At 40.2% G+C, this 496,449-nt stretch overlaps 19 protein-coding genes, 4 long non-coding RNA genes and 1 pseudogene across 42 annotated transcripts; 15 read left to right on the top strand and 9 right to left on the bottom strand.

The window, feature by feature from the left end:
- Positions 1-5,225: 5,225 nt before the first annotated feature.
- Positions 5,226-25,997, top strand: LOC113009077 (desmoglein-2.1-like). Of its 2 annotated transcripts, XM_026147155.2 has the most exons (14): positions 5,226-5,446; positions 8,407-8,532; positions 8,788-8,946; positions 9,060-9,201; positions 9,594-9,751; positions 11,484-11,618; positions 11,730-11,915; positions 12,438-12,847; positions 12,956-13,098; positions 13,640-13,861; positions 22,510-22,752; positions 22,985-23,115; positions 23,240-23,542; positions 23,740-25,997. In XM_026147155.2, the coding sequence occupies exons 1-14, from the start codon at positions 5,402-5,404 to the stop codon at positions 24,796-24,798; spliced, it is 3,462 nt and encodes a 1,153-aa protein (XP_026002940.1). In that variant the 5' UTR covers positions 5,226-5,401; the 3' UTR covers positions 24,799-25,997. The 2 variants fall into 2 exon arrangements, with proteins under 2 accessions (XP_026002940.1, XP_026002941.1); XM_026147156.2 differs by lacking the exons at positions 5,226-5,446; positions 8,407-8,532 and having other exon boundaries at positions 8,826-8,946; positions 9,077-9,201.
- A 16,365-nt stretch (positions 25,998-42,362) lies between these two features.
- Positions 42,363-48,094, top strand: commd2 (COMM domain containing 2). Its single transcript, XM_026146034.2, has 6 exons — positions 42,363-42,575; positions 45,015-45,092; positions 45,651-45,733; positions 45,999-46,073; positions 46,252-46,350; positions 47,658-48,094. The coding sequence occupies exons 1-6, from the start codon at positions 42,509-42,511 to the stop codon at positions 47,862-47,864; spliced, it is 609 nt and encodes a 202-aa protein (XP_026001819.1). The 5' UTR covers positions 42,363-42,508; the 3' UTR covers positions 47,865-48,094.
- Positions 48,095-48,446: 352 nt separating this feature from the next.
- Positions 48,447-78,669, top strand: trappc8 (trafficking protein particle complex subunit 8). 2 transcript variants are annotated; one of them, XM_026146028.2, is made up of 30 exons: positions 48,447-48,762; positions 49,903-50,112; positions 50,453-50,536; positions 51,854-51,943; positions 52,155-52,329; positions 52,536-52,689; positions 53,015-53,111; positions 53,704-53,960; positions 54,255-54,370; positions 54,472-54,622; positions 56,830-56,930; positions 58,940-59,045; positions 59,162-59,293; positions 60,472-60,696; positions 61,791-61,896; positions 64,171-64,365; positions 64,768-64,925; positions 65,038-65,112; positions 66,756-66,861; positions 67,049-67,203; positions 68,247-68,671; positions 70,707-70,863; positions 70,950-71,046; positions 72,814-72,882; positions 72,966-73,024; positions 74,486-74,689; positions 75,558-75,659; positions 75,892-76,031; positions 77,207-77,296; positions 78,005-78,669. In XM_026146028.2, the coding sequence occupies exons 1-30, from the start codon at positions 48,606-48,608 to the stop codon at positions 78,237-78,239; spliced, it is 4,428 nt and encodes a 1,475-aa protein (XP_026001813.1). In that variant the 5' UTR covers positions 48,447-48,605; the 3' UTR covers positions 78,240-78,669. The 2 variants fall into 2 exon arrangements, with proteins under 2 accessions (XP_026001813.1, XP_026001816.1); XM_026146031.2 differs by lacking the exon at positions 50,453-50,536.
- Positions 78,670-78,846: 177 nt separating this feature from the next.
- ctns (cystinosin, lysosomal cystine transporter) lies at positions 78,847-86,760 on the bottom strand. Of its 2 annotated transcripts, none has more exons than XM_026146033.2 (11): positions 86,627-86,760; positions 84,571-84,666; positions 84,388-84,466; positions 83,823-83,913; positions 83,331-83,434; positions 82,665-82,802; positions 81,224-81,323; positions 80,752-80,871; positions 80,378-80,548; positions 79,754-79,871; positions 78,847-79,438 (listed from the first exon to the last, which is right to left on the bottom strand). In XM_026146033.2, the coding sequence occupies exons 2-11, from the start codon at positions 84,644-84,646 to the stop codon at positions 79,290-79,292; spliced, it is 1,146 nt and encodes a 381-aa protein (XP_026001818.2). In that variant the 5' UTR covers positions 84,647-84,666; positions 86,627-86,760; the 3' UTR covers positions 78,847-79,289. The 2 variants fall into 2 exon arrangements, with proteins under 2 accessions (XP_026001818.2, XP_026001817.2); XM_026146032.2 differs by having other exon boundaries at positions 86,547-86,693.
- A 3,628-nt stretch (positions 86,761-90,388) lies between these two features.
- ndufa11 (NADH:ubiquinone oxidoreductase subunit A11) lies at positions 90,389-97,660 on the top strand. The gene is made up of 4 exons (XM_026147663.2): positions 90,389-90,571; positions 92,906-92,998; positions 96,416-96,538; positions 97,471-97,660. The coding sequence occupies exons 1-4, from the start codon at positions 90,493-90,495 to the stop codon at positions 97,581-97,583; spliced, it is 408 nt and encodes a 135-aa protein (XP_026003448.2). The 5' UTR covers positions 90,389-90,492; the 3' UTR covers positions 97,584-97,660.
- LOC145421321 (uncharacterized) lies at positions 97,319-100,903 on the bottom strand. Its single transcript, XR_013902658.1, has 2 exons — positions 100,551-100,903; positions 97,319-100,423 (listed from the first exon to the last, which is right to left on the bottom strand). It is a non-coding gene; the product is annotated as an uncharacterized LOC145421321 (long non-coding RNA).
- Positions 100,904-101,048: 145 nt separating this feature from the next.
- LOC113009488 (multifunctional protein CAD-like) lies at positions 101,049-111,574 on the top strand. Its single transcript, XM_080291456.1, has 10 exons — positions 101,049-101,183; positions 101,784-101,943; positions 102,027-102,112; positions 102,276-102,547; positions 102,654-102,836; positions 103,576-103,680; positions 104,122-104,370; positions 104,482-104,563; positions 110,686-111,358; positions 111,438-111,574. The coding sequence occupies exons 4-10, from the start codon at positions 102,383-102,385 to the stop codon at positions 111,487-111,489; spliced, it is 1,509 nt and encodes a 502-aa protein (XP_080147582.1). The 5' UTR covers positions 101,049-101,183; positions 101,784-101,943; positions 102,027-102,112; positions 102,276-102,382; the 3' UTR covers positions 111,490-111,574.
- On the top strand, positions 104,601-106,844 carry LOC145421319 (uncharacterized). Its single transcript, XM_080291457.1, has 4 exons — positions 104,601-105,670; positions 105,971-106,024; positions 106,126-106,473; positions 106,573-106,844. The coding sequence occupies exons 1-4, from the start codon at positions 105,655-105,657 to the stop codon at positions 106,722-106,724; spliced, it is 570 nt and encodes a 189-aa protein (XP_080147583.1). The 5' UTR covers positions 104,601-105,654; the 3' UTR covers positions 106,725-106,844.
- Positions 111,477-115,912, top strand: LOC113009486 (piwi-like protein 1). The gene is made up of 9 exons (XM_026147796.2): positions 111,477-111,625; positions 111,791-111,863; positions 112,103-112,303; positions 112,655-112,758; positions 112,991-113,061; positions 113,146-113,299; positions 113,587-113,712; positions 113,837-113,984; positions 115,708-115,912. Exons 1-9 carry the CDS (start codon positions 111,477-111,479, stop codon positions 115,849-115,851), a joined length of 1,170 nt encoding a protein of 389 aa, XP_026003581.2. The 3' UTR covers positions 115,852-115,912.
- A 3,484-nt stretch (positions 115,913-119,396) lies between these two features.
- LOC113009365 (uncharacterized) lies at positions 119,397-139,210 on the bottom strand. The gene is made up of 9 exons (XR_013902657.1): positions 138,162-139,210; positions 137,024-137,068; positions 133,980-136,762; positions 128,213-133,074; positions 126,020-126,064; positions 120,762-125,758; positions 120,419-120,546; positions 119,911-120,004; positions 119,397-119,774 (listed from the first exon to the last, which is right to left on the bottom strand). It is a non-coding gene; the product is annotated as an uncharacterized LOC113009365 (long non-coding RNA).
- Positions 139,211-151,644: 12,434 nt separating this feature from the next.
- Positions 151,645-174,978, top strand: LOC113009218 (sodium/glucose cotransporter 4). Of its 2 annotated transcripts, XM_026147406.2 has the most exons (14): positions 151,645-151,798; positions 154,320-154,432; positions 154,864-154,935; positions 156,308-156,412; positions 157,144-157,308; positions 157,400-157,505; positions 159,726-159,806; positions 160,062-160,267; positions 162,803-162,938; positions 163,331-163,438; positions 164,552-164,702; positions 168,543-168,711; positions 169,586-169,801; positions 173,570-174,978. In XM_026147406.2, the coding sequence occupies exons 1-14, from the start codon at positions 151,777-151,779 to the stop codon at positions 173,879-173,881; spliced, it is 1,962 nt and encodes a 653-aa protein (XP_026003191.2). In that variant the 5' UTR covers positions 151,645-151,776; the 3' UTR covers positions 173,882-174,978. The 2 variants fall into 2 exon arrangements, with proteins under 2 accessions (XP_026003191.2, XP_080147581.1); XM_080291455.1 differs by lacking the exons at positions 151,645-151,798; positions 154,320-154,432; positions 154,864-154,935 and adding an exon at positions 155,945-156,153.
- Positions 174,979-175,374: 396 nt separating this feature from the next.
- rad54l (RAD54 like) lies at positions 175,375-186,763 on the bottom strand. The gene is made up of 18 exons (XM_026148112.2): positions 186,456-186,763; positions 186,273-186,353; positions 184,583-184,693; positions 184,416-184,476; positions 184,195-184,330; positions 183,998-184,067; positions 183,100-183,388; positions 182,193-182,317; positions 181,962-182,112; positions 181,755-181,881; positions 180,700-180,774; positions 178,798-178,928; positions 178,507-178,617; positions 178,027-178,150; positions 177,872-177,950; positions 177,611-177,790; positions 177,316-177,479; positions 175,375-176,047 (listed from the first exon to the last, which is right to left on the bottom strand). Exons 1-18 carry the CDS (start codon positions 186,456-186,458, stop codon positions 175,846-175,848), a joined length of 2,220 nt encoding a protein of 739 aa, XP_026003897.1. The 5' UTR covers positions 186,459-186,763; the 3' UTR covers positions 175,375-175,845.
- Positions 186,764-202,186: 15,423 nt separating this feature from the next.
- arhgap39 (Rho GTPase activating protein 39) lies at positions 202,187-267,683 on the bottom strand. 3 transcript variants are annotated; one of them, XM_080292163.1, is made up of 12 exons: positions 267,542-267,666; positions 230,718-230,788; positions 229,890-230,303; positions 227,285-228,572; positions 219,689-219,853; positions 216,647-216,832; positions 214,841-215,054; positions 209,201-209,274; positions 208,029-208,228; positions 207,264-207,355; positions 206,938-207,107; positions 202,187-202,618 (listed from the first exon to the last, which is right to left on the bottom strand). In XM_080292163.1, the coding sequence occupies exons 3-12, from the start codon at positions 230,258-230,260 to the stop codon at positions 202,424-202,426; spliced, it is 2,955 nt and encodes a 984-aa protein (XP_080148289.1). In that variant the 5' UTR covers positions 230,261-230,303; positions 230,718-230,788; positions 267,542-267,666; the 3' UTR covers positions 202,187-202,423. The 3 variants fall into 3 exon arrangements, with proteins under 3 accessions (XP_080148289.1, XP_026002248.2, XP_026002250.2); XM_026146463.2 differs by lacking the exon at positions 230,718-230,788 and having other exon boundaries at positions 267,542-267,683; XM_026146465.2 differs by lacking the exons at positions 202,187-202,618; positions 206,938-207,107; positions 207,264-207,355; positions 208,029-208,228; positions 230,718-230,788 and adding an exon at positions 208,647-208,742 and having other exon boundaries at positions 267,542-267,683.
- A 5,033-nt stretch (positions 267,684-272,716) lies between these two features.
- rad23ab (RAD23 homolog A, nucleotide excision repair protein b) lies at positions 272,717-301,152 on the top strand. The gene is made up of 19 exons (XM_026147980.2): positions 272,717-272,934; positions 273,558-273,659; positions 275,045-275,248; positions 275,384-275,478; positions 275,581-275,790; positions 276,138-276,251; positions 276,363-276,506; positions 276,708-276,800; positions 277,679-277,863; positions 279,006-279,279; positions 283,927-284,008; positions 290,048-290,127; positions 291,782-292,227; positions 292,909-292,955; positions 295,929-296,056; positions 296,131-296,251; positions 298,662-298,843; positions 299,366-299,512; positions 299,985-301,152. Exons 1-19 carry the CDS (start codon positions 272,841-272,843, stop codon positions 300,096-300,098), a joined length of 2,862 nt encoding a protein of 953 aa, XP_026003765.2. The 5' UTR covers positions 272,717-272,840; the 3' UTR covers positions 300,099-301,152.
- On the top strand, positions 285,982-286,711 carry LOC113009578 (uncharacterized). The gene is made up of 2 exons (XR_003270208.2): positions 285,982-286,119; positions 286,308-286,711. It is a non-coding gene; the product is annotated as an uncharacterized LOC113009578 (long non-coding RNA).
- Positions 301,153-303,520: 2,368 nt separating the features above from the next.
- On the top strand, positions 303,521-351,570 carry eps15l1a (epidermal growth factor receptor pathway substrate 15-like 1a). 7 transcript variants are annotated; one of them, XM_026147968.2, is made up of 28 exons: positions 303,521-303,618; positions 310,028-310,069; positions 310,195-310,284; positions 311,585-311,632; positions 311,868-311,963; positions 312,156-312,224; positions 313,485-313,610; positions 314,118-314,177; positions 315,101-315,343; positions 316,455-316,612; positions 317,438-317,594; positions 318,576-318,638; positions 318,878-318,898; positions 321,691-321,776; positions 324,532-324,564; positions 326,446-326,518; positions 327,363-327,524; positions 327,833-328,030; positions 328,794-328,973; positions 329,508-329,613; positions 331,995-332,045; positions 334,123-334,259; positions 334,643-334,706; positions 335,935-336,077; positions 339,688-339,781; positions 342,941-343,102; positions 347,701-347,717; positions 351,108-351,570. In XM_026147968.2, the coding sequence occupies exons 1-28, from the start codon at positions 303,592-303,594 to the stop codon at positions 351,252-351,254; spliced, it is 2,853 nt and encodes a 950-aa protein (XP_026003753.1). In that variant the 5' UTR covers positions 303,521-303,591; the 3' UTR covers positions 351,255-351,570. The 7 variants fall into 7 exon arrangements, with proteins under 7 accessions (XP_026003753.1, XP_026003761.2, XP_080148291.1 ...); XM_026147976.2 differs by having other exon boundaries at positions 342,941-343,149; positions 351,108-351,268; XM_080292165.1 differs by lacking the exons at positions 324,532-324,564; positions 347,701-347,717 and having other exon boundaries at positions 328,794-328,958; positions 342,941-343,149.
- Positions 351,571-361,760: 10,190 nt separating this feature from the next.
- LOC113009559 (Krueppel-like factor 2) lies at positions 361,761-364,555 on the bottom strand. The gene is made up of 3 exons (XM_026147940.2): positions 364,144-364,555; positions 362,955-363,948; positions 361,761-362,865 (listed from the first exon to the last, which is right to left on the bottom strand). Exons 1-3 carry the CDS (start codon positions 364,213-364,215, stop codon positions 362,690-362,692), a joined length of 1,242 nt encoding a protein of 413 aa, XP_026003725.1. The 5' UTR covers positions 364,216-364,555; the 3' UTR covers positions 361,761-362,689.
- A 49,147-nt stretch (positions 364,556-413,702) lies between these two features.
- Positions 413,703-436,976, bottom strand: cherp (calcium homeostasis endoplasmic reticulum protein). 2 transcript variants are annotated; one of them, XM_026147099.2, is made up of 20 exons: positions 436,795-436,963; positions 436,066-436,239; positions 432,468-432,506; positions 429,893-430,062; positions 429,276-429,413; positions 428,977-429,128; positions 425,718-425,829; positions 425,435-425,524; positions 424,248-424,452; positions 423,100-423,263; positions 418,916-419,170; positions 418,544-418,739; positions 418,202-418,443; positions 417,761-417,894; positions 416,377-416,463; positions 415,858-416,010; positions 415,189-415,302; positions 415,003-415,097; positions 414,695-414,880; positions 413,703-414,596 (listed from the first exon to the last, which is right to left on the bottom strand). In XM_026147099.2, the coding sequence occupies exons 1-20, from the start codon at positions 436,817-436,819 to the stop codon at positions 414,559-414,561; spliced, it is 2,769 nt and encodes a 922-aa protein (XP_026002884.2). In that variant the 5' UTR covers positions 436,820-436,963; the 3' UTR covers positions 413,703-414,558. The 2 variants fall into 2 exon arrangements, with proteins under 2 accessions (XP_026002884.2, XP_026002885.2); XM_026147100.2 differs by lacking the exon at positions 432,468-432,506 and having other exon boundaries at positions 436,795-436,976.
- Positions 436,977-438,457: 1,481 nt separating this feature from the next.
- On the top strand, positions 438,458-446,405 carry dohh (deoxyhypusine hydroxylase/monooxygenase). Of its 6 annotated transcripts, none has more exons than XM_026147956.2 (6): positions 438,458-438,581; positions 439,124-439,230; positions 439,762-439,929; positions 441,983-442,059; positions 444,613-444,868; positions 445,124-446,405. In XM_026147956.2, exons 2-6 carry the CDS (start codon positions 439,125-439,127, stop codon positions 445,432-445,434), a joined length of 918 nt encoding a protein of 305 aa, XP_026003741.1. In that variant the 5' UTR covers positions 438,458-438,581; position 439,124; the 3' UTR covers positions 445,435-446,405. The 6 variants fall into 6 exon arrangements, with proteins under 6 accessions (XP_026003741.1, XP_026003740.1, XP_026003739.1 ...); XM_026147955.2 differs by having other exon boundaries at positions 438,475-438,612; XM_026147954.2 differs by having other exon boundaries at positions 438,484-438,612; positions 439,121-439,230.
- Positions 446,406-447,354: 949 nt separating this feature from the next.
- Positions 447,355-454,295, top strand: rsph4a (radial spoke head component 4A). The gene is made up of 7 exons (XM_026146955.2): positions 447,355-447,582; positions 449,504-449,726; positions 451,621-451,890; positions 452,388-452,837; positions 452,981-453,125; positions 453,489-453,606; positions 453,704-454,295. Exons 1-7 carry the CDS (start codon positions 447,497-447,499, stop codon positions 453,930-453,932), a joined length of 1,521 nt encoding a protein of 506 aa, XP_026002740.1. The 5' UTR covers positions 447,355-447,496; the 3' UTR covers positions 453,933-454,295.
- Positions 449,969-450,680, bottom strand: LOC145421621 (regulator of G-protein signaling 7 pseudogene; annotated as a pseudogene).
- A 2,314-nt stretch (positions 454,296-456,609) lies between the features above and the next one.
- LOC113008969 (uncharacterized) lies at positions 456,610-458,327 on the bottom strand. The gene is made up of 2 exons (XR_003270101.2): positions 458,188-458,327; positions 456,610-456,977 (listed from the first exon to the last, which is right to left on the bottom strand). It is a non-coding gene; the product is annotated as an uncharacterized LOC113008969 (long non-coding RNA).
- Positions 457,856-477,883, top strand: lonp1 (lon peptidase 1, mitochondrial). The gene is made up of 21 exons (XM_026146953.2): positions 457,856-458,440; positions 459,057-459,145; positions 463,358-463,477; positions 463,618-463,786; positions 466,380-466,493; positions 466,619-466,680; positions 467,009-467,138; positions 467,542-467,625; positions 467,717-467,785; positions 468,627-468,778; positions 469,837-469,975; positions 470,081-470,259; positions 470,933-471,020; positions 472,263-472,385; positions 472,464-472,580; positions 473,163-473,303; positions 473,546-473,711; positions 473,791-473,877; positions 474,104-474,231; positions 475,599-475,763; positions 476,295-477,883. Exons 1-21 carry the CDS (start codon positions 457,910-457,912, stop codon positions 476,448-476,450), a joined length of 3,009 nt encoding a protein of 1,002 aa, XP_026002738.2. The 5' UTR covers positions 457,856-457,909; the 3' UTR covers positions 476,451-477,883.
- Positions 477,884-478,470: 587 nt separating this feature from the next.
- Positions 478,471-495,808, top strand: LOC113009491 (leucine-rich repeat-containing protein 24-like). 2 transcript variants are annotated; one of them, XM_026147804.2, is made up of 8 exons: positions 478,471-479,053; positions 484,294-484,481; positions 485,526-485,612; positions 486,774-486,965; positions 487,058-487,226; positions 487,427-487,689; positions 488,045-488,617; positions 494,390-495,808. In XM_026147804.2, the coding sequence occupies exons 2-8, from the start codon at positions 484,311-484,313 to the stop codon at positions 494,792-494,794; spliced, it is 1,860 nt and encodes a 619-aa protein (XP_026003589.1). In that variant the 5' UTR covers positions 478,471-479,053; positions 484,294-484,310; the 3' UTR covers positions 494,795-495,808. The 2 variants fall into 2 exon arrangements, with proteins under 2 accessions (XP_026003589.1, XP_080148287.1); XM_080292161.1 differs by having other exon boundaries at positions 479,321-484,481.
- Positions 495,809-496,449: the final 641 nt, after the last annotated feature.

Below are 496,449 nucleotides of genomic sequence, written 5' to 3'. Positions count from 1 at the left end.
TACAGGGAATTATGCCACCTTTCTGCTGGATGTGGTGATCCAGCCGATCACCAGGCGACAAGCAGGTGGGTTGATTACCACAGGTATGCATGGGAAAAAGGTGGAGTAAAAGTAAAGTGTGGTTAACTAATGTGCACACGTGCACACACACAAACACACAGGAGGACTGGTGGGCTATGACAGAACCCCCTTCTCCTAATGGGAACATGCTGGAAACCAACCATGTTTATCAATGTGGAGGCGGTGAAAGGCCCAGAGCATGGCCTTGTCCAGAGCAGCTGCCTGTGGACTCCAGGAATCTTCTCTTGTCCACAGTCCTCCTTACGATGTACACTGGGGGGCTACCAATGAGCTGGGCAGGTCAGGTGAGGTGAGATGGCGGCACAGGAGACTGGAAAGGGTGAGTTTTAACTGAGATACATGAAAAACACTTTGAATGCACATCTTGCATGACAGATTCAGCTGCACAGAGTCAGGGTTGATCAGAGCCTCTATTTTAAAAGGTCTAATAAGGTTAGGTGAGAGTTTGCATGATTCAGTGTGTAAGGGAACATACTTGATAGAGAGCCATACTTTGTGATCAGGTTAATAACGGGGTTCAGGAGTCCAACGATGGTCTGCACATTGTTTATTTCGCTCCTCGGTCTGAGCAGCCCGTGTCACCCTTAGAGTTGCTGACACCAGCTGAGATGGTGCTGAACTGATGACACAGAGCACTTACTTTCAATAGAAGAAAACAGGGGTGGCTAAGAGCCCCAGGATGATTTGAAGCATGGGTGTCCAGTGGGTGATGAAGTCAAAGAGTTGTAAGAATACTCTGTCCACACTAGCTGAGAGATGCAGGTCTGATAAGACTTGTTGCTGCAAGAAAGCCATTACTAAGACATCAGAATAAGACACAGAGGCTTGCCTGGGCGATGAAACACCGCCATGGACTGGAAGATGTTATTATGGACTGATGGAGCAAAATGTAAAACATGGAGGAGGAAGTGTGATGGTCTGGGCCTGTTTTGCTGGATCCAGGGTCGGTGACTTGTACAGAGTGATAGGCACCCTGAACCAGCTCCATGCAATACCTCTGGCATGTACCAAGTTGGTCAAGGGTTCATCCTACAGGAAGGTAATAACCCAGAACATAAGTCCAAGCTATGCCAGAACTACTTCAGGAAAAAAGAACAAGGTAAGCTTGAAAACAAAGAGTGGCCAGCACAGTCTCCAGACTTAAACCTCATCAAACTATGTTAACATTTTGTTTTTGTGGCCCGCAGTAAAGGTGTTTGCTGCCTGGCTGTGGTGCTCCTTGTTCGTTTGGGTCTCCTGAGTGACCAGAGACCAGAGAGACACTCTGAGCCAGAGAGACTGAAGTCCATGGCACCACGGAAAAAAGTGAAATTGAAATTGTAACAGGTTGATATAAAATTGTGAAAACTTGGCATCTTTGTCTTCCTTCTCATTATTAACCTAGCAAGGGCGAGTGGGGGATTTCTTTTTTTATTAGAGATTATGTATCGGAATTTCAGGAGCGGGACCACGTCTCCAAACACGCTCCCTCCAGTTGTCATCTATATAGGTTCCCCCAGTTCTGTAAGCTGTTCATTCTCGTTTACGTGCCCCACCCTCCCTCCCTCCTTGTTCTCAGTTCTTTAACTTCTTCATTTCTATTTAGTACATGGGGATCTGCCAGGCCCGGGAGCCGTCGCAGGTGGACGCGATGGAGGAGGCACACTTGCACACAGGAATTTTTTTCATCCCACATACAATTTGTTTACAAAATACCGATACTAGTTTAGGTCTGGTTGAAACACAAACCACTGGGTCAAAGACCCAGAATCATCATACTTATGCTTCAGCCAGCTACACAAAGGGTTTGCTTTCTTGCCTCTTTTATTAGTTTTTTTTCTGCTTTGCTATATCAGTGTTAGTCCCTATGAGACCATTGATTCTTGCAGCATTAAGTGTTGTGATTTTTTGATTCAAGTGAAGTGCTTTTTGAACTTTTTGAAAGCAACTGACTCACATAGTTATGTTGATATCCCAGTCTCAATAAACATATTCCGCAATGCTTCCGCTTGTTTGTGATGCTCCTACGAACTGACCAGTAGCCATCAGGTTGCTGTTAGAAGCACTGCATTAAAGAAGAAATAAAATAAAATGTAAAAAATAAAAAAAAGAGAAAAGCACTGTGTGTTTTGTTTTTTGTTTTGTTTTCTACAAACAAAAAAACAGTCATATTCAAAGTAATCTCAAATTAGACTCTTGCACTTTCTCCCAATGTTTCCTGACATGATGATGCACTTGCCATCTGCTGGCATAATGCAACACAACAAGAAAAAAAAAATAGAAACTAGACTTCACATTAACCGTGGACTATTGTTTGACGCACACAAAAACAAAGAACTAAAAAAAACTAAGCACGTTTTCTCGATTATTTTAGTTGATTTTAATTCGTTTCGGGAACGCTCAATACAGTTTCAGTTAGTTTTCCTTTTTTTACAAACCCTTGTTTGTATTTATTTGAGTTAAAAAAAAATGTTTATTTAGTTCTAGTTATTTTGTTGTTTTTCATTAATGATAATAACCTTACTAGTCAAAACTTGAATCCTACAGTGCCACCTTGCCAGGTTGAAGACAGGTTAAAGCTTAAGCCCCCTCCCCAGAACAAACCATACATGCATCAATCATCTAACCTTAATCGATATTTCTATTATCATGACAAAGATATTCTATTTACTACTTCTAATGATTTTATTCAAATATAGAAGTTAGTTCACAATGATAAAAATACCAAACAAAAGACTGTCAAACTCTCCTTTGTTTTTTAAGTACTTGGTAAGCTTTCAGTTCCACCCTAATATAGAAAGACTTGGAATTTGCCACTTCATGTTTGACGCTCTGTACCTCCAATATAGTGGCAACCTGGAGCAGAACAGCCTCCCAACATTCCAGCCGGATGAAGGCTAATGAAGCGTTGAAGCTTTCCATCCAATTGGTTTGGGAAAAATGTTCATTTCTCAATGCATATGTGAGAAATTAACATTTGTTTTTTGTGGTCTATTCATCGAATTTATTTATTAATGTGTAATTACTAAAATTCGTACTTTTGTTACGTCCTGCAAGGCAGATTATGTAGAGAAGAGAGTGTGGACCCAAGAGCAGACACTGAAGACTGACTTACTGAGAGAGAGCTTTATTTACAGTAGGAGGCAACATACAAACAAGAGAAGAGAATGGCCATAACTTAAACTAAGAAAAACCTAAACTAGGAATGCTAACAAAAAGATGCAACCAGAGACAAAGATCTAGGAAAAACCTGAAACCTGGAGGGAACAACAGCAGGACGAACGCAGGTGAAACACATCAACTCCGAAAGTTGGTGGATGATATCACTCTCATTGGTTTGATCCAGAATGATGACAGTCCGCATACAGACAGGAGGTGGACCAGATGTTGCACTGGTGCAGGCAGAACTACATAGAGCTGAACCAGTTCAAGACTGTGGAGATGAAGGTGGACGTTTGGATGACCAAATGATTCCTGCAGCTAGTGAGTCAGTGATGTAGCTCTCTATTGCCTCTCTCTCAGGCTTTAGAAAGTCTATACAGCCGACTGGTGGGCAATAGAGCACCAGGAAATAAGTTAATACTGCAGTCATTGGGACGGTGAGGCAGAGGAGAAAGATTCAGTAATGGAAATACTGGGCATAGTGGACCGCAGACAGGTTTTGTAACACCAGGTACTGCAACCAGAAACGCAATTCTTAGCCCAATCGATTTGCAGATTATGATGGCTAAGCCAGGGACAGCCGAGAACCAATGGAGTACCAGGGGCATGGAACAAAAACAGGTTGACCTCCTCCACATGATTGAAGGACACAGGCTCTGAGCAAGAGTCTCAGAGCCTTTGATCAGCACAGCGCACGAGTGAGTGTGGGTCATATACAGTAATTTTTCTTGGCAGGTAAGACCAGGCAGGGAAACATCTTGAGTGGTGAACCCTAGTATCCCCACAGTTACTGACAGGCAGACTCTTTTGGCTGCGACGGGCAAGTATCAATTTAGTGTCCTCTTTTCCCACAACAGAAACACTCACCCGCCAGCAGTCTTCTCCCCCGGTTGGAATGGGATAGCGTAGCTGGTCCGAGCTGCATCGCCTGCTCCTCCCCGTCAGTTTTGAGTACCACCTGAGCCCATTTTAGCGCTTGTCCCATCAGCAGCTCCACCATGAATGAAACCTTGGCACTGTCTGAGGAAAAGGTGCGATTCTGCTGCCTAAAAACAAGCGCACGTTGGGTGAGAAATCCCCCACTTTTCTCCAACTCTACCGAAAACTTATCTGGTGTCTGCAGTTGCTGCTACCACGGAACAGGGGGAGGAGAGGGAGGAAGAGGACAGGAGGCAGCAACATGTAGCGTTGATGGTGGAGGTGAACAAATTCCAACATTGGAGCACTGGGTCTGAAACACACCTTAAAACTCTAAACATTTTCTCATGGAGATGCAGTTGGCAAGAACGGGGCCCAAATGCAGGAATTTCTGATCCAAGACAATACATTTATTTACAGTGAGAATGTGAACAATAGTGAAACACTTTCAAAGACATGGCTCCAACCTTGGATAATTACAAACGCTCCACTCCCACCATAACACACTCCTCTCTAGGTTCCTAACAACACAAGATGTACTGTAGAGGTTAGTTTAGTGTACTCAGTCACAACACGTAAAGATAATTTCCACTCAACAATCCAGCATCAACAGAAGGTCGGCCACACAATTAAATAGTTGCCACTAACGAGGGTACTCAGTGGCAGCTGGTGAGTGTTGATGGAAGACGGGTGTGGCTGGCTTCAGCGTGGGAAATACCTTTTGGCCTGATGATGCCCATAAACTGGCACGCATGAATGAACACACGCACGCACGCACGCACGCACATAAAGGAGGAAACAGGGGCCCGGGAGGGGAGCCAACAAAAAACACAAAAACAAACAAGAAAAGGAAGGGAAGTGTTATCCATCCGCCTGGTGAGGTTAGTGCAGGAGTAAATCATTTCACATGTTTAAATTATCTTTAAAATTGTAAGGTATCCTGTGTTACTATGCGTTTTTTATGTTTATGAGCTTATAAGAACAATTGGGTGTGGCTTACTTTGCACTTGGCAGGTTACACGCATGCGCTCAGTGAATGCCACACCTGCACGAAACAGCCAGGGTGTTGCCTTTGTTGAGTGTGTGTAACGCCCACGTGTCTTTTGTATCGCAGTAAAAGTTGTTGGCGTTGGCGTGATGTTTTTCTTTTCCAAGTCTTAAGTAGATGCCAGTGAAATTGATAGTCGTTTGACAGCTTTTATCCAGACAGTAAGAAACTCTCCATGCCGCTGGGAGACTCCCCTGAGACGTTTCTTCAGTCATGATTCGGATTTGTTGGCCCGTGTTTGTGTTGCTACTTTTTGTGGTGAGTCCAGAAAGACTTTTGTGTCGATTAGAAAAGACTTTCATATGGAAAGTAGTTTTTTTTCTATGAAACAAGCTTAATTCATAATGTGATTCTTTTGTTGCTTTTATTATTTAGGTTTTTCATCTTTTTAAAACATAAATCAATCAAAATGTATAATAGATTAAAGACAACAAATTATAGTCAAGCATTTTTAAATCTAATCACAATTATGAATAGTAAAATTAGCATCATCGTGATTTCAGCAGGCAATATGAAGCAAAACCGGTGCTAAAAAGCGATCGTCTGCTAAAACGTGATGCCGTGTCAAGGTAGTTATCCCGGAGATAATTTGTAATAAATAAAATCAAATATGTGTTATAAATAATATCAAGCTGAACCTGCCGCAATTTCCTCCCCCTGTCCAAATCATTGACAAATGTGGTTTGAGAATCTGGTATATTGAGCGTTAGTTTAGAAAAGTCGACTTCCCGCAGACGTGATTATGCGCTTATCAGGCAAAACGTCCTCAGTTTGCTGAAATAATCCCCTCCGGCACAACGTGACAACAATAAATGTATAATTTTCTGTCGTGACCCAAACAAATGAACGGCAATGTAATGACATTCGTCTTTAACTTTTTTTACTAAAGTAAAATATCAGCCACGACTGTTGGTTGGAATTGAGGCGGAGTCGACTGGATCCGCTGTCCTTGCCCAGGGCGCGCTCCAGAAGGGGAAACAGATTGTGTCGGGGCAGCTTCACTGGCAAGACCCCGGTGTTTGCCATAAAATGATTGCTCACATTTAAACTGTTATAAATGACTTGCTTGATCTATAATCTGTCAAAAAATAGATCAAACACATCTCTCCTAAAATATATCAAGTAATTTTGAGGTAGAGGGAGCATCCCTATCAGAAGCTCTAATCAATTTTTGGAAAGTGACTGTTACTTATCCTGTTATTTATCCCGGCAAAAAGTGCCATTGACATTAAAAATGTATTTTTCGGGAGAGAGCTGGCTAGCAGAAGTTGTAACAAATAGAGCAGAACTGTGATGTGATAGGTTACCAAGGAGGACTGGATTGATTATAATATGGTTAAAATGATGCAGTCATAAAGATACTTCAAAAAGGAATAGTTCTTCTATTTTATATCTAACCCAGGGGTCTCAAACTCGTGGCCCATGCAGGGACCACTTACGACTGTGTCACCCCTACTGTATATTGCTGTGAAAAAATATAATGCGATTTGGCCCTTTAGGTGTTTTTTCTTTGGGAGGATTTGTTTGTTGCTGAGTGCAATGTTAAAATAAGTTCTGTAAAAAGCAAAAAGTATATATTTTATATGAAGGCAATATGAGCAGAGAGTACAAACATCTTGAAGGACCGGGTGTGTTAGTTCAGTGACAGTTATTTGTAAAGAAAACAATTCTCACTAACAGTCAAAACCTAATGTGTACTCTTATGTCTGCATTTGTATTTTGTTAAATACGAACAAAATCATAGCAGAAGTGCTGGACCGTGTCTAGGCAGAAAGAGAGTATCAGTTTGTGTATTTGGTAATTCACTGAAAGGCTTCAGTTAAGAGTGAGGGGAAAAAAAGATTTGCACTCATGTTTGCAGTTTTCTCTTGTTATACAATATTTAAAGTTTAAAAAAACAAACCACTGCATTTTTAGACATATTTGTGGGTGTATTCTTGGGGTTTTTTCTTACTATTTGAACACGTAAGCAGCCCTCCAATAAGAAGACTGCGCAAGCAGTGGCCTACAGCTCACTAAGTTTGAGACCCCTGAATCTAACCCATTCATAAATCCTGTTCACTAAGGTCTGTTTAACAGTATAAGTAAGCATTGTAGACTACAAAACACACACAGAAAACTCTGAAATCACTTTTTTTCAGTCGCTTTTTGGCACAACACTGGCTTACACTCTAGTTCAGCCTCTGCATTAACTAGGCCAGCTTGGACACGCCTGAGCTTTTTTCCCCCTTTGTACTATTTTACCTTTTTACCGAACTAAAGTTGTTTGGTGTTGCTTGAATCAAGATGTGATTCGGATGGAATAGCTATTGGCATTCAGACCGCAAACTCAAAAGTAAAAAACTCTCAGGAAAAATTCTGTTGTTCATAACTGAATGTTATTATTATCTATAACTGTTGATTCTTCACTTTACATTCTGAAAAACCATTAGGTCACTATAATAAATACATTTGGTTTCATAGTTATAAAAGTGTGGGAAATAAGGTTCTGACCTTAGAGAGATTTCTTCAAGTGAATAGAGAGTTGTTTTTAAGTGCTCTGAATGAGTTATTTGATGGCAGTAAAAGTATACAACCACTCCTTACTTTTCTTCTCATTATTACCTTACATGCTTCAACTGAACCTTTCCAGTAGTGGCAAGAGATGTGTCAGCTTTTGTGTGTGGGAAAGCTAGCAGCTTTATAGCCCCTGCAAGGTGTGTGTTTTTACATGCACAGTTTAATAGCATCTTGATTTATGATTAGTTCACAATGTAGCCTGCAGAGTTTGTTGGCTGGCTGAGACGCCACACATGCATGCATACACACACATATTTACATACGTGTGTGTGTGTGTGTGTGTGTGTGTGTGTGTGTGTGTGTGTGTGTGTGTGTGTGTGTGTGTGTGTGCAGCGAGCATGTATGTGTGACAACTCAGCCAGAGCAAGAATTTTTGAAAGTAAAGACCTGAAACTTTCCTGCTGTGAGTGAATTATTCGCCAAGTCATATTTTACCTGCTAAAGACAAGAAGATTGACAAACAATTGCAGACTGTTGCTTTTAAGGTTTTTCAAACTGATATATAACAAAAACCTGATCTTTAAGCATCTCTCTAGGTTTTAAATTACAGACAGTAATTCCAAGAAATGCTTGACAAGGATTAAAAATGGGTGTTCTTGTTTTCTTTAAATGGCTGGTGATTTCTCCAAACATATTTAAGCGTATGTGTTGTATTTCAGGTCCAGGCTGTTGTGACGAAAGCCAAATCTGGAGACAGTCTAATAAGAAGAAAAAGAGCCTGGCTTCCCCCACCACTGAAATTGGAGGAAAATGTGGACCACACACAAAAGACTTCTGTTGCCAGGGTGAGTCATTGATTTAGTTTTTTATTCCTTTTTATTTTGATGATCTTTTAATTTTTTATTTTAATTAAATTGATTAAAATAATTTTTATTAGGGTTAGAAAATCATGATATACAATATATTAAGGTTTTTAGCATTAACATACTAAGATATGAGGAATCTATAAGGAATCTGTGTTGTCTTTGTTGTTGTTATTGTCCTATGATTATGACATATTTGTGAATTATGCTATGCTTAGCTTTTCATCTCATTTTCAGATTCATTCAGATTTAGATGATGGTAAAGGAAATCTCAAATACTTCCTGAATGGCCGTGGCGCAAACCAAGATCCCTTCCATGTGTTTGTAGTTCACGAAAGAACTGGATTTATTCGTGTGACCCAATTACTTGACAGAGAGTTCATCAGTATGTACAATGTGAGTGAGACAAAACGGTTATTTTCCATCATGACTTCAGTGCATTCCGTATCAACAGTTTACATAAATATTTGTAACGTCTTAATTAAACCTAACGAGGTTTCCAATTTTAGCTTTCTGGTGTTGCTAGGTACAATGATGGCACTCTGGCAGAGGAAAACATCGACGTACGATTCAAGGTTACTGATCAGAATGACAATGCACCAGTGTTTGAAGACGTCTATACTGGGCGTGTGGATGAGCTTACACCGAGAGGTTAGTGCTTCGTTTTTATGAAAATTCCTCACTAATCACTATCCGGCATGTGATGACTCCATATTCCCATATGACTAATATTCAATTAATAAATGAAAACAAAGTTTTTGTTTTTGTTACATTGCTTACAGGTTGAACTTACTTAAATGTAATGTTATACTCAAACTAAACAATGTATTATGGAACAGGGTGTTTTTTTTTAATGTACATCAGCTGTGAGATGGGTTGTGTTGAAGGTATTAGGCGATACTAGAACTCTTGATGTTGTCTGTGTAGATTCTCCATCATCCAGGTCGTCGTAATCTCAACTTTTGAAGATGCCACAGAGAGGTTTTGTTTGTTTGTTTTTGTTTTTTGAGAAATTAAAATGTCATTCCTTGATATGCTTACAGGGACTTTTGTTATGAAAGTCGCGGCAACGGATGCCGATGAACCAGACAATCCCAATTCCCAGGTTTTTCATACCATCATAGACCAGACACCACCTCATGACATGTTTTACATGAACAGTGACGGGTCCATCTTCATCAAAAACAAATTAGACAGAGAGGTATGAACTAAACCCCACACCAGTTTCAGAGCTATGTAGTTAATTTTTTATTTGAATTTTGATATTTAATGATAATAATAATCATAATCATAATATGATTATTAATAATACAATCAGATGTTAGAGTAATTATTCTAGCATCTGAATTTTAAAGTCCAATGAAAATCTAGTTTAAGACATTTTTTCAGATGGTAAAGTTCAGTAAATACATAATGTTTATTAGAGTAATGAGCAGTGATGTTAATCAACTGATATTTCTATTATTTGCCAAAAATAATTATCATCTTGGTTATTAACCATTTTATTGCAGCTCAGGTAATTTGTTTTTGTTGTTGTTGTTAAATTCCACACTCTGGAATTCTGTTTTTATACATATGGCTTTCCCTAATCTCAACAAACAACTTGGTTATCTATATATTCAGTAAACCGCTTAGAACAGCATTTTTACAGAACACCTGACCGTGAGTACGGAGAAAATATGAGAAAGTTTGCAAACATTAAACGTTTTAAACAGTTAAAACATGATATGTAATATATTTGGTGCTTAATGAAAACTCTGGATTTCAAAGTGTGTGTCTCTGTGTGTGTGTTATTTTTATTTTACCCTAAAAAAAAGTTCAAAAGGACAAAGTTCAAAATATAATTTATGGGCCCTTCAAAGATGTCTACTAAATATAAATTCTACTGGAAAAAACCGTATCTAACCAAACAAAGTATATCCACCTTAACTCACAAGCTACGTCCACACTAATGCATTTTCGTTTGAAAACGCATCGTTTTCTCTACATTTTGGCCTCCCGTCCACACTGAGATGGCGTTTTCAAAACGCTCTCAAAACTCAAAATGCTCTCAGTATGTACATGCTCCAGATAGCTTTTCTTCAAATTCTTTAATTCTCACTCACTTTTGCAACTTTGTACTTTTGTGTTACTCGCAGCAACAACTCCACCTCATTGTTAGTCCATTTAAAAAAACTCTGTGCTTTTCCTCGACATTTTGCCGTGACGTTTCAAAGAGATGGAAAGTAAATAAACGGCAGACAGAAATGAGGCAGGCCGAATCTTCTTGCTTTTCACGCATGCGCAATACTGGAACATAAGCGCTTTCAGCCGTTTCAATGTGGACGCACAACTCTGTGAATACGACTGAAAATGCTAGTGTGGATGTGGAGCGTTTTCAGACAAAAATGCCATTTTTAAATCAATCCGGGCTAGTGTGGACGTAGCACAAACTGACCTAACCACAAAGACGCTGCAGGGTTACCTTTATAGTGGTTTGGCCATAATATTTACATACAATAGGGGAAACAGAACAAACACCAATAACTTAAACTGACTTATACTTGTAAATGGGAAGTTTTAGAACAAAGTGACTAATGAAACTTCAATCTGTGTGGAAGCTGGGGGGAAAAGTCATGAAACTTTGTTCTGGTCTTTGTGACCAGAACAAAGAGACTTGGAGTTAGAGAAACAGTCTTTTTAGTACGAGCTCCTATGATCCTTCTCTAATCCTGCACTGGAGAACATGAGGCAAAGGCAAATTCATGGACTATACTAGTCACCAAATTTATATCAGTGGACAGTTTTTGTTTTTTTCCCTTTGATCACTGAAAGTGTTCCTGGTTAGCTATTTTGCCTACCTACCTAATGGATAGCTAACCAGAAATATTGCTACAGTAAAGTGTGATGCAGTCTCTCTAAGAAATTAGTAACTTATTGGTCTGTGATTTCAGAAATGTGATCAGTATATCTTGACAGTAAAAGGTCAGGACCTAAATGGTAAACCAGAGGGGAACACTGGAACTGCCACTGTTACTATAGCTGTTGGTGATGTGAATGACAACCTACCAACTCTGGAAAAAGAGCAGGTAGTTTTCTTTCTTGCTCTCTTTTAAATCAACTGTGTAGTTATTTACAAATATATGCAACATATTGCTGAAATAACCCCTATGATTTTTTTTTATATTCTCCACCTATAGTATGAAGGTAGCATTGAGGAGAACACAGAAGGTGTGGAGGTGATGAGGATCAAAGCACAGGACCTGGACCTGCAAGGCACTGACAACTGGGAAGCTGTATTTGATATTGTCAAGGGCAACGAGGCTGGGTATTTTAGCATTAAAACAGATCCCAACACCAACGAGGGAATCCTAATGCTTGATAAGGTACTGCAGTTTGAAATGAAACTTGTTGTTGTTGTTGTTGTTATTATTATTATTATTATTATTAATCCTAGTCTTTAATACAGCATAAAAACAATGCAAATAGAAATCTTGATATCTCAGAGCATATGCATTTTAAACACCAAATCTGGTGGAATAGTCCAGTGTCCGTTTGATCAAATTGTCCGGCAAACTGTACTGTCCAGAAAAACAAATACATGTTTTATATTGTGAAATAGTTAAATTTTTTCGGTTAGTTAAGTAGTGCATGCCCATGAGATCATCATCTCTTATCTGACTGTTCTTGGGTCCGCCTAAAATTTTGTCCATATAATTATGAATAGAATTTCTGTATATCTTTGACATTTTCTTTAACCTCATGTACTAATTGGCAGTAAGTTTGTGAATTATTAATGATTAATTGTTTTCATTTAACTCAGGAAGACCATTAATAAATGCAAACATCTGTCATTATTATGATGAATTGTAACAGATAATCTTTGTTTCTGTCTGTCATCTGTGTAGGCTGTGGACTATGAAGATGTAAAAGACATTGAACTTGGACTATCTGTGAGGAACAAGGCTCAGCCATATGGATCTGGGACAAGTGCTGGAATAACTATTGGAGGAGGGGGGGGAGGAGCAGGGGGAGGAGGAGGAGGAGCAGGGGGAGGAGGAGGAGGAGCAGGGGGAGGAGGAGGGGGTGGTGGAGGAGCAGGGGGTGCAACTGGAGCTGCTGGGATTTCTGGTGGGACACCCTTTAAAACCTATCCTATCAAAATCAATGTGAAGAACCAGCCTGAAGGGGCAAAGTTTGATCCCAAAGTTAAAGCCATTCATGTCTCAGAGGGAAGCACCTCCTTCAACATTAAAGATGTTATTGCCAGCTACCCTGCAATAGATGGAGACACTAGGAAACCCGCTCAAAATGTCAGGTCAGTGCATATACAAATAAGTGCACATTAAAGCCACTAAAACTAAACTACAGTGTCAATTTCACCTTTCATTCACCGTAATAACAATATAGCTTATTTCTGCTGTAGGTATATTAAGGGATTCGACCCTAACAACTGGCTAACTATTGACCCAGTCACAGCTGAGATCAAACTGAACAAGATGCCTGACAGGGAATCTCCACACTTGGTCAATGGGACATATTTTGCCAAGATACTCTGCGTTTCAGAAGGTATGCTGCTTTACTGTATAAATGCCGACACTTCAAAAATTATTTACGTAAGGGGAGTACCCTTGAAAAGTAGCTTTGGAATTGCAACCCCTGGGAATTTCTCACTTATTAGTCAAGCCAACTTCCTTTACTGTGAAATTAAAAAACATAAATGTAACACAACCGGTGATAGTTTTTACTAAACATAATATTGTAAACAAATTGCCTGATATTTTGTAGACGAAAAAATTATTATTTACTGTCAGGGTATTGATGCATGATTAAAAACCTAATGCAACATAACTACAAGTGCATCACATTGCTGGCTAAATACATCTGTACGGTCTGTATAATGCCGACTTGTCATGAATAAAAACAAAATGGCTATTCAGCAGTAAGATTCATGTAAATAAACAAAATCAATATTAGTTTTACTTTTTGTCCAAAAATAGTAATAGTAAAGCAAATAGTTCTTGAACTTATCTCTGACAAAATGGACATAATCAAAGGAAAAATGTTAAATTCTTGCTTTTTATTTATTTCTTTTTTTTTAATTTACCAGACACACCTGATAAAACAGCCACTGGCACCATAGCCATCCAAGTGGAGGATTTTAATGACCACTGCCCCATCTTGACAAGTAACATGGAGACTATGTGCACAACAGTGGATGCTGTTATAGTGAACGCTAATGATGAGGATGCATTTCCCAATGGACCTCCTTTTGTGTTTGAGATCCTCCCAGAAGGCACTAAGGGAAAATGGCAAGTGGAGCATCTTAATGGTGAGTAGAAAACATCACCACAATATCATGAGTGTGGTACATTCAGAGACTGAACCACCGACTGGCCAAAGAAGATGAGTGTGTACTTGCTCTCTTCTCTGTGTTAACTTCTTCTTGTCCAAATTTATCGGACTTTTTACAGTTAAGAAATAGACTCCAAGGAAACGATGGCTCAAATGTGATTGGTCACGTTCAAAACAGTACCACAACAAACCTATCTGACGAACTGTTTTCAAAAAAAAAATTGAAATAAACAAAATGAACTTTAATTGCAGATACGGTGCTTTATTTAAGTGATTTAGCAAGGGAAAAGCAAATGGCTCAATCAGTTAATAATAATCACATAATTAAATCAATTTAAATTTTAGAAAAAAGTAAAAATCTTAAATAATCAAATCTAAATTGTTGCTGTATATCTATTGGTTTTATTGAAGTTTTAGTGGAAGAAAGAGAAGACGCTCTGGCAATAGAGGATCTTCTGCTCGCTATGACAAAACTACAAAGAAATAACGGCTAATGGTTACCTGCAAAGAGTTTTATACATCCTCTTCCCTCCACCTTTCCATCTTCACATGGCCAATATTTGCATCCAGTCACTTGATGTGACATCCAAGCATCGTCTCACCTTCTCCCTGTGACCTCTCACATAAAAGTTTTGACCACTTTCTAGCAAAAGCTACTTTATTACAGTTATCACATTAGTTCACTATATTTCACTTCAATTTGCATGATTCCTTTTTACTTCTGTATATGTATATACATATATACACAGTCCAGATCGAAAGTTTAAGACCACTTGAAAAATGGCAAAAAATCATATTTTGCATGGTTGGATCTTAACAAGGTAAAATGTAGAGCTTTCAACATGCTACAAGAAGAAATGGGAGTGAGACAAAACATTTTTTTGAGCATGTAATTTATTGAAAACAACACTTAAACTGAAATAGGCTGTTTTACAGCTGATCAAACGTTTAGGACCACATACCTTTAAAAGGCCAAATCTGTGCAGAAATGTGGATTCATTGTCTTTTTCTGTCAGGTGGTCACACTGTCATGATCTTCTGACGTCAAAGGCAAAAAAAACTTTTCCCAATTTGAACGTGGTTGGGTTGTTGAACTGCACAAGTATGGTCTCTTGCAGCACACCATCACTGCTGAGGTGGGGCACAATAAGACAGTCATTTGGAATTTCTTAAATGATCCTAAGGATTGTGGAACAAAAAAGTCAAGTGGAAGACCCCAACGTTACTGGCATGACAAGCAGATGCCACCTGAGATGTTCTCTACGCGCCACAGTGGAGGGGACGTCATAATGGTCTCGGGTGCTTTTTCCTTTGGTGGAACAATGGCGCTTCAGGAGGTGCAGGGGCGTCAAACGGCTGCTGGCTATGTCCAGATGTTGCAGAGACCATCACTCATGATTGAGAGCCCTCGTCTGTGTGTTAACGACTATGTTTTTCAACAGGACAATGCTGCAGTACGCAATGCCCGCAGGACAAGGGACTTCTTCAAGGAGAATAACATCACTCTTTTGGACCATCCTGCATGTTCCCCTGATCTAAATCCAATTACAAATTTGGGGGGATGGATGGCAAAGGAATTTTTTTTAAAATGGACAACAGTTCCAGACAGTAGATGCCCTTTGTGCAGCCGTCTTCACCACTTGGAGAAATCTTCCCACTTACCTCCTGAAAATGTTTGCCCCAACTAATTTTTGGGGACTACAGAATGAAGCAATTGTCAGCGACCTCATTTACATAGATGTAGCTGTTCACCAAGAGCGAATGAGACATCACCAGGATGTACAACAGCGACATTGGAATGTCGTTATAGTTGGATGATAACAAGGAGAGGGAAGGTAGTCAGAATTGAGGGGATCAAACTACCAGAAGGCAACATTGCAGACATTAAGGACAGCTACAAGCACCTTCAAATCTCACATGCAAATGGGAACCATGAAGAGGCCACTAAGAAAGCTGCAACCACCAAGTACCTGCAGAGGGTCAGGCAAGTCCTGAGGAGTCAACTGAACAGTAAGAACTGCTTCAAAAGATCCACCATCATCCCTGTGCCCAAGAACAGCAAACCCTCATCCCTGAACGATTACTGGCCAGTTGCACTGACCTCGGTAGTAATGAAGGTGTTTGAGAGGCTGCTGAAGAACATCATCTCCTCCTCCATCCCAGACACCACAGATCCGCTGCAGTTCGCCTACAGATCCAACAGATCCACAGAGGATGCCATCGCCCACGTCCTACACACCACTCTCAGCCACGTGGACAAGAAACAGGGTAAGTATGTGCGAATGCTGTTTGTTGATTACAGTTCAGCGTTTAACACAATAGTGCCCTGCAGACTGTTCACAAAGCTCAGGGATCTGGGACTTAACAGCCGTCTGTGTGCATGGGTGTTGGACTTCCTCACTGGCAGAACTCAGGTGGTGAGGGTGGGCAGGTGCTTCTCCAACAGCATCACCATCAACACAGGAGCACCTCAGGGATGTGTCCTCTCGCCACTGCTCTACTCCCTCTACACTTCAGACTGTGTGGCCACCCATGGCTCCAACACCATTGTGAAGTTTGCTGACGACACAATGGTGTTGGGTGCCATCTCCAACAACGATGAGGCGGCCTACATGGGTGAAGTGAAGAATCTGGCATCGTGGTGCCAGGACAACCACCTCCAGCTGAACGTCAGCAAGACCAAGGAGCTGGTGGTGGACTACAAGCCCATTATCATCAATGGAGCTCCAGTGGAGAGGGTGCAGTCCTTCAAGTATCTTGGTGTCCACATCTCCTCAGACCTGACATGGGCTGCCCACATTCAGGTCCAGACCAAAAAGGCTAGGCAGCGCCTGTATCACCTACGACAACTGAGGAAGTTCAGGGTCTCTCAGGATTTTCTATACAGGCGCTGTGGAGAGCATCCTCACACAGAACATGACATCGTGGTTTGGGAACAGCTGTGTGAAGGACCAAAAAGCTCTCCAGAGAGTGATCCGTACAGCAGAACGCTGCTGCAGGATTGCTCTCCCCCCGCTTCAGGACACCTACACCAGGAGATGCCGGACTAGAGCAGCGCAGATACTGAAGGACCCGTCCCATCCTGGCAACAAACTGTTCCAACTTCTGCAATCTGGTAGAAGGTTCCGCATCTTCCGGGCAAGGACAGAGAGACTCAAGAGGAGCTTCTATCCCCAAGCCATCCGTGCCCTAAACACACACACCCGCCCTCTCACATCATCTATAATTGACTGAGACAGGACTCTTCCAGACACTAAACCAAGGCACAATGTACATTTCAATTCCTTTAATTTTAAATATGTTTATATTGTCTATCCTGTAAAATAGTCAGATGTCTATTCATATTAATGTACAGAATTCACCTGCTACTACTGCACATTCACCCAATGTGTATATATATATATATATATATATATATATATATATATATATATATATGTGTATAAAAACACCCAGCACGCCCCTGCGGGCGGTTTATCCTTCAAGCTCGGGTCCTCTACCAGAGGCCTGGGAGCTTGAGGGTCCTGCGCAGTATCTTAGCTGTTCCGAGGACTGCGCTCTTCTGGACAGAGATCTCCGATGTTGTTCCCGGGATCTGCTGGAGCCACTCGCCTAGCTTGGGAGTCACCGCACCTAGTGCTCCGATTACCACGGGGACCACCGTTACCTTCACCCTCCACATCCTCTCGAGCTCTTCTCTGAGCCCTTGGTATTTCTCCAGCTTCTCGTGTTCCTTCTTCCTGATATTGCTGTCATTCGGAACCGCTACATCGATCACTACGGCCGTCTTCTTCTGTTTGTCTACCACCACTATGTCCGGTTGGTTAGCCACCACCATTTTGTCCGTCTGTATCTGGAAGTCCCACAGGATCTTAGCTCGGTCATTCTCCACCACCCTTGGGGGCATCTCCCATTTTGACCTCGGGACTTCCAGGTTGTACTCAGCACAGATGTTCCTGTACACTATGCCGGCCACTTGGTTATGGCGTTCCATGTATGCCTTGCCTGCTAGCATCTTGCACCCTGCTGTTATGTGCTGGATTGTCTCTGGGGCATCTTTACACAGCCTGCACCTGGGGTCTTGCCTGGTGTGATAGACCCCAGCCTCTATGGATCTTGTGCTATATATATATATATATATATATATATATATATATATATATATATATATATATATATATATATATATATATATATATCAGGGGTGCAACGATATTCGTATCGATATTGAACCGTTCGATACAGTGCTTTCGGTTCGGTACGCATATGTATCGAACAATACAACATTTGTAATTTATTTTATCAATTTTCCTTCTGACGATGCTGTCTGTGTTGAGCGCTCAGTGAATCTGTGTTCGACTACTCCGCCTAGGCTGCACTGTGGAGCGCAGATCCACTGAGCGCTCAACACAGACAGCATAGTCAGAAGGAAGAGCGCAGGGCACCTCCCCCACCCTCATTCAGATCTGGCGTTTGGAATTATTTTGGTTTTCATGTGACGTATGACCCTGAAGGTAAGCGAGTCATGGACTAAAGTAAAACAGTATGTTGGATGTGCCATGCAATGCTCAATTACATTGGTGTGAACTAGTGTGCTAGCGCAGTTAGCTCGTTAACGTGTTGGCCGTCTAGCCCCATGCACGGAGCGATCGGCGGTAGCTCGTTAACGGAGATTTGCGGTGTTGTGGCGTTAAGGTCATTTCAACGAGATTAACCTGAAAGCACTAGTGGGAACACGACGAATATGACTGCACATTTATGCCGACATCATCCTAGTGCAAAGACAAGTGGAAGCAGACAAAAAAAAGCAAGCATGCTACTAACTTTAGCCGAGTCATTTAGACAGCTGTTAGCACATGATTCTCCTTATGCTGCTGAGAATATAGCCCAGAAGAAGCGGATAGTATAGCTTTTATTTTGGAAAGAGCCATTTCTCTGTAATAAACTCTCTTTTCCAAAGATGAGTGATTCCTCAATCAGATACAGGGCTTGCAATATCGCTAGCCCGACGTCCCGGAGCTAGCGATCTTTCCAGTCGGGCTACAAAAATCTCTCTGCCCTGCCCGTCGGGCTATTATAGGAAAAATATATGTCAATGCTTTTGCATTCTTTCAGAAATGTAGTTGGGTAATTATGTCATTGGCATCGGTGAGCCACTGTCAATATGTGACATATTGAAATCGCGTTTGAATTTGCGCTTGTTTTTTTTGCTTTCACTTTGCAATGACAGCACTGATCTGTGAGTGATGATAATTTGCGCACCAATTCCTCTGACATCGTCTTATTAATCGTTAGCTTACTATGCAAACATGACAAGTGAAATCTCCCGCAGCAAGCTTAAACATGTGAGAGGTTGATCGCGCAGAGAATCGCTGAGCTTATGTGAGTCCGTGTGTAAAAGTAGCAGTATATATATTTTAGTTCTGCTGAGCCAAATAAGACAGGTCGGGGTGAAGAAGTGACAGCCAAAGAAAAGCTTACCACAAAACGGAGAAGTTATGACAAATGAGACTATAAGGCAAAAAGAAAGTGCAGCTTTATGGTTTCATGGACAAAAGAACCTTGAACCTTGAACCTTGAGAACAAGATCCGGGCTATCAACATCTTCGCCCTGCCTGTAATCAAGTACCTTGCTGGGACAATAAGCTGGCCACAGGAGGAGATAGAAGTCACTGACGTCAAGAGCAGGCAGTTCCTGACCATGCACGGAGGGTTTCACCACAAGTCCAGCACCCTGAGACTGTGTGCTATGCGGAAGAAAGGAACCTGGGGACTAGTGAGTGTCAGTACAACATTCCATATTGAGACAACATATGTCCACCAGTACATCAGGAAGATGGTCATGATCAACCACGTGATCAGTGAATACCTCAGGCAGCACAAACCCAAGAAGGAGGACTAACCATCATGGAAGGACAGGCCCCTGTACAGTATGTAGCACTGGCAGATATAGGAAGTGGCTGACATTCAGAAATCCTACCAGTGACTGGACAAAACTGGACTGAAAGACAGCATAGAGGCACTAATCATGGCAGCAGAAGAACAAGCTCTGAGCGCAAGATCCATAGAGGCTGGGGTCCATCACACCGGGTAAGACCCGACGTGTAGGATGTGTAAAGGTGCCCCTGAGTCCAGCACATAACAGCCGTGTGCAAGATGCTAGCAGGCAGGGCATACATGGAACACTATAACCAAGTGACTAGCACAGTATACAGGAACATCTGTGCCGACTATGGCCTGAAAGTCCTGAGGTCAAAATGGGAGGTGGAGAATGACCGAGCTAAGATCCTGTGGGACTTCCAGATACAGATGGACAAAATGGTGATGGCTAAACAACCAGACATAGTAGTGGCGGGCAATCAGAAGAAGACGGCTGTAGTGATAGATGTAACAAATACCAACTGACAGGAGCATCAGGAAGAAGAGACACAAGAAGCTGGAGAAGTGCCAGTGGCTCAGGGAAGAGCTCGGGACGATGTGGAGAGTGAAGGTAACAGTGGTCCCAGTGGTAATTGGAGTGCTCAGTGCAGCGACCCCCAAGCTAGGCGAGTGGCTCCAGCAGATCCCAGGAACAACATCTGAGATCTCTGTCCAGAAGAGCGCAGACCTAGGAACAGCGCAGAACCCTCAAGCTCCCAGGCCTCTGGTAGAGGACCCAAGCTAGGAGGATAAAGACTGCCTGCAGGGGCGAGCCGGGAATATTTTTTTATATAATACACACTACGGAATTATGTAGCAAAGGAAAAATTGTTAAAAAACAACAACACAGCTCTCAGTGAGCTTCATGATGTTGTCACCTGAAATGGTTTTTACTTCACAGGTGTATCTTGTCAGGGTTTATTTGTGGAGTTTCTTTTCTTCTTGATGGGGTTGGGACCATCAGTTATGTTGTGCAGAAATCAGGTTTGTACACAGCTGACAGCCCTATTTGACAACTGTTAGAATTCCTATTATGGCAAGAACCAATCAGCTAAGAAAAGAGAAATGACAATCCATCATTACTTATGGAGTAAAGGTTAGTCAGTCTGGAAAATTGCTAAAACTTTGAATGTATCCCAGTGTATCCCAAGTGCAGTGGCAAAAACCATCAAGCGCTATGAAAAAAACTGTCTCACATGAGAAAAGGAAGCCCAAGAGTCACCTCTGCTGCTCAGGATAAATTAATCTGAGTCACCAGCCTCAGAAATTGCAAGTTAACAGCACCTCAGACTGGAGCCCAGGTTAATGCCCCATAGAGTTCCAGCAGAGAGTCAGTCTCTACATCAACTATTCAGAGGAGACTGCATGAATCAGGCCTTTATGGTCAAATAGCTGCTAAGAAACCACCACTCAGGAAAAGCAACAAGCAGACACACTGAACCAGTATGGAGTTAGTTGGACCATCATTTATTTTTCAAAAGAAAAACGACACAAAACACACCTCCAGGCTGTATGAGAGCTATTTGACCAAGAAGGAGATTGATGAAGTGCCACACAAGATGGCCACAGTCACCTGACCTGAACCCAGTTAGATGTTTTGGAATGAAAAGGCACAAGGGCCAACAAGTGTCTCTCTGGGGCACACCTTCAGTACTGTTGGGAAACTGTTTCAGGTGACTTCCTCATGAAGTTCATTGAGAGAATGTAAAGTGTGCAAAGTAAAGGGTAGCTATTTTAAAGAATCAAAAATATAAAACATGTTTTGAGTTGTTTCACTCTTTTTTGTTTACTACATGATTCCATATGTGTTCATTCATAGTTTTGATACCTTCAGTGAGAATCTACAATGTAAATAGTCATGAAAATAAAGACTGCCACCCAGTCCTCCTCCACTACTTCTCCTGAATCCACAGCTTCACCTCTCACATGTTGGAGCTCCAAAAACCCTTCCCTGCCACCACAGCTGTATAAGTACCACACCATGTACTATATAAGGTGCACCTGTGTACCTGGCTACATCATCAGCTACACCCCTACCAACTTTATTAGACATGCTATTAGGCACAGTACAATTGTAGCCTAATATGCTGGCTACTTTGAGATTTGTTTTAGCTAACTAAGCAGCAAACCCCAGATCAAGTACAGTACCTTTTTTGTTAAAGCATATAGTTACGGCTGTATCAGGTGACCCTGAATCCTCCCTTAGTTTTGCTGCATTAGGCTTAGGCTGCTGGGGAATTCCCATGATGCATTGATTTCTTGATTTCTTCTTCAGTCACCTTTGTCACTCATTATGTGTTAATAGGCCTCTCTGAATTGACTCATACTTGTTATTAATCTCTTTCTTTCTTTCACAGCATGTCTTTTTTTCTGTCTTCTTACCCTCACCCCAATTAGTCGCAGTAGATGGTCACCGCTCCCTGAGCCTGGTTCCGCTGGAGGTTTCTTCCTGTTAAAAGGGAGTTTTTCCTTCCCACTCATGACAAAGCGCTTGCTCAGAGGGTCATATGATTGTTGGCATTTTCTCTGTTGTATTATTGTAGGATCTATCTTACAATATAAAGCAACTTGAGGCGACTGTTGGATAATTAAAATTGAATTGAATTTTATTAAGGCAGTAGCAACAATCCCACCACAATTTTTACAGAAATTATATAATCTAATTCATGTTCAATTTGTTTCACATATTTTTCTGTTTTCTGACAGACACTGCAGCTATCTTGCGGTCTCGGGAGTCTCTTTGGCCTGGTATCTATGAGGTGGAATTTTTGGTGAAGGATCAGCAGGGGCACATGTGTCAAGATCCACAGAAAGTCAAGGTTGAAGTTTGCACCTGTGAGGATGGAATCATGTGTGGAAAAAAAGGCGCCAAGGGTCAGCCAAGCAAACAAGCGAAGTTGGGACCTGCAGGCATTGGGCTGTTACTCCTGGGCCTATTACTCTTGTTGTGTAAGTGTTAATTCATCCTAATTGCCATAATGTATTGGTTTTGGTTTTGGATAATTAAGAGAAGAGGGAAACCACCTTAAAGTTTTTTAAATAAACAGCTGCTGCTGACAGATGTAAGACTATGATACATTTATTGTTACTTTATTGTGTATATAAATTATAGCTTCTTCCTTGAAGGATTACTGCACCCTCATACCTTACATTTAAGGTTAATTAAAACTTGGTTTTACAGTGATTCCGTTGTTGCTACTCTTCTGCAAATGTGGAGGTGCTGCAACCTTCCCAGACCTCTTTACTGAGATGCCATTTGATACAAAGTCACATCTCATCAACTACCATACTGAACGTCAGGGAGAGAACACGGTGAGAATTGTATTTTCTTCACTGCACTGAAGAATATTGGCTAATGTGGTGATGCCTACATGAAAGTTGTGTCAAAGTGATTTTTAACTTTGTACTAACATGTACATTTTTGGCGCAATTATAGGACGTGCCACTACTGAACTTGCCAACACAACTGGATGGAGATGTCTTAAATGTAGCCATGGCTCAAAAACCTGTAGCAATGGATGCGTTGGGCAGTTTTGATTTCGCACAATCTGTTGGATCCATTAATAGGCTGAACGGGGCTAACTACCAAGGTAGTTACAGAAAAGAAATTTGGGGCATGAACCAACAGGATCCAAGTGGTTTCTACTCTGAGACTGAGACAAGAGAATCGTTGGGAGGTGTAGGACTTTATGATGGGATGGCTCTGCCAGACCACTTTTTGAGGCAATATTACGATCAGGTAAGAAATCTCATGAGTTGGAAAGGTTCAGTAGCTAATGAAAAGCAAAGCAGAGATTTGAATTAATTATAGGGACGTGTTTTGATTAGCCCTTAAGGCTGAAAACGTATTTAGTTGTTCATAAAAATTCCTTGCACATACCAAGAGTTGACATGAAAAATACTATCTGAATAATGGTGTCCTTTTTACTTCAACAGAAAGTCACTGATGGAAATGATAACCTTGGCGTGAAAGATGGTTTGTTGGTGTATGATTATGAGGGCCAAGGGTCCTCTGCTGGCTCAGTAGGCTGCTGTAGCCTTTTGGAGTCAGACAATGATCTTCAGTTTCTTGATAACCTTGGACCAAAGTTCAAGACTCTCGCGGAGGTGTGCAGAGGCGAGAAAATTTCTTATGATGACAAACAAGTGCCACCTCCTGTGTCTAATGTCTATAACAATCCTCCAGCCTCAGTTTCAAGTTCAGTGAGTGTACAAAAACTGTCCCCTCCACCCAAACTGGAGCCAACCATGCCCAAAGTGGAGCAGAGTATGGTCATGAAGACAACCAAGCATTCTGAAATGGCAAAGGAAAGTACAACTGCAGTGAGGGAAGGGATGAATACAATGACAAGAGGGTTGGCAAATCAAGGCCAGATGGTCCTAATACAGCAACAGCAGCCTGTCTACTACACAACCACTCCTGTGTTGCAGCCAATGCATTACGTAGTCCAACCACAGGTTCAGAACACTATGATCCTGGCTGAAGCACCAACCACCAACCTTCAAGGCCTGATACTGGTTAACAACACGCAATCTGGACCTGCCCAAGGAGTATTTGTTCAGGGAAGCACTCTCTTGTCCAGTGGACAAGCCCAGGAGCCCACCATGGTGCTGGTGGATAACAGTGGTGCCCAGCGGAGTCATGCAAACTTGATCCAAGCTACAAACTTGTCTGGCTCTCAGACCATGAAGGTTGTAGAGGGTAAGGTCCCTGCAGGGTCAATGAAAGTGCGGAAGGGGAATCAGGCTTCCTATGTTGAGGGAGGTCCTCTACAACCAGGAGACCTTCCTGGATCTCAAAAAATCCTAATGGTCAGAGAGAACTTTGTTCAAGATGCAAATGGTCTGCCAAAGAAGGCTGAGGTCTTTGGCTCTGAAAGAATTCTCTACAAGGACAGCCAATCCACTGGCTCTATGACCAGTAAGTTTGGGTCCTCTACTGTTACAGTATCCGCTGGCCCTGTATCCCACAAAGTACAGGAGAAATTCACTTAACTGAGAAAGGCAAAAGTGCAAACTTTTGGCAAAGATATGTTCCAGGTCTATTCTTATGACTTCACTATGTGCATATGAGGTTACGGGTGGGAGCTGTGCTGCTTAATTTTCTTGTATGCTACATGGAAACATGCAAAAGATCTCTGTAATGGTTTAAATGTTTAATAGTACAGACAGTAAATGAAATGTTCATTGCAAATTGTTTAATATAGTATTCAACACATTACAATAAATACTAGTAAGGTCTTTTCACTTTTCTTTTCACTTTATAAACCACTACTATTTCCTTGTGTCCTGTCTTTTTTCTGGTCTCTTCTCTTTCCCCTCATTGCCAACTGGTCTCAGCAAATGACTGCCCCAGTTTGAGCCTGGTTCTCCCAGAAGTTTCTTCCTGTTAAATGGGATGGGGTTTTTTTTCCTGTTGTTGAATGCACTTGCTGTAGGGGTCATGACTGCTGGTGTTTCTAGTGTAGGGGCTTTACCTTACAATATCAAGTGCCTTGAGACACTGGTTGTTGTGAATTGGCTCTAAATAAATAAAATTGAATTAATGGCTACAAATATATAACTTTGTTATAACCATTATTTTAACTTGTTTGTTTTCTTTCTAATATGGAAACTTTATGATGCATGTGTATGTTAACTGGACTATCTGAACGTGAGAGAGTGACTGATGGGACTACTTCCAGCTTAAAGATAGCTGGCTCCTTACTAACACTGTGCAACTAAAGCCTCCAAAGTAGTCCTGCTGTGGTATAGGGAAAATCCTATTTTGCTCTCCTTCATACCAGCTTCAACTGGTTTGGCTTTACCTGTAGCTTTTGTTGTTGTCTTGAGTGGGCTGATTTTGCTCTGTTTGCTAGATGTGGAGGCACAGGGGAATTCATAAGATTTATATTCCTAAGATAGGAAGCAATTAGAAGTAAATGTTGGATAACATGGGGACCCTGTTTCGTGTTGCATGTTCACACACTTTCAACTCAGTAATTAATTGACATTTTTCAGTTGTTTGAATGTTGTATTAGGGTTTCATTCATTTCCTTTTGAATGTATAATTTTTAATGGTTAGAAATTGTAAAAACTCAATCCATTTATTACCATATATTTGAACACTCATGTGGTGGCCTAATATCAATGGGAAAGCATGTATTGGGGAAAAACATTTATGCTTAAGATAATAAAATCTTTGGTATGGAGCACTTAAAGGTCTGCAAGTGTTTTATGTTCACTTTTCTCCCTGTGTCAGTTCCACGTTTTTCTACCATGAACTCAAATTTGGAATATAGTGAGTTCATTTTTGTTATTTAATTATTTAAAATCTTTTTTTTTTTTAAATATTGGTAAGTTGACTGGTTCATAGCACTTTTCATAACACTCAAAGAATATCATAGAGTGATGCTACGCTTTCTTTTGGTAAAATAAATTGAAAAGGCTTCATACAAGCACTGATAAATAAACACAATAATAACAGCTCGTTTACACGTATTGCCCAGATGCAATCTTTGTCTACACAGGGAATAAACTCTCAACATCATGTAGACACCAGACTGATAATGCAATGCATCAAGACCTTGAATCCAGCTAGTTTGTTTGTTTTTTCCCCTGTCTTTGTACAGGGACGTTACAAACCAATAGTATGCTGAGGTTCGAGGAGTTGAATCACAAATTTTCCATTACATTTCCATCCTTTCAATCATTTTTTATCACTTTTATAGTATAATATTTGGATGCAAAATATAGGAGTACTGATAAAATTAAGCTTCCAAAAATGCCAGCGCTTTCACACCAGGGATTAAGATTACCGTATTTCCCGGACTACAAAGCGCACCTAAATATTAGCCGCACAAGCTAAAATCAGGGTAAAATCCTGTTTTGTACATACATTAGCCGCACCTGACCAAAAGCCGCAGGTGTTTCAATGTTGACTTATCATATGTAAGAGAATATGCACAAAGGGAATTGTCAGGAAAGAGATGGCTGTTTGGAGACATCACTTTTATTAATATTTTGAAAAACAAGTTATGGGTACATATTTGCACATGTAGTACATAACAATAACCTACAGCACACCAGAACAATAGATTCGGACTACCTTTTAGGCTCAGGTGCAGTGACACAGCTTTAACAAGAAGAAAAGTCAGTCATTCACCACCATCTTTCTCTTCTTCCTACGCACTAAAACCACCAAAGTCCTCTTCTCCAGTGTCGGATACAAACAGGCTCAGGATGGCTTCGTCATCCACTCTTCTTCTCTCCTTCGTTGTCACTTTCAAAACCAAAGAAATCCTCATTGTCAGTGTCAGAGTCGAACACCCTCAGAAGGGCCGTGGCGGTGTCCTCCTCTCCATCATGCAGCAGTCCAGCCCTTCAAAATCCGTTGGTGATCGTGGATGTTTTCACACTTTTCCACGCTGTCAGAATCCACCGGTGGAGTTGGGCATAACTTGCTTTTTGGGCATAACTTGCAAGTTTATCGCCGCTCATCATCCACGCCTCCCGCTGAACGCGTAGCGCTACTTTGAAGTTTGTTTTTCGCGCTACTTCGTACGGCACTACGTTGCCTGGCGGACGGACATGTGACTAACATACCACTCTTGAACCCCGATCCTTCCGCCAGGCAACGTAGTGCCGTACAACAGCGGAACACACAAAACAAATCGTCTTACGATATGACAAAAATCACGGACAATCCATAGAAAAGCCGCACCTGACTAAAAGCCGCAGGGTTCAAAGCTTGTGCAAAAAGTAGCGGCTTATAGCCCGACATTTACGGTAATTTGTTCATTCATGAGAGACGTGACCAGTTAAGAAAGCCATTTGGTGCTTTATCAAAATCCATCATTTGTGTAGTAGTTATCACAAAGGAGATTACAGCTGGAATTGTAATATTTACTGTGGAAATGAGGATCAGGTTTGTCATGTATCAGGTACCAGAGTCGCTATAACTCTAGCTGCCATACAGATTCTGCATAAGTAATTTGTTACTGAATTGGTTGTGAAATTCGATTACTGTAGCCACAAGTTATTTTTGATAAAATCAGGACTAGTGAAGGGTAGTTGAAACTCTCAGCAAAGGAGTGCCTTGAGTGACTGATACACACTGTTTGTGATGTTTGGTGAGTCATTTCAATGTTTATCATGTGTAAAAATGATTAGAAAAGTCACACCAATACTTTAAGTAAAAACAAAAAACAAAACAAAAACTCTTTAAACAGGTGTGTGTGTTCCATTGCTGATACCCCATTGGTGACAAGGAGTCTCACTCTGCACATAACTTAGTTGGAGCTGGACGTGCTCTTGTTGATGAAGGGCACTTTTTAACCCTTTTACTTTTCATTCCAATGAAGCTGTAGGTGGAAAGCGAAGAGCACATCACACACCCTTGTTGTTTCAGACTTGACACTAAGACAAAAGTAAACAAATACAGAGACAGAGACCAGAAACAAACAAGGAGACAAAACTGACAAAAATAAAGGAATGCAGGGAGGACACAGAGAGACTAAACATGAGAAGGAGAACTGACAAAATTAAACAAGGAACTAAGAACTAGAAATGATTATCTATAGTCTGATTTCTCAGACTTTTTAGACTTTTTTTAGTGCTCAGCACAGATAAAATAATTATTGCACGTGATTTTAACATCCATCTACATACATATAGAGGCGAGCCTCCGAAACCTTATCGCATGGTTGATTATGTCTGGTTATGTGTCTGCATACTTATCTTCAGTGTGTGGCTTTTATTCAAACTGTGAAGCACTTTGTATCCCAGTGATTTGAAAAATGCTATACAAATAAATTTATCATCAATATAAGTATTTTATTTTTTGAAACATGTCAACAATCACCAAGCAATGCTTTTTACCTGCACATGGTATTAGTTCAATGAAATAAATTTGTGGTTCATCAAGTAACTTTTCTTTGATGGATGTGCTACCCGTAGAGTTTTAATACTTGTGCCTGTATTGTTAGTTTCACAAACCTTACTAGCTTTGGGAAACTTTTGAGAGTAAATTTGGAATCCTGACCTCTTTTCCTCTATGGAGCCGCACTTGTATTTTAGACAGTATTTAAGACCAGCACTGACTACTACTCTTCGCCAGATCGTCTGCTACCCAGCATCAGTTCTCGGCTCACTCATGTTTTGGAGTAGCTTTTGTATTGTTACTTACTTTGTTCTATGTCATCTCCAGTCAGTCCCACAGATCCCCCTCACCTGGTCACTAGTCTTCTCTCAAATACCTACACCACATCAGCTCCAGCACAGACTCCATTTTCACTCTCACCTGCCTGCCTCTCTGCCAACTCACCTGGACTTCTGGAATCGGATCACCTCCAACTCACCCGGACCTGCTCAGTCTTGCCTTTCCCTCTTCACACACCTCCACCTGCAAACAAGTAAGCTGCAAGAAAAACTCACTGGAACAATTTCAGCAAAACGTCAGTTTGGCATCGCTGTGACTCTCCTTTCCTCTGTTGCAAAGTTTCTGATCTCCGGCTTGTCATTCTCATTGCCACGTCAGCGCCATGTACTGACTCCTGGAGCCCTGTAACATAATCATGTTCATGATGTCCAAGTTTATAAAATTATCTCTTGACATTTCCCTCAAGTTCATGTAACCCGTGTTTCGTAGCCATAGATCATAGCTCACACTCATGTGTATAGCTTGCTCCTGGTCACATTGTTTTAGTGCTCAGGTTCCACACCGATTTTTGCCTGCACTGTTGTATATAGCTCTTTCACTCATGCTCCTGTAAACGCTCCCTGCACCTTTCACTCATGTTCAATTGTTTAATGTCAAGTTTCACGTCATTGTAAATAAAAATTATTCACATCACTTTCACTTAGCCTGTCAACCACAACGGCCGTGACACAGTATTCACTCCCTGTCAGTTCAGCCTCATAGAAGATCGCCATTGTAAGATAAGACGACAGATAAGATAACTCTTTATTGTCATACCTAATACAATAGCACAACGAAATTGGAAACTGTCTGCACTAAGCACAACTAAACACAGCACAGTAACGTTAAAGCAGATTTTTTAAGTGCAAGAAAGGTATGAGCAAAAAAGAAAGGAATTACTTAATAAAATAAATAAATAAGAAAAAAAGAGTCCAGGGAGGTAGGCAATCAGGTCAGCTGTTACCATTGCTAAGGGCTATTGCCCTGTTGTAAAAGCTGTCCTTGAGTCTGTTTGTCTGCAACCTCAGCAACCTGAATCTCCTGCCAAACGGTAGCAGTTTAAACACCCGGTGTCCTGGGTGTGTACAGTCCCGTAGGATGGTGCGTGCCCTCCTGAGACAGCGAGTGCTGTACAGGTCCTTCAGGGAGGGAAGAGGATGTCCAATGATTTTTTAGGCCATATTAATGACCCTCTGAAGTGTCTTTTTGTGTGCCGTGATGCAGCTGGAGAACCACACAGAGATGCAGTCAGCACACTTTCAATGGAGCAACAGTAGAAGACAATCAGCAGCTCTTTCTGCAGGTCCATTTTTCTGAGGATCCTCAGAAAATTGAGGCAGCAGGGGCAGCAGGTGAGTAAGTGACGGACAAGGTAAGCGACTCATGTTGTAACTGACGTCAGACGCCGGAGATTTTGGCGGAAAATTAAAGCAAATGGTAGTTTAGATTTGAACAAATTCATTTAAGCTTCAGCATTACCAAATACACTTATCAATTGTCTTATAACTAACACTATTTGTCTAAATAATATCCAACACCCTGGAGAACAACGAGGAGAGTTTAGAGACTCTCCAAGATTACATCGATCAGTGCTTTCAGGATCTCGTGATGAGGAAGACCCCGTGTGCAGCTTCCCCGGCCAAAGCTGAGACGCCGTCGTCGAAAAGACAACGCCCGGCAGATTCCCCCGGCTCAACATCGCCAGCCGGCAAAGATATTGCCGACATACTGGAGTCAATCGACAAGCGATTGTCCAGTTTCGACGCAAGGCTGTCCTTGGTGGAGATTCTTCACCGAGAATTTAAATGCTTGCGAGAATCCCTGGAGTACAGCCAGCAGCAGGTGGAAACGCTTGCTGCTGAAAATGCCACGCTAAGGGAGTCGGTGAAATGTCTCACAGACAATGTTACCCAGCTCAATAGAGAAAATAAAAAAATAAAAGAAACTGTTATCGATCTACAAGCTCGTAGCATGCGTGATAATCTGGTATTTTCTGGTATTCCAGAAGCCACTGGAGAGGACGCGGAGACCACGGTAAAAAGCTTCATCAAAACCCACCTGAAGCTGCCGGAGGACACTGTGAAGAACATCGTCTTCGATCGGGTACATCGCCTCGGCCCCATTCGGGCTACGGCCGGGAGACCACGTCCTATCGTGGCCAAATTCGGCCACTTCAAACAAAAGCAACACGTGAAAAGCCGCGGCAGGGAATTAAAAGGAACGGACTTCAGCGTGAACGACCAGTTCCCCAAAGAGATCTTGGAACGACGCAGGGTCCTCTTCCCAATCCGACGCGGCTTCATCCAGAAGGGCTCCCGCGCTGTCATCGCTGTGGACCGGCTGTACGTGGACGGACAGCTCCACCGCGACCCCAACATCACTCCGTGGCTGTATTAACCTCACACCAGATAAGAATCAGCTACACCCTTTCCCTATCCACTCACACTAACTTGCATTAACATCTGTTTAACTTACCAGTATCAAATCGCATCTTAAAGTGTGATTTCATAGCAGAATTAACACCGTCACTCTCCGTCAGTGATTTAATTGGAATGTTTACGTTTTGTTTCTGTTTTTTTTTCTTCTCGTTTTTTCTTCTTTTTTTTTTCCTCCTCTCTTTTCCCCCTCTTGGTTTTATGCTGCCCACCCCTGTCCTTGGTTTCTTTCTTTATTCCTTTCACTGCCTCGATCACCTGCTTCGACACTCATCCACAAACATCCTTTATTTCGACACATACGCACCATGCGCTCAACGGCAGCACATTTACATCAGTCAGACAGCGCACACAGTCATATAAGATACACACACACTTAAGCCAAGCCTACTCATATTAGTAACTATGCATACACAAAGTCAGACTCAGGGAGCATCTCGCCACACATTTTTTCTCTCTCTCCTTCTCTTTATTTATGAACAAGTGACGTATTCTCTCCACCTGTCTAAGCGACGCACACAGCATACATAGTTATACACAAACATCTATGGGTACACTGAGGTTCATTACATGGAATATAAATGGAGCTGGCTCCAGAGAAAAGAGGTTAAAAATATTTAACCAACTCAAAAAAACTACAGGCAGATGTTGTCCTATTACAAGAGACCCACAGACCTCTTAGAGGTTCGAATGAACTTAAAACACCTGAGTTTCCTAATGTGTTCTCAGCTTGTTATAATTCTAGACAAAGGGGAGCAGCAATTTTAATACATAAAAATATTAATTTCACAGTACTCGATACAGTTATAGATCCAGAGGGCAGATTCTTAATCATTAAACTATCTATACGTGATAAAAAGCTATGTATTGCAAGTGTATATGGTCCAAATGTTGATGATCCCTCATTCTTTCACGGTTTTTTCAGTGCACTCTCTGAACACTTAGATGGCACACTTGTTCTTGGAGGTGACCTCAACCTTGGACTAAATGAAGACATGGATAGGCTCAATACAGCGGGAACTCAGCGTAATTGGCAGTCCACAAATATAATCAAACAGTATATGAGCGACTTTGGTCTTTGCGATGCATGGCACTCCCTTCACCCCACCAGTAAGGAATATACTTTTTTCTCACATGTCCATCACTACTACTCTCGTCTGGATTATTTTTTGGTCAGCAGCTCACTGCTGAACGACATTTCAGACACTGAGATTCACCCTATAGCTGTCAGCGATCATGGTCCTGTATCTTTAACACTAATGCACAAGAATAATACTACGCCAAGAAAAAACTGGAGATTTAATACATCACTACTTAAAGATGAAGACTTTATTAAATATTTTTAAAAAGAGTGGACTTCATATTTGGACTATAATGACACTCCCGAAACATCAGCTTCTGTTCTATGGGAAGCAGGGAAAGCTGTGATGAGAGGTAAAATAATTTCTTTCTCATCACATAAAAAGAAAAAAGAAAACAAAAATATTCAGGAATTAGAAAAAAACATCAAATCACTAGAAGAAGCCTACGCGTCCCACCAAGATCAGGAAACATTGAACAAAATACGCAAAACAAAACTAGAATTAAATGAGATAATTGATAAAAAAACAAAATTCTTAGTACAAAGACTACGCCTACAAAATTGTGAACATGGTAATAAATCCGGTCAATTTCTAGCAAACCAGCTAAAAATAAATAAAGAAAAAACAACTATATGTGCTGTTCAAGATTCATCTGGGAACACATTATATGAACCGATACAAATAAACAACATTTTCAGGGATTTCTATAAAACGTTGTATTCACCACAAATAAACCCATCTAAAAAAGAAATTGATCAGTTTTTGGACAACATAACTCTTCCAAAATTATTGGACACTCAAGCAATGGCACTGGATTCACCACTGACACCAGGTGAACTCCAGGAAGCCCTGATAAGTATGCACAATAATAAGGCTCCAGGTCCAGATGGCTTTCCTGCAGAATTCTACAAAGAATTCTGGTCGATTCTAGCACCAGTTTTCTACAGAACGTTGTTGGAAATTAAAGAAAAGGGCAGACTTCCATCAAATATGAATTCTGCAAACATTAATCTCCTGCTAAAACCAGGCAAAGACCCTGTATATCCCTCAAGCTATCGTCCAATATCCCTTATAAATGTAGACCTTAAAATAATCTGCAAAGCTCTCTCAAAGAGACTGGAGAAAATAACCCCCCTCTTAATTCATCCTGACCAAACTGGTTTCATAAAAGGTAGGCACTCATCAACAAATACACGTAGATTACTTAATTTGATAGACTACTCATACAGTAAAAACCTAGAAACTACAATATTCTCTTTAGACGCAGAAAAAGCATTTGACAGAGTTAACTGGAAATTTCTATTTGCAACTTTACACAAATTTGGTTTTGGATCCTCTTTCATAAACTGGTTAAAAATATTATATAATTCCCCAACAGCTTGTGTTAGAACAAATGACCAGACATCCTCCAGCTTCTGTCTCTTGAGGGGCACCAGGCAGGGATGCCCACTCTCCCCTTCACTATTTGCAATTTTTATTGAACCACTAGCAGCAGCAATTAGACAGAATTCAGTAATTAAGGGCATAAAATGCAAGAACGTGGAACATAAAATCAGCCTTTATGCGGATGATGTGTTACTCTTTCTCCAAAATTCACAAACCAATATCTCTGGGGTGATTGAATTGATAAACTCTTTTGCAAGAATATCAGATTACTCAATTAACTGGTCAAAATCTACAGTCCTACCGATTAATTGCTCCTTCAATTCCTCTTCTACACCACTGCAATTGGGAAATATAAAATATTTAGGTATTAATGTTTCTCCCAAGCTTGCAGATCTAACTAAATTAAACCATATCCCACTTTTAAAGAAGGTAGAAGATGATCTGGCTAGATGGAAATGTCTACCCATATCACTCATGGGAAGGGTTGCCGCTATAAAAATGATGGTCTTACCAAAAATAAATTATTTATTCTCAATGATCCCAACTAAACCGCCACACGATTGGTTCAGATCTCTAGATTCATGTATGTCCAAATTCCTTTGGAAAAATAAACCCCCACGTATAAGCTTAAAAACACTACAAAAGACCAAGGATAAAGGAGGACTAGAACTGCCTAACTTTCAGCACTACTTCTTAGCCAACAGGCTTCAGTTTATCTCAGGATGGCTAAAACACACCCTCTTAGATGAACCTTGGCTAGATGTAGAACAAGCACTCTGCAATAATCTAGAGATCTCAGACCTACCATTTATCAGCTCAAACATCCAACGACATGAATGCTTTAAAAGCATCAACATCAGCTCTTCTCTGACAGCATGATGGGAGTTTCTAAAATTGACGGCGTCTTCATTAATCCCATGCAAACGTACACCTATCTGGAACAACCCTGACATATTACAAAACAATAATATGATAAACTTTTCAGATTGGAGTGATAAAGGAATCAAATATTTAGAACATATACTAGAAGGAACAGAATTTATTTCATTTGACAGACTAGTTACACAATATGGGATCAACAAGAAAAGATTTTTAGAATATCAACAAATTAAATCCATAGTAAAAAAGAAATTTAAACCGGGTCAAGTTGAACTACAAACACCACCAAGTGTGGTTCAATTTCTTACTCTTAAACCCCCCAAATTACTATCCAAAATATACAGAATGCTTTCTAAAACAGATGAATCAATATCACTTCCTATTGCAAAATGGGAAGCGGATTTATCAGTTAACTTAGACCTAAACTTCTGGTCTCAGATTTGCTTAAAAACCTTTCATCTAATTAGAAATCCCAGTCTTCAATTAATTCAATACAAAATATTACATAGAGTGCACTATACAGGTCATCAGATGTTCAAGATGGGCTTTACGTCTACCAACAACTGCTCACACTGCCAAACCAATTCACCGGACAATTATATCCACGCTCTTTGGTTCTGTCCACCAGTTCAGAAGTTTTGGCGCGAGATATGTGAAGACTTATCGAAGTGTCTGAAATGTAACATTCCAACTTCCCCCTTAGTGTGTTTGTTGGGCAGCTTAGATAATGTCACTTCAGAAAAGAATATAGCCCATATGGTTTTCACTGCCCTATGCATAGCCAAGAAAACAGTCCTCATGAACTGGAAAAATAAAAATAATCTTAATTCTAACCAATATAGAAATTATCTATTAGATTACATTAGTCTTGATACAGCCTCTGCCACCACATCAGATCAATTGCTCTGGGCTCCTTTGATCAGCTCCATCACCTAGTGGGGGTGGGGGGTCATAGTTTGGTCCCGCCTTCACTGTTGTGATTGGTGTGGGGGTAGGGACAGGCTTAGGGCGTCGGGGGGTTCCCCGGAGGCATCTTCCTTGGGGGGCTCAACCCGGGGTAGCGGTCATGTCCGGTTAGGGGCTCTGTTGGCTCTCCGGTGACTGTTTCCTCGCGGCTGCGTGCAGCGGGGCTAGGGGAGGGTCTGTGCTGACGGACGTGGGTTACTGACCTGGTAGCCTGGCTGCCCCTGGGTGGGTCCGGGATGGGCGTGAGGTTCTGGGGGCGCTCCGTCTCTGGGCTGGGACCCGGACCGGGCCTCGGGGGCTTGGGTCCTGGTTGGTGTGTTGCCGGGGTTGTGGGCGGGTGGGTGCATGGGGGCCCAGCCCTGGAGCAGCGTGCCGCCGGTGCGTCGAGCCACCTGGGGGGCTCTTCAACTGGTGGGGGAGATTGTCACATCTTGCAGGAGCTTTCCTCTCTTCAGGAACTCTCTCTGCAGGAGGGGGAGATACAGGAGAGGTGGAGGAAGATCTCAGCCTGGGTGTTTATTGTCTTATGTAGTCTGGAAGATGAGTGGATGGTGGGGTGGGTGCAGTTTTCTCTGTGGTGGGGTTGGGTGGACTGTCCCGGGCTCTGTGGGGCCGGGCGGCGCTGCTGCACTGGGCCCGGTCTGGATGGGCCTGGGCCCCCCTTCCCTGGCGGGTCGCGGAGTATGGGGGTGCCTACTGGGGTCAGCGGGGGAGCTGGCCCCAGGGAGGGGTCACTTGCCCCTCCCTTCCTTCCCTCCCCATCTCCAGCTGCCTCCCTCTTCCCGCTCCACCACAACCACCCACACATGCAGGGCCTTGGAGTAGGGGTATGTCACCAGGGTGCAGAGGAGGCTACCCCCCCCCCCCCCCCCCCCCTGTCCCCTTCTGGCTGCCTCTGCCTCAATTTTATCCCACAACTTAGACATTCACATTACTCACACTTTCATTACACATACATATAGGATCTTGGGGGTGGGCACGATACACGGAGTCCAAAGTACCATCAGGGTGTACACCCCACCCCTGGCATCGTTGCCCACCTCTCAATTTTAAATACACGTAGACATTGAGGGCTAGCAGGAGGGACCATGCGCTTACCTGCTGCTCTCTGGCAGGTAGCTCCATGCCCTCCTGGGTTTTAAATGCACCTTAGAACACACATGCATCAACACTACAATGAGCGGGTGGAGGGAGGTTTGGAGTCTTCTCTCACCCCCGTTCTCTGCGACCTGCTGGAGCAGGGGGGCTAGGACTAGGAGGAGGAGTTGGCCGTCCGACTGCGGTCTGGAGTGTGGAGCCTTCCTGCTGCTGCGGAGTCGGGGCGGTCTGCCTCCCCCCACCGCAGGGAAAAGGGAAACACCACCTGGGTCTGGGTGCAGTTCCCCCCTCCAGGGGCGGGGGCACCTAGACCCGGTTTGTAGAGTACGCTTGGGGAGTGTGATCGTGTGTACAACGTCTCTTTATGTCTGTCTCCACGTTGGTTGAGTGTGGAGTAAGTGCATATGAGAGCATGAGGGTGGGAATGGATGTTTGTATCTGTGTGTGCCTGTATGTCTGTGTCTATATGTCAGGTTGGGTGTCAGGCGCCACCTCTCTGGGGACATCTCAGGCCCTCCAAGGTTTGGAGGCCTATCTCCCCCTACCACCACTTCCCCTGCCAGTGGCGGACTCCCTCAGACATCGGTGCGTTGGTGGTGTGGAGCAGGGAAATTATTTTACTGCTATTGTTAAATAATTGTCATCATTACCATTGCATTAATAATATAATCTGGAGTTTATATTGCATTCAGGGGTTAAACAGTGTCTCTTTCAGAAAGACTGAGTTGCAGGCTGACAGGAAGTTGTATGCAGAAGTGAAAGCAGATAGTTATTTTGAGCAGCAGGCTAAGACGAGGCTTTAACAATGTAACAGATAGCTTTAAGAAGGCCTTAAGCAGTTATGACTATTTTATACACAATGCATATCTGTGCTTATTAAAGAGTTGGAGCTCGGTCAATTAATTGGGGGTCGGAAGCTTTGTTCGGCGCGATGTTCGGACAATCTATTGTGCAAGTGACTTGGAGCCATAGAAGGAATTGCAATACATGCTTACAAAACACTTATATATCAGATCATTTTATATTAAGGTTTTAGTAGAGGTTCTTGGTTAGAACATTTATTTAGTAGAAGACATACACATAGTCTCAGTGAGCCTCTGGTCTAGTGAAAGGTCAGAAGTGCAACAGGTGAATTGAGAAAGAGCATTTGAGGACGAGACACAGACAGTAGGTGAAGAGGTGACACAAAGAGCATGTGAGGTCAACACACACACACACATTAGTTAGATTTATTTAGAGGAGAGATTAGTCATGTCTCGACAAGAAAGAGGAACAATTCACTATTAAGATAAGAACGGAAAGTACCAGCCATGTAAATAGAAGATGATCTTCTGGGTTAAAAGTCCTTGTGGTGTTGATCTGATCTATGTATAAAATGTATCTGTGACGCATGAAGGGGCGTCAGTAAATCAAACCCTGATGCTATAAAATATCTGTTCATGCTTTGATTAAGTCGAGGACTACTGGCTGTCTGCGTACAGAGTGTCTTCCCACACGTGTGTTCATTAAAATCATTGTTGGACCAAGATCCTCTGGACCATGGGTGGTTTGTACTCTCCCTCCTCAATTTTGAACCTTAACAGTGGTTCTTTGTGTCCGGGGATGGGCGTCCAGGTACACACCGGCTCACTCCTTGGCGGCCGCTTATCGGGGCCTGGAGCCTGGGGCTCGCTCGGGCCACTTCGGAGGTGGGGTGCCCCCGGCCTCTCGGCCTGGGGCTCGGTCACTCTGGCGCAGCTGGCTGCCGGCGGAGCTCACGGGCGCGTCACTGCAACTCCCCCTGGCTTCTGCTCCGCGGCTGCTGAGTGAGCCCTCATCTGGGACTCTCCTCAGCTCTTTCCGGGACAGTGGCGCAGCTGCCCCTCTGTTGGTCTTCCTTGGTCTCTTGTGTTCTGGGGGCCTCTGGATGTCTGGAGTTTTGATCTCCTCCACACCTGCTTCATGCCCTGGAGGACGGGGCTGTGGCCCCCCCACACCCTCTAGCAGATTATTACATGAAGGAACCTTTTAAAAAACAAAAAACAAGCGCGTCCATGCTCACAGGTGTACACATGGGTGATCACACCCACAAACTACACCCTTTTTGGCTCCTACCTCAAAGCACACTGTGTTCTGTTGATCTTATGTGCTGCACAATAATGTTTAACATTTAGTATTTACTGTCATATTCCCATATATCATTGTGATGTTGTTTATTCTATTACTCTTGTTCTCTTCTGCTTGCTTTCTTTTTTCTTTCTCAGCAGGTGATCCAGGTGATTGATATATGCATTTTTTTTTCTCTGCCCGTTCTGTTGGTTTTTGTCTTTTGCCCTTCTCCCCCGTACCTCTTCTCAGCTGTTTCTCTTTCCCTCTTTCTTTCTCCCCTTCTTTCCCCCAGTCAAGTCTGTCCCGTATTCATTAAGTGAAAATAAAATAAACAATAAAAGGTGAATCAAATGGACCATTAAGGCAAGGCTGGGATGGTCAGTTTGGTAAAGTAAATCCGTTGGGCATCTTTCTTTGCCTTTAGACAACAATTCTGATGGCAAAAGAGCCAAATGGGACAGGCAAAAAAAAAAAAAAAGAAAAGAAAAGAAAAAAAAGAAAAAAAGAAAATTGAGGTGCTGTTGGGCCTTCTTTGCAACCGCTGAGTTGTTTGAGCTCCACTGGAGGTCTGTGTCTATGTGCACACCCAGGAACTTGAAGCTGGACACCCTTTCCACGCACTCCCTGTTGATATTCATGGGCTGCAGCTCAGACTTCTTCCTTTTGAAGTCGACTAACAGCTCTTTTGTCTTGGTGGTCTTGAGGTCCAAGTTGTTGTCCGCACACCAATCTGGTAGCCTATGAAGCTCAGCTCTGTGTGCTGTCTGGTCTCCCCCAGAGATGAGCCCCACCACAGTGGTATCATCTGCCAACTTAATGACTGCATTGTCTGTGTGGGTACTGACAGAGTCAGTTGTGTACAGAGTGTATAGTAGAGGACTTCGTACACGGATTTGTGGAGAGCCAGTGTTAAGGCTGAGGGCTGAGGAAAGATGAAGACCCACTCGAACTCTTTGTACACGGTCAGAGAGAAAGTATCTGATCCAGCAGCCGGTGGTAGAAGGAAGTCCGATATCCAGCAGTTTTACTATTAGTCTGTCTGGGAGTATTGTACTAAAAGCAGAGGTAAAGTCAACAGAGAGCAGCCTGGCGTAACACCCCTGTTGTTCCTGGTAGGAGATGGTGGTGTGGAGCGTTGTAGCAATGGCGTCTTCAGTTGATCTGTTAGCTTTGTATGCACACTGGAGCAGGTCGAGTGCGGATGGCAGGCAGGACATGATGTGGCAGCAGACCAGTTTCTTAAAACACTTCAGTATAACAGGTGTGTGAGAGCAACTGGTTGGTAGTCGTTGACAAGTCGTTGGCTGACAAGTCATGATGGAGAATGCTGAAGGTCTGTGGTTTCTATTTAGACATTCATACGCATGCATCTCAACTACCCCAAGCTCATGAAGAACACTGTGGCACCATATGCAGTGTTCAGTTCACAGTTAAAAAAATGTGTTGGGCCTCGTCCCAGAGTGAGGCTATGTGATTCCTTATTGCTTGATGCAGGCACTCCGTTTGTAACTTTTCCTCACCCATTAGTCCTTCTCCATACACCTGTAGCTCCATTTGAAGTTTGGTAGATTTTTTTTTGTGTGTATCTTCTTGTATCTTCTAGTTGGGGCTCTGCTCATGACAGATCTTAAATTGTGAGAGGACATCGGTCTTTGTTACAGCCTTGGTCTTGATAGTTGTTTGTTCTATATAGCATAAATCACAAAGAAATAAAGAGTCTCTCTTCTGTTTTTTGTAAAATTGTCAACACAATATGTCAAATTGGATTCATGTTAGTGAAAACAGTTCCAGTAAACAACAGTAGTGAGTTTCATATGCAAGAGGTTTAGGGCTACTGGGGAACAAAAGCGGGGACAGCACTATACCCTCCTTTTAACACTACACTGGAGGACAAGAGATGGTTACGGGAGCACTGACAGCAGAAGGGTCTTCTTCAAACTGGAGATGGCCAGAAAGCTGAAGAAGAAATGTGAGCCAACATCAGACCCCTAAACTGTTTTGACCAAACGCCTTAGTGTCCTGTTTAGGACACATAATAAAAAACATTTACTGTCTGGGTGTGGTGCCCTCTGTAAAATTGTCAACAATGTGATGTTTTCATGGATGCAGTAAATAAAAATAGACATACTAGCGCAGAACCAAAAAGAGATATTAAGAATTTGTATTTTGAACTTCTATAAAATATAATAAAAAAATTAAATTAGAGAAAAATTATGCATCTGTGTCCAGTTTTAGCTGCAAATATTTCAGTTTCTTTTATCATTCCCACTTTTACATGATACAGTTGTGAGAACTCTTTGTCCCTCCTTCCAGGCCAACTGCAGACTTCCAGTCTGATACAGGACATACGCACACACATGCAACCATCTACACTGACAACAGACACACACGCACAGCTCCAAACGCCTTCAACTGCTTATCTCCTGCCAGGGTCTGAGGGTAAATCTGCGTGTCTCGCGCTGGACTCTGGCTGCAGGACTGGATGTTGCCGTCTGCCCTCGGCCCACTCACTCAAATAACCACAAGGTAAAGAATGCATTGTAAGTGAGAATGTAAAAACCACACAATCAGAATCCACACATGAGCTCATTAACATGGAGGAATGCCATTTATTTTTCATTTCAAAAAATTTCTTTAAAGATAAATATTTAATAATTATGTGAACAGTGTCACACTTGCCAACACTGTTCTGTTACATTAGTGCTGAGATGCTACAAATAAATGTAAAAGTAAGAAAAGCTTGATGTGTGCTCCTTATAATTTTAGGAATCATATTTTGGAATCATATGATGAAGCAACCTTGTATGGGACAGCTCACACAGCATAAGTATGACAATGAGAAGAGTTTGAAATAATACTGAAAATTAGGCCAGAGGATTAGGTGTAGCAATTAAGCCCGACAGTATTGTCAAGAGAGCTGAAAAAAAAGAAGCTTGGAGATGGAACAGTAGCTTAAGTACTAAGAGATGCAAGTCTGCTGATCGCAGTTAAAACGGAAGAGCAGAAAAAGTATTAAATGCTGAGAGTTTCTGCAAAAAGTGTAGAGAGAGAGGGGAAAATATTGCTCAAGTTTAAACTGGTGCAGGGACTAATCACAGGTGTCCTAGTAGATCTAGAAAGAAATCAGACAAAGTATTTCTGGCAGCGAGGTCAGGAGGATTAAAAGACTGTTGAGAACAGTCAAGAGGGGAAGAGTTGACAGTGTGTCTGTAATGCTAGAATTTTAAGAACCAGTTCTTCTAGATAGAGTTAAGATAGGGTGCATGCGCTTTCCAGTAAGGCCGTATATGCCTGCTCCTCTCAGGTGCTATAAATGCCGGTGGTATGCAGTGTACTCGAGTAGTGAGACTAATTTGTTTGGGACTTATTGATTTATATATATATTTAATATATATATAAATTTTTTTATTTACGTTTAAGTCCACACTCCACACCAGGTGGTGGCGGTAATGCGCCATTTTGCTGTTTGACAACAGTCAAAAAATAAAAAATAAAAGAAGAAAAAGACACCAAAGAAGAAATAAAACTGATCGTTTTCCGGATACATATGTCTATTATTTGTCGGGGGTTTGAAGTGGAAACCTTTGGTCAGTATGCTGCTGGTTTTGTCTGAGGAACATAAAGAACATCTGTCGTTCCTGCCGCAGGTTGACGCCGCAGGTTAGTAACTAGCGTGAGGGAGGATAGGAGGTGCAGAGAATCAGGGCTGCATACACTTAAGCTTGTTCTGCATATCCAGGATATCCTTCTGTTATCTAGATACACTTATCCTGACATTGACGTTTAGGATAAATGGTCACACGAAGTTGGTTACCAGCTCGCTGAGTTAACCCAGGGTTTTCCCTGCGCGTTTATATGAAAGGCGTGTTGTTGGCAGCATCGGGGTGGTCATATGACTCTTCTACCACAGAAAATGATCCCTACGAGTTCCACCTGGTTCAGGTTCACTGGCATCGGCAGATTCATGTTCACCGAATGGTCGTCTCTGTCTGCCAGTGTCTCATCATGCAGTTAAACAACATTAAAGACCTCAGCAAAAAGGTCTCCATTTCCAGCTGGTGCAAATGGTAAACACTGAGCAGCAGATCAGTCAGAAGCAGGCCATAAGTTTAAGGAACCGGGCTGAAATAATCTCAGTAATAATAATCTCAGTGCCATAAACCCATTTATTGAATAAACGTATAATAAAATATTACACTTACCCAGCAGTGGCTATGTTTGCATATTCTCCATAACACTGGGATTAATTATTTAAAGATGATATGCTTTTCACAATAACCATCTACTGTCTGTGACCAGTAAACCTGGGTGGGTTTCCTGAATATGTTTGCATCTTGAGAGGATGATATTCAGTCTTTTGAGCAAGGGAACTATATTACTAAGGTGCACAGCTACCTGTCCAAATGATAAGTTTCATTAAATCTATTTCTTTCTAATGCAAATTGGCCAAATCCTCATCAAAGCAACAGGTTTGCTTATAAAGTCAAATGAAGTTATCTCAGTGTCCATCGCTCCCTCCTTTTAAATCCCATTTGCCATTTATCCCAGGTCAGTCACTGTGAGGGTAAACACAAGCTGCAGTAGGTCTGTGCTGGGGAAATGAGCTACATTTGTTATTTTGTGCAGAATATTAGTGACATTATGGTATATTGCGGGTTTCCTGAATTAGCAGCAGCTGTTGACAGCTGACTGCTGAACGGGATGTGTGCAGGGAAACTCGAGGGACCGTCGAGCTGGTCGTTGGTGTCGTGAGGAAAATGTGGGCTTGTTTTTTATTTTACAAAAACACAGATGTACCTGGAACACCACCTAATCAAGAGATGATACTAAATGGTTGTGAAAATATCTAAAGAACATAAAAATATACAAGTAAAAGGCAAGGAGAGTGGAAATCTCTTCAGTTTGCTGCAGATCAAAGTAACATTAACCTGACTGATTGAACAGGTATCTGTAATGTATGTTCCGTGTGTCCAGGAATGTGAGACTCAGCAGGAGATTAGAATCAAGTAAAACAAAATCACAGAAATAATATCCAAACATTCCTGTGACAATGCAAAGCACAGTTTGTACTTTAGTGGTTTTAGTAAGGTACAGCAACTTGCACTTATACCATGTATTCCCCCCAGGAGAGAAGCTGTATTACACTTGTCTATGTGTCTACATCAATTTAATAAAATGTTATAAATTTGTTGTAAAGTGGTTTGCAAACAGAAAGCAAACAGAAAAAAAAATTGAGCAACAAAAAATTTGATTTTTTTTTTAAATATTTGCTCATCAGGGATACACAAAGACATTACACAGTGTAAAAAAAAAACACTTGAGACCTTCCTACTGTCTGCACACAGGGGTCTGAGGGATATTCCAAGAATGGTGATGCTATTTCCTGGAGAACTGATTGGTCAAAGGGCAGTGATTTCATATTTGTTGATCTGTGTTCTGCGAACTTAACCTGCTTCAGAGCAGGTTAAGTTTGCAGAATAGTCTAGTATCTAGTATAGTCTAGTATACTAGTGTGTCTAGTATCTCTGTCTGCATGGGTACTCTCCAGGTACACCAGCCAAGTCCAAAGTTTCCCTGTGACAGACTGCTTGTCTGTTACTCTGTGTTAGTCTTGTGATGTGTGTGACCTGTCTCTTGCTCCCTCGTGGCCCTGAGTTGGATAAGTGGAAGAGAATGAATGCATGGAATCTTAACAGAGTAAACCTCAGCGGCCGAATGGAACTAAGAACATTTAAGTTCTGTAATTAAATACAAATTGTGTCTACGTGGAGTATCTCCATTTGATTCAGTCTAACACTTTTTTACTTCAGTAAATCATAAAGCAAACGTTGTGCTGTTTATCACACTACAGCAATCTGAGAACTTTAGGATTACACTTTTATGTCCAATGAAAGCCGGCATACAGGCTTTAAATGATCTTCTTCCTCGTTTCCTCTGGAATTTGGGGGATTTTACCTTTGTTAGCCTGAGTCCTGTGTGTCAATGCTATCGTTCTGAGAAGAATCAATTTAAATTATTGATGCCGAAACACAGTTGGCTATGAGTTATCTATATATCATTCGTGATAATGATGCATTTATGTTTTTTTAACTTCCTCAGTGGTGGGAGAGTTTGGACGCATAGCGCTGGAGTTTCTAAGAAGAGGAGCTAGTCCAAAGGTCTATGAGGGAGCAGCTAGTAAGACTCTTCATCTTTTAGTGCTTCTTTTCAAGCTTATGTGACTTCTGTGGCTCATTAGTGCATAGTATTTGTTTATCAGGTTTGTTTTACTGCAGCAATCTCACACTGCCTTTTCTGAAATTCATATTAAATTGTTACATTATTTAGTATACCTTTTTAAGTAAGTACAACAATCATGCTAATATTGTTTCAAATATTTAGTCTGCCTTTTAGTCCATTTAAGGATTCGAATCTAATGTAATGAGTTTGAGTGATGAGTTTCCCTATTCTTGGTTACATGAATAGGGAAACATTGCTGGTTTGGGTCCCTTCATTAGGAAATTGAAGGACAGATCATAGAGTCTTTAAGATGGTACAAGTCTGCTCTGGTGCTGGGATAATACAGTTGTAGTTTATGTGTTGTCTAACCAGTTTATTATAAGGTAATAAGAGTTTAATTTCATTACTGTGACTGCTAAATAGAACAGGACTTTGTTACAGCGTTGATACATAAAATAATTACTTGTGCACTGCCTCTTTTAACTAAGTTTATGATTCATGCCGTTATGGTTGCAGGGAAACTCTGTGTTCCTGTAGAAATGGTACAACATGGAGTGGAAGGCCTGATGTTCCTGATGACAGAAAGCTCCAAACACATGGTGAGGAATACTTACTCCTCACACCTTGGATCAGTGAACATAGATGAATGTGCTGTTTATCCCTGAATGCTGTGATTTGAATGCTCTTTTTTTTCCCCCCATGACGTCCATGTCCCATATTTAGTGTGTCATTTTCTTGATTTCTGCCCTGCATCATCATGAAATACTTAAACACTAGAAATATTTCACCAGCTAAGACAAAAACTGTAAACAAATGTGAGCTCTTCCAAGAGTCACAGCTGTCTCTTTCTCTCTCTCTCTGTAGATATCTGAAGTGGATTTCCTTGATTCAGTGTTGGTTTTGGGCTTTAGCGAAGAGCTTAACCAGATGCTCTTACAGGTGGCTTTTAAACAGTTTTATTTAACTGACTTTGTTTAAACAATGTGTACTTGATTTAAATACTGTATAGTCTAAGTTTTAGTTTTGTTTGTTGAAGTTTTGTTTAAGCGGTACATTGTTTATCTAAGCAGTGTGTCTGTCAGGATGTTGACTGGATCACTTTTCTCTTTTGGTACAGCTCTACTTGCAGCACCACAGTCAGATTCGCAGCATCCTGAGTCATCTGCCGTCCAGTATGCCTGCCTACCACAACCTGGAATGGAGACTTGATGTCCAGGTGTATTGTTTCTAGATCATTTTATTGTTTGACTGTTGTGGTACATAAAGTGGGAAATACAGGATAGTACTTATGTGCAATTGTTGCATATCACACTCAACTCTGTAGTCTGTTTTTTATTTGTATGTGTGTTTTTAATGTATTGGATGTTAAATGTTTCCTGAACTCATGGATTAAGACACTTTACTTAGCTTGAAGGATAAAATTATATTGAAGGGTATACAGGGTATACAGTTTCCCCTGGTCCTCACACTAATATTGTCCAGTCTGGTTTCCATCATCTGACCTTGTGATGTATGGTTTTATATCAGGTGATCATTATTAGGTGACACTGTAAGCTTGCAGGTGTGTAGTGATGTGCGGGTCGATATCGAAATATCGATTCCTCCGATACCAATAATTTATGTTCTAGAATCGATTCTCATATTAAAATATCGATATTTTAGTACTTTGGGGTAAATTGGTAGTTTTTCCATTAACAGTTACACAGTGGAAAGAAACTATCATTCGGATCGTCTAAATTGGAAGGAACTACTTCCTCTTACGTATTTCATAGTCATATGCCAAATACGGCTGCATAAATGTGTTACGGCCCCTGGCGTGCGCACTCACAACAATGGCTGGGCGTAAACGAAGTGACGTGTGAACGTATTTTACTTCCACAAACAGCCAAGACGCGGTTTGCGATACATGTGGCAGGACAGTGAGGTGTTGTGGCAGCACCGCTAACCTCGTCAAACACCTCAGAGTAAATCATATCACAGAATATGATGAGCTATGTTGAGGCGAACTGAAGAGGAGGAGAAGGACATGTGCTGCTAGGGCAAGACAGACGTCTCTCGCGGAGGCCTTTAGTGCTGCAGGCAGGCACCGTGTTCAATTAGCGCACAGCTTTAGGTTTTTTCATTTCTATATGATAATTCTGCATCATTCAGCAATAAGAACAAGTAGTCAGATGTCCTGTAAGCACTATGAAGCTCTATTATTATATTATTATTACAATTACATAATACAGTTATATATTGTATTATGAAATACAATGAAACACTAAGTTTTTGTACAGAGTATCGGTATCGGATCAGTATCGTCGATACCACCCTGAATTTTACTTGGTATCGGATCGAAAAGGAAATCAGTGGTATCACACATCACTGCAGGTGTGTAATGCAGAACAGAGATTTGCACTGTAATCTGAGCTACATAGACTGATTTCTGTCAGTAAGCAGTATTACTAATATTCAGTTTTCAACTATTTTCCCGCTCTTTGTCTGACTACCTTATTGTGTTTTTTCTGCTTTTTCTGTCAGTTGGCCAGACGTTCAGTCCGCCAGCAGTTGATTCCTATGCTTACAATGCGTGTCCACCTAACCAGAAGTGACGGCCACAGTGATTACAACTCCAGGATTCTCCAGACAGATCCCAGCACCCTTCTGCACCTCATCTCCACACTGGAGGCTGCTCTGGCTGCCATGAAAACCAGTCATGCTCGTCGCATATTACGGAACATCAAATAATCCCTCTGTACAACGTGTGCCTTCTCTCACTTGCAGCCTTTATACCTGGGAAACATTAAGTAGTGTCTGTATTGTGCAGGGCAGAATGTCACCTTTCTTTGGACCTGGATGTTAAGGCTATATTTTTTTACTGGCAGTGTTTTTTTTATGCCAAGTTGTGATGTATGGATTGTACAGAAAGTTACTACAGTGCTGGTGATACTGAATTAAAGTGTAAGATACAGTTGAAACTTTATTTTTGTGGTTTGTGACGGCCCTGCTAAGGCAGACTGGAATATTATATAGAAGACTGTCATGACGCAAATGCAAATAGACAGCTCGCGCATTCAAAGAAAACTATGTGATGTGTTAATAAATTAATTTTTTTATACTGCAGGGTTGTAATGGTTTAATAAGTATATCGATGATTTGCTAACCGCGTGATGGTACATAAATCATAGATAAAAGTCGGGAAATGTTCAACGTTTTTCTCCATCAAGTCTTGCTACCCGGGCCAGAACTTCAGGCTCTGGAAGTTCTAGAGCAGGGTCTAGACCGCTACCGAACAAATGGAACGGAAAAGGAAGTGACGTATTCCAGAATCACCTGACTGTCGGCCCTTCACAGGAAGAAGGCTGGCGTATTCAACATGGCTGCGGTCTTCTGACATAGGAGTTGTCTAAAGTAATGCTATAGCCCGGCTTTCTTGATAGTACACTTGACTCCGTTCATTGTGTTAAATAGTTTTGACTCTGCTTCGACATGGCCCAGTGTGTCCAGTCTGTACAGGAGTTCGTTCAGGACTCGTTTGTCCCGATGGTGGCCGTCTTGTGCAGTGAAGAAGCTGAGAGAGTGACTCGCAAAAACAACCTAAATTTTGCGGAGCTGCTGAGGCCTTTTTGCAGACTTACGTCTGAAGGTATGAACAACTATTCAAAACACACCCTCAGTCCCGTTTTCAGCTTCGTAGCTGGTAAAAATGAGTAAAAGTTGCTTAGGAAAATAATGAGGAAAGATGTTTTGCTGCTCGAGGGGCTACGACTGTCGTTAGCTCCTCGCTAGCAGACGCTTAGCAGTTTGGCTCGTGATTAAGCAGCTATGCCGATCGCCCTGCTTGTTGACATGCGAGTGCAAAGTGACCCGAGCTGGAAAAAATAGCATTTGGTCTTCTAGGACAGCGTTTCAGTCAGCAGCTGAACAGTTCTGTTGGTGGTGGTTTATTAGACTCAGCACATAGTAAACAAGCTAACAGACTTTACTTGGAGCACGCAGCAATTGTGTTAGTTGTCATGTTCAGTACAAGCGACGATGCAGCTAAATGTGTTTAAGCTAAAGCTACATATTAAGTTTTTTGATATACATTAACATTCTTACTAATGTATAAACGAAATCTACAGGATATATACATTTTGTTTGATTTTTACACTTGGGTAATGTAAAATCCGTGAAACTATACGATAGCAGTTTAAATTGTATAGCTGAGTAAATATTAAAGATATGCCTCATTGAGTTTTTCACAGTCAACAATCAGTTACGTGCCATTACCAGGTTTGCTGTGTCTCTCAGCACAGTCTCAAGGGCAGGAGGAGATTCCAGGAGACAGGCAATTATCAGGGGAAGTTTTCAGCAGCAAAACAGTGGAAGGGAGATTGATGGAAACGTATAAGGCTGTGTCTTTGATATACCTTAGTAATCATTGCTGTAGTAATAATTTTTGATAAATTTTCACATTGCACTACTCTGAAATTAGTGCTTCCAAATTAATACATGTCACACAAAAAAATATAAAGCAACACTTTTTAATCTAAATTATAACATCAGGTAATCTTGTGGGATATCGCTCTTGTCAGTTAAGCAGCAGACGAGCTATTGATTTCAATTCAGTATTTATTTAGTGCTATTGCTATTTACCTGTTTGCTACGGTTGAGAGATTTTGCGCTGCATTCCATTTATGCATATTTCTTATAAAGGGGACACTTCTCCATCAGTGACATTTTTATGTATATTTTCTGATACTGTTTGAGTGCCATGCTGTGACTTACTCTTTTTTTCTTCTAGGTCACATCCGAGATCCCAGCAATCAACTGCAGGTTGTGAAAAACCTGCGTATCTGTGTCAACAATTTAGTGACAAGTCCAACAACAACATCTACGTCCCTGAGCCCTGCTCAGCGTCAGCTACTCAGTGATGTGGTGTCATCCTGCCAGCCCCAAGAAAGTGCTGTGACTAATGTGGTTATGGCCGGAGATTATGAGCTCAATTTCAGTGGTAAGGACTAATGCTTGATTGGAACGTGTTGATAAAATGTTAGCAATAGAAAAATATAATCATTATTATTATTATGGTAATCCACTATATTTGGCTGGATAGTCAGTTATGGACAATAAGTGATCAATTTCAAATTTTTGATATTTCTTATGAGCTTAGATGCAGTTTTGTGTGTGTAACTGTCCAGATCCATGATTAGAAATAACTGTACACCACAGATGTGTCTCAGAGCTCACTTCTCCTAGGTGTCGTTGATATGTTGACTTCACAGCTCAGTAATGAAAAAAGTACATCAAAGCATAACTGTACTCTATGCTTACTCTGTGCTTCAACCTACTAGATGACTGTGTTAAAGCTAGCACCCCCTGGTACAGTGTCTGGAGAGAAACACTGTTGGAAATCAAAACCTCCAAGTACAGCTCAGGTATCACTATCTGCTAGCCCATGCGTGGATCGCTATAGATCTATAAGATGTGTCACACCTGTTTTGGTCCTTACCTTCCAGTTCCCTGCAGTGTTAATTTTGACAGAACATTTTTACTTAATTCTAGTCATAGTCTATTAACTAAAATGTAATTTAGTTTTAGTTGTAATTTAGGCATCTACATTTTTGTAGTTTTAGTCTAGTTTTAGTTGACAAAAAACTGATTAAGTTAGACAAAATTTAAAGTATATGTTCTTGTTTTTACTAGTGACAGTCGCTCTAAATGATTTACAAAGATTATTATTTCCTTATTATTTCAAATGCGTGTTCATGTGTGTACTGTTTTTTTCTCCCAAGCTTTCACAATTGTTCACAAGAAATGGGAGGTAGCTGAAGTAAAAGAGTTGCGGAGCACCGCCTCGTACCGTTTGTCCAGGGCAGATTAAACTCGAGAATGAAAACTGATAACATGGGTACAAAAGAAAATCTCAGATGAGTTTTAATCTCAGTTACCTTGACCTCAGGGCCACCTGAGAAAGAAGTCACAGAGGATTTTTGAAATAACATAGGTGTGTCTGCTAGGAGACTGAGGGGTACCACTGGATGCAGCCAGTTATTTTATACATAAATTAAGAATGCCGGGATTATAAAACTGTATCAGTGACTAGTTATTTTAGACATTATGGCAGATTAAAAAAAAACTTACATGTACTACTTAATCACACTCATCACATAAGTGTAAAAGTAGGATTTGTGGTTAGTTAAATTTTCAGATGAGGAAGTGTAGACTTTTTTTTTCTAGATCAAACAGTGAGTGAATTAAGGATATTTTGGTCAAACGCATATTTCATGGCCTAATTTGAGTGAATTTGTAACCTGAGTAAGTATAATTCTTGTTATTTACATTTGAGTCCTGTGTAAATGATCTTTTAATGTATGTCAGCTATGAAGTTCTAATAATTAGGACTGAAATATCACCTCACATGATGGTTTTACTGGTACATGTGGTAAAGGAATGTCATGTTCCACATTGGAGTTGTGTGATTAATCCACTGTTAATCCGGTGCTCTTTATGTGCATCATCAAAACACCAGATGAAGGAATAAATTGTTCCAGCGATTCTTAAGTCTTAAGGCCAAGACTCACTGAAGCTGCTGTGTTGACAAGACATTTTATCTTTAGTTTATCGTCCATATTTTTCAAAGAAAAACATTCAAAAGTGGTTATCTTTTAATCTACATGTAGTATTAGAAACTACCTCATTTTTCTGGCTTTTTTTTAAGTCTTTTGTCTATTTTGTCTTTTTTCTATTTCAAGTAACCACGCCCTGGTTTGAAGCCTACAGGGAGAACTTCCTGCAGTCAATGCCTGCCTCTGACCACGAGTTCCTCAATCATTACCTTGCTTGTATCCTTTTAACAGCACACAGATCTGACCAGTGGTCAACATTCTGTCGTCAGCTTTTTTTTTAAATAGAAGAGCTGACAAACTGGAATTTAGGATCTTTAAAAAAAAATTTCCTCCTTTGTATGCTTGTGCTTTCTGTTATCGTATTATTAATAGTAGTATCCTTATATGTAGTCTATTTATTGTTGTATCCTTCACATGGTTCTGGCAGGCCTGCTAGTGGTATCATCCACTGAGGCAGTCCCTGTGGAGCAGTTCCTCAAGCTTTCTCAGGAGCAGCACAGAATTCAGCACAGTGGAGAATACACTAATCCCAAGTGGTTTATTCCTAACACACTCAAGTACTATGTCTTGCTACATGACATGTGTGAAGGGGATGAACAAAGGTACTAAAAGAAACATACAGTTCCTTTAAAATTCATCGACCACATTTTGATCATCTTTCATAGTGAAACTACTCCAGAACTTACAATGTCAAATGTTTAAAAATAAGTCAACTATATGTAATAACTTTAAATAACTGTTGAATTCATTATGCTCTAGTAAGTGTAAGCTGTTTTGTTCTAAAGTAGTATTCTCCCTGTATCTCCAGGGCAGATGTGGTTTATGAGGATATGAAACAGAAGTATGGTTCTCAGGGCTGCTATCTGTTGAAAATGAACTCCCGCACCTTCTCAGCTAATGTGGATGAACAGATTCCAGATCCCTGGAGTCAATACTTGCACAAGAATAATCTTCATAACCAGGTAAACATTGCAAACTCCTCCACATGCACTGGCTGTTTTAAATATTCCTGAAACAACTAGTGCCGGTGGACACGATTCTGCAGAAGGAAAAGTTTGTCGATGGCAGGGAAAGTTTGTTGGGTAGACTACAAACCAAAAGAATACAGTAAAAGCACAGGTTTTATGTGTGTGTTTGTCAGTTCACCTTGAGGGGTAGTTGTGACTGAATTGTGGACAGCCCAGTCATTAATAGTACTTTGAACTGTTGCAGTTGCCTGATTGTTCAGTTTTGTTCTCTTTTACCAAAGATTTTACTTTAGTTCACATAGTGAACCTGTTTTTGCAGGATGTGTTTGATGATCCAGCTCCAACTGTGAACAGTGCTGCTGTAGAGACCATTATTAGCAGACCTGAAGTAGACGGCAATTATTCAGCTGAGAAAGGTGAGTTAATTTAATACTTCTTTTGTAAACTGACTTGGGGAGATCTTTGCTTCTCTGCTCTTCAGTTACAAATAATCTAAAGGTCACCATTTTTTTTTTTTTTTTTAAATTCAACTTGCTTGGCTATATTGCACTCACAGTAAATTTTATAAATATGACTTCCTTTTTGCAGCTCCATTGTACCGCTTTCCATGTTTTTTTAGTTAGCACTATGTATTCGCTGTGTTGGTCCTGACCAGGTTCTTTGCCAGTCATGCTAGTCTCGATGAGAACTAAACCCTTTTATTTATTTTTGGTGTAATGTTAACAAAGACCATCCTGCCAGTATTCATCAGGCTTATTGTTGACATCTTTGGTGGTTGAATCTTGTAATTTGGCACCAACAGCAAGAGTGAGCAGAAGTGAGCAGAAGGGCACCAAATCTGTTTGTAAAGGTTGACTATGCCGTATGTTTTATACTGCTTGAAACACCAGTTTCCACATAATCCTTGCACCAGCAGTAGTTACTTTTCTGGGTGCATAAATAGTGGTACTATTTTATATTATGTAAGGTTATTGTTATGAGTTTATATTTTACACTATTTCCTTGCAGATGAGATGTCCAGTAGCTTGGAAGGGCATCCTCTCCAGTTGGACAGCAGCATGGCAAACCTGCACAACCTCAGTGCTGTACATACGGACCTAAAGAAAGGTGCTAAAGATTCAAACAGCCCAGCCTGTGCTGCAGGTAGCCATGGGGCTTGTCTGACCCTGAACGACCATGATTACATAAGACAGTTTATCCAAGAATTCACCTTCAGAGGTCTACTGCCACACATAGAGAAAACCATCAGACAGCTGAACGATCAGGTACGACTCATTTCTTGACCCTCAACATATTGTTGTTTGTGATTGTGATGTGCTTCAGGCAATGTAAAATTATACTAACTATATTAACTGTTTTAGAGAATGTAGTTTGTTGAGCATTATGCTGAAACAATATGTATACTTCTTTCATATTTCTGCCCTGGAACTGTAAAATTAATCATAATGGCATAATTTGAGTTTATGGCTTGTGAGAGTACACTAGCCATTTCAGTCAATTCTATTGTTTCGCTGACTTCTCCCAGCACTTGGAAACATGATTTGCTTCCCTGTCCACAGCTAGTATCCAGGAAGGGCCTGAGTCGGTCTCTGTTCACTGCAACAAAGAAGTGGTTTGGTGGAGGAAAAGCTCCAGAGAAGAGCATCAGTGAACCAAAGAGCACATGTGGCCTTCTGTAAGCTCCATTGCAATGCATTTTATTCTTATAAATGAAGCCCATGCAACACCCTGTATATTGTATGCAATGCCCTTGACCCTTCCCTTCTGTCATACCAGATATCCCCCAGAAGCCCCAGAACTGCAGATCAGGAAGATGGCTGACCTGTGCCTCCTGGTTCAGCACTATGACTTGGCTTACAGCTGTTATCATACTGCCAAGAAGGACTTCCTGTCAGACCAGGCCATGCTGTATGCTGCTGGGGCACTGGTGAGAGCACGCATGTTGATCTGTCTGCAGACCGTGATGATATCAGAACAACTTCTTCTGCCTTTTGTTGTAAAATCTCACTTCAATTAAAACTTTGCAGTGATGGAATATTCTGTTTTGTTAAGTGTCCTAGAGAGCAAAAAGAGTTGTATATGTGACCCACAGTAAACTTTTGAGGGAATAAAGAAGGAAGCTTTTGAACTCAGCATTACAATATTAAAAAGTAAATTCAAAGTACTAACAAGTTCTAGTACAAAGTAATACGAGTTCAGAACATTTAGCATTATCTAAAGTCAGCCGTCAGACAAGAGAATTAACCTCGTAATAGACTCTGGAAATGTAACATTATCGGTCTTTTAAAGTGACTACTAGCATTCAGTCATTCAAATTCAGACACTTTTACCTATTATATCCTGTGTATCGCAAACAAAAACACAATAATGATAGAGAGTGTTACAGTACACATAAATACAGGATTTTCCATACAGAGGTCTAAACTGCTCCTGCTTTTAGTCACTGTAAAGTAATTAGAACATTCACATGCTGTTAAGATTATTAGGTGTACATATCTGATATATTTGCACATTCTTATTTTTCAAGATTACACTAACTACAGTGAGCTGACAGTAGTGTTGTATTACTTATTTAAATGGTACGTAGACTGATTCTTATATAGCGCTTTTCTACTCTCCCGGAGTACTCAAAGCGCTCGAAGTAAAAGATTTTAAACTGTAACACAAAGAATATGCCGCGTATGTCTATGTATGTTGTCAGTCATTTAGGTCATGATAATCTAAGGAGCTTTGAAAGAAAGCAGCTGGACGTCTTTAAGTTTCTTGAAGACATCTCACCTCTCATTCAGTTATACAAACCAAATGGTGGAGAGTCCCAGGAATAAAAAATCCTGGTGGGTGTTGTCTCTCAACAGCGTTGTTGACCCACTGTTGATCATGTGCCTCATCACATGAGTCAAGGTGTGAAAGAAGGCATGCGGGTCATTATCAGCAGAGATTTTCGGGACGTTGCTCACGCTGTGAGGGTTGAGGCGCCTGGGAAGGGATCTCACTGTAGATAGCAGACTCTTGGTGTTGTAAGCCATACCCTCTGTTCAAAGATGGTCGTTTACAGTGGACGTGTTTACTCCTTTTTTAAATCATCTTCAAGAGGAATACACACATATAAAGAAAGCTCGTAAATCAAGTTCTTATCCCAACTGGGCCTTCATCAAATCAGCGTGGATGAACAGGAAAGAAGCTCAGAAACCAACTAGGGAGAAACAGAATAACAAACGCAGCACCGTTGTCGTCCATTATCTAGCAGGTTTATCAGAGAAACTCAGGAGAACTTTCTCCAAGCATTACATCTAAGTGCACTTCAGCCCTCACAACACCCTCAGACAAAATTTGTTTCATCCCAAGGACAGAACTCCCAAACACAAACTTAACAACATAGTGTATGCTGCGCAGTGCAGAGTGCTCAGACTTCGACAGGACAAGAATCGGCTGTACATCTGAAGGATTTCACTCTTTTGAGTGGCTTACGATACCAGCTGTCTGTCACCTAGACTGAGATCCTTTCCCAGGCACCTCAACTCCAGTCACATCTTGTGTCAGATGATTTCAGTGGGTCACATGATAGGGTAAGGCAAGATGTCTCAATGGTTTCACCCAAAACCTCTGCTGATAATGATCATGTGCCTCCAAAAAGTTGATTCTGTTCATCTGAATGTAGCATTTTCAGTGGGAGCTTCGTCACTTGGAGCAGCTTGTCATCAAGCATGTTTCTGTACATTGCTTCAGTCTGAGACTGAAGAAGTCACTTGGATGAGTGACTCCCACTCCCACTGAAAATGCTATGTCCAGATGAACAGAATCAACTTTTGGGGATTTACTTACTGGATGAATGTGTGTACATCAAGAGCTTGGCTCATGTGATGAGGAACATGATAAATAGTGGGTCAACGACCCTCATGAGTGACAGCTCCAACTAGGGTTTAATTAGATGGCACCATTTGGTTTGTAGAGCTGAAGAAGCGTCCTCGATGAGAGGTGAACGTCTTCAAGAATGAAGTCCACGCGTTGTTTTTCCAAGCTCCTTAGGATATGGTTCTGAATAATGATATTTATTTTGCTCACTTTTATTTTCTATTCTGTTCCTTGTTACCATTACTCTTTATCTTTCATCTATTCATTCTGATTATTTTGTAGGAAATGGCTGCGGTGTCAGCCTTTCTGCAGGGTGGAGCCTCGAGACCTTATCCAGCACACTACATGGACACCGCAATACAAACGTACAGAGATGTCTGCAAGTATGACTGATGACTAACTAATTACATCATCTATTTCTTTCTGGTGTTTTAATTTCAGTGGATAAATTTCAGTTTGGGATTGTGGGAATTTTGCATAATTTACTTGATTCCCACAAATATGTCACTTATGATGCAGGACAATCCAACACACAATTACAGTCCTCTAAAATCTTCATCCTCATGTTGCACTGGTTTGTAATAAGTGGCCAATAACACTACAACGATGAGCCAATGTACAACTAGCACGTTCTATTTTCCCTCTAAACAAGGCAACCCTTTGTTGTTTGAGGAACTCTCACTAGCATATAAAGGCAGGCTTTAAAGATGTGTACTTGAAGGCATGCAAACATGGATTGCAAGAAAAAATGTAAATCTGAATTACCTGTTGTACCTGTTGAAGCAACTTTTACGCTTATAAAATGCTCCCTACACACAACACACACAATATCCCATAATTTAATCATTTAAGATTCATTTCAGGGTCTGGCTGCGCCACTCGAGGACATTTACAGAGTGGACTTGAAAGCCACTCATTAACTACCTGGCTGTGTGCTCAGGGTCACTGATGTCCACAGCGTTCTGGAGCAGCTTATCATCAAGCATGTCTCTGCACGTTGCTTCAGTTCAGTCTTTCCCTCAACACTGACTAGTCTCTCACTTCCTGCTGTCAGAAAACATATATAAGACATGATGCTGCTACTACTATGTAGTAATGTAAAATTTCTCCAGTCAAGTTGCAGAAATATGTGACAGATCAGTGGAAACTTTTTGAGGTGAAAAATGAATTTAATCAGTTTTGGAATGAGGCCATGACATATCAAAATGTGGGAGAAAAAAATGGTTGTGAATACTCCGTAGAGACTGCATGTTATTGTTTTGTTTTTGTGTGTTTTTTAAGACCCCATTATTGAGAAGCTTGTTCTTCTTGTAAACAAGAGGATGGTGCATTTACTGAATTGGTGTTTTCAGTGGGAGATATTTTTCATCACTCCAAGTGACTTCTTCAGTCTCAGCTGACTGCAGGTTTCACCAACCTTATAAACAGTACATTTGCACAATGACTGAAACTAGCACCACTGAATGAGCAATGGGCTGTGAGGTCAGTTTCATGATCATTTAATATGCAAGTTGTCATGACCAACGACCAATGATCATTGATCAATGGCGTTGGGTAACATTCACAGACAATTGGGGAATGGCTGCAATCACAGCATTGTAAGATGGTGAAAGATGTACCCTTAGGTCCCAGAATTCCTCCCTGTCCAGGATGTGTACATCCTCATCACCTGAAAGAGTGTCCACTGGCCTGTAGGTGTGAATAGACTGCGGACTCCTGGCCTGACGAGTTAGCTCTTCCGTGTTGTGCCATCCACTTAGCCAGAGGTTATTTGGTTTCCCCGATGAATAAATCATTGCAATCCTCCTGAGACTTAACAGTTGGGTTCATCCTGTCATCTCTTACGAACTATATCCACTGCTTCAGTGACTGGAACAGTGAAGTGGAAACAGTGGAAAGTGAAGAGAGCTGTAACATAATATAAGAACATTGTTTCTTCTGCCTCCATAGTGTCATTATCTCTTGTTCTCAAAATCCAAGGTCTTCTGGATGCGGTTTATAGCCAGAAACTTTCAGATGTTGTAGGTCACAGGTGTCGGACTCCAGGCCTCGAGGGCCGGTGTCCTGCAGGTTTTAGATGTGTCCTTGATCCAACACAGTTGATTTAAATGCCTAAATTACCTCCTCAATATGTCTTGGGGTTCTCCAGAAGGCTGGTAATGAACTAATTATTTGATTCAGGTGTGTTGACCCAGGGTGATATCTAAAACCCTGGAGTTCGACACACCTGTGTGATCGAGTTGATCATACAGACAATTGGTCTTTTTAGGATTTTGTTTAATATGTGACATAATGTACAGAGATGGTGTACAAACAGAGGGGTACCAGCATCTGAACTGGAACTGTTAGTATCTCTTCTCCTGATGGTATATTTCCCCACATCTCTTTACAGGAACATGGTGCTGGCTGAGCGCTGTGCTCTACTCAGTGCTGAAATACTCAAGAGTCAGGGAAAATACTCAGAAGCTGCCACTCTTCTCATTAAAATGACCAGTGAGGTAAGGAAACTATTATTTTGAAATCAGCTTGGGGTGCAGTTATTAAGAAGACTGTATTAAATTAGACTGCATTAGAATTCTGCTTGAAACTTAATAGAGGTTTTTAATTATTGCAGGACTCTGATTTACGGAGTGCCTTGCTGCTGGAGCAGGCTGCCCACTGCTTCATTAATATGCGAAACCCTATGGTGCGCAAATTTGCCTTCCATATGATTCTGTCTGGTCATCGTTTCAGCAAAGCAGGACAGGTGAGTCTTTTCTGCCATTTTTGATCTATCCTTCCATTTTACACCTGCATTGTATTGTGATGTAAAAATGTTCCCTTTTACAACTTTTATTTAATAGACTTTATTGACTTATGGGCAGGACTGAACTTAACAACATAAACAAACAAGCTTTATTCGTCACATACACAATCAGAGTACAACATGCAGTGAAATGTTTTGTGTCCGAGCTGTGGACAGGCTGCAGACGTCCATTTGTGATCCTTGTAATCAATCATGTGCGTGTGAAGTTCTTTTCTAGTGTTGCATATATACATAAACATATAAATACAAGCACATGCATACAGTTCACTATAGATTTATGATCAGAACTAGGCATCATTTCACTTTTGTTTAAAAAACAAAAAACAAAATGTAAAAGTATCCACACTACTCCGGGTCTGGGACCAGTTCCTGCCCCAGGTGGGGAAGTTTAAGTATCTTGAAGTCTTGTTCATGAGTGCAGGGAGAGGGGAGCAGGAAATCAACAAACGGATTGGTGCTGCAGCTGCAGTGATGCGGACACCGTACCGGTCCTTTGTGGTAAAAAGAAAGCCGAGCATAAAAGCAAAGCTCTCAGTTTCCTGCTAAATCCATGTCCCTACACCTATGGTCACGAGCTTTGGTAGTGACCAAAAGGATAAGATCGTGGATACAAGCGGCGAAAATGAGCTGTGGCTGGCCTCTCCCTTAGAAATGGGTGAGGAGTTTGGCCATTCAAGAGGGGCTCAGAGTAGACCCGCTGCTCCTCAACATTGGATGGAGCCAGTTGATGTAGTTCAGGCATCTGATAAGGATGCCTCCTGTGTGCCTTCTGGATGAGGTGTCCCACTGGGAGGAGGCCCCGGGGCAGACGCAGAACACGCTGGAGAGAAAATGTATCTCTCGACTGGCCTGGGAACGCCTTTGTGTTCCCCCAGACAAGCTGGAGGAGGTGGCTGTGGAGTAATAAGTCTGGGCTTATCTGCTTATTCTGCTGCCCCTATATTTAATGTTTTTTATACACCGTTATCGTGATAAAGTGTGTAGTCCAGCAGTAGATAATAAATGGCCTCATGCTAACAGCAATCATCTCATCTCCTCTAGTGTTTTCCGTCTTCTATATATTTATATCCTCATGTTGTCCTTCTGTCTCCCATCCTTTTTGCTGTTTCATAATGTAGAGGAGGCACGCACTACGGTGTTACTGCCAAGCCATGCAGGTGTATAAGGAGAGAGGGTGGTCTTTGGCAGAAGATCACATCAACTTTACAATTGGGCGTCAGTCCTTCACACTTCGCCAACCAGAGGAGGCTGTAACAGCTTTCAGACAGATCCTGATCAATGACAGCAGACAGACGGCTAAACAGCAGGGCGCCTTTCTGAGAGAGTACCTCTATGTTTACAAGGTAATGTAAAAAAAAAAAAAAAAAAAAAGAAAATTTCTATGATTTTTGTCCCGTTTTATTTTCAAAATACATACTATCAATGTCCACTTTTTGCTGGGATACCACAATATTGTGTCCAGCCTTATTTTTCCTTCCTAAAGTTTCATATGGGAGGTGGATAAAGCAAAACAAGGTCCATAGGAGCTCAATGGCTATATTTACGTGAATAGACACTATATTTCATTTCAGCAATTCAGTTGATGGGCAAGAAAGGTTGCTGCTGACACTTCACAACATAAACTGTTTATGACATTTCCCTGTGGCAGGTGGCTACGGGCCATCACAACCAAAACCTGACAGCACAAGAACATTTTCTTTCTCCAGGCTGTCAGTACTTAACAACGCCCTCTTACCCTGCTCACTAGTTAGTTAATGTGTCACGATAACACACTTACTTACTCAGGCTACAAAAACGTTCCACAGTGGACTTGGTACAAGCACTTTGCACATTATGTTCTATCTACATTTTATAGAATTTAATATTAAAATTTAATATTGTGTTTAGGTTGAGTAGAAAAGCACTATATAAGAACCAGTCCATTGTACTATTTGCCATTCAGTTAAATAGTAAAATAAAAGTAAAAATTCAGTAGTGGCATATAAGCAGCATTATATGAGATTGTGACCTGATTGCACCCTAGTTTAATAGCTTTATCACAAAGGAACTATAGTTTATTTTGTCAAAGTTGCACACCAACCCAACATTAATTATAGTGAGGTTACAGAGTGTTATTGCCTCTGACGTTAATTACAAGCACACCAAATCTGTTTATCCTCATCCAACAGTTTTAAATTGGATTCTTTGTCACGTGGTTTGCATGTAGCTTTGGTCCCAGGAGCATGTAGCTTCACAAGTCTAAGAATGTCATTAATAAAAACTATTATATATATTCCTTTATCTGTATATGATGGTGAAAATTTAAACTGGGGATTTTGTGTGTAGCACCTGGTGTAATCAGTAACATTTCTGCATTTTGACCTGGTTCAGAAAAAAAACAACTTTCAAAAACTCTTATGTTTGCGTATTATTTTTTGTTTTGTTTCGGTTATTATAGAGCGTGTTGGGAGGAAATGAAGTCAGCCTTCCCCAGCTTCCTCTGCCCTGCATCCACAGCTCAGCAACAAGAGTCTACTTTGGACACGAACGCCGCCTTGCAGAAGGTAATGTCCTCGAGCCTACTCCTTTATCACTAAGCAGCAAAGTGTACAAAACACTTTGGGAAGTGGTGCAGGGTACACCTATCGATATATCAGCAGCTGAAAGATATTATCTGCCTGGTGACTTTGTGCAATGCGGCATAAATGACAACGTTACTGTAACACACACGACTCATATGCTGCCTCTATAAACTTTACAGGAGTCGAGGCACATGCTTATGTATGGCTTTTAATCCACAAGACAATAACTAACATTATTGCTTTGGAGACTGTCACACACAATGTGAAATGCCCAGGGCTGTGTGAATTTCAAGGTTCGCATCTGTAAGTGTCAAGCCTTATTTTGTATACAGATCAGCATCATTCCTGAAAAACCTTCAGTTAATTCAAAATGCTGCAGCATGAATACTGACAGGCACTAGAAAGAGAGCACATTTCGCCCATATTGGCTACTTTTCATTGGCTCCCTGTTCATTCCAGAATCAAATTTAAAATCCTGCTCCTCATGTACAATGTCTTGAATAATCAGGCCCCATCTTATCTTATTGACCTTATAGTACCGCACCTCCCACTAGAGGACTTCACTCTCAGACTGTGGGCTTACTTGTGGTATTTAAAAGTAGAATGGGAGGCAGAGCCTTCAGGTTCCAGGCCCCTCTTCTATGGAACTAACTGTTAGTTTGATTTCAGGAGACGGACAACCTCCCTTTTTTTTTTTTTTTTTTTTTTTTTTTAAAGATTGGGCTTACGGCTTTTTGATCAAGCCCATTGTTAGGACTGGATCAGGTGACCCTGATTTGTCTCCCCTAGGCTGCTGGGGGCTTCTAATGATCCACTGAGTGTTTCTTCTTCACTCACCTTTTTAGATGTTTTTTCCCCTCGCTAATGTGTTTATATACCACTCTGCATTTAATCATTAGGCTTTATCAGTTTTTTGTTCTCTTCGATAGTGCGCATTTTTTCAGTCTTCCTCCCCTCACTCTCAACTGGTCGCAGTAGATGGCTTCACCCCTAAACCTGATTCTGCCAGAGGTTTCTTACTGCTAACAAGGAGTTTGTCCTTCCCACTGTTGCTAGTTACTCTAGGAGAGCGGGACATGCTAGTACAAGGCAGCAGGACCAGTATCTGCGTCTTTGTACAAGAAGGAACAGGATCACCACTACCAGAGCCAAATTGGCCCCTAGCAGGCCACCAGTGTGATGTCTGTTTCTGATTGCTTGGTCAAAATTGAAGAGTTCGTGAGAGTGGCCTGGCAGCCCAATGTCTTCTAGTGGGCCCTGTGTTTACCTGCCTGGCACTGTGGAAATGAATACCAGATTTACCAGGTCTGCCACTGGCACCCTGTGGGTCTTTTTTTTTTTTCTTTTTCTTTTTTTTGATGAGATGAGAGCAGGTTCACCCTGAGCACATGTGAGAAATCATGGAGAACATTTTGCTGCCTATTACATCTTTGAGTGTGACCAGTTTGATGGATCAGTAATAGTCTAAGGACGCATATCCATGGAGAGATGCACGACCTCTACAGACAAGGCAATGGCACCCTAACTACCATTAGATATTGGGATGAAATTCTTGGACCTATTGTCAGGGGTGCAGTGGGTTCTGGGTCCCTCCCAGTGCATGAATTGTCTCATGTGGCTGGGATATAAAACAGTTCCAGGAGGGTGAAGGAAATGATAGGCCTGCCCTCCAGATTAACCTGACCAAGATACAATAGAACACTTCTAGGACATCATGCTTTGGCCCATCTGATGCTCCCAGGTTGCAGCGTCAGATGGGCCAGTGATGGGTCACCACTAGGTCAGTGATGACTGGTCCAATCTTGGAGATCTCCCAGGACACTATCTGTCGTCTCATTGTCATCTCATGCCCTAATGTTGTCAGGCATGCATACAAGCACATGGGAAGCATACAGGCTGCTGCAGCACAAAAACAAACATAAATTCAGTGCTTCTTAGATTTTTTGTTTTGTGTGAATCATAATCTGTTATTAACCAAGAAAATAAAAGTAGAAAACCTTGTGAAGGAGTCCATTTAAAGTTAAGATATCCAGAATTCTTGTGACACTAGCGTTCAGTTTGCAAATATTTGTATATATTATGACCATTATGGACCCTGTCTAAACCCTGTTTTCAATGCAAAGCATAACATGAAAATGTAGAGTGTACATAGGATGCTGACATATCCAAGCAGAGGTTTACTGTCAGACTTTTTACAGCAAAATTAAGTGGTTTGCATTTTTGGTTTGTATTTAATCTGATATTTGATCTGTTCAGGAGAAAAGCAGGCAGCCACTCACGTGTCACTGGACCAGGAGTTTGACCAGGATTTGTCAGCCATGTGGTGCCATCTAGAAGAGCAGCTTGTAGCGTCTGCAAATGGGGGTGTTGTCCCAGTAAATTTTCAGCCCACTCAGTGCTGCCTCAACAGTCAGACAGACAACCTCCGTCATCCCCTGGCTGTGGTTGAAGGTAAGATGTGTTCAGCACTAACACGGGAACTTTAAAATGTTATAAGTGCTTTTCTGGTTCCTGACAACTCAAAGCACTTAATACTTCAAGCCACATTTAACCATATATTCATATAGTATTTATTCTCTCCACTTTACCAATGTCACTGCCGTGGCCAAGCTAAAATTACCAGTTACCTAACGCGCATGTATGGATTGAGCTGTAGTACCCAGAGAAAACCTATGAAGGCACAATACAAATATGCAAACTCAACACAGAAAGGCCCCAGTCTGGGTTCAGCCAGGAAACTTCTCACAGTGCATGACAGCGCTCACCTGTACCATTACTGAAATGTAAAGTTTGAGCCATCCCATGTCTAATAAATTGTGCCCACACGCTATGCAATCTTCTTTGTCTTTACAGAGCCAATCATAGTGGAGGTGACATTCAGGAATCCTTTGAAGGTTTCTCTGGCCCTGTCAAGCCTCTCGCTCCTGTGGAGGTTTACTGTTGACGGTTCATCTTCATCAAAGGAGATGACAGAAGAGACCATTACCAATGAGGAGACCTCGGCTGTAGGGGTGGGCAACATGAACAAATATGCTCTTAGGAACTGTGATTTATTTTCACCTTGTTTTTAGGTCTAATCTTATTTTTTTCTCTAATCTGTTCATTATATGCTTCCTCTTGCAGATGACACAGAAAGATGATATTGTAACCTCTGAGACTATCCAGGAGTTTCAGTTGGGTCCAGAGGAGACCAAAATGGTAAGCTGGTCTCTAAATGTAAATTCATGGATCTTTTTTCAGAATCTTTTCTGTTTCATAATGCTGCTACATTTTTTAACAATTCTGACCTAGTGTTGGGAAATACAAAGAGAGTCACAACATGTGTTTGCATTCACATGAGGAAGGAGGTTACACATAGTGATAATCTTTCATGTGAAATTGTACAATAAGATATGCTTAATGCCAGTGAGCATTAAGCATATCTTAAGTACAGCTTAGTTTAATCTTTTCAGTTTTAGTGTTGTGCGTTCTGTTTTGGCGAATAAAAGTGACAGCACAAACTGAATGCACTTTGGTGAAATAGGCCTTTGATGCTCAAAAAGTATTCACATTGGCCTCAGAAAATCGTAGAGAGTATTTAAAATATCTGCTAGATACTAATTGTACTGTACTGTACTCTCTTCATCCAAAAAAAGTTGATTCTGTTCATCTAGACGTAGCGTTTTCAGTCGGAGGAACATTTCATGCAAGTGACGTCTTCAGTCTCAGCTGACTGCAGGTTTCCCCAACCTTATAAACAGTACATTTGCATAATGACTGAAACTAGCATCACTGACAAACAGTGGGCTGTGAGTTCAGTTCCTTGATCATTAATATGCAAGTTGCCATGACCACTGATCAGTTCCATGGAAGAGGGGCCTTAAAGATGAAGGCTCTGCCTCAACACAGAAAGGCCCCAGTCTGGGTTCAACCAGGAAACTTCTCACAGTGCATGACAGCGCTCACCTTTACCATTACTGAAATGTAAAGTTTGAGCCTACATTCTACTTTTAAATACTCTAGGAACAACAAGTAAGCCTGCAGTGCGAGAGCAAAGTGCTCTATAGGGTGATATGGTACTACAAGATCATTAAGATAAGATGGGGCCTGATTATTCAAGACATTGAATGTGAGGAGCAGGACTTTAAATTCAATTCTGGATTTAACAGGAAGCCAATATAGGAGAAATATGGTCTCTCTTTCTCGCCTCTGTCAGTACTCTTGTTACAGTATTTTGGATTAACTGAAAGCTTTTCATGGAGTTTTTAGGACATCCTGATAATAATGAATTACAGTTGTCCAGCCTGGAAGTAATAAACTGACTAGTTATTCCAGTGTCGCTCTGAGACAGGATGTTTCTAATTTTTATTGTGCAAATGGAAGAAAGAAGTCCTACATATTTGTTTAATATGTGCATTGAATGACTCCAAGGTTCCTCACAGTGTTACTGGAGGCCAAGGTAATGCTATCCAGAGTAAGAATCTGGTTAGATACCATATTTCTAAGATTTTATATTTGATCAGTGGTTGTTGATAAATGGTTGTGATAATTTGCATATTAATGATCAAGAAACTGACATCGCAACCCATTGTTCACCAGTGGTGCTAGTTTCAGTCATTGCCCATATGTGCTCTTTACAAGGTTGGGGAAACGTGCAGTCAGCAGAGACTGAAGAAGTCACTTGGATGAGTGACAAAATGTAATGCATAATGCAAACACCACTGAAAACACAACATCCAGATGAACAGAATCAACATTTTGGGATTTCCTTACCTGGATGATTGAGCATGCATCATGACATATACAAATACCTAATGCTAAACAGAAATCCAGTTATTTTGTGCTGATCACTTTGATCTCAGGCCCGACTCAAGCTGCTGCCACACAGAACTGGTCAGCTGAACATTGTGGGTGTAGTGTACAACCTGGCTGCAGGCTCCTCTGGCGAAATGGCTTCTAGCACTGAAGGTAAATTTGACCTCATGTCAACTCATATGCTTTATTATTATTTGATGAAGACAGAATGTTTTTCCATTTGCATTATGCATTACATGGTATTTAAAAAAATAAATAAATAAAATTCCAATATGTTGTACTTTTTTTTTTTTTGTCTTGCTGCCAGTTAGAAACCATATGGATTTCCTCTTGTTTACAGACCAGCAGACTCTAGATTTGATGGTTCGTGGGAAACAGGACTTGAACATCCTTGGCCCACGTCTTAATCTGACCAAAGAGGACAAGATGTCAGTTCGTCATGGTCCTGATCGACGTCTGAATCCCATCATAACAGCACCTATGCCCCTGATGGAGGTAGGACTTATTCTGAAAACCTTCATGGATGTAGTCATCATGAAATCACTTTACTGGGTTTTAGATTCTGCATGTTGAAAACATTTTTTTCTATGTTAGTTCTATGGAGTCAGATGTGGGAGTTTGAAGTTGAAATAATGCTAGCAAGCTTTGCTAGAGAACAGAAACTATAAACACACATACACATGGATCTAACGGACAAACATATCTAATTCGACAGTAACATGCAATGTTAGTTTTTTGACAGGCTGTATCATATATATTATGAATATCTGTCACAGAATTCAGTTCAAATCCAAAAAATGACATCTACACTACAGACACAGTCGAGAGTTCTTGTTTCAAATAAGGCTCAACAGACACATACTGGCTACTGGTCAGTCAACACTCCTGTCCAGATGGATGAACTATTAAAAAACAGTTGTGAAAAAGAATTATTATTTTTTTCATTTTGTTTTTTTGATTTGTGGATAATGACTCCATTATTGTTGGCTGGAGCCTTAGAAATGTCTTTTTAAGTCTTTCCAGGTGGATAGATATCAATGATTTTCTCATCTGTTCTTGAGTTTCTTGACATCGTGACAGGATGTGTTGCATGATGATGTTTTAGCCTACTTAAATTTGTTAGACATGTTCTATTGAAGTGACTTATTGATTCAACAGGTCTGGTTTATTACTGTTAATGAATGATTCAAGCTGTGGGACATTCATTTTTTTCACATAGGGCCATGTGGGTTTGGACAGCTTTCTGTCCTTATAAATTAAATCTTCTACCAGAAACTGCATTTTCGTTTTATTGTTTACTGTTTGTCTAATATTTAAATTTGATGATCTGAAACATGTGTAACAAATTAGCATAATTAGAAATTAGGAAGGGGAAAAATACTTTTTTCCCCTCCCCCAGTAGCAGCTGGGCTTTTAAAACAGGCTTCCAATGAACCTCTACTTGAATATCTATGCTTTCAAGTGTAGTTTCACTTATGTGTGGTGATGCTGCAGTATTGCTTTCTGTTTATTACTCTGTGTGTGTGTTTGTATGTCAGGTTTTTTTCCTGCAGTTTCCCACTGCTCTGCTGTGTGGCGAAATCCGAAAAGCATATGTTGAGTTCTGTAATGTCAGCGGTGTTGCTTTGTGTGGCCTGCGAGTGGTGTCCACACACGCCGCTTTCTTCACCTTTGGCAGCCAGGCCACGACACCCCTCAGCCCGACGTCAGCTGAAAATTGTTCACCTTATAAAACCGTGGCCACACCTCTCCAGCGGGCCTCAGAAGCCACTGAGAGTCTGGTTTCAGCTGATGATTTCCGACAGCCATCTGGTGTGATAGAAATTCCAATAGATGGCAGCATCCTGCAACCAGGGCAGTCCACTCAGCTGCCTCTCTGGCTGAGAGGACCAGACCAGGAGGGAGTCCATGAAATCAACTTTCTGTTCTATTATGAGAGCGCAGAGAAAGGACTCAAGATAAGGTAAAAATTGAAAATTAAGCACTTTTGTGAACTGACCTGTAGGCATACATATCATTTCTTGGAACATATTAGTATTTTTCAAAGAAACATGATCAGCCTGAAATGTAACTTACATAAATTAAGGATTGAAAAATACTTCTATGTATGTATTTTTTGATTATATTGACAAAAAGTAGATTATTTCAGTGCCGGGGCACCAGTGAAGAAAAGGGTCATGTAGCCGTGGGAAAATAATTATTTGATCTCCTGCTGAATTTGTAAAGAGAAAACTTACAAAGAAATAAACAGTCTATATGTGAAATGATAGTTTTAATGGAGAGAGATAAAATATCAACAAAACATTCTAGAAATAAACACGTTACATAAACCTTATAATTTTATTTGCATGTCAAGTATTTGGTCCCCAAGCAAAACATGATTTAGTATTTTTTTGGAGAAGCCCTTGCTTGCAAAGTGCTTTGTCAGCAAGACGGTGCTTTTGACCCACTCTTCTTTACAGAAACTCTAACTCCAGGCAGGCAGCATTCAAGAAACTTGAAGTTAAGCTCCCTCTACAGATTTTCTATAGGACGGAGGAAGAAGATTGGCTTGGCTACTCATAAACTTTAAGCCCTTTTTCCATTAGTACCTACTCAGATCGGCTCACCACAATTCAACTTAGATCAAGTATCACCTAATGTGCGTGGTCATTGATATAGCAACGTGTCCGAGCGTCCCGTGATGTAATTAGTATGCGACACAAATGCTATAGCAAAGGTGGACGTCAAGGCAACAATATACCTGCTGCTCGGTCTGTGGCTTTTGATCAGAGTCGAGGGGATCACGGAGTTGTTTTTGTTTGTTTTGGTGTTTGTGTTGGATTTTGTTTGTTCGGGCCCTTTCCCTTGTTGCCGTTTCAAAAAAAAATGGCAGTTTTGAATTTTGTGAACGAAACACTCTCATGACTCATCGAACGACGCCACTGACCAGCCAATTGGTGGCATGCAGTCTGATGACGTCACATTTTAGTACCATTCTGATTGCTTGGAGCCACAGCCGTGCAGGTGCTATGACCTTGTCCCGTAGTGTATTGAAGTCATCCACGTTTGGGTCATACTCAGCTTTTCTCTTCCTCCAAATAAGGTGGTTCAAGTTGCTCAAGAGCTCGATTTTAGTTTCATCTGATTATAATGCTTTATCTTAATCATTTAGATGTTCACTGGCAAGCGTGCGATGGGCCTGTACTTGTGCCGTTTTTTGAGCAGGGCAAATTCACGGGTGCTGTAAGATTTAAATTCATAATGGAGTAGTGTATTACCGATGGTGTTCTTGGTGATTCTCCTCCCAACTGCCTTTAAGTCATCAACAAATCTCTCCCATGTATTCTTGGGATGATATATCACCTTTCTCATGATAATCCTCATCCTGTTATTGCAAGATCTTGTATAAAGCTTCAGTTGAGAACCATCGATAGGTGTTTTATATTTCTTATTAATCACACAAGCACTTGTCAACTTCTCACCAAGCTTCTTGCTTCTTCCAGTCTTGTGGATGTGTACAATCTTGTCCCCGACATCCTTTGACAGCTCTGTGGTCTTGCCCATTGTGGTGGAGAGCTTGGAGTGTGAATGAATTGATTTAGTGGACAAGGGTGCAACAAGTTAATCTGGAATTGTTTGAAATCTGTTTGCCACATGGGCACGCAGCTGATCTTTGTGAGCCAGAACTCTGCCTAGGTTGTAGGGGATCAAATACTTTGATCATTTAATATCACCAGGTTATAACTTTTATGTAATGTATACAAAGTTCTTTACACGTTCTGTGTGACAAAGTCTATAAATCATATCCTTATCTGGATTAAACATGGCTGTTTTGGGTACGCACGGACTGGACTGTGACCTTAACAAAGAAATTTTTTTTTTTTAGTTTGCTGTGTGTGGGGTCACATAATGGCACAAGCCATAGTTCAGGTTTGTGTATGTTTGTGCTGAAAGTTCTCATAATCCTTGGGAAAAAACAATAAGGCTTTCTCTTTTCCCTCTCTCCGCATGTAAAGTCACCGGGTGCTGCGCCACACAGTATTTATCTGTGCTAGTCGGTCTTTGAGCATACAGGCATCAGCCTGTCGCAGCAGTGTTCCTCCACATCACTGTCTGGATGAAAAAGGCAGTAGTGGAACCCTTGTCTTTATTGATGTGGAGAACATCAATACGGTGAGATGCTCAGCATAGCACACACAGTTACATAGTTAAATCATGCCTGCTGCACAAATAACGATTGAACATTACTCTTCTCACAGAATGAAGGTGGTGTGCGAGAGTTCCACATCGTTCAGGTCTCGAGTAGCAGCCAACATTGGCGCCTTCACAAGTACATCAACCCGAACAAGGATAAAGGTGAGGTCTGGTACACCAGGAGATTTGTGCTTCATTTCATTTAATGGGCTAGTTCAGTTTCTCCATACAGTGTTAGCATGATTGATGAATATAATTTTCTATGGTGAAGTTCAAAGATTCAACCCATTAAAAACAATTGCTTCTAGAGCAGCAGCTGACCGGTCCTGTGCCCATGAATTTTAATTATTTGTGATGAAGCTAGATCTCCTTCAGAGGTTCAAAATCATGCCTCTTTCACTTTCATTTTGGGAAAGTGGAACATCTACACCACAGCAGCAGTGATCACTGAGATCCTTAGCTACAAGATGAACAGTGTCATGGAGCAGACCTCTCCATGGAGAAGGAGATTGAAGGCCAATATCAAGGCAGCACTAAGAGAAGTTAGCCAACTATTAGAGCTGCAGAAAGGTGTGATTAAGAAAGGAATGTCTGAGAAGTACAGCAAGCTGCCCATACAGGAGGCCAGACATTCAAGACAAAGTCTGAATCATAAACAGTTGGACAGCACCAGTCACCAACATGATTCACGCCTACCTACTGAAGAAGCTAACGGCATTCATGAGCGCCTGGCAGTATAAGATGAGATAAGATAAACCTTTATTATTCCCACACGTGGGAAACTTGTGTCACAGCAGAAAGTGGACAGTACAAAGTTACAGTAGCAAAAATTAAGAAAAACAGTGGAACAAGATAATAAGAATAACATACTATATACAACAGAATAAAATACTACACTGTCAGAAAACAAAAATACACTTAGACTTACACTTATAAATGAACCAGCTGCTAATGGATGAGTTGCACCTGGAAATAATCCCCCAGAAGGGATCAGTCAGTATATTAGCAATACATCGAAGCTCCGGTCAGGTATCATAGCTGCTAACATGAACAGGCACATAGCTCAATACATGAGTGAAATGGCAGAAATACCAGTTACTAGCAGATAAAGCAGTCAATTAAGACTGTAAGATCAGACTGTGACCAGTCTGTACACCACCTGGACTGATTGCAAGAAATCCTACGACTCAATGTCTCACACATGGATCCTGATGAACAACACTAGAGGCCAACTTTAAGGAAATTGCACAAGTTGCCAGCAAGTACCACTGACTACCAATGACTAGATCAATGGATATAGTCTGTAGAACAGAGTAATCAGTAAGCACTTCTTTTATATGGATGACATCAAGAGAAACCTAATGTTATTTCCTTTAACTAGTGAGGGACAGTAACATGCAGGACTTTTTTATGAACAACAAACTTTTTTCCAGGCTACATGAAGGTGTTTTGAATTAGTGATATGTCATTTTCTTTCCACCATACAAGTGATCTCCACTGTTTTCTTCTTCAATGCCATGTGCCAACAGTGTGGAGCAGCTATCTGATCTAGTTGTACAGAGGTCGGATTATCTTCTTAATACATTTACATCGTCGCTGCGCGTGACTGTGGAGACTGTGGATCATTTGAAAAAGAAACCCCCAAATCCGAAGTACTTGACTTCCTGGTATAACTGTCAAAGGCGAACATTAAAGGAGGGATTATATGGTTAAACTTAGTTACAGCACTTTGAGGATACTGTTTCATTTTCAGTGTCTCTGGTATATGTCAGAACGAGATCTAGCGTGTGATTAAAGTGGTGGGTGAGTTCTTTAATATTTGTGAGAGAAGTGAGTTGAGTCTAATAATGGATTAAATGAAAGAAATCAGACAGAAACTGGATATTGATGTGGATCGTAACTTGTCTTTTTCTTCCTTTTCTCCTTCAGAATGTAAACTTGGCAGCAGAGAAAGAGCCAAGCTGTGTTTTAGGGCCACACGTTGCAAACCCAGTGAAGGTACTTTTAGTGAAAAAACAAACCCCATCAGTTAGGCCATTTTCAGTGAGCATGAATTTCACAGTTCTGTCTGTTATTTCTAGCTACCTCTAAGGCTGTAGAGAAGTACACTTTTTCAGACCTGAGTATGGGAAATGAACAGGTGAGTAGAACATACACTTCACAATATACAATTTTCTGTTATGGTTGTATGTTCTCATGCTTTGTCATAGTTGTTTTTTGGGGATGTTTTTTGTTTGGTCCCAAAAGGTTGATTATTTTCATCTGGACGAAGCGTTTCCAGTGGGAGAAACGCTTCGTCAGTCATCCAAGTGACTTCTTCAGTCTCAGCTGACTGCAGGTTTCACCAACATTATAAACAGTACATTTGCACAATAACTGAAACCACTGAAAGAAGAATGTGCTCTGAGGTCAGTAGCTTGATCATTAATATGCAAATTGTCATGACCAACGATCAACAACCACTGATCGAAGCCTATTGAACAATGGCCATGAGCACCATTCACAGAGTTGGGGAACGGCTGCAATCACAGCATTGTAAGATGGTGAAAGATGTACCCTTAGGCCCCCTCTTCGATTCAGAGATGGTCTTTCCCTTTTCATGTAAATGGTCTCCTTGACTCTGCACTCACACCAGCATTCCTCCCTGTCCAGGATGTGTACATCCTCATCATTGAAAGAGTGTCCACTGGCCTGTAGGTGTAAATAGACTACAGAGTCCTGGCCTGACGAGGTAGCTCTCTGTGTTGTGCCATCCGCTTCGCCAGAGTTTGTTTGGTTTCCCTGATGTATAAATCCTGGCAATCCTCCTGGCACTTCACAGCATATACTATATTACTCTGTGTTGGGGGACCCGATCCTTGGGGTGCACCAGTTTTTGGTGTAACATGTTTTGGGGTTAAAAGCCACAGGGATGCTGTGTTTAGAGAAAATGTGTCTCAACTGTTCCGATATTTCTGACAGATAAGGGATCGCTAAAGGTTTTCACTTCGGCAGCAGTTGTCCTTCTCTCCTTGATCACCTGGAGCTTTCTTTAGGAGCCTTCCCAGCTTTGACAAATGTCCAGCTGGGATATTTACATTTACTCAGTAGGCTGGTTTCAGTTATTGTGCAGATTTACTGTTCATAAGGTTGGGGAGACCTGCAGTCGGCTGAGACTGAAGAAGTCACTTGGGTGACTGACGAAACGTTTCTCCCACTGAAAACTCGACGTCCAGATAAACAGAATCAACCTTTTGGGATTTCCTTATCTGGATGATTGAGCATGCATCAAGACATTTTTGCCTCGTGTTTGTTGTAAAACAAATTTAAAGCTAGAAGGAACCATCTAGAAATGTTTGCCTACTTCTATGTAAGCTTTTTAACAAACAGTAACTCTTTCTGAATTTTGTGGAATTGAAAATGTGTTGTCAAGAAAACAGTGATGTAGCAGCATTATTTAATTCAATATGCTGTCTAACAGTCATCTATTAATGTATCACTGAGTTAAGGAGGAACGTTGGCGAAGTTCAGTTGTGTCGATGTTTAAATTTCCTTTAACTGACTGGCCTGCATGGAGAGAGGGTCTAAGTGATAGAGAGTGAATGGTGCTGTCTTTGTCTAGATCATCAGTTCTACCACACCATGTGGGGATTTCTTCTTCCGCTGCCTGACGTTAGAAACTCAGGAAGCATACGGAGCATCATCCAGGATATCATCAGTCAGCAAGAGTCAAGGCTCTGTACCCACTGAGAACAGAAGTTCAGACCTGACAGATATTGCCAAGGAGTGCAGTGAGCTGGACCTCAACATAATTGTCATTTGGAAGGTAAGAGAGTTTAGTGATACATGGATGGATAGATGTGTAGCACTGTAGATATTTACAGATAGCGAGCACCAGAGTCTCGGTTTGCAAGAGCAGTTTATAACTGGAGATCCTAAAATCCAGACTACTGTAAATGTTTAAATGCTGGCTTTTTTATGGGATATAAAACACACAAAAATATATAGAGAGAATTTCTAATGCACATTAATCTATTCATCCAAATTGCAGCATAAAAATAAATAATGGAAGAAAACAAAAATACAGTTAAGTCCTCTGTGCGTAGCAGTGACAGAAATGATGGTGTGGTCTTACCACAGTTTAGAAATGTGTTCTTATCTCTTGAATATAAGTTGATCCAGCAGGAATAGTTATCTTAGGGGTGGCTCGCTATCACGGTTTCACAATCTCAGTTTTACAGGTTCACAGAGCAAAGTTGTCCACTCGGCTAAAACAAACAAAAATCAGGTCAAATCCTCATTCATAAGTAATCAGGATAGATTTTAACCATAAAGGCTGGAGTTGGACACAAGGTTTATAATATAAATGCATCTGTTCTCAACTTGCTTGGCAGTTTAATCTCTCTCCGTCACGCTGGTTTCTGCTATCCACACTACAGTCTCTTTCTCACACTTAGTGTTTTTTTCCTTCCACCAGTGAGTGGCGCTGTAGTTACAATGATTGATTGCCAGAAAATAAGATAAAAGAACAATACACCAAAAACAAAAATACAAGTCACCACCACCAATGAAATCATACATGCTCATACTCATTAAGGGATCATTCTTAAATGTGCAATATACATTAGATCATATTAACCCTGGATGGATATTTTGATGGACAATAACCATTTTGTGCATGTCTGTCTAACTAGGCTTATGTGGTTGAGGACAACAAACAGCTTATCCTGGAGGGCCAACTCCATGTTGCACTGCAGACCATCGGAAAAGAAGCCACTTCTTTGACTGCTAAGGAGGTACCGCAAGCTCTTTGTTTTTAGTCTATTTTTCTAAAATAAAACCAGCATAAGAAACCTAAACTTAATCCCACTTTTGATTATTCTTAGAAATAATGCAGAACTTTAAGCCCAAAAGCTAATATAATGTTTTATTTCAGGAGGGTTTTAAATATTTTATATAATGCTGGTATGATTACTTTTATTTGTTAGAGCAAGTCTTCTTTAATAGTGTATGTGTGTTCATCTTCAGGAAGCTCAGGAGATGGTGCTCCTCAAGTTTAAATCAGACCTGCCTCCTCCAGTCATTCTTCCCTCTGCAGAGTTTTGTCAGCTCATCAAAACCAATCTACACTACCCTGAAACCTGCACACACCCATTTGTGCAGGAAAGGTGAGGCACCTGGCGTGTTGTTTTTCCTAACACAATGTTTGGTCCAAGTGATTACAAAAGGTTATTAAACAGGTGCATCTCTCTGAAATGTTCTATCAGATTTAGAAACGTATTCTTCAGATAAGAGATGGGACAGACTACGAGCAAAGGTTAATGTATAGCTCTCGCTTTAAAAAAAAGCTTTCACACTAGGAAAGCCCCCTGGGATCCATAGAGTTAAGTTAAACTCAAGAAGTTACTCCAGGCTGAACTAAATTATCTCATCAATTCTGTTTGGCACTGTGTTGGAAATGAATTCTTTTGAAGGTCTGCATAAGACCCTTAGGCACCTAGACCAACACAGATTTCCTTTTTGCAAGTCTTTATTGTAACCATAACCATTAAGAACCACCAAATGAGGAAAAACATTCAAATTTTATGTGATCTCCTTATTTTCTCAAGTTTAGGATTATTTTGTCATCTTTACTGCTGGAAAATAAAAAGAAGACTGTGCAAAGTAATTAGTAAAGCAAAAGGCTGCTAGCTGGTTAGAGAGTGAGGTAGAAAGAAGAGAGAGGACAAATAACAATATAGGAGAAAGACGATTTAAAGGTTAATGGTATGCAGTGATGGTTACACAATTAAACATATGGAGAGTCAAAAGAGGTCAGTGTACATATTCAGTGGAAGCTCCTTAAACAGCCTTTGTCTATAGCAACATAAGAGAAGGTTCAGGGTGTTTTGATATAGCTATAAGCACATAAAGCATTATCACAAAGGAGCATTAAGCCTTACCTATAGTAGAGCTTGGATTTTATTCTGTCTCACATATCCAAACTCAGGATCAAATATATGATACTATGGGTTTTTATGATATGATGGTGGCCGATTATTTGGGACTGTTTGGCTTTGTTTGGATTTTTAAAAATAAAGTGATAAGTGAAGCTCTTTAGAAATAATGTCTTGCAGTTTTAAAAAATTAGTTGTGTGGCTTATAATAACCACATGCACAGAGCAGTTTTTCAGTGCCATCCTAAGACAGGATAATAAGATGTTACCATGTTTGGCAGTATTTAGCATTATTACATTTATCCATCCCATCCTCTGTTTGTAGACCTTTATTGTTTGTTTAGAATTTTTCCTATTCGCAAATATTTTTTTTGTTAATAAAAAGCTGCGTTTCTCTTTGTGCCTAGTCTCTGTTTGGTGCCAGTTACTCTGACTCTGTCCAACTGCTCCTTGGCTCAGGTAGATGTCATCATTGACTTAAGACACAAAAGCAGCAGGTAGGTTTCTTAAAACAACATGTGTTCCTTCCTCACATGATTACTTTGTAAGGAAAATGGAGACAAAACTGTTGTGGACAGTGGATTTCACTTAAATAAGACTGACGTTGCTCTTTTTCAGTATAAAATTCAGCTGATACATACAGTGGCTTGAGAAAGTATTTATTTTTCATATTACCTCAAGATATATTTTTTATAATTAAAATTTAGCTCAAGTTTAGATTGAACTCGGAATGACCATGGGGGAAAATGGTAGAAAATCTGAGCCACAGAAGTATTCAAACCCTTTGTTGTAGCTCCTAATTATCCTGTGATGCATCCTGGTTGAGTATCCACTAGTAGACAACTGAAAGAAGTCAACTCTCTATAGAGCATCTCAATTAAATTGCAGTGATACACACATTAGGACCAGGATGTAAAGCTTATAGTGTTCCCAACAGTACACGGGCCTCAATAACTGAAAAAGTAGACCATCAAGACTCCATTGAACTGTGTGAACAAATTGAGTCAAAGAGCAAGCATTTCTTTGGTTAGTTGATCCAACAGTAACCACAGATACTTGAGGCAGAATGTGAAGATGGTTTCTAACATGAGGTCAAAATAACACATTTTTCTAATATCAGGTGATAAGTTGTGACCTCTTAAATGTAGCATTCTTTTCCAAAAGTACTTGTTTTTTAACATAACACTTCTATTTGTCTCTTCCAGCCCAGAGTCCCTGGAGGTCCACAGCTCATTTGCTTGGGTGGGTCAGTCCCAGTACAAGCTGCAGCTAAAGCCCAAGGAGGTATTGTGTCTAACACTGCAAGCCTGTTTCCTTCAGGCGGGAGTCTACAATCTCAACACTCCCAGAGTGTTTGCCAAGCCATCTGAGCAGAGCATCATGTGTGAGACAAGTCAGCAGACGGCTACTCCTGCTCTTATAGTCATCAGCAATGCCTGAAACGAGCCCGATGGTCTTCAGGCACCTCTAGACCATGCTGTGTGTTTTAACTCCATTCAAGGACCATTGACATAAATTCCTGGATAGACTGAGCATTTGTTCCGTCAGTTTTTGCAATACTGTAAGAAGAGCTGTTTACATCCTGAATTGTACATCTTTTTATTCAGTCTGCAGTCCTTTCAAAGGCAAAATGGGCACTGACGACTGAACCGCATTTGCTGCCCATTCTCTAACAGTCTACAATTTCATTATGCACACGTTGTATTTTGTTTCTGGACCAGTGAGTCAAACTGTGTTTAACCTCAACATATTGTCATTTAGCTCTTGTATGCACTTGAATTGAAATCTTTTCTGGAAATTATGTAATTTATTTATATATAACAAATTGGTTGTAAATAGAAAATAAAAGTCTAATGATACTGTAAAGGAATGTCAAGGTCATGGCATCTTTTTTTTTTTCCTGGTAATTTTGGACTACAGCCTCTGCATTATAGAATCAAATATTCACATGTGGTGGTTATTTGCGTAATTTAGCGAAGAAAGTTTGTAGCACATAATCTGGAGTACACTGAAACAAGACTTCCATGGCAGCTTACAAGACAAAGAGTACAATGAAAAAGCACTTTATTAATCCTCATTAGTAACTTATCACACCTAAAGGTCTCTTGTCTGTGTTACAGCAAATTACTTAGTTATCACAGTTTCATTTGCAGTAAAGTCTTGATTCAAGACAGTAGTTGTCAGAAAATGATTAGAAGTGAAAGTTTAGAGAAACTGACTCGCTATGGTAACCTGGTTTATAACAGGTTTACCACCTTAATTACGAATGACATGGATAATAACAGTTAGTGTTACAGTTGCTTTTTCAATTAATTTCTGTCTTCCCTTTTCTTAATTAATATTCATACGTGAGTTGGTGTTAATGAGACGTGTAAATCCCTGCTTTGAAGAAACTGGCCAGATTATTTTCACAATGAAAGTCAAACAACAACCATAAGTTCTCTTTAAAGCTGTACATAAATGTGCTTCTTTGGGTCACTCCAGCGAGTATCAGTCTCCTTGTTGGTTCACGAGTGGTTCATACTGTGACGATCGTCTGTAGAGAACATAGTGCTGAGTGATAAAAAGGATGTCAAACACGATGGAGAACAGACCCAGACCGAACTTTGTAGGATCACCAAACACCAGCTTCCACTCATCTGAGGATCAAAATTAATACAGAGATACCGTCAAAATGCTCCAGTGCTCACATCAACAGTACAGGTGGTAAAGTAGATGCACCTATTTAACCATTTAAAAATCCTAATTCTTCTCAAGTTATCACTTCTCCATGCCGCCCACAGGGCGAGGTGACAACAATACCCATCAGCTTCTTATAGCTGAGGGGTAAAATAAGCACAGTAAACACACTTTTACTTTTCATGTCAACATTTCCTTTCTTTCCGTCGCTTCAGAAATCCTGCTTATTTCATTAAATATTTTTGTATGTACAGTAAGCAAACTACTGTAATTACCATTGTTATAAGACTGCAGAATCATCTGGAGAATGCTGAAGAATCCACCAGTGAAGTCCAGTAACACATTGCCAATGCTCCATCCTTCAGTACTCTGTCTTTTGTAGTTCATGTATGCCTGGAAACACAGGAAAGCCATCAACTGTATTCACTGCTGATAAAAATAAATATGGCATAGAACATTTGAGACTTGTACACTGCTCAAAAATCATCAGGTCATATCAGGTGAAGAGAGGAGGTGCCCCTCTAGTGCGCCTATTGTTAATTTCATTAACATTAAGCAGCTAAAACTCTTTAATAACCCCCTGCTAATTAACTGACCAAGATCAATATCCCAACTTAATGACACACTCTAATTAAAAAGTGTTTTGTTTAGCAGTGTATTAATCAGGTTAGATGTGAACATTGTATTTCTAAAACATGTTTACTGTAATAAATCTCTTAACATGTGGCACTGTTACTGTAAAAGAAATGTAGACAGATGCACCACTGGTGGGCAGTGAAGGTGGGCATCAAAACACATTAAATCGATGGAACATCCAACAACGCAAGATTTTTTTTAATATGGTTTCAGTCTAGTATTCATTATTTAATGTGCAAGTCCAGTTTGTGTTTGAGTCTTACCTGTGGGACATATTTGATAAGAGTCACTGCTAGCTTAATGTAAGAGAAATAGTAAAGGTAGTCCAGCCAGGTGATTGTTTTGGCTACAGCAACAAATAAGCTGATCAAAGCAAACATCCAGCCAATCAGCAATAACACCAAGGCCGTCCGAGAGACTCTCTGTCCACCCCTCTGTAAGAAAAATGGCACATTATACACCCGTCCTGAGTCTGAGACATCCTGCCAAACAAACTGACTCTGTGATAAAAGTGATTTTGAGAGTCATGTCGTATTCAGTCTTAACAATAAAGTCATTACATTAAATTATTCTGCTCCTCTGCTTTAAGTGTCTTAAAGCAGAAAGTCTGTAAGTATATGAAATGACATACACATACCTCATACACAGTAGCCTGGCTGAAGTAGACCAAACACAGCAGGACAGCATGGAGACTGAAGAAAACATCATTAGCAGTCACAGGGTTGATTCCATTAGGGTTCCTCTTCAGAAACTCCTCCTACAGGAGGAGCACACAGTAGCTTAACAAAAAGTATTATGTATGTATTATGCAAAACCTAATGTTATTCTATACAAAGGCAACAGCCACTAGGTGGATCGTCCAGTGTAGTCATGAAAAACATCAACTGATCATCAAGAAATGCCACAAATGGATGGAATGTCTTCAAATTCACAGACAGTTGAGTGAAAAGATCGTAGAGTTGTACTCAAGGAGACACTATGTTAAATACAGTTATAAATCTAATTAAGCATTTAACTTTCAAAGGTTTCTCTAGACTCACTGGTACTGGCTGGTATCCTATTCTTCATGTGTATAAACAATGGAGTGTCCATTCAGTGGCTGGAGTTACCTTTATAGACGGTATCCAGAACAGTCCTATATTGAAGACGCTGTAAGCAATGAAACCCGTCAGGTTGAGAGCCAGGAAGTCAAAGTTGAGACCTACAACACTGAAGACAAACATGTTAGTTTTAATTTTGAGTAACTTTATTTTTAAAACATTCTACAAATTTCACACCACATTAAACCCAACACACAAGAGAGACTGAAGAGAAAAAGTCAGGGCAATCAATGTCATTCATTTTCTAGATTCTCCCTCCCCTCCGCCCTGTGTCAGATCTTTTCTTGATCTTGCCTGGTGTTGTAGGCCTTTGCCTCTACTGATATTGTGCCTAGACCTTGACCTTGTGCTGCCATGATTAGTGCCTCTGTGCTGTCTTTCAGTCCAGCTTTGTCCAGCCGCTGGTAGGATTTTTAGATTTTTAGACTTCTTCTGCCTGCCAACAGTACATGCTGTGCAGTGCCCTGTCCTTCCACGATGATTCCTCTTCTTAGTTCCTCTTCTTGCTCGGGTCCTTTTTCAGGTTTCTGCTGCCCGAGGTATCTAATAAGCACACGATCACTTGTGGCTGATGCACTCATGGCCCTTTGCTGTTTTATCCTGAATAGCAGTTCTGACACTCACTAGTCCTCTTTCCTTCCTTCTGCTTGGCGTACAGTCTCAGGGTGCTGGACTTGGGGTGAAACCCTTCATGCATGGTAAAAAGCTTTCCTGTCTTGAAGTCAGTGACTTCTATTTTTTCCTTTGACCAGCTCTGACAACTAGGTTGGGCGTAGGTGTCGATTGCCTGGCTCTTGTTCTTTCCATTCAGTTTACTCCTCTGGCCGTGACTTATTCTCTGCAGGTAGTTGCAGCTTTTCTATAGTGGACTCTTCCTGGTTCTCATTTGCCTTCCAAGGTACTTACAGCTATCCTCAATTTCTGCAATGTTGTCTTCTAGTAGTACAATCCACTCATACCTGACTACCTTCACTCTTTTTGGGCTTGAATTGAGCTCGATATCTATGTAAAGAAGCTAACATAGATATGTATCCGTAGCCAGTCTTGTTAGGTATAAATCGTGTCAAGGCCTGGTTCTGTCTAACTTTTCAAATTTGAAACCCTTTCTTGGGTGTCTGCCACTGCAATGATTACTGGATCATGTTCAGGGAGGTTGCTGTGGTCCAGTAACTGCTTGTCTCCTTAAATCTCTATGCTCTTGAAACTGTACTTGGAGACACAACAAACCTTCTGACAAAGGCACTGATTTATGTACTGATGTACCGCCTTATGCTACCAGTAGTGATTTACTTTAGCCGAATGCAAAACTATTAAAAACAAAAAGATGAAGGGGAAAAAAAAAAAAAAATCACACGTAAAACCATTTAGATAGATGTCAGTCTAACTACAAAATGATAACAATAATAAGAAGGAAATACATAGGGACAGATAAAAGATGTTTGAAAACTACCTTTTTCTCCTCCAGTTTTCGAAGGCTTGTGGATAAAAAGACACTGACCAGGCCAGAAAGTAAATCCAACCAATGACTTCACTAATTATGGACAGGACATTGCTATGGACAACTATGAAGCGGATCCTGACAGGCACACTGGAAAAAAAGATATAGCTTATGTACACAAAGAAACTGGACAGTTAATCAGTTAAAAAATAAAATGGCAGCAGACATCAGCCGGCCTCTGGTGGATCCCTCCATCCATACAATACAATACAACTTTATTTGTATAGCACCAGCAGTACACCAAAGTGCTTTACAATAAAAACAGGAAAATTCCATCTCATCGTGAGCATCATTAGCTCTGAGTAGTGCAGAATTAACAACTTTCTATCTTTTCAACCATTAGCTTATAACCATTTTGAGATCCAGACGTTTTGCGTGACAAAAGGGGACAAAGAAAACACGTTTCAGTGCGTTTGTGCTCTGCTGCTTCAACCAATGTCTTGTAATAGCTTGTACAGTCTGGAGAGAATTAAAAACTTAACAGGAGATTCACTGGCACCAAGACTCAGTTTATAAGATTTGGACACCAAATTTGAAGAAGAAAGTGGTCACTTTAAGATATTCAATTATTGCATTCAGTGAAGGAAATTATTTTCTTTGCGCTGGACTGACACCCACCTGTTGAGCTCTGTGCTGTTGGTAACCAGATATGTGGTCACCTGACCAACATCATGGGCTGTCACATTAAAACTGACAGCGGTAGCTTGTACTGGCATCATGACCTAAACAAAAAACTCACATAGATTTTGGTCTCTGCCTACTGTCACAAATACATTTTGATAAAAAATAATAATTTAGTTTCATCAAACTTAGATAACCCAGGTCTGATTTTGTCTTATAAATTCAAAAAACAGCAGCAAAAGAGGAACTGGCCTATGATAATAGTTATGGACTCCATCAACCTCTGAGAGGCTCTTTTTATACCCAATCATTCTTTAACCTTTCTGTAATCAGAGGTGTTGTTGTGTTCATATTATGATATTACAAAGTTATTAAAAAAACAAACATCCAACCTGACTTCCTCAAAAGTATCCTAGCTTGAAATGTTTTGTTAAGCCCATGTTTTGTTGCCTCATATGCAGCATCATTTTTTCATGTTTGGTTTCTTACCTCCTCAGGCACTGTGATTATAGACGAGTAGTTTATCTTGGAGCTGTGTGTTACATTTAGGTGAATCACAGCTGACTGGTTGAGAGGGGAACTGCACAAAGACACGAAACACCAAAGGGAACAATACAAATGTTAACGCTTGCAATAACAAAGTCTATATTAAATGCCAGTAGTAACACATCTTACTTCATATGGGTATAATATCGCTTCTCTTTGGTTCTATCTGCTATGTAATGTAGTTAACAATGGATTTAGAAAAGAAAAAACAGAAAGGTTGCTGATGACTGTGAGATGAAGTTCTGTATCCTTTAAAACTATGATGTAGCTATAAAAGTCTTGCAAATAATTCAATGTGTAGTACAAATGATAACTACAATTATTTCAATTAACCCAGAATCAAAAAGGTTTTCCAGAATATAACTGTAAATGTTTTAAATGCTGAAAACACTGGTACTGTATACAGAATCGTTTTATTGCAATTTTAACAGGCTTTCTATTATTAAACACAGAAAGTACACTTATATATATCTACACTGGTAATATGGCTTATCTAAAATACTATTACCTGGAAGTAATAATGACGGCATTTTTAGAGTATTCCTCAAGTGTAACAGCCTGAGGAGCAAACAAACTCAATCTGGATTCTGAAGTACAAGCAGAGTGTTGGAGGGCAGCGTTAGTGTTAATTTCACATTTTATGTATTTTTCTGCAGTGAAACGGATTCATTTAATCATAACAGTTCATCACCAGACATGTTGGTCAACATCCAGAACACCAGCAGCTGAGCAGGTAGGCATCTCTTTCCCAAACCTTGGCCTGTCATCTCTGTAAAATTATGAAAACCTAAAGAAAAGAAAGCAGCCAGAAGTCATTGGAAATCAGAGCTATCCAATGCAATCAAAATTATAGTGTAAGATAAGAGGATTAAACAGATACTTCAGGTAAAAATTAGGGGTGGGCTTTATACTGCATGTACGTGATCTATCGCAATTTTTTCCGTGTTTGATGAATAAATAAACCAGCTTAATTTCAGTTGTTTTATTTTGTCTCATGAATTCTTGTTTGATGTCCTTTTTGTTGCCGTGATCTTTTGTTTGTTAAAGGTCTAGTGTTGACCACAGAAAGAGACTTAATGTGACAGTATTGTCATTTGTGGAAAAACCTCTGTGTGCAACTGATGGTTAACAAATGGTTAAAATAAAACATTTCAATTCATTCAGACTTGTTGTATTCAAAGTTGAAAAAAATGGCCGATTTGAATGAGTATACCAGGGCAATTTTAGGCACTATAGGGTTGAAAATAAATATTTTTTTGGAGGCTTTTTAAACATATCATGATATATATTGTGTATCGCGATATATCCTCATATCGCCCAGCCCTAGTAAAAACTATTACTGAAAACACAATGTAGGCTGTAGATCATTTAATGTCTGTTATTCAAAGCCAAACACAGGTGAAAGTACAAAGGTCCTGTTTTTGTTTCATGTTTTAATAAGATTAATCAGATAAATATCTGTTTCCCGGGTTACCTGGATTTCATGTTAACTAGTTAGATTTGTTTACATATTTCACTCTCCGTGTTCCAGATGTTGCATCTGCAGATTTGTCAATTTCTGTGAGCAGGCTATATCATAGTTTATTTGACCTCACAAAAAAAAAGAAGACTGCAATTCCCAGGTCATGAAAATGCATATAGGTGTCAATATTATCTTCAGAGAACAATCCAAATTAAGCTAACTGCAAATGATTATAATACAGCTGCATTAACTCATTATATTGTATAAAATAAATAAATGTGCCTCATCATTCATCACACCTTTCATCACATCAGCTGGGCTGTTTGTTTGTGTTTATCCTCAGAGTGACTGATTTGATTTAAAATCGATAGTCATGATTTAAAAAGAAGACACTGAGTAGCGGATCACTCACGATGGAAACCAAAGTTTATCAATGAATCAGTTTGGAATAATTTCTTTCCAGTTGGCAGGTAAGTAAATGCTGTGTATTTCAGCATGAAACATGGCATAGAAAGTTTAGAAATGGAGCTGTAGTGCCTACCACTGATTTCATTGCTTCACCGACAAAAGTGATAACCAGCAGGTCATCCTAAATGCATGTCCATGTCAATATATTCTACGTTTAACATTACAAAACAGTGTTTCGTTAAATATACTGTATTAAATTAAACTTGTTGAGCTGATTCATACCAGTATAGCTTAGTAAAATAATTCACAGTTGTCTTCCTTGATATGCTGCCAACCTGCTTGAAAATTCTTCTCTTTTGGATATATGGTGTTACCCTCAGCCTTAAGGCTGCATGATTTGGTATACCTGCCCTTGATAAGTGGTGATAGTCACAGTCCACAGTCAAAAACTTTGCCTCTGTCCTAAAACTATTCACTTCGTCTTCATATGGAGTGTTTGAGGTGAGCCCCACGTAGCTCTGCTTCTCAATAGTTGGATTTTACTGATGTGCAGCAGAAATAAACTGAACTGACGGAACCTCCCCCACATTTCAGAAAATCTAGGGGATGTACCACAAGGAAGTTTAATACAACTATCACTGTTAGTATAGAGGGTTTTTTTTTTTTAGTATAGCGCACCAAAGCCAAGTTTATATAGATCAGACAAGACAAACGCATCTTCCAAGGAATCAAATGCATCAAATGAAGTCTAATAAAATAACAAAGTTGTCTGAGATAAAGCGATGTCTTCATCTTACCTATTTGGTCTGAAAGAACACGTACACACAAATAATAAAGCAATAGGCTTGCGTTAAGTAATGAACGAATAAATCTTTACCCGAACATATAAAAACTACTCGACAAAACACGTCCTCAGCTGTACTTCCCTAACAGATCACGGGATATCTTCTTCGTCCTATAACAGACGCTTCTATGTGTACTACTGCCCTCCGCAGGGTAACTCAGCTATAAAGATGCGTACAGATGAAATGGTGCTGCTGCTGCTGCTACATATGTAAAAGTGGATTGAATTGTTTAATGACGTTCAGGAACAAGATGTATTTTATTTTATTCAATCCCCACTGCAGCAAGTCAACATACATTGTCAGATCGGCATGTATGCAGCACACTGACTGCACACATACGCTGCAACACCAGCAGTAACCCTAACCGTATGTCCTTACGTTAAATAAACATCATTCATTTACCGTTTGTCGTCTGTATTCTGAATTGAAAGCTCCACACAAGACAGAATTATTCTAGAGTGCGAATTATTAAATGCGTACATTTAATAATTATTAATTAAATATATGCTAATCTGATTGGTACGCTAAGATGACTGAACACCTCGGCGATTTAAGGAGCCAACCCACCACCACCAGGTTTGACTTTAATGTCATTTTAGTTACGTCAATAACTATAAAATACTCATTTGGGAAGCATGAGTAACATCGTACCAAATCGTAACAGAAAACGAAAATCAGAATCCCCTCGCCCCGGAACGTTTTTGGGCCATATACTGTTTCACTGGGACCTTTATTATATCAACTCCTGTGTCCGACCTTCTATTGAAGAGTTTCCTGTCACAGTTTAGCAACCTTTCCAATGCTCGACATGTTTATAACCAAACTTTGTGCTTCACGTGGTTCGTTATCAAGGTTAGACTGCTGTATTCATGTTTACAAATATATTTATTTCTTTTGTTGGTTTTGTTTTTTAAACATTAAACTCTCTTAGTTCAGACGAAGAGTCATTTTCAAATTCCGTTCAATCAAGGAGGCTAATGTTAACGTTATACTTGGAAAAGAGAAAAGTGTTGCTTAGATTGGATTTGTCTGTGGCATGCTTTTTATGTGTCTGTACTGATTTTCTTTCGTCTTTCAGTATAGGCAGCTGTGTTTGGCCTTTGTTCACCCGTTCACATCGGCACGGCCAGGCTAAGCTGCTCCACACTCAGATTCCTCAGCTTAACTCTAACAGAGCGTCAGTTGCATGCTGTGGTCGGCAGAGATACGAGAGGATGTATCCTGTGATGTTAGTCCGTCCTGATGGGTCAACAGTCAGCATCAGATACAAAGAACCCAGACGCATCATAATGGTTAGTTTACCATATCTAAAAGCCAGTAATCCCCTGGCTTGCTGTTTGTCATGAGTCTTATAGATGTGCAGTCTCAAAGCAAAAAAGAAGAGATCATGTAAATTACATCATCACTGTTATTTTCTAAGACCTGTCATTTTTCAGTTAGATGACTTAATGAGCATATATGAATTAGAGGTGGGAATCACCATACATCCCACGATACGATATTATCACAATACTTAACGCACGATACGATATTATCGCAATTTTTAAAAATATTTTGCGATATTCAGATTCTGTACATAAAGGTAAACTTTATCAATATTCATTTTCTCTAATAACAAAGTCTCACACTCAGTCTTTCTCTCGTTTCAGTCAGTTTTATTGTTGACAAACTGAACGGTTTTTATTACAGTCTAGTCCAACTTAACTGAATGCAACCGTCTGGTACAATTATAGCTATTCTGAACTATGCAATTTATGAAAACTATGCAGCCCATTCAGCAACTGAAGAATTTAAAAGTAAATTAAAACAAAATATAATTTTACATTAAATAAAAAAGTTTTAAACTTAATTAAAATAAAACATGTCTTAAATTAAAATAAGTAAACTGTCATGTTTATTGCTGCCATAAAAAAAGTTAAACCCATTTGGACAGTGAAGGAATGTCAGGATTCTTGCTCAGAAAAAGGATCAACATGCTCTGAAGTCAGAGCACAAAAACCTTTTTGTAACAAAATATCGATTTCTGCTGTCCCTGTATCGATACATTATTAGCAAACAAAATATCACGATACTACACAGTATCGATTTTTTCCCCCACCCCTAATATGAATAATGTATGTATTTGTCTAAAAGAAATTTACAGTTAGTTTTTCCAACATTCTACTGTATACAACCCAAACCCAGCCCTCCACATGCTAATAAGAGGAAAGCAGACTCAATAGATAATAAAAAAAAAAAAACAAATTGCTCAGGTCCTGTAGCAGAAGCCAGTGAGCATGTCACTTAATATTTTGCTTATGTGAGCTGATGTGTTGTTTTTAATTTTATTTTATTCATCTGTTTTGAAAGATGCCGGTAAATCTGTCTACTCTGTCAGAAGAGGAACGTCGAGTACGGCTGAAGAAAAGAGAAGTGAAGAAGCCTCAAAAACAAACAGGAGTCCAGTATGAAGATGATTTCAAAGTGGACAAATATAGCCACTTGTGGAAGAAGAAATAAGAGTTTTATATGCAAATGCAAAGCATACTCATACAGTATCCATAAAAAATAAGTTATGTGTCTGTGTTTTGTTTTTTGTTTATTCTTAAGTGATACTGCAAAATGTCAGGGATCACCAACTGAATTGCGATTGAGTTGTACTTGGGTAATGTCCACACCAGTTCAGTTTTTAATCCCCCTTGAAACAGAGACTTCTGGAAATACTGCTGAACTTGACAGTATTTTAGTCTGTAAGGCAGAAACAGACATTTCAAAACAGCAGACATTGATTGGCTTCTTGGATCTTAGTGAGTCCTTTCATGATTTGGCATACCCATCACATAAAAGAAAATGGCCTTGACTATGGCTACTGATGAATTTTATATATTAGTTGCTGAGCATGCTAGGGGCATTTTTGCAGTGAAAGGTAGAATTTTGTTATGCTACTACTGCATGAAAGAAGCATAGAAGGTATGTGTCCGTGTATGTTTTCAGTCATGTTGCTATGAACAGTAAAAAAATATATCTTGTTGTTTTATGTTGCTGTTTCCTTGTTTATTTTCAATAAAGTAAATTGAAAAGTTATGTAGACTCGTACCTTTTGGTTAAAAATAGAAGGGTAGGGGTTTTCATCAGGAACAACTTGAGTTTCAGTGAGCTTGTGTTCTTCCTACTTTTCCTTCCTATGATACTGTATGTTATATTCTCTGTTAGTGGTAGTTTGCAGAGTAGTTGTCAGGTGAAGGCAGTATTAAAAAAACTTGTCTGTGGGCTACTCTTGGTTGTGCTGTTGTTAGTTTGTCAGTCAGCTGCAGAGAGAAGCAAAGGTATGTTGTATAAAGAGCTTAAGAGAAAGTGTTAAGAACAAAAAAGAGAGTCTCCACTCAAACCATTGTCTGTACTTTAAACAACACTGTCATAGCCACACTGTTACAAAATGACCGTGATGTCATGTCATATCTATTGCAGGCTGACAAGTCATTTAATGAGTGATGGTGTTGGTTTGCTCAAAATTGCTGATGATTATTGGTTAGTTAGTCTAGTTAACTGTGTTTTTATTTATTTTTTTGTTAAATGTTTTCAGATGTAACATATCTTTTCTGCAGTCTGATCTTTGCAGAGCATCTAAAACACAGCGACCTGATATACTGAAGAGTATATGAAGCGTTGAGTAAATTAGTCACGTATTTCATATGCGCATCCTGTGTATTTCTTTAAAGATTATTTTATATAATTTCAGTGCAAAATATACTTCCGTAGACATTACAACTATTCATTGCAATCTAGTTATATGCTAGTGCTAGTGTACTTACTTCACTCTCCAGCAGGTGTCGACAGTGCACCAGTGGGTTCGCCAGACGCCAAAAACCACACGAGCAATTCTCGCGAGAATTCGATTTGTGTCCTTGATAAGTCCGAAATGGGGTACTGGGACCTACCGGAAGGTACAGACTGTGTGGAAAAAACATGGATTACTACGAAACTTGGCACGGCTTTAGGTAACTATCGTTGGTGACATAATTACTTGCAAGTCATGTTGTGCAGGGTCGTGAAAGCAGGTCATCTGTGTGGTGGGTTAGTCAACGCTTTTGAACTTGCAGATTAAGATTGCCTAGCAAGCTACATACGGCTAGGTTTGCTTTTGCTAAAGGATGGACCTGGGTTTCCTAAAATACAAACATTCAGTGAATTATTTAGTTAGCGGTGCGTTTGCTTCAGCTCAGCAGATAATCACGTAAACCAGTACTGTAAGATTTTTAAATTACAACCTAGAATACCTTGAGATAGTAATGGGCGATGAAACAATACAGATGAACATGGCGCCATAGCGTTTCCTCGATACAAAAATCAGACACGGTCAATATGAAGTCTGTACGTGACTGTTTTGTTAGACTACACGAACAACCAACGACCGTGACAATAGCGCCATGCTCAACTAATAGGTTGACGCACACATGCTTTGTGGAATAACCAGGTCGTAAGCTCCCAAAAAATGATTGCCGATGTTTCTGTGTTTGTAATATTTTTGCTTATATTGGTAAATAGGCTTTTGACGACGTGACTTACGAAGGGGCTACATATAAAATATAGAAATGACCTGTTTCGCAACCATCTTACTCACAGGTCTCAAACTTCAATGACTTGGCGACCACTGCTGGCACTGTCATCTCATTGGAAGCCCTCTGGAGTGTTTGCGTAGTAACAAGCCTTGAACTGTACTTGCTTTTATTAAAGTTCACTGTCAAGACCAGTTTCTCACACGGTTCCAAAAAGGGGCATTACACGACTGAAAACTCTGGACAGCTCTTGCAAGGATGAAGGGAACTCTCAGAAACTTTGCAGTCTGGTCTGCTTTTCCCTGTGCCTCTCGGAACTTAGTTTTCAGTTCACTGTTGCACCGCAAGTCAGTAAGTTCATTTTGCAGCATGCTGGGGACACGCTCATCAGCTGAGAAGGGGTCTGCAAAAAGCTGGACAGTGCTCTGTCTGTTTCATGCCACACCAAACTGCTCAGCTGCTGACGCATATCTCTAGCTTTGGTTGGGCCATACATGGGACACAAACTCAGCATTTCGTCTGTCACCTCAAACTAATGATCAACACCTCTGATGAAAGTTGCTGAGCATTGTCAGTACTTTCATCAAGCGCCACGGAGTGGCAGTGAAACTTCGACCTTTGTTCATAGATATTACTTGATAATGTATTATTCCGCTCTGCCACGTTGTTTGCCGACAGCAACGTTGTTGAACAAACTTTTTTTTTCTTTCTTCCTCTTCATTGAATGGCTTCCCTACCTTAGCGATTAATTGACTAATCACATAACCTGCTTTGAAGGCAGCATCAGTGTCCTTACTGGCTTTGTGGAAAAGTTCTTGCTGGGATAGTAGTCCTCTTTGTAGCTGTTTGGCTCATTTTCTCCTCTCCCTTGTTCTTTCCATAATGCTCTCCATGTTTAGTCGCATAATGACGCTTGAGATTATATTCCTTCAGAATAGCAAGTTTCTCCTTACCTAAAAGGCACATCACCTACACCCAACTCAACAAAGAAATACAGCAGTGTCCATCTTTCCGATGTCGGCGTTCGTCATCCACTTTCCTTTTCAGTTCAAACGTCTTCTGCTAATATAATACTGCTAATTCCTTGAGACCTCTGATCTTAATGACCGTGTTCTATATTCTAATAAATCTTTTTTAGCCACTTAACATGTTTTATAAAGATATTTTATTTGTTGCAATTTAACAACAGGTAGAAATACAAGGGACCGAGACGAGGTTGCGGCCATGAGCGATGCAACCGCTCTGGAGCCTTGGTGCAGCTTGATGAGCGAACCAGTGCGCTGGCCACGTCTGCATCTTGGGCAGTGGCGTGCTGCTGCACCTCCAACCAGAATTTCAGTTAGGTCGTCAGGGTCGATGAAAACCAGGGGAAAATACCCAGAGGAACGTCCAATCTCTAAGAGGTCCTCTATGGTGAAAGTAACGGAGAGGATAACAGCAAAACACGCAGTACAACAGGGTGGAAAGATGAGTGTCAGGGGTCATTTGTCACAGAAGGATTTCACAAAGGTGAAAGGGAAGGTTTACAAGACTTTAGTGAGACCTGCTATGATGTATGGTTTAGAGACTGCAGCACTAAGAAAAAGACGGGAGCAGAATATTTTCACTGGGAGTGATCAGAATGAACTGATTATAAATAAATACAAGTTGCTGTCAATTTAAAAACTCCTTCATACCAGCTGGTCTAAAGTGATTGTGATTGTCAGCCCTACAGCAAAACTGACTTTTTTTTTGTTTTTCTAAAGTTTCTTAATTTGTTTGTTTTGTGTGTTTCAGGGCTGGTTGGTTCAGCTTATCACATAGTGGCGTTCCAACCTGACTCTGCAGTGGCAGCGTTACAGAGGGCTACCAACTCAACAGTTACCATGGGTAAATGTATTGTCATTCAAAACTCCACAAGAACTTCAGTGTATGTGGTTTATGTTAAATCTGTCTGCATGTCTGAAAACTCCACTCCTTAAGGTCAGAAGCACTGAGATTTTTCCAGTTTCTTTAGTACTGGGAAGATTAGGAATTGCCGTCACTTTTGTAATGATTCACAGGTAGTGATAATGATAATAGTAATAATTATGATGATGATGATAACATTATCATCAACAACGACTGAGTAAGGTTCTTTATCTATACACAGTGATTTTCTATGATTCCATACTTTAAATAATTGTGTGAAGTAGGGCTGCACGATTTTGCATAAAATGAGAATCACGATTTTTTTGGCTTAGAATTGAGATCACGATTCTCTCACGATTTTCTTTTCCAGTATAAATATTTATTGCACTTATTAACTGCACATCAACTTCATAACAGTTGAGACTGAACATAAAAACAATAAATAAACATAAAAACAACAAATGTCTCACGTTTTGTGGTTGCCACAAAATGTTGTACTGCTTGAAATTCCGTCTCCACCGTTGCTCGACACTGCATGTATAGAGCAGGTAGCGCAACAATAGAAAAATAGTTGCGGGACGGCACTGTGTAGCGTTTGTCTAGGGTGTTGATCATTTTCCAAAATCCCTCGTTTTGCACAGTCTTGATGGGAGCCATATCTTTGGTCAGGTGATAAGTGATAGCCTCCGTAATTTCTTTGTGCCTGCGGAAGTTCAACGGGTATAGGGAAGCGCTGTATAAGGTTCCCGTTATTGATGTTTGGGTGGTTGACCGGGACGGATTTTCTCCAGTCACTTTCTCGTCATCCCTGACGTGCTCTCCGTTGTTTTTTTCCCTGCTAATTTAAGCATCACACGGCACAGCTTCTGTATCACGTGGTATAAGGCTCTGCCCTCGTCATTTGTTGAGCAGGAAGAGTGAGCGCTTGTTTTCATGCAGATTACGTCCCGGATCAAAATGCGGTGCAATCGTCGTCGTCTTTTTTTTTTTTTTTTTTTTTTTAAATCGTTGTCATTAGGAAATGAGATCGCACATAAGCATGAATCGAGATCGCGATTTTCTAACGATTAATCGTGCAGCCCTAGTGTGAAGTGCTGCCCTGATGGCAATAAAATTCTAAGTGCAAAAAACCCTCCGAACACAACTTTTGTGGTTTTGTTTTTTAATTCCTTGAACATCACTGCACTCAATATCGTCACTTCTTTGACTAACTAATTGAATTTACAACAGTAAATTATTTTTCTAGTGCAGAAATGCCATCTGAAAACACAGCCTTAAAAGGTCATTCATTCATTCATTCATTCATTTTCTTATAGGTTTGTAAATCATAAAAGTTTTGGCCAAAGTAAAAATGCACTATATTGCCCAAAGTATTCACCCGCCCAAATAGTTGAATTCAGGTGTTTCAATAACTTCCATGGCCAACGGTGTGTAACATCCATCACTCTGGCATCCCGAGTGCTTCTGCAAATATTTTTGAAAGAATGGGTCACACTCAGGAGCTCGGTGAATTCCAGCGTGGTACCGTGATAGGATGCCGGTCACTGATAAATAGTCGACAGTCAACGGTTGGTGGTATAAGGGCTGCAATGATTCATTGACTAATTCGAGTAATTCAATTATAAAAACATCCATAAGACAAATTCTTTGCTTCGATGCTTCATTTAATACACGGCTCTGTAGCGTGCCGACGTGTTAAACGCGACTGTTTGACCCGCATTTTCGACTGAAAACAGACCTGCATACAAACGTATTTAGGAACAGCATATAAATATCAAAAAGTTTGACATTGAGCGCATACACACACCCCAGAGTTTCAGCAAAAAGACTGTTAAACAGCAGCAGCAGCAGTGATGATGATGGTCTCATAGTTTAACATGGAGCTGAATATTCATTAATGCTCTTAATAACACCGGTGTTTCTTATCCAGTTAACTGATAGAATAATCATTAGATTCATTCATTCAGTCATTAGAGCTCGGCTTAGCGCCTTAGTTCCAGTGAAAGGAACTCTTAATGCTTCAACATACAAGAATTTTGGGCGTTTTCATGCTCCTAACTTTGTAGGAATAGTTTGGGGATGGCCCCTTCCTGTTCCAGTTGTGCACCAGTGCGCAAAGCAAAGTTTTATAAATACACGGATGAGCGACTTTAGCATGGAAGCACTTAACTGGCCTGGACAAAGTCCTCAACTCAACCTGACAAGCTGTGGGATGAGTTAGAGCAGAAACTGCGAGCCAGGTCTTGTCTGACCTTACAAATGCGCTTCTGGAGGAATGGTCAAAAATTCAATCTCAGGTTTGCAGTAGGGCTGGGCCATATCATACCGTTCACGGTAATACCGGTGTAATTTTGGGCAACAATAAGAAAATTAAATATCGCGATAGAATATGGGTAGAACGCGCATGCGTTGTGCCTTTGTTTTCATACGCACATCGTGGAAAAACCGCGGTGTATGAGAAGGGCGAAAGCGGATCGTTGAATGGAACGGATGAACCAGAATTGGTTTGTGAAAAAGCTGCAACTTCAGTGGTGGAACTGGTTTGGCTTTCGTCCGTCAGATACACAACAAAGCACTATTTTTGGTAGAGCATGCTAGCGGGCCGTCGTTATTACCGTGTTTTTTGGTAAATACGGCACACTTAAAATCAATCCTTTGATTTTTCTGACAATCGACAGTGCCCCTTATAATCCCGTGTGCCTTATGTATGAATTCTGGTTGTGTTTACTGACCTCGAAACGATTTTGTCATACACGATGCTCGAAAATCTGAAATGTTTTTGTACAACTTTGCTAAGCTACAAAGCCGCACCGCTTGATGGATTGTCGGAGCATTACGGCTACCGTAGGCAGGAGCCTCGCGGAGTGATACGTACTGTGCTTCAACATAATATTACCGTGTGTGTGTGAGTGTGAGTGTGAGAGACTTCTTTTTATATTTTGTGGATATTCTACATGGTTATGCTGAGGATATGTCGGCCAATTTCCACTGGAAATGCCTTTTGGTTAAACTGTCAGCAAGGATTTGCATTTGCACTGTTACATTTTTTTTTTTTTTATATAACTTTAATGCACATAAAAAAGCAGCTGCTTGTTTAAGTGAAAATACATTGATTTTTTTTTTGCACTAATAAAGTTGTGGAGTTGTAAAGTATTTTGTCTAGTGTCAATTATATCGTCAATTGTATCGTTATCGCAAATTTTCAAATGTATATCGTGATAAATATTTTTGGTCATATCGCCTGCTCTAGTTTGCAGTACACAACAAGGATATATTTTCTATGTTCAGTCCTGTAGTGGGTTTAGCTGTTTTAGCTGCTGATCTTTGGATCCCATAATTTTTTTTCTTTTTTTTGGATGACTGAAATAATGAGGGAAATTGTCTTCCTGTTTTCAGCTGCCATGGGAGCCATCTTTGGAATGACAACATGTCTCAGTGCTCAGGCCCGTGAAGCTCCAGACGACCCGCTGAATTATTTTATCGGCGGCTGTGTCTCGGGGATTTTTTTGGGAGCACGAAGTAAGTATCAGTCCTGACAGATGTGACTAGACAAGAATTCAAAATTTTATTTATTTTTTTCAGGAACACAACAAAAGTTAGTCCTTTTTAAATAAAAAGTGTGATGTGCAATTAACACACTACACTCTTTAGAGCATATTTGTGCTAATGTGCCACAATAATAATCAGCTGTATAACTAAAATGAACTTGGACTGCACTGGAGTATAATTCTAAATGACATTTTACTTGATCATACTTACTACGTCTGCATAAGTTTCAAACAGTCCTTTTTTTGTGTTACTTATTGCTGAGAATCACAGCTGTGGACCTTCTGCACTATTTCTTATAGCACAATGGATTGTGGCCAAAAGAAAAACCCCTTATTGGCCAGTATGAAGAATATATAAATATAAAATTCACAAGAATTTAAAGATATGTTTTCTGTATACTTTCTTTAAATCTTAGAGTAAGTCCCAGTTCTTTGTGTAAACTCTGCTCTGCTGCTTGAGGAAATGCTGCTTAATCAGAAGTTTAGGAATTGCAGTGACTCTTATCATCACTAACAGGTGATGATGGTAGACGGCTTGTTATGGCTAATTAAATCTGTTCTGAACATTTTTCATTTAAAGTCACAGTGGGGATGGGAACTGATAAGAATTCAGCGATTCTGATTCTAATATCAATATCTCTTATTGATTCCCTTCACGATGCTCATTGGCTCCACTTTGAGTCACCACCATCTCTAAGCTGCTTTTCAAAGACATTAATAATGTGCTGTGTGGTCAAATGTTTGTGCATGTTGGACAACCGATTTCCTTCAGGGGAAAACAAGATCATACATACTGTTAGATTCTGTTCAGTAACAGAGAAAATGTCTCTGCAGTTCTACAGTAGCATTTGGTTTGCCTAATTAAAATCATACTGTGTGCTGTGTCTGTGTGTGTGTCTCCAGCTCACAGTGCTATAACTGGTACATCTGCGTGCCTGGGTCTTGGAACACTGGCTTTCTTTACAAAAGTGGGCAAGATGGAGGGATGGAAACTTGCTGGACCACCTAAACTATAAGAGGAAGATGCCCGGAAGATTGTTATATTGTAAAAAATACCTAATGTAATAAAGTTTTTTTGAAAAAGCCAAAAAAATGTTGGTTCATTTTATTTGATTTCATTTTACATTTGAAAACACTTTTAATTTAACTAGCTGTTGATGTAGAAACTGGAAAAAATGTTCGGCTATAGCTGTGTCATATGGTTCTTATGTTTACAAAGGTTTATGTGTCCTTTTTTAAAAAATAACCTGGAAGTAGCCTAGCTCCTAATAATGTCATTTATTTACACATGCCGCAAAATGTGCAAAAACATTGTATTTCTGTGTAATTTAGTGTTAAATATTATTGTTAATGACATTAACAAGCATTTTTGTTAGACAGCAGGAAAGTCGGATGGTTGCCAGAATTGATTTATTGAAAATTTGCCAGCAGTGCAATGAAAAAGCAAATCACAGCAACACTGAGTGAAATGCTGCGTACAGTACACATGCATCACCTTCTAATTTTCTACTTTTCACATATGTTTGTGGATGTTGACAGGAATTTTAACTTTTTCTCAAGTTCAAGACTCATTTCCAGTTTTTGGAAAACAAATGAAAACAAAACTGATGTAGTGCAGACTACAAAAGCATACTTCAGAAGATGGCACTGGTCACTGCAAACTCATAAAACTGGTTTTTCTGGTCGAAAGCTGCAATTCCGCTGTATAAGTAACTATTGTGTCTTTTTTATTTTATTTTATTTTTTTTTTTAAATGAAGAAAAAAAAAGCAACTTCAATAAAAGTTGTGAAATCCAGCACCAACTCCCCACTTTACTGATGCTTAGTTGCAGGTTCTTCAATTCACATCAGACTTGCTAAGACTAGCGTTACCAAGCAGGAAGAGCCATTCCTGAGTCAATTATGCTCAAAGGATATATAAAAGTACAAGATGCTTCCAGACTCCCAAACAATTTTTATTCAGTTAAACATCAGTAGGATGCAAAGGAATAACAAAGTACCATGCAACAGACAGGTTCAAAATATGGGAAGTGGACTAGTTCTTATATGGCACTTTTCTACTCGAACTCCTCGGGAAAAGCACCAGTTTTCTTGTGTCATAGAGACCATAGGTAATCCCAATTGACCTGTGATAGATACGTATGTCTGTTGTCAAGATATAATAGCTAACCAGTGGAGTTTGACAGTCTCATTAACGAACTTATTAATCATTGACCAACTGAGTGCACAGATGCACATACCTTTGTCAGGTTCAGAGGAAGGAAAAACAAAACTTTCAGTCAGAGGATTCATACATATGAAAAACTGTAAAATAAACGTTGTGTGATCATTGTCTGGGAGAGTGGAATCAACATGTCTACCAGTTTTACAACAGGTAAAAGCTTTTTTGTTTTAATTAAATTTGTTCTTCTATATACAGAACGCTTTATTTAATTGGAAACAAAAATAGTTTTGTATGCAGCTTTGCAGAGCATGAAATGGTCAACAAAAATCAGAGAAGCAGCTTATAACACTTAAAGTTCAGGAGTTTTTTATACAGTTAATTTAGCTACTTTCAACCTCTACAGTCTGTCACCACAATAGTTTAATCTTTTCTTTAAAGACCTTTGACCGAGGGTTATTATAAGGACAATGAAACCAAAGAAAGCTGGAGAAAAGTGGAATAGATTCAAAACGATTACTTTTACCATTTACACTGTCTAAAGTACTGAGACTTCTTCAATAATATCTACCAACATTTTTACACACTGGTTACAGTCAAAGCATAGATTCATACAGTTCATCCACTTAATGGACTGCACTATATCGTTTCCCTCAAAAAAGCATATTAATTCATTTTTTAAATGCAGGTATTTTACGTCTGTTTATTTATGTATTTATTCTTTTATTGGGGCTCACAAGCTTTCAAGCACCACAGAGTATCTACTTGTGTAGGAGTGAAAGCTGTCAGACTGGGTTTTTTAAACTTAATTTGAAAAGGCGCCCTATTGATTAGCATGTAAATTATCAGGATGTCTAAGCCGGAATGCTAACTAGCTACTGCGTTCGAAAGTTTCGTATCCGTTTAAATATTTTACTTTTAATTTTGCTTACCTTTGCTCTTGAAAATAAATCGCAAATGGTGCTAACTGTACCACCTGCAAGTGACTCAGTAATCAAGTCTGCAACCCAATGGCCATAATTAGATTTAACTTACACTCAAAAACCCGAAAAGTCTCGTGTAACCTAAACGTTTGATGATATTTTAAGCGGGGTTTTATTTAGATCACAATTTAAAAGAAATGACGGTGCAGAGAAACAGAAACGCCTCTAGCCTTCACAGCGGATAACACGCAGACTCAGCGCACGGGTTCCTTTTCTGACAGAGCAGGACACCCTTTAAGTCCTGCTCCTCCACCCTCCAAAGACAGTGCTGCCGGAGGGCTTTTCCAGCCAATTAGCACCACCTTGATTTGCATTTGCCCCGCCTGGTCCTGCCACAGCATCAGAAGGTAACTTTAAGGTAGCCAACGAAGCGCCCCTTTTACATGCCTTTTAATTGGCACTAGAGAAATAAAACGAAGACGCGTACTGTAGTTCAATTTTTCGTTGTCTGCTGCGGTCCTGACAGGTACTCCGGGGTCGGGGCTTTTCTCTGACTGTAGTAACTGAAATGGATGATACCATCTGCCCGCTAAGACTACACAGTCCCAAAACCAGGGTGCTGTAATCAGTACTCTGGCAGTGGGGGTATCCTATCAGCTTTGCATTACATCCCCAGCAGATGTGCAGGCTGCAGGTGTTCCAGATCTACTGGCGTTTAGATCAACTGGCGTTGGTCGAACAGATGTGTGGCAGTCTTGCGTTTCAGGAGCTGCTACCGACAAACCAGCAAAAAAAACGCCAAATGTGTCATCTGTGACATTTGTGAGGTTGTCTCAAACACACTCCGTCAGTCTTGATGCTGTTGAACAACAAAATGCTTAAAAATGTGGCGAGTTTACCTGGTGATATCCTCATGCGCGACGCGATCGCGAAAACAGCAAACAAGTAACACCACGCCGTTGTTGTTCACAGGACAGCAAGAGTAAACGATCGGGAGACTCTTGTCGTCGTCATCGTTCCCCTCGCACGGTTTGTTTCTCCGAATTCAGCGTTTTTGCTTCACAACTACAGCGAGCTGTTTACTTTGTGCACTAACATGGAGTCGAGTCAACCAGCGCCACCTCTGGCCAAGTGCCACAGCCTACAGCCAGATCAACCTGTGACACACATCTGCACCACGTTTGAATTCGTGTCATGCACATTTGTACCTTTCAATTGTGTCTGTTTGTGCGTCATGCAAATAAACCTTTGAAAAGAATGAAATGATATCATATATTTATTATATGATATCATTTCATTTATATTATATGATATATATATAACTATTAAGTTAACCTTTACCAGTGCGGGCAGAGAAGCCAGTAAGTCAGGTGCTTATTATGGATATTGTGCTCAGTGCTAGAACCTTTTCTTCAACAGCGGAGGTGATGGCTATTGGTCGTAGCTTTGAGGAAGCCTTCCAGAAAGCTCTGAGGATGGTGGATGAGAACTGTGTTGGCTTTGACCACACCATCAAGCCTGTCTCTGAAAAGGTAACCTCCCATAGCTGAAGTCCAGGTTAAATGGTTGTACTGGTTAAAAAATGCCTTGCTGCTGCACGACCTGTTCACTGCAGTGTCAGCAAATACTTTATCTCAGGTTGAAAGATTTTTAACCATTTTCAGCCAACCATGCAATGATATGATGATTCATATTTGGTCAGAACACAACATTGGTGCTTTTGCTATGCAATGCCATCGGCTTTTAAGGATGAGTGATGGTGCAGCACATTAAAGCATGTTGATCTGTTTTACTACACCTCTATTAGGATGGTGACCCTATAAATGATTGTGATAAGGACATTTTAAAAGGTCAAAACTGTATTGTTCTGTCTTAACGGGACCAGTAGATGGTGCCAGATCTCCCCTGAGCTATCTACTACTGTAATGCTTCCTGCTTCTGGGTTTTTTGAAGAATGTTTCATTGCATGCTGTTAATCATGTTCTGCTACTATGTGTGTGGCTGATTTTTTTTTATTTATTTATTTATTTTGAGAAAATAAGCCCAAATGTCTGAGCTGATGCTCATGGCTGGCAAATAACTAGCAGCACTTTACTTCACAGTTAGTATGTTGTGCTCCCTCTGCTTACCAGGAGTTGCAGACTCCTACAGATAAGCGTATCTTTGTGCTGGCGGCAGCATTCAAAGTTGGCTACACTGTGGAAAAGCTGTATGACCAAAATCGACCGCTGGTTCCTGCACAAGATGAAGAACATCGCCGACCACGAGCTGCTGCTGGAGACCTACAATCAGGTAAGGCCGATAAGACGTAACATGAAAAAACTAAGAGCTGTTCGAAATGGATTAAGATGCTGGATTAATTTCCTTCCGTCCAGGATGAGAGCTCCATGCCTCCAGAGGTGATGCTTAAGGCCAAGCAGCTGGGCTTCTCAGACAAGCAGATAGCACTGGCTGTACAGAGGTGGGTAGGAAAGGAAATAATCACTGTCTTATTTTAACTTAATGGTAACTTTCTCTGTGATTAGGGTATTATCAGCATGAAATGTTATTTTAGATAAAGTGCTTTTAAAGAATCCAAACTAAGGTTTGTCCTCTATCACTAAATCCACGTTTCCCTCTAAAAGCACAGAGCTGGCCGTCAGAAAGCTGCGTCACGATTGGTCCATCCTGCCAGTGGTGAAGCAGATTGACACAGTGGCGGCTGAATGACCGCTGTGTTTTTTCTCTCAGGATGACCAGCTCAGTGATCGAGTGCAACGTCCGAGTTTCTCGCTCGTTCCCCTTTGTGTCCAAGACACTGGGAGTGGACTTGGTGGCTCTGGCTACCCAGTACATTATCGGGGAGGACGTGGAGCCAGTGGGCCTGATGAAAGGGAAAGGGATTGTGGGAGTCAAGGTAAGTAGTGTGAAAGCAATCATAAATATTTCCCTTCATGTTAAATCACTTTTGTCTTCTCATCTGACTGAGCATCACGGATTGCTTTCAACCAAATGTCCTCCAGGTCCCTCAGTTTTCTTTCTCTCGGCTGGCCGGAGCTGATGTGGTGCTCGGGGTGGAGATGACCAGCACTGGAGAAGTAGCTTGTTTTGGGGAGAACCAGTACGAGGCTTACCTCAAAGCCATGCTCTCCACAGGCTTCAAGATCCCCAAGAAGAACATCCTGCTCTCCATCGGCAGCTATAAGGTACTTAAAGGTTTCGACTGACAAAAACACAACAGATAGGGATCCAGATGTGAACAGTGAGTTCAGCTCACAAGTGATGCAGCTGGAAGTACGAATGATGCATTTTAGTGGCACATTAAAGTCTAGTCACAACTGTGGGTTATGTTTGGCAGATGTTTTTGTGGCTGATCAGTCACATGGGAATAAACAACAGATTTTATGCATCTGCTACTTTTCTAACGAGAAAAGCAACAAACCTTGATTATTTGTTTTTACAGCAGCTGTTGATGATTCCACCAACAGCTGATAACTGTAAATATTATCACCATGAGACCAGATGTAGTTAAACTCGATCAAAACCATCTCAGCAACACAAATGGAATAAAAATCATCGAACCACATTTTTTTCTGCGGCGTTGAAATATTATGATCTGTTTGCCTGAATATAGAAAATATAAAAACTAGATTAAGGGGTGACCGTGGTTCAGGGAAGTCTAAAGATATGAATGCTGGGTTAAAAAAACAGCAAATGGAACTGTATGAAAAGGCCATCGATGTCAGATAAGATGAGCTGAAACTGAAACTGTCTGTCTACCACAATAGATTTAAGAAGTTTAAAAGTGATCTGATTTTAAGGAGCATCTGGAGAGTGTTCCGGTTGTGTGAAGCATAGTAAACGAAATAGATTTTTCCAGCTTTCAGCACTGATGTTATGATTTTATGGTTTATCCAAACTATTTGCATTGACTTGTGTTTGCAGAACAAGAGTGAGCTGCTGCCCACCGTGCAGGCCCTGGAGTCTTTGGGATATGACCTGTATGCCAGCATGGGCACGGCTGACTTCTACACAGAGCATGGAGTCAAGGTAATTCTTTTAACACAGGCTTCGTTTTTTGGAGTAACAAACTTTATTTAAATCAAAATCGACTTATTTTGTAGTGGCACATCTGTGAGTGACTCATGAATATGGTCGTGTTTATGTGTATTTGTTTTTAAATGCTTTAATCCTGGTAACCCTTTACATCTTTATCATTCCTCTTGAATTGCACATTAAACCAAAGATTCCAGATGAGCAGCACTTATACATGGATACAATGTAACTGTAAAAAATGTTTTATTTTGCTAGAGCTTTTGAAAAACAGCAGAAATTTATTTCGAAATGTCATTGCTCATAGTTGTGGCGTTCACTTAAGTACTTTAATAACACTCTATTTTAAGTATTAATCTATGACAGGATGAAATCAGGATAGAAACTTTAAGACTCTTTAAGATATTGTCTTTAAGTTTGTTTTGTCTCCTTGTACAGGTGACTGCAATCGATTGGCCGTTTGAGGAGTACGATAGCGATGAATGTGCCACCAAAGAGAAGCAGCGCAGCATCATGAACTACCTGGAGGAGAACCACTTCGACCTTGTCATTAACCTCTCCATGAGGAACAGCGGAGGTCGAAGGCTCTCCTCCTTTGTCACCAAAGGCTACAGGACCAGGCGTATGGCTATCGACTACTCTGTCCCGCTCATCATCGATATCAAGTGCACCAAGCTCTTTGTTCAGGTACGCGATCTGTTTTTTGGGGGAGGAATTGTTTGTTTTTTGTTTTGTTAGGATGTTTTGTGTGATGTGGTTCTATGGGAACATGATTAATAAAGGGTGACTCGTTTGCAGGCTCTTCGTCAGATTGGAAGGACTCCACCAGTGAAAACTCATATTGACAGCATGGCATCCCAGACACTCGTCCGTCTGCCCGGTGAGTGGTCGTAAACAGCAACAACAACACTAATGTCATCTTAGATGTTTGTTTCTGAAACAGGAATTCTTGAGTCTTTAAAGCAAAGTTGTTCAAAAACTGAGGTTCTTTAAACAGTAAATACTTCATCCTACTAAAAGCTTTACTAATTACTTGCACTAATAGTTCAGCTTTTCATTTTAATTCTTTTTCACATAGTACTGTTTTTTTCAGTTTTTTTCTAAATATTTGAATTCAAGCTATGCAGACAAACTAGTACAAAGATACCGGGTGAAGTATTTTGGTTTTTGATTGAATCACAGGTCTCCGGACCGTGCTCTCTCGGGCTCCGTGCTTATGTGTTTAAAAATCTCTTAAACCATATTAAAATTGTTTAGTTAAACTTGTGCTTTTGTAACGTTCAGTATGGCCGGAAATACAGGCTGCATGCCTTGGGGCAAAACTTTATTTCGATTTATATGCATTTGTAGATTTAGAATAAAACTCATACTCAGAAAAAAACTCTCGCGATCCCCGCAGCCCCCTTAACCTAATCCTTAGAAACATAAGCAGGGAAAACTCCTTAAAAAATCCTCCGCGATTTCCCCAAAAACCCTAGAATAACTTGTTAGCTACCCTCTATTCCCAAAAGCCTTATAATCCAAAACAGGGGGAAAACTCCTTAGTCTTTTTTCTTCAAAAACTTCCCTCTTACTAGCAACCTCTAAAATTCAACGCACAGTCTAAGTTCTACCTCGCTCTTAATCGCCGACCCTTCCAGAGCAGAGCACAATTTTTTCCTCCTTGTTCGTTCCCCGCTCTGCTCCTAAATGCGCTGCTTACATCGTTTGAAAATTTTCCGCCAGAGACCAACTCCCCCTCACTTCGCCCCCTGCCAATCACATAACAAATCGCACAGCTCCCTTCGCACCCCGGTTAGCCAATCGGCTCCAGGTCTGATTTTATGATCTCCCGCTGAGGTTAAGACTGCCGTCAAGCTCCCAGAAGACCTCTGACTTCAGACATATCAACAACTGGCGCCGCTCAGACTGCTTGCGAGCTCGCAACAGCCACGAAACCAGGGATCAACAACAACTGCCTTCGCGTGCCCTATGTGCATATCACTCGGTAAGTGTTAATCTTCCCCCTCTAACTACATTTTCGCATTTTCCTTTTTACCATTCTCTCAAAAGCTTTTTCATCTTCAAAAGCCATGCAAAATAGCTTCTGTAACACTTGGAATACACTTTTTAAAAATATAAATAAGCTCGCCTCTAACACTCAGAGCTAAAAAGTGCGTTTGTACACTAAACTTTAGCAGCGATCATGTCCTCATCAGGTACCTCATTTTTCTCACTCTTGTTCATATAATGTTTATATTTTACTGTTTTTCCCCGTTTGTAAATACTCGTTGTTATTTCTTTTCAGACTCTGAGATAAGCGAGCTCAACTCCTCTCTTTTTGGTTCTCTCGATCGAGTTGGTAGGTTTGGTTTGGTTCATTCTTGTTCTCCCTCTTAACAGCTAATTGTACAAGAAAAACAAAACATTTACCCTCTTTTTCATTTTTATCAAACTTTCTAGATATCTCAGACTTGGACAGCTTTATTTTTTCGAGTTCGCCGAATTCTTCTCCACCAGTGCTTGAGCGATCCACAGGCAAGAACATCCGTCTCTCCACACACGACAGACAGCATCTGCTCTCTATGCTAGATCGCCCCGCTTCATCCGGCCCCAGTTCCATCCCCGCCGGAGCTTGTTCTCTCCCGCGACCCTCTGGGAAAAACTTGCGCCTGTCCGCCGGGGCCAGGCAAGACTCGCTCTCCGATCTCACTCCGGATGCTCCGGCCAATCGGAGCCCCAGAAACGCTTCTTCTTCTCCGCCATCAGACACACGAAATGCACCGCGCCTGCCTTTGAGACCCAATCACGGTCAGTCTCTCTAGGGTCTCGCTTTTTCTCATTTTATAAAAACTATCCCTTTTCTATTTAACTTTACTAACTGTTTGTATCTTACCCTCAAATTCTCAGGGCATCTCAGAAGGAGGAATAGCAGGACCGGTAGGATCGCAAGGACAACGAGGACAACGAGGACAAGGCGAACACGCACACGAAGGCAGCTCGCTTCAATCGCTCTTCGCGCGGTATCTCTGTTCGCTGAATTAGTTCAGCTCATCTTATAAAAAGTTTGTGTTTTTTTTTTCATTTTGTTTTTTCAAACAAACTGTCTTTTGTGGTTTTTTGTTCTTTTAATATATTCCTGTTAAACAATAATAATAAAAAATGGATAACCAGGAACAAGATATTACAGACCCATTTCTTGCTTTAGAAACAGCGTTAGCTAGGTTAAATGAAAATACACAGCTCAGGAGGGCGAAGCTGGAGCTGCCCGCACCAGGTACTTCTGCACCAAACAATCCATTTTCTATAAATTATCAAAAAGTCTGCTCTTCTCAAGTAAATCAATCTCCAGTTGGTTTTAAACTTGTGTTGGAGAGTGACAAAAGTTCCTCTATGCACAAACAATTCCAGAAACCTCACCTCCAATTGCCCTTTTAGTGCAAATGTGACAAACAAATCCAAGCCAAATGTCAGATTTTACACTTTTACTCTTGAGGATATCGCTGAACACTCAATCTATGATCTACTTCATCTGTTGGTCAGGAGAAAAAGCAATTTAGTTCTATAAATTTGGAAATAGAAACATCTTCCAACATTTCTTAATTGTTCTATTTAATGGCAAAATGTAAGAAAATTGTTTGAGATGTTCACAATCAAGAGGCCAAAGGGAATCAAAGAATCAGCGTACACCCAAGCTGGTACTAACGTGGCTCTATCCATACATGAAGATCCTCTGAGGGTCCACCTGAAGTCCACAAGATGAGTGAGCTACCACTAAGAAAGGGAAAAAAACAAAAACAACTACACAAAAATAGACACATTAGTCAGAGTTAGTCGGTGCCCTGACAAACAAACTAACTGGTGTCTATGTAGGTTCTCACTCAGCCTGGGCTCTGTACCACTAAGGAAGCTTAACATATCCATGGTTTCTTTCCCTTATCTGGATTTACTTACCCTATAACCCAACTTCAGCCGGGATAAGTGCTCACATTAAGGTTGTTTGAACCTAAGTTAACCCCTACACATGCAATGTAAGCTCAAACTGGGTAAATACCTCAAAAACACTGGTACAGTCAGTTGCAATCAGCCAGCTCTTTTATTGTGATCATGTGACCAACAGCCAGCTCCCCTACTGTAGGTAGAGGGCGTTGTGACCAGCCAGGTCTGACCCAGCTCAACTTCGGTCCAGCCAGGCTGCAGTGCGAACATCAAACATACGTGTTCACAACAAAGTCAAACACCGGTCCAGATGTGCCAGCTGACTGTGCTTTTCGAATCCTGCTCTGTCTCCTCATTAATCTGCCTTCTCTCCCCTCTTCTTTCAAACAATGTAAGCCAACAACAACAAAAGTGTGGCTGTGAGCGGCGGCCACATTCCCTCCTACAACAGCAACCGGTGGGCTATCCTGACTGGTCCTTCGTTCTCCATGTCTCTGTCCATCTGTCCCACAGTCAGTCCGTCCTGTCTGTCGCCTGTCTGTCCCGCAGCACTCGGGTTTATTTTTCTTTGTTTCTGTCACAAACTGATCTTCCAGCATAATATTTCAGACTTGCTTTGCTGCTTATTTGGAGTCCTTCAATGGTTAGCTCATCTCTTACCTTTAGTTTTTGATCCCCTTCTCCTTTTTGTTTGGACTACAATGTGGCTGCAGATGTAAAATTGATGATATAAGGCGCCATCTGGTGGGAAACTAAAAGTATTGCATGACTCTGTGTGGAGAACTTTAGTTTTAGAGACAAAATTCCTCATCTTCTAAATTAACTTTGCATTTGTGCTAATGTTACTTAAAGGCACAGCCGTAAATTTAGATAAAGGTCCTTAATGCATCTACCCCTGTCTTCACAGTCTTTTCCAGGTTCCTGTGTGGTTGCTTTCCTCCTGCGTCACACTATATAAACCTCTATAACAGCAGCTGTAGCTGAAGGAGGAAGGGCTTTCCTTTCTTCCAGAGCCCACACAACTTTAATAGTAGTCTGTTCGCTTTCCTGCCTGCTGACAAGATAATGGGCCTTTTTTTGAACACTGGAGGCTTTTGTTAAACTTATGTTTTAACAGCTATCTGCTGCCACATGTGCTGCTGCTGTGCAGCAGGGCTATTTTAATCTGCATCCTTGTGTCTGAATAGGCTGAACTGTGAGATTTGACAGTTTTATGATTCTGAGTGTTTACTTGGCTTAATTTAAGTTTTTTTTAATCACCACAGCATGTAATTTACTCAGTACTCTGAGTTCTTTATTGCTTCCAACAACTGCAGAAATGGCATTTAATACAGGGGTGTTGACTTCAAAGAGCAATTTTATTTGCCTCTGACCTGTCAGCAGGTGAGGTGAAAAGACTCTACAGCAGCATTTCTACAGTCATGCTGGAAAAACAATCGCTCACTACACTGGTATCACTTTTCTGTTTGCATCACACAAGTTAAAGGACACTTAAAACAAAATCTGAACAACTGCAGGCCTTACTTACCTCAGTTAAGATTCAAAACCCTGAAGAAGAATCTCCAGCCATCAGTTTGTGTCCTGAAGCACTTTGGACCTGGAGCAGGACAGTGATTGAATGGCTCAAAAAAAAACTAAGTGAAGGCTTTGGAGTGGCTGGGTCAAAGCTTAAACGCAAATCTCATTGATGTGCTTTGATCTTAAACAGGCTGTTTGTGCTGGAAAACCCTCCAGTGTGGCTGAATTAAAACAATTCTGGGCCCAAATTCCTCCACAGCAATGTGAAACACACGTAGTCAGTAATTGCAAAAGTTTGATTGCATTTGCTACGAAGGGTGGCACAAGCAGTTATTAGGGTTAAGGGCTTATAACGTCTTTGCTCCTTAATAAATGAAAAACTGCGTTTTGTATTCTTCCCTTATCTTTGTCTTATATTGATATTTGTTCCAATATCAGAAATATGTAAGTGTGATAAATATGCAAAAAACTATGGAATTAATAAGGGGCAAACACTTTTTCACAGCACTGTATAAACCTCTTGATTGAGGGCTGTAGTCTTGCAGTAGCAGAAGAAACACAAGTTTGATTTGTATTTTGTTATCTAATAAAACGCACGAATGAAAAAGAGGATTGTGTTTTGGCTCGTCTAATAAACGTGAATGGAAATGAACGAAGAAAACAAAACAGAAAAGTTGGTTAGGGAAAAAAATTTAACCAGTTGAAATTTGTAGAAAATCCCAAGTTTCTATTTCTTTAAATTAAAACAATAAATTCAATAAGTGAAAGACGTTAACTTTGTCCCCCGGTGGGTTTTAAGCAGTTTGTGGTGGAACAAAAGTGACCGAGGTCAGTGGGTAATTTCGTCACGCACACGCTCTTTAGTCTGTGGATGCAGGTCCAATAAGTCGACTTCCTGGATAACTCCCACAGCGCTTCCACTTCTTCCAGCTGCTGTCGTCCTGACCTGACTCTGGTCATCACTTTTTCCCTTAAAACACCCACATAACCCACACCGTGTGTTCCTGTCAGCTCTGCTCATTTCTTTCAGATGTAAAGCAGCAAGTTTGAGTACTAATGTCAAACCTTGTACTGGTTGTAGAAGCTGAGTACTCTCTCTCTCTTTTTATAGTTGTACTTATAAGTCTCAGTGCATTTAAGAAGGTTCATTAATCAAGAAATATTTCTGTATGACCTTTCAAGCCTGGAGCTACTACTGCAGCCGAGTACTGTTTAATGAAATGTAGAAAGACTAATAATTTCAGAGCACGCTCAGTAGAGTGTCTCTTCCTAATTGAGTCTCCCATGATGGGAATTTATATCAAACATTATTTCTGATGTTTTTTTCCCTATCCTCCTCCCACTCTTTGCCTGTGGATATGTGATTATGTGTCTTCATGAGTGTATTCTCCTTTATTTTGTACTCTCTATGGCAGTGTTGTTGCATGAATTCATGTGCCCGTTTGTGACACGTCATCAGATGTGAACCAGCGCCACACAGTGTGTTCAGTCATCACCGCTCACCTTTGTTTCCTGATGGCGTTCTAATGCGTTTACACCTTTTTTTCCCCCTCCGATCTTTTACAGGTAAAGAGGACGAGTTTCCCAAGAAGCCTCTAGGGCAGCTTCCTCCTGAGATAGCCGCAGCAAACCACGTGGCCAACAGTCAAAGCCACGCGGAGCCAGCCGAGCCCCCCAGGGAGCCAAGTCCTCTACCGGACCCCCAGCAGGACGGACGGCCCCCGAGCCGAGCCCACCGGGAATCGCTGGAGAAACGGATCCGTCACCACAAGGGGGACAAAAGGGAAACCCACTCAAGGGGGTCAGGTGAAATCTCAAATGAGACACAAAAGCAATCCACCTACACCATACCAGAGAGGGGGGAGACACCGCTGTCAGCCCCCACCCCAACACCACAGATGACCGCTGTGGATGGAGGAAAGGCTCACGCCATCGCCAACCACAACTCCAACGCAGCCTCTAGCTCCCGCAGAGACATGCCTGGGCCCCAGTGGGTCAAACCCTCCGAGACTAAGCTAGAAGCTTTGCGGGAAATTCAGATGAGCCGAGGGCCATCGCCGGCTCCTTCCAGCCCAGATGACACCGCTCAGCCTCACCGCCGGCCACGCTCCAAGGGCTACGCCCCCGGCACCGACCGAGGCTCCAATGCCTCCCAGTATGATAATGTACCAGGGCTGCCGGAGCAGGACTTCGAGATCCTGGAGCTTGAGAAGCCTCCGTCCAGATTGAGGCCCCTTCGGTATAATTTCTTCTTCTCAGTTAATTAAACAGATACATTTAAGGGCTCATTTAATATGTTTAATATAATTATCACATAGTATGACTACAACCCCTGGGCCGCTGACTGGGCCAAAGAGATGCGTGGATTAGCTGTGATAAGCGCTCCTCCCTTGAACAACTGGCTCCTCTTTCACACCCGTCGTAACGGCAATGAAGCCAGTTCTCTTCTACAGACCCTCAGCAGAGTCTCAGGCCCACTGGGAATTGCCATGGGAAAACCTGTCATGTGAGTTGAGCATTTTTAAGTATTTCTGCAACACTTTTTTTTTTATCACAATGGACTGTCATGTATGTAAAGTGAAATTTTTGACTGTAACACTTGTAGGTTTTTTTTTTTCTTGTCTTGTCTTTTAATTCACAAACGTTATCGTGCATCCTTGTTTTTCTATAGGATACAGTATGAAGATCATCAGGAGTCTCTCCTCACAGCCCTACGGCACAGTGTCGGACCCCAGATAGAGATGGTTGGTGATGTGTGAAGTGCACACACTTGTACATTTACTTTTCAGTTTTCAGGTCTAAAATGTTTTTTTATGAACCACATTTGCATTTAAATGCTCGAATTGTAGCCATTTTTTTATAACTGACAGAAACTGCAGGTCAGTGTATTGTAGTTATGTCACAATGCATTTTTGTCATCAGGGATCTTAATTTTGACGTTTCCCAAAGCGGTACCAGACCTCAGGGTGTTTCTGTTTGTTAGGTGGTGGTAGTCCTCCCCAACAACAGGAAGGATAAGTATGACAGCGTTAAGAAGTTCCTTTGTGTGGACTGCCCCACTCCCAGCCAGTGTGTGGTGGCCCGTACCCTCAGCCGACCTCAGGCACTCATGACTATAGCTACAAAGATTGCGCTGCAGATGGCTTGCAAGATGGGAGGGGAACTCTGGAGTGTGGAAATCCCTGTAAGTCCCACACAAACTAAATACTTCAGATGTCAGAGATTAAAGTTTAAGGTGTTTTGGAAAGCAAAGAGTAGTAACTTTTGAATTGATTAAACTTTCTGGTGCTTTAGATGAGAATGTATTTTTTTTTCTCCTTTCATCCAAAACTGGTTTGATTGGGTTCACAATGCCTCTGACTGTCCTTGGGATGACTTCTTAAAAATAGATCCCCAGTTTGATCTCTGGAGGTGCAGAAATCATCTATGGTTCTGTAGCTGTCCAACATTAAGAAAAAGAAAGAAAATCTGCTAAGTCATACATCCGGAGCTACCTGCTGTGGCAACCCCTTGTGATATTGTCATGTTTGTGCAGCTCAAACAGCTGATGATCGTGGGCATCGACTGCTACCATGACACCGCTGCTGGGAAAAGGTCTATTGGTGCTCTAGTGGCCAGTCTCAACCAAAGCATGTGCAGGTTGGTTTCTGTAACTGAGGTGGGAATTCACACTGGGAGCAGTGCAATGCTCTCGGTTACGTTCAACATGTGCAAACAAGGCCTCACTTGGCGTTTTGTGTGTGTGTGTGTGTGTGTGTGTGTGTGTGTGTGTGTGTGTGTGTGTGTGTGTGTGTGTGTGTGTGTGTGTGTGTGTGTGGTTTCCCAGCCTTTAAATGCAATAGTACAGTTAATGATTCAAATGTTTTTCAAGGTGGCTCTCAAAGTGTGTGCTGCAACACAAAGGTCAGGAGATCATGGATGAGCTGAAGAAGACTTTGAGTGGCAAGTTTCTTTTGTCATTTCAAAAACTTTTACTTTTAAATACACAGAGGATCTCAGAAACTGTCTTAACACTTTGTTTTCCAGCTGCCCTGAAAGAGTATTTGAGGTTCAATGGCTGTCTGCCTTCACGCATCATCGTTTACCGAGACGGAGTGGGGGATGGGCAGTTGCACAGTGTGGTGAACTATGAGGTTCAGCAGATCATGGACTCCATCAAGTCAGTGGGGCAAGACTACAAGTGAGTCTTTACATCTCCAACGGTTATGGTGTTTTTTAAATCTCTAAAAACCGTTGCCCTCAGAGGTAGTTAAATTTGCACTGTGGGGTTATTGATAATACAAATGGTCATACATGATTCCTTCCTTTGATTTGAGAATTGTAAGGACAGTAAAGTAAAATGACTGGTTGGAACATGGACGTTTTTGTAGTGCTGTTAGTATTTATTCCTGAGCATCTAAAGAACAAAGTTGAGATTATTTAGTAGAAGTGTCAGGTTTTCCCAGAGCCTCTGTCTTTTTGTTGTAGCCCAAAGCTGAGTGTGGTGGTGGTGAAGAAGCGCATAAGCAGCAGGTTTTTCGCCCACATAAATGGCAAGGTGTCCAATCCTCCTCCTGGCACCATCGTTGACGCAGAGGTCACCCGGCCAGAGTGGTACGTCTTGTTTTGAGGGGGGCGGGGTTTTTGTTGTTTTTTTGTTTTTAGCTGTTAACGGTCTTTTGATATTTACATAGGAGCAGTTGTATTGTGACAGTACTGTTGCACGTTTGTTTTCTAGGTATGACTTCTATATTGTGAGCCAGGCTGTTCGCAGTGAGAGTGTCTCACCAACCCACTACAATGTCGTGTATGACACCAGTGGACTCAAGCCAGATCACATGCAGCGGCTCACCTACAAGCTCTGCCACATGTACTACAACTGGCAGGTAGGCTGGCATCAGAGTGACCTTTTTGAGTAGAAATCTTTCTACACTGAAAATGTTGTCTTCATCTAAACTGGTCATAATCAGGCGTCTTTCTCCTCAGTGTTTTTAAGGAGTTTTCATTAAATGATGACGTTTTTGAATGATCGACTCTAATTTAAAAATTTACAAAGCAATACAATTTAATTTTAATGGAGGGAGAATATCAGTCAAAAATCAATGAGTGATATAATTATTTGATCCCCTACAACCCAGCCAGAATTCTGACTCAAATTGGCAAATTACAATCAATGAGTTCAAGAGTGTCTAATTATAAAGCACACCTGTCTACAGAATCAATTTCTTCAATTAATTATATTTTTCAGTAATTGAAAAAGAGCTGTCAAAGGACAAACAGGGAATGGGATGTAAGAAGGTGACAATTACTGGTGCAATTATCTGGAAATATAAAATGACCATCAGTTGCCCTCGGTTTGGAGCTCCACATACGATCTTTGCTCATGGGGTGCACAAGAAAGGTGGTCATCAGCACAAAACTACATGCCAGGAGCGTGTTAGAGATCTGAAGGCAGCTGGGACTACGGACACCAGGAAGGCACATGGCACACCCATCTTAAGTTCGCCAGTGAACAACTAAATGATTTAGAGAAGGCTTTGAAAGTGCTGCGGTCAGATGAAACCAAAATTGAGCTCTTTGGCATCAGCTCAACCCGCTGTATTTGTAGGACAAGAAATGCAGAGTATTGCCAAAGAACATGATCTCTGCAGTCAAACATGAAGGTGGAAACTTTGTACTTTGGAGGTGTTTTTCCAATAAGAGCACAGAAGACTAAAGGTGGGTCCGAATTAGGGCTGCCACAAACAATTATTTTGATAGTCGACTAGTCACCGATTATTTTTGCGATTAGTCGACTAATCAGATCATGCATCCATTGGACGTAAAACGTACCGCTTATTGCACCAGCAGCATCTGCTCTTATATAACTATCATTAGGCTTCCTCTTCTTCAAGGTTTAACGGCAGCTGGCATCCTTGTACATGCAGTGCTGCCATCTTCTGCTTCAGTCCGTTATTACACCCTTAAATACTACTACTTATTCCTGCGTCTTTTGGGATCTTACAAAGCTTCAAACGACACATCAACTATTAAATTAGTCGTCGACGATTTTGATAGTCGACTAATCGTGGCAGCCCTAGTCCGAATCAGTCTTCCAGCATGATGATGACCTAAAACATACCGGCCAAAGAAGTAGTACATTAGGGTCATTGAGTGGTCTAGTCAGTTTCCAGACCTCAATTGTATAGAAAACCTGTGGAGGGAGCTTAAGCTTTGAGTTCCCAAGTGGCAACTGAGAAACCTAAAGGACTTAGTTTCTGTAAAAAGGACCGGGCCAAAATCACTCCAGAGATGTGTGCAAACCTGGTGACAGACTATACGGCTGTACTGGCCAAGAGTTCCTTCACAAAGTACCCACTTGTGTTTTACTTGTGTATCAAATACTTTTTTTCACTCAGTGACATGTGAATCCATTCATAACTCTGATATAATGTTTTTTTTTTCTGTATTTGTTAAAATAAAACTGCCATTAAAAATTAGACTTCATTTCTGTGTAAGTGAGCAAACGTATAAATTCAGCAGGGATCAAATAATTTTCCCCGACTGTGTAAATGTCACTGACTTTGGCATTGTGTTGGTCATGCCTGATTGTTTTTCTTTGTGCTTTAGGGGATCATCAGAGTGCCTGCTCCCTGCCAGTACGCCCACAAGTTGGCTTTCCTTGTGGGTCAGAGCATCCACAAAGAGCCCAATATGAAACTGGATGACCAGCTTTTCTACCTTTTAACCCTTGTATGGTGTTCGGGTCTGTGAGACCCGTTTTCAGTTTTTTTTTGAAAAGAAAAATTAAACAATTTATTTTTTCAACCTGAAATTCATTGGCTTTGGCTTATTTTCTGTGAAGAACATAAACTAATTTTCAATGACCTCATACTGTACCTCCCCCCACACATTTACATTACATACAAGGTGTTCGGGTCCACTGGACCCAGGTCTAATAAAAGTGTTGAAAGTGCAGGTCCTGTGTTCCCACACTCTGTCTTCCTCCTTTCTGGTGCTGCTGATAGTGTTTTCTTCCCCTCCTGCTCCCGCACAAAGTTGCAACATTGTTGAAAATTCAACTATCAACACCGTCTGCCCTTACATTCCCACACATTTTACCCTCTTTCTTGAGGGATCCAAATTTTATTTTCTCATACCCTGTCCCACCTGCAAATTAGGGGCATAATACTATAAATAAGACTTTGCCAGTGTGGTTCTTTATCACAACTGATCAAGATGGCAAAAGATTATCTGCTGCGAGGGCCATCCAATTGATTTTGGAAGAGAGAGGGGCTTCGGATGATGATGTTGACAAAGAGGTTTCAGAATATTTCACATTTCTGAAAATTCAGAGTCTGACAGTGACTTTGAAGAAGAGGATGAGGTTGAGCACCATTTAGTAACAAAACGAAGACGAGTACCCCATCTGCTGCCAGCTCCAGGACCAGAACAAGCCCACCAGACGGCAAGTGAAGAAATATGGATGTCAATAACTGGTGAAATTGAATGGTCTTCTTGCCCAAGAAATGAGCCACCCTGCAGAGCTGCTACTGGCCAGGGCCAACGGCTGACAGTTACTCATGTGCAGGACATCAAGTCTTCATTTGAGCTTTTCATCCCAGATTCCATCCAGAAAATTATTCTGGATTGCAGTAATCTAGAAGGAAGGTGTGTTTTTGGAGAGAGGTGGAAGGAGACCAAATTCCTCCAAGAACCCCAAAGGCCTACTTTGGGGTTCTTATCCTTGCAGGAGTTTTCAGGTCCAAAGGGGAATCCACAGAATCCCTGTGGGATGCAGAAACCGGCAAGAACCTTTCCGTGCATCAATGTCTCTGGAAAACTTCCACAAAATTTCCAGGATTATCCGTTTTGATAACCGAGACGACAGACCAGCTCGACGGCAGAGAGACAAGCTAGCTGCCATCAGGACAGTGTGGGATAAGTGTGTGCACCACCTCCCCCTGTTTTACAACCCTGGGCCTAATGTCACCATTGATGAGCAGCTGATCCCATTTAGTTGTGAAACATATTGCTTCACGTGTAAATGTGTTGTGTCTTTCCACTCACTCCACTTGATTATAACTGATTTATTTTTTTATAACATTTTATAAAAAACAAAAAAACAAAAAACGAGAAGCACATTAATTCATAAATGTGATCTAACAAAGGGAAAGGGAAAAAATTAACCGTCTTTGCTGTTCATATGGCTTGTAATTGGGATGAAGTAAACATCTGTTGAGTAATTTAACATAAAATTGTTTGATAGTGTTAATTTGGAAAGCCAAAACTCTAGCGGGTCCACCAGACCCATGAACACTGGCTGAGTAACAAAAATATGAACACCACACAAGGGTTAAATCTGTTGGACCCATAAACAATATTCAAAAATTGTCTTTCCATTAAATGCAAATTCTTTTTTTTCAACTGCTTGAACTATGTTATTTTAAAATTGACAGTAGAGCAGAAGTCACTGCATCATTTCATCATCAACACGAACCTGAAAAAAGCTGTCTGATATATAGATAAAATAATAACAAACAAACAAACATACAGATATCACTAAACAAAACACCTTATCTTGGTTTTCTAGGTGTTGCTGATGGTGACATAGGAAACTTCAGGATCCACCTAAACAATGAAGAGAAAAACATGCTGACTCCTCAGTAATATCCATCCACTTATCCTTTTCAGTGTCGCGGGGGGGTGCTGGAGCCTATCCCAGCTGTCATAAGGCGAGAGGCGGGGTACACCCTGGACAGGTCGCCAGTCTGTCGCAGGGCCAACACACAGAGACAGACAACCATTCACGCTCACATTCACTCCTGCATTCACACCTATGGGCAATTTAGATTTTTCAATTGACCTATACCTTTACAAGTGCTTGTATGAATGGGTGAATGAGGCATGTTGTTTACAGTGCTTTGACTACTCTGGGAGAGTAGAAAATTGCTATATAAGAATCAGTCCATTTACCAATAAAAACACTGCAAAACACACAAAACAAAATAGAAATAAGAAAAATGGTAACAGACATAGGAAAAAAAAACGTAAATAGGAAAAACGAAAACAGAAATAGGAAAAAACAGATTTCCAAAAGCAAAGGGGAGTGTTTCTGGGGAGACAATAACCCGACGGACCAGTTGCAGGAACCCAAAACATGCTAGGTGTGTTTTATCATGACTCATATAATACTGATGATGAATTTTTAGGCTAATAGTTAGGCTAACACATATACCACTCATCTTTTCTTTCCTCACAAAACCGATAAATCCTCCACTTCTTTTAAGTGTCTCCCAGCGCAATTCTTAGCATATTTTGGTTCCTGCAACTGGTCCGTCAGGTTATTGTCTCCCCAGAAACACTTTGTGCTTTTGCAAATCTTTTTTTTTTTTTCCTATTTCCGTTGTCGTTTTTCCTCTTTTCGTTGTGTTTTGTGTGCTTTTGCAGCATTTTTCTTATTGCTGGTGTTGTCTTAAGTTGCAGTGGCCTCTCAGGGCCACCGTACAACTGAGTTCCTAGTCTCCACGATGGCCTAATCTCCTCATGTGTATTTAAAGCCCCAGTTTGCTTCTGTTCTTTGTTATGTTCTATGTTCCTTAGAGGCTAGTTTGTGAGTTCCAGGTTTTTAGTGTTGCCTGAATTATTTTGTGTTTTGCATTTTGGCCTGCTAAGGTCAGCAATAAAGCTGCTTTTTGAGTTTAACATGGATTTGAGTTCTGCACTTGGATCCTACTTTGCCAACAGTTATCCTTGAAAATATGTCTCACTGTAATGCAACATAAACAACTCTTCATTCATCACTTTAATTTCTCAGAAATGATGTCTCAAGATATTGCATTTGTGTTTTGACCTCTTACTTCAGGTTTTACGATTCATGGTGTGGTCTACTGATTTTATTTTTGGCCTAACTTTCTTATCTTTTGGATGCTTTTTCAGTTAGTGTCATGCATTTACAATTTTTTAGAGAATAAGAAGAAGTGTTTTTAACTCTGGGTGTAGTGGGAGATCTCACCGAGTTCTAATTGGTTTGAGTCTCCGCAGGGTTTGAACTCAGTCCCTGAAAAACAGACAATAGTGCGGCTACATCTAGTGGAAAACCATTTCTATGAAGGCAGTTTAGTTCTTGTTAACACTCCCTCAAAGATGAGCGGTTTATTTAATTGTCTTTTTAGTGGCAGATATAGGAATATTTAATTATATGTTTCAAAACTCACAGGATTTTCACTCTTCTGCATTTTGTTTCCTGGAAAGACAAAAACAGTCAACTCTAACATTCATAGAACAACTTACAAATGTTGTATCTGTAAATGTTCTCACCTTTCATTCTTTTCCTTATGATGAGACACACAGCTGTTATCAGCAGTGCGACCAAACCAATAGCTCCATCGATGTACCACAAAATAGCTGCGATAAAGCAGACAAAACAAATTTGAAACATTTTTGCATGTTAATGTTTGAAAAACGTTTCACACCATTTAACAGCCATGATACTCAAGTGAACAATGTTTCCTGCCAAAACCACACCATCATATCAAATGTTACATCTTGTGTTTCCTATAGGATAGGTAAGTGATTTTCTGTCATCAAAATGTAAATAATATTCATTAGGAAAAAAGATGTAAACTAAAGTATGAACTCTCCTTTTGTGCTGCTTTCAGTTTTTCTCGCTGGTTCCTTTGTTGTGTTTGCTTCAGCTGAATAAATGACAAAACCAAACCAAAAAGTGTGTCATTATTTCACAAGTTGTTAATGAAAAAAAAAGATCTTAAAAATTTAAAATCTATCAAACTAATATTTGAGGTCATCTTAAACAGTTGATCGTGAGCTCACCTGTTTCCTCACCTGAGGGCTGAGGGCTGAAGGTAAATGGCTGCACTCTTCCTGTGTGTATCAGTCACCTCACACTTCACTGTGTTGTATCCTGCTGAGTAAATAGGGTAATACTTTATAACAGAGAGAGAACATTTCACCTCAATAATCAATCTGTCTGGTTTAGTTGTGGCCTTTTCACCGATCTGTCAAAGTTTGATCAGCTGTGCTGTTAGTTTCTTGAAATAAAAAAACATTTAGTACCATCACAGTTATTATGGTCATCACATTTAGACGAGGCTGAATGACATCATCAACAATCTTCATTGAAGAAAACCAATAAAAAACATTAGAATACAGCACTTTTTACAATAAGAGTGAAAATCAATTTAGAAACAACTTTATAAACATGCTTCCCTAAAACAGCAGATCATGCTCAGCTGTCTTATTCATGTTATTGGTAAGTGATTGTAATAATATTGATACGATTATTATTTCACTGCTATAAAAATGTTTCCTGTATTCTTACCTACAATCTGAATCATCAGCATCAGACATAAAAACATTTGAATCCATCTGAATTCATCCATTCTGCTTCTCTGTCTCACTTCGTTCTTGTTCTCAGTCTCAACTGTCACAGTCTCTGAACTGATGACCCTTGATGAATACATTTAAATATTAGACAAAGATGACACAAATAAACACAAAATGCAATTCCTAAATGAAGTTGTTTATTATTAAGAGGGAAAAAACCTATATGGCCCTGTGTTAGACCAAGTTAAATGTGCGACAGTGTCAAAGTGCTATATACAAGGGTGCAGGGATCAGGTCTCCAGGGAATCTGCAGGGAAAAGCAGGGGGAACACACTCACTCTCCTTCTGTCTCTCTTGGCGTCTCACCAGTCTCTCACTCCTCTCTCGTACCAGAATTTCTGTAAGGAACAAGGGCAGGTCCAGGGTGTCTGTACACAGGGAAACGACGTGTTAGCACAAGATTCAAAATCCAAGAGAACTAGATTACTAGTGTCCTAGCCAGGACTTCACTAACATGAGTCAAGCAACAATCCAGCAAAGAGCAGTCTAACTTCTTCCCATAAGTAGAGGCCGGTTAATGAGACGCAGGTGTTCACCATCTCCCAGGTATGTAGGCCAAAGGCGGGAGCCCACAATGGCCTCCGCCCAGGCGATAGAGGGAGAGAAAAGGAGAGAAAAACAATACCAAAGCCCACTTGTAGCAGAATATTTCTCAGGCAGACAGTGACACTATAGTTTTTAAACATAACAAAAATCAGACGACGACTGGTTTGATTTAACTGTGGTGATGTTTAGATTGCTCGAGTTGAAAAACGTGTTGCCGTCCAGTTTGTGTGAAGTCAGCATTACAAAGAAAATGCAACAACCTATTAACAAAAAGTCCTTATATTTACTGTGATAGTTGACCTGCTGCACTCTTGGTCTTAAAGCAATTAGTGTTGTTTTAAGCTTTAGAAAATGAGAAACAGTAATGTTAAATATGTATCACAATGGAGTGGACTTTGAGAGATAATTTTATCTACTCTGCAGCACAAGCTGAAAAACCAAGGCAGGATCCATGAAGCTGAAACACGTCAGCAGAAGGAGGAAAAGGTGGTGAGGCAGGAAAAAGAGACTAAGAAGGTACCTCAGACCACCAGGGTGGAGAGAGACTCATGGTTGAATTATGAGGTACAGTAAGCCTGAAAAGACAGGAGTGCTTCAGCTCGCTGTGTCGTTGTCAAAGAATGACAAAGAAAGAATCTAGTTGTCGTCCTGCAGAGGCAGCCCTCTCCGCCCATCCCAACCTTGCAGAAAAAGCTGGCAAATCTTGCGCCATCTAGGCCCTCCTCTGTTTTTAGCCAGCGCTCGTCTAGAACTCTGAGTAACTCACTGCAAATTTTTTCACATTTTGCCCTGTATGACAACTCTATAAATAAAAAAAAAATTGCATTCACAGAATTGCTCAGTGTCAGCACCAAACCACCCACCACCCAATGAAATTCCCAGCCAGCAGGGTAAGATTTGTGCAAATTATAAACCTTTATTTTCCCGATCCCTGCCCCGCCTTCAGTCCCCTGTTGTGCTTCAGATGATCAACAGGAAGTGTTCAGAGTGCTGTCAGCCTTACGTTGGTGTCTGAGGAAAGAGCGGAGACAACTGGAGGTTCAGATGGGTTGCACAGATTCACACGAGACCCACTACAATCTGGTAAACAGGTATTGCAGTCAGGCACCACTGAACAGCAGGGTAATGTGTGCAGGCATAAGATGCCAGAACAACAGGGATTTCTATCTTTTGTGCCAGGCTTAGAATCAGTCATTTAGAGATGCTGCTGTGTTGAATTTAACCCAGTTAACCCCCAGATGTGGTGAGGCAAAGACACTGAAAGAAATCTCCGTCCCGGATCATCCGTGGATCGGGTTTCCTCCTGAGGCGTGAGCACCGATAAGCAGAGTTTTGTATCAGATTCAAAATTATTCAAAGTAACAATCAGGTATGCCGTTCAGCTGGGTTAGTTACGACGTCGGGAGCAGCTGGGAGAACAAAACGACACAGAGACTGCACGGGTTGCTTTCCCAAAATCAACTCAAAGTTTATTCTTTTGTGCAGGGTTTTTATAGGCAGAAGGGTTCGTGTGTTTTCAAGTTACAACCATATAAGGAAGTTCCCCCTAGCTCTGAAAGGGGCCTTCTATAATCTCAATATATCTTTGACAGGTCCATTAAACACTAGACAGTTAGAATCCTTTAGGGATATAAGTTTACACATGGTAGAATACTGCATGTAGTCATTTACACTAGGAAATGTTTAACCATATATGCCTAAAGGCACATAATCAATTGTATGTGAGCTTTAGCAGGCTGTAAGCCTGAGGTGCACTGAGGAATGCACTTTGTCCTATTATACCACGGCAGGATCAACGCAGCCATGCCTGTTCCAGTTTAAGTGCCTTCTTTACATATAGATGAACTGTTGGGTTTTCCAAACCAGCAGGCCAAAGGAAGTGCCCGTGGGGTCACAGAAAGAGGAAATGAAGTTTAAACAAAAGGCATTGCAGAAACAGGGTCCTTTGTATAATATCATCAAAAACAATATCCTGTAAATGCTAACCGTAGTGCTAAAATTCACAACAGTTACGATACTAACTCTGGGCTGTTAACGCGTGATCTTAATTTGATATTCGTAGTGAAGAATGTATTCAGTACAATGTTTTACAAGACATTTATTCATCTGTGCTTGTATTCAAGTTTACAGCAAATCATCTGAGAAATGCCTTTGAACTGGTGCCTGTTTCTGGGCTTTTCTTTTGACACAAACTGCTCACAAAGAAGGACGAATGCTTTAGGGAACAAAAGCTTTGGAATGTATTCTGCAAGTACAGGTCAAACGTAATAGCCTCATTGTTTTATAGCAATGCTGAATTAACTTATGTCACTGCAGGACAGTGCAGCCAGTGGGGCTAATTGTTATAGTCACTGTGCACGACAAGAAAGCATTTGACATGGTGAACTGCTGCCACGGTTTTAGAGAGACGTCTGTTTGTAATTAGAAGTAGTTGTTCTGTTTAATTTGGGGTTTTTCTCCTTTGCTTCTGCGTAGAAGACGACCAATCTGCACATCGAGAAGCTGTCCTGTCTTCAGCTAGGAGTCCTTCTCCAGCTGCTGCACATGCTAACAGGCAAAACATCAGGGAGTAATACAAGCTTTTAATGCTTATGTGAACCACAGGCGTGCTTATAATGTGTCAACCTGCAGTGAGACTGTAAAAGCAAAATCTTTCTTGATTTAATTTTCATTGCACAAATAATAACAGATTCAGGAATGTATTCAAGGAAGAGACTGGCAAAGAAAGAGTGGGATAGTCAGGGAGCTGAAGGAAGGAGTACTAAAAGGCTAGGTGCACAGCAAAGAGAGCGGTGTCACTGGCACAGGAAAAGGCTTGTAGTGAGTTGTATGTGAGGCTGGACACTAAGGAGAAAATGATTTTTAATGAATGGCAAGGCACATAAATTGTCCTGGAAGAGAGTAATCAAGTATAGAGATGGAAATGTGCTAATGTGAAGAATGTGTGTTGAGAAGAGAGAAGGAGTACTTTGGATGAAAATTGAATTAGAGAAGGAAGTGAGGCAACTCTGAAGAGGATGGAGACGGGAGGCATAGAGAGGGTAGGAGTGAAGGCTATGATAAGGTGCGAAGAGAGTAACTGTGGTGCTGGATTTGTGGATGTAGTGAAGGTGGACATGCAGGGGGTTGGTGTGACTGAGGAGGATGCTAGAAATAGAGAGATGGAGGCGGATGATCCACTGTAGCGACCTCTAAAGGGAGCAGCCGAAAGAAGAAGAAGCACAAATAATTCTAATCATGCTTTTCTTTTATTCTCAGTACTAAGCTATGTAAAGGAAGTCAAGGTTGTTTCCTCCTACAATCACTTTGTAGATGGTTTAGACTTGTTTAGATTGGTGTTCTGTCTCCCTTTATCCAAACTAAAACTTTGATGGGGTTTTTTTTATCTTCACTGAACACTTTTTTGCTTTGTGTTTATTATTGTGCTACTGCAAGTATTTCATATATTAGTCAGTTGATTGTTACTGTAGGGCAGCTCTAGGACAATCCCTGATGTGATGTAGCTTGCTTTTATCCAGCAGATACGACATCTCATGAGGAGGTTCGAACCCTGTACCCTGACCTTCCCACTGACGCACAAAGTCTGGACATCCAGCAGCAGGCCCTTCTACGTGAACAACAGCACAACAGTTTCTATTTCTTTTAATATTAGAAGTCAGTTATTCATTAATGAATACAAATGGTGACTGAAGTTATTTAGACAGGACATTAAACAATAAACTTCCAATAAATTATGAACAATGTGTGACTGAATGTGTTCAGTGAAAGACTTTGAAAATATCGCAGCATAAAACCAGTGTAAAAGTATTCAGACTACTTTTGGGGGTATTTATTTGATGATGCAACCAGAAAATGTGCAGGTTGTGAATTTAACATTTTCAACACTGGAGAAGAAGTACATGTACACAGACTAGCTAATGACAAACATTTTTTTAAATTAACCTTTATTTAAACAGGTTGTTCATTTTTCTGAGCTTATCTGGTGTCTAGTTTTGGTGGCAGTAGCATAAGCAGAGAAGACCCAGACCTTACTCTCCCGAGCCAGCTCCTCCATTATTTGGGGGACACTGAGGCATTCTCTGCTGAGTGCTGTGATCTCCCCAACATGTCCTGGGTGTGTCCTGTCTGTCCTGGTGGGACATGCCTGGAACATCTCACCCAGGAGGCGCTCAAGAGGCACCCTTGTCAGATGCCTGAACCTCCTCAACTGGCTCGTTTAGATGTAGAGGAGTAGCAGTTAACTCATGCAAACCACATTTCTCCACGCCAGTCCTAATCAGCTTACTCAGTATCACTAGATCCAATGCTGCTCCTCCAGCAGAGCACACAAAAGTAGGAGAGACCGGAGATGCCATGGCTTAGTTAGGAGACTGTTTGCTTCAAGGCCACTAGAAGGTGCTGCCATAAAACTACAATAAATGAATTGACCTTTTGACCTGCTCACACTCTTTTATGCAAAACCCTGCTGATGTTACGCACACACACACACATAAAGAGATTCTAGGTCTGACCAACCGTCTCCGCCGTGGGCAAAAAGATGACAGTCAATAAAATTCTAAAATTTTATTTATAAACACAATGAATAATAGTTAAAAGTCCAGTGTCCCATTTAGGTACAAAGTAAAAACACACAGTCCAAGGCCAGAGCCAGCTATGCCACAAAGCCAGTTGCACTCCACACGTTGTTCACTTCAACAGGGGTAGCAATTGTCCTCTGAGACCCACCACCCTGTAAGTAGAAAGCCAGTGATCACTCCATCCTCTGCAACTCAGCTACTTTCAGGCTACAGCATATAATAGGCCCTAGCCTGCACAGAGCGACAAAATAAGACAATTCACTATATAATTCACAGCCCATCCATCCCAAACATATCAGATCATTAGCGGTTTTGTCACATTACATACCTGCACTGAGAGACAAAATAAGACTAATGACGCTAAATTTAATTACGGGTCATGGACAGCCTTCATAAATGCTCATATTACTCACCCACACTGAATTCCAGCACAGGTTCATCTGGGTCCTGACTATTTCCTGCAAAATAACACAAACGTCATCAGAACATTAAGTCAGAGAAACAACATTTGGAGCTTTTGTACATGATAAATTATACTGCAGTAGTAAAACAAAGTCAAGCAGCAGTACATTTATTAAAATCACCTTCAGCTGTAATATTTAAACTGATTTAGTGTCAATTTAGATTATGTTTAGATTAAAATGAAACTAGTACCCTTGTAATGTCTTTTTAAATTAGAGGTAAATATTTGTATATTTTTTTACATAATATAATTATATTTACTGGATTTTCTCTCTATTGTAGTTTAGTATTATAGTTATTACTTGTTTTTTATTGACTTGTCTTGTTTTTACAATGATTTGCTTTGACTGCAGCCTTTAAAGAAAAGACTATCTGTTCAGTAACTATCCATCAGACTGGGTCCATGTTACCAGCCAAATGGGTAATAATTAAAGTAAGTTTTGAATTACGTATATTTGGGTGTTTAGGTGACACTTTTGCAAAAAAAATTATATAATTAGGTTTAAAAAAACTAAACATGTATGTATTTAAAAACAATAAGTGTGTTAGAATTACTACAGCAACAGGTTGTAGCTCACTGTACTGTTTTTGAGCACAACTTTGGCGCTTTTGCCTCATTTTTAAATCAGTGATCCCAGTAGCACAGTCTAAGCAGAGACCTCAGTGCTTGGCAAACAATCAATAGAATCAATATAATTATTAAAAAGAAACAAAATAAATGCCAACCATATAAAAAACATAAACTTAAAGAAAAAACTAAACTTGATTTTATGTCTTTAGGCTATTGTTAACAGCAAGCATGAGGTTAGTGCATATGTATTATTATTGGAAAGATTACTGCAAAGAAAAAAAAAGTTGAACCAGGAGGGGGCGATATTGCTCTTCTTACAATGAGTTACATGCAGGCTATTACTTACCGTGTCACTCACATTTATTTCACAAATTAGCTGAACCCACTTAATTCGATTTAATTGTATTTATGCAGAGCTGAATCACAACAACATTCTCCTCGAGGTGGTATAGATTGTAAGGTAGAAAGTCTACAATTAAAAAGAAAAAACCTCAATACAGTGGGAAGGAACAACTCACTTTTAACAGGAAGCACCCTCTGGCAGAACCACGGTCAGGGAGCAAACTATCAAACTACGAGGTCTTTAAAATAAGATGATTATTCAAGACCTCATGTGTGATGGGAAGGATTCTGAATTTGATGCTGGACCCACAAATCATAAAAGAGAAACACTAACTCACACACACCAGAAAGTGCCAAGAATTATAATTATATGTAATTTAGTTTTGCGTTCCTTTATAATGCTTTCAACTATACAAATAAGACACTTGGGGGCGCCTGAGCCTTGTAGACACAACAAATATTGAACAAACCTCATGCGCCCTGTTGTTGACAAAACGATAAAAATGAATGTGTCTTATTTAGGTCATTTCTGTAGTTACAGAAAATCATTTGAATTCATTTTTCCTTAAATTATTTTAACCCTTATTTGATGCTATTGAAATTGGTCTGTTGCCTCAGGGCAACAACGGCAATAAGGGTTCCACAGTGTCACAGTTTTCTGCATATAGTCGATTAATAAATGTTGAGAAAACAACTAATCGATTCAATTTTTTTATTTGAACAAGTATCAAATTGATTTTCACAGAAGCGTTCAATGGAACAAATACATAAATGGTAAGCTGACTGCTTTTTATATAGGGTTTTTGTATTTTGCTCGTGCATTAAAAAGCGCTTTATACAACATGCCTCATTCACCTATTCACCCAAACATTATTACAAGCACCTTTTCTACAATTAAGCTAAACATGCATAAAATGTTAGCAGTGGAGATTTGGCACCTGAAAGGACCCCCTTTGATCCACTCCTAGTTTGAGTCTATTTACATTTAAATACTGATACTTCAATTTTGCCTTGGTTTGAGCTCCATAAAGCAGGCAAACCAGAATTAATCACAGAAGGCAAAAACACTGAAACTACGTTTTAAGCTGCGAGCCAAACAAACCAAAGGTAACCGTGTTTTGAAAAGAGCTATGAAGAGAAACAGACAGACTACTGTAATTTCTCAATAAAATGTCGCTTATTATCGCTCACTCTCAAGAACAAAAACGTGAGTAATTTCCCAGTAGCTCACCATATTTGGGATCTTCTAACATCCACACTTCATGTTTAAACGGTGGTGCGGAGGCGGTGTACCGTCGCAGGCCGGATGTAGCATTCAGCGCGGTGTGCCTTTTTTTCAGTTGCTAAGCAACAGATTTGTCCCGCCCCTTTCGTTATGACGAGCCGGGCCAGTCCTTTGACTGGTGACGTTACAATGAAACCGACCTTATATATAGACCTGGCTGTTCAGTTGAAACGCATTCACACAGCGGGACAGCAGCGCTTTAAACGTTCAAACACGGAGTTTAACACAAAACAACATTTTAGACATAAAAAACAAAAAAGTGAAATGGCAAGCTCAAACTGTAACACAATGACAAATGATGAAACAGTTCAGACCAATCGGGATAATTCTACAGTACATGCTTTGGTATCCCTCTTGGATAACTTGTTAAGTAGTTTTTCGAAAAAGCAGTTGGACGCGCTTACCTCAGGCTATCCGGATTGCTTCACCGCTAAGCGGCTTGCAGGTTTTTTAAAGGACGTAATGGACCTGTGTGCACAGTCACTAGCAGTATCACCACTGAGGTCTTCCCAGAACTCCCCTGTACATGAAAACTGTTCTGTCCACACCACCACTGGCAAAACGGTTTTGTCACCTGTGAAATTTTTGGACGATTCTGCTGAGCAGGAGTTTGATACAGCACAGAATATAGATGCTAACAGCCAAGAAACAGCTAACACAGAAGAACGCTGTCAAAATGCTGACCAACACAGTGCTGCAAAAGCAGAAAACAATCCAATTCCAGATCCCCAGCAGCAGAAATCCTGTGTTGAACATGAAGCCAGCATCCCACCGTTAACAAACATAAGTCAAACGGAGTCATATAAAAAGATACAGAATCACAGATCTTCTGTAGACTGTGAGCCACCTGAAAACACCTTAGACTTTGAAAGATGGTTAGAGACATTAATTCAGGCTGTGCTTTCAAAGCTTGGTAAACTTTTAAAGTGCCCTCATTCTCACCAAAAACGTTTGTTGGATCTACTCTTGGACAAATTCAAGGGGATGGATTTGCATTTAGACCGAAAAGTGCAGAATTATTTTGACTGCATTGCTAATGCCATTTTCACTGATATTTGTGACCAATTATATAATTGGTCACTAATATCATTGGAAATGGGGAGGAGTGGGGAGGAGGATTCAATGAATTTAATGGGAGAACCAATATTTAATATCATAACTACTTCAGTATTCCAAGAACACCTGTTGGCAGTAACAATTATCGATAGACTGGAATCATATGAAAAGAAAGAAAGATGCAGACTTTCAGTGGAAATCTTTGTGGAAGGACTGATTTCCCAGGTTGCAAAAACATCAGACACAGTCTTCAGCATTGAAAATGCTGAAGCTATCTCCAACCGGCTTACCATGAAAATCTGGACTGAAATCAGGGCAGAATACAACAAAATCCCCCCAGAGAAGTTCAAGAAACTCAGCGAGAGGGTTTTCAAATCCCTCTGTAAAAGATGGAAGCATGTAGCGGTTATTGTGACATCCTGGCAATTAAACGTCCAAGATCTTGATGAAGATATTGTTAAAACTTTCAAAAGAAAGATATTCCCAGAACCAAGTCGCATATCTAAGTGCTTCTCATCGGTGCGGGCATTTTTTGGGAGGTTTAAGGGAGGAAACAAAGTTTCCCCTTTATAGTGACATCGTGATATCAACAGCAAGATATTTTCTAAAACTCACTGGACACTTTAAATTAGCTAGTTTTACATTTAGATCAGATCAAGTCATTTTTGAAATCCCCAGGAATGGTCGCGGCAGATGGCCACCCCACCCTGAGCCTGGTTCTGTCGAAGGTTTCTTCCTCTTAAAAGGGAGTTTTTCCTTCCCACTGTCGCCTCGTGCTTGCTCAGAGGGGTTTGTTCTTTTGGGGTTTTCTTTTTAATACTGTAAGTTGTTACCTTACAGTGTGAAGCACCTTGAAAACACCATTGTTTCCTTTGGTGCTATACAGATTGAAGTGACTTGCACTGACAACATAACTAAGCTGGGACTTTAATTTAACATCAATAAAATTATAAAAATATTACATCTTGATTTCTGCTTGTTTTCATTGTCTGTGACTTAATGAATACAAATGTGTAATTTAACAGATTTTTTCTTTATGTTAGTCTGACCGGTGATTCCACGTTGGCCTTAGGTGTTGGCGCGGATACGCTGCAGCCCCTGAGCCATTAATGGCCCAGCACACTACAGTAAAAACAAAACAACAGCCATCTCTCCAACTAGGAAAGGAAAATAATAAACTGCCTCCTTGGAGGCAACCTGACTCAAAACAGTTGCAGTCCAACTCAGACCGACTGCAATCACTCTCAGGCAGATTGATGAAGATCTGCAAATAACTGTTGTCTAATTTATAAACGCAGACAGATTGCCAACACGTCTGTTTACAATAGAGGACTGTACTTACATGGTTGCAAACTGGTTGTTGTCTTGCTTATATGAAAACATTGCTTTGGAGCAATGAAACTCAAACACATTCATTTTTAAAATGCCTCAAAATGAAATTTTGAAATATTTGGCTTTATGCTTTGAAAGTGCCGTTGTGAGTGGGAGTGTGAAATCCTTACTTGATGTGTTCCCTTTGCCTTTACTGTTTTCAGTTTTATTTGTCATATGCAAGTTAGCACAGGGTCAACATTGCAATGAAATGTGTTTGACGAGCAGCAGTCACTCAGCAGCATGGTACAGTAGAAATATAATAAAATATAATAAAATAAAAAATAGAAAAATAGTAAAGAGCAAAATATTAGAGAGACGTGGTAAAAGAGAAAAGATGACTAAATATATATGTATCTATAAATATAAATATATGTACACTAGTGATTAAATAAGAAAATCTTGAAAAGAAATATGACGGGAGGCCAAATGGGATGTTGCACAGGAATGAGCAGCAGAAAATTACAGTATTACTCAGACTTTTAATAGTCATATTGTCAGTTTTGGCCGACGGTCATGGGTCACTTCCACTAAAATAGCACGAGACTGGAGTAAAATGTACTTTATTAATGAGAACACATGGTGATACAGCAAAGAATCCAACCCTTCTGAAAAGCAAATGGCTTCCTGTTATACTCTACCTGATTCAGGTGAGCATCTGGAATAGACCAAGTCTGGGGGTCAGCAAACCAAAGGAAAACAAAACCCTCCCCATAAGAAAACCACTACAATATAACCAAGATATAACACATCATAGACATATGAAGATTTGGAACAAGTCCTATAAATAATTCCATAACATATAAACGTCAGTCTCTTCTATATACATTAAAACAGCGGTCCCCAACCTTTTTTGCGCCACGGACCGGTTTATGCCCGACAATATTTTCACGGACCGGCCTTTAAGGTGTCACAGATAAATACAACAAAATAAAACTAGTACCGGTACCGGAAAAAAAGAAGATTTATTCATAACACACGTGAAAGACCCAGGAAAACAGAGTTAACGATAAAAACGATAACAAAATAACGATAAAAAACGATAAAAACTCTGAAAACCATACATTTCACACCCGAGCCTCATCTCTCGACCAAACGACGGTCCGTGGCCCAGCGGTTGGGGACCGCTGCATTAAAACACCTTAACCACACAGTTAGGTTTCAGCCCTCGCTGACTCAGAACAAAGTAAGACAATCAGAGTTCGATTGGTTTTTACTTGTGCAGGGGAAGCCTGGTCAGATTCTCAGAGTTGCAAGCTCTACACCCAAACTCAGACAACTCCAACTCCAGCCTTTTATTGAATGAAAACAGTTACACAACTGCCCATTGTAAACCCCATATGTTGTGTGGTAAAAGCTAAGGCACTGTGTGTGTGTGTGTGTATGTGTGTCTGTATACGTGACTTCCTGGTTACAAACGTTTTAACCGCATCTCTAGTCATAAAAGGGCATCTCCCCTCAACCTCGTATATGGCTTAACCTCTTTAACAGTCCACCATTTACATGGTGAGCCCATACTGTAAAGGGCAGGAAGTGAACATTCCTTACCAAATAAGGAAACCAGAATCTTACATAGATTGTGCCTGCAGTTGAAAACTATAGCTAGTAACATCCCCAACATCCTACATGTGGGGGAGGAACAGAAAAATATCTGAACATACAGTTCAAGACAAGGTCCAAGCACAATAATGACAACTTTTAACAAAATCACTCCAACACACACTCCCCTAGCCTGGCACATTGGTTTGCTCCAGGAGCTCATAAGCAGGTGATTGAGCTGCTTTTACTCTTTATAAAGTGAGTACTGTTAACACTTCTCTTTTTACATATACAACTAATTTAGGTTACAGACAAATGATTAAATGTGAACAGCTCTAACACGGGTTCTTTTCCTGACACAGGTAGGATGGCCAGTCCCCCTGTCTCTTCACCTTTCACGAGTCACTTAAATAACAACCCAAAAAACCTAATAAAGATCACAATCAACCAGTGTGTGTTTTTCTTCATTATGGTTTTTAAATACAAATCAGTCAGTCAATTAATAAAAATACAAGTAAGGGTAATGGAACCCCTGGTCTCCATTACACACATAAATACCATAAAGACACTAAGTCGTAGAGCTCTGAACTCCTTGCTTTTATGATATTTACACTTCTTCTTGGCCTTCTCCTTCACTCTGAGTCACTCCAGGATAAACGCATCAGCTCAGACATTCAATAATTAAAATATGTGTAGGTGACCGTTTGGCAGAAGACGATGTCGAGGCGGTACTGCAGTGACACGTCCGTGGCTATTGTCGGGGAGGTGTCCTGCATCAGCAGGAAGTCCATAGACTTCTTGGCTTTGTTGCTCATCATGGCTCTGTAGTCCGTGGGCGTGGCCTGCAAAAAGTGTAAATAAACCATCAGAGACCAAACACAATTATGCCTTCCAACCACTAGTTTAGACAACATCTTGCAAAGAGTGTGTATTTCAGAGTGCAGTTGTTTTTAAATTTGACAGAAACAGAAAAAAAGATGGAACAGAAGGACAACAGGGAAAGCAGAAGCACCGACACACTGAAATCTTTTAGGGTCAAGCTCCAGAACTAGCCACAAATCCTGCTGGAAAGAACCTAAAAATACTTAAAAATACTTGCAGAGATCTAATGGAGCCGTTAACTCAAAAGCCTGGTGTCAGGCATGTTCTTTAATAAATAAGAAACGAGCTGATATGTTACAGACCCCAGTCTTTACGTAAAGAAAACGCTGACATTTAGAGCGGTCTCGCAGCAGATTTTAAAACAGTGACACTGATTTGTGGGGTTTTTGTGCACAGATTTGAACCTTTTTGTTTTATCCATGTCCTTGAACACAGCTTGTGACTTGGGCGCTTTCATATGTACCGATTCATTTAGGTTTGTGCACTGAGGCCAGATTTAGGTATTAAAAACGAGTCAGTCATAACACTTCTTACATTAGTTAAAAAGCTGAGCTTACACTAAACCAACATTTAAATTTCCCCTTGTGGGACTAATAAAGGTATATCATATCATATCATTACTACAGTATTGCTGCAACATTGTAAAGACAAAGATGACACACGGACCAGACATAAAACACTGAACACTTTTTAAAGAAGAGTCATTTAAGAATTCAACTGCTTGAACTATGTTATTTTAAAATTGACAGTAGAGCAGAAGTCACTGCATCATTTCATCATCAACACGAACCTGAAAAAAGCTGTCTGATATATAGATAAAATAATAACAAACAAACAAACATACAGATATCACTAAACAAAACACCTTATCTTGGTTTTCTAGGTGTTGCTGATGGTGACATAGGAAACTTCAGGATCCACCTAAACAATGAAGAGAAAAACATGCTGACTCCTCAGTAATATCCATCCACTTATCCTTTTCAGTGTCGCGGGGGGTGCTGGAGCCTATCCCAGCTGTCATAAGGCGAGAGGCGGGGTACACCCTGGACAGGTCGCCAGTCTGTCGCAGGGCCAACACACAGAGACAGACAACCATTCACGCTCACATTCACTCCTGCATTCACACCTATGGGCAATTTAGATTTTTCAATTCACCTATACCTTTAGACGTGCTTGTATGAATGGGTGAATGAGGCATGTTGTTTACAGTGCTTTGACTACTCTGGGAGAGTAGAAAATTGCTATATAAGAATCAGTCCATTTACCAATAAAAAAAACACTGCAAAACACACAAAACAAAATAGAAATAAGAAAAATGGTAACAGACATAGGAAAAAAAACGTAAATAGGAAAAACGAAAACAGAAATAGGAAAAAACAGATTTCCAAAAGCAAAGGGGAGTGTTTCTGGGGAGACAATAACCCGACGGACCAGTTGCAGGAACCCAAAACATGCTAGGTGTGTTTTATCATGACTCATATAATACTGATGATGAATTTTTAGGCTAATAGTTAGGCTAACACATATACCACTCATCTTTTCTTTCCTCACAAAACCGATAAATCCTCCACTTCTTTTAAGTGTCTCCCAGCGCAATTCTTAGCATATTTTGGTTCCTGCAACTGGTCCGTCAGGTTATTGTCTCCCCAGAAACACTTTGTGCTTTTGCAAATCTTTTTTTTTCCTATTTCCGCTGTCGTTTTTCCTCTTTTCGTTGTGTTTTGTGTGCTTTTGCAGCATTTTTCTTATTGCTGGTGTTGTCTTAAGTTGCAGTGGCCTCTCAGGGCCACCGTACAACACATGTTCTCCCCGTGTTTGCGTGGGTTCTCTCCGGGTACTCCGGCTTCCTCCCACCGTCCAAAGACATGCAGCTTGTGGGGATAGGTTAATTGGATAATCTAGATTGCCACTAGGTGTGAGTGTGAATGGTTGTCTGTGTCTCAATGTGTTAGCCCTGCGACAGACTGGCGACCTGTCCAGGGTGTACCCTGCCTCTCGCCCTATGACAGCTGGGATAGGCTCCAGCACCCCCCGCGACCCTGAAAAGGATAAGCGGAAGTGAATGGATGGATGGATGTTTCAAAACTCACAGGATTTTCACTCTTCTGCATTTTGTTTCCTGGAAAGACAAAAACAGTCAACTCTAACATTCATAGAACAACTTACAAATGTTGTATCTGTAAATGTTCTCACCTTTCATTCTTTTCCTTATGATGAGACACACAGCTCTTATCAGCAGTGCGACCAAACCAATAGCTCCATCGATGTACCACGAAACTAAAACTTTGATGGGGTTTTTTTTATCTTCACTAAACACTTTTTTGCTTTGTGTTTATTATTGTGCTACTGCAAGTATTTCATATATTAGTCAGTTGATTGTTACTGTAGGGCAGCTCTAGGACAATCCCTGATGTGATGTAGCTTGCTTTTATCCAGCAGATACGACATCTCATGAGGAGGTTCGAACCCTGTACCCTGACCTTCCCACTGACGCACAAAGTCTGCACATCCAGAAGCAGGCCCTTCTACGTGAACAACAGCACAACAGTTTCTATTTCTTTTAATATTAGAAGTCAGTTATTCATTAATGAATACAAATGGTGACTGAAGTTATTTAGACAGGACATTAAACAATAAACTTCCAATAAATTATGAACAATGTGTGACTGAATGTGTTCAGTGAAAGACTTTGAAAATATCGCAGCATAAAACCAGTGTAAAAGTATTCAGACTACTTTTGGGGGTATTTATTTGATGATGCAACCAGAAAATGTGCAGGTTGTGAGTTTAACATTTTCAACACTGGAGAAGAAGTACATGTACACAGACTAGCTAATGACAAACATTTTTTTTAAATTAACCTTTATTTAAACAGGTTGTTCATTTTTCTGAGCTTATCTGGTGTCTAGTTTTGGTGGCAGTAGCATAAGCAGAGAAGACCCAGACCTTACTCTCCCGAGCCAGCTCCTCCATTATTTGGGGGACACTGAGGCATTCTCTGCTGAGTGCTGTGATCTCCCCAACATGTCCTGGGTGTGTCCTGTCTGTCCTGGTGGGACATGCCTGGAACATCTCACCCAGGAGGCGCTCAAGAGGCACCCTTGTCAGATGCCTGAACCTCCTCAACTGGCTCGTTTAGATGTAGAGGAGTAGCAGTTAACTCATGCAAACCACATTTCTCCACGCCAGTCCTAATCAGCTTACTCAGTATCACTAGATCCAATGCTGCTCCTCCAGCAGAGCACACAAAAGTAGGAGAGACCGGAGATGCCATGGCTTAGTTAGGAGACTGTTTGCTTCAAGGCCACTAGAAGGTGCTGCCATAAAACTACAATAAATGAATTGACCTTTTGACCTGCTCACACTCTTTTATGCAAAACCCTGCTGATGTTACGCACACACACACACATAAAGAGATTCTAGGTCTGACCAACCGTCTCCGCCGTGGGCAAAAAGATGACAGTCAATAAAATTCTAAAATTTTATTTATAAACACAATGAATAATAGTTAAAAGTCCAGTGTCCCATTTAGGTACAAAGTAAAAACACACAGTCCAAGGCCAGAGCCAGCTATGCCACAAAGCCAGTTGCACTCCACACGTTGTTCACTTCAACAGGGGTAGCAATTGTCCTCTGAGACCCACCACCCTGTAAGTAGAAAGCCAGTGATCACTCCATCCTCTGCAACTCAGCTACTTTCAGGCTACAGCATATAATAGGCCCTAGCCTGCACAGAGCGACAAAATAAGACAATTCACTATATAATTCACAGCCCATCCATCCCAAACATATCAGATCATTAGCGGTTTTGTCACATTACATACCTGCACTGAGAGACAAAATAAGACTAATGACGCTAAATTTAATTACGGGTCATGGACAGCCTTCATAAATGCTCATATTACTCACCCACACTGAATTCCAGCACAGGTTCATCTGGGTCCTGACTATTTCCTGCAAAATAACACAAACGTCATCAGAACATTAAGTCAGAGAAACAACATTTGGAGCTTTTGTACATGATAAATTATACTGCAGTAGTAAAACAAAGTCAAGCAGCAGTACATTTATTAAAATCACCTTCAGCTGTAATATTTAAACTGATTTAGTGTCAATTTAGATTATGTTTAGATTAAAATGAAACTAGTACCCTTGTAATGTCTTTTTAAATTAGAGGTAAATATTTGTATATTTTTTTACATAATATAATTATATTTACTGGATTTTCTCTCTATTGTAGTTTAGTATTATAGTTATTACTTGTTTTTTATTGACTTGTCTTGTTTTTACAATGATTTGCTTTGACTGCAGCCTTTAAAGAAAAGACTATCTGTTCAGTAACTATCCATCAGACTGGGTCCATGTTACCAGCCAAATGGGTAATAATTAAAGTAAGTTTTGAATTACGTATATTTGGGTGTTTAGGTGACACTTTTGCAAAAAAAATTATATAATTAGGTTTAAAAAAACTAAACATGTATGTATTTAAAAACAATAAGTGTGTTAGAATTACTACAGCAACAGGTTGTAGCTCACTGTACTGTTTTTGAGCACAACTTTGGCGCTTTTGCCTCATTTTTAAATCAGTGATCCCAGTAGCACAGTCTAAGCAGAGACCTCAGTGCTTGGCAAACAATCAATAGAATCAATATAATTATTAAAAAGAAACAAAATAAATGCCAACCATATAAAAAACATAAACTTAAAGAAAAAACTAAACTTGATTTTATGTCTTTAGGCTATTGTTAACAGCAAGCATGAGGTTAGTGCATATGTATTATTATTGGAAAGATTACTGCAAAGAAAAAAAAAGTTGAACCAGGAGGGGGCGATATTGCTCTTCTTACAATGAGTTACATGCAGGCTATTACTTACCGTGTCACTCACATTTATTTCACAAATTAGCTGAACCCACTTAATTCGATTTAATTGTATTTATGCAGAGCTGAATCACAACAACATTCTCCTCGAGGTGGTATAGATTGTAAGGTAGAAAGTCTACAATTAAAAAGAAAAAACCTCAATACAGTGGGAAGGAACAACTCACTTTTAACAGGAAGCACCCTCTGGCAGAACCACGGTCAGGGAGCAAACTATCAAACTACGAGGTCTTTAAAATAAGATGATTATTCAAGACCTCATGTGTGATGGGAAGGATTCTGAATTTGATGCTGGACCCACAAATCATAAAAGAGAAACACTAACTCACACACACCAGAAAGTGCCAAGAATTATAATTATATGTAATTTAGTTTTGCGTTCCTTTATAATGCTTTCAACTATACAAATAAGACACTTGGGGGCGCCTGAGCCTTGTAGACACAACAAATATTGAACAAACCTCATGCGCCCTGTTGTTGACAAAACGATAAAAATGAATGTGTCTTATTTAGGTCATTTCTGTAGTTACAGAAAATCATTTGAATTCATTTTTCCTTAAATTATTTTAACCCTTATTTGATGCTATTGAAATTGGTCTGTTGCCTCAGGGCAACAACGGCAATAAGGGTTCCACAGTGTCACAGTTTTCTGCATATAGTCGATTAATAAATGTTGAGAAAACAACTAATCGATTCAATTTTTTTATTTGAACAAGTATCAAATTGATTTTCACAGAAGCGTTCAATGGAACAAATACATAAATGGTAAGCTGACTGCTTTTTATATAGGGTTTTTGTATTTTGCTCGTGCATTAAAAAGCGCTTTATACAACATGCCTCATTCACCTATTCACCCAAACATTATTACAAGCACCTTTTCTACAATTAAGCTAAACATGCATAAAATGTTAGCAGTGGAGATTTGGCACCTGAAAGGACCCCCTTTGATCCACTCCTAGTTTGAGTCTATTTACATTTAAATACTGATACTTCAATTTTGCCTTGGTTTGAGCTCCATAAAGCAGGCAAACCAGAATTAATCACAGAAGGCAAAAACACTGAAACTACGTTTTAAGCTGCGAGCCAAACAAACCAAAGGTAACCGTGTTTTGAAAAGAGCTATGAAGAGAAACAGACAGACTACTGTAATTTCTCAATAAAATGTCGCTTATTATCGCTCACTCTCAAGAACAAAAACGTGAGTAATTTCCCAGTAGCTCACCATATTTGGGATCTTCTAACATCCACACTTCATGTTTAAACGGTGGTGCGGAGGCGGTGTACCGTCGCAGGCCGGATGTAGCATTCAGCGCGGTGTGCCTTTTTTTCAGTTGCTAAGCAACAGATTTGTCCCGCCCCTTTCGTTATGACGAGCCGGGCCAGTCCTTTGACTGGTGACGTTACAATGAAACCGACCTTATATATAGACCTGGCTGTTCAGTTGAAACGCATTCACACAGCGGGACAGCAGCGCTTTAAACGTTCAAACACGGAGTTTAACACAAAACAACATTTTAGACATAAAAAACAAAAAAGTGAAATGGCAAGCTCAAACTGTAACACAATGACAAATGATGAAACAGTTCAGACCAATCGGGATAATTCTACAGTACATGCTTTGGTATCCCTCTTGGATAACTTGTTAAGTAGTTTTTCGAAAAAGCAGTTGGACGCGCTTACCTCAGGCTATCCGGATTGCTTCACCGCTAAGCGGCTTGCAGGTTTTTTAAAGGACGTAATGGACCTGTGTGCACAGTCACTAGCAGTATCACCACTGAGGTCTTCCCAGAACTCCCCTGTACATGAAAACTGTTCTGTCCACACCACCACTGGCAAAACGGTTTTGTCACCTGTGAAATTTTTGGACGATTCTGCTGAGCAGGAGTTTGATACAGCACAGAATATAGATGCTAACAGCCAAGAAACAGCTAACACAGAAGAACGCTGTCAAAATGCTGACCAACACAGTGCTGCAAAAGCAGAAAACAATCCAATTCCAGATCCCCAGCAGCAGAAATCCTGTGTTGAACATGAAGCCAGCATCCCACCGTTAACAAACATAAGTCAAACGGAGTCATATAAAAAGATACAGAATCACAGATCTTCTGTAGACTGTGAGCCACCTGAAAACACCTTAGACTTTGAAAGATGGTTAGAGACATTAATTCAGGCTGTGCTTTCAAAGCTTGGTAAACTTTTAAAGTGCCCTCATTCTCACCAAAAACGTTTGTTGGATCTACTCTTGGACAAATTCAAGGGGATGGATTTGCATTTAGACCGAAAAGTGCAGAATTATTTTGACTGCATTGCTAATGCCATTTTCACTGATATTTGTGACCAATTATATAATTGGTCACTAATATCATTGGAAATGGGGAGGAGTGGGGAGGAGGATTCAATGAATTTAATGGGAGAACCAATATTTAATATCATAACTACTTCAGTATTCCAAGAACACCTGTTGGCAGTAACAATTATCGATAGACTGGAATCATATGAAAAGAAAGAAAGATGCAGACTTTCAGTGGAAATCTTTGTGGAAGGACTGATTTCCCAGGTTGCAAAAACATCAGACACAGTCTTCAGCATTGAAAATGCTGAAGCTATCTCCAACCGGCTTACCATGAAAATCTGGACTGAAATCAGGGCAGAATACAACAAAATCCCCCCAGAGAAGTTCAAGAAACTCAGCGAGAGGGTTTTCAAATCCCTCTGTAAAAGATGGAAGCATGTAGCGGTTATTGTGACATCCTGGCAATTAAACGTCCAAGATCTTGATGAAGATATTGTTAAAACTTTCAAAAGAAAGATATTCCCAGAACCAAGTCGCATATCTAAGTGCTTCTCATCGGTGCGGGCATTTTTTGGGAGGTTTAAGGGAGGAAACAAAGTTTCCCCTTTATAGTGACATCGTGATATCAACAGCAAGATATTTTCTAAAACTCACTGGACACTTTAAATTAGCTAGTTTTACATTTAGATCAGATCAAGTCATTTTTGAAATCCCCAGGAATGGTCGCGGCAGATGGCCACCCCACCCTGAGCCTGGTTCTGTCGAAGGTTTCTTCCTCTTAAAAGGGAGTTTTTCCTTCCCACTGTCGCCTCGTGCTTGCTCAGAGGGGTTTGTTCTTTTGGGGTTTTCTTTTTAATACTGTAAGTTGTTACCTTACAGTGTGAAGCACCTTGAAAACACCATTGTTTCCTTTGGTGCTATACAGATTGAAGTGACTTGCACTGACAACATAACTAAGCTGGGACTTTAATTTAACATCAATAAAATTATAAAAATATTACATCTTGATTTCTGCTTGTTTTCATTGTCTGTGACTTAATGAATACAAATGTGTAATTTAACAGATTTTTTCTTTATGTTAGTCTGACCGGTGATTCCACGTTGGCCTTAGGTGTTGGCGCGGATACGCTGCAGCCCCTGAGCCATTAATGGCCCAGCACACTACAGTAAAAACAAAACAACAGCCATCTCTCCAACTAGGAAAGGAAAATAATAAACTGCCTCCTTGGAGGCAACCTGACTCAAAACAGTTGCAGTCCAACTCAGACCGACTGCAATCACTCTCAGGCAGATTGATGAAGATCTGCAAATAACTGTTGTCTAATTTATAAACGCAGACAGATTGCCAACACGTCTGTTTACAATAGAGGACTGTACTTACATGGTTGCAAACTGGTTGTTGTCTTGCTTATATGAAAACATTGCTTTGGAGCAATGAAACTCAAACACATTCATTTTTAAAATGCCTCAAAATGAAATTTTGAAATATTTGGCTTTATGCTTTGAAAGTGCCGTTGTGAGTGGGAGTGTGAAATCCTTACTTGATGTGTTCCCTTTGCCTTTACTGTTTTCAGTTTTATTTGTCATATGCAAGTTAGCACAGGGTCAACATTGCAATGAAATGTGTTTGACGAGCAGCAGTCACTCAGCAGCATGGTACAGTAGAAATATAATAAAATATAATAAAATAAAAAATAGAAAAATAGTAAAGAGCAAAATATTAGAGAGACGTGGTAAAAGAGAAAAGATGACTAAATATATATGTATCTATAAATATAAATATATGTACACTAGTGATTAAATAAGAAAATCTTGAAAAGAAATATGACGGGAGGCCAAATGGGATGTTGCACAGGAATGAGCAGCAGAAAATTACAGTATTACTCAGACTTTTAATAGTCATATTGTCAGTTTTGGCCGACGGTCATGGGTCACTTCCACTAAAATAGCACGAGACTGGAGTAAAATGTACTTTATTAATGAGAACACATGGTGATACAGCAAAGAATCCAACCCTTCTGAAAAGCAAATGGCTTCCTGTTATACTCTACCTGATTCAGGTGAGCATCTGGAATAGACCAAGTCTGGGGGTCAGCAAACCAAAGGAAAACAAAACCCTCCCCATAAGAAAACCACTACAATATAACCAAGATATAACACATCATAGACATATGAAGATTTGGAACAAGTCCTATAAATAATTCCATAACATATAAACGTCAGTCTCTTCTATATACATTAAAACAGCGGTCCCCAACCTTTTTTGCGCCACGGACCGGTTTATGCCCGACAATATTTTCACGGACCGGCCTTTAAGGTGTCACAGATAAATACAACAAAATAAAACTAGTACCGGTACCGGAAAAAAAGAAGATTTATTCATAACACACGTGAAAGACCCAGGAAAACAGAGTTAACGATAAAAACGATAACAAAATAACGATAAAAAACGATAAAAACTCTGAAAACCATACATTTCACACCCGAGCCTCATCTCTCGACCAAACGACGGTCCGTGGCCCAGCGGTTGGGGACCGCTGCATTAAAACACCTTAACCACACAGTTAGGTTTCAGCCCTCGCTGACTCAGAACAAAGTAAGACAATCAGAGTTCGATTGGTTTTTACTTGTGCAGGGGAAGCCTGGTCAGATTCTCAGAGTTGCAAGCTCTACACCCAAACTCAGACAACTCCAACTCCAGCCTTTTATTGAATGAAAACAGTTACACAACTGCCCATTGTAAACCCCATATGTTGTGTGGTAAAAGCTAAGGCACTGTGTGTGTGTGTGTGTATGTGTGTCTGTATACGTGACTTCCTGGTTACAAACGTTTTAACCGCATCTCTAGTCATAAAAGGGCATCTCCCCTCAACCTCGTATATGGCTTAACCTCTTTAACAGTCCACCATTTACATGGTGAGCCCATACTGTAAAGGGCAGGAAGTGAACATTCCTTACCAAATAAGGAAACCAGAATCTTACATAGATTGTGCCTGCAGTTGAAAACTATAGCTAGTAACATCCCCAACATCCTACATGTGGGGGAGGAACAGAAAAATATCTGAACATACAGTTCAAGACAAGGTCCAAGCACAATAATGACAACTTTTAACAAAATCACTCCAACACACACTCCCCTAGCCTGGCACATTGGTTTGCTCCAGGAGCTCATAAGCAGGTGATTGAGCTGCTTTTACTCTTTATAAAGTGAGTACTGTTAACACTTCTCTTTTTACATATACAACTAATTTAGGTTACAGACAAATGATTAAATGTGAACAGCTCTAACACGGGTTCTTTTCCTGACACAGGTAGGATGGCCAGTCCCCCTGTCTCTTCACCTTTCACGAGTCACTTAAATAACAACCCAAAAAACCTAATAAAGATCACAATCAACCAGTGTGTGTTTTTCTTCATTATGGTTTTTAAATACAAATCAGTCAGTCAATTAATAAAAATACAAGTAAGGGTAATGGAACCCCTGGTCTCCATTACACACATAAATACCATAAAGACACTAAGTCGTAGAGCTCTGAACTCCTTGCTTTTATGATATTTACACTTCTTCTTGGCCTTCTCCTTCACTCTGAGTCACTCCAGGATAAACGCATCAGCTCAGACATTCAATAATTAAAATATGTGTAGGTGACCGTTTGGCAGAAGACGATGTCGAGGCGGTACTGCAGTGACACGTCCGTGGCTATTGTCGGGGAGGTGTCCTGCATCAGCAGGAAGTCCATAGACTTCTTGGCTTTGTTGCTCATCATGGCTCTGTAGTCCGTGGGCGTGGCCTGCAAAAAGTGTAAATAAACCATCAGAGACCAAACACAATTATGCCTTCCAACCACTAGTTTAGACAACATCTTGCAAAGAGTGTGTATTTCAGAGTGCAGTTGTTTTTAAATTTGACAGAAACAGAAAAAAAGATGGAACAGAAGGACAACAGGGAAAGCAGAAGCACCGACACACTGAAATCTTTTAGGGTCAAGCTCCAGAACTAGCCACAAATCCTGCTGGAAAGAACCTAAAAATACTTAAAAATACTTGCAGAGATCTAATGGAGCCGTTAACTCAAAAGCCTGGTGTCAGGCATGTTCTTTAATAAATAAGAAACGAGCTGATATGTTACAGACCCCAGTCTTTACGTAAAGAAAACGCTGACATTTAGAGCGGTCTCGCAGCAGATTTTAAAACAGTGACACTGATTTGTGGGGTTTTTGTGCACAGATTTGAACCTTTTTGTTTTATCCATGTCCTTGAACACAGCTTGTGACTTGGGCGCTTTCATATGTACCGATTCATTTAGGTTTGTGCACTGAGGCCAGATTTAGGTATTAAAAACGAGTCAGTCATAACACTTCTTACATTAGTTAAAAAGCTGAGCTTACACTAAACCAACATTTAAATTTCCCCTTGTGGGACTAATAAAGGTATATCATATCATATCATTACTACAGTATTGCTGCAACATTGTAAAGACAAAGATGACACACGGACCAGACATAAAACACTGAACACTTTTTAAAGAAGAGTCATTTAAGAGTATTTTCTCATAGAATAAAGTCGGCTGATATGGTGAAGGAAAAATCTGCTCACTGTTAGGTATTTTAGTACCATGGGAGCATTTACTGGATATTGTTTTATAGTGACATTATGCAGGAAAACTCTGTCATTCAATAAGGCCCCTTTGTTTTAGTTATTTTTCTCTTTGACCCAAGAATTGATGTGTGAGAATCACAGGCTGGTACAAGGTTGAAATACCACAGAGATCACTCCCTCAGCTACATTAGTTTCTTAATCTTTTAGGAGACTCCTGTTGAGGCCAAATGGTTTGTTTCAGATTTCACTAATGTAAGAACTCTTTGTTTTGTGCCTTGAAAATATGTCGCTGAGATAATCACAATTGTAGCTGAACTGATACACTATACAAAGGATGCTTCTTCACCCAAGGGCAGGAAGACGCTCCCTTATCTTGGTCTGTACTGGTTTAAACTGATAATCTGCTGTCTCATGAATTTTACCCTCTATATAAACTGTTGTACTTGTGAATAAAGTTGAGTCAATTTGGGAAGACAATCTGAAGCAGTCTCTGTTTTCTTGTTCTCCCAAGCTGCTCCCGAGCTCGTACTAACACGCTGAATGGCATGCTTGAATATTGCTTGAGAATATATTTGACTGTGTTACAGACTAAGGGACATTCTCTGCTGATAGGTGAAGGTACATTCTCTGCTGATAGACGTCCACGCCTCGAAGGAAGTCGATCCACGGATTAGGCCCTGGAAACCGTTTCCTTCAATTTTGGTGTCAGAAGTGGGATCCTGACGAAGGTAGGCACTCGTCTTTTATTTTATAAGACTGTGTTATGCCTTTCTCAGTGATCCACATAGAAACGGGATACGCTGACGAGGCCTTCTTCAGTGGCCCACATAGTAACAAGTGGGATACGCTGAGGAGCCTTCTTTAGTGGCCCACATAGAAACACAGGAAGTTGCCTGTTGTTTTGTAAATTAAAGCAGAAAGGACACAGGAAGTTGCCTGCTGTCATAAACTAAGAAGTTGCTCACCAGCAGAAAGGACACAGGAAGTTGCCTGGGGTCATAAAACGAGAAGTTGCTCGTTAAAAAGTGAGAAGTTGCTCACTAAAAAGATAAAATTGCTAGCAAAAAAATCAAGTAACCTCAGGTGTGCCACAGCAAAATAAAAACTAACTTAAATCCTTCAAGCGTCTAAACCCCTCTGGAAATCACTGACCATGGGTCAGAATAATTCAAAGACCTTAAACGGGTCCGATAAAAAATCAAAATTAACTGTAAAACCAGATACCACCACTTGGGTGGGCCTGATTATAGATATATATTATGTCAACGAATCCCAGGTGTGACTGAATCTCAGCTTATTGAAGAAGTAGAGGAACTAGACCCTAAAAATGACCAAGCAGCCAACACCACCTCGTTTTTGTGGATAAATGATGACAAAATCACAGCCTTTTTTCAAAATCTAAAGAAATTTCTGCTCACAATGTCTAGAGATAAAATTGATTTAAATGCAGTAACCATGTGCAAGCAAAAGCCAGATGAATCCATTCTAGTTTTTATGAAACGTTTCACGCACTGCTGGACTAATGAGGCATGCATGCCTGAAGGAGGAAATGATCAGATTTTCATAACAACATTCTTAAACAATATTCATCCAGAATGTTCACAACTATTGAAGCTGACTGCCACTGATAATCTCTATGACATGAAAATAAAGAACTTTATCACACTTGTCAAAACAAAAGCTGGTGCAGATCTTTTCCCCAACAGCACGAAGGCTAAAAGTGTTAAGATGATGTTGAATTTTGATGTTGAAGGCTCAGAGGAAAGTGAAAAAATGATGTATGCAGGGGCCCCGTCCCCTCAACAAGCGCAGCAGGGAGATTTCAGAAGGAGAGATAGGAGTGGAGACGTATGTTTTTATTGTGGAAAAATAGGACACTGGAGGAGGGAATGCAAATCAGCAGCACGTATGTCTCAACCACAAAACACAGGACCAGCTCCTGCCACTAGGCGTCAGCAGAGCTCTTCCAGACAAGGTAACTGGCAACGCAGACAGGAATCACATCAAAATAATGGCCCCTTTGCACTTCGGCAGCAACCTTATAATCCACATTTTAATCCCCACCCATATGATAATGAAAGACTGGACCGACAATAGGGAGGCCCAGGTGAAGATGAGGGACAGTGTGAAGCACTACACACGATGCTGCATTTGCAATTGTCCCGTAACACAGAAAGCTTGCCCACGTTAGATATAGAAATAGGTGAAAAGATTTATTCCTTTTTAGTTGACAGTGGAGCCACTAAAAGTTCACTGTCTGGAAAATTCTATAGTGGGCCTGTTTCCTCTGTGTGCATCAACACCATGGGAATAAACGGAACTCTAGTGCAATGCCCCAAAACTCATTCTCTAAAAACACGCTGGGGCCCAAAACCAGACGAAATTACATATCATCCATTCATAATTATTCCAAACTCGCCTGTGAATCTATTAGGCAGAGATTTAATGGCAAAAATGAACTTGTGTATTTCATTTAACACAAAGGGTGAAATGTTTGCTGACACTGATAACAGCTATGTTTTCTCTGCCCTATGCACCGACACCATGGAGAAGGAACAGCCTCTGTGTCAGCTGGACGCCTCAGCGGAGAATGAACTCAATATCCATCTGACTGGTACCCCACGTCACACACTGTGCCAAACACGTGTACAGACACCACTACCAGGTAACCCCATGCCTGGAAGCCACATATTTGTTTCTCTCACACTGTTCAACAACATGATAACTGCTCACACCAGTGAAGGCCAAACAGTGGTTTTGTCACATAACTCAGACATAGGCTATGATATTACTGCACCATGTCGACACATAGATCTAACCTACCCCATACACTGTACTATCTCTGCTGTCACATTGCCAGCTGAATATCAAAACATGACATTATGGTCAAGAGGTGAGAATGATGTAGGATTTATTGACTGTACACCTTATCATGCTCAGCTGAAAAACAACAAGCCGGTATATGTCAAGCAATATCCCATTTCCGCTGAAAAAGCCGCAGCCTTAGACATCATCATAGGAGATTTATTGACAGCTGGAGTAATAAAGCCCACAGTATCTCCATATAACACTCCTGTCAATCCTGTGCCAAAGCCTAACAAACCTGGCGTATGGCGTTTCACACAAGACTTAAGGCAAATTAATGCAGTCATCATGCCTCTGCCACCTCTGGTTCCAGATGTTCCCAGCATACTGACATCTATTCCAGCAACAGCCACACATTTTACTGTGGTGGATTTGTGCTCTGCCTTTTTCTCAGTGCCTGTGCATGAGGACACACAGCCGATATTTGCTTTTACATATAGAGATAAGCAGTACACATGGACTCGCTTACCCCAAGGCATGGTAGACAGCCCTGCGGCTTTCTCAATGGTGGTACGTGCTACCCTGGACGGCTTCATTCCTCCAGAGGGCTGTACCTTGATCCAGTACGTGGATGATCTCCTCCTCTGTGCTGAAAGTGAAAAACTATGTCAAACTGCCACACATATGCTACTCCAGCACCTCCAACAGACTGGCCACAAAGCATCAGCAAAGAAAATGCAGTACTGTCAGACTTCTGTTCAATATTTGGGATTTACACTGTCTCACGGACAACGTTCCATGACTACAGACAGGGTCAAAGCTGTGACCTCTGTCCCTAAGCCCACTACACAGAAGGAAATGCTGTCTTTCCTAGGCATGGTGAACTATTGCAGACAGTGGATACCAGACTGTTCTTTTCATGACCACATTCTGCGTGAATGCTGCAAAAAAGACAAGCTTCCTCGAATACTGTGGTCAACAGAAATGACTGCCTCTTTCAATGCATTACAGGGAGCGCTGACCTCTGCCCCTTGTTTGGGTCTGCCTGACTACCACTTACCGTTCCACCTGTACGTCACAGAGAACGGCACAACCTGTGCAGGTGTATTGGCCCAAGAGCATGGCTGTGGCTACCGTCCAGTAGCCTTCTACTCAAAGGTGCTGCCAGCAGTAGTTCAGGGGATGCCGGCCTGCCTGAGAGCAGTAGCGGCTTGCTCTATCATGATAAGGGACTGCGAGAAGCTCACACTCTCACATGACACTATTCTACACACCAATCACCAGGTCACGACCATTCTAGCAAACATAACTACACAACATATGACCGCACAACGTCGCTCAGGTTATGAAGCTACACTGACTTCAACAGCAAATCTCACTATAAAAGCAAGCAGCACACCCAATTCGCCAGCACACTTACTCATTCGTATGCTGTGTTCCTCTGACCGACAGGATGGTTCAGACAACTTATTTCTTTGTGGCTATTCGGTGGTGACATTGCCTGACATCATACTAGAGGCTCACTCATTACCATTTCACTCAGCACAAAAAGCAGAGCGCATGGCTTTAATACGCGCCTGTGAGTTACATGTGGATAAGCGGGTAACAATTTACACTGATAGCCGTTATGCATTCGGTGTGGTGCACGACTTTGGCACATTGTGGAGACAAAGAGGATTTAGATCTGCTGATGGAAAATCGATTGCTAATAATAGTGGGATATCCAATTTCAGGTTTTCCTTAACAAAGATGCTATTCAAAAATGATAAAAAGGGGCCCTTAACAGTAACCCTGATTGAAGCGGTGCGAGTAGAACTAAGTCCTTTAGATTGTTTATTCATATACACAGGACAAGTCTCTAGTAAGGATGTTAGCATGATTAATGATTCTACCCACCCCTGCAACCAAATGAAGCACCCCGAAGACCGCACACTGAACCTCTTTCGCCCCCAACACAGGTGCGCCATCACCCAAATATCTTGATGACATGCATACACCGACCAAAACTTGAAAACATAAATTATGACACACAAAACTATACGTTCTTTTCTGACTCTCCAGGAGCACGCTGTAACGAAACATGGCTAGCAGCGAGTGTTGACAGGACACAATATAGACATATGTTTTCTTATATATAAGCATATATAAGTACGCATTCAGATAACTCAACAATCCTGCATTCGCCCAACACACTAAACGACTCGTACTGGGGAGGCATATTAAAAGGCTTTACAGCTTCGCGCCTGACCAGACCAATCCCACATGCTTATTGGATGTGCAATAATACTCTTAGATTAGCCTTACCTGTTAATTGGACCGGTACCTGCGGTCTAGTAACTTTAGCTCAAGAACTACTGATACAACAAACCTCGGATCTGCCTGTATCCAGCAGACGGACACATAACGTTTACATAGATGCTATAGGAGTTCCACGCGGGATACCAAATGAATTAAAGGCACAAGGAGAAATATCAGCAGGGTTCGCCTCAATACTACCGTGGATACAGGTAAACAAAAATGTAGGCTGGATCAATTATGTTTATTACAATCAGCAAAGACACACCAATCTGACCAATACGGCCTTTAAAGCCCTAGGAGAACAGATGTCTGCTACCTCCTTAATGACCATGCAAAATAGAATGGCCTTAGATATGCTGTTAGCTGAGAAAGGAGGTGTTTGTGCTATGTTTGAAGATGTTTGTTGTACTTTTATTCCCAATAATACCGCCCCTGACGGTTCATTCACACAAGCTATGAATAAACTTGAAGCATTGCAGATAGAACTAAGAGCCAATACAGGTCACGGTCAGTGGCTAGACAAGTGGATGCAGGACACGTTTGGAAAATGGAAGGAACTAATTGTAGCCTTTGTAACAGTTGTAGCATGTATTATTTTGTTTTTGATGATTATTGCCTGTTGTGTGATACCCTGTGTACGCTCAATGATAACCCGTATAGCTACTAGTACAGCTACTTCAATGTATTTGCAATTAGCACAAATTGATCCTGAGGATGTGCCAGATGTTACCAATGATGTTCCTGATGTGTATATTGAACATTAGGCTGTGAACTATTACATTTTATGATTTGGTTTTTATATTATGTTATTACATTTGTGATTTTTCCTTTCTATTTGAGTTATTATTTTTAAAAATAATAAAAGAGGGGAACTGTTAGGTATTTTAGTACCATGGTAGCATTTACTGGATATTGTTTTATAGTGACATTATACAGGAAAACTCTGTCATTCAATAAGGCCCCTTTTGTTTTAGTTATTTTTCTCTTTGACCCAAGAATTGATGTGTGAGAATCACAGGCTGGTACAAGGTTGAAATACCACAGAGATCACTCCCTCAGCTACATTAGTTTCTTAATCTTTTAGACGCCTGTTGAAGGCCAAATGGTTTGTTTCAGATTTCACTAATGAAAGAACTCTTCGTTTTGTGCCTTGAAAATATGTCGCTGAGATAATCACAATTGTAGCTGAACTAATAAACTACACAAAGGATGCTTCTTCACCCAAGGGCAGGAAGACGCTCCCTTATCTTGGTCTGTACTGGTTTAAACTGATAATCTGCTGTCTCATGAATTTTACCCTCTATATAAACTGTTGTACTTGTGAATAAAGTTGAGTCAATTTGGGAAGACAATCTGAAGCAGTCTCTGTTTTCTTGTTCTCCCAAGCTGCTCCCGAGCTCGTACTAACACGCTGAATGGCATGCTTGAATATTGCTTGAGAATATATTTGACTGTGTTACAGACTAAGGGACATTCTCTGCTGATAGGTGAAGGTACATTCTCTGCTGATAGACGTCCACGCCTCGAAGGAAGTCGATCCACGGATTAGGCCTTGGAAACCGTTTCCTTCAGATACGTATGTCTGTTGTCAAGATATAATAGCTAACCAGTGGAGTTTGACAGTCTCATTAACGAACTTATTAATCATTGACCAACTGAGTGCACAGATGCACATACCTTTGTCAGGTTCAGAGGAAGGAGAAACAAAACTTTCAGTCGGAGGATTCATACATATGAAAAACTAAAATAAACGTTGTGTGATCATTGTCTGGGAGAGTGGAATCAACATGTCTACCAGTTTTACAACAGGTAAAAGCTTTTTTGTTTTAATTAAATTTGTTCTTCTATATACAGAACGCTTTATTTAATTGGAAACAAAAATAGTTTTGTATGCAGCTTTGCAGAGCATGAAATGGTCAACAAAAATCAGAGAAGCAGCTTATGACACTTAAAGTTCAGGAGTTTTTTATACAGTTAATTTAGCTACTTTCAACCTCTACAGTCTGTCACCACAATAGTTTAATCTTTTCTTTAAAGACCTTTGACCGAGGGTTATTATAAGGACAATGAAACCAAAGAAAGCTGGAGAAAAGTGGAATAGATTCAAAACGATTACTTTTACCATTTACACTGTCTAAAGTACTGAGACTTCTTCAATAATATCTACCAACATTTTTACACACTGGTTACAGTCAAAGCATAGATTCATACAGTTCATCCACTTAATGGACTGCACTATATCGTTTCCCTCAAAAAAGCATATTAATTCATTTTTTAAATGCAGGTATTTTACGTCTGTTTATTTATGTATTTATTCTTTTATTAGGGCTCACAAGCTTTCAAGCACCACAGAGTATCTACTTGTGTAGGAGTGAAAGCTGTCAGACTGGGTTTTTTAAGGATTTGCAAACTGACAAAAAGGCCTTTGTATAGCATAATTTAATACTGAAATACTTTATTCTGTGTACTCATAGGACTTTATCTACAAGCACAACATGGCCAGTTTGCAATTACCAATTAAAAATTTACTTTTACTTTTGATCAGAGGAAGTCAGAGTAGAGGAAAAACACACACACACAGGCACCAGACGACAGCTTTGCTTTTGTGCTCAGCTCTCTCTTCAACATGACAGGCACAGCGTCCACACCACTGCAGACGCCACCCCAATCCATCTGTCAATCTCTTGCTTTCCCCTCACTTTTGAGCAAGACTGCAAGATACTCAAGTTCCCGTCTTTTCTGGCTGAGGACCATGGCTTCAGATTTGGAGGCACTAAGTGTCATTGCAATGCTTCACACTTGGCTGCAAACCACTCCGTTGTAAGCTGAAGGCCACCACTTGATGCAGCTAACAGAACCACATCATCTGCAAAAAGCAGAGATGCAATTCTAAGCCAACCAGACTGTAAGCCTTCCACCACCTGGCTCCGTCAAGAAAGTCTGTCCATAAAAATTATGAATCAAATCAGTGACAAAGGGCAGCCCTGGTGGAGTCCAACACCAGCTGGGAATGATCGTGGGGAAGCTGAGAGCTACCACATGGACCTCCCTAGAGAGCAAAGTGAGCATCCTCGGCAGGCCTCCCTTGACACCACACCCCAGACCACACCACAGATTGACAAAAGGAAAGAATTAAGGTATTGCAATGGCCCAGGTAAAGTCCAGACCCCAACTCGAAATGCTATGATAAGATCTTAAGAAAGCTGTGCATAAATGAATGCCCACAAACCTCAATGAACTGAAGCACAACACTGTAAAGAACATTGGCCTAAAATTCCTCCGATGTGAGAAGGTGACATAATTAAGGGGCCTGAAAAATAAATTAAAGCCCATACAGGTAAATAACGTAATTTAACCAAAAGAAACAAATGTACTGAAATTATATTTCATTAATGTAACTTTATCTAATCCATTCTGGTTAAAGTGGTTATGATCTGTCTATCTAAAAGAAGGAAATGCTACCCAGGTTGGTATCTCCTTTAAGCCCCAAGATGTTTCCAAGCTACAGATTTTGCATAGGTGCATAGACTCCTTTAGCGGTTGAATGGCTGATAACTTTCTTCAACTTAATGAGGAGCAAACTGAAGTCCTTGTTTGTGCTCCCGATAAATTTGTGCCCAAGGTTATGGAAAAATGAGGTCCTCTTGCAACATTTGCCAAATCTTCTATTAGGAATCTTGGTGTTACTTTTGACTCAGCTCCTGTTTTTATCATTTAAGAAACATTACCAAGCTGAGTCCCATTGTGTCACACTCGGAACTTGAAATTGTCATTCATGCATTTGTTTTATCTCGTTTGGACTATTGTAATTCTTTGTTCACTAAGTAAGCCCTCAGAATGCTGCTGCGAGGCTTCTGACCAATTCCTCCAAGTACTCCCACGTCACACCCCAGCTGCACTGGCTCCCCATTAAATTCAGAATTTAAGATTATGACTCTGTAATTCAGGGCTCTGCATGGACAAGCACTGGCATACATCAGTGATCTTTTACATCCATACATCCCCAGCAGGCCCCTGAGGTCACGTGATCAGGGCTTGCTGGTTGACCATCACACGAGGCTGAAAATGAAAGGTGACAGAGCTTTTGTAACTGTGGCCCCCAGACTCTGGAACTCTCTCCCTACCAGCTTGATCTCTGTGGACTCTTTAAAAAACAGCTAAAAACTCGTCTTTTTAAACTTAATTTTGGTAAATTTTTCTTTTTATGTTTTAGCTTCTGTGAAGCACTCTTTTATTTTTATCTTTATAGGTGCTATATAAATAAAATTTTGCTTTACTTGCTTTTACTTTACTCACCACACAGGGGTTCTGTTGTCTATTTTATATTCAGATGGCAGCCCCCTGCCCACCACTGCGGCTCCCAGCACAGCTCTCACTATGGGTGCTGCTGACATTGCTATTGTTGTTGTCTACTTTATAATTGTCATGGTGGTTGGAATCTGGGTAAGAAGAGACTAAACTAATTTCATATTTACATTTGAATCACTAAACAGTTTATACCAAAGCTAATTTAAGCTTGATTTGTTTGTTCCTTTATGTGTAAAAAATACAAGAAAGTTCTGTACAAGTCCCTGCTAAACATGTTTATATAGAAAAATAAAATTATTTTTACATGTTTTTTTCTACGTGTTTAATTAACTATAGTCATTATGAGTGCATTTCTCCATTTACTAGAAAATGATTCTTGGATGTTCTAAAGAGAGTTCATCCTTGCAAAAAATAAACAGATTTTTTTTGACCCAGCTAATTGAGTTTTCTGATGTAGAAATGTGCATCATGATTGTAAATGTATTTACTATATTTTGCACCAGATCAATCTTTGGTGTTGTTTTAAAACTGTATTATTCTAATCTTTTCTTTTGTCCTTGCTATAGTCATCAATGCGTGTCAATCGTAGCACTGTTGGGGGGTACTTCTTGGCTGGTCGTTCAGTGACTTGGTGGCCTGTGAGTAACAAACGATTGACTGTTGTGCATCATATAAAGCTCTTGATTTCAAATCGATTGTCACACGCCTGTGCTATGAGGACCCTGTACGACACACACACAGCCAATGTTCTAATGCAAGGGACTTTCTATTTACAATAAACAACAGACTTAAGTCAAAGTCAAATTTATTTGTATAGCACATTTAAAACAACAACTGTTGACCAAGGTGCTGCACAATTAAGATAAGCAAAAGAAATAAAAACATAGGGAGACATGATAAAAGTTAAGAAAAAGAATCATAACATTAGAAGATTTGAGTAAATGATAAGATATATAAAAGTAATACAAATTCATTCTGGTTTAAAAGCTGTAGGGCCTGGTTTGTTTGCAGTCATCATGTCTCCAGCTTAGCTCTCCTCTCCTCTTGGCCCGAGAAAAGCGCTGCCAGTCTCAATGACACTGCCCCTGAATCCACTGCAACACGGTAAAGACTTGGAATCTAAACAAAACCAAAAAATAAACAAATATACAAAATGAAAATTTACAACATGAATTTAAATATATAACTAGAAAACTGGAAATCCTATGGAAGAGGATTGGGGCCACTGAAAAAAAGGGATGTCAGATTTCTGACTTTTTTCTCAGAATTCTGAAAAAAAAAAAAGACATCCCGACTTTTTTTTTCCAGTGGCCCCAATCCTCATCTGTAAAACCCACTGTCAATAGAAAATTGTTCTTAGTAGTCAGTATAGACTTTTAATAAAATAAGTTTGCATATGATAGAATACTGCATGAGGACCTCTTTATAACTCAGACTGTTTTTAGTTACCCGTTATCATGCAGGGAAGGAGCAGTACCTATTAGTGCTAGATAAGAGCTTAATGAGCAGTTTCACTTCGTGCCAGGTAGAGAAGCCTCTCCTGGCACACACACATATACACATCCACATTCCAATGTGATAAACGAATGCACCTACTTTTGTATATAAATAAAGACCAGAGCGGTAACAGAGCGCACTTCACAGGGCCCCCACTCTGATGTGAGCGCTCTGTGACCACCCTTGCAAGTAAAAACTGCAGCATGTGTGTCTCCACTCTCTGACTCTCAGCTGAAGAAGTGTCTTTTAGAATAAATCTCTTGACATCCACCCTGGAGACTGACTGAAGACAAAACTTTGTTAAAACTAAAATAAGAATGAGAAATACTAAATTATAACATTTGATATTTCAAGTTATGGTAGGAATTGTGTTGATTTTCTGTATAAACTAAATATGACTAAAGTGCAGTCACAGGCTGTCATTTAAAAATTTTATTATGTAGTTGTAAGTATTTTAAGTAAGTATTCTAAAAGCTTTTGTTGTTATTGTCTATTATCTCTGTTCCACTACAGATTGGAGCCTCTCTGATGTCCAGTAATGTTGGCAGTGGTTTATTTATTGGTCTAGCAGGGACAGGAGCAGCTGGAGGAATCGCTGTTGGGGGATTTGAATGGAACGTAAGAGATGCGCACACACACTCAGACACCCTGTTGGGCACTGCATGCAGGATTTAAAATAACAACATGATCATTCAGTAGTTTCTTTGTAAGGACAATCATTTCATAATCAGTTTGTGATTCAATCGGGTGGCAATGAAGCTAATATGGGAGAAATATGATTTTTTTTCCTTCTTGTCCCTGGAAGCATTCTCAGTTAAGTATTTTGGATCAACTGAAGGGTTTTCAGAAAACATTTAGGACAACATGATTACAGGGAATTATAGTAGTCCAGCCTTGATATAAGACAGAACAACAATGAAAAACTATGTGTACATGCACCACAGAAATTATTCATTTAACTATTGCTTTCGGTTTCAATGCAACTTTTAAGAGTTGCTCTGAGTATTTCTACATCTTCATTGTGTTGGTTGTAACATTATATGTTTTGGGGTTTCTTTTTACACCAAAATCTGTTAAATCAGTTAACACTAGTTGACTATGAACAGGTTGTATTCAATTATCTAAATATGCGACTGTCCGAGCTGGATCACTGCAAGACTAAAGATTTAGATATGCTATGTAAATAGGGCGAAAACTCCCAGTAGACGCTTGTTTGGTACTTCTTCATTTATGCTATTTAAAACTTTGCAATGTCCAAAAGTGAAAAACATGAACAACTGTTATATTTACTTTTGACAATACGGACAATGGCTCAGTGCAACATTTTGTGTTTCTGTGTGTTTCTGTAGGCATCGTGGGTTCTGGTAGCTCTGGGTTGGATATTTATCCCCGTTTACATCTCTGCTGAAGTGGTAACAATGCCTGAATACCTGGCCAAACGCTTTGGAGGCCAGAGGATACGCATATACATGTCTGTTCTGTCACTTATTCTCTACATTTTCACCAAAATATCAGTAAGAGGGTTTTTTTTTTCAAATACATAAATGATCTTAATATGATACAGTAGCCACATTACCTGTGTGTGCGTGTGTGTGTGTTTCCCAGACAGACATTTTTTCCGGGGCATTGTTTATCCAGGTGTCATTTGGGTGGAATCTGTATCTGTCTACAGTCATACTGTTGCTGGTGACTGCTGTCTACACTGTGGCAGGTAAAACACAAACACGTTTTGACTGTTTTTAGTATTAATGTTAAAAGTTATGTCAGTGCAAGCTTTCAACAGCATAACTGTTTGCCATCATTTAAAATAAATTACATCAGTTTTTTATCTGATGGGTTTTTCTGGACGAGAACCAATTTTTTTTTATCCCACATGCAGTATCCCAGTATCCCAGCAAATTTTGATTTAGTTAGTCTCTTGACCAAAATGTCAAACTTTTTAATCATAATTCTTTTTGGTTTAATCAATTTTTAATCAACAAAATATCACAAGACTATAATATACTATAGCAGGAATGATGCTGATGAGTACCAAACACAACACTGGAGACATTAATCCAAGTGTCTAAGCAAAGGGCTTTCTGGAGTTAGTAATGAAGAGAGTCGACTGTCCATGGGATCGTCAGACACTTCTTTTCCACAATATTATACCCACCTGATGTAAACCACAGGGCAGTCAACCCCCCTTCCTGCTAGGGCAAAATGGCCCTCAGGCCTCTGCTCCGCAGCACAAAACGGAGGGAGAAGTTAAGAGCAGGGGTTTCTCACGTCCCAAGTGGTTCCCCAGATACTGTACCTCCCTCCGTCCAGCCGCACACTTCTTTGTGTTGGCCATGTGCTTCACCTGCCTCAGGAAATCCAGGACCGCAACCACTGAATATGCTCCGCCCAGGTGTTACTATGGATGATGATGTGTTCCAGATAGGCGTCAGTATACAAAGTGTGCGGTTGCAGTACTCGGTTCATGAGGCGCTGCAAAGTGCCTATTTTTTCCTGGACTCTGCAGACAAGACAATATGCCAGTAGCCCATGGTCACATTCAGTGTTGTGAAAAAATGAGCTGTGCCTAACCAGTCCAGTAGTTTGCTGACCCCGGCGCATGGGAAAAGCAGACGTGGGGTCACCCAGCAGCCACGGTGCAGAAGCCACAGGGGGCTGCAGTGACGATCCCGCAGGCGTGGAGACAAACAAAAATGGACACTGTACACACACTGACACTCGCCAAACATACTCTATACCCCAGGTCCTGGCACCATTGCCCCCAGAGGGGCAATCCGCCCCAAGACCCAGGAGAAGTTATCCTTTTCCCTGGGGTGGGGACAGTCCTGCAGCAGCAGGGAGGCCCAGCATCCCAGAACCCAAACAGATGGCCAACTCCTCCTCCCAGCCCCCAGCCCCCTGCCCCGATGGCGGAGAGAACGGGAGTGTGAAGACCCCATACCTCTCCCTCTCTCTCATGTGTAGTGTTGCTGCGTGTTGTTCTAAAGTGCATTTAAAACATGGGAGGGGCTGCCAGAGAGCAGCAGGTGACGCCACGGCCCGAGAACCCTCAGTGTCTACATGCATTTAAATTGAGAGGTGGGCACCAGAGGTGAGGTTGAATACACAGACCATCCTCTGGACGCCGTATAGCACACCCACCCCCAAGGCCCTATATGTATGTGTTATGAGAGTGTGAGTAATGTGGATGTCTATGTTGTGGAATAAAAATGAGGCACAGGAGGCCAGAAGGTGACAGAGGAGGAATCCCTCCCCTGCACCTTGGTGACACACCTGTACCCCAAGACACTGCATGTGTGGGTGGGTGTGATGGAGGCTGTTTCCCTCTGTTACTAACATTCAGGAAGTCCAGCAGCCAGTTACACATGGGGGTGCTGATACCCAGGGAGCTGAGTTTCCTCACCAGCTGCTGGAGAACAATTGTATTAAATGCTAACTTAAAGTCAACAAGGGGTGACGATAAAACATTGTCATCTAATGTTTTTCAAAGTGTCTGTAATTATGATTTTAAGGAAAATGAAAATGTTACCATGTTTGTTCAGTGCTCAGAGTGCAGTTTGTATTTAGTAACTCACTGTGACAGGAATGATGGACCCGACCACATATTTTGCTCTTTACACACTTCTTTATTCCTGGTTGCTGCTCTCCCAACAATTGGCTGCAGCATTTCAGCTACAGCCACACGACAACAACAACAGCAACATCAACCTCAGGTCCTGGCACATTTGACATAGGGTGATGAGCTGATCGAGCTCAGGTGTGTCAGCCTCCCCCACAGCCACGCCACAAACCACACCCCGCCACACTCACCTAGTTCAACTGTTTTTGAAATAAGAATTTGTTCAATTATTTATGTTGAAAACGGTCTAAATAACACTATTACCCTAACACAGACAATCTGACAATAATATAAAAATCTGTATTTATGTAGGTGGTTTGGCAGCTGTGATCTACACTGATGCTCTCCAGACTTTGATCATGGTTGGAGGAGCTTTTGCCTTAATGTTCATAGGTATGGTACACAGACTTATACAGATACACAAACACAATCATGGGTTCTTAATTACATGACTTACATAGTACTGAAAGTTTGGATTAAAAGGTGTTATTGGCCGAAATGTTTCAAGTTAAGTATCAATCAAAAAATAGAAAACTGTTTCTTTGCATCCAATTATCCTCACTGAAGGCTTCCACATCTACATGTCATAATATTTATTAGTTAATAAGTGAAGTTATAAAATTGTAAAAGTCATTGTACATTTTCCAGCATTCTCCAAGGTGGGCTGGTATGAGGGCCTTATGGATCGTTACATGTCAAGTATTCCCAATGTGACTGTTCCCAACACCACCTGCCACTTACCCCGTAGTGATGCTTTCCACATGTTCAGAGACCCTGTAACAGGGGATTTACCCTGGCCAGGTCTACTATTTGGGCTCACCGTACTGGCTACATGGGTCTGGTGCACAGATCAGGTGATTTGATCTAAACTAAAATTCAGCATGGTGTAGTAATGTTATTGTAGCGGCACACTGCTGTGGGAATGATCCTGGAGGTGGCGGTCTCAAAAACTGATAACATTCGTCTTTGTGAGTCTAAAAAATATGTCCCAATACAAATAAATAATGCAACTGATTTTAATTCCTCAAAACACACCTTGAACTCTTTATAACATTCTTCCTTCTCAGGTTTGAATGTAAATGACAAAAGGCAGCATTTGCATACTTGGTCAAAAATGAGTATTACCTGCTATAGCCATGGTAATGCCATCCAGAGTCTCTAGAGCAGCATATCTCTAGTTAGAGATATGCTGCTAAGATATTTAGGGCAACCTCAGTTTTAACAGTTTTAATTTCTAACAAGTCAGTGTACTCTTAATGCCAGTCCCAAGCTCAGATAAATGGGAACAGTTGGATCAAGAAGGGCATTAGGCATAAAAACATGGCCAAATAAAACACGCAGATCATCTATAATGAAATTTCTATGCTGGATTGGTTGTGGCCCAGGTTAACAATGTCCGCCAACAGGGTGCCAGTGGAAACTGTGCTACTGTTGGCCAAAAGAAAGAGGTGAAGTGGAAGAGGCAGCATGAGTAAAGAAAAGTCACAGATGTGGAAGTGAGAGTAGAAACTATAAATTCAGGGACTATAGAATAGAATAGCCCTTTATTGTCATTGTACATGTACAAGAAAATTGTGGGTGCTCCACACCAACTGCACCACAATAGAATATAAATAGTAGACAGGAGGAATAAATAGCAAATAGTAAATATATATCATCAAGAGGGATATATATATACAAAAGAAGAGAAATCTATAAAAAGAAATAAGAGAAAGGCACACATTAGAGAACAAAATAATTGCAAAGTGCTCAAAAGTGGTGCAAAGAAAAGACTTGCTCTGAGTATAGATTCAGGCTGGTTTGTGAGGAAATCTTTGCCTGTACTTCACTCGTCTTCCAAAGTTTTGGGTTAGGAAAAACTAGCTGGAGGCGAGCATCATCTGGTTATGTTTTAACAACTTTTGAGGGGTTTATTTACTGAGTGGGGTGTAGGCAGAGGAAAGAGTACAAGGAGACTTGGTGGTGGAATGAGGAAGTAAAGCAAAGTATTCAAAGGAAGAAGTTACCAAAGAAAAAGTTGGATAGGCAGATGAAGAAAGTAGACATGAGTACTGGGAAATTCGGCATACCGCACAGAGAAATGCTTATAAGGAGTTGTATGTGATACTAAGGAAGAAGGAAAGGACTTGTATCCGTTGGGTAGCCAAAGAGACTGAGCTGGAGCAGACATGTAAACGGTTTCATTAATTAAGGATAGAGATGGAAACAAGTGAACAGAGTTTTTTGAGGAAGAAGGAGTACTTTGACGAGCTGATGTAGACAATGAGAGAGAGAGGATCACAGTCATTTTGTCCCTGTGTTACAACACTAAATATGAAACACCCCCTCCCTTTTTTAACATTAAAAATTTCGGTGAATTGCATTACTTATTTGAATTCAAACATATTTTTTAGACTCAAAAAGTTATTTGTTATCCGTTTTTTGAGACTATCACCTCTATTGATCATTCTCACAGTAATTTGGCGATGAAATATTCTTACTGCATAACGCTGTTTTACTTCTCATTGCATCACTTCCAAACCTATCCTGCTTTTCTAAAAAACGTAATTACTTCTGATCGGAGAGATGAGAATCTCTCCAGTACATCTTCATCTCAATTGTGTCAAGTGTCATTGTCCATTAGTTTTTGTTCAGTTATCATTTTGTTTATGTCAGGGAAAAAAGATCATCTACAAAGACTATGACAAGAATTATTGGTCAATACAATTAACAGTGTTTAACTGTATTGTAATGTCATTTTTGAGACAGTGTTGACACTTCACAAACCAGAAACCACAGCAACATTTCAGAAAATGCTATAACGAAAAACAAAACACAACAAGAATATACAAAAGTACATTATCTGAACTACAGTTAAGATACAGGGATGCATACACCTGTAAAGGCCAGCTTGCCAATAGTTACTCTTAATCATTAACCAACATTAATAAAAATGAGAACTGATTCATATAATCATGTCTGTGTTCTCTACTAGCCTTATATAACTGGGCAATGACAGATAACCCACAAGCTAGGCAGCTGAAAATCACATTTCCCCTTCTGAATGTGATAGACTTTCACTAAACTTTTCAACAGCTTGCTAATGTTACCAGCTTTATGAGACCTGATGCATTTGTGAGGTTTGCACGCACTGACTGTAGAAGTGTAATCACATTTTTGAGTGTTTAGTTCTCTACTATTATCATTAAAACTAGAATCTGTGTGCACACACACTTGCATATTTTAATACAGTATTTATTACTATTACTTATATTTGTGTTACTTATTGTGTATAAATAATATAGAAGGTTTGCAAATGTAAAGTTGAACATTACAAAAGTACAAAATGTGTAATGCAATGATGGATAAAAATGATTATATGTTTATGCTGGTGTGTGTTTTTTCTTCAGGTTATAGTCCAAAGGTCTCTGTCAGCCAAATCTTTGTCTCATGCTAAAGCAGGCAGCGTGTTGGGTGGCTATCTCAAACTGCTCCCTATGTTCTTCGTTGTGATGCCAGGAATGATAAGTCAAGCACTATTCCCAAGTCAGTAGTATACCTCTCAAAGTGGGAATGTTATATGACATGTTTTTTAATATTGTTTTATATGCATATTTATATAATACCATTTTGATTACCTTGATATTATTATATATATTATAACAGATGATGCATCTCTTATTATTGTTATTATTGGTTTAAAGAGATTGTTTGCAACTCCTTTTTCAAAAAACCTACACTATGACACCATTCTAAGCAGGTCTCCACTTAACTTTACGTTGGAAAAATTATCACATTTTTACGTTTGTTGACACTTTCAATTCATGTTAATGGAGTGGGTAATTGTAGGTAACACATCTGTGGTGTTTTGTCTCATTTAATATAAACTAAATTGTTATTTGTTTCAGCCCCACCTTTGTTTTCTTCTTTATTTGTAGATGAGGTTGGTTGTGTGGATCCAGATATCTGTCAAAGTGTGTGTGGTGCTTCAGTTGGTTGCTCTAACATTGCTTACCCTAAACTAGTAATAGAGCTAATGCCTGTGGGTAAGACACACACATACACACACACTCATTTTGATATCTTAGTGAAGACATCTAAAAATCAAACTGACATAATGCTTTCCCTACCTGCTTACCCTAACTCTAACTATCAAAAAGGAATGCTTAACCCTAACCCTTAGCCTAAACCTTACCATAACCTAATAGTAACCCTGACACTAAGAACATATTTTAAAATTTCAAAACCGTGAGGACAGGCACTTTCCTCACAAGTGACTGTTGGTCCCCACAAGTATAGTAACACACACACACGCACACACACACACACCTATCTATCCATGTATGGCACAAGAAGTAAGAACATTTTTGTTTGCTCAGTTATATCTGTGTTTTAACAATGCCTCTTGGCAAGAAATCTTAAACTGTTGAAATTGTGTTTATTTCCCCTTAAATGGTGCCACAATTGTAGGGAGAATGTATTTATGGATTGAGCAGTAGAATCAAACCCAATCTTCTCTGTCAATACTAAACAGCTTATTCTGCTATTCACTCTTCTTTTGAGCTTCTGGTACCCAAGATGCTGACAATCAGGTGTGCGACTGGTGCCTAATTAAAAGCAACTGTAAGCAGGGACCCTGCTACAGCACTCAGTTAGTGCCTCCTCCAAGCATGCCACATTTGACTAATCTCAATAGGGACCGTACCAACCTGGAGCTGGTCTTCCATAGAACCAAGTTCAATTCGATTTATTTCAATTCTTTTTAAATAGCACCAAATCACATCAGCAGTCACCTGCATGCTCTTCATTATTTGGAATGAGCCCCCAGAACCATCTCTAAATTGAAGGCCAAGTTTCATGTAACGGGCGATGTCAGCTACAGGCCACATCCCAAGAAGATGGCACAACAGGAAGACAGTTTCCTCACCCTGTCAGTAATAGACAGTCTTTTACAGATTTGCAGTCAAGGTTTACAGAACAATATGGCTGATGGCTCTTTACTGAGATAATCCAGAACATATCTTGATGCCTTGATGTTCTCAGAGATAAACACATGCATTAAGAGAGTTTATAAAAATCTATGTTCTTCTTCCATGGCAACAACTGACAATAAGCAGATTTTATAAAAGGATGTGCCATCATTTTTTTCTTCTTCACAGGACTTCGTGGTCTGATGTTGGCAGTGATGTTAGCTGCTCTTATGTCATCCCTGACTTCCATTTTTAATAGCAGCTCTACTCTGTTTACACTGGACCTCTACCACAAAGCCAGGCCTAAAGCTTCTGAGTTGGAACTTATGATAGTTGGAAGGTAAGATTGACAAGAATACCTTATATGCTTTGGAAAACCAATACAAAACTCAGATGTTCTACAACATTAATACCAAAGCTATACTTACCCTAAATACAGTTTTCAATTGAGCAAATTAGTAACATGAGGTTGAAGAGCCCAGATGTCAGAATTGGTATGTGGACCTACAAACAGATTCAAATACAGGAAGCAAAAGTAAGATGTTCTCACAAATTTTATTGAGCGACAGAGTGTAAAACTAAGGCACAGGGAATGAATGTTTGGTGTGGAATCTAGACGTGGGGGATGGTGAAACAGATGGAGTCTATGGCTTACTTGACTAGTGGAGTGGCAGTGGCAGTGGGGGAGGTAGTGTTGGCTGGGTGAGTGTCCGATAAAGTGGAGTGGAGTGAGTCCAACCTGAATGACCCAGAGATGCAGAGCTATGAATGTAAGAGAGCAGGCAGGTGGTGAATAGTGAGTCTGTGTGAGAGAGGCTGTGAGTGGAGTCCTAGAGAAGGTGACCAACGTCCAGGGGGGTATGCGTTCTGCAGTCAATGGAAGAGGTGATCCAAGAGGCTATAAGGGCACAAGAGAACAAGGTAAGTTTACAAAGAACTAAGCACTAGAGATAAAGGCGTCCTGCCACTAACATGTGGTTAGTCTACGAACTGGCGAAGACCAGATGTCGGGGCTGGTCTTAAATACTGCCTTAGGTTAGCCTGGATCTCCAACAGGTGCAAGTAGCAGATGTACTCACCATGGCTCTGCCCAGAGGAGGACACACAGGGACACCATGGAAAAATCCAGACGACTCACCTGGACCATTACAGTAGTATTAACCAGAGCCAGACTGGGTTTGGCTCCAAGGGCTGAACAGAATGTTTTCGAAACCTGGGAGGTGAACTGTGGTCCTCTGTCTGACACGATCTCAGTCAGGATGTCGTACAGGCTAAACACATGATCCACCAGGATGTTAGCCGTCTGGGATGCTGTGGGAAGTCTTTTTAGGGCGATGAAGTGCTCGGATTTGGAGAACCTGTCAACAACAGTCAAAATGGTCGACTTCCTGGAGGAAACAGGCAGGCTGCTAACAAAACCTAAAGCAATGTGGGATCAAGGCTGACTGGGAATGGACGATTGGTTGAAGCCGAACTGAAGGACGTTGAGTTTTATTTTTGTTCCGTGCAAAGATGGTGCATGCGGCCGAATAATCCCGGACATCCTTATCTAAAATCTCCCAACAGAAATGTCTTTTAAGTAATGAAGTGGTCGTACCTCTCCAGGACAGGAAAACCAGGTGGTGTGAATACAGTCCAGAGTCACCCAATGTAACGATGATTAGCTGGTCTCGAGCTTGGATCTGGCTCTGACACAAGAGCTTGGCTAATGGCCTCCTCCACATCCCAGGTAATGTAACCAATCTTACAGGTGGGCAGAAGTATAGTTGCAATCTCAGAGATGTCAACCTCAACTATGAATGGTTTAGTGTCTAGGTGAATTAGGACTGGTGCTGATGTAAACAGATACTTCAATTTGGTGAAGGCGGCTTCAGCCTCAGGGGACCAGATGAACGGGACTTCAGTGGATGTGAGCTGTGTAAGAGGTGCTGCTACCTGACTACAGTTGCAGATGAAGTGGTGATAGAAGTTGGAAAAGCCGAGAAACTGTTGAAGATATTTATGTTAGGTAGGTGTTGGCCACTCCTTAACTGATTGAACCTTTGCTGGGTCAGTCTTCATCTCCTGCCAGAATGTATCCGAGGAATGAAACAGATGTTTAGTAAAATCCACATTTCTCAGCCTTGACATATATCCTGTTTTCCAAGAGATGTTGGAGGACTGCACGAATGTGAACTTGATGCTCCTGAAGGAATTTGGAGAATATGAGTATGTTATCAAGATAGACGAAAATATTCAGAAAATCTCTGCGAACATCATTCACCAGTGCCTGAAAGACAGCAGGGGCATTAGTAAGACCAAACAGCATCACCAGAGTTTCAAAATGACCTAGAGAGTATTAAATGTGGTATTCCAATCATGCTGCTTTTTTGTTTTACTTTATTCTTTTTTATGTAATCCTGCACATAGACATAGACAGGTGAAATGTGGATAAGGTAGGATCTAGGGAAGTTTGCATGTTGGGGTAATGTTCTCGTTGATGGCATCTGGTCGTGATCTTTTGTTTAGTAAGCATGCTATTTGTTTTGGGTAAGTTTGTTACGTGAGTGCATTCAGGGAAGTGGTGCAATCACCAAGACTCCGCCCACTTCCACATGTATGAAGACCAAAAAACTGTGTTTTTTCTGCTCTTCTTCACCTGATCCCAGCTGTGAGTGAACCATTTGAATGTGTGATCGTGGACTGTGTGGGCCCATTGCCTAAAGACAAAACTGGACATCAATTTCTGCTAATGTTAAAGTGTGCTGCTACACGTTTCCCAGAAGCTGGTCCACTCAGGAGGATTTCCGCACCTCTGGTCATTAATACCTTAACAAAGTTTTTTACTACCTTTTGGAGCTCAGGAATCAAACATATAGTGGCTAATGCTTATCATTCTCAGTATCAAGGAGCTCTAGAGCAGTGGCACCAAACCCTTGGATCAAAGTTACAGAAATACTGCTTAAACACAAGTAAATACTTGGATGAGGAAGTGCCAATGGTTGTGTTTGCCATACAGGAATCACTTTTTGGACACAGTCTGGGGGCATAATCAAAACTGATGTTCTGGATTATGTTTCAAAGTTTAGATAACACTTGCACACAGCCCTTTTAGTTGCAGGCCCTATCATCTGCCCAGGCCTCAATGTAACATCGGTATGATAAGACAGCAGTGTCCTAGCAGCGGTGTCCTAGTCCTTAATGTCACCTGGCAAGAAGGCTCGTTTCTCAGGACCTTAGGTGGTCAAAAAGAAGGCATGTGAACCTGATTATGAGGTTAAAGACCCCTGACTGGAAGCAACAAACCCATGTACCACAGCAGAGATGACATTTCCTCAGATGTTGCAAAACCGCTCGTTGTACCTTTGGCAACTGTATCAGCTGGTGACCCTGAGACCTCTCCAGTTCCCATCTCTTCCCTCATCTTTAAGGAGTTTAAGTTAAGTTTTCATGTTTCCGCTGTAGAGTGCTCTGAGTATGCAATGGATCTGAAACGGTTTAAATCTTCATTTTTATATTATCATCAGTTAAAATTTCAAAGGACAACATTTGATTTCTAGATAATTGTGCTATTAATAGTAACTCTGGGCCCCTGTGGAGTCGGACTAAAATAGGATTAAAAAAAGAAAACTAAGGAATCATTTAAACATATAGACTCCAAAAGTAACACAGGTGCGTAGCATCGCTACTTAACTAGCAACGAATTAACAAAAGGGATTACAGAGTGACGTTAGATGTTCTATAGAACTATAAGATGTTAAGATGTGTCTTGTTAATTATAGTGATGTGGTTGTATTTTCTGTTGATTTAATGAACTGTCAGTCACAGTTTTAGCAGCAGAGCTGAAGGAGTCAGACTATGTAAAAAAGTGTACTGCGCCGACTCTGGCTCCAAAAGTGCAGCATGGCAGCTCCTGCAAACAGGAAATCTTGACTATCTTATCTATATCTTCCATCTTTTCTACAGTCATTGGTGGGGCTAGGTTAATCGAAAATTTTAAGTTGCCCTTTGGTGTGAATGGAAGTCAAATGGTTGTTTGTCTCTCTGTGTTAGCCCTGCACCAGACTGGCAATATGTCCAAGGTATACCACGCTGCTCGTCCTATAGTAGCTGGGATAGGCTCCAGCCCTCCATGACCCTGATAAGGATAAGAAGTAGACAATAAATGGATGGATAATAACAATAATGCGTGTGTTTTCAGGGTGTTCATCCTCGTCTTGGTGTGTCTTAGTCTGCTGTGGATTCCTGTTGTCCAGACAGCCAATAGTGGACAGCTGTTTGACTATATTCAGTCAGTGACCAGCTTTTTAGCACCTCCCATTACTGCTCTATTCCTAATGGCTATCTTTTGGCCACGAGCCAACGAGCAGGTATGTCTGCCTCTTCAGATTCAATCCAATTCAATTGTATTGGTCCCTGTGTCATTCTATCCCTTGCATCCTCTTATGTTAAACCAACTGACACCTTCACTACATTCACAAATGTCCTCTGAAGTCTTCCTCTTTTCCTCCTGCCTGGCAGCTCCATATTCAGCATCCTTTATCCAACATATCCACTATTCCAACTCTACATATCTCAACTCTAGCTTTGTCTCCAAACTGCTAAACATTTGATGTACTCATTTTCTAATCTTATCTATCCTAATCTTGTGATTGGAAGAGGACGTGTAGGATGGCTTTCATGTGCAAATCCATCCTCAGACTACTCTCCAGTGTGTGTGTGTGTGTGTGTGTGTGTGTGCCATTCCCTAGTCTTGAGATTCTTGCAAGTTGATATATAGAGATATGTCCTGTCTCCTCTTAATTTCATTTAGAGCTCTTTCGTTTTTTTAGTGCAGTCACTGTTGAAGTTTCCTGATGCTGTTACGATGATACCAAGGTTCGGGCCATGGCTGGGAGCTGCATTTCAGCCAGTGGTGTTCGAGATTTTTGAAAGTATCTGATTAACAGCAGCTTCATTTTTCAGCATGACAATGACCCCAAAAATACAGCCAATACAGTGAAAACATACTGGATAGAAAAATACACAATAGAACACCACCAGTCGTTGACTGGGCCTCTCAAATCTTCAACATTACTAAAGCAGTATGAAATCACTTTGACAGAGAATTTAAAAGAAAATAATAGATATGTAAACACAATTTTAAAAACAAGCAGAAACCTTAATAACTTGGGTTTTTTTTTTTTTCTTTGCCAGTTCCAAATTATTCAGCATCTAACGCGTTGTGTATGTCCTCTGTCTCAGGGTGCATTCTGGGGTCTGATGGCTGGACTAGTGATAGGACTGATCCGAATGGTTCTGGAGTTCTCCTATTCACCTCCTTCCTGTGGTCAGCCTGATCACCGGCCTGCAGTCCTAGCTGATGTCCACTACTTGTACTTTGCTCTCATCCTGTTGGCTCTCACATGCCTCATCATTGTTGCTGTAAGCCTGGCCACTGCCCCAATACCTAAAGAAAATGTAAGGAAAATTCCTTATATTATGATATTATATTTATATTCTGATCTCTGGAGTGGTAATCAGAAGGTGTCTACTGAACAATATCCAGGGTTCATATAACATATGATTCCTGTTGCAAAACAAACGAAAGAAAGAAATGCAAAGGGAAAGTGTAACCAAGTTGCAGTTAAGAAATTCATTTTGATTATGTGGATTTCAACCTTCTTTTGACTGCTTCCTTTAGGGGTCACCAAAACAGATAATCTTGCTTTCATCTGTATGAACTATTGAACCCTTGAGGATTCTTAATCTACAGAAATTGAAGTTGCGAGATTTTAATACATTTAAGGCTGGGGCGACCGTGGCTCAGGGGGTTGGGAATCGCATCTGTAACCGGAAGGTTGCCGGTTCGATCCCTGGGCTCTCTGTCCTGGTCGTTGTGTCCTTGGGCAAGACACTTTACCCTACTGGTGTTGGCCAGAGGGGCCGATGGTGCGATATAGCAGCCTCGCTTCTGTCAGTCTGTGGCAGCTGTGGCCAGGGCTGGACTGGGACAAAAAATTGGCCCGGGCATTTTGACTAGAGACCGGCCCACCAGGATAAAGATTGAAAATGTGACGTCATTCAGGGGTAAAACCGCAAAGGATTCTGGGAACTTGTGGCAAGAGGTACTAGCGATAAAAAGAAACCCAAAAAATGCCAAGAAGCTGTTGTATTATTAACTGCAATAGCTGGTCGCATGACAGCCATGGAAAGCCGACGGGTAAAGAGATCTTTTTTTTTTTATCGGATTACGTAGTTGAAGAGAAATTTTTTAAGCCATGTTTCCGAAGTAAGAGCCGACGGATGGTCTGGATATACCAAATATAACGTCCCAGAACACTCCAGCTCACATGTTAGTCTGCTCCAAGCATTCCCACAAAGATCAGAGTTTTGTAGTAGTTAATACGTCCTTTTTCTTAACATAATTGGTGATATAGGTTACAAGTCTGGCGCTGAACAGAAATTGTCGCGCTATGCTCCTTTATTTATTGTGCATAAATAGTAAATCGTCCTGACACAATATTGCGTTTCGCTTCTGTTATTATGGTACATTGACAAAAACATATACTTTTATTCACAGGATAAAACAGTTGTTTTGTATCACTAATTGTCCAGTGCGATTACAGCATACAGTATTATTGTCACTGCTACATTTCTGTAATGCTGCCAGAAATTATTTCCACTACTAATTAATTACCGTTGAGCTCAAAGGTTATATTAATAAACGGTTAACGAATGTGTATTTATGACGACAATTTGTGAGACTGGTAAACTTACCTTTGTTCGTACGATGGTCTTTCGTTCTACACGGTGCATTTCAAGGTCCTGTACCCATCCGTCGGTAAACTGTACCTGGGCTTGTTGCAGTGACCTGAAGTTACTAAACTTCATGAGTGTGTGCACTCACTCCAAGAACCGTATGATTATAAATCTGAGCGTGGTGAAAGTTGGGCAGCACGCTAACGTTTTTTGTCCCTCTGTGTGCTCGTAAGGGTCTGACCCTTTCACTCCTTTGATTTTTCCTCGTATCTTTTCTTTGTCTTTTCGTCGAGTCTGTCTTTGTACGGACCGGCATTGTTCTCCTTTTGTTCTGTACATTCCTTTTTTGTGCGGCAAAGAAAAAACAAGAAGGTATTGGAACCGGAGAATGAACGTTTTGCAGTGCTGCAAACGCTTGCATTTGATGCGGTACTTGGATTGTTTTGCCACGAGTTCCCGGCATGCAATGCGCGAAAATCACGTGATTGCTAAACAGGGGGGAGGGTGCATCCGGCCTCCTCGGCTGTAATTGGTCCAGCCCAGAGTCAATCATGACCAATTGGCCAATCCAACACCTTTCATTATATATACCCTTCCTAAAAAAAAAAAAAAAAAAAAAATCCATCGGCCCATAAAAACAAAATATCGCCAGCGGCCCACCGGGCAAATGCCCGGTATGCCCGATGGCCAGTCCAGCTATGGCTGTGGCTACAACCATAGCTTGCCTCCACCAGTGTGTGAATGTGAGAGTGAATGAATAGTGGCATTGTAAAGCGCTTTGGGTGCCTTGAAAAGCGCTATATAAATCCAATCCATTATTATTATTATTATTGTTCATCACTGGAATCATCATGGGTTACTTTAAACATACAGACCTGAAAAAAATACTTGATTAGGTCTATACAAATACACTGACAGTATATAAGGCGCATACACCTGTGCACCTCGGACTATCAGATCATATCCCTCTCATTCTGATCCCAATGTATACACTGTGGGTGCGCATTGAAAGAACTGCAGTCAAAACAGCGCAAGACTATTTTGATCAAAGAAACTGGGAATTGTTTGCAGGTGAGAGTTATGTGGAAAACTGTGTCTGTTCAGTTTAGGGGTACATAGAGTTTTGTACTGAAAACAATACAACAAAAAGAACAATAAATCTATTTCCTCATTGAAAAGCCATGGTTGAACAGTAATTTTAGGGCTCTACTTAAAAAAAGGCATGCAGCCTTCAGGACAGGGGACAGACGAACCTACAGCACAGGAGAAACTCCAGAGAAGCATCAGGGAAGCAAAGCAAACCATAGAAAATGACAATCCCAGCGGTATGTCGAAGAGCTTTAAGGTACTGATGGACTACAAGACCATCAGAATGCTGCCAGACGATGACGATGCTACACTGCTTGATATCTTGAACAGGTTCTTTCCCTGTTTTGACACCAGGAGAGGAGGGGAATGACTGGTCATTTAGCCAAGTAGACAATACACACTTGTCCTTCAACAGCATCAGATGAGGACTGTGTTAAAAGGCATCAACATCCACAAAGCAACTGGTCAAATATCCTTGGACAAGATATTAACCCTAAGTTGCTCTCCAGTGTGTGTGAATGTTAAATAGAAAGCACTCGTGTAGAAAGAGCATAGAAAAAAGTGCTCATGTGTAGTGAGCATGAGCATATAGTGAGGTTGGGGAGTAGCCAACTAAGTGGTGTAAGGAAAATGATCTAATCTTGAACACATCAAAATCAAGGGGATTGACTTCAGGAGGTCGAGGGTCAAGAAACTACATCTCTGGTGAAATAGTGGCCATTGTGGAGAACCGTAAGTAGCTGGGAGTCACCTTCTCTACACAGCTGACTTGGTTTACAAGAGAATCTTCTTTCCTAGAAAGTTGAAGGAGGCTAGAAGCTCGTGCTGAAGTTCTACGGGAGTATATACTGATGACTCATGCAACAGTGTGGTATGCCAGCTGTTCTGCTGGTGAAACGAAAGAGCTGCACAGAGTGGTGCAGACAGCAAAGTGCATTACTGGGATGGAGTCAAGGAGGCTGACGGTATCAGCAAAGACAGTACACTCCTGGGATATTCTCAGTTTGAACCGCTTCCATCTGGCAAACAGTTCATTGTTTCCATCTAGAGTGGTAGCTTCCACTACACTACCACTGTAAAGATGGCACAGAAATACTCAGACATTTCAGTACAAACAAAACATAATTGGCTCGACACAACCTTATACAGTCGTGTATAATGCTGCTATTTTACTTCTCTGTTGATTCTGCTTAAGTTTGCTACTAACTTTATTTTTATCTCTTAAATTTAAATAAGTTTAAGTTGTTTTGGTTTTTTACTTGTATTGTTTTGTCCTAAGAGAGAAAGCCAAACCAAATTGAATTGTACTATGTATAATTAAATTGAAATCATTCATGTATTTGATCATTGGTAATCTGTAATAATTGTTTTTCATTCGTCGTCTCTTTTCATGTGTAGCTGCATAGGCTGACCTGGTGGTCCAGACATAGTCTTGAACGGCGGATGGATCTCTCAAGTCTTCAGATCACCTCTGACCAAGTGGACTCTAACCTCAGCTCAGAGTCTGACCGATTGCAAGAATCCACTTGGAAGAAAGTTGTTCTGTGGCTTTGTGGTTTGTCTAGTTCACGCTCCGAGTCGGCAGCTCCAGTGATTCAAAGCAGTGAACGAAACTTCCTCCAGGAGAAGTCACTCTGGAGAATAGTCTGCGATGTTAACGCCCTGCTACTGCTGGTTGTTAACGTGTTTCTCTGGGGATACTTTGCTTAATGTGGTCATGAAATCTTGAACATGTTGTTGTTTTTCTTACTTCTTACTCTTCTTAATAACTTTACTTTTCTAAACTATTCAGGAAAGAAGTGGGACAGAAAAAGGATTCTCAGATATGAAACAATGAACTAATTATTCTCTATTGTATACTGTATACTGTATACAGGCGAGAGAGATAAGATTGACATCCAGTTAGCTCATTAACTGCCTTTGTTAGCAAACAATGTACAGCTCAATCTGCTCAACTTGAAAAAATAAAATAGCCCTTTATTGTGATTGTTCATGTACAACAAAATTATGACATGAGTACAAGTGCATCTGACAGGTACAGTTAGGAAGTAGTGCAAAGGACTTGGTCTGAGTATAGAGTCTGTATGTGAGTGTAGGTTTTTTGCCACTGTTCTGGTAGACGTTGATCTTGGTTTCATCTGTCCAAAGAATGTTTTTCTCGAACTGGCTTTTTTTTTTAGATTTGTTGTTGTTGTTTCTTTTTAGCAAAGTCCAGTCTCGCCTTTCTATTCTTGAGGTTTATGAATGGCTTGCACCTTGCAGTGAACATTCTGTATTAATTTTCAGTCTTCTTCTTTTATATTCTCATTTATCCAGTATATCTACCATGCCTTTTATGCACTTCTGGACTTTTTCTGCTCTTCTGTTAAAACTATCTCAGCCATGCCACTCTAACTTTGTCCTTCAAACAAATGTAATCCAGTCTCCACCCTGAACTGACCTGAAACCCACCGGTCACTCCTACTGCACACCTCACCAGTGTTTCACTGTTCTCATACATGTTCTGCACTAGTCTTTCTCTATATCCACAATGACACTGGCTGTCTTTCGTCCAGTTTTCCTCCCCTCACAACATGGTGATGGCCGTCCATCCATGAGACTAGTTCTGTTGGAGGTTTCTTCCTGTTAAAAGGGATTTTTTTCTTCCAACTGTTGCCAAAACACTTGCTTATAAGGGGGTTATAGGATTGTTAGGGTTTTTCTATTTTCTTTGTATTATTGTAAGGTGTTTACCTTACGATATAAAGCCCCTTGAGGAAACTGTTGTTGTGATTTGGCACTATATAAATAAAACTGAATTGAACTCCCTTTGTCTCCGTTTGTCTGCAACCTCAGCAGATCAAAGGGAAATTAATTTGATCGCTGGTGTGTTCTGTGTTCTCACAGCTACAGTTAAACTCTCAAGATCAGAAATAAGTACAAACATTTCATATATTTTCTAAATAAACAAATTATTACATGCACATTCCTGTGACAACGCAACAGTTTGCTTCACTTAAAAGTAAGGCAAACTGTTGCATTCCTTTTGCAGTGCAGAGTTAAGCTGCACATATAAAATGCATACCCCCAGCAGAGAATCTATATTGTGCCATTATCACCAGCAGGAGGTGACACTAGTGTTAGGTCTCTGAAGTGGAATCTGTTCACAGAGCCAGCAATAAACAAAGGTAGAATTTACATCGTGAAAGACCACATATTAAATGTCCATTCTCAATAATTGTTTATTTATTAAAACACAAGCAAGTGGAAAGAAAGTACAACTATAGACCACGTTACATTGCTTGGAGCCAGGCCCAGGGGAGGGGCTTGTCAACAAGTGCCTGGTGGTCAGGCTAGCCTGTGCAGCCTGGCCGGGCTCAGTCACATCTTAACATAACATATTAATGTAATATGCCTGTCTTACAGAAGGTGCACACCTCTTTTTTATTACAGAAGGCTGTGATGACTAACTGAAACCAGACAAAAAAATTTATCTATACAGTAACGTGCATCACAGCTTGTAAATCATAGCACATTTTCCATAAATGCAAAAATGTGAAGAAATAACTGCCTTCTTGTCTGGTTATCAACCTTTATTTTTTCTGTTTAAAACAAATGGAAAAACTCAACAACACATAAATATCCATATTTACAGCATCTGTGGTAGTGTAACACAGCCTTCTGCATTCTTTCTTCTATACTACACCCATCTGGTCCTCATGAGAGCGCTGGTGGAAGACAAAGGACACAGCAGCATCCCAAGACGCTTTCAGCACTTGGTCCCTCAGGCCCTTCTTGTCAGAACAGTGGTTCCAATGGGAGAGGTCACTGTTACAGTCAGCATCATTGTCAGGTTGTCTTGTTTCTCTGCCATTCACACAGCGGCGACAGCGAAACCTAATACAGGAGGGGAAAGAGAGGCTGATTAAGAGCGTGCCATACATTATGATCCATAGTGTGAGATTATTTTTCTATCATAAGTTGCGCAGAGAAAAGACATAACTGTGAGAAAATAATTTCATTTCAGCGGAGCAATTAAATTTCTCACGTGTGAAGAACTTAGCAGCAATGAACACAGTGTCTGCTTTGTGCAGCTACAGTTTCCCCCCCTCGCGGGAGGCTTTTTCCACCTACAGAGGAATCCTGCTAACATGAATCAACTGACTTTTGACTGGATGCCCATAGGATCCTTTAATCAACAGTTCAGGTGATTGTGTTAAACAGTTACATTGGTTATTTACTGCGTAGCAGTATATATACTGACAACAGTCACTGGATTACATCACTGCTGAAGAAATCTTTAAAACCAGAAGATTCAAAGGTAAGTTCTGAAGCCTCTGCACTGCTGTCCCATTAATCTGCATGCCCTTTATAATTAAAAATAACAAGGATGAGGCAAGGAAGTGTGCATCATAATCAATCAATTATAATTATAGCCAAAATAGAAATATAACCATGCCACCAAAAAGCTGCTCAGTCAGCAGCAAACACGTTCACTTTGGTGGGATGTGCAGCTACAAGTGATAAATCAGTACAGACCGAGAAACTGTAGCCGTGGCCGCAAAGCACACACTCCTGCGGGTGCGACAGCTTCTTTGTGTGGCTTTTGAGTTTTACACGCGAGGGTCGTTAAATTTAAGCACAAAGAATTTAATTGTGCTGTTGAAATTAAATTCTTTTCTTGGATTATGTTTTTTTCTTGAATGCAACTTATGATAGAAAAATAATTCCATACATAGCATAATAATGGCTTCAAACCATTACTATCCACGTCAACCTAGCAATAAAAATGCCATAACTAACAACTTCGAATCACTTTTCACGACAGTGTCAAACCCTCTCAGTTTTGCTCAAATAACTATTAATCTCGAAAACTCACATTAACCTCACTTGGTGTCAGTTCTTGTGCGAAAGCCCATAAAACCTAAAAGCACATGATAGGCTGCCCAGAACATGATAGATGCAAAGATCTAACTGCAGCTGCAATGAGCTCTCAACTCAGAGAAGAACACATAACCTTTTACAGCTACGTCACTTGTGCCAAGAAAATTTCTACAAGATATTTGGGCTTTAATTTTAATTTACCATTTCTAGAGTAAATTAAGTTCTCTGGACAATTAGTAGACTGAACAGCACAGACAACGTGTGTGAGTAACGTGTTGTACTTGTCGTGTGTGTCACTAGTGGTCTCTTCGTTGAGAGTGAAGAGTTCTCGGAGTTCGCCCAGAGAGAAGTGACGCTCCACATCCTGCTCTTCATCCACCACACAGCTGCTCAGGGCTTTTTTATGGGCCTGCCTTTGCAGGATCTTCTCTTCAATTGTTCCCGTCTGTCGGGAAACAAGCACAAGTCAAAACTGGTAAATCTGTAACCAGCTCAGTGTAGATTTCAAAAGTAACCTGCTGTACTAAAACACTGAATGTGTGGTCCTAAACACTGTTGAAAATGCACTGAACTGACAGAGAGAAGTCGGTAGATGTAGCAGGTCTTCTTCTGACCATCTCTCCACACCCGAGCCATTGCTTGCTCGTCATTCGCTGGGTTCCAGTCGGGATCAAACATCACCAAGCGGTTAGCACCAATCAGATTGAGGCCACATCCACCAGCCTTGCTACTCAGCATGAAGATGAACTCTGGGTTCTGAGAGAAAGATGTCTTCAGACGCTGTTCAGAAGTCTTTCAAAGCTCTAAATATTGCTTCAAACTGATTTTCCAACTCACCGATGGGCTGTTGAACTTTTCCACAATCTTGGCTCTTTTCTTGATGGACATTGTGCCATCCAGCCGAACATAGAGGTATCTGACAAAGACACAAAGGAGGAGGAATTAAAATCATTTAAATAGCGCACTTAAAATAGTGATTTCTGCAAATATACCTTCTAGATCTGCAGAGCTTTTCAAAGAGATCCAGAGTCTGTGTGTAGTTGGAGACAAGCACCACTTTGTCTCTTGTTGTGGTCTTTGTCATTGCCAGAATGTAGTCGAGAACCAGCATTTTCCCTGAAATAAACAAAGCAATAAATAGAGAGAGGAGAGGCTGCATGACTTTAAAATAGCACCACCCTTTAGACACATTAGGCACATTTACAGAAAATTAGTCTTAACAAAAGAAGGCAATAAAAAAGTTAATTCTTATAAAACAATATTTTCTTTAATATTATGTAAATGTAAACATTAGACAAGCTATTAAATTGTGAAAACAACCCTGTTCACATTTTTACTTAGCTTATCTATCTGACCTAATGTTCTGTTTACATTCTACTAATCTAATGCTAATCTTCTTCCAACTAGTAAGTGTGGATGACCTGGAAGACCATCAGAGGAGCTGCACCACGATATGCTGTGCACGTTCTTACCAGAGAGCTGAGGTTCAACATCTTTGGTGGAGTAGTTTGGAGGGAAAAGTTCTAATGCCCCTTCAAATCCCTCCTCCCGTTCCACACACTTCTCATAAATAAGAGCTGGATCTGAGAAAGATGGCACTCATTTGTATTTTTTCCAAGCAGAAGATAATTCTAGATGTAAGACGACAATCTTGTTTTCTATTAATAGTTTACATTTTAGCTCAATTATGAGAGGACAATTTTTCTGATGATCACTGTAGTGTTCACAAATGCAACATTTTGTGTTACATTTTTCTCACTTACGATTGCACAGTTTCTTGAGTGATGTGATGGAAGACAGGGAGGAGACACTTATTTTGCCCTTTTGTAATGTCTCAATGGGTTTGGCCTGCTTTAGAAAGTGTTTATAGAGCTCTGTCTGTAGAGGGGTCAGCCTGCAAGGAATCACAAAGAGACACAAATTCAAATCAAATTCCATGTAAATTAAATCCTGTTTACATTTTTGTTTTGGGACACTCCATACTCCCAAAACACCTCCCACAGGACACCCCGAGGGACACGTTCGAATGCCTTCTCCAAGCCTACAAGACAAATGTAGACTGGTTGGGCAAACTCCCATGCTCCCTCGAGCATCCTCGAGTGGGTAAAGACCTGGTCCAGTCTTCCATGATCGGGACAAAAACTGCTCGAGTAAACCTCAAGTAAGGGATATATCAAAAGTATCATAATTTATCAGAAAAATAAATAAATTATGGTAGCCCCAATACTACCCCTCAGCCTCCTTGCAGGAGAATTTTCCTCTGTACGTTTCCTCTGAAAAGTCCCGGTTCTAGAAGATTTAATTAGCAAGTCACTAATCCTACTAACCCTACCCTTGGGTTACTGTATTTTTTCATATCTTGCACCAGGTGTTCAATATTTTAACAATACTGCTAATTGTAACCAATGTGTTAATTAGAGCATGCAAGAACATAAAAATATGTCCTTCCGACACCATAAGAAAATGACACGAGCTATTTTGCGAGGCTTTCACTCTAGCGATTCTGCTAGCTAAGTTTTAGACAGATGTTGATAATTTTTTATTGCTAAAACTAAGCAAGCTTTATAATCACTTAAAAATTTTGCAACAGCAACAAATGCAGTGTAAAATGTAAAAAACACTGGTGGCTGGCAGTGCTACACAGCCTCCTTGGAGAGGATATTATGCACCTATAATAGCAGATGCAGTTATTTCTCTAAGGTCTACTTAAACAAATCAACGAGCCTTATTTGTAACTGGTAACAAATAATGAAAGAAATGGTACGCTTTAATCTATGCACTAAGTCAGTCTGTTGAACCTCAGTATCATTCTCACTACAAACTGTAGCAATACTGACAGATCATTCCACGTCAGGTTTACACAAAATAAAACAATTATAAATGAAACAATAAGCATGTAATATCTTTTAACACTTATATCAAATTGTACCCTGGCCTTAAAATCCATACAGTTACAGCAATCTGACAGCATAAGGTTTAATTTAATCATTATAAAAACTCACTGTAAAACAATAGTTATTGAGAAAATGCTTTGAATATCATTTTGTCAAAAGACTGAAACAATGATGCTGGTATATTATATCGTGCCACTGATTAAAAAACAAACAAAAACAAATTGTATCAAAGTGTCCCAGACGCTCCGCAGATGCAGCTTTGCTATTGGTATGAGAAACCTATATGATATCCTTCCTGAGTACTACATATATGGCATGGGTTTTTTCATTTATTAATTTTTAACTTAAATTTTTTTTTAAATCCTACAATACTGCTTTCTTGAGCTATTGTGTTTTCAAAACTTGGCTCTGATACGAGATTTTTAGTAGATGCATGTATGGTTTCAATTTGAAAACCCTCATTTTCATCTTAGGTGATTTATCGTCTTTCACAAGATTTTCAGACAACTTGAACAATAACCTTGAGGTCAAAGTCACCAAGATTTTAACTTTGAGATTTTTAATAGATCTGGAAAAAAAAAAAAAAAAAAAAAAAACAAACCTGCGTCACCTCGTTCTCAAGTTATTGTGTTCACAAAGTTGGGTGTCCATGGTGCCCAGCACCCACCCAGCCAGCAGAGTGAGGACAATTTATAAAAATTAAAATATTAAAGAAGTTATCTCTGCTTAAAAAAAAAGAGGGTTCTTCATGTTGAGCACCAATCTACCTACCTGCAGCACACAATCTGCTCAATTTTCATAGGAAGATACTTGGACAAGATATCAGATGTCCTCCTTATCAAACACCTGTTGATACAGAATATGGTCATTACAACCGAAGCAGAATAAAAGAGAGTTCAGTTTGTTGAAGACATTCGTCTAAACGCAAAACATATAAATAAATATTTATTTTTAGGATGCTTATGTTTACTTGACTCTGTCTAACAAAGACAAAACAAAGGAGCAGGAATTAATATAATTTAATTAACACAATTAAAATAGTTGTTTCTCCAAATGTATCAGAGATTATGCTGCATAATCTCATTCTAAATCTAATCTATGAAAATCAGATAATGAAACAAAAACATGCTGCATTCAATTACAAAATTATATCTTAAAAGAAATCAAAATAAAAGCTAAAAGCCTAGAAATTAACAGGAACAGGTCATAAGATTAAATAAAGTTTCATCCCCTCTGTGTGTGTCCCAAGGATCCCAGGGGCTATGTTGTCTGGGGGGAGGGGGAGCCATTCAGAACCCCCTGTGCTGCTTTTTGAACAAAATGAAACAAGTGTGGACATTTCTGCAAGACAATGATGCCAAACATGCAGCCGAGGAAACTTTCAACTGGTTTCAGAGCTGCTACAATTACCCAGCCAATCACCTGACCTGAATCGAAATGAAAATCTGTGCGAAGAACTAAAGCTCAGAGTTCATAGAAGTGGCCCACAGAGCCTTCACAACCTGAGAAATGCATGCAACTAGGTTCTCCATACAGGAAATGTTGAAGCTGTCATTGCCAACAAAGGCTTTTGTATGAAGTATGAAATCAATTTCAGTAAGTGTGAAATACTTTTTTCCTGTATCATTTCTCATTATTACACATAACTTAATTTATGAACAGCTATGGGTTCTTTACATGAGTGGATTGTTACCGACATCCGGTGAGAATTTTGTGTCAATAGCACTCTTGAAAATATATTTACTTAGAAAATAGCACCAGCACCTGCCTGAAGGCAGTTTATATTATAAGGTAAAGTACTTTAGTGTTCTGTTGCATGAACTTACCTGTTGACTATGCTGATTAGCTCCTTCAGTTTTTCTTCCCCACTCAGTCTTTCTTTATCACTGGCATCTGCATCCCGTCCCTTAAGGATGGGAAGTTCGAATCGCTTTTTAAATTCCTGGGATGTGCCTGCAATCCAGATGAAACGGTAAACAAATCTGATCAGAAAAGAGCTTTTTACCTATTTCTGTATTTGTAATGCTGCTTACCAAGAATACCAGCATTAACAAAGTGGACCAGGCTGAAGTACTCCAGAAGGTCATTCTGTATGGGTGTGCCTGATATCAGCACTCTCCTCTGGGCACTCATGGTGTTCAGGGCCTGATATGTCTGGTTATCAGAGTTCTTAAGCCGATGGCCCTGAAGAATACAATAGTACTGTTACATCCTAACTTCGAGAGTTCTTGATAGCTCTGAATTGTATGGATAAAGTGAAATACTTCGTCACAGATGATAAGTCCAACTTTTCCCCTGTGCAGAACCTCAGCGTGCAGTCGAAATGTCTCATATGAAATGATGAGGATGGGTGTGTGTGCTCTCAAGCTGCGCTGCGAAATGAAACTCTCTGAAAGAACAGAAAACAAACAAATGACCCTTTAGGGAAGCTCATCTAACAAACTTCTTACTATTTAAACAATATTAGCAATAGCTCTCAAGTAAAACCATCTTCTCTTAAACTTAAGTCTGCTTGGGCAACAATTTCAATCATGTACACTGGGGCGATCGTGGCTCAAGAGTTGGGAGTTCGCCTTGTAATCGGAAGGTTGCCGGTTCGAGCCCCGGCTTGGACAGTCTCGGTCGTTGTGTCCTTGGGCAAGACACTTCACCTGTTGCCTACTGGTGGTGGTCAGAGGGCCCGGTGGCGCCAGTGTCCGGCAGCCTCGCCTCTGTCAGTGTGCCCCAGGGTGGCTGTGGTTACAATGTAGCTTGCCATCACCAGTGTGTGAATGTGTGTGTGAATGGGTGGATGACTGGATATGTAAAGCGCTTTGGGGTCCTTAGGGACTAGTAAAACGCTATATAAATACAGGCCATTTTACACTCTATGACAATGTTTAGAATATTTTTATTCTACTGGAAAAAAACTTTTCACTGACAATCACTGAAAGGTCTTCCTTAAGCTAGCAAAAGATATAATGCTGAGATCAAAGATTATTATACTCAGACAATCTGGGGATACACTTCTTTTTGTTTTTTCTTGGCCAGCTGACCAATCAGAGACTAAGCTTTTTAACAGGGCGGGCTCAAAGAGACAGGAGCTAAGACTATAACTTTGGTCCATTACAAGGCTTTTCCAACAACCTTTCTGTGGATATTTATAATGAGAGAGAAATTAAAGTTAGATACCTAGTTGTCTATTAATGCCTTCCTTTGATCCTCCATCAATGGCCAATGGTGTGATACGTGTTCCCAGCCACTTTCTGACTTCATTATACCAGTTATGAACCAAGCTTGAAGGTGACACCACAATGGCCTTGTCTATCTCTGGCTTAGTATCAGGGCTTTGGCGTAGCAGGGTCCACATGAGGGTGATGCACTGCAAGGTCTTTCCCAACCCCATCTCATCAGCCATGATGCAGCCATAAGATCCTGGTATGCGTCGGCCCGTCACACACTCCCACATGAACTTTACACCCTTAAGAAATTAAAGACATTCAATGTGAATTTCAAAGAAAAAAAAAAAACATCACTTAAGGTGAACTACACTGCTTTTTTGGAGCTGAGTCACACTTCACTCTCTTCTTACTAGTTGGCATAAGATATCAAAGTTTCAGAAGCAGCTTGCAAACTACTTTTGGAGGACTGTAACAAGCTGAATTTGTGGCTAGCTGAGCCATGAGGTAAAATACAATGTTAAATTAAACCGTGACAACATCCAAAACCGTTGAAGACATTAAGAATAACTAACTGTGCACAGGCACAAATCTGTGATTCATTAACATTTTCATTCATATTTTACAAACAAATTTAGCAATGCCTCTAAACATTACCCAAGACTTGGCAGTCTTGGGTAATTTAAACAGAAGTATTTAAAGACAAGAAGTTTTACGTTACAGTTTTTTAATATTCTTGGTTAAACTAACATTTATTCTCTTATAATAATTTATAAGATGATTTGTTTTTGTAAATCTAGAGTCAAGCATGAAACATTCCACAGTATATGTTTAATACTATGATACTGTTGTATGATATGTGCAATACAGTAGCATAGAGTAGTTTATGTGTAAAGATATCTTGTGTTTACCTGTCTCTGATGGGGTCTGAGCACTTTGCCTAACACTGGATCCACAACCACATGAACGGGTAGTTTTTCTCTGAAAAGAGCAAAGATAGCTTGTGTCACACAAGTATTTTTTAAATCACAAACATGAACAGCACTCTGACAAGAAAGTATTGAGTAAAAGATGATGTATTGAAGAAGGAGTTGTGTTTTTGACCTACTTGTCAGCTTTGATCAGGTCATGGGCACTCAGAGCTGGAGGCTCGTAAAGAATCAGAGCATCTTCGGCAAAAGGATCATGGAGTGGTCTTCTCACTCCTGCACGCTTTACACCAAGTGCCCTGATTCCCAGTGATCCTGTAGGTATTTCATTAACACAGCAGTGAAGTAATATGCCTGCTGTACTAAAATTAAAAGAGCCATGGTGAGAGAAAAATGTTACCTGCATAATTTGGAATAGGAATTTTAAACGGTTTGGACAGGATACTTTGAATAAATGCCTCCTGCAGAAAAGATTTTTAACAGGTAAGCCTCGTTAAATCATTAAACTTTATTCACACACAAAATCTATACAAAGATATTTATCTGACAGCTTTAAACAATGCTTACATGTTTTTCACCATCCATACATGCAGGACGGTTGTTGATCTGCGTCAGAGGCTTTCTATGGATAGAAATGTGGTTTTCTCTCATTTCATTATCGCCTTTTCTTCTTTTCTCCTGCATAAAAAATATAAATAAATAATGAAAATGTTTTTTAAATATCTGTAAATGGCATACACCATAAATTAGGCCCCTCACTTTCTGCCATGGCTCTTTAAAAAAAACAAACAAAAACAAAATTCAGCAGGTTATCCACTGCTCTAATTTTCTACTAAAATAAATATATATATATATATATATATATATATATATATATATATATATATATATATATATATATATATAGCTTGAATCCCTGTTCATATACTGACATTTCTGAATGTTTGTTTTGTAATTCATAACTCCTGAAAAAAGTAAGCACATTACATTTGTGTGTGTGTGTCTTTTAAAAACAAAAACACTAATGAGGAAGCTGTTAACAGTCTTTTAATAACATACACAAGTGGCAAAAAAATGATGTCTGGCTAGATGTGTATAACTCATATTTCTATAATTAAACATAAAATTACTGTCGCATCTTTACCTTACAATATTAAGCGTCTTGAGGCGACTGTTGTTGTGATTTGGCGCTACAGTGGTCCCTCGTTTATCGCGGGAGTTACGTTCTAAAAATAAGCCGCGATAGGAAATAGCCAACTTTATATTTTACAATCATTATAGATGTTTCAAGGCTGTAAAACCCCTCACTACACTCTTTATACACTTTTCTCAGACAGGCACGAACATTTTCAGATTTTCTTCTCCTGTTTAAACACTCTCAAAGTCCAAACCTTCGTAGAAAAATAAGTCCAGTATTATAGAATGAAACCAAAGGCACCCACAGGTGCATTTGATGGTGCAAAATTTATGGTTGACATTGTTGTGTTTTGGGGGGAGAACTTACAAACATACACACAGCAGGGGCATAATTTCCAGGGGGGTTATGACTCCCCCCCCCAGTAATCAGACGCTATCAATATAATCCCCCCAATAAAATTATGAATTATCTTGCATAAATAGGCTGTTGATTTTCTTTACTCATTTCAATTATTACCAGCAAAATAGTTGCATGTTTAATCATCTGGAAATTTACCCAGATTTATTTATTTATTTTGACAGAGATCTTGACCCCCCCAATGTTCAGCACAAAGTTAGGCCCATGAACATACAGTACAGCACTTCAGAGTCACACTGCTAGCAAATGTAAATTTGACGTGCTGGACGCATTCTGTGCTGTGCAGGAGATGCGGTACGGAGGAGATTGATTGACAATGGTCTACAGCCAATCAGGTCGCAGAACACGATGTGCTATAAAAAACAAAAAACAAACATGTAAAATTGCACAAAAAAATCCGCGAAACAGTGAGGCCGCGAAAGCTGAACCGCGTTATAGCGATGGACCACTGTATACAAATGAACCTGAATTGAATTGAAAGTTTTAATAGGAAAACCCTTAATCTAAGAAATCAACTTGGGATGTAACACCTAAAATTTAAAACATCCTATTCTCCTAGGATGCCTAAAGGCTAAAGTGCACGCTTACTTTCCTATTTGAAACGATGTCTAAAGGCAGGTTTAAAAAGGTGTGACACAGGTCAAGAAGCACTCCAACATTAACACCTTAGCTCCAGATATACAGCAGCGGTCCTGTACTTACAGGTTTATGTGTCCACTCATCTTCACAGTAGTCTCCCTCCTGCTTGCGTTTGGCAATCTGACTGGGAGCGAGACTCCTCCGCTGGGACGGAGGTTCATATATTGGCATTACAATTTCTTAATCAACACCCTAATGTAGTGTGTAGGCCAAATGAAATAACTACGAATACGGCTTATTACTTACCATTTCCACGTCTATTCTATGTGGCTGTAGTAATGCTGAGACGTCTCGCCTCACCGTGTTGCTAGCGTTTGTTCGTAGTTACCGCTGTCTGCTTCTTGTCTGTGCCGGTGTACTCCTCCGGTACTATAAACACTCGTTTAACAAATACGTGTTCCCAGCGTTAACGTGAAACGCACTACTAGGTGTATATAGTTAATAGCAAAATCACGATAACGTCAGTATACATAAAGTATACGGCGCACTTTCCTCCTCGTTTCAACTTGGCGCTAATTGTTGTACAACACTACGGAAAGCCGGAAGGACAACAAACTGTTGTAGGCTCGATCTTTATTCGTCCTGTTCAATGAAGCAGAGTACCTGTTGAGTTCACTCTGTTATTAGTGACATTTCTTTATTTGAAATTATAAAGTGAACAGTCAGTCATTCCAGTTCAGTTTGTACAGTAGACATACCAGGCAAATAAGAGTAACAATTAGCAGTACAAATAAAATATGAAGGGTAAATAAGAACGGGGGAGCGATATGAGAGACTTCATAATAGCTTTGTACTTGAAAATTGTATCTGTGACAGCTAATTTGTTGCTGTTATTGGTGACATTTCAAACACCCTTCAGTAACCATTCCGTCATTGACAGGAAGCTCAGTCATGCTTTTCAGTCTTGAAATTGAGCAAAAAGTAACAAAAAGTAATATCAATGACACCATGGCACTTTGTAACAAAAGGTGTGGTTGATTGTCCCGATGAAAAGGTTTTTTTCCCCCAATTTTTTAAAACGTGTTGATAGATCAATAAGTTTAGAAATTAACACCACATAATGTTGATTTATTTAGACTATGAATATAAACCAATGACTATTTTGAATTATTCAATTACTCAGCCAACCTTTTTGCCCGTAACCAAACTGCAGGGGGTGCAACAGGGCCTCTATGATGTCTTTAAAGTAGCTTAACACCAGGAAAAACTGTGACATCAGAATATCACTCTTTTTATCTTAGGATAATTGTAAGAGCATGTTCTCTTCTCAGGAGAAATTGCCGCCGGCGTAAATGAGGTTGTTTTGCGAGTGTTACAGATCTTCAAAGAAATCACCCCAGCCCTCACTCCAAACAGCTGATAAGAGTTACACACCCGCCCACATCTATAACATTCAATTTTATTTTGTTTATACAACGCCAAATCACACCAAAAGTCGCCTCTATTCGCTTTATACTGTAAGGCAGACCCTACAATATTAGCCACATGTATACATGTGTTAACATTTATTAGAACATATATATAATGTATTAGACCATTAACAATGGTCTTTGAAAACCTGGAGAGAACTTTAAAAAAAATTACAGTAGTTGAAAGTCTGGCCTCTCTTATGCAAAATTTAGAGAAATGATGGATGAATGATGACTCAAGACTTTTAAGTTTAAAGAAATTTAGAGGATTAATCTATTACAGAAAAAATGTAGGTCATGCTCATAATTCTAACAGAAGTCTGAACAACTAACAATCCATCAAACAAGAACAAGAAACTAAATGAAGAGGTAAGGGTTTTTTGGGTTGTTTTTTTTTTGGGGGGGGGGGGGGGGGGGTGTCTTTAGCCATCAGAATTGTTGGGAACATATTGGTCCATTAGATTGACCTTTGTTATTTTATTTTATTTTATTTTATTACAGACTGCACAGACATGACTGGGGGAGAGGAGAGAAAGAAAGAAAGAAAGAAAGAAAGAAAGAAAGAAAGAAAGAAAGAAAGAAAGAAAGAAAGAAAGAAAGAAAGAAAGAAAGAAAGAAAGAAAGAAAGAAAGAAAGAAAGGGAAGAGGGACAGTGCGAGACAACACTTAAAAAAAAGAAAAAAAATCACCTGGACCACCTGTTGAGAGAAAAAAAGAGGAAACAAGCAAAAAGAGAGCAATACAATGCAGTGATGTGCCCGTGGGCTCTGCCAGTAGGCAGCCATGCCAGAGTGGACCGAGCACCAGGCCCAGAGGCCCGAGGTCCGAGGGCCCCCCCAGCCCCCAGAAGACTTCCGACTGAGCCACGGGCACCCAGCCCCGCCAAGCAGCCACCGGGAGTGAGCCTGTACATACCTGAGCACCCAGCCCCGGGCATCAAGAACAAGCAAAGCACCAACGCCTGAGGGCATCAGCCACCAGCAGGGAGTGTGGTGGGGTAGATAGGCCCCCATACCTGGGAGGGCCTGAGATGTTCCCAGAGAGGCGAGTCTCGAACTGGGAAGAGTTTCATCCATCTATTTTACGTTTTTACATTTTAACAGCTGAAAATATTTAAGAATGAAAGCTATCAAAAGAATGTAAAATCCAACGTATCCATAAAAATCCTGACTTTTTTTTACCCTAATGACAAATATTGCCATCTTCTCACAAACAGATGTAAAAATATTATATAATAATACTTTTTTTTCTTCATTTAAAATCACACAGTCTTTTAAAAAACACTTCAGCCTGAGGTCCAATCAAGTAACAAGGATTAAAACTTACAAACAGAACAGCTTATAAACTACAAACTAAAGGTTCTTAATGCTGTAACAAGTAGAGGAAATTATACAAACAAACTTTTGTATTCCAATCTCCTAAATGTTTGTTATTGTTGTTGTTGTTTAATAATAATCAGCTCATGAATAAATGCCACTACTTTGAGTCTGTATAATTCAATTACCGAGCAATTTTCATTTTAATTCAAATCATTTAATTACTGAGCCTTCACTTCCATTCAGTGAGCTTTGAACATGTCTTTGGTCCACCTGTTGTTCTTTACGATACTAACCACCAGTTTTGGACTTTGACTTCAGTTCACAGCAGCCGCTGTTGGCAACCATCATCTCATCACCCGTCAGCTTTAGAAAAGGATCCCTAACCATCAAACGTGATTCCCTGTCAGCAAGCTCGGTGATGGCAGGAATGAAGAGCCGATAATGATATTTGATGATTTGAAAATCAGATTTTATATAAAGGATTATATGTATTTATGGCAAATAATATGAGTGTGAAATTTAAAAATAAACTTGACTATCATATTATTACAAGGTTGTTATTGTGGATGTCCAAACATCTCTCTTGCCAACATGAAAGTTGCAGAGAGCCCTCTAGTGGAAAAATTATGCAAGATCAACATGTTATAAATGCTCATACCAATAGATCGGCAAATGGCTAATAGAAGCCTCGACCTTGCCCTATTTACTTCACAGTTTTTAAGATTGTGGCTTTGTTTTTGTAAATTAATAATGTTGAGGTTTCTCTCTTCATATTTCACTGAAGTGCATAAATGAATACTAAGAAAATATTTTTTAATATTAAGTTTCAAGTTAATGTCTCCTTTTCCTAACCCTCTCTCAGCAGAGCTCCCCATGGACAAACTGACAGCTGAACTCCAGACAGATCTGCACTTCATGATACTTTTGCTGAAACAGTCTCCATATTTCATCTCCCTTCATGTGGCTGAGATAAGTTACCCACAGGCTTCTCTCAAAGCTGGTTTCTCACCACTTTGTCAGGTAATTTGGCAAACAACATGACAGTTCACAAGTTTGAATGAGCAGTTTGAAATTACACTGAAAATAACAAAATGTTCTCCTCTATGTGAGGAAAGTGTTTGCTGAACAAAACTGCTTTAAGCATTCAAAGGACATTTTGTTCCTTGCTCATGTAGATTGGATTTCTAGATAATTAAAGACCCAAACTTGTAATGAACTAATTGTACTTACATGTACTGTGTTTATTTACACAAATAACTTTTCCTCCCTTGCCATAAGATGTAAGAAACAACTTTGAGCCACATTCAATGTATTTATCCCAAAAAGTTGATTGTGTTTGTCTGGACGTAGTGTTTTCAATGAGAGAAACATTTTGTCACTCATCCAAGTCACTTCTTCAGTCTCAGCTACTGCAGGTTTCCCCAACCTTATGAAAAGTACTTTTGCATAGTAACTGAAACTAGCACCACTGACAAACACGGGCTGTGATGTCAGTTTCTTCATTATTATTATGCAAATTGTCATGGCAATTGATCAACAACCATTGATCAGTGGTCATCATGAGCATTATTCAAAGAGAGTTGGGGAACGCCTGCAATAACAACATCATAAGATGGTGACAGGTGTACCCTTAGGCCCCCTCATTGATTCAGAGAGGGTCTTTCCCTTTTCACGTAAATGGCCTCCTTGACTCTGCACTCAGACCAGCGTTCCTCCCTGTCCAGGATGTTACATCCTCATCATTGAAAGAGTGTCCACTGGCCTGTTGGTGTGAATAGACTGAAGAGTCCTGGCCTGACGAGGTAGCTCTTCTGTGTTGTGGCATCTCCTTCGCCAGAGGTTGTTTGGTTTCCCCAACATATAAATCATGGCACTCAACAACGTGCACTATATTACTCTGTTTGTATCAGGGGACAGCATGTTTTGGGGGGTTTAAAAACCACAGAGAAAATGCATCTCAACTGTTTCAATACTTCTGACATATATGGGATCACTAAGGGTTTTCGCTTTTGCAGCAGTTGTCCTTCTCTCCTGGATTGGCTGGGGCTTTCTTTAGGTGCCTTCCCAGCTTTGACAAATGTCCAGCTGGGATAACCACATTTACTCAGGGCCTTCTTTATAAGGTTGGGGAAACCTGCAGTCAGCTGAGACAGAAGAGTTCCTAGGATGAGTGACGAAACATTTTCCCCACTGAAAACGCTACGTCCAGATGAACAGAATCAACCTTTTGGAATCTTTAAGAACTTTAATCAGATGTAAAAAGTCATACACAAGTTGTACCTTTACTATAAAAAACAAAAAACAAAAAAGGCAATGTTGACAAACTGAACTTTAATTGCAGGATAGTTCTAGGATATTTTACAGGATATTTTATGTAACCAATTTTATCAAGGGCAATTTATTTAATTTTAAAGAAAAGGAAAAATTGTAAAAACAAAAAACAAACAAACAAAAAAAACCCCCAAAAAACCAAACAAACACAAAAAACCCTGAAACGATCAATTCTAAACTGCTGCTAAATATACCCACCGCAGAACCGCAGATTAATTCTTTCCCTAGCCACGCAGAATGAAATCCCTTTGAGGATGGAGAACGCCAAAAAAGTTCCCAAACTTCCTCCAAGTTCCAGTCCAATATAGGAGCGATGAGTAGAGCAAATCCCCAAAATACTAAATCAAATTTATACTCTACAGTGGATTGAAAAAGAGAAGCTAAATCCTCTGTAAAATCCAGTGCATATTTCAGGGTCTTCGACTCTTATGCTCACTTTGACGAAATCCTGAGGAAATAAAACGTAATTGTTTTTATACAGTTTTAAATCCTGTTCTTCTCCCCATCAAATCACTCGATTCAGACTTTTCACATATAATTAAAAGAGTTTAAAAATGAAAAACACTTTATTACATGTTGTGCTTTTTATGTTGTAATTTAACATGATCTAAAAGTTTATTTGGTGACACAGAAACAGAGTATTTTAAAACTTTACATGTAGTTTGGATCCACACAAGTCTATATGGTCTGTGTGTAGCCCTATTGAGAAATGCCCACAAAAAATTGGACACATCGGCGTAACTTTGTGCTGAACAATTTACCCAAATAAATCTGGGTAAATTCCCAGACGTTTAAACCTGCAACTCTTTTGCTGGTGAGTAAAGAAAATCAGCAGCCTACTTATGCAAGATAATTCATAATTTTATTGGGAGGGGGGTTATATTGGTAGGGTCTGATTATTGGGGGTTGTCATAACCCCCCTAACCCCCCTGGAAATTATGCCCCTGCACCAGACAATGGTTTGTACTCACTCAGCATCAGCACCACCTGACTTTGATGGGAGAGGTTGACAGATAAAATTACTTCATGATCACTGCAGCGCAAGAACAGTGAAATAATGAATTAAATTGTGAAATAATTAATAGTTCGTCAGTTAAAAAACATAGGAAATGAATAAATGAATTATAAGGAAATAAACTGATATTTAATTACTTAAATATTAATTATTTCCCATGTTTATTAATTAATGACACATTAATGAACTAACTGGTGATGTATTTATTCAGTTTTCAGTGCTTGTGGCCCTCCATATTTAAATGAGATCCAATCCAACTTTGAATGATGATTCAAAAGCTGTAACATAGATTAGGGGATTACATGTAAACACTCTCTTGAGCTTTAAATTTCCATTTTATAAAAGTCATTTACTGAGCACTTGCACAAAAATCTCTCATCTTCCCCAGCTGTGCAGGCAGCTGTTTTGTAACAAACTGCACAGAAAAGACAAAAGGCAATGTGGTGGCTGTCGCTGTAGGTGGTAGAGCAGGTCACCTCATCAGGTTGGTGGTTTGATCCTCATCTCCTCCAGTGTATGTAAATATCTTTGGGCAAGACAATAATCCCAAATTGCTCTTCGATGCCTCCATCAGAGTATTTATTTTCTGACCGTTTTCTTCTTCCCACATTTTTACACAAACATATATACTTTCTACTCCTTATAATTTAAAAACTGACTCCTTAATTTATGTTTAATCCATCCGAGGGAAGTTTTTATTTTACGTCGCTGCACACCGTCAACCAATAAACCGATTTGAGCTGAAATGGAGGGAATAATTACACAGAAAAGGCAATCCTATTCATGTATCTGTCACCAGGGCTTATTGCATACAAACAAGTGAAAGAGGCAAAAACACAATTTATGCATCATTTATAGCACTGTGCTCAGGGGTTAAAGTGGGATAGAACGACTGCAGATGGTCACAAATTGTTGTTGCGGTACTTCAGCATCTACCTAGCACTACAGAGTAGCAAGCATTAAAAGCAGTAACATTTGTTTTTCAAATGCAGCACTTTTTGTCAGCTCATCAAATAACAGCAAATACACTCATTTATGTGCAGTTTGTTGAATACTTGAATACTGTTCATGCTAGCTAATGTAATGCTGTATTTCTCAGGGAAAGAAGATTGTGAGATAACTTCACTCAGAGAAAGATGGAAGAAAGACAGGAGAGGAAGAAAAGAGCTTAAATGTAAAGACAAAGATAAAGTTGTGTTTTGTTTATGTTGTAAAACCTCCTGCAAAACAAACTGAGGTAACTAACTTTGTATTATTCCAATCAAAAGGCAGTGTCATCCAGGATAAACTGGTTACCTTTTTATACTGTTTTGAATTTACAATAATGCATTGTGTTGGACTGGTGCAAGTAGGTGTGGTGTTCATGGTCAGAGTTAGATAACATCTAGTATAAGGAGAGCTGAAGATTCACTTTATTCAGTGAATCATCCTTTACAAAAACTGTATACTGTCTAGCATAAAGACAGAACAAACAGTTGGGAAAGGAAATTTTAGAGGATCTTCAGTGTTTTGGACAACCTTGAACACATTATTAAGGATATATTAATGGGAAAATGTTGATATATCCAATCTTGTCAGTTTTCATCATGTGTTTATTTAAAAGCACTTGGTCCTCCTTGAAACACCCTCTACAGATAAATGGATATAGTCCAACCAGCTCTGCCATCATGTCACCATCAGTTTTTCACTGTGAAAATTCAACATTTTATATTTAAAAAATATATTGTTGTATTTGTAACTACCAAGCTCCACCGAGAGTAGTTAAGACTTTGAGTGCTAGAGTTGTAATATAGTATAATTAACGATAAAAGCCAATCTAACATTTAGACTCAGTTACTCTATACCATTAGGAACTTTTATCTTTTACATTTGGACAAGTAATATTTCGTGGGTATTACAGGTATAATAGGAATTTTTTGATACTTTGTATCATTCTTATAGCATTCGTTTTCTGCTCTGACTTTGTGCAGCTCACACTTCATTCAGCCTGTTGCTGTGAGATTTAGGATGCATCGCACTAAAGATGTTCTACGTATTTTTTCGTTATTCCGTTGCCCTGTACTCATGATGTGTAATGACAATAAAGTTAAATCCGAATCCTTTTCTGTGTTGTGCTAGTTGAAGAATGGAAATCCATCATGGTAGACTACGTGAGCAACACGTGAAGACAGCTAGGAAAGAATAAAATATTTCATGCACGTATAAAGTCAGAACTTTCTAGAAAGTTCTTTTCTTTTTGCCAGTGCAGGGTGACTGTGGTCACTAACTTGGTATGAATCCCCAAAAAGCCATATGACAGCATACAGCATGAGTCCCTCTCAGCTAGAGATTATATGAAGCAGTGATCCTAACAGTCTGAACCAAAATCAGTCTCTGCTCTGGGCGTTTCAAAAGACGCATGGTTATAGAACACTGAGTGCTCTGCTTTATAATGAGTTGTGCAACAACATATTAGTTTGCCATATGAATTGTTTATTAAACCAGCATCTGTTACACTTCCAGAGTCTCCTTTAAGACAGAGTGTGAGTGACAGTGGACAATTAGATACAAATGAAAACCTGGAGAGCTGAAGTGGAGAGCAGTCTTCTGTTCATCTTTGTTTTATATCATCTACACTGACCACAAATTCATTAGTAGGAACTGTTAGAAAACAGTTTTCTGAAAGCAGTCAGAAAAAATGGATTAAAACGAGCTTCCTCTTATTATTGGATTTTTAGATCTAAATACTAAAACATGTATTTAATGTAATTCAGCTTGTTTTTCTAATGTCTTGTAAATTCAAGACAGTTAAGACCCTACTTCTGCATGCTCACTGGTTGATTTACTGGGTCGATCTACAACCATCTTTTCCATTTAATACAAACACACAACATGAGTCTGGTCCTCCGTGAGGATTTTCACCTACTAAGTGGTCTCAAAAGAAATCAAACATTTGGTTGTGTTCATACATACACACAAAAAATAGCTGTCGTGGGAAACAAGTTTAAGTTTTGTCTATGATTTCAACGTCTGACAACTTTAACTCTTAAAAACATTTAAGAGTTCACTGGTCACATGTGAGAAGTGTCAGTGTTGTGACATCTGACCTGGATGGGGAGCACTAGCTCACTACTTTTACTGTCTATTTTAATTGTTTTTTTTCCCCTCAAAGGTTTAGCTGAGTTTTGTTATAAGTTAGGAGTCTTTAGAGCTCGAATGAGGAACTTCATCTCACTGTGTCATCAAGAAACAACTTCAGCTAAGCTGGTTTCTTATGCTTTCATTTCTCAATGACAAAAAACATACAAGTAGATTACAAACCACAAATGTGTTTTTAATGAATTAGTGCATTTTGAGATTTTGGTTTGTTTGTTTACACACCACGTCTTATTTCAGACTGAAAAACTTCGCTGTACTTTATCTGTTGGATATTGTTGCATAATTAATGAGAGAATTCTTTACTGGGAAACAGAAAAATTCGGAAATTCTTTGTAATATAATAATAATAATAATAATACATAAAGTCTTGTAATACTTCAAACTATTTTTTCCTAGATCCAAAGACACTTCATTTCAAACATACCACAGCACTTTGAGTCAACTCCTGTTTACAAGTCCTGATTAATAAAGCACACCCTCTGTCAGTTCTTAGGTTTACATATCAAGACAGAATAAAACATCAGGTAGTTCTTACCTGGTTTTCTTAAAATTAGTTAAATGCAACATCAGATGAACAACACATTCACTGTGTAATTATATATTCACCCCCCAAAAAATAAACTGCAGACGCGGTGAGTAGAAAAATTAGGTAGACTGCATAATTTTAGAGCTTTTATCAGCAATAATTTGATGTAATCATTTTCTGTATGACTAGAGTGGAGTAAAAATTCCTCCACAATTTTTACATTTTGTCAGTTAATTTTTTCCCCGTTCATTGCGCTTTGTGGGCATTCAACTCTCATCTTCATGCCGTAGCATTTCAAAGTCTGTTGTTGACCTACTGGTGTGCTTGGGGTCATTTTCATTGTTGCATAACTGAAGTCTGACTAAGTTTTAGCTGTTGGACAGATTTAACCTCACATTTCACTCAAGAAATAGTTGGTATATAAAGGTGTTCATGGTAGACTCAGTGACTGCTCAACAAACCCAATGATCACCCCTTGGTGTTTGTTGTGTCTCCATGTGTGGCACTGTGCATTCAGATACGGTTTTTAAAAGCTAGGCAATGCTGCCATGTTATTTTGAGAGAGAGCAAATGGGCTGGTACTTAGTGTTTTGTAAATACATTCAAAGCACTTTCTACGACAAATCATGCCTAAGCACTTTCAAACATTCACACACACTGTGGTGGATGTATCCTGGTCATCTTGGGGTTCACCATCTTGCCCAGTGATGCTTCAGCAGTCAACCAGTTGCTTTAAGATAATTGCTGATTACTTTCCTCCTTTCAATTGTGTTAACACAATGCCAAGACTTTTATAGGGTTGGTCAAATGTGCTGATGAGCTGCTACCAAGTTGTTGTTTTTTTTGTAGGGACAAGGTAAAAAGCTTGGGCGTGTGGTTCGACATGGTGCTCTCTTTCAAGTCTCATGTAAAAGAGATAACAAAGACCGCCTTTTATCATTTGAGGAACATCGCCAGAATCAGACAAGTTTTGTCAAGCGACACTGCAGAGGTTCTTGTCCATGCATTTGTGTCCTCACGCATTGATTATTGTAATGCTCTTCTTTCTGGGCTACCAAAGAAAAGTTTTAGAGGTCTACAGATGGTACAAAATGCAGCTGCTCGCATTTTAACAAGAACTGGGAAATTTGAGCACATTAGCCCTGTACTGAACTCTCTTCATTGGCTACCTTGTCAGGTTCAAGCAGATTTTAAGGTCCTGCTGCTCACCTACAAGGCTTTAAACAGACTGGCACCTTCATACCTCTCCGACCTTTTACATCTTTACGTTCCATCCCGTGCTCTCCGATCTCAGGACTCTGGCCTTCTAAAGGTTCCTAGAGCCAGAAAAAAAGACTATTGGAGAGCGTGCTTTTTCTTTTGGTGCCCCGTTTCTGTGGAATACCCTCCCTCAAGATATTAGGCAGGCATGCTCTGTTTCCGGTTTTTAAAACTAAGCTGAAGACACATTTGTTCACCCTATCTTACAAGTCTTAATTCTATGGCTTTCAGTTTAAAATTTTTACTGTTTTTAACTTGTATTGTGTCTTTTACCTGTATTGCTATGTATTGTTTTTATTTATTTTTTATCTTTTTAGTTTCAAATAGTTGTACAGCACTTTGTTTGAAAGCGCTTTATAAATAAAGTTATTATTATTATTATTACCTTACAGAAAATAAGCCAAAATGGAAAACAGCGCATACAGAAATTATGATGCATTTCATATATTGTAATGATCTAACGAATTAGACACCCTCGGATGCCCTTTACTAATTAAGAAATGCTAAGGACCAGAATCTTTTATTATGCCCTGACATGTAAAACCTTATAATTTAAGGAGGGTATACTGTCTTTTTATTGTGACTGTATATTTTCCATAATTCAGAGGTAGTTTCCCCAATCATGCTCATGCCTCAAGCTTCCTTATTTGGAAGAAGGGGAAATGAATTTTTATTTAAAAAAACAAAACAAAACAAAACATGTTTAGCTTGAATTAATAGTTGACTGACAGTACATTTAAGTAAGCTTTACTTAGAAATTGTGCAGCTAGCCCTGCAAATGGTGACCTGTCCATGGTGTGCCTCTCACCCTGTGAGAGCCAGGATAGGCACCAGCCGCTGTCTTAAAAGTTAATATCCTTCTCTAGACAAATGACTTCTCTGGGCTTTAAAACACTTTCTGTTTTTTAACAGGTGGTAGGTAGAAACCTGTGGATGTTAGAGGAAATGAGTTAAAATTGCCACTTTGATTAATGTAACAAAAGGTACACTTTAATTAGACTTAAATAAAACTGAAAAAATCTCACCCACCCTGGTCCTTTCACAACAATCTCTATTACATATGGTGCCTTTTTATCTGTTTTTCTGTACATACTTCTTTTTACATAGTATGTACAGTGACAGTGTACATTTGATCTATGTGGAGTGTGTATTTCTGAGTCAGTGAGCTGTATAGACACACTATGACTTTCAGCTGTATTATGGAAAGAAACACATCCAAATTGAGATTCACAGTCAAACATCACCATGTGTGAAAAGATACGCAGACACACTTGTGCAATAACACAAGCGCTCATCTTCGGGAGGCATTAAGCAAATATCCTTAAATAAATACAAAATAAATTAAATCATATAAAAGAATGTGTTAAAAAATAAAAAAAGAAATTCTGTTACATATTAAAACAAATCGCAAACACAAGTAACAACAGTACTTGCTCATAGACAAAGAGCACAAAGAGTACAGATGGCTACAATCTGTAAACAATTATGGACAGAAGGACAAACATGCATGGAGACAGACACATCCACATGTCATCAGTGTGTAAAAAGGACTAGTGGACCTAAGGTGGTGGTGGATGAGGACTTTTTCTCTGGGATGGGAGTATTATGGAAGAGCTGTCACTTCTCACTTCCCGGTCAAGAGGTATGGGCTGCAGTGCTGTGTTTGACAGCATTATTGGCAGTGCTGCTATCAGCTGCTTTCCTGGATGTGTTGCTCATAGATGGCTCAGGACTAACTGAACAGCACCAAATTCTATGGCAGAGTGAAAGGACATGAGCGTTTCATCAAAATTTCCAGAGTGCAAGGTCATTTACATTTTTTCCACACCAGAAACCACTGAAGGTTACTATTTTGCTCGCACTATAACTGTGTACAAGTTTTACTGTAATTGTATGGTGATAACATAGCCATCGTTGATACAGGAAGAATTAAAATATTCTCCCAGTTACACAAATACCTGCTTAAGGCGAGACACTACCGTTAGTGTTTTTGTGTTATTTTGGTTTCATAGTATGTCTTCTTTCAGAATAGTGGAAAGAATACAAAAAGATATACACATTTAGATTTATTTTTCTGCACTGGACATTTATGCAAATGTTTCACAATGCAGAATTTCTCAAATGTGAGTTCTCTCAGTCAGATACCGGGCAACTCAGTGTTCAATATTCTTTGAGACATGCACAGGAGGAGCCAGAGATGTATCCACCAATCTTTCAGATAGACACAACTCTACCACCTGACACACAGCTGCCACAACTACAAGCTGTCCCAGGTGGGCTCTCATCCATGTACTGACCAGACCAGAAGTCGAGCTTATGTGTGCTCAGGGTGGAATCGCCTCATGCTATCAGTAGTGACACTGAACCTAGTGTCTGTAATATACAGTGATCCATACACTGCTTAAAAAAATTAAAGGTACACTTTGAAACCACATCAAGTCAACTCAGTGGGGAAAAAAGTCATGTTGGGTATTTATTTTAATATGGACTTGGTAATGGTAGGAATTGAAGAATGCCACATCATTTGAGGGAAATAAAAATTGTCAACATATAGAAGGCCGAATTCAAAGATGCCCCGAAATCAGAGTTTAAAAAATGATGCAGCAGGTTAGTCCATTTCGCAGAAATTTCATTGCCGCAACTCAAAATGCTGCAGTATTTTAATAGTTTGTATGGCCCCATGGCCCCCTTAACACCATTGAGGCATGCTCCTAAAGAGAAGACTGATAGTGTCCTGGAGGATCTCCGTCCAGATCTGGACCAGAGCATCAATGGGCTCCTGTTTTGTGTGGACTGAAACATAATGTCCCAGAGGCGTTCTATCCTTCACCCACCAACAACTGGGGAGGAAACCAGGACCCACTCCACCAGCGTAGGGTCTGACAATCGTTCCAAGGCTTTCCTCCCGATACCTAATGGCAGTCAGGGTTCTGTTGCCTAGCCTGTAGAGGTCCCTGTGTCCGTCCAAGGATATGCATTTGCAGACAGTCACCACTCACCACCAAACTGGTCATGATGAACAATATTACAGGTTCTCCATGGCTTCTCCAGACCCTTTCATATCTGTAACATGTGCTAGTGGTGGACTTGCAAATTCTGGTATTCAATGGCAAATGCCAATCGGACTCCCTGGTGCCAGGCAGTGACCATAGGGCCCACTAGAGGACGTCAGCCATCCTCATGAAATCTATTTCTGACTGTTTGGTCAGAGACATTCCCACCAGTGGCCTGCTAGAGGTCATTTTGTAGGGCTTTGAGTTGTCCTACTGGTGGATCTCCTGGAGTAAGTACTTGTCTCCTGGAACCTCCAGACATGGCAAATTTTCTGGCAATGGCACGTATTGATGTGCCATGTTGGTGGAGTTGGACTACCTGTGCAGCCTCTAAAAGATGCAGGCATTGCCATTGTCACCAATAGTGACAATGACCTTAACCAAATGCAAAACTAGTGGATATAAACAGTCAGAAAAGACAAGGAGGGGAAAAAATGTCATTCACCTGCAAAGCCATTCCTGTTTTGGGTTTTTTCTCACAGACGCTCCTCTAGTGCACCTAGATTTAATGAAATGTTAATTGAAGTAACATCAAAACAATTGATACAACCTTCTCTGCTACTTAATCTGACCAGCTCACTGTCACAGAAGTTGGTTGACTTGATGCTATACTCTGATTCAAAAGCATCCCTTTAATTTTTTAGAGGACTGTATATGAGGAGATTGAGCTTTTAGTGTGCAAGATTTCTTTTAACCATTTTCACTTTGTTCAAATGTGGAAACTCCACTTTAATAACCCTTTTTAAACAGATTCAGGGCTTTCTATGCGTCATTCAGAGTCTAGTTTGTGATAAAGTATTGCAGAAGATGAAATAGTTGTCTCCTGAAAAAGTATTCTCCTGTACTGTCACTCATCTTACCTGGTCTGACCTTTAGTTCTTTAATTCCAGACTTTTCAAGATCTGCATGTTGGAAGTAACTTGTTATGTTAACATTTCTCAACAGTGAGCCACATAAACAGCCAACTTTTTTTCATAATGCGGCATACAAAATGTTTTGTTCAATTCAGACCTCATGTGTAGCACGTACTAACAATTATAGTGATCAGAGCAGTCACATCCAAAAAAACAAGGAGTCTGTGAGCTAGTGTTCATGCTCTCTTCACAAATTGTCTAATTAGTCAGAAAGGTTGTCACATTATCTTTTTCTTTAAAACGACAGGTGTTTAAATCATGTTTAATTATTACTTGTTATTAAACCCTGTCTTTCTTCCACAGCGTCTTTTGTTATTGCTCACTCAGCTCTGTTTTATTCCCTTTACTCCCAACCAGCTACAGATGGCTGTTCCTTCTACCAGAGGGTTCTTCCTCCTCAAAGAGATTTTTCTTCCCACTGTCATTAAGTGCTTGCTCTTAGGGGGTAGCCTGATTGTTGGGAATTTCTGTCTATCATTGTAGGGTCTTTACCTGACAGTATACAGTGCCTTGAGGCGACTATTGTTGTGATTTGGTGCTACATAAATAAAATGAAATTGATCTGTGTTTGATTGTTGCAGTCACACACAATGCAGCACGCAGTGTGTTTGAACAGCAGCTTTGTTCTCACTGGCAGCAAACAAAAATTCAAAATGTTTTCAGCTGCCATAACTTGACCCGATCCCTGTGCCGATGATTTTTACTGCTCTATAACTGTTTGGACAGTACTGAAGATTGCAGAAAGTGGAATCCTCTGGGACACTGGTGTACGCTGAAGTAGGAAAAAACAAAGGAACATTATGTAATAAGCAACAAGGAGTCAACCTTTGAGGTCAGAACTCCAAGAACTAAAATGAACCTTTGAATCTAATGAATTGAGATCTTTCCTAAATCCCTCCTATTCCTCTACCCTAAGTGTATACTGTAGAAATGTATGTGAAGGCACACACTGTATTGTCATGTGAAAACCTTGTAACGCTAATATAAAACACAAGTGTTAACTACGCCTGGAGAAACAGAAAAATAGCAGTTTCATCTGAAAATGCTGAATGGACATATTCAAATCAAGGCAGTTTTCTGATGCTTTTAGGAAAGTAAACACATTGGAGATTAAGCATCCAGCAGCAATAAAATGTGTATTTCGATGTTCTTGTGCTGGACAGTACTGAAATGTGATGGAGCAAGTTAAAGGGAGTGCGGAGGAAGCAGGAGTGAGTGAGTATGGAGGATGACTGTGTGCAGCTGGGGGTTATAGGATTCCATCCATGAAACTGGTGTCTAGCCGCTGGATGAGCACCCGGATAAAGGACATCTCCTTGCGAGTATTTTCAAAGATGACCCTAGGATCATCAGACTGGCAGCGCAGACAGTTGGGAGCCATAACCATGGCCAGGTTGTTCACATCCATTTTGGTGATGGCCACATTAGCAGGCTGGGCAAATACCTAGACAAACACAAGGAAAGATCTCTATCTAATAAATGCAATAACATTTCAAGGTCTTAAGCATACTGTGATGATCTGGCAGGCATAATATTACAGTGCTGGAAAAAGATTATGTTTTGTGTTTCTCTAAAGCTCATATCTGATCATGGTCATTTAATTTGGCAACACTATGTAAATGTGACTCCCATTGTGCTGCAGCTTTTTTGTTTTAACAACAGTTCTCAGCTTTTCAGAACTGTTGAGACCAACTGCTGTAATTTTAAAAGCCAAATGTTTTCAGATTCTTTAAATAAAATGTCATAGTATTCATAGTTTTCCATAGTCTCCTTTGTTGTAGTTTCTGCCAAAATTCACAACACATTTTCAGTGGTAATAGATCAGTTTAGTGTGGATTGGTATTAAGATAACCAAATATCAGATATGTTACTCAAAACTGTTATACATCATTATATATCATTCAGAAAAACTTGAAATGTGCACTCTTTATAAATGGTTGTTCTTGTCTCAGTGATTTCCACAATCACAGAACAGTTGTTAGAGAACAGTTTTCCACTCAGTCCATCTCAAATAAGCTTGGGCCCAGGCAGAACACACCGTTTCTGGATTATACCTGTTGCAACACAAATACTCAAAAGTAGATGATGAAATAGCAAAGTTCTTTGCAGGTTTACACTAAGAATCATTAACATTATCAGTCTTTTATCTGCTCTACATACATTCTTCTTTATAACTCACCCGCTCTCAGATGCTGTTTTAATATCCAGTCACGTTCAGTTCAATTCAACTTTATTTATTTGGCAGCAAATCACAACAACAGTTGCCTCACGGTGCTTTATTTATTCATAACCAGGACTAGGGAGGGGCATGTACGGTGGGGATGGTAGGTGGTAGGATGACAGATGTTGTGAAGGAGGGCGTGTCCCATTTTGACCTTGGGACTTCCAGGTCACAGATGTTAGAAGTGAAGAAGTTTCTCGGATGAGAGAGGTGAAACGTCTTCAAGAAACTTAAAGAAGTTCAGACGCTTTTCTTTCCAAGCTCCTTAGACAACCCAGAACATAAGTCCAGAACTACCTCAGCAAAAAAGAACAAGATGGTAAGCTTGAAAACATGGAGCAGCCAGCACAGCCTCCAGACTTAAACCCCATCAAGATGATTTGGGATGAACTGGACAGAAGAGTGAAAGCAAAGCACGCTACAACTGCCAACATTTATGGGAACTTCTACAACAGATAGGGAAGAAGCTTCCGAAGAATATTTGATTTCTATTGTAGACAGAACGCCACGGGTGTTTTTAGCTGTTACATCTGCCAAAGGTGGCAACTTTGATGAGTCAGAAGTTTAAAAAACATTTTGGTTTATAAATTGATTTCTTTTTTAACTCCAACTGCTTATTTGTACGATGCTTTCATTTCAGAGTGCAATGAGACATTAAACTCCATAATTTTTTAATTAAAACCTAGAAACCTGGAAACCTTTTACCAGTAGTGTATATGATCATATTTAAGACTGAAACAATAATTAATGGTAGGACTTCTTTGAGCAGTCTTGTGGGAATGAGGTCTAAAAGACTCATTGATGGTTAGGAGGAAGTAATGACTGAAGTTAATTCAGAAAGATCAAGAGGAGAAAGAGTCTAAATACATATCAATGGTACCGAAAGTAGCTGGACATAATGTTACATCAGTAAGATGGTTATGAATATTTTTTTATTTAATGTTTAAAATTTTATATCTCTGACTCTCTCGCACCTGCAATCATCCGTCCCTCTTCTTCACCATTTGGTGTTTCTTTTTGGTTGAAAAGAAATACAAAACTCTCCATCCCTGTATTTATTTCACTGGTCTGAGAAAAATCACAATTTAAAAACAAATACCAGTTTCATTTGTCGTCTTCTGAACCAGATGGTTGGCTTGATGGTTTTGGAGAACAATCTTCTCCAAAAGTATCTGGTAATGACGTTCAGTCTCACCAGCGTCCCTTCTGTGTTTAGGGGCTCTTGTTAACAGCATTCTGTGAGATTTCCTTAACTACTTCACCTTCACCTATCTCAGTGACATCTTGATCTTCTCAGAGTCAGTCCAGGAACATGAAAGCCTTGTCTGACAAGTGCTTCAACAACTTCTTGGGAACAAGTTCTACGTTAAAGGGGAGAAGTGCGAGTTCCACGCAGAACTTTTGTCATTGCTTGGTTTCATTGTGAAGAAAGGACAAATAAAGGCTGATCCAACAACAGAGGCAGTAGTTCTCCCATCTTTACTTCTAAGAAACACTCTCTCTCTAAGGTACTTTTTATACCCAGTCATAATACTGATGATTAACTTGATTACTTGCAAATGTTCATCCTTTCTAGTATAACATACTTTTTAAACCTTTTGTTACCCCTGTGCCAACCTTCTTGAGGTGTGTTGCTGCCATTACATTCACAATTAGCTAATATCTTTATTAAAAGTGAAAAATGTGTCTAAGTTTGAACATTTGATATATTTTATATGTTCTATTGTGAATAAAATATGGGTTTATAAAATTTGCAAATCATTGCATTCTGTTTTTATTTATTTCACACAGCATCCAAACCTTTGTGGATGTGGGGTTGAAGTATAAGTTGTGCTAACATGTCTCTATTCAGGTCATAGTAGTCTAAGGAGTCTAAGGAGCTTGGAAAGAAAGCAACTTCTTTAAATTACTTGAAGACGTTTCACCTCTCACGCTTCAGTTATAAAGTCCCAGGTATTTAAATCCTAGTTAGGGTTCAAATATACGGACTACAGAAACCACCCATGCTTTAACTTGAGATGCAATCCGGACTGCTTCCCAAGAGATTGCACCTTGAGTCTACAGTCAAGGGACAAGAGCTGAGGCAGATCTTATAGAGAGCAAAGTAAGTAAGTATGAAGAGCACTCCAAAGTGAGATCAACCTGACCCTGCAGGAACTCACAAAACTTCTACCTTCTCCCATTTCATAAGAGGTTTGTGGACAAGGCACAGTTGGCACAACACACGAAAGAGAAAGAAAGACAACTCCAGAAATTCCAACACTCCAAACCAAAACTTACTACTTTCAATTAATGCCCAGACTAAAACGGAAAGACTTCACAACCAAAGACAGCCAGGTACGTCAAGCACAACTTATCAAGCTCAGCTTTACAAATCTGATAATTTTACCATCCAAAAACCTTTCTGTGCGCACAAATGTCTGTGCAGATAACCATTTGTAAATCTTAGTTTACGCTTGTGGATCATATCGTACACATTTGCAACCCTTTTGAGGCAAGTTGTGTATAAATGACCAGTATTTATTCAGGTTTGGGCATACATATTTTTAAAATGGTTTCATATGTGGTCAAATTGCTTTGTATTTGAGTCTGAATTGAAGCACATGCTTGTGAGTCTTCAAAAGTTAAACACAAATCACTGCACGCGTTCATAAATCTTCATTTATGTTTGTGGACCATACTGTACATATTTGTAACCCTTTTAAAACACCTTTCTCTTCTATCTGCCAGAACGAAACGTGTACGGGACGGACAGGACTATAAATCCCACTTCAGCTGTACATCTGGAAAATGGTAAACGGTAAACGGACTGGTTGTTACACAACTTGCCTCATTCACCCATTCATACAAGCACTTTTTGCTATGCTTGTTCTATCTAAGTGTTTTCTATCTACTATTTACACACATTCATACTCTGATGTATGCCTCAGAGAAGAACTTGGGGTTAGTATCTTACCCAAGCATATTTGGCACTTTGACTGGAGCAGCCTGGGATCGAACCACCAACTTTACAATTAGCAGATGACCTGCTCTAAGTAAAAAGGTCAGTCTTGGGATGATGCAAAGGTTCAAATTTTGGATGGAGAAGACTGATGTTTTGACATAGAAGAAAAATAGGCCATATATGTCCACTGTGAATGACCACCTTTGAACAGAGTGGGTGGTTTATGCCATCAGCTGTCAGCCCCCTACAATTCAGTCTCGAGATCCCTTCCCAGGTGCCTAAACTCATGTTGCATGAGGTGATCTCAACAGGTCACATGACAGGGTGAGGCAAAGTCTCACACTGGTTTCACCTGAAACCAGTGTAATGACCCATACCTTTTTTCACACACTGGCAGATGTGCATGATTAATAGTAAGTCAGGTTAAGGGACAGTCCTCACTAGGTTTAAATCCCTGGGATTTTCCACCATTTGGTTTTAGAAATTAAGAAGCCTCTTCGATGAGAGGTGGAATGTGTTCAAGAAATGTTAAAAAGTCCACTCGCTTTCTTTCCAGCTCCTTAGACAAGCTGTGCTAACCTGTGCATATTTGTGTTACCTGTAGGAATCGAATGAGATAGCAGAGCACCAGTTTGTTGATATGTGGCAGGCCCAGCACCACACCGACAGCTGCTTCTGGGTTGTCATAGTGAGTGATACACTCCTCATAAAACTCGTGAGGGATAAGCGGTTCTTCGAGCTCCCTGTACCAAAGTTTCAGCAGAGAGGCTGCAGATACAGAAGAGGACACCAAGTGAGACTTCTAAGAAAGCACTTATTCAGGAATGAAAGTCATTTGAACATCTCATACTACTGCAGGCGGATCATATCTGGGCTGCAGAGACACAGTGTTCAGTAGCACTATTCAACAGTGTGTATGTGTACCAGGAATGTGTGGGTCTTCCAGTCCTGTAGGGATTTTCCATTGATCCACTTGCAGCTTGAGGGCATTGACTTCATCTATGTCCCCTGGTACTCTGGAGATCAAATATCACAGGATATTTACACTTCCGGCCCTCTTCTTATGCTACATAGTTGTTTTGCATAAAGAGTGTGAGAACCAGAAACACAAGGATGTACAAGAGCTTCATCTCAGACATGCAGAAAGCAGATACAACACACACAACCTGCTGACCACATAACTGCTCACAAAGACTTGTAGCAACTCTTATAAAAACACAAATGTTTCTTCATCATTTTTGAAATGCATTAAAAATATGTTGAAAACTGACACATAATTGTGGCTAGAAGAGAAATCTGATATCCAAATGTATGTATTAAAAGATTATATGTCATTAACTTGCCCAACTTTGCACTTCTTTCCTTTGAGTTTTAAACTGACTGTTTGTCAGCCCTTAAAACTTAACCTGGTTGCAAATGTGGTTGCAACATGATGCAACATGACAAGCTCCACATTTTGACCAAGACTTATGTACTTTAAGAGCATGTGACCAAGAAATTATTTATAGTAAGATTTTGCATGGTTCCACTAACTAATGACACATTAAATAGTCATTAAATGCTTCACAGAATTTAATGTCTGTAAAGCATTAATTTTATTTTGTTTCATTTTTTTCCCCTCACATCTGTTTTCATACTGTGCAGTCTTCTATCATCTATTTGGTCCCATTAGCTCCCTTCCTCACTCACCTGAAAATGCCTTCTGTTTGGTCTCCATTGAGACACAGAACCTCTTCAGAGAGGCGAGTCTGTACCCATGGCAATTGGCGGTCTGGATATCGCTCCTTCTGGAGTGCCATGACCTCCTCAAGGGAGGACCCAAACATGGAAGGGTTGAAGATGGCGTTCCTGGCATGCTTGATTTCCTCTATGCAGGGTTTCTGCACACCCTGAAAAAGTGTGACAGAAACGCACACACAGACACACACAGATAAGTTACTGCAGGGCAGCTGAGGCAGAGCTGAGAGCATTTTGAGTACTAAAGGAACATTCAAAAGTATCAAGTATTAAGATGTCAGTGAAAAAAATCCACAAATATAGTTAAACAGTACTTGAGCGATTATGGATTTTGGCGATCTCTACACGTCAACCATGGGAACATACTTTCTTCTCGCATGAGTTTACTTTCTAACTCTCGTCTGGATTATTTCCTAGTCAGCAGCTCACTGTTGAGTGACATTTCAGACACTGAAATACACCTTATACCTGTCAAGGATCATGCTCCCTTGTCTTTAATTCTAATACATAAGTAGGTCATTCAGCCAAGTAAAAACTGGAAATTTAACACATTATTGCTTATAAATGAAGATATTATTAAATATTTTAAAAAAGAGTGGGCTTTATATTTAGACTATAATGACCTGCCTGGAACATCAGTATGTGGTCTCTGGGAGGCAGGAAAAGCTGTGATGAGAGGAAAAATAAGTTCATTCTCATCTCATCAGAAAACAAATATATATTCACCACAGATGAGCTCATCTAAACACAAAACTGATCTGTTTCTTGATAACATAGCCCTTCCAAAATTATTAGACATTAGGTTATAGCGATCAAGGGTATAAAATGTGTAATAAACCTTCTTAAGAGCTTTAGATTATTAAATAAACTGGCTGAAATGTACAGTTCCTCCAATTGCTCCTTCCATTTCTTCCTCATTAATAGTCAGGTATTGTTTCTCCTAGGCTTACAGATTTAAATACACTAAACTACATACTACATATTTATGAATATATTTATACTCATAAATATCATGTCTATATGTTCTTCTTTTGCAGGCTGCATCACTGAAATGAACATTTGTGTCAATAAAGACTAGGTTGAAAAGGGAAAGTAAAAACATGTGGACAGACGGCGCTCCGTACCTTCTTGGCTCCAGTGAGTGCAGCTTTTGTCAGTTTCCTGTAGCAGTATTTAGCATAACTGCTAATGGCCACACCTTGAGCAACAGAAAAAGACAACATATTAACAACATTAGGAGACTGTTTTAGTTGTCTTAAATTGATTCATTAGCACGACAACAACTCAAACATTCTTCCAATCTGTGGAGATTCTGTATCTCACAATGTCAATCACTGGTGTTGGATTACCATTTTGTAGATTTGATTATGGCGCTTTGGCTGTTGCCATCTGAGATTTGAAGTAGGAAGTGTCCATATGTGGATGACAAGGTGGAGCTGGTGAATAAGGCTTCAATGCTCAAGCCAGCGCTCAATATATGTACATCAATGATAATTTGCTTCGGAGAACCACTTCTAATTTCAATAATTGCTTAGGCAATGGCAGCAACTATTACTGTGTTTTGAAAAAGCAAAATGAAATAAAAACTTAGTACAACAACAGTAATTGTAATCTCTGACTAAAAGAGAGATGGAGCATCAGTTGTTTATGAGAGACTTTAAAAATAGTGCTGAAAGTAAATCTGACAGCCATAGTGACTGTCTGTATTTTGTTGCAATTTACAAGAGGTCACCCAAGGGAAATAGCACAAGAAGTTATACTCAAGCTAAGGCTTTGTTACAGGAACATTTTGGAAATGGATCGTCAATGAAACCGAGCTCGTTAAATCAGAGGACGTTAAGGTACTTCAGGACTACAGTTTACTTCTTAGAGAAACGGTAAATGTTAAAAGAACTGATTCCTACTATGGTGCCAAAAAATGTTTGCCCCCTTCCTGATTTCCTAGTGTTTTGCATATTTGTCACACTTACATGTTTCAGATTATAACCCAAGTAAATACAAAATGCAGTGTTTAAATGATGATTTCATTGATTAAAGGAGAAAAGTTCTGCAAACCTGACTGGTCCTGTGTAAAAATAGTAATTGAGTTCAGTTTCACTAAACACACCTGATTACTGGCAGAGCTGTTAAATCAAGAAAACACCTAAATAGATCCTGTCTGACAAAGTGCGGCAGACTGAAAGATCTCAAAAAGCCAGACATCACGCCACAATCTACAGAAACACCTGAGAAACAAGTCTGGAAAAGGTTATAAAGCCATTTCTAAAGCTGTGATGCTCCAGTGAGCCACGGTGACAGCCATTATACACCAGTGGAGAAAACCTGGAACCATGCCTGTAAATAAGGAAAACATTCCACATCAGAAGGATATTTGGCTTCATTTAAGACACATTCCCCTTCTAGAAATCGAGTCAGAGATTGAGTCACTGTTAGGGGTAAATGTACCAAAGGCACTGGAACCACTGAGTTTAAAAAAAGAGTAAAACATATTAACAAATTGAAAGTACATAATGTTTGTCTGTGAGATGGTTATGAATATTTTTCCAAAGGTATCCAGAGTCGCATGTAGTGAAAATGTAAAGCTATTGCTTCACTCGTCTACGTTCATCTGAAGAGGAAAAAATTTCCACGGGACTTTTAAACCAAAGGTATTCACAGTTTTACTTAACCAAGCCAACACGAATGCAATAAAATAACTTTCATTACCCATGAATTTACTTATTAAATAACTAATTACACAAAATAAGTTTGACAGTAAATATAAATACTGAAATATATGTACTATATTAACTTGGCTCCCACACCACCTCTGTGTAATTCATTATTGTACATTTAAACATTTTTAGGAAATGATCAGACAAAAGAGGAAGGTTAAGAAAGATCCTTTATTCCGACCATAGCACATGGACTTGGAGATAAAAGGATTCAAAGGGTTTGCATAGCAAGTGGCTGTAGACAAATTGGCACTTGATGATGGGACATTATGGTATATCCCTCACAATAGTGCTGAACTCATGCAGAGGCTAGATCTCACTAGCTCTTTGACAAAAGTTGCAACCAGAGCTTGGACAACATTATTGAAGCACTGTTGAATCATCTGGACGGAGAACAAAACAAAAGGCAGTCTACATCCAAAGAGGAACTTTAGAATATCCTTAAAGAATCGTGCAGAACAATTTATGAGGACTACTAATAGAGATTAGAAGAATGCTTGACCAAATGAGTTCATGTTGTGTTGCAGAATAAAAGTGGTTATACCAAATGATTCACTTTCATACTACATAGAATTTTACATATTCAGTTTTAGGCTTGTACACTGTATTTCCTTGGATATTTGGTAAACATTATGGAAACCATTTGTGGATATAGACATGTAAAAACACAATGACTACTTAATTCAACTCAATTTTATTTCTGTAACTCTAAATCAAAAACAGTTGGCCCAAGTTACTCTATACTGTTCATGGGACCCAGCTGGACGCATCCCAAAGAGACGACATGGGCCCAACATCCCGTAGGCCTGTCACTCACAGGGGGCATCATAGCGGCAGCCAAGAGTGGAGGCCTTGGCGGACCAATCCCCTCCTATTGAGGCTGGTAATCGAGACATGGAACGCCACCTCTCTGGTGGGGATGGACCCTGAGCTAGTGCATGAGGTTGAGAGATACCGGGTAGATGTAGTCAGGCTCACCTCATTGAATGTCTTGGAACAAGCCTCCTTGAGAAAGGCTTGACTCCCGAAGGCTCTGGATGTTGTAGGAATGTCATGTTTGACACTCCTCTGTAACATTGTGTGGAGATCTGGAGTGGTGTCTCAGGATTTTCAGACTGGGATGGTGAATGCCATCTTTAAGAAAGCGGATTGGAGGATGTGCTTCAACTAGGCCAGGGTATTGGAAAGGACAATATGTCTGTTAGAACAACCCCAGATCCAGGACAACAATGCAGTTTCCATCCTAGTAGTGGAACCATGGGCCAGCTCTTTATCCTCTCAAGGATGTTTCAGCGTGAATATATGTGGAAGTTTGTCCAACCAATCTACGTGTGCTTTGTATGCTTGTGGAGGGCGCTGTAGGAGTATGGGGTGTCTGGCCTGTTCTTATGAGCCATTCCATGTCCATGTACAACCGCAGCGAAAGCTTGATCCCTTGTTGCCAGCAATCTGTTAGACTAATTTACAGTGGGAGACTGCTCTTTGTCACTTTTGTTCACAACATTTATGGACAGTATTTCTAGGTATAACCAAGTAGCGGCCACAGAATCTCATCTCTGCTTTTTGTAGATGACGTGGATGACTCCTTTTTAATGTATATGTCAAAGTCAGCAGAAAGGTATTAAATCACCACTTGGTACTTGTTTTAGTCAAATATCTTCACCAAAAATAAAATGATTCTATAGAATTTAATTATTTCTTTGGATTGTGAGTTATGTAGATGTCTGTTGGAACTGTCTGGTGATAGAATCTCCTCCAATAACAATAGAATAGAATAGAATAGTCATTTATTGTCATTGTACATGTACAAGAAATTGTGAGTGCTTCACACCAAGTGTGCTAGAATAAAATATAAAAGCAGGAATAAATAACACCTGAAGGTGGAGACAGATTCCACCTGTTCTCCATTTACAATGACAGGGGAGTGGACCTGTCACTGCCTCCTGAAGTCCATTATGAGTTCTTTTGTTTTAAGGACATTGAGCTTCAGGTTGTTTTCTGAGCACCAGTGGGACAAATTCTCTCGCTCCGCCCTGTACGCTGTCTCAACTCCAGTTGGTTAGGAAATCCTGTGATCCAGGAGCAGGTGGCAGGGGGGATGTTGAGGTGGTCCAGTTTGTTGGTAAGGATGTCTGGGATGATGGTGTTGAATGCCGAGCTGTAGTCCATGAAGAGCATCCTCACTTAATTCTTCCTGTCATCCTCCGTAGACTGATTTGGTCTGTAAACAAACTGGTAGAGATCGAGATAGGGCAGTAGGCAGCATGTGCTGAGAGACTATCCGCCTCAAACACTGGTGAGGGCTTGAATGCCTCTTCACACCTGGCGGGAGTTGTTGTCAGTGAGGAAGCCCTCTATACTCCTCCTGCAGGCCTTCTTTGGCCCGTTTGATGCTCCTCCTCCTCAGGTTGTCCCTGGCAGTGCTGTACAGAGAACGGTCCCTCAGCATGAAGGCTGAGTTACGAGATCAGAGCATGTACTTCACTCGTGATCCAAGATTTTTGGTTAGGAAAAACCTAGGTGGTTCAGTGACCTGGGTGCTTGGAGAGGTTTGTTTCCTAAGGGAGGTGGAGACAGGGAAGAGAGATGGTCAGATTGTCCTAGGTGGAGGAGGGGTGTCGGATTTTAGGCCCACTTGATGTTATTCTACACATGGTCCACTGTCCTGTCCCCTCTGCTCATGTACACTTAACATGTTGGTGGAATTTGGGGAGTACTGATTTTAAATATGTCTTATTAACGTCCCCTGCAACAACATTGCCTTTTTTAATGTTTTTCCATCTGCCCCATAAACCAGCTCCCTTTTGTTAAATTCAGTTCTGCCTGCGCTGTCTGCATCTGGTCCTCCCTTAAAACACACGCCAGTGATCGTGACACCATTAGCTTGCGAGGTAGATAGAAGCGTCTGCACTGACTGGACATGGCCTCTAAGTACGGTTAGGAGTGACTGTCTATAATTCTACTGTTGGCATCAGTTATGAAGTACATAAGGACAGAACGCTCCGCCCCTTCCCTTACCAGATTCACTCCAGTCCTGGGGGTGTAGATTCCGGCCCGGTAACTCCACTGAGGCACTGGATTCAGTTACAATCAGCGGACAACACTCCTGGACAAAGCAGTTGTATTAAATCTCTGATTATAGCTCCTCCATTGTGTTTTTGAGAGATGCATTGGTTGTTTTTGCAGCTGGATGCGACAGCCAGCTCTGCATCCCCACTTTTATTTTATCTTCTCGCTTGCTGTTCCTGACAGCAACCCACGAAACACCCGATGGTCTTACAATCTCAGGTGGGAGACTTTCATTCCAATCTAAAGTCCAGACTGAGGTTGAGGCCAATGCCAGTTCTTAACAAGTGGAAGTGATCAGTGCTTTGCAGGACGACGCAACGAAAAGGCATAAGAGTATGAGTAAAAGCAATTGATTTGTGTAGCGAAATAACTATCCCTCTTTGTCTAGAATTAAAATGAGCAGAGAAGATGTGGTTAAAGTTTTTTTTTTTTTTTTATATCTGAGAGTCAGTTTACAATAAATGTAAACAATGTAAGCTTTAAGTTTATTTATGTGGCAGATGCTTTGAGTCTCTGCCTGTGTTCCAACACCACAGATATTCTAAGTTACAAAACTTGGCAATGTCATTATGAGAGATTGCAAATTTATAAAGTAGAGTAGAAAAAAAAATGTTTGTGCATGTGTGAATATATGTGTTTGTGTCTTGTGCCTGTATGTTGAGGGGATATAAATGAAAAATGTACGGAATAAGAGAAGTTTGTAAAAATCAAAAAGACAAGGAAAGACGAATGCTGTGTCAATTTCTTTTCAATGAAAAATTCCTGTGTTACTTTTACAAAATGCTTTGTCAATATCCATTTGCACCATGAAGTGCTGTCCCGTCAATCTTTAAGCATTTGGCTAAATACGAGTAAAGAGTGTAATTTATCCAAGTCTTTCCATCAAAAGCCACCTCAGTAAAATACCATCCAAGTGACTTGGTTCCAGACAGATCATGTGTCACTGGTACTAAATAGCAGAGATGTGTGTTGGACCCTCACCTTTGGTGTCATTCAGAGGGTCCATGTGTCGATAAATATAGCCCTCCAGGTAAGTGTGGAAACGGGGTGTTGGGGGAAAGAAAGCTAGACAGATGGCCATCAATTCCCAGCCTCGCTCTAGGCTGTCGTAGCGGAAGTTCTCTGTAGTTTGACGACACAGCTGGATGTAGAGCTCATCACGCAAACCCTGATTACTCCACCCACGCACCACAACCTGACAGACAGGCAGAGGACCATGTAACATTAAAAAATTTGAGGTCATTTGAACTTTTCTGTCCAACTGATTTACCTCAATTCTACAAAAATTGGAATGGTGCGTAAAATGTATATGAAAACACAATGCAATGATTTGCAGCTGTCATAAATATTTTATGCACAATAGAACAAAGACATATCAAGTATCGGAAATCAGAAGATGCACCATTGTAAGAAAAAATAAGGTCATTTTGTATTAGGTGGCAGCAACATGTCTCAAAAAAGTTGGTACAGAGCCATGTTTAAAACTTTGTTGCGCCAGATGTTTTCAGTTAGTGAAACAAATCCAGTATGCAGTTTATCATTGTCTTGCTGAAATATACAAGGCTTTTCTTGGCAAATATGTTGTCTGGATGTGAGTGTTCCATAGGCAGGGTGCAGGATTTTGAACTGAATGTTAATAACAGGCCAGATGGTCTCTCTCCTATTTAATGCAGAGGATGCGGTATCTTTGTTTTTAAGAATTTCAAAGGTTGATTCGTCTGACCACAGAACAGTCTTCTACTTAGCCCAGTCCATTTTAAAAGGACCCTTAGCCCAGAGAACGTCGCATCACATCTTTGCATAATAAACCTTTAACCTGCATTTGTGAATATCACAGGAATGTTCACAGACAAAGATTTCTCAAAGTGTTTCCGAGCCTGCAGTCATTTCCATGAGAGAATAATGACTGTTTTCAATATAGTGCCACCACAGGGCCTAAATAACACAGGGACCCAATACTGGTTTTTCGACTTCATATTTTCTGAATCTTTTGATGATATTTTGTTCTGTAGATAACGAAATATTCAAGTTTTTTTTAAACTCAATTTTACATTAAGGAACATTATTGTGCCTCTTTTTATAGTCTTTATAAACCAAGTCGTGTTACTGACCTGTTGACAATTAACCAAATTAGCTAATATTTTAATGAAATAGTAAAATGTCTCACTTTAAACATTTGCTAAAATACTGTGCAAAAGTCACGATCCACCCCTCATTTCTTTTTATGTTGGTAGGAAAATGGGAAATGGAACAGTGCTCTATTGAACTCTATAAAACATATAATACAGTATAAGGTAAAGGGTACGAACAGAGTTTCTAAACTTGAAATGAGCTTGAAAGTCAATATTTGGCATGACCGCCTTTATTGTTCAGTACAGCCTGAACTGTCTTGAGGAAGCTTTCTTGTAATTTCTTTAAGCAGTCTTCAAGACAAGTTCTCGGTTTTCGTGTAAAACTTCCCACAGCTATTCTTTCTTTGGCTGACTTGTTCTATTCTATGATTCTGATGATGATTAGAAATAAAAATGATCCTTTATTCCATTAAAAGTCTGAATGTTTCAGGTCACTGGATATTTTTTTCATATTATCCTTCTTTAGTGTAAATAGGGTTGTTGGCCTTCCAGTTCTTCTTGTGGCCTATATTTGGCCAGTTTACTCATTTTTTAAACAGCACAGTGGCTGTGTACACACTGTACCAAACTTCTGGACTCAGTGTCAGTTTTCTAGTGAAGGTGCTGAAATAAAATTATTTATAAGGACATAATGAGAAAGTTAGGAAAAACTCACCTCCAGAGCCACAGAAAGGGGGTCGGCCTTGGAGCGACGGTCTCCCATGTAGGTCTGGATGAGTTTAAAGATCTCGACTGCCTCCTTTTTCACGCTGCGGTCTGAAGTCACAATCATGGGCTTCTTGATAGGCTCACTGCTCCAGGCCAACATGTTGGCAATAGAGACCTTTCTTCTAAAAAGACCCTGAGGAAAGAAATCAGGGATTGAGAGAAATATAAAGTTGTTTAAGTGACACAGAAACAGATGCTAAGAGAGTAACTGACATTTAATTAACCTTGTCTCAGCAGAGAATTATGGCTGCCATTCCCTGAGCATCTTCCTGAAGTCTCTTCTTGTTAAAAGGATTTCTTCTGCACTACTGTCACCAAATACTTGTTAATGGGGATCATCTTAAATTCATTAAGGTCTTTTTTTTACAGTATATAGCCATTGAAGAACCCGTTGCTATGAACTGACATTGTATAAATTAAATTTTTATTTAATTTAATTATAGTTGTACATTTTCCCTTTTTTGTTGAAAATATTACATATTCATAGCCCTAAAAGGCTTTGAGATATTTTTTAAGTTAAGTGAAAGGTAAAGATTATCAGTTTGGATATGATATGAGGTCATCACTCTTTCACTAAATTTTAGCAACAGTTGCACCAAGTGTATAAACTACTGACAGTGCAAAGCTGAATATGCCTCTACTGAATATAGCAAGAAAGGTTGACCTTGGAGAAATTAGCATGTACTTTACATGACTACAGGCGTTTCATCAAGATATTGCTACCATTCACAAACACATTAAATCCATCTGGGTTAGACCTTCTAATTAACAACCTGGAAGCAAGCTTTAACCATCGGGGGAACAGATGGTTAAAACAGAAACAGATTGAAATCAAAATGACCGTTTCTGGAGAAACTGCAGGGGGATTGTTGTTACTGTCTGTTTCATTGTCCACTGTAGCAACTTACAGATTGCATTCATTATTAGGTATAAGAATTTAGCAAAAGCGGGGCTCAGGAAGGAACCGGCAGAAACACCAGAGGGTCCCAGCCCCTGGTAGTCTTGAGTTGTCACTCAAGACTGTAAGACCAGACTGACCAACCAGTGGACCGCCCAAAAACATATAACTCAGTGGCTTACACATGGATGCTGGAATGCCTTCGACATCAACATGACCTCAAGAGCCTTCATCAGGAATTCGATGGGGATGTGGCAAAAAACACTTGAGGTCAAATTCAACCCAAATACACAAGTCACCATCAAATGCAGGATATACTGAGGATCTGCCCTGTACCCACTGCTGTTCTGCATAGGCCTGAACCCCTTCAGTGAGACGATTAAACAAGACTGGCTTCTAATACCAACAACATCAAGCTAAATGCCAGGAGTTATTGAGACATCGATTCACTGACCCACACCACTGGGATCTGCAGCAGTGACATTGGAATGTCATTCAGACTGGAGAAGTGCAGTTGATAGTAACAAAGTGGGATAACAAGCTGGTCAAAGGAGGAGACACAAGCTGCTGACATCAAGACAACAAAGGTCCTTTGCTGTTCCTAGGACTGCGCTCTTCTGGACAAGGATCTCTGATGTTGTTCCTGGGATCTGCTGGAGCCACTCGCCTAGCTTGGGAGTCACCGCACCTAGCGCTCCAATTACCACTTGTAGGTACAGGTACCACTGTTACCTCCACCCTCCACATCTTCTCCAGTTCTTCTCTGAGCCCTTGGTACTTCTCAAGCTTTTTGCGTTCTTTCTTCCTGATGTTGCTGTCATTCAGTATCGCTACATCTATCACTACGGTCGTCTTCTTCTGCTTGTTAATCCACCACTATGTCTGGCTGGTGAGCCACCACCATTTTGTCTGTATCTGGAAGTCCCACAGGATCTTAGCTCGGTCATTCTCCACCACCTCCAATTTTGACCTCGGGACTTCCAGGCCATACTCGGCACAGATGTTTCAGTACACTATGCCGGCCACTTGGTCATGGCGTTCCATGTATGCCCTGCTAGCATCTTGCATCCTGCTGTTAAGTGCTGGATTGTCTCAGGGGCATCTTTACACAGCCTGCACTTGTGTGATAGCCTCTATGGATCTTGTGCTCAGAGCTTGTTCCTGTGCTGCCACGATTAGTGCCTCTGTGCTGTCTTTCAGTCCAGCTTTTTGCAACCACTGGTAGGATTTCTGGATGTCAGCTACTTCCTCTATCTGCTGGTGGTACATACCATGCAGGGGTCTATCTTTTCATGTTGGTTCCTCCTCTTCTTTCTTGGGTTTCTGCTGCCTGGGCATAGGCGTTCTTACCTACAGATAGGATCTTGTTCTTACTGTTCAGCTGACTTCTTAGAACTTGCCTGATCCTCTGCAGGAGATTGCTCCGTTCCGTAGTAATAAAACCAGTGAACAAGTCCGTAGCCAGTCTTGTCAATGATCTCACTGAGAGGGCTCAGGCTTATACAGAATAGGAGTGGGGACAGTGCATTTCCTTGGTAGATCCAGCATTTGATGGCAACTCGTGCTATGGGCTTGAAGATGGCTTCTAGTGTTGTATGTCACAAGTTCCTGATGAAGGCTCTGAGGGTCAGCCTAGCCTTGCAGTCTCAGGCCACTGCTCTGTTTACCAGTACTCCTTCACTCCTTTGGTATTCCTCCCAATTCCTTTCTGTGCCTTGCTCGGGTATCAAAAAATCCATAGGTTGCACATCCTCTTCAAGTAACCCCTTCTGCTGGGGTTACTTGTGTAGTAGCATTCCAACAATGTCTTGTGTCAGTATGTGACACCATCAACAGAATCATTTAAATCAACAGTGTTATTAATGCAATGCTGTTATTACAGTCTTACTATAATGTTAATTGACTGTTAATTTATTTGTTTCACATGCATAGAAATTAATTAATTAAAAAGCATGAAACTTCCTTTAGAGATCTTGAAAACAGACCATTAGAATAAAGTATAGGATACATAAAGCGTTTTTATACAGTAGAGATATCAGGTTCAGAATCACTAAAAGGAAACAGGCTTGTGTTTTATATTTTTGTGAATACCTGTGTGTGTTTATTGAAGTGCTTGGATGCCCAGTTCTCAATGTCGGTCTCCGAGGACGGCTTCCTCAGGGTGAACTCTGGGAAAATGCCACAGCTGGCGCTAGGCATCATATTCCTTGCATTTCGACTGGCTTCAAATTGGGCACAAGCTCCGAGGTCCTCTGACTTAAAGTTGGACAAACAGAGAGGGAGTGAGGAAACAGACAATTAATCTTGTGCCGCAAAACATTTATAAAGTTTCTTTAGCACTTACTAACACTCAGGTAGCAAATTCAAGACTGACATTTTAATTTGTCAATATTGGCAAGGTTATTTCAGAGCAACAAAGTCCAGTCATTCTTTAGAAATAACAGCTTTGAACAAAAGAAAGATATTCAAAGGCATCATAGGTGTAAGAACCACTATGATTATGTTTGTTTGTATATCAATTAAAAAAAATTATATGGGTGTGGCATTAGAATTAAAGCAGGAAATTGATAAGGTTATCCAACTAAAACTAATCGCTGAATCTAATATTATGTTCTCTGAAATGTAAAAACATTGAAATAAACTTTTCTTCAAAAAAAATGCAAAGAATTAAATAAAATATACAGTACTGTATCAAAGTTCAGTATTGAATATTACATATTTTAAGTTATATACAAAGTGCCTCTGAATGGCGTTTGAAGCCAATTCTAAATTCCAAAGTAATTAAGCAACAAACAATTAAACGACAGTGTTTTCAGTTTCTACTATAAACACGTCAGTTTTTTCTTACACATTTGCAAACTGTACTTTCAACAATTAAAAAGCATGTTTTAAGGAGAAATATTCATGATCAACTGCCTTTTGAAGGAACAGGAGTCAGATGTAGTTTATAGTGCTTTACTATCTTAGTCCTGCAATAGTATAAATTAAACTGGAGAACACTAAGAATTTTATCAATAAAGATACAGTAAATAAAGACCTACTTTAAATAAAGATACGCTACAAATGATCTAAATACAGATAGTTTAAAAAAAATACAGTAACTGTAAAATATAGACAATATAGCAAATTGGTTATTGTAAATTCTAAAATAACGTCCTGCTGCCAGGAATTTGCTGTTGAATTTACAGCAAAGCTAATTTAAATTCACAGTGGTTGCTATAATTACCAATTAAATTTACAGTAAATTTACTGTTAATAAAATTTACTGTAGCTTTACTGTAAATAAAAATTATAGCAAACTGCAGTAAAATCCAGTTACAGCAATTTTATTGTAAATCAAATTACGAGGATGTAAAAAGTGTTTACAGTAAAGTTAATTGCACTTTTTACAGGAAATGATCACGCAGCTCCAGCTGCCATTAAATTTCTTTAAAATGTATGCGTGTCTGTCCTTATCCACTTAAGTCGGACAGAGGGGCGAGAGGGATTTTCACCTACCTGAGGCGCGCTCCTGTGCAATCCTTCAAGATCTTGGTTGTTTCTCAATATACATACTTGTGTATACCTGTATTCTTGTGGACTTGTGAAATGTCATCAGTTGCAGCCCAAGTACTACTCCAATTCAATTCAAGTCATGCAGGCTTAAAACATCCAGATGTTCTCACTTTGCCCATTCTGCTGAGCATGCACTGGGGTGACCTTTGTGTGCTTGGTGCAGCCAAGTTTTTCAGAATGCATTTCATCCAAAATCAAAAGCGGCAATGACAGATGACGGCTGAAACTGTAAGGTTTGAAATATTATGGTATTAACAAGACAGTTCTAACATCTGACATGTTTGTTTCTGTTCAATATGCAGACTGAACTGTGCATGTCTAATGTTTTTATTAAGAGAGATGAAGTTTGTGTTTCAGTGATGTAATGACTGTGCCCGGAGGCATCCTTGTCAGATCCCCGACCCACCTCATTCAGCTCCTTTCAATGTGAAGGAGTAGTGGCTCTACTCTGAGCCCCTCCCGGATGACCAAACTCCTCACCCTATTTCTTAAGGGAGAGGTCAGACACCCTTTGGAGAAAGCTTATTTCTGCTGCTTGTTTCTGCAATTTTATTCTTTTGGAGAGCCCACGGAAAAAGACTTTTGGACTGCCTCAAAGAAATTCTGGCATACTGTCAGGCGACTCAGGACGGGAAAACAGTGCTCTACCTACACTGTGTATAGTGCGGGTGACTTGCTGCTGACTTCGACTAAGGATATTGTCAAGCGTAGAAGGAATAATTCGAAGTTAACATTCGGTTTCAAGAAAAAAGTCAAAATATGGACGTTATGTGTAGGCTGCTCTAGAAAATGCCTTATGTAGATGAGTTAGTGGAAGAAATTGATCAGCCATCTTACTGTCTTGTGATAAAACATACATCCTTTTCATTTAAAAAGTGTAACCATCGGTATCCCTGCATCTGTCCACTGCCAGCAACTTCATTTTATACAAATCAGGCCAACTCTTACATTTTTGTGCTTTTTGCTTCTGACCTGACGCAGCTTTCTGCACCATCCTTTCAACATCCTTATACTTATCACCACACTGTGTTTGCTAAAAAAGGAAATAATTTCCTTTCTTGCAACGAAAAGTACGATTTTACTAACTTATCTACACAAGGCATTTTAAAGGGGGTATATGGTTGTTCCAAGAAAGACTGCCTTGAAACAATGGTAACCTCCACATTTAAACTTTTTTCTTAAAATAGTATTTTAACTTTACTCTCAAAATGATCAATACATTTTTTTTCTTAATATGGCCCTAATACTCATTTGTCAGCTTAGACACTATGAAGCAGATCAGTAAATCTCTGAATGTTAGAAGACCACGGCCATGAACACGAAAGGCGAGCAGATGTTCTGTACATCTAAAAAAAAGGATTTATATAGTAGTAATCAGCATCTCTAGATAATGTAGTTTATATGGCGCGTGTATGCATGTAATGAATAAATCAGTCCAGTTTTTACTGCATCTTTTTTAATCAATTTTACATCAATGATCCTGTTATAGCCAAACATTTTGTCAAAATGCTTAAAAACACAAATAATCTACTTTAATTCTAAGGAAATTGAGTAATTTCTGTTGTAAATATTAATCAATGAAATTGGGAGGGAATGACAGTAAAAACACACTTGAGCTGAGATGTGATTTTATCAACTGCACTGCCTCCATTTGTAGAATGATTGTGCTGGATTCTCTGTTCTCAGGAAGTCCACACAAGCAAGAACAAGTACTAACTTGTGTTCTTGGGTATTGAGAAACAGCTCCTGACTTTCTGTAGATTTTTCACCTGGAAAACGTAAAGGTCAAATCACATCTTTAACAAACTCCAACATGAGGGGAAAAAGCTGCTCCTATCAGCAGCCATTTGTTTTACAAAGTAAAGGTTGTGATGCTGATCGTAGGAACAGACAGTGCTGTTTTGGACACTAGAAAGAAGTTTACTTTTATTCCACCTGAGCTCAGTAACGCCTCTACCTCTTGCCACAATTGCACTGTGTAATTAACCCGCTCACTTCCACACATAACAAAGTCTGCAAAAAGGCTTCTAGACTCACCTTTTATCAAGGTGTCATGCATCTTTTGTATAAGAAGGGCTGCCTGATGACTCCCTGGTTGATAATTATACACATCTGGCCAATATGAATACAATCTATAAAATTCTAATCATATGATTTGCTGCTTACTCGTAAAGATTGAGGAAGACCTTCATTCTACACCTGGTCACTAAGCTAATGGCAATTACCTAAATGTTCATGTGCTTTTGATTTAATGACCTCGACTCACCTCTGCACGAGATTTCTGGATGAATTGTAGAGTTTTCGTGTGGAGAAACCCTCTGTAGACCTTTCTGAACTGGAGTCCAGGAATCACTATCTAGATTTTATTTATTTATTTTTGTCACAACTTGTTTTTGCCTCATTTTTAAACAAGCAAAATAACTTTATTTTTCCTCAGTTAATCAGTAATATTTCCAAAGCAATTGACAGGACACAAGAGGTGGAAAAGAGAGGGGGCCAGGGTAGAGTTGCTGGAGACAAGTGTCAGGAGTTATTTGTGGCAAAAGGATAGCAGCAAGAGTGAAGGTTGAAAGGTTTACAAGATGGTACCTGAGGCTTGTGTCTATTTGTGGACATTAGGTTTGAGATAAACAGTCTTTGCAGTCTGTACAGCCTCTTGGTAAACAGAGAGACAGTCCCTAAGTATGTAAGGAAACATACAGCTCATCCTTCTTCCATCTTCTCTCAGCGCGTCTGCAATCATGTCTGAGCCTCTGCATATGTTCATTCAATCACTGCTCTGACAAAGGCTTAGAGCACATCCTTTCTGGAAGAATGTTAAGACCTGCAGCAGGGGACTGAAAATGAGGCACTAAAACCTCTTTTTTATATGAGAAACAGAAAAGTCATTGGGCCTGCCTGGTCACGAACTAGTGTTATCCTTACTGTGCTTTTATTATGGGCATTATACTTTAACAGGCTTCTCTTCTTAAGCTCAAGCTCATCATCAGCTGCCTGTAGTATCAGTCCAGTATTTTGCTAATACCTCAGTTTGGTGATAACACTGCTGATGTCCACCAAATAAAAGTAACATGATTAATAAAGAAATGTGACTAGCATGTGTCTCTATATGTTTTGCTGTTTTCCTGTCAGTGACCATGATTCATCACGACTGAACTAGGGTGTACTACAAAGCCAGCACACCCTAGCTGAAAGTCAGTTTTCCGTGTGGATCTTTTTACTTGTAACTTGTGCTGAGCCCTTAACCTGGTCGGGGGTGGTTTGTGTTTACTTTTAGTTTAAAAATCATCTGGAAGCGCCACATTTTCACCGATTCTTTTATTTTAAGCATGTAGTGTGCAGTGCATCATCATAATTTTTTTAATCATCTGGTAACATCTTTGACTGAAGTGGGGATCGTTTTGTGTTTTAGTAAGGAACAGCTTGGCTTCTTCCACAGAGATCTACAAAACACCAATTTTTATCCAAGTACACTGAAAGCTTGAAGCAGAAAGCTTGGCTTAGTGGAAAAACTTCATAACCACCATTGTGATACCCACTATTTCCAACTAGGGCTGCCACGATTAGTCGACTAGTCACGATTACGTCGACTATCAAAATCGTCGACGACTAATTTAATAGTCGACGCGTCGTTTGAAGCTTTGTACGATCACAAAAGACGCAGGAATAAGTAGTAGGATTTAAGAGTGTAATAACGGACTGAAACAGAAGATGGCAGCACTGCATGTACAAGGATGCCAGCTGCCGTTAAACCCCGAAGAAGAAGAAGCGGTGTCCCAGAATTCATAGCGCAGCCCAGCTCAGTTTCCAACAATGGCGGCAGCTACTTAGTTTTAATGTTACTCTTATTATTCTTTCTGGGTCACACAATCAACGTTTAACATATTTTCAGGCGAGAATGTAGCTGTGTAAACCTTAAATATCTGCTCAGTTTATCAAGACACCACATATTTTCAAAAGCGCTCCGACATTTTCGGAGACGTCTGTTACCCACTAGCTCGATAGTGGGGCAAGGCTCACTAGAGCCCGTGAGAGCACCGGACTCCCGGCAAATCGTTTTCAAACCCACCGCCGTCTTTTGCTACTCAGGTTAAACATGATATATAAGTCACTTAGATAACTTTCAAATGTTATTGTTTGCCTTTTTTTTTAGTATTTTATTTGTTCCTGAGTAAATCGGTTTGGCTGAGATTAAAGTTATAGTTTTTACACAGCTGAATAAACGTCAAGCAGACAGCTGATTATCAGAAGTGTGAGATGCTCCAGAATATACTCCGGTGTCCTGTTATATTTTAGATAGCAAGGAGTTTATTAAACTTCACCGAAACAATCTGCAAATTTCATTAAAATTTAATAAGCTATCATCTTTTCTTTATTTTTAGTTAGCACATACCTTACACACTTAAAGCTGTAAGCTAATGATAGTTATATAAGAGCAGATGCTGCTGGTGCAATAAGCTATACGTTTTACGTCCAATGGATGATGATCTGACTAGTCGACTATCAAAATAATCGTTTGTGGCAGCCCTATTTCCAACTAAGGTTTTAGGTATTATAGAGTCAGCTAATGCAAAGCAAGCCAGACTGTGTTGAATTTCATTCAATGTATACCCCTCAGAACGGCACTATTATCTCATCGTTGCAGCTCTCCATTTAAGAACCACCACTGAGTCAAAGGTTATTGTTGGTTTTTACAGTAATAGATAATCTGTTAGTATATAAAGGTTTTTTTTTAAACAGTTCACATTTCAGGTGTCAGCAGAGGTGTACAAAAAGCGTAAGAGCGGAACTTCAGAACTTGTAGTCTGTCAGAGAGGAGAAAGATCACCTTTATTTCAGCTCTGAGGTACTGCAATTAAGTGGCATTTATACCAGGGTAACCAGAGGGGATAATACGTATTTGAAATATATAATTTAGCCTCATTTCTGCTGTCCAATACAAAGAAATGTAAACTTTAACAAATGATTCCAAATTGCAAAACTCTCAGTTGTGTCTCTAATAAAACCTCTGTAACTTTGCTCTGCTTCACTTCAGCAGCATCAGGTAATGTTCATATGCTGATTCATAGTTTTCTTCCATTTCTGATCTACTGCAGAATATTTTTAAGGCGGTTGTCTGCTATAAAAAGCTAGACCAGCAAAATCTCCTTCATGTTTTTCTGCATTTTATCCTCAGTTACTTCGACACAAATTCATCTGCTGTGATGCTTACTGATGAAGTCTTACAAGTGTCAGCTTTGTTTTTATATATGGATATGTACTGATAAATGATCAGAATTATAATATTTCGAAACCGAATCGAATCAAATCAGGACCTTGTGAATTGGAATCAAATCAGAGAAATCAAAATCGATGCCCAGCAATATTTATTTGTGTCACAGAAAGTTATATTTTAAATGTCACTTAAAGTTTTGTGGCCACTCTCATCTGCCATTGTTGCTTTTGAGTTTCAAACAAAATACATTCTGGAATAATTGGCTGTACCAAGCACATGCAAGTCCACACCGATGCATCCTTCATAAAATGGGCGGAGAAAGATGTCCGTGCATTTTGAGCATAGTTGACTTGATACATACGCTGAACTTTAACAGTACTTAAGCTGCGACTGACAACATTTTACAGTTACACAAAAATACACACAAGGACTCGTTTTGAGAAAGAGACAGTGTTAGCTACTGCTAAGCTAGCTAATGCTTTAAACTATTGGCTACAAAATGATGTAGCATAGACCTATAGTATGCTATGTTGGGTGCCTTTTAAAATATCAGCATGTGGTTGTATTTACCTTAATTTAATGAGCCGTCAGTTCCAATAAATACACCACCAGATTGAATGAAATGAAAGTGCAAGGGGGGGCGTGTGTATGGGAGTTTGACACAACGACTTACAGACTCCAAAAATTAAGATGGCAGCCCCCATAAGTGGGAAATTCTGTCTTTACTCTTGTACAAAGGAAGTGGCGCCACGTTATCCATCTCTTACACATTTATTCATACACACACACACACAATAAATCCCCCATTAAGTAAAGCTGTTATAGATTAGCAATGGTAACTGAACTACAAAAGCAATAATAATGGAATTATCCTATCCTTCTAAATATGGCTAGAAAATTCTAGCATGCAGCAGTACCTGTGAGGGATGAAGGTAAGGTTCAGGGGAGGCCAGGTTGGTCTGAACAGAGAGGCTTTTCTCCAGGAGGGCCTGAGGGAACCCCAGCCGCTCAAAGGTACTTCGTTTCCAGTGGTGGCCATCGCTCTGTGCTAGTGCCTCGTCCTCACTGAACGCCCTCACCACTGGTCCCGGTAATGGCAGAGGCACTGCTCCGTCGCTCTCATAGCCATCTTTAGAGCTGCCAGCTTGGGAAGCACCACCTCCCTGCCCAGAATCCCAACTGCACCTCTGTTTCATCACCTGCTGAGCCTCCCAAGCAAGTCTGGCCTGAGCCAGCATGGCTTCAGATGCTGTCCCAGTAAGCTCCACCTCCCCATACCGAGTCAGTTCCTGTGGGAGGGATGGCTTGCGGCTTTTGCGTTTGCGGTTGCCAGAGGGAGAGAAAGCCCCAGGCCTGGCTGTAGAAGTAGAAGAGAGGGAATGTGTCTGGCTGGACGTCCAGGATATGGAGTCCTCATAAACTAACCTCTGGCTTCCCTCTCCACCCTCTCCACTGTAGTCCAGCAGGAGGCGGGGGTCTCTGATCAGAGATTGGCTGTGTTGCAGAGTGTAGGACCCCCCATATGAACTTCCATAGCCACCGGTTGTGCCGTAACGCAGAAGACGGTCTGCTGTCTTGAATCGAGGACTGGAAGAAGACTGCTCCACGTACACCAGCTGCTTAACATATTCCTTGCCCACAGGACTGTACTCCAAACTCTGAGTCTTTTCGGGACACTTCTGCCTGGTCAGAACCAGCTGGCCATAGGGTGACTGTCCCTGCTTGGGGGAGTGGTAAAGGGGGACTGAAGATTTTCGAGCAGGTGACTTGCCAGTGCTGTAGAAGGAAGAAGAATCAGAGAGGTGCATGTCAGTGGGAGGCTCTTCATAGATGGGTGGGGGCTGAAAGTCTGTTGGCGGCTCCTCATATAGTGGGGGCTCATAGGTGTAGCGGGGTGAAGGAGGCTGGGAGTCAGCTGAAGTGAGTCGATGGGTGTTTGAGCCACCCAGCTCTGCCCGCTTAAGAAAAGGAGACTGACGGCGGTCGGCATAAAGAACTGGGGAGCTGTCAGGTTCTGAAGAAGGGTTTCCTCCAGAGGGACAGCGAGCTCGTGAGGTGGTGCCCCCTCCAGAAGGAGTGCTAGGGCTGGAGGGGTCACAGGGAGAGTAACCATTTCCCTGATGGGCCAAGAAGCTGGGCTCTCTGTCTGTCACCTTGATCAGCATTCGCTCTTTTGTACCAGTATTCCACCTGAAGGGAGAGGTCCTGGTAGAAGAGAGCAGAAAAAAAGAGAGGAGAGACATTTTGAAAAAGAAAAGAATAGATGCAGTTAGAGGATATTAAAGTTCATTTTGAACTTATCAATTCCTGTTCCAGTTACGCTGTTACAATTAATCTTGTAATTATTAGAAAATACCTCATAATCACATTTATCTGAAAGTGATTGTTATTATAAGGTAATAAAACCAAGATTAACTTGTTCCTAAATGATGGGAAGAGAAAAGCATGCAGAAAGAGAGCAAAAGCTCATGATATGAAGTAATATGCCTGCAACAGAACGGGATCACTACCATTTAATGATGATGTCACTGCTGATAGTAGTAGTAGAATATAATCTGAACTGCGCAGGACTAAACTCTGCTCAGATTTGACCAAATGCGGCAAACGTGATTGGACAGCAGTTTAAAATACCAGTGGGTAACGTCCCAAGGCATACTGCAAACGCAACCAAAGGGTTTCTGAAAGGAAGTTATATTTCTGTGAGCCAGTCACTCAATCACAACAGAGCATTCTTTTCAGTTACAGAAACAAAAGTAAAAGGCAGAAAGACCAAAAGACAAACAGCAACTGGATTCGAAAAATTCAGCAAGGTTTGAAAATAATTTTAAAATTAGAGTTTGAGTTCAGGGAACAGACTAGATCAGAGCGTGCATCAGCAGCATCTTTTCAGTATGTGGAAATGCTTAAACATCTACAAAAAAGACACTGGATGGATGGGAGCATATTTTGATCTAAAACCTTCAATACGTACAACCTACCAGTTATATAGGCACTGTCGCAGAATTTGGAACTGAGAAATGATAACAAGCTGGATGGTCTTTCTCCTCTAAAGCTTAGAGGATGTTGCACACATGCTTTTAAAAAATGATTTCATGAGAATGTTTTTATTTCTCTGGCCACAGAACAGTTTTCGTTTTTGTTTCAGTCATTTTGACATGGGTTTTTGCCCAGAGAAGATGGGTGTTTCTACATCATATTCACATATGGCTTCTTCTTTCCATGATAAAGCTTCAACGTGCAGATAAAAATGATATGGCATAACAGACTTGTAGATCTGAAGTAAAAAGGTAAAGTACCACTATTGTATGACTTACTGTCATGCCGTTAAAAAAATCTGTGTTGAAAGTGAGAAATACATGTGTTCTTGTCTCATATTCACATAACTAAGTGGGTTTTTTTTGGGTAGACTGGGGGAGGGGGGGGGGGTGCATCATAGAGGTTGCACAGTGCCATTCTAAAGGCTGAACATTACCCTAAGCATTGTTCTAGTGTGCTGTATACCTGTAACTAACTCAGTCTTACCTATCTGCCTCCTCTCTGTTGCCTTGTTTTTCGGACAGCTCCTGGTCAAGGGAGGACGAGGTGCTTCCTTCTCGGCTGACTTCGCTGTTCCGTCCTGGGCTGTTGTCAGCAGATGCTCGCCGCCCGCCACCTGGAGGACGAGTGATGGTGGCATCTGTGTGCTGCTTCAGAGTCTGCAGCTTGGCCAAGGGTATGATGTCACATCCCTGAGGCCGATGCCACACTGTGCGTTGGGTGGAGGCGTTATAGTAGTAGAAGCGTGAAGTATTGGGGTCAAACAGCTCCCACCACTGGTTCTCACCGGTACGCTTGATGCAAACACCCTGTGGTGGGTCCCACACGCACTCACCCGTTAGCAGATTGGCATACATATGCTCCCGTGTCCGTGGCTCAATGATTTCCACCCACTCCAACCTGTAGGGGCAGATTGCAAAATGATAGAATTACAGTGGCTACATACTCCATCTGCCAGCCTAACTAGCTGGTCAACAGAGCCCATCCACACCTCCCTCCTAAAACCCTCAATGTCTAAGGTGCAGATAAACTTGAGAGGCAAATAGCCAAAGACCCCCCCAGAAAGGACCTGCAGACAACCAAGGACCCCAGAGGCGTAAATCAGACATTCTGAAGGAGACTAAGGAGAACCCACCCTACATGTTTGAGTGCCAGGGCCACAGATCCATACCCAACCCACGCAGAAGAGGCAAGCCACCCAGCCCAGTGCAAGCACCAATGACTACAAGGATCCCAGACCTAACATCCCAGGACAGCAAGGCAGTAATCACTCATGCTCCCCACCACCACCAATCAAGGTAGACACACAGATACCCAGAAACAGCAGCCCCAGCTTTCCAGCTCCCTGAAAAGTCGCCAGAGATCCAAAGACCAACCCTGGCCACCTGTAAGGCACATAGGTAGATGAGACTAAAGCCGAGCTCCCCCTAAAACAAATTCATCCAACTGTTTTTTTTATTGAGGCAGATATTCTCTCCAGATTAATGTGACCTAGAATTAAATTTGTAGTCAACTAAGGTTAATAACGGAGTTCTACAGGGTTCCATGGTAGGACCAGTTCTGTCTATGCAGACAGTGTCTTTAGAAAACATAGCATACATCTTTACTGCTATGCAGATGATACCCAACTTTATCTATCTCTGAAGCCAGATAACACACCCCAATTAGTTAACCTGCAGAAATGTCTTAAAGACATAAAAACTAGTTTATGCATTTATTACCTCTAGGCTGGTCTACTGCAATTCATTATTATCAGGATGTTTCCCCGAACTCCTTGAAAAGCTGATCCAAAATGATGCAGCAGAACGCTGACAGGGACTAGAAAGCGAGAACATATTTCCTTTTATTGGCTCCCTGGTTAAATCCAAAATTGAATTTAAAAACAAAGTACTGCACCACCCCATTAGAGCACGTCACTCTCAGACTGGGAGCTTACTTGTGTTTCCAAGGGTATTTAAAGTGGAATGGGGGTTAAGAGGCTTCAGCCTTGTGCAACCAGTTTGGATTTGGGCAGCAGACATACTTTCTACTTTTAGGATTAGAATTCAAACTTTACATTTTGATAAAGCATATAGTTAGGGCAGGGTCAGGTGACCTGGAATCCTCAATTAGCTATGCTGCAGTAGATCTAGGCTTCTGGAGGAATCCCATTTTAATGAAATGCATTTAATCATTAGTTCATATTAATATCTGGCTCCTGTCCACAGCATGTCTTTTGTCCTATCTTCCTCCCTTTACTGCCAAACAGTGGTGGCAGATTGCCACCTCTCCCTGAGCCTGGTTCTGCTGGAGGGTTCTTCCTGTTAAAAGAGATTTTTTCCCACTCCCCTCTGTCGCCAAAGCACTTCTTACAGGGGCTCATCTAATTGGTTTTCTCTTTTTTCTCTGTATCATTGTAGGCTCTTTATTTTACAACATAAAACACGTTGAGACAACTGTTATAGTAATTTGGTGCTAAATAAATAAAACTGAACTGAATCTGTTTGCTAAAACTGCCGGACAGGACAGGTTTAAAAAAACTAAATAAAAAATGTTGTCATCCACCCTCTTTTTTGAAAAAATCTTGACCCTTCTCTTCTTTAAAGAATTTAAAGACCAATTTGAAAATTACAGTTTACTGCTAAGATTTGAAACTTACCAGTTTACATCTTATAACTGTTCCAAAGAGACAGCCCTTCTTAGCGTCTGCAGTGACATTTTGCATACTGATGCAGGCGAAGTTTTGTTCTGCCTTGACCTCTGCCTTACTGATACCGTTGAACATTTTGATCAATAGGCTGAGATACTAATGTCTAGTATTGGATGATATCTGTCTCAATGTTTCTTGTCTGTGGCTGTTTTTAAGTTCTGGTTCTCTTCGACTTCTCCTACTATAAAGTTCTGTTTTGGGCCTTTATTGTTTCTGTTATGATTTCTTCCTCTTCAGCACATTTTAAGCACTTTTAAGGAAATCTCAGTGACAATTCTTGCTGCTATGAAGGCGACATTCAGTTGCATATCTCTTTAAAGCCCAAAGATGTTTCCAAGCTGGATATTTTGAAGTACTCACATACCACAACATCACTAATTCAATTGCACTAGCTCACAATTCAGAGTACACACTAATTCTGGCTCTGGTTTTGACTTTTAGACCTGTGGATAAAGAAGCCGTCCATCCAACCAGTGTAATGGTTGGATGGACACCAGAGAACTTTCGATCTACAGCAACTTCCACGCTGTCTTCACAGCTAACAAAGTGTTGTGATGGCACAAGGGAGAGGTGTGTTTCATTCGAATCCAGGTGCCCACTAAAACCCAGCGGCAGCTATTTTCCTGCCTCCACAAGTAACTGCAGAAGACAACAAGGCAAACATGGCCACCAAAGCAAAGTAAAATTGCACTCTGTACAAAAGCAAAAGTCATCCAGTGCATGCAAAACGAGTCTCTGTCTCTAAGTAGACAGGGACTGCTTTACCATCTACCATGTTTTCTTTTATTTGTTTTTTTTAAAATAAATAGTCCTTTTGTGCACTTTGGGAGGCCAGCATAACAAATTACATGTTCAGAACATCTTCTGACTATGGTCGTGTCCAAATTCATGGGCTGCATCCTCCTGAGGACGCATTTGTACACCGATTACGTCACAGCGACGCGCCGAAGGCTGTACAAATTCGTAGACTCCTCCGAATGCAGCCGACAAATGCGTCCTCCTTTTCCCCGAATTTGAAGGATGGGTCGGGTGTGTCCTTCGTGGCCCACCATATCCCAGAATTCATAGCGTGGCCCAGCCAAACTCCAGTTTCCAATAATGGCGGCCGCTACTAAGTTTTAAAATTACTCTTATTAATCTTTCTGGGTCACAAAATAAACTTTTAACATATTTTCAGGCGAGAATGTGGGTGTGTAAACTTCAAAGATCTGCTCGGTTTATCAAAATATCGCATATTTCCAAAAGTGTTTCGACGTTTTCAGAGACGTCTGTTACCCACCAGCTCGATAGCTAGCCGGGAGCTCGAGGGTCACTAAAGCCGCCGAGAACGGCACAACTCCCGGCACATCATTTTCAGATCACCGCGGACTTTCGCTGCTCGGGTTAAACGTAATATATAAGTCACTTAGAAAAACTAAAAATGTTATTGTTGGGCTTTTTTCAGTGTTTTATTTGTTCGTGAGTAAATCGGTTTGGCTGAGATTAAAGTTATTAGATTAGATAAAATAAAACTTTATTAATCCCCCGGGTGGGTTCCTCCTTGGTTTTCACACAGCTGACTAAACGTCAAACAGAAAACTGATTAAACAGAAGTGTGAGATGGTCGAGAATTTACGCCAGTGTCCTGTTATATTTTAGATAGCAAGGAGCAGACAGCCGAGTTTATTAAACTCCACCGACACAGCGGTGACGCAAATCAGAAGGCTAGACCGTCCAATTTCACAGCCGTTTACTTCCGGCCTACCCGACCTTCTGAGGACCCGGCCCACGTAGACCGCGAAGGCCGGGTCCTCAGGAGGATGCAGCCCATGAATTTGGACACGACCTATGCCTGCATTTTATATTATATATGTATATTAAAAAAACCTGCAACAATTTTGTCTTCAAAGCTGATGTATTAGAAGCAGGAAAATTAGGCAAGTGCAAACTGGTGTGAGAATTGTGCAGTGCATATGCGTCTGCAAAGCTGCAGACCAGTCAAGGTGCCCACTGCCCAGTATGGTGCTCAGTATGGACATTTTCACTACTCAAACTTACATTTGTAATGTATTGTCATGTCATGTGCTCCAAGTTCAAGATCCTTAGTTCCAGTTTATCTTTCGTTTGTTTCTTGTTGTACGTATGTACTTAGTTTTAGTTCGTTTTTTCCAGCAGTAAAGCTGACACTTTAAGTTAAATGATCAAAGAACTGACCTCACAGCCCACTGTTCATTCAGTGGGCTAGTCTCAGTTATTGTGCAAATGTACTGCTTATAAGGTTGGGAAAACCAGCAGTCAGCTGACACTGAAGAAGTCACTTTGATGAGTGACGAAAAGTTTCTCCCACTAAAAAAAGCTATGTCCAGATGAACAGAATCAACTTTTTGGGACACTTTAAGCTAAGTTTACCATCTTTGAGTCTAGCGTTTGGGTCCAACCCCTGCCTGCCACACAGCTCACCTTGACACATTTCTCTGCAGACGATCAGTTAGCTGTTTGACGACTACTCTTTCTAGAATTTTCAGAGGGCCCGGTGGCGCCAGTGTTCGGCAGTCTCGCCTCTGTCAGTGCGCCCCAGGGCAGCTGTGGCTACAATGTAGCTTGCCATCACCAGTGTGTGAATGTGTGTGTGAATGGGTGGATGACTGAATGTGTAAAGTGCTTTGGGGTTCTTAGGGACTAGTAAAGCGCTATACAAATACAGGCCATTTACCATCTTCTAAATTAGTGGATGCCATTTCCTCTGCAGCTTGCGAATTATTAATTCTACTTTAAGGTGCACATTTGAGAGTTATACCAAGGAGTCAAGTACTTCTGATTTAAGACTTTCTTTTTCAGAGGAACTACAGTGTCCAGGGTCAGATACCGTGAAGATGTAAAATTATCAACACGATAATCGACCTTGGATGGAGCAGAGTTCAGGTAACTGCTCCACACTGTTTGTACATGGCATTGAAGATGACAAAAAACGATTAATTATATCTTTAAATTAGTTCTAACACTTAGAAAGACATCTACTGTGGTGAAATCTATTCCCAACTGCTGTGTAATCCATTATTGTAAATTGTAAATTTAACCATAGACCCAGATGGAGTTTTAATTTGAAAGTCTAACTCTTAGCCTTGTCCATCCTAATTGGAAAACTCAAAAACCCACTGACTTTTTTTCTGATTTAGTACTCACTTCAGATCAAATAACTATTGTGTGTGATTTTAATATACATATAGATGCTGAAAGTGACAGAATCAACCGAGCATTTAATCTATTATTAGACTCAATTGGCTTCTCTAAAGTTATAAAAGAGCCCACCCACCACTTTAATTACACTTTGGATCTCGTTCAACGTTGTTGTTGAACTTTACATTTACAATAATGGATTCTAGAGCACCACCACATTAACCAATTATGGCCAATTAATCCCACTATCTCCGCTCTGGATCTTTATTTAACTGGCCTGTTCCGCTTCATCTGACAAGGATTCACTCTGACAACTGGTGTACCATTTCTTTCTCTCTTTTCTTTCTCATACACAAGGGGCACACATAGTACCTCGCATAACTATAGCTGCACAAGTCTCGGCAAGGCTTTCTTTAAGAGTTCAATTCAGTTTTATTTATATAGTACGAAATCACAACAGCAGTCATTGCAAAGCACTTTATATTTATATGAGGTAAAAACCCTGTACTAATGGAGATAAAATTCCCAAAATCAAGCTGGGAGCTGGTTCCACAGAAGAGGGGCGTGAAGTCTTATTAGAATTTTTGAGACAGTCCGACAATAATAAAATACATCCAAAATACATTCATAAAAAAGTTTTTTTTAACATCAGGGGTGACACAATGTTTCTAATTTTAGAGATATTGCACAACTGTAAGAAAGTAGTAGTTTGTTTAATAAGCACAATAAAGTAAAAAAAAAAAAAAAAAACAACAGCCCAAGGTAATGCTACACAGATTAAGTATCTGGTTAGACATCATGTTTCAAAGATTTTTAGGGCCAAGTACAATAACCTAATCTGAGTGATGTGATTGCTGAAATGGTGTTACAGTTTTGTTTTTGTGGATGTGTGAATTTCAGAATTTGAGTAGGACCTGTTAGCTTCAGGTCCCACTTACAGAGAGGCACTGGTTTGACTGAGTTAGTAGTGTGACCATACAGCTTCAGCCTTATGTGAGTATCAAACCTCCAAATGAAAACTCAGACTGTGGCTGGTGCAGGAAAGTAAGTTCAATCTCTATAGAAGTTTCCCGGAGAAATGATAACGTCCAACCCACCTCTTTATTAAACCCATGATGCATTGTGCATTACAGGTTAATAAAACAGTAAATTATGGACTAATTAAATGTAAAAGGCTTTCATTCTAGCTAGATAAAATGCACATGGAAAGCATTAAAAATATAGTTAATTAGTTTGAATAACTTTGATTTTCTGAAATCTCTATTGCAACAACTCAACTTTAAAACACAGAATAGAGGCTATAACCCTGGCATTGCTAAAAGCTCCTCCTCCCTCCCCTTAAAAAGGTCAACTTGCATAGATTGCATTTCTTCTCCCCAACCATTTGTCTTTATAAAATCACTGCTCTCCGTTGCTGGGAGACCACTGAGCACACTGGCAACACTTCCGAGGATTAAATAGGAAGAGGGTATTGGACAAGGACAGATGAGGAGTCGAGGTGGTGTGGGATAAAGCGATAAAGAAGTAGACATAAAGGCTATGATATTTCATTTCCTGCTCCTTACATAAGCAGAACCAAAATGTTCACACCTACTGGAGCTTTAACAACAAGCCCATCCTTAACAGCCCATGAGGGATTTGTAGGATTTATATCAAGTTATCAAAATAAATATAAAAAAAATAAAAAAAACAGGTTTTCTTTTGGTAAAAAACATATTTATTAGGTCATAGGTGAATTATGACCAATTGCAATGGCCCATGTCCCACTGAGACTGCTGACAGTCTTAAGTCGAAGTATTGGAGCCTGTTCCTGCTAAGACACAATGTGACAGATACTTCTTTGAGGATTTTTTTAAAGGTGTCGTGGCATTAATGTTGCTGATGATGTCAGAAGTTGTGAAGAAAAGTTACATTTATGGAGAAACACATATCAAAGACTGCTCTCAGCTAGATCAACATCTTTTTGAACTGCTGCATTTTTTGACTAAGATGTCGCCGAGTATGGCAGCCTCGTCGCAGGCTCCCTCAAAACTACAATATTTTATGCCCTCCATATTGCACAATATTCACCTGCTGACTTTCTGTATATATATATATATATATATATATATATATATATATACATATATATATATATATATATATATTAGAGCTGGGCGATAGAACGATAACGATATGTATCGCGATATAACTTTTACTCGATAGAGAAATTAAGCTATCGCGATAGACCTCGCCGCTCTTGTCCTCTTTTAAAAAAAAAAAAAAAAAAAAAGGTCAGCCAATCCAAATTCAGTAGCGCAGAGCCGAACCAATCACAGCCGCAGCGTCACGTCGCGTGACTTGTTACGTACAGCACAAGTGCCAAGCCACACGTGTGTTTGTTTGGGAAGCAGCCAGCGGGTAATGGAGGAAATGAGTGTGCCGACTAGAAAAATCAACCGAGCGTGACCGAAGAGAAAACAGATGATGGTTGCAATGCCGGAGAGATTGTCGAACGGAAGAGCCAAAGAAGTTCCGTAGTGTGAAGGTATTTCGGCTATTTCAAGTCTGACAAAAAACAGAGTAGCGTGCACTGTAAATTGTGCCGAAAGCAAGTCTGGAAATACAATAAACTGGTGCATGCGTCACACTGTGCGCCACGTTATTGTTTCGGTGAAATGAATTTCTACAATACTGTTACTGTTAATTCTACTCTCTGCAGTGTTTAAATGCTTACAAATACACACAGTTACTGTCCCTCCACACATACGACTCGGTTCTGCTTCTATGCCCCAGCTTTGTTTACTTTTTCCCACCGAGGCTTCTAGACTTCTGATTGGCCAACATTTCTGCACGGTTAGGAATCTAGCGCCACCTGCTGCTTTGGCATGTTCATAGCAGCGTTTTCCTTCATTTCTGCCTTTATGTGTGGACGGGATTATTTTTAAAACGAAAACGGAAAATCTCCGTTTTCAAAAATACCCATGTACGTGTGGACGTAGCCTCAGTCTCTGACTGGAAGCGCTAATTCGTCATTCGGCTTTTGTCAGACTAAAGTAACTGTTAAAACTGTTTGAAAAGCTCAGCTATACAACAAGGAGAGATTGAGAATTTCCTTTTAGTTCTCAGTTTATTTGATATTGACAAAAGTTAGTCAGTTTTGTCTGTTCTTCTGTAAAATAAACTAAGATTTATTTTTAGAATTAATATTTTGTTTCTAAGTGGAATTGACAATTTAGTCTGTTTTGTTTGTTCTATTTTGAAACTTAAACGCTTTAGCGGCTGCCTTTTGTGTAGTTTGCAATATTTGCCTTTATTTATCTGAAAAAGTCTCATGTTCCTTAAGTACATCTACCCTGTTGAACTTATTATGGGAAATAAATATTTAAATAAAAACAAGCTGCTGATTATTTCACATTTTACTTGTGAGCAACGGCACATTTAAATCTTACAAATATAGTTATTTGGCTTATATCGTGATTAGGGGTGGGTTTTTATAATCGATTCATCGATTAAAATCGATTCTGGCTTGGATAACGTAAAATCGATTCATTAAAATCCTGAATCGATTTTTTTAATATAAATTTATTTTGCCTGAAATGCCAGAATCTCTGGTGACATCTCACAAAATTTCAAGAACCACCAAACAGTTAAGACAGTAAATGAGAGCAGGTACACGGATTCTGCACATAGACTTAAACACACAGCGCGACCCGCGGATCAGAATCAGTGAGATGTCGCCTTTCTCACCCGACGGCAAGGACACGGTCGGGGCTGAAAGCCGACAGCTTGCTGATTCTGATGTGTCGGCGGGTCCAAGCTTTGTGTTCACGCCCTTTATGCGCCGATTCTAAAGCTGTTAGTTTGATCTCTCTCCAAACAATATTGACCGAACCAGCAGCAAAAGAAGATTCACATAAACATCGTCATGTATTCACTCTGACTTTTACTGTTTTGCTTCCACCGCGATGCACAGCTCTCTCTCTCTCTCTCTCTCTCTCTCTGTACTTCAAGAACAGTTTCCCTTTCTTCATTATTCGCTTGCTTGTTACGCACAAGTCTACTGTTGCTTACAGCGCTGTCAGCCGCTGTTTTTTTCCCTTTTACATTCTTCCGAAAAGAAAACCTCATTTCTGCTGTTCAATACTGAACAAATTTAAACTTTTTAAAATTATTCAAAATGCAAAACGCTTAACCATGTCTCTAATAAAACCGCTGTAACTTCAGAGGTAATGTTCATATGTTGATTAATGGTTTTCTTTCGTTTTTGATGTACTGCAGAATATTTTTATAAAATCCCAGGTCAGGAAAATCACCTTCATGTTTTTCTGTGTTTTATCTTCAGCTACTTTGACACAAAGGTATCTGCTGTGACGCTCACACCTTTGATAAAGTCTTGCGTGTGTCAGCTTCCTTTTTATTGATACAAAAATATGTAAATGTACTGATCTGAATTATAATATTTCTGACTGTCAAAATATCCCAGATTTAAATCGAATCGAATCGAATTAAATCGAATTAAATCGAATTAAATCGAATCGTGGATCGAATCGATTCGGGACCTTGTGAATCGGAATTGAATCGATTCTAGAAATCAGTGACGATACCCAGCCCTAATCGTGATAGATATCGTTATCGCCTGAAATGAAAAAAACATATCGTGATATGAAAAAATCTCATATCGCCCAGCTCTAATATATATATATATTTATTAGGGGTGCAACGATACTCGTATCGATATTGAACCGTTCGATACAGTGCTTTCGGTTCGGTACGCATATGTATCGAACAATACAAAATTTGTAATTTATTTTATCAACTTTCCTTCTGACGATGCTGTCTGTGTTGAGCGCTCAGTGTATCTGCGTTCGACTACTCCGCCTAGGCTGCACTGTCGAGCGCAGATCCACTGAGCGCTCAACACAGACAGCATCGTCAGGAGGAAGAGCGCAGGGCAAGCTGGCGAGACAGAAGTTAAGCTCTCCTTGCAACATGGCAAATTGAACCTCCCCCACCCTCATTCAGATCTGGCGTTTGGAATTATTTTGGTTTTCATGTGACGTATGACCCTGAAGGTAAGCGAGTCATGGACTAAAGTAAAACAGTATGTTGGATGTGCCACGCAATGCTCAATTACATGGGTGGGAACTAGTGTGTTAGCGCAGTTAGCTCGTTAACGTGTTGGCCGTCTAGCCCCATGCAGGGGTAGCTCGTTAACGGAGATTTGCCGTGTTGTGGCGTTAACGTCATTTCAACGAGATTAACGCTGACAGCACTAGTGGGAACACAACGAATATGACTGCACATTTACACCGACATCATCCTAGTGCAAAGACATGTGGAAGCAGACAAAAACAACAAGCATGCATGCTACAAACTTTACCCGAGTCATTTAGACAGCCGTTAGCACATGATTCTCCTTATGGGAACCTGATATGTTTAATATTGTGGCGAGCTCAGACAACGAGGAGACGGAGGTATCGTTTGGTCTTGCTGCCCGTGAGCTAGCCAGGGAGCACAGCCGTTTATTGACATCTGCAGAAGAACACTGCCGCTAGCTAACTGCTCAGCGCGGCAACCGCACAGCAACAACAACACACAGAGCGCCCTCTGACCCCGGAAGGACACACCGTCGCAGCGAGAAGGCGTCACCCGTCACTATGGCAACATAAACAAAACATAACTGTACAAACAGAACCCCGAACAGCCCTGACCCGCTACATAGCCCCCACCTAAGGGGTCAGTCGTCCCCGACTACCCCATTACCCCACACAAAGTCCTGCAAATGTCCAGGTGCCTTCTTTTGGCGCACCGGCCGGTCACGACCGGCGGGGGAAAAGTCACTCGGGTCAGAACATGGGGTGCCACCATCATCCCACTTCTGACACCAATGTGGCGAGCTCAGACAATGAGGAGACGGAGCTGTCGTTTGGTCTTGCTTCCCGTGAGCTAGCCAGGGAGCACAGCCGTTTATTGACATCTGCAGAAGAACACTGCCGCTAGCTAACTGCTCAGCGCGGCAACCGCACAGCAACAACAACAACACCACACAGGGCGCCCTCTGACCCCGGAAGGACACACCGTCGCAGCGAGAGGGTGTCACCCGTCACTATGGCAACATAAACAAAACATAACTGTACAAACAGAACCCCGAACAGCCCTGGCCCGCTACAATATGCTGCTGAGAATATAGCCCAGAAGAAGCGTATAGTATAGCTTTTATTTTGGAAAGAGCCATTTCTCTGTAATAAATTCTCTTTTCCAAAGATGAGTGATTCCTCAATCAGATACAGGTGTTACCGCGCCAGATCCGCGGCCCCGAACCGTAGTAAGGAAACCTCTGGCAGTTACTTGTAGGGCTGCTCAATTAATCGAATTTTAATCACGATTACGATCTGGGCTTTCAACGATCATTAAAAATGACTGAGCCGATTATTAGCCCCTCCCTCATGCTTTACTCTCGCGCTGCTCCGTGTGGCAAATCAAGCGCACTGCTCTGCATTCCGAACACCCGTCACAACAATTAAGAGGACCCGAGGGAAGCTCGGAAAGCTAAGCAGAAGTTATTTGGAGAGGAGTGGACTGCCGTTGGTTGAAAAGAGAGGTAAAAAAAAAAAAAAAACTTCAGTGGTGTGGAAACATTATGGGTTCGCGGAGTCAGACGTGGATCAAGTAGACAGTGTGTAAACTTTGCTATGGTGTCGTAGCTGCACCACAGAGCAACACTGCAAAGTTTACATTTTTCATTTATTTCTTATATTGCAAACATTTGCACTGTTATCAGTATTTGCACACTATTTTATATTATTTTTTAAAGTCATTATTCAATACATTGTTATTGTTAACCCTTTAAAGCCGGTCAGAGCAGCATGCTCGTTTTGTATAACTATTTTTAAATCCCTGTAGAACCTGAACCGCTAAGCTAGCACAATAAATTTTTTTCCATATGAAACCAGAGGAGTTGTACTTACATCTTATGCCATCATCTTGTCCTAGGTCACGGTTTCCTTCCACATAAAGCTTTGCAAAAATTGCATAAAAAGCGCTTGCAGGAACAAAAACATAATATTCCAGAAACACGCTTTGCCAATCTGATCAGCTGTTCTTAACACTTCCCACATTGAAAAAGACGTCAACTCGAACTATCGCAAGTGACGTCATTTTCGCGGAAAATGTAGTTTTTTTACTTGTAGGCCTTAGAACTCGAATTGCACTGCTGGAAATAGTTTATTTTGATGCACATGCACATTCTTTGCAAATTTGCATCATAGGATTGGTTTTTTTTGTTTTTCCTGCAGTATATAAAAATTGCTGTATCTCCAAAAATAAAACTATGAAGACACTCAAAATAAATTTCCTGTTGTTGTAAACTATTTTTTGCAACTTTTTTGTATTTAAAGTTTTGAGGGATAAACCTCTTAAATTTCTCCAAGTAGCAATATATGTTAAAAAAAACAAAACAAAAACGATTTTCTATTTTTTTGTAGTTTATTGCACTTTTTTGCAATTAATGTAGTTACTATGGACTTAATACATACACATTTTTAAAATATGGGCTATAACAGTTGTATTGATGTATAACAACTTGAAATGCTCCCACAAATGGCACTACAGCATGTAAAAAAAATAAAATAAGCTCTGGCGGACTTGGTTCTATGGTAGATCTTAAAGGGTTAAATAAATATCGTCAAATAATCGTGATCTCAATTTCAGTGAAAATAATCGTGATTATCATTTTTGCCATAATCGAGCAGCCCTAGTTACTTGAAGGTTCCGTAACTGACTCGTAGCCGGCAACAGCTTACTATACAGGTCAACTCCGCTAGCAAAAAGATCGAAGGAGGCGTAGGAAACTGCTTCACCGAACTTTATTTCTTCTCTAAGGCACGAACACCGCGTACAGTGGGCTGAAACAGTTTACTCACAGCGAGCATCGCCGACACAACTCTGGCTGTCGAGGGAGTTATTATATTCCTTTAATTTATTTTCTTTTCGTCTCTTCTGTAGCTAACCGTTACTTTTTCCCCTTCTCCGCTCTCTCTCTTCACACACACACCAGGCAGTCCCGCTACACACATCCCGAATACATTTCCCATCAGGCTTCATCCTTAAAGGGCCATGCCTGTAACACAGGGCTTGCAAAATCGCTAGCCCGACGTCCCGGGGCTAGCGATTTTTCCAGTCGGGCTACCAAAATCTATCTCTGCCCTGCCCGTCGGGCTATTGTAGGAAGGAAAAATATATGTCAATGCTTTTGCATTCTTTCGGAAATGTAGCTGGGTAATTATGTCATTGGCATCGGTGAGCCACTGTCAATATGTGACATATTGAAATCGCGTTTGAATTTGCGATTGTTTTTTGCTTTCACTTTGCAAATGTCCAGGTGCCTTCTTTTGGCGCACCGGCCGGTCACGACCGGCGGGGGAAAAGTCACTCGGGTCAGAACATGGGGTGCCACCATCATCCCACTTCTGACACCAATGTGGCGAGCTCAGACAACGAGGAGACGGAGGTATCGTTTGGTCTTGCTTCCCGTGAGCTAGCCAGGGAGCACAGCCGTTTATTGACATCTGCAGAAGAACACTGCCGCTAGCTAACTGCTCAGCGCGGCAACCGCACAGCAACAACAACAACACACAGGGCACCCTCTGACCCTGGAAGAACACACCGTCTCAGCGAGAGGGCGTCACTCGTCACTATGGCAACATAAACAAAACATAACTGTACAAACAGAACCCCGAACAGCCCTGACCCGCTACAATATGCTGCTGAGAATATAGCCCAGAAGAAGCGTATAGTATAGCTTTTATTTTGGAAAGAGCCATTTCTCTGTAATAAACTCTCTTTTCCAAAGATGAGTGATTCCTCAGATTTATTTTTTTAATTACTTTTGTTTCAGCAACATTAAATTTAAAAACTGTACTTTTGAGTTAAAATATATATTTATAATTTTAATAAATGACAAATTAAAAAGGCATGAACATTTTTTTGTATCGAAAAAATATCGAACCGTGACACCAAAGTATCGAATCGAACCGAACCGTGAATTTTGTGTATCGTTGCACCCCTAATATATATATATATATATATATATATATATATGTACCCCCACCCGAGATTGGGTACATAGCCCCAAGTGCGATAGTGGATCGTTGAGTGCGAGAGGAACTGACCTGAAAAATAGGATCATGGCCAAGCTTGAAACCTGGATCCCCCGTAGCCGGTTACCAAGATTACGTGAAGTACCCTCAGAAGGTCTGCTAGATGATGTTAATGCAGCACTACGGACGATACCTACAACCACGATTACCGACACTAACAAGTTGATCTACAATACGGCAGCAGTGATCAGTGAGATGCTTGGCTACAAGTTGAACAGCGACAAGGGGCAGTACCCTCCATGGAGAAGGAGGCTAGAGGGCAAGATCAAAGTAGCACGGAGGGAGGTTAGCCAACTAACGGAGTTGCAGAAAGGTGCGACAAATAAGGTGCCTAAGAAATACAGCAAGCTGTCCATACCTGAGGCCTTGGAAACTGCCAAGCAAAGACTCACAGCCTTGGCCAGCCGCTTGAGGAGGTACACCAGAGAGAAAGAAGGCAGGAGAATAAACCAGCTGTTCTCCACAGAACCAGCAAAGGTGTACTCTCAGTGGCAAGGGAACAATAAGAGAACAGCACCACCAAGGCTGGAGACGGAGCAATACTGGAAGAGCATATGGGAGAAGGACACAACCCATAACGGCAATGCTCAGTGGCTAGAGGATCTGAGGGCAGACCACAGCGACCTCCCTGAACAGGGTCCAGTAACCATCACAGTGGCAGATATCCAAGAAAGGGTCTCTAGTATGAAGAGTTGGACAGCACCAGGGCCCGACATGGTTCACGCCTACTGGCTGAAGAAGCTGACTGCACTCCACGAGCGTCTGGCAGCACAAATGAACCAGCTGCTAGTTAACGAAAGACACCCGGAATGGCTAACTGAAGGCCGGACGGTCCTGATCCCCAAGGACCCCAAGAAGGGACCGGTCCCCTCCAACTACCGACCAATAACCTGCCTCAGTACTACATGGAAGCTCCTGTCAGGCATCATATCGGCTAAGATGAACAGGCACATGGGTCAATACATGAGCGGGACACAGAAAGGAATTGGCAAGAATACCAGAGGTGCAAAACACCAGCTACTGGTAGACAGAACAATCAGCCGAGACTGCAAGACCAGACTGACCAACCTGTGCACTGCCTGGATTGATTACAAGAAGGCCTATGACTCAATGCCCCACAGCTGGATACTGGAATGCCTAGAATTGTACAAGATCAATGGGACCCTAAGAGCCTTCATCAGGAACTCAATGGGGATGTGGCGTACAACACTAGAGGCCAACTCCAAGCCCATAGCACAAGTTACCATCAAGTGCGGGATCTACCAAGGAGATGCTCTGTCCCCACTGCTGTTCTGCATAGGCCTGAACCCCCTCAGTGAGATCATTAACAAGACTGGCTACGGATACCGGCTACGGATACCGACTACGGAACGGAGCAGTTGTCAGCCACCTCCTGTACATGGATGACATCAAGCTGTATGCCAAGAGTGAACGAGACATCGATTCACTGATCCACACTACCAGGCTATACAGCAATGACATTGGAATGTCGTTCGGACTGGAGAAGTGTAGTCGGATGGTAACAAAGAGAGGGAAGGTAGTCAGAACTGAGGGGATTGAACTACCAGAAGGCAACATTGCAGACATAGAGGACAGTTACAAGTACCTGGGGATCCCGCAGGCAAATGGGAACCATGAAGAGGCCGCCAGAAAGGCTGCAACCACCAAGTACCTGCAGAGGGTCAGGCAAGTCCTGAGGAGTCAGCTGAATGGTAAGAACAAGATCCGGGCCATCAACACATACGCCCTGCCCATGATCAGGTACCCTGCTGGGGTAATAAGCTGGCCAAAGGAGGAGATAGAAGCCACTGACATAAAGACAAGAAAGCTCCTGACCATGCATGGAGGGTTTCACCCCAAGTCCAGCACCCTGAGGCTGTACGCTAAGCGGAAGGAAGGGGGCCGGGGACTGGTGAGTGTCAGCACCACAGTCCAGGATGAGACAAGGAACATCCAAGAATACATTGGGAAGATGGCCCCAACTGACCGAGTGCTCAGTGAATACCTCAGGCAGCAGAAACCCAAGAAAGAGGAGGGAGACGAGGAACCATCATGGAAGGACAGGCCCCTGCACGGTATGTACCACCGGCAGATAGAGGAGGTGGCTGATATCCAGAAATCCTACCAGTGGCTGGACAAAGCTGGACTGAAAGACAGCACAGAGGCACTAATCATGGCAGCACAAGAACAAGCTCTGAGTACAAGATCCATAGAGGCTGGGGTCTATCACACCAGGCAAGACCCCAGGTGCAGGCTGTGTAAAGATGCCCCAGAAACAATCCAGCACATAACAGCAGGGTGCAAGATGCTAGCAGGCAAGGCATACATGGAACGCCATAACCAAGTGGCCGGCATAGTGTACAGGAACATCTGTGCCGAGTATAACCTAGAAGTCCCGAGGTCAAAATGGGAGATGCCCCCAAGGGTGGTGGAGAATGACCGAGCTAAGATCCTGTGGGACTTCCAGATACAGACGGACAAAATGGTGGTGGCTAACCAACCGGACATAGTGGTGGTAGACAAACAGAAGAAGACGGCCGTAGTGATCGATGTAGCGGTTCCGAATGACAGCAATATCAGGAAGAAGGAACACCAGAAGCTGGAGAAATACCAAGGGCTCAGAGAAGAGCTCGAGAGGATGTGGAGGGTGAAGGTAACGGTGGTCCCCGTGGTAATCGGAGCACTAGGTGCGGTGACTCCCAAGCTAGGCGAGTGGCTCCAGCAGATCCCGGGAACAACATCGGAGATCTCTGTCCAGAAGAGCGCAGTCCTGGGAACAGCTAAGATACTGCGCAGGACCCTCAAGCTCCCAGGCCTCTGGTAGAGGACCCGAGCTTGAAGGATAAACCGCCCGCAGGGGCGTGCTGGGTGTTTTTTTTTTTATATATACATATATTGCACACACACACATACACACACCATTACATGGGGGCAGGGATAGCTCAGTAGGTAGAGTGGTGGCCCCATGATCGGAAGGTCGGGGGATCGACTCCACTGAATGGCTACCCTGAGGTACCGTCCCTACACACTGCTCCCCGGGCGCTGCACTGGTGGCTGCCCACTGCTTCACTGGGTGAATGGGTTAAATTCAGAGGAACTATTTCCCTATGGGGACTAACACGCACACTTTACTTTACACTTTTACATAGGTTTACAGTGTTTCAAACATTAAACATTTGGTTTGCTTACCAAACCAAAACAAAAGGAAAAAAAAAAAAGGTGCTTCAAAAGAAGAAGGCAAAAAGACCGCAGGATGAGTATACTGCCACGAGGATGAACTTAAGAGGTGCAGTCTGTGATTTTGCTGAGCAAAAGACCCAAATGATGACATTCAAATAGGCAAGCAGTAGGGATGGATGATAGTCTCAAAATTATCTAAAATTATAAATTATAGTGGCCTCCTCGTGGTTAACCAGGAGGTCAAGGGTGGAGAGTAAGCAGGTCAGGGGCCCAACTGGAGACCAGCAATAATTCAGAAGGGGTTGGCCAGAAGACCAGGAGGGAAAACTGAGCTATTCTGTGGGTCAGCTGGTAGGCCGGTACTGCTCTCTGGCCATAATACATATGGTCGCCTGCTCACCCACTGAGCTAAAACGGTGCCACCTCCCATTGTACTTTTAAATATGCTAGGAACCACAAGTACGCTTGCAGTTTGAGAGTAAAGTGCTCGATTAGCAGTGATGTGGTATTATGCAGACTTTACGATAAGCTGGGGCCTTTAGATGTTGTTCTGGGTTCTTTTGTGACCTCCTAGATTGGTTTTCAGCGTGCTCTGGGAGACATTTTGGTAGGCCAGTCACTCCTGGGATGGTTCATCACTGTTCCAAGATTTTCCATTTGTGGATAATGGCTCTCACTCTGGTTCACTGGAGTACTAAACCCTAAAGAAATGTTGTTGTAACCGTTCCTAGACTGATAAACGTCAATGCCTTTGTTTATCAGCTGTTTCTTTAGGTCAGGGCATGATGTGTTGCTATGTGACATCTTTTAGCCTACCTCACTTTATCAGACTGGTTCTATTTAAGCGATCTCTTGATTCAACAGGCCTGGCAGTAATCAGGCCCGGGTGTGGTAGTGCAATTAAACTCAGCTTTCAAAAACAAGAGGAAATAAAGAAGATTAAAGCTGCAAGCTGCAAGGATCTTGCACTTGTGGCTAACCCCTGCCGAACACCTTAAATGCCCACTAGGTGGCAATGGAGAGTCTATTGAATAATCGATAGATTACTCACAATTACTAAAATTATCGATAGCTGCAGCCCTACATGAAATAGCTTATTAGTTTTTTCCATTACATTTGTGACCTAGAAAAAAAGCAAAATGACTTAACTGGGTTAGGATTAAGTTCAGTGATATCGAGAATATATGGGGAGTGATGTGCTTGCAGTCATTCCCCAAATCTATGTGAATGTTATCATGACCACTGGTTAATGATCTTAAGAATTTTCATACTAACGACCATGAAAATAAACTCAAAGTCAGTTGTGTTTGTTTCGGGAAACTGCGGAGACTGAAGACGTCACTTGAATGAGTGACAAAACATTTCTCCCATTAAAATAAAGATAAGAGAAAATTGAGGCAGCAACTAATTGGGCAAAACCCAGACTTCTGAGGCAGATCACTTTCCAATAGCTAAAAGAATGATTCAGCACTCTACGCATACTAACACAGCTTGATCTTAAAAAAGAAAAACAGATCCCCAACAGTGTCACCCACAAAGCACCCCCACACCATCACACCTCCTCCTTCACGGTGGGAACCATGCATGCAGAGACCATCCGTTCACCTTTTCTGCGTCACACAAAGACAGGGCGAGTGGAACCAAAGATCTCAAATTTGGACTCATCAGACCAAAGCAGGGATTTCCACTGGTATAGTGCCCATTCCTTGTGTTTCTTGGCCCAATCAAATCTCTCCTGCTTGTACTTTTGGACACATTGAAAGTTTTAGCAATTTTTTGGACTGAGTGACATTCAGTTCTTAAATTAATGATGAACTGTTGTTTCTCTTTACTTAGCTGATTGGTTTGTGCAATAATATGAATTCTAAAAGTTGTCAAATAGGGCTATCAGCTGTGTACAAACCTGACTTCTGCACAACACAACTGATGGTCCCAACACCATTAAGAAGGCAAGAAATTCCAGAAATGAACCCTGACAAGGCACAGCTGTGAAGTGAAAACCATTTCAGGTGACTACATCATGAAGCTTATTGAGAGAAGGCCAAGGGTTTGCAGCGCAGTCAACAATGGGTGGCTTCTTGAGAAATCTAAAATATAAGACATATTTAGAGTTACTAAATACTTTTTTTCTTTTCTAGGTAATTCCATATATCTTGCTTCATATATTTGATGTCTTCAGTATGTATCTACAATGTAGATAGTGGTAAAAACATTAAATGAGAAGGTGTGTCCAGACTCTTGACTGTTTGGTGTTCATTAAAATGCTTTCAGAATACGGCAAATGTACAATGATTCAGCTCATAAATCATGACACACTGCTCTCCCTAACATAAGCTCACTTAACTCATTCACTGCCATTGACGTCTATAGCCGTCAATTGCAGTGAATGAGTCAATGGGTTTAACTCATTCACTGCCAATGGCTGGCAGTGAATTAGTTAATAGGTTGAAAGTATCAGTATCGGTAATACTTCCCTTAATCTACTTGGTATCAGATCGATACCAAACTCTGTGATATCCTACAGCACTAGCACAAACAACATGTCAGGCCAAAACTGTACATCTTAAAGAATATATACCAGGAAAGCTGATCTGGCAACCGTATCGGGCTTTAAGGATGTCCTGTGGCAGGTTACAATGTTCCAACTGCAACTACAAATGCTTTCAGATGGGGAGCTGGTGGCACACAAAGGTATTTCTTGGCCAGGCATCTCACTGCTGAATAGGCAACTTCATGTTCCTTCCACCATTTAAGAGGGTCAGCATCACTCTCTACACAAACTGCCAATAAGTAGCTAGAAATGTAATTATTGATTTGCTCCCACTGTATGAAAGCAGTGACTGCAGTGATATGACAGAGATACATTTAAAAATGTATCTCTGTCATGTGTCAGCTGAGTCCTCAGTCACAATCCTCAGTCTAATACAAGCACAGACACACACCTGACACTTCTGTCAGTCTGCCCCAGGGCAGCTGTGGCTACAACTGTGGTTTGCCTCCACCAGTGTGTGAATGTGAGAGTGTCTAGAAAATATATAAATGCAATCCATTATAAGACCGATAGTTTATGTACGTTTCAGTTGCATAACTGGTAGATCTATAAGTTGGCTATCACTTATGAAAATACTTGTCTGATGGTCAATAGACATATTTAGCTCTGTAGCTGATTCTATAAACTTTGTATTTAACATTATGCCTACCATATTTTTTCTTACTTCAAATCAACTGATTCAGTATCGCACTCACCAAAGGCAAGATGAAGTCTGTGACCAAAACACTGCAAGCTCAGCCACTTGGTCAGCTGAACCACCTTGACTCTATGTCAGTCATTAAAGCTTCAGGTTGAACTTCCAGCTTATGAGGCCAACCTGCAGAGCTTCACTTATATGCGCTCCCATGTGGTGTTGGAGGAAGTAGCTGGTCTGGAAACAGGCACTTTTCAGTTTACAATTAAATGTTTCAGTGACACTCGTGTATGACTCACAGATCCTGTGAGCCATTTTTGCCACATATCGTTAGCTTCATAGCATAATTGCCTAAGTCATTTGACTAAGTCAATGACTTAGGCACTTATGCTATGAAGCTAACGATATGTACATGGCTGGCACATATGTGCCTGGCACATATCGGCACTGATATGTGGTCCAGTGTTTTTAGTGATATGACAGGCCACTGCTTTAGTAATGTCACTCCACGTCTCACTTTTTCACTCACAGCACAGGTATATTTGTTTTTAGTGTGGTTTATATCAGGCAGGAGACTGAAAATACTGCACGGTCTGGGCTACAGCACGCAGTTTCACACATTCTTCATACTGCACTTTATGGTGCTGTTGTAAATGGTGGAAAAGATTATAAGTGGTTGAAACTTTTGTTGGGACAACAAAAGTTTCAACCACTAATCTCCCAGGTTGAATCAAAACCATCTCCAAGTAACTGAGCCATTGTTTTTCTTTCTACCACCCAGCTCCTATTCGATAGCTACCATCCAGTTCAGATCCGTCTCCATTCTGTCACTGGCTGCAGGTGAAGCGATTGGGGAGGGGGGGGTTTATTCGGTGAGGAAGAGAGGTGGGGCAGAGTGACATTGTGTAGAGACAAATGTGGACAAGGCTCTATACTTATAATTGTAACACAGCATCGACTACATCCATATAAATGATATGGTCTCATCTTATATCTAGCATGAAAGTATATCAATATTTCTTAAAAAACACTATATCTCACCCATTCCTAATATAAACATACATAAGCAATGTTTGCTTTAGCAAGAAAGATATAAAGTGTTTCATTAGGAAGCAGTTCAGTTATGTATCATCATCCTGATAATAATTGTGTTTTTTAACTGCAACGTCTGGTTGTGATTGCTGCATACAAATTACATGCAACAATAATATACATTATGTATTAGAAAATATGTAAACTTACCACACACACATTTGGGTGAGGAAAAGTTAAATTGCTTAGGTTTCAAATATTGTGATCCAGGGATCTGATGAAATTCCCATGGTTGATCAGACTCTAAAGACATATTTATGTCAGATTAAGACAAATTAAAAATACTTTCTAATTTCTAATTTGGAAACATCAATGTTACTGCTGTTGGAGACACATTACACACAAAATGCCGGCTTAATGGATGGTCTAAAAAGCTTCCTTGAAACAGTGGTCTTGAGGCACTTCCTTACAAGGAGACACAAGAAACACAGGATAAACTAAATGTGGGATGAACTAAATCTAAGAAATTCTTGTTTTATTCTTGTTCTCTTATTTTTTTGCACAGCACTTTCATCGGCTGTTATGTTGTTTTAAAGTGCGTTAGAAATAAAGTGGAAGTGGAAAGTTTATAAAGGCTCGTGTGATGCATGGTTGGGCATGTGAAATTAGCTTAACAGCTAAACCATAAAAATCACACGTTGTGAATACATACTCCTAAAATTTAGGGCAACATTCGAGACCTGTAGCGAGTAGTTGAAAGTAGAAACATAGTAAACTCCCATGAGAAATTACCGAATAGGCAGGACTGAAACAGGATCTGGAACTTTTTGCCACCAGGTCCAATATTTAGGTTAGTAAAGACCCTCCATAAAAGTAGGACTGGACAGATGGTTTGAAAGAGTATAAGAGGCCATTTATGTCCACTGTGAATGACCATCATTAAACAGGTGTTGGCTTACGACACCAATTGTTAACCAAGTACAATGCAGACTTGAGGTCCCTTCCAACACCAGTTTGGGTGTTTGTTGGTTTGGTGTTTTGTTTTTTGTTTGTCTTTTTTAAAACGCAGTTTAAGTTTATTCTATAGAAAACATCCGGTTACCAAGTTATCAGTTAATCAGCTCTAGTGTCAGGAGCCTGGAGGAGATCATTTTGCTCAGCTTTCCTATAACTGGTACATGAACTCATTCGTATATAGCACTTTTCTACTCTACAAGCACTGAGAGCGCTTTATACAACATTCCTCATTAACCTATTCGCACCCTTTCATACAACACTTCTTGTGTTTAAGTGCTTTTTATCAGACATTCACACTCTGCTGGACACATTGGAGAGTAACTTGGGGTTAGTATCTTGGCCAAGGATATTTGGCATACAGACTGGAGCAGCCAGGGATCGAATCACCAATCTTCAGATTAGAAGGTGACCAGTTCTACCTTCTTGCTACTACAGCAAGTGTAAAAGCATTCACAACTGATTAAACCTAAAAATATCAATTATTGATAGTCAATTTGCTGCTTAACCTCCTAAACCTCTTTCACAGCATGCATTTTTAATTTCTCTTTGATATTTGGGCTGATTGGGACCTGATGAATGTAAAAACAAAGAATTACCAGATTATTTTTTTTTTTACCTGATTTTTCTTTCTAAGAGAAATGAGAGCCACATATGAGGATATTCGTTTAACATTTTGATCGAACAGTAGCAGTATAATGTCCTCATAAGTGGATATCAGGCCCTTGTACAGTAAAATGGACTATTTTGGTCTACATAACTCAAAATGTGATGTCCACATATGTGGACGCCAGGTCCTAGGAGGTTAAAGGACCGTGCTGAATCAATCCTGTGCACTGAGCCAAAGGCCTACCACACCTGGTGCATGGTCTTTCAATTAGTGAAACATAAAGACCTGCTTGACCTCTAATTTTCTGCTTCTAAATTCAGATAAAACTGAAGTTAATTTACTCGGCCCTAAAAGTCTTAGGCTATGTTCACACTGCAGGTCTTAATGCTCAATTCCGATTTTTTGATCAAATCCGATTTTTTTGTCTGCTTGTTCACACTACAAATAAAATGTGACAGCAAACGCGCTCTAGTGTGAACGCTCAAAGCGGCCCGCATGCGCAAAAGAAGACGTCACACACAACGTGCTCTGTTTAGACCCAGAGCAAACAATATTGTTTGACTGATGGCCCTTAATATAAAGACTTCGGACTTTATGTCTCCCAATTTTGCTTTAAGTTATAAAGTTATTTTGTTATTTAGATATGGCCTAATAATGATCCTTATTGCCGTTTTAGAGAGCAGCGCTGCTTCAAAGGATAGTTGCAGATTTCTGTCAGAATCTGCAGATTATACAGTACAAATAAAATGTTCACGTTTCTCTAGAGCTGGGCGATAGAACGATAACGATATGTATCGCGATATAACTTTTACTCGATAGAGAAATTAAGCTATCGCGATAGACCTCGCCGCTCTTGTCCTCTTTAAAAAAAAAAAAAAAAAAAAAAAAGGTCAGCCAATCCAAATTAAGTAGCGCAGAGCCGAACCAATCACAGCCGCAGCGTCACGTCGCGTGACTTGTTACGTACAGCACAAGTGCCAAGCCGCACGTGTGTTTGTTTGGGAAGCAGCCAGCGGGTAATGGAGCCAGCGCGTAATGGAGGAAATGAGTGTGCCGACTAGAAAAATCAACCGAGCGTGACCGAAGAGAAAACAGATGACGGTTCCAATGCCGGAGAGATTGTCGAACGGAAGAGCCATAGAAGTTCCGTAGTGTGAAGGTATTTCGGCTATTTCAAGTCTGACAAAAACAGAGTAGCGTGCACTGTAAATTGTGCTGAAAGCAAGTCTGGAAATACAATAAACTGGTGTATGCGTCACACTGCGCCACGTTATTGTTTCGGTGAAATGAATTTCTACAATACTGTTACTGTTAATTCTACTCTCTGCAGTGTTTAAATGCTTACATATACACACAGTTACTGTCCCTCCACACATACGACTCGGTTCTGCTTCTATGCCCCAGCTTTGTTTACTTTTTCCCACCGAGGCTTCTAGACTTCTGATTGGCCAACATTTCTGCACGGTTAGGAATCTAGCGCCACCTGCTGCTTTGGCATGTTCATAGCAGCGTTTTCCTTCATTTCTGCCTTTATGTGTGGACGGGATTATTTTTAAAACGTAAACAGAAAATCTCCGTTTTCAAAAATACCCGTGTATGTGTGGACGTAGCCTCAGTCTCTGACTGGAAGCGCTAATTCGTCATTCGGCTTTTGTCAGACTAAAGTAACTGTTAAAACTGTTTGAAAAGCTCAGCTATACAACAAGGAGAGATTGAGAATTTCCTTTTAGTTCTCAGTTTATTTGATATTGACAAAAGTTAGTCAATCTTGTCTGTTCTTCTGTAAAACAAACTAAGATTTATTTTTAGAATTAATATTTTGTTTCTAAGTGGAATTGACAATTTAGTCTGTTTCGTTTGTTCTATTTTGAAACTTAAACGCTTTAGCGGCTGCCTTTTGTGTAGTTTGCAATATTTGCCTTTATTTATCTGAAAAAGTCTCATGTTCCTTAAGTACATCTACCCTGTTGAACTTATTATGGGAAATAAATATTTAAATAAAAACAAGCTGCTGATTATTTCACATTTTACTTGTGAGCAACGGCACATTTAAATCTTACAAATATAGTTATTTGGCTTATATCGTGATAGATATCGTTATCGCCTGAAATGAAAAAAACATCGTGATATGAAAAAATCTCATATCGCCCAGCTCTACGTTTCTCCAATGTTGTCTTCCCAACAGTTTCACTAACATCTACACTGGATGGCCAGGAAGCGTTCACGATGTCTTCTCGGGCGCTTCTCCGGTGCTGTTAATTGGCATCTGTCTTGTGTCAATGACGTAAAAGACGGATTTAATGCGACATGAGCGACCGTGGCTCAGGGGGTTGGGAATCGCATCTGTAACCGGAAGGTCGCCGGTTCGATCCCCGGGCTCTCTGTCCTGGTCGTTGTGTCCTTGGGCAAGACACTTTACCCTACTTGCCTACTGGTGATGGCCAGAGGGGCCGATGGCACGATATGGCAGCCTTGCTTCTGTCAGTCTGCCCCAGGGCAGCTGTGGCTACAACCGTAGCTGCCTCCACCAGTGTGTGAATGTGAGAGTGAATGAATAGTGGTATTGTAAAGCGCTTTGGGTGCCTTGAAAAGCGCTATATAAATCCAATCCATTATTATTATTATGACCGTTCAAACAGCAGTCGCTTTCTAAAATATCAGATATATATCGGATTCAGGACCACATATGAAAGTGACCCAGGTCGGATTTGAAAATATCGGATTTGTGCTGTTCACACTGTCATACCAAGATCGGATATGGGTCGCATAGGGTCAAAAAAGTCGGATTTGATGCGCTTTCGCCTGCAGTGTGAACGTAGCCTTAAAAATATGGAGTCTAATCTTACTCTGGGTGGCATTACCATAGCCTCCAGTAACAGTGAGGAATGTTGGAGTCATTTTTGAGTAAAGTAAGTCTAATGTGCCTTGTAAACAAATATATAATACTGGGTTTTTTTTCCAATTAGAAGCATCCTGTCTGAGAGCAAGCTGAAAAACTAGTTTGTGCAATTATTCCTTCTTGGCTAGAACACCAATTCATTATTGTCAAAACTCCCTAAAAACTTCAGTTAAACCAAAATGTTGCAGCAAGAGTACTGACAGCATATTTCACCCACACTAGCTCCCTGTTAAATCCAGAATCCAATTTAAAATCCTTCTCACCACATACAAGGTCTTGAATAATCAAGCCTCATCTTATTTTAAAGACTTTACAGTATCGTATCACCCCAATAGAGCACTTCACTTTCAGACTGCTGGTGTATTTGTTGTTCCTGGAGTATTTAGAAGTGGAATGGGAGGGCCTTCTCTTCCTAAGTCTGTTCTGTTAGAGGTTTCTTCCTGTTAAAAGGGAGATTTTCCCATTGTCACCAAGTATTTGCTCATAGGGGGTCATCTGATTTTTAGGGTTTTTTTCCTATTTTGTCTCTATAATTGTACAGCCTTTACCTGACAGTTTAAAGCAGCTTGAGGGAGCTGCTGTTGTGATTTGGTGGTATATAAATAAAATGGAATTGAACTCAATAATGAAGCCGGGTTCAAGGAACATTGCATTGCCACATAATGCCCTATAACACCGGACCTTAAAGAAACACTCTAAGATAGAGAAACGACAACAAGACCTTCTCCATGATACAGTCACTCTCCTTCAGATGCCCACCCCGGTTCACAGGATGGTGGAAGAGGATTCCATGGCTGAAACAGAGGGCGTACCTGAGGCAGATGACAACCACTCTGACACCTGTTCTTCCTGCAAACAAAAAAGACATGCTGGGCCTGTGACTGCCCCATGAAGAGGGGCTAGAAGTGTTAATGGACCAACTGACCAAGCGAGGTGTTCCAGAGGAGGAAGCCACAGCTGCATATAACACACACACGCTCCTGCAATGAAGAAGTACTTGCTACTACCCATATGGAAAAGATATATATATATAAATCTTATAAAGTTTGTATCTGTCTTGTCTGAAACTTGTATGAAAAGCATATAAGAGATAAAACAGATATAAGATCCCTTGAAAAATTATATAATGAAGCTTGTATGTTTTGGATACTTACTAAAACAATATATGAAAGTAATGAGAAAGTGGCCACTTTCATGAGTAAATCACATATAAGTTTTTACTATTTCTTTTCCATATGGGTAACCTTGATACACCTACCTACACCAATACAGACAGCAATTAAGCCTTTAGAGCAGAAGAATGATTCTTTGACTTGTACTTATGTAAAATACTCACATAAAGCTTATAAAGCTTTCCCCAATTATACTTTGAATATTAGTGGCAAAGACATTGATTGTCTGACAGATTTTGGTACCACGTACTGTTATCAGAGTAGTTGGATTTCCTGCTTCGAGTGACAGTTTTCTGTTTGATCCTGTAGTACTATTGTTAAAGAAAATTTCACTGCCCCCTTGCGTTGTGGTGGTGCTAATGACACATTCATTTTTATGCTCCCCTCCTGTCCCTGACAATCTGTTGGTTGGCGATTTGATGTTTCTGATGGTGCGTGTGTGTGTGCATGCGTGCGTGCGTATGCAGACACACACAGACATATATATCTGTAATCACACTCCTTCTGCAGCTGTTCTGGATTTTACTACAAGTGATTTGATTTATATTGTGATTTTGTTTCCATATCCAAAGATCCAAAGCAACTACCAGTGACAACAATACCCCATCAGCCTTGTATGGCTGAAGGGTAAAAATGATTGTGAATAGATTGTATACAGGGCAGTAAAAAAGCATTTGCCTCTTTTCTGACTATTAATTTGTCTTAAAATCATTTTTGATATTAGATAAAGATAACCACAGTAAATACAAAATGCAGTTTTTATATGATTGTTGAATTATTTTATTTTTAAAGGAAAGAGGATTGCCAAATCTGCCAGGCTTTATGTGAAAAATGATTTGCTCTCCTTGTCAAATCATGAACTGGGACTAACCATATGTTTCGGGAAGCTGAGTTAAATTTCACCAGCCGCACTCAGGCCTGATTACTGCCAGACCTGCGGCATCAAGAAATCTCCTAAATAAAACCTGCCAACATGAAAAAGATGTCAAAAAGCAATCGGTCGTGCCACAAACAACAGAAAACGGAAAACTAAAGCCCTTCACATCTGATTGTCTGGAAAAGGGTTTGGACACTCAAGTGAACCACAGAGAGAGCCACTATTCAAAAATGGGGTAAACTTAAAAATTACTTTAGCATGAGTAGCCACCCAACTGAAATTATTTCAAGACCAGATCAACAAATAGATGATCCCCAAGAATTCTGGGAAAATTCTGTGGGCTGACTGATGAGACAAAATCTGAACTTTCTGGGAGGTTTAAGTCCCATTTTACTTGTTGTAAGTTAGTTTGATGTTCATAAAAAGAACATCAGGCTGCTTTGCTGCTTCAGGACCTGGATGACTTGTCCCAAGCAATGGAACCGTGAGTCCTGCTCTCTACCAGAAAACCCTAAAGGAGCATTTCACCTGGCCATCACGTCCCTGAAGCTGAAGCTCTCTCGGGACATGCAGGAAAACAATGATCTGAAACACACCAGCAAGTCCACCTCTGAATAACATTTATAAATAAATAAATAAGGTTTAATTCCTTTGATATCCTTTCAAACAAACCTTAATACTCTCCAGTGTGGCTGAAAATAAATAATTAGGCAAAGAGGGCTCGTTGTCAGGGCTCACTGCCAGTTTTCGAAAACTTGCAGATCTTGCTGCCACGGCTGACAAATATGCAAAAACTATGCAAAAACTAAGAGATCAGGAAGAGGGAAAATACTTTTTCATAGTAAATATACATACATAACAGGACAGATAACTCTTTGTAGTCATTGCACAGTCATATCTAGAACAACAGCACAACGAAATTGGAAACTGTCCCACATCTGCACTACAGAGTCCTGTAGGATGCTGCGTTCCCTCCTGAGACAGCGAGTGCTGTACAGGTCCTTCACGGAGGGAAGAGGATGTCCAATGATTTTTGGGCCATATTAATGACCCTCTGAAGTGTCTTTTTGTGTGCCATGGTGCAGCTGGAGAACCGCACAGAGATGCAGTCAGCACACTTTCAGTGGAGCAGCGGTAGAACACAATCAGCAGCTCCTTCTGCAGGTCCATTTTTCTGAGGATTCTCAGAAAATGGAGACGCTGTTGGGCCTTCTTTAAAACCACCGAGGTGTTTGAGCTTGTCTATGTGCACACCCAGGAACTTGAAACTGGACACCCTTTCCACGCACTCCCTGTTGATGCTGACAGGCTGCAGCTCAGACTTCCTCCTTCTGAAGTTGACTGCCAGTTCTTTTGTCGTGGTGTTCTTGAGGTCCAGGTTGGTGTCTGCACATCAATCCGACAGCCTCTGAAGCTCAGCTCTATATCCTGTCTCGTCTCCCCCAGAGATGAGCCCCACCACGGTGGTATCCTCTGTGAACTTAATGACTGCGTTGTCTGTGTGGGTACTGACACAGTCCTGTGTGTACAGAGTGTATAGTAGGGCACTGATAGTAGAACAGCCTTGTGAAGAGCCGGTGTTAAGGCTGAGGAAAGATGAGGCCCCACTCTAACTCTCTGTACACCAGAGGTGTTAAATGAATAAATTACCTCCTCGACATGTCTTGAAGTTCTCCAGAGGCCTGGTAATGAACTAATGACTTGTTGACCCAGGGTGATATCTAAAACTTGCAGGACAATGGCCCTTGAGGCCTGGAGTTGAACACCCCTGCTGTACACGGTCTGAGAGAAAGTCTCTGATCCAGCGGCAGGTGATAGAAAATAGCAATACGGCGGTTAGCACTGTTGCCTCACAGGAAGAAGGTCCCAAGTTCACCTCCACCACCTGGCCACAGTCTTTCTGTGTGGAGTGTGCATATTCTTCCTGTGTTTGTGTAGGTTCTCTCCCACCATCCATAGACATGCGGTTTTTTGAGGGGTAATTTATGATACTAAATTGCCTATAGGTGTGAATGTGAGTGTGAATGGTTGTCTGTCCCTCTGCGTTTAGCTCTGCATAATCTGCTGGCAATCTATCCAACGTCTACCCGGCCTCTCAACCTTTGATAGCTGGGATAGGCTCTAGCCTCCACAACTGTGATAAGCAGAAGAGAATGGATGGATGGGATATATCTCTAAAACCTTTTTGCAAAAGAGTAAATGCCACTGTGAGCAAAGTAAAGCACAAAGGATTCCCTTTGTCTTCTCAAAGCTGCTGTAGTGCAGCCGCTAATTAGCATATTTCTGATATAATCAGTAAAGGGTTGCCTTTAAAATAATTTACCAGTTCTACAAAACAGAGACAAAAATAGACCAGTCTTCTATTCTAAAACACATTCAGAAAACCCAGCACAATTTAATGGACAGAAATATAAATACTGTGTGGATATTTTAAGAGAATTATGAAACTAGCTATATGAAACTCTCTTTAATTAAACATTTACTTATATTTTACATGTTACTTCTTTTCTTAAAGGAATGCATATAGCGTTGTGTTCACACACAATCCACTACTAGCGGCAGCAGCAGCCTTGTTTTCTTCTATGCCAGAGTACAGAAAAAATGGTTATTATTCTCCAGTTTATTCTTCATACAGATGCTTGTAACATGTAATTGGCATGTTAAGCCAATTAACATGGCTGTCATCCATTTACTTTTCAGCTTCCTTTTCTTCTCTTCAATTTCCCCTGACAGAGAACCATCTGTCAGGCCTGCATCCCCAGTTAGCAGCCAGCGGAGTCGTAACACTTTGTTGTCTTCAACAGGTCTTCCCTAATCAGCCAATCACATGACAGCAACTCAGTGCATTTAGGCATGTAAATGTAGTTGAGATTCTTGAGACAACCTATTTTCTGTTGGCTTCCAGCAGCATTACATCACATGTCACATAGATCGAATAACCTCAAACTGGTTTCTTGAACACAACGGTGATTTCACTGTGCTCAGATGGCCTGCAGAGTCACCACATTGTAATCCAACAGAGTACCTCTGGGATGTGGTGGAATGAGACGTGTACATCACGGATGTGCATGACGTACAAATCTGCAACATTTGTTTGAGGTTATCATGTAAATCAAAATCTGTGAGGAATGTCTCCAGCACCTTGATGAATCTATGTCACAAAAGAAAGGCTATTTCTTAAAACAAAAGGCGATTGAGCCTGGTACCAGCACGGAGTACCTAACAGTGTCCAGTTAAAGTATACTCCATTTTTCTACAACTACATTTCCAATAAATCTGTTTTCCTGGACATGAGTTTCTATTTCATTATTAGGCAACAGAATTAGCATGAAACAGGGCTGTTTAACAACTATGTGTTAACCAGTGATGTTCCACCCTGATAAAAGCAGTGCTTGACTTGTGAAATCTAAAAGCAGAAATCATTTAAAACATACAAAAGTAAAGCAATCTGTCTCTTTTTATCTCACACAGCACTGCCATAAAGCTCCTCACCTGTCAATATGTATATACAGCCTTTAAATTACTGCTATCTTGTGGTTGACTGCTGCAATTATTTCATTGAAGACTAGCTCTCTCCGTAATGCGGGCGTGTCCATCTTCAGCACTGGCTGGAGCTGGGCAAGCTGAGAGGCAGGCAGCATTGTGGATAAAACCAGAGTGCGAGGCAAGCTGCTGCTGGTCTGCTTTCACTGCTCTGAAATCAGTTACTATCCACGCTTCATATAGAAACACACCTAGGATTAGCAAGTAAACAAGCTTCAATGATTTAGCATAGTAACAGATGAGTTTCCTGTTGCCAACCACTTAGAGCAATGTATGCGATAATGTGATGTAGACAATGAAAAGACAACATGACGGCGTACCGCTCAGAGGTCTTGCATTCAGTCATCTTTTTGTACATCTGTTATACAATTTCATCAACGCGATGTTGGACAAACCTCATGTTCAGCAGATAAGACCTCTTGTTACTGGGTCTACAGACTGATGGGATGCTTACAACAGAGGTTCTTCACTCGCACAACATAAGGATAACAAACAGAAACAAAGCTGTAGAGCCAGTGTGAAGGAAAGAATAAAGAAAACGCTTCAAAAGCCTCCGCTCCTCAGCCTTTTCCTTACAAAAGCCAGGTCTATTGTGAACAAAAATGGATGAGGTGAGGCTACAGCTGGAAGACAATAGTTCATTGGGGACTGCTGCACCCAGCAATACCTGATGAAACGCCCCCTACTTCAAAAACAGTTAAAACATGGGCTGGGTGCTTCTTTGCAGCTACAAGACTGTGTTGAGAATACAGACTGGAGTATTTTTGAATCTCATGACCTGGAGGAGTACACTGCATGCATACTCTCCTAACCACTGTCACCGCTGACAAATGCATCCAGGTGTATGCCAGCCACAAGCCCTGGATGACACGTGAGGTCAGGACCCTGCTTAGTAACAGAAACACTGCTTTCAGGTCGGATGACTTGGAACTGCACAATGCAGCCACGGCAAACCTGAAAAGGGGCATCAGACATGCCAAGCTGGATTATAACAACTAAGGACTATCTCCAGAACAACAACTTGAGGCAACTGTGACTGGGGGTCCAAAACATCACTAACTACAACCCCAGACCCAGGGCTGTGGATGGTGATGTTGTTCTAGCGGAGACGTCTTCTTTGGCCGCTTTGAACAAAAAACACCAGACACAGTCACACCACACACACAGGCCAACACCAGCCACATCTTTGTGTTGGAGAATCATGACATGAGATACATGTTAAGGACAGTTAACAGGACCCCCAGAAATGCAGCAGGACCTGATTGCATCAGGTGCTGAAGGTCTGTACAGACCAGCTCACAACCTGTCCTTAGCACAGACCACTGTCCCATCCTGCCTGAAGGCCTTGACCATTCATGGCTGTCCCAAAAGGAACACCACCAGCAGCCTAGTTAACTTCCACCCAGTGGTTCTCACTCCATTCGTTATCAAGTGTTTTGAGAACCTGGTCAAAAGTCACGTAATTCGAGGACCATGTAAATTGAACCCCCACAAGTTTACACAGAGGGATAATAGAGGATGCCGTAGCCACTGCTAGCTGCACAACCTTGATTCATTTAGAGCACAAGGGCAGTTATGCTAGGCTTCTTTTCACTGACTTCAGCTCAGCATTTAACACAAACACCCCTAGCAGACTGGGAACAAAACTAATCAACCTCCTCCTCCCATACTCCATCTGACTCTGGATTAAGGACTTCCTGAGAGTCCGCCCACAGTGAGTTAAAGAAGGGCCCAAACTTTACCCAACATTCAGCCTCAACATTGGCTTGCCATAGGGATGTGTGCCGACTCTCCTGCTGTACACTCTCTACACACCCGACTGCACCCCACTCACCCAAGCAACTCAATAGTGAATTTCACAGATGACATGACAGCGGTTGGACTCATCATGGGGGAAGATGAGTGTGCATACAGGGACAAGGTAGAGAAACTGGCATCATGGTGCAGCAGCAACGACCTTTTCCTCAACACCACAAAAACAAAAGAAATAATAGTGAACTTCAGGAGAAGCACATCTAATCGTCATATACATCAATGGGTACTGTGTGGAGAGGTTCTGACTTGAAGGTTCTGGGCTTGTGCCTGAGTGATGACCTAACCCAGAAAACCAACACCTGCGATGACCAAGAACCCACAGCAGCAGACAAGTATAGCACGCTTCAATATTTCCTGCATGACCAAGTGAACTTAACAACATCTAAAGAATAATTCAATCAAATATTCACAACACACATATGACAAGGCTGTTGCAATAATAAATAATAAACAATAAATGAACATTGTTACATCTTTACTAACCTGTGCAATACCCAACCTGTGTAACCAATACACAATGACTGAAGCACACACACACACACACACACACACACACACACACACGCATGTATATATCTATTTATTTATATTTCTATACTGTTTCTACTGTGTTTATTTACTAGAAAGGTTTTTAATTTTGTATTTTTGTGAATAGTTAGATTGCTTTCTTTGCACTGAATGAGACCGCATATAATTTTGTTGCACTTTTGGCATATTGACGATAAAAAGACTTCTCGCTGCTTGTCTTCCTGTAAAAGTCATCACACACTGCTGGTGATAAACAGTATCCATTTCCAAGGTGGTGGTAAGATCTGTTAAAATCCAGGCCATAGAAAATAGTCACACACAACGGTTTACAAAGTGTGAGGCTACTGTAGTTATAATTAATTGAGTTATTACACTTTAAATAATTACTCAGAGAGGCAATTAGTCCAGCTGATTCAGTTACATTATCTTGTCCATGAGTGCTAACCACCGCACCACTGTACGGCTTCAGTATCTTGTAATTTGCTAAAATGTTGACAGTGGACACACAATCCCTCACCAGTAACATATCTGCTTGCTTTTTTCTGTAAAATATGCTAAATCAGACTTTTTTTATCTGCTTTTGGTGTCTTCAGCAGCATTAACTTTTCATGGTTATGTTTAGGCATTATTAACCACACTTTGGTTGTGGTGACAGAAGGATTGTGAGTCTGTAGTGAACAAGAGACAACATATTCACCACTACTCATACAACACTACTACACGTTTCATTCACCCAACGAAACACATTCATGCCTAAGCATATGCATGATTACACACCATCTTACACAAGGAAGACAAGGGATGGGAATTTCTAACAAGTTAGCAGTTACGATTCCATGATCAATATCACTTATTGATTCAATTCCTTATTGATTCTCATTGCGCTCTTAAAGACATCAATGGTCATCAGTGTTGGAGTCAAAAAAGTAATGGATTGCACAAAACACTTTTATTCAAAGTAAAGCAGTACATTACTTAATTACTCCCAGTAGAAAGTAATTCATTATTCAACTCGTTACGTTACATTGAGTTTCTCCATAACCCAATTACTAGTGAACAATTTAAACCTTTAGGTTACAGTTCCACACAGCAAAACAAATCCCCATCTTAATGAGCACACACATATGATCTTTCTCTTAGCGTTTAGGTATAAACACAAAGCCGACAAGACGAAGCAAAGATAAAAACCAGCCCAAAGAGTCTTCAAAGCGACGTCCACAGTGATTCTGCTTTAGAAACATGAAATGGTAGAAACGGAGGCTGCAGCCTGACTGTTCATCGCTGCTTTTGTTACCAGTTAAAGTTCAGGGTCTGGCTGCTGTGGTCGGTCAGCAGTCACTCAGCTTTAACATACCTCTGGGTTCTTGCTAGCTTAGTGTTAGCATGCTGTCTGTGCAGGCACTTGCAAAGAGGCAAAGTTGTGTTAGCACCATAACGCAGCCGTTTCTGTCTTGGATCCAGTTTGCACTTTACAACTGGGCTCTCATTCTATGCAGTAGAAATAAAAGTTCAGTCCATATCCCTGCTGTACACTGCTCTACTGCACACAAACTGAAATCAGCTGATTGTAGTGCAAGTGGAACCAATAAGCAGGATCAATAAGTAAGCAGACTAACAATTCCAAGGAAGTGAGCTGCTGGGAACACTGGCTCTCAAATCCCTACTTAAGAACTCAAGGAGCATGAGATCAATTTATCCACCTTCCAACTGGTGGACAACCCGCGCTACCACCTGAGCCACAGGTACCAGTTTAACTACAAGACTGCGGCAGCAATTCTTAGTTTGCATTACTTTTACTTCTTATCCTCAACCTTTAACTACACCATCCAATTGTCACTGGCTAATACAGCAAATAAAGCAGATATGTGAGTTTTCTTTTGACTTGGTTCTCTAAAGTAATATATGAAACATAAAAACTCACACAATCAGGGTGGCGAGAAGAAGGTGGTGTAAAGCGGGCTAAGATTCTGATGCTTTTGATCCAAACAACAAGAACAACTGCATTTGAGTCCAGAACTACTTATCTCAAACCTTTCAATTATTACTGTACCCGTGAATCCAGATTTGTTTAAAATGACCTTTTTTGAACAAATCAATAATCTGAATGGACTGACCTGCAGTAATGATTTGCATGAGGCTAAATGACCCCTGGATATTCCCAGCCTTCATTTATTAACACACCCACATGAGCTTGTTAAGTTCTGGGGACAAACTGCCACGATGTGTTCCACACCCTGACTTTCAAGGCAATCAGCGTGATAAAAACACATCCATATTTTTGATGTTGGCAGCTGAAGAACACCGGCCTGGGAGGCTGGATTCACGTCGACTCTACACTCTATTCAAATTCAGCCTGTTTTGTTTATATCAGGAAAGACAGATTTACATGAACAGCATAAGAACCTGTTCGGCCTCATTAAAGAAAATACTATTAAATAGGCGCATGGAGGAAACAGGAGGATTTGCACATACACCAAACAAGTCCTGATCCAGCTGGATTTCTGTCGTTAATTTCCCACCTCCCTGCACTGATCATGGCGAACAGAGGGGTGCGATTTTCCTCAATGTGGTTAATTCATTATAGGAACACCGAACCTCCCACGCAGAACTACTAAATGAGAAAAAGCTGTTCACGCCTGTGTTATAAAAAACATTGATGTGTTGGGATTTGGCGGAATTTGGTGTTGCGGTTTCTCTACGCTCGAGAGTTAACCACTCATTAACTGAGCTGAGAAACTATTTTGTTTGTTTGTTGTTCTTCATAATTATAGTGAATAAGGAGACATATGTAGATCTGACTGTGATTGGGCCATGCACCTCTAATTCTAGTGCCGCGCCATGGGAGTCGCCTCGATCCATCACAAGGACGAGATGCTGCAAAGGAGGATTTCTCTATTCGAGCCTCCTCTCGAAGTGATAAGGTGCATTTCCTGTCAGCATCTACTTATGAAAGCAGGTTAGCAGCATTCCAGCAAAGAGATGGGAATTTAGACCGACAGGTGCAACAGCATCTAGCCTCCACGCATCGCTCCTTCCACGCTGACAAATATCCAGATACAACCACCCCGGCGAATAACTAACAACCGAGGGAGATGACAGGGAAAGACACTAAATTCGCACATATGTTCTGCGTGGAAATCCTTGAATCGTGGGAGCGAATACGTGGCGAACTAGCTAGTAAGCACAGCCACCAAGCGAACCGCGGCTGCTAGTCTCATCTCTGGGCTGGCTGCCTCCCTTGGTTCGTGCTCGTTTTTCCCCTCAACAAGCAAAACAGTGCGAGTGTTGCTGGACTTACCTCTCGGCCATTTTCCCGACGGTTTTTAAAATCCGTTCAAGATAAATCCCACAACATCTCCCATGTTGCCTAAATTGCGGTTACCGTCACCGAGTCGGTCATCCGTTCCAGACTTCTATCAAGCCGCCAAAATTAAGGTACAACACATCCGACCATTACTTTCAGCATAAAAGCTTCTCGCCAACGATGTAGGGTCCCAGTGACTGGAGAAACGTTTTATGCAGTTGGGAAGTCCACCGTCAACAAGCACTATACTGCAGCCTGGGTGATCTTATGTCAGCTGTTGTAACATGACAGCAGTTTACTACACTGTTATCCCACAATACGAAGCTCATGTAAAATCACAACCAGAAAATTTGAACGGCAAGATCTCAAGTTTTACCGAGGGACATCTGGAAACCGTCCCTAATGACACACCTATCAACAAAAGCACAAGAGGAAAATATATATATAAAATTTCTGATAGCATCTGCTGTGGGCTTCTTTTTAGTACCACAATGCTTTCCACAGCTTTATGTGGAGGGGAGGCAGGTCTACTGTGTGCCTCCTAAAGTCCACGATCATCTCCTTTGTCTTTGTGGTGTTTCACCGACCTGAGGAATATTTACAGATGCAAATGATCAACAATTTGAAAAACACACCCATCAAAGCAGTTCATCATAATCACTCACTGATGTGAAATCAATGTCAAATATGCCTGTCTAGACATATACTGACAGTAGGTTATTATTAGGTACTATTTGGACCGTTAAAGTGCTGAACTAAATCCTGTACTTACAAGAGAACCTCTGGTGGATGCCTTAGACTAGGTTTAAAATTGGGTTTAAGGCTGGCTGACAATTGAGATTGTTTTTTTTATGGTTTTGTGACCAGTTTTTATTGTTGCAGTTGTGCTAGCAGGATAAGAAATGTATTTGGTGTCTTCACAAAGACAGCAGGCATCTATCTGTGCATGCCGTTTTAACCCTAAGTGGACATTCAGAGCATTTGCTGCCTAGACCTGCTTCCTAGATTTTTCCATTGTAAAGAGTTTCTATGCTCCTGTTAACACATCAACATTTGCTCATTTGGTTTATTTTATTTCATGTTATTATTAGAGAGGATAATATGTTGTAGAGGAAAGGGGGTGAGAGCCAGGTTGTAGAAAGACAGGAGAAAGTGGCAGAGGAATATAAAAGGGTCAGAAAGACGAGAGTGGCAAAAGTCTAGGATGTAACTGTTGCATCTGCAACAGAACACACAAAGAGAAACACACAACAACTGAACAAAACAAAGTTGGGTACACAAACAAACATACAATTTTGCTGTGATTTGTGTGTGTGCATATGTGGGAAAGAGTGAGAATGTGTGTGTCTTTGTATGAGCGTTCGTCATGAAACGTACTTGAGGATGAGAGACTGGAACAAGGCCCCCAAGGAGCTAGAGGCAGACGGCCCCAGACCCAATAGATCTGGGGTGTCTGCAGCCCTTTTTGCCTCAGCTCTTCACCGCCTCTTCTTCTTTAAAATATTCAAAATTGTTTTGGGTCTGCATCCATCACTTCTTTTACCCTCCCAAAAATGGGCATGATGAAAGCTGATTGTTTAAACCACATTATCAGTTTCAGGTGAATGTGGATGAAATGTCTCTGAGAAGCCTGAAAACAGAACGTTGTCCCTCATGCTGCGGGCCTGAAGCACAACAGTTTTCTTCTGAGAGCCAGGTCATTCATTCAGTGAAGGATTTCACCAACTCTCTGAGGGCCACGTTTTCAGCAACGGGTGTTTCCACCTGCTGCTGGCTGAACTCCTCAGACTCATGCAGCGCCAGAAAGTCTTTATGAAGGAGTTCCAGCGAGGCATGTTTTAAAGCTGGAAAGTTTTTGCATCTATGGACGCCAAAATGTACATCATATCACTGCTGTGTGGAGAAACTGGTTCCAACAGAGTTTTCGGGGCGGTTTCATTTCAAGGATGGCATTCCTTTGCTGCCTAACAATTTATAGTTAGAATGATTTTTCCTTTCATGCACAACCCCCATGCACACAACTAACCTCCACCCACTCTGCCTCCAACTACGCCCGAGCCAAACCAGGGTTTGATGGACCAGGGTCTCTGTGTGGCCTGGGTCCACCAGGCTACGGTGGACCCAGGCCCTTGGAACCTTACTGGTATGCAGGTACATCCCTCTCAAGCTAAGGGAGAGTGTTGTAGGGCCGGGAACATGGAGCACCTGTCCCATCTTCATCCGCAGGCATTTTTTTTTTTTTTTTTTGGGTATACCATCTCTAACCTCTGGGACCTGTGGAGAAACAGAAGAGAGAGTAGGATTAGATGGATCTGCCGGCCACTACTGCAGCGGATCACAGGGATGATCCACCATCATCTGGGCTAGCACCTCCACCGGTAATGCCGTCCACCAGTCTGTAATCACACAGACCGGGTTTTAGACAACACTTTAGCATGAAGTGGCAGAGAGCTGTGATAATGACAGTTTATTTACTTTTACAAAAACATTTGACAAAAATTGTCCTCAGGAGTTTTCAATTTCCACAGGCCACAGTGTCTGGCTTTCTCGGCTGGCCCCACCCCTGCATCCTGCTTACAGCACCCCTCTCCAGGTCCATGCCAACGTGCGTCTACTCACAAAAGGGAAGGCATGATTAGATTATGAGGGTCAGCTGTGTGGGTCAGCCTTCCCTGACACCACACCCTGCTCCACCCATCCCCTACAGCTAAGCCACAAACCACAACCCGCCACACTTAGCTAATTTAAAGGCAAATCTCCAATCTTCCTTTTATCTCTAAAATTCTTGAAAGAATAGTTGTAAAACAGCTAAAAAACCATTTGCAGATAAATAATTTATTTGAAGCATTTCAGTCCTGTTTCAGAACTCATCACAGTACAGAAACAGCGATAGTGAAGGTTAATAATGGCTCATGTCTAGGGAGGCCTGCTGGACCTCAGTGCGATACTGCATACAGGTGAACACAATATTTTGTTACAGGGATTAGAGCATGTCGTAGGAATTAAAGGTGCAGTAGCTTCGGTCATAGCTAATAGACTCCAATATATCCATGTACATGGGAAGTTGTCTTCATGCACAAAGGATAATTATCAGTTCCACACGATTCCATGCTTGGACTAATTCTGTTTACATTATACATGCTTCCCTTAGGTAGTATCATTCGAAGGCACACAATACATTTTCATTGCTATGTAGTTGACACCCAGCTTAATCTATCCATGAAGCCGATTAGTTAAACTGCAGAAATGTCTTAAAGACATAAAGAGCTGGATCACCTGTAATAAATCTTAGAAACATGGTGTCTGATCATACGTATTCTGGATGGCATTACCTTGGCCTTCAGTAACACTGTGAGAATTCTTGTATTCATTTCTCACCATGATATGTCCTTTAATGTGCATATTAGGTAAATATGAAGGACTGATTTCTTGTATTTGCACAAGAGCTCTAAAATCAGAAACATCCTGTCTCAGATGCTGAAAAGCCAGTTCATGCATTTACTACTTATAGGCTGGACTATTGTAATTTGTTATTATTGGGCTGTCCTAAAAACTTTTGGAAAAGCCTTCAGTTCAATTAAAATGGTACAATGTTGAATCAGCTAAAGGCTGCTGCAAAATGCTTTAAAGTATAAAGGACATTTAAAATGAAAATTTCAAATTATAAATGAATTGAATTGAACTTTATTAGCTCCACACTCAACTACAAAAATGCATGTGCTCCCTGTGGCAAAAACATTCACACTTTTCCTTACTCATCCCTTCTGATAACACTGACCTGGTATTATTCTGCGTCTATTATGTGATACACTGATAATGGGTCTTTCTGGTTTTTGTAGAGTCAGCCTAAAACTATAACCAGTGCATTATTATTTAGCTTGTCTGTTTTCAGTCTTCCCATTATTTGTTTATTATTATATTATTTATTATTCATTCTTTTATGATTTCTTTTATTCCTTTCAAAATGTATGAAATTATGATCACAGAAAGGTCCCTTTAGCATTTGGTCCAGCATCTAGAAAGCATCACATTGGTCGAGTTTTTCACCATGACAGTGATCCCAAATACACTGACAATGGGTTAGGTTTAGAGTTAGGGTTACACCTGGGTAAATGCAACATTGATTTGCTTTACCACAGCCCAGACCTTATAATTACTTAAGCAGTTTTGGGTTATCTTGACAGAGAACAGGACAAAAGACAGCCAACATCCAAAGAAGATCTTTGGAATGTCCTTCAAGAAGCTTCAAGAGAACTATTCCTGAAGACTATTTCAAGAAATTACAAGAAAGAAAAGTTTTCTACAGCCATTGGTCTGTATTTTGAAATCTTCCATCCTGGCAGCAGTGTAAGGTGAGCGGTTCTCAGACGTAGATATCTCCACTTTCTGGGATTTAAATAAAGCTGCTAGGGCAAAATATGGATCACAAGTAGTTTCTCGTCATATCTTCGTTTTTCCTTTATGATACATGATCCAAGTGGTTTCGGCTCGAGACAGGTGGAAAAAACAACACTTTTTTCTTAAGTAACAGTGACTGTCCACTGTTGGGCACCATGATACCGCCCAGGGTAGCAAATCGATCACGTGACTGAAAACTATGACTATGGCAACTATTCCCGATTTTCCTAGCAAATGTGGGACAAAAGAGATGATGGGTGGCTCAAGATCACACAGTATTGTAGTTATGGGTTTAATGGGAGGCTAGACTACCCTGCAGCACTGCAGGTAAACTAAAGCTTATCGGTGGTGTAGTAAGGAAAATGTCGGCTTGTTATTTATATTACAGAAAAGCCAGCGGGAGAGTGGAATATGTAAACAAATTTAATTAACCTGAACGACACCGGCATCACCCCGTGCTTAGTGATGGGTGTAACCGGTCTCGTGCCTGCTGATCACTGCACAGGGCACACAGACGGAGGCCTTTAAAGCCTGCTTTGAACTCGCTCGTAGCTTCTTCCAAAACAACTGTTAATCATTCATAAGTCAAATATATTTTCATAACGTAACCGACGTTTTAAGCCTTCCTTCTTCCATCGGACACCCACATTTTCATTTTCATCGTCCCTGGCTAAAAACTGCAGGAAAGCAGGCGCCTCCTCCGATCTCCTTCCGATCGAACACGAGCATTCCCGAAAAATAAACCGTGGTCTGTTTCCATTGGTGAAACGCTCGTCCAATGAACCAGGGCCATCTGTGTGGGATTCAACGCTGTTAGATTTCTCAGCTTACGTTTCCTTCATCGGACTTTCAACCTCATCGTTTCACCACCTGCTACCAGACTGCAGCTAGCATCATGAAGTTTCCGGTGGTAATTACTGTAGTTTTGGCATCGTTAGCGCTAACTATCGACGCTACGGTTTACTTCAAGGAACAGTTTCTGGATGGAGGTAGAACACAGTCCATTTCATATCTGCTTGTCTTACACGAATGATTGCATTAAAAAAAAAAAGTCAACGTCTTCACGGCAGTTCACATTAAATCTCTTATTTGGTAATTTAATTAAAGACAACTTAATATATGCTCCTGGAATTTTTAAGGTAACTTACTCTATAAATTGAACCCATTGGTATAGATGAGTGGCTGGCTGAAAATAATAGCGTAATACATTAGTAAAGCATACGCTCCAATGTTATTTTTTAAGTTAAATGTGTCTAAATGTCGTCTAGTACTGGGTTAAGGGCGCAGCTATTTTCTATTTTCCTATGTTAGTCAAACCATGCAGAACCGTGCTGGAACCTTTATGGGTAAAAGCATTTGGATAAAATATTTGGAGCCCCTTAATTTTTTTTAAACAGAAAAACTTTAAACCCTGTCACTGCATATAGGAGTTCATTTATATAATCTCAAAGTTTTTCACTTTTATCATCATGTTGAGTAATTGCATTTGGAGTCCTCAGTAGGTTTGTGGAACAAGCAGTGTAATAAATGTGCATGGTGGCTTGGTGTTAATGTAACCAGAATCAGAGGAATTACAGTGAGTAACCAGTGGGGTTGCATTAATGTGTTTCAGATGGATGGAAGAGCCGTTGGGTCGAGTCGAAACATAAATCAGATTATGGACAGTGGAAACTGAGTTCTGGAAACTTTTATGGGGATGCTGAAGCTGATAAAGGTACGAATACTATGTTGTGTTAGAAACACAACTGATACGGCTTAATTTGTTAAAATTGTGTTATTTGCATAGACCAAGAGTTGGTGTCTTATCATGCAAATGCAGCTAACACAGGTTTGCCAATGTAAATGTGAGCACAGGGTCAGACAGATTATACTCAGGACTGGAATATCCTGCAAAGAGCCTCCAGTGCTCTCATGGCCTTTGATACTCCAATTCCAAACCTATTTTAAATTTGGATACTCAAAAACAAAAAAAAAAGATTTGTACTATCAGTAATCTTCCCATTTGGTAACCTTAGATTAGTTTTCCCCATTCCAAATTTCTATTACACTGATAAAATAGTTAATATTGGGCTTTAATTACAGATGGAAGAATTATAAATATGACTGATAGTCATAGAGTGCATGGATGTAAACACAGTGCTCTGACCCAATGCAAAAGTACCCTTTTTTGTCCAGAGAATTTTCCCTGTCACTGTCTTGGCTCTTTGAAACCAGAAGTCCTGAGCAGGCTGCAAATCTGACTAAAAGTATGGGACATTTATATAGCGCAGCCCCATCATCAACTTTTTGGGTACTATTGGAAACCATGATTGTACAGAAGAGGATTAGGGCCACTGGGAAAAAAATTGGGCAAGTCTTTTTTTTCCTCTTTTTTCTGAGAAAAAAAGTCTGAATTCTGAGATTAAACTTAGAATTCTGAGAAATTCTGACTTTTTCATCAGAATTATTTTTCTTAGAATTCTGAGATTAAAGTCAGAATTTTCTCAGAATTCTGTGAAAAAAGTCTGAATTCTGAGATTAAAGTCAGAATTTTCTCAGAATTCTGACTTTTTAATCAGAATTCTGGAAAAGAAGAAAAAAAAATGTGCCCACTTTTTATTTTAGTGGCCTAATCCTCTTCCGATACAAAATAAAGACAGTTTTATTTCAGATTTTAGAATCTCTGACATTGTTGAAGTGAAACATTGAACCACAAAATTCTGTTAGTGCAAAAGAAGAATAGAATTAAGAAATTTAGGGTGTCAAAAATGTGGCCCGTGGGTGAGAATCAGCTTGCCAGGGGTCTGTTTGTTTGACTGGATGGGTCTTGAACATGTGAAAAATCCCTAATTATTCAATGGTTTTCATTCTAGTGCAGTTCCTACTATTCAAGATGTAGTTTCAGAATACCAGCATTAGTGCATACGATTATAGAAACAGACATATTACTTTTATTTTTCTTAAGGCATTTCAGGCTGCTCAGTGTTCATATGGATATTTTAAGAATATACTTCTTTACATGCCTTTACTGAAATTAGAAAGAGTTGTGCATTTATATTCAGTCTATATTGGTAGTAATAATAATAATAATAATAATAATCACTTTTGTGCTCATTCTAGGTATCCGGACCAGCCAGGATGCCCACTTTTATGCCCTGTCAGCCCACTTTGAGCCATTTAGCAATGAGGGAAAGCCCCTGGTCATCCAGTTCACTGTCAAGCATGAGCAGAAGATAGACTGTGGAGGTGGTTACGTCAAGCTCTTCCCCGATGAGCTTGACCAGAGTGACATGCATGGAGACTCCCAGTATTACATCATGTTTGGTGAGTCTTGGAGAGACACTGAAGCCTGAAACCAGAACATGATGTTTTTCCATCTGACTTTGAGCTGTTCGAAATGACGTCCTTCTTTTGTAATCATGGTATATAATCATATCATAATGTGGCCTGTGTACACAGGGCCTGACATTTGTGGATACAGCACAAAAAAGGTTCATGTGATAATTAACTACAAGGGTCAGAACCATCTTATCAAGAAAGACATCAAATGCAAGGTAGCTATGCACCAAGACTGTTAAATAATTTCCCTTTTTAAATTTTGTAAACCATGAATCTGTTAGAGATTTCCCATAAATTCTCTCCATGTCATCCTTCAGGATGATGAGCTGACCCACTTGTACACACTGATTGTGAATCCAGACCAGACATATGAGGTGAAGATCGACAATGAGAAGGTAGAGTCTGGCTCCTTTGAGGACGACTGGGACATGCTGCCCTTAAAGAAGATCAAGGACCCTGAAGCTAAGAAGCCAAGCGACTGGGATGACAGGGCTAAGATTGACGATCCCAGTGACACAAAGCCTGAAGTAACATGACTTAAAATGATTTTAGATTACTTGCAATAAAGCTATACAGATGTTCTGAGATTAAAGTCCCAAATTTACAATAAAATCTTGAACATGGTGTTAATGATGTTGAGCATTTTCTTATTGTTCAATTTTGTTGTAATGCATAATTTCATTAGGCCATCCACTGCAGCCAGAATACACTGAATAGTGCCAATTGTGGGTTGATAATGTTGATCCAGTCTTACATTAATGTTGCCATTCCTTGTTTTTCTTGGAACAGCCAGGATGGAGCTATTTGTACTCTTGGACAAGTCCTGTTTTGATTGGCATCTCTGATTGGTAACTTCAGTGCTGCTGTCTTCCAGGACTGGGACAAGCCAGAGACGATCCCTGACCCTGATGCCAAGAAGCCTGATGACTGGGACGAGGACATGGATGGAGAGTGGGAGCCCCCCATGATCGCCAATCCAGAGTATAAAGTATGGGCTGCATTGCTTGAGGTTTACCGAAAAAGTGAAGAATTTCTATTGGAGGTCTTTTTACTAGTATAAAGGGAAGAAAATGTAACTTATTCTCTAATACCTTTGTAGGGGGAATGGAAACCCAAACAAATTGACAACCCTGACTACAAGGGAACATGGGTCCACCCTGAGATAGACAACCCAGAGTACACTCAGGATGCTACTATGTATAAATTTAACAACATTGGAGTCCTGGGCCTGGATCTGTGGCAGGTAATTATTCTACACTACTCCCCTATTAGGGTCTGTTATAAATAAAATGTTACAAAACAGTTTCTTTCATGTAAAAATGAAACTACATTGCGGTTTATTTATTTCAAGACAAATAAATTTATAATGTATCTGTATGTCACGACAATATAATATTGCATTGTTTATTTTGTTTGTTTGTTTTGTTTGTTTTTTCATTGAAAGGTCAAATCTGGAACCATTTTTGACAACTTTCTGATTACCGACGATGTGAAAGAGGCAGAGGAATTTGGAAAGGAAACCTGGGGAAAAACCAAGGTAGGACTGTTTAGATGTAAATGGTCTAATGGGGGGTTTCAATTTAAAACCCTCTGTCAGAATACAGCCTGAAATCAGTTCTAGTCAGAATTAAGGGCAACACAATAAATAGACCATGCATATGTAGCTTTACAGAGTTGATCAGACATTTTCCAAAGAAAGAAGATAACTTCTCAACAGCTTTCATGTAGTCTGTAATGTTTCCACAGCTCACAGCTGATCCGGATAAGTGGTTTAGGGCATGTAAACAAGCAATAAAACTATCACATGTGAGCAGTTCTCTAGGTATTTAAACAGGGAAGATGGTACTTCTTGTAGCTTAAGCAACATTAACTATAAGGCCACTTCAACTCTTGAGCAGCTTATTGCAAATTGATTCTTTGAGCAACTTTTGAAATTCCATATTGGCAGTACAGGTTGAGTTTCTTCACCTAATAAGTTTGTCAGTATTATACCATCTAACATTTAATGGTTGGCACATTATTCATGATCATGATGATTGTTTTCTAGGTCCAAATGATTACTGGTTCTCATTTGGGGAAGAAATAGTTTTAGTTCCATAATTTATTATGGAACAAAGAGTTTTGGTCTAGCTTGTTATTTTGATGTTTGTTTTGTGTACCTTGTTTGTTTACATTTTTTGTGCTTGTTTTTTTATTGAGAACTCGTGGTTCTCAGTCAAACTTGGTGTACTTAACATAAAAAGGACCCGAACTAAAAGTTTGGCAGGTGATAAAACAAAAGGATTTTAAGGAAGACAAAGAATGTAGCTTTTAGGTTCAGCATTGGTTCACACTGCAGGTGACAGTTCAGTACTCCCCTATTGTGGATTCACTTTCCATTATGTTAAACATTAACACTGTTCTTCACCTGCCTAGGGACCAGAGAAGAAAATGAAGGATGAGCAGGAAGATATGGAAAGGAAACTGAGGGAGGAAGAGGAGAAGGAGAAGAACAAGGAGGACGCTGAAGGTGATGATGAGGATGACAAAGAGGATGATGAGAAGTCAGATGATGATGCTGGGATAGAAGAGGACAATAATGGCAAACCAAAGGACGAGTTGTAACGGTGTGAGGTGTGTGTGTGTGTTCCTCAGGTTCAAATGACAGACACAGAAAATGGGCTGATGCCATCTGGACTGTAGCTTTTCATATAGCAGCCTTTTATTCCGGTGGGATGTTTGAGGGATGGGATTTTTTTCTTGATTCCCATGCATTTTTCTCTCCAAACCATCAAATAGGAGAAGGGTTTGTTTATGCTTGTGTTTGGTATATACATGGATTTTCTGATTTAATGTGATTTTTTTCTTTTCTTTTTTTCCCCTTTGGAAATCCCATAACTTGAGCGTCTGTGATGTCTGGTTGTGCACTTTGATCTCTATCATACCATGATGCACTGTTTGTTTTCTGAGGTGATCCTTTCGTAAATTATTCAAATATTATATTTGTTTGTGGACATGACAGTTCACAACGTTTTTGAGTTTGTTCATAAGTCCTCTGTGTGATATGTGTGTGCGTGCGCGTGTGTGCATTCCCAATGTTTTGATTGAGTATCTTTACTTTGTGAACACAGTTTTGAGTTAATAAATTGAAGCTTCTCAACTTTGCTGTTTTTCATTACTTTCAGTCGTTGATCTCTGTTGCCTGCCTAACTTTGGCGGTTTCTTTCACACTGAGTGATTTTAATCTGTGTATACAGCAAGAGACATGAGAAGTGCAAGTATTAAAGTATTTGTGTGTTATTTATGTGGCATGCTCATTTCAGAAGCTGGAAAACAAATTAAGTCACCCACTCCCAGTACATTTATAAATCATTGACCAAACAAAGTCTAATTTGCCATTCACCATGCATCCTTTTTAAAAAAAAATTTATTATTTTTTGTTTTGCATATTTGTATAGCTCATTTATTGTGACGCACTGGGCTGCAGCTTGCTTCAGTTGATGTCGCTGATTACATTTGAACATTTTAAATGTTTCATTCAGCGTGATCAGCTGACTGAGTTTGACAGGCGAGCTTTGAATAGACAAAAACCAAATAGTTGCATTGATAGCTCTAATCCCTGGCAATCTGTACTAAAGGGACTATATGTGAGTTAAATTTGGAGGCTCTAATTAAAAATTCTAATCTCCTTGAGGTAGCTGTGTTGTGATTTAAACTGAATTTAATTGAATTATAATCATTGTAAATATTTTTGTGCTTAGAGTTGGGTATTTCCGACAGGATGTGAAGTCAACAGCATGTCATACTGTGACTCCAGCAGTAGATGGCGTGGGTGGCCAGCATGCTCAGCGGCACTAAGACAGCTGAGTCACACATATACACAGAGCCGGAAAAATACTGACAAAAAAAGAGCTGCTGCTGTTGAGAAATTCTTCCGAGTCCACTGTTGTCCGAGAACCACCGGAAAGATGCTAACTATAACACTGAAGACACTCCAACAGCAGACGTTCAGAATCGAAATAGACCCAGAACTGACGGTGAGTAGAAGTTAACGGGGCCGAAGTAAACATGGTCGGGCTCGGGGGGCTGGCTGAGGCATGCGGGAATTTTACCCGGTGTGGGGAAATAGCCATAGTAAAGGGTGTTTAAATTGAGATAAATCAGTTTTGTTTGTTTTTTTTATTACAAACCCCCCAAAATAAATAACATTACGTCGATGTGACAAAAATGCTTCCAGACAAGTTATCAGTTCTGCAGTATCGCAGAGTTCACATAAGGTACTATAGCGCAGGAAAGACAGGAATAGAGCACATTTTCCTTCAAAATAAAATAATAAAACACTATCGAAAAGTCGGCTCCATCCCAACCACAACCATGCGGAAGAAGCTACATGAATGGAAGATCTGCAGTTTACTCATGGATGGTGTTTGCGTATTCACTGGGTTTCGTTGTGATGTTATGCAGTGAATAAGCAGCATGTGTGTACGTTGAAATAACAGACCGGAAATATGTGTTTTTTTATTTCACTTGACACTGTTTCACTCGGACTTGTTTCAGTATATCACCATGAATGACGGTGCAGTATTTTAAGCCTGTCCGCAAATGTAACACTGGGATGGCTGATCGTTAAATCTGTTAGATTAAAAAAAAAGTTTCCCCATCAAATAATAGTTCATCAAATTAAATTATGTTTATTAAGCTAATAACGTTTTTAATAACGTTTTAAGTATTATGTCATGTTAATGGCAGGGACTGTAACAATCATTGGCATCACACAGTGTTTGGTGTTTAGTTCTTCTTTACATGTCTTCTTATCAGTTGGTTATGCAAATATATACTGATGTAAAAGTGTACCATGAGCTATAAATGAGCTTATAGCTTTTTATGTAACTGTCAAGTCATTTTAAAAATGTAAAATTGCTCAATTCATTACTATTATCTTTTTAAAATGGAAATTTCACCCAACACATTTATTTTCCCAAGTGGACCTTTTGTTATACTGGTGCGCTTGATTGCCATGAGGTTTGTCACATGGACTGTGCATTGAGCTGGCTCCAGAGAAAAGAGGGTAAAGATATTGAACCAGCTTAAAACAAACTACAGGCATATGTTGTTTTATTACAAGCGACTCAGAGACCTGCCGCATGAACTTAAAACACCTTTGTTTCCTAATGTGTTCTCAGCCTGCTATAGCTCCAGGCAGAGGAATGTAGTGATTTTAACACATAAAATATTAATTTCACAGTATTCACAGTTATAGATCCAGAGGGAAGAATTCTAATTATTAAATTATCCATACTTAACAAAAAGTTCTGTATTGTAAGTGTATACGGCTGCTCATTCTTCCACGTTTTTTTTACTGCACTCTCCCTAGATTGCTTACTTGTTCTTGGGGGCGACCTCAACTTTGGACTAAATGAAGAAATGGACAGCTGAATTCAGCAGGAACTCAGCGCAATTGGCTGTCCACAAATATAGTTAAACAGTACATGATCAATTTCAGACTTTGCGATGCATGGCGTTCCTTCCACCCTAACCGTAAGAAGTATACTTTATTCTCACATATCCATCACTCCTACTCTCGTTTCTATTATTTCCTAGTCAGCAGCTCACTGTAAAGTGACATTTCAGACACTGAGATGCACTGAGATACTGAGATGCTCCTGTATCTTTGATTCTAATAAGTAAGAAAATCATTCCACCAAGTAAAAACTGGAGATTAAATACATCATTGCTTAAAGATGAAGATTTTATTAAATATTTAAAAAACAGTGAGCTTTATATTTAGACTGTAATGATCTGCCTGGACCATCAGCATCTGTTTTCTGGGAAGCAGGAAAAGCTGTGATGAGAGGTAAAATAATTTAATTCTCGTCACATAAAAAGAAAAGAGAAAACAAACGTATTCAGGAATTAGAAGAAATAATCAAATCGTAGAAGTGTCCTCCCAGGAACAGGAAAATTCTGAAAAAAATACATAAACAAAACTAGAATTAAATGAAATTTTCAATAAAAAAAATCAATTCTTACTACAAAGACTGCTTGCAAAAGTTTGAACATGGTAACAATTCAGGTCGATTTCTAGCCAACCAGTTAAAAATAAATAAAGAAAAATGACTATAGGTGCCATTAAAGACTTATCTGGGAACACATTATATGACCCTGAAAGAATAAACAACACTTTCAGGAAATTTTACAAAACTTCATATTACCAACAGATGAACCCATCAAAAAACGAAATCGATCCATTACTTGACAACGTAATCTTTCTGAAAGGATCAGACAGTCAAGCAATGTCACTGGCTTCACCGCTGACATCAGGTGAACTCCAGAAAGCCCTGAAAAGTACGCAAAATAGTAAGGCTCCAGGTCCAGATGGATTTCAAGTAGAGCATTCTGGCACCAGTATTCCACAGAATGCTGCAGGAAATCAAGGAAAATGTCAGACTACCACCAAATATGAATTCTCCCAACATTAGTCTCCTACTAAAACCAGGCTATAGTGATCGAGAGCATAAAATGCAAGAACGTAGAACATAAAATCAGTCTTTATGCAGATGATGTGTTATTTTTTCTCCAACACTCACAAACCACTCTCTTTTTGAGGTAATTATATTAAAAAACAATCTCAAGAGTTTCAGATTATTCGATAAGCTGATTAAAATATATCTATCAGTCTGGTCTCAGATATGTTTAAAAACCTTTAAATTGATTAGAAATCCCAGTCTACAATTAATACAATGCAAAATACTACACAGACTGCACTATACAGGTCAACAGATGTTCATGATGGGTTTTACATCATGTAACAACTGGTCATACACCTGACAATTACATCCACGCTCTTTGGTTCTGTCCACCTGTTCAGAGGTTTTGCCGTGCGATATGTGAAGACTTGTCAAAGTGTCTGAAATGTAGCATTCCAGCCTCCCCTTCAGTTTGCTTATTGGGCGACTTACATGATGGCACTACAGAGATGAATACAGTTCACATGGCTCTCACCGCCCTATGCATCGCCAAGAAGACTCTCCTCATGAACTGGAGGGTTTTGGGGGTTCTCCGCCACCGGGCTGGGGTTTTGGCTGGGCCTGGGGGGCTTGGGTCCTGGTTAGTGTGTTGCCAGGGTGGTGGTGATTGCATGCACGGTGGCCCAGCCCTGGTGCGGGGGCCTCTGGTGCATCAGTGGAACTCGGGGGGGGGGGGGGGGGGGCTCTTCAGCTGCCAGGGTGGTGGTCTCTGCTTAACCACTAAACGTTATTAGGGAAAATAACGTATTCTGATGCTGATACTTGTGTTGAAAGTGTGGACTTCAAACTCTGTACCAGTTTTAACATTGTGTTGATGGGCTACATAAAACCAGAGTTATGATAAGAAAAATACTTCATGTTTTTTTCTGAATACTATCATCACATCTAGTGCGGGAAGAAACAGTAAAAACAGTAGTGATGTCAGGCCTGCAGGTTATCCCTGTGATTTGTTCGCTGTCTTGTGGTGAACAGAAACTATTTTTGGAGTGGCACAAAGAATTTGTGTGGCATCTTATTGTGATACCTAATTGTTTTGTAATTTTAATTTTAGTAGTAGTTTTAAATGGTTGTACAAAGAAAACCCACAAGGCATTAGCTGTTTAAATTTACAATGTATATTTGCATTTAAACAATAAACATGTTTGTGGTTTTTACAGTAAAAAATATAACTTTTTCCAACTTGGATTTTATGATTTTTGTGTAATTTTAGATCAATTCTGTTAACACGGTGTCTTAATATAAAACAATAACTCTAAATTCAGACATGTGAGGTTGTGCTGAAGAGAATGATATCAAACAAGGCAAGTTTTAAAGGTGAAATACAAAGACAAAATCAAAAGTAGTGAAAAACGGCCAATTAAACCCTGGACCTGGAGGGTTAATTAGCCAACAGCTGCCAGGTGTGGCTCATCAGGAGGGTCGAGGGGCACAGGGTGGGAGATGCTTTCTGGAACAAGCCATCGGAAGACAAAACACACATACAGACAGAGAGAGACAGCAGGCCAGTACAGGAGGACCCAGGGGATCATAGTTTAACATGCAAAGAGGTGCAGCTGTTAAAAAGAATTCACAGACTAATAAAAGGCATAAATTAATCCACATCAACTTATAACAATATTCTAATTAGAAATCCTCATGAGAACCAGGAGATGTAATACAGCAACACTTTGTGTCTCCGGTTAAAGTAAGGAAATCTCCCAAAAAGTCAAAGTAATTGTATTTAACATCACTGTACTTGTGATTATTTATTACAGTTGTATAAAGCGCTTTGACTGCTCAGAAGAGTAGAAAAGCGCTATATAAGAACCAGTCCATTATTTATTTTTCAATTTAGGAAAATATTTTCTTTAAAAACTCTGATTTTAATATGTCACGTAAAAACAATGAACAGCCTTGTTTTTTGTGACAGATGTATGCAGTTAAACTGTCAAAACATATTAGGCAGCGTTGTGGCAAAATGGCATAACTGGAATTATAAAAGCAACAATCAAACTCTTAACTGTGCTCTCATTTTAAATAGTTACATCTTCAGTTATATCGATAATCACAAATAATCACTTTGACGTGAGACAGTGAGATAAATGGATCTGTCAGTTCGCAGACAAAGGATAGTAAGAAGAGCTCATTCCACCTAATATTTCTTGATATGTTTGACAGGTGAAAGCCCTGAAGGAGAAAATAGAAGAGCACAGAGGTAAAGATGCATTTCCTTCAGTGGGACAGAAACTCATCTATGCAGGTAAGCTTGAGGGTTAAGAGAAAATAATAGCTGATTTTTAATCAGACGTTGTTTCTCATGTCATTACCTCAAAAAAAAAATAGTAATAATAATTTACCCAGTATAATTAATTTGGGAAATGCAGACTGCAAACACACTATAATTATAGTAATTAAATTGAATAGAACAGCTGTGGCAGAGGTGGATAAGCTGCAACAAATGTGGCATTTAAACAGTTCTCCACTTCACGACCTCTCCCGCTATCATCTGATCTTAAAAGATTGTCTGAGAAACAGGTGACAATACCTAAGTAAGTTTTAGTAGAGACCGCCACAGCAAGCAGTCCAGATATAATTGAAATGAAGACTGCCATCTTTATACATTTAGGAAGAAAGCCTTATATGTTTGCTGCAGTATATATTAAAATTACAAAAATTGTTGTCTTCTCTTGTACATTACTCGAAATGTCACTATGTTCAACTTCCTGACTGAAGGATTTTAATCTAACTCACTGGGCTGAGCAGGTTTTCCATATGCTGTAAGACTAAAGCAGAGGTCCAGGCTCCAATCTGCTATTGCTTCTATTTGTTCTCTATCCCCAGCTTTCCTGTCTTCTCTCCACTGTCCGAACACAATAAAGAGTAAAAGCCACAAAAAATACATTGGAAAAAAAACAGAAAGTAAAACTGCTTCAACACACTAAACTGTTTAATTGGAAAATTTAACTTAAAGTATTAAATCTAAAAGTACTTTCTCTGCAGAAAAGATTTCTCATTGCTATATGGAATAATACATGTTCTGAACAAAATAAACGTATTCATCCGTCCGTCCGTCCTCTTCTGCTTATCTATTCAGGGCCGTGGGGGTGCTGGAGTTTATCCCAGCTGCCATAGGGCAAGAGACAGGGTACGCTCTGGACAGTCTGCTGCAGGGCCGACACAGAGAGACAGACAACCACTTGCACTGACATATGCACCTATTTAAAATGACCAGCTAATCTAACCCCACTTAGTGCATGTCTTTGGACTGTGAGAGGAGGACCCAGGGAGAAAACACGGGGGAGAGCCCCACACGGAAAGGCCTCGGACACATGGTAGATTTGAACCCACAAACTTCTTGGTGTGAGGCGACAGTGCTAACCACCACACAATATGCTGCCCCAGATTAAATGTATATTAGAAAAATTTAAATGTCACAACTGGAATTAAAGGTGAGCATAAGTCTCATGAGTTTGACTACTACCATAATGCTGTTGAAATGGGGTCATCATAACAGCTTTGACTGGCAGCTGCAGTCACGGAGAAACTTGCACATCTCTGTTTGGGAATGGATCAGGACCCAGAGAGGAGGTCCAGCGTTTACAAAACCACAATGGACTGTTTCAAACTGACAGCGTGAGGTGTTCTGCAGTAAACTGGATTAACCGACAGAAGGACCCGAGGCCCTGGCGTACTTTTTTGGTAAGTTAAATGTGTGCTTGTCAGCTATTTAGCAACTATGTCCTTGGCTAGCTAGCTACGATGAGAAGTCGGCTGTCAGGGAAAGCGGCGTTCATCAGTTAATCTGTGCACATGAATGAACTGAGAGCCGACACTTTGAGCTTGAATGTTCATTAAATTCAGTGCTGTAGTTCAGACATTTGCTCAGCTGCTCTGACTGTACTGAACTAAAGGATGTTCAGACCTGCAGCTGAAGGTGAGGCGCTGAAACCAGTTACATGAGAAACAGAGAAAAGTCACCGGCCTGTTCAGTCACTAACTAATGTGTGTTAAGATTGGAAAAGCAACAGGCTGGACTGTCCTTCAGCTCTGTGTAGAGCTGATTATTAAATATGTGCAAACAGCAGCATGTTTTTTCTCTCTAGCCACATCTGTAAGGACAGTAACACGAAATTTACAAAAACCTTGCAGTTCAATAACTCGTCATTAGCACAATTGTAACTGTAGGTGAATTGCAGAGGACTGAAAATGTTCTCACGGTTACAGCTTACAATACTCAGGCACCAGCTCAAACACTGGTGATGATATGTTTGTCTGTTTCCCTGCAGCTGACCACAATGCACCAGGACTGGAAAGCTGCTCCATCATCATATGTTTGGAAATCACAATTTAAAAACCACCAACAACTCAAAGGTAAACATTAAACTGTAAACTTTCGTAAATAAAAAGCTAATGTCAGCAGAACTGTAGAACTGAAAAAATGTAAGTGTAGAACTGCAGATCCTGAAGTGTGTGAGGACAGGAAAGGATCAGATTTATTTCAGATTTGAAGGATGAACATGTTACGGTTTGTGTTGATTCTGTTCTCTTTGTGATTACAGGGGCTGCCCTCAGATTAGACCTCAGCACCACCCAGTGACAGCAGACAGATCATCCTATGATTCACGCTTTGCAGTAACTCCAACATTAACTGATGAAAAAAGTGCAAAGGCTAAAGCACCATATTGTGTGCTTTCAGTGAAAGCTGCAGGTGTTTTATTGATAAAGTTAAAGACAAAAAGTCAAAGGGATTAATCACCCCTGCCTGCTATATATCAGCATAAACAGTACCTCAGTTTGGTGTTTCAGAAAGCTGCTGATCTCAAACCTGCACAGCTTCTGTTTAATAGACTGAATGCAGTCAGCTGCATGAAGAAGACATGAGATTTTCTCTGACAGCATTGAATACAACCTGATGAAGGTCAAAGGTCGTCACTTGTATGTTAAACTAAAAGGTTAATCTGCAGTTCTTTCACACTGCGTGTGTTATTTGTAATTGAGTCATTCATACCAGAATAATCAGAGAGGATAATATATATTTTAATAACTAGCTACAGGACTGAATATAACCTGATCATGTGAGTCCAGAGCCTCTTTATATGAGGATGATGTGCAGTACTTCTAACAGCACACAAAGCAAATGTCGCTGTCACACCGTTCATGAAGTGCTGGGGTTGCACATTTTCTGGGATGGGCTTAAGGTGGAGGTCTGAAGATTTCCCTCTGAGGGCGCTGCTGGTAAACAGTTTGAGTCCTGCTTGATCCCTGCGATGAGCTTCAGTCTTCCTGATGTTTCTGAAATGACGTCTTTCTCAGTAGTTAAACAGAACATCTGGCAAAGGACAGCTGTGCTCCTGCTGGTCACTGGTTTTCCCCCAGGGTGAATGTATCTGTTGATGATTCTAATAAATAAATAGAAAAATGACACCGCCTTCTGCTGCTGTGCTTTTAAATCTAACATTTTATTTAAAGTTTCCATGTTACCAGGTATGAGAGTTCTCTGTGATTTGATCTAAAACTGTTTAAAACGTCATTTTTATATTATCTTTGGTCTTGTGTAAAATCTCAGGGCAACAGTTAATTTCCAGATAATTATGGAATGAACAGTAACTCTGGGCCTCTGTGGAGTGTGCAGTAGTAACAGGTGTGTAGCATTGTTAACTAGATAGCAACATGCCTCTAACACAGTGCGTATGCTAACGGCTGGTCTAGCAAATGAATTAACAGGAGCTAAAGAGTGATGTTAAATGCTGTAGAACAATTAGATGTTGCGATGTGTTTTTGTAATTATAACAACGTGGTTGTTAGCATAGGCAAGTTTAGGCCCTTTTTCATCAGAGCACCCCTAATGATGGCCATATAAACAGTAGTAATAATAGCACATTTTCATGTTATTTTCTGACATTGTCTTCAAATGTTATATTTTCCTAACTTTTCTATTGATGACAGTACAGGATAGAATGAAAGCAGGTTTTATGTCCAGTGTTGTTGATGTCATGGTGTTACAGTCCGCTCATACAGAGGCGTTGCTGCTTCTGCAGCCTGGTTTGTCATCTATAGCCTGATAAGCCTTCCATTGCTGCCACAGAAAGAAGATAAAGAAGTAATTAATTCTTTGAGCTGATCTCTTGCAATGAAGTATTACACATTATATTCCTGTAAATAATTAAATGTGTTACTTGTATAATATTCACAAGTTTTTTTTCTCTTCTTTTATCTTTATTCCAAGGTAAAGTATTTGTTGTGTGCCAAGTAAATGGGTTACAGCAACACCTGGGTATGTAGAGGTGCATATATCCAATCCTACACAGTTGTTTTGTATGATAGAGCACAATTCCTCAGCATCATTTGAAATGGTTTTGTCCAAATGAAGAAAAGTCATTACCAAAAAAGAGAAACCGGTACAAGATAGCACAGTGGAAAAAATATTATTTCTTAATAAAAATGAGCAAAGTCACCCTAGTATTCATAAGCACATTCATGTCCTACAATTTGACAACACTGCAGCAGTTTTAACATAAACATCTCATGCCCTACTGGATTTTAATCAAACATAAACGTGAAATCACACTGGCAAACTTTTTTGACATTGATAGACTTCTATTAGCGTTACCCAAACATTAATCCAAAACTAATTAGATGAATGAATCAACCACAAAAAACAGATTAGATTATTTTTATTTCTGTTCTTAGTACTAATTATTCTCATGCCGACACTGTTGTAAGACAGAAAAAGGCTGTCACAAATAGATGACATTTGGGGTGGGGGTGCCACGTCGTCCATCTTTTTTACAGTCATCGATCTTGCCTGTTTCATGAAACCAGTCATCTCCATCATCAAAGGTTTCCTTCTTAACATGTTAAAGGAGTTATTAAAAGTTTCTTCAAACTACACATTTGCCAGCGTTATCAGTTAGAGAAAACCTATGAGGATAATAAATAAAAGCCACAAATTTTGATTAGTTTAGTTATTTCCGATCAGTTTCATGATCACATAGCAAACTGCACATACTGATTATTCTTAAAGTGAGTTCAGTATCATATATTTGTCTGAGCTTATTAGGTGCTGATATGGGCCAAAAGACTCTGAATGTAAAAGTAGAATTTTTATTGTGGCTCCTAGAGAAATTTAAGTAATTCACTTAGATTCACTCAAAAAAGAAGAAGAAAATATTACTCTCTGGCTCTCTTCTACAGCCTGTCTTTGTCCTTGTGGTGACCTTTCTTTCCTAAAACATGACCTAGTCAATATCAGTCTAGATATCCAGCTAGATTGCTTTTTAAGGCATAGCTCAGAGATCTCTGTCTGACTGGACTGGGGAGGGTCCTTAAACATTTGATCACAGGTTATTTCAGATGTGAAAATAATTATTAGCTTATTACTGATGCAGTTACATGATAAGGGCTTTAAGCAGCTTGTTAAAAAGCTTGACCCAAGATATGACATTCCAGAAAAACATATTGGTAGTGCTTTTTATTACAGCCTTGTAATAGTTTAGTAGGATAACACGGAGGAACAGAACATAATAAGGTGGTAAGTTCTAAGTTATTACCATTCAATTACCAAAGTAATAACCACTAAAGTACTATTGTGGTAGCAACAGTGGTTACAGTTGAGTATTACACTGAAATTTATGTAATTGGATAATAATGGCCCAAAACTGGGGGTAATAATGTGGAAACACAGCTCTGTAAGAAAGTGGCAATAGTAGGGTAACAAGTCAGAAACAAGCATTAATAATGTGTTATTACCACTCAATTACCTTTGGTAGCTTAAAGGTGTGTTATTATTGACCGGAAACAACTGTGGTAGTTTTTACGTAATAAGCAGAAACCAGAGCCAAATAAGCAAAATGCAAGGAAAGCAGGAAACAGAGTTTTGAAATGCAAAAGTGCCTAATAACATATTCATAACCATGTTAATAAAATTTTAAAAGAAACTTAAGTGTATCTTGCAGTTTTAAAAAGGGAAGCCATTGTAGAAGTGCATAACACTTTTTGTTTCGTAAAACGTTTCGTAAATTATATAAGAAGGATGATGCCACTTGCAGTTGCTTGCCTTGGAGATTGATGGATCACACTATGAGTGCGTGATGTCTCTGAAATAGCAACAGTGAAAATGCTCAGCTCAAAGCTTTTTGATGGGACTTCCTAAACCATTGATTGATTTCACATTGGCTACGTTTATATTTTCTATACACCCTACATGTAAAGGTTACAGCCTATAAATCTGTTTCATAGTCAGTGTTCAATCATTCTGTCATATCTTTTGTCACTTGCTGTTTCTGTGTGAATGTCACAGGCAAAATCTTAAACGATGATATCCCACTGAAAGAGTACAGAATCGATGAGAAGAACTTTGTGGTGGTCATGGTTACCAAGGTTAGTGTCTTTGGTTTCTTCTTTAGACGGTCATGTTATACACACAACTTTGTTGCTTTTTTATTTACTCAGTTTTACTATAGCTTGTGATGGCTGCCAGGGTGACTATATTGGTTCTGTGCACTTCCTCCATAAAAACGATATCAATACACTATTATACACTAAGCATCAATTCTTAACACTATCACAGTTATTTATTGCAATCCTTGTCCAGTTAAAGTTGTGCACAACAAAGTTCTCCTGAAGACTTTTAAACTACTGTTTAACTCTTTGCCTGCCATGTATTACCAATACTGCTATCATATCCCTGTATTTCGGCACTAACCCTCTGTTAGTTCATTTTTCCTGAATCTATTTAATTGGTATACATTTTTTCACACCTTTGGTTCTTCTAGTGAAGTTTTAATATCTGCAAAAATTACAAAAAAGTTATTATTTCCTTTGCATGTCATTGAGTAAAGTAAGTATTTGATCCCCGAGCAAAACATGACCAACTTGGCGAGCACAGTGGTGACAGTTGTTATATGTGGAATTTTGTCCCACTCCTCTTCACAGAAACTCTCTAAATCATGTAGATTCCTTGCCTGCTGCTTGCCTCAACACAAAGCTTTCAGCTCCCTCCACACATCTTCTAGGACTGAGGTCTGGAGGCTGGCTAGTCAATCCCTCATCTTAACGTGCTTCTTTTTTAGGCACTCATTTGTTGCCTTGGTGGTATGGTTTGGGTCATTGTCATGCTATAATACTAAGTCAACACTCATCATCAGTGTTCTGGTAGAGGGGCTTCTCATCCAAGAGTTTACAATACATACCTTTGTGCTTGGCTGTGGGCTGATTTTCTTTGGGTCACACACTAGCATCTCTCTTTCTCCACAGTGGGTCAAGTTAACGCTAAAGAGATCGATTTTGGTTCCGTCTGACCACAGCACTTTCTCCCAAGCCTACAGTCTTCTGTGTGACGTCCTTTAAGAGGTCGTTGGTCTTATCCATGGTGTGGAGAGGTTATAATGGAAAGAAGTTATTCTGTGGACAGGTGTGCTTTATATACTTACTGAGTTGAGTGCAGGAGTATCTGTAGTTGATCAAATTGACTGATTGGTTGTGACCAATCCGTGGGAGCCAGAATACTGGCTCAGTTGTAGGAGATCAAAGATTTATTTCCCTCAATGACATGCACAACAATTTATAACTTTGATGTAATATGTTTTTTAATGTATATTTAATATCCTGTCTCTCACACTTAAAATAAATTGGCACAAAAATTAATTTCTTTGTAAGTGAGCAAACTTACAAATATATTAGAATTCAATGAGTCGCTTTCTCTCAGAGTCATATTTCTGAAAGTGTAATAATGTTCTATGGTTTAATCTTCTCCATAGTAGTCATTTACTTATTATAAATAAAGGGAAGTTCTGCCCTTTGAAGTATATGGGTTTTCTACGGGAAAGCCCACTCTGCATCGCCTAGAGAAAACCATGATGGGCATGGGCTAATCCACACTTGTCCACTGTGGGCTCACATGGAAATGTTTCTTGGGGTAGTTTAACAGGGTTGCATCCTAACTGATTCTGTTTTAGTTACATGTGTGTAACTGTGTGTTTGTTTGACTATCTTAGCAACACCACTAATAATCAGCTCTCAAATGTCATTTTAGCCCAAACCAACCTCTCCTGCTGAAGCAGCCACTCACTCAGTTCCCACGCCAGCTGCAACTCCAGTGCCACCCTCAGCTGCAGCACCAGCACCAGCCTCTGGCCCAACACAGGTGCCCTCCACACCAACACACACAATGTCTGCTGCTGTACCTGCCTCACAGTCAGTGCCTCCCTCAGAAGCCCCGCCCTCTGTTCAAGAAAACACCACTGTGGCTTCTGTTGGTGCAACAGCAAAACCCACCTTGGACTCACACTCAGAATCAGCTCTGGCCTCTGGTTCCACAGCCACTGTTGCCTCTTCCACAGCTCCTGAAGCTGTACAGGAAGCCCCTGAGTTAGTCCCTACAGATAGCCCCACCCCTGCTGCCCAGTCAGAAGAAGAGCTGAGGGAAGACCCAGAGAATGAACCATCTGGCACAGCACCAGTCCAGTCCTCTGCTTCAAGGTTGGATAATAGTTTTATGTAAACTGTGGCAGTTTAATTGTTTGATCAAGAAATATCATAAGAAGTTGTAAAATGGGTAGGTAAGCTCATATTATTCTAGTTTAGATGGTTATATATCGAAGAAGCTCTAATTACTTTCTGCATGTCTTGTCACCTTCAAAGAATCAAGGTCATTTTGTGCCTTGTGTGAGAGCATGGATAATTACAACTTTAGATGTAATGCGTAGGTGGCCCAGTACTTTTCTTCGTATAGTGAAGCTGAGTAGTAATTGCAGTGACAGTTTTTTTTCTTCAAGCATAAGTGTGCTGCTGTAGGTTGATCATAAAACAACACAACCTTGATGAACACGGTGAATATGGATTCATTTTCATTGTTTAATCAGTGTTTCATTCATTCTGGCCATGTTAGTGCTGTGGCTGTAGTGAGGAACTGAACATGATGTATGTTATTTACTTTTTTTAGTTTTAGTATATTACTGGCACTCAATTCAGTTTGATTTATATCGTGGCAGTTCACAAAAACAGTCATCGTATGCAGGAAGAGAACCTGAGTAGTGGATATAAGCATTAAGTTATATCATAGTGCCTCAATATAGAGCAAGGAACACTTAAAATCCTAAATCCTGGTTCTTTAGAATGAACATTTACGTCATGTTTTATCTGTTTGTTCATCTCTCTCAGCCTCGTTGATGAACTGGGTCTTCTTGAAGAAGCAGCATCAATACTTGGTAATTATCAGTGATTATTCTTTTCTTTGTCATAACTAGTAAAATACTAATGTACTAATTATATGGTGCTTTTTGTTTTAATCATTAGAGTGCGTCTGATACAGTAAACATTTTCTATATTACAGCATACGTGGAGATAGTAAGGAAATTAGAACAGTAGTTTCTATTGAAAAATTCAGCATTTAAACAGATACAGACTAAATAAGTGGAGTTCAGTTTTAGCCAGTAGTTGACAGCATTTTTTCCCCCCAAGCTTGACTGGAAATGTATCTTGCCCACTGCAATACTTTGGCAAGATACGAACGAGCCACCAACCTCCTGATTAGCAGACAACCTGTTCCTGAGCCAAAGCCCCTATGATGTACAGTACTGTGCAAAAGTCAGGTGCTACCTCTCATTTATTCCTGTCTTGCTTCCAATGAGTGAGACTGTTTTTCTTTGGACATTGGCTACTTTCTTACTCAATTTAAGTCCTGATCTTTTTGTTTGTCTCTTAACTCTGACCTATGGGTCATAACTCAACTGATGATCCACAGTTGTGTCAAGACATAACACACAACAAAGAAAAAAACAAAATTTGTTTCCATTTTTTTAGCTGAATGTATGAGAAAAAATCCAAAGATGGTAAAACTGGAACCATATGCAAGTATTTTTGCACCAATAACGTGTTTTCTTAGTCAAAAAATGTTTCATATCTCACTGGAAAGTGGAGAACAAAAGCAGAAGTTGCAGTCCTAAAAACTTTCTACAGCAAATGAACAGTATCTGAAAGTTTGTATCATCTAGCTGACCTGACATCATGGAGATGTTCTTTCAGTTGATCTGTCCACTGTTTGCTGTTTTATCAGAAATGATCACAACAGGTGGAAAGATGTAATGCTCCTTTTTTCTCTTTTTAAAAAATATGTTCTTCAAAGTGTTTTCTATCTTTAATAGTAAACCAAAGAACAAAGACTAACAGTCACTAATCACAAAAAGCAAAACAATAAGACATCACTCCCAGGCTTGTAATTTCTTTCTCATTCATCCATTTGTGTGTCTTTTTTTATGTTGGGTTATCAGCATCCTCTTCAGACAATATCTTTGATAAGGTCCATAAATGGTACTCATACATAAACTATTTTAAAATTATTTAGTAAAATCTTGTTTTTTTGTTTTTGTTTTTTGTCGACACAGTTCTATACTAGTATTTTACTGATTAACATATAGATATAATAAGATGCATTGTGGGAGGAACAGCCATCCCGCCCTGACTGATCTTACCCAACAGAGATGTATGCATATTAGCCAAGTTTTGAATGGCTGATTGAGTAGCCTGAATAACAGTGGGAATTTTGGTTTGCATATTTTTTTAATAAACCTGGTTAACTGATGTCACACTTGATGACATACATTTGTACTGTGCTGGTAGTGGCATGACCTCTGACACAGTCCAATTAATCATGCAACCAGAAGTTTCAGAGAATGGATCAAATGGAAAATGAACTGGTTCACCCATTCACACAAGCACGTTTTCCTGTGTAAGTGCTTTCTATCTAACATTCACACACAGTCATACTGTGATGCATCGGAGACCAGCTTAAGGTTTAGTATTTTCCCAAAGGACATTTGGCACGCAGACCGGAGCAGCTAGAGATCAAACCACCAACCTTCCATACATAGTGGGTGACGTGCTGCATATCCTGAGCTACCCTGGAATCAGTAATAAACGAGATCTCAGATGCTGCTGTGTGGAGATTACTGAAGCTAGAAGAATGTTGTCAGCATACTGAAAGCAGTTGTTAAAGGTCAAATATTAATGGTGACGGTAGTAAACCTTCCCTGGTACCACAGCTAAGATTAAATTGGAATGACATAATTCCATTAGAAAATAAATCAGTGCTGATGGTTCTGTGTACTTTGCATAAAAAGGAGGCAAAACTCCAGTTCTTTTTCAATGTATAAGTAGAAGCAGCCTTCTCAAATGCCTCCATTCTGGTCAAAGAGGGACCAGTATTATTTCTGAGTTTTTAGATAATAGGCAATAATCTGTACAACCAAACCAACCTCTGAATGAAAACGGTTAGTCGTTTCCACAATATTGGGAGGTTTTTCCACTTTGGAAAAGATGGGTAACATAGCTTTCGTTCAATATGTTGACCATTTTCCTACAGCTTTTGTTGCCCACCATGTTTAATGAATATGACTTTTTGTGATTGCCTTGGTGATTTCAGTGCATATTTGTGGATATTGTGACGTACAGGTTCACTTTAATAGATGCTGTTGGATGATCATGTTAACAACCCCTGCACTGTTTTTCTTGGCCATCATACAATAATTACACTGTCTGTCTTTTCATTGGTTAGAATAAGTTAAATGTGTTCTGCAGTGAACTAAACAACACTGGGGTATTGGAGCATTTATTTTTAGTATTGCTTGATCACGTTTGTTCTACTGTGAGAAACCAAAATATTGAAGTCGAGATTAAAATTCAATGACTTGTGCAGCCCTAATATGGGTTTTTGAGATTAGTAGATCATTGTTTTCCACTTAATTTTACATTTTAAATTACATCCCACCTTTTGTATATTTGAGGTTGTATCTCTTTGAGGCTGCATAGAGACAAGAGGAGGCGCAAAAAGGCAGCGTGAACGCACAAGTTTGTGAAATTAATAACTGGAGAGATAGGCAAATTAAAATATGTAAATTTATACCATAGGTTCAAGTACTAGAAATCTTGGACAAGTTTGAATATTAAGGCCAGAGGTTAGGTTTTCTGAAAATTTTGCAAATGCGATAACTCAAGAAGGACCTAGGACTGTTTAGGTAGAAAACTCTTAATTTACAGATTTACAGACTTTCAAGTATCACTATTCTGTATTTAGTTCTATTGATATATCTACTGTGCCAAATAACACAAAAACAACCTGCGCACTTCATCTAGGTTCAGGTCAACTTTCCTGCCCCTAAAAACCTCTCTTGTTGTTACCACAGTGACTGGACCAGCATATGAAAACCTGGTGTCAGAGATTATGTCGATAGGATATGAGCGGGAGCAAGTTGTTGCTGCACTAAGAGCCAGTTACAACAACCCAGACAGAGCAGTGGAGTACTTGCTCATGGTGAGAGTTTAACCAGCTTCATAATCATGCTGAGCTGTATTGTAAACTATACAGTAACTGTTCATGTGTTGCAGGGTATTCCAGCAAGGGCTAGTGATCTGCACAATCCACAACCAAGTAGACATAGTACTCCAGCCAACCCCTCTACACCTTCTACAGAAGAACCACCACAGCAGCCTCCAGCACCCCCCAGTAGTAAGAGCCCAATTTATTTATTTATTTTTACTTCTCTTTAACTTTCTGTTTTAAACAAGGCAGCTTGTTTCCTCCGCATGAACTTCCTGGGGACACGGAAATGATGCCAAGATGACAACTGGAATAACTGTGGTCTAAAGCTACACAACGTCCACAAAAATTCTGCACACCACTAACGTTTTATCACTAGTGGAACTTCAACATCATCAGAGGAAGAATTTGGAAGTATTTCTTTTTTAGATTATTTCACTTTTTTACTATTTCCACTTTGTGCTGTGTACCAGTACCATTCCCAAAGTATGGTAAGACCACCACCGTGCTTGACAGTCGGTACAGTGTTCTTAGGTGTGAAAGTCTCACTTTTACTCCTCCAACTCCTCTTGCCATTGTGTCAAAATATTTTTTTCTGATCTGACTATAAAACTTTTCTCCAGAAGGGATTTCGCTTGACCAAATTTGTCCTTTATACAAAGCGTCTTTGATGCAGAAATGTCTGCATGTACCACAGAGCCATATCTCAGTGTTTTGAGTGTCTAAAGAAGTCTCACAGGTCTGAATATACACTTGAAGCCATTTATAATTCTTCTTGTTTGATTTTTAACTGGACTTTTAAGAGTTTAATAAAATTGGACCTTTAACTGTATTTCCATAAGTTTTACAGTTTTTCCTATTGATAAAAAATCTCCCTTATGACCATTCATACTACACAAAGGAATCAAGAAATAAACAATTATATGACAGAAAACTTTCTGTTTTTCACTTTCTACTACAGAAATTTCTGTTTTTTATGACTACAGTTAAACCCCACACCAAAACACTGGACAGTCTGGCCAATGAGCTACCAGAACTTTTTCTGTAAGTTTACACATTTATTTCTTCCAATTTAAGTCAAAAGAGTCATGCTGACAGATTTCTTTCTTTTCACAGCAACTTTTTCTTTATCATGTAGAAAAACACCAAGTTTTGCCTCCAGTGGATGATGAGAGTCAAACCTTAAATACTGATCTGTATACATTGGTTTACGGTACACATCAACGTTTAAATGTCCCCCATTACAGATGGAAATCTCACAGCTAGCCTGTCATATCCTCCGTGGTGAATTTGATGTGTTCGCGCGTGATTATTGAATTGTGGTACGTCCTGAGATTTGATTTTCATCCAGGTGTCATCCACATAATCAATGACGTGGAGGTGTTCCAGGGTAGGATAACAGAGCCCTCTTTTCCCCTTCTTCCATGTACAAGTTGGGGACAATGGGTGAAACTGGGGAAGCCAAGGCACACACATGTTTCTGCCTGTAGTACTGAGCCTTGTATGTGAAATAGGTGGAATTAAGACTCAGATCCAAGACCAAACAGACTTGGTTGGTGCTGAGAGTGGTCCTGTTGCTCAGGTTGGGGTCATCCTGTTATCTCTTGCAAACTACCGCCACTGCTTCAGTGACTGGAACACAAGTGAAGAGAGATGTAACATCGTACAACACTATTATTTTATCTGCCTCCATAATGACGTCTCTCACCTTCTCAACAAAATTCAAGGTGTTCTGGATGTGGTGTTCAGAGCTGCCTACCAACGGGTTAAGGATCGAAACCAGAAACTTTGAGTTGTTATAGATGGCTGAATTGATCATACAGACAATTGATCTTAAAGGTACACCCTGTTTATGTATCTTATGTAAACCATACAAACTTGGTGAAGCATCCCCTGGGTATCCCGTCTTTAAGTCTGTTGTCATTAGCCGCTCCTGGGTCCAAACTCCGCTTCAGGTCCCAAAGTCAAACGAACACTGTGGCATCACTGAGAGTTACAAACTGTTTAAATTCTTTCATCTTTAATAATATGATCAGTGTGGCTGCTCTACAAGGTGAAACAACTAAGTTTGACATCCAGACATCCACGAAAACAGAATTTATGAAGTTAGCAAGGAGTTATCTGGCTAGTTTCCATTTAAAGATGATATATCATGTTCTGATTGAGGAATTTCTGAAAAATTAAAATGTACAGCTCTGCTATCACTTTTGACATAAAGGAAGACAGAAAACTAAACAGTCGTGACATTTGTAGGGTTATTGAATTTGGGCTAGCTGGTATATAATAATGTGCTACATTGTGGCTAGCTACACAGCTATGGTTGTCTTGTTCCAACTGCTTCAGACAATCTTATCAACCTCTTCCTAACCACTTCCTGGGTCTCGTTTCAGGGCCTCATAAGTATTTTTGTCACTGAGCAGTAACAAAATTTTCTCATGATAGTCTTTCTGGTTTAGCAAAACCGTGCACCAAGACAGAACTATGAAGCCACTCTCAGAACAGACTTCACTGTTTGGTTTTACTGTCTTTACATTGTATCCTATAAAATGTAATCTCTTCTTGAATAGCAACAGTTAACATTTTGTCCCCTCCTGAGCAGGGCCTGTGTCCAGCAGCCAGCCTGTCACTGCTGGAGGAGGATCTGGCTCCATAGGGAACCCTCTGGAGTTCCTGAGGAACCAGCCTCAGTTCCAGCAGATGAGACAGATCATCCAGCAGAACCCAGCCCTCCTGCCAGCCCTGCTGCAACAGCTCGGGAGAGACAACCCACAGCTGCTGCAGGTACCACACCACAAAACTCACCGTTCTCTAGTGGCGTTCTGTCAGGGTCTGTTAATATAATTTCTGTTTGACTGTTTAAGGTATCTCAAAGAACTGTTCCTAATAGTAAGAACAATAAAGAAATAAATCTGTAAATGTATTTTTCAGGAAACATTTCTCTGATATGTTAATGCGACGTAAAATCCCCCCAAGTGACTATATTAACTCATTCACTGCCATTGACGTCTATAGAGGTCAATTGAAAAACTTACGTTGACTGCCATTGACGTCCATAGACGTCAATGGCAGTCAACGTAAGTTGAACTGAAGCCCACCAGCAGTAAAAGTAGACCTGCAAGGAGGTGCAGGGTTTGCGCACGTAAGGGATTGCGCAGTGAGACAAAAATGTGGTGCAAGTCTTGTTGTGTTTCACTGCCAGCCATTTGAAAATGGCTGGCAGTGAATGAGCTAATTGTTTACCATGTCCACTGTAGTTTGCCTAAACTGGGTGGTTGATATACAGTTCAACTGTGTAACTTGCAGCAAATCACAGAGCACCAGGAGCGTTTTGTACAGATGCTGAATGAGCCACAAGCTGGAGATACAGGAGGAGAAGATGCTGATGCCCATGGGTCACCACACACTAACTACATCCAGGTCACCCCACAGGAGAAAGAGGCAATTGAGAGGGTGAGTTTGCCAGTCACATTGACACAGTCAGTTCCACCAAATTTCCACAATTTGTGCAGAATTACACAAGCCTAGGAACAAATAGTTTTCTCTTTTAAACATATGAAAGGAAATCAGTCTGAACACAACCTGCTACTGAATTTCCATGACTTTTGTTGAAACATCAGTGATGGAAAATTATGTTGCTGGATCCTTGATGTTTTTCTGTTAGCATTAATGAAACAAATTCTTAAATATGCACATTGGAAAACATACAAATTTGAAGGGCAGTATTCTGCAATATTCTGGTCAAGCAGTTATGTATACTTAATAGTTTTTCTTCATGTAATTTTTCAAACAACAAATGAATGCATAAATGCAGGAACACGAGCATGAATGTTTTATAGTAGGTGTGTTTTTACATTTATTAGTCTTGTTGAATTGTCCATAAGGTGAAAGGAGGACTGAAAATGTCAATGACATTGTTTTCCAGTTAAAAGCACTGGGATTCCCTGAAGGTTTAGTCATCCAGGCGTACTTTGCTTGTGAGAAGAATGAGAATCTAGCTGCTAACTTCCTGCTACAGCAAACATGGGACGATGAGTAAGCCCGCATCACCGGGCTCATCACTGCTCAACAGAGGGCTGCAGAGTGGATGACACCACTGCAAGTCTGCCAGGGAGAAACAAGGGCAGGAGAGGAAGGGGATATTTCTTTTCACACCATGGGACTGTGGCCATTAAATGACGATGATGATGATGATGACAATGATGACATGGTGTTCAAAGTTAGTTGCGCTGCCTACTCTTCATTCAGCTATGATGATCATCATAGGTGCTACCACTGAGCATTGCCTCACTGCTACTACATCATTACTGCTGATGCTTGTATTGAGTGACCACACTGACAGAAGTCCCACCAGTAAATTTGCAAACAGCCTACATCACAGGCCAGCAGGATTTAAGTTAGAGGATTTCCTCTGCAGTGAGCTCACAGGCTGCCTGTTGAACACGTTAAACTACTGTACATGTGTAAAGTAAGGTAATACATAATAAATGAGAAAAAATGCATTTTCAACATGCGAACCTACATGTTGGAGTTCCCTGAACATTTGACTAAAACTGTTGACCTCACTGCTTGGAAGCTACTATTGATTTAGATCAAAGCTCATATTGGATCCTGTCACTTCCGCTGCTTATTTTGTCCATGCAAAAAGTCTTTGCAAATTCTTCTATTGGTGTCTGACCATGTAGATGTGTAAAAGGTGACTGAATTTCACAGCTGGATAGTTGAAATGTTGACACCTATTCAACCGTTCCCCAAAAAGGAGAAATGATAAAATGTTTTTAATTGAGATCATTTACATTTTAATTAAATGTAGAAATGTTAGTGTCCCCTATCTTTTACAAGTCGAGACTATCTCAAAGTTTTGTCTTTTTGATGACTGACTTACTCAGTCTGTTGCATTGAAAATGCACATCTGATAATGTCACAAAGAGTCCCTGCAATTAGGGTTAGAGAAACTCCTTTTCCACAAGACACCTGTTAAGTCAGAATGAATCACTCACACAAGTGCAGTTAAACTGTTGTTGCCTTGTTAAGGAAAGCTCTGGGGACAGTCGATAATAATGATAATAAGGCAAATAAAGAAACAGTGATGTCTGCTGTTGCTGCTTCTCCTCTTCCTTCTCCACCAAGCATTTGAGGTTTTAGTAGCTCCTCCCTGAGTCTGCTCTTGTGCCCTGCATTTTGACTTAAAGGTGTTTTTTTTTTCAGTTTGTTGTGATGGTGTGATTGAGTCACTTTATTTTAGTGTCATTACATTATTAGTACAAACTGCATCTATTAGTAACATTTTTTCTTGATGGTTTGGATAAGTAATATTTTACTTTATGTATTATTAGGGGCAAGGATTAATTTATAAATTTCAGTCAATAAAATAAACTTAAGGATGATTCATAGAGCAGACAAATCCTGAAAGTACAGAAATATACACGATACTTTCCCCAGCTGACCCAAGGGAGACTCCTATTTTTTATTTACTCTCAATGATTGCTGTTTCAATTTGACATTCTCACATTTGTGTTGGAGAAATGATAAGAAACTGTAGGCATTCATTGGTCTTATATAATAGAGCAGTTAACTTCACTACCCATTTAACTACGTTTGTTGTCATTCACCAAGACAACAAGAAAGCCTTTTTAGGTTTGTACTGCGTTAAGTTTACAGGGAAAACTATGTTTATGTGCTTTTTCAGCATAGAATAAACTTCTAGGAGGTTTTAGCTAGTTTGTTTTTACCAGTTTTGTTAGATTGGACCTTACATTACTATTCATGTAGCCATAAAGGAAAAAAATATGAAAATGTGAAACTTTTTGCAAACAAAGAATCCATGAATTTCTTTTAAACAATCATTTTCTGTTCAGTGTTCTCATATCACATCCTCTATGCATCTTGAAACTGGAAAAGGGTTAGGCTGCTGTTCCTCCATGCCTTACGGTCAAAGACTTCACCACATTTTATTTTACAAACAGTGTTCATTTAAAAGTGGACTAAAAGAAATGGGAATGTTAAGTCGTTTTTCAGCATCCAGTGTGCTTGTGTTTAGACACACGATTGTTCTGTAGTGTTGTTAATGGGATAAACGATGTGAGCGAGAAATTGTATTTTGCTGTGACAAATGCTCCTTAGCTCGTTCCTTGCAAAAGAGTTTTATTTATGGCATGCCTTTGGATTAAGGATTGATCAAACTGCCATTGTGGCATCTCTCTGGTGTTAATTTGTCTGTTGTTTTCTTTTTTGGGTCTATAAGAATTACTACCAACCTTAAATGTACGAGTTGAGAAGTAGTTGTGATGGTTTTTTTGTTTTGTTTATGCATTGTGTATATTAAATGGCTTTTAAAAAATGAATAGTGATATTTTGTCATCAATATTGTTTTTGTGTGTACTATATTACTGCAAGCAGGCATTGCATAATTTCTGTGATTGATCTGCTGATTAATCTATCAAGGAATAGCTCAGAAGGTAGAGTGGTCGCCCCATGATCGGAAGGGTTAGGGGTTCAAATCTACTGAGGTACCCCTGAGCAAGGTACCGTCCCTACACACTGCTCCCCCGTGCACCTGCTTAGTGGCTGCCCACTGCTTCACTGAGTGAATGGGTCAAATGCAGAGGAGTAATTTCAATAAAGTATACATTATTATTAATAACATATTTCTAGGTAAGAGAACCCTGCTGATACATGTTCCTCTTGCCACATCCTACTTGTGGCCTCTGCTGTGGCTTTAATCAAGACAAAATACAGATCAAAGCTGGACTGCGGGAACCTTAAACTGGCATTCTCCTTAACTGCCAGTAGGGGTAACTCTTGTGACAACGACGTAGATTTCCGTAGATCGATGTAGCTCAGAAATCAGGCAGCAAACCCCTCTGATCTGTACGACGCTAACTTCACGTACACGTCCTGTAACACGTCGATCCATGAAGCCCGCAACTATTGTAATTAGTATTAGCATCAGTATAAAAAGTCACAAATATTCTTGAAGGAGGGTGCTTAAGCTGCAACAATGGACGTGAGGGAATCTACAAAGAAGTAGAAAAACTAGATAGACAATGTGTTTGCCTCCTAAAAGAATGAAACAAACAAAAAAACAAACTTACCATAAGAAAGCGCGGACACCGGTGGGAAAAAGTCTGGTTATTTATCTCTATCAGCTGTTAATTAACGCGTAATGCACCAACACAAGTGCATCACTTACGTAGGTTACGTCGTAGCTCTACAAAGGCTCATCGCAGATAAATCAGGCATCAGATTGTACATGACCTCATATGTGACCTCTTCTGATAAAATTTGAAACGGAGTTGATAAACTTAACAGCACACACACAAACACACACAGAAAAGGCGAATCTGTGCTTTTGGTTGTAAAATATTTGTGACACGTCGAGGAATTCACGTTAACGATAAATGTAGAATTTCAAAGTGTAGCTTCAATATTGTCTTCCGTTTATGCAGGGAAGCGTGGCGTTGTCCAATAGGGGGCGGGGGGGTCATGTTTTGGAGAGGAACGTTGGGTGCGTTCCCGGAGCAACAGGGAAGATGGCAGCCCTCACATCTCTAACCCAGGTAAAGATGCCGTAGTATATGACTTATAGTTTAGATCAGACATATGATTTTTCGAAGCGTGATACAATATACGTGATTCATGGCAGTCGGTTTTAATGTAACTGCGAACTGAAGACGAGTTCCTCTTTAAATACAGCTGGTAATGAGGCAGGCAGCTTAGTAGAAAGAAAGGCCTATTGCAGTACCGTTAGGTAGCGGGCTGGATAGCATCAGCTGGCAGTACCTAGCAGTGTGGCCATTTACCTACGCCCGAAATATATAATATGCAGTCGCCCGATTATTATTATACGTTTAAGACAATAAGCACCACGAAAGCTGTACATAAGGTTACAGCAAAGTGGAGCGTAAATGGAAAAAAGTGTCCATAAACTATAATAACGTTCACTCATCGAGCTAGCAAGCCCTAGCTAACCTAGCCTAGTACTGCAAGGATGAGGATAAACGCTCATCCAAGCAGGCTGTGCATTGAGCTGTTTAAGATTCATCATGCCGAAATAAAACGGTTCTTAGCTCTCATTGTGGGAGTTAATGTCGAGGCTGATAGCATCCACGCTAATGATAGTCTTGCTTGCCGAGTTTGCACGTCAGTTGTATAATATGATATGATATGAATGAACGGATTTTAAATAGCAAAATAGAGAAGCGTTATATGTTATATATTTGAATGACCTGTTATGTTGCGATATGCACGTCCTCTATCTGCACTGAAATAATTCTCCTCAGTTCTTCTTCTTCTTGTTCTTCTTTTTCATCTTATCCAAAACTAATGCCTTATGGAGTGTGGAGGCCCCAAGGGTCAGGCAAAAATATTTTACTTGCTGGGGTTATTTTTGCTTGGTTTCTTTCAGCTGGCAGAAAAAAAATGTCGTTTAAAATACAGTGATAGTGGTAGCTGCATTTGATGGATGGATGATGAATTCTATTTCGTTTAAGTTTTATTTATATAAATCACAACAGTCGCCTTAAGGGGCCGTGATTCTGGTGAGACAATAATGATACAAAACCCAGAAAGTGAATGGTTTTACAGGTGGTGACCACAGACTGTTGCTCTCTCCTTATGCCTCCTCACTGATTTTTCTGAAGCTTGCCTACTAAATAAGCTTCTGGCCTTATCACAGACTGGTAGTGTGACCTCTGTGTGATGTCTTCTTGGGCTGTCTAAATGGGTGAACTGGAGCAGCATTTTATAGTAACAGCTCCTTTATTTAGTGTTTGCATTGATGACAAAGGATAACAAACTGGGATTGTTAATTCTTGTGGTGATGCAGTGTGAGGTCTCTATGTTAATCCTCTGTTACTCTGATGATTACCCACAATACTTTCCCCTTACTATGTGTAACACATTTTATTATTTGCATTCTGCTGTATACATTGGCAGTGTGATCATATAGTGATTTCGGTTTGTGCCAACAAAATAAAAAAGACTGAGACAACCAGTGTCTTAAATTACCAAATTTGTAGATAATACTATGTATGTATGCTCTAAACCGTGGTACACAGTCACATGCCTGCATTTATGATGAAGGATAAGAAAGTGGGATGGTTACAAACCGTACGAGGTCTGTGTGAAAAGATGGCATCACATCAGAGTTAGCTAGCTATACTCCAGATAGTTTTTACTGGTAACGATTTGACTCAACAAAAGCATAACAGAAATAATCCACACCAGATGATAATAAACCAAAAATCCCAAGTTCAGATTCTATTTGTATTTCTTTTAAGTGCCATATATTTTTGTCCACAACATTCACAGATGTGTTACCTCTATGTCAGAGGTGTCAAAGTCATTTTAAGATAAGATAAGATAAGATAACCTTTATTAGTCCCACACGTGGGAAATTTGTTTTGTCACAGCAGGAAGTGGACAGTGCAAAAGTTATGAGGCAAAAATTAGAATACAATAAGAATAAATACAGTACACAACTGTACAGAATAGAATAAAATAAAATACTATATACAGTAGAATAAAATAAAATAAATATACAATAAGATAAAAATAGAATACAAATACTATATACAACTGAGTAAAAATACAACGATGACAGAAAGACAACGATGACAGAAATTTTTACACCTTAAGTGGGTCCAGTGAAACTCCCCTTTCTGTCAGTGTAAAGAAGTTAAATATATAACTGTTTTTCTACATGATAAATGAAAAGCTGTTGCAGCAAAGAAAGAAATCTGTCAGCACAACTCTTTAGACTGAAATTGTAAGAAATAAATGTCTCCACTTACAGAAAAAGTTCTGGTAGCTCATTACCCAGATGGTCCAGAGGGATGCATTCCTTAAGCTTAGTGTAAAGCAGTGGTTCACAAACGGGCTAAATATTTTTCTTTTCAGTGACTGGTGTGAACCTGCTTGTTGCTGCAGATCTTCTCAAACATGGGTAACAGTTAAGACTGCTACTCCGAGTTCATATTCAATGCCCAGCTTTGATCTGTATTTTGTCTTGATTGAAGCCACAGCATAAAGCCTACCTCACATAAGTAGGATGTTGCAAAAGGAAGATGTATGGTCAAAGTGGGTAATCTTTCTCCACTCCAATCCAAAATGCAGCCAGTGTCTTTGACTTAAACGGCATCCTCTTTGTTGAATCAGAGGTGAGATAAATGAACTGTTCCTCCTCAGATGTGTTGAAGCCAGCAAGTGGTGTTGCACTGAAGGGGTCACGGATCCAGTCATCCTTTTTTTAAAATCCGGCACCAGAAAATATCTCAAGAAATGTTTCTGAAGGGCAGACATGTGTTCTTTCATGCATGAGATCACTGTGTTCTGCAGCTTGTTGTTGTCAATGAATGATTTCAAATTCAAATGAGTCCACATTTCCTCATTTCCCAGCCATAGCTTGCTAGTCTAGTCTGCAGATCCCCACAAAGTCCTCCTGTTTGTTACTCTCAGTGCCTTCATCCATCTGTAGAGCAAAGCGGCTGTCACACACCTTAAGCTGCTCCTCTGTGTCCTTTCAGATATCATAAATAGCCTGTAGTTTGCTGGCTGTTGTGTCATCAGTCATAGTTGAAACCATATCCATAGCACAGCGAAGTATTTATTACTCCTCAATAGTGTGTGGTAGAGCTGGGCGATATGAGATTTTTTCATATCACGATATGTTTTTTTCATTTCAGGCGATAACGATCTATATCACGATATAAGCCAAATAACTATATTTGTAAGATTTAAATGTGCCGTTGCTCACAAGTAAAATGTGAAATAATCAGCAGCTTGTTTTTATTTAAATATTTATTTCCCATAATAAGTTCAACAGGGTAGATGTACTTAAGGAACATGAGACTTTTTCAGATAAATAAAGGCAAATATTGCAAACTACACAAAAGGCAGCCACTAAAGCGTTTAAGTTTCAAAATAGAACAAACAAAACAGACTAAATTGTCAATTCCACTTAGAAACAAAATATTAATTCTAAAAATAAATCTTAGTTTGTTTTACAGAAGAACAGACAAAACTGACTAACTTTTGTCAATATCAAATAAACTGAGAACTAAAAGGAAATTCTCAATCTCTCCTTGTTGTATAGCTGAGCTTTTCAAACAGTTTTAACAGTTACTTTAGTCTGACAAAAGCCGAATGACGAATTAGCGCTTCCAGTCAGAGACTGAGGCTACGTCCACACGTACACGGGTATTTTTGAAAACGGAGATTTTCTGTTTACGTTTTAAAAATAATCCCGTCCACACATAAAGGCAGAAATGAAGGAAAACGCTGCTATGAACATGCCAAAGCAGCAGGTGGAGCTAGATTCCTAACCGTGCAGAAATGTTGGCCAATCAGAAGTCTAGAAGCCTCGGTGGGAAAAAGTAAACAAAGCTGGGGCATAGAAGCAGAACCGAGTCGTATGTGTGGACGGACAGTAACTGTGTGTATATGTAAGCATTTAAACACTGCAGAGAGAATTAACAGTATTGTAGAAATTCATTTCACCGAAACAATAACGTGGCGCACAGTGTCACGCATGCACCAGTTTATTGTATTTCCACACTTGCTTTCGGCACAATTTACAGTGTACGCTACTCTGTTTTTTGTCAGACTTGAAATAGCCGAAATACCTTCACACTACGGAACTTCTTTGGCTCTTCCGTTCGACAATCTCTCCGGCATTGTGTGGTTTTTTTTACACTGTGCCACTTGGTAGGCAACTTTGTTGAAGCTGAGCTGAGGATTGTCCGGAACAGAAAATAATAGTAAATAGACACTGTTGAGCACGACAATTCACAAGTTTTTGTCTGAAAAAGACAACTGACTTGTCTTTGTGCTCTAGATGTTTTGTCTCCAAGTGGGATCTTCGCTTGTTAGGCTTTAAACTGTCTCAAGGTAGCAGTTTTAAGACAGACAACACACTGCAGCCTCTCCTCATTACCCACCATTGTACAGGTGTACTCAAAGGCTTCTCCTCTTTGGTTTGGAAGCATATTTGGCAATGCATCATCTTCTGCTTTGCGTTTGTGTGGGAGCCCTGTCAAAAACCTGTCTATTATGCTAGCAGTGTCCAAGCATTCTTTTTTTTTCTGCTAATACATGCAGGCAGGGATAGCTCAGTAGGTAGAGTGGCGGCCCCATGATCGGAAGGTCGGGGGTTCGATTCCCCTGAACAGCTACCCTGAGGTACCCCTGAGCAAGGTACCGTCCCCACACACTGCTCCCCGGGCGCCCAATGGCTGCCCACTGCTTCACTAAGTGAATGGGTTAAATGCAGAGAGGGATTTTCCCCACGGGGACCAATAAAGTACACCTTCTTCTTCTTCTTCTTATCTCTGTCCTGTCTGGGCTTTTAACAGAACTGTCATTATTGTATCACACTTCAGTAGCGTCATCATAGGTCATCTTTTTAGTCGTTCTCTTTCTGCCCTATCTGGTGATACATGTAGACCGTCTTGGTTAGAGTAGTGTCAATCAGTCTCTGGACCAATTTTCTCATTTAGGGAATGAAGCAGCATCTGCAGACAGTCAACAAGGCCACTGTACTGCAACTGCAGGTTGCTTATCCCGAATGCTCGGCCCATTCATCAGCAAGGGTGGTGAGCTACTCTAATGCTCGAATCACAGTGTCATCAGGTGGCGTGTTGTTAGGGATAAACGTGCAACAACTAGCCTTGAACATCCTGCATACCCTGCCCTTCTCTGCCTGCCAGGGCGAAGGACACTGTCTCAGCTGAACTCTGGACACATACACACACACGCACACAGACATATATATACACATGCAGATATACACTCATCCCCCCTCCCCCTCCAAACGCCTTCGACGCTTATTCCCTTCCGATGCTGACGGTGGATCAAGAAGACCAGCACATATGCTGCAGGCCCGGATGCACTGTCTACACTGGCTGTCTCTCACCCTTTACCCACCCCTGTTGCTTGTCATGTGTTCTTTGGTGTATTAAGAGTTTTTTCATGTGCTATGTGCAGAGATGTTTTTTTTTCTGTTCTCAAACTGATCTCCCTGTTGGAGCTCAGTCTGGGGGGAGTTATTTTTTTTCTCCTTATCTTTCCTCATGTTGTGCATTTTCCATTGTTATACCTCTCTGACCTGTCTTCCCCATGTGATGTTTTCATGCAATGTATGTATGGTCGGAGGGTAAGATGGTGCCGCCACTGCGTGCAATTGGTCGGCAGCCTTAACATGAAATTTCCCACTCGTGGGACTAATAAAGGTATCTTATCTTATCTTATCTTATCTTATCTAAAGCCATTCTGTTCTGCCAAATCATCAGAGAAGTTGCATTTAGTTGTTCACAGAGCCCCTTCACTGCATCCCCAGTGTAATTCAGAAATCTCTACTGATTGTAATAACAAAAATTAATCCGATATACACGCATTTTTTTTAAATTGTCCAGATAAAGACTGACTCAGAACCCCCGCAGGTATTTGATTTCTAGCTTTAAACTCGTCGGGCGTTCCACGGGGAGTGCCCGAGGAGGTCAGGTGCTGAAAGCCGACACAATTTACATGTTTTTGAGATGAGACTAGGCTGAAAGCCATGGCAGACTTTCTTATGATATATATGGGTATGTGCCATCCTGGAGGAGCTGGACTACCTTTGCAACCTGAATGACTTGCAGTTGCTGTCTTATACTACCAGTAGTGTTAAGGAGACTAACAAAAAGAAAAACTGACTGGAAAATCACTGAAGAAGGATGAGGAGGTCTTTGGCCAGCACCTGCAAAACCATTCTCCTTTCGGTTGTTGTCTTGTTGCCTCACCAGTGCACCTGCTGTCTCTTTGATTTGTACCAAAGAAAGAAAAATGGATTCAGAATGGTTTATTCTTCCTAACTAGACAGATTGAGTTTAACTGACCGGGTGTTATACTGTGATAAGCAAGTGATTTTTGAATAGTGTAGATGTCATATATGTCTGTTAATCATTTAATAACTTTCTTTCTCTGTCACAGTTGTCCAGTGGGAACCCTGTATATGAGAACTTTTACAGGCAGGTAAGATGATGACACAAAACATAAAACTTTTAAGCTTCAACCTATTTTGTGTAAAAGAATATAAAAGATGGTACAAGAGAGAGATGCCTATGGAATGTAACACTGCACTGATGATTTGTTTTAAGGTGGATCCTGGGAATACAGGGAGAGTAGGACCAACAGAAGCTGCTCTTTTCTTAAAAAAGTCTGGACTCCCTGACCTTACTTTGGGAAAGGTAGGTAGCCAAAGTTACACATCACATAACAGCTGGTTATGGCTCTTAGATTTTTACCAGTCGACACACTCACACAGCTGTGCATCTGTTATCAAAATGATGGTTGAGTTTGTAGATAGGTTTAAGTTCTCGGGTAGAGTAGAAAAGTGCGTTATGAGAACCAGTGTATTTACCATTTGTGGTTGAACCCACAAGAACCTAAAATAAGGGGAAAATGTAACCATTTACTAAGGGCAGCTTCATTTGGCAGTATTTTAATCTAGAAAGTAAAAATATAGTTCTGTGTAGGCTTTGTCATGTGTGTGCACACAAACAGACACAAATCTTCAACAACAGAGGAGGAACAAAGTCACTGACATCTGTCAGTCTGGAAAGAGTTACAAAGCTAATTCTTTGGCAGTCCAGGGAACCAAAATGAGCGCCATTATCCACAAAATGGGAAAACTTGGAACTAGAGATTATAATTGATATAAATTTAGTGATTCCAATTCCATTATCAGTTCGATTCCTGGTCGATTCTCATTTTGTTTTCATCGGCTCCGCTTTGAGAGTCACCATCATCTCTGAGCAGCAAAGACAATATTTGTGCAAATTGATTGCACGTTGTGTGGTCAAATGTTTGCACATGTTAGAGGTTGTGACCATTGCTGGGGTCGTTGCTCACAAAAAGTAATGTGTTACTCTTACTTGTTACTGTTACTGCAGGACAGCTCAGTTTGAAACAGGCTGGACCTACTCTCAGTCTCTATTCTATCAGTGATACACAGTTTTCTCTGTGATAAGAAGGCTTGTCAGAATTGGAAGCAGTTAAAATGCAGAGAAATATTAAGATGAGATTCTGCAACCAGTTGCAGTCCTATATCGTCACATTCTGGGACCATACTATGTCCTGCAAGATGCCACCGCTGACCCCAGTAGAGCGGGGTTTATCAGACACTACCATTAGAATTTGAGAGTGGAGAGGGGGGAATGGCCCGCTGCAGTCCTGACCTCAGGCCCATTGAACAGTTGTGGTATCAGGACGTGCTGTTTGTGCCAGAGTGAACAACACAGCTACACTGGCTGACTTGCAACAGTATTGTTTGACCAAGCAGGCGACCACCATGAAGACTGGGTGAGTGTTGTGGCTGTGTTTGGTTCTTCCACATGCTATTGAGCCTCCTGTTTTTTCTGGGCACAGCTCACATACTCAGCTAAACCACAGTAACGTAAGACTAATGGTTGATAATGTTATTTTTCCATTTCATCTTTTCATTTGTTTATTTAACCTTTAATCATGTACTTGTGCGTTGTGTTTCAGATCTGGGATTTGGCTGATCCTGATGGCAAAGGCTACTTGGACAAACAGGTGAGGTAGAGTTTTAGAGATGATTGTAAATAAACAAAAGCAAACATATACAGATTGATCTACATCACACTGTCCAAAGAAACAGTAATAAAAATGTACTTTTGAGAGCATGGAGGAGAATATGTTTAATTCTCTTAGACATACTGTTGTTCTAATTAATAAAAGCAATTGGTAGAAGTCTTTTTAATACTACATGTGAAGGACACAATGGGAAGCACTTTGTTTTCTTACTCAGGGGTTTTATGTGGCTCTACGACTGGTTGCCTGTGCTCAGAACAGTCTGGAAGTCAGCTTGTCCAGTCTCAGCCTAACAGTCCCTCCTCCGAAGTTTGTGAGTGTATTCCTCATTCGAGCAAAAACTGTCATATTTTGTATACAGAAACTACAGCTTACTAGAATTATAATTCTTTTGCTCATATTCATTTTGTAGATGAACAGACTCTGTCATACTCATTTCAATTCATTATATTATTAAACCTTTTCTTGAAAGTTGGAAAATGATCACTGTAACGTGTGATTGCAGAAGGACACCAGCAGCCCATCTCTAAGCAGCACAGCCTCTGTTCCTGCTGAATCGCACTGGGCTGTCAGGGTGTGTACAAATACACACACACACACACACACTGACGCAGACTTTGAGATGTTGAAGTAAAGCAATAATTACAGAATGGCCTTGAGAGATTGAAAAGAAGGCAACTCAATGTCTTTAGTTTTATGAAGATGTTTTGCCTCTCATCCAAGAGGTTTCTTTGTTTGTAAAATCCCAGGTAATAAACCCCTACTGGGGGCTGCCCCCTTTGAAGGTGGTCCCGAGGGTCTTTAACTGACTATTGATCATTTGAGTCCTGACAAAGAGGGTGTGAAAAATAGTGTGGGTTATTCCTGTCACCAGAGCCTCACTCCAGCATCGCCTTAATGTGGTCAAAATTTGTTTTCTCAAACTGGCTGATGAAGGTTTGACAGATGTTTTTATCCAGGCTTTGGATTTCTACAAGCACGTGTGTCGACTGTATTCAAAAAGTCATGTTTATAGTGTAATGTCTATACTGATTTTCATAAATAAAATATCTCAATAAATAAAATAAAAAATAACACTGAAACTAATAAAAACTAAACGTTTTAAAAAATTGAAAATAGAACTGAAACAAGAAACTCTGGCAACTAACTAAAATTAAACTGAATTGAAAACAAAGACCTGTATTCTTTGCTCTCATTGGTAGTTACTTCAGTCACATGCCTGAAAATTTAGAAAAGTTTATCTCAGGTCCCGCCCACTTCCTGTTGCTGCGGCCTGTAATTGTTTGACGCTGCTGAATGACATTCACTTTTTACGGTAGGTGGTTGCCACATCGTTGTGGATCCCTTACAGTGTGTACATAGCTTAACTTTCTTTTTGATGTAAACTTCATCCATTATCTTTCATTTATGTGTAGAGTGATTTGTCAGAGTTATAGAATCACACATATACCTGCTTAATTACAGAATGCACAATTTTTTTGCACGAAAACTTAACAACGTTGTAATATTCAGATACTTTGCTTTTACACAAATGAAAAACCTGTTTGTGCTCTTGCTTTGGCAGCACTCAGAGTTTGTGCATCACATGGCATACATTGTGTTAACTTTGCTTATGAGTTATGACTTCTTTTTTAAATTTAGCACAAGCTATGTTTAGCTTATGTATAATTTAAGAAACCCCCTCTGTGCAAAGCCTCAAATTGTAGCAGATGATTGCCATCATATCTCCAAGCTCCAAAAATTGTATTTGGGAAAGCAACGTTTGTCTTTATGGTATGAATAAACACAAGATGTTTAAGCTTTTGAAATAAATAGTGTGTCTTTTGCTTTGTAGCCAGAGGAGAAGAATAAATTTGATGGGATTTTTGAAAGTCTGGTTCCAGTCAACGGCCTGCTGTCAGGAGAGAAAGTCCGCCCAGTCTTAATCAACTCCAAGCTACCTCTGGATGTCCTTGGGAAGGTATTTAGTCCAATTAGGATTTTTGTTTTGGACTTAAGAAGAAGCCCAAGGATGCGTAAACATGGCGTTTTGGTTTGTGTTGAAGCTTTAAAATACTGAAGGCAGAATGTAATGGGTTTTCTTTCAGAAACATTCAGTTATATGAATGTAAACGGTAAATGCACTGGGTCTTAAGTAGCACTTTTCTACTTTACCTGTGCACTCAAAGCTTCACACCCACTCATACAAGTACTGTTTTTTTCTAAGTAAGTGCTTTCTATCTAACATTCATGCATCGGAGAGCCACTTGTATTATTTGGCATGCAGACTGGGAGCAGCCAAGAACCAAACCACCAACCTTCTGATTAGTAGTTGACCTGCTCTATCTCCCAAGTGACAGGCACCCGATAATGTCATGAACTGTTAGAAAATAGTATTTTTTCTGAAGAAATTGAATGTATTGTACTTTAGTTACCTTTTCATTTATCATTGGTCATCTCACTAATCGTGTTTATTTCTTACTGTTAGGTTTGGGACCTGAGTGACATAGACAAGGATGGCCATCTAGACAAAGATGAGTTTGCAGTGGTGAGTGATACTCATCTGATTAACATTGATATGCAAAAGTTTGACCGACAATATCTGTTTCTTTGAAACGTTATGTGAATATAACAAATACTTATCTCCGCAATGGTTAAAATTAACGCTCAAACTGTATTACAAATATCTTGAGAAAGAATACAGTACTTTTTAACCTTTTCAGCTGAAAAAGTAGTTTTTAAACTTTTTTGCACATTTATCACATTTAAATATTAGACAATGATAACCCAAGTAAATACAAAATGATAAGAAGAGAAGGGTAAGAGATCACTGCTTCTCTAGTTTCAAGTAATGTGAATGACTGGTTAACAGGAATTCTGGAGATCAAGTTCATGACTGGCAAGAGAGAACTGTTTGTAGGGTTGCTTGAAAGAAAACTCAAACCCCATGTTTGACTGTAGGGATCGTGCACATATGATGAACACAAATAATTTAGTTTTAGGAAAGAAGAGAACAGAATTTTGACTCAAGGTACAAAAAGCTCTCGTGCTGTGTGACTGTCTCTAGCTGGAAATAACTGTGCGTGCCTACAAGCCAGTGTTTCAACATATGGAAAAAATGGTCATGTCTCAGCTTTAATAACAAGATAAATGAATTATGAGTATAAGTAGAGAAAGAACTGATTGTTTTTTCATTATTACCCAATAGACAAAAGATTTAATGTGAATCAGGTGAACAAGAATTGAGTATCGCCACTGATGAAGTCAATCAAGCACCTTGAGGTGACTGTTGCTGTTTGTTGTATAGATAAAATTGAATTAATTCTGAGGTGGCAGCGCAAGTTAGGAGCAATCTAGTGAGGCTTTCATGTTTGGACTTTTGGCAAAATAACAGGTTTGGGACATAACTCATTTCATTCAGGAGTATGTGAACCAGTAAATATGTAGTATTAGCTTGATATTCTCTCCTAGGCCATGCACCTGGTGTACCGGGCCTTGGAAAAAGAGCCTGTTCCTGCACTCCTCCCCTCTGCTCTCATCCCTCCATCTAAGAGGAAGAAGAGTCTCAGCTCTGTGGCCAGCTCTTTACCTGGACTGCCTGCAAGCCCTCCTCCACCTAAAGATTCTCTACGTTCCACACCCTCCCACGGCAGCATGAACTCGCTCAACAGCACTGGCAGCCTGTCACCCAAACACACACTCAAGTCTGGACAGGTAATAAACATTCTAAAAAATTTAAGGGGACACCAAGTCATTCCCATGCTAGCCAAGAGAAATAATCTCTCCAATTACTCCTGGTTTAGTCCCAGGGCCTCATTTCTGTCACTTGTATTTCACTACCCATAGCCTGTGACCATAGGTGAGGAACGTAGTCTGACTGGTAAATCAGCAGCTTCACTTTTCTCTCATTATCACAACAGATCGGCTATGCTAAAATTGTTAATTCATATTTTCCACCATCATTGTGCACCAAGTAGCCTAGAATTACAAAGGATACTATTAAAAAGGATTTGAAAAGGGTCAAATCCTTGATTAGGAAAATGAATTCAAACAGGTAGAAACGTATACATTTGTTTGTTACCTGTTGAAGTTTTGGGGCCAGGATTCAGGTTCTTGGCCTGCTTAGCGTTAGCATGCTGTCTGTGCAGATACTTGCGAAGAGCCAAAGTTGTGTTGCCATAATGATGCAGCTGCTTTTGTTATTGATGGAGTTTATTCTTTACCATCCTGCTCTCACCCTGAGACATCAAGTCTCAGTTGTTAACTTAAGTTGAACTTGAACAAGTCTTGATGTAAACAGTGAATCGTTTAGCAGAACGAATTTCAAATTAAATCTATTAAAACTCTCGGATAAGTTTGAGATTTGGTGACAGTCTGAGGACAACTTTACTAAAATTCTTGTGAATGCAGGTTGATGTGTTTAAGTAGACCCTTTAAAAAGTAACAGGCAGTTACTGTTTGGTCAAGTATACTGTCATAACAATGCAGGTAAGGCTACATTACTTTTTTCTTTCCTGAGCCATTATTTTATATTCTCATGCACTCAAACTGTGATGATTCCAGTCAAACTCCCTATAGAGACCTAAAGAGTTGGAGCTCTCTAAGTCTCTGTAGGTTCATTTCTCTGATGTGCAATGCTTATGTATGTATGTATGTATGCATGTATGTATTATGTAAAGTGATCTCCTGAAAAGAATGAGAACCATAGTTAATCATACATGCAAAAGTTGCAAGTCTAGGTAAATGATTTGCAGATAGTTTTAACAGGGTTGATTCAGAGTCAAAAATAAAAAAATGACATAGTGTGAGTCTTTGTCTCTTTCAGCATTCGGTGAACTGGGTGGTCCCTGTGTCAGAGCGTGGCCGCTATGACGATATCTTCCTGAAGACGGATGCTGACATGGATGGTTTTGTCAGTGGACAGGAAGTAAAGGAGATCTTCATGCAATCTGGACTTTCTCAGACTCTTCTTGCCCATATATGGTAGGAACTCAACCACAATTCTTCTCAGTTTTCTGCAGACACTAATATTCATCATTTCTATTAATTAGCAGTGCAATAATTGATACGTTTAAAAAAACAAAAACTGAATTTTATATTTAAAACGTCAATTGCAATTGGTGATGCAAAATGTTTGAAAATGTTGGCAGTCCATTATGAGAGATATAAATACAGTACTGTGAAAAATTGTTTTTTGCAAATGGTGGAGACATAACAAAAACTGAGAATAAAACAAAGAGGAGAAATATCCTAGGATAGAAAACTCAAAATTACTAAAACAAAGAACAAACTATTCAGAAACACACAATAATCATAAACAGAACTAAAAAAAAATCTAATCCAGAGTACTGGGTCATACACGCCAAACCATGATTAAAAAAAAACAAAAAAAACAAAAACGCCAGAAAACTCTCTGATGTGCCTGAATTAAGATTAAAATAATTCTGCCAAGAAGAGCTGCCAAAATTCCTCCACAGCAGATTCCAGGACCAGAAAAAAGAGCTCTGCAGATATTGCCACTTATCACAAATCCTTGATTGAAGTTTTTGCTAACAAGAAGGACACATCCAGTTGTTAGTTTGCTGAGATATTACTGGGTGAAAATCATTATAGTACCATAGCTCTGCCCAAAAAATGTGCCAAACGTGACATTGAAAAATGAACTTGGAGCTGCTTTATTTTGTTTCTATTAGACTTGATATGGTTCATTTCCTTTGTATTTTTATTAGACCGAATCTTTGCAATATAAAAGCTGAGGTTAACTAAATGAACTGAATGTGTCTCTGTCGATTATGTTGTTTCTCGCAGGGCTTTAGCAGATACAAGACAGATAGGCAAGCTGACCAGGGAGCAGTTTGCCCTCTCCATGCATCTTATCCAGCAGAAAGTCAGTAAGGGCATTGATCCTCCACAATCCCTGACTGCTGATATGATTCCACCTTCTGAAAGAAGCACTCCACTACCAGTAAGTAGCATCATCAAAGCTGTTAAAGGTGTGCTAATGTCGACATATTCACATCCCCAGCTTGCATGATATAGTATTGGCTGTCACAGTGAGACCTATGTTGTACCTCACCTGTTTTAATTCACAATAAAACATAAAAACTAGTGCTGTCAGTGCACTATCGTTAAAATGACGTTAACGCCATAACCGCATTAACGCGGCAAATCCCCGTTAGTGAGTTAACGCGGATCGCCCTGTGCGTGGGGCTGCACGACGCTAACACGTTAACAAGATAATGCGTTAGCCCGTTAGCGTTTGTTGCTCCCATGCCAACTTTGTTGAGACATGCTGCTGCCATCAAATTCAAAGTGAGCTAATATTAACATTTTCTTAGTTTAAACATTAGACATGTTTTATGAGTATCTTTGTGAATAAAATGTAAATTTATGAGTTTCAAGTTTGTTGAGTTTATTATTATATTATATACATTTTACAATGACCTGTAGCCTAAAGCCTAGTTGTTGTTTTTTTTAATCAAAATGTGCTTTTGTCATCACTGTTAAGCCATGATTATTTCTTCTCTGGTGGGACATAATGTAATCAAAGTCCCTCTTGTTTAAAAGGTTTTCAAAAGTTTCTGTTTTTACATGGAATAAAGCTACTTTGCTTGCTGTTTTACACCATCATCAGAGAAGTTTGCTGTTTATAAGTATTGCACACGCTGCATCCGCAAAGCCGGCAGCATTGTGGAAGACCCCACGCACCCCTCACACACTCACTCTTCACCCTGCTGCTTTCTTACAAGAGGTACCGGAGCATTTGGGCCCTCACTGCCAGACTGTTTCTTCCCCCAAGCTGTCAGACTCCTGAACACTCAGTGACTGGACTGACACACATACACACACATTTCACTGGTTGAAATGACAATAAAACCTCTTGACTTTTACACCATCATCAGAGACGTGATGCTGTTTTTCACCACCACCTTCTCTGTGGTTTCAGAGTATGTCAGGATACATTACTCCAGTGGGATCTGAGATGGCTGCTCTGTCAGAAATGAGGCGGGTGAGTCAGTTGTTCTTTACTTCCCTATTCTTCTCTTTCTCAGGCTGCAAGGTGTACATATTTCCCGCTACATGTGTTATCTTGGGAGTGGAAAATAACTCAAACGCTGACCCATGTCAAAATAAAATGGAAATGTTGTGAAGGGTTAAATTGGTGAAACCAAAGACATTTACTGCTCACTGTTCTATCCTCTCTTTGCTGCTAACGTTTCTACCTTTCGCCTCTTCCTCCTCTCTTAGGCCATAATGTTCAAGTTGTGGGTAGGTAACATGGGCTTATAACATACTACTTTCTAAATGCTTTCAGCTTTCACTGATTCCTGGAAAGCATTTGCAAGAATTTTTTCTCCATTTCGATACAGTACAGTAAGATTGCCTCACACTGTAAACTGTCTTGATCATGGCAAGATTCAGGATCACTGGATGAAAAATTGGTTCTTTTTTGTTGAGGATGTCTTTTAAGGAAGCTCAAATCTGTTAGTAGCAGTTGTAGTTGTGGTCTTGCAGTAAATAACTCAATTCAGCAATCATCTACTCAGTTGAACGCGCAAAACTAGTTGCAGTATGACAACAAAAACAGATATATGATACAGTTATTTAAACATACAATATACTCACCAAACACTTGGTTAATTACACCTGTTGAACTCTTTGATGACAGACATATGATCAGCCAATCACATGGCAGCAGCTCCGTGCATTTACGCAGTGGCACTTTTTAAGACGTCAAAGTTCAGCTGAGAATCAGAATGGGGAATAAAGGTGATTTAAGTTACCCTGAATGTGGCATTAATTGGCATTGTTTGTGCCAAACTGGCTTGGGTATTTCAGAATCTGCCATTCTACTGATCTAATCTACTTTTCCCACACAACCACTTCTAGGATTTACAAGAAAGAAAAGTAAAGACAAAGAGAAAGTATCTAGTGAGTGTCTGTTCTGTGGCCAGAAATGGCCAACACTGGGGATGTCAGAGGAGAATGGCCAGACTAATAGGAAGGCAACAGTAACTGAGCCTAGCATTCACACAGGGTTACCTAAATTTGACAACACAAGAATGGAACAATGTTACCACGTCTGATGAGTCTCTGTTTCCGCAGCGACATGTGGATGGTAGGGTCAGAATTTGAAATAAACAGCATGACGGTATGGATCCATCCTGCCTTGTGTCAGTGGTTATTACTCACCCCGTCCATTCATTTATGACCACAGTGGATCCGTCTTATGATAGCTGCTACCACCAGAATAACATAACATGTCACAAAGCTCAGATCTTCTAAAACTGGTTTCTTGAACATGACAGGAAGTTAAAGCGAGAACGGGAAATTTGCATCATGACTGTGTAGCAGGCAACTGTGTAATACTGCGATGTCAGTATGGACCAAAATCTCTGGAATGTTCCCAAGACCTTGTTAAATCTGTGCCATGAAGAATTAAGGCAGTTCTGAAAGGGAGAGAACTGGAAACAACAAACTTGAAACTCAAACTTGGAACAGAGATGGAAGAGGGAAACGAAGCGCACAAGAATACACAGTCATGTGGGACGATGTGACAGCAGCAGAGGAAGACAGAGGACTAAATACACAGAGGATAATGAGAAGATGGGAAACACGACTGGAAGTAATCTGACACAACGATGGAGGAAGTAAAAATGAATACACTAAGCACAGGACAAGGGACTATTGAAATAAAAACAAGAGACACACACTAAGATATGGACTTAACACTGGGACTGGGGATCAAACAGACTTGGGAACACAGTCAACCGGAAAGACCGAAAGTAATCAGAAAACAGACACGGGCGAGTAAACAAACATGAAGACGAGGGAGACTAGACATGAAATGTGGAATGCAAGGGAGGGACAGTACCAAAACAAAAGACTAGAACTACAAATGTAACCTTAGCAGGAAATATCTAACTGGACTAGAAATGCAAATGATTAAACCAGAAACCTAAACAATGCCAGAAAAAGCAGAAGAAACAGAAATGCTGTGTCATAGATCCAGCATCACGACAGGTCCACTCAGAAGGATTTTTAATAGAAGAAATGCCAGTCATATCTTTGCAATGAAGACAGGAAATGTGCAGTCTTTTTTTTATAATACTTCACTGAAAGCTTATTTGGTTGTGAAATGTGTGTGATCAGACAACACACATATCTTCCACTCAGCATGTAAGCATAACAAGGGTAGCATGGTGGCGCATGGTTGCTTCACAGCAAAAAAGTACAGGGTTCTTCCCAAAAGTCCAAAGGCAGTTAGTGCGAGTGTGAGCACGGATGGTCGTCTGTTGTCTGTCTGTGTTAGCTTTGCGACAGACTGGCAAGCTGTCCAGGATGTAACCCGCTTCTCACGGGGTACATCCTGTCTTGATGTTATATTAAATCATGCAGGCACTCTAAAACGTATTTTTTTTTACCAATATTACTCTCCAGAGTCTTTACTAACGATTCTTCATTGTGGTGCTTATCAAAAGCAAGCATAAATGGCAGACAGCGTGGAGAGTAATTATTGGGATGATAATGAATTGAATTGATAGAATTTATTTAAATGCCATAATAACTGTAATAAAAACAAAGATAGCACAATGCTTCCGAGATGCATTTTTTTCATAATAGGTTACACAGACATAAAAGCATTGCAGAATCGTTGTCTTATTTTTATTGCAGGTAACATAACGTTATAGTACCATTAAGTTACTCTGCAATTCCCAAAGCTAGAGAGAAAAATACTGGAAGCTTGTTGTAGACCAATATAGATTTTTTTTAAAGGTGAGGTGAAGATAAAATTGAAAAGTCCTGAATCTTTCCTGTCCTTTGCAGGTTGTCATTGGTGGTGACACCTCCCTCACATGTTGGTGATAGACATAGCCCCACCTCCGTGCTGCTCCTCTTCTTGACCTTCAGTTTTTCTCCTATCCGTTTTTACCTCTTTCTCCTTCCATTGGCCTATTCTGCCATGGCTCATTTGGTGCCATTTCATCATCCTACTTCATCGTGTTTGTTGAGACAACTTGACCGTCTCTTATTTTGTCCTTTTTTGCTGTTTTTTACAGGACAGCTCTAGTTCAGTGGGTTCAGGAGAGTTCACTGGCATCAAGGAGTTGGATGACATCAGCCAGGAGATCGCTCAGCTGCAAAGGTAACAAACAGGGTCATCAACAGTACCAAAATTGCAGTACCAAAAAAGCTCCATCACTAATCCACTGTTAACATTAATATCAAGACTTCTAATTCATTTCAGTTCCATCCATTGGTATAATCATAATAACACATAGAACAGTGTTCTACCTTTTCTGTCACCGTTCTATCCTGTCAAAATAATGTTGGAAGTAACAACAAGACATCTTTTAACTATATTTTTATGCAGCAGCATTCTCATTTCCAAAGTTACTTTTATTGTGGCCAGTTTTAGAATTTGAACCATGTCTATAACCCACAGGCAGAGCTTGCTAAATGGTGGGGTGGGGTGCAAATACGCTTTTAGAGACTGCATCCTTAGTCTCTTTAGACTGTTTTCTATCTGTATACATATTTATGTCAAAGGTCACCTGCGAGAAAAAAACATAATCAAAGCCAAATTTCATACGTGCAGGTATTCATTGTCACTTGTGTAAATAAATCCATTACTCATAAATTCATCATATTGTGCATGTAGTACTCAGCAGCCATGTGCACAAAGAAGCCATCACGCATGTGAGTGTCTGCTTTGCAATTTCTGCAGCACATTCACACTCTTGAAGGTAACTCTTCACTCAAAGCTGAATTATTTTTGCTTAAAGCAGTCTTGCTTTTGACAGTTTGGAAGGCAGGACCCAAAGGAAGAGGAGTCCTGGTGTGAATCTTAATTGCCCCTTGGGGAATAAAGTGTCTCTGGTTCTGATTCTGATTGGTCACTTTCAAAGCATTGCCACCACAGCCTTTGTGATAGAGTTGCTCAGTTTACTGCATGACACCAAGTTACACTGAGGCAACAGCATGCACTATATTGCTAAAAGTATTCCTTCACCAATCCAATTCAGGTGTTCCAATCACTTCCATGGGCACAGGTGTTTAAAATCAACCACCTAGGCATACAGATGGTTTCTACGAACATTTGTGAAAGGTTTGCTCTCAGGATCTCAGTGAAGTTCAGGTGATGGGATGCTACCTGTGTCCAGTTGTGAAATTTCTTCGCTAATAAATACTCCACAGTCAACTATTAGTGGTATTATAACAAAGTGGGAGCAGTTGGGAATGCCTGCAACTCGCGCTAATTTTTCATGGTTTGTGGTAATCTTTGTGCTAGTTAACACATGGTTTCATTTTAGTTATGTCTGTTGTTGATCAGTCATTCTGGTCTTCTACCCTTGACCTGAAATGACAGGGAAATGCCACACATCAATATCTATTGTTGTTTAAGGATTAGTATTCATAAAGAAACCAGCAAGAACAGTATTAAAGAATTGAGAAAATCTTGGTAGGTACCTAGATGTACTTTAAATGCAGGGAAACAGGGATGAAAACTGTGTGCATGTTTTATGTTACAAATAACATGAATAAACAGGCTACCAAAATTGTGTAGCCCACATGGTGTAATGTTGATTATCAGCTGTTCACGGTTGTGGAAGAAGTTTTCAATCCTAAATCCTATACATGTATACAAGTAGAAATACTACAATATATGTACATTCTGTGAAAATAAACTTTTACTAAAGTAGAAGTACAAATGTTCTACGTTAAAATATCCTTTAAAGTCTAAATAATTGTTGAGTCATTAAAGTGTACACCACACGCTAGTACAAACTGTCTTATATTTGGTTTATTTTATATGTAATTTAATAGAGTTAAAGCTTTAAATGGACGTGAAAGTCACATATTTGCCTTTGTATAGTCTTATTATTATTCTGTGAATAAATCAAAAATCACTATGAGAGAATCGATCTGTGCTACACGTCAGTAAGTACTTGTCTTGATTTGTTGACTTGAATGAATGAAGTTTGCCAGTTTAACTACAGCTGTAATTTCTACTGTGTGCTGTTGGATGAACTGACTTATCAGTGGCTTCTGAAAGCTTTCCCTTTTAGTGATGGTTCAATTACATGTGTTTGCTGCAGACTAATCAACTTTTTGTTTGCAAGTTTATATGTCTTTATTTTGTGCAGCATCCTGATTCTCATTAAGAGTGTTCTTTTTATTTATTTGTTTTTAATGGTCACAAAAGGTATATAATAGTGTACAATAGACTAATGGGACAGGAGTGCAGAGTATTCTGAGCTTGACTTATAGTCCCAGGGTTTTTAAGATTACTTGAGCATTAAAGTAGTCTTCAGTAGACAGATTTCATTACTGCTTTACAGCAAAAGATAACTGTAATAGTAAATAATGCATGCTGCACACACAGGATAATTTGGTTTAAACCAGTAAATAGCACCTGTCCATTACTGAGACTGTGATTTAGTCATATTAAGGCCCCTCGTTCTTAGGGCTCTGCCTTACAAACTGTCAGTTCAGGTTAATTCAAGCGAGCAAGTTATGAGACCATGAATTTGCTGCAGTGCTTGCAAAGTAGACACTGTTACGCACAATGGCTTCGTTGTGCATGTGGCTGCTGAGATCTATGCACATGGGTTGTTGAATTTACTTTAATTTGCTTGTGATTATGTTTCCCCTCATGTGTGACTTTTGACATAAACATAATTACACAGATCTGCTTTTCATTAGTTCACCCACCTGCTTATCCACCCATCCATCTATCCATCCATGCATCCATCCATCCATGCATCCATCCATCCATGCATCCATCTACCTACTTAGCCACCCAGTCAGCCAAACACACAGCTATCCACTCTTCCTTTGATGCATGTATTTTATCAAATTTTTTGTTTGTTCACTACTTATTCACTATGCTGCGTCAGCACTCTTGCCTATACCCAGTGGAATACTCTCAGGTAACAAACTGGCTACTTATTACTAAATATACTAAAATGGACTTGCATTCAAATGACACAGAGTGAGCAGTGTCTATCTTACCTATCTTTTTGTTGTGTAATGTTTAAATACTGCTCAAAAACATATTAAAAACCCCACAGAATATAGCATCAGTGCAATTAAATTTCTGGTTAATTGATCTGGTGAGTTAAGCAGCAGAGGTTGGTTGTTAATCAGTTTCAGCTGCTTTGGTGTTAATGAAATTAATAACAGGTGCACTAGAGGGGCAACAATAAGACAACTGCCAAAACAGGAGTGGTTTTACAGGTAGAGACCACTGAGATTTTTTTTCTTTATGTTTTCTGAATGTTTTTTCACTAGTTATGCATTTGCCTAGGGACAGGGTCACAACTGATACCATGAGGCAATACCTGGTCGCTATAGAGGTTTCACAGGTAGTCCAACTCCTCCATGATGGCACACCAATATGAGCCCTTCTCAGAAGGTTTGCTATGTTTCCCAGCACAGTTCCAGGAACATGGAGAGGATTCTAGATGGTAGGCAGTTACTCTAGGAAAGCTGGACGGGCTTAAAGAAGGTCCTTAACCCATCAGCAGGACTGGCGTTTGCTCCCTTGTGCAAGGAGGAACAGGATGAGCCCTACAAAATGACTGGTGTGAATATCTCTGACCACACAATCAGAAACGGGCATCAATACAATAGCTGTAGGCCCTATACTGCCCAGCACCACGGAGCCCGAAGAGCATTTTCCACAGAATACCAGAATTGCAGGTCCACCACTGACGTCCGATGTTTTTCATAGATGGGAGCAGGTTTAATTTAGGAGTAGGTCAACAATGGTGATGAGAGGCATGTCCAGTTCAGCTCAATTCAGTTTTATTTATGTGTTGCCAACTCACAACAAAATTTGCCTTAAGGCACTTTATATTGTAAAGTAAAGACCCAACAATAATACAAAGTAAACAGAGAAAACCCCAACAATGACCCCCTCTGAGCAAGCACTTTGGTGACAGTCGGATAGAAAAACCCCTTATAAAAGGAAGAACCATCTGCTGCGACTGGTTGGGGTTAGGGGAAGAAGGCAGGTCAAAGACACACTGTGTAAGAGAGCCAGACATTAATAATAACTAATAATTAAATGCAGAGAGCTGTTTAAACACATAGTAAGTGAAAAAAAAAAGTGTGAAGAGGAAACACTCCCCCAGCAGCAAAACTCAGTGCCTCATGGGAATCCCCCAGCAGCCTCCTAGAGCTATTGCAACCTAAGGGAAGTATCAAGGTCACATGATCCAGCCCTAACGGTATTCTTTATCTAAAAGGAAAGTTTTAAGCCTAATCTTAAAAGTAGTGAGGATGTCTTCCCTCCAAATCCAAACTGGAAGCTGGTTCCACAGGACAGGGGCCTGAAAGCTGAAGGCTCTGCGTCCCATTCTACATTTAAATACTCTAGAAAGCCTGCAGTCTAAGTGCAAAATCCATCCATGGAGGGACGCATAGACCTCTACAGGCTAGGCAACAGCACCCTGACTACCATTACTCATCAGTAGGAAATCCTTTGACCCATTATCAGACATGGTATAGTGGGTCCGTGGCTCCTCATGGTGCCTGACAATGCCCGGCCTCATGTAACAACACATTGGCCTGACCTGAATCCATTGCCAGACATAGATGTACTTATTTTGTTTTGGGAAATAAAAATACCTTTTATATGATTCTTCTGTCAAGTTGCACACAAAGTTTTTTTTAAAATTGGCACCAGTGAAATACACTTTTCATTTATTTATTCTTATTCTGTAATTATTTTATATACATATTATAAACCTTTAAAATAAGAAAATCAATGTGCCTGTGTTTGTGTGAATGTTTCTGGTTTTGTCCAGGGAGAAGTACACTCTTGAGCAGGACATCAGGGAAGCAGAGGAGGCTATCAGACATAAGAGTGCCGAGGTGCAGGTGAGGACAGCTTGTTTTTTGTCAGTTGGTAGCAACTGGATGTGGACTCAACATAAAATTGAGACACTCTGTCCTTGATGTACGTGTATAATACTCAGCCACCGTTCATTTCTTTATATTGTAATATGTTTTATTTATTTTTTTAAATTGGCCTTGAGCAGTACTTGTATAGGCTTTCTCAAGGCCTTTTAAAGTTTTTCTTTGAACATTGACTGCATTTTTACTCATTTTCAGTACAGTTCTTGACCATTTTCAGGGGAATATTTATTTTTATTTGTTCAGCCACTTAACACTGAACTATGAGTCATTCAAGGATTAAAAAAAAGCACCTAACTAAAGGAACCAATTTTAAATTGTATCTGTAGGTACTTTGTTACTATCAGTTTGTTACGAAGAGAAATAATTTGTTCCCATGTTATTAGGTGAATCTACAAAATGTCCAAAAACAACACAGTTTAACATGTGTAGAATTGTAATTTTGAACTAACAAGGTGGTTCCCAAAGAGCTGTTAGCCTCAGAATCAGCTTTATTGATCAAGTGTGTGTATATATACAATATATGAGGGTTTGTGGTTTTTTCAACACTGTGACACCAACCTTCATTTATATAGAAGCACATTCTCCCTCTCCTAGCTTTCCCAGAAAGATCTCTATTGCAATCCACTCAGAGAAATTTGAAGCCCAGCAAATATAATGAGGTATCAGGGAATGTGTTCACCCAGCCCAGTTTTGTTGAAGTACAGGGCAGCATATCTGGAATTCAATTCAGTTCAGTTCAATTCAATTCAATTCAATTTTATTTATATAGCGCCAAATCACAACAACAGTTGTTATTGTCTATCAGGAAATGCAGAATGACCTGGACAGAGAGACAACCAGCCTGCAGGAGTTAGAAGCTCAGAAACAAGATGCCCAGGACCGGCTGGAGGAGATGGACCAGCAGAAACACAAATTAGAAGACATGTTGAATGAAGTCCGGATTAAGTGCCAGGAAGAGTCTCAGATGGTAAGAGCGAGAGAGAAGGATGCTGATAATGTAGAAGTTTCCCCTTTGTGGAGTACTGCCTCAGTTATTCTACAACAATCACAGAATCAAAATACCTGAAAATTAATGTATTCAATTTCTAATATGCTGTTTTCAGTGTTTGTTTGTTGAAGTCAAAATTACCTTGAGATAACTAGCATGATGCAAAATAGAAGAAAAGAAGAAATCAAACAGATTAATGTAAAATAATTAGCAACGAGCACAGAGTGGTCTCTTGGCAGGTTTTAACCTCTGACCCAATTCTTTATGCCACCGTTTTCTGCCTTCAGATCTCAAGCCTCCAGACTCAAATCCACTCCCAGGAGTCAGACTTGCTAAACCAGGAAGAAGAGTTGAGCCGGGCCAAGGCTGACCTGGGCCGGCTGCAACAAGAGGAGAATCAGCTGGAGCAAAGCCTGGCCGCAGGCAAGATTCAACTAGAGACCATCATCAAGTCTCTGAAAGCAACCCAGGATGAGATCAACCAGGTAGGGCATAGGTCCTGTTAATGTGTATGTCTAAAGAATGTCAACAGGGGGCACCACCAGAATGTTTAATCCATTTCTTTATCTTGTCAATTAAGTCAGAGGAACCAATTGTGTATGTTTGTCTCAGCTGCTGTGGTGTGGTGTGTCTTCTGTTTCCTGCCAGCCACTGTGCGCGCGCGCACACACACACACACACACACACACACACACACACATAGTGCAGTTTCCATTATTGTTTTATAACATCCACAAGTTGATGTTGAATTCAGTTCTTGTATTATATTTGTACAATTTCAGTGGAAACCTTTTTTTTGCTCTAAGCAGTGTTTTTCATAGCTATGCCAAAAAACATTATTTCTGTGCTGTGTGTGTGTGTGTGTGTGTGTGTGTGTGTGTGTGTGTGTGTGTGTGTGTGTGTGTGTGTGTGTGTGTGTGTGTGTGTGTGTGTGTGTGTGTGTGTATAATAGACAATGCCTTTCATCTTGGCCAAACTGTCTCGTAATGAGGAAAACATATTTAAGACAAGAAAAGCTTTTTGAAACCAGCTTAAAGAAACTGATCAGTGTTTCCTGGAAGCAAACTTTCAGTAATTTCTATTCATTTTAAATTAACTCAACTTATTGCACTTTTACTGTATGATTTAAATGAGAATTTCACACAGAGGAACATGTTATACCAGTGTCACACCAGCCCAGTGTCACTGGAAATGTTCTGGAAATGTTGTTGTTGTTTTTAACGGTTTGCTTGTATGTATACCTTGCAGGCTCGCAGCAAGCTCTCACAGATTCAAGATAGTCAACAGGAAGTGTCTAAAAGCATTGAGCAGTACAACAGCACCTTGAATGGAAACCATGGAGGCAGCATGACCAACTTGGCTGACATGAGTGAAGGCTTCAGTGACCGAGAGAATGGAGGATTTCCAGCCATGGTGAGAGCAGTACAGGTCAGGATCTTTGATAGAGGTGTGCTTTTATTTTCCAGTGTGCTGTGTAACATTTATTAAGGTCATAGGATTTGGTTTTATAGTCCTGGGTAGACCTGGTGTTCGTTTGTTGTGCCCGATCGTTGTTACCTTTTTCATTTGTGAAGTTCCATATTCACAATTGTAGTGTGGATTTCTTTTTAATTCTTTTTAACTCATCTTGTATGCCATCACAAGTATTTAAGCAAACTTCATTCATATGCCTTCTTAAATTTTACATGACCTTCTATTAAATGCATATGCAACCAAGTGTTATATTGTTTTTGACAAGCAAAGATACAGCTTGTGTGACAGAACGCATAAAGCTGTAGTGAATCTGATCCCATGGATGTATATGTTATGATATGTGCTCACATTACTCGTACAAATACAACAAATGAAATAAAACCTATACATATCATGCATACATATCTAAATATTCTGTTTGTCCACAGCAGAAGAGATGATAAAAGCTTCTGTTCTCTCTCTCTCTCTTTGGCTTTCTCATTTCCACAGGAGGACCCATTCAAAGTGAAGCCATCTGTGTTTAACAGTCAACCTCAGGGGCTTCCCACTGACCCCTTCCAGTCTGAAGACCCCTTCAAAACAGACCCATTCAAAGGTTGTCATCCCCCTTAACTTTCACTGCATCACCATCTCTAAGTGTTCCTCTTAATCTTTTAATACAAGTGGCTTATTCCTCTCCTCTGCTATCCTCTCCTCTCTTTACTGCACTGCATGTTGGGAGTATGGGTGAATGAGTGTCTAAAGATGATTGATGAGTGTGTGGATCACGCCAAATCACAACAACAGTCTCCTCAAGGCATTTTAGATTGTAAGGTGGACCCTACAGTAATACCGACATGAGACTACAACACATAGTCTCTTTTAATATAGGCATTTATGTATTGGAGTGACCCATTACAATATTTTTTAAAGTTAAGTACAACAATGGTTTATACACCATGTAAACCGGATAACTTTTGACTCTGGTGATGAAGTTCATCCAGCCCTCATGAAGATCAAAGTGTGGGCATGGGTTTAGGTGAAGAGTGGCAGGCTGGTGACTGTGGTGAGCAACAACTTGCAGGCTAAACAGCAGGCAACAGTTGGTGCTGTCAACGGCAACCCACAAATATCTCAGCATGATACAGTATAGGCAGCACCTGTCTTTCTGAAAACTGATTTGATAAATGATGTTGTTTGAACATCTGTGGAGTCCCGTGGCAGTGGGCTTTACACCACAGCATCTGGTGATGCAAGGCATGTAAGCTGCTGCTCAGCTTTGAAAATAGATTGCATGAAGCTCTCTATGCACAGTTCTTGATCTGATTTGACGAGTACTTGAAGTTTGGGGGTCTGATGCAACTGACTGCAGAAAGTTGGCGACCTCTGTCTACTATGTGCCTCATCATCCGCTCACCCCGAGTTGCTGACATCCCAATAATAAAACTGACAGTTGACTGTGGAAGTGATAATGATCAATAATCAGTGGCAATGCTGTCAGAGTTGCCATAGAGACCGTGAGCTCAGGTTGAGCGAAAAAAGACTTTATTCTAGTTTCCAGTTTTCCAGCAGTGTTTGTTACTGTAATTGCCATAAAACACGTTACTGGGAAAAAGCTGAGTTTTTAATCAAAGCACCTCTTTGACTGAACATGAATAAAAGCAAACTTTATAGTTGCTCCTTTCATCCACAGTCATGACACAGTCAAGTTACAGAAGTTAAAACAAGAGCACTCAGTTTGTGCAACTCCCCCCAAAGGCCAAGGGCTGTACAAAAACGTAGATGTTTTTATGTTTTTATTACAACATTCTGACGTCAGCCTGTTTGTGTTACAATATGACGATGTCAGCCTTTCATGGCATTACTATGACATCGTAGGGCATTGTATTGAGAAAACAAATAAAACCATCTTTTATGGATATTCTTCCAATTTCACATTGATATACTAGGCCTTGGGGGACATGAGTATCTAGGTTGCCCAAGCATTTGACCTTGACCTTCATAATGATGCCAAAAGAAGGATGTTAGCCAAACTAATGTCCTTTATGTACAGCACCACTCACCCCCTGCACTGTGGAGCAGCTCCTAAAGCAGTAGACTGTTATGGTGTAGGTCTGAGGGCCGTTGTAGGTCCTTCATCCAAACAGCAGATGGACTATACAGTACCCACACAGGATAAATAGTGTTTAAAAATACATGTATTTTGTTTATCCCACTGCATTTTATGTAGATATAAAAATGAAAAATCCTGCTGTATAGTAACCAGGGGTGGTATAGCAACCTGCCCATCACCTGCCCATAGTATCGTATTTCGGGTTTTTAAATTTTTTTAATATAACTCTGATTCACCTTTTCTTCCTGTTCCCTGTGCTGCTGTAACAAGTGAATTTCCCCAGTGCAGAATGTAATAAGGTGGATGTCTATAAATGAATGAATACACATCAAATCTACGTCAACCAGAAGATATAATAATCAGAGGTTTTTGGCTCCTCTTAATGTAAGGAAGCCTCCCAAGAGTACAGAGTAAAAACTACTTTATTTTATACCTTAGTTTAAGTTGTGTGTATGACTTATTTTATTTGGCATTGCTATATTTGTTTATTTTTGCATTTAATGAAATGTTTTCTTCAAAAAACCTGATTCTAATACAAATACAATGAGAGGGTTTTTAATTCTTTTGCTGGATCTTGTATGCAGTCAAATGATTAAAAACACAGAAGTTTCAGAATCCAGCAAGCAGTTCATTTTAAAAGAACTGGTTTTTTTTAATCCTTTGAATATTTATGGTCATTAAGATCCAGCCCTGGTAAGTGGTCTCATCCCTTCTACGCGCTCTTCTCCTCTCTCCTCTTCTCTACTCCTCAATCTGCGTTTACTGCTTTATGTGTATTAAGTTGTCTTCCTCCTAGTAGCTTATATTTTCCAGCTTGAGTTAATTTATGACTGTCTTTTGTCTTCTTCCTGCCTTTCCCTCTTTGCTTGATTCCTCTCCTGTAGGCGACCCTTTTCAGAATGATCCTTTTGCAAAGCAGCCTCCAGTACCCACAGGTATTTACTTCAGGGAAGAAAGGTTAATAATTTTTCTTTTTTGAGAGGTAATTTAATCTTGGGGCAGAAAATAAACTGCAATATTTCATCACTTAAAATGTTGCACTAAAACTGTTGTGCACACTACATTGAACAGGTTTAGCATTTACTAGAATGCATGCATGTTTTTTCCTTAAATGAATTACAATAATTCGCATGGAATGTACCTTACAAATCTATCATGTAGCATATTTTTTGGGGGGGTTGTTTTTACAACCACAAGTGTGTATTTTTTACTGAAATATTAAATGGGCTGTACCTTTGAGTAGACACTTTTCTACTCAGCTTGAGTACATTCCCACTACATGGACCGGCAGAAACACAAATTACATTCCCACCACAACCCTCATAGAAGCACTTTTTTGTAAGCCGTTTGCATTTCTTATAGGTTTTTAAACATAGAGAGACTACCTCAATAAAAAAAAAAAAAATCCCAAAACAACCTCCCAACTCATTGATTATATTTACTTACTCAGAGCTCTTTCCAAGTACTTCTTGGAATACTTACTGTGTTTGTTTTGACCTTTTGGTCCATGCTTTGGTTTGATGTTTTTATGATGCCTATCTGCTGATGCTTTTGTTTACACTTGGCTAGACTTAGCCATACAGTGGGTTAAAAAACATATTTGAGCCCCTGGTCAATTTGTAACTTTCACACTTGCAAAAGAATGAACACTCTCTAATCTTTGTTCAGAATCAGAGAGGCTTTATTAATCCCAGAGGGAAATTGAGTCGTGATAGCAGCAAACATCAAGCACTCATATAAAATGAGTATAGAAACAGAGGTATTAATATAAATATGCATATAAATATTAAAGAACTTGCTACTATTGACACTTAGAATATCAGGCAATACTCCAGGAAAAAAACGTTACACAAAAGTTATAAATTTTGTATGAGTCATTGAATGAAGTAAGTATCCCAAAGCAAAACATGACGTACTACTCTCTAAATCCTTGCGGTTTCTTGACTGCAGCTTGGCAACTCAAAGTTTTAGCTCCCTCCACAGATAGAGGCTAGAGGTCTGGAGACTGGTTAGTTGCATAATGTTGGAAGACCCATCTGCAGTGTTCCGTCTGAGGAAAGGGGATACAGGACCTTGTCCACTGGCCCCTTAATGTGGTCAAGTCCTGTACCCTTAGGACAGAAACAACCCCAAGGCATGTTTCCAACTCCATGGGGATGGTGTTCTAGGGGTCATAGTCAGCAAGACTTCAATCCATTACATTGTAGTGTCTTACCAGAGGTGTTTTTTGGAGACTGAGGTCCCAGTTGCCTTCAGATCATTAAGAAGCTCCTCCCATGCAGTTTTGGGCTGATCCAATACCTGTCAAATGATCATCCTCACACCATGAGGCAACATATTGCACAAAGCTCCAGACTGAGGGCAATTGATGATAATCTTATGTTTCGTTCGTTTCCAAATAACCACATCAACAGCTTTCCCCTTCTCTTCAAACTTCTTGCTGATGGTCTTGTTTACCAAGTCTTCAGTCTTGTCCCTATCATCCTTTGGCAGCTCATTGGTCTTGCCCATTGTGGTGGCTGGGAATGATGGATTGATTGAAATAAAGAAAGAACAAAAGAAAGGAAGAAAGAAAGAAATCTGAGGGAGGCAGAATTCTGGTTGGGTTGTAGGGAATCCGCATGCATGCACTGCGGTAGCTGGCCAATACAACGGGACTCGCTTTTTTCCCGAGCTTCACTGTGCAGCAGAGAAGCTACAGGCTGCCATGACAGTCAAAAACCACGTTCCCACAAGTGGCTACACACATCACTGTGCCTGGCTCTGCACTGTATCTGGAGCTGGATGGTGCGAATGGAAGCTGCCATAGTTAATTCACCACGGAAATGTCCCTGGTGTACCCATCCGACAGCCACAGTGAAGCTGGCCCCTCAACTCTTCTGTCTGAGCACTGCAGATTGTGCATGTTTCAGCAGGACAAAACTGTATATGTTGTACCACATGCATATGTCTCTGGTCAATGAAAGTTTTAAGAAACAGAGTTTAAGTAGCTCAAGTTCATTTCTGCTGTAGATCCATTTGGAGGAGACCCCTTCAAAGAGACAGATCCATTCAAGGCTTCATCAGAAGACTTCTTCAAGAAAACCACAAAGATGGATCCCTTCTCCAGTCCAGACCCTTTCAGTAAAAGTGCCACTTTACCCTCCAAGGTACTTGTTGAGATTCAAAGGTGGATTTGTAATGTATATCTGGTTATCCCAAGAAGGGATCAGAATGTTTAGTTTGCTCCCTCTGTTTCTATTTTAGCGTTAGATCTCAGTTTTTACAATCGTCAATACAAACAACAGTCAATTTATATTAATTTATATTTTCATTTAGATTGAAGGTTTCCATAAGAACCTCGGAGATTTCTGGTTCAGTTGCACCCACTGTAGAGTTTACTCCAGCATTATAAACAAACAAAAAGACCAATAATAATTAATGCATTAATAAGTACATGGAAAACCCCCTCAATAAACATTGTAGTTAGAATACATTTTCAATTAACGTTGTATTCTTTTGTATATATTTCTCTCATTTCTGTTTTATGCAGCAACCTACTACCTTCACAAGCAGTGACCCATTTTCTTCAAGCCATCAAAAACCTAAAGGATCAGGTATGATTTAATACTTCCTCCTCAATAGCTTTGGACATCGTGTAGTTTTTGTAACCACAGAATAAAAGAACTTGTTATTCTCTGTGCTGTATAATATCCAAAAAGGACAGTTTTGGCCAGATACACCATTGTACAGCAGACCTAAGCTCTATTTTGAGTTTAGCTTGGAGTCAATTTTGGAATTTTTTTCAGTTTAGTGTTTGTTTTTGACACAAACATGTTTTAACAAACCTTTATGAATCCATTGGACCTGTTTCAGTAAACTGTGTGTTCTCTGCTGAGATATGAGTGTAGTCTATACAAACATGCTTGTTCTATGGGTCAAGTTGACTGTCACAGTGATTGAAGCAAATTGAGCCTCTCACCACACTTATTTACTTAGCTGAAGAGCACCATGTTAATTTGCCTATTAAAACCCAGGTTGTACAGAAGATGTGTCATGTTGCTTACCCAATGCTCTAAGTCCACTTAATAACTCAGATTTAATCCCACTGATCAATGGTACTCTCTGTACCATTCGCAGAGTTGGGGAATGGCTTCAATCACAGCATTGTAAGATGGTGACAGATGTACCCTTAGGCCCCCTCCTCGATTCAGAGATGGTCTTTCCCTTTTCACGCAAATTTCAGAATTCATCCTGCTTTTTCACATTATGAGTAAAGACTAGTGACTAATTCCACTTACAGTCTACCTATGATATGACTGCCTGGTTTTGTATGCCCTTCTATTCCTTCTCTATTACTTCTATCTTTCTATTTTATCAGAAAGTTGAAAGCTTTTCTGGTGCTGTGCAGACTTGAGTTTCTTTAGCGTTTACATTTTCAGATAAACCTTTTATATTCATATTTTTGAAAATTCCTGTTGATATGTACTATCAACAACATACTGACAACAAATCAGATTGATCTAGGAGGCAGGTGACTGGGAAACATATTTCTGTTAAACCCTTTTAATTAAACCTGAAAATCTAGACTGCAACACAGCATGATTTCTTCATTCTAAATCTATTCATCTTAACAAAGCAATTTAACCTGATGATGGCTTTGAAAAAAGGTTAAGGTAGTTAATGTAAACTGGGAATGTGGAGCATCAATAAAATTTTATAACAGTGTGAACGGTATCCTGGCAGATATAGAAAATCTGGAAATATGTGATCCCAGCCCTACCTAATACTTCCAGGTACATTGAGATTGTTGATATAAATTCAGTGTAACTGTGTCATTTTCAGACCTCTTTGGCACACTGGACCCGTTTGGCAGCAGTTCATTCAACAGCAGTAACACTTCTGTTGGATTTGCAGACTTCAGCCACATGTCGAAGTCCAGAGACCCTTTTGAAGGAAGGGCCACCTGGCTTCCAGACTACCAGAAGGTATGGGAGGTGAACCTGATCTTGAAAATAAACCCTCTACCAAATATATCCAGATCCCACTCATTACATGGACTCTGAAAGAAAACATATTGACAAAATTAAAGCAGTCAATTAAACCATTACAATAATGCTGTATTGTAATGGTAAAAGTGAACATTTTTCAAGTTTTCTGTCAATCTTGTGAATGTGATTACTCAAGTAGCTTAGGATTTTTAAATTGATACCATAAGTGTGTCTACTAGGAGGCTGAGGGGGTAGAACCGGCAGCTGCCAGGTTTTTTATTTTATTTTTTAGTGATAGCTTTTGTAAACTTTTTATAAATTAAACAGTACTGTGCTTCCCTTATGGGTGTTGGCTCTCTCCATTCCTATTACAATGCACAGTGGTGTTTGTTCATCCAAAGCACACTACTAGAATAATTTATTTGAAAGCCTGATGCTTTTCCTTGTCCACTTTATTCGGAAAACTCAACAGCCAGTTTTATTTTTTATCTATCATCAACTGATTTCTCAGACTTTTTATCTGATTTAGAACAAGTCTTGTTCTGTTTCAGACAATAAAAAAGCCCTCTGTAAAGCTTGAACTTACAATTCATCACTGATCGAAGAAAACAACAAAGTTTTCCTTCAGCACTGCAGCCAGGCTGACAGAAGGTCAGAACTCTGTTGAGCCAAGCATTTTTTAACCCACAGACGTATCATTATGTACAGCTACTTTCAGTACCATTGATATTGAGACTCTAATATAGACTTCAGTTTGTTTATGTTTGTTTACACACTAAGGTTAGTTATTCCACAGTTTCCATTACATTACACATGCTTCCCTTAGGCAGTATCATCAGAAGGCATACATACAATAACATATAATAATCATATGATTATTGTGGTTTTCTCTGTTTTTTATATTATTGTAGGGTCTTTACAATATAAAGCACCTTATATGAATAAAACTGATTTGAAATTGAATTTAAATTAGCTATCGCTCATTCCTTTATATTTTCTTCCAGACTTTGTTTGATCTCTTTAAGTGGTTTTAACAATAGTTTTCCAGGCTTTTTGAAGCCTTAAACTATTTCTTTTTCTTTTTTTTAGTTTTCCCCTTATTTTCAGTCGAGTTTCAGTCTTGTACCTGATGAATTTCAGAGGAGTGTTTCCTCTGTAGGTCTGTGTTATGTGTTAAGCCACATAACACTGACCTAACTCAACACATAACACTTGGAAATGTTTTTGTCAGCAGGTTATTAGCAGCCTGTCACAAAAACACACCATTTGTTCCAATTTCTTTAGCCTAATTTCATGAATCCCAACGATTCAACAGTTTTACTTGTATAAAACTTGCCATACCTTGGCTTTAGGAAACTGGAAAAGTGGAGGACAAAAACAAGTGGCTGGTCAAAAAAAAACAATACTGGTAGGAAGCTGACCAGTATCTGAAACTCACGTCCTTAGGAAATACGAAGAAAACTAACAAATACGTGTCACGAGGCCTGAGAAATGCATCTGGCCCTTCAGTTGACCCATTGCTGAAGCCTCATCAGCGTTGGTTCAAGCCTTTGTACAGTAATGTACAGTGGGGCAAAAAAGTATTTAGTCAGCCACCGATTGTGCAAGTTCCCCCACCTAAAATGATGACAGAGGTCAGTAATTTGCACCAGAGGTACACTTGAACTGTGAGAGACAGAATGTGAAAAAAAAATCCATGAATCCACATGGTAGGATTTGTAAAGAATTTATTCGTAAATCAGGGTGGAAAATAAGTATTTGGTCAATAACAAAAATACAACTCAATACTTTGTAACATAACCTTTGTTGGCAATAACAGAGGTCAAACGTTTACTATAGGTCTTTACCAGGTTTGCACACACAGTAGCTGGTATTTTGGCCCAGTCCTCCATGCAGATCTTCTCGAGAGCAGTGATGTTTTGGGGCTGTCGCCAAGCAACACTCCCGCCACAGATTTTATATGGGGTTGAGGTCTGGAGACTGGCTAGGCCACTCCAGGACTTTCAAATGCTTCTTACGGAGCCACTCCTTTGTTGCCCGGGCGGTGTGTTTTGGATCATTGTCATGTTGGAAGACCCAGCCTCGTTTCATCTTCAAAGTTCTCACTGATGGAAGGAGGTTTTGGCTCAAAATCTCACGATACATGGCCCCATTCATTCTGTCCTTAACACGGATCAGTCGTCCTGTCCCCTTGGCAGAAAAACAGCCCCATAGCATGATGTTTCCACCCCCATGCTTCACAGTAGGTATGGTGTTCTTGGGATGCAACTCAGTATTCTTCTTCCTCCAAACACGACGAGTTGAGTTTATACCAAAAAGTTCTACTTTGGTTTCATCTGACCACATGACATTCTCCCAATCCTCTGCTGTATCATCCATGTGCTCTCTGGCAAACTTCAGACGGGCCTGGACATGCACTGGCTTCAGCAGCGGAACACGTCTGGCACTGCGGGATTTGATTCCCTGCCGTTGTAGTGTGTTACTGATGGTGACCTTTGTTACTTTGGTCCCAGCTCTCTGCAGGTCATTCACCAGGTCCCCCCGTGTGGTTCTGGGATCTTTGCTCACCGTTCTCATGATCATTTTGTCCCCACGGGATGAGATCTTGCGTGGAGCCCCAGATCGAGGGAGATTATCAGTGGTCTTGTATGTCTTCCATTTTCTGATGATTGCTCCCACAGTTGATTTTTTCACACCAAGCTGCTTGCCTATTGTAGATTCACTCTTCCCAGTCTGGTGCAGGTCTACAATACTTTTCCTGGTGTCCTTCGAAAGCTCTTTGGTCTTGGCCATGGCGGAGTTTGGAGTCTGACTGTTTGAGGCTGTGGACAGGTGTCTTTTATACAGATGATGAGTTCAAACAGGTGCCATTCATACAGGTAACGAGTGGGGGACAGAAAAGCTTCTTACAGAAGACGTTACAGGTCTGTGAGAGCCAGAGATTTTCCTTGTTTGAGGTGACCAAATACTTATTTTCCACCCTAATTTACGAATAAATTCTTTACAAATCCTACCATGTGAATTCATGGATTTTTTTTTTCACATTCTGTCTCTCACAGTTGAAGTGTACCTCTGGTGCAAATTACTGACCTCTGTCATCATTTTAAGTGGGGGAACTTGCACAATCGGTGGCTGACTAAATACTTTTTTGCCCCACTGTATTTCACTTGCTGGGCCCACTTCCTCATTTTAGGTTTGACAGCGTTTTAGTAGGTATGCATGACATGAATTGAGCTGCGGTTTGGGGAAGGCATCGAAGGGGACTGGCGACGGCTCCCGGGCCTGGCAGATCCCCGTGTGCTAAATAGGAGTGAAGAAGTTAAAGAATTGAGAACAAGGAGGGAGGGTGGGGCACGTAAACGAGAATGAACAGCTTGCAGAACTGGGGGAACCTATATAGTTGACAACCAGAAGGAGCGTGTTTGGAGGCGTGGTCCCACTCCTGAAATTCCGATAGATAATCTCCAATTCTGGATGGTGTTCATGTGATGCTGTTGTTAATCATATTTAAGAAGTAAAGACTCAGAACTCTAATGGCCTGTATTTCTTTTTCAGCATGATGATTCTGTTTCAAAATGACACATTCCTTTTCTCAAATTTTTTCCAGCCAGTGTTTGTGGATGACCCATTCAGCAGGAAGAATGACATGCCGGCTCTGCCTCCAAAGAAAAGTGTTCCCCCCAGACCCAAACCACCCAGTGGTGAGTGTCACACTGTGTAGGCTTTTGAGGTGGCCTAGAAAGGTGCCAGAATTATACAAGAATACTGTTAATACTATTATTTGTAGGTGTTTGACCTGAACTGTTTTCGTTTGGTAAAGAACACCTGGGCAGAATTTGAATCTTTTAGTGAAGACTAACAAAAATGTCTGTGAGAATCTACTGTGGTGAGTGAGGCTGAACACCAAAAAGGAAGTGGGACTTTAGCTCCTATATCTCAAACCAGCATAAATTTGGGGTTTTACTAAGTGTGATTTCCGCATCACTGCCATGCCCGTAATTACAGCTCTCCATAACTTTACAAGCATTGTATTTTTAAAGCCACACTAAACACATTTTATCCATCCGTTTGTCTAGTTATCAACATCAGGCATGATTTCAAATCGTGCTTTCTTTCACACATAAAAAGACAGTGAAGAAATTACCTGGAATAAAAACAATCCTCCTTAAAATCAAAGATGACGTCTTTACAAAAAACAAGTACAATTTAGCCTACGGTTCCATATAACATTGCTTTTGAGAGGAAAATTTAAAGAAAAATATCGCTTTCAAATGAGAGACACAAGAAATTCAGTTTCCAATATGGATCAGGCAGTGACACTGATAAAGCCATTTAGAAAGAGTAGCTTAAACTATTAAAAATAAAATGAAATCTAATGAATTGTGTTTATATAATATGAAATGGTAACACAGTTTAATACAGAAACATCAGTTAGGGCTATTTATTATAAGGAATGGCAGATAGTAAATAAACAATACATGAAGCTAAAAAGATTTAAAAAAAAAAAAACAACCTCCAGTATTCATGAAAAAAATGCATTTATTGATTCATTTCTTATCTTTGACACCTTAATCTACTGTCTTGGGTTTTTGTGTAGATTTCATCCTTGCTTACAAATGCTGTGTTGTTTGTGTGCATGAACATGTGAAGGTGATGTCGTAAGAGACATGATGTGTGGTTTGGTTGGCCTGTTGTTTGCAGACACACCCTGACATACTTCCTCTCTCTTTCCTTGATGTGTTTGTACGCGAGTATTTATGTGTGGGTGAGTTGTTCAGAGAAGGGCATTCTTTAGACTGCAAGCTGTGTGCAGTGGCAAAGCATCAAAACTCTTTTGCAATTTAATAAGTTAACAATATTAATTAATATTATGAACTTCTTAAACAATATCTTTAAATATTTAATTAATGGTCTTTACGTTTTCTACCTTATCCTAAACCTAACCCGTCTTCACACCTGTTTATTCTCTGTTATTTTCATTGCTTAATGAAGTGTAAACTATATAACCGAGGGCAGATTTGTGTGAAATACAAAATATTGTTTTTGGTTCATTAAATGCTGCATGTTGCATGTACAATCTTCTGGTAAACATTGAAATTAGATGTGAAAAGTGTAGCAAAATATTTTAAAACAGGGTGGAGCTCATAATTGTGGTTTCTCAAGTGTGTGTGTGCGTGTGCGTCCATGTATGCAGTTTATCGAAAGAGGAATAACTGATCGCCAGGCGTGCACTTTTGCTCAGTGTTTAGTGTGAAATGAACTCACCATTACCCAGATAACTGCTCAGGGGTTATCTGGGTAATGGGACTAAAGGTATATGTGTGTGTTGTGTGATGCATGTGGTTTAGCACCTCCACAGCAAGTTAACGAAGTCTTAATGTTCCCAGGATCCCCTGTCCACCCCAAGTTCCACTCCTTGCTGCTACTAGCATTTTTGTTTGTTTTTGTGGTTGCTCATGTGGTTTAGCATTACTGCGTTATTGAGACTGATTAACTGCCATTTTAAATGAAGATCGTGTTAAGTGTTGGATAGTTTAGTCCTCGTGGACAACAGTGCATTTTTTATTCTGGAAGTCAAAAGTTATACTGAATAGTCAGTGCAAGGATCCTAGTATGCAACGAATTTAAAGTTAAGAAAACAGATATATTTAGTCTGAATGATTTCTGTAGAAGTGAAACAACTAATAAGTTAACATAATTAAATATGGAATAATTTCAATAAAAAGAATTGCTTTCTGTTTTCAAGTAAAAATGTGTGTGAGAATGTTTTTAATTACTCTCCCGGCGTCATTATTATGATGTTTTACAGAGCTAAGTTAACAAGAAACTAATCATCCCTAGTCTTAAATGTATAGTTTAACAGCTTTGATTATGCATACTCTCTGAACATGGGCACTGGTCTGTTCATCTAGGTGGTAAATTGGGGAACCAGCATTGGGTAACATGGGTAGAAAGCAAACCAAGTGATTTACTAGGAAACCGTTGAAAATCGTTTTGTGGGTTATAGGTCACTACTTTTGGTTTTTGTCTACTGGGTGTGGTCCTTTGCTTGTGTTTTTTCCTATGACAGCTGTTTTCATGTGTTTCCGTTCTCTTGAGAATGTAGTACTGTTAACGGTTTGCACTGGGACCTGATTTGAATTGTATAGTGTGCTGTGTGTGGATGTGAAACTTGTGTGGCTTTCAAAGCTGGCAGGTAACTTTGAGGTGACACTGGAGGTTAAGCAGGTCATGAGAAGAACTATGTGAACCAGCTCTTAATACACACATGTTTCTTTTCCAACTATTTATTTATGAGTGACTTATGTATGTATGTATGTATGTATATATATGTATATATTGTACTATTCTTAGTTAGCGTATTGTCTGTCTTGTCTTAATGTTGGTTTAAAATGGAGCACTGTAACAAAAAATAATTTCCCCCAGGGATCAATAAAGTATTCTGATTCTGATTCTGATTCTGAATATGCATGGTTTTATGAAAAGCACACAAAATCAGATCTTTTGTTGTCAGCATAGTTGTTTGTGATCTGACCTTGGCCATTTTTATGAGTCATGACATCTCTCAGGTTTCACTCAACCTGTATACCTAGTTAATTTATCTTTCACTTTGACATCTTTTTAATAGTCCTTAGGTAAATGCTTGTCTAAATGATACTTTCTTGTAGTTCTTCAAATTTTTATCGCATGACAAAGTTATATCAGTGCTATGATCCTGTTGCTTGTATCAGTTTTTCGTCAGCAAGCTTTTGTTGTGGTTTAAAATCAAAACTAAAACTTGATGTTGATGGTGAAATAACCTGGAAAGGAAAACTCTTCTCTTTATGATATTTACCTCCTTTATTCTTTTATGTCTTCAGGTAAGACCACACCAGTGAACATGACTGGTTCATCTGACTCTTCCAAACCCTGTGATCCTTTCAAACCGTTCAGTGGCGAGGTCATTGACCCTTTTCAGAGTAAAAAGGGCCTGGGAGACCCATTCAGCGGCAAAGACCCTTTTGTCTCATCCTCAGCATCAAGTAAACCCACTAAAGGCTCTACTTTGGGTTTTACAGACTTCAATTCTGTAAGTTGAGATGAGTGATACTGTTTAACTGTCAGTGTGCACAACAGGTGTCACAGCTCAGTGCAAAGAGCCACACTACCACAATTACAAGGTTTCATTTTACTGCAATGGAAGGATCCTGATGAAGACTGATGAGTGCCAAAAGTGCTGTTGAAGCACAAGACTTAGCAGAGTGTACAGTAATTTAGAATCCCAATGAGACAAAAACCCGTCATCCTTTGGGTGTGTATGGTTGTCACTGTGTCGTATGTTTCTCAGGACCATTTAAACAGCAGCTTTAAAGCAATTCAGCACAGCTGTTGTTCGTTCACCATGTGAACAACACCCACATAGCCTTTCACCCCATGTTTCATTCTTCATATGGATGGACTTTATAGCTTTGATGACTGACAGTGTGTTAGGTGTACAAAAAAAGCTGGTAACAAAATTTAGAGCTGCTTATCAGGAGCTGTAAATGATGTTGACACTATGGACATTCAAAATGAAATAAAGAAATGAATTTCTCTTTCATGCAGAAATCTTCTCTCTATATGTATAACATATACATCTAAAGCAAATACATAAATAAACAAAGCCAGCATTATCCTCTTTCATCTGGCACTCTTATTATTATTCGTCAGATCTATTATTAACTATATTACTATAGTTACTTACATCTCACAGCTTTAAAAAAACATCCACAAGTTATACCTCCGTAAAAGTTATATCTATATGCCTTACAGGCTTAATGTAAGCATCAAAATGACCTTAGCATTGTCCTCTGTCATCCATTGTTATTCTTCGTATGACAGGAATTACAGTTCTCTCATAAATGCACAGACTCTTTAACCACCTCACAGCTCCCAAATTGTGGCTGAAAATCTTAAGAGCATGCTGTCTTTACACTGTTACCACATTCATATAGTACAGTATGCACACATATAAATTGCTGCCACTCATGGTGAAAATTTTTTCCCGAATATTGTAATTAATAGTTGTACCAACAGATAATAAAAGAAGTGTTCTTGCTGCTGAAAGTTAAAGCTGTGATAACACTATGACTAATGGTGAAGTTTCCCTGTAATTAAATAGAATTTAATAATATTTACTTACAAGTACTTAAAGGGAGGTACACTAGAATAAGAGGGTAAAAAGTCATGTTTTTAAATTAAACAATGGAATGATTAAACTATTAATATATATACTATAGATGGATGGATGGATGGATGGATACCCATCTTATATATTTCACAATGCGCCCGATATTTCTTGCAACCTTCAGAAGCCAGTTCGTCTGATTGCTCTTTGGGCAGCCCGTTAGAATTTATTGTATTCTGACAATCAGACTGGTGGTAGCATTACATTTTGATTTGGTTGTGTGGCTCAGCAGGTCATTTGCTAATCAGAAGGTTGGTGGTGGTCCAGTCCACACCCCAGAGTGTCCTTGGGAAAGATATTGCATCCCAAGTTGCTCCTGATGCGTTCATCGGAGTATAAATGCTAGAAAGCAAGTCTCAGACAAACGTCTTTGTATGAATGTATGTGTGAATGAGATGTGTTGTATCAAGCACACTGTGGAGGCCAGGCTATCTGGTGCAGCACTCCATCATGCTCCTTCTTGGTCAAATAGACCTAAGACAGCCTGGAGGTGTGTTTTGGGTCATTGTCCTGTTGAAAAATAAATGACGGTCCAACTAAACGCAAACTGGTTGGGATGGCATGTTGCTGCAGGATGCTGTGGTAGCCATGCTGGTTCAATGTGGCTTCAGTTTTGAATAACCCCCAAGAGTGTCACCAGCAATTTACCAATTTTCCCGACTGACTGACCTTCAGTTCTTGAAGTAATTATGGACTCTTGTTTCTTTTTACTTAGCTGAATGGTTCTTGCCATAATATGTATTCGAACAGTGATCAAATAGGGCTGACAGCTGTGATGATTTTCTCCACTTTCCTCACCACTCCACTCGCAGTTCTCCAGCCTCTACACCACACAGAGATGCAGCTAGTCAAAATGCTTTCTATGGTACTACTGTAGAATGTAGTTAACATGGGTAGGGGTGGGTGAGCACTTCTTAACCTTTAAGAAAGCTAAGTTAGGGTAACTTATTCATTGTGAGCACACTGAATTCTGAGCTCCACTGGAATGACTGAACTTCTTACCCTCTCTCTCTAAGGGAGAGGCCAACAACCTTTCGGAAAAGATTATTTCTGCCGCATGTATCATCACTTATGACCACAGGTTAGAAAAGGGACATAGAGAGCTAAATTGAGAGTTTCACTTTCATCAGCTCTCTCTTCACCACGAAGAGCTGACCTTAACCCCGGTTCACAAAACACATGCAGACTTGGGCCAAACTCACAAACGCAAATATCCCTGAGATGATAAAGAGACTAACGAATGAACTTTCCCTTCCACTACTCCGCCATAGACCTTACCTGGAAGGTTGAGCATTGTGATCCCTTTGTAGTTGGAACACACCCTGCGCTTACCCTTCTGAAAAATTGGAACCACCACCCCAGTCTGCTAATCCAGAGTTACTGCCTCGGATCACCAAGCAGTGTTGTAGAGGCGTGTCATCAGGTCAACTGAACTTGTCCCATACCAAAGTTTTTCCTGCCCGGGTTGCAGCTGTCACCGGAGTTCCACATGCTATCCAAGCCCAATAGGACTCCTCCTTCAGCTTGATGGCTCCTGTATCTTGTAAAGCCAGGCTTATTGTGGTCTGAGTCCAGAAGAGTCTAGACACAAGACTTGCTAAATCCCAAAATATTTGCGGTTTTTCAAAACTGAGTTTTTCCTTATAAACCTTTGTTTGCCACTGTTGGAAGCCATCAAAGGAATCCTTAATAGCCCTCATTTTTGTTGGAAAAGATCTAAATTCTAATTAAAAGAACTAAAGTGTAATTACAGAACAGCTATTTATGTCTGTATCTAAGTATCTCAAAAGCCCACTTTAACTGTACCAAATAATCAAAGCCTTTAAATTTACCCCACCCTCTGCCATGGCACTATATAAACTGGCTTTAGAAATTACAGTTTGGTATTGACACTGTAAGGCTTGCAGAACTGCACTGCAGAGAGTCTAAATTTCATGTTGTGCAGGAAAGGGTGTCAGCACTTTGTGTGGTTTTTTGTTTTGGCAGGAAGAATATCATAGGTGTTTTCAGGGTTTACCAAGACCTTCACAGAGGCAAATGGGTTATATCAGTTGTGGTAGATCTGTTTTTATCACGAGTGTTACTCTGAATTAATTGAGTCACTGAGACTAGAACAACAAACACAAATCCATTTTTAAATCCCCAGATAACCTAACACCTTTTATTCTATTTTAAGCCTGGAATAACTTTTCTGTCAGATTGGTTGACAACTCAGTTCAAATTTTCTGTTGGAATTATCTATTGAACACGAGACACCACAGTATCACTACTCAACTATCAGCTCTTGAGTCTGTCTGCCCTGCACACTCTTGATGTTTGCTGCTATGTTACCGCCTTTGTTAAACTACTTTGATAAGTGTTTTATATTAACTGCTTATTCTTGTAATGCATGTCTTTGTCTTCCATTACTGTTTTAGGTTTTCTCATTATTCTCATGCATCTACTTCCATGTCTATCTTCAACCTGACACTGCAGCTAAGAACAGTGTCTCATGATCTGTCAATGCAACCTAACCTACATTCACAGCTTTACTCGTTAAATTGTAGATTAATACTTCGCTTTACTTAAGACATATGTCTCCTGAAAAACATCACAGTTCATATAAAATTTGTAAAGTATTTGGTGTTTGGCCATCCAGACATTATTTGAACCATGATGTACCATTATAAATTTGAATGGTTCTTGGATCTAATATTGGTATAACTACTATACTAAATCTACTACAGACAACACTTTTATTCCAGCCCTCTGGTAAGGGGACCTTTACATGAAGGTATGTTAGCTTTAGACTGTTCTACTTGATTTACAACATTTATTTCCACTTTTCCAAAATCAGGCAACTGCAGCACCAACACAAGGACCTGTACTTCCTTCTTAAATTAAAAATAGTTTTTTAAAAAGTCATCTACTAAAGGCATAGCACACTTTGCTTTTAGTAGATGACTGTTACATCTGCCAAAACTCATCATTTACATGGTGTTTAAAATACTCAGATACAGATTTGTCATCTACTTTCTCTCACTCTCTGCATGTCACATCTTTTCTTGTAGAGGTCTTGTTAAGCTTTGCTTAGATCTTTGTGTTACACATTCCTGCTTGAAGGGATTCACTGGCATTCTGTTTCTTCACAGTCCATCTGTCTTAGTTTTTTACTTTAGCTTCAATACCTTTTATCAGTTTAAGAATTACTGATTTTATATGATTTTTTATAAACTGTCTAGTATTCGAATGCTAGTAGAATCACTTGATCTAAAAATAAATTACTAACAAATCGCTAAAAATAGTTTTTCAAAATGGACTGCACAGAAACTTGGCCAGTATCCATTTACATTGTCTGTTTGCTGTTGTGTGGTGTAACCAGCTTAGTGTTTTTGGTTATTAACTTCTCTGTTCTATAATCCAACTCTCTAACAGGACCTGACAAAGTCAAGGTAAGAAGCACTATTACATTCACATAAAATGATCATTTGGGAAGTGTTATTGAAAATGTTGTTGAATATTTGTTGAAGAGTAAGACAAGGATTTCAGATGTACAGTAATAGCAAGAGCTTTAGTTGCTAAACTAAAATACAGAAACTGTTTTTAATTTATTATATGAAAAGTGCTGTATACATATAACAAAGGGCAGAGAGTCGCTACTTTTAAAGGTTATTGTAGACCCTGCAAGCAGATTTTTAAAATGGTATCACTAGGTAAAGGTTTGGACACATATGCTAGTTTGTATTCCTTTGTCACCTATTTACACACTCGCCTGAAACTTCTCACATATGCATTTTCTTCAATCTGCATGTCAAAATGTTTTACACCATCTCAACTGGGTTTATTCTTGATATCAGATCATCTGATGGTCAAACATTCAAGGCTAATCAACTTTATTTTGACTAGACAAGACTACAATGAAAATTCTCTCATCTGGAATCATCAAATCAAAGTTGAGATTTTTACTCCTCTAAAGTTCCACTTATTTCTTCTTCTCCTTCTTGATTTATTTCACTATTGTTTCTTTACTGTAGTTTAACCAGAAAGACCAAATTTGCACATTTTGCTTTCAATACTTGATGTTAAGATGTACCTCTGTAAAATCTTAGTTTGTGAAAATGGTAACTGAGAAGCTTCTCCTCAGCAGAAAATGGTTTTAATCTTAAGTGGTTGGAGTGGTTCAGATGTTCCTCCATCCAAATGTTTGCATCGTTCTGCATCCAAGTGCTAATACATGTCAGTTCTACTAAACCAGGGGTCGGCAACCTGCGGCTCCGGAGCCGCATGCGGCTCTTTAGTCCTTATAGCGCGACTCCGTGTGGTTTGGGAAAATAAATTAGAAGTATTTAGCTGAAGTGTAATTTATTTATGTTAGTTCTTTTTTAACTTGTAGTTCTAAATTGGAAGATTATTGTGATTTTGAAATATAAAAATACAATTATATTCTATTATTTTTTCATCACTCAAAATAAGCGTCACACTCGCGGAAGCCGGTGTACCCGCCGAAACGCCGTGCATTTATCGAGACTTTCAACCCCAGGTAGACCAATTATGGATCTTCGGATCCACATTATGTCAACAGCTGTTCTCCACTGTGAACAATGTTAAAGACAAACACCGCTGACGCCTCACAGATGACAGCTTACAGTCCTGCGTAAAGATGAAAGTGACTTCGTACAGCCCTGATTTGCAGATGCTGTGCGCAGAGGTTCAGGAGCAGAAGTTCCATTGTAAACATATCACGGCAGACCCGACGCTGTTTCCATGAACATGCTTTTCAGCATCTCTTTATTGACCACTTTTCACACACGGTTGCTGTATGCATACAGCCGGCTGTAGCTTTTCAGTTCACAGCCCGACACACACCAACACAACAGCATAGATAGCACAGACGTTAAGGCGGCGAGGCGTGATTGCGGGTGCCGCTCAGGTGCGTCCGCCTCCCCTGCAGCGGCGCTGCAGACCACGCCCCGCCACACACATTAACCAGGTAAAATACATATTTAGGCAGAATTTTGCAAATATCTATTTTTCATCTTTTAGCAGCATAGTGCTTTTTTTCCAATTACTTTTTAAAAGTCAGGTCAAGGCTCCAAAAGCCCAAAGGCGATATGAGGGTGGCGGCTCAAAGCAGTTTTTGTTTGCTGGATTATTTTAGTTCAGCTGGGCGTCTTTCCTTTTGTTATATTTCTTTAAGAGTTCAAAATGTGTTAATTACATAAATAAAATGTAATTTTCTCATTAGCACTTCAAGGATTTCATAAGCAACACACCTTAGTTGTTCACACAAAGCATAAAGGTAAAAAACAATATATACAGTGTTATCTTCATTTTAGATGTCAAAAAGTATTTGCGGCTCCCAGTGTTTTCGTTTGCGTGGAAACCGGCTCCAAATGGCTCTTTGGGTGTGAAAGGTTGCTGACCCCTGTACTAAACCAACCGAATGTGCAATATCCAATCAGTATCCATCAGTATCCTGTTTTCAATCTGACAGTGGTTCTAAATTACCTCTAATTTTTGATATGTTTGATAATTGACTTTGTTACTGTTCAAGTTGGAAACTCTTCAAACTTAAACACTGGACACATGTCCAAGTATGTGGATGGACAAATCTGTGTTCTTTTGGCCACAGCTTACGTCTTCTCTGATCTTGTTATGTGGAAAAGGAATTGTTTCAAAAACAAGGATTTATTGTGCAAAAGTCTTGAGCCGTGCCTCATTTCTATATCTTTTGCTTTCAAGGACCAACACTTTTTAAAGTGGTCTTGAGCAAGTTATTGGGTTACTCAGCCCCTCTTGAATGTCTTTCAAAGTTTTTCTTTGGACATTTGCTGCTTTTTTACTCATTTCCAATTTTTACTAGCAGCCTATCAGACAACACAGTTTGACAGAAATAAATTATCTTTTTGACACCAACAAAATGCTATTAGTGGAAAATTTGGCATATCTTCACATTGTGCGCAGAGAATTTGAGGAGACTAGACAAACAGACAACTATATAAGAAGTGGCAGGCCTATACACTGTCTACAGCAGATGAATAGTATCTGAAAATCAAGTCCTTAAAAAATTGGAAAAAAACACAGGACCCGATGGCTACATCTGGCTCTTCAGTTCATCCATTCACTGAAGCCTCATCAAAAATCTTCTCAGTGAAGGGGGCCTGTCTAGGAGCCCTTGAGGAGAACAGGGATAAAAGCATGATGTATGATAAATTGCACAAGAAATGGACTGAAAATCAGTGGCAACGGTGTGTGATGGACTGATTAATCTAGATCTGAAATTTTTAGTCAAGTGGTTGCCAGTATGGGAGAAGGCGCTGTGAGCTTCTACAGCTATCTGCAAAACCACCAGATTTTGATCCACAATGAAATGCCATCTGGAAAGCAACTGATTGGCGACAGCTAGTTTTTTTTTCGCCATGACAATTAACACACACACTGTCCCACACACAAAACAATCAATGCTGTCAGCCACTTATTGGCCTCCCCACAGTCTGGAGCAGTTTGGCATCCACATTTCAGAGCTTTGAGAGCTTTGAAAGCTTTAAGAACTATTCTTTAAGACTACTTGAAGAAATGACAAGAAAGGTGCCTAAGAGAGTTCAGACTGTATCGAAGAATAAAGGTGTTCATACCAAATATTAACTTTCAAGCTGGTTAGAACTGCACAAACTGTTTTTGACTTATATACTGTAGTAAGTTTCCACATTTCAATAAATCTCTTCATCTGTTTTCCATTTTGTTTGCAGAATATAAAGAAATGAAAGACTGCACAGGACTTTTGCACAATACTGCAAATCTCAACGCTCTCTCTCGCACTCTCTCTATCTTTCTCTTTGCAGTTTGGAAACGAGGCTCAGCAATTAGAATGGGCTAAACGTGAAAGCGAGCGTGCAGAACGTGAGCGGCTGAAGAGACTCAGACAGCAGGAACAGGAGGACCTGGAACTGGCCATTGCCCTCAGTAAAGCAGAGATGTCCAATGCATGACCTGGAGGTCCCACTACATGTGAATACTTGTATAGCCATAGTGAGGCTAACCTGCAGACAAAGGTGACTGACTGAAATATTAAGACATGAAACACATCACTGAACTAATTACTGCACACACTCACACAGAACTCCACACTCAGTGACTTTATTGGATTGGAAGAGAACAAGAAACTTTCAGACGAGTTTGGATGATGGCCCTGCAAACAGAAAAAAACAATAAAACAGAATCGTGGGTTGCAAAACATCATTGAAAAACGGGTGCTGACATGAAGAAAAGGGGAACTGAAATATAAAGACGTGGAAAGAAAGCTGCTTGGTAGAAAGAGTGTACAGGCCCCATAGTAGCTACACGGTAATGTTGTTTTACCGATTAGGGAGACTAGCTAATCGCTGCACGACAGTTTGTATCACTTCATGTTTCTTTGTTTTGTTTTTTAAGCTACACTCTCCATATGGAAACAAACCTTGCTGTCATTAATAGAAGAGCAGATGACCTTTTCTTTTGTTGTAACAATCAGCAGCAAAGAAATTGCCCCTGTACTTCTCAGAAGGGACTTGTAAATTGGTTGTATCATTTAGTTAATAGAATTACATGATGTAGTAAGTATGTCAGTTAATATTCAGTGCTAATGCATAGAATGAGGTTTAAATTCCCATTTGGTATAGAGAGGCTTATAGAAAGGACTGGATTCATTCAGTAATAGTCATTAGGGGAGGGTTTAAAAAATCGATTTCCCCGATTCAAATCGATTTTTGTTTGAATAAAGCGATATTGAGTCATTAAATCCTGATTCGATTTTTAATTATTTTTAAGTATTTTGTCAGAAACAACAAAATCTCAGCTTAAAGCTCACAAAATGACTTCAACGACCACAAAACAGCAAATGAGAGCAGTTGAACGGATTCCGCGAAAAGACGTAAACACAAATCGCGGATCGTTCGCCCGAAGATCTGCGCACAGACACGCCGTCAGCTGCTGAAAGCAAACAGATTCTGAAGTCGCAGGTTTTGCCACTTTCCGACCAAAATTCACTGATAGGCAGCAAAAAAAAGATCAAAACTACGCTTCACGTGTGAAACACATCGTCGTGAATTCCCTCTTACTTTACAGTTTTGCTTCCACTGCGATAAAAATCACACTTCCTGCACGGCTCTCTCTCTCACTCTATTTCAAGAACAGTTTCCAATCTGAAATCTGTTTTCTGCATTATGTACAGTTTTATGTACAGCGCTGGTTTTTTTTCTCTGTAACTTTGCTCTGCTTCACTTCAGCAGCGTCAGGTAATGTTTATATGCAGATTCATGGTTTTCTTCCGTTTTTGTTCAACTGCAGAATATTTTTAAGGCGGTTGTCTGCTTTAAAAAGCCAGACCAGGAAAATCTCCTTCATGCTTTTCTGTGTTTTATCCTCAGTTACTTTGACACAAAGGCATCTGCTGTGATGCTCACACCTTTGATGAAGTGTCAGCTTTTTATACACAGATATACAAATGTGGACATGTATTAATGAATGATCAGAACTATAATATTTCTGACTGTCTGAGTCGAAACTGAATCGAATTGAATCGGGGATCGAATCTGGACCTTCTGAGTCAATCAATTATAGAAATGAGTGACAATAACCAGCCCTAATACTCATTAAATATTCTTTTAAGGCCAGACACTTACACTAACAAAGACTGAGATAAGAAGTGAAAAGATCGATATTAACAGTATTTTTAAACTGTATTTAACCACTTTGTTTCAAGCTAGACTAAAGTCAGTGCTTCATTTTTTCTCATGACTCCAGGTGAGCTTATATCTCCAAATATCAGGATTTAGAGATTAAACACTTTAACCAGATAAAGATTCAGGCAATCTGGGATACCAAGAGCCTTATTATCCAATGGTTCCACTGTATAACAATTTTAACAGTAATGTTAAAATTGTCATGAAATATTCCTTCTGTGTACTACTGAAATTCAAAAGGCCTCAAGGAACCACAGACAATATTATCTTTTCAGGTGTGTGCTGTAGTCCCTGAGTTTAAATGGCTTCTCTTGTGAATTTGTCTTTCAGTCCCCAGTTTAAATGTGACATAATGTGAAAACCCACTTTACTTTGTGTTGTGCTTATTTATCATGAAGAAATAAATAATACAGAGCGGGGGGAAGAGACTCAGAGTAGGGTTGTTTTTCTTTGGTACTCTTCTGCCTTGAGTCTGTAGCTTATATGTTTCTCTTTTTCAGTATTACGTTTGCCACCCATCACAGACGCTCCCTTCCTCTGGCTCATCATTTCAGTTTTAAAAAATGAAGACATAAAAGTAACAGAAGCTGAGGGAAGCAGCGTGCATTACATTGGTTTCCTCTAATGTGATAACTACCTAATGAATGAAAATAACTATGTCAGGATATCGACATATTCTTTGGAGTGAGAGTAACGTACTGTAAAAATATGTTTTCCGTTATCATGAGTGAGGTCATCGTGTAGAGTCCTCTGCACTGACCTGTAGAGCTTTCTTGCCGTCTCTGCGGTGTATATAGACAGAGCCTATGCCTCTTCTTGACAACTGTACTCTGATCACAATGATGTGATATCATACCACATCCAGCAAATGAAATAAAAGATGAGGGAATTCATTTTTCATATTTCAACTAGTCTGTTTTTTATTGATTCTTTTGTAGAAACTGATGGTTTTAGCACTGTTTTTAGTTGGTGACTACAGAACGGCAAACACAAGTTGCAGATAGATTTCTGACTGGCAGGAAACTGGATGTTGAAGAGTGCTAATTCTTATGTGACATAGTTTGATGCTCCATAACAACTCACTTTGTTTATTTTAGGAGTTGTCTCTTTACTTGAACTATGAACCAATGCTTAAGGGAGACAGAAATACGTTGTTTCTAGAGTTTTGTTTTGTTTTTTATTTGGATTTTGTTCTTTTGAGCTTCTGAGCTGTTAGTGCAAAGCAAAGCTTACTGATGTGATCTTTATACTGTAACATTGCACTGGATGCAATCTGATGGAACCTAAAAATGTTTCAGTCATTCTGAAATCACTTCAGATTTGTTGCAATTTAATGAAAATATAAACTCCTTCTAATAACAGAAAACACTGGCGTACATTCTGCTTAACTTGAAGTTTAATACATAAAAAAAATGTACTGAAATGTTCAGGTTGCGTCAGATTTCAGTCCAAAACTGTGATGGGATGGTCCCAAATACGAGCTGGAGGCGTGTAAAGGCTCTGAACTGAGTGATATGACAGAATGACCTCCAATAAGTGTTACACTTGCTTTTCCACTCATCACGTTGAAAAAGAAAATGCTGGTACTAATGTGGTTACTTTCATGATGCAACATTGCATATTTGTTTGTCTTTTTCTTCCCAGATGTCAGACATATTGAAACTGCTTTCCAGAGGGTCAGCATTATATAAATCCTTGTAATGTGAATTCACCAAAATAGGAGTGAAAAGTGAAGTTAAGGTTGATAATGCACCCCTGATTCTGCGAGTAAGAAGTGTAAACTGCCTCTCTCAGCTTTTCTTTGTTATGTTCACACATCAAGAGTGTTTCTTTTACTATAGCTGTTACTGAGCGGTGTCCTTAGTATGTGATAAACCTGCTTTCATCTACTTCTCAGTCATAAAACACACGTTGGCTTTTAAGTCTCTGCCATGAACAGAAGCCCCCTCGTGTCCGTCCGTTTTCTCAGTTTAAATAAAACTGTTCATGAGCTTCTACGCGCCAGCCGGTCGTCAGCTACACACTTGTTCTCACTGCATTATAAAACGTTACAGTTAACTTAATTGCTATCGAGTAAAAAGCTTATAGTGTGGTATACTAGAAGTTGAATAAAAAGCTATATGTATTATCTAAAAGGTGCAGTATGTTCAATACCTTACTGCAGAATTGTTTGCCCCTGTTTTTCACAGTGGCTAGTGGTGTTACTTTTGTTTGTTAACCAGATTTCTTTCATTCTTACAGCACATTGACATCAGATCAAACATGTATTCCAATAGCAGTCACCTAACAACTCATCTATACTAGCTTGAGAAGCAATGTGATCTAAGCTTCTTGCTTGGGGCTTCTCTAAACTTGTCACTGCTGATTGTGACATAATAGTCTAACTGCTTCGTTAAGGTGATATCATAGCAAGAATGTTCATGTTTCAAGTCTCCTTCGAGCTGGCCCCTCACAGGTGGAGTTTGACTTTTCGGCTTCCTGCCACAGTTCAAAGACATGGTTGGTTTGACTTCTACATAGGCTGTGATACCACTGAGGTCACAATGTGGGAGATTTGCATGTGGTACTGAGCCTGAAAGAAGTCTGTATAGATACAGCTAGAGGACTGAAGCTTTTGCTATTCTTCTTGTAACTATGTGGAACCCACACTGGCTTAAGTGCTATAGAAGTTTATTTTTCCCAGAACTAAAGAGAGTGTCCTTTGACTGAGTGTGTATGTGGATGGCTCAGCTGAATTTTGAAAGCAAAACGTGGACTCGTTCTGTATATTATAGGGCAGAGAGGTGCGTTATCTTTATAGCACAGCTGACATTCTGTGGCGGTGTATATACTTCAACAAGCTAGGATGTGATATTTTCACACAGTATAACTAGCAGCATGTAGGAAACAGAGGGACCTGTGATTATGCCAACGCACTCCTTGAGAAGTAGGGTTGGACAGCAGTTCTATGGGTTTGATTCTGACGTTCTGCACCAGTGCTGAAAACAATTGAAATTAGAGTATGTGGTGAGATGGAACAACATGCATATTATCATTAGCACCAAGAACTAGCAGCACTCAATACTCGGTCCTTCTGTAAAAGACCGCCTATGATATGTGTCTGCAATCACCCCGTCTGCTGTGTACTGCTGTTAACAGACTGGTACCATTGTTCATACTGTATTTGTCATTAGATACCTCCATTGTGCAATAGATATGTTTCTTTTATTGTTGTTTTATGTATAGTCTGAAAGAAGTCTAATTTTTTATATGTTGTGTATGTTTTTAATATAATTATTTATGTATCCACAGCCAGCCACTCTTCTGACCTGATTTTCTTCCAAGCATCAAAAGCCTTTTATTGCAAATCCTTTTTTTTATTTTGAGGAAAAACAAGTAAACACAATGTTAATTACTAAATGTTATCAAAATATCAACAGTGTTAGCAGTTAAGAAATATCAGCTTATGATTGATGATAAGTGTCAAAATTACAGCTTAACAGTTTCTTTGTTTTAATGTTCATTTTATCAGAATGGTTCATGTTTTCTTGTAGTGTGAAACCACTGAATTCTGTCTTTGCTGGAATGCTGATGCTTAATATTAAGCAGGCAAAATGAATTCATTGTGTCATTCGTCATTTCTTTGATTTCTTTTCTAACTCTTGTTGTTGTTGCTCTCTCTGCTATCGACAAATTATTCAGCGCTGTTTTTATAAAAAATGCATACAGTGCGTGTACGGTCTCTGTAGTATCATGTCTGGTATATGTGTCCTAACAGCATAAACAAACGAACCAGTGAATTATAGAGGAAAACATTTGGAACAACGGGTAGAGAACAGAGGTTTACCTAGAAAAGTGAGGATCTCTATGGTCTCTATATGGTCTGTACTGTTTACTAGAATAAACATTTCCATTAATGAATGCATGTTTGACTTGTCAACAGTTTTGTATGACTATTTGTAAAGCTTAATATAATATTACACGTTTAGAAATCTTAAATTCTTAATTACATATTTAGGGAAAAAGTGCCAAATGTAATTTATTAAATCCCTAAATCGCAATTCCATTAAGAAATAAAGTGATTTTAATCATTTTAGAAGCTATTAGAACTTAAAATCCATCCTTCAGCATTTTCAAAGTAATTTTTTTTATCCCAAACAATCTTTTCCAAACCAGACATCTGTAGCTGTATTCACAGTGCTTCACTTCTTCCACATTTTGTCAGCCTGATTCAAAAATTGAGTCATTTTTCACCTGAAAAGCCTACACACAATCACCATAGCAACCGTGATGAAAGTTTACAATTCTCCATTTCAGCTAAACTCGTTGTTTTGAATGTCATGGCAAAGGATGTCAGTACTTAACTGTAATACTTGTTCACAGTATGCTTTTGTTTTTTAGTTTTTATCCATATGGATGAATTTCAAGCGGACTTTTTATTCATGGATTATTTTTGCGTTAAATTTTGAGGTGAGAAATGAATCCTTTTTGGAATGAGGCTGTAACAAAAGTAAATACTTTACAGATGCTCCTCCCCTCCCAGACAGTCACAGTGTGAGGTGAATTACACTCATTTCAAGGGCACACCTGTCAAGTGTGAAATGAATGCTGTGCAATTCTGGACATATTAGCTGTAAACCAAGCAAATCCTCTATGTTGGCAAGTGCTAACTGTCTCACTGAGGAATAAGAGGAAATTCTTCACACTATTGTGTTTACTCTACGATAATGAAGAGGAGGGAAATTAAAAACCTGTGAGCCAGAGAATATTTGTGGGTAATGTTGGAGTGCTGTTAACATTTTTGATACTAAAAACCTAACAACCTGGAGATAAAAGAAGCCCTTTGTATTGGAGGAATTGACCATGAGCACTCACTAGTCCCTGTACATCTATTCAACTGCTTGTTGGTGCACTTATGTGATCAACATGACAGAAATTCAATATATTCAGGCAGACATAATCAAGACAACCCACTTAAGTTCACCAAGCATCACAATGGCTCAGAATGATGAGTTAAGTGACTGAGAATGTGGCATGGTTGGGATTTTCATGCAGGAACATCTTTACAGATAGTGTTCATTCAGGGGGCTGGTTTCAGTTATTGTGCAATGTACTGTTTATTGCAAAGTGCAAGTGTTAAGGAACCACAGCAAGTGTACCTCGTGAAGTTACAGCGCAGAGTTGCTGAATGCTGAGGCTACGGTAAAAGCTGGCAAAGCTCTGCTGACTAAACCTCCTCTGGCATTAACATCAACACATAACCGTGGACCTTGAGCTTCATGACATGGCTTTCGATGACCGAGTGGCTCCTGTTGATGTAATGTGTCGGTAGCCTGGTACTTTCTTCCATATAGTGTATATATGAACTTGACTTTTATGTCAAATGGAGCCGCGCACACGTTTTGAAATTATATCTCGATTGAGGTACGAACATCTTGACCATAATCTGCCATGGCATGATGCCATCCTGGAAACAAACTGACAGTCTCAAGCTGAAAGGAAACGGGAGCCTCACTGTGTTTTAGGGGCTGTGGCTCAGCAGGGAGAGCAGATTGTTGAGTAATTGTAAGGTTGACAGTCTGATGTCCAGTTCAAGAGCCATAAGACAGTAAACTGAACCAAAATTGCTCCTGATGCATCCACTGGAGTGTTGTTGTGCAGTAATTAGAAAGCACTTAAAGGTATACAATAAAAAGCACTGTGTTAATGTGACTTCTTCTTAAAAAATACTTTGAGTCTTCAGAGTGGATGAGCACTGTATACACACCAGTCTGTTAACTGGTAACAATGAATTTTGACTCCCAATCTTAATGTGTGTAAAATTGTTTATCTAAGGAACTCAGCACTAAATCACTTAAGCAAAATGTAGATATTTGAAGAACATGTTATTTTTATGAAGATAAAAGTTAATCATTAGTTATACAGGATTACAGTAAACTACTGTGACATCACATCACAAGACTAATACCTGTGTTAAAGCCCGTCAAGGAGGCTGAGACAGGAGAATACATCCAGAATGCTTTGTCCAGGCAATTGTTTAGATAACTACCTTAACTTTAACTGCACGTGTGTATTCTGTTTGTCACAAAATGTTTAGTTCTTAAAGTAAGAAAACACAGTCTGTAGCTGTGGTTCACATCAAGAGGCTGGATACTGTTTGCTTGTACTCTCGTTATTCCTGCTTACCTGAGACGTCACATGTTGACTGTTTCATTTTAAGCAGATTAGAATGCTGACGCCATCATTTGGTCAACAACAACCCTTATATGGCTGCTAGCACAGCTACACCTTCTCTGATTTCATAGTTGCTGAAAAGCTGATCTTGCTTTCATAACACAAATTACCTGCCCAAATAATGGGGCTATCGGAGATATTTGACAAGCAAATTTAACATGATTTTATCTTTTTAGACAAAAATGAACTGAGCAGACTCCCAGTGTTTTTGTAGGAGTGTAAATCTTACCTTCCGCAAAAGCATGCAGCCAGTGTTTGATTAGCTTTGGCTGCAAGCTCATTTTATCCACTGGTGAAAATCGAATCTGGCCTAAAAATTGTTACAAAAATACACACCACGGGGTGTAGTGTATGTATGCTGGGCAGACATATCTCTTGTATGTTCCCTTGTAGTTCTTTGTGTTTATGCATGTGTGTGTGTATTGTATTTTACATGTGTTACAACGCACATGATCTGGAAGAACCAGAACTTGCTGGAAGCCTGTTTTTCAGTTTGAACACTGACATAAACCTGTTTGGTTATTGAGCCACACAAAGTCTGACAGTCGACAGCAGCTAAATGAAGACTGAAAGAGCAGTCTTTATAGTCTTTATATAGTTTTAATAGGAAATGCATTGAAAAGATGCTAAGAAATAATCAACTAAACACAAATTTACTTGATAGGTTTTATTTAATGTACAATTCAACCTTTTACAAACTAAAAATAAACAAACAATAGAACATTAAGAGTCTAATGTTCAGGTGGTTTTTGTACCTGTTTCTTATCATTTCATTTGGTTTCCCCTGCTGATGTAAACATAAACTTTTTTTTTCCATTTTAGGTGCATTTTGATGGATAACTTTTTGTTTAATTTTCTTCATCATTGTCCCCACACGGCATCACATGTATAACATATAATTTATCAAACAAAAAAATGTTACATTGGTTAAAATATTTAAATACATTTTTCGTACTTTGATTAAATACTCAACCTGCAAAAATAAAAAAATAATTAGTTCAACTGGGAGACACAGCGTCCTTTTTTGATTTGTGTCTCTTCTAACTATGCTCCTTGTGATTTCTCGCTCTCACACTCAGCGGAATTTACGATCCATCTGGGAAACTGCAGGGAAAACATTCCAGCAGAAGTTTCCTGCAGTCCACAGCAGTGCTGCTATCCCAGTAGATGGCAACCTCTTCCCATAAATACACTTCTTGTCCCTTTTGTTGCCTACTGAGCTCAGTGTTGCTCATATGCTGCAGGCCCAATCAGCCTATGGGGCTTGCAAGCCCTCGGCCTCCCACCTAAGTTGGATCAGACCGCACTCACGACCTCAGCGAACCTTGCCCTCTTCCTTTAAGGCAAATCTATATTATGATAATGAATCTATCTTGTTCTGCTGCTTTCACAAAGGCAGAAACCAGCATGTAAACCAGGTCACCCTCACGCCAGAGCTTCCCACGCTCCACAGTGGCAGTTACCCTTCTGCACCCAGCTGAAAAAAGTGAAATGAAAATGTTTGATTTTTCACTTGAGTGAATGTACTAAACATAGTGGTGGGGAGTGTTCCTCTTTTCTGAGGGTTGGCACGGGGCAATTGCGGAGATGGTACTGAGACAAGTGACCTTTCACAACCCAAAATAAACACAGGCCTTGTCACGGCTTTAGCGGAAATGGAGAGATAGTGAAGTTTCATTAAGAGCCATCACCTATATGCTTCCAACACTACATGTGGTAAGCATGCATGTTACTTGACAATGGTCAAATTTACAGTTTAAAGAATATTGGATGGTAGTTTTATTCTTGTAGTTTGGATAGTAATTGGATCTAACCCAGATTCTTGTTTCCAGTGTGTGTGAAGTAAGAATGATGATCACACCCTTACTATTCGATCATCTCTGTCATGCTCTAATGGTCTATGAGGCAACTGTTCCCATTACTGATTTAACATGTAATGCATTAAAGGCTCACACCACAGAATTTAAATCTTTTTGATCTAAACATCTTTGTGGGGTTGAAACATTCCCACGACTTAAAGATATCAACTAGCTATTAACAAGGTTGCTTTTGAAATTAAATTTAGCGTTGGTGGCTCAAAACGGATTTTTTGCAAACAAAACATGACTTACAAAAAGTAGCATTACAACAAAATATCTCTCCAACTCCCGGCTTCAAGCTGCCGGAAAACAGTCTTCCATCAGGCAACTTTTTCTTTTTTGAGCTTTTCTTTATCCCTTTTTTTTTAGTTTATTTGAAACACTTTCTTTTCACCACTCCATATTTGCCCTTATGTTCCACGTAGCGTCCATACATACTTTGTAATTATGCCAATGTAATGTTTATATTTATGAGTATATGAGTGGGTTGACCCAATTTCTCAGGATGCTTCACCTATTACTAAATGTCCACATACTTGTATCTACATGCCCTAAGATATTGCTCGTCTTCTCAGGTGCTTTTCTTCTGATATACCCTTCTATGTTGACTCACTACAGTGACCTTTGAGTATTTGAACTTTTGTCGAATAAAAACCCTTTTATAGACCTGTGAACTTTGAAAATCAAACTCTGGAGTCAGAGATCATGTTATCCATTTAGTTTAATATGTACATTAAAATAAACTACTTTCCAGTATATAAAATGACGGAATTCACAAGGCAGTACATTTCTTCAAGACACAAACAAATCTTTTTGCCAAAGACTGTTTAGTCCTTTGTCAGTCGATTGGAGTCGAGACGACGCACGTCTGTGAGACTGTAAAACCCTGACTTCAAATGCTACTAACCAGCAGACAGACTCACAGACAGGACATTCAGTTCAAACCTTCAACGAGACGATTTCATAAGAAAACATTTTCCTAAAACATTGTTTCATCTGCTTGTTACAAAACACAGTTAATAAAACTTTGTCTTTTGGCCAGTAGAGATTATGGCACTTGTTAGTTCTGTACTAAAGTGATGTATAAGGCACTTATTGTAAAAAATACAAACTCAAATATCACACATTTAAGGATCATCTGCATCCAGTTGCTTTATTGGCATGTGTCTGATATGTTAAGTGGAACGTCCCTGTTACCTTTGCAAATAAACAAAAAAAGTAGTACCAGCTACATCTGCAAGAATTCAGAATAGAATTCATATGTTTGCTGTTTGTGGTTTTCTTGTGATTTCTTACACTCACATACACATGCACGTACATACACATATCAATAAAAATATATATATTTTCCCAGAAAATATGTTTATAGTCTCGTGTGATGGCACGTCATCTTAATGCCTAATAAGCCTTCATAAAAGTCACCATAATAATCCTATACAATACATATAGCTATTACAGTGTAGTCAACAGTGGTCCCATTATCCATTCATGGTACCAGTAAAATTAACACTCCTATAGGAACTTGCATCTATATATTGTTGTCGGATCCATGTGGCCCATCGTAGGATTCTTTAATCAGGCTGATGCTGTGCAAATCAGTCATTGTCTGTTTGTTGTCCTTCTGGTATTTGCTCACATGTGCCTCTTCATGTGGAGGGCGAGATGGTCAGACCGGGAGAATGCCCGTTCACACAAGTGACACTGGAATGGCCGGTGCCCGGTGTGCTTTCGGAAGTGACGTGTGAGCTCGTCAGAGCGAGCGAACTTCCAGCCGCAACCCTCCCAGCTGCAGTGGTATGGCTTCTCTCCTAAGAACACAAAGAACACCCATCAGTGACAGCATAGTTCGTGACGTAGTTGAATAACATGCCCGCCACACTCAGCCTGCAGATCTTACCTGTGTGAGTCCTGAGGTGCGCCTTCAGGTGAGAGCTCTTCGTGTAGGTCTTTCCACAGCCGGTGAAAGTACAGGTGTGTGTCGCGGTTCGCTTCCTCGGCCAGGACCTGCGACCCCTCTTTGGCTTGGTGTCCATAATATCCAGCGGGGAGGAGGGCGGAGTGAGTAAAACCCGCTGGCCAGCTGCCTGCTGCAGGCCCATGGCTGCGTCCTCTCCGAAAACGCCGGTGAGTTTATGCTGGTGGAGCGCCTCAGTGAAGGAGAAGTGCATCGCGCCGTGCTGGTGAGGAAATCTCGCGGGCGCCTTGCAGTGGTGTAGGTGGAAAGTCTGCGGGAACGTCGGCGAGGTGGAGGTACAAATCTGGCGCTGCTGGCTCTCGGTGTTCATCAGGTCGTCCGGGCTGAGCGGCGGGGTCATGCTGCCCATCGCTCCCTGCGGGGAGCTTGCAAGCCGGGGCTGCTCGTTAAAAACCATGCATGAGACGTTCCCTTCGTGCTTGATTTTAGTGCAGCTCTGAGGCGCCAGACCCATGACAGGTCCGTATGTGTCCACTGAGACCGGCTCAGCTTTAATGTTCGGGTGCTCGAGGAATACACCCTGAGTGGTCTGGAAAGGCGTGGAACTGACCAAGAATCTTCCCTGAATACCGGAGCTGCTCGCAGGGAGGAAGCTGGTATCCATGTCGGAGCGAAGGAGCTCTGCCATCAGGCTGCTGTATTGGGAAGGACTGTTCATGTCTGGAACAGACGTGTAATCGCTTGTTTGATGGGACATTTCGATGTGATGCTGTTGCTGTTGCTGATAAACAGACACCCCGGAATCCTGAAGGCGGTATGACTCCGGTACCGTCCCGGCGGCCGACGCACTGCTGGAATCGGCGGTGTTCGCGAGAATAAACTCCAGATCCAAGAACCTGTCCAGGTCCTCTTCGTCTTTTCTGCCCTGGCAGCTGCTGTTCATATCTGCCCTGCTGATCGCGTCGCTTTTCCACTTCTGCTTCAGGGATGGGAGCACAGTTTGTTTCAGAATGCATCATTTCTTTCAACCCGTTCAGATGATCAATACACACATATGTATAATATACACAAATAAAACAACAACTAATAGAAATATGCTTTCTGATAGCAGGAAGACAAGTGCATGAAGCTCGGTGAAAGCAACAGTTAATAAATAAAAAGGCCAACTTACATCTTCCCAGTATTTTTCTTTTTGGTTGGAAAATGTAGAGATGGATGGTAAAATTGTCCCACTCGAGGCCATTATGAATAGTAAAAAACACTGAATTATAAAAATAACTTCTGTTTAAGGCAAGTCACCAAAGTCCGCTGAGTTGCCAGATAAGGCTACGAGCGCGTAACTTCTGCCGTCCGGTGAGCTGGTCCTCGCTCACATGCAGCTCTGCGCCTGGAACAACTGGTTTTCTTATAAATATCACTACATACATAAACCGGACCAGTGTGTGGCTAGGGGAAGGAAGCGCGTTCAGGATAGGGACGCGGTGTACCGACCAGCCCCTAAATTTAGCCTCAGTATAAAAGCGTGAATTTTCCCCGCGAGTCACAGACAGAGAAGCGGAGACGGACTAGTGCCCAATGCTTTCTCTGCTCTGCTGCGTGGAGCTACTTAACCCTCGCGGAGAAAGAACCCGCCCCTTTGGCCAACAGCTGGCAGAACAACCGCCCCCATATCGGCGCTCAAAGACAGAACAATTAACAGTTTAAATAACGCGTAACAAATATTAACACGTTAACATAAAAAAACAAAGTATCACACAAACACAAAACCCAACATATTGGAAAGCGACACAGAACGGTCTCCATTTTAAAGTGAAAACGTCTCGTTCTTTCTGATAATTATTGTGTTCTGAAAAGCTTGATCCATGATTATTTTGTTTCTGTGTTTCTGAGTATATGACAACACAGAGGTCAAATATCTCTGTCGGTTTCTATCTCAGTGAGAAAGCGGACAGAGGTGCGTGCGTCAGGCTAGAACACGACAAGCCAGTAGCGCACACTCCCTTGTAGTGAATGCAGCCACGCAGTTTTCTGCAGCAGTTTGCAGCCACCAGGCGCCACCTTCACCATCGCGGATTTCTTAAATGCTTTCTATGAAATCTCTCAGGTTGTTACATATTAGCCGTGTTGTCCATCTGGTTAAGCCTACCCCTCTGTTTCATTTTGGTGACATATAGTTGAGTGAATGTACCAACACTTTCTGTAACAACCAACAGTCTGATCAGTGCAAGTTTCCAAACAAACACATTTTTCTTACAAAAACAGTAAAATTGATTTGTATATATCCATCTATGACACAGTTTGTTTTTAAAGTATTTCAGTAGTTCCTAAAACTATAAATCTTTGATTTAAAGAACAAAACAGGAACTGAGATTTAACTATAAAAGCTTTACAGAGAGTCAGAGGATCTCTTTTAAATTATTTTTAAAGGATCTCTTTGAGCATAAATAAAAGCTACCATAGGACTATTTCTTCAGAAGAACATGGACTCTTGATACCTACAATCAGGGTGTTCAGTGGTGATGCTGTGTGCTGGCATTGTCAGAGGTGAAATCAATATAAAAATGTTCTAAGAGATAGTTTTTAATCTGACTCACTGAACACTTACAGGACATTTTGGACTGATACATTTGACAGCAATCTCCACCTGCATCATAAAAAAAACACCTAATGAAACGTCCAGAAAAGTAGGGGAGACCAGGGATAGTTGTAACGTGGGTCAGTTGTAACACTTAAAATTTCTCCAATCAGGGCTAAGTTTCAAACGATGTGATTCATCCTGTACATGTCCAATTCAGTTCTTCTATCACATGTGAAAAATTAGCACATTTTGTCAAACACAGACAATTTAAGAAGAAAAGAAGTCATTTGTATGCCAAAAAGTAAGTTTTTCTACTTTATTTCAATTTCTAATAGCATTATCTGCTTTGCAGTTAAACTCATCAAACTTAAATTATGTTATTTGTATGTCTATGGGGATATATTCTGTGTAAGTCTTTAGTGCTAATGTTTTAGCCGTTGGCTGTAATGTTAGCTAGTTCATGGCTATAGGAGTCTGGGTCAGTTGTAACAGCAACAGTCTGGGTTAGTTGTAACAATAATGCAGATGTTACAACTTGCCACACTATTACTTTAACTTATATTAAACAAGTTGGGGCAACGACATCAGCAGAGAGAGGTTCACTGGTCGCATTTGTATATGCGGTTAATGCCATTGGCAACACAATTCCTCCACTGTTTGTGTTCCCACGCATACGTTATGCAGACCACTGTGTCAGAGATGGACCAGTAGGAAGTACTGGTAGTGGAAATAAATCAGGATGGGTGCAAGAAACAGATTCCCTCATCTTTCTGAGCCAATGAGGCCAAACTCAAGGAAGACCAACCAAAATGAATGAAATATTCAGTTGCTGAAAATTCCATAATTAGTCTTTTTGGGGGGTTGGAATATGTTCAAAAGCTAGATTTGTGTCACTCACACACACACACACACACACACACACACACACACACACACACACACACACACACACACACAGACACAGCTACATAAATAGTTCCAAGTGCATTCATGTGTTGAATAAAAAAGATTACATGTTAAGAATTTGTCAGTACCCTTATTTCATTGAGTTACATTTCACCCCAGGATATGTTATGGGGTTAGTTGTAACATTCATTCTTTGTGTTTGAGACCATACCATGGAATGAGTAATTGTGCTGCAGAGAAAATAGCTGCACTATTTAATAGCAGAGACATGTAAATACTTTGCATTACATTTTGAATTCACTACCTTAAAAGAGCTCCAAGTTACAGACGGAAATGCCAAAAATGTTACAACTATCCTCAGTCTCCCCTATAGACTTTTAGAATCAGTGAAAAAGAGCTCCGAAACCTTTCTGGTAATCAAGATGACCTGATACTTTACTCACACATTTTATGTGAACAAACAGGTGATGAAATATTTTTGAAATATTTTTTATTTTTCAGTTGGGGGTCTTTCAGTCACAAGACTATTAGCTAGTATTTGCTTTCTGAACACGACCCTTATTGCAAATATGTCAAGCCTTGTTCCTTTAGGTATCTCTAGCAGAGATGGGGTAATTTAGGCACATGTTTTCACTGTAAATGCTGATAACTGATACTAACAATTTCACTCCCTTCAGTCCTGATGACATCTGATAGTTAGTCCAAGTAGCTATACAAAAACACATAACACATGTTTACACATCCTATGTATTGTACATATTTGTGATGGAGGGAGCTCTTTGTATGTGAAAGGACTTATTTTGTGTATTGGTTCACAAAGGTTTAAAGGGGATGTGACATTTTTGACATTTTCATTATTTACTGTTTTCCAGTCAGTCTGCATTAACTTTGTTTGCTCTCAGTAATGTTTTCTGCACTGCTTCACCATTAAGCGACATATCCTATATCCCTGACTGCAGATATCAGTGAGCAACGTCTTACATGCATCTGTTTGTTTCCTATTCATATTTCAGTTTAGATCGAGATTATTATATTAAATCATAATGGGTACCAGTCACTTATGTCCACTGCTTGAGGAACATGTGCTCTGGAGATACTCCTTATTCACTTGTGCAGCACTTGGTGACATTAGGGACTGAAAATGTAAACACAAAGAGACGTCTGAAGTTCGTGGTGTGTGGCCATTGTTACCCAATCTTCCCTGACCCAAAATAAAAATACAAAAAACACCAAATTTTCTTAACTAAACTCTTACACCCATTAGCAAGAGAAAACCGTTTTCAACAAAAAGGCTGCTGCAGTGTATGTACAGTTAAAGAATACTCCAGGTTGTCTAATATATAAAACTGTTTACAAAGATCTAGACCAGCTCTCATAAGCCAAACACACAAATCTACTCACTAACGAACTTTTCAACTCTGGACACTCAAAGCTACTAGCAGAAACACAGCCTACTGGGTGGTGGAGGAATTGAACCCACCCACTCAGCAGGCACCTGTATCCATTAAGTCCAACCCATTCACACACCTGGGAGGGAGGAGAGAGAAAACCCCACACCCACATCCTCTGGTGAGGTGAGTCACACATATAAAACATGTATGATCCACATGATCTTGGGTCAGAACACCATCAATAATCAGCTGGAGTCAAATACCAGGACATGATTTATGTAAAAGTGAAGTTTGTAGAGAACATCCTCTACATCTTTCTGTCCTTCACAAACATCTACAACTGAGATATGAATGGTAACATCCCGTGAGGGTGCAAATAACAGTTGGCTGTCTCTCTCAGGCTTTTCCTGCCATTTCCCACCACCACTCAGTTAGCCCAATATGGAATTGTCATCATACTGTTTCAGGAAAAAACATGGAAATGTAATTAAAAATGCAGTTTAACTATATGGAATTGGAAAATTCCATATATAGCTATACAGGTCTATTTACTCACTGTGCTCAAGTGAAGGGCTTTTCTACCTTATATCTATACCTACAGCGGTTTTCTTTCTTTCCTTTCTTCCTTCCTTCCTAGTACTATAGTCAGAAAGAAAGAGGAAACACTGGCCTAAAAATACTAGAAATTTCATTAAGGGATCAGAAAACGCTTCTTTTGGATTTTCATCCATATAATCAATGCACTGCAGATCCACTGAAGTGGTTCTTGTTATTATGGATAAGAAGACAAAAGTGTCCGGCCTTTTACTTAAACAAAGTTACAAGCCATATTACACTACAACCCTTAGTATGTGTAGTGCGTTCATTTCATTCAGTGGTCATATGTCTCGTGTCCTTATCTGTATTTCCCAAATTCTTGCTGTCATCTCTGTAGGCAGCTAAAAGCTTGTCTTGTTCCTCAGCTTCCCTGACTGCGTCGTATCACATTTCCAATAAGTCATCTACTTTGATCTCCAAGTTATTCCTCGTCTTCTCTTTCTCCAAGCACATTGCTTGCGTGCTGGGAATCACCTATGTTAACAGTCCTGCATTTAAAGCTGCAGGACCATCACTTGAAAACAAATTGTACTCTCCCCACACACCAGGACTGCAGTGTTTATCCTGCCACTCCCATCTACATTTGACTCAGTGAGTTAAGGGAATCTGATCCTTTTAATGAGTTAAACAACATAAAGCTGCTCTCTCAGTCAGCTTTAAAACCAATACAAAAACCAATAGTGTTCATGATTGACCCACTGTCACTCTATGATGGAGTGGTTTAAAATTTCCATGTGGAAGTGAGTTCTGGTTGTCTGGTTGCATGTTTCTCTGTGTGAGGCTCGGCTGTTCTCACAAATGACTATCTGGTGCTGTGTCTAGATTGAGACAGAGTTACATCATGGCACAACAAGGCTGATGGGGTTGGCTGAAAACTTGTGGCTGTTAGAGCTTTGCTTCCACTGTCTAGGTTTGCCAGACTAATTGTTTGTGACAAATTCCCAAATTTAAAAAAACTGCCATTTAAAGTAATCAGATACTCGGGAAGGACAATAATTGGGTTATTTGAGAACATCTGATGACAACTGATGACAACTTTTTCTTTTTTTTGTTTTACACCTGTGTGGCTTATCACACTCCTTTTCTTTCTTTCTTTCTTTCTTTCTTTCTTTCTTTCTTTCTTTCTTTCTTTCTTTCTTTCTTTCTTTCTTTCTTTCTTTCTTTCTTTCTTTTTTACACACTATTTCAGTTATATTCTAATTATGGTCTGGTTTGGTCCTGCCTCTGCAATGTGTAGTGATTAAGGGACAACTAGCTGTACCCTGCTCTTACACTGAAGGCAAAGCCAGACTTTTCTGAGGGTTGCTAACATACCACAGTATTTAAGCTTTACTAAAACACTCAGATAACACATAATTTCATGACTGTATACACAACATTTTATCAATTTCATTTCAACTTGCAGTCACTTAGCTGGGATTTACAGTGAACTGTGAAAAACTATCAGCTCTCCGAGGCTTTTTGGATTAATGTGTTTCTTCAATACGATTTGATTTTTTTATTAGAACCAGATGACTTTCTCATCGTGTCAAAGTTATTGTAGCGTGTTTCGGGATAAACTCACTTTCCATGGTGCACATACTTTATGTCTTTGTTAAACTTCTTGGAAACACCTGCTTTGACTTCTCCACTTTCCTCTGCACGGCAGGAAAGCCTTGCAGTTCTGTTTCTGTGTGTGTGTGTGTGTGTGTGTGTGTGTGTGTGTGTGTGTGTGTGTGATAGAGAGAGAGAGAGAGAGAGAGAGAACAGAGGCAAACTTCTGGCTCAGGCAAAGCAGTGTCGGAGCTGAGAACCAGAGTTTGAGACAGAGTGGGCTCTTCCCTCTGCTTATATAGGTGGGTTATTTTTAAACCAACACCCCCTTCCTTATTCCCTATTATTGCACTTCCTCTCCCTCTTTCTCAGGAAGCCTACTTGGCTGAGTTTCCTGCCGGTATGCCGTGCTGACTCCAAGTGAATTGAAGAAGTAATAGCACACAAGGGTAAGGACTGGGGTGAGAGACACAGAAAAGGAGAAGAAGGAAAAGTCAAATATATTCCTGTAGCACATTTAAATGACTTTTGACCAAATTGCGGAACATCTAAATAATCAAAGGACATAAAAACATAGGCCAAGATGACAGAATTTAAGAAAGGAAACATAAAATAAGAAAACCTGAGTAAGAAATAACACAAATAAAGGGAGTCAGAACTCATTCTGATTTAAAATGTTGGGGAGGCCCTGATGTGAAGGGGCAGTTTGCTCCAAAGTTTAGGTGCAGCAACAGCAAAGACCTTCTCTCTGTGCTTTAATCTGGACCTCAGGACAGCAAGGAGCATTTGGTCCAAAGACTGCAGTTACATTTTTAATCTTGTCTCAACATCCTCCAAACAGTCCAGTTAAAACTTCAGATTCAAGTTTTAGTGTCAGGTAATCTGGCCAAAAGGGAGCAGAAAAAAGGACTGGGCCAAGAATGGATCCCTGCGGTACCCCGAGAGAAAGTGAAGTTTTTGAGGAAGCTGTATCCCCCATACTGATAGAAAAACTTCTGTTGGTATGTAAGATTTAAAACATTCCAGTGGAGTCCTTTTGACTCCAACACAGTGCTCAAGAGATAAAGATTCGATGATCTAAAGTATCAAAGGCAGCACAGAGGTCTAAGGCTACGTCCACATGTATTTTTGAAAAGGCAGATTTTTCTATGTGTAAACGGTGTTTTCATTCACTGAAAATGGAGATTTTCAGTTTTTGCATTTAGTGTGGACGAGGAAAACGGAGAAAACGCAGCGCCAAAGGTGTGCGCCTTTTTTGACGTCACACTGTGCGCCACGTTTTTGTTTCGGTGAAATGAATTTCTACAATGGGGGACTTAGACAAAATACTGTTACTGTTAACTTCACTCTCTGCAGTGTTTACAACACAGTTACTGTCCCTCCACACACAGGACTCAGTTCTGCTTCTATGCGCCATCTTTGTTTACTCTTTCCCACCCAGGCTTCTAGACTTCTGATTGGCCAACATTTCTACACAGTTAGCAATATATCGCCACTATGTTTCTTTGGCATGTTCCTAGCAGCGTTTTCCTTCGTTTTTGCGTTTACGTGTGGACGGGATTTAAAAAACAAAAAAAACAAAAACGGAAAATCTCAGTTTTCAAAAATACCGTGTACGTGTGGAGGTAGCCTAAGAGTATTAAAATGGAAGAATCTCCCAAATAAGCAAAATTTAAAAGGTCATTTAAAACTTTAAAAGAGCAGTTTCAGTCCTGTGGTGCGCTTTAAAACTAGACTGTAACACTAATGCCATTTTGACCTGGAAAGGTCTGGCTCTGAAGAAGTCCGACTGTAGAGAGAAAAGGCAATTTAAAAATTGGTCTGAGCAATTTCTAAATTGCCACAGTACTTTTTGTGGGTTTCAAGTGGCTGATTACTTCATTCAGCAGTAAAAAAAAAGAAAAATGATGGGTCAGTTGCAGGAGGGATAATATGAGACCTGATATGCGATCCTATTAACACAGAAGTTCAAAAAGTTTTTCAAAAAGTTGCTTTAGCTGCTACAAGAGGAGCAGCAGTGGAAGGATCAGAGTTAATGATGCGAAATAAAATATGAAGTCTGTGACAGTTGTTAGACACAATCTTAGAGAAATACTTTGTTTTTGCTGCTCTTACAGACTCATGATAATTTAATAAAGATTCTCTTAGTCCATTTTCATTCAGCTTCTCTGCACAGCTGTCTGTTCTCTGGTGGCATTATTCAACCAAGTTTTAGGTTGGATCAAGGATTTCCAAGCAGGTTAAATTAAACAAAAGTCATCAGTGAATGGACCTATCAAACAGTAAGCTGTGATTATTTTTTGATAAGAACAAGCAAAAATGATCAGCAGCAACTGAGGTAATCGTGCAAGAATCTGGCACATCAGGTTTGACAGAGAATTATAAAAGGGGAATCTCAGTTACTACAGACATGGGTCAGGGACATTATCGTCACTGATTTCAGTGTCACAGAGAGTCAGACCACAGTCATATCTCAGCATAATTCCTGCCAAAAACTCAGTGAAGTCTTAGATAAAATTATCCTGTAGTTTTGGTCGTTGATACACCAGCGCACACAGCAAAGGAGTGGGCTCCTTGATTTCAAACAACTGCAGTTCAAAGCTGGGGTAAACATCAGCTGTTAGCTGCTAACAGTTGAAGCAGTTTTTATACACAGTGGCTAACCCTCCACCCTGGCCGGTTTTCCAAGGCGAGCTGAGGTTGAGGAGTGAATTACAGTCTGAAGGAAAAAGTTCAGAAAATGGGCTCAACTCACCAATGTTTAGCCAAGTTTCTAGAGCAAATCCATGTGTCAAGAGGTGAGGAAGTCATTCAGAATAAAAGTGAGGGAAAGGACCTTGTTCAAAGCTTGGTATTGAAATATTAATTAGTGTGCCCCTTTGGACTACCTTTGATAGAGCAAGAAAGATCAATGGAGATAAAGAGAGAAGCACAAACGGTAGATTGCAATCCAAGACAATGTCAGTTCAATTCAAATCAATTTTATACATCCATCCATTCGCTTCCGCCTATCCTTTTCAGGGTCGCGGGGGGCGCTGGAGCCTATCCCAGCTGTCCTAGGGCGAGAGGCGGGGTACACCCTGGACAGGTCGTCAGTCTGTCGCAGGGCTAACACACAGGGACAGACAACCATTCGCGCTCACATTCACTCACAGAGTCACACCTATGGGCAATTTGGATTAATCAATTAACCTATCCCCACAAGCTGCATGTCTTTGGATGGTGGGAGGAAGCCGGAGTACCCGGAGGGAACCCACAGGGAGGACATGTAAACTCCACACAGAAAGATACCAGCCTGATGGTGGAATTGAACTTCTTGCTGTGCGGCAACAGTGCTAACCACCGTGCTGCCCAAATTTATATATGTAGCACCAAATAGCACCAAATCACAGCAACAGAATTTAGTATATGGGTTGCGCCGATGAAAAATTCTACATTGTGGGTCATTCTTTCTTTCTTTTTTTTTTTGTTAATGTGAGCTGACATTTTTTAAGGTTAGCAAAATCCCATCTGTCATAAACATCTGTTCCAACACATTTGTAGTGAAATTATATTGCTTTGCACAAATGGTCATTTGTAGTGGGTGCCTCGAAAATAAAAGCAGCAAAACTGCGTTATAATTTCCCACAAAACTCCACAAAACACTGAGCTTTTATAAGGCTGATTACAGATCTAGTGAGCAAACCCAAACGGCAGCGGACAGTTTTGGAAAATTTATTAACACAACCACAAAGGAGGGGAGATAGTGAAGCGGTGCCAGGGAAACTGTAGATTTACAGACAGAGAGTTTGGCAAAGAGGACACAAGGAATTAACAAGGGATCAGAGGGACATGGGGAAAATTTGGCAAGGTAAATGAGAGCTGCCTTAATTGAGAGAAAGGTGGTTTGGGGCATAAGGGGAAGTGAGGGCAGCTGGTGGAAAACCAAGAATGCAGAGGTATTTCAGTGCAAGATTGGGCAGACTGGTGAGCGTGTGACTCCTTCCTTTGGCTGAACATGGTGAGCGAATACTGCTAAATGAGGCCAAGGCTATGCAGTGGAAGATGCTGACATTGAGTCTTCCCGAGATTCTGCAACTCCAGGTTAGTAGCTGGCGAGTGACATAGTAGCAATCTGCAATCTCCAGCCTTCAAATGCAACACGCTCATTCGATGAACAACAAAACAGGTGCAGGAAAGGTGTTACCCTTGTAAAGCCCCACCCCAGGGTTTTCTCTCTGTTAATGTAGGGTCTTTACCTTTCAACAGTACCTCGAGGCTAATGTTGTTGTGATTTGGGGTCGATCGTGGATCAAGAGTTGGCAGTTTGTCTTGTAATTGGAAGGTTGCCGGTTCGAGCCCTGGCTTGGACAGTCTCGGTTGTTGTGTCCTTGGGCAAGACACTTTACCTGTTGCCTACTGGTGGTGGTCAGAGGGCCCGGTGGCGCCAGTGTCTGGCAGCCTCGCCTCTGTCAGTGCGCCCCAGGGTGGCTGTGGCTACAATGTAGCTTGCCATCACCAGTGTGTGGATGACTGAATGTAGTGTAAAGCGCTATGCAAATACAGGCCATTTACCATTTTGGTGTTATATATTTAAAATTTGATTGAATTTCAATGGAATTCTATTTTCCCACTGAGTCACCCAGGCTTGTCAGGGGAAATCAAACTCTTCATGTTATTAAGGAATTTTTTCTCTTTGTTAATTCTCAGGGGCCTCTCTGATATTTTAGGGTAGTGATTACCAAAGTGTGGGCTGTGAGAATACTGCAGGTGGGTCACAGTAATGGCAGAAATTAAGTTTGAACGTTTGCACAAATATGCACAGTTACATATTTAGATAAATGTATTTATTTAAAAATGAATTAAAACAGCTGATGAACAAAGATGTGTAGATTGAGTGCAAATGGTTCTCATTTTTCCGAGCTCATCATTTAGGAACGTGTTGGATGCCCGAAAACGTAATATGTTGACGATTTGTCACCTAGCGTAAAATGTTACGCTTTGGGAGTGAGAACGTGTTCGCAATTTATATCCAACAGTTTTTGAATACACCTTTCAAAGATATACGTCACTTTGTCGTGTGTTTTGATTGGATGATGAATTAAGATTAGGTGGGCCCCATTGGATTCTGTGGATTTTAAGGGGGCAGCAGCACTCTTGACTTTGGGAATGGGTATTCCAGAGTATTATTCTCTACCTTACAATATGAACCACTTTTGGATCTGGTGATATATAAATGAATCAGAAACAAACTTCATAAAGCACATGAAATAGACTAGCATACTGCATACCATATAGATGGTGTTTTTCTCTTTTGGTGATTTTGCTGTGTATATGGAAATGTCAGTTCAGATATTCAGTTCATTAGTTTTACTATTATATATTGTGCTGTTTTGTTGTTCTTGTTAAATGTACACATTTTAACATAACACAGTGCGAAAGCTGAAAAAAGGTCAGACATTTTTGCTCTGTTGAGTCATATGATTTGTCACTTACACTCAACAACTATGTCCACAGCTCTGACTTCAGCACGCTTCAGCTGCATTGTATGTGTATTTCTTTTGTGAATTACTGCAAATAAAGTATGTTCACCATGCATCATAGAGGAAAGTGCATTTTATTCTATTTGAATACTATGTCTTCAGTTTATATACTTACTGAATTACATGAAAGTAAAAGAAATTATTCTGAAATGCTTTATAGTAAACTATGAATCTGATGCACACATAACAATAGATACGTTTGATACATTCTAGAGTTATGATAATGAGAGAATTATAAGATCTTGTGAACAGAATCTCAAGTGGGGAAGAAAACAGAAATGCAGCAGGAAGAGGAGGGAGGGGATTCCATGCATAGCTGTGGGCCAAGTTGGACCAAGCTGCACATGCTGGAGCTTTTAGGGACACTGGAAAGTAAAGCAGTTTGTGTAGAAACATGGAGAGGAATCATCTGTAACATAGAATATAAAAAACCAAGAAGACAGCATAATAAGACTTCTGAAAGTTTGTCAATCAGAATAGAAACATGCCTTGTTATAGAGACATTTATGTGCTGCTAGTCGAATCAGAGGAGGGAAGGCAGAGGATAATCTGAAAATCATAACAACTGTCTGATTGCAGTGTAGCAATCATAATTGTTGTCTGAAGGCCAACAAATGCCCAACAGATTTATTTTTTCCGGTTGGACCATTACCACTTTTGCTATAATAGTCCACTTGCTAGTCATATTTTATTAGTTTTATATTGGGATTTCTTTTTTTTTTTTAAATTTAAGTTAATACAATCACAGAAGAAAAAGAAGAAAGAAAGACGCTTTGGGAAGAAAAGAGAAGGAGAAAAAATGCTGAAAATCTGCTTCAATACCCGCTGAAAACCAAACCACAGCAACAACCAACATACGCATAAGTAACAGTAAATAATAAATATTAAATGTTACTGAGCAGCACACAGTATTAATAATACACGACATGTTTGGAGACAGCAGCCTACCAAGAGAGTGTGTGTCTGTGAGTACCCATTTGTATTGAATCGAATATCTTTAGCTGCAAGCCATACTTTCTTTCTGACCAGGCAAGTAACTGGGTGCAGCGGAGTCTTCTTTCAGTAGTTGCAGCTATCCCTATGAAGTTGTACAAAAACACGGTGGTTGGCATACTTATTGTTTTGGTTGGTGGTCTTGAGCAGAGCCTCTCTGGTTTGAGCCCTGACTCTGTTGGAGGTGATGTTGCACAGAGGGAACTGCAAGGTTGAGAATGAGAGGCCAGAGATGGTACGAACATCAATTGATGTGTAGCGGAGGAGATCGGAGAACTATGGGCGTATTCGACCCAGGACAGCTGTGTGGACCAAGAGGAAGGATTTTGGGTAGTGATGCAGCAGATTGAAATACTTAGTTAAAGTCTTTCTGTCACTGTGGATGAAAACCAGAGCTTAAACAAGCTTTGGCCCCCGGGGTGGTGGAAAAAGCCGTCCAGGCTTGAGAAATGAAGTGGGGCCCTCTGTCAGACAGCATGTAATTCCATGTAATTCCATGTAATTTGAAAACATGATTCACAAGGAGCTTAGCAGTTTCAGATGTAGTTGGCAATTTCTCGAGGGCGATGACTTGAGCAAAACCTATCAATGATGGAAAGATTTGGGATGGGAATGGATAAAAATGTAGCGATTTATTGATATTACTTATCGATTCGATTTCTTATCGATTCTCATTGTGCTCTCACCAGCTCCGCTTTGAGAGGTACCACCATCACTAAGTAGCATATCAAAGATATTACATTTGTGAACATTGACTGGATGTTGTGTGGTCACAGGGTTGTGCATGTTACAGGCCTATTTGTTTTGCTGGTTCGGAGTCAATGAGATTCTGCTCTATCCCAGAGTTGATCAGGGCATGAAGGGGCAACTTGGTCTTAGCAACGCGTGACTTGAAGCAATAGTCAGGGCTTAGTGAGAGAAGCCCACCTGTACCCCCGAAACTACCAGCGGGCAAACTCGTTTGGTCTCACAGGACAGGAAGCAAGGAAACGCCTGGTCTGAGCACAATAAAAACACTTGTGAGCTCTGGTTCAGCCTTGAAGTGTGGATTCTGGCCAGCATGTTGCGGTGGCTGCAGTCCAGAAATTGACCACAAATTCTGCCACGCTGCGGATGCCCTGGTGGAGGTTGAATCGTTTTTTCACAGAACTGTCCTCAGACATGGGGTGAGCGAAAGTCTTTTTCAGCTTGTTCAAAAAGACATCATATAGGCAGGCAGCAATGTTCTTGAACATGAAGAAAGCTTCAGCACTCTTCCCCTCAGTAAGCTTACCACGTAGGAAAGCTCTGTGGTGTCATCAGGAAGGAACCTGGCTACTTCAGAATCGGTTTCAGTTACAACGAAATTATTTCTCTTTTAGCACATAAACACTGTGGTGATAAGTATAAGGACAGTAAAAATGTGGTGCAGAGAGCATCACGTGGCCAGAAGGAAAAAACACAAAAACTTGGAAGGCTGGCAATGAACAAATCCACGGATATCAATGGTTACACCCTCGTGCAATAAACAGGATGTAGGTTGTTTCACAAGACACGATAAGAGAGCTAATCTTTACTCATCTACTACTATTACTGTGATGAACATGGAGCTACTGTAAAGCTTAAATTATTTGGAAGCTCAAGTTATTTGTTTCATTGAATTTTATATTTGGGGCTTACAAACAGGAAATACAACATCTGGATAACTAGATAAATAGATTCCCATAGCTACTGCTTGAAGAAACAACAGCATCCTTTCAGCATCCAAGTTTATAGTGGCTGAAGCTATGAATATGGAACGGTAAATAGAACGATGCTTATGTGACCTTATATGAGCATGAATTACCTTTATTTTGTGACATGTTTCAATAAGCCAGTTGTATCCCTACCCTATGTCAGCTTGTGTATGTATGTGTATGTCTATGCAAACAGTTCACTCACAAATACTAATATGATCATTATTTGATATAATTTATTATTAACTCACTGGAGCCTTTTGTTTGCCTGTCATGTCCATCTCACTAATCCCATAGAACTCCAGAGAAAACACGACTGCGTTCTCTCATTTCAACATAATTCATTTTAATGAACTGAACATCCTTAAAAATATATGAAAATTACAAGACTAAATTGTGTTTAGATGAGGAATTTAAATTAGTAACATTGGATATATGAGGTTCTTATACACAAATTCAACAACTTCCCTATTTTTTTCAGTGAGCTTTTATTTTCAGGGGAATGAGAATCACAAAGAGGTTTCTAGGAAAAGCCACAACTACAAAAAACCCGCAGAGAAAAAGGCAAGTCCTGTGCAGTCAGCTGAATGGGAAGAAGACCTAAACTCCACTGTTTGTCAGATACCCTGTTATTATGGTAAGCTAGCCAAAACAGGAGATAGAAGCAACTGATATCAAGATAAAAAAAAAGCTCCTTACCATGCAAGGAGGGTTCCACCTGAAGTCCAGAGACCTGAGACTGAAGAAAAGAAGGAACACAAGAAGCTTGAGAAATACCAGGGGCTGAGAGAGGAGCTAGAAAATGCATATATTTATTTATATATAATTTTCTTTCTGTCACAACCCGGTACAAGAGGACAGTAGTAGGTCACTGCAGTAGTGTAAGCAGTGTCTGGATGTATGATGTGAAATGCTCTTAAGACAATTAACCAAAATTCTAACCAACCAAATCAAACCCCAAGGAGAAAGAGACAGACAGAGAGAGCTTTATGTAACAGCCAATCAGGCAGCTCAGATGTAGCCTGTCCCATTGGTTACATTTGACTCTCTAGTCCAGGGGTGGGCAACTCCAGGCCTAAAGGGCCGGTGTCCTGCAGCTTTTAGATGTGTCCTTGATCCAACACAGCTGATTTAAATGGCTAATTACCTCATCAACATGTGTTGAACTTTGATTGAGGTGTGTTGACCCAGGGTGAGATCTAAAACCTGCAGGACACTGGGCCTTGAGGCCTGGAGTTGCCCACCCCTGCTCTAGTTTCCAATATGATATTTCAAGTAAACACACAGAAGCAATATACAATGTATTACAAGTTACAAGTTTGGCTACAACAACTACATAACTAGTTTATTTCAATATTTTTTTTAACATAACAGACTACAGTCTTACTAATCTGACTCACCTTGAGCTTCTTTCAAGTTTTCATAAATCTACCTACCAACCTCTCCTCACATATTCTCTTCCACATCCTCTTAAAGCCCAGCAACTTTGATACCTTAGGAAGCAATTTAAGAAAAAGACAGCATAGAAAACTCATAGGAGTATTAAAAAAAACTAAGGCAGAAGTGCATGAGATAGAGCGTCCATCACTACATTCTCACTGTTTTCTGATATGACATATATCCAGGCATTAAGGCTGTAGGAACAATGTCCATCTCATCAACCTTTGATTGGGATTCTGAAGAGATCACAAGAAATTCAGTGCGTTGGGATCAGTGTACACAGAACACTTGAGCCAACATAAACATCATGATTCTGCAGAACCCAAATTGATGCCAGAGCATTTCTTCAATTGCAAAATACTGCAGCTGATAAGGCTTGCACTTCATGACAAATAACTCACTGGTTTGGAAACACCATCTGTACTAGCACCAACATTAATATTGTGCTCTTTTACATGACTACACAATGGTGCAACTGAGAATAAGTTACCCGAAGCTTCTGCATTTATAAGACAAGGTTGTAGCATTACTTCTCCCAATACTCCTCCTTCCTCCTCAAGTGCTGCCACCACCTTTTTGAACTGAAAGGTGGTTTTGAACTGAAGATGCAGCCTATTAACAGGAAATTCAGAAGATACGACCATGATAAGGTTTCAGCAAGTTTACATGAGAGATTTTATTAGATTGTCTTGTTCTGATACCCATTTCACAACAGAGCAAAATCAAAACATTTGGCCTGAAATGGCAATTCAACAAATAGTGACAATACTAATCCCTGAGCACCATGACTGTAGTGTCGTTGTACAGCTTTATCAATTTCAGTTTTTTTTTTAATAGCAACAAATCGCAAAAAGAGCCTCAAGGTGCTTTATATGATAATGTCAAGATCCTACATTTCTACAACTTTGTTTTCTTCAGTTGAGATCCAGATGTAGTTCAGTGAAGTCAGTAGTCTTTGCAGTGTCTGATATGTGATGTGAAGTGAGTAGAGGTTTATGCTTGGGATCAAATCCAGGTTTTTCTGGTGGTAACTGCATATCAGGGACTGTTCAGAAAGAGACTAAATAACTACCTCTAACCGTGAACCATCTGAAGCTTCCTTGGTGAAAGAATTCTTTCAGTCTCCTTCAGAAGAAATCCTTAATCAATGTAAAAAAGATCAGCTGTTGAAAATTGAGATTTCTGCATCTCAACTAAAGGGTTCTGCAAAAAGCATTTAGAAGGCAAATATACAGGAAGGAGTTTTGTTTGTTACTGAAAGTAAGGGTTTACCAAACACACCTGCATCAGTAATCACTAATTTAGGATTTGAAACAATTGTTGATGTTACAGTTTGACCATGAAAAATTTAATCATCGACAGTTGGATCTTTAGATTATGAAACAAAAACTGACACTGAGCAAAGTAAGACTAGTGTTCCTTTTTCCTGATGTTGCTATCACTCTAACTAACTATGGCCGTTGTCCTTGGCTTGTCCACCACTACTATGTCGGGTTGGTTAGCAATCACCAGTTTATCCATCTGTAATCCCACAGGATCTTAGCTCGGTCATTCTCAACCACCCTAATGGGTGTGTCCCATTTTAACCTCAGGACTTCCAGGCCATGCTCAGCACAGATGTTCTGTATACTATGCTACACACTTGGTTATGGGGTTCCATGTATCCTCTGCTTGCTACCCATGAAGTTGAACAATAGAATTCACTCTATTTGTCTAGTCATAAATATAACACAGTACAGCAACCCTGACAGTATTTGTAGATTTTGAAGGTATTCTTTAAAAGAAACCTTATGTAGCAGGGCAAAAGAAAAATGTCATATCTTGTGTAATATGTTATATATTCTAAGATTAATACACTGACTTAAAAAAATTAGGGTTAAAGCCTTTGAATAAAACAGTGTTTTTGCTAAAAGTCTGATCTACCGTACATTGGCACTTGTGTAGTGTTCTTAGACAATGAAGGTCACAGGTGTGCTCATTTTCAGTATAAACATTGGTTTAGATAGTCAGGATGAACTGCTGTCTTGTTTACAGCCGGTCAGAATGTCTGGTTTGTGGTTCTTGACAGGCCAGACATTTTTTTAAAGTAATGCCACCCTGTTTGGTAAACCCTAAATTTTAAATGACAACCTTTAGTAACACAGTGGATGCTATAAAGATACCTGCCCTCTGTCGCAGTTAAAAATAGAACGATTTGGTATTGAGAGTGAATAATAAAGGTCTGGAAACTAAACATTTAAAGAATATAGGCCATCTGGACAACCTGCATAATCTAAAAAATTTTATTTTGATTCTGTTCACAATAGATTAAAAAAAAAAATCAAGACATAACTGCAGTACAGACTTTCAAGAATTCAAGGTTTTAGATAAAGTTAGTGTCAAAAAAAGTTACAGCCATTTTAATTGATTACTGTAATTAGAAGGCCCTTCTGGGTGCTTCCTTATTTGCTGTGGGGTTGCCACATACATGGAAATATAGCGGGTTCACAGAAAATTACAAATCAACGGTTACACTCAAGATTACACATTTACGGCAGCTTGCACAGTTCTGAAAAAATATTTAAGGAGGTGTGTGGGCTTTATCAAGACCTGTGATCCTGTTTCAGCAAGAACTGTTATTTTTCTAGGTTGCTGAGATTAGTTAGCTTCATAAATTTGAATATTTCAATATGGTGACTATGATAAAACATAGTGATGAATATTTGCTTTGTTGCAGAGTTGGCAGCTGTCCAGTGTCCTCTAGTCACATTTTGCCTGCACACAAACTGAAATCAGCTGATCATAGTGAGAGTGTAAGAACCGATAAGTGGGATCAATGGGCAGGCAGACGATTCCAAGGAACCGGGTTGCTGGGAACCTGTTCTCTACCTGCCGGGGATCAGTTACCCTGCTGGGATAATAAGCTGTCCAAAGGAGGAGATAGAAGCCACTGACGTCAAGAAAAGGAAGCCTCACCATGCATGAAGGGTTTCACCACAAATCCAGCTAATTACCTCGTAAGCGAGGTAATTAGTAAGCGAAAAGACACTGGCGGTGGACTAGTGAGTATCAGAACCACTTCCAGGATGAGACAACAAACATCCATGAATACATCAGGAAGATGGCCCCAATTGATCATGTGCTTAGTGAATCCCTCAGGCAGCAGAAACCCCCCCCCCCAAAAGAGGAACCATCATGGAAAGACAGGCCTCTGCATGGTATGTATCACCTAGATTTAGGATTTCTGGATGTCAGCCAGTTCTTCTATGACAGCACAGGAACAAGATCTGAGCACAAGAGCTATAGAGGCTGGCGAAGCTTGCAACCTGGACCCTCTGTAGCCAGTTACCAAGATTATTTGAAGCACCCTCTGAAGGTCTACCAGATGATGTGAACTACAGACAATTCCTACTGCGACCATCACTGAGACAGTCAGTGACACTCAGAAATATTATAATTATGATCATTTATCACTATTTTTATATCAACGAGGGAAATGACCACAAAAACAACGCCATGATTCCCGAGTCTGACAAAAAGGCACAGAACCAAGCAGCAGGTATATTCTTTCCTTGACATCCACCTTTGTTGTAGTGTTCATTGACACAGTGTTGCTATGACAACAAGCACACACACACACACACACACACACACACACACACAAGATAGTACTGGGTTGTAATGAAAAACCAGTCAATCCGAGTCGAGTCATAGTGATCGGCCCGAGTACATACTTTAAGTTAAGTTAGCAAGTTGATAACCATGTTTGTGTGACCATTTATCTTGATTGCCAATGTTAAGGTAAGTGATTTTAAAGATTTGAAAACCTGTTTCCAGAGTTTGTTTGAAACTTGTTATTTTCACTTTGACTGGTGGTCAGCTTGTGGCTGGGTGCCAGTTCCACTCAGGTTTGCTGACTTCACAATGTGTATTCACACTTCACTAGTATGATTTTCATTAAGAGGAATAGAGAAAGGCAATTTGTGTGTGTATCTCTGGCCACATCTGCATTTACATATTGCAGTGCAAGTTTGTGAAACACATTTCACAGAATTTGTCGGCACACAGTGTATTGTGTGCAGTGTGTGAGACTATGCAGGTTTAATTAGCATGGCTGCTGCAGGATGTGTGTAGTCTGAAAACCACAGAATAAGTTTAGCGCACACTTTACTTCACTTAGTTAATTCTCTGCTCTGCAATACCCACTGATGTAGTTGAGATAATTCAAGTAGTCATACAGAGAACAAAAAGACAAAACATTTAAATATTTCCTGAACTAATATTTATTTATGAATGAAGAGGAAATACAGTTTATCTTGGTAATGTATTCTGCACAGATTCGGTGTGGTTAGATGTGTGCGTATGTAAAATTCCTCTAACCCATTATGCAAAAAATGAACAATCCAGTGATCAGAAGTGAGGACAGAAAATGAAAAAAAGATAAGCACTCAGCACAGGGTTTCAAGTAACAAAATTATTCAGCAGCTTGTAGCAACATACTTCATTTTATTCAGTTTCATCAGTTTATTCATTGATACCCAAAAAGTTGATTCTGTTCATCTGGACGTAACGTTTTCAGTGGGAGAAACGTTACGTCACTCATCCAAGTGACTTCTTCAGTCTCAGCTGACTGCAGGTTTCTCCAACTTTATAAACAGTAACTTTGCACAATGACTGAAACGAGCTAACTGAAGGAACAATGGGCTGTGAGGTCAGTTCCTTGATCTTTAATATGAAAATTGTCATGACCATTGATCAACAACTACTGATCATAGACCATTGATCATTGGTCAATGACTATTGATCAGTGGCCATGAGTACCATTCACAGAGAGTTGTGCAATCACAGCATTGTAAGATGGTGACAGATGTACCCTTAGACCCCCTCCTTGATTCAGAGAGGGTCTTTCCCTTTTCACGTAAATGGCCTCCTTGACTCCGCGCTCAAACCAGCGTTCCTCCCTGCCCAGGATGTTACGTCCTCATCATTGAAAGAGTGTCCACTGGCCTGTAGGTGTGAATAGAATAAAAAGATTTTCACAGAACTCTGTGAAAAGTTAAGTAAACCATTACTGCTGCCATGTAACTTAAAAGAGAGTCTAGGTACTGCTAATCAAATGCAGTTGATTAACTGATCATCAGCATGTGACCAACTCTATTGAAGCAGCCTAGAGCTGGTCTAGAGCAGCGGTCCCCAACCCCCGGGCCACGGACCACTACCAGTCCGTGAGTCATTTGGTACCAGGCTCGGGTGTGAGGGTTTTTATTAGGTTTATACTGTTTTATTGGTTTTTATCGTTTTTTAAAAAATCGTTTTTATCACTAACTTGGTTCCCCTGGGTCTTTTCCTGTGTGTTATGAATAAATATTCTTTTTTTTTTGGTACCGGTACTGTTTTTTTTATTTTGTTGTATTTATCCGCAACACCTTAAAGGCTTGTCTGTGAAAATATTGTCGGACATAAACCGGTCCGTGGTGCAAAAAAGGTTGGGGACCGCTGGTCTAGAGCATTCATTGGTGTATTAACACAAAGGCACAATCTTCCCAGGAGTGGGCAAATGAGCAAATTCACCCAGAGGTCAGACTGTGCAATGTTAAAAACCCCATGTCAGACTCTACTTGCCTCAGCATGTTAAACATTAAGGTGAATGATAATATATGTGTCTCTGTTTGTGTTTGTGTGGAAGCTGGAAAGCTGGAAAACACCTTTCCAACAGATATTTGTATATATTGGCTCAGTGCCTCAGTAACGTCAATTGACTGTTGGATCCAGAACTATTCCTCAAGGGCAGTGGTTAGGAAACCTTCAATATTATAGTTGTTGCGAGAGGGGAAAGGGGTGGTAAAATAAGATTCTTTTCCAGGGTGGTCTTTTCTTCTACAGTTCAAACACAGGAGAGAAAAAGGGTTTAAAAAAAGATGATGCTGGGCGGTCCCTGGGATCATGAACCCACACAACCAAATGGACAGTGACAAATGCTTAGACACACAAACAGACACACACACAGACTCAAACTTAAGAACACTGCAGACACATGCATAAACATATACATTTACACACTATACTTGCACACATATTCCCTCAGATTCTCTTGCATAATGTCATAATTGCATGTTTTTAGATTTGTGTTGTGGAACATTTAGGCTGTCTGAGAGCCATAATAGTGGATAGAAGGGCACTGTTTCATGGTAAGTCACCAGACACTGGAAAATACCAGTTGGGTCTATCTTTGTTTGTCTAACTTGGGACAAAAAGGAAAGCATGGATGGTTGTGATGCTTGTATGTCTTAGAGGCACCACATGATTGTGTCTTTGTGGCCGAGGTGGCTGTATGTCTCTGTTTGTTTAATCTGGAGAGAATAAGAAAAGGGAGGTAAGAGAATGTTGTGGTATTTGGTGCCTCTGTGTCTTGGAGGCTCTGTGTAACTGTCCGTCTGTATATAACCGACGTGTATTTGTGGCTAAATTTATATTCTAGGGTATTTCATTGTAGAGCTGTGATACATTTTGACATTCAAAACTAGAATGCAAAATTTATCAGCTCTAAAGGAGGTTTTTCACTGTACGACCTCACGCTTCATTTCTTAGCTTTTCAAGACACCATTACCTATAAAACAAAGCCTGATAGTCTGATTGAACACCAGCTGAAGTTTTTCCATAAAGCTAAACTTGAGTTTTTTACCTGTGTTTGTTGCCACAGTGACACATTAACAAAATAACTTGAAAGGGTTCAGTGGCTTTCACCACATCCTCTTCGACTCATATTGAAAAATTTATTTCCTACTGTATGGAAATTTAATTTCTGATCAAACAAAAAGCATCATTAACCCTAGTTATTGATCCATACAGAGTCCACACACTGCTTTACTATTTGGACGGACCTTCGTTGTTTGATACAAATTTGTCAGGCAACAATTCTTTGGTAAAAATTGTTACCAATTGGTTTTTGGTAACCCTGTTTGTCACCTCGGCAATAACCAAGCTTCTGACTTTATAGGACAAGTAATCCCATATCACTTATGTGAGATGATGATAGAATTTCCTTCAAATACCTCCCTTCTATAGGAGGCATTTGAGTTTTCCTGGAACTACATGTGTTTGCTATAAATTCTTGTTAATGTTCAGATTCATTGAAGTCGAAACCATTAACATGTATCACTGATTCACTTTGTTTTTCTCCTACAGGGAGTGCAGAATTATTAGGCAAGTTGCATTTTTGAGGAATAATTTTAATATTGAACAACAACCATGTTCTCAATGAACCCAAAAAACTCATTAATATCAAAGCTGAATGTTTTTGGAAGTAGTTTTTAGTTTGTTTTTAGTTTTAGCTATTTTAGGGGGATATCTGTGTGTGCAGGTGACTATTACTGTGCATAATTATTAGGCAACTTAACAAAAAACAAATATATACCCATTTCAATTATTTATTTTTACCAGTGAAACCAATATAACATCTCTACATTCACAAATATACATTTCTGACATTCAAAAACAAAACAAAAACCAATCAGCGACCAATATAGCCACCTGTCTTTGCAAGGACACTCAAAAGCCTGCCATCCATGGATTCTGTCAGTGTTTTGATCTGTTCACCATCAACATTGCGTGCAGCAGCAACCACAGCCTCCCAGACACTGTTCAGAGAGGTGTACTGTTTTCCCTCCTTGTAAATCTCACATTTGATGATGGACCACAGGTTCTCAATGGGGTTCAGATCAGGTGAACAAGGTGGCCATGTCATTAGTTTTTCTTCTTTTATATCCTTTCTTGCCAGCCACGCTGTGGAGTACTTGGACGCGTGTGATGGAGCATTGTCCTGCATGAAAATCATGTTTTCCTTGAAGGATGCAGACTTCTTCCTGTACCACTGCTTGAAGAAGGTGTCTTCCAGAAACTGGGAGTTGAGCTTGACTCCATCCTCAACCCGAAAAGGCCCCACAAGCTCATCTTTGATGATACCAGCCCAAACCAGTACTCCACCTCCACCTTGCTGGCGTCTGAGTCGGACTGGAGCTCTCTGCCCTTTACCAATCCAGCCACGGGCCCATCCATCTGGCCCATCAAGACTCACTCTCATTTCATCAGTCCATAAAACCTTAGAAAAATCAGTCTTGAGATATTTCTTGGCCCAGTCTTGACGTTTCAGCTTGTGTGTCTTGTTCAGTGGTGGTCGTCTTTCAGCCTTTCTTACCTTGGCCATGTCTCTGAGTATTGCACACCTTGTGCTTTTGGGCACTCCAGTGATGTTGCAGCTCTGAAATATGGCCAAACTGGTGGCAAGTGGCATCTTGGCAGCTGCACGCTTGACTTTTCTCAGTTCATGGGCAGTTATTTGGCGCCTTGGTTGTTCCACACGCTTCTTGCGACCCTGTTGACTATTTTGAATGAAACGCTTGATTGTTCGATGATCACGCTTCAGAAGCTTTGCAATTTTGAGACTGCTGCATCCCTCTGCAAGATATCTCACTGTTTTTGACTTTTCTGAGCCTGTCAAGTCCTTCTTTTGACCCATTTTGCCAAAGGAAAGGACGTTGCCTAATAATTATGCACACCTGATATAGGGTGTTGATGTCATTAGACCACACCCCTTCTCATTACAGAGATGCACATCACCTAATATGCTTAATTGGTAGTAGGCTTTCGAGCCTATACAGCTTGGAGTAAGACAACATGCATGAAGAGGATGATGTGGACAAAATACTCATTTGTCTAATAATTCTGCACTCCCTGTATATTACACATACTACATACTGCATGCTTTTCCTGTTAAGCCGTATATTCTTCATTATTGTTACTGTGACAGATGCTCATGGTATCATGAAACACGATCCAATGGCAGAACATCTTTGGGGTAAATGAGATCAGAAACGCATTGACGTGTATGACTAGAGCTGAAGAATTAAAATATGGGGATGGATATCTGATGTAACATCATATCTCTAAATAGTACAATTCATGCTCCAAAGTATTAATTTTAAACCAATTCAGGTATATACTGGGTACACCTTCACGGGCAGCCTAGGTCAACAGTAGCTTTCTCTTTGACAAGAAATCTGATGCTGCAGTCAGGTCCAACAAAAACACCAACTGCCGATATGAAAGATTTTAATTTCTGCTGAGCCTTTAGGTGGATGATTGAATTTATTATCAACAGCATGAATATATGGAGCTAAACTGTGTTGTGTCAACGTTCCAGGCTCCTGCAATCAGTTTGTTGGTGTTAGGAATGTTTTTCTGGCATACTTTAATCCCTTTATTACCAACCAGTCAACTTTATATGAAAGTTTATTTTCATTGAATTGTGAATCTTTGTTGTTTTACAATCAAAACAGAAGCATAAGAAAATATTTACTGCTGACGGAAGATATCATGCAAGAGCGGAAAACTATGTGACCAATATGGTACATTACAGCATTTCAGCACGGCTGACAACTACAACACCAAACTCAGAAGTAAAAAGCAGAAAACAGAAAAATAAAGTTCTTAAAACTGGAACATTATGAGCTGCTGAGAAATGCAAGCACAGTGCAGAGGCTCAATAGCAGACTTGTTTAAAGTGGTAGGTTTTCTTCACACCATTCCATTAGGCTTCTCCTCTCCTTTCATAAAGACTGTAGACGACCTGTTTTATCGGTGGGGGGTAATTACCGGCATGCGCAGACTCTGCATGCGTGCACAGACACACAGACAGGCAAACATACACATAATCATATATAGATGCACACAGGATCGTGGTCTGCTTTGATAGTTCTTGTAATTAGGCAATACTTGCTTCGTTGGGGGTGGGGGTGGGTAGTGTGGAGGTAGTACATGGTAGTCGTCTCTGTAGTACGGAAAAAAAAGAGCTTCGGTCTTATATTAAAGCACTCATCACTAGGTCTGTTTCATGCTTAGACATCAAACATGAGAGACTCTTATGTGACTGCTATTAACATCATTGTTCCTCCTTCTCCTGTCTGTATTTAACGGCAGCTCACTGTCTGGATACAGAGGCAGCAAGTATGACTTTTCTTCAAGGCATGATGTCACTATTTACTGAAAATTTCTATGTGATTCAAGCCACCTAAGTGTTGAATTTCTGTTATCCTCAGTCTCTTTTTTGGGAAATCATCAGTGTAGCTTGGACTTTAATTTTCTAATAGGTTCCTTGCTGTTGTTATGTTTTGTTTCTTTGGTTAAATAGCAAAAACAAAATAATCAGAATTTTATTTCACCATTTTTCTCATTCATCTCTACTGTACAAGTTCTGCTTCGAGCCCCACCTGTTATGATTTTAGGTAGGGATGTAAGAAAATATCGATACATTGAAATATCACAATATTTTGTGTTACGATACTGAATCAATATTCAAAAGCAATTTATGAGCAATTTTCTATTTTTAATTTACGAGTACATGTGTCTAGACACCATAGCGACGTAGCGTCAAATACTAATTTTAAAACCAAATGAGGTACTCGACGGAAAATGGAAGAAGTTGAGTTTTCGAAACTACCAGCAACTTCAACTCGTGCAACAAAAATAGCGCAGTCAGTACTTGTTTTTATTTGCAAAGGCATTTGCCCTCTGAGTGTTGTGAAGAACAAAGGATTTTGTAATATGATTAAAACGCTGGAGCCCCGTTACACCGTTCCTTCCCGACAACACATCACGGACATCGCTCTGCCAAAGTTGTACCAAGAAGTCAAAGCGACAGTGCTGGAATCTCTCAGCTCAGCAGAGACAGTTGCTTCAACATGCAACGCTTGGATTTCGAGAACCACAGTTTCTCCATTAATATTGAAAATTCCCACATCCTTCTGTCCCCACAGGTAAAGAGTTTGGGTGTCGTACTTGACAGTACTCTCTCATTTCAGTCTCACATTAATTACAAAACCCGGTCTGCATACTTTCACTTACGTTCGTCCCTTCCTTACTCCCCATGCTTCCCCTATTTAAGTCACAACTCAAAACCTACTTGTTTAAAATGGCTTACTCGCTTTAATACAGATGTTACTTGCTGTCAAATCGTGTTTTTTGTTTGTGGTTGTATTTTGCTGGTTTCTGTATTTTAATTTATTACAATCTATTTTAATCTACTGTTTTATTGATGTCGTTTTCTCTTTGTAAGGTGACCCTGGGTTTTAGAAAGGTGCCCTCAAATAAAATGTATTATTATTATTAGTATTATTAGTAGTAGTAGTAGTATTTTTACTGAAGTTGTTGATATATCAGTAAAGTGGATTTTGTTTGTTTATTTGAACTCCATTCATTTTGAACTTAAAGAGAGAGTGTTTTTGTTTCCTCTAGTGAAATTTATCCCTCTATTTTAGTTGAGATAGCTCATGTCGAGCATTTAACAGTTTGGACTGTTTACTGTGAGTTTTCCTACAATTAAAACAAACACAAATATTGTCTGGCTTTTAGTATCACAATACAGGGAGTGCAGAATTATTAGGCAAATGAGTATTTTGTCCACATCATCCTCTTCATGCATGTTGTCTTACTCCAAGCTGTATAGGCTTGAAAGCCTACTACCAATTAAGCATATTAGGTGATGTGCATCTCTGTAATGAGAAGGGGTGTGGTCTAATGACATCAACACCCTATATCAGGTGTGCATAATTATTAGGCAACGTCCTTTCCTTTGGCAAAATGGGTCAAAAGAAGGACTTGACAGGCTCAGAAAAGTCAAAAATAGTGAGATATCTTGCAGAGGGATGCAGCAGTCTCAAAATTGCAAAGCTTCTGAAGCGTGATCATCGAACAATCAAGCGTTTCATTCAAAATAGTCAACAGGGTCGCAAGAAGCGTGTGGAAAAACCAAGGCGCAAAATAACTGCCCATGAACTGAGAAAAGTCAAGCGTGCAGCTGCCAAGATGCCACTTGCCACCAGTTTGGCCATATTTCAGAGCTGCAACATCACTGGAGTGCCCAAAAGCACAAGGTGTGCAATACTCAGAGACATGGCCAAGGTAAGAAAGGCTGAAAGACGACCACCACTGAACAAGACACACAAGCTGAAACGTCAAGACTGGGCCAAGAAATATCTCAAGACTGGTTTTTCTAAGGTTTTATGGACTGATGAAATGAGAGTGAGTCTTGATGGGCCAGATGGATGGGCCCGTGGCTGGATTGGTAAAGGGCAGAGAGCTCCAGTCCGACTCAGACGCCAGCAAGGATGGAGGTGGAGTACTGGTTTGGGCTGGTATCATCAAAGATGAGCTTGTGGGGCCTTTTCGGGTTGAGGATGGAGTCAAGCTCAACTCCCAGTCCTACTCCCAGTTTCTGGAAGACACCTTCTTCAAGCAGTGGTACAGGAAGAAGTCTGCATCCTTCAAGAAAAACATGATTTCCATGCAGGACAATGCTCCATCACACGTGTCCAAGTACTCCACAGCGTGGCTGGCAAGAAAGGGTATAAAAGAAGAAAAACTAATGACATGGCCTCCTTGTTCACCTGATCTGAACCCCATTGAGAACCTGTGGTCCATCATCAAATGTGAGATTTACAAGGAGGGAAAACAGTACACCTCTCTGAACAGTGTCTGGGAGGCTGTGGTTGCTGCTGCACGCAATGTTGATGGTGAACAGATCAAAACACTGACAGAATCCATGGATGGCAGGCTTTTGAGTGTCCTTGCAAAGAAAGGTGGCTATATTGGTCGCTGATTTGTTTTTGTTTTGTTTTTGAATGTCAGAAATGTATATTTGTGAATGTGGAGATGTTATATTGGTTTCACTGGTAAAAATAAATAATTGAAATGGGTATATATTTGTTTTTTGTTAAGTTGCCTAATAATTATGCACAGTAATAGTCACCTGCACACACAGATATCCCCCTAAAATAGCTAAAACTAAAAACAAACTAAAAACTACTTCCAAAAACATTCAGCTTTGATATTAATGAGTTTTTTGGGTTCATTGAGAACATGGTTGTTGTTCAATAATAAAATTATTCCTCAAAAATAAAACTTGCCTAATAATTCTGCACTCCCTGTATATCGTCCCCCCTGCATTGTGATACATATTGTATTGCCAGACACTTGCCAATACACACCCCCTAATTCTAGGTCTGATTATGGGTTTTAAAGCCTTTTAGCTTGTATTCTTTGTTAGGTGTTCATTGTTTGGTTTATTGATATTTATGTTTCGCTGACTGTTTGAGTCTTTAATTCCTATTATAATTTAATTCTGGTCTCAGTGTTTGTTGTGTTTTCTCAGTGTTTCTTGTCACATTCTTTTGTGTCCACTCCTTTATGTTAAATTCATTCTGTTTCCTGATCAAAACCAGGTGTGAAAAAAGTGCATCAACGGGTTTGGCTCCTGGAACTGTTGATATAGATGTAAATGACAAAAACACAACAACGCTTCATACAAGTGCAGATGTCAAGTCTTTAACATTATTTAGCCAAATACAAACCAGAAAAAAGCTGAGAAGCCCTTGTTTGCCCCAGGACCAATTCCACTGAAGCTGAGTGGAGGTGAAAAGCAGACCATGGAGAAACTCTACATTGTTGAAAATATCATCATGCCGTTGCTTGGGTGCCAGCCATCTTTACGCATCTGTGCTGACAGCATAGACATAGCAACGCTGAATTCAACATACCCCAAGCTATGCAGAAGTCTTGGGATGACTTGTTGGCCATATGCCAGTAAGCCAAAACATGGAGCAACACCATTTTCCCTGAAAGCCCCAGGAGGATTCCCCTACCACTTGTGGGAAAAGTCAAAGCAGAGCTCAAGTTCAAATCTATGAAAAATCTGGGTGTCATCAGCCCTGTGGGCGACTCAAATGACTGGTGTGTTGGCAACCAACAGGGAAAATTCTTTACTTAGCAGGCTGATAAAAATAAGTTACTCTGCAACCTCCTATAAACATAAAAACAAACAAAAAGATAATTTATCTCTTAAATAGATTCATGTGCTAAACTGTCAAACATAGCAATTTGAAATCCTTAACAAGAAGGTGCTGCAGATGTAACTTGGTACTGTGGTACTTTTCCCGTTTTTGTTTATTTGTTCAGTTTTCAGTTCTCTCTTTGTGTTCACACACAGCAGAGAGGAACCTTTACACACCTGGCAATCCAGTTATCAAACAATTTCACCGTCTTTCATCCATCTGGAGAATTTTGCAGAACTCTGAGCTGCAGCTGTCAACGGATCAGGAGATGCAGATAAGGAAACAGGGCCGAAGCGGTCATTAACCTCCATCAGCGGGGATTCCAATTCACACTTGTCACAGTCCACCACTGGCCTCTCAGCCAGCATGAGATGAGCAGGTCTTTGCCACCCCCTTAGGTGAAGTTTAAAACCTTTCCACTCCCCAGCCCGGTCACCTGGGTCTCATCAACCTCATTAGCAGCAGTATAAATTGACAAGCTCTATCATCCAGTCTCACCCAGATTTTCTGCCTTCCAAAGTGGTAACCAGGCCTAGCATAGCTCCTTATACTCCTTGCTTACCTCTGTTCTAACAGCATCTCCCCTTGAGTTCCCAGCTCAGATGTCTCCTCTGACAGTAAGAAGCGCTAATAAGAAAGATGAACTGCTGCTACTTAACAGATTAAACACAACATGCCCAGACATAATTCTAGCACAGAGATTGCAGACTGTATTCAACACTAACGTGTATAACAACTTCAACAGTTACACAAATAATTTAACAAATAATGTTAAATTAGTATTAACTAACTTAGTAGCTCACATAGCGTATTAGCGTACAATAACATTAGCATAGTCACGAGGGAACAAATACACACAATGAAAAATGACATACACAACATCATGTAAATAGAACCCACCTTCTGGCATTCAACCACAGCAATAAACCAAAAACCCCCAAGTTGCTGGTGAGAGGACACAAGGAAAAAATGCTGGCTATCAGCAGCATTCAAGTAGTGTTAGCATAGATATGGTGAGTTTATTGATGTAGCACATATCAATTTCCACAGTGAAAACACTATCAATAAACAAACCACAACACTTCAACCAAGCAAACAACGTGTAAACAGTGGGCTTTCTAACACAGCCGCCCCCGACTGTCTGCACAGACCGTCGAATCCAAGGTAGAAAGGCCACTCAGGTACGTGGATCCTTATCATCATCTTCAAGCTTAGGGAGTGAGACCAAGCAGGCTACTGGTCGAATTTATGTTCAATCTTTGACCTTGACGGCAGCAGTCCGGATGCATCCGTCAGCTCCAGGGTAAGTGGGCGTTACCTTACCGACAGGCCATAAAGCTCATGGGAGCTGAGGATCAACTATGAGCACCACTTGGTTTGAGGCACTGCGCGTCCTTCTGCCGAGAGGCTTAGCATTTACAATGCTTTCCGCCTCCACATGGACCGTACGAAGCACAGTTTCAGGGACCGTCTGCTCCTTGAGTACAACCTTAAGAGCAGTTTTTCATGGACCTGATCTCTCTCTCCCAGGCACCACCGAAGTGGGGAGCACTGGGGGGCAATCTGCTGCTCTGCCAAACGCTCCTTCAACTGAGGCGCCATGGTTGCTCTCGGGCTCTACCGACAAAATTTGTCCTGTTGTCGCACAGGAGCTCAAAAGGTTTGCCTCTTCTGGCAATAAAGCGCCATACCGACATCAGGAAGGAGTCAGTGTCAAGGCTCTCGAGGAGGTCCAGATGCCCACAACGGGTTGTCATGCACTTGAAGACTATATCCCAACACTCCTCTGTTTGACATCCAATTTTCACAGGAAAGGGTCCAAAACAATCGACTCCAGTTGAATAAAAGGGTGGTTTTTAATGCAGACGAGCTGGTGGCAAATCTGCTATCTTAGGAATGGAAGGATTGGCACGCCTGACACTGCATGCAGTCCCTCTGCCAGAAATCCCATTTGTATTTATCCTCGTCAATGAACTTACGAATCATTGAGTCTTATTCAGCAGCTCCACCAATCCATCTGTCTGAGGGTGGTAGACGCTAGTTCAAACAGATTTAATGCGCATTAATACAGTCATTTTATTATGAAAGACATGAACAATGTGTTCTAGTCAGTCAGTATCTCTTTCAGGACACCGACTTGGGGGTAACACGAAACAGCGCCGGTTTGTACAAATGCTGCACAGTGGCACTGCTTCAGGATATCGAATTGCACTATCCACCAGAATAAATGCAAAGAGATATCCCTGTGCCATCTGGTTAAATGGCCTGATGAAGTCCATGCCAATGCGCTCAAATAGAACCTCTATTAATGGTAATGGACAAAGAGGCGCTTTTGGAATAGCTGGCTGCTTTACCAGCTGATGTTCCTGTGCAGGATGCACACCACTGGCACATATCACCCTGGACCCCCTGTCAATCAGGCCATATCTCATGTGACCAGGCTTTGGGTTATAATCAGCCGGATGGAAAATTATTTCTTAGTGACAACAACTGAGTGTTCTCTTCCTGTGTGTGAGTGTCAGAACTCACTCAAAATAATCTGTCCTTAATCATTACAAAATGTGGCAATGTCAATGTTGTGCTAGGGTGCACCATGTGCCATCATTTTCATCACTTATTTAAAGTAACAGGGAGGCGTGATAAGCTGATAGAATTCCGGTGTGTCAGCCTCCCCTGCAGCCACGCCACAAACCACGCCCATCATATTTTAGTAGATTTTTATTAGGATTTTTTTTTATTTTGAGTTATTACAATCATAAAGGACAAGACCCGGGGACAGAAAAGAAAAAGAAGTAAGGGAGACAAGTGAACAGAAGGAGTGGGAGAGAAGAAGAGGGATATAGAGTGAATGAGAGAGAGGGGAAAAAACACTGAAATCTGCTTCAGCACCTGCCAAACAAAAAAAGAGAAACCACAGCAACAACCAACATATGCATACGTAACAGTAAATAATAAATATACTGAACAGCACACAGTATTAATAGTATATGATATATTTAGAGGCAGTAGCCGACCAAGACGTGTCTGCGCTTGTATTCATAAAGTTTCTCCACGTAAGTGTGTAATATTGTGTGTGGGGAGCCACAGCCCTTCTCCAAAGGACATGAAGCAGGCATGGAGGAGACCTGGGCTCCAGACATCCAGAGGCCTCCAGAGCACGAGAGCTCTAGGAGGACCACCACAGGACAATCACAACACCCACTCAGAAAAGAGCAGAGGAGAGCCCTACGTGCTTTGACGAGACCACAGGCTCCACCGGCAGCAGGCTGTACCAGAGCAGACCAAGCCAGACCCAAGGGCCCCCTACCCTCCAGGAGTGGTCTGACAGAGCCAGGGGGGAAGGGGGCTTCTGAACAGAGAACGAGGGTATGAGAAGACCCAGTGCCTCACTTCACACGCTCATATGTGGTATTGATGCATGCTGTTCTAAAGTGCATTTAAAACTGGGGAAGGGTTTTATATGCTTCCCCGGTTTTAAATGTTGGTGCCAACAACCCTCAATGTCTACATGCACAAAACTGAGACACAGGTGGCCAGGAGGTGACAGAGGAGCAATACCTCCCCTGCACCTAAGTGACACACCTGAAACTCAAGGCCCTGCATGTGTAGTGGTGTGATGGACCCGTTCCCCAAAATCTACCAGGGGCAGGGGGCCCAGGCCCATAGCATCAGTACCACAGAGCCAGAGGCGGCCCGCCCGACCACACCGCAGAGGAAAAACTACCCCACCTCAACATTCAGTCAACTCCCAGACTACATAAGACAATAGACACCCAGGTTGAGTTCATCCCTGTGCTAGGGCCGGGCTCCTGCACATGTACCAACCCATAACCCCAACCAGCAGTCAAGCCCCCCAGGCCTGTTACCAGTCTGGTAACCTACAGCGGCCTGGACAGAGAGAGTCAGAAGAACACCACCCAAGAGCCACCAAAGCCCCATCCCAGCTAGGACCACAGACCCCACCAAACCTAGTTTGGCCTGCCCTACGGTGGCCTGGAAAGTAGGGCAGGCTGGATTAACCTGTAAGAGCTATTTATACTAGTGTGGATTAATACTCAGATTTTTATCGTTACTGCTTCACAAAGAGTTAAAAACTGTGTGTCCACAGTTCAGACTTTTTTAATGCAGGATATGTTATTGAAACAATTTGGTTTCAGAGCAAAAGCAGAACCAAATAATAATAATCAAACCATCAAATTACTTGAATTGTACTTATCTAACCTACTCTAAGCTAATGCTGACTTTGTCCTGATCTTTCGGAGGAGAAAGATTGGAGAAATGGACATGCCACCTTTGCGGACATAATCCAATAGGAAAGTTTTGGAAGTTGTATTCCAGTCAGAAAAATGCCAATCCTCTTGAATTCATAAACTGAAATTACAAAAATGAGCAGGGAAAAAGTTAAAAATCATGAATCTAATTAGTGGGTACAGTGATGCCATGGGTTGCTCCTCTAGTGTTAGTTGCTATAATTTCCAACTGTGGACTCCAAGAGCCAAATCTTCTTCTCATTGCGAGAACTAGAGGAAGTAACAATGCTGCACTCTCTGTTATAGTCTGCCAAGTGCCCATTTGCATCCCCCTCTCTCTCTGCCTCTTTCTCTCTGATTGTTGACATACCTGATGTCCAGCCACACATTATCATCCTCCCTTTCTCTCACTTTTCCACACACAAGATCTGGGCTTTGTGCCATGTTTACTTTCTTTGCTGGTACACACAATCCCAGCACAGAAGCGCACACACACATGCACCTAACCACAGTAAATGTCCAAAAGTCAGATATTAAAACATTATTACTGAAACTGCGTTTTTCTTCCATCATATTTAGTAGACTTTCATTTTGCTCGGTAACGCCAAGGTGTGAAAAAGGCGTGGGTCAGTATCAGAGGTTTTGGGCGAAACCACGGTGAGACGTTGCCTCACACTATTATGTGAGCCACTGACATCACCTGACGCAAGATGTGAGTGGGATTGAGGTGCCTTGGAAATGATCTCAAAATTGCATTGTAGGTGGTAGAGAGTTGGTGTCATAAGCCACCCCCTCTGGTCGTTTAGAGTGGACGTAGATGGCCTCTTTCACTCCTCTTTCAAACCATCTGTCTAAAATGTGAACATCTGCATCCTCAAAAGAGTGACCTTTAACCTTTAGATGAAGATGTACAGCTGAGTCTTCTCCTGCCGAGGTGGCTCTTCATTGTTATGCTATGCATTTATGGAGTGGCTGTTTGGTATAGCCAATGTAAACGTGTGAGCTTTCCTAGCTGCACTGCACAACATACACTATACTGTTTAGCTTCTGTGTGGATGTGTGGTCCCTGGCTCAGCTGCAGGGGAGGGGTGGTGCAGTGAGCTCAAGGGGGCGGTGCTGGGGAGGCAGGTGAGGCCATAGCTGGTCATGATCTGCCTAACAAAGAGTCTCCTTTTTTATAGTGAAGCTGGAGACCGGAGCGAGAGGAGTGTGTGTCCTGAGACCAGCTGCAAAGTTGGTGAATCGGGTATTGAACCAAGCAACACTGTATGTGAGAAACTGCAATAAACACTCCTAGATGTGAACACAACAACAGTGTGTCGGGTCTGTCTTTACAGGGAGTGTTGTCTTTGGGAGTGTGTGGCTGGCTTTGAAGTGCACAAAGATGTTGTGTTTGGAGAAGACTCTCCTGAGTTTCTCTGATAAACCGGCTACATAAGGGATGGCAGCATTGTTCCATTTGTCCTTCTGATTCTCCCTAGTCGGTGTCTGACCTTCTTTCCTGTGCGGTTTTGCTGATTTGATGAAAGCCGAGTTGGGAAAACCACATGTTTTAAGAGTTTTCTTTAAACGTGTACTTTCTTTTTCTTTCCCTTCTGGCTTAGAGAAAATGTTTTCTGCCCGGTGTTACAGGATCCTGATTACTCCCAAGTTTGTGTTCTAGAGGGTGGTGGGAGTCAAAGAGTAGGTACTGGTCTGTGAGTGTGGGCTTGTGGTAAACCTTAGTGTTGAAGTTTCCATTCTCGTCAACGTGCACAGCACAGTTCAGAAACAGCAAACTATACCTTTGTATGTTCCCTGGTGAACTTTGTTTCTATTCACCGAGTCAAAATGAACAGTGAAGGGATCTACTCGGGTTCTGATTTAGACCCAGGTGTCATCCACATATCTGTGCCAGGGGCTAGGTGCTGTTGCTTTAAAAGAGCCAAAAACTTTGCTTTTCACTTCCTCCATGTACAGTTTGGCTACAATAGGTGACACTGAGGAGCCCATGGCACATCCATGTTTTTGTCTGGAGAAACCCTTGTTGTATTTAAAATATGTGGCCTTAAGGCAGAAATCTAACAGTGTGCAAAGCTGATTGGGGGTAAAGCTGGTTCTGTTTTCTAAGGAGCTGTCTTGCTGTAGTTGTTTTCTGACACTCTCCACTGGTTGAAGGGATACAAATGAAAAGGGAGACCACATCAAAGGACACTATGGTTTCATCTCCATCCCAGTGTAAGGTTCTGGACCTTGTTTGTGAAGTCAGTTTGATGTGATGGAGTGTGTTCCAGGCAAGGGGAGCTAGTGGGTGGTGAGGTTCTTGGAAATGTTGCAGGTGGCTGAGTTTATACTGCTACTAATGGGTCTAAGGAGGATTTCTTTTCTGTGGATCTTCAGAAGTCCATATATACAGGGTTTAGCATCCTCTGGATACAGATGATGTTAAGTAGAATGGTCAGTGGATTTTTCCATTTCAAGTTGTTGTCGGCAACTGATGACTTTCTTTTCGTAGTTACTTGTGGGGGCTTGCTTTAAGACTTCATAAGTATTGTCGTCACAGAGTTTAGAACAACAGTGCACCTCCCTTGTCGGCTGCTAATGTTTTGTGATGTTTTGGTCTTTGCTCAGGGACGTGATGGCCTTCTTTTCTTGTATTGTGAGGTTGGATGGAGACATTTCTGTACTGGAGAGGGTAGCTGAAACCTTCATTGTGATTTGTTCTGCTTCAGATTGTGTTAATTTATTAATCCTTAATTCTGTTTCTGTGGCTGTGATAAGATCCACTATGGAAAGCTGTAGCGGAGAAATGGCAAAATTGAGTCCTTTGGCTAGCACTTTTTTTTTTTTTTAGATTCAGTCAGGTTCCTAATATAATAGGCTTTTCACCCACTTAACCTGGCTGTCTTTGGTTTTGGTATCTTTGTGCTCTTGTCTAAATGGTTTAGGTATTGACTACACAATTTAGACGTTTTTAATGCAGGGTATTTTATTGAAGCAATTGAACAGAGGAAAAGCAGAATCAAATAATGGAGAATGAAGCCCAGTTGCTTTCTTCCCTCCTTAGACTACCATGAGCTGGATGACAGAGAACCTAAACAGACATTTAGACCTCAAATAAGGCCTCAGACATATTGTCCGACAAAAGGCAAGATGCAGGAGTGAGAAGCATCTTGGGATATGAGTGTGAAGGTGTGGGGTGTTTAGGACCCCACTGGAAGGTAATAAGAAAGTTTTACAAAGAATGAAACTAGTCTCACACCTGTTTTCTAATAGAAAGCACAACATTGTGTGAGAATAGTGCTGTCTTGCCCTTAGTTTTCTCTCAGTGTCTGTTAACCTTCTCTGTATTTCTCTAGCTAGTTAAGTGCGCCTATGCAATAACACACTTCTTATTATTTGTCGGATTTTAATCTTATTATTCATCAAAAACAAATCTGAAGAGAAAGCCAGTCATCAGATTTGATGTGACTAATAGGCTTATAGATGAAAAAAAAAAAAAAACACTGAAAAACAACATGTGTTTCAGCCAGAAAAGACCACCCAAATTATCTAAGAGTCAGTTATGATTCATATAAACATTATCATTAAAAACCTGAGGTCATAATGATAAACAACATTCAAGGCCTTACAAATGGATGACATGAGACAAGGAATTGCTGTTTCCTTACAGTGATAGTGCCACTGCTGAAGTTGTGGACATCTGCTTTGTGTTAAAGAGTACACTGGGCCTCTCACATGATGAAATCCTGCCTGGTGCTCAACAGCACAGCAAGATACTCTCATTGTTCTCTCCTCCCCCTCCAACACTAGCCAATCAGAAACCAGCAAACCCTAAGGAGATGTTAACCAACTCTGCCAACTGTCCTCCTCCAACTTTCCATACTTTGGTCCCTCTAAACCTGTCTTTATGATGCATTGACTTCATGTGGGAATACACCTATTGAATGTCTTTATAGATAATGAAGCACTGATACATAATGGTATTGGTTATGTTTAGGATCTTTAAAGAAAATCATAATTAATAATATTTTGGATAGACCTTTGTAGGTGCTGTCTTTGGTCACATGTACTGGAAAGTCTTCTCTTTTTTTGCTTTCTTGCTTATCTAATGAAACCTTGAACATCCTGTACAGTTCATATTTTAGAAGATGTGAATGTAACATTAGATGGAGAACAGCTGTGTGGGTTTCCCCCTCAAATGCCTTGACAACCAGGATCCCTTACAATAACAAACTGGTTTCTTGCTTGTTTTCCCTCTTGCGTCATTCTTCACATTCCCCTTGTAAAAAAAAAAGAAAGAAAAAAAGGAAGAGAAAAGCAGCTCCAAATGTTTCTCTCCATGTCTCCATTATTTCAGCTTTACATTAGTTTTGGATGACTTAGGATTAAACAGACTGTTTTGGACATAACCATAAATTTTAATTTAAACAGTTAATAATAGAAAACTATGAAGGTTTGTAATATCCCCTTGCTGTTATTTAGTTTAAAATGTAAAAACAAGTTATAATAACTAATTATATGTCAGGAACTGCAGGTCTGTTGGGATTTTCACATAAAACCATAACAGCCACTTACAGAAAGTATTAAGAAACAACCCCTGTCAGTGGATGTTGGGTTAAAAATTACACTTCACGGACAAAACCTGTTGTAATCTCCAAATTGTTCTGTTTTCAGTCCCACTGAGACAGATTTACAAAAAGCTCCTGGCCTTGCAGTCCACATACAAAATATTATGAAAAAATAGGTGGTAAGAGCTCACTCACTCAATTTAAGTGCAATACTTCCATTATATTTGGTATGTGATAGAATGGGAGAAGAGTATCATTATTTAGGTACTCTTCACCAATCATTAACATTGATGTTGTCATGTTTGTGGTAGACAATAAGTAGAGTTGTGCTTATATAGCAACTATATTTTTCAACTCTGAGCATTCAAAGCGCTTCCTGATACAAGCATCATTTACCTACACATTTATACATTTATTCTACACATCTGAATACTTTCTAACGATCACACACATACTCACACTCAAGTGGATGCAAAACCAGCTCCAAATGTTTCTCTCTCCATGTCTCCATTATTTCAGCTTTACATTAGTTTTGGATGACTTAGGATAAAACAGACTGAACATTCTGGACTTAACTATACATTTTAATTTAAAATTTATGGGGTTTTTTCTGAGGTCCAAAGAAATTAAGTCTGAAAAAGTGTGTGTGTGTGTGTGTCGTCCTGGCAACAGATAACACTGATTCGTGTAACAGAGGTTCCCAACAGCCCTGGACTACATGTCAAACCAGCGTCCCATGCAGGCAGTGGAGTCACTGGCAAACATAGTAGGGGAGCTAGCTGCCATACACCTGGTCACTAGATCTGGCTTCTCTCTGGCACCTTCTCTTCTCCCCCTGGTCCACATTCCACCAGATGGGGGAGGAAGACGACCACCGGGCAGTCTTGGAGAAGTTCCAGGCATGCTGGTGGCCCAAGAAGGAATAGGTACCGTTCTGAGAATGCCTTTGCACTCACTACTTTTAATGGAGGTCCCATTTGAGCGCCTTGGCATGGACCTCTTCATGGATTATGGAACGCGATATGTTGAATGCTCCCCCTCTGCCAAGGAATCTGGTTTCATGTACTGTGCCACCAGGTCTGTAATTTAAATATGGACATGTCTGGTATATTCCAATCCCAGCTAAAAGCTCAGAAAAACATTTCTATGACCACCAAACGCAGCCTAAACAAACAAAGAGCAGGTAAATGGGTTCCGTGAAAAGATGCAAACACAAAGTACACATCCCCGCTTTCACCTGACCGCATGTACGCGGACAACGTCTCTGCTGAAAGCACAGAAAGCACAGATCTTGCAGATTCTTGGAAGTTCCAAAAATGCACTGAAACAGCAGCAAAAGACCAAAACTAAACTTCACCGTTGAAAAAAATTTGCTGTCTGGCTTCCAAAGACTCCACCGCTATAAAACCATTTCCCGCACTCTCCCAACGTGCTTCATTAGCAGTTTCCTATCATGAATCGATATTTTCGGTCTTATTTGCTTGTTTACGCACAGACACATTGCACAACACTCTGCTGTTGTGACCCTTGACAAGAGCTTAATGTCTGATATTCAATATTAAATTTGAACTGTCACAGATGGTGCCAACTTTTCTCTGTTTCGCTTCAGGAGCATCAGTCTTTCCACAGGTAATGCCCACATGCTGATACATTGTTTTCTTCAGCTTTTGGTTTATTGCGCCAATTTTCAAAGGGAGTATATGCTATAAAAGATGAGACAACTTCATATTTTTGTGTTCCATCCTCACTTACTCTGACACAAAAGCATCCACTGTGACGCTTACACCTAGAATTAAGTCTCTCGAATGTTAGCTTAATATTGATATCAAGATGGTTTGCACAATTTGTAATTGTTGAGAAATATCGAATTCATTTTGGGCAAGTGGGAAAAGTCTTCACCTTAAATAATAGTGGGGCATAGACATTGGCTCCGGTGCTGAATTGCTAACCATACCCATGTTTATTGTGATGTCACTAAGCAGCTACATTTAAAAACCTCAGTCAAATTGCAATAAAATTAATGATTGCTACAATATGAATGTGTCTGCAAATAGCAACAGATTCTCTCCTAACAAGTTTGCCCTCTATAGTTCTATAAAACAAGGCACTTTCTAGAATTTTGATTTGAAAGCTGTTTGTTTGTTTGTAACAAATAACAATGCAGACCTGTTCATTTGCATGAACCAGGTCTGCATTGTTATTTGTGCTGTTTATCCAGTAGTCAAGACTACAAAAGTTTGTGTTGAAAACGTCCATATTTAAATATATTAATCTCTTAATTAATGAGCAAACCCACTGAAAATGACCAAAGCTTTACCACTTTTACTGTCATTCTTGATATGTATTTACATCATGAAATTATAATTTAACAGTTTTATCTTTTAAATAAACAGCTCTTCCTTTTCCAGGATTCAGCTACTGAAACACTGGAGGCATGATTAGACCGTGGCCACCAAGCAAGTTGGCCAGCCTTCCCAGGCACTGCTCCCTGAATCTGCTGCAAAAGATCTTATTAAAAAGAACAACAAAAGAAATCTTCTGCTTTGTTACACGATAAACTACAAAAATGTAAACTGTACAAATGTGCAACAGTAAAGTTTTGTACAAATAATCATCTTTATCATTGTGTGGTAATCCAGGGTGGTGGAAAGAGAAGGCTAGGGTATGTAAAATCTGCAGTGCAGACCATTCAGTGCATGAAACACATGCTGAGCATGGTGTGTAACAGTGGGGAGTTTAGAAAGATATCTTTCTTTCAGTGACTCAAAAGCTTCTTTAAAAGCTCTTTTTTAAATCTGGAACCACAGGTAAGCCTGCAGTGCTCAAATGAGGTGATACAGTACTATAAGGTCACATGGATCAAATAGGGCCTTTTATGCACGACCTTGTATGTGGTGAGAAGGATTTTAAGGATTTCTTGCTGCAGCATTTTGGATCAACTAGAGGGTTTTCACTGAGTTTTTAGGATATCCTGATAATAACGAATTCCAGTAGTCCAGCCTGGATGTGTGTCTAGGGTGGGTTTCTTTTTTAGTCACCTTTTTCACTCACTGTGTGTTTATACATCATTCTGCATTATCAATCATTAGTTATTATTAATGTCTGGCTCCCTTCCACAGGCTTCGTCCTGTCTTCCTCCGGTCACAGCAGATGGTTGCCCCTCCCTGAGCCTGGTTCTGCCAGAGGTTTCCTGCTGTTAAAAGGGAGTCTTCCTTCCCACTGTCACCAAAGCGCTTGCTCATAGGAGTCATTTGATTGTTGGGAGTTTTCTGTTTTCTTTGTATTGTTGTAAGGTTACAATCTAAAGCACCTTGAGGTAACTATTTATGATTTGGTGCTATACAAATGAAATTGAACTGAAAATTGAACTTCAGAAAAGGTCTGTAGCTCCCAGCATTCAACGTTGCTTCTGTATTTTTCTTGCCTTGATGTCAGCAGCTTCTCCTCCTCCTTTGGCCACTTTATTATCCCAACAGGACATAGCTGGACTGGCCATCGGGCATACCGGGCATTTGCCCGGTGGGCCGCTGGCGATTTTTTTGTTTTTATGGGCCGATGGATTTTTTTTTTATTTTAGGAAGTGTATATATAATGAAAGGTGTTGGATTGGCCAATTGGTCATGATCGACTCTGGACTGGACCAATTACAGCCGAGGAGGCTGGATGCACCCCCCCCCCCCCCCTTGTTTAGCAATCACGTGGTTTTCGCGCATTGCATGCCGGGAACTCGTGGCAAAACAATCCAAGTACCGCATCAAATGCAAGCGTTTGCAGCACCGCTAAACGTTCATTCTCCGGTTCCAATACCTTCTTGTTTTTTCTTTGCCGCACAAAAAAGGAATGTACAAAAGGAGAACAATGCCGGTCCGTACAAAGACAGACTTGACGAAAAGACAAAGAAAAGATACCAGGAAAAAATCAAAGGAGTGAAAGGGTCAGACCCTTAGGAGCACCCAGAGTGGACAAAGGACGTCAGCGTGCTGCCCAACTTTCACCACGCTCAGATTTATAATTATACGGTTCTTGGAGTGAGTGCATACACTCATGAAGTTTAGTAACTTCAGGTCACTGCAACAAGCCCAGGTACAGTTTGCCGACGGATGGGTGCAGGACCTTGAAATGCACCGTGTAGAACGAAAGACCATCGTACGTATCATAAGTTTACCAGTCTCACAAATCGTCCTCATAGATACACATTCGTTAACCGTTTATTAATAGGACCTTTGAGCTCAACGGTAATTAATTAGTAGTGGAAATAATTTCTGGTAGCATCACAGAAATGTAGCAGTGACAATAATATTGTATGCTGTAATCACACTGGACAATTAGTGATACAAAACAACTGTGAATAAAAGTATATGTTTTTGTTAATGTACCATAATAACAGAAGCGAAACACAATATTGTGTCAGGACAATTCACTATTTATGCACAATAAACACAATAAATAAAGGAGCATAGCGCGACCATTTCTGTTCAGCGCCAGACTTGCTTGTAACCTATATCACCAATTATGTTATGAAAATGACGCATTAACTACTACAAAACTCTGACCTTTGTGGGAATGCTTGGAGCAGACTAACATGTGAGCTGAAGTGTTCTGAGACGTTATATTTGGTATATCCAGACCATCCGTCGGCTCTTACTTCGGAAACATGGCTTAAAAAATGTCTCTTCAACGACGTAATCCGATAAAAAAAATAAAAAAACAACGATCTCTTTACCCGTCGGCTTCCCGTGGCTGTCATGCGACCAGCTATTGCAGTTAATAATACAACAGCTTCTTGGCATTTTTTTGGGTTTCTTTTTATCGCTAGTACCTCTTGCCACAAGTTCCCAGAATCCTTTGCGGTTTTACCCCTGAATGACGTCACATTTTCAATCTTTATCCTGGTGGGCCGGTCTCTAGTCAAAATGCCCGGGCCGATTTTTTGTCCCAGTCCAGCCCTGCAACAGGATAACTGGTTTTCACCAGGGTGTAGGTGTTGACTGCCAGGATCTTGTTCTTCCCATTCAGCTGACTCAAGACGTCTATACAAGTATTTGGTGATTGTTTTTGAGAAAGGTTGGTGGGACTGAAAGAAATTTAAGTCCCCCAGCTAACCTCTCATTACGTCTGAGTGAGATAAGAAGGACTTGACGTCCAGCCTTTTATGTCAGCGTGCCAAAACAGAGTTTGTCAGCTTGTGCTTTTGCTAATAGTAAATCATTTTTAGTTCTAATCAAAGTAATATATATGATTTTAAAAAGAAGCTATATTACGTATAATGTGATTGACAAACACTGTCACCAAAAGAAAAAGTGATGCTGTGTAAATGAGTTAGAAAGATATCATGTCAGAATTATAATGAGTCATAATGCTTATGTGAGACTTAGCTGATGATAAATCCTGTTGAAGTGTAAAGGAAAGTATATTTAAATATGATTATTCATATGTGATGAAATTATGTTAAACATAGAAAATATATATTGCTATAAGAGCTGTGTAACACCCCAAAGTTTCTCATCTGTGGGAAAATAAAGGTTTCTGGTCTATTCTATTCCATCAAGGAAAGCAGTGTTTGCCGTGTCAAATATAAACTAATTTAAATAGACATAATATAAAAGACACCACATCTCAGACATCGCTGTCTTAACTCATGTGCCCTCCTCAAATTTTGCACACTTCGACACCTTCATTGACAAAATTGTACACGCACAAAATCTGCCATAAAATGTTCAGAGAACAGAATTTTTTCTCTTCTTTTTTCATAAATCAAAAATGATCAAACATGATATTTTCAGGAGTTTGAAGGTCCATCAACAGAGTATGGATGACAGGAGTAAAAGGCAGCAGATTTCAAAAATTTGACAAAAAAAATTTCCTGTAACAATCTAAGGCACGAGGTATAATACAGAAAAAGTGATTGCCAAATCAAACTTAGAAGGAAAAAAATATACAAAAATGCCCAAGGAAGCCCTGTCAGTTAATATATCCATCCATCCTTTACATTATTGCCATCTTGTGGCAGCTGTGCATATTTCAGTCTCGCTGCAAACAGTAGTCATCTCTGTCTCTGATCATGAGTCCATCTACTGTTAACGTTGAGCGGAGCTGGGCAAGCTGAGAGGCAAGAAGCATTTTTCTGGTGGTTTGTGAATGGGCCGTGGTCTTTGATGGGAAACTGACGGGAGACCATTGTGAGAGGCAAGCTGCTGCCAGTCAACTTTTACTGCGTTAATATCAGTTATGATCTGTGCTTCGTATAGAAACATGGCTATCATTAGCAACTGGAGAGCATCAGTGATTGTAAGAGACGAGTCTCTTCTTGCTAACCACCAACATGTGTGAAAAAGTTGTTAATAACTCCATTAATACATTATTAGCAAAGAAAGCTGTGAGAATGATCAAGAGGGGGTGACAGGTCTGACCATGTCCGGCCTAATAAAACGGGCAAGCTGAGACTCGCAGCATTTTCACATCAGCATCTGTTAGAGTATCTGAATGTAATATGTTTGGCCAGCTGTTTTTCCAACACATATTCATTTTCATCATTTGTATTAATAATATCGTCTTTGAAAAGATGTGTGCCTGTTTTTGAGATCATGAACAACTGATTTTTTTTCCAGACACTTGATCCTCACAGGACAGTCACCACAAAATGTGATTTATCGAATATGGTGCTGAACATTAAACAGAAATATTTTTTAAATTGATATTTTATGCACAATTTTCTAAAAGTACGGCTTTATGTGCAGTGAGGTGGGTTGGGTTTTTTTTGTTTGTTTTTTTAAATAGTGTTTTATTGTTTTTTTTTCCTAAAGAAATGCCTTGAAAAATTCCTCCACCACTTGTCATTTTCAGCTAACAATAAATATGTTTTTGGTAATATAGTAGATATTTATTTAACTATGGTAGTAGTACCATTTTTTCAATTCTTCAGCCTGGAAGGAGAACAGAAGGGTGAAGACAGACATCAGACAGACAGCATAAACGGTATGACTAATGGTTTTGTGCGCGCGTGTGTGTGTGATGTAGAAAGGGGTGAGAATAGGAAAGGGTCTTATGCATGCAGAGTTGGACACCTTGGCATGATTCAGGCTTGCTGGCTAAAGAAGGTAACTGCACTCCATGAGCACTTGGTAGCACAAATGAACCAGCTGCTAATAGATATATAATAATAGATACATAACTGAAGGCAGGACAGTCCTGATCCCAGAAGGGACCGGGCCCATCCAACTATGGGAAAATAATCTGCCTCATCAAAATATATGGAAGCTCCTGTCAGGAAACATGGCAGCTAAGATGGCTCAATACATGAGTGGGGCACAGAAAGGGATTGGCAGAAACACCAGAGGGACAAAACACCAGCTACTGGTAGACAGAGAAGTCACTTGAGACTATAAGACAAGAAAGCGTATGACTCAATGCTTCACACGTGGATCCAGGAATGCCAAAAACTGTACAAGATCAACAGGAAACTAGGAGCTTTCATCAGGAGTTCAGTGGTGATTTGGCAAACAACCTTAGAGGCCAACTTCAAGAGAACTGCACACACTGCTAACATCTACAATGACATCGGAATGTCATTTGGACCGGAGAAGTGTAGTTAGATGGTAACAAAGAAAGGGAAGGTCATTAGGACTGAGGGGATTACACTACCTGAAGGCAACATCACAAACAGAGGTAACTTAGCTACAAGTACCTCAGAATCAGCCAAATGGGAAGAACAAGATCTTGGCATTCAAAAACGATGCTCTGCTGGTCATCAGATATCCTGCTGGTATAAGTGCACGAGTAATGTTGCTGTTTTAAAGCTATTGTTTGTGGGAAAACTTCTGTCAGGATTTAGGAACAGCGATGCTCCCCCTGCTGACTTTGTCTCCATTTCCTCCTCTTGCTATAGATATAATACCCAAACACCTTTTGTAATAACAAGAAAGCTATGTGTCATGGTCCTGGGTCGTGTGACCCAGTGTTGAGGAGTTTTATGTATCTTTTGTATTGATTTATGCTTTAGCTTAGTTCATCTAGTTAATTTCTAGGGTGCTGTTTAGCCCTTTGTTTCTTAGTTGTTTATGTCATCTCCCTGTACTCAGTCTCCCTGGTTCGTGCGTCTACCTGTCATGCATCATGTCTGCGTGGTTATGTTTAGTTCATGTCATGTCTAATCTCCATGTTTCCTGTTTTACTTTGAAAGTCTGTATTCAATGTCAGTGTATTTAGTTTCACTTTTCCTGTCCTGTCTTTAGGTTCATGTGTGTCAGCTGTGCTCCCATGTGTGGCCACTTCCCCTGATCATCCCTCATGTGTATTTAGTCTCTGTGTTTCATGCAGTCTGTGTCGCGTCGTCTGTGTTCCCACCCTCCATGTCCTCTCGACCAGTCTTTATAGTCATCATCATGGTCCTCTGAGTCTTCTTAGTTTATCAGTATCTGTTTCCCAGTTTAGTTAAGTTCAGTTTAGTCACGGTGTTTCTGCTTTGTGTGAGACCTGTCATCAGCCATAATAAAAGCTCGCTTTCAGTTTAAGTTTACTCCGGTCTACTTTCTTGTGTTCGCACCTGGGTCCACCACACACACCACCGCACGGTCTGTCTCCTCAGATCGTGACACTATGTAACTAATAGTGTAACATGAAAAGGTGAAACAGAGGAAAGGTTTGTTTTAACCTTGTGGCAGAGGTGTGGTCCCTGGCTCAGTTACAGCAGAGGGGTGGTGCAGTGAGGTTGGAGGAACGGGTGACCACATTTATAAGAACCAGTTGAACACTGATGTGCTTAATGTAAAACACTATGATTCTTCTCCAGTCATCATAATGACTTACTGCCAGCCTTTTTTTGTTCAGTGTTACACTTACTAAAGACAGTACGCAGGCCTACATAAGTGCATTGTAAAAGATTTCAGAATGTTTGTATACAAAACGCACAAATACGTGGTACCAAATATATTTTACTGTGTTTCCCACTAAAACAATGTACACAGTGTTCATCCCAACCAACACAAAGTTGCACATACCGTGGTCTACATATACAAACAACAGAAGAATTTACTGAATACAGTCAAAACAAAAAACCCTCCTCTCTTCTGTTTCGGTCCAGCCACAGCACCACATCGACATCACAAGCAATGTTTGCTCTGGCTGATCAGCAGGGCAAATATGGCCTAGCATGGCGAATCCCGCCATGAACAGCATCAACTATTACATAGCTATATCTCCACATGCATCTTTTATAGCTTGGAGAAGGGGTATACATGTGTGTGGATTTCGGTTGTACACTTTCCATCTCCAGGCAGAAAACATTTTCAATTGTGGAATTGTACAGGATTTACTTGCACATAGTTGTATTGCAATTCTTTGACTCTTTCTGAATTGCGTTCAAATGGCACGCCGTAGAGCTGCTTCATCCTCCGATTATTTCTGTGCAAGACACAGTCCAGTGTTCTAAGCTGACCCTGTCAATATTTTGAAATATGTTGTTGTCTGCTATTATTTCTCTTTGTATTTGCTGTACTGTTATGGCATTATTTTCTAGAACCATGTTTATGATTTCAGTCTCCTGTTCCGGAGACAGAAGACGTCCTCCCTCATTGTTAGACCAAGTGGCTTTGATCTCATCAGAGATTACGTTCCCTGGCCTTCGTCTTCCTCGTCCTCCGCGTCCTTCTCTTACTCTCACTCCTCTGGCTCTGCCTGTTCTTCCATGTTGGCATCCTTTGCTCCAAAACAGAAGAGCTCACCTGTTGCCCTTTTATAAAGCTCTGATTTCTTAATTGCAATTGTGTGTGGAAGGTGTTTAGCAATGTGATGAGTTAGTATGCAAAGTAGCGCAACTGAGTTTATACTTTTGAATGACAGTGTGTTTCTTGTGCAAACAAGAGATTTTCTTTATGAAAATTGTCCCAAATGCAGAGAATTGTGTGTAGTGCTTTGTAAAACTGCAATTTGAGTGTAAAGCAGAAATTGCACTTGTAGTTTAGCAGAATTGGTTCAGGGGGTGCATCAGTTACATGTTGTAGTCATTGTGTCTGAAGTCCAAGTAATTGTGTGTAAACAATTGGGAAAAACTGTAATACATGCAGTTTTCCTCTGAGTAGAGACTGTTTTACAGTTTACGGTTTCTGAACATAAAATTACTATATGCACTGTTCTGTTTAGTTGTCACTACTTGCATACATGTGTGTTGAAGCAGTAAGTTTTCAAACTCTCTATCAAGAGTTATGAGGGACATGCTTCAGTATTTTCACAGCATGAAGTTGCATAGATTGGTGAAACTTCACATACTCGAGCTCCACTAATAATGATAATAGATTTTATTTTGAGTGCTTTCAAAGCTCTTAAGGTCATCTTGATGGATGGATAGACAAACAGACATTTGGCAGCACCAATTAATGTTCTGTTTCACTTATATACACTTTATTGCACTTTATCTAAATCGTTGAATTCAGTTGTTCAGACCACTTAATGGCAGCAGATGTATAAATCAAGCACCTCTGCATGCAGACTGCTTTTACAAATATTTGTAAAAGAATGGGTGAGAGCACAGAGCTAGTCTTCAGCTATCCAGCCCGCTTTACTTTGGAACCCGTTTGGATTCAAGAGAGAGAGACTTTCTGCAACTTGAATCTAGGTTTAGAAATTTCTAGTTAGCGCTGGATCACAGGTGATGCTAAACCACACCTTATTTATGCTTCCATAGGTTTAGGCTGCACAGGGGCTTCCTATGACACAATGACTGTTTCTTGACTCCTCTCTTTGTGTTTATACACCTCTACCGTACTTAATCATCAGTAACTATAAAAGTTTGGTTCTTTGCTTTAGTTTGACTTTTTTCTTGCCTTTTACCCCGAATTGGTTGTGGCAGACAAGTGATAGGTGTCCTTCCAGGGGCCTGGGTCCCCCTGAGGCTTCTTCTTGTTTATTATGCTGTCTCTGTAAAGCTGATCTTTGCCTTTCTGAGTTTAAAATGTCAACACTTGGACTTTATATCATATGAGACAATCGTGTATCAAATATTTTTCTTAGGCAAGTTTGAGTGTAAATACAAAACCATCTGAGTAGCAGCCATGAAAGAATACAGTATATACTGAATATAATGTTCATCAAAGAGCTATGAACTTAAAAGGGTCCAGAAATATTGCATTTGGCAATATGATGGAAAAGGCACAATTACGGGTTTCAGTAAGAATGCTGTGCTTGGTCAAAATAACAGGCGGACTTTTACAACTAGTGATGCAGAATCTTAGGATCATATAATTTGAGGATTTCATTACCTATTAGTTACACTTTTGATTGAATTAAAAATTGCCAGGAAAAAAAGATTAGACACTGCATGCTGGTGACCATTTGGAGATGGCCAAGCCAGCAGGACAGTGTGATGATTGATCGTGGAAACAGAAAGAAAAGGCCCATTGTGAGCTGTCAGAATTGTTTATTTAGATCATGTCTCTACAGTGTGCTTGTGGATAAAAATACAGTGGAATTGTTGAGCTTCATTTTAACACTACAACTAAAAGACATATCTAAAGAGAAGTTGTTACCTGAAAAAGAAAATATCACAATAATAAGCTGCTTAAGAAGAAGATTCACAAGAAGAACAACCATACCTTTATTCTACTTTCGCCTTAAATGCTCAGTTCTCACATATGACATTTCTGTTTTACCAATAGTGATCTGGCCACATCTTATTTTCAGAACCCACTCTTCTGAGACTTTTGACACCTTCCACAGTAAGCAGTTTTCTTTAAGACCAATTCCTCCACAAAAAGGAATAATTTATGAAAAAAAGCACTGCTTTTATTATTTATTAAAGAATTATTTTGACAATCCACCGCAAGTGAAAGAAAAGCACTGCTTTAATACACATTATTCACTTCTATTATGTCCTAAATGTTGAGTGTGACTGAGAGCTCTGTTTTCAGTCTGTAGAATTATGAACACTTACATGAAATATAATAAAATTAAACAGATAGTTATTCGAGGGTCCAAGCTGAACAAAAATGATTTAGCTGACTCCTGTGATGTTGCTATTGTTAGCGTCAATTGTCACATCTACACACTGTACATGTTCTGCTTGGACAAACTTGACTTAGAGGCAGCAAAAGCTCTTTGCACTCTTAGACACTTAAAAATGAATAGTGTTCTCCTTTAGTTTGGACTTTTGGGACTAGTGACAAATCCTGGGTGGAAAACCAACTAAAATTAAAAAAAAGTTAGCTCTGTGGTGGCGGTGGTGAGGAGGAGAGGGTTGTTTCATACAATTTGACTGCATCAGTCAGTTGAAGGGGCTTCCTGGGGTTCCCGATTGACTGACCCAGAAAGAAAAACAAACAGAAAAGGAGGAGTTAGATAAGGGACAACCCAATTTATTTTCGTGAGTAATTCCTGAATAAAAGATTTTATGTACCTTCTTCTCTTGCCTTCATGCGAGCTACAAAGTTGTAACTTTTATTCCTGCGATAGTTCTCGTAAGGGTCATCCAGTGAGACCCCCACACCTTTGTACTGGTCCCATTTATCCCTGATATCGCCTCCTTTAATGGGGTCCTGGATGCCCTGTTCTTTAGCCCCCAAGCCCCCTGAGCCACTCCAACCTACAGCAGACAGGAAGTCATTTTAGGTCGCTTCAGAAAATATCCAAAAATATCATTCTTCAAACATCCTTACCGGATTTAAAAAATTAAATAAAATGTAAATCATAATAATTAGAGCGTACCCATCTTCATCAGTAGCTGATGACCTTTGTTCTCCTCCCCTAACCTGGTGTCTGCAGGTAATTTTGAAGAAGTTGTGCCCAGCACTGCTGTGGAACTACAGAAAGCACGAGAGAAATTCATCATTACACTACAGGATAAAGGTTTTTTAGCAAAGCATATGATGAAAGAGTAGTGAAGAAACTCACGGAGGGGAGGAGCTCCGAGATTTTGGGCCACGCCGTCGCTTGGTGGGTGAATGTGAGCGGGATCGAGACCTGGAGCGAGAGTGACTACGAGATGACCTGGATCTACTCCTGGACCTAAAGAGTTTGGTTGAACACAAATTAGGTAACATGAATCACACTTCAGTCATATTCAGCACTCAAAGCCCAAAACACATTCATTATATCCAACAGCATCGTTTTTAAATAAGAGACTTCAATTACAAAAAAGGAAAAAACATTTATTCAGTCAGAGATGCATTGAATTAATGATACACAAAGACTTCCATGTACACGCATTATGCAGAGTCATTATGGCTTCACTGCGTAAACCTAATAGAAATATAATATCAAGAAGCCATTGTCACAGGATCTGCTGTATTTACAGGTCTTTAGTCCAACTCATCAAGTTCCTGGTGTTAAATTTGGCCGTGATTATGTGAAAATATTCCACTTTCATTCCGCGGTAATGTTTGATTGTAAATGATCAAGCGGATTATTAAACAAAATGACCGTGGGAGCTGGGGTAAGCAAACACGATGGAAAATCAAGAACTGGTGGAAATAGAGTGCATTTCATAGCTTGTGAATGAGACTTCGCAGGTTCTAACAAATCACGACTGAAGGTGCCATGCTTTGATGTGTGGATACAGACCTGGATTGTGAGTAGGAGCGAGAGCGGCTGTGGGAGCGGGAACGTGATGAACGGGAGCGTGACCTGGAGGACTTTGAGGAGTGAGAGCTGGAGCGAGACGAAGACCTCCCTCGGCTGCGAGAGCGACTCCTGGAGCGGCTGCCTCCACGACCACTAGAACCAGTCATCATTGGAGAAATGATAAAACTATCAGAACATACAAAGTTCTGGGTTTAACTGTTTAATACTTTGAAAAGCATAACATCCTCCTTTTAAAAAGACAATTCACTTTATTAAGCACATTTGAAAACAACAATCACTGACCAAAGTGCTGTAAAACTAAAAGAAGAAGCAATAAACATTATTTTATTTCTTTTTTCTGTATTATAAAGATGTGACGTGAATAATGACACCTGGTGACATGATTAGCAAACAACAGTCAAGTTTAAAAAAATCAGTTTAAATATGATGTGTTTTGATATTTGTAGCACAGGAGAGATGGAAAAAGAGAGGATACTCTATTATGAAGGAAAAGCTCACCTGTTACGTTTCTCCTGATCCTTTTTCCTTCTGGCCCTCATCTTAGCCCTGAAGAATTCATACAGGCCGTTCTGCTCCCAGCCTTCACTGAATGAGAAACCAACCACAAATACGTGTAATCACTATTCGCTGCAATTTTTAAACAAAGTAGTAGTACTTCACCCAGTTTCTACAGCAATTTCTGCAGATAAACAGCTACAAAAGGCTAAGCGGTACCCAAGGCTGTGCTCCAACTATAGAGGATCACACTTCTCAGACTTTAAAGTCTATCCCAGGTTGCTGGAACGGAGAGTTTGTCTGCTAGTCGGATCTCTCATACAGGAGGAACAATGCGGTTTTTGTCCTGGTTGCGGAACACTCGACCAGGTATAATTCACAAACAAACACCTTAACCTCCACATATGTGAACATCACATTTTGGGTTGTCTAAACCATAATACTAAATTTGCCCAATCAGCCCAAATAGCAGAGAGAAATTAAAAATGCATGCCATGAAAGAGTTCAGGGTTAGGAAGTTAAAGCAGATAACCTGTAAGCTGGAGAGGAAATGTCTCACTAATTTAGTTTCTATAAGGTTAGTAAATCTTACTTACGATTACTGACTGAACAAAACATGAACAACCCTGCATTTCTTTTTAGCACCATAGCCTGGCTGACAAAGAGACCTCGTTTACACCAACTGTAATAGCCATCTTACAGACATATTTCAAAACTAGTCACAGTCCCTACAAGACTTTTCATAGAAGTTCTACCATTACACAACGCGTCAATCTTTAAGTATGATCTATTTCTATTATTTAGCTTTTAGGCCTTTAAGGTAGAGGTAAGAAGCCATTACTTAAAAAGCAGTCATGTGACCCAACTGTTTTAGTATTATATTATAAATGCTTCCCTTAAGCAGCATTATTAATAAGCAGCATACATTTTTATTGGTATTCAGAAGGTAACCAGTTTCATCTACCTATGAGGTCAGATGATATTTATTTCTTCTAGGCTTGCTATTGTAATTGGTTATTATCAGGTAGTTCTTTGCTGAGCATTTCTTCTTCACTCACCACTTTTTACTTTTACTTTTTATGTTTTTATACAGCACTCTGCAATTTTCACAAGTTATCCTTAACTTTTCCCTTTCCACTGACACCAAGTGCTTGTCAAGAGAAAATGCCAACATTCAGACGGGGTCATCTGATTGTTGGAGTTTTCTCTTTATTATTTTATGGTCTTTACCCAGCATTATATAGTGTCTTGATGTGACTCCTGTTATGATTTGGTGCTATATAAATAAATAACAGTTAAACTGAATCACCTATTCATCGATTTATATTTTTAAATTCTATTATTAAATTAAGTTTAACTGTCTTGCACAAAAAGTGTGTGTTCGTACCTATTCCTAGGCCGATCATGAGATGGTGGGCTGTAGAAAGCTTCCACAGCAGCTAGCAGGCGATCACTGGGTGGCATGGGTGGAGGTAACCGAATGTCCTTAGGGTCCAGAGGTTTATAGTCACAGTCCTCAAGCTGTACAGTTGACAGTAACAGTAAGACCATAAGGCATGCAAACTTTATTGGGGCTAAATGTGTCTATTCTGGATGCCACTTCAGTACAAAATCCATGCTAAAAACTGTAAAAACCACCACGGTACCTCTTTTTGTGTGGTGTATGAAAAAAACTACACTTGTATGGATGTGTGTGACTGGGAGAAAATAGTAAAACAGCAGTATATAAGAAGTGCATTACTTGAACCATAATGGCAGCTTTTACTGTTTTTTTACATTTGTATTTATTTTCATTCCCCTGTCCTACAATGAGAAGCAGAGGACTTACTTTAACAAGCGGAGCCATGAGACCAGCTGGCAGGTCAAAGTAGGGCACATTTGGCACCAGACTGGGATCATCTTGCACTGGATGCTGGCGATGACGCATGTGAGGTGAATGGCCATTAAAACCATGTGGCGGTGGGCCAAATTCCGGGTGCTGGCCTCCACTCCAGGGAGGATGTTCAGCTCCCATCCCTGGTGGAGGAAGCCTCTGATTGGGATGGTGGTGGGGAGGAGGACCCGGCATATCTGTCAAACATATTTGGAGACTGTTAAAATACACCTGAAAATTAAAAGGCGCAGAAACATGCATCTCCTCTGATCTATGACTCTGAGTCTCTCCGCTAACCTCCAGGATATTCTCCTTGAGCATAGTCAAATCGATGTGGTGTATAGGGTGGTCTGTCATAGTGATGTCTGGGAGAAAAGTCTTCCTGCATAAAGCGAGGGGGAAAACGTCCAAAGCCGTGTGGGGGCGGAGGGGGCTGGTTGAAAGGAGGTGGCTGCTGGTGAGGAGGGAAAGGTCCTCTGAAATGGGGCGGCCTCTGTAAAAATGCAAGTGAAACACCACAATCATTCATGTAAGTAAGAAGCTCTAGCATCTTTGGTGCAACAAAAGAAACTTAAGTCAAATTCAGAAAAGGATGCAGTGTAAATGTAAGTTGTAAATGCAAAGTAAATAGCAGAGGAAGTAAAACCACAGAAATGTTCTCCCACATGCCTGCATGCGTGGAGGGAATGGTGGCTCCCTCTGACCCCAGGGAGGCTGGTCCGGCTGATTTCCCCATGGTGGTTGCTGGTCGTACGAGTTCCAAGATGGAGGAGCGTGCTCAGACCCACCTGGACCACTCCAAGGACCTCCTTCTCTACCAGGACCTCCACTCCAGTTTCCTGGGTCCCGCTGATCATTCCACATCCCCTCATGGCTGTTCCAAGGAGGGCAAGGTGGTGGTGGCTGGTTTGGATCAAAAGGAGGCTGGGGAAGAGCCGAGACAGAAAGGATGTGACCACGACCTGAGCTTGCTAGTAAATTGCAAAGTGAGGAACTGTGATGATTAAGAGACATGTCACTAGATGGGCAAGGCGACAATGTAGTGTGGCTACACTAGTATTCCTTCAGCATTAATGATAGGAATTAGAAAAAGTTAAAAAGCCCACAATGACACGTCCATTCTGTCAGAAGATGTTTTTCTCCTGTAGCTGTCATCCAGAGTGACCCAGGATAGGTCAGCTCAAGTGAGGCCAGTGTGACCGACTTCTATTTCATACTCTTACCTTAGCTCAATGCTGCAGTTCAAAAAGTCAGAAGAGACTTTTTCTTTGACCATTTTCTTGAAGTATTAAACATTTATTATAAATGTTAACCTGGCCAGCAAATATGATCAAATTAGCTGTTTTAACTATTGTCACTCAGTTAATAGCCGCATTAGGCACCTGTTATCATTGATGTAGTGGGTAGTAGACTGTAGCTGGATAAAAGAATAATAACTGCAAGCTAAATAGATGGAATATTGAGTTGTGACACAGCGATTTACAGGGACATGGCGAAGGGTCAGGCTGTTGGCTGTACAGAATAGCTAAAAACTGAGCGGAGAGTATGGAGAACTACTCTACCTGTCAAAGTTTGGACACAGCTTCTCATTTAATGGTTTTTCTTTATTTTCATGACTATTTACATTGTAGATTCTCACTGAAGCGATCTAAACTATTGAATGAACACATATGGAATTATGTAGTAAACTAAAACGTGTGAAATAACTGAAAACATGTTACCAGGTAACAGTCTTGATGTATGCGCAAAGAAATCAGGAAAGTAAATCCCAAAAGGTTTATTCTGCTCCCACACCTCCAGACTCACAAACCGCTTCTTGCCCTGGACCATTCGGACTATCACCCTGCAACCCACCCCTGCCCACCCACGTCACCAGCCTGAGCCATGGTCTGAGTAACCCCCATCACTCCGGCCACTCACACACAAACAGACCAAGTCTTCTCTTTGTCCTACTTCCCAGCATTTTGCAACTGTTTTGCTATCTAATGTGTGCCTAATTTTTTAACATGCTTCTCTTGCTTTGTTTCCATTTTATTCCGACACAGTTGGTGTGGAGCACCCACAATTTTGTCATACATGTACAACGACAATAAAAGGCCTATTCTATTCTAAAAACCATGCCGGGCCAACCTGAGTAGGTACCAGTGGAAAAGAGCTATTAGTTACACAGCAATATGCATAGGCTGCTGGTACAAAACTGAGTATTTCTTTTTCACTTGCTATGTGTTTATAAACCACTTTGCATTAGTTATTATTAATCTCTTTACTTTATAAGATAAAGTGCCTTCAGGGGACTGTTGCTGTGATATATAAAACTGAATGTATGTTAACATTCCTAGCTTATAGCACTGGTGCTACAAAGGTTGCTAGTTTTTGGCACAGCTCAAAAGTTGCAGCACAAGCATGCAATGTGGTGTTTTTCAACATCAACTCTTTAAAATATCTTGTTTCCCACAATGTAAAGAATGTCTGATTTACTCTTTTTTGCTGTTTCTGAGCAGTGCTGACAAAATAAAAGTTGTGCCTTAGCATCGTAAATCAGCCACGTAAACTCCTTTTCCAACTCACTGTTGTACTTAGAAACTTTTCCTTTGTTGTCAGACGCACCTTCAGTTGGTGCACGTTGTGTTTGTTTTATTCTGATGGGCTGGCTTTCTTTTAAAGGTTTAAAATATCGCCCTGTTTTTTTCAGCGTGAAAACACCTCTTTCAAATTCCATTAGATTCTCTGAGCTGCCGGCACATACTATCTGTCAGTGGACTGGTGGCAAACACAAAGGAAGTGTGGGAACTGTTGTAGAATTTAAGGCTAATTACATTGATACGATAACAATATGTTATAACAACAGACTACAACTCTGTCACATTGTGACCTACTATGGCTTCACAAAATAACAAAGTGGCTTGCAAAGCTGTCACTGTTTCTTGCACGCTCTTAATGTTCACTTAGAGTAAAATCGCCCTCTGTCCTAACTGCCTCTCCAGCTACAGGGTAATGTAGGTTTTAATTAGGGCTGAACAATTATGGAAAATAATCTAATTGCGATTTTTTGCCCCAATATTGCGATGCGATATGCGATTATTTTTTAAGGTCTTTGTCTTCTGTATTATTAAACAAAGACAAGCAATACATCATATAGTATGGCCAATACTATATTACATTAATTTTAAACTGTTCTTTCCTGGAAGACAGACCTCTGTTATGATGACATGAGGTGATGCATGAATTGATGACTGACATTTTTATTTAACTTCTTCAATCACAACAGTATATTTGAACATACACAATAGTTTATTTTTAGCTTACAAACATCTGAGCATAAAGTGCTGACAAGGAACCCTGGTGTAAACATTAAAATGAAAGTCAGTACAATGTGCAGATTGCAGAAATATACATAAAAAAAATCAGTGGCTTTACCACACTCAGTTTTTCGACATCTGTGAACTACTAGACAGTCATTCAATTAAAAAATAATATTAAATAAATAAAACTAATAAATAAAAAATACACACAGCTTACTGATCTCTGCAGTCAGTAACATTACACATAAAGTGCAAACATAATAGCAATTGTATAAACACACACACAAACACGCCTTTAAAATTTAAAGGCGTGAAATTGGACGGTCTAGTTCTGATTAGCTAATCAGAAGGCTAGTTCTGATTAGCGTCACCGCTGTCTCGGTGGCGTTTAATAAACTTGGCCGTCTGCTTCTTGCTATCTAAAATATAACCAGACACTGGTGTAAATTCTCGACTGTCTCATACTTCTGTTTAATAAGTTTTCTGTTTGACGTTTAGTCAGCTGTGTGAAAACCAAGGAGGAACCCACCCGGGGGATTAATAAAGTTTTATTTTATCTAATCTAATAACTTTAATCTCAGCCAAACCGATTTACTCACGAACAAACAAAACACTGAAAAAAGCCCAACAATAACATTTTTAGGTTGTCTAAGTGACTTATATATTACGTTTAACCCGAGCAGCGAAACTCCGCGGTGATCTGAAAATGATGTGCCGGGAGTTGTGCCGTTCTCGGCCGCATCAGTAACCCTCGAGCTCCCGGCTAGCTGTCGAGCTGGTGGGTAGCAGACGCCTCTGAAAACGTCGAAGCACTTTTGCAAATATGGGATATCTTGATAAACCGAGCAGATATTTGATGTTTACACAACTACTTTCTCGCCTGAAAATATGTTAAAAGTTTATTTTGTGACCCAGAAAGATTAGTATGAGTAATTTTAAAACTTAGTAGCGGCCGCCATTGCTGGAAACTGGAGTTTGGCTGGGCCGCGCTATGAATTCTGGGATATGGTAGGCCACGAAGGACACACCCGACCCATCCTTCAAATTCGGGGAAGGAGGACGCATTTGTCGGCTACATTCGGAGGAGTCTACGAATTTGGACAGCCTTCGGCGCGTCGCTGTGACGTAATCGGTCTACAAATGCGGCCTCAGGAGGATGCAGCCCATGAATTTGGACATGTCCAGAGTATAATCGCAGCCTTTGCGGTTAGAAAATTGCACTTGATCATGTCGCGATATTATCGCAAATGCGATATATCGTTCAGCCCTAATTTTAATTGGTTCCCCATTAATATTAAACACCTTTATTTAGGAACTGCATTGTGTGTTTACTTGTGTTATCTTTGCCTAATATTCAAATGTATTTGATGATCTGAAACATTTAAGTGTGATAAACATAAAAAAAAATAGGAAATCAGGAAAGGCTGTACACACCACTGTAGTTGAGAATATCCAGCAAATATGCACTCTCCTTCTGTATCTTTCAATATTTTCCCTCACTCACACACACAGACACACACACACAAGAAACACACACAAAAAGGTCTTTACCGGCTGGTTGGGGTTCCAGGGGCTCATATGCTGAGGGTCATACCAGGCAGGCTTTGTGGGGGGTATATCTGAGGGACCACTAGGGTTGCTGGGGTCTGGTGGTCTGGATGAAGATCCATCAAACTCTCCCGGAGGAGGACCTGATATGGGAAGCTTTACATCTCCTGAACACAAAAAAGAGACATCATAAAACAAACATACATGGACTTGGTCAGGTTTAGCTACATTGCTGTCTGTATTATTGCTGAAGTCCTAAATTATCACCTTTAAAGTGTTTGTGCTAAAACGTCATGTACAGTAACACGGGCATGGAGACCAGCACTGACTGGCAGATGACATCAATTCAACATATAAGACTTTAAGAATGCATAAGCATCTACCTAAAATCTATTTAATCTATCATCTGTGATTATATTGTATTGGTCATCTCCCTTAAATAAACAGGCAGCCTTAAAGTGTGAAATATTCATCGGCAAAAACACAGAAATGTGTCTATTGTTTCATTGGCTGATAGTGCCCCACAGGCCTCAATTGAAACAGACTAACAAGCAGCGGGCAAGGCAGCCCAGGCAGGGAAATGTTGCTTTTAGAGACATAAAATGAGTCGCAAAGTCTATATCAGGGGTAGGCAACTCCAGGTCTCAAGGGCCTGCAGGTTTTAGATATCCCCCTGGGTCAACACACCCGAATCAAATGATTAGTTCACGCCATGTTTAGAAAGAGAAATTTTGAGCATGAATCAGATCCCTGCATCTCTCCCCTGTTGGATCCTTTGTTTGGTGAATTCCTCACCACAACACCATCAGTGCCTTGTACTGAATTGTAAGTACTTGTAAGAATAAACTGCTCACAAGACAACTCCAGCAGTATAACCTCCTTTATCTAATGCACAAAATTTCCACAACAGGATCAAATACTGAAAATCAGTTTATAACTTTTATGTATTTATGTGTTTTTTCTGTATTGTTGTATCTTTCCATTAAAATTAAACTACCATAAAAATTACAGACTGTTAATTTCTTTGCAAGTGACCAAACTCGCAAATTCAGCAGAGGATCAAATAATTATTTCCCCAACTGTATAAGCAGTTGACATGAGCTCATGCATGAGGCTGTGCCTCTGCTTTGGTTGAGTGTTTTTCCACTCACCAGCTTGCGTAGTCATAGGGGGGGGCTTTTCCGGTTCAGCTGGGGCAGCTAGCTGTCCTACAGGGGCAGACTGCGGTTGTGACTGATGTTGCTGCTTCAGACTAGCAACAAACTCATCATGCTGAGTCTTCAATGCCTGGATCTGCTGCTGGAAGGCCAACTGGACTGGCTGCACCACTGCAGCATATTCTGTTATCAGGGACGCCTGAAAGAAACAACAAAATACCAGATAAAGTCTATGGTGGGAAAAATACAAAAAAAGCCATGAATGGGGCCGGGTAATATGAGGAAAAACACACACACACACACACACACACACACACACACACACACACACACACACAAATCTAGATCGATCAATAGATCGATATATAGATAGATACATATATATTGTTTTGATTATGTTACTCCTGTTATCCGGGGTGATGCACACCTGACTACTTTCTGACAGATTCCAACGACTGCTGCTGGTCCATAGAGCCGTAGTTGTTGGGAAGAAGGTCACATTTATTAGCTACTGGGATATATTTTCTCTTGCTGATATGTAGAACTCCGACAGCACTTTTTCTTTTTGGCTGTGTGGGGAGGTGTTGACATGCTGAGTTGAAAACATTCTTCATTTTGCAGGGGATGACTTTTCAGGTGGTGGAATACGTTCGTGGTATTGCTACCTTTTGCAGCAATAACTTTACGGCATCTTTTGCAAATTACGGCATTTTGTTTGATATCCTTATGAAATCCAAACCACTGCCAGATTATTGATCCAGGGCTGTTTCTCTTTGGAACTAGCTCGTCTGACTTTTCTTCAATTATAGTCTCATTCCCTTGCTCATCTGAAACTTCTGCTATCACCATATTTTCCGCCATCTGGTAGTATAAAAACACACATGCTCAGCGCAGTGTCCCAGGTAGAAAATTTTCCAGTTTGGAGGGGGGATGCATTCACAGCATGTGGGATAAAAACGCCTGACATTGCCTCCTGTCACAGGGGCCTGGAGGCTAACCCAACAAGGGGAGGGCTACAAGCTGGACAGATCAACAGTCTGTGGCAGAGACCTTCTTACTGTGAAGCAACAGTGGTAACCACTGCAACACCATAGTGCCCAATACTTACACAACAAAAATCCTGAAAGTGAAATATTTGGGTCCAACTCTAAAATCTGATTGTTAAGACATGTTCCTGTCACCTGGTACTGGCCAAGGCCCAGTGCTGGATTCTGGAGCTGTTGAATGGTCTCCTCATCAAAGTACCCATTTTTCTCCCAAAGCTGCAACAACTGTGAAGGGAGAAGGAATGTCAGAAACAGAAACCTTTTTCCGTTCAATAAATGGAGGAGAAAAAACTTCCTTTTAATCACCAGATCTAAGCTACTAATAAACTGATATGAATGAATATTCATAGCTGAAGCTGCTATAGCAAAGAAAAACCAGTTAGTGTGTTAGACTTGGAAAATATGTGTCTGTATTTACCCTGGTGATCTTCTGCTGTTTTTCTTCCTCTACAGCTAGAAAGCTTGTGCAGTAGATTGGAACAACAACTTTCTGCAGCGCTGCCAACAAGTCCTTCTGCTGCTTCCGCTGGCTGTGTAAAACATTAAAAGAATCACAAACAAAACATTGAGGCACATACAGTGGGGCAAAAAAGTATTTAGTCAGCCACCGATTGTGCAAGTTCCCCCACCTAAAATGATGACAGAGGTCAGTAATTTGCACCAGAGGTACACTTCAACTGTGAGAGACAGAATGTGAAAAAAAAAAAATCCATGAATCCACATGGTAGGATTTGTAAAGAATTTATTCGTAAATCAGGGTGGAAAATAAGTATTTGGTCAATAACAAAAATACAACTCAATACTTTGTAACATAACCTTTGTTGGCAATAACAGAGGTCAAACGTTTACTATAGGTCTTTACCAGGTTTGCACACACAGTAGCTGGTATTTTGGCCCATTCCTCCATGCAGATCTTCTCGAGAGCAGTGATGTTTTGGGGCTGTCGCCGAGCAACACGGACTTTCAACTCCCGCCACAGATTTTCTATGGGGTTGAGGTCTGGAGACTGGCTAGGCCACTCCAGGACTTTCAAATGCTTCTTACGGAGCCACTCCTTTGTTGCCCGGGCGGTGTGTTTTGGATCATTGTCATGTTGGAAGACCCAGCCTCGTTTCATCTTCAAAGTTCTCACTGATGGAAGGAGGTTTTGGCTCAAAATCTCACGATACATGGCCCCATTCATTCTGTCCTTAACACGGATCAGTCGTCCTGTCCCCTTGGCAGAAAAACAGCCCCATAGCATGATGTTTCCACCCCCATGCTTCACAGTAGGTATGGTGTTCTTGGGATGCAACTCAGTATTCTTCTTCCTCCAAACACGACGAGTTGAGTTTATACCAAAAAGTTCTACTTTGGTTTCATCTGACCACATGACATTCTCCCAATCCTCTGCTGTATCATCCATGTGCTCTCTGGCAAACTTCAGACGGGCCTGGACATGCACTGGCTTCAGCAGAGGAACACGTCTGGCACTGCGGGATTTGATTCCCTGCCGTTGTAGTGTGTTACTGATGGTGACCTTTGTTACTTTGGTCCCAGCTCTCTGCAGGTCATTCACCAGGTCCCCCCGTGTGGTTCTGGGATCTTTGCTCACCGTTCTCATGATCATTTTGACCCCACGGGATGAGATCTTGCGTGGAGCCCCAGATCGAGGGAGATTATCAGTGGTCTTGTATGTCTTCCATTTTCTGATGATTGCTCCCACAGTTGATTTTTTCACACCAAGCTGCTTGCCTATTGTAGATTCACTCTTCCCAGTCTGGTGCAGGTCTACAATACTTTTCCTGGTGTCCTTCGAAAGCTCTTTGGTCTTGGCCATGGCGGAGTTTGGAGTCTGACTGTTTGAGACTGTGGACAAGTGTCTTTTATACAGATGATGAGTTCAAACAGGTGCCATTCATACAGGTAACGAGTGGGGGACAGAAAAGCTTCTTACAGAAGACGTTACAGGTCTGTGAGAGCCAGAGATTTTCCTTGTTTGAGGTGACCAAATACTTATTTTCCACCCTGATTTACGAATAAATTCTTTACAAATCCTACCATGTGGATTCATGGATTTTTTTTTTCACATTCTGTCTCTCACAGTTGAAGTGTACCTCTGGTGCAAATTACTGACCTCTGTCATCATTTTAAGTGGGGGAACTTGCACAATTGGTGGCTGACTAAATACTTTTTGCCCCACTGTAATCCATTACAATACTACAATGAATGAGCAATGCCTGGCTCCTGCATGCTGACCCACAGCATGGGCAAAGCTGTGTGCTGAGCCTCCTGTACACCTCCCTCCTCCAATTCAACAGTTATTGGCCTCATCAGCAGAGGGGACAAGACTGCGTACAGGGAGTGGGGTAAAAAAACTGGCAGAATGGTGTTGAGCAGAACACAACCTTCTGCTCAACACCATCAAAACTAAGGAGGTAGTGATTGACTTCAGCAATCAGAACATGTTGCTCTCCACATCAACGGGGACTGTAATCAGCAAGTGTCCTCCTTTAAGTTCCTGGGGACCTGTCATGAACAACTAACAACAACATGGCCGTTAAAACCGTTAAAACGAACAAGGACACCACATCCTTAAGATGCTAAAAGGAACCATCTGGATAAGAAACTGATGGTGGCTTTTTAATTGCAACACCACAGAGAGTGTCCTGACCTACAACAATGCCTGGTATACTTATGGCTTGGTGGCAGAAAAACATGCAGAGGGTCATTAGACAGCGCAAAAGATCATTGGCTGGACCTTACTCTGGAGAGATGAGAAAACTTCTGCCGAATTTTCTCACCCGTTCAACAAAACGCCCAGGACAGCCAGGTTGAGAAACAGCTTTTATCCTGCCATCAGAACACTGAATGCTAAGCTCAGTTAATGGGCTGAGTGAGCTTCACTCATCAGCCCCATCTGCAATATTCCTGTGTAATATAAAACAGTCAAAGGTGCACCTTACAGAGACCAACAACTAAACTACATAACTAAGAGTCAAATTATTAGAATTCTCTCACAGTTTGGTACCTCAATTATTCTTTAAAAAAGGATGAAAAACAAAAAAAACATGAAAAAACCTTCCTAACTGGAACATGAAAAAAAAAATATCTCCACTATTCTGACATATTACCTGTTTCAAGCTGTTCCCATACACTTTAAACTATGGAGAACCAGAAGAGCCACGCAAACCTTTGGCTTATTTGAAGCGTGTCAAGCAGGTTTCAGAGCTAATCACATAGAAACAGCTTTAATGAAGGTTACAAATGATCTTCTTATGGCCTCTGACAGTGGACTCCTCTCTGTGCAGCGTACAATACTGTTGACCATAACATTGTCTGGCTATTAGAGCATACTGTAGGTATTAAAGGTACTGTGCTGCAGTGGTTTGCATTCTATATATCTAACAGACTCCAATTTGTTCATGTAAGAGTCCTCTTCACATACGAAGGTTAATTATGGAGTTCAGTGCTAATGATGCCAGGACCAATTGTGTTTACATTATACATGCTTCCCTTAGGCAGTATCAACAGAAGGCGTAGAAAAAAAAAAACAAACAGGAAAGAGAAAGGCAGTGAGGAAAATTGATTTTACCCTCTTTCAGATTACTTATAATGCTACTCCATTATTAGTTTTCTCACGGATAAAGTACACAAGTAAACTACATGGGTTCATGAGTGTATTTAGGTTTGGGTACCAGTGATGAAGAACGTCATTTGTTAAGTAGATAAGATGTAGGCGCAGCTCAAAATGAGCTGTATCAGCAGTGATGCGGTTGCGTAGATGTGATGTCATCAGTTCACAGTGCTGTGGGGTCTTGGCATTATTGAACATCCAGTTCTTACCAGCCTGAGGAAGAAAAACAAAAGTGAAATGTAAATAGCTCTAATTATAATAACTCTTTACATGAAGGAATTGTACAAAGAGAAAGCCAATGGGAGGAATGATTTCCTGTGTGGCCCTGATTCATAGAAAATCCTATCGTTATGTCCTTACCGAGATGGCATCTTTGGTGCAGGTGTCTATAATGGGTTGAAGCAGGTTGTCAAATTCTGTTATGTCCAACTGTGTTTCCAGCAGCAGCTTTTGGGTCTGCTGCTCCATAGCTAAAGTAATGGCTGCAGTGACCTGTTCCTACATTGAGAAAGCATTAGAAAATTTATTGGTCAACATTGGTCTTGTGATGTCCCCTCAGCCACTTGTACCACATCCACCCAGACCTCCCTCTCCCCGGCCACCTCCCCCAGCTTCTCCGAGGGAACGCCTTGGTGTTCCCAGACCAGCCGAGAGATATAATCTCTCCAGCGTGTTTATTTCTTGTATCACATGCTCTTCGTTATTATTTTGTTTAATGCATGGAGCGATAACGACTTCATTTCTCTCCAAGCATTCAAGAGTGGGTCCCAGTTTTGTTAGTACAGAGAGTTACTCTTCTGTAAAGAAGTTATATGTGCAAAACCGAAATTGTCATGCCCTCACAAAAAATTCTCCAATCAACTCCGGACAACTGAAACATTCAGCAAAGACAGACTTCAAAACAAAAACGTTCATCAACAACCAGTACACGGGAATAAATGTTCCTGGAGGGAAGGCTATGCTTCTTTCCACTTCACCTGTCTGAGCGTGTGCAGATGCTGCTCCTGCTGCTGCAGATTCCACTGGCTCTGTTGAATGAGCTCATCTATAGCGGGCGCAGAGGGTGGAGGTATTGGAGGTGGAGCAATCATCGGCATCAGTGGAGGAGGGATATCAACCACATCTTTTGTACCAGGGTTGTATATTTCTGCACAAACAAACAAACAAGCAAGCAAAAACAGGACTGAATGTTCAGTCCTTAAGACGAAGTGTTTCTTTTGTATAGCTGCTGCTGATGACAACATGATGGCCATGAACATAATTAATAAATCATGAAGAGAAAAAGAAATACTGCTAATCTGCCAATATGGTTTTCTGAGGAAGAAATAAAACATGGCCTACATGAAATGTTCCAAGTAGAGGAGTGAACACAATTTAAGACATGCAATCAGTATCAACACATCCCCTCCTGGTACTGCTGATTGCTGCAGAAACAACTGGTGCGCTGAGGTAACCTGTTGGCATCGCCACAAACTCAGGCTGGGCTGCTCGATTAAATCAAAATACATTTCTGTTGTACCAAGACTTCCGAGAATGTATGGACACTGTGAATTTTAAGACAGAATGCAATATTTGCAAATCTCTTAAATCCTTGCTTTATTCACAACAGAACACAGATGCTTAATCTGAGAACATCTACAGTTTTATAAGGTAAATGGACAGTACTTATTTAGCATTTTTTTACTCTGAGATTTTTACTACAAGTCCCATTCACCTAATGTCAAACATAGTCACAGAGGTGCTTTTTTTCTTTCCCTAACCTTGTCTAACATTCACACACAACTAGGGTTTCAATAGCTTGTCCAAGAATACGTAAACGTGCAGAATGGGGAAGCCGAGGAGTGAACCAAGCTTCTGATTGGTAGACAACCCGCTATACCTGCTGAGCCACATCACCCTAAGAAAAATATTTGCTAATTTTAAATTTGATGGCATCTACAACAGAAGCAAAAATTGGCAGAGTTTCAACAATGTTCAAAAAACTATCTAAAAACTGAGAAACAATTTCATACATAATATTGTTAAAAGATTTCCAGAGAATCTAGAGAAATCACTGTGCACAAGGGACAAGGTAGGAAATCAGTATTGGATGTCCACGACCTTCAAATACTGCAATAAAACCAGGCATGGTTCTGTGACGGAAATCTGTGCATGGGCTCAAGAACACTCCCAGAAATCACTGTGTGAGAACACAGCTCACAGTCCCCTCAACAAACGCAGGTTAAAGCTCTATCATGAAAAGTAGACACATATGAACATGATCTAGAAACATTGCTGTCTTCTCAGGACCAAAGCTCACTTAAAATGGGCCGAGGCAAAATAGAAAACCGCTCAGAGGTCAGATGAATCAAAGTTTGAAATTGTTTTTGAAACTATGAATGCTGCTCTTCCAGACTAAAGAGGAGAGGGAACATCTGGCTTGTCATCAGCAGTCAGTTCAAAAGCCTGAATCCTTGATGGCAGAGGATGCATTAGTGTCAAATTATTTGACAGCATGTATATTTGGAAAGGTAGTATCAATACTGCAAGGTATATGCAATATTAGCTTTCCTAAAATGATACTTTTAGGATACGCTTTGCAATGTTTACCAAAGCCAAACTGAACTATTCTTTAAAGTTACAAAGTTACAAGTACAGACAGAGGACTTCAAAGGACTACGTTCAATTTGTAATGCAGAATAAATGTTAGAAATGTTTTGTGGATTGTACCAAGCCAATTTTTCCACTGCTGGAATTTCAACTAATAGAGAACACATTAAATATGTTAACAGTCTTATTGCTGGCCCTTTATCACCAAAGATATTAATGCAGTAAAATTCATTTTATAGAACAAAAGTGAAACAAAGCCAAGTAAATGTTATCACTTAATAATATAAAATGTTCAGAACATAATCATAAACTTTTCAGTAATTACAGGAGGATTACATTTGTATTACTGGATAAATAAAACTGTATTCATCCCATATTTGGGAATTATTTTATTACAGCATTTGAACTGATGATAATAATCATAAAAAAGAAGAACAACAACTTTGTCTTAGCTTAACATTTAGCTTCTGATGCCACTTGCCAATAATATCTGTAATACTATAGTACTGACTGTAGTACTAATTTGAGTACCAAGAAATAAACAAGCTGATCTGGGCCAAGACTTTTCCAAAAATGAGGAAAATAATGCAGAAACTAGTTCAACCAATACTGACATTTTTTAAATTGTGCAGCCCTTATTCTACAGCTGCCCTGAGCAGAAGCATGTTACAGACAAACAGGACAAACAACACCCTGCTGTTTGTGTCTGTGTCTTTGTATCTGTGCATGTAATCAAACCTGCTTCGAGATGGAGGATTAAGCATTTTAATCAAGATCATTAAGAAGGTATGGCCAAGAGAAATTCACTGAAAAAGCAAAAAATGTGAACATGCAAAATGAAAACAAAGCAAAGTATTTTAAAGCACAAATGTTGTGTCATCTGGCAAAAAAGTGCATAACAACATGTGACTTTCCAAATAGAATTTTTAAATGTATCTGAAAATTCTGATTTTAAATAAATACCTTTAGATTTATACTCCTCCCCATCGTGGGTAGAGGGATCTAAGTGGAGAAAGGCAAACTTTAATGCATTTCAGTGGTATCACACAACTGACAGAAGAACACCATGCAAAACTAAACACTCTGCTTCTAGTATCAGGCTGCTAATTAGGTGACTATGTTTCAGTAATCAAAGCCAACTGTAGGACAGTAAATAATGTAATTTACTCTCATATTAAGTTCACTTCTTTGTAAAGCATCTATGCCAAGAAAATATTTGTGTTTTGCTCAAAGAACTGCTGTCCTCACAATAAGGACGTGACTGGATTGCTCCTCATGCAAGAATATGAGAAGGTTCTCTAAAGCAGCATTTGCTGAAGCTGCATGTGGGAAGTTTCATATATTTTTACTGCTTTTTAAAGATTTAATTTGTGCATAGTTAGTACAATTACTATTTTGACTTCTTTTGAAAAGTAATATTTCAGTGATATTTCTTTTCAAAAGATTTCAAAATATAAATAAAAGTATGTAGCCGGCTGGAAGCCGTTCAGTCCCTGCTCTGAGGAAGAAGCACCTCACTTCAACAAGCCGACACCAAACTAACCCCTTTGTTCCTGCTCTTTTTCTTCAGGTTGCAGCAGTTCTGGGCGCTGCTTCCAGTTTAAACACAGTCTGCCTTGTGCCCCCCTTGATTCTTGGGGACGGACTGGCTGAGGTTTAATAAACTGGTAGGACAATGTTGGGAGGGTGTGCTCATGACAGAGTCATGTACTATACATCAACTATACTCTGACCATCTCTCCTTGCTAATGATACTGACCTACAAACCCCTCATTTGCAGAACTAAACCAACCAACAGAATGATTAAGACCTTGTCTACTTCAAGATTGCTTTGAATAAACAGACTGGAGCACTTTTATGGACTCTGATGTAGAAGTGTACAGATTATTTGTTCTATACTACATCAACTTCTGCAATGACCTGGTCATCACATTGAAACTAATCAAAGTGTTCTGAAACCAGAAACCCTGGGTCAATAAAGAGGCCAGAGAGCTGCTTAAAATCAGGGATGTTGCTTACAAAGCCCAGGACACGGCATCTTATAGCCTAGCAAAAGCAAATCTCAAACACAGGTACAATGCAGGTACAATGATGCAAGCGAAATCTACCTCCATCCCCTACCAGCCCAGCCTGAACTGTCATTGGAAAGAAATGACATTAGGAGTGTTATTGCAGAGAATTAAACCCAGAAAGGATACAGAACCTGATGGTGTTCTGGAGTGTGTTCTGCAGACCTGCACTGACCACCTTGCAGAGGTTTTTACTAACATCTTTAACCTCTCTTTGATTTCTGGGAGTGCACAACATGCCTCAAAACTACAACCACTGTGCCCATTCCAAAACAAAGAACTAAGAGCAGCCTAAATGACTATCATTCAACTACACATACCCTGATGATAGCAAAATGCTTTGAAAGACTGATTGTGGCTCACATTAAGTGATCACAGCCACTCTGGACCAGAGTCAACAGAAGAAGCCATCAGCCTTACACTCTATACCACCTTAGAGCACTTCAACAAACAGGCAGGTACTGTAGAATGCTCCTCCTGGACTTCAGTTCTGCTTTCAATACCAGTGTCCCCGCAAACTGGTGTCCAAACTCCCAAACCGTCTCAGCCCGACCATCTTTAGGTGGACCCTGTATTTCTTAACCAACTATCCCCAGACTGTCAGGATGGGCAAATGCGCATCCTCCACCCTCAATGTACCAAAGGGATGTGAGCTGAGCCCTGTTCTGTAAGACCTGTTCAACCTTCAAACGTGACAAACACCATCATCAAGTTTGCGGACAACACACAGTCATTGGCCTGATCTCCATTAACAACAAGACTGCAGAGAAAAAGTGTAGAGCCTAATCGCCTGGTGCCCCATCAACAACTTATACTACACAGCAGCAAAGCCAAGGAGACTGTGGTGGATTTCAGACAGTCAAGAACAGAACTTGACCCTATGTACATCAACTATACTCAAATGCTGCTACACACATACACACAGTCTACACATGCTTGCTAGCCTTCCTATTACAACTTCTGTGTAATAGCACTACACTGCTATACTGTGAAACTTGCACATACAACTTGTGAAGTCATTACTAAATTTTCATAATGTTCTTAACTTTGCACATAATTTTTATGACCTTGTACGTATTTTGTATTCTTTTATTCTATTAATTATTTTCTTCTTCATGTGTACTTTTAAATATTTGCATTTTGCACATTTTTTGAATATTTTGCATGGACAGGGGTTGCCAAAATGTTGTTATTTTGTTGTCCTACACAACAATAATAAAAACACCAAACTTGAATCATAAATACCGGCAGTCGCCAGTGCTACCCTCAGCCTTCTAACAGACCTATGGTATCAGTTTCAAAATCCTGTCATCTTGTTCTCAAAGTATGGCATTCATTTTTACTAGATGCACCTGTGGTATCAATTTGAAAATCCTAGGGGACTTCCCTCTTGCGGTATTGCATCCACAAGATTCTCAGAAGATTTGACCTCTGACCTTAACAGGGTAACAAGAAACCCCATCAGCCTTTTACGGCTGAGTGATAAAAGGAATGTCAGCAGCACCTGTACAACAGAGGCACTAGACTCAGTTCAAACTGGGAGGTAAAATACACGTATTACTTCCCATTTGCAATTCAAAATTACTCGCCAACTGACAAGGACCCTTTATGGCCATTTGGCGAGTGGGGGACATAGATTGTGAAGTGGGGTGGACACAGGATTGGTGCCACACAAGTATACCACCTCAACCTCCTAAAAGCATGGAGAGTGACAGAATTTTGGAACTTGTTGTATGTCTCCTTGAAGACTGCCGAAAAAGCTGTATGTGTAGACAGCGCACTGTAAGATAGTACAAAACAGTGCTTCATCTACTAATCCTCCTACCCAAATGTCTGATATGAAAATTATTCTTTGGACCCCACCAATGTGTCTTTGATTATTGAAGAGATTCTAAATTTAAAGATTTGTATTTTCAAATTTAGCTTCAACAGTTCCTTCCACAGTTCCTTGCCAGGTTGTTATTAAGCCAGACCAAAGTGTCATTTGGACACCTTTTATCCTGTAGTGAGATTCCAAATCCACTGTCTTTAGTGCATTTAGTGACTGATATCCTTGTTCTGCTTTTGGGGAGATTTTCTGTGAGCTAGAGAACTGACTCTGCAGCTCACGAAGGCTGCAAGCAGAACAAGGACTACTGTTGCAAGGTGATGATATAAAGGGAGTCTTAAAGCCTTTAATCAAAAGGAAAACCCATGCCTAAAACAGATTCACATTACCAATACAATGTTGGACTGTTCAATTAACAGTTTCACCCCAAAACAGAAAAGTAAATAATTCTGCCAACATATCTGGTGCATGTACTGGGTTGTTTTGTTTTTTTCGCTTTTATCTATAAAAACTGTTTTTTATTACATTTTTTTTAGTTTGAATATTTCAATCATAGTAAGAAATCCAAAGTGCTGAACATCAAATGAACTTAATATTGCAATACTAAATTGACCTCTATGTGAAAATTCTGTTTTTATCCTGACGTGTCAGTTTAACTACATACGTTGCTGTTGCTCCATAGCAAGTTTGTACTTGTAGTAACTGAAGTATTCGCCCCCAAAAAGGAAGGAAAACTTAGGGTTGTCCTTCTGTTTTTCCATCGTCATCTTCTCAAACTCTGGGCCATTTCGGGCAACAAACTGGGCCAGCTTATCAATCACATTTCGAAGCTCCTGATCTGTACAAAAAAAAAAAAAAGACATAAATACAGTGAAAAATGTTGTAAAAACCTCAAAACAGAGACACTGAAACAGACAGAAATAATAGTGTCTAAAGTGCTTTTAAAAAAACAAATAAAACAGATTTAGAAAATAATGAATTTCTTCTGAAACAGAAACATCTAGGAAAGAGGTTGCATAATCATTATTTCCATATTTCTACATAGTATTATTAAATCAGTTGGCTGTAATTCTACTCTTAATCGTGCTGCTGTAGCACAAAAATATCTATAAGGGATCTTCTTTCTATGGGGGTTCTTTTTCTTAAAAGCCAGCAGCCGTGAAAAGTTGGAACAACTAACGTTTACTCTCCATTACTGGATTATTTCTACACTATTTTTCACGTTAGTTGGTGCAATGCTTACACACAGAGCCTGGTTAAACATTCATCCACTTGTGATCGGTGACCTTAATCAATATGCTAAATCCAATGGTTTTGTTAGCTATGTAGCAGATAGCACGGGTGCTCGCTTACGTTGAATCGAAATTTAAAATAGCTGTGGTGTACGGCTCACCTTCGGGAGGACTGGGGATATCCATGTTTAACTTCTGTTCCAGCGAACCACTTAGCCAGAATATGTATGTAAAAACTCGGCCAAATTCTTTACTTTTTCAGAAAAAGGTATATCAAATTCCCCCAAAATCACTTGCATTGCCGCTGCTACGCACAGGAAATGTGATACAGAAACAGCGCCACAAAAGATGGCTATGGAATTGTCTCCAGCGCCCCCTGCGACTGGGAGGAGTGTTCGCGCCTTGCTCGTTTGGGTGGGTTGCAGTTGCGAGTAAACGTCCAAAAATGAAAATATTTTTATTTAACTATAAGTAAGATACTAAAAAAATACAACATTTTAAAATATCTTTAGTCCTGATATTTATTATATAGGCTTACAAATCCTATCCTAGAAAACATGGTTGAAACCCCGTAGTTTCTCTTCCTGGTCAATATAGGAGGCAAAACCTTTGGACAGTTAGACCACACAAGACACTTATCCAGCTGGATCCAACACCCAGTCCAATGGGAATGCTGTGCTATCCAGCTGGTCATTTCAAATGACCCACTTGGCAGTGCAGAGCTATCTTTTTGTTTGTTTGTTGTATGATCAGGAGCAAGAATCTACATATACATATTTTGAGCTTGGCAACACAGTGTTTAGCACTATTGTGTCACAGCAAAAAGGTCCTGGGTTTACATCCACAATCTCGCTATAGCCTTTCTGTGTGGAGCTTGCATAGTCTCCTCTGGTTCTCCAGCTTCCCCCCACAGTCCAAAGACATGCAGTTAGACAGATTACATTAATTGATGATTTTAAGAAGAATTAAAATGGTATTTACCCAGAATAATAATTAGATTAACAATATCAGAAATTTTGTTGTTCAACCCACTCATAAAAGAAACAATAAGTAAGCATGGAAATGTTGACTATTTTCAGATAGAGTCAACTGTAAATGTCTGACCAAAATAAACTCACATGAGGACAATTTGAAACAGAGATGATCACCAGTTTCACATTCAGAAGTACAAAAAAATTACATGAGTCAACCTCAATTTCAAATCGCTTAAATAGGAAATCTAGGAGTGGTATTCAAATGTTCCTTTCAACAACAAATCATTTTATTATTTTGATATACTTTATACTTTATTAAAGTATTTAAATCAAGATTGCAGATTGCTAAAATCTGACATATCATAACATTTACAATCAGACCAGATGCGTTTGAGAAAAATTAATTTTGTTCCTTTAGAGATCATAAGTTCTTTTACAAAAAAAATGAAAACAACAACAAAGGCATATTATCAGCAAACTGACTAATTATAAATTTACTCTATTTTATTTAAATTCCTTGACTATCAGGTGAAATTTCCAAGGAAAATAGCCCCCAATAACCCCCTCTAGAACACTGAGGTGAATAAGTACTCGTTTTTACTTGAAGGACATAACCTCACAGTAGTAATAACCGTACAACTGTCTGTAAATTGTGCTACACTTGTATAGCATGAGCTTCTTTTTTTTACTTTATCTGTCCGACTAAAGAAAAAAGTTACACACACAACATTATTAGATTTTTTTTCTATTGCTACCTCCATTCCAAATATTGTAAAGGTGTGTGGTTTATGTTCTTAAATAGCCCTGTTTTTTTGTTTTTGGAGCGACATTTGAGTCTACACTCCATACCAGCTGGTGGCGGCAAAACACAATTTCGTAGTTTTCCAACCACCTGCAAAAATAACAAAAAAGAAGAAGGACACAACCGCTTCCTGCGACTGTCCGTGGATTGTGCTGTGGGGACCGTGACGGAGGTGTGTGAAACGCTGTACATACTGAAGCTTGGTATGTTTAGACAATGGTTACACTGAGCACCGTTGTGTGGTGGAGTTAGTGAATACCGTGTGAGGTAGTTGTGAAAGAGTTCAGCCAATGATAGGCGATGGTTTATTTGTGGAAGCCGGTGTGCTCAGCGCGTGCTCCCGACTCAGGCGCGAGACACCGGAATGTAGTGAAGTGACAGCGGTGTTCACCAGGAAGGAGAGAAGCGTGAAAAAGATCAATAATACATCATATAAAGTACAGAGTTAGCTGCGGGCCGTGGACAGAAACGATATCTAAATACTATATCCTCCGCAGCTGGTTTTAATATTGGCCTGGACTCGAGGTATTTAGTCAAAATCCTCATATGTCTCGGTTATAGTCTATATAACCGTTTTGTTCTCACCTAGCAGTTTTAGATTTTTAGCATAAATAAGATAAATAAGACTTGAATATTAGTAAGACAAAAATGCTTTCACATTGCTCTAAGTTTACAGGTCCAAGAGTCATAAGTGTGTTGCTCTCTTTCCAGCAGCATGGCTACTGTCGAGAACGTTGCATCAATAGGACAGCATCTGGTGGACCCGAGACAGGACCTGACCAAGCGGTTCAGAGCTTTATTTACCCTGAGGAACCTGGGAGGTAAAACACCAGGACCACAGAGTTTTTTATTTTCAAAAACTGGATAAATGACAAAAGCACTCAGCTAAGTAACAGTACTCAAGATTTGCAGTAGTATTTAGGACTCCAACATTGGTTTGTAGGGGTGGGACTCACCCCACACATTCAGTTTCTTCTTTTTTCTTTTTTTTCAAATGTAGTTGTGGTTGTTTCTGTCCTTTCAGTATATTTTAGTAGCCCCTATGTTTTCCAACAAAACTCACATGAAAAAAGTAATCTTTAAATCCCTAAACTTTGCAATAACGTCTTGTTCTCAGACTTGCAGCCTCCAGTCTTTTCCTCGTCGTCTGGTTGGCTCAATCACAGAAAGCAGCACTGTACTGTTTGAAAGACAAGACATTCAGTTTTTTCTTTTTCTCTGAGAGATCTTTTTTTAATGTAAACTGAAATCACAGCACAGCTGTTGCATATTGTTGCAATATATTTGCTGTGACTGAATGCCTGTAGTGATTTTTGGGTGAACTAATTCAGGGTGTCATCTGTGTGTGTCAGGTGCTGAAGCTATAGAATGGATCAGCAAAGCCTTCGCTGATGAATCAGCCCTGCTGAAGCATGAGTTGGCTTACTGCCTGGGACAGATGCAGGACAAACGGGCCATTCCTACTTTGACTGCTGTTCTCAAAGATAAACAGCAGGAGCCAATGGTTAGGCATGAAGCAGGTAAGCATGCTTGATGAGGTTGAGGAGTCTGTGTACTACCAACACAAGTATTTTGACAGAGTATGTTTTATGTAAGCTCTGTGCTCTGCACAGATGGTGCGTGTCCAAGTGTTCATTTGTTGCTGCACTAAGTACAGAAGTTCCCAATTAATCTGCTTTTTGTATTTACAACACACGCGCAATACAGACGCACGTGCACTGTGTAAAATACCTAGAGTAGCAGAAAAGTAGAAAATGAGCTACTCTCTTGTGTCATCAATTTTTTTTCCTAACAGTAATTTAGGTAAGGTGGTATAATTAAACAATTACCGTATTTCCCGGACTACAAAGCGCACCTGAATATTAGCCGCACAAGCTAAAATCAGGGGAAAATCCTGTTTTGTACATACATTAGCCGCACCTGACCAAAAGCCGCAGGTGTTTCAATATTGACTTATCATATGTAAGAGAATATGCACAAAGCGAATTGTCAGGAAAGAGATGGCTGTTTGGAGACACACCCCTTTTATTAATATTTTGAAAATCAAGTTATGGGTACATATTTGCACATGTGCTGTGCTTCATAAATGAGTAACAAATGTAGTACATAACAGTAGCCTACAGCACACCAGAAAAATAGATTCAGACTACCTTTTAGGCTCAGGTGCAGTGACACGGCTTTAACAAGAAGAAAAGTCAGTCATTCACCACCATCTTCCTGCGCACTAAAACCACCAAAGTCCTCTTCTCCAGTGTCGGAAACGAACAGGCTCAGGATGGCTTCGTCATCCACTCTCCGCTTCTCTCCTTCGTTGTCACTTTCAAAACCAAAGATAATCCTCATTGTCATTGTCAGTGTCAGAGTCGAACACCCTCTGAAGGGCCGTGGCGGTGTCCTCCTCTTCATCATGCAGCAGTCCAGCCCTTCGAAATCCGTTGGTGATCGTGGATGTTTGCACACTTTTCCACGCTGTCAGAATCCACCGGTAGAGTTGAGCACAACTTGCTTTTCGCAAGTTTATCGCCGCTCGTCATCCACGCCTCCCGCTGAACGCGTAGCGCTACTTTGAAGTTTGTTTTTCGCGCTACTCGTACGGCACTATGTTGCCTGGCGGATGGACATGTGACCAACATACCACTCTTGAACCCCGATCCTTCCGCCAGGCAACGTAGTGCCGTACAACAGCGGAACAAACAAAACAAATCGTCTTACAATATCACAAAAATCATGGACAATCTATAGAAAAGCCGCACCTGACTAAAAGCCGCAGGGTTCAAAGCTTGTGCAAAAAGTAGCGGCTTATAGCCCGACAATTACGGTAAATAATATAATTTAGTTGCTCCTTCACAAATCTTATCTTTGCTAAGTACTTTGTGACAAAAAGCAGTATAATCGTATAATCAGCTGCTTGTCAATTGAGTCTGAAGCTTTGCCATTTTGGGCTGGTTACAACGTTGTTGTTTTTTTTGTGCTGCAGCCTTGTGGAGATGGAGTAATGACATGTAGACCAGTTTCATGTACTGCAGGTTCTGGTTTGAGAGATGCAATCCTCTCCCTAGCTTGCTCTGGTCTCTAGAGCACCACAAGGACCATTTATGCAGACAGTGGAGCTGGAATTCCATCCACTGCAGTACACAATCATGGCATCTGAATGATATCAAGGACTGCCAAAACAATAAATACTAAAATGAGTAGCCAAATATACTGCCCCCACATTAAAATGCTTTAGTGGTCTTTGTAAGGAGCACTAGGTGCCTTGCGAAAAGGCCACACTTTGACAGAATTGTCCCTAAAGAAGGTCATGTTGAACTGAAAGAAACTGAGAATGTGCATTTGGCATGAGGGACTGTTAGTGAGCTAATATTTAACCACTCTCTTTCTGCTAAACATAAGTTTGTGTAGAAAAGTATAAGTTTACATACATGTGTATGCAAACTCACAATACTTTCCTGGCGTAAGCATGATGGATGCTTTTCAGAAAATATTTTGAGACTTGCAGGATGCAAAAACAAATGAAAGCTGGAAACAGCGGTGCAGTTTTGAAGTCTGACTGCTATCTCTGTGTACTTGTAGGGGAAGCTCTGGGGGCAATTGGTGATTCTGTGGTTTTGAACCTACTGAAAGAGTACAGTCAGGATCCTGTCATTGAGGTAAGAGCATATCACAAAACTTGCCTGCAACTTTCAACTTGATTTCCATTTTACCTGCTACAGAACAGACCTACAATTTAGGCTTGGACTAATTTAACAGGATATTAATTAATTTTGAAAGTAACTGAAAAACTTGATTGACTGTTGTATTTGAATTGACTGGTTGTTGTCATGCCTTTATTGTCACATCACCTCCTAACGGCCATCTTTCAGGCTGCTCTTGATGTTTCAGAATCAGAATCAGAATACTTTATTGATCCCTGGGGGAAATTATTTTTTGTTACAGTGCTCCATTTTAAACCATGTTTCCTGCTGCCTTTTAAAGTTTTTTCCTAAAACCTTTTACTAAGTGTATTAAATCTTTGGTGGTACAGAAACTATGCCCTCTACTTTGACATCTTCAACTCTATAGTGTCACCACTGCATTCCAATCCATCCCTGAAGTGTGGTTTTCCTTGCTAGCCTTTTTAAAATATTATCATTATTATTATTATTTATTTTTTTAGCCTGTTTATTAACTGCTTGCTGCTCTGACATTGTCTGCTGGTATACTCAGTGTTACAAGATGATATCCAAGACTCCGTCTTGTAAGTTGGGGATCAGCGCTTGTCTTGTTGGGTACTGCTGCTGCCACTGCCACCTCTATTTCTGCTGCTGTTACTGCTCCTACTGCTGCATCTGATTGATGACATGCTACTGTGCCCCCTAACTGCTCACCATCTGCCACCACCTTGAGCGTCCTTTTAATTCTGGTGCTTGTTGTTGATCGCTCTATGGTCTGACACATGGCGGTGCCCACATGAAGGACATTAAGACCACAAAGTCTCTGCAATAGTTGTCTGTCTTGGCACTAATGACTTGATATATTGTCAGAGAACCTCAAGCAAGGCTTTATACACCTCGTGGGCAGCCACTGGAAAGCAATCTGTCACCTCTGACTTGCTGTCATACCCCCTTTTATTTAGTAATGTAAAGTTCAGCTGTTTAGAGTTCAATGGCACATCTGGTTTAAGAGCTAATGCATTAATAAAGACATTCCCTTTGTGTACTACAACCTGTCATTCCTCAACTGCTTTGAACTTTTTCAAGCGAAATTGCCTTCACCGAAACCACTGGGATTCACACAATCTGTCCACAGGCATTGAACTAACCCTTCACTCTTGTGGTCTTTACAGCATAAATCCTGTTCACTCCCACTCTATTACAGAGACAGCTGTTTTCGTACCATTGCTACTAGGCAACATTTACAACAATACCAGTGTGATACCCATGTCTGTTTACCCATTTTCAAGGTCAACCACCCCCACTTTACCATTTCCTCAGATTGTAAGACACAGATGGGAACAATCCCATCGATCATCTTTGCACATGCAAGCTTACTAAAATTATTGCTCTCTGCTTCAATTATTGCCAGTTTTTCCAGTAGAACTTTATCTAATTAATCATATATACTTAACAATATTGTCACCTGTATCAATCATTTCCTGTATCGGTGAAACTTTCCTTAAAATGTGGGACTGTGGAACTTTGTCCACCCAATACTTAAATTCCCAGAGGTGCTCAAGCCGTGTTGGAGTTATAGCAGTAGTTTACAAGGGTAACTAAAACTGTGTTCCATTTACTCCTGGTTTATTTCACTCCTTCAAATTGCTAACATTCAACATTCAGTGTGAATTTTCTGGTCTACTGGTTTTTACTCTTGGTGTATCTATAAACTCCCTGCAGCTGTCTTATCGATTCAATTCAAAACCCCAGCAATCATATCACCTCCTATGAGAAAGCGCTTTGGCAACAGTGGGAAGGAAAAACTTTCTTGTGGTGGCCGCAGCACAATGTGCCAGGTTTTGTCACAACGAAAGTCAGTGTGAGACATGGTGAGCATAATGGCCACATTAAGGCACAACCCCCACTAGGGTTTAAATACCTGGGACTCTCCACCATTTGATTTGGTGAGTTCTAAGTGAGTGGTAACAAAATCTTGCTAATTTTCAGAGGGTATACATACCATGTTACGGTCATAAAAACTGAATGTGAGCAGAGCAGCAGTTTGAAATTGACTGGTTAAAATACAGTCATAATGGTCCTCATATACTCATCATCTCATGTTGTTTCTTTGTTTGTCAGAAACATTAAATATGTAAGTCAGAGGAACTTTAAGAGACGCTAAGCAGAGACAAAGTAAATATGACTTCAACTTTTGGAAGAATTCAAGTCTGATATGTCATTTAGCATGCTTCATACAACTGTGCTTTATTTAGCACAGTCACACACTTGACAGTTAACTCACACCTATGATCTCATAGGCCTGGACTGAACCACTGACTTTCCCAGTATATAATCTCATTTGCCTCAGTATTTCAGTGTTTTAACTTCATAATTGGACATATTTTTATTTATAAACAAATGCCATTTATTATTTTTTGAGGTTTACATTTGGTGATAATTTCAGTTACTCTTGATACTTGAAACCACAACTAAAATTGCAGCTTGCACTCTCAATTATTAACACTCGGTTGATACAGAAAATGACATAAAAGTTGACAATCTATACAGGTTGCAGAGACATGTCAACTGGCTGTTCGACGGCTAGAATGGCTTCAGAGTGGAGGAGAGAAAACGTTGCAGGACGGACACGCAGATAAAAACCCCTACTGCTCTGTAGACCCAGCCCCTCCAGCAGCAAGGAAGAGCGTGCCAGAGCTGCGCTCCGCACTGCTGGATGAAAGCCTGCCACTCTTTGACCGCTACCGTGCCATGTTTGCCCTGCGTAACCTTGGCACTGAGGAGGCTGTGTTGGCACTAGGAGACGGTAAGGTCCAACTTTATGGTAAACAATTATGTGAACATTTATTTCACTCAGCAGTCATCGTTAATCTGATAATACTACATGCAAACTATGGTTCTAGAACACTCAAGGAACTTGAAGATGTCGTTACTGAGCACCTAATAAAATATATGCATATATGAAAGTCAGTAACTGTAAATCCTTGTGAAGTATAAAAATAAGTATGTAGAACTACGCAGATGGAAATTAATATGTGCATCCAATTCTGTTTGCCTCCAGGCCTGCAATGCTCCAGTGCTCTGTTCCGTCATGAGATTGGCTATGTTCTGGGGCAGATGCAGCATCCAGCAGCAGTCCCAGCCCTCCGTGCAGCTTTGGAGCGTTCCAACGAGAACCCCATGGTCCGGCACGAGGCAGCGGAGGCTCTAGGCTCAATTGGCAAAGACGAGTGTCTGGCCGTGCTGCAGCGTTACCGTGAAGACCAAGAGCGTGTTGTCAAGGAGAGCTGTGAGGTTGCACTTGACATGCTGGAGTATGAAAACAGTGGACAGTTCCAGTATGCAGATGGATTGGTCAGGTTACAGGGTTAATTTTTAATTATTTAGGTCAGTACTGAGGTCACCTTGTGTTTAAAGGTAATTAAACACAATTTGTTGCTAACAGTAATATTTTCTTTACTTCAATATAGCTAAGTTGAAAACCAAATATATTTAAAAAAACAAAGGGTGGAACATGGATAATATAGGGTCATCCACCCTAATAGCCTGTGCCTTTGACCAGCTGCTGCTCTTGCCCCATCATTCAGCTGCTCCTTCAAATCATCCCCAAGTACAAATATGGAGGAGAAGCTGCCCAGCCAACAGCAACATTGGGAGACGTGCACAGAAGCAATGGAGTGAGTAAAGAAGGACTGCTATAACAACCAGCCAGCCTCTGTTGTATGGCACCAGAAACAGACTGGTGATCAGGAGATGAATGAGTGTGGTTTGTTGGGTCCTAAATTTTAAAGCCAAAGTAATCAACTCTATCCAGCTTGCATATTGAGTTTTTTTTATGTCCAACTAAAAATCAGCCCACTCAAAAAGATCATCTGGAAAAGAGCAGAGTTTGTTTATTGAATGGAGTCATATAAACGATAAAACAGACTGTCACAACCAACAGAACAGCAGGACAACACAAAGCAGTGCAACCCCAGGCTATAGAGCCTTCCACATATTCACGTGCAAAAGACAAAACAACACAGAAGAGAAGGCAAAACAAGAAAATGGGGCAGAAAAGCGTGGCAAAGAGAGAGCGAACCCTCCGGACCCTCTATTTTATTGAGTAAGGACCCTCTGCTCAATCTGAATTCATCCTGCATTGTGCTTCTACAGTTTGATGCAAACTTCTCATTTTAAACTGTCTGCTACAAGCATTCGTGGTGTGACGTAGACCTTGATTTGTCGTGCTTCTCTTGGTACTTTGCTCCTAAATTACCATGGAGCACAGCTTGCAGTTTAAATGTAAATTTTTTTGTTATTTACAGTCAACTGTATAAAATTAAAATGATCTTACATACTAATGTCTCTCCTGAGTTTCACGAAGACCTTCTTCCCTCAAGTCCTACAACTCAAATTCTCATAACTGCTTGTGGTTTTGCACATCAGATAATTAAAGCTTTATTTGTAAGCATCAGTAAGTAAGCAATAAAGTACAGACTTCATGCCAAATAAAGAATCCTTATTATCACGCCTGTCAGCGTAGTCCAGAGTAGGTCTATTAAGACATGGATGAGTGAGTTTGGTGTGTAAGAACTTCACCTGCACAGAGTCCCGATTTCAACCCAATCGAACATCCCTGGGATGAATAAGAGCAGAGACTGCAAGGCAGGCATTTCTCACAAAGCCCTTTGGTGCTGCAGGTGAACACTATCCAGGTACAAAAGGACAAATGTGAGTTGTTGGCAACTTGTACCACTGTTGCTGAATTTTGGAAAGTGATTTATGTCTAGGTGTAGATTTGTGTTGATGTTTAATTAATGGAAATTCCCTGCATCCTTAAAACTACAGAATCCAATTTGTCCAAATTGTCGAGATTTAAAGTGGATTATATAGACTAGGTGTATTAGAATAGACCACATACTTGCAGTAAAACAGCCATTTAGGCTTTAAAAAATAAAAATACAACTCACATTATATTATCCATTTTATGTATAAAATATTTTATCTATAAAATGTTTATATAATGTTTTATATTCAGTCGGGCACATTTGTTTTTGATTGTTAGTTAAATATTTTAAAATGTACGTATTGATCTTTCAGTGGTTTTTAAAAAAATTCTTTTTAATAATTCTTATTAATTAAACAATAATAACAAGAAGTATGATGTCTTGTATTCATTATGACGGTATAGTTTTAATTTTCCAAACACATCCTGGTATCGGATAGCAAAGGCAAGCAGTGGTGTCGCACATCACTAACCGCCAGGGTGCATCCGCGAGCCTAGCAACCAGAGCCCTCTGTTAGCGAGCGCCACCGTTACAGTAACTATAGCAACCCTTGGAGTCTGTATACGGCGGTACATTGAGAAAGCGGTAAGACGAAATTTTGGAAGTCTTTTCCACGCTTGTATAAACCGTTACTCTGTCCATACCTCAGACGTAGTTGACGAACGATGGACGGAAAAGAGGAGAGAGTGCAGTCAGCTGCCGCGTTCAAGTCTTATATGTTGAAAAACAGCACAAAGAGCAACCTGAACCTGTAAGTTACCTTTTTATAGTACTAGTTAGTATCTGATGCTCTCATGACCTACTTGTCTGTTTGTTAATTTATTTCAATCATGTAAACAATGTGCACAAGTTCATTTAGAAAAGAAAAAAAAGCTATACAAAATAAAGCCAATACATTTCAACATTGCTTCACCGGTTCTGATTCAGTTACATATCGAAAGCAGTGGGAAGAAGTGCACACTTATTTAATCCCACCCATTCGCAATACGTTATCGGTCAATATTTAATCAGCTTCCTTGCTGATGTAATCTAAGTTATAATAATGAACACATTTATAATATAATATGATATTTACACCAAATCGTATCATTATGTTTTGTGATTCCATAGCTTTGCCTCCACACTACAAGACCAGTACCTCCATTTTTGAAAAGTTAGCTGTACAATGCAATAAGCATGAATAAACTTTCCTAAACAGAGACATTCACTGAATTTCAACATTCTCCCTTTCTTTATAACTCCTTTGCTTAATTTGATGTTATTTGATCTGTGATCCAAATGTAACTAATAACATATATGCAAAAATGTTTGAAACATGTTAAAGCTGTATTGGCACCAGGGCATTATCGGGCTATGGATAAGATTTTGTAATGATATCCATTGCTGTATAACCCCTAGATCTAGTTCATTCTGATTTCACTGAGTTTCGTTTCCTTCCGTGTCCTGTTTGACTTGGTCTCTGTGGATCCTCCCCAGCAATCCCCTATGTGTAGCATGTTATGTCTGGTTGCGAATGTCAAGTTTTTGTCTCTGTCTTGTCTCCATGTCTCTCTCCCTCTTTCCCTGTCATTCTCTCTCTTGCTCTCTCTCTGTCTTCACTTTCTTTGTGTTTGTCTTCCTAGTCTTGTCTCTGTGTCGCCTCCCTGCATTCCCTTTATTTAGTCAGTCTTGTCTCTGTTTGTTTCCCTTGTCTTCCTGTGTCTGGCCTCTGTCTGTTTGCAGTTTTATTTTGATAGTCTCTAGTGTTATGTGTATCATGTTCAGTGTCGCTTTCCTTGTCTCTACAGCAAAGAACATTACTAATAAATACTGGTTATAAAGAACCTTAAGCACACTTTTATCATTTGATTTGTAATGCCATTATACAATAACGTTCTGCATTCTTCAGTTTCTCCTCCCCTTTCATAAAGGATGGTCCAGTATGCTATGCAGAGGATGCAAGCATTAAAGCACTGAAGCTTAGTATTTGAAGAATACTATTATGTCCTCCATGCAGATACTTCCATATCACGTCTGTTAGTTAGGAACCTTCCTAAGCAAAATTGGCTATTTGAACGCATATTGGGTTTCTGTATGTGTGTGTGTTAGTTCATGTATTATTTCTTTATTTCCTGTCTCGTTAATTCCGAGTTGTTTGCAGCTATCTTTCCTGATGTTTACCACCTCCCTAATTACTTACTGTGTGTATATATTGTCTCAGTTTTCCGTCATCTGATGATCTCTGATGATCCCTCGGGATAAAACCCCCATAGATGGTGGTCTGATTAGTAGATGTACGCTCACGGCATCCTGAGCCACAACCACTGGAACTGGTGTCTGTGACTTATTTAGTGACACAAGAGCTTCTTTTTCACTCTAATTAAATTCTGGCTAAATTTTTGCATGTTAACTAGTATTGTGCTGCCCATGTGAGTTACCAGGGGAAATGCACCTTTAGAGGTGAGAACTTCAAAACTGTTGCAAGACCAAATTTTGCAGCATTTAAAGATGCAGTAAAAAGAAAAGGCAGTTTAGATGAAATAATACAGCAATACAACAGAATAGTCTCATGAAAAACCTTTGACAAAATGTCTTGTGGAACCATATGGCATCTGTGTATTAATATGTGTGCTAATATGTACAACTAAGATTTATAGGTTGATATGTACCAAACTGTGTAACTGATGTTCTAGTTATGACCACCTCACTCGCTTGCTGACGAAGTTGATGGATGAGCAGCCACAAAATCCAGTGGATGTGATAGAGGATATAAGCAGTGATGTAAAACGGGGTTTGTTAGAAGAGATGCAGAGCACTCTGCAAGATCTTCCAGAGACTACAGCTGATGTGGAGCTGGCTAAGCAACAGCGCCTGCTCTTTACTCGGCCAAAAGATGTGGATCACGAGGAGGAACTGGTATTGACCACACACACCTACACTGTTTGTTCTACAACTTTTATATACAGCAATCTGTCCCTTTGTTAAATGCTAAGGTGATGGATATGAGGTTAGGTTGTGGATCCGTTCAATTCAGTTTTATTTATATAGTGTCAAATCACAACAACAGTTGCCTCAAGGCATTTTATATTGTAAGGTAGATCCTACACCAATTCAGAGAAAAAAGAGAAAACCCCAACAATCATATGACCTCCTATGAGTAAGTGCCTTGGCGACAGTGAGAAGAAAAATCTCAGTTTTAACAGGAAGAAACCTTGAGCAGAAACAGGCTCAGGAAGGGATGGCCATCTGTCATGACTGGTTTTGGATGAGGTGAGGAAGACGGAATCAAAGACATGCGGTGGAACAGAGCCAGAGATTATTAATAACTAATAATTCACTGCGATTGAACTTCACCAGGGAAGTGTGTTTGCCTTGCTCCGTTTCAGGTTTTTTCCTCACCATCAGAAGTTCTTGGTACAGGTTGGACTGTAGAAATAACTGTCAATAACTGTCACTTTTCATCAGCTTTAAGATGTGGTGCTATCCTATGCTTCTTCATAGCTGTGATGTCCCGGGTCATTCAGGTTTTGACTGGTGCATTTGTAGCTGTGGGAGTCCAGGTTGATAGAGCTGGGCACTCCATCTGCCCAGATGTCCTGCGGCCTCTGTGCAACTTCCTGTTGAGGCCTCTTCTTTAACCCCTGTACAACCAGCCAGCGCCTGAGCTTTTCTGGGCTAAACTCAGATTCTAGAAACTTGTCCTGCTGGATCTTTTAAGGCCTCCTCTAGGGAGAAGCCCCACTTCACCCTTTCTTACTGAGCTCCTTACTAGCCTCCAAATCCCAGAAAGTAGAGTCATCACTGGTCTAGGGGTTGGATGGTTCTGGTGATGTCAAATGGGTGATACTCCAAGTACTAGTCAGTGTATGACAGAAGACAGAGGAAAGAAGAGAACGAGGCATTAGTTTGTCATATTTTTAGAGACAACAGTGACATGCTGACCATTAGAGATTGTTAATGAAAATATTAATATTGAGCTACATCGTTTTCTGCAGTAAATCCTCAGGTTGTATGAAGGTGAGAAAAAAATACATAGCCTCTTCTCTCTATAGCGGCAATATCCTTCCAACCCTGCAATGCATAAAGTTCATTATATGTAGTTATAACTTTTTAATTGACATTTTGCAATACATGAGAATTTGAACCATATACATAAAAATAAAAAACATTAAAAAAAACGCAGATACTTCATTCACTAGTTTTTGATGCTTCAATGAGCTCTTTAGAAGGATGTTCTTTTCCAAATGTCTGTAAAGGCAGCCTGCTTCATTAGGTGATTGATTTTATACACCTCTGTCAATGGGATTGAAGAATGTGGATTTTAACTTATATGCTGTTTTTGTGTACAGATTTCCAGCTCTTATGGTGAAAATGAGGATTTATTGCCATTACACCTAAAAATTAATCAGTAAAGTGTCATCCTTCATTGGGGGAAAGGAGTTGCTACAAGTTGTGTTAAACTAAAGTGCTAATCCTAGTGCTAATCAAGGTGGTTAAAACTGTAGAGTGAACATCATCAGACTCCTTCCTAGTGTTTCTATGCAGGATATTGACTTTGTGGACAGTAATAGGTCATAATAATAGTTTTTTTGTATGTGTATGGGCTTTGTGGAGCACGGAGTTTCTGCCTGTAGTATTTTACTTAACACATTTGTAAGATATTTTGTACTCCAGCTGAATTTAATCCAATGACTCTTATATTATATCTTTAATAACTCTTTTAATTTCTTGGGAACTTTATGTTTGTATTACTTGTTCAGTATATAAAACTGAATTTGTATTGTGTAACACAGCTTATTGGTCTTTTTAGGTGGAAACACCTCTTCCTAATGTGAGTGAGTTGAGCTTCTACCTGGAGCAGGCTGGAGTGGGTTTGGGCAGAGAGGAGATGCAGAGAATTTTTCTTGCTCTCAAGCAGCTTGTTGAGTCACAGCTGCTGTTGCAATGCCGACTATGGGGCAAAATTTTGGGAACAGAGAACAGCTATATTGTTGCTGAAGCTGTTGTTGAAGGGGACGACCATAGCATCGATGAACCAGCTGAAGAAGAGGAGCGAGAGGCTGATACTCAGGAGAATGAGGTGAGGAAGTAAAAAGTGTGGTATTGAAAATGAATTAGATATGCTTGTAATAAAGAGTAGTAAAAAAAAACACATTCCTACTTTTTACACTGATGTTACACTCCTCTGCCTTTGCATGTCATCTGCTCCATTGCAACGTAAACTTCATTTACTTTTGATACCAGGTACTTCTCTACTTTGTTTTCCACAACAAAGTACCTCCTCAATATTGGGGAGCTCTATCACGATAACAGTACTAGACAACAGTGAATCATATTAACACAGTACTCTGTGTTATTATGATATACAATATATACTATATACTGTAATATCACAAACAATACAATGATAAAAAAAAATGGTACAATCAAAAAAAATACAAAAACAGTTGTAAAAATGAAATTATGGAGCTGAGGAAAAGGGTAGGATCTACTCCCCCACCCTATTATTTCACAAAGTATTGAAGTAAAATTAATTGGTGAATTATTAATTTAGTCCAAATGTGCTTTTGCTTTCAGATAGATCAACTTCCTCAGTCGACCTATAAACCCCCATCAGTTGTGCCAAAGGAAGCCACAGGAACAGGTGCTAATAAGTTTGTTTACTATGTGTGCAATGAGCCTGGTCTTCCTTGGGTAAAGTTACCTTCCGTCAGTCCTGCACAGATCACTGCTGCTCGACAGATCCGCAAAATTTTCACTGGGAAGCTGGACACCCCAATTGTGAGCTACCCACCTTTTCCTGGGAATGAAGCTAACTATTTACGAGCACAAATTGCCCGAATCTCTGCTGGCACACAAGTAAGCCCTCAGGGCTTCTACCAGGTTCTAGAGGAAGAAGGTGATGAGGAAGATGAAGTATCCCAGAGCAACTATGAACCAAATCCAGACTTTGAGGGTATTCCAGCTGCTGAAATGGCTGAGTCTTTGTCTAACTGGGTGCATCATGTTCAACACATCTTGCTGCAGGTATGGGTCTGATCAGACAAGGTTCGTGGGCATTCTTTCACCTATTGAGTGTGTCTGGATTTGTCCATCCATCTTCTTCAGGGTTGCAGTGATGCTGGAGCCTCTATTGCCTTTAAATAATGTGTAAAAAAAAATGATTTTAGGGTCGCTGTACATGGGTGAACTTGGCAGTAAAACCAGGAGAGGAATCTAATGAGGAGGGAGAAGCTGATGAGAAGGAAGAAGAGCCTGATGAGCCAGAGCCAGAGGTTGGACCCCCTATGTTTACACCTATCTCCCAAGATGCAGGTCAGTCTTTGACTTTGGACACTTTTCAGGCAAACCAGTAGTTTAGTTTCTCACACTGATGAGAAGGTCATAATGTTGCCCAAAATTTCATTCAGCATACATGTATGAGTGTATATATGTATATGTATATGTGTATATATATATATATATATATATATATATATATATATATATATATATGTATATATATATGTATATATATATATATATATATATATGTGTATATATATATGTGTATATATGTATATATATATATATATATATATGTGTATATATATATGTGTATATATATATATATTTATTTATATATATATATATTTATTTATTTATTTATTTATTTATATTGAGTCTGTTTTTTCTCAGAAATGTTCAACACTCCTCCCTGGAGCCTTAGTTTGTCCTCCACACTAACATCTCAGCATGCAGTAGCAGTGCTGCGTTCTAACCTCTGGCCAGGCGCATATGCGTATGCCTGTGGAAAGTAAGTGAGAAAATCAGAGTGCCTTTGTTTGTACATATGATATCATAATGTCCTGAAGGTGTAATTACAAAGTACCATGTGCTGTCTCTTAATACAGGAAGTTTGACAACATATATATTGGATGGGGTTTAAAGTATACTGGAGGAGGGTATACCCCACCTGTCCTCCCACTGCCACAGAAAGAATATCCTAGTGTTCCCGAAATCACAGAGGCCTTGGACCCATCATTGGAGGAGGAACAGACCCTGAAAGAAGCTTTAGAGGAGCAACAGGCTGTCCGAGAGGAAATGGAGGCGACAGAAGAGGAGGAAGAAGAGGATGACTGAGTAAAAAGTTGACATTAAATTAAAAAGAAAAAAGATATGCAAGCCAGTGTCAAATAAATTAGTTTACTTGTGGACCTTTAATGTAGTTTAGGAGAATGCATTTTAATATTTAGAGGGCAGATGCAAAATGAGATGTTGTGGAAAAACTCAGACCAGTGCTTGTGTCCAGTCATAAGAGGAGTAATAAATAAAAACAAGGTGCTGTTTGGTCTGCGTAGCATAATAAACTGGGTAACTTTAGCCTGTTTACAGTACTTTATTTGAATATTTTTTGCTTATTTTTCAAAGGAAATACCCATGTGATTTCTGCTATAATTTACTTTGTTGTTTTAGATTAGATGTTGATTAAAATATATACCAACATTTTATTGTATTTTTATTATATGATAATGATTATGAACATACAGCACATATTTACACTATGCCCAGCTGGCTGTGCATTGTGCTTCTGGTATGCCAGAGTGTCTCTTATTTGATAGTTAAAAAGTTGGCAACCCCAGTTGAATGTAATATGCTAACATGGCTAATGCTAGCATGACTAGATGTAATCCCGCTCTTTTTTTTTCTTTTTTTTTTCTTTTTTATTAATTGAACTTTTAATTGCAAAGCAGGAAAACAGCAGTCACCAGCATATACATACACAGGACAAAGATGCATCTACATGTATGGCAGGACGTGGGAGGTAGAAAAAAAACCCCAACAGCAATAGTAATAAACAATGAAAAAGGTTAACAATCGTCCCTTTGTTGCCAGGCTAAATCCCGTAAGCCCGAATTCAACCTCTGAGCAGAAGGAGTGTCCAGATAGGCCAAAAAAGGGTCCCGGTAGAAAAGGAAAGGTTTGTCCTTAAGTGCCGTAGAGAAGGCTTCCATTGGCACAATACTTATCACAGACTAGCCAATGGTTGATAGATGGAGCCTTATCAGAAATCCACAGTACCATAATGCACTTTCAAGCGTATAGTGTAGCAGTATGTGAAGGAGATCTTTGCTGCGAAAGCCGGCAGGTAGCTCATCATTTAGTCCTAACAAGCAAGTCCTTGGACCCAGATGCAGTCGGCAATTAAATATAACACATAGCTTATCTATGAGTGATCTCCAAAACTGTAGAATAACAGCACAGCTCCACAGACAATGAAAAAAGGAACCAACAGCAGACTGACATTTGTTGCAGAGATTAGGCAAAGCTGGAAACATAATGTGCCTCTTCTCGGGTGTAATATAAAGCCTATTTATAAGTTTAAACTGCCTCTCCCAAATAGAATTAGATGCCAAGGCTTTGAAAGGACAACAACACAACTCATCCCAAGCCTCAGCATCTATAACGCCTACATCTGATTCCCATTGGCCCTTGACTTTGTTAGAGTTATCCATTCTAAGATCAGAGAGAATGTTATAAATCTTTTTAGTGATACATTTTAGTTGGGTAGTTTTTACCATGAGTGATTCTGTAGGAGAAAGACCAAACCCTCCATTAAAATCCTTCAATTTAGAAGTAATATCGTGCTTTACCTGAAAGTACTTCAAAAAATCCTTATTGGTCAGACCAAACTTGCTTTTCAGTTGATTAAAAGTAAGAAGAGAGTTCTCATGAACAAGATCACCCACTGTATTAATCCCTAACTCTGCTCTTTTAAGATCATCATAGCATATGAAAATATTACAGCAGTACTACCTAGCTACTATTTTTAGTATGATAATGTGAAATTCCCAAGTAAAGTTTGAAGTAGCTCAAACTGTAAAAACCAGCACTGAGCCCTGTTACATTTATATACAGTGTTAAAGTAATGGCTACAATCTACAGCCTTTAAACTTGTGGTAGTTGGAGTTAAAAGACCAGAGACAGGGTGATTACAACGATAGCTGTAACTTCCGTCACCCCTTATATTACTGGCATCGAGCAAGACGAAGAGTAGAGATGACACTATTAATTTAAGTACATTTGTTTTAATAACACAAGAGCACACATTCATATTCATGAAGGACCATGTTCATCTAATCTCAACCTCTCTAAAACAGTATGTTGAATCTTATCAGTGAATGTCCAGTATATTGCAATGAATAGCATTTAATTTCATGGAGTATGCACTGTCACCAAAACTGCTTAGAGTCAGTACAACCTCCTGATCAGCCTCAAACATGTACCGTCAGTCCGGACTTACCTAATTTCTCCTCTCTTCCCTCAGTATACCATAACACACTCTCCAGATCTGGAAGAGAACCCTGTGTTCCCCTGTATTTACCATAACTCTTTTGTGTGAAAATAAACTCTAAAACATTAGTTTCTTTGTTGGTTCAGCATTTAGGCTCACTCTTGTTATCAACCTCATGGCCTTTTTTGACAATATCACAATGAAAACATGCTGTAAATATCGAAATCCGTGAAAACATGGCTAATCCCGCTGATTTAAAACTAAAACTTTAAAGCTGCTGGAGTTGTTTTAAGCGCAGTTGTTTTAAACTGTACTTCACCAAAACCATGGAATGAAGTACAAACTGTGTGTCACATTGTCACAGGATTGCACTAATTTGGATGATTTAGAAAATGTATAAAATGTTGTAATACTTGATTCAGGCCTGCTGCTGACTTTCTATTACGCCTCTGGAAAGAACACACACTAAGAATATCTTGTTAATCAATCAATTGAATTTCACGTTAGTCTGCAACAGACTGAAGCTATTTCCACATCTCCTTTATTGGGCTGTGGGACAGTTGGCCAGTCTCAACTACAGACCCTGGACCATTTCAAATGGCATAGTTTTTGAGTTATCATCATAGGGCGTGGCCAACCTATCCGCCTCAAAAGTGGTGAGAATAACCGTCAGACCATCATGGCGATTCAGTGTGAACATTGTGAGTTTACATAGAACGGCCCACCTCGATGATGTTAAATGACAAAGCTTTTGAAGTTTCGTGAAAAGGTGTGGCCATGGCTGCACGTTGAGCTTGACCATTCGCCAATCTCTCCCAAGCTTCACGGGCATGATGAGAGTCGAGCCCTGAACAGATTGATGTGCCATTTGGCTGCAATAGTTAGAGCACCTCCTAGTGGGAAGAGGAAAGACATAGTAGGTTATAATCATTATTGATCTAGATTACATTTTAACTGGTGGTTCCAACCATGTTATGCGTCAGTTGGTCATTTGGTCAAATGGTACTCTCCATCGCCACCTAGTGGGCATAGGATGTGTTCAGCAATGCTCAACTATCACTGATAGTAGTAGCAGTAGTATCAAACATAACACAAATGAATGCATTAATGTCATTAATGCATCTACTAACAAAATAAAAAATTATTTCTGTCAGTTAAATGTGTTGTAAACACACTAAGAATATCTTAGTGTGTTTACAACACAGTTGTAAACACATTTAACTTCACATAATCCCTGGGATATCTTATAAGTATTAGAAAAAGATGCTTCAAAAGTACGTCTCCAGTGTTTCTTCATGAAAAATGTGTAAAATTACAAAGTTCTACTAGCTCATTGCCCAGACTGACCTGTCTTTATAAAACATAAAGTTTTTGTTCTCTTTTTTTACTATAAAAACAAAAACTCTCTCTTCTTGCTTTCTGTCTTTCTTTCAACAAACTTTGATTTGCTTTAAAAAAAAAAAAATCAAAACAAAAGACTCCCAGAAATTTCTGTACTAGATAGTGGGAAAACGGGAATTTGTTTGTGTGTCATTTAATTTTTTAACTATTACTTAAATATTTTGGAGTAGTATGAATGCCAGCTGGTGAAGTCTTCAGTCAGTACAAAATCTGTAAAACCTAAAGTTAAAAACCTATGCACTTCATCATTCCCCCCCCAGAAACCTTAGGGTAGACTAGATAGGAGTCTTTCCTCGGTCGTTTCTGGCCCCCGACCTTACGTTTGACACCACTGTTCTAGAATCGTTGCGTGAGCAACACTACGTCATCAATATTGGACGGAAGACGGATCGTCACGTGCAGCCGTAGAAGGCTCCAGATAAACATGGCCACCTGTGTCAAAATGATAGGAGCTGCTAAACAACTGCACAGAAATTCGGCTTTTGTTGCTAAACTACACTGGCCTGGCGTTGTCTCCCGCTTGACCAAGACATCACCACTGAGCCGGCAACAGCCAGCGCGGTTCTACACCAGCATCGGAACCCCACAGAAAACATGCATGTCCCCCACCACAGCACTGACAGCTGGCAGCAGGCTGACCGGCAGACCTCGCCGGTGGATACGTGTCGGGGCCGTTCCACACTTCCAAGACAGTGTCCTCACCCGGAGCTGTGGACCGTATACGCTTCAATGTAGGATGTATGGAAACCGGGCAGGTGCGGGCTTCTCTGGACAGGATGGCGAGGACGGAGCAAGCTCCGGGGGAGAAGAGCCTGGGGGAGACGGCGGAGCACCTTACAACGGGGTTCAGATGACGGCTCTCACCCCCATGATGGTCCCCGAGGTGTTTCCCAATGTGCCTCTGGTTGCCGTTAGCAGGAACCCGGTGTTCCCCCGCTTCATCAAGATCATCGAGGTGAGTCTGATGTAACCTTGCACATTCTGTCCGCTACTTGGTCTGGTTGAAGGGAGGGTGACGCAATCACGCAACAAACTGAGAGTGATTTGACATTTAAACGGTCTTCGGTAAAACTTAGTACACCTTAGGTTATCAGAGGAAGTCCAGTCTTAAACTGAAGAGGCGATAGAGCCTTTTATTTTATTTTTTAGTGGTGGCTCCTAATCTTTGGAACATTTAGTTACAGTCATGTATAGTGTATATGTTTTATAACCTGTAAACTCTGGTTAATTAAGGTTGTTAAAATTGTGCTTCGGAAGTAGAAGTGTGTCTTCATTTCACTTAATGCCACATTACCATTATTATCTCAGTGTCTGTTTAAAACTACACATTTTGAAGAGAACACCATGTGACTGCCACAAAGGTGTGTGAGGAGTGGGTAGAAATGCTGTTGCATAGCACATTGTTTTTTGCTGTTTGTTTTTTCTTTTTTTTTAAATTAAGACTTAGTTTCTCTTCTTTATTTAGTCAATAAAGTAAAATGTCTCACAACCGATAAGGGCATTTTCCAGACAACCCCTGGAAACTACTGTTTATTGTATTCCAGTGTGTGATGTTTCTCTCTTCATGTCAGGTTAAGAACAAAGCACTGATGGAACTGCTGAGGAGGAAGGTGCGTCTGGCTCAGCCATATGCTGGAGTCTTCATGAAGAGAGATGATGCGTAAGTTTGGAAGTCACTTCTCCAGTTGAATTACTGATCACCAGGTTGTTGCATGCCTCAAGATGAATACTGATCTCAGTGGTGTGTTTTTGCTCCATGTGGTTATACAGTCTGAGTGTACTTTACAAATATAATTTATTGTTATACTCAATTAGTTGATGGATTAATCTATAGGATACTAGTTGAGTGGCGTTTTTAGTTTGACATCTGCATCACAGCAGAGGGGTCGGACTGAAGAAGTTACTAAAGCAGCTGTTTTCTTAAAGCATTTTCATAGAATTGCCATCCTTTCAGATGTCAGCACTTCTCCTTTGCCTTGGGGGGGAAACTGAATGCTAATTGATTCACGACGTCATCATTGTGGTATAGACAAATAATACGCAAAGAGCGCTGTAGAGCAACATCAGACTTCAGGCTACAGTATAATGCGGGCCAAGAAAAATAGTGCAGTGATTAATAAGTGAATCATCCAGTGCCAACTCAGACGTCCGTCTGATGGATCCATTAAGCTCACAAAGACATACTGCAATTGCTAACACTATTGCATTCCATTTATCCAACACTCACAGTGAGACCAAAGGCTTTGGGAAATGGTTAACCCTGGTAATTATGTTTCCCAAGCGGCAGTACCTGTACTGTATGCAGCATTGCAGGTGAAATAGAAAGGGATTTCATAGCTGTTAAAAGTTTTGCTTTAAACTTTATTCACATCAGAAGACTGGACTGGCTCAGGACTTTTGCACAGGACTGTGCATCTCACTTATGCTGCAATAGGTGTAGGCTGCTGTAGGGCTGTTCGATATAACGATATATATCGGATGTCGATATGAAAACGTCTATCGTTTCATTTTACGCTATCGTTTGTTTCGTGGTGTCACAAAATAAACTGTTTACGACAATATTTTTTTATTGTTTTGGTGGTCACTGTAGAATTTCTTAAAGTTCTCTCTTTCTCTTATATTTAATATAACCACACTACGGACAGACAAACGACTGTTTTTAACAGTAAAACCATCGCGTGGCTCCGCCGTTGCACCTTCTTATCTAGTGCACGTCTTTTATTTTGACAGCGAATGCGCACCTGCGGACCACTTATGTGCACCCCTGATTATAAGGGACACTGTCGATTTTCAGAAAAATCAAAGGATTGATTTTAAGTGTGCCGTATTTTCCAAAAAACACGGTAATAACGACGGCCCGCGAGCATGCTCTACCAAAAATAGTGCTTTGTTGTGTATCTGATGGACGAAAGCTAAACCAGTTCCACACCACTGAAGTTGCAGCATTTTTACAAACAAATTCATGCGGATACCCATTTGGCGCCAGCTGCGGTCACAAGACTGGAGCCAAACAAAAACACCCTGATAACGACTGTGTTTAGTCTGTTCCTTCCCATTCCATGCAAGGCCACCTGGGTTGGCTGGAAGACTGTTTACTTAGCCTAGCAGGGCGAAGGACACTGTCTCAGCTGAACTCTGGACACACACACACATACATATACACTGATATGCACACACTCATCCCCCCTCCCTTTCCAAACGCTGTGGACATTTATGTGCTTTTTTGTGCAGAGGAGTTTTTTTGTTTCCTGTTCTCATGCTGTCCTCCGTGGGGTTTTTTTCTGTAACGCTACCGATCTCCGACCTGTATCCCCATGTGATGTCTGTGTTGTGTGTGTAAGGTCGGGGGGGGGGGGGGGGGGGGGTCGTCCTATTTCACTGCAGGGCAACCTGCACGTGGCGAATAAAGCCTTGATTGATTGATTGGTTCATCTGTTTCATTCAGCAGTCCACTTTCGCCCTTCTCGTTCTCTGTCGCCGCCATGTGCATATGAAAACAAAGGCACTGCTCATGCGCGTTTTACCCATATTCTATCGTGATATTTCATCTTCTTATCGTTGCCCAACATTATACCGGTATTACCGTGAACGGTATGATATGGCCCAGCCCTACTCTGAACATAAACACAAGCTATGCGATGTCTGATGTTTATCTGTTTCTACCTGTGCTGATGCTAGCATGACTAGAGCTAGCCAAGCAGCAGTAAATATGTGAAGCAAGGCAGAAGGATATACTCATAAAATGAACAGAATCATAAGAATATAAGACCACAAGCACTGCATATGTAACAAAGATATATTGACATCAAATGGTATGTTATTTGAAATCTATATGAAACAATGACACATCTATTTTTTTCCCAATTTTCCAAATTAGTCTGTGATTGGCTTTAGTGTCCCAGAAATCTTATTTATATACAACTAAATATGACTCAGCAAATATGTTTTAAACGAATGATTCCTCACTTGATGACAAATCATCCATTTCCATATCTGCTGAGTCCTAAATTTGATGTCAGTGAGCTTATCAGTGGTTGGTGTTTAAAAAAAAAAAAAAAAAAAGCCCCCAAATCCCCTATGAGCAAGCACTTGGCGACAGTGGAGAGGAAAAACTCCCTCTTAATAGGGAGAAACCTCTGACAGAACCGGGCTCAGGAAGGGGTGGCCTTCTGTCTCGACCGAGTGGGGTCCAAATGTTCACTGACAATTTAGTTGTATATAAATGTGATTTTTAGGACATGTTGTTGAGACCAATTAGGTGGAAAGGCGACGCAGCCAGTTCCGCTTCTTCTTCTTCTTCTTCTTCTTACTTGGCGGAATCTCTGGCAGGCTCTTAACTTCAGTCTCGAGTTCAGCCACCTTCACAGTGAGCATTTTCTGTGTGTCTCGTAGTCTTTGCAAAGATTCCTGTACAGACAATGCAGCTGACTCTTCTTTTTCTATCTTCTGTTGTTCTGTGGTGTCTTTTTCTTTCTGAGGCTCCTGCAGAAACATTGCAGTAGATGGCAGTGAGTCCTCTTTTTCCATCTTCTCCTGTTCTCCAGTCTCGTTTTCTTTCAGAGGCTCAGATTTTGACATTTCATTTGCATCGGTGGAATTTTGTTCTTTTTGCTGCTGTGGGATTTTAAGTGAGGAAGCTTTGGCTTCTTTCAGCTCCCACTTAAGAGTCTCTACCTTCAAATCACGAAGGGCCTTGTTGGAGCAGAGCTGGGATTTGAGGTCACTGATTTCTGTGTTGACTGTCTCCTGCTCCTGCCTATGTTTAATGTCCTGTTCTTTGAGTTGATTTTCAGCTGCTAGGAGCTGTTTCTGGAGCATCTCTATCTGCTCTTGTTGATTCCTACATTGGACCTCAAATTCAGCCTCCTTAGAGGACGTCAGGCCTACAGAGTGTGTGTGTGTGTGTGTGAAGCCTCCTGCAGGGTAACCATCACCTCATCAAGTTTGACAATTGCTTCACTGTTGCTATTGGGCTTATTACTAGAAGCCTCCTCCAGCTGCTCTATGAGGTCTTTAATCGTTTCCTCAGGATTTCTCTTGTTCTCGTGCATTTGTGCATGAAGGTTGTTCACCTGAAACAGGTGATAAGAAGCCCTCTTGTTAGCAGCTACCATTTTCCAATAAAGGGCGTTCTGATGGCTCTGGGAGACTTCCAGTTGCTGTCTGAGAGCAGCATCTCGTGCCATGGTTTAAACTGGACACTGCCCTGATGGGGTCTAAATCTGGGATCGGGCTGATATTGCCAAGTCTCTCCATTAGGCCCAGGGTTTGGTCTGCTGGGGTTATTCACGTTTCCCTCTCTCTCCATATTTATGTCCTCCTTTGCTTTTGAGATAGTGAGGGATTCAGCTTTTTCCCTTTCAGAAGTGGCTTCAGTGTTTTCTTGCATTTCTTTATTTCTCGGGTTTGTTCCATCACCTATGTTGTTTTGAGCTTCAACAAGAGCGCAGGCATATGCCCGAGTAATTGGTCTTCTTGGTTCTTCAGCCACTTTTTGCTTTTTTGTTTTCTTTGGTTTCACCAACATTTCATTTTGAGCTTGTGCCACAGGAGACTTTTCAGGATTTGGTCTTCTGGCTTTTTCAAGCTCATTTTTTGGTCTTTGCAAGATTGTTATTTTTGGTGTGATGACCATTTCGGTTTGTGCTTCTGCCATCGTAGATGCTTCAGCGTTTGCGGCTGCGTTTCTCTGCGTCTGCCTTACCTTTGATTTAACAACCAGGTTGTTTTGTGTTTCTGCAGTCTAGGTGACTGACTGACCAATTTATCCACCTGATAAAAGCATTGTTTCATTTTCCTGGACAAGTCCATTTAAGAGACCTGCTCTCTGTCTGGTGTTTTGATAGTAAACATGTCTTTCTGTCTGTTGCAGTAACGAGTCGGATGTAGTGGAGTCTATAGATGCCATCTACACCACAGGAACCTTTGTTCAGATTCATGAGATGCAGGACTTGGGAGACAAGCTGAGGATGATTGTCATGGGACACCGCAGGTTAGATGTACTGCTATTACTGGTGGGTGAGAAATTTTAGGTTAAAGGGCATAGGGATTGGTTTCATTAGAACTCTGGAGACAGTGCTCTCATTTATGAGTATGTATGTTATTTCTTCTGTATATCATCTGGGCTGTAAGGATCCGGATCACAAAACAGCTGCAGGTGGAGCCTGAAGAGGAAATAGCTTCAACTGTGTCAGAGTTGGAGTCTGAGCCAGAGTCCCACCAGAAACCTACACAAAGACGCAAAACCAAACGCAGCCGCAAGGACCATCTCAGTTCTCTGCCAGAGCAGCTTGAGGACAAGGTGAGAAACAGGAGCCTAATATCACATATGCCTTCTATGCACGCAGTCGAGAGAAGGACACAAAGATTCATTTCACCACAGCGTTCATTTTCTTTTGGACCTCTTCTTAAGTTGTCTCGGCTTTAAATTAACTGCCAGTGGTGCAACGGATCACGGTTGAAGTTTTCTGAAATCCGAACGGATCCCACTCCACTTTTTAAGTCTGCTGGTCCTTAACTTTGGGAGAAGCAACCTGTCACTGAACAGACTCCTCTGGTTGTTTATGGCCGTGTGCAGAGGATGCCCAGCATGGTCCATAATGTCCATATTGCACCTTAATTTGTTTTTATATAAGTGAGTGGAATGAGTCTTCAGTTGAATGTTTTTTAATAGGCAAAAATACTTAAATAAGTAAATGGCGAGTCGAATTTTTGTTTTTGCTGATCCGAAAATTGATCCGATCCGTGACTTAAAACCGCGATCCTGTGAGATTTTTGATCCGTTGCACCACTATCAACTGTATGCGGTGGTCCAAGGGGCCGTGCTTTTACATAAAGTTATGTGTAAGCAAAACAGTACAAAGAAAAAGTCATTAACAGGAACGCCTGAGGTTAAACCAACACAGTCGCATTGTTTAGGCAATGCTTCCTTGCACATGCCTAACTGCAGGAAACTTCAAGGTAACCACATATAGACTAAACCAGCATCGTTTCTAAGCACAGGGTTCACAAGCACACTAAACCTGCTATAAAAAAGCATGGCAGGTTTGATCAGATTTCCCCCAAATGTATATAATCACAGTGTAAGGCGTTTTCACATTGCCGTGTTGCTTGTGTCGTAGGTGTCGCTTGACGATTTTCACACACCCTGCGTCGTGAGACACAATCTTTGTGTCCCGTCGGTCGGTTGTGCACATCTTGAGCCGGGTTGAAGATACAACTGTACGGTTATGGTTTAGCTCCATTTTAATATTAATCCTGAACAGAAGCTCAGAGACATACACAGAGGAAGATGTTGGAGCAGTTTGAAATCGGTGCTTATGATTTAATCACACTCTAGATCTTGTTGTAACATATGATATAGAAACTGAACATTGTAAGAGTTTCTTGAAAACCCCTTTCTTGTCTGATCATTTCCTAATAACATTTCAATTTAAAATAATTGATCACACAGCAGTGGGGAGTAGAGTTCATTACAGTAGATGTCTTTCTGAACCTGCTGTAACTAAGTTTAAGGATATAATCCACCCGCTGTTATCATCTTGCCCTGGAACAACACAGAGCAGAGCAGCTACCTGAACACTACTGCAAGAGAGGTTGATTATCTTGTTTATAATTTTAACTCCTCACTACGTACGACTCTGGATACTGTAGCTCCTGTGAACAATAGAGCCTCAAATCAGACGTACTTGACTCTCTGGTATAACTCTCATACACGCACCTTAAAGTAGGTAGCTCGTAAGCTGGAGAGGAAATGGCATATCGCAAACTTAGAAGATCATCATTTGGAAATAGTTTGCAGCTTTATAAGAAAGCCCTCCATAAAGCCAGAACATCTTACTATTCTTCACTAATTGAGGAAAATAAGAACAACCCTAGGTTTCTCTTCAGCACTGTAGCCAGGCTGACAAAAAGTCAGAGTGCTGTTTTAGCCAAACATCCCTTTAACGTTAACTAGTAATGACTTCATGAACTTCTTCACAAAAAAATTAACCTTTAGAGAAAAAATTACTCATATTAATCATCTCACAGACATAACATTATGTACAGTTGCTTTCTGTTCCACTGGTATGTATTTAGACTCTTTTTCTCCAATTGATCTTTCTGAGTTAACTTCACTAATTACTTCCTCCAAACCATCAACGTGTCTTTTAGACCCCATTCCTACAAAACTGCTCAAAGAAGTCCTGCCATTAATTAATGCTTCAATCTTAAATATGATCAACCTATCTCTAACAATCGGCTATGTATCACAGGCCTTCAAGCTGGCTGTAGTTAAACCTTTACTTAAAAAGCCATGTCTTGACCCAGCAGTCTTAGCCAATTATAGGCCAATCTTCCTTTTATCTCAAAAGTCCTTGAAAGAGTAGTTGCTGAACAGCTAACAGATCATCTGTGGAGGAATGGCTTATTTGAAGAGTTTCAGTCAGGTTTCAGAGCTCATCACAGAAACAGCTTTAGTGACGTTACAAATGATCTTCTTATGTCCTCTGACAGTGGACTCATGTCTGTGCTTGTCCTGCTAGACAGTTTTATCTGAGTGGCGACACCTATTGTTTAACAGAATACTGCAGCGACTTCTTGCTTCTTAACTGGGGGTATAAATCACTGCATCTGTGTGATGATGATGCGGCGGTGCATGAAGCAACCACAGCGGAGGGTACATTGGCAGCTTAAGTAAATAAAAAAAAAAAGAAGAAGTTCCTTTTATAGAAGTGTGTAAGCTTTCAACATGACCTACATTTGTTAAGGATGGTTTGAAACTATTTGGCTCAGTCAGTGTCCACCAAGCTGTGCATCTTGGTTTTGATAATGTGTCATTAGTGATGGGTATAGTAATATTTATAGTTTACAGTTCTTTCCACATTGATAGTAATTATTTTTGTTCTATTCAGATATCAGAGGCAGACCTGAGTCCAGAGCTTCAACCTTTGCCCTCCTCCAACATCCTGATGGTCGAAGTGGACAATGTTCAGCATGAACAGTTCACCGTCACCGAGGAGGTCAAGGTACAGAAAACGCATCAAAGTAGCGCGTTATTACATCATCTTCAATCAAGTGATTTAAAAAAAAAAAAAATTAAACTGTTTGTCATTCTTTAACACACACGTCTGTAATGTCATGTGTTCTACAGGCGCTGACAGCAGAGATAGTAAAGACCATCAGAGACATCATTGCACTTAACCCCCTCTACAGGTCAGTTCTACCATTTCAGTTTTATCATATGCAATCTGTAAACTTTCATTTTACTTTACTTTTTTACTTTATACTGCTTGTAGTTTCAGGTTTCCATTCTATAAACCTAGTAAGGGTGTTCAACATCTTAAAGCAATTTCCAGGCAATCTGTGCTCGGTGCACCTTTTCAGCTGATGCTGAATTAGGCTGTTTTCTAATTTGCCAATGAAAACACTTTAAAGTCAGATGTTTATATTAGTACCAGGCTGTCGGGATGAAAACAAAATCCAACTGTAGTATTGATGAAAGGGACGTTTTCTGAAATGTGCTTGTTTGTGTGTGAACCAGAGAGTCGGTCCTTCAGATGATGCAGGCTGGTCAGCGTGTGGTTGATAACCCCATCTATCTCAGCGATATGGGAGCAGCTCTGACGGGAGCTGAATCGCATGAACTACAAGACGTCCTGGAGGAGACTAATGTGAGCAGTCTGCCTGCTTATAGACCTTTATGACACTCAGTGTGTGAGCATTTTCCAGAGCAACCAGTGATGTGCTAACTCGTGACTCCTTTTCTTATCCTAAAACTTGTTTTTTGATACACTAATAGTGTCCAGTTGATTTTCAACTCTGAGTGGAGTGTCTTTATTTGATTCTAATACCCTCGTTTATGCGTGTGTACAGACTTATTAAGAAACGCTTTTCTCATACAAAATAATAATAAATCAAGAAAGCAGCGTTTTTTGTTTTTTTGTTACTGAGAGATTACTACAGAAACGTCATCTCCAACTCTGCTGTTCTATTTCATGAAATCAGTGTTGCAGAGTTCTGTTCATTAAAAGTTTTGTGTGCAGTTCATTGAGTCCTGTTTCTGTGTCCATGCAGATCCCGAAACGTCTCTACAAGGCTCTGTCTTTACTCAAGAAGGAGTACGAGCTGAGTAAGCTACAGCAGCGCTTGGGTCGTGAGGTCAGACGTCATCATAATGTTGAAGTATTAAATAACTTCTGCTTAGGTTGTTACCCTTGGCCATTCATCCGTGTCTCTTCTATGTTCTCAGGTGGAAGAGAAGATCAAACAGACCCATAGGAAGTACCTGCTGCAGGAGCAGCTCAAGATCATTAAGAAGGTACACCAGACTAATCTGTGACAGACCACCTCTGTCTTCCCTTTGCCTGACAGACCCAAAGTCATTCAGGAGAAACACTTGGGCTCTCAAAAACTCTGGGGACTTTCAGCAGTCAACTGTCAGCATACTGTTAAGACACGTCTTACAAGCCAATAGTCTCAATCCGGCACAGCTGACACCTAAAGCACCTTTTCCGTTAGTACCTACTCCGATCGACTCGCCACGATTCAACTTAGATCGACCGGTTTTCTTTTACAAACAGTGCTATCTGACACACATGTCGTCAGAGCGTCCCGCGAGGTAATTAGTATGCGACACAAATGCTGCAACAAAGGTGGATGTTGAGGCAAGAATATACCTGCAGCTCGGTCTGTGGCATTTTGTAATTCTCTGGGATCATGGCGATGTTTTTGTAGCCATTTCTTGTTTTCAGGTTTCAAAAATGGCAGATTTGATTTTTGGGAACTCATCAAATGATCAGCCATGTAGTGGCATGTAGTCGTCTGACGTCACATTTTAGCACCTGCTCGTATCGCTTGGAACCCCGGGCGAGCAGGTACTAAAAAAGTACCAGGTACTACAGCATGACGTAATTGAAAACTGACTGGATACTACATCAAATCACCTGTCTGGTGTACTTTGAACCATATTTTCCATTTATATGCTTTTGGTATTGTTCTCTTGGCAGGTGCATACACAGTTTCAGATTTAAATGCATAATTTTATCTTTATCATAGGCAAAGAAAATGTGAGCTGCACTCAGAGTACAGTAGGAGCATGCGCCGTGGATGCAGGTGTGTGAAGATGTGGCTCATAAAATATTCTGTGTTTTTGTCATTAGGAGCTGGGTCTGGAAAAGGAGGACAAAGATGCTATTGAGGAGAAGTTTCGTGAAAGACTGAAAGATAGGATGGTCCCTCAGCATATAATGGATGTGATCAACGAAGAACTCAACAAGCTGGGTCTTCTGGACAACCATTCATCAGAGTTCAAGTTAGTCGTCTTGTTTTAGTCTTCAAAGGCCTTTGAACCACAATACCACTTTACACTAAAAAAAAAAAACAGGAGTCAACTTGAAAACTACTAAACAGAATAGAGGGAAATGTAGTTTATGTAGTTATGCTATTGGAAAATAGAACAGAGGAAGAGGAAGCAGAGTTTGGCTAAGGATACTTTAACACGTGTTATCTGAACCCCTCTTTGCTCCATGGTGCGTGTGCGCGATTGCATTGGTATTTGCACTTATGCAGTATCTAACGAACCCAATCACTAAAACAGTCTCCTGGCTAACACGTTACCTTGGAGACTTGGGTCGCGCACCCTCACTTCCTTTTATCGCTCCATTTTCTAACAAAATGAGGCATCTTTGCTTTTTAGCTGCAGTTTTATAGAAACATCAGGTAGGTGTGATGTGTTTTGCATTTTATTTGATGTAGTTCTGCTCCCACCATATTTCGTGCACTCCAGCTGTGTGTCACACCACTCTTATACATTACTGGTGTATAAAAGACGTCACGAAGCGAACACCTGTGTGTCTCCAGTCACAGCTCCCCTGGCAGCCTCCTTTCTCCTTGGTCCTCTTTCTCTTTGAGTTTAAATTAAGTAAATGAGTCGAGACAGTATGACGAGCTTACGTAAAGAGAGACAAAGGAGAGAAGAACAAAATAAAGAAACGAGAACATTTATGAGAAAGGAAATCTCAGTTAGGGCAGCAGCTATTGATTATTTTAGTAACTGAGTAATCTCTCGATTAGTCCATCGATCAATTGAGTAATTAGATAAAAACAATAAATATTCAAAAGAGAAAAACCACAGGTCTTTCAGAATGAACTGTTTATTTCCATTTTAGGTATTACAATGTTTTAAAGTTTGGCTGCATACGGCATCTGTTAAAAATAACTTAATGGGCTTAATGTTGTCAAACGTTTTATTCATATGCTGCTCATAACTACGTCTCCGTGTAGCAAAGCTCCATCTGTTTTAACATTGGCTGTCCATCTGCTTGTTTTATTGACTATTTGCAATAATCAGGAATCTACTGTTTGTTTCAGTGTAACCCGCAACTATCTAGACTGGCTGACCAGCATGCCCTGGGGTACCAACAGTGAAGAGAACTTGTTACTGGACAGAGCGAAAGAAGTCCTGGAAGAAGACCATTATGGAATGGATGATGTTAAGAAACGCATACTGGTACGCACACACACTCTAATACTCTGTATTTGATACATCAGATATATCCACACCCACAGAACAGTGGATCCTTTTTTATAGAAATGAACATCTTTCTTTTTACAGGAATTTATAGCAGTGAGCCAGCTTCGTGGCACCACCCAGGGGAAGATCTTGTGTTTCTACGGTCCTCCAGGTGTAGGAAAGACCTCCATCGCCCGCTCGATAGCCAGAGCTCTCAACAGAGAATACTTCAGGTTCAGCGTGGGAGGCATGACAGATGTGGCTGAGATCAAGGGGCACAGGTATGATCTGTGCTACTGTTATTTCTGAGAGACCTTATCCTGGATTACATTGTCAGTATCATGTGCAGAGAAGGTGGCATCCTGCACAAGGGCAGATAATGGTAGAATTAAATGTGATGGACTATGATGGGATGCAAATCAAGATCAAAAAAGGCAACTGTGCACACATCCAAGCAACAAAAAACTTGGAGTGCTGTGGATTGAGTCGTTTAGTTGTTTTAATTGGCCAGTATTAGTGTATTCTTCACCAAAATTTGTAATCATGGTGGATTTTTTTATGTCACTACTAACTATGGAATGAAAAATGATAGGGCGGCGCTTTGCTAGTAACTTTAACTTTAACGTTCTCTGCTTTCCTGCTGACATGAGGGATGGCACTGATGAACAGGTACAAATGGTAGAGTAATAACTTATTGGCTGCTTGACTTTATAAAGGAAAAGTGAAATCTTCCCTGAATTAGATTTGGCTGGATGCCGCTTTCAGGTTGCCTCTCTGTGCGTCTCTGAACCAGTTTAAGACCTTCTGTAATTGTAGATCTCTTACGGATTAATGGAAACATCCACAGTGTGTCCTGGTCTTCTCCTCTGTGTCCAAATGGCAACAATTCAACTTTCATTTTGAGGAAGACGATACAAATCACTCACTGTAAAAATTGCATGTGTGTGTATCCAGACGGACATATGTTGGAGCAATGCCGGGAAAGATAATTCAGTGTCTGAAGAAAACCAAAACGGAAAATCCTCTGGTGCTGATAGATGAGGTGAGTGTTGTGATGATGCTCTTGTAGTTGTCTGTTGATTTCAGCATAACGTAACCAAAGCAACATTAATATGAAGGCCATCTGTTCATGTGTGATTTTTGTGCTGATACGATGTTTTAGCTTCACTTTGATAAACGGATATTTTTGCTTCATATAATCTGGCACTGAATGACATCTATAACTATAACGTTCTGTAGTATATTGTTCGTGGCAGTGCTAAAATCATGCACTCTATATCAAAAAATGCCCAGTCAGTAAAAGGAGAAACTGTCAAATTAATTTAAAGCCACTGAGTTGTTTTGCTGACAGCAGTTTGAGAGATCTGTTCAGGGACCATCAGTAAGTCAAACAGCAGTGTGATAGTTTATAGGCTGGGTAAAGTAGAAGCTCAGGCTTCATACTGCTCTGCTCTGTCATATTTTTTATGTTTTTTTTTTTTTCACTTTGCTGAGCTGATACAGTATCACGTCCTGTTCCTGCTACAACACACGTTGGGGGATAGTTTATCTGTGTAGCCCATTTAATTAACGTAACTTTAGACAGGTGTTTCATAGTGCAATCATAAAGTTTTATCTCACATAGGAGGTCATCTGATTGTTGGGGTTCTCTCTTTTTTCGGTATTAAACTAGCCTTTTTACCTTACAATGTAAAGTGCGTTGAGGCGACAGTTGTTGTGATTTGGTGCTATAGAAATAAAACTGATTGTTTTTAACCCACGCAGACATTAGGATAATGCACATAGAAGTGTCCTGCCCAGATGATGCGTTCAAACCCCGGCCATCTTGCTGTGAGGCAACAGTGCGTCCCTGTTCTGGCTCAGCCAAAGGCTTTCCAAGGAGATTTTAGAGCAATTCTTTAATTATTACATCCTATTAAGTAAAAAAGGGATTAACTAGTTTTTCAGCACTGTTCTAAAACAATATTTGTCTAATTATAACAATATTACACCAAAGACAGAAAGCAGTCCTACATATTTAGAAAATATTTAATATGCACATAGGACATATCCTGGTCAAAATTTACTCCAAATTCCTCTTGCCATCCAAATATCTGGTTATACAGCATGTTTCAAATGATTATTTTCATGGATCCAAACTGTCAGGCCAGGTCTGCAAGTGAACCTTGTGCACTGATTTTGTGATCTAACCGGTTGGCATGGAGTTGTTGGTTTCCAAGTTTCATCAGTAGTTATATAACTGGTATAAAATGATGTGATGATGTTCATACCGTGTCATTACCAGGTTGATAAGATGGGTCGTGGTTACCAGGGCGATCCATCCTCTGCTCTGCTGGAGCTCCTGGACCCTGAGCAGAATGCCAACTTTCTTGATCACTACCTGGATGTTCCTGTCGATTTGTCAAAGGTAGGTACTGTGTAACGAGTGCTCCACAGCTCCTCATAATATGTGGTTTTAATGTGCACCGTCTCTCCTCCTGTAAAGGTTTTGTTTATTTGCACGGCCAATGTGATAGACACCATCCCAGAGCCACTCAGGGATAGAATGGAGATGATCAACGTTTCTGGATATGTGGCTCAGGAGAAACTGGCTATTGCTGAGGTAAAATCTGCAAATGCGGGTTACACGTTACAATGTCTGTAAAGCTCTGTTAAGGGATGAACATAGTTTGTTTAAATATATTACCACAGTGGGTGTTTTCATTGTGGTGGTGTAATAACGGCGAAGGTGACAGAATATGATGTGAACTTTTAATCTTCTTTAAACCATTCCACAAGCTCTTGCTCCCAGTGTAGTGCCAGTTACTTCAGTTCAGTTTGATTTAATTTAACTATTTTAATTACCATCAGAATAGAAATGTTTAGGATAAATATGATCACTCAGAATTAATTAAAGAGCTAGCCCAGTGTAGCTTAATATTTAGGGGAAATCTCAATATTTGGGCTTTGCATCCCATGTATTGTAAACTTGAAATAATGATTTTGACACAAGGTTTCTGCCCTTGGCCGCCGCCCAGCATAGACAGTGCACCCGACCCTACAGCACCTCCTGTGGGTAGTGGACACGTCCTTTAATAAGTGGAAGAGATGGATGGATGGGCGGGCATTGCATATTAGCGTTTTCTTTTCTTTCGGCTCAACCTCAGAGTATTTTTTTTGTTTGTTTTTTCATTTCTGTGTGTAGCGTTACTTGGTGCCACAGCTGCGCTCACTCTGTGGTCTGACAGAGGAGAAGGCTTCAATCTCATCTGATGCTCTCAGTCTGCTCATCAAGCAGTACTGTAGGGAGTCTGGAGTCAGGAACCTGCAGAAACAAGTTGAAAAGGTAAAATATTGTAAAAGTGCACTCAGAAAACAACATTCTGCTTGTAACAGAAGCTAAAGACTTCTTTGCTGGGAGTAGTGGTATGAATATAATGTGTGTATGTAGTTGCTGGTTCTTTGTGACAAAAACATCCTTTTTCATTTTAATAGCAGTTGTGCCAAAAATGATTTTTTTTTTCTGTGTCATCCTTTTTTTTTAATCTATTATTTATCTCCTTATTGTTCTTCGTTTATTGCCCACAGGTTTTCCGTAAGGTGGCGTTCTGTATTGTGAATGGTGAACAAACCGGAGTGATGGTCACTCCTGAAAACCTGCAGGAGTTTGTGGGTAAACCTATTTTCACAGTTGATCGGATGTATGATGTCACTCCACCGGGAGTGGTTATGGGGCTGGCTTGGACCGCAATGGGTGAGAAAGAGAGACACACACGCACACACAGCACCAGCAAAAGTTACCTGTACTGAGTGTGCATTTATCTCCTGTGCAGGAGGATCGACGCTGTTCATCGAGACTTCACTCCGCCGGCCTCCAGGAGGAGCGGACTCTAAAGGAGAGGGCTCATTGGAGGTCACAGGTCTGTCAGGAGTTTCCCATCTTGCGCCACCGCATTGAAAACAGTGTGTGGGTGTAGGAAAAAACATTCTTCCCTCAGTTAGTCCTTTACAAACGTAATCTGAGCTTTGTGTATTGGTCATAGGAGAAACAGAGTTAGAAAGTCTTCAAACCATTTCAGAGGTTTTAAAAACATGATCCTTAACAAATGCAGGTAAACTGATACTAAAGATGTGGCTCTCCTGCAGGTCAGCTGGGTGATGTTATGAAGGAAAGTGCGAAGATCGCTTCAACCTTCGCCAGAGCATTCCTTATGACTCAGGAACCGGAGAATCACTTCCTCATCAACTCCCACCTGCATCTGCACGTCCCTGAGGTAACCATTTATTTCATTTCAGTTCCATTTTATTTTAAATTTTATAAAGCGCCAAATCACAACAGTTGTCTCAAGGGGTTTTATATTGTAAGGTAAAGACCCTACAACACTGCAGAGAAAACCCCAACAATAAGGTGGTGCGGTATGACCAAGTATTTTGATGACAGTGGGAGGAAGAAAAGCCTTTTAATGGGAAGAAACCTTGAGCAGAGCCAGGCTCAGAGGGGGAGGCCGTCTGCCACAACCAATTAGGTTAGACTGACTGACTGAGTGCATCATGAGAATCCAGCAGCAGCCTACACCTATTGCAGGATTCAGGGTCACCTAATCCAGCCCTAACTATATGCTTTAGCAAAAAGGAAAGTCTGAAGTCTAATCTTAAAAGTAGAGATTGTGTCTGTCTCCTGAATCCTGACTGGGAAGAGAGAACAGGTGCACAGGCGACCTCCAGACTCACAAACAGCTTCTTCCCCTGGGCCATTCGGACTGTTAACAAACACTGCCCACCCTACACTCCACTCCTACCCACCCACCTCACCAATCTGATCATGGTCTGAGTAACCTTCATCACTAAGGTCACTCACACACAGACTCTATACTCAGACCAAGTCCTTTTCCACTGCTTCCAAGCACTTTGTTCTCCAATTTGTGGTCGTCTATTGTTTGTATGCATTTCTCCTGCTTATTATTTATTCCTCCTGTCTACCATTTATATTTTATTCCCACACAGTTGGCATGCAGCACCCATAATTTCGTTGTACATGTACGATGACAATAAAGGGCTATTCTATTCTATTCTATTCTATTCTATTCGAGGGGGCTGAAGCTGAAGGCTCTGCCTCCAATTCTATTTTTAAATACTCTAGGAACAACAAGTAAGCCTGCAGTCTGAGAGTAATGTGCTCTAATGGGGTGATATAAGATAAGATAACCTTTATTAGTCCCACACGTGGGAAATTTGTTTTGTCACAGCAGGAAGTGGACAGTGCAAAAGTTATGAGGCAAAAATTAGAATACAATAAGAATAAATACAGTACACAACTGTACAGAATAGAATAAAATAAAATATCTTATCTTATCTGATATGGTACTATGAGGTCATTAAGATAAGATGGGGCCTGATTATTTAAAATAAAATAATAATATAAAGCAACTAATTAATTAGTTCTAACTTCTGTTAGTGTCAGTTAAAAGCCTTGCTGCAGCAAGAAAGATAAAAGCTATAAGGGACTTTTTAGCCTACAGCCTACAATAATAATGTAATGAATGCATGAACCAGAAATATCCTGTTGATGCTTCTTGCGATAATGGTAGAACTGAACTGTGGCTGGCAGTGCTCATTCCTGTCTATTTTCACTTGTTTCTAGGGGGCAACTCCAAAAGATGGACCAAGCGCTGGTTGCACTATTGTCACGGCACTCTTGTCCCTGGCAATCAACAAGCCCGTGCGTCAGAATGTAGCCATGACTGGTGAGGTGTCTCTGATGGGCAAAATACTACCAGTAGGAGGGATCAAAGAGAAGACTATTGCTGTATGTACAACAAATATTCTTTGCTCATTTCTTTAACATGGATATCGTTCATTAACTAACAGCTAAAGTAATTGATGCTCACAAAACAGCTTCATGAAGGATTTTGAGGTCAGTACAGCTCCCATTTCAGCAACTCTGAAGAGGTATCATAAATGTTAACATGGCCAGCACACATATTAATGTTAGCTGTTTAAAGAGTAGCTATTGCTCGATAGCTACATTAGCCATATACTAGCAGGTCATGTCTGTGGCTAACAATAAGTAAACAGTTGCATTATTGTGGCAGCTGAGCAACAAGTTTTATCCATTCTGCCAGACTGTAATAAAGTGTGTTCATTTAACAGAATAACACAATTATTTGTGTTGAATAAGTGTTGAAATGTAGCTTACACTAGCCCAGGACAAGTCACCAGAAGCGTGTGTGTGTGTGTGTGTTAGCTGTCTGTCATGTGAACAAAAAATTATGATTACTTTCAGAGAAATCACTTGGAATCACTTTTAGTTAACTTTGGTCGTTGGCTCCTCTGTCAGGCTCGTCGTGCTGGTGTGACCTGTATCATCCTTCCAGTTGAGAACAAGAAAGATTTCTCGGACCTGCCAGACTACATCACTCAGGGCTTGGAGGTCCACTTTGTGGATCACTACAGTCAAATCTACCCCATCGTCTTTCCACAGAACGAGTCTTAGCCTGTTTTCAACTATAGCACCTGACCAAGATTGATGGCACTTGACAACTCGGTACCTATTTATTACCCAACAGCAATAGCGGTGTCATTCTCGTCGTACATGGTGAAATCAACTTGTTACTTTTTGACTGAATGGACTCTGAGGTCCTGTTATAGAGACTTGGCACTACATCATCTGTTGCAGTATCACAGTGGAGCAGCAGCCTTGTTGGATCACTCGCACATGATCCTGTTTTGGTTACCATAGAAGCCTTTACTGTGTGGGTACAGCTGTGACGGAGACAACAACACTGAACTGAAATGTGCCAAATATGGAGTCAAATGGTGACGGTGACACGTGACCATGTCACTGATTAGCAGAAGTCAGATTGAGGACTTTGCTACCAGGCAGCTTGTTCATCCAGGTCTGTGGATGGACTCTTTCATAGATTTTGTGCATTTGTAGTATACCAGATGTCAGGATGATGATGTTGAAATCAACAATAAACAGACATAACTGAATGCTGTTGCCTGTTCTAGCCCACCTCTGACTGTGTGAGGGCATTTTAATGGTTTGATTAAGTTAAATAGACTGGAATTTATAAACCACTTTTGTACTCTTGGTGAGCAATTAAAGTGCTTGTTTCAACTTTATAATTTTAAAAAAGGAAGTATGTAATTAGATGAAAATGACAACAAATGATCCAAAAGTGTTGCAAACAGTCAAGTTTGAATCAGACATGATGAGAAAGATAAACGGAGTGTAAAAAAACTTTGATCACTCAGATTAATGCTATATAGATGCCAGAGCATTCCAAAGAATCAAGTGTTCTACTTTCAACTCGCGCAGCTTTTCTGCACCAAAGCTACTTCCTTCTTTTGCATTTTTAATAAAGTTAAAAACCCATCAAATAATGACTTAAAGTAAGTTTCAAAGTAACTTTTTTTTCTTTTTAAATTTCTGCTATATGACTGTCATAGACCTATGCAGTGTTGTAGCAAAAAAGGTGGCTACGAAGGTCTATTGTGATTCTATTATTGGAATTGAATTGAGCCCATACACAGTTAGCACAGTGTCAGTGTACATCTCAAATACAACAGTTCACCACAAGATAACCCACTGAAAACTCTGTGGAAGAGATCAGGTTCAAATTAGCTTTAACATCCTGTCAGGCGTCTGTTTGGTCAAATAAAAAGCGGCTGATGCTACTCAAGCAACCCTGACAAGTAGAAGCTTATGTATGTTACATGTATTATCCATTATGTATTTTAAAGTGTGTGGTTATATGTCAGACACTACAGATTTGCTCAATGTAGATAATCTTGGGATAAAAGTAATTAAGAACTTGTTGCCTTTTCCTTTTTGTCTGGACAAGGAAACACATGTTTGTCCTTAAAACTGTGCCTACAGGTAAAGGCAAATAAAATCTGGGCTTTGACTAAGCCACTTTGTAAGCACCTGTCTGCTTTGGGTCATTCTTCAGTGGTTTTGTTAGTGTGTGCAGAATTCATTTCCTAAAAGGAACTGTTCCAGTTCATCAAACAGATGACCTCGCATCACTGTCACGCATTTGTATTTGGGAAGAGCAGTACAAAGATTAATCAGTGATGAGGATCCTCTCATAGACCTGGACCCGAACGTAGAGTTCTAATTTTTCTTGAAATAAAGGTGAACTTTTTGCCGTCTCTGTGATTACAGTAACTTGATACAAGAAGTTGCCTACCAGCAGATCTTCTGATGTCATTTGGATTTCATTAAACACAGTCTCTTGGGCTCGATTTGCAGGGCCGACCAGCCCTGAAAGCCCGGTTGTCATTAGATGATCGCTTGCATGTATCAGAAATCCTTTTAAAACCTCGCCACACTTAGTCTTTTTTGAACACACACTTTTCCAGCTGGGCTGAGATGTTCTTGAAACCCTGGTTGTCTTTGATGCGTTTGAAGACGCGATAAATGTCGCCTTCTTACCTTGTTCACGTGACTAATGATTGTATCTATATTAACCATTTCTGTTCCGTTCCTGACACCTGAGAATATTTTGTTGGCACTGTGACGGTGAGCGTAATGAAAATGTCCACGGTTTCCACGGAATGCAGATTTACGCACTACGTTAGCGTGAGATGGCAATCTGCAGGCGAACGACCACAGATTCTTACACAGATGAGTTTGATGCACAACATTTATCACGAAGACTTTGCTGTGATTAACGTGTGCAGGAGACGCTTTTGTGCTTCTTGCGGAGCACTGCTGACTCGACGATCGTCCTGAGGAGCAGCAGCGTGGGGTAAATGGATGGGAGGGTTCACTGGGAGTGACGAATGAATGAACAGCTGGATGATGGCATTCAACAAAGACATGATCTGAACCGCACTGCACTGATTTGCACTTAGTGCTACACTATCAAACCTGCCATAATATTTCGCTGCTGGCTCCCGTCTTTTGTTGACATCATAAGCGTGTGTGCGACGGCCCGCGGTCCTCTGCAAACTGTCGATTTTTTCCTCCCCTCTTCTACTTTCATTTATTTGAGGCAAATTATTAGAACCGTCTGCTAAGAAGGAATAAGAAGACGTCGTGCAGGTCGGACGTCCTTTTCTGGGTCTCCCACGTCCTTCCCCAACGAGGTATTTATTCTTCCACACGCATCCATCATGGTGCTTCTTATCTTATATGCGTTTGTCTTCGCAGAGTCCATTTAATCACCCTTTGGCATGCACGCTGCCATCAGATACTGGTTACTGTTATTGTGTAGCTTCTGTGTTATTAAGGTGGCCTTTAGCACAGCATATGACTGCTCGAGTGCATGTTTAGCTGCCCTTAAAGACAGCTTTTCTGGTTTCACTGCTGTCAGTCAATGGAAATATTTTATGTGTTTCATATCTTACATACAGATAAACCCAGTTCATGCTGCAGCAGCCCTGTAGTTACACAGTAGAGGACGTTTACAGGCGAGCAGCAGCAGCAGAGTGAAGTGGCCTTGATGGTAGATCCTTTTATGCAAGTCAAATCCTCTTGGCATGAGCTGTTTCTATGGTGACAGAGATTCACCAACTGATATGAATATGGAAAAGATTACATTTATTGAGATGTTAATCAGAATAAAACTACATTTACAGTCATGGTTTAAAATAAATTACACTCACCTTTAATTCTAAGGCTTAGGTCTCAAAATGCAGTAAACATAACCTCAGATAAACTACAAAAGCATGTCATAGTGTTATATTTATTTAACAAAAAGTAAGACCGAATGCAAACGCAGTGTGTGAAGTAGGCCCTTGCTGTTTTTTCATAAGAATTGAGAGGGTAGGTAGCAGCCAGGTGCTGCTAATCAGATATTTTTGATCATCAGGAATTATGACCTTCACTATCAGAAAAGAGGTTTTTCCACTTTATTGTTCTTGGGTATTCAGTTGTGTTAACACAATGCCAAGCAGGAAAGACATCGGAAATGGTCTCACAGAAACCGTTGTTGTTGTTCAATAATCTGGGACGTGCCATTTCCAAACAATTTGAAGACTATATTTTTACAGTAGAAAAATTATTCACAACTATAAAATACTCTGGATTAAACCAGCTCCAGGAAAACATCAAACACCAGCTGTTCGCCCTGAGACAAGTGGATAATTTGTGAAAGGTACAAAAAAAGCAAGAGAGGGTACGATCACATTTTTATGGAACCCTTTAAGTTTCTAAAATCACTTTTCACCATAGCAAAAAAGGGAATACCTGAAGACAAGGCAAGAACTAGACACACATTTTGACAAAAGTATACAATGACAAGAATTAGTTTGAGCCAACACCTAATCCAGCACCCATAAGAAGACAGAGAGTAATATGTTTCTTCGAGAGGAAAAGGTTGAGGCTCCCTAGATGTTTGAGGAGTATCGAGTTGTTTGGCCAGGAAGCACTTTTTCTCCATCAAGCATGATAGAGGTAGGCCTTTAAGTGCACCAAAATGAAACGATTATTAGAATCTACAAATACAACAATCAGAGTTGCTGCCATTTGTGTGAATGTGTGTGTGAATGGGTGGATGACTGAATGTGTAAAGCTCTTTGGAGTCCTTAGGGACTAAGTAAAGTGCTATACAGATACAGGCCATTTACCATTTATCTATAAACAGGGTGAATTTGGAAAGCTGGGATTGCAAATCAAGAAGCAAAATCTGCTTTTCTCCATAGTGACATTCTTGAGAATACACCTGGGCGTAGGACTTAGAACAGAGGTGGGGGAACTCCAGGCTTCAAGGGCCGGTGTCCTGCAGGTTTTAGATATCATCCTGGGTCAACACACCTGAATAAAATGATTAGTTTATTACCAGACATCTGGACAACTTCAAGACACGTTGAGCAGGTAATTTAGCCATTTGAATCAGCTGCTTGGGATCAAGGACACATCTAAAACCTGCAGGACAGCGGCCCTTGAGGTCTTGAGTTCCCCACCCCTGATTTAGAAGCATGCGACAACACTTTGGGAAAGCATCTGCATCAGACTGTATAGAAAAAGTCATGGCTGAAATCCACTAACAAGAGGAAACATCAAGATGTGCTTGGGCAGTATCCCAGGTGAAACATAGGTAGTGGATGAAATGTTTAGGTGTGGGGAAAATGGGAGTACCACCTCAGAAGAGTTATGAAAGAGAGAATGTTTGGCTGTATCATCAGATCAACATACAAAACTCTCTGACGGTGTGAAGTACATCATATTAACTGGTACAACTGAAATGATAAGGGGAGAGTATTCTGACAAAGAAGCAACAAAGCTGCAGTTCTGGACCCCCACACAGTACAATGTCTGATCTTGCTAACTTAAGATCAGACATTGTACTGTGTGGTAGTGTGTTGAACTCACACTGTGCTGCCTGCTTTATTAAGTTCGCAGTGCCCTGGGAAGATGTCATAAAGGAAGCCAATGGGTTGAAGAAACTACGGCGTAGTGAAATGTAGTGGAAGCAAGGCAGAGAGGCTACATGGCAAATATCTCTACAATGGAGATTAGATGCAGAGAATTTCTTGCATCATCTCAGTAAGACTCTTGAAAGGCATATGTATTAAAAGATAGACGCTGCAACTACGCATGAAAAAGAAATTGTTGGCAGAACATTTTTAAATCATCCTCTGATGAGCAACCGTTGAACCATGAAGAAACTTTCCTTAACTTTATTTGCAATGTATAAAAGCAAAAGGGAAAAAAAGAATAATTTTTAAGAAATAATTTAATTTGTAATTCATGGATGTGTTTTTCTAGCTTTTATTTTTACAATATAAATATATTCCTTATGCCAAAAAGTTGATTCATCTGGACGTAGCGTTTTCAATGGGAGAAACATTTTGTCACTCATTGAAGTGACTTCTTCAGTCTCAGCTGACTGCAGGTTTCCCCAACTTTATAAACAGTACATTTGCATAATGACTGAAACCAGCCCACTGAATAAACGGTGAGCTGTGAGGTCAGTTTCTTCATCACTGAGTGAATGGAGCTCAGTCTCTGTCTTTCTCGCTTTCTCTCATCGATATGGAGGTAATCATTCAAATAAGATATTTATATAAATATATAAGATATTTATAAGTAATAGTCTATAGTGGATAGTAGACTATCCACTGGTCAAAAGTTTAATATGCATATTGAAGGACATATCCTGGTCAAATATGACTCAGAGATTGTTCACAGTACTGGATGTCAAGGTAATGCTTCCTAATGTTCCTGCCTAGGAGAATCGTTTATAAATAATGTAAATACAACTGGTCTCAGCACAACACCCAGAGGAAGTTCATAATTAACCTTAGCTTGTCAAGAACACTTTCCTATTTACATGAATAAACTGGAGTTTATTAGATACAAAAGATATTCAAATCCCTGCAGCACAGTGCCTTTAATACCTGTCGCTTGTTCTACTCTATGTAGTAAAATATTGTGGTCAATAGTATCTAATTCTGCAGTGAAGTCTAGCAGGACAAACGAGAACATCAGTTCATTGTCAGAGAGGTCAGATCATTCTGAACTATCTCTAGTGCTGTTTCTTATTGTAAGCAATTCTGAATCCTGACTGTCAGATTTTAGAAGAATCAATTCAGTTTTATTTATTTTATATAGCACCAAATCACAGCAACAGTTGCCTGAAGGCACTTTATATGTAACATAAACGCCCTACAGTAATACAAAGAAAACAGAGAAAACCCCAACAGTCATGATCGCCTATGAGAAAGCAGGAAAAACTTTTTTAACTCTTTTAACAGGAAGAAACCTGCAGAAGAACCAGGCTCAGGGAGGGACAGCCATCTGCCCCGAGGAAGACAGGAGTAGACATGCTGTGGAAGGGAGCCACAGTTGTTAGTTAATAAGAATTAATGATTAAATATAGAGTTGTGTACAACTACATATTGAGTAAAAAGGTGACTGAAGAAGAAACACTCAGTGTATCATGGGAATCTCCAGCAGTCTATTTCTTTTGCAGCATAACTAAGGTAGGACCTTGTATGTGAGGAGCAGGATTTTGAATTCAATTCTGGATTTAACAGGGAGCCAATGAAGACAAGCCAGTATAGCAGAAATATGCTCTCGCTCTCTGTCAGTACTCTTCCTGCAGCATTTTGGATCAACTGAAGGCTGAGATATTGCACAAATGGAAGAAGTCATTTGTTTGATATGCACATTGAAGGATATATCCTGGTCAAAAATGACTCCAAGATTCCTCACAGTGTTGCTGGATGCCAAGGTAATGCCATCCAGAGTAAGCATCTGATTAGATACCATATTTCTAAAACTTTCAGGGCCAAGTACAAAAACCTCCCTTTTATCTGAATTTAGAAGCATTGAGCGGTAATCCAGGTCTTTATGTCTTTAAGACATCTCTGTAATTTAACTAATTGGTGTGTGTTATCTGGCTTCATGGGTAGATAAAGTTGGGTGCCATCTGTGTAGCAGTGAAAATGTATGCTATGTCTTCTAATGATACTCACTAAGGGAAGTATGCATAATGTAAACAAAATTTGTCCTAGCACTGAACCCTGTGGAACTCCATAATTAACCTTAGTGTGTTAAGAGGACTCTACATCTGCATGAATAAACTGGATTCTCCATAATGACTTAAAGGTACTCCACTCCATTTAATATCTACAGCATGCTCTAATCGCTGTTATAAAGTATTATGGTCAATGGTATCAAACACTGCACTGAGGTCTAGCAGGACAAGCACAGAGAGGAGTCCACTGTCAGAGGCCAGTCGCTGTACTGTGATGAGCTCTGAAACCTGACTGAAAATCTTAAAATAAACAATTCCTCTACAGATGATCAGTTAGCTGTTCTACAACTACTCTTTCAAGAAATTTTTTTAGATAAAAAGGTTTGTGATTGGCCTATAATTAGTTAAGACAGCTGAGTTAGCCTGTCAGCCTGGCTACAGTGCTGAAAAGAAACATCAACATGATTGTAATGCAGTGGCAGGAACTTTCTGAGCAACATTATAAAGAACAGTGAGCCAAAATTGATCCACAATACTGTGAGAGACTTCAAGTTGCCACAAAATGTGGTTCCACAAACCACTAAATCAAATGGGATACTACATGCTGCTTTTGCATTTTGGCTTTGTTCTTGTTCAGTTTTAATAAATAGGAATTGTTCGGAGTCTGAAATGTCACAAAAACAATATGCCAATGAGACCTTTGACAGAATCCTAGGATGTATCCATTGGATTGTATGGCTCAAGCTGATTTGAAAAATTGTTTGTTGTTACAGTATTATTTTCAGGCTAATTTGTGTAGGAGGGAATTCCTCCTCACTGACCATTTTACATATTTTTGTTCGGCCTCAAAACAAGTCAGAAGAATGCTGATCATGACTCATTCTGTGTTCTCACCTTTCTCAGTTTTATCTCTTGACGTGATGGCTGTGTTTTTGGTGCTTCTTCTCTCCACGCTCCTCCTGTCTCTACACTCCACTCCTCTACGAGCCTCTCCTTCCTGCCCTGTGGGCTGTCGCTGCTACAGCCTCACTGTGGAGTGTGGCTCCACAGGACTGAGGGACATCCCCAAATACATCCCTTTAACCATACAGGTAGGATCGATGCCCTAAGAAGATTCAATTTAATTCAAATGCAAGAAAGTAGTCCTATATATTTGTTTAATGTGAGCATTAAAAGTCGCCAAGATTCCGCACAGTGTTACTGGAGGACAAAGTAATGCTATCCAGCGTGAGAATATGGATACACACAGTGTTTCTAAGATTGTTAGGAATAAGTATATCCGCATGAAGTGATGGTGCTTTTTACTTTAGTGCGATCAGCTCATATGAATTTCAAAGCAGTTCTACAGTCCAACACTGGTCTCTCAATCTCCCATTGGAGAGCCGCGAGCTTCGCCATACTTGCGTTCTGTGATGTTGTCATTTCTTGTGCTCAAGGAGCCGATTTCTGAGAACTCACGGCAGTGTGCCTCCTCGAGATGTCATCCAATTTGTGCCCAGAGATGTTATTCCGAGCTAGTCCTTCCGAGATGTATCCAGTCTGCAGTCAGAGATCTTATTCTGAGTATTCACAGCAGCCGTAGCCTTTCCAAGATCTTATCCATGCTGACTCAATGGGCCCATTTTGAGAAACTCCCGCCTCTCCCATCGTTCCAATCCCAGCGGGCAGCCTTGTGGGGGTTTGAACAGCCGGTTCCGCTTCCTTAATTCTTCGATAAGTCAGGGCCAAGCCAGCTCCGATCCGCCAGAACCCTGTTACCATGGTTCCGAATAGGTAGATATCTTCAGCACTCAGGCTCACCCAAGCCCAGACTTCTCATTGAGAAAGGGGTGTCAGTTGCATTTAGGGACCAGTTGATCCAATCCAAATAAAATTGGTCCTAGCACAGAACCCTGTGGAAAACATGAACAAACTGCAGACTGTTAAATAGATGGAGCTCTTCAAATAAACAATATCTCTGCACATGCCCAATTAGCTGCTTTACAGCTACTCTTTGAAGAAATTTTGAGATAAAATGAAGATTTGAGCCTATTAATAGAGATAGATTGATCAGAGCATTAATCACAATGTATCAAATGTTTTAAGACAATAGTGACTAAAACTCCTCTTTTGTCCCTGCTCATCTCTCCATCCAGACCATCTTTCTCCAGGACAATGTGATTGGTCAGATCCGTCGACAGGACCTCACCATGCTGAAGCACCTGCACTATTTGTACCTGCAGGTAATAAATGCACATACACTCTTAAACACTTACACTAAGACTCTTTAGCCTTCAGTTTTAATCTGTTGACTACATCACAGTTTATACTAAGTATGGATTTGTATACATTCTAGCAATGGTATACGCTGTGTTTACTTCACTCAGTAGTATCAAATTATAGCGAAGTATTACCCTCCAAAATGTTTTAATGCAACAGAGGAAGGATTTCACTGAGCAGGTTTAAGAATACAGCAGGGTCGATGTCTTGTAAGGCTGCAGCAAAAGGTTGTTATTGCTAACTAAAACTAAATTAAAGTGGGTTGAAATTTTGGTTAACTGAAATAAAAATAAAAACTAGACTTTTCAAAATACATTGCCAGTCATGGCAAAAACCCATATAGGCCAAAATTGGCTCCAAAGGCAGATGTCTATCAAATACATGGCCTTCTATTTATACTCAAATTACATTACAGTTTTCATTGTTTTTAAAACCCAGCAGTGCACCTGCAACCACTTCAGAGTTTGAGGTATATTATATTAGAGGGCACTACTGTCACCATGAGCTGCTAGCCTGCAGCAGAGATAAGTAGTTGTAGACATCTAATGAACTTACCTCTTTCTGACTCCACACCGCCAGAAATGTTTAATTTTCAACTCTGTGGTCATCATCTCCAACCAAAGCTGAGAACATGTATAGTAACACTTTCCTTACTCCAGCAAACAGACATTAAGAAAATCACTGGCGTTACCTCTTATGAATCTATTGTACGTATTTTTTGAAACAGTGAAATTGTGAATTGAGTCACTCTCCTCCTTGTGCCAAAAACACTGTCAAATGTTAGACTGCTCCAAAATAAAAGGATCACAACAGAGAAGACAGAAAATGTGTTTCAAAGGCATCATCAGAAGTATTTGGAATTTAAATTTATTTATTTAAAAGGGACAGTGCAGTTTAACATAGTTCAAGTACAAAACATGAAACTGATGTAATGCACATAAGTTTATAGCTATTGCTAATTTTCAACAATAGTCCCTTGTTGGGCTTACAATCAAAATAGGTACATTTTACAATAAAACATAAATTTTCATAAAACCAAATGACATCATAGTAGTGGTAGTTCCAGGAGATTAACCAGAAGCAGACATTTTTCTAGTTTTCTTTTCATGTCCCTCTTCCTCTAGAACAACACCATCTCAGCCGTGGAGCCTGGCTCTTTCCAGAGCCTCGGTCAGTTATTGGAGCTAGCACTGAATGGAAACCGCATCCATTTGGTGACAGCTGACATGTTTCAGGGACTCGAACATCTACGCATTCTGTACCTGGCACGAAACGACATCACACGGCTGCTGGACTACACCTTCCGTGGCCTACCGGTACAGTCTCACTTTCCTGTTCAACACAGCAGCTTTGCTGAGCCCTATATGAAGCTTCATAGATAATGTACATCATTCTCTTGATGTCTCAGCGTCTGCAGGAGCTCCACTTACAGCATAATAGTATAGAGACGTTAGCCGACCAGGCTTTAGTTGGTTTGACTTCTCTGGCTCTGCTGGACCTGAGTAGGAATAACCTCCACACAATTGGCCCTGCAACACTGCGACCTCTAGTGAGCCTGCAGGTCCTGCGTATCACAGGTGAGGCTCCTTTACTGATGACATTGGAACCCATGTTGTGTTTTGGGTTTTTTGTTGGGGTTTTTTATACAGTTTCACGCATAATAACATCTGTTCACTGAGTTACAGATAGCTACTCATGTAGAGCCTAGTAATATGGTAATCATCATGACTCTTTAGGGCAGAACATTAAGTGGCTTCTGTCTTGTGCTATGCTGCAGATAATCCATGGCGCTGTGACTGTGCGTTGCACTGGCTGAGGACCTGGATTGATGAAGAGGGTCAGCGTCTGCTTAGCTCTGCAGAACGTCGACTAGTTTGCATCGAGCCACCACGCCTGTCCCATCTGAGCTTGGTGGAGGTTCCTCTCAACAGCTTGGTCTGTATCCCTCCCTTGGTGCAGCTGGAGCCCAAGAGGCTTGCAGTGCATCTGGGAGAGAGCCTCAGGGTGTCGTGCCATGCCACTGGTTATCCTCGGCCACAGGTAATGATAATTAAAGTGAAATAAAGTGGTAATTAAAGTTTTAATATTCTTTTAAATTATTTTGTTTTCCCCACCATTTGCCATAAGTCCTGCCTATCAAATGAGTGAATTTGTTTGTACTGGTCTTCTTTGACTGTTCCAAATACACTGCATGCAATCAGTGTGGTCAGCTAAAGTGGTTACTTCAATTTTCCTCCTTTTTTCATTTATTTAAAACATCTTGAATGAATCATCAGTTACATACTCCAGTTCAGGTTGACAGTACTGTAACAGTAGTATCTGTTTTTCTTTTTGTACTGTGATGGTTTATCCTTTGTAAGCCCACTGAAGAAAGAAATGTCAATACCTTTTGCAGGTGACCTGGAGGAAAGCTTCCCAGGGTAAAGTAGTCCTTTCTCCCAGAGGCCTGGTTCAGGAGTTGGATGCAGGTGGAGGTGGAATGGGAGGAGCAGAGGAGCCCTCGCAGGAAGGCAGAGTCAGTCTCCAGAAGACTAATGGCGAACTCTTTGACCCCGACACTGGCAGTGGCATGTTGTTTCTCAGTAATGTAACTGTGGCTCATGCAGGCTTCTATGAATGTGAAGCATGGAACGCAGGAGGTGTGGCTAGAGTCACCTTTCAACTTGCCATCAACTCATCAACATCCTCCTCATCTTCTTCCTCCATCTGGGCTTCATGGTCCCAGGTGTCTCTACCGTACTCACCTGCCTGGCCTCGACTGAGGAGCCACGGTCCTGCTTTGGGCTCAGATGTAAGCCGGGAACCCCTGTATGCTCTGGGCAGCATGGCCTTCAGTGCTCTGGGAGCTGCCACTCAGACTGCCATTGCTGTGGGCATCTCACTGCTGACTTTGACTGCTCTGCTGCTAGTCGCCATGATCTACAGTCGACATCACCAACGGGACAAAGAGGCTGATGGGGCTGAAAAGGTGCATATATGTTCAATACTACAAATGTGATTGGCATATTTAAAAGTAGAATAAAGGCATTTATCCTCATAGTAGATAGGAATTTATGAATGAATTTTCAATTATTTGTCTGTGTCAGTGTAACACAACAAAATCAGAGGAAGCACAACAAGATGACAGAAGTAAAACTGCACTGACACACACAAATGTTTTGTCAGGTGAGCATTTTACATGGACCATCTGTTTGTCGAAAGAGTTTTGTTACAACTGAAGTAAAGTGCGATGTCGCAAATACAGACAAATGTATTGTCCATGTAAACAGCGTTCATGTTAACAAATTTTTGGCACAAATGGTACCTTATGACCACATGTGTCAAGATATGTTTTATGAGCTTATGTTACGATCAGTGTATCTGGTTAAAAATAACTGTTCTTGTTATAACTTTAAAATTTGTTATGTGTGATCAAACAAATCTGCAGCAGTCATATAACAATAGAGATACACACAACCTGATGATGTAGATGCGGTTTTATGTATTTAGGTTTGCTCAACAGTCTACATGTGTTCTGTGGACTGTGGAGGAAACTTTTCCACATCCCTCGGAGTATCCTCTGGGGTATGCTTTGGGACCATGGTGTGTCTGTCCTATTGCTATTACAGTAGCTTGGTTTACATTGCAAGTCCGACTTGTTCATGGTGCATGCTGGACTCCACCAGGGCTGCCCTTTGTCACCAATTACTATCCTACTTTTAAATATCCCACAATTAACCGAGGAGTCTAAGAGTCAAGTGTAGGGCTTGACCTTATGTGTTCAAGACCTTGTATGGAAAAGGATTTTAACTTTGATTCTGGATTTTACATGGAGACAATGAAGAAAAGCCAATATGAGAGAAATATAGTCCCAGTGCTCTCAGTGCAGCATTTAACTGAAGGCTTTTTGGGGAGTTTTTAGGACATCCTGATAATAACGAATTACAATAATCCAGTCTAGAAGTAATAAATGCATCAACAAGTTCAGCATCACTCAACAAAGGATGTTTCTAATTTTAAAGACATTGCACAAATGGAAGAAATCAGTCCTACATATTTGTGTAATATCCTGGTCAAAAATGACTCCAAGATTCCTCACACAGTTACTGGAGGCCAGTGTAATCCCATTTAGATTAAAAGATGGGAAGTAATGAAGTACAAGTACTTTGTTACTGTACTTAGAATTTTCAGGTATCACTATATAAAGACTGGCTCACAGCTGAGCCAGGGATCACACCTCCTCCACACATTACTTGAGGAAAGTACAACTACTCTGTATTCTGATAACTTTTTACTTTTACTCCCTTCATGTTTAAACAAATATCTGTACTTTCTACTCCTTACATTTTCAAAACAAACTCATTATTTTAGGTTCAACTGTATCATCTATAGCATTTATAATCCGAGTTAAAATGGGCCGGAAGAGGTGCAGGTTTCTGTAAGTTGTGGTTGCGGTACTTTAGAATCTAGCTATCTCTACACAAGAGGAGGAAGCATGAAAAGAGTGCTATTTTTAAGAAACGGGTAATTTGAAGTTCAATGTTTCTATCAGCTCAACAAACATCAGCAAGCACACAAACTGTGTGCAGTTTGTTGCACTGTGTCTGCTAGCTAAAGGAGAGAAAACGGTGCCAGATAACTTCACTTGATGTTGGACGACAGACAGGAAAGGAGAAGGAGAAAGGTTAGATTTAGAGAAAAGTTGAAGTACTGAAGAAACTTCCTTACTCAAATAAAACTGAAAAAGTACAGGCTTTAAAATGTACTTCAAGTACGAAAGTAAAAGTAGCTTTTAAGTAGAAGTATAGATAGTTGCATTAAGTAGAGAAAGCCTGTGCTTCTGCCATCTCTGTCCAGGGTAAGCATACGTTAGACACCATATTTCTAAGATTTTACAATACAATTTTACAAGTTCAATAACCCCAGTTTCATCTGAATTTAGAAGCAGGAAATTGGAGGTCATCCAGGTCTTTATGTCTTTAAGACAGTCCTGTAGTTTAGTTAATTGATGCATCTGGCTTCATGGATAAAGTTGGGTGTCATCTGCATAGAATACGAAATACGAATACAATACGAATGACAAAAATTGTATATGCAGGAATAAATAACACATTAATGTTTCAACTCACTGTAGAGTGTCTTCTCTTGTACTCATGTTTATTAAAATTATTACCAACATATGCCAGGGGGTCCACTGGGGGTCCTGCAAATTTTGGCCAGCCATTGGTGGTGCCCCTGAAATAATTAGCTAAAACAGCAAGTGATTGCTTTTTAAGTAATGGCTTAATCACTGCCAGTTTAAAGGCTTCTGATACATGGCTCGGTACATAGCCCAGTAATAGGGATATATAGATCATAGTTTAAATTGAAGCATTAATAGACTTCTCAAAGGACTTCTTTGAGCACTCTTGTAAGATGTAGGGGCCTAATGGACATGTTTATGATTTGGAGGAAGTAATTACTGGAGTTAACTCAGAAAAATCAATTCAGAGGCTAATAGATAGAGAGGCTAAATTATCAATAGAATTGGAAGAAGTACATAATGATACATCAGTCAGATGGTTATGAATATTTTTTCTCTAAATAGTCAAATTTTTATTTGTCAAGAAATGTGAAGTAACGACTGGTGAAATGCTTGGCTCGACAGACTCTCTGTCAGCCTGGCTACAAGGATGAATAGTAAGACTTTCTAGCTTTATGGAGAGCTTTATTTTAAATAGAGCAACAATCTTTTTTTTCCAGGCTAAATGAAAATCTTCTAAATTAGTGAGATGCCATTTTCAGTGTTGATCAATTATTAAATCTTTTACTAACAGGGACTAAAGTTTAAGAATCCACAGTTTTACTCTTTGGTGCTATATTGTTCTTTCTTTGTGATTTTTTTTTTAATGTTTTTAAATCATTTTTGCTAAAAAAAAATTTGGTTTGTTTTTGGTGGTCTGGGAGCAACTGCAGTCTCTAAGGGGATGGAGTTTAGGGGATGACAGAAGGAGACAGGCTGCAGAGAGACGTAGACAGCAAGTCTGCTTCATGATCCCAACTCCAATTCAGGAATCCTGGCCTACAGAGCTGAAAACAGGCTACATTTATTACAAGAACCATTATTAATAAGGGAGGCCGAGGAGTAACTAAACCTCTTGCACATGGAGCAAGAAGGTGCAAGATGGACGGGTGAAGATGCTGTGCTTATAGCAAGTTAGCTATGAGCTAAGCTAAGCTAGCAAATCCCTACAGACACAATGACTAAATACTGTAAATATAATTAGCAGGTGGTTTAACAGAGTTTGCTTTGGATAAAGCAGATGGATATTATGAATCATCTGCACTACAAAAATCATCTTCATATTACACTATGAAAAAATATGTTTTCCAAGAGTTTAAATTAAATGGGCTAGCTACACAAAACACAAGAAGTGATAGTGTACCACAGAAAGAGCAAACACCAGGTGAGAGTGCCACCAACCAAGTTTAAGTATCTTGGGATCTTGTTAGTGAATGAGGCGAGAAGAAAGTGAGAGATTAACAGATGGGTTGGGGCTACAGTTGCAGTGATGCAGATGCTGGACTGGTCCATTGTGGTAAAGACAGCTGAGCATTAAAGAAAAGCTCTTGATTTATGTCCCTACTCTCTCCTGTTATCATGAGTTCTGGGTAGTGACCGAAAGAATGAGATCATAGAGGCTAGTGGCAGAAATGAGCTTTCCCCACTGGGTGGCTATCTCAGTTAGAGATTTAGTGAGGAGTTCAGTTATCTAAGACTGGCTCAGTTTACAGCTACTACTCACATTGAAAGGAGCCAGATGAGGTGATTCGGACATGCCTCCTGGGCACCTCCTGCATGAGGTGTTTTAGGCATGTCCTACCAGAAGGCAGCCCTGGAGCAAACCCAGGACATGCTAATCTTTTGGGATTGTCTAAGTGTTCTCCCAGATAAGCATGAGAAGTTGGCTGAGAGAGGGAGGTCTGGGCATCCTTGTTTAAGCTACTCCACCAATGACCTGGCCCAGGACTAGTGGAAGAAAATAGATGGATGGAGGAGTAAGACTTGTAATTTTTTAAAGAGGTCTTGAGCAATAGTTCTCCAATCCATCGTGGAGATCGTGGCTCAAGAGTTGGGCGTTCGCCTTGTAATCGGAAGGTTGCCGGTTCGAGCCCCTGCTTGGACAGTCTCGGTCGTTGTGTCCTTGGGCAAGACACTTCACCCGTTGTCTACTGGTGGTCGTCAGAGGGCCCGGTGGCGCCAGTGTCCGGCAGCCTCGCCTCTGTCAGTGCACCCCAGGGTGGCTGTGGCTACAATGTAGCTTGCCATCACCAGTGTGTGAATGGGTGGATGACTGGTTATGTAAAGCGCTTTGGGGTCCTTAGGGACTAGTAAAGCACTATATAAATACAGGCCATTCACCATTCACCATCTGAAAGTAGTTTAAAGTTTTTCTTCAGCCACTGGCAGATAATTTTCAGTCTAGTTCTTGTATGTGATCATTTTCAGATAATGTTATTAGTCAAAACTACTTACCACTGACCTGTGAATCACTCAAACATACAGGGAACCTAACATGTATATTAGACCCCTTACCAGCAGCCTGTGGCAAAAACACACATGTATTTTTGTCACTCTTTAGTTGAATCTACCAAGTAATGCCACACATAACTCAATTTGACAAGTATAAATTAGTATTTTTGTGCTAGCAACTTCTAAAGAGCTATTAGCCTAAATCTTGCATATCCCAGCGTGGTTTGCAGTCTATCCTTAAAAAACTGAAGAAACTATCTGTAAGATGAAGATGAACAATATCTAAAAGTTTGTGTCTTCAAGATAAAGGGGAAAAATCCAGCAAAGACCTGACACAGGACCTAAGTAATGTATCTAGACCCTCTGTTGTAAAGCCTTATCTGAAACAATCTTAGTCGTTGTCAAGAAGCCATTTTTAAGGAAGGAAAGACTGAGGTGTGTTACACAAGACCTGAACTAAGAATCATTGGCAACAAATCTGATGGAGTGATGAATCCAAATTGTTGATTCAAATATCAATATATATATCGAGGAGGTCAGGAGTTTGATGTGTACAGCCATTTGTAAAACACAGTGGAGGCTCTGTCAAGGTTTGGGACTGCATTTCAGCCACTAGTGTTGGATATTTTGTCAAAATTGATGAAATCTTTAGCACAGAGAAGTATTGTAGAATTTTGATTGACCAAGCAATATCATCAGAAAGAGTCTGATTGGCAACAACTTTATTTTTCTGCCAGATGATAATCAGAAACACAGTGCCAGAATACCTGGATAGGAAAATACAATGCAACTCTATCAGTCACTGATAGTCTGATGAAGAGCTTGGTGTTGAGTTTTCTTGTAAAATATATAAAACGAGGGGTGACTCAAGACTTTTGCAGGGCACTGGGAATTCAGTAAGAATCCAATAAAAGGAAAGAAAATGAAATCAATTAAATGGGGGCAGCGCTGCAGTGTTTATCACTGAGGGTCTTGGATTTGCACCACCTTCTTTTGCCAGTGTGGGCTCTCTATGTGAAGACTCCTTCCACAGTCCAAATGCTCTAAATTACCTGTTGGTGTGAATGATGGTCTGTCTCTCTGTGGTCACCTGAGCACGGGATAGGCTGCGGTCCCTACATGTAACGCCTGTTTGAATTCAATTTAATTCAATTCAATTAAAGTCACCTCTAGGCGCTTTATATTGTAAGGTGTTTTTTTTTTGTTGTTTACATTGTCATATTAATGAAGGTGAATTTGAATTCACAGGAGGAGAGCATCTTGTATGTGAACGACTACTCTGATGGCCCCACTACCTTCGCCCAGCTGGAGGAGTATCGTGATGAGCGTGGCCATGAAATGTATGTCCTCAACAGGGCCAAGCCTGTGCTTCCTCCTGCTCCGCCAACAGCTGTGTCCACCACTAACCTGGGCTGTTCAGCACCATCCGATACCTCCAGCCACACCCTCTCCTCGGGCCCTGGCCAGACCATGAGCCCCACTCTGGCCCCTGACAAGCAGCAGCAGCAGGATGGTGACATACGGACCATGAGGAGAATGGCAGGGGAAGGAGGGGAGGCAGAGCCCGTGATCACATTAGAGGCAGAAGGAATGTTTCTCAACCACACAGGCCTCTTCATAGACTCTCCCATTGCTTATGAGATTCACTGCTAAAGGAAGAAAGCAATCCTGGAAGACAGAGCAAAATATGTGTGTGACCCAGTGGTTTACAGCTCAGCCTTTCTTGTTTATGGACTAACAGGAGGCCATTATTGGGATGTACCAAAAAAGGCACAGAAGTACTTTTCTGTGTGAAAGGATTTTCCTTCTGCAAAACTACACTGACAAATGTTAACGGAGTCAATTCCAGTACAAAGCAGAGCTCAAACTCTGTCTGACCTCTAAAACACAGACATACTGTGATGTTGTTTGCCAAAAAAGCGAGTAGGTGAGTGACTCGGAGTATAGGAACCTCTGACTGACCACCAAGACAGCTTCACTGTCCTGCACATGCTTAACTTTCACACATTTTAGCATTACTGGTGTGCTAACATCTGCCCTGTCAAGACCTCAGAGCTCACTGGGAGGCTGAGTACAGGAAAGAGAGAAATCATGGCCCCCTCCGGTTCATGAATATGTGGGAAATCTGTGTTATATAGCCTAACTGCTGTCAGTGTCTGGAAGTTTTAATTTAATCCCAGGGTAGAAATACAGTGCATTTTGTAATTATATAACTGTGTAGAAAAAGGTCAGTCTGAGTTTTATTCTCATTCTCTCTCATCATCATTTTACTCATCTGTGTTGCTTAGTGTCCTAACAGACACAAAAAATGAATCTCTCCTCTCTGTAGTATGAACTGAGCTCAGTTTACCCCAACTCTTTTGGATTTATCCGTCTTTATTGATACTAGCATGTGCGGTTGGGAATGAATCTGAGTTGCTGCTGAGTTTTCCAGTCCACACGGAGGCAGAGTTCTTAGCTGAGCAAAAAACATCAGCTATACGATACGTATTTGACTGCTTCTGAATGAACGAGCTGCTGTGATTGAGAAATAAAGTTTTCAAAGCAGAAAGAGACAAGGCTCGAAAAAACAAGAAATGAAGCTACCTGACTGAATGTTTTTGCTTTTAAATGATCACGTGTGAATTATTGTTGCCTTTATAAACTGAGAGAATCTTTTGTCTCTTTTCTCCTGTTCCTTTGATCTGTTTTTATTCTAAACATGTAGTCTAGCTCTTTACAATGATTAGAACACAGCTACACATTATTTTCGTGGTATACTTTGAAACTAACCACATACTCGGGGCATGCTTTCGTTATCTGAATTGACTCACAGTTAGGGTTAAATTACATACACTCACCGTGACATGGATTTCATGGTCATTTGGGGCTTTGAATTCTTTGAGCGGTTTGTTGCGCGTGGTGGAACGATTGTACAACACACATCTTTTAAAAACCGAAATCATTTACATTTTGTAGTAAGCGGTGTTGGAAGTTCTAATGTGTCTTTTACTTAACAAAGCCAAAGCCTATTTTCGTTAGTGATCATGACGAACAACAACAACTAGTTCTTTTTGCCATCATAAAAATGTTTTTTTTTTAAAGAACCAGTATTTAAAACAATGGGGAAGTCTGAGGAATTCAGTGAAGATTTGAGGAGAATTTATATTTACACAAGTTAGACCCATTTTTGAACAACTACACATTCCAAGGTCATCATTTCAAACATTTGTACATAAGTAGAAGTTATTCAGATGTGTCACCACTTTGCGAGGAAAAAAGCCCAAACTGTCACCTTCAGATCACAGGAAATTCCACAAAGTCCACAA

Source organism: Astatotilapia calliptera, chromosome 17, assembly GCF_964374335.1.
Source record: "Astatotilapia calliptera chromosome 17, fAstCal68.1, whole genome shotgun sequence".
Classification (NCBI taxonomy): Eukaryota; Metazoa; Chordata; class Actinopteri; order Cichliformes; family Cichlidae; genus Astatotilapia; species Astatotilapia calliptera.
This window is presented reverse-complemented; position numbering and strand designations above follow the sequence as displayed.

Coding starts and splice junctions, on each gene's coding strand:
- LOC113009077 (XM_026147155.2), top strand. CDS start 5,402: ATGATTCGGATTTGTTGGCCCGTGTTTGTGTTGCTACTTTTTGTG. Junction 13,099..13,639: donor GATACTCTGCGTTTCAGAAG/GTATGCTGCTTT, acceptor TTAATTTACCAG/ACACACCTGATAAAACAGCC. Junction 13,862..22,509: donor GCAAGTGGAGCATCTTAATG/GTGAGTAGAAAA, acceptor GTTTTCTGACAG/ACACTGCAGCTATCTTGCGG.
- commd2 (XM_026146034.2), top strand. CDS start 42,509: ATGCTGCTGGTTTTGTCTGAGGAACATAAAGAACATCTGTCGTTCCTG. Junction 46,074..46,251: donor TTAACCAGATGCTCTTACAG/GTGGCTTTTAAA, acceptor CTTTTGGTACAG/CTCTACTTGCAGCACCACAG. Junction 46,351..47,657: donor AATGGAGACTTGATGTCCAG/GTGTATTGTTTC, acceptor TTTTTCTGTCAG/TTGGCCAGACGTTCAGTCCG.
- trappc8 (XM_026146028.2), top strand. CDS start 48,606: ATGGCCCAGTGTGTCCAGTCTGTACAGGAGTTCGTTCAGGACTCGTTT. Junction 53,112..53,703: donor CAATTATTCAGCTGAGAAAG/GTGAGTTAATTT, acceptor ATTTCCTTGCAG/ATGAGATGTCCAGTAGCTTG. Junction 59,294..60,471: donor GTTTCAGCAAAGCAGGACAG/GTGAGTCTTTTC, acceptor TTCATAATGTAG/AGGAGGCACGCACTACGGTG.
- ctns (XM_026146033.2), bottom strand. CDS start 84,646: ATGACAGGCCAAGGTTTGGGAAAGAGATGCCTACCTGCTCAGCTGCTG. Junction 79,872..80,377: donor TTATCAAATATGTCCCACAG/GTAAGACTCAAA, acceptor CTGTGTTTCCAG/GCATACATGAACTACAAAAG. Junction 79,439..79,753: donor TCTGCAGTCTTATAACAATG/GTAATTACAGTA, acceptor TTTGATCCTCAG/ATGAGTGGAAGCTGGTGTTT.
- ndufa11 (XM_026147663.2), top strand. CDS start 90,493: ATGGGGTACTGGGACCTACCGGAAGGTACAGACTGTGTGGAAAAAACA. Junction 90,572..92,905: donor GAAACTTGGCACGGCTTTAG/GTAACTATCGTT, acceptor TGTGTGTTTCAG/GGCTGGTTGGTTCAGCTTAT. Junction 96,539..97,470: donor GATTTTTTTGGGAGCACGAA/GTAAGTATCAGT, acceptor GTGTGTCTCCAG/CTCACAGTGCTATAACTGGT.
- LOC113009488 (XM_080291456.1), top strand. CDS start 102,383: ATGACCAGCTCAGTGATCGAGTGCAACGTCCGAGTTTCTCGCTCGTTC. Junction 104,564..110,685: donor GACACTCGTCCGTCTGCCCG/GTGAGTGGTCGT, acceptor GATCTTTTACAG/GTAAAGAGGACGAGTTTCCC. Junction 111,359..111,437: donor TCCAGATTGAGGCCCCTTCG/GTATAATTTCTT, acceptor ATTATCACATAG/TATGACTACAACCCCTGGGC.
- LOC145421319 (XM_080291457.1), top strand. Junction 106,025..106,125: donor TGGTTCTCTCGATCGAGTTG/GTAGGTTTGGTT, acceptor CAAACTTTCTAG/ATATCTCAGACTTGGACAGC. Junction 106,474..106,572: donor GCCTTTGAGACCCAATCACG/GTCAGTCTCTCT, acceptor TCAAATTCTCAG/GGCATCTCAGAAGGAGGAAT.
- LOC113009486 (XM_026147796.2), top strand. CDS start 111,477: ATGCGTGGATTAGCTGTGATAAGCGCTCCTCCCTTGAACAACTGGCTC. Junction 113,062..113,145: donor GCTGAAGAAGACTTTGAGTG/GCAAGTTTCTTT, acceptor TTTGTTTTCCAG/CTGCCCTGAAAGAGTATTTG. Junction 113,300..113,586: donor TCAGTGGGGCAAGACTACAA/GTGAGTCTTTAC, acceptor TTTTTGTTGTAG/CCCAAAGCTGAGTGTGGTGG.
- LOC113009218 (XM_026147406.2), top strand. CDS start 151,777: ATGTCTACCAGTTTTACAACAG. Junction 157,309..157,399: donor ACATTTTCACCAAAATATCA/GTAAGAGGGTTT, acceptor TGTGTTTCCCAG/ACAGACATTTTTTCCGGGGC. Junction 164,703..168,542: donor GAACTTATGATAGTTGGAAG/GTAAGATTGACA, acceptor GTGTGTTTTCAG/GGTGTTCATCCTCGTCTTGG.
- rad54l (XM_026148112.2), bottom strand. Junction 178,929..180,699: donor GAGCAGATTGTGTGCTGCAG/GTAGGTAGATTG, acceptor GATTCCTTGCAG/GCTGACCCCTCTACAGACAG. Junction 178,618..178,797: donor ACTCAAGAAACTGTGCAATC/GTAAGTGAGAAA, acceptor CATCTTTCTCAG/ATCCAGCTCTTATTTATGAG.
- arhgap39 (XM_026146463.2), bottom strand. Junction 228,573..229,889: donor AACAGAGAGGAGGCAGATAG/GTAAGACTGAGT, acceptor CTCTTCTACCAG/GACCTCTCCCTTCAGGTGGA. Junction 208,229..209,200: donor CACTCACTGGAGCCAAGAAG/GTACGGAGCGCC, acceptor ACACTTTTTCAG/GGTGTGCAGAAACCCTGCAT.
- rad23ab (XM_026147980.2), top strand. CDS start 272,841: ATGAAGTTTCCGGTGGTAATTACTGTAGTTTTGGCATCGTTAGCGCTA. Junction 296,057..296,130: donor CAGTGGAGTACTTGCTCATG/GTGAGAGTTTAA, acceptor CATGTGTTGCAG/GGTATTCCAGCAAGGGCTAG. Junction 296,252..298,661: donor GCCTCCAGCACCCCCCAGTA/GTAAGAGCCCAA, acceptor CCTCCTGAGCAG/GGCCTGTGTCCAGCAGCCAG.
- eps15l1a (XM_026147968.2), top strand. CDS start 303,592: ATGGCAGCCCTCACATCTCTAACCCAG. Junction 310,285..311,584: donor CTGACCTTACTTTGGGAAAG/GTAGGTAGCCAA, acceptor GTTGTGTTTCAG/ATCTGGGATTTGGCTGATCC. Junction 321,777..324,531: donor GAGATCGCTCAGCTGCAAAG/GTAACAAACAGG, acceptor ATGCTGCGTCAG/CACTCTTGCCTATACCCAGT.
- LOC113009559 (XM_026147940.2), bottom strand. CDS start 364,215: ATGGCCTCGAGTGGGACAATTTTACCATCCATCTCTACATTTTCCAAC. Junction 363,949..364,143: donor AAGAAAAATACTGGGAAGAT/GTAAGTTGGCCT, acceptor TCCCTGAAGCAG/AAGTGGAAAAGCGACGCGAT. Junction 362,866..362,954: donor GCACCTCAGGACTCACACAG/GTAAGATCTGCA, acceptor TTGTGTTCTTAG/GAGAGAAGCCATACCACTGC.
- cherp (XM_026147099.2), bottom strand. CDS start 436,819: ATGGATATCCCCAGTCCTCCCGAAG. Junction 436,240..436,794: donor TATCCCCAGTCCTCCCGAAG/GTGAGCCGTACA, acceptor TTTTTTGTACAG/ATCAGGAGCTTCGAAATGTG. Junction 425,525..425,717: donor AACAGCAGAAGATCACCAGG/GTAAATACAGAC, acceptor CTCCCTTCACAG/TTGTTGCAGCTTTGGGAGAA.
- dohh (XM_026147956.2), top strand. CDS start 439,125: ATGGCTACTGTCGAGAACGTTGCATCAATAGGACAGCATCTGGTGGAC. Junction 439,930..441,982: donor AATGGTTAGGCATGAAGCAG/GTAAGCATGCTT, acceptor GTGTACTTGTAG/GGGAAGCTCTGGGGGCAATT. Junction 444,869..445,123: donor TGTGTTGGCACTAGGAGACG/GTAAGGTCCAAC, acceptor GTTTGCCTCCAG/GCCTGCAATGCTCCAGTGCT.
- rsph4a (XM_026146955.2), top strand. CDS start 447,497: ATGGACGGAAAAGAGGAGAGAGTGCAGTCAGCTGCCGCGTTCAAGTCT. Junction 449,727..451,620: donor TGGATCACGAGGAGGAACTG/GTATTGACCACA, acceptor TGGTCTTTTTAG/GTGGAAACACCTCTTCCTAA. Junction 453,607..453,703: donor TATGCGTATGCCTGTGGAAA/GTAAGTGAGAAA, acceptor CTCTTAATACAG/GAAGTTTGACAACATATATA.
- lonp1 (XM_026146953.2), top strand. CDS start 457,910: ATGGCCACCTGTGTCAAAATGATAGGAGCTGCTAAACAACTGCACAGA. Junction 469,976..470,080: donor ATGTTAAGAAACGCATACTG/GTACGCACACAC, acceptor TTCTTTTTACAG/GAATTTATAGCAGTGAGCCA. Junction 473,712..473,790: donor GCTGGCTTGGACCGCAATGG/GTGAGAAAGAGA, acceptor TCTCCTGTGCAG/GAGGATCGACGCTGTTCATC.
- LOC113009491 (XM_080292161.1), top strand. CDS start 484,107: ATGTATCCATTGGATTGTATGGCTCAAGCTGATTTGAAAAATTGTTTG. Junction 484,482..485,525: donor ACATCCCTTTAACCATACAG/GTAGGATCGATG, acceptor CTCTCCATCCAG/ACCATCTTTCTCCAGGACAA. Junction 486,966..487,057: donor ACACCTTCCGTGGCCTACCG/GTACAGTCTCAC, acceptor TTGATGTCTCAG/CGTCTGCAGGAGCTCCACTT.